This window comes from Thamnophis sirtalis, unplaced genomic scaffold (genome assembly GCF_051295495.1).
Source record: "Thamnophis sirtalis isolate CommonGarterSnake01/CBP01778 unplaced genomic scaffold, rThaSir2_p1.2 scaffold_7, whole genome shotgun sequence".
NCBI classification, from domain to species: Eukaryota; Metazoa; Chordata; class Lepidosauria; order Squamata; family Natricidae; genus Thamnophis; species Thamnophis sirtalis.
Window position 1 is genome coordinate 5237645 of NW_028261387.1, and position 576716 is coordinate 5814360.

The following is a 576716-nucleotide window of genomic DNA, read 5'->3' on the forward strand; positions in this document are numbered from 1 at the left end:
GTGCCAGAGGTTGCACACAGCGCCCTCTCTGATGGCATGCGAGCCGTTGCCCCAGTTCAGCTCCGCCGCGCATGCGCCTTCTTCCAGCCAGCTGGTCTTTGGATCTCTGCCATGCTTCCATGTGGGGCATGGTGCATGCCGTGTGTGGGGGACCACACACATATGTGCAGGGGCATGGCATATGGCATGTGCAGTGGGGGCGTGTGCATGTGCAGGGGGCAGGGCACATGCACAGGGGCCACACGCACATACATTGCATTTTGAAGGTTTCGGCGCATGCTGTGGGCACTCAATCCAGAAAAGGTTAGCCATCAGTATTGAAACCTTTAAGAAGTTTTAGGATTTTGTCCTCTGCCATTAACTGAATGCATAATTGAATAAACATCTGCTGGCAAGCAAGCTATACAGTTCAACTGACAACATCAGAGATTTTATTATGAATTCTTCATGACATAAATTTCATTTCTGTACTTTGAGTCCCAAAGAAATTAGATTTCTTCTTCTGGAGCCTAACAAGTCATCTTTTACTTGCAATATTTTAGCCTAACCTTCCTTTTCCTAAATAGCAAAGACATGTTTTTATAACAATGATGTATTGGTGAAAAAGTCTTCTTAGCTGTCCAGGTAGTATTTCTTTCTTCAGACCAAAATAAACAAAACAGGGTTTGTTTCATTAAGAGGAGTTTTTCATCGCAACTTGGAAATGATACTCATGGATTTGAGCCATGGTGGCGCGGTGGTTAGAATGCAGTACTGCAGGCTACTTATGCTGAGTGCTGCCAGCAATTCAGTAATTCGATTCTCACCGGCTCAAGGTTGACTCAGCCTTCCATCCTTCTTAGGTCTGTAAAATGAAGACCCATATTTGGGCAATATGTTGACTCCGTAAACTGCTTAGAGTGAGTTGTAAAGCACTGCGAAGTGGTATATAAATCTAAGTGCTATTGTCATTGCTATTTCAAAACAAGCCAATTGTCTTCAATTCACTGTTCTAAAATCATCCCAAAAGACTTCCAAGGTCCCTTCCAAGTCTATTATTCTGTTATTATAATTAATTGAAGATACCCAAGTAAACAGAACTGTAGTTTTTCTTGTGGCCTAAACAATTACCCAAGTCACTATAATGTTCTAAATGTGGACTTTTCCCCAACATATATCGTCACTTATAAAGCCCTTCATGGTATTGGACCTGGGTACTTGAGAGACCGCCTGCTGCCAATTACCTCCAATAGACCGATTAGATCCCACAGATTAGGCCTCCTCCGAATTCCATCCGCCGGCCAATGCCAACTGGCGACTACCCGGAGGAGAGCCTTCTCTGTGGCTGCTCCGACCCTCTGGAACGAGCTCCCCGTGGAGATTCGAACCCTCACCACCCTCCAGGCCTTCTGCAAAGCCCTTAAAACCTGGCTGTTCCAACAGGCCTGGGGCTAAAGAGCTGTTGCCCCCGTCTCGAATGGTGTGACTGTTGTGTGTTTTTAAATTATGTATTGTTATGTTTCGTCTTTTTATTTCCTGTCTGTACCCCCCTTCCCTGATTTGATTTGTTAGCTGCCCTGAGTCCCCTTCGGGGAAAAGGGCGGCATATAAATGAAATAAAATAAAATCAATATTTAATATACACAGATCTTTATGGTGGAATTGTCTGCACACATATGTCCTGCTACTGTATATTCATACACAATCATACAAGTTCAACATTATCTTCAGATTAGAGAGCCTAGATTTTCCCGGCACATTAATATAATAATAAACTTATTATAACTCTTCATTAGGAGAAAGAGAATAATCACTCCTTGTCTTTTTTCAGATGTAGACAAGAGGAAGAGTGATTGCTCCCAGATTCCTTTAGCACTCAGAAAAACTAGGAAATAAAACCGGGTTTAAAAAACAGGACAAGCTGGTTTACCAAGTCCAGTTGGAGCATGGAGAAGATTGGGGCACTCTGCAACCTGGATGTACCAATTAACCTAGAATACTGTTTAGGAAAATAATAAGAAATGAAGTCAAATGCATCAAATTTCCATTTCCATTTCCATTTATTGAATTTATAGGCCGCCCAATCCCGGAGGACTCCGGGCACATGCACAGGGACCACACACACACACACATTGCATTTTGGAGGTTTCGGCGCATGCTGTGGGCACTCAATCCAGAAAAGGTTAGCCATCAGTATTGAAACCTTTAAGAAGTTTTAGGATTTTGTCCTCTGCCATTAACTGAATGCATAATTGAATAAACGTTTGCTGGCAAGCAAGCTATACAGTTCAACTGACAACATCAGAGATTTTATTATGTATTATTATGTAGAGGAAGAGTGATTGCTCCCAGATTCCTTTAGCACTCAGAAAAACTAGGAAATAAAACCGGGTTTAAAAAACAGGACAAGCTGGTTTACCAAGTCCAGTTGGAGCATGGAGAAGATTGGGGCACTCTGCAACCTGGATGTACCAATTAACCTAGAATACTGTTTAGGAAAATAATAAGAAATGAAGTCAAATGCATCAAATTTCCATTTCCATTTCCATTTATTGAATTTATAGGCCGCCCAATCCCGGAGGACTCCGGGCAGCTTACAGAAATAAGAAATAGTAAGAAAGGATTAAAACAAATAAGACACAACAAATTAAAAGAAACACAACATGCACCCAGTCTAAGCGGGGCTGGACCTCAATCAAGAGGTCAACAGCCCCAGGCCTGCCGGAAAAGCCAGGTTTTGATAGCTTTACGGAAGGCCATGAGAGTGGGTAGGGTCCGGATCTCTGGGGGTAGCTCATTCCAAAGGGCCGGAGCGGCAACAGAGAAGGCCCTACTCCGAGGCGTCGCCAGCCGACATTGTCTAGCTGATGGCACCTGGAGAAGGCCCATCCTGTGCGATCTTATCGGTCTTAGGGAGGTATGCGGCAGATTGTGACCTTCCATGATCCTGATCATGGATTGTATAATAATATAAAACACTGAGCATTCATGATAACAGATGGGGGGGGGGGATCTCCTTTATAAACTAAAGGAATGAAATTGCATAGCCTTATCAACTATTGTCAAGGCACTAAACAAGGACAGGATTACAATCACAATGTTGCAGTTATCATCGTGACTTTTTGACCCTCATTTTACAGACAACGCTGACTATGAGCATGAACAGAACATGCTCATTTAATGTCTATGGAGATTCTCAGTCATCCAGGTCATAGTTGTGCCAAAGGTGGTTTTTCTTTCAAGTGGGAACTGGACTTCCTTGTTTTTCTTTGAAGTTCTGAGCTGAAGAAGCTTCTTGGATGAGAAGCGAAGCATCTTCAAAGAAAAACAAGAAAGTCCACTTGCCTCTTGAAAAAGCACCTTTGGGACATGCTCATGTAATATATTTTGGGTATTCAGCACACTATGCTAAACTGTCCAGAGTAGCTTTGCAGAGTGAGATTGGCAGCATATAAATTTAATACATACATACACACATGTGTTCTGACCCCCCCTCCTCCATCCAGTAACGAATGCCGAGACAACCTTAACTGCAATTTCACAGCACTTTATTAGCAAGAAACCAAAACCTCGGTGGTTGAAAGCCAAGCATAACAAACAGATAAGAACCTTGGCAGCAACTCAGACTTCGACAGATAACAGCTTCTCCAGCGTTAGAAATGACGTTGAATCCTGCAAAACCAGGCTCCTCCCAGTCTCTCCTTAAATACAATCTTGAGAGGAGCCTAATTACAATCACCTGGGTCCAGTTAATTTTTGTAACTGCGTAGCTGCTCTCTACGTCGATCTACCCGGCGTCCACCACCTCCCTTGACTTCTCCCCACTGCTCCAATGCATGACGTCTGGATCACACTCCCTTGTCTCCTCCCCACTGGCCCAAGGCTCAGGCGCCTCCTGGTGGCCAACCAGCCTCTCTGCGCCCTGCTCAGAGTCGGAACCCTGTCCAGGGTCCTCCACATCTTCCAGAGCCGACTCATAGGGCCCCTCGCTGTCGGAGTCTGGTGGCAGCTCCAACGGCTCCTGCTGGGCCACAACACACATGTATACATACATACATATGTACACATACATACATATATTCAAAATGTTCAATTCATGATGCTGAAAGAAAACTCCTGCACAACAGCAGTTTATGTTCACATTTCTCAAAATGCTCCAAGTGAATACTTATAACTTGAATGTAAAACAAGAGAGAAAATAGCTCAACTACAAAGAAAAATTAGTGCTTAAGTGCTGACATGCACCAGAACATGGAAGAGAGGAAAGAACCATCTCTCTTTATGCCTGACTATGGTAGGCCAACCAGCCTCTCTGCGCCCTGCTCGGAGTCAGAACCCTGTCCAGGGTCCTCCACATCCTCCAGAGCCAATTCATAGGGCCCTTCACTGTCGTAGTCTGGTGGCAGCTCCAATGACTCCTGCTGGGCCACAACACTTCTCTATTAGAAAAATTCTCTTTTGGAGCTGTTTTCAGGGAATATTATATACAGTTTCCCCAGGATGCATTTTTAATGGTAACCCGATTCAGTTTGCAAAACAGAATATAATCAGTATATTACTGCATTCCAATTCATGCAGTAAGATTTCAGAAGGGTGAATTAGATACGTTCCCAAATAGGAAATTGAACAAATCCATCCCTAATCATATCCACTCTCATTTAAGCACTGAATCCATATAAATAATCAGATTTTCAGGTCCACTCTCACTTCTTTTACATTATGGACTTACGATAGATTTTCTTAAAATAAATATTTCAGTGAAACGTATTTCAAACTGATCATGTCTTATGGGGAAGAATATAACGCAGTTGATAAGATCTTTCCAATTGCAAGTAAATGCTTTAATCCATATGTTGGATCAAACTAGATACAGGTATGGTTTTAGGAGCAGGCAGATTGTCTTGTTCAATTTGGGCATAATTTCAGTAAATAAATAATGGGTACTCTCTTACGATCAGGGGTGGGTTCCTGCCAGTTCTAACCTCTTGTATAGAAGAGGTTCCACAAATCTACAGTGCCATTTAGAACCGGTTCCAGCTCCCTCCCCCCGCCCATCTGCACATCATCAAAGAGGAATTCTGGGAGTTGAAGTCCACAAGTCTTAAAGCTGTCAAGTTTGAACACCCTTGGGGTTTTTTTCTAAAGGGTTAGGGGTGCAAGGGTCTTGTAACTTGAAAGCTTTAAAACTTGCACATTTCAATGCCAGAGTTCCTGAGCCAACATGACTGGAGAAGGAATTCTGGGAGTTGAAGTCCACAAGTCTTAAAGCTGTTAAGTTTGAACACCCCTGGAGTTTTTTTCCTCTAAAGGGTTAGAGGTGCAAGGATCCTGTAACTTGACAGCTTTAAGACTTGCGTGCTTCAAATGCCAGTTTCTGAGCCAACATTTTGGTTGCTAAGCAAGAGCGTTGTTAAGTGAGTTTCATCACATTTTACAAGTTGGCCACTCCCACCTGGTCACATGGCCGGCAAGCCACTCCCACAAAACAGACCACACCTACGGAAGATGTTCTAAAAAAATTTGAAACCCACCACTGCTTACGATACCAGGTCGATATATAATGTCATGAGTTTCAGTTTTCTTAAAATATCAGATGATGATTGGATGAAGCCCTTCATCGTGAAGATATTTGCTGGAAAAAAATGATTGTTGATGTTGGCATTCAGATGCGTAGGCATTGCGATAACCATACTTTCACGATTCCACCATGAGTAGAAAAAGAATAACATCAACTGTGTCAGGACAGGAAAATTGCTGATACCCTGACATTGTTACCTCGATCACTCAACACCTCATTGAGTAAATGGGATTGGCACTAAAAAAACACAATTTTATATTTCAGATACTACTTCTGAACTGACTGGTTCCCATACAGTTGAATAGCTGATTTGGAGGGAGGTAGCAATAGCAATTAGATTTATATACCGCTTCATAGGGCTTTCAGCCCTCTCTAAGCGGTTTACAGAGTCAGCATATCGCCCCCAACAATCCGGGTCCTCATTTCATCCACCTCGGAAGGATGGAAGGCTGAGTCAACCTTGAGCCGGTGAGATTAGAACCGCTGAACTGCAGATAACAGTCAGCTGAAGTGGCCTGCAGTACTGCACCCTAACCACTGCGCCACCTCGGCTCTTCTCTGTAAGGACCACAGCATGAAGGAAAGGGTTAAGCCTATTTCTATCCCCCATAGTTTTCAAATGGATGTTGAGTTTTCAGGCAGCTTTTTCAATTTTTAATGCTTTTTGTTTGGTTTGTGCTGGTTTATTGAACTTTTGTCTCTGGCAGCACTCAGTACATGCTCTTCTGTCTTATAGATATTGATGTTGGTAAAGATGCCAAGACTGAAGACTCTATATTATTTTGAGATGGCCTATGACTTCTGTTGAGTTTTTTGGTTTTTTTTTAAGTTTTTGCAAACTCAGTTCTGGGTTTATATGATTGTTTCTTTTATTCTGCTCTAGCTTCTCAGTAGAACCAGAAATTCCATATTTCTCTGGAAGCCACTTAGTTCATCTAACTTTCACACACGTGCTTCACACCAGAGAGACACGGGGTATATTTGTCCAGAAATCCACAAAAAATTTTGAAACCAACTCTCAGATTGTTTAAGGGACTTGAAAGCCCGATGGTTAATACTGCGGATTAAGTTTTGTAAAATAATATCAAGTAAACTAGGGCTAAATAGTAAGCTTTAGAGAAAATAGACTTCTGCATAGTCAAAATTATGTATAAACAGCAGAACATCGCCCACAAACTAGCACTCTCATGCTTAGGAAAAAAAAGGTCCTTATCTGTCCATTCTACTTGACTTACAAAGAATTGTATTATATTAGCCTCTGCATCTACCTAACCTGCTTAAAAACATTATTGATTCAAAGCAATCAATGGCTAAAGAGAATTGCATTAGCTAATGGCTCCATTGGCCATCTCAAAAGCCCTATTGGCTAGTGACTAACATCGAGTTCTACTAGCATTAGAAGAAAAATTCAGGTCCAGCTCCAAGCTGAGAGAAAGGTGCTGAAAATAAAATGAAGGCTGATTGAAAAGAAGGATTCTGTTTATTGATGAGCAAAACACACACACACACACACACACAGTATGCAGTTCTGGGACAGCTGACAAAATGGAATTGATAGTAGGGGTGGGGTTTTATACCTTTTTGATTTCTATGGGGTCATGTAGCGATCATGGCTGGCTTTATAGGCAAGAGGGGAAATGCAAATCCTAGGTGCTTGTTTGAGCTAATCTTGTCTTCCCTAATTGATTATCTGGAGTTTCTGTCTGACCCAGTCTTTCTGAGTAGATGATCAAATCTCCATTTCTAAAAGCTGGCCTCCTCAGTTTCTGCTTGGGGCAGGGAGACTGTGCTGGTTTCTGCCTCTCTTTTTTTCCAATTTCTCCTTTAGGGGAAATATTCTATCCTGCCTTTTTAATATTCCCCAAAATATTTCATTCTCTGGGAGGGTGGGTGTTTGCTGCCTTTCTACACTAACCTATGAGTGAAATGCCTACTCCAAATCCCAACAGCTGGAGATAAACATGATGAGGCATTAACAAAGGGGTAAAGGCTGGAGGCAGGTACTCATGAAAGTAAAACTCTCATAGCCTCAAATCACTTACCCATCAACTGAATCCATCTGTGCTCATGTCGAAGATCTTCCTGTTTTGCTCTAATCCAATGTGATGAGCTATGCTGTGATATAAACAGCCCGGATTGACTCTGTCATCTCATTTGCCAGAGTGAAAAAAATCTGTCCTTCCTGAACTGATCTTGAAAGTTCTATCTCTGAATATTATTAAAAATATTCCTGTGTCATTCCTACTTAACCTGACTCTCACTGTACTGATATTTGCAAAGAAAAGCTGTGGGATTTGTGGAAAAGGCTCCCCTAGATTAATTATATCTCCTGCCTGGCAAGAAGAGGGATAATGTTATCTCATGAAAATGCAAATCCCCTGATCTATATCTGCTTTGGGGCGGGTGGATGTTTACATGGGGTCTCTCATCCAGTCAGGCAGCATACAAGTTTAATACATTATTGCTTATTGCCAAAACAACCCCCCACCACACTAATTTTCAGTGTAATCCTAGTCGTGTACTAATAATATTGAGTAAAACATTGAATGTGTGACCCTCACTGGTGCTTAAACAGAGGCCCCAGCTGCCTTTAAAGGCAGCTCTCAAGCCAAAGGTGTCCAGTGGGCAAGAACTTGAGTTGGCACCACTTGTTTTGCCCATGTAATACTTCGGGAACTGCTTAGGTTACCAGATGGCATCTGGGTGCAGTTTTAAGATTCTAGTTGTCACCTTTAAAGTCCTACGTTACTTAGAAACTGGATGGCTGTAAGGTTCCATACTGGTATTTTCCTGTCCAATAAGTTCAGGAAGAAAAGAGTGAAGGTCCTTGGTCCCCCAGAGCTGCCAGAAGACTCGGACAGTGAGGAGGTTGGGGAGAACTGAGTGTGCATGAGTAATGTCAACTTGGCCACACCCACTCAGTCACATGCCCCCCACCTAGCCACACCCACCAAACCGGTAGTAATTTTTTTTGAAACCCACGCCTGATGTGAATGCTAGGAATTCACATTAGCCAAATAAAAAGGGTTTGTTTTTTTTCAGGACAAGGAGTCTTTTCATGATTTGGTGAAGCCTAGGTCAGAACACCTGGTGGGATTTGAACTGCCAAATTACAGGCAGCCGCGAGTCAGCAGAAGAAGCCTGCAGTACTGCACTCTAACCACTGCGCCGCCAAGGCTCCTGATAGGAAGCATTGCCAGCAAGGATTCTGTGACCATTGTCCTTTTGAAGCAACATTTCCCCAGAGACCAAATTGGCATCAATCCTGTTTGAGATATCTGCGAGACTGCCTCCTGCCGCACACCTCCCAACGGCCGATAAGAACTCACAGACTGGGCCTTCTCCGGGTGCCGTCGACCAGACAATGCCAGCTGGCGCCTCCTCGGAGGAGGGCCTTCTCTGTAGCTGCTCCGACCCTGTGGAACGACCTACCCGTAGAGATCCGGACCCTCCCCAGTCTCTCGGCCTTCCGAAAAGCCACTAAAACTTGGCTATTCCGGCAGGCCTGGGGCTGTTGACTTCAGGAATGAGGTCCAGACCCACCCAGATTGAGTGCATGGTGTCTTGTTTTAAAATTCTTTCTTTTTAAATTGTTTTTTATTTTTAACCCTTTATATTAACTTTATCTGTAAGCCGTCCGGAGTCCTAAGGGATTGGGTGGCATATAAATCTATCAAAAGTTAAAGTTAAAGAAGCCATTGAGATCTGAACATTCTCAGGGATTTGGGGAGGCTAACCAGAGGCCTGGATCCTTTCTGCAGTGAAATTGTTGCTGGTTGTAAATTTTGTGCTTCTGATGCTATTAGATATTCTGCTTTATTTCTTATGCTTTATATGTTTTCCTTTTAATCTCATTACTGTATGAGACTTGTAAGCCCTCAAAGCTGTGTGGAATAGGAGCAGCATTTAAACTCTGGGAAGCAAATAAATAAATACATAAATAAGTAAATCAATAAGGGACAACATTTTGAGCAAGCCTTTTAAACAGAAGTAGCTTTTGCAGTCCAGTCTTCACCTTCTCCATTTTTAACAGCCGTGGAAACTCCGTGATCTGTAGTACTTTCACAATTCTCTGATAAATTGTTGAGGATAAGAAAGCAATTTCAGCTCACAGATCCAACAGGAATGTGAAGTGATTTTTAGCATATATTGCAATCAGGAATAGACTTGCCAATTCTGTACTCATCAGATATTTTTAGGTTTCTGTCTTCGGGCTTATTCTGTTTTCCAAAAGCAACATTTCAAACAAGACACATGGAATGAAAATATTATGTGCTTCACATTGTAGAGGCCTTTGAACTATGGTGCTGGAGAAGACTTATGTGAGTCCCTTGGACTGCAAGCCGATCAAACCGGTCAGTCCTAGGGGAGATCAGCTCTTTAGAAGGCCAGATCCTGAAGATGAAACTCAAGTACTTTGGCCACCTAATCAGAAGGAAGGACTCCCTGGAGAAGAGCCTAATGCTGGGAAAGATTGAGGGCAAAAGAAGAAGGGGACGACAGAGAATGAGGTGGCTGGATGGAGTCACTGAAGCAGTAGGTGTGAGCTTAAATGGACTCCACAGGATGGTAGAGGATAGGAAGGCCTGGAGGAACATTGTCCATAGGGTCGCAATGAGTCAGACGCGACTTTGCAATTAACAACGTCTAGGCTACCTTTAAGGACTGACTAGAGTATATTTCCATCAAGTTGGAATATGTGATCCAAACTTGGCTCAGTGTGCCACTATGTTACTGAACAATAAAGGGCCCAACATGAACACTTGGCATTGTGCCCATCAAACTGTGGATGTTCTCTTTCAAATTAATAATAGTGTGAATAAATAAGCGTGATTTTGAACTACAAAACCAGCTCATGAAAAGATATGGTAGCTAAGATTCTTGCTTTGTATAGGGTTGAGGTTTGATTTTAGTCATATGTATGGTACAATACAACCCCACTATAGAATATCAATAGCAGTTAGACTTATATACCGCTTCATAGGGCTTTCAGCCCTCTCTAAGCGGTTTACAGAGTCAGCATATCGCCCCCAACAACAGTCTGGGTCCTCATTTCAGCCACCTCGGAAGGATGGAAGGCTGAGTCAACCCTGAGCCGGTGAGATTTGAACAGCCGAACTGCAGAACTGCAGTCAGCTGAAGTAGCCTGCAGTGCTGCATTTAACCACTGCGCCACTACTGCCTAGTTTATAGCTTTAGCCCTGTAAGCAAATAAAAAAAGTCTTTTGGGAGGATTATTTTTTTTTCAACTGATTTCTTTTATTTTTGGTATCAATGAACTATGCTTCCATGAAACTATTCTTCTATTGATTTTAAGGATATGCATGCTTGTGCATTTAAGTAACATTATATTGGCTCAGGTTTTCAGAGTACGGTGGAAGCCTTGATGAATTCCAAGCAAGGATAGTGATGCATTTTCAGCAATTTCCTATGATATTTGGCATTGGGAGTGAGATATGACCCTAATCAATATTTTTAATTAAAGATTGTCACACTCCATTGATGTGCTTGTTTGTGAGAAGGGTTAAGTCTCTGAGCTGTGCTTTGTTACCATTTCAACAAGAGATGGCTTTATCTATATCTATGTCTATGTCTATGTCTATGTCTACGTCTACGTCTACGTCTACGTCTACGTCTACGTCTACATCTACATCTATATCTATATCTATATCATCTATATCTATCTATCTATATCTATCTATCTATCTATCTCTTTCTATCTCTCTCTCTCTCTCTCTATCTATCTATCTATCTATCTCTATCTATCTATCTATCTCTATCTATCTATCTATCTCTATCTATCTATCTATCTATCTATCTATCTATCTATCTATCTATCTATCTATCTATCTATCTCTATCTATCTATCTCTATCTATCTCTATCTATCTATCTCTATCTATCTATCTATCTATCTCTATCTATCTATCTATCTCTCTCTATCTATCTATCTCTATCTATCTATCTCTATCTATCTATCTCTATCTATCCATCTCTCTCTCTCTCTCTATCTATTTATATATCTATCTATCTCTATCTATCTATCTATCTCTATATCTATCTATCTATCTATCTATCTATCTATCTATCTCCTATCTATCTATCTATCTATCTATCTATCTATCTATCTATCTATCTCCTATCTATCTATCTATCTATCTATCTATCTATCTATCTATCTATCTACATTTTAGCCAATCTTGTTGGTATCACACATACTTCTTGATTTCCCCATTCCAACAGCATTCAATTTGTCAAACACACCCAACTCTCACATCCATACAACAAATGGACAGAAGCACCCTATTATATGCAATAATGTTTCGCTTTCTTTATCTATTTACCCTTTTTGTCATTTGTCTGTAACTTGTGAAGCAGTGATGGGATACGACCGACACACCCCGGTATGGGCGTACCAGTGCCTGTTGGAAGCACCAGGTAGCATTCTGGTATGGTGCTCCAGAGGGCCCGCCGGCCCTCCTATCCTCCTTACCAGTATTTGAGCTGATTGGGACTTCTGCGCATGCGCATGGAGCATATGATGCCTTTGCAACAATCCGCCAAGCAGCTGGACCGTTGCAGGTGGTAAATACGCATGCACGCATGGATGTGGTAGACGCCCGGCCCCGTTGAACTGTACCAGTTGCAATGGGATCCAGAACCCACTGTTGTGAAGAATCGTTTCATTTCTTCTATCAAGCATAGCTAAATTGGCCTCTGATGTATTCATTTTCAAATCCATGCTGTTCATTGCATCATACAATCAGCGTAACATTTGCTGCTGATCACTCAAGGCTCAGCCAATCATACAGCATCATCTCTATGCAAAAGTACATTTAGATTCCTATTCGTAACTGACATAAATATCACATCAGGACCTTCTCTTTATCCGTAAATACATTAAACAATCAAGAGGACATTATGCTTCTTTGTCTTCCTCCTTGCTCCGTGTTGAACCATTTACTAAGCACTTCATTTGTTCCCACTCCTGTTTTATTCCATCACATACGGTACCATCCTTATTGCATTCAGCAGCTTTCAGTTCCATATTCACGCAAACATTCCATAAATCAAAGCTGTTCACCCTATCATAGTTTCTGTAAATCAACAAGTGTGCAATAATTTTTCTCACATTCATCTTTTCCTCAATGACCCACTGAAGAGCAAAAATCTGGTTTGATCACTCTCACCCAGTATAAATCTTTCTTTATGGAAGACAGAAAAAAAAGCTGTATAATATCATTTTCCTGGAAACATTCCAGGAAATGAGAAACTGAGGGACCCTATGTAAAACAGAAAATCATCAGTTCATAATATCCACTTGAAGAACTCCGGTATTTTATGATGGATCTAAATGATGGTCCTAAATGTTGAACCAGATGTTTATTGTGCCCATTCTTCAGGGAGCTATAGGTAGTATTGCCCATGATATGATGTGTTTTAGTTAATTTATGTTTTATTGTTAATATTTAACAAAGATGTTTGTTCAGTGAGTGGTCATATAATAAAAACCAATAAACACAAATAGTAAATAAATATTTCAGCTCACCATTCCTGTTTTTCATAGATGCACACACAAACAAATACACTTTCCTCCCTTCGCAACAATTAAAAAATGCAAATTCACCACAATTAGAAAACAATTTCATGGAAAGTATGATGCGAAGAATTATAGAACGAACCAGGAAAACTATCCTGGGAACTAAGACAAAGCACTATACCTTCAAACCCATTAATCATTCAGTATTATGTGGACATGTTTTGGCAATTGAGTTATAAGTTGGGAGGGGTTTTTTTTGTTCACGTTGGATTATTTTTACATTTTTACTGATGTACACCAGAGGTGGGTTTCTGCAGGTTTGGCCCAGATCACCAGAAAAAAAAATAACAACCCTCCTCTGATGCATACCTCCCAGATTTATGAGGTTAGTGTTATATATGCAAATGTTAGAGGAGTGTTGAGTATGCAAATAACTGGGGGGAAGGAGTGTTATATATGCAAATGTTCCCTGTTACCAGCTCTCTGATTGGCTGGTCATTTGACAGTTGCTTTGGGCTCGAGTATAAATACCCTGACAGTTGCAGGGACGTTTTGAATCGCTTGTCATCTCGCAATAAACATCTTACTCTCTGATTCCATGGCTCCTGCTTCCCAAGGCCACCGGCCTGCCCAGGAACTTCCACGCTGACGCCTCCAGGGCCAGCTTACACAACCAAAACGCCAGCCCTGCTCGCAGCAAACCCCCCCCCCCACCGCAGAAACCGCAATTTCAAGTTATCAACAGGCTTGGACTTCTTTGAGTTTCCCTCCATGTACGCTCTCCAGCCTCCTTGACCGGAAAAATCTTCCCTAAGGTCTTGCCAAGCATGCGCAGAGGATGAATATGCAAATAACTGGGGGGGGAAGGAGTGAATTGTAAATGTGAACATGGACAACAACAACAAAAAAATGCAAATAAATAACACACAAAGCAAATAACAGTTAGTGTCCTTCTAAATGTGTTGGTAGATGGATGGATGGATGGATGGATGGATGGATGGATGGATGGATGGATGGATGGATGGATGGATAGATAGATAGATAGATAGATAGATAGATAGATAGATAGATAGATAGATAGATAGATAGATAGATACAGAGAGAGACAGAGAGATGGACAGACAGATGATGATAGGTAGGTAGGTAGGTAGGTAGGTAGGTAGGTAGGTAGGTAGGTAGGTAGGTAGAGAGAGAGAGAGAGAGAGAGAGAGATAGGCAGGCAGGCAGGCAGGCAGATAGGCAGATGATAGGTAGGTAGGTAGGAAGGTAGGTAGGTAGGTAGGTAGGTAGGTAGAGAGAGAGAGAGAGAGAGATAGGCAGGCAGGCAGGCAGGCAGATAGGCAGATAGGCAGATGATAGAGTGATACAATACAATACAATAGCAGAGTTGGAAGGGACCTTGGAGGTCTTCTAGTCCAACCCCCTGCCTAGGCAGGAAACCCTATATGGTTTCAGACAAATGGCTATCCAACATCTTCTTAAAGACTTCCAGTGTTGGGGCATTCACAACTTCTGGAGGGAAGCTGTTTCACTGATTAATTGTTCTTCTCTCCTTGATTAGCTTCTACCCATTGCTTCTTGTTCTACCCTCAGGTGCCTTGGAGAATAGGTTGACTCCCTCTTCTTTGTGGCAACCCCTGAGATATTGGAACACTGCTATCATGTCTCCCTTAGTCCTTCTTTTCATTAAACTAGATATACCCAGTTCCTGCAACCGTTCTTCATATGTTTTAGTCTCCAGTCCCCTAATCATCTTTGTTGCTCTTCTTTGCACTCTTTTTAGAATCTCCACATCTTTTCTACATCGTGGTGACCAAAACTGAATGCCGTATTCCAAGTGTGGCCTTACCAAGGCCTTATAAAGTGGTATTAACACTTCACATGATCTTGATTCTATCCTTCTGTTTATGTAGCCTAGAACTGTGTTGGCTTTTTTGGCAGCTGCTGCACACAGCTGGCTCATATTTAAATGGTTGTCCACTAGGACTCCAAGATCCTTCTCACAGTTACTACTATTGAGCAAGGTACCACTTATACTGTACCTGTGCATTGCATTTTTCTTGCCTAAACTTTCAGTGTTGGATGGATGGATGGATGGATGGTTGGATGGATGGATAGATAGATAAAAGAGAGAGAGAGAGAGAGAGAGAGAGAGAAGGAGAGAGAGAAGTAGAGACAAAGACAAAGATATATTCCCTCCTCCATAACATTATTGATGTTATACCATAGAGCAAACTATTAACAATTGGACTGTGTAACATTTTGATTTTAAAGTATGAAAAGTGCTTAGCATACAAGGGCATGTATATAGCATCTGCCAGCAACTTTAAGCAATCTCAATCCCAAGAAAATATATCAACAAGCTGCTACATGTGCATCCACCCTTATCTCCAAAGTATTTTGTTCTCTTTGAATCCAAATCATTGCACAGCTCTGCTTTATAATGTTGATTTAAAATTCCCCCCAAATCTGGACTATCTAGAAATGGGCAAAGCAATTTTGGATAGAAAAAATGGCATGTAGAATAACAGAGTTGGAAGGGACCTTGGAGGTCTTCTAGTCCAACCCCCAGCCTAGGCAGGAAACTCTACATCACTTCAGACAAATGGTTATCCAACATCTTAAAAACTTCCAGTGTTGGAGCATTCACAACTTCTGGAAGCAAGTCATTCCACTGATGTGTAGTAATCTCTAATGAAGCCAGCAAACAACAATAGTGGTTGGTTAATGTGGGTGGAAAAATAAACAATCTTGGAATAAATCCTATCAATTTCTATGGTCCATTTACAGCTTGGCTATTTCTCTCGTTTTAATGAGAATTTGGTATTTCAAATGTCAAATGCTCATAATCAACCATTCTAAGGATGCACTTGAGTTTCTATCCTTCTCAAGTATTGCTATCTAATTTTCAGAAAAACATGAAAGTAAAGTTAAGGTTCATTAGAACCGGTTTGTCAAATCTATCAAACTGGATAGAAGAGGTTCCACCAGTGGACCCGGAAAGCAGGCCACACCTACAGAAGAGGCTCCAAATTCTTTTGAAACCCACCACTGGTCCTTGGATATGATTATTCTACACTATCATGCTCATATTTATAAAACTCAGTGCCTCTGTGAAAGGTAAGGATGACTACTGCGTTTGTGGTGCAATCAGAACATTGCGTGTGTTGAAGTTGTTTTAACGCAAACCAAAGATGCCTTGTAAAAAACAAGTTGACATCCTATTCTTATGCATGCCAGTGCTGTGTGTGAGGTAATTTAAGGTGGTTCTGACAAGTGTCGCCGGCATTTTAATATCTGGTCACATGGGCAGCAAGCCACTCCCATCCGGTCACATGGGTGGCAAGCCACTCCCACAAAGGAGGCCACACCCACAGAGTAGGTTCGAACAATTTTTGAAACCCACCACTGATCTGGCCTCTCCTGAACAAACACAATCTGGATCTAAGATGTGAGGGCAATTATACATCGGCTTCTCCTATGCTTTTTTTTTTTTTTTTTGGCAATTTGCTTCAATGTGACATTGTCGATCATTTCCAGGAGCTTAATATATGCAAAGGAAATACATAAATTACAGAAAGTCATTTACATATGTAAAATAGTCTGACCTACAATATGGTGACCTGTACAGTTAATTATAAGGCAAAGTTCTCACTTTTATTACAAGTACTCTGAAAGGTTCCTTCGACATAGTAATAAATGGCATTTAAAACAAAGATTCCTAAGGTCACTGTCAGCTTAACAGAGAATTCAATTAAACTGACTTGGCAGATCTCTGAGTAGCCACGAAAGGTAACCCCAATGGTAATTAGAAGAGTTCAGAATTATTGAGGCGCCTTTATTGATCTCCCATTTTGTGGAGGCTCAGCAAACCTTTGGAACAAATAATCACTGTGACTGTCTTAATAAATACGTGGTTAGAATGCTTTGTGTGGTTTGGTCTCTCCGCAACATCTCTTAGATCTGAAGATTACATCTGTAATAAGGCGTAGAGGAAGAAAAAAAACATACTTTGCCAATCATGAGCTTTTGCAATAGGAAAACAAGTTTTTACTGGCTTAACTTTCACAGGCGAGAATTCACATGTATTTGTATGGTAAATTAACCGAAGTATCAGTTCAGCTCTCCAATTGCTAAGAATGGAATGGAAATAGAATTCTTCATTGGCCAAGTGTTGGACACAAGGAACTTGTCTCTGATACATAAGCTCTCAGTGAACTACACATAAGCAACAAATGGTAACTCATGATCATAATCATAAAATACAATCATCATAAATCATAAAGTACAACACTCAGTGATAGTCATAAATAAGCAATCAACATAAATCATAATAGGTTACTATATAAAAGCAATCAACATAAATCATAATATACAAATAACAGAATTATAGTCATAAGAAACCAAGGAAGTAAGTAATAGGAAAGATGAGAATAGTTGGTACAACCCTACTAAGTGATATAACATCCCTGGGCATAAGACAGTGTTGTGGGAATTAATTGTTTAACAGAGTGATGGCATTGGGGAAAAATTGACCTTGTGTCTAGTTGTTTCAGAGTGCAATGCCCTATAATGTCATCTTGAGGGAAGAAGTTGAAACAGTTTATATCCAGGATGCAAGGGTCTGTAGATATTTTCACACCCTCTTTCTGGTTTGTATGATTGCTTACAGGAACTCAATAGAAGACAGGCAAACATAGGAATTTGTTTGTTGGATATAACTGCCAAAAAATAATTTCAAGTTACTTCAGTTTTGTACGTGATGTTCAGTGGTGGGATTCAGCCAGTTCGCACCTATTCGGGAGAACCTGTTCTTAACTTTCTAAGAGGTTCAGAGAACCGGTTGTTGGAAGAAATCTTCTTTTGGCTTTTTTCCGCTTTACAGGGCTAATCCTGTAAGGAAGGCAGGAAGGAAACATTCTGGAGTTGCTTCTAGCTTAATCTTTATTGCCCTGCTTACAGAAACTGCCTCTCCGGTTAACCCTCATTACATTGTAACAGCTAAGGCGAAGCGCCCATCGACCTGAGTAATGTTGAGTTGGCCACGTCCACTCGGTCATATGACCACTAAGCCCCGCCTACCCACCTGGTCATTAGGACAGAGAACCGGTTGTTAAATTATTTGAATCCCACCACTGATGATGTTATATCCATAAGTTGCACGCTTAATTTCTTCAGTACCTGAACTCAGGTTCAGACTGCTGTCTTGAAATCCCCCCATTTCCAACAATGGAGTCCCCAACCCACCAGCCATCTAAAGTACCATCTAAATAAGTGTTTTTCAAACATGGTAACTTTAAGATGTGTGTATGTCAACTCCCAGAATTCCCCAGTGAGCCTGCCAGAAGTTGAAGTCCACATATCTTCAAAGTTGTCAAGTGTGAAGAACACTGAATCTAATTTTTTTCCAACCTATTTTCTATTCTAAGAGCCAAGGTGGCGCAGTGGTTAAATGCAGCACTGCAGGCTACTGCTAGATCAGCAGTTCAGCGGTTCAAATCTCACCGGCTCAGGGTTGACTCAGCCTTCCATCCTTCCGAGGTGGGTAAAATGAGGACCCAGATTGTTGGGGGCAATATGCTGACTCTCTGTAAACCGCTTAGAGAGGGCTGAAAGCCCTATGAAGCGGTATATAAGTCTACTGCTATTGCTATTGCTATTCCATCAGCTTTGGTCTCAGTTCAATGAGTATTACTGATATCTGTTTCCCAAATAACTTCAATGATACATATTGACATATTTGAGGAATTCCTGCAAGGTTATACAGAAAATTTAAAAAGCGCTTGAGATTTTGGTAAAGAGAGCAATAGCAATAGCAATAGCAGTTAGATTTATATACCGCTTCATAGGGCTTTCAGCCCTCTCTAAGCGGTTTACAGAGTCAGCAGAGGGTGAAGAACCAAACTATCCAAAATTATATTGCCTTGCTTTGCCATAATAAAAAGGGGAAACAATTACAATTGACATTGAAATGCAGATTTGGGGTTGGCATGTAATATCCTTTAACCTTTAATCACTTTCTCTTGGAATAAGGAAGATTTCCAGTTTGTTTTCTTATAAAATTGATGTTTGCCAAAAAAGGAAGGAAAGAACCCAGTACTAAAAATTGCCTCAAATAGATAGATTTATGTCTAAAATGGCATTTCTGTGTTGTTACTGTCATTAATTCCAAAACAATATTCCATCTCTTTAAATCTCTTGTCCATTTTATCTTCTTGAGCACATTCCAGGTTTAGAAGGAAGAGCTACCCCTAGACAGATGAAAAGCAGAAATAGTTACAAGAATTCTCTCTGAAAAATTATTGTTTTTCAGCTAGAAAAAAGCTCCCTGTGGGGGAAAAAAGAGAGACTCTTCCTATGGAACTTCATATCACATCTATTTATAGGGGTGTGATAGGGCAATCTCTGCCTGCCACTCACCAAGCTTGTTGGCGTCTCCCACAAAAGTATATATCCTAAGCACATAATCTAGCACTTTTATGGAAGGGAGAATTGAGGGATATTAACTAGAGAGAGTTAAGAACAAACAGTGGCGGAGAACTGATGGTTAGCCAAATGTTGCTGTTTGTCATAATGGTGAGTTTGAGGTGATTGGAGAAAAAAAGAAGAACAGGAGAGAAAAAGCAAAAAAAAGCCAAATAGATACTAATATAATTTTAATGTGATCTACAATCAGAGCATTGTTCAAGGTATAAGGAAATAGTTTGGTTCTATGAATCACTCTAAAGCTGCATGTTTCCAAGAAGCCTGATTCTAATATTCAATATTTAAGGAAAAGTGGAGGAAATTTTTAGATGTCAAGCTACTAAAATTTAATATCCCTCAAGATGTTTCCTGCTAAATTTGCCATGACAAAGTAACAGAATAAAATAATTACTATACTACTGCTTCACTTAGGACAATAAGGGAATAATCTTCCTCCATGCATATTATCTCCTTCCCTAAAACTTTGTGCCTCTTTGGAGACTATAATATATAGTATAATAATAATAATATAGTATAATAATAACAACAACAACAACAACAACAACACTATTAATTGAAGTAAAGAACAAAAAACTACTGAAATCCCAACAGACGAAACAAGAATACAGAAATGATGTGATAAAATCAAGAATGGAGAGTTGGCAGAACAAAGCACTGCATGGCCAATTTCTGGAAAAAATAAAAGATAAAGTGGACAGTGAACAAACTTGGTTATGGTTAACAACAGGTACATTAAAGAAAGAAACAGAGTCACTAATCCTGGCTGCGCAAGAACAAGCTATCCGCACAAATGCCATTAAGGCCAAAATCGAAAAATCCTCTGATGATGCCAAATGCAGACTTTGCAAAGAAGCTGATGAAACTGTTGATCACATACTCAGCTGCTGTAAAAAAATCGTGCAGACTGATTATAAATTGCGGCACAATTCAGTAGCACAAATGATCCATTGGAATTTGTGCAAAAATTATAATATTAAAACAGCAACAAACTGGTGGGAACATCAGACTGAAAAAGTCACCGAAAATCAGATGGTCAAGATCTTGTGGGATTTCCGTATACAAACGGGCAAAATACTGGCGCATAATACACCAGACATCACACTGGTTGAGAAAAATAAGGTCACAATCATAGACATCGCAATACCAGGTGATAGCAGGGTCACCGAGAAGGAACATGAAAAAATTGCAAAATACCAGGACTTAAAAATTGAAATTCAACGACTATGGCACAAACCAGCAGTGGTAATTCCAGTGGTAATTGGCACACTGGGTGCTATTCCAAAAGCACTGGAATTACATTTGAAACAGTTAAAAATTGACAAAATCACCATCAGTCAAATGTAAAAAGCCGCACTGCTTGGATCCGCAAGCATATTACGGAAATATGTTATGATGTCCTAGGCCCCTGGGTGGGGCCCGACTAGTAACCAATGCCAAATCCGGCGAAACAACTGGCCACTCTGATACAATTGTATAATAATAATACAAATGGATCATCATTTGGAGCGCAACACGCCAGATATCACGATTGTAGAGGGCCGAAGTGTACAGTTTATTGATATCACTGTTCCTGGAGATGCCAGAGTTGAAGAAAAAGAACTAAAAAAAATAATGAAATATCGCGACCTGGTCATTGAAACTACATGGCTATGGATGAAGCATGTAACAGTGATACCCATTGTCATCGGGGCACTTGGCACCATGTCCACGAATTTTACAAGATACATCAACAAATTGCAGCTTCCTACAATAACACCAGCAGAACTGCAAAAAACTGCGCTAGTCGGAACATCTTATATTTTAAGAAGGAACTTGGTTGATTCCTAGGATGCTGGCAGCAAACCGTATCAACCATTAGCACCAGTCAATGGTATTTGTAATGCACTTTTGAATGTTCACTTGGCTGAGTTTCATGTTTAATGAATAAAGTATATAAATAATAACAATAATAATAATATAAGAAGGAACTTGGTTGATACCTAGGATGCTGGTAGCAAATCGTATTAACCATGAGCACCAGTCAATAGTATTTGTAATGCACTTTTGAATGTTCAATTGGCTGAGTTTCATACTTAATGAATAAAGTATAACAATAACAATAACAGTAGCAGTAGCAGTAGTAGTAGCAATAGTAGTAGTAGTAGCAGTAATTGTAGTAGTAGTAAAATATATAAGAGCCACTAACTCCAAAAGTCTCTGGGTGGCTTACAACATCACAAACACAGCACAGGAAAATAAATGTCAGATTCTCTCGCCAAAAACCCCACATAACAACAACAAAAAACGGCAGAAGCTTCATAACCACACTAACCCCAGGCATAGGAACATTTTGCTGAATTTCCTGAATCAGATCTGAAGTTAAGTATTTTAAAGCTTAAAGAGAAAGATCCCTTTTTATTCGTATCCTAAAAAGAGAGTCTTTTCAGGAATAAGGTTACCCCATTAAAACAGTGTATTAATTCTGTGAGCAAGGTCCTGGATGTTATTCGTATAGGGCTGGTGCTATGAATTTGAAGGAATGTGTGTATACTTATTTGCTTAATATGCTTGTTTATACCAATGTTTTTTTTTATTTGTGAATATTTGCATGAGGCCTACATTGGCTGATGCTATTTTAACGTCCGAATAGGAATGCATAGACCTTTTTGAAATGGCCACTGTCAAATCTGGAAAGCGCTGAAACATACGATATAAAAACAAAACAAAATTCAATAGCAGTAAGAAAGACATTTGAAGAATGGCATAAAATATCAATAACGTGTGGTGCAGTACAGTATTAATCATATTTCATAGACTTCGTGTTTCTCAACCAGCTCATGAATAAGAAAAAAAAAAACTTACCAATTTCAAAACGTTTCCTCTCCAATCCAGGGAAAAATATTTCTCTAGGTGATATGAATGGATGGATGAGAAAATGCAGAAAAAGTGATCGAGTGGTTTTAAGAGGAAGGAAAACAAGGAAGTTGTATGAGCACCTGCTTAGAAAAGATCTCTTCCCTTTTTTCTGTGTGTTTTAAGTAGAAATCTCTTCATACATGCACATGACAAAGGAATCCATTGAAAACTAAAGCATGACTAATTTGATAGCTTATGAAAAAAGACTAAAAGATGCAGCATAAAAGAAGTAAAGCAAGTGGGATAATTAATCAATTGGATATTTAGTGAAAGATTCAACAATGAGTGGGAAGTAACAGATGGGTGATGTTCCCTTGATTGTTTAACATATTTATAGATACATATAAGAGAGATGCTTGGGATGACATTTGTTGTTTAGGGACAAGAATGATGGGCACTTTTGGTTCAGATGATGCCCTATTGTTGGCCGAGAACCTCAATTATTTGCAACAAATGTTAAATTATAGGATGCAACAAGGAATAGGGATCTGAAAACGAATGTGTCAGGCATAAAGGTAGTTACGTTTGACAGGGAAGGTGGAATGAATGATAGAAAATTATACATGTGCAGCCAAAAAAAATAATAATCAAAACTAGAGCAAGCACATGATTTTTTGTGCTGCAGTAGAATGTTTACTAAAGGGGAAACGGAGCAATTTTAAAGATGTCCAAATGCCAGCGTAAAATGAGAAATGTTAATATTATTAATTTTAATTACACTTGCTTTAAATTTAATTATATCTCGTTTCATTGTTGTCCTGGCTCCCATCTTACCTTTTGGCCTGGCGTGTCACAGATTCCTTTCCCCTGACAAAAGTTCTACCCTTCTGTTTTCCAAGCAAGCTTCAATGGGACCGATATGAAGTCATGAAATATTATGTGGGTAATTAGCTATGATTGTTCGGCATCTAGAGTCACTTGTCTGACATGGGCAGCTGTACAAATTGAATAAATGATTCTATCCCTGCCTTTTGAAAAGCAGGGCTGCTCACCACAATGATTAGAAACAAGATACAGGGGGTTGGGGGAGAATAGGAACAGGGAGAAAATAACTGGGGATATTGAGAAAAATACAATTTGGACAAAAATGATTTTAAAAAAATATTGCTCATTTTTCCAACAGTTTCACTCCCAACACTTGAGAATGCATTATGTTTTTTTTTATATATATATATAAATTTTTATTTCTCATATATACATTCACAGTTATACGATCTCATAACTGTTATTAATAATATGTGTTTGTAACAATTTTTCTCCCCTGCAATTGACAATATAATTGAAATTGCTTTCTTACCATCCCATAGACCCATCTTATTTTACAACAATCCTACTTCTTCTTCCTTCCTTCCCTCCTTCCCTCCCTCCTTCCTTCTCTCCTTCCCTCCTTCCTTCCCTCCTTTCTTCTCTCCTTCTCTCCTTCCTTCCCTCCTTCCTTCCCTCCCTCCTTCCCCCTTCCCTCCCTCCATTCTTCTCTCCTTCTCTCCTTCCCTCCTTCCTTCCCTCCTTTCTTCTCTCCTTCTCTCCTTCCTTCCCTCCTTCCTTCCCTCCATCCTTCCCCCTTCCCTCCCTCCATTCTTCTCTCCTTCCCTCCTTCCTTCCCTCCTTTCTTCTCTCCTTCTCTCCTTCCTTCCCTCCTTCCTTCCCTCCTTTCTTCTCTCCTTCTCTCCTTCCTTCCCTCCTTCCTTCCCTCCCTCCTTCCCTCCCTCCATTCTTCTCTCCTTCTCTCCTTCCCTCCTTCCTTCCCTCCGAGAATGCATTATGAGTTTACGTCGACACATGGGAAATTATTCACACCATATGCAGAGTGCCTTTACTCAGTTTGAAAAGGACAATCTCCTTTTGAATTGAGCTCCAGTATTTTAATTTCATGGACACATCCTGGTAATTTTTTAGGCAACAGTGCAAACTGATTTTCTACTGCTTTTCTCCAGGGTGCTGTTTTGACTTCCTTCAGCTATCCTGCAGCTTGGGGGATTTGGGATGGTGACTCATCCGAGGCCTGACCTTGTTCAGCTTTATGAAATTTGGCTAGGTAATGTCAACCAAGCTGGGCTGACCTGATTTAATCACACCCCAAAAGTAAAAAATGACTAAATGGTAGTGGCAATTTATCATCAGAAGTTATATTGCTTAAAATGTATTGTCTGTCCTTGCCCACAGTCAAACCATTTCCACATATCAGTTTCTTATGCAGGCTTACCTGATTCATTAATTGATATGTAACAAGGCACACACCATTGTCAGAAATGTGCAAACAACTTGAGCAATTTATAATTCTATGAGTAACAGCAGAGCACTGGGATGAGGGCTCAGAGAAAGTAAATAATGAAACAAGTGTTAGGCTGTTTGATGTAGGCTCTGTCCAGTGGTGGGTTTCAAAAATTGTTCAAACCTACTCTGTGGGTGTGGCCTCCTTTGTGGGAGTGGCTTGCCACCCATGTGACCGGATGGGAGTGGCTTGCCGCCCATGTGACCGGATATGAAGATGCCGACGACACTTGTCAGAACCACCTTAAATTACCTCACACACAGCACTGGCATGCATAAGAATATGATGTCAACTTGTTTTTTAAAAGGCATCTTTGATTTGCGTTAAAACAACTTCAACACACGCAATGTTCTGATTGCACCACAAACGCAGTAGTCATCCTTACCTTTCACAGAGGCCCTGAGTTTTATAAATAGGAGCATGATAGTGTAGAATAATCATATCCAAGGACCAGTGGTGGGTTTCAAAAATTTTTGGAACCTCTTCTGTAGGTGTCGCCTGCTTTCTGGGTCCACTGGTGGAACCTCTTCTAACCGGTTCGGTAGATTTGACGAACCGGTTCTACCGAATAGGTGCGAACTGGTAGGAATCCACCTCTGGCTCTGTCACTTTTGTACCTATGTTGGAATTTAGGTTGCAATGATATGATGTTTATTTCATTTTTTAATGAATATCAGTAGCACTTAGACTTATATATGCTGCTCCATAGTGCTTTACAGCATTCTCTGAATGATGAACACATTAGATTTTGTAGACTTCGCTGAATATTAGTCATTCCAAAATGTGGATACGACGTGGAGAAAAATGTAGCTTAGCTATTATGAAGCCATTCATTCATTTTAATTTTTTCCATGGCTATAATTGATGACAATTTCTAGTGCCTTTCACAAACTTTTCATTATGGTTTGCCCTAGAATTGTTCCATGTAAGGTGAGAAACATTTCGTTCTTTCTTTCTTTCTTTCTTTCTTTCTTTCTTTCTTTCTTTCTTTCTTTCTTTCTTTCCTTCCTTCCTTCCTTCCTTCCTCCCTTCCTCCCTTCCTCCCTTCCTCCCTTCCTCCCTCCATCCCTTCTCTTTGGATTCCACTCTACATTCTGAAAGCATTCTTACTCTATTCACAGTGGTGTTTTCTCCTAAATCCCGAAGCTTCCTTCTTCAAATATTTTTTTTTGCACTTAAGTAGTTGTTGACAACTTTGATTACATGAAATAATTAATTTCTTTCTATTTTGATTCATTGCCCAGGCCACCAATTTGATTCAGGATATTAGATTTAAACTTCTTTGACTTATTTTTCCCTCTGAAATGATTTCTTCCCTTTTTCCTAGCCATGCTTTAATGTTGCTAAACTACTCGTCCTTCTGGGAATCAACATTCTGCTTCAGGATGAGAAACCTGCATTAATCAATTATTCCTACAGGGCCATAGACTCTATAATTTTCCTGCACTGAATGAACTGTAAATGATTGTCAGCAATCTGTTCTTTCTGAAAATGATTACCCAAGGAAGGAATAATACTCCCTAGGAAAGATGCAGGGTTGGATCGCTTAAGGATCTGGAACATGCACTCATCAATATGTAGTGCTGCACTTATAATCACACAGCAGAAACCAAAACAGACAACACACCCCACCAAAAGATGGAAATGTGCACTTGACAAGCCATTCAGACAGGGAAACTGAGGTGAAAATAAATGCTCTGAGATAGGTAAATGCCAACTGTTGTGGCCCAGAAGGAGCCGTTGGAGCTGCCACCAGACTCCGACAGCGAGGGGCCCTATGAGTCAACTCTGGAGGATGTGGAGGACCCTGGACAGGGTTCCGACTCTGAGCAGGGCGCAGAGAGGCTGGTTGGCCCCCAGGAGGCACCTGAGCCTTGGACCAGTGGGGAGGAGACAAGGGAGTGTGATCCGGACGTCATGCATTGGAGCAGTGGGGAGGAGACAAGGGAGTTGGTCCTAGATGCCCGGCAACGGAGGGCTAATAGGCGTAAAGAAGAGTTACGCAGCTACAGGAGATAATTGAACTCAGCTGGTGGTAATTAGGCTCCTCTCAAGACTATAAAAGGAACGACTTTCCACACGCTCGTTGCAGGAGTCAACATATTTACTAGAGATGGAAAAGCTATCATGGCTCTCTTGGCAGACTGGATTGCTGCCAAGGTTAGTCTGTGCTGGATTGCTGCCAAGGTCTAGTCTCTGTGTTAATAAATTTTTCAAGTATCTTTGTCTCGACGTGTTTTGGTGTAGGAAGAGGGGGGGGGGTCAGAACAGAAAAGCATTTTGTATATATTATAAATTATAAATAGCAATAGCAGTTAGACTTATATACCTCTTCATAGGGCGTTCAGCCCTCTCTAAGCGGTTTACAGAGTCAGCATATTGCCCCCACAGTCTGGGTCCTCATTTTACCCACCTCGGAAGGATGGAAGGCTGAGTCAACCTTGAGCCGGTGAGATTTGAACAGTCGAACTGCAGAACTGCAGTCAGCTGAAGTAGCCTGCAGTGCTGCATTTAACCACTGCGCCACCTCGGCTCAAATATATAATTTAGTTCTCTGAGAGCCTTGGTAGCTTAACCAACTTGCGCTAATTATCACATTTGCATTAAGAGGAGAAGATGAAGCCATGAAATGTTGAGACATGGCATATTTTATAGAATCTTAAACAGAAATACTTCACAGAATAACAGAGTTGGAAGGGACCTTGGAGGTCTTTTAGGCCAACCTTTGATCATGCAAGAAGTCCTATACCACTTCAAATTGTTATCTAGTCTCTTCTTTAAAATCTGACATGAAATATTGTCCATTCAGTTAAAGGATTTTCTTCTTCTTTCCTTACAGATTATGGCCTATTTATTAATTCAACATACGAATACAGTTTTAGGTTATTTCACACAAGTGACTATATCTAGCAATGTAGCTCTTTTAAGAATAACTGGATTTATTTCTTGGCCTTTTCACTATGATCAAGTGTGGTTTAACAAGAGCTGGTTTCACTTATTATTTAACGTATGTCATTTTCTTTGATTTTTGCTTACAGCCATTTGTTAAATATGATTCATGGCTAAGTGTGTTTTATGAGCGTAATCAATTGTCGCTTATTCAGTACACCTATACAAACTTTGGTTTAATAAAGAGGCAACTTTTTCTAAACAGAGGACTGCACTTGGCTTTTAAGCCACATTAGCAATAGCAATAGCAATAGCAATAGCAGTTAGACTTATATACCGCTTCATAGGGCTTTCAGCCCTCTCTAAGCGGTTTTACAGAGTCAGCATATCGCCCCCAACAACAATCCGGGTCCTCATTTTACCCACCTCGGAAGGATGGAAGGCTGAGTCAACCCTGAGCCGGTGAGATTTGAACAGCCGAACTGCAGAACTGCAGTCAGCTGAAATAGCCTGCAGTGCTGCATTTAACTACTGCGCCACCTCGGCTGCGCCACTCTCGGCACATTAAAACAAGTAGTATGATATGCCAGGATAAAAACTAAATATGATTGAATTTGATTGAATTTTAAATTGATATAATTAACACAGTTCTAAAAAAAAAATCTTATAAGGGCACTTTGCATTCTTGTGAATGTTTTGGCAGGAAAAGTGTAATGAAAAAAAAAATCATAGGTAGATTGCAGGAATCCAAATCCATTTGTTAATGTTGCATTCACCTTTTCTTAGTTCCTGGAACATAGCTGTAATATTTTATACATTGTCTGTAAGGATTCTATCAACAGATTCCTTGTTGTTAGTTATTTTATTTTTTTCAAGCTAGTATTAAATTGTTTACTAATTCCCAGAAATTTCTTTTTACTGGATGTATTACACATTTGTTTTCCACAGCTTTGATCAGTCTTGACTTCTGGAAATTCCATGGGCAAATCTCTGCAGTTTTTAAAGCTGTATTTTAGAAGTGGTTTGCCTGCTTCCTAGAGCTCAGACGGAATGACTGGTCCAAGGTTATTACCCAACTCACTTCAGGCCTAAGACAGTTCTAGATCTCATAAGATGCCTTAATCATTACACCAAAGTGGCTTGTTTTCTTTTCATTTCAAATTTCATTTCAAAATTAAAACTGATTCGTTTTAAAATTAACATGTCCATGTTCAGCTACTAGCACTTGTCCTTTAATGTGGGGCTTATGTTATTTTACGAATACCACCTACTCAGTGGTGGGTTTCAAAAATTGTTCGAACCTACTCTGTGGGTGTGGCCACCTTTGTGGGAGTGGCTTGCCGCCCATGTGACCGGATGGGAGTGGCTTGCCGCCCATGTGACCGGATATGAAGATGCCGATGACACTTGTCAGAACCACCTTAAATTACCTCACACACACCACTGACATGCATAAGAATAGGATGTCAACTTGTTTTTTAAAAGGCATCTTTGGTTTGCGTTAAAACAACTTCAACACACGCAATGTTCTGATTGCACCACAAACGCAGTAGTCATCCTTACCTTTCACAGAGGCACGGAGTTTTATAAATATGAGCATGATAGTGTAGAATAATCATATCCAAGGACCAGTGGTGGGTTTCAAAATTTTTTGGAACCTCTTCTGTAGGTGTGGCCTGCTTTCCGGGTCCACTGGTGGAACCTCTTCTAACCGGTTCGGTAGATTTGACAAACCGATTCTACCGAATAGGTGCGAACTGGTAGGAACCCACATCTGCACCTACTTAATGTAGAAAGTTGAAAGTAACATACCTTGCAAGAGATAATGAGGATTTCCTGAGGCAACAATCAGTTTGATAATGATATAGGCTACCTAAGAAATAGATGGATTCTCCTTATTGGAGATTTTTCAGGTTGAAACTGGATAACAACCAATCAGGGGTGCTGTAGCATTCGATTTCTGTGTCAGAAGACTTGATTTAGAGGACCTTAGAAGGCCCTTCAGCCTTATGGCTTTTTTTCCCCCTCCCAGATATGTTAAGCTCCACAGGCTATTTTCAAGCTTACCCTTTTAAGAAATAAATAAATAAAAGAGGGGGCACAAAGATGACATGAGTTACAAGACAATTCCAGCCTTTTCCAAAGTAGATTAGAGCTGGAAACATCACAGGGCCGAGGCTGTCAGTTTTCAGAATAGATTGTGTCTTTCAAAATCACCTCTGAATCACTGAGTGGATTATCGTGAACAAAAGCCACTGCAGAGCCAGACTATCTATTTTCAAAAACGAGAATATTTTTGTGGAGTAATGGCTATTGGGAGAATAGAGGTCAAGAAACCTTCAGCTCAATATATGAATTATCACTTTCCGGAAATATTTATTGAAATGACATGTTATATTATGCTGTTTCTCAGAGAAATAGTTGGATGTTTTGCTCAAATGGATGCACCCTTTTTTCCCTGGTCAAGTAAAGATGAAATAAATAGCTGGGTATCTGATCTTGTAGGGAAAACTGATAACTTCACAATATAATAACTTTAAAACGTAAGGTTGTGAATGGTTAGGACAGTGGTTCCCAAACTTGGCAACTTTAAGACTTGTGGACTTCAACTCCCAGAATTCTCTGGCTGGAGAATTCTGGGAGTTGAAGTCCACAAGTCTTAAAAGTTGCCAAGTTTGGGAACCACTGGCTTAGGAGATGAGAGGTAAAAGACATGCTATCCTCTGCAAAGAACTGCAGGAATGAATTAGAAATATTGTTCTTAATTACCACAAGCCAATGGGGATTCTCAGCTAGTAGTAAGTTAGTTTATTTCGCTTATATATTTAGTTAACATGCTCTCTTTCAGTTAGTTAATTTAAAAAGTCAGTCCCGATGCTAAAAAATGAAAGATAATCTATTAAAAGCCAAAAAGCTACAAAAAAGTGAAAACAAGGTGTCAAGAGCCAAGGTGGTACAGTGGTTAAATGCAGCACTGCAGGTTACTTCAGCTGACTGCAGTTCTGCAGTTTGGCTGTTCAAATCTCACCGGCTCAGGGTTGACTCAGCCTTCCATCCTTCCGAGGTGGGTAAAATGAGAACCCGGATTGTTGTTGGGGGCAATATGCTGACTCTGTAAACCGCTTAGAGAGGTTTATAAAGCGGTATATAAGTCTAAAAAAAGGGGGGGGAAAGAACAAAAAGAATTCACAAATCAGCAAACTTTTTCTTAGGATTTTATGACTGTAAAGTCATAGACCAGAGACCGGAACAAATAAAAACACTCAATAAATATACAATTTAAAATTCTAGAATAAAATAATAAATAAGATATAAAATCTATGATAAAATCCAGTCTGTCAATTATATAATAGCAATATAGCAATAGCAGTAGACTTATATACCGCTTCATAGGCCTTCCAGGCCTCTCTAAGCGGTTTACAGAGAGTCAGCATATTGCCCCCAACAATCTGGGTCCTCATTTTACCCACCTCGGAAGGATGGAAGGCTGAGTCAACCCTGAGCCGGTGAGATTTGAACCGCTGACCTGCTGATCTAGCAGTAGCCTGCAGTGCTGCATTTTAACCACTGCGCCACCTTGGCTCTATATGGTCTAACGATACAAAAATCACAATCCATAAACTGTGTAGCCCACAGTCAGTGTATTACTAAAAGAGAAAGGAATAAGTCATGCAAAGAGTTTGCCACATTTGTTGTATAAAATAGCTATGGTGGCTTTCGTGTTTCCAATGACTCCTCAGTGTTACTACACAGAATCTAGCCACCTGCACTGCAATTTTGGACTATTCATCCTTAAGCAGCCACTGGAATCAGCAAATTAATATTGTGATGCCATCTGTTCTATTGCAGTCATACTGTTTCTTTCATAACTTCTTTCGATCCGGTTATCTAAACATTAACCTGACGTTTAAAATCAGATTCCATTGAGCCATGACGGTGCAATGGTTCGAATGCAGTATTGCAGGCTAATTCTGCTGGCTGCCAGAAGTTCAATTCTCACTGGCTCAAGGTTGACTCAGCCTTCCATCCTTCTGAGGTCAGTACAATGAGGACCCAGATGGTTGGGAGCAATATGCTAACTCTGTAAACCATTTAGAGAGGGCTGTAAAGCACCGTGAAGCGGTATAGAAGACTATTATGGGGGGAAAAAATATGGTTTTGTGCTTAATCTGCTAACCACTGTTTATCACTACTAAGCACTAAGTATCAAGCATAAAGGTAGCAGAACTGCACAGCTTACATAATTTGGTCTGTATACATGAGTGAGTAAAACAACACTCCTTGAAAAATGTTCCTAGGGTATTCTTGAAAAGGCAATACTGCTGGAATCATCGGTGAAGCGGTGTACATGCATGCCCATATCCAGACATCCAAGGACACCCTTGAAGCAAACGTTGCCTTTTAAAGCTTGCAGTTGATTTAATGCTTCTTGGAGAGGTGCTGTGTTCATGCTAATACACTTTATGAAACATGATGATCACACCCTTGATCCGAATTTATAATAGAATAGACAAGAAGACAACACAGTTAATCAACCTCAAGGGTTGTAATACAAGAAGTGACCTTTTCTAAGACTAGTAAATTGGTATTTTGTACATGGTCAACTTAATTGGTCCATTACCTCCAAACCACCTCTTTTTTCCCCCTATCACTTAGAAGTAACTAAATAAAGTGGCTGGCACTTCTACCAAGACATATCCAGAAGACCTACTAGGAAGAGAATATACACATAAGTAAGTGACTGAAGACAAATACTTTCTCTACCTAAAACAGAAATCCACAGGAGATAATTGTTTAAATTTCTATGTAAAACACATATGGTGTTCTACTTTTAAGTTAAGAGCCGAGGTGGCACAGTGGTTAAATGCAGCACTGCAGGCTACTTCAGCTGACTGCAGTTCAGCAGTTCGGCTGTTCAAATCTCACCGGCTCAAGGTTGACTCAGCCTTCCATCCTTCAGAGGTGGGTAAAATGAGGACCTGGATTGTTGTTGGGGGCAATATGCTTACTCTGTAAACCGCTTAGAGAGGGCTGAAAGCCCTATGAAGCGGTATATAAGTCTAACTATTGCTATTGCTAAGTTAACTTGCCAGAAGTGAACTTACTATATGCTTTTTTGGGGGGGGTGTCTTTGAGTCTCCTGGAGGAAAGAAATAAAAACAAGATGTGCTATACTTTATATAAAGTGAGCATTTTCCAAAATTTGAAAAAGAAGCAATTACATGGTGACTTCAAAATATAATCATGAGACATTCATGTTCAAACAACAGGGATGTTCCCAAGTTTGGGACATGGGAAGGAAGGAAGGAAGGAAGGAAGGAAGGAAGGAAGGAAGGAAGGAAGGAAGGAAGGAAGGAAGGGGTGTATCTTGCATCAAATTAGCTTCTCTTAAACTGCTTATAAAACACTAATAGGCTATATGTTCCTTCAATGCCGCATCTTCCAGAGCTGTATTGAACTAATATTTTCAGCTTAACCATTATAAATTTATCTCTCACCATTGCAATTTTACTCTCTCTTTTTTTTCCTTGAAAACCTCCCTTCTTAGATCTCCATCAGATTCAGGGCAGAACTTTGCAAAGAAGGTTCGTGTCCTCCAGGAACTTGTTTGTTCCTTCTTTGAAAAGCAATGAAAAGGCGTCAAAAAAGAAAGCAAGAAAATTTACAGAACTCTGGAACTGTCACAGTGGTTTGTAACTGGCACGCAGAGGTGGGTTCCTACCTATTCAGTAGAACCGGTTCGTCAAATCTACCGAACCGGTTAGAAGAGGTTCCACCAGTGGACCCGGAAAGCAGGCCACACCTACAGAAGAGGTTCCAAAATGTTTTTGAAACCCACCACTGGTCCTTGGATATGATTATTCTACACTATCATGCTCCTATTTATAAAACTCAGTGCCTCTGTGAAAGGTAAGGATGACCACTGCGTTTGTGGTGCAATCAGAACATTGTGTGTGTAGAAGTTGTTTTAACGCAAACCAAAGATGCCTTTTAAAAAACAAGTTTACATCATATTCTTATGCATGCCAGTGCTGTGTGTGAGGTAATTTAAGGTGGTTCTGACAAGTGTCGTCGGCATCTTCATATCCGGTCACATGGGTGGCAAGCCACTCCCATCCGGTCACATGGGTGGCAAGCCACTCCCACAAAGGAGGCCACACCCACAGAGTAGGTTCAAACAATTTTTGAAACCCACCACTACTGGCACGTAATACTTTTGCAAGACACTGGTAAGCTTGCTTGGAATGATAATCTCCGGGGATTCAGAGAGCACCCTTTGAGTAATGCTAGAGTAGTGAAAAGCACAGAAAAGACAAGCATCTTCTTAAAAAGTTTAATAATATGTCAAAGGCAACGGCAGCCTGTTTTGTGTAGTGGTGAAGATGCTGGCTTAGAAATTTCCAGCATCTGGGAATTCTAAACCTCCCTTAAGCATGAAAGCTGGCTGGATGGCTTTGGACCAGTTATTCTCTTTTTTAGCCCAACACCTGATAAGATTGTTGTTTTTATTCAAAGAAAATAAGAGGCAGGCGTATTAAATATGAAGACTTGGAAATAGAAGTTAGAATGACTGTGGCAAGTACCAATAGTAATAGGCACCTTGGGTGCAATTGCAAAACATCTGGAGTACCACTTGGAACACCATCGGAATTGACAAATTCAACAGTCTATTGCAAAAAGCAACTTTACTTGGAATGGGCTTACATCCTGCAACAATATATCTGATATTATTAAACAACACCATCTGCTTATCCCAGGTCCTTGGGAAGGAATCAATAGGTGGATAATAATGCTAGATCCAATCTAAACTCTTGGCTGGTTGTGGGGCCATCCACAACAATTTATTAATGCATTTTCTTTCCATCCACTTGAGAAATAAACATGTTTGCATGTGAAAAAAGTACTAATGATGATGATAATGGAAAAAAAGAGAGGAGGAGGAGGAGGATAGGAGGAGGAGCATACAGTATAACTTCACAATTTTGGGATTGTGTAATACTTTAAGTGGTTTTGTCCCAGTTGTTCTAAATTGGATCTGATAGCAATAGCAGTTAGCAATAGCAGTTAGACTTATATACCGCTTCATAGGGCTTTCAGCCCTCTCTAAGCGGTTTACAGAGTCAGCATATCGCCCCCCACAGTCTGGGTCCTCATTTCACCCACCTCGGAAGGATGGAAGGCTGAGTCAACCTTGAGCCGGTGAGATTTGAACCACTGAACTGCAGATAACAGTCAGCTGAAATGGCCTGCAGTACTGCACCCTAACCACTGCGCCACCTCGGAAGGAAAGTTAAAAGAAGGAAAGTTAAAAGAAGCATTTGTCGTCTTGGTATATATATATATGATTGGAGACTATTGACTTTCTGGTCTTCACTTATGAAACATTAGTAGTGAATTCACTAAGGACAAATTCACAGAGCATCTTATTGAACACACACACAAAAAAAATAGTTTTCCATAGCTTTTGCACAATTGCTTCTACTCTCAAAAACAGTAATAAGGAACACTGGAGTTAGAGAAGGGCTCAATTTGAAGCTTACCACAAAGAATATCCTGTAGCTATGGAGAAGTGTATTCTGTTGCTTCGTTTTTAAGTGGCTTCATTGCTAGAAGAAGGCAGTGGCCAATCATTTCTGTACTGTTGCCAAGAGAACAACATGGATTTTTCCATGAAGTCAATAGTCAAGCTCAGTTTGAGGGAAGATCTACTCCTTTTTTTAAAAAAAGAAACCTTTTATTTTTCTTTGAAGCATGAAAAATTATGTCTGGGCCTTAAAAATGATGGCTAGTCCTCTACAAGACAAAAAATAAGTGGTCCTTCATCTATAAAAGTAAGATGTCACGGTGTTTACAGCTGAATGAGAAAATGATTTTGCATTGTGTGATCTGCGGATGGAGGTTCTGCAATATAAACCCAAATATTGTAAATTATCTTGTGAGCACCATGGCTAAAGAGATATTGAACTGCCATTGTTCACTGACTCTTTTGCCCTTGTATGCTTATGTCTCTTAAACTATTATATAATGTCATCACTGGGTATATTGTTCTTTCTGCATGGTGATGGTTTTCAAAGAAGGAAGGAAAGAAGGAAGGTAGGAAGGAAGGAAGGAGGGAGGGAGGGAGGGAGGGAGGGAGGGAAGGAGGGAGGGAGGGAAGGAAGGAGGGAGGGAGGGAAGGAAGGAAAGAAGGAAGGTAGGAAGGAAGGAGGGAGGGAGGGAAGGAGGGAAGGAAGGAAGGTAGGAAGGAGGGAGGGAGGGAATGAAGAAAGGAAGGAAGGAAGGAAGGAAGGAAGGAAGGAAGGAAGGAAGGAAGGAAGGAAGGAAGGAAGGGTCAATCTTTTCAGTTAGATGCACTGCTTCTACTTGTGTCAGACCCAAGGAACAAAAAAAAACCACATGAAGAGTTATTTCAGAGTCGTTTCTTTATTGCTGTTCACATATAGACAGAAATCCTGACAGACTAAAGCACTTCATATGCATAACCATTAAATATACCCTGTGAATTGCTGAGCGGGATCCACCATCGCCCTCTTCCTGAATACCAAAGATTCTAAGCCAAGTTGTCTCTTTGTTCACTGTTATAGAGTCCTTGCCTCTTGCAATTTTGGACTACCCCCCGCCCCCAACTTTATTGTAAGGCTACATCAGTGGTGGGTTTCAAATAATTTAACAACCGGTTCTCTGCCCTAATGACCAGCAGGGTAGGTGGGGCTTGGTGGTCATGTTACTGGGTGAGCATGGCCAACTCAACATCACTCACATTGATGGGCGCTTCACCTTAGCTGTTACAATGTAATAAGGGTTAACCGGAGAAGCAGTTTCTGTAAGCAGGGCAATGAAGATTAGGCTGGAAACAACACTAGAATGTTTCCTTCCTGCCTTCCTTACAGGATTAGCCCTGTAAAGTGGAAAAAAAAACAAAAGGAGATTTCTTCCAACCGTCGGTTCTCTGAACTGCTTAGAAAGTTACCAACCGGTTTCTCCTGAATAGATGCGAACTGGCTGAATCCCACCACTGAAGCAGGGTAATAAAGATCAGGCTAGAAACAACACCAGAATGTTTCCTTCCTGCCTTCCTTATAGGATTAGCCCTGTAGAGTGGAAAAAAACAAACAAACAAAAAACAAAATGTGTGTGTGTGTGTATATGTGTGTGTGTGTGTGTGTGTGTGTCAGTCAGTGGTGGGTTTCAAAAAAATGTTGGAACCTCTTCTGTAGGTGTGGCCTGCTTTCCGGGTCCACTGGTGGAACCTCTTCTAACCGGTTCGGTAGATTTGACGAACCGGTTCCACCGAATAGGTGCGAACTGGTAGGAACCCAGCTCTGCTTAGTGAAGTCCACATGCAGGGGGGAGGTTGCCTGTTGCTTTGCTCCAAAAAAATGGTGACTGTCTGGTCTGCATTGGCAAGAGGGTAATCTGGAAGTTTCAGAAACACTTTTGACTGTTTGGCTTGTGTATTTCTTTGCTCCAAACCTTTTCCTTTTTAACAAGGCATGCTGAAAATGTAAACCTCACCCACTCAGCTGCTGATGCTGACACTTATACCCTTCTGGTGGCCTCCAGCTGAGAAAATTGCCCACCAGTGTTTAAAGTCTGGTTTGTTTTTGCTTTGTAATAAATGCTCATGTCATTTACAATAAACATTAATGTCTTGTGTCTGATTAGATCATGGCTGTTTGCTATATATCACCGCTACTTTCTTTGCAAAGCATTTCTCTCCCACACACACCCCTTTGGTATTAGCCTGCTCTCCTTTGTGTTTATAAGAAAACATGTAAACAAACTTATTTAAGCTTCAAAGCCATTGAGGTAATTTATTTTGACTACTGAGTCCTAAGCTCTTGCATGCTCTTCCCACTTCTGCTGTTTAACTCTAACTAAAGCTGACAGAAAAAAGAGGTGGAATATAGAAGCGGAGGAAACTGAAACATCACCACCCATCTTATGTAGCACAGCGTTGAGCAGCTCACAGAAAGTGACAATAAAGTCAGCATCAAAAACTCACAATGCCCCCAAAACAAAACTCTTCTCTCTATAGCAACATTTCGATTGACTGGGCTCCAGCCTCAATCTAGCCCAAAGGCTTGTGAGAAGACTCTTCCAGGCCTTCTAGAAGACTAGGAGTGTGAGAACTTGCCCAATTTCATGTGGTGGGGGAGGCCGCGAATAGTAGGGGCTAGCAGTTGTGGGCTTCAAAAAAATTTGGAACCTACTCTGTGGGTGTGGCCTCCTTTGTGGGAGTGGCTTTCTGGCCATGTGAATGGGTGGGAGTGACTTGTCGGCCATGTGACTGAGTGGGGGTGGCTTGCCAGCCATGTGACTGGGTGGGAGTGGCTTGGGGCCATGTGACCGAGTGGGGGTGGCTTGCCATCCATGTGATTGGGTGGGAATGGCTTGGCAGTCATGTGACCGGATGGGAGTGGCCAAGACATATTTAATTTTACACATGTTAAGAATTCTGTTGGAAATGTGTTTGCACAACAGTGGAAAAAACAGAGATATGAAAATGAATAAATATTAGAATGTGCAGGAATGAATAAATTGACAATTAAAATCAAGAAGGCTTTGAATACTTTTTCACATGGGATTTGTTTTATCAATTGCTAACTAACAGAAGCAGCAATTAGAAATCTAAAAGTATGGAAAGGTGCACTTGATGGGTCCCACTAGATAGATAGATAGATAGATAGATAGATAGATAGATAGATAGATAGATAGATAGATAGATAGATGATAGATAGATGATAGATAGATAGATAGATAGATAGATAGATAGATAGATAGATAGATAGATAGATAGTGTTTTGTGAGTTCTGAATTGCTGAGACAAAGCATGACTTTGAAGATAACTGATTATTTCTGCTTCCAATATGGCTTTTTGTTAATCCCGTGCCACAAAAGGCTGACACTTCAAACTGAAATAATTGGAGAAAGCATATAGTCAATTTAAGGCCTGGTTCTTTTTCAGTATATCACTTGGAAATGGAGTTCTATATCCATTTTACAACAATATTGTTTTTATCCCAGCTTTCTTCCAAACAGCTTCAGATAGTTCTGCCTCATTGTTCTGCAATTTCATTTTATATCCTCACCGCATCCTTTTGGGATAAATAGGGCAGAGGGAGTGATTGGCCCCAATCTCCCCAGGAGTTCATAGGTGGATGAAGATGGAGTATTTGCTTCAAGAGTGGCATATGAAATGCAACCAAGTTGTGGGTGGAGGAGAGGCTATAATTATCTTGCTAATCATTTACATGACCTTTTTGATCTCTGTGGTACCATTTCTTCTTCAGTTCCTTTGCCTCCTAAGGTACTGTAGCCCTCTCTAATCCAGACAGTCATTGTGGGATAAAGCAAGTATTGTTATGGTGTTAGGCAAAACAGGATGTCATCCAGGGACGTGCAGTCAGGGGAGGCAAGGGAGGCAGGGCCTCACCACTGTCATCATGAAAAGAAAAAAAAATTAAAAGGAAAAAGGCTGAGGTAGTTGCTGCCAGAGTCACAGTGGATGACTCTGCTTAGTGCTTAACTGCAGGAGGAGGCGAGAGAACCACGTGCCTCCTTTACTCTATCTTGATGATCATTTGAGCAGAGTTAAGCAAGGGTTAAAAGGCGAAAAATTCCTTATGCAAAGGAGGCACGTGGTTCTCTCACCTCCTCCTGCAGAGGGCGCTTTTTAGAGGCTTTTTAAAAGCCTTTGTTAAGAAAAGTCATCCATTGGAGGCTCTGCCAGCAGCAGGTCTTGCCTTTTTATTTTTACATTCTTTACATTTTCATCATGGCGGACAAGAGGAGAGTTGAAATCCTCTGTGACACAGCTGGAAAAAGGTATGCGGGTCCTGGGTCGGAGGGAGGAATTCAAAATTATTGTAATTTGTAAGTAATTGTAATTTCTAATTTGTATTATTATAAGTAATTTGTGTATGTGTGTGTGTGTGTGTGTGTGTGTGTGTGTGTGTGTGTTTGTTTGTTTGTTTGTTTTACCCGCCTTGCCATAGAGCGGGCATGCCAGCTTCTGGCCATACAGCGGATCCCGCTGTATGGCCAGGGCGGTGGCATGCACTTTAAAGTGCCGGCGCACCTTACAGCCATAAAGCGGGACATGTTGGGGCTTCGGGGGCGGCTGGTGCTGGCAGGCATAGGGCGGCTTTTGCCCGCTTGCCTCACCGACTGTGAACCTCACCGCACATCACTGAATTGTCATCATACTCAATCTCAAAGGATTGAACAACACTGTGGACAATGGAGATAAAGAAGGAAGATTTAAACCAAAGAGCACTAGATATTGTTCCTCAAGATTCTCTGAAAATCATCTAAAGAAAACAGAAGTACTGTATGCAATCTCTTTTGCACCAACTCTAAAAGGTGATAGGCAGGGTGATTGCGAATTTGGGGAGATGATGTCCATCTGGAGGGAACATGATTGAAAACACTCAGTTGACAAAGATTAAAGAAGAGACATCGAGATATAAAATCTCAAGGGGTTCGGTTTTACTCCAAAATACATGGGGTAAACCTTTTTAATAAACTGTTTTGCCTGTTGCTTCCTGAATACATATATTGGAAGGCAGCTTGGCTTGAATAGTTAGAGGAAATCTCCAGATATGGAAGGACTTCATAAAAATCTTCATGATAGGGATGTTAGAAACTTCTTGTACGAAGGCTTTCATAACCTTAGTCCTGAAATAGTTGCTATAAAAGCATTGCATACAAAAATGAATATAATTCTTCAAAAATGTATCAATTTTGGAAAAAGCTGTGTGCACAAATTCACTTATTAGATAAAGTGGTAGCCCAAAACACCTGTTTTAGGGCATACTACATTTTGTATATTAGGAAGAAGTTTTGATTTGAATATTTGATTTATGGGATTTGACTGACATCACACCCTCAATCAGGTCTTGAAACATGAATAGAATTGGGCATTAAACTGAACTATAAATTCAAGTCAGCTCAACTCTTTGAATCCAATTGTACATTCAGATTGGATCTTGGCTAATTTGTGCATCCCTGATGGGTGATTTGTATTTAGCATGAGCGGGACAAAGTCGCTGGTGAAGTGTGGAAGATTTTGTTATTTTAAAAGTGCAGGCTTTCATATTATGCTGCTTTCTCCTTTATGCCTGCCTTTAAGGCTTTCTGCTTTCAAATTGCATTCAAGAAGTAGTCAAGAAAAGCTCTGTTTTGCATATACAAGAGGCATAACCCCATTAGGCTCTCTCTCTGGTAATTCACATTAAAAGTGCATACAAATTCACCGCATTGCTTTGAACTTTGAAAATACCTAGAGTATGTGTTGTCAGCAGAGCAGCTGAAATAATAATAAGTATGGATTTTCCTCTCTGAACAATGAAGTCGGTAAAGCACTCATAAACTCCTGAATATAAATTACCACTGTCTAAGGCTTCAAGGATCTAATCTCTTTTCAATAAAACAGATCTTTTGTATAGGGTTGTGTGTGTTTAATTTTGGTGTTATTGTCTGGATGCTTTACACACCAACATTTGAATATGATGTCCCATACAATCTTTTCATGCATTACATGTTAATAAAGACAAAGAATAGCCATATCATTCTTCTGCACCTATGTGGGTGCAGTGGGTTTCAAAAAAATTTGGAACCTCTTCTGTAGGTGTGGCCTTCTTTCCGGGTCCACTGGTGGAACCTCTTCTAACCGGTTCGGTAGATTTGACGAACTGGTTCTACCGAACTGGTGCGAACCGGTAGGAACCCACCTCTGGTGTGAGTTCAGCCACTTCAAAATGCTCAAAAAAGTAAGATGCTTTGTAATATCTTCCCCTCCCCACAAGAATCCATACTGTGTCCTATATCCTATAGTCTTGCCATGTGATCAAAGAACATTAAGAGCCGAGGTGGCGCAGTGGTTAGGGTGCAGTACTGCAGGCCACTTCAGCTGACTGTTATCTGCAGTTCAGCGGTTCTAATCTCACCGGCTCAAGGTTGACTCGGCCTTCCATCCTTCCGAGGTAGGTGAAATGAGGACCCAGACTGTGGGGGCGATATGCTGACTCTGTAAACCGCTTAGAGGGGGCTGAAAGCCCTATGAAGCGGTATATAAGTCTAACTGCTATTACATAAAATATGTTCCAAAAAAGGCAATATAGTTATGGCATTCAATTGTGATAGGCTGGTTTAGGATTAAATTTGGTTATTTGAATAAGTTTGGATGAAGTAAGAATGAGATAAGCATAAGTCTGGCCATTATGGATATCAGTCATTGTCACCAAGCTTCACATTTCCAGCATGGATGGCTTTCTTCAAATGGGCTACCTTCAAAAATAACTGAGACTGATTTATGTAAGTCTTTGGGCACAACATAATTGAATTTGGCCAAACTGTACCACTCTCTTTTCTCCCTGTAGTTATGACACTGAACAATTCCTAAGTGTTTGCAATAAAACAACCAACCTCTGAATGCAAGTAAGCTGGAAATTGGATTATGGAACCCTGAATATATGTAGAAGAACAGCTAGAGCTTAGGGCAGAGTCAAGAGAGGAATTGGCCTGGAATCATTACATTCCCACAAATGGTTAAATGCCAATCTCTGTTGAATGCCATTAAATCTTATTTAGCACCAGTTCAATCAGTTGACTAGATTCTTGTGAAGAGCCAAGATAAATTAGCTTAACTGGAATTTCACACGATGTCCTGATTCTTCACTCCTGAGATTATAATAGGATTCTCAGTATTTCCTTCAGGCAACAGACATTAGCAATAGTAATAACACCTAGACTTGTGAACCACTTCATAGTGCTTTACATCTTTTTTTTTTAGCAATAGCAGTAGACTTATATACCGCTTCATAGGCCTTTCAGGCCTCTCTAAGCGGTTTACAGAGAGTCAGCATATTGCCCCCAACAATCTGGGTCCTCATTTTACCCACCTCGGAAGGATGGAAGGCTGAGTCAACCCTGAGCCGGTGAGATTTGAACCGCTGAACTGCTGATCTAGCAGTAGCCTGCAGTGCTGCATTTAACCACTGCGCCACATCACTCTCTAAGTGGTTTACAGAGCCAGCATGTTGCCCCCCCAACAATCTGGGATCTTCATTTTGCCAGCCTTGGAAGGGTGGAAGGCTAAATCAACTTTGAGCTGGTCAGGATCGAACTGCTGGCAGAGGGCAGAGTTAGCCTACAATACTGTACTGCATTCTAACCACTGTGCCACCATGGCATTAGTTAGCAGCAATAAAAATGAAGAAAATTCCCTAGTTCAGTTTTGTTTTGTTTTTCTTTTGTGTATATATTACAGAGGACTTCTCTCTGTGCGTCTACCTTTCTGTCTCTCCGCACACTGTCTCACACACAAAAACCTTCTTAATTATAGACTTACACAATATCCTTTGCTTGATTAGTAATCTAACAAAGGGGTGGAGAAGTGTCTGCAGTACATTGAATCCTGATATTTCATTCAAGTCATGCAGTGGTGGGTTTCAAAATTTTCAGAACCTCTTCTGTGGGTGTGGCCTGCTTTGTGGGTGTGGCTTGCCAGCCATGTGACTGGGTGGGCATGGCCATCTTGTAAAATGTGGTGAAACTCACTTAACAATGCTCTTGCTTAGAAACTAAAATGTTGGCTCAGAAACTCTGGCATTGAAGTGTGCAAGTCTTAAAGCTGTCAAGTTACAAGACACATGCAAACCTAACCCTTTAGGGTTAGGAGTGTTCAAACTTAACAGCTTTAAGACTTGTGGACTTCAACTCCCACAATTCTTCCTCCAGTCATGTTGGCTCAGAAACTCTGGAATTTGAAGCATGCAAGTCTTAAAGCTGTCAAGTTACAAGACCCTTGCACCCCTAACCCTTTAGAAAAAAACCCCAGGGGTGTTCAAACTTGACATCTTTAAGACTTGTGGACTTCAACTCCCAGAATTCCTCCTCTCGCTCTTCATCTTGATGATGTGCGGACGGGCGGGGGGAGGGAGCTGGAACCGGTTCTAAATGGCACTGTAGATTTGTGGAACCTCTTCTATAGAAGAGGTTAGAACTGGCAGGAACCCACCCCTGAACTCATGGATATACTGTTGATCTGAGGATCTTCCCTTTCTGTTACCTATCTGGGCCTTAGGATTCCTTGGCTGACTAGGAGACAAAACATTCATTTGCATCAGTATTATGTTACAGAATGATTGCACACTCTCAGGAGTTACATTTGAACTCCATTTTTCTTTTGGCGTTGAGAACATCTTCAAACATACATCTCTTGGGCGAGGCTGAATTATTGACTATTTAAATCTTGAGTCAAGGTTCAGAATTGTTTGAATCGCAAAACACATACATATACACACACGCGCACACACACAAATAAGTTGGTTCATACAACATGCCAAGCCTTAAATAAATTAAGCAAAAACCTGCCATGCTTAGAGATAAACACCTTTGCAGTGTGACTGTGTGGTTTGAACCCAGCTAATGAATCAATCCAGCTTTAAAAGATTAGATCTTTTTAGAATTTAAAACTCCTACGTGGAGTTTAAATCAAGTGAATTTTGAAAATGTTGAGAAATCTTCCTCTTTTTTTTAAAAAAAGAGTCTTTAAAAATTCACAAATTATAAAACTTCATAATTAATTCACATGCTGAATTCTCCCTGAACACAAAACAATTAACCAAAGATTTGCAGAGAACTAGTATGAGAAAAGCAGCAGCTTTGATACACAGTAAATCTCCAAATATTAAACTCCCCCCCCCCAACCTTTATGCTTTGAACTACAAAATAAAGTCACATATTATATAGCAATAGCAGTTAGACTTACATACCGCTTCATAGGGCTTTCAGCCCTCTCTAAGCAGTTTACAGAGTCAGCATATTGCCCCCAACAATCCGGGTCCTCATTTTATCCACCTCAGAAGGATGATAGGCTGAGTCAACCCTGAGCCGGTGAGATTTGAACAGCCGAACTGCAGAACTGCAGTCAGCTGAAGTAGCCTGCAGTGCTGCATTTAACCACTGCGCCACCTGACAATAGAGGTACCCATATTCCAGGGTCTGCCCGTGCTTGGGACAAATTGCAAAGACACCAGCTGTCAAGTTATACTGTACTGGCGCAATCTGTTAATGTGGGTTATATTATCTTTCAAACAGTCCTGGGAGATTTGAATTTTCTACAAAGATTAATTCCACATTCACTTCACTGAACATTAATATATAAGGCATATTACTTTGAGCTCCAGGAATCCCTAGCGGAAAAGGGTTTTAAATCAAAACATCCACATGGAGACTTCATAACTTTCCTAACTTGTTAACCTTTGTGGTGCTGTAAATTCACCATTGACATCACATTCGATTTCTACTGTTAGCTGTTAGAATTATTATTTTTTTGTTTAATTGGGGTATTATTATTTTTTTTGCAAAGTTTTCTTAGAAATAAGTCACACATATAGGCTATGTCAAAAGTGGATTGGCTATTTTTCATTTCTTTATAGCGTTCCTATGGAAACCCCTGAGAAATGCTTCTCTGGAAATGGCATTCAAGAGGAAAGTATTAAAGTCACATTAGCTTCTTATTTTGGAAGGAAGTTAATATTTTTTTGTTATTGCACATCCGACAGATCAAAAAAACATTAATTCATTCTGAGATTTCCCTCATCCCAAAATTAGCTTATCAAGTAAGTACTGCATGACACTCCTGGCTCAAATCTATGATTGAATGTCCCTAAAACGCATCAGAAAACAGGGCGATCTGGGGAGAACCATTATTTAAACTGGCTTTAAAATTGAAAACAGTACTATCTAGAGCAGTGGTAGGCAACCTATTCCATACCGCCCACTAGTGGGCGTTCCAGCTTTCATGGTGGGCGGTAGGGGTTTGCTGTAACTCTGCTTTATAAATTTTATAAAGTAAAGTTACTACTTAAAGCACCCAGCCCCGTTTTAATTGTGACTGTTGTGGGTTTTTAAATTGTTTGTATTGCCTTATTTATTCCCTCCCCTGTTTATTGTGAGCTGCCCGGAGTCCTTCGGGAGTGGGCGGCATACAAAATCAATAAACCTAAACCGAACCTAAACCCTACTTTATAAATCACCCTTACTGTGGAACCGGTGGGCGGTTAGAAAATTTCACTACTAACCGAGATACAAAAGTGGGCGGTAGGTATAAAAAGGTTGACTACCCCTGGTTTAGTCAATCTTTGGAGAAGATAAGGCAATATCCTTCAGAGGTCCTACATCTAACACCTTTGGCTAATAGCAAAAGATCATGGCATCTATAGTCCCAAACATCTACTGTTTAGAACGGGGGTCACCAATCTTTCGGACCTCGGGGACCATTAAATTCATAATTTTAAATTCTACAGACCACTAATATGATCTGTCTAATGCAGTGGTCCCTACCGCCTACTAGTGGGCGTTCCAGCTTTCATGGTGGGCGGTAGGGGGTTTGCTGTAACTCTGCTTTGTAAATTTTATAAAGTAAAGTTACTTCCCTACTTTATAAATCACCATTACTGTGAAACCGGTGGGCGGTTAGAAAATTTCACTACTAACAGAGATACAAAAGTGGGCGGTAGGTATAAAAAGGTTGACTACCCCTGGTTTAGTCAATCTTTGGAGAAGATAAGGCAATATCCTTCAGAGGTCCTACATCTAACACCTTTGGCTAATAGCAAAAGATCATGGCATCTATAGTCCCAAACATCTACTGTTTAGAACGGGGGTCACCAATCTTTCGGACCTCGGGGACCATTAAATTCATAATTTTAAATTCTACAGACCACTAATATGATCTGTCTAATGCAGTGGTCCCTACCGCCTACTAGTGGGCGTCCAAGCTTTCATGGTGGCCGGAGTGGGTTTTGCTGTAACTCTGCTTTATAAATTTTATAAAGTAAAGTTACTTCCCTACTTTATAAATCACCATTTACTGTGAAACCGGTGGGCGGTTAGAAAATTTCAGTACTAACAGAGATACAAAAGTGGGCGGTAGGTATAAAAGGGTTGACTACCCCTGATCTAGAGCATAGATTTTCAAACTACGGCCTTCAGGCTGGATATGGCCCACCAATGCCAAGTATCTGGCCCGTGGAATGGTGGGATTCACCCTGCCCCTCAACCCACCCCTCACTGTTGGCCTTATCTTCCAGCTAGCATCCACTTCAGCTCCACATCTGGTTGGTTATTTCACTGGTTTTGCTGTACTTCTGATCACACCGCTGCTTCCGAAGGTAAGGCTGAATGATGCATGGGAGGGTCAGGTGACGGATGGGTGATCTCACCAGTGTAGCCACATGATCTAGGGCCAATGGGTGAGTAGGACTGCTAAATTGGCCATGTCCACCCAGTCATCTGACCACCTATCCACGCACACCCAGCCGGTCTGCCACCCACCCACCCAACAGTCTGGGGGACCATGAATCGGCCCCCTGTTTAAAAAGTTTGAGGACTCCTGATCTTTTTTTTTTTAATTTTTTTAACATCCCATAGATCCATCTTATCTTACAACGGTCCTACTTCTTCTTCCCTCCCTCCCTCTTTCCTTCCCTCATTTCTTCTCTCCTACTCCCCTTCCTTCCCTCCTTCCTTCCCTCCCTCCTTCCCCTTCCCTCCTTCTCTCCTTCCCTCCTTCCTTCCTTCCCCCCTTCCTTCCTTCCCTCCTTTCTTTTCTCCTTCTCTCCTTCCTTTCCCCCTTCCTTTCCTCCTTCCTTCCCCCCTTCCTTCTCTCCTACATTCCCTCCTTCCTTCCCTCCTTTCTTCTCTCCTTCTCTCCTTCCTTCCCTCCTTTCTTCTCTCCTTCTCTCCTTCCTTCCCTCCTTCCTTCCCTCCTTGCTTCCCTCCCTCCTTCCCTCCCTCCTTCCTACCCCCTTTCTTCTCTTTCTTCTCTCCTTCCTTCCTTCCTCCTCTCCTTTCCCTTCTCTCCTTCCCCTTCCTCCCCTTTACCCTTCCCCTCTTCTTCCCATTCCTCCCCTCTTTCCTACTCTTACATTCCGAGGACTCCTGATCTAGAGGTATGCATGATGAATCGAAAGTTATGAATGTTTGAAGAACTAAAAGTTATTCCACCATAACTGCCTATTTCAACCCAGTCTCTTTTTCCAGAATTCTAGGCAGACTTAAAATTAAAGCACTGGAACAAACACTCAAAGCTTTTAGCTCAGATTTCGAAACCATTTCCAAAGGTGAACAAAGGCAAATTGTGACAATTGTCTACATTATCATAAAGTAGATTTACAGGTTCATAAAGACAGGCCAAATTCTGAACAAAAAGAAATAAGACTATTAGTCAGTAACCTCACTGAGACCACAATATTACTAGCCACATTAGAATATCTTTGGGTGACCTTGTAGCGGTTTCCAATAATAATGGTAAAAATTGTTGCATTAAGTGTATACATTTTCCTAGATGTTTTCTTAATGTATTTATCTCTGCATGGTTCCTTTTCCATATATCTGCATTTGATAAGCATTTCCCCCCCTGAAATTCAGGATGTTTTCTCTTATTGTAAATGTTGTTATTTATTTTTTTCCAAATACAATGCAAATAAATTCTCAGGATCCCCAAAAACTTTGGCTGCATGCCCCAAACTTCATCCAAATTGTAACTTGAATGAGAGAGAAGAATTTTTTTTAAAACACAGAGGGTAATCATATTAATAGCTGGTTTAATTTAACATAATTGAAAATCATCAAAAAGGTATTGCTGATTCTATCAGTTTTTTTAAAAAAAAATGGTCCTTGGTTTCTGTTGTCTGACATACCATTCAAAACCCATGTGGCATTCTGCCAGGAAAAAGATAATGTGCCAATCTAAGTATTTTTGTAGGGTTCTTTTTTTATTACTTCTGAACTATTTTGCAAAATATGGATATTTTCAAGAAGTTGGAAAGTCATCTTTTAAGTATGCCCTTCTGTAGATTTCTGACACCAGCCCACTAGATTAAGTATATTATAAGCCCCCTCCAACTTTTGATGTTATGATATTTATTTTAGGAATATCTGGAAAGTAAATGGGGCAGCCTTTGAAGAGTATTCGGAGACTTCAACTCGTCCAGAATGCAGCCGCGCGAGCGATTGTGGGTTCACCTCGGTACACCCACGTTACACCTATCCTCCGCGAGCTGCACTGGCTACCGATTGGTCTCCGGATATGCTTCAAAGTGCTAGTCGTAACTTATAAAGCCCTTCATGGTATTGGACCTGGGTACTTGAGAGACCGCCTGCTGCCAATTACCTCCCAAAGACCCGTTAGATCACACAGATTAGGCCTCCTCTGGGTTCCGTCCACCAGCCAATGCCACCTGGCTACTACCCGGGGGAGGGCCTTCTCTGTGGCAGCTCCAGCCCTTTGGAATGAACTCCCCGCGGAGATTCGGACCCTCACCTCTCTCCAGGCCTTCCGAAAAGCCGTTAAAACCTGGCTGTGCCGGCAGGCCTGGGGTTGATGAGTTCCCCTCCCCTCTCAACTTGTATGCCTGTGTGATTCTTGTGTATTTTAATTACGTGTATTGTGTCTTATGTCCCCTTTCCCCCTTTTGAGTTGTTCGCCACCCTGAGTCCCTCCCGGAGAAGGGCGGCATACAAATAAACTAAATCAAATCAAATGTATCAAGAAATTGGCAGCACAATGGTTGACAGAATCAGAGCACTAGTTCTAGCTTCAGAAAGTAATGCTTTCTGATACACAGACACCTGTGTGTATCTGTATCTCTGTGTGTATGTCTGGGTGAAGTTATATAACAGAATAACAGAATTGGAAGGGGTCTTGGAGGTCTTCTAGTCCAGCCCCCCCCTGCTCAGGCAAGAAACCACATATCACTTCAGTCAAATGGTTGTCCAATGCCTTCTTAAAAGGGTCCTTCCATTGTTGGAGGATCCACAACTTCTGGAGGCAAGTGTTCCACTGATTAATTGTGCTGTTGGGAAATTTCTTCTTTGTTCTAGGTTGATTCTCTCCTTGATTAGTTTCCATCCATTCCTTTTTGTCCTGCTTCATGTGCTTTGGAGAGTAGGCTGACCTTCTCTGTGGCAACCCTTCAGATATTAGAACATTGCTGTGGTGTCACCTCCAGTCCTTCTCTTCATTAAAGTTGACACATCAAATTCTTGCAACCACTTTCTGTATGTTTTAATTTCCAATCTCCTAATCATCTTTGTAGGGAGGTGGTGGCTCAGTGTTGCGCTTGTTGATCAGAAAGGTTGGCAATTCGGTGGTTCGAATCCCTAGCGCTGAATAACGAAGTGAGCTCCCGTTACTTGTCCCAGTTTCTGCCAACCTGGCAGTTCAAAAGCATGTAGAAAATGCAAGCAGAAAAATAGGAACCGCCTTTGGTGGGAAGGTAACAGCGTTCCGTGCGCCTTCGGTGTTTGGTCATGTTGGCCACATGACCACGGAGATGTTGTCAAACAGCACTGGCTCTTTGGCTTTGAAACAGAGATGAGCACCACCCCCTAGAGTCGGGAACGACTAGCACATATGTGCGAGGGGAATGTTTATCTTTAATTATCTTTGTTGCTCTTCTCTGCACTCTTTTTAGAATCTCAACACCCTTTTTACATACTATTATCTTCCAAGATCAACAACATTATACCAAATACAGTCTACTCTAAGCCAAATAAATTAAGAGGGGAAAAAAAAGGAAAACAAAGGAGCTAAATGTAGTTCCTTCCAACATAATTCTCTATCCTTGAAGATAAAACTTTTCGACAGGGATTTCTCTAGTATAGGGGTCGGCAACCTTAAACACTCAAAGAGCCATTTGGACCCATTTCCCACAGAAAAGAAAACACTGGGAGCCACAAAACCCTTCCTGTGCCTGACTATTTCCTGAGCGGCCACAAAACTAGTATATGTGTTCTGACCCCCTCCTCCATCCAGTAATGAAAGCCGAGACACACTTAATAAGAATGTCCTTTAATAGCTAGTCCAGACTCTCGGTGACTGTCACAGCTTACGACCAAAATTGTGGGCTCGATTACTAACATAATTGAGGACTATCCGTATATGTTTTAATTATTTCATTTTAAAACCTAACTGTGGATGTTTTAATGCTTTATTAATTTGAGTCCTTTTACCGTGGATATTAATATTTTTGCTGAAAACGGCTCTAAGTGTTTGTCAAATCCAACAGCGCATTAACCAGCTAAATAAATGTGTACACTTCCTAAAGTGTGTGTGTGGGGGGGGGTGATTTTAAGCTAAGTAAATAAATGAGTAAATAAGTAAATAAAAGCAATTTTCAATTCTTTGCAATAATATTAAACTTAACAGGTTTCCTCCAGGGTTAATATAATAAGAGAGACAGGTCAGAAATGAAAGAATGACAGGACTTGGGTGCTCAATGGGTAACTGTAGAGAGTAGCGAACATGGCCTTGATGGGGAAATGTGTGTTACCAAAGCAACCAGCAGCAGGATAGCATAGCCTTTGTAAATGGGTTGGACAATCACCAGCATAAGTCACCGAAGTATAAGAAGTAATACTGTACAATCAGACTGTTATATTCACTATGGAAAAAGCAGGTTTACCCTTTCTGTGGAACTCTTGGTCCAATCTACTAGTTCATTTGACAGTAACTGAAAGGACATCCCTATGACAGGGACTCCAAGACATCCCTATGACAGGGACTCCAAGCTTGAAGTAACAATCTAATGTCCTGATGCCTCATTCAGATGGGTTTGCTTCCTATTAACATTGCCAGAATCAAGAGTTTGTTCCGTGTTTGTCTGTCTGTCTGTCTGTCTGTCTGTCTGTCTGTCTCTCTCTCTCTCTCTCTCTCTCTCTCTTCTACTCAGTGGTGGGTTTCAGACGGTTCGCACCTATTCGGGAGAACCAGTTGGGAACTTTCTAAGTCGTTCAGAGAACCGGTTGTTGGAAGAAATCTCCTTTTGTGTTTTTCCACTTTACAGGGCTAATCCTGTAAGGAAGGCAGGAAGGAAACATTCTGGTGTTGTTTCTAGCCTAATCTTTGTTGCCCTGCTTACAGAAACTGCCTCTCCGGTTAACCCTTGTTACATTGTAACGGCTAAGACGAAGCGCCCATCGACCTGAGTGACGTTGAGTTGGCCACGCCCACCCAGTCACATGACTACTGATCCCCGCCTACCCAGCTGGTTATCAGGGCAGATAACCGGTTGTTAAATTATTTGAATCCAACCACTGCTTCTACTCATCATTTATATAATTTGCAACTCTCTCCTTTGACAGTTTCCTTGAGATCAAAAGGTGAAGTGGAAAACTAATAATCGCAAAAAATAAATAAATGCTAATACTCCAGATAGCAAGTGGAATTTGTCATTTTTTCACATGCAGACTGTTTCTTGAATAGAAAGCTAGATGTTAGGAAGAAGAATTACAGCTCAGTCTTCTTGATTTATTCTTTTCAATCCCCTTCTCCTCTTTCCTTTAATTGTAAAGCGAAAGAAATGAATGGGAAAGGAATGGCATTTTTGTGTTTTTGTAAAAAAAGAAAATTAAAAAAATACATTGATATATTTGATGTTAGCAAGCACTGCAGATTTTAAGATCAGAATTCAGTACTTCTATCCAGAATTAGTTATATACAAACTAATTTGTAGGTTGATTAATTTGTATTTAGTCACTATTTGGCTGTTTTTGAAGATTTGATTTCTTTCTGAAAGTAAATCTCCCAGAACAAGAACTATGTCCTGGTATTTAAGATGCAGTGTGGTTCTGAAATTGTATTTAACTATCAAATGAACTATTTTAGCTTCTAGTAGATTCACTTCCAGAATGAGACGATCCTGGAATGCTGAGAACTACTTGTAGATGATAATAAGCATAAGATTTTTTTTTAAATTGCAATCTTGCCAGTCAGGAGGCATTTTTGCTGCAATTACTGAAATCAACAATGGCTGTTAGTGAAAACACTTTGCAATCTTACAATGATTTTGTTAACAATGCAATATTGTGGTTCGTAAAACATGTACATGTCAGTTATTCTTTTACTTGCACACCAAATATTTACAAATATAGCTGATATTTTTTCTTCTAAAGTCCATTATATGCTGGCTGAGAATGCAGGGAAGTGTGTGATTTAAAATTTAGAAAGCACATGTTTTTTTGACAACATTAGCATTCAAAAAAAAGGGGGGGGGAGAGAAAAAGGGAAAAGTTAGTAAGTAAATTATTAATTACTATACTCATTTGTTAATCTGACGTAAAGCAACATAGTAATTATTAAGATTCTGTAGGCGTTTCTTCCTTAGATCCCATAATTACGATTGCTCTTGAAGTAATCTGGTTTGGAGGAACATGAAATGCATTCGATTTTTCTGGGAGGAAAAATGTCCGTTTCCCTTGATGTCTTCAAAACAACTTTTAGAAACTGTTTTGAAACAAAGAATACTAAAATTTAAACTCAATTTGGAGATTCTGACACCATGGAATCTCAGAGGAAGGCGGAAGCTTTGTTTAGTTGCAGAAAATAAGTAGCTAGGTGTATGAATATACCATATTTTTGGAGTATAAGATGCTCTGAAGTATAAGATGCACCTAGCTTTTGGGGAGGAAAAAAAATTCTGCCTCTTCCTCCCAGCAATTTGTCTCCTTGCATCAAACAGTAAACCGCCCGTTTCAGTTTCAGCACAGCCTGATTAGCACAAGCAACGAATTGTCAGTTGGATTGGCCTCCTGATGATCAGCTGTTTCAAGCTGCAGATATTGCCAAAGTCTATTGCCACCTCTGCATGCCCCATTTTTAGCCTCCGCATCCTGTTTTCAGGCTCTGCACACCCCGTTTTCGGCCTCCACATGTCCCATTTTCTGCCCATTCCAATCCTCACCGCCTGAAACAGGCAGAAAATGGGGCGTGGAAGCTGAAAATGGGGCACATGGAGACTGTGATAGGCTATAGCAATCCCTGCATCCTAAAACAGCTGATCATCAGGAGGCCGATCCAACTGACAATCAGCTGATTGTGCTAATCAGGCTGTGCTGAAGCTGAAACTGAAACGGGTGTTGGCTGTTTGCTACAAGGAGGCAAATTCCTGGGAGACAGAGGCCAAAGGGTGGGCATAGGCAGGTGGGCAAGGCTACATTTGGTGTATAAGATGCACCCAAATTTTCACCCTCTTTTAGGAGGGAAAAGTGTGTCTTATACGGTATGTTTAAGGTGACAAAAAAAAAACCCAACTTTATTTCTTGAGAAGTTCTATTTTCCCCAACAAATCTGATCGGCAATTAAGAACAGAATGTGTTCTGTCGCTGTGGTTGTGCAATGAAGGGTGTGAAACATATAGAGGCTATATAGATCTATTTTAAACCTTCAAGTACAGGGCCTCCTATCAACAGCTGTGACTAACAGAGATGTTATGCTTATTAACTGTACCAGACACAGAAGCTCACACTACTGAGGTCATTAGAAACACAGACAGAGCCAGGCAAATATCATCCCACTGTCAGGGAAACAAATTACTGGGAGATTGGGCAAAGTCATCCATCTGCAAATTTAAGGAGCAAAATAGCCCAGAGCCACGGAGTAATCATTTCCAGCCAAAGAGAAAGAAGAAGAAAGCAAGGAGGAGTGAAGCTCAGTGCAAGGCTTTGGAGAAAGCCATGTAGTTCTCAGAAGGACCCAAGTGGAATGCTAGCTTTGCTTCTTGACAAATTGAAGCCAAAAATAACCATTAATGAGAAGCTTACTGGGATGGGCGAGCAGGAGGGGAAACTTGAGTTAGGTACATGTGTGACAGAAATGCAAACTGTGGCAAATCCTCCTGCAATTGCAAAGCACAGTTGCATAAGTCCCAGTGTCCTGTCACTCAAAGTCTCTCTAGCCTGAAGTGTATCTTCTACCTTCTTCATCAAAGCTATAATTATGCCGTCCTGAAGGTTCAGACAGCAGTCTCCTTGTATCTGATCATGCTCAGACTTTCTCTTCCTGGAAGGGGAAAAAAGGATGAGCTCTCTGCCCCCAGAACCCAGAATAACAAGAGAGGGGAGTCAAAATAGTGTCTTTGATTCAAGTTGGCATTCCTTGGATTGATCCGGATCAGACCTCCCACTTCTTTCTTTAGAACTTATTCAGTATAAATTTAAAATAATGAGTCAGGTTTTGAGAGCTCAGAATTAAAGACCCATCAAAGTACAAAGTATTAATTGAATCTTAGGGTAGTTCTATTCATAGAAGTAATACCTTATCTCTGACTCTCCAATTGTATCAAGCACAGAAAGGATCTGACTTGTTCATTCCAGAAATTCATTCTGTCTTATTTATTTTCTAGAGTTTAGGATGATGAAGTAAATATAGATACATCATTGCTTTCTAACAGCAATTCTGGATGCTGTCTAATATTTCTGATTACCAGGGTAGGGGTGGAATATCCTGTATTATCTGAATTGTATCTTTAGCAGAGTTCATGCCTGCTCTTTGTTTATATTTTAATCAAATGATGAATTCAGTGGTAAAGAGTTCATTTCCTCTCTGAATTCTCTCTAGAGCTGGCTAATCTTTCTAGAATAAGTTTCATAAATCCAGCAACAAATCTCAACCAGTTTTCATTAGCATAACAATTCATGCCTCATTCTTAAAAATGCAGTGTATTATTTCTGCAAAGCGGATTCAAAAAAATCCACTTAAGGGAAGCTAGGGGAAATTCCTTAATCACATGCTCCAAACTCCAAATACTTGCAGTCTGAAACTTGACAACACGATAACAAATACAGGAGCACCATGGCTCCATGAAAATCCATGGACTTTGCATACTTCAAACCTTTGTGAGCAGATCTGGCTGCGTTATTAGAGTTCAGAGTTAATAAAAGTGTTATAAATTTTGGATTATATTATGATGACCAAGAAGCAGGAGGGGCCATAATGAAACATCTTGTACTGAATACAAGATAACTTGATCGGGGTTTGGATGGTAGGTCTTCAATCTGGCAACAAAATGACTTCTGCCAATTCTGGTTCTAGAGAACCTGCTAAAATTGCTTTTAAGAGCCAAGGTGGCGCAGTGGTTAAATGCAGCACTGCAGGCTGACTGCTAGATCAGCAGTTCAGCGGTTCAAATCTCACCGGCTCAGGGTTGACTCAGCCTTCCATCCTTCCGAGGTGGGTAAAATGAGGACCCAGATTGTTGTTGGGGGCAATATGCTGACTCTGTAAACCGCTTAGAGAGGCCTGAAAGGCCTATGAAGCGGTATATAAGTCTACTGTTATTATTTATTGGAATAAATTGGACCAGACTTTGCAGCAACACAAAACACCTGATGTTTGAAGTGGGTATACAATTTATCTTGCTCCAGTCCTGTAGATTGAGTTGAATGAAGGGACAGTATTGGAAACTGGATACAAACAGATGTTACATTTCTTTTAAAAAAGGGGGAAAAAGCTTATGCTCAGGAAGCTGCATTTTAAAAATCCAAATCAGAATAATTTATGTTTCAAAACAAAAGCAGGATTCAAGATATTTAAAACAAACGGTCTGGGATAATTTATGTTAGCCATTATATATCCCAAAGGAAGATGCATACAAAGACTCTATATGTTACACACATACACAATTTGAATGTATTCTGTTGATTTATTTTAACAAACAAAAATGACCATCTGACAAAAATTTTCAAAATGGCAATAAACCACACTGCCAAGTTTTTGAGACTTATGGTTAAAGTGGACTCTGGGGCTGCCCAAGAGCAGCTGCCCACACCACGTTAGGAGGGTTTTTTGCTTCAGGTGCCAAAATAATTTGCCATTGCCTGAGTATCTTACAATTTGACCAGGGGATGTCATTTGCTGCTTTGCTTAAGGCAATAAAATGTGTCAACAGCAGTCATTGATTGCTAGCAGTCATAACTCGGTAAGCAAAATATGGAAACATTTTGGGCAAGGTAGAGTTATCTTTCATATACTGCTACTTCGGTTCAAGAGTGCTCCTCATATGGAGTCCTGGCACAAGATTTGGTGAGTCAGCCCTGGGTATTTGCTAGTTACCACTTTTCTGAATAATAATAATAATAATAATAATAATAATAATAATAATAATAATAATAATAATAATAATAATAATATGGTCAAGATCTTGTGGGATTTCCGTATACAAACTGACAAAATACTGGCGCATAATACACCAGACATCACACTGGTTGAGAAAAATAAGGTCACAATCATAGACATCGCAATACCAGGTGATAGCAGGGTCGCCGAGAAGGAACATGAAAAAATCGCAAGATACCAGGACTTAAAAATCGAAATTCAACGACTATGGCACAAACCAGCAGTGATAATTCCAGTGGTAATTGGCACACTGGGTGCTATTCCAAAAGCACTGGAATTACATTTAAAACAGTTAAAAATTGACAAAACCACCATCAGTCAAATGCAAAAAGCCGCACTGCTTGGATCTGCACGCATATTACGAAAATACGTTACGACGTCCTAGGCCCCTGGGTGGGGCCCGACTAGTAACCAATGCCAAATCCGGTGAAACAACTGGCCGCTGTGATACAATTGCATAATAATAATAATAATAATAATAATAATAATAATAATAATAATAATAATAATAATAATAATAATAATAATAAGAAGAAGAAGAAGAAGAAGAAGAAGAAGAAGAAGAAGAAGAAGAAGAAGAAGAGGGAGAGGAGGGAGAGGAGGAAAAGGAGGAGGAGGAAAAAGAAAGGATGAAGAGTAAGAAGAAGAGGAAGAGAAAAGGAGGAGAAGGAAGAAGAGGAGGAGGAGGAGGAAAAGGAGGAGGAGGAAGAAGAAAAGGATGAAGAAGAAGAAGAAGAAGAAGAAGAAGAAGAAGAAGAAGAAGAAGAAGAAGAAGAAGAGGGAGAGGAGGGAGAGGAGGAAAAGGAGGAGGAGGAGGAAAAAGAAAGGATGAAGAGGAAGAAGAAGAGGAAGAGAAAGAGGAGGAGAAGGAAGAAGAAGAAGAAGAGGAGGAGGAGGAGGAGGAAAAGGAGGAGGAGGAAGAAGAAAGGGATGAAGAGGAAGAAGAAGAGGAAAAGAAAAAGGAGGAGAAGGAAGAAGAGGAGGAGGAGGAAAAGGAGGAGGAAGAAGAAAAGGATGAAGAGGAATAAGAAGAGGAAGAGAAAGAGGAGAAGGAAGAAGAGGAGGAAGAAGAAAAGGATAAAGAAGAAGAAGAAGAAGAAGAAGAAGAAGAAGAAGAAGAAGAAGAAGAAGAAGAAGAAGAAGAAGAAGAAGAAAAGATATGTGTCTTTAGTAGTCTTTATTGTCATTGTACAAAATAAATACAACAAAATTGTAGGCATCTTTATCTAAAGAAAGGTATTTGCCTTGTTGGGATCTGAACGGAAGAGATGATACCTAACCAAACTTCAGCATAATTTTCTAAGAGGTCCAGTGCCATCATGAAACATAGGAACCACTTATCCACCTATCCATCTCGATCTAAAATGACTGGGCATTCCAACATGATGCCATACTCATAGCATATATGGAAATGACCAGCGGTGGGCTTCAAAAATTTCAGCAATGGGTTCTCTGCCCGGTTGCTGGGTGGGGGTGGCCATAGTGGGTATGGCCCAGTCGGCATCCTGCACCATGGTGGGGGAGGGGGCATTTTTGCCTTCCCCAGGCTTCAAAACTGCCTCCCCTGAGCCTGGAGGCCCTCCGGAGGCCATAAACAGGCCCATTTCTGGAACTTCCATTAGGCCCATTTATCCCTCTTCCACAGCCTCCACACAGGACCTGCATTTGTATCCAAAATAGGCCACATGGAGACTCCTGGGAGGGGCAGGGTGGGAGGGGCCAGCCAGGAGTTGGATTTGAAGGTTCTCCAAACTGGCCATAATGTTAGCTATGTGTTCTCCCGAACCCAGGCAAACCCGTAGCAGCCTATCCCTGGAAGTGACATTGTGTATCTTTTCAAACCTTCATGCAAATAACATGAATGATGTCATCTGCACCTGTCATACCATGCAGATGTCACAAACTGCATAATCGATATGATGATGTGCATGATGTTGTCATGGCTTCGACGGAATGCCTAGGGCCATGCCATGATTCAGTTATGAACAGATGCTTGTTGTTGATCCAACATAAGCTGGACGAAGACTTCCTTTGTAGGACAGCTAAAAAATGCTAGTTTTATTGTTAAAGGGAAGTCAAATATATTCATTATCTTGAGTGCTAAGTCCTCGACTTGCGACCGTTCCTAAAGTCCTCGACTTATGACCAGCCGCAACTCCTCGACTTATGATTGGCAGCCGGCAACAGCCTAGCCACACCTGATTGGCTAAGAGGCGGCTGGGTGAGCGCGGGCTGCCAGAGGCACTCCTATTGGTCGCCCTGCTTGACAGCTTCCATATAAATAGCTGTCAAACAGGGCGGGGTGCTGAATTCTCTCTGTATATAGTTACCTGTTGCTGTTACACAATAAATAGCTGCTCGCTTACCTTAACCGCCTCATGTCTGATCTGTTCCTTCAAACTTCAACATTCTTTTATTTTTCTCCTTTCAATTCTCAATATAGTGGCAAACAGATTAAGAGAGCTTTTTTGGCTTTATTATTGTTCAGTAAGGTGATCAATGTAGTTTTGTAAAAAAATGTAATTTTGAAAAGAGCCCGAAACAAAACATTCAAAAGAGAGAGAGAGAGAGAGTCCCTTCTATCAACTTTCAATGGCTTTTCTCCTGATTGCTTCAGAGAACAGTAAATGTTTTATGTAAGTGGGCCACAAAAGAGACTTTCACAATCATATCTAGGGTGTAAATTGCTAATATGCTATAGTGCCATGGGATGACATAAAGGATGATCTCAACGTCAGAATCCTGCTTGAAAAATCTCTTGGAAAACCATGTTGGCAACAGAGATCTAGAGACCAACTCATGAATGCATCAGAATCCTATCTTGATGGTGACACTATCTCCAGAATGGAAGGTTTTAGGTGTCTCTCTCATTCAGCAGATCTGCAAAAATCAATTACTTCCACATCATGTGAAAACTCACCTTTTTCTTCTCCCATTTGTCAAGTATCTGCTGCCAATTACCTCCACCAGACTGATTAGATCCCACAGACTAGGCCTCCTCCGAATTCCATCCGCCGCCCAGTGTCGACTGGCGACTACCCGGAGGAGGGCCTTCTCTGTGGCTGCTCCGACCCTCTGGAACGAACTCCCCGTGGAGATTCGCACCCTCACCACCCTCCAGGCCTTCCGCAAAGCCCTTAAAACCTGGCTGTTCCGACAGGCCTGGGGCTAAAGAACCGTTGCCCCTATCTCGAATGGTATGATTGTTGTGCTTTTTAAATTATGTATTGTTTTGTGTTGTTGTCAAACTGTCTGTATCCCCTTTCCCTTGTTCGAGTTGTGAGCCGCCCTGAGTCCCCCTTCGGGGGAAAAGGGCGGCATACAAATGAAATAAATGAAATAAATGAAATAAATGAAATAAATGAAATGAAATCTAGCATTCAGAAATAAACTTCATCAGGGCATGGCGATTCAAAGCCTTGTTAATATTATTTATTATAATTTTTAACTTCCTCTTCCTCTTCTATGAACAATGAACAATCTCTGCGTGGAAGGTTTTATTTAGACAAAACTTCAACCTCTAGAAATAATTCACTTTAAGGTGAATTACCTATATGTAGATAGACATCCATCCATCCATCCATCCTTCCATCCAGACCAGAGGTGGGTTCCTACCAGTTCGCACCTATTCGGTAGAACCGGTTCATCAAATCTACCGAACCGGTTAGAAGAGGTTCCACCAGTGGACCCGGAAAGCAGGCCACACCTACAGAAGAGGTTCCAAAATTTTATGAAACCCACCACTGGTCCTTGGATATGATTATTCTACACTATCATGCTCATATTTATAAAACTCAGTGCCTCTGTGAAAGGTAAGGATGACTACTGCGTTTGTGGTACAATCAGAACATTGCGTGTGTTGACGTTGTTTTAACGTAAACCAAAGATGCCTTTTAAAAAACAAGTTTACATCATATTCTTATGCATGCCAGTGCTGTGTGTGAGGGAATTTAAGGTGGTTCTGACAAGTGTCGTCGGCATCTTCATATCCGGTCACATGGGCGGCAAGCCACTCCCATCCGGTCACATGGGCAGCAAGCAACTCCCACAAAGGAGGCCACACCCACAGAGTAGGTTCAAACAATTTTTGAAACCTACCACTGATCCAGACACACAGACATAATGGATGGATGAATGGATAGATTCCTGCAGGATGTTAAAATAAACGCAACAGTCAGGAGAGAAAACATTGTAAAATTATAGCAAAATGATTGTGTTTCAGAAAGCTTAATACAAACATTTGAGATTAAGTATTTTCCTAAATTACCTTCGTGCCACACAGGAATAAATAATTATATTTTTGCTCTTGTTGCTCAATGGTCTTCTGGCATTTCTTGTATCATTATAAGAATGAGACATATAATTTAAAAGCAAAAGTTATGAACAATGATATTTTATCATTAATAACCATTTAAAATGTGACAAGCTGTAATCGTTTTTGACCTTCTTTCTGCTTGCTTGCCCTGTAATAGTTGTGGAATTATTAGGGATTGACAGCTCTAAATAAAATTAAAATAATGGGATTTGGCAACTCAGAAGTCCTTATTCTTTTTTTCATCAATGTTGCTGGAAAAATTGGTAATGTCAAGCCAAAATAATTGCAAGCTTCAAAGTCTGTCAGTTATATATATAGATAGATAGATAGATAGATAGATAGATAGATAGATAGATAGATAGATATAGATATAGATATAGATATAGATATAGATATAGATATAGATATAGATATAGATATAGATATAGATATAGATATAGATATAGATATAGATATAGATATAGATATAGATATAGATATAGATATAGATATAGATATAGATATAGATATAGATAGATAGATGATAGATAGATAGATAGAGAGAGATAGAGATAGAGATAGAGATAGAGATAGAGATAGAGATAGAGATAGAGATAGAGATAGAGATAGAGATAGATAGATAGATAGATAGATAGATAGATAGATAGAGATAGAGATAGAGATAGAGATAGAGATAGAGATAGAGATAGAGATAGATAGATAGATAGATAGATAGATAGATAGATAGATAGATAGATAGATAGATAGATAGATAGATATAGATATATATAGATATATAGATATATAGATATATAGATATATAGATATATAGATATATAGATATATAGATATATAGATATATAGATATATAGATATAAAGGAAAGTCTGAAGTGAAGTTAGATTCCAACTAAAATACAACTTATATTCAGAAATGTTTGTTTATATTGTCCCATCATTTCAACCATTTAAAGCATATAATGTCCTCATTTGCTTTAATTTATACATATTCTTGCCACAAAAAAAATTGGGCTTATTTGGTATACCATAGTCATTTCTTAACTTTAATCCCATAATGTAGCAAAGACAGATTACATAGCACAATCACAACATATTTTTTTAAAAAATAAACTGCTATTGTTCTTAGGTCAAAGTATAAAGGCTCATGTAGCAAAAGAATAAGGAAACATTTAGAAGAAAATGGCAGCCAGTTCAAACATTTAGTAATATTTATACAGTACATTGTCTAAAGTGCACCATGTTTTGCTGGCAGGGGCACTCAGGGTCGGTCCTTTGCTATTCCCAGGGCAATCCTGCGGGCCAGATCTAAGCACCCCGTGGGCTGGATGTAGTCCCCCAGGCCTCGAGTTTGAAATCTCTGGTGTAGGGAGTCTGGAAGAAATGAAGATGTTGGACATTGTGGTAGATTTGATCTGCCATGCATCCAAGCCCTCTTAAAAAGAAAGTGAGTTCTGCCAATCCATGTCATTGTGGGAAGAGGGGAAGATGAAGAAGAGGGAAAACCTGCAGGAGAGTGGAATTGAGGGGAGAGGAAACTGGGCAGCTCAGCACTCAAGATTATGGATAGGGTTCCCGGAAGGAAATCCTTTGGCTAAGTGTCTGTCTCATTCATCCAGATCAAAGGTGGTGATGGTGGGGGCTCATGAGCCGAGGTAGCGCAGTGGTTAAATGCAACACTGCAGGCTACTTCAGCTGACTGCAGTGCTGCAGTTCGGCTGTTCAAATCTCACCGGCTCAGGGTTGACTCAGCCTTCCATCCTTCCGAGGTGGGTAAAATGAGGACCCGGATTGTTGTTGGGGGCAATATGCTGACTCTGTAAAACCACTTAGAGAGGGCTGAAAGCCCTATGAAGTGGTATATAAGTCTAACTGCTATTGTTATTGCTATTGCTATTCAGAGGTGGGTTCCTACCAGTTCGCACCTATTCGATAGAACCGGTTCGTCAAATCTACCGAACCGGTTAGAAGAGGTTCCACCAGGGGACCCGGAAAGCAGGCCACACCTACAGAAGAGGTTCCAAAAATTTTTGAAACCCACCACTGGTCCTTGGATATGATTATTCTACACTCTCATGCTCATATTTATAAAACTCAGTGCCTCTGTGAAAGGGAAGGATGACTACTGCGTTTGTGGTGCAATCAGAACATTGCGTGTGTTGAAGTTGTGTTAACGCAAACCAAAGATGCCTTTTAAAAAACAAGTTTACATCCTATTCTTATGCATGCCAGTGCTGTGTGGGAGGTAATTTAAGGTGGTTCTGACAAGTGTCGTCAGCATCTTCATATCCGGTCACATGGGCGGCAAGCCACTCCCATCCGGTCACATGGGCGGCAAGCCACTCCCACAAAGGAGGCCACACCCACAGAGTAGGTTCGAACAATTTTTGAAACCCACCACTGGATATATATGATATCCCATCAATTCAAGAGTATATGGCAAATGCATCATCAGAGGAATAGAGATTTAATGAGCTATGTTATAATACTTCACCAAAATATCGCTGATGGCATTCTGCTGTTGCATTGCACTCAAGTTGCGCCAGGCAATTGTCCTTTGAGGGTGATGTGGAGGTCAGGCAGATGACTGTGCTCCAATAGCAAAGAAAAGACAAGGAGACCTGAAGGCTGATTTTTTTTTTTAATGAACATCCTTATCTAGAATTATGACCCATTTAATTCAAGGATCTATTTTTCATAGAACATATGTAGAGGACTATCGGTTAATTTTATGAAGGTTTCATAGGCAGCTAGAGAAACCTCTTTATACCTCCTTCTCAGCCTGCTCTAGAATTTTTCTAAACTATGCCTGGAGTTTTTGGAGCTTAGCTTATTTTGTGAGATAGGAATGACGGTGATTTCTGTCTTATGGGAATATTTATCAGTCTACAGCCTTCCCAGCTGCTCTGCTTCCTGATCAGAAAAGAGTCTCATGGGATGAATAATTCCATTATTACTCCTTGCTATGTTAAAATTTACACAGGAAGAATTATATCCAGAATAATCTTTGTCATAGTGCTGTTACGGTTTTATTTTGGACGTTGCGATTGCCACAGCGTGGAAAAGTGTTCAATCAATCAATCCATCCAATCTTAACCTTGTAGGCAAAGCTCTGCTTTGGAAATCATGAGCAATGCTTTCAGTCAGTTTATTGCTTATCAAATGTTTAAGCCTATGGAGTTATTGCAAAATAATTTGGATTGTCCAGCACTTCAAAATGGCAGGATATTCAGTGAAACATGTTGCTACTTGATTTCACAGTTTGGCTCCCATTGTGTTTAAAGCCTCTAGTAATTCCAAATCAATAGCGGCATAAGTTGGTTTTTTTTTAAAAAAAATAAACAAATATTGTTAAGGTAGATATTCGTTATTTGCAAGAGAAGAAAATTTAATTATCCCACACTAACAAATCACTGGTTAGGCGTTAAAAAAGAATACCAAGTACCTTTCACGTGAATTTAAGATCAGACCAATTCAACAGCTAACCCTATCTCCTAGTGTTGTTTTAAGCCTAAAGCAAAGAGAAAATCTTTTGTAAGCTGCCTTGAGCTTCTGGAGAAAAAAACTCAGTATAAATCTAGTCAACAAGAGAAACTGTGACGTAAGATATGGGACTTGTTTTGGGGGGAAAAACTTGGAAATGAAAAATGTTTTACCATGTTTTAACTGAAGGAGTTAAATGATAATACAATCATACAGTGAAATAGATTAACAACGATACAATGAAAAACTGATACATCTATGAATTTAATACTTTAGAATTTTTTCCTTTAAAAAGGATAAGGATAACTACGATTTTATGTATACCGTATATACTCAAGTATAAGCCGAGTTTTTCAGCCCACTTTTTGGGCTGAAAAAAGCCGCCTCGGCTTATACTCGAGTCAGTGAAAAATTTGCCCGAAATGGAGGAGAAAAAGGGGCGGGGCCATGCCGCTGGGTGACGCTCGTGAATGGCCCGGCGCCCCTGTGAGTTTCCCCTCCCTCTGTGTCAGTTTGCCGCGCAGCGCGCACCGCACCATCCCCCCTCCTCATGTTCTAATGTAATGCAGGGCTGTCTTACGATTCCCCTTCCTCCCCCTCCTGCCGCTCTGCAACGATGTCCCACCTCCTCCTTGTTATGGCAAGCAGCCACATAGCGATGTCCCACCTCCTCTGGTACAGTGATCCAATGATAGGAACCACTGTGCCGTGTGTCATAGGAGGCGGGACATCGCTCCCGCGGCTGCACGGGACATCATTACCGGTAGCTGCTGCATTTCCCACCCTAGGCTTATACTCGAGTCAATAACTTTTCCAGTTTTTTTGTGGTAAAATTAGGTGCCTCGGCTTATATTCGGGTCGGCCTATTCTCGAGTATATACGGTACTTGATAGAGGATTGGTGATATAATGTATAACCTTAAGAACATATTACAATGATACCTTGTTGATAAATAATTTTAATAAGGGAATAATTAAAAATTGGTATATTTAGACTATTTAGAATATTTTGTTGAAAAATGAAGGAATAAGATTTCTGTTTGAAGGTATGAGGTACAAGGATAACAATGAACATAAGCATACTTGATAGTTGATTGCTGGAATTATGTATAATGGAAAATAGTGATATATAAATATAAATGGTTGGTAAAAAAATCTTTTCTTTCACATCGGGATTATATAAAGGTATACTGTTATCAAATAGATAATTAAGAATGTAAGGGAACTATGATTTATTGGGGAAAAAACAATACTAATCGCAATTGAACGTATACTGTGCAATGAAAGTGAGGTATTTAGTTATACCAGATGAAAAATCTGTGATGGTAAATGTTATTCGACAATATGGAGGTTAAAACACCTGTAACCAAACGACATGCTCTATGTGATGATGCTTTTTTTTTGTCTTTTTTTTATTGTTGTATGTATGTGTTGTCTGTGCAATAAAAATAAAAAAATATTTTTTAAAAAAGAAACCGTGACATCTTGAAATGATTTGAATATGTGGGAAGGGCAAAATAAATGTCCTTCTTCATAAATGTCTAAATGGAGGCTAAGATCCAGCAAGATGCAGTTTGGTAGAGTGGTTAAAGGCAGCAGGACATAAAGCAGGAGACCAAGAGCCGAGGTGGCGCAGTGGTTAAATGCAGCACTGCAGGCTACTTCAGCTGACTGTTATCTGCAGTTCGGCTGTTCAAATCTCACCGGCTCAGGGTTGACTCAGCCTTCCATCCTTCCGAGGTGGGTAAAATGAGGACCCGGATTGTTGTTGGGGGCAATATGCTGACTCTGTAAACCGCTTAGAGAGGGCTGAAAGCCCTATGAAGCAGTATATAAGTCTAACTGCTATTTCTATTGCTATGTCCTCCTTTAGGCACAAAGCCAGGTGTGAGCTTGAGCTAGTGACTTACTCTCAGCCTTAGGAAGGAGGCATGGGCAATCCATTCTCAACAAAAATGCAATGATTTGTCCAGACAGTTGGGATAAGGAGAGGAAGAGGAAGAGGGAGAGAAGATACAGTAACTTGCCAATAGGATGTACCACTATGTTTTGATCGTTTCATATTAAACCATCTCAAAAATCATGCAAACATTTTCTGGGGCTTAACCAGTGGTGGGTTTCAAAAATTGTTCGAACCTACTCTGTGGGTGTGGTCTCCTTTGTGGGAGTGGCTTGCCACCCATGTGACCGGATGGGAGTGGCTTGCCGCCCATGTGACCGGATATGAAGATGCCGACGACACTTGTCAGAACCACCTTAAATTCCCTCACACACAGCACTGGCATGCATAAGAATATGATGTAAACTTGTTTTTTAAAAGGCATCTTTGGTTTGCGTTAAAACAACGTCAACACACGCAATGTTCTGACTGCACCACAAACGCAGTAGTCATCCTTACCTTCCACTGAGGCACTGAGTTTTATAAATATGAGCATGATATTGTAGAATAATCATATCCAAGGACCAGTGGTGGGTTTCAAAATTTTTTGGAACCTCTTCTGTAGGTGTGGCCTGCTTTCCGGGTCCACTGGTGGGACCTCTTCTAACTGGTTCAGTAGATTTGACGAACCGGTTCTACCGAATAGTTGCGAACTGGTATTGTTGGGCTTAACAGCACAACAACTTTAAAAAGACAATAAGATTAGAAAGTATTGTCCACTAAATAAAATCGAAGTGCGGTAAGTGGAGGTGTTGTTTCTTACGCACACACACACACACACACACACACACACACACACACAACTGTTGCTGTTAGTGAATAATTAAAGTTAGACATCATTAAGGTTGTAACCTCCATTAAGAAACTATTGTATTTGGAAGGAAACCCTGCCACTAATTGCTTCGCCAGCCATTCTTTCCGTGTTGTTGATATGACGGCCCAAAAATCTGGCACTAATCCAGAGTTTGGGATGGGCAATTTCCTCTAAGTAATAAGGCAGACCTATTTTTACCCACTTTCCCTTTTGCAGAGCATTCCTCTTTTCGTGGTGGTAGCAAGGAGTCATTTATTCCGTTTAGCAAAGCTCTTGTCAGCTCCACGCAATAAATAACTGTGTGTTCAGTCATTAAAATAGCCCAGGAAAGCAGAAAGGGCCAGTGGGACTGAATATTTTAAGCTAAGGAATTCTAAAGGTACCTGTTAAATGATAGCCTGTGCAAGCACTTATCACAGAGGTGTGTTTTTTTTTCAAAAAAATAATAATTCCATTCTTAATTAAATTAGAAATGGAACGATTGTTTTTTTTAATTTATACACTGTTCATAATCCACCACATTAGCCAACGTTGTGTAGAGCTTTCCCTGTTTCAAATTGAAAATGGGCTTGCAGCATTAAGACCATCCTTTTCCTCGTTTTTATTAAGAGTCATGCCAAGTGCTTCTCACTTCTTTTTTTTTCCTTTTTAGTAATTGTCCTTCAATTTGATGGAAAATAAATTGCTATGGAAATGTTTTTTTTCAAAGAAGAAAGCTTCAGTGAAACTCTCTTTGTGGGGAGGGAGGGAGCTGCTGGCTTCCAAAACAGAGGTCCTAGAAAACGTAGAAAGGATGTACTCAGGATTTGGGAGATAGCATTCAAGTTGACTCAATGTGAAATATCCAGCCCCACGGTAAATGTGAATGTTGCGTATTTTAAAGTGTTGTTTTGTTTATTTATCCCCTTCCCTTCTTTATTGTAAGCCGCCCGGAGTCCTTCGGGAGTGGGCGGCATACAAGACCAATAAACTCAAACTCAACTCAACTCAATGTTTGTTTTTTTGTTTGTTTGTTTGAGGCTAAGATCCAGCAAGATCCAGTTTTGGAGCCGAGGTGGCACAGTGGTTAAATGCAGCACTGCAGGCTACTTCAGCTGACTGTTATCTGCAGTTCGGCTGTTCAAATCTCACCAGCTCAGGGTTGACTCAGCCTTCCATCCTTCCGAGGTGGTAAAATGAGGACCCGGATTGTGGTTGGGGGGCGATATGCTGACTCTGTAAACCGCTTAGAGAGGGCTGAAAGCCCTATGAAGCAGTATATAAGTCTAACTGCTATTGCTAGTTTGTGTGAGGGAAAGAAGGTGAAGATTTAATAGATTTAATTAAAAAAACACAATTGAAAGGGATCTTGAAGGTCTTCTATTCCGGCCCCCTGCCTAGGCAGGAAACCCTACACCATTTCAGACAAATGGCTATCCAACATCTTCTTAAAGACTTCCAGTGTTGGGGCATTCACAACTTCTGGAGGGAACTTCTGTTCCACTGATTAATTGTTCTAACTGTCATGAAATTTCTCCTCAGTTCAAAGTTGCTTCTCTCCTTGATTAGTTTCCACCCATTGCTCCTCCCTAATAGCTCCCAGAGTATATGCCTTATGGGAGTGACAGCATGCCACTCCCATAAAGTTTGGCACAATTTTGTCTATAGATGAGGATCAATTTAAAAAAAAAATCTGTTTGGAAGAATCACAATGCATCTTTCTTGGGTTTTGGAGCCTGACAGAGGTAATTTGATATGTCACCGAATGGTAGTAAACACACTACTGCTGTGTGAAAATTTATTTTGTTTCTTATTTCTTTTTAACCATTCTCCATCAATTTGATGGAAGAGAAACTGATCTTGAAATACTTTCCCAAAGAGACAAAAATAAATGGTATGGTTCCCAGAGCAGGAAGGAGGTTGTGCAGGATTGTTGCATGAAAGTTATCTCTAAGATGGCCAAAGAGTATGTGACCCCCTCCTCCGTCCAGTAATGAATGCCGAGACAAGCTTAACTGGAATGTCCTTTAATAACAAGACACCAAAACCTCGGTGGCTGAAAGCCAAGCAAAACAAACAGATAAGGACCTTGGCAGCAACTCAGACAAACTCAGGCAGCAATAAACAGATAAGGCTTGGCAGCAATCCAGCCTGCCAAGCTCCCAGTACTGTCCTCCGACATTCAATCCTGCGTTGACTTCTACAAAGAGGGCCATGTGCACAAGTAGCTTTTTATAGTCTGGAAAGGAGCCTAATGACCACCAGCTGAGTACAATCACCTCCTGTAATTGCGTAATTGTTCCTGACGCCAAGTAGCTCTTCGATGGCGTGCATCCAGGAACAACTCCTTTGGCTTCTCCCCACTGCTGACATCCAGATCACACTCCCTTGTCTCCTCCCCACTGGTCCAAGGCTCAGGTGCCTCCTGGTGGCCAACCAGCCTCTCTGCACCCTTCTCCGAGTCGGAACCCTGTCCAGGGTCCTCCACATCCTCCAGAGCTGACTCATAGGGCCCCTCGCTGCTGGAGTCCGGTGGCAGCTCCAACGGCACCTGCTGGACCACAACACAGTTCTATCTTCAGCACCCCACAGATATCTTGACTTTTGAGAGTTCAGGTAAAGCCCAAGGAAAGTCAACTTTATTCCAAGGTGCTTATTACAGAAGAGGAAGCTAAGTAACTTTAATAAGCTATTGGGTAAGAGTGGTAGGACTTGGGGTAACCCTTTCTCACTATATAGCATTCTCTTGCATTGAATAGTGTTTTGATTTTGATATTTCATAAACCCTTTCAAAAGGCATTCTACGGAAATCCTAAAGCAACTTGAGAATGAAGAACAGCAGTAGCCTTTTTTTTTCCAAAGGAAAAAGAGCCAGTTGTTTCACTGGAAGATGACTTGTTGAAAGTGAACTAATACACCTTTACGAATCACCCTTTCTAGAGTGTCTTGCCCCAAGAGTCAGAATTTGTCTCTTGTTCCATTCTATGATTTTTCTCCAAAACCTAGAATCTAATAAAATATTGCTCTCCAAAGCTGTACTTTCCTGCTTTCAGACACTGCTTGTAAGTGCTGCTCCAAGGATCTTAAGGCATTCAGTTGCATTTTACAGAGTCCAATCAATTCAGATAGTTGGAAGAGAGTGGGGGGGACTGTGGGGGGAGGAGGAGGAGGAGGAGAAATTGATGCTCTGTGACAAAGAAGCATTTCCAAGAGGCTTTGCCTCAACTGACTCATTGTTGAGTTGAGTTTGAGTTTTATTTCATTTGCATGCCGCCCTTTTCCCTAAGGGGACTCAGGGCGGCTCACAACTCAAGGGAAGGGGGGGATACAGACAGTTTAAAAACAACACGAACAATACATGGTTAAAAAACACAACAATCATTCCATTAGAGATAGGGGCAGCGAGTCTTTAGCCCCAGGCCTGTCGGAACAGCCAGGTCTTAAGGGCTATGCGGAAGGCCTGGAGGGTGGTGAGGACACGAATCTCCACGGTGAGTTCGTTCCAGAGGGTCGGAGCAGCCACAGAGAAGGATCTCCTCCAGGTAGTCGCCAGTCGACACTGGGCGGCAGATGGAATTCGGAGGAGGCCTAATCTGTGGGATCTAATCGGTCTAGTGGAGGTAATTGGCAGTAGGCGGTCTCTCAAGTACGTAAGTCTGTCTGGGAACTTTATCTCAAAGTTTTGAATATCAAGACCCCCAGAGTAGCATTAAAGAAGCCTTCCTGAAGTCTGTGTGGTTTGCCAATTCACTGGGGCCTGATAGTTACTCATTCTGGCTTCTTGTTGGAAACCACATCTACATTTTATACAACACATGTACAAAAGAGGAGGTTGAGACCGCATCTCAAGGAGGCAATACTGCTTTTGTCAATTTGCCTCTCTTTGTGGACAGTGCGAGAACTGATCACAGCAATTGCATTGCTTATTTCCCAAGAAATACCAACCTCTCTAACTGCAAGAAGAAAAGAAGCCTTTTCTTCTCTCTTAAATGCCCGTTATAATGTAGTAACCATTGATGCGCAATCAGGGAAGGCAGGGCCTCACCACTGTCATCATGAAAAGAAAAGGAAATTAAAAGGAAAAAGGCTGAGCTAGTTGCTGCCAGAGTCACAGTGGATGACTCTGCTTAGTGCTTAACTGCTTAAAAAAGCCTCTTAAAACGTGCCCTCTACAGGAGGAGGCGGGAGAACCACGTGCCTCATTTAGTCTGACTTTATGATCACTCGAGCAGAGTTAAGCAAGGGTTAAAAGGTGAAAAATTCCTTATGTAGATGAGGCACGTGGTTCTCTTGCCTCCTCCTGTAGAGGACGTTTTTTTTAGAGACTTTTTTTAAAACAGTTAAGCAGTCATCCATTGGAGGCTCTGGCAGCAGCTAATCCAGCCTGACCTCAGCTGCTCTTGCATTTTTCTTTTTACATTTTTTTATATTTTCATCATGGCAGACAGGACGAGAGTTGAAACCCTCTGTGAAACAGCTGGAAAAGGTATGTGGGTCGGAGGGAGGGGGGAGGAATTCAAAATTATTGTAATGTGTAAGTAATTGTAATTTGTATTATTGTAAGTAATTTGTGTGTGTGTGTGTGTGTGTGTGTGTGTGTGTGTGTGTGTGTGTGTGTTTTACCCACCTCTGCTGGCGCGCGGACTGGCACTTTATTTTTTATTTATTTATTTATTTTTTAAAGCCCTGCCGCCGCGTCTGCCATAAAGCGGGATGTGTCGGGGCTCACAGTGTAATAGAACACGTGAATTATCTTCCACTTCTCCTTTACCACATATACAAACCCGTTCTGCTGTAGGTGTTCTCTTATAGCTGCCCTGGAGGAGTGCGGAAGGAAGAAGGTTAAATCCGGCTCTGAAGAAAGCTATTCTTTCTTTTGGGGAGATCAGGTCATTTAGATATCTTGCCGATTCCCACACACCCTGTTTGAGTCTGTCCCTACTGTGGAGAGGCAACCTATTTAGTTCTTCTTGGAACTCCATGTCCCTCATTCTATTAATTACTACTTGCTTGGCTTGCTCAAAGCCTAGGGACATTAAGAATAATGGTGAGAGCCCATAAGAGCCCAGCTTGTGATCAATTGCCTGTTTCCAGGGGGAGGGGAAATTGTCAGTCAACACGAGTGGGGACAGTCCCTCTGGAAAGAAATGCATTTTAAGCCAATACATGATCATCATCTTCCAGGCTCTTACCTGGATTTGAGGCATGCCTGTCTCAATTCTTAACTGGGCATTTGGAGTTCCATTGGGTGCGGCTAAGATGGCTCGCAGGAATTTAGTTTGTATAAATGTAAATAAGAGATCTTATAGCATTTATGGTGGACATGGGATACAGCAACAAAATATTGGAATAGGATTCATATTCTAATAGAGAAAATTCTTAAAGTGAATATAAAGATAAAACCAGAAACTTTTCTTTTGAATTTAATGGGAAAAGTGAAAACCGAGGGACATGGTGGCTCAGTGGCTAAGACACTGAGTTTGTTGATTAGAAAGGTTGGCAGTTCGAATCCCTAGTGCCGCGTAACAGAGTGAGCTCCCGTGACTTGTCCCAGCTTCTGCCAACCTAGCAGTTCGAAAGTTCGTAAAAATGCAAGTAGAAAAATAGGAGCCCCCTTTGGTGAGAAGGTAACAGCGTTTCGTGCATCTTAAGCATTTAGTCATGCTGGCCATATGACCACAGAGACATCTTCGGACAGTGCTGGCTCTTTGACTTTGAAACAGAGATGAGCACCTCCTCCTAGAGTCAGGAACAACTAGCACAAGGGGAACCAACCAACTAACCAATAGGAAAAAATTTGGAAAGCCAATGAATCCCTCTTAATGGAGAAAACAAATTGTGATTGCTTATCTTATCATTCCTTTGTTATCATAAAGTGTAAAGCTCATTTACAAACCCAGAATGTAATGGGGCTTTCTAAATAATCCGGAAGAGAGAAATACGTTGCAGATGATGACAAAAACAGCCTCAGCAGCAACAATCTTATTTTTGATAAAGTAGCCTTAGGAAATTTCCATATATTGTACATCGGGTGATACATCCAATTAGCCTTGCTTGCTGACAAAACAATTTCTGTCAGAGAGACAGGGAGGGGGGAGATTTCTGCTGTCCTCTACATGGCCGATGTGTCCTTAGAATAGGTATCAAGAGTTGGTGAACTCTCCACAATGGATCAGGGTGGGTGAAGACTTCAGAAGGCAGAAGAAGAGACGCCTCATTGCAACAGCAGATACCAATTTTCCTCCCTTCTTCAATCAAATACTTTTCTTTTAACCTTTTAGTCACGTCTGAATCTTGATAACATTATAGGCAAGTGCTCTAAAACCAAATATACCTTATAAGAATACCCATTCTGGTCCAAGTTGCTAGAATCAGGGCTATATGATCACTGGTTTTAGTATTGACATTTTATTATTATTATTTGATACATTAATCTTTTGAGAAATCACATTTTGCATAAACATTTCTTACTAAACAAACTGTGTTTAGGTAGATTAAAATCTCTACATTTTCTGTATTTTTTATCTTATCTACTAAATGAAATCTGGTACAAGCATGAATTCCATTTTATAAGATACAAAAATATGCTAGAATAATCAAGTTATTATAGCAACTTTACCATCCAGGCACAGCTACCTTTTTAAAAAGGCATATCCTGCTGAGTGTTAAAAATGTGAATATTAAAGAACATTTGCCCATGTCCATGTTTATTCAGAAAAGTTTTAATTCCCATTTGCAGAATATCTATAAAATCCGAATAAATACCAAGTGAATGAATGCAATCAACTGAGTTTGAATAGATCTGCAAAGCTCGTCCACAGTATTTTAAAGTACTTGACACTGCCAAGCAAATACTGTATGTACTCGATAAGAATTTTTTGAGGAAGTTGGGAGGATTATCCTAGTTTTTTTATCCCTTTCTCTACTATCTCCATTACTTTTCATGATACATACAGTAGCTCTTTGAGCCTGGACATTTATGCTTCAAATAGAAACTCTGGGTTGATTTATTCTACGATCCATTTTCCCCAGCCAATTTAAAAAAGTGAAGAGAAATGGGTGGGTGGGTGAATGGATGGATGGATGGATGGATGGATAGATAGATAGATAGATAGATAGATAGATAGATAGATAGATAGATAGATAGATAGATAGATAGATAGATAGATAGATAGATAGATAGAGATAATAGATAGATAGATAGATAGATAGATAGATAGATAGATAGATAGATAGATAGATAGATAGATAGATAGATAGATAGATAGAAGATAGATAGATAGAAAGAAAATAGAAAGATAGATAGATAGATAGATAGATAGATAGATAGATAGATAGATAGATAGATAGAAGATACATAGATAGATAGATAGATAGATAGATAGATAGATAGATAGATAGATAATAGATAGATAGAAGATAGATAGAAGATAGATAGAGATAGATAGATAGATAGATAGATAGATAGATAGATAGATAGAAAATAGATAGATAGATAGATAGAAAGAAAGAAGATAGATAGATAGATAGATAGATAGAAGATAGATAGATAGATAGATAGATAGAAAATAGATAGATAGATAGATAGAAAGAAAGAAGATAGATAGATAGATAGATAGATAGATAGAAAGAAAGAAGATAGATAGATAGATAGATAGATAGATAGATAGATAGATAGATAGATAGATAGATAGATAGATAGAAGATAGATAGATAGATAGATAGAGATAGATAGATAGATAGATAGATAGATAGATAGATAGATAGATAGAGATAGAGATAGAGATAGATAGATAGATAGATAGATAGATAGATAGATAGATAGATAGATAGATAGATAGATAGATAGATAATTAGAAGATTATTGTGGTGAACCATTTCCACATTGTTGCCAAGAAAATTACAGAGATGTTTCCTCAGATAATTCAACTCAAGGATAGTAACTTGTCAGTCTACATGGCTAACCACAAATATTATGACCTCTATAGCCTACTAAGGAAATTTGGCTATTCTGTCAATGAACTTTATCAGCATCATCTGGGAATGTTTTGTGATTTAAGACATGCTCCCTATAATAGTACATCAGTGCTGGTAACCATGATAGCCTGATACTCTATGTATTGGTTCAGTCCTCTTTTAAAACTCTCCAGATGGCTACAATGATTAGAACTGCTGGTAGTGAACTGTACAATTTAACTATATGCTGTATGAAAAGATACTTCCTTCTGAAGTTCCTAAATCTTCCTGCATTGAGTTTCAATGATAACCTCAATTTCTAGCGCACTGAAAAAGGAGTCACACTTCTTTCCTTCCTTGTTATCGATGCCATGCATGGTTTTACCCAGTTTAACCTCCTTCATCCCAAATTAACAGCTCAAATTGCTGTCGTTCATTCCAGCTCCTTGATTATAATTAGCGTTCTCCTTTTGCGCACATTTTCTTCCTCTATAATATAGAGATAGCACTTAGACTTATATATCCCTTCACAGGGCTTACAGCCCTCTCTAAGCAGTTTACAGAGTCAGCATATTGCCCCCAACAATTTGGGTCCTCATTTTACCCACCTCGGAAGAATGGAAGGCTGAGTCAACCTTGAGCCTGGGGAGAACTGAACTGCCAAATTGCAGGCAGCCGGCAGTCAGCAGAAGTAGCCTGCAGTACTGCACTCTAACCACTGCGCCACTGTGGCTCATACAGATACAGCAACTAGAATGGTGCATTATATTTCAGGTATAGACATATTAGTTGTGCATACAGACATTATTATATCAACAGTTTGCTTTCAATTCTTATCATAATGATTCCAAGCATGGATTTACTTTTTTTAAAAAAGCAGGTGTATGGTGGACTGTCTACTATCACTCCAAAAGCTTTCTTGTAATCAGTCCATGACTGTTCACAGATCCTCTTAATGTGTAAATGCAAGTGTGGGGAGAGAGGGGGGGGAGAGAGGGAGAGAGAGACTCATGGAGCATCACAGGTGTTGGAGACTTCATAACCTTCATAGCCGCCCTGAGTCTTCCGAGAGTGGGCGGCATACAAGTTAATTAAATAAATAAATATTTAATTAAATAAAATAACTTGCTGTGAGGGAGCGGCCTGCTGGGACTCCTAATAAAGGAAATGTTTCATTAACTACAAAGAGCTTGTGTTTGCGGGCCAGGTCAGAACATTACTATTGTTCCCATATTGACTAAGATTTAAAGAATATAGGAAGAATGAAATAATGATATGAGGCCTCAGACTGAGACTCAGGCTCAAGCATGAATATGCTTCCCCCCCTCCTAAATTTTCCCTCTATATAGTTAGAATCTACTCTCTCTGAATCTTTACTGAAGGGTCTGCGGTTCCACCACAAAACAGCAGTAGACAAAAGCGCGCTCGACGAAAGCGCGTATGTGACGTCATCACAGCGCGACGAAAACATCGTGCTGTGAGCAGTAAATTTAAAATTAAAGCGAAAACCTTACCCTAACCCCCCCAAACCTAACCCTAAACCTAACCCTAAACCTAACCCTTAACCTAACCCTAACCCTAACCCTAACCCTAAACCTAACCCTTAACCTAACGCTAAACCTAACGCTAACCCTTAACCTAACGCTAACCCTAACCCTAACGCTTAACGTAACCCTAAATCTAACCCTAACCTTTAACCTAACCCTAACCCTAACCCTTACCTTTATGTGAATCGGCTTGCTTTAATTTTATTTTAATTTCAATTTAATTTATTTTTAATTTTTTTCGTCGCGCTGCTGATGACGTCAGGTACGCGCTTTCATCGAGCGCACTTTTGTCAACCGCGGTTTTGACGGGTCACGAGGTCTGCAGCCTGATAGAAAAATTCATTCCTGTCCTAACGACACTATTCCATAAGTAATATCTGACTAAACTCTTCCAAGATACTTATAGGATAACAAGAGGCAAGACTTTAATCCTAGGCATCGTTAGGCTGCGCCAATCCAAAATGCTTAAATGAGTTTATAGCAGCTTCCTTTTCTAAATATTCCTGTCCGAGCAAATGCAGGTGAATAGGACTCATTCACTTGCCTTAGTACTAGAAATCATTCAAACCAAGGCACTTGACATTTAAGCTTCCAGTTGCTCAGTGAAGGGCATGAGAAAAACACTCCATGTAGAATCTATTCCTGTAAAATAAAAAAAATGGTGGGCACAACAGATGAGATTTAAGTCCCAGAATTGTCTGAGTAAAAGGTGAATAGATTTGTGTTGGGTTCAAGACATGGATGCCAACATTATAAAGCCACCAGCTATCACAGTGCTTCCCAAACTGTTTCCTTCATTACTCAAAACCACTTACCAGAACGTCTTATTGAGAGCCGAGGTGGCGCAGTGGTTAAATGCAGCACTGCAGGCTACTTCAGCTGACTGCAGTTCTGCAGTTTGGCTGTTCAAATCTCACCAGCTCAGGGTTGACTCAGCCTTCCATCCTTCCGAGGTGGGTAAAATGAGGACCCGGATTGTTGTTGGGGGCAATATGCTGACTCTGTAAACCGCTTAGAGAGGGCTGAAAGCCCTATGAAGCAGTATATAAGTCTAATTGCTATTATCAAACTTCAAAGAACAGTTGTAAGTCCCTTCCTTCAGCACCTTTGAATGGCCACTGAATGAATACTTTTTAACCCAAGGCCTAACCTGTATTATAAAAATGATATCATCAAATTATCTGTAGGTCATTTCAACAAATTACCAATGGTAATTTCATTGATTTTCATCTTAATAAAAAATACTTTGGGAATTTTCAAATGCATATTTAGTATATGTGGCAATCTTTAAGTCAATCGAAATGTCTCTATTGTGATGAATATTGGGTTCTTATGATGTTAACCAAAAAAACCCACCAACATATACCCAATTTTGAGTAATTTATGCAGATTTGGGAAACAGTGAGTTATAGAATTACACTGCTGTAACTGATTTTATAAGTCACACTTCTCGGAGCACAGAAAGAGTCACTGGTTTGAGATGGGTAGCCATATAAATTGATTGGATGGATGGATGGATGGATGGATGGATGGATGGATAAGAGGACGGATGTACTGTGCCTCCTTTCATTCTGAAAACAATCGTTTTTCACATTTTCAAACAGAGCGTCTAGAAATGGGAGTCCTGCTACAAGGAAAAGATGAGCAACATCTGATTCAAGTTTGTTTCTATAGAAGGCTTTTTCATCAAATTGTTTTTTTAAAAAATGTTACTTTCCAGAAGTCTTTCTATGTAAATTAAAGGCATTGTCTGAACACTGTCAAGTGTACTTTTAGTTTAATAACAGGGTGTCACAAGAAGAATGTGTAATGCTCAAGAGGAATAATGAGAGGAACATAATTATCTCAGGCATATATATATAACAAGGCAACATAAAAAAATGACTTTCTGCCTGGATGGCTCCCAGAGTGAGTCGATAGACAGAAAAGGGAAGCAGTATGCTCCCTCCCATACTTGGGCATACCAGGGGTTGTGACACAATGCATCCATGCATGCATGTACACACACACACACACACACACACACACACACACATATACATATACATATACATATACATATACATATACATATACATATACATATACATATACATACATGTATATATACATGTATGTATACATACATACATACATACATACATACATACATACATACATACATACATACATACATACATATATATATATATATATATATATATATATATATATATATATATAGTGTCACAACCCCTGGTAAGCCCCAATTATGAGAGGAAGCTAACTGCTTCCATCATCTGTCAATCAGCTCGTCACAAGAGTCCATCACGACAGAAACCCAATATTTTTACTGTTGCCTTCGTTATATTTGTGTTTTATTTGTGCTGATAAATAAATAAAGGGAGACTAGTATAGATCTATTTCAAGCTATTTAGCTCTCATCAGCTAGCCATACCCTTACTGGGATTCGAACCTGGGCTGTATTGCATCTTAGGCAAACGTCTTAGCCATTATGCCACAGGTCTCCTCCTTATCAGCTGAAGCCAGGGAAGAAGGTATATATTTAGTGTCACCACCCCTGGTAAGCCCCAATTATGGGAGGAAGCTAACTGCTTCCATCATCTGTCAATCGGCTCGTCACAAGAGTCCATCATGACAGAAACCCAATATTTTTACTGTTGCCTTTGTTATATTTGTGTTTTATTTGTGCTGATAAATTATATATATATAATTTTCACACATATATATGTGTGTGTGTGTGTGTGTGTGTGTGTGTTATATTTATGCTGATAAATAAATAAAGGGAGACTTGGGCATATTTGGGCATACCAGGGGTTGTGACTTTAAATACAAGGTGAGAATTTCTATTGGGTATCAAAGCCAAGACCTTATAACTCAATATTTGTCATAGGTTTGGGGGTGGGGGTGGGGCGCAGTAAAATAGGAGATGGCAAACCTGGATCAGAAAGACTGTTTTGTAAACTTACCATAGGTCAGATCCCCATAAGCTGTTGGATGATAATCGGGGGCGGGGGGGAGAAGCAATCTATTACAATTAAAGGGCAGGAAAAATGGTTAGTCTTGGGAGACCTATACAAAGTTAGATCACCAGCTAATAGCAAAGCAACATTGTTATGTGGTTACAGATAGTCCTTGGTTAACAACAGTAGGTGTGATTGGAATCACTAAGCAATGGGATCATAAAATGCAACACCATGTGACCGCATCCCTTTGCAACACCACTCCCAGCAGTTCCCATTGCTGTTATTAAGCAGGGTTTGCGATCGTTAAGCGAGTACTTCCTTGCAAACTTCCTGCCAACATTGTGCGAGCAAAGTCAATGGGGAATCTGGCAGGAAATTGCAGATCAGTAGTAATTGCAAGGGAGGGGAGCTTGCACGGATGGCTGGTATAGCACGAACACAGCAGGGCTAGTGTTGAGTGCCTCTGGGGGAGGGGGACTTGCCAGACTGATTTGTGATGTTCCCTGGAAGCTTCCCCATTGACTTTGCTTCTGGAAATCTGGCAAGAAGATAAGATAAGTGGTAATCATGTAATTATGGGATGCTGCAGCTGTCATCAGTGCAAGCGCCTAAATCGTGATCATGTGACTGTGAAGCAGTGGTGGGTTTCAAAAAAATTTCGAACCTACTCTGTGGGTGTGGCCTCATTTGTGGGAGTGGCTTGCTGGCCATCTGACCTGGTGGGAGTGGCTTGCCAGCCATGTGTTCTCCCTCTCTCTCTCTCTCTCTCTCTCTCTCTCTCTCTCTCTCTCTCTCTCTCTCTCTCCTTCCTTTTGTCTTTCTGTCCCTTTTTCCTTTTTTTCTTTCATCTCTCTCTCACTTTTTCTTCCTTTTTTCTTTCTTTCTTTCTCTTTCTCTCTCTCTCTCTCTCTCTGTGTGTGTGTGAGAGTGAGTGGTGGCTTTCAAAATTTTTTGGAACCTCTTCTGTAGGTGTGGCCTGCTTTCCGGGTCCACTGGTGGAACCTCTTCTAACCGGTTCGGTAGATTTGATGAACCGGTTCTACTGAACTGGTGCGAACTGGTAGGAACCCACCTCTGCTGTGAAGATACTGGGACAATCAGAAAATCAAGAACCAGGCATAAATACTATTTGTTCAGCACCATTGTAACTTTGGAAGCCATTGAACAACAGGTTGTTAACCAAGGATTATCTGAAAATGGTAACACAAGATGGTAATACCAAAAAAAAATACCTGAACTTCTGTAAGTCTTTAGTCAGACAGTGTAAGCATATCCTTCCTTCCTTCTTCCTTCCCTCCCTCCCTCCCTCCCTCTCTTCCTCCCTCCCTCCCATGTTATGTCATTCTAGCCAATGTATCTGTGAGAAGAGCCTGTTTTGTATTTAATTTACATAAGTATTTCAGGAGGCGACTATACGACAGCACTTAATAATCTTCATTGATCTTGAAGAGCTAAGAAGCATCAAACTTGGTTAATTGGGAAGTAAAATGAAACTAATCCTGGGAAAAGACAATGATAAATTCCATCAAGTCAACAGGAATCAAAATTGAATCCAAAGATACCGTTCTAAGCAATCTTTCTAGGCTATGCATAGAGAACACATTTAATATTTATTGATGATGGTATCTTAGCATATAGGAGCTGTGGTGGCACATTGATTAGAATGCAGTATTGCAGGCTAATTCAGGAGTTTGATCCTCACTCACTCAAGCCTTCTATCCTTCTGAGGTTGGGCAAATGAGAATCCAGATTGTTGGGGGCAATATGCTGACTCTGAAAATCACTTACAGAGGGCATATAATCCTAAATACCATTGCTATTGGGGGGAATGGGGTGTTAAATTAGGCAAGGTGATATTGCATGTAGAAAGGGTTGGCTTTAATCCCACTGCCATGACTATCATCTTAATTTTTAACCCCCTCCCTCCTTTAATTAAAACATTAGCAATTTCTCTGGTAACTTTCTTTGTCTTCCTAAACTTCATGGTGCAATCTTGCTCAATTGCCCAGCTTCTCCCAAGATTTCAGTAATTGCAACTAAAACTCCAAAATTTTCATCATTCTCAAGTCAGAACCTCCAAATTTCATGAAATTTTAAATTAATTGTGTTTCGAGCGTAATCTCTAGCAGGAATCCAGTGGGCGCTGTGATAATTATGGGTTTTATATTGTTATTGTTGTTTCTGGTTTAGTGCATTAAATATTTTGCAGTCTTTGAAGGAGAAATAGAAACCTAGGCTTCAGCTATTTCTCACAGGATTCTGATCAAGGTAAATCCAGTGGTGGGATCCTACCAGTCTAACAACCGGTTCGGTGATCACGTGCTCTGCGTGCCTGCACAGTTTTAACGAAAGTTACTTTCCACGTTACTTCTGGGGAGTAACACAGCTGAGGCATGGCACTCCACTCTGCTACGTAAATCAGCTGAGAGGATCTAGGTAAGGAAAGCAGAGAGGTGGGCGGGCTCACCTGATCATTGGGGCAAAATGGTTCGCTCCCCAGTTGATTGTCAAAGCTATCGGTTCACTCAAACCGGTCTGAACTGGCTGAATCCCACCGTTGGTTAATTCAGGGGGGAAAAAATAGACCCAAGATAGGCCAGTTTATATTCTTCAAATATCTTAATGTTGTTGTTCAACATCCATCAGGTATTGGCTGGAAATTACAAAGGAGTAATTTAAAAGGTGTAAGACTAGTTGCAGAACATCTGAAGAACTGCATTATCTGCTACACACACACACACACACACACACACACACACACACTTCGCAATTTCGCAATTTCATGAGTTTATATGCCGCCCAATCCCGAAGGACTCCGGGCGGCTTACAAATACGAAATGAAATAAAATAACACATAGGGGGAAGAACAAAAACAGTTTAAAAAACACAACATACATTTGGCTTATCTGGGGGCTTGGTCCTGATTTAAAAAATCAGCACACACACACAGTTATTTTTACTCCACTGGTATCATGGGAAGAAGCTCACATATAGGCTAAAACCCAAACTCATTATTTAGTGGCCTAGATTGCAAATAATAGGATAGCCTTGATTCCTAGTAATCATTCCTAGCCATCATTGATTGAGGAATGATTGAAAAAAATAAGGATTTACAACGAGGTGCAGCAGACATGTTATGATAAAACCCTTTTCAATGTCCTATTGGAAATTGAAAATCAATTTTGTATTGATTGCCGATTACGTTTAGCTAGACTTCCTGATTCCATTTCCAGTAATTTGAAAGCAATATTTTACAACCTCTGTTTGCATAGTATAACCTTTGATATATCTCTCATATTATCTAGACTCCCAGAGAGGTCAATGAGTATTTCCATTGACTTCATAGCTTAGACTAATTTCTAAATGAACAGTGTGTATAATTCATGTTGAGCATCTCACAGTGTATTTACATCTTCTCTTGTCACATTAGCATAATAGATCATACCTTATTAATCCTGCCTAAATTATATTTGATGGCCCCCTAATGGAGAAAAGTCTATATTATGTTGTCAATTCTACCTTTTTCCATTGGGCCATGGTTCAGAATTACCCAGGCAGCTGAAGAGCTATGAGTATTTAAGTCTCTAGAAAGAAATTTCAGACCAGAGCATGGATTTGGCCAACTACTATATTTCAGTCTTTCCAAAACTGGAGAGTTATTGTGATAATAAAATGGAGGTGAAATAACCACATGTCATCGTGAATCCATCAGAGTGGAATTCCATTTTTTTAAAAAAAAATCATCAACAACGCAAGAGGCAGCTGCTAGTAATATGGAAGCTTCTCACATAACTGGAATAATCTATAGCTCTCTTTTCAGGACAGGAATAAATCTTATATGCTTTATATACAATGATCATGAAAGGAATAACACGAGGTACACTGAGAATATTAGAGATACCCATAGAGCATTCTCTATTTTATACTTTAAAAGGGTATTTTTATATTTGTAGGCAAAGTGTATGCATGTTGTGTGATTGTGCGTGCTTGTGTTTGTATGTGTGTATGTAGGGTTTCAAGAATTTGAGGCCACAAATCAATGGGTCGACTTTTATATTAATTGCAAAATGGATGGAGAATGTGTGAAAATCCAGATGGTGGATATAGGTTTATTTGTCTTATATTTAGAAATGTGTGAATCGGTGTAAATTAGATTCCCTTCTTCCAATTGAACTGGCAGATTTCCATCCCTTCACATCCATGTATTTTTACTGAAATATTTAAGCACTGTATATACTATATTTAGGGGTAGGAGTGGGGTTTTATGAAAATATATGAAGTGCTCTTTTCTTTTTCTTTTCTTTTTTTGCATAGCAATGTTAGCAGTATCTCCTGAAATAAACATATAATTACTCAATATTGTATGATTCCCAAGAAGAGCTGGAATGACAGCTGTGAGCATGCCTGGCACAATTTTTATAAAAAAAGGAATAAAAATCTTACATGTCTAGTAATTGTGTATACTGTCCCAAGTAACTTTAAAAAAGAAACTTTAAAAAAACTTTTAAAAAGTTGATGTTTGTTTTTTTTTAACCAGGAAAATGAGATAATTGTTTTCTGGATAAGAATGGGAAAATCCTAAAACTGCTTCAATCAAGGTATGTGATGAAATTCTTTTATATCCCATCTATTTATTTATTCACCTATTACATTTATGTAGCTGCCCATCTCACAGATTGTAACTCTGGTTGGTGCACAATAAAAAATATATCATAAAAAGCTCACAATGAAAAAGCATTCTGTTGTGGCCCAGCAGGAGCTGTTGGAGCTGCCACCAGACTCCGACAGCGAGAGGCCCTATGAGTTGGCTCTGGAGGATGTGGAGGACCCTGGACAGGGTTCCGATTCCGAGCAGGGCACAGAGAGGCTGGTTGGCCACCAGGAGGCACCTGAGCCTTGGACCAGTGGGGAGGAGACAAGGGAGAGTGATCCGGACACCAGCAGTGAGTTGTTCCTGGATGCCCGGCACCGAAGAGCTAATAGGCGTCAGGAACAGTTGCGCAATTACAGGAGGTAATTGCAGTCAGCTGGTGGTCATTAGGCTCCTCTCCAGACAAAGGAGGCCACACCCACAGAGTAGGTTCAAAAATTTTTTGAAACCCACCACTGACCTATAGCATACCTCTTCTCGCAGACTTAATGGGATGGATAGATGTAAGTGGCTGGAGGCAATCCCTCTGTCAGCTTCACTCCATCACATAATTAGGAAAGAAAGACTAAGAGACTCCATGGTTTGGAAATCCAAAGTACTTTTACTAATTATAAATGGTAAGCAAGCAGTTGCGAAGCAAAGTCTACTTAATTAGGCGCGAAAGCAATTGATATATAGAATAGCCCATTCCCCACCCCTTAGGATCATAGCTCCAGGCCAATCATAAGTCCTTCAAGTGTCAGGTGTGAGATAACTTCAAAAGGCATCACGAAGATGGAATGTGGGGCCGTTATTCTACGCGGGAAGGTCTCACGTATGCGCCATCCGAGCATCTCGAACATCCTAGAAGACTCCTCCAGCACATTAATTAACCCCTCCCAAATACCAGCCCTCGCTCCCCGTTTCATGGCAGCTGAAGCAACAGCAAAGCAGAAGCTGACATCCTCACTGTTAGACTGGATGCAAAGTCTGTTACTGCATTTATGGTAACACTCTTAGTTCATCCTGAATTTTCCCCTGTCTGATAGGCATTTCCCAAGGCTTCATGGCCGAAGACAAATTTGCTTATTCTGCCCATTCTCTTTCAGAATTTTATATCAAAAAAACACTGGCTAATTTGTGCAAGCCTCTGCGCTGTCAACTCTTTGGCCTAGATAAAAAATATAGATACAGCAATTATTTGCTTTGTGATAAATAATTTATTTTGTGAGGCCACTTTGCTCCTCCATTTATCCCAGTAATTTTTTTCCCTTTTTTTTTCTTTCTTTCTTATGCTGTATCTTATTCTGCCATTCCGTTATAAGTCAGGAAAAACCAAAAACAAATCACTATAAATAGTGATAGCCTATATGTTCCTTAATTAAACCTAGCTATCACCAAGATATTCCTGCCAGTTCTATTATCATAATGTCCACCTGTTAATTGCTTGAAAGTAACTCTACCATTGTCTAAATCAGTGTTTCTCAACCTTGGCCACTTGAAGATGTCCGGACTTCAACTCCCAGAATTCCCCAGCCAGCGAATGCTGGCTGGGGAATTCTGGGAGTGGAAGTCCGGACATCTTCAAGTGGCCAAGGTCGAGAAACACTGGTCTAAATCACCCTTTTTTCTGTGATCTTTCAATTTACTCAAGCTGAGATGCACAGTGTGTTTTTCTTTTGTTTTACCACTATTAATCCCTTCCAGAATATTGCCAAAGGCTAATCATGTTAGGACATCAACATCACTGGCTATGGTGTTCCAGGCTCAAGGAACAGAGGAGAAGACTGCTCCTTTCCTTTCTGTTTCATTCATTAGCCATACCTAATTAGTCTTATCTTATTAGTCATAGCTGGAAAACAATGCCAGTGCAATAAGACTCTTCTTGCGTAAACTGCATGAACAGGCATTTCCTTGAAGTGTCTCCCTGCATTCAAAGGAAGCCTCTTAAAGACAAATTTATAGCAATAGCAGTTAGCAATAGCAGTTAGACTTATATACCGCTTCATAGGGCTTTCAGCCCTCTCTAAGCGGTTTACAGAGTCAGCATATCGCCCTCAACAACAATCCGGGTCCTCATTTTACCCACCTCGGAAGGATGGAAGGCTGAGTCAACCCTGAGGCGGTGAGATTTGAACAGCCAAACTGCAGAACTGCAGTCAGCTGAAGTAGCCTGCAGTGCTGCATGTAACTACTGTGCCACCTCATAGAGTTCAAATTACTCCATCCTATATGGATAACCTCTGCATCCCTCGAGGAGTTATAATCTTTGTGTTGTCAGCAGCAACAAGGGCTCATTTTAGAGAAATGTGTCCATATATGAAGGTTGCTTTTAATTCTGTTTACTTTTGACTGAGCATTTCTGCATTTATAAGGCAGTAAAAAAATGTTCCAATTTGACCTCATGATAGTTTTGTGTTGTACCCCAGCAGGAGCCATTGGAGCTGCCACCAGACTCCGACAGTGAGGGGCCCTATGAGTCGGCTTTGGAGGATGTGGAGGACCCTGGACAGGGTTCCAACTCCGAGCAGGGCGCAGAGAGGCTGGTTGGCCACAAGGAGGTGCCTGAGCCTTGGAGCAATGGGGAAGAGACAAGGGAGAGTGATACTGACATCATGCATTGGAGCAGTGGGGAGGAGACAAGGGAGTGTGATCTGGACATCAGCAGTGGGGAGGAGCCAAGGGAGTTGTTCCTAGATGCCCGGCACCGGAGAGCTAATAGGCATAAAGAATAGTTATGCAGTTACAGGAGGTAATTGCACTCAGCTGGTGGTAATTAGGCTCCTCTCCAGACTATAAAAGGACTGCTTGTGCACATGCCTCTTTTGCAGAAGTCAACGCATTAACTGATGTGGTGTTAGCTTGGCAGGCTGGATTGCTGCCAAGGCTTGTCTGTGCTGGTTTGCTGCCAAGGACCTGTCTGTCTGTGAATAAATTCCGTAAAGTATCTTTGGCTCGGAGTGCTTTGGTGTGAGCCGAGGCGGGGTCAGAACAGTTTTGCATCTTGCAGTTATACTGAGGACAACTGCTGCCTATCCCTCTAAGATAACTAAGGAATCATAATTAAGTAGAGCCACCCACATCACTGGAGGACTGGGACTGCAATCAGCCCATAAGAGCTGGTGCACATTATCCAGGTGTCCAAACAGAAATGTCGCTCAACCCTAAAATTATACCAACAAAAATGATAACAGTTTATTGATTGTGTTCGGTTATCACGTTTATTTGGGTCATTGTGAACATTTGTGATGAACAAGAAGCTGATGATGTTGCCGTAATATATTTTATCATCTGTCATATTAATATTGTTGCCATTAGTAGTGAGAAAACAGAATGAACAAGGAACTATTTCAGTCTTTGAGCTACTAATAAAAGGTGAAGTTAATGGGAAACATCTGCTATCCGCCCTTACAATTCAATTAGGACCTCTGAAATAGTGCAAGAGAGTTTAATTCCACTTATTCTAGATTATTTCTTCACTCATAAGTCAGTAAAATGTATTCCAAATTACTCCTAAATCAAACACATGATAGTTTTGCACCTTTCTGTTCTGTTGAGGACAACTGTTGCATATTTCTCTAAGAAACAACTGTAAAAAAATCCATTTTATTTAATACAAGTTTTCTCAACCTAAACTGTGAAGAAAATGTGACAATGTATTATTTTTTTTAAAAAGAAAAGCATCTCTCTCTCTTTCTCTTTCTCTCTTTCTCTCTTTCTCTCTTTCTCTCTTTCTCTCTTTCTCTCTTTCTCTCTTTCTCTCTTTCTCTCTTTCTCTTTCTCTCTCTCTCCCTCTCTCTCTCTCTCTCTCTCACACACACACACACACCCCACCATCATATCATCAAATGTCATTGAATTACAATGCTTCAGTTATATTTTGAAGTGAGTTCTTGATCTGAAATGTAAACTAGAATTAGAAATAGTTTGAGCTGCCTTGTCTCCTGCAACTCAAATAATTAGCAATAGCAATAGCAGTTAGACTTATATACTGCTTCATAGGGCTTTCAGCCCTCTCTAAGCGGTTTACAGAGTCAGCATATCACACACACCCCCCCAGTCTGGGTCCTCATTTCACCCACCTCGGAAGGATGGAAGGCTGAGTCAACCCTGAGCCGGTGAGATTAGAACCGCTGAACTGCAGCTAACAGTCAGCTGAAGTGGCCTGCAGTACTGCATTTAACCACTGCGCCACCTCGGCTCTTGTGGCAGAAATTGCAGCGAGATCTCTCCAAGGCTTTGTCTAGGATCCATACATGACCCTCTTGGACTGTGGTATAAACATGATAAAATACATCCAATTTACAGAAAATAAAATATTAAAGCATCAGCAAACATTAAGGAAACCAGAGGGGTGTGGTTTAATGCATGGATGTGCATGCGTGTTTAATAAGCCTGTGCACAATGAAATGTGAATAAACTAAAACAGAATGTGCCTGCAAGATCTGAGTAAGAAACAGATTACACTTTTAAGTAGCTCAGAGATGAGCTATTCATTGACCTGGGACAATTCTCTGGGATGCCCTGCAGTGGCGCAGCGAACATGGTTATATATATATATTCTTTAGTTTTGCTGGCTGACCATGATAATTATCTGGAAGCAACTTCCCATTAATATCTAATATAATCATTATGTCTGAAGCATTAAGTGAAAAAAGAAGCCCTTCACATCCTAATAATTATATTAGATGTTCACAAATTATTTAAAGTAAGTAGTACTAACATTTAGACATTTAAAATATATCTTAAATGGACTGGAGATCAATAGATAATTGCTGGCCTCAAATATTCTGGGCTCTAATCTGCCTATCAGTCATGCCCTTTGTTCTGAGAGATTATTGCCTTTAAAGTAAGGGATGTCTTCCTCACGATGAGGTTGGCTCCCAGGGGTTTCATGGACACAGCTCTATAGTGCCCTCTTGGCACTAACACAGAAGTGAGTAATAACTGCTTTATTCTATGATTTTTTTTCAACTTCTTATCAGTGGTGGGATTCCAAAATTTTTGCTACCAGTTCTTTGGGCATGGCTTGGTGGGTGTGGCAATAGCAATATAGCAGTAGACTTATATACCGCTTCATAGGGCTTTCAGCCCTCTCTAAGCGGTTTACAGAGTCAGCATATTGCCCCCAACAACAATCTGGGTCCTCATTTTACCCACCTCGGAAGGATGGAAGGCTGAGTCAACCCTGAGCCGGTGAGATTTGAACCGCTGAACTGCTGATGAGAGTGACAGGGGAAGGATACTGTAAAATCTCTATTCCCTCCCAGTTTCTGGCATGCCGTGGCCCAGTGCTGGTCCACAGACTGGGGGCTTGGCGTTCCCTGCTATAGAAGACGCACTGGCCATCTGCCATGGCACCCTTGTTCTATATGCTTACATTTTCTTTACCGTATTGAAATCAGAGGGGATGGCAGCAGGGATGGGTTCCTGCCAGTTCTAAGCTCTTCTATAGAAGAGGTTCCACAAATCTACCATGCCATTTAGAACCGGTTCCAGCTCCCTCCCCCCGCCCGTCCGCACATCATCAAGATGAAGAGCGAGAGAAGGAATTCTGGGAGTCGAAGTCCACAAGTCTTAAAGCTGTCAAGTTTGAACACCCCTGGGGTTTTTTTTTCTAAAGGGTTAGGGGTGCGAGGGTCTTCGAACTTGACAGCTTTAAGACTTGCGTGCTTCAAATGCCAGAGTTTCTGAGCCAACATTTTGGTTGTTAAGCAAGAGCGTTGTTAAGTGAGTTTCAGCACATTTTACATGTTGGACGTGCCCACCCACTCACATGGCCAGGAAGCCACTCCCACCCGGTCACATGGCAAGCAAATTACTTCCACAAAGCAGGCCAGACCTACAGAAGAGGTTCTAAAAAATTTTGAAACCCACCACTGGATGGCAGGCATGAAATTTTCTACCGCTACAAAGTTGGAAGTCACCAAGAGTTAACAATCTAGTTAGAACCACCAATTATGGCTTTTAAGAAGCTTCATACCCTTTCTCAAAAACCTGAAATGTTTCTAAGGCTGGACTTGGATGCCAATTTCTCCAGCAGTTAAGTCCTATCAGTATTCATGAGCTTCCAAAACCACTTTCTCAAAGGCATGCTCCTATCTTTGCTAAATAAATTACCTTACCTTGGCATCAAAATAAGTAAAGGGAAACTCCTTCACAGTTTAGTTACGGGCAACATCCCCATTAATAGCTTTGCCTCAGATAAATAGATATAAAGTAAGCTTCTGAAATTTCAAAATGTTGGCTAACACGCGTGGTTTTTACGTGGACCAGACTGAGAGGTAAAATGGAAGAAATCATTGTTAGCCTGCTGTTGTGAGACAAGAGGTCATCTGTTTGAATACTATTTTATTTGCAGGTTTACTGATATAAAACACAGGTGAAAAACTGATGGGTTTAAAAAAAGATCTGCTTTGTAAATTAAAATTCTATTTGCAGGGATTTTAAAAGAGCCAAGGTGGCGCAGTGTTTAAATGCAGCACTGCAGGCTACTGCTAGATCAGCAGTTCAGCGGTTCAAATCTCACCGGCTCAGGGTTGACTCAGCCTTCCATCCTTCCGAGGTGGGTAAAATGAGGACCCAGATTGTTGGGGGCAATATGCTGACTCTCTGTAAACCGCTTAGAGAGGGCTGAAAGCCCTATGAAGCGGTATATAAGTCTACTGCTATTGCTATTGTTGTTGTTTTAAATGAATGTATGTTTGAATGTTTGAATGTTTATTTTATTTATATGCCGCCCTTTCCCCCCGAAGGGGACTCAGGGTGGCTCACAACTCAACCAGGGAAGGGGGATATAAACAAAAAATTAAACGACACAAAACCATACATAATTTAAAACACACGACAGTCATACCATTCGAGACGGGGGCAACAATTCTTTAGCCCCAGGCCTGTCAGAACAGCCAGGTTTTAAGGGCTTTGTGGAAGGCCTGGAGGGTGGTGAGGGTTTGAATCTCCACGGGGAGTTCGTTCCAGAGGGTCGGAGCAGCCACAGAGAAGGCTCTCCTCCGGGTAGTTGCCAGTCGACACTGGCATGAGGGGGAATTCAAAATTACTGTATATCCTGCCCCATAGGCTGAAATATTGCAGTCCATCTAGGGCTCCATAGCAATTCAGATTAAAAACAAACAAACATGCACAGAGGGAGACTCTAGAATTCTCTCATAATTGTATCAGTTTATAGAGTACTGATAAGGAGAACTTTAACCATTAGAAACAAATAAACAAATCAACAAAACACTACAAGTTTTCTTAAGAAATGATGGGTTTCTTTCCTGGGCATGTCAGATCATTCATCTTCTCCTACATTTTTGAGTTTTTTTAAAGTCTCAGTTGAAACAGAAAACCTACTTAAATTAAAAACACAACAGGAACTTCTTAAAAAAAAACAAAGACAGTAAACAGATTGTTTGCCAGATCCATACACCATGGCTTTATTTGTTTTTCAATCGTATTTTGCTTACTCGGGACTTGCAGTCAAGTGTAACTTACTTATTTCCAACATAGTAACCAGACACCAGAAAGTGGTGTAGCACAATTTTAATTCAGGATCTAAATCTGTATTCCATTTCAAAAAGAAACCATGCTTAAAATCAGTAGTGGGCAGTTATGGTCTCTCTCAGATTACGGTATTGGAATACAGCTCCAGTTATCAGTGACTATTGCCACCGTAGCAGGAACCATGAAGTACAACAATGTATTCTCCAGATGTATGTTACAAATGTTGTCATTTGAAATAAACAACCTGCACCCATTTGTGCCAGCAATCATACATGGGAGATTTTCAGCACAAATGAAAAGATGTGTATAGATAGAGGACAGAAAATAGATTTTTAAAGGATTCTGCCTACAAGAAACAAAATAATAACTTCTTGTGGCCCAGCAGGAGCCGTTGGAGCTGCCACCAGACTCCAACAGCGAGGGGCCCTATGAGTCGGCTCTGGAGGATGTGGAGGACCCTGGACAGGGTTCCGACTCCGAGCAGGGTGCAGAGAGGCTGGTTGGCCACCAGGAGGTGCCTGAGCCTTGGACCAGTGGGGAGGAGACAAGGGAGTGTGATCCATACGCCAGCAGTGAGTTGTTCTTGGATGCCTGGCACCGAAGAGCTAATAGGCGTCAGGAACAGTTGCGCAAGTACAGGAGGTAATTGCACTCAGCTGGTGGTCATTAGGCTCCTCTCCAGACTATAAAAAGACTGCTTGTGCACACGCCCCTCTTGCAGAAGTCAACACAGGAACTAATGTTGGAGAAGGGAATTGTGAGCTTGACAGGCCGGATGGCTGCCAAGCCTTATCTGTGCTGTATTGCTGCCCAAGCTTGTCTGTACCGGTTTGCTGCCAAGGACCTGTCTGTCTGTTAATAAATTCCGTAAAGTATCTTTGACTTGGAGTGTGTTGATGTGGGAAGAGTGGGGTCAGAACAGTAACCCTACTATTTTATCCTACTATGATCTCTAGGTCAGGTTACCCTTTAATTTTCATTCTGCCTCGCTTGATTAGGTGTTCCAGAAATCTACTGGAAAAGCGACTTACTGTTTTGTGAATTGAATTAGGATGGCTTTCCTGAACTTGATGCTCAAATCCATATTAATTGGAAATTTAAGGGAGGAATCAACACCACCACCACCCCAATCCAATGCATCATGCAGAGAAGTAGATTCTACCAAAAATTGAACTACTCCTGGCAGATAACTGATGGCTGACAACTAAAGTCAATAACATTAAGTGATTACCTAATAAGTCTGTGTGTAGGTACCTGAAGAATTTTAATGCATAGTTTAACATGCTTTTTAAATAACTCTATTTCAGAGTTGGGAACCCAGGAATGATTGGGCAAATAGGAGCTTTCTTACTTTCTAACTTGTCTTTTAAGAATTCTAAATATCTGGGCTGCATACAACAGAGCTAGTCTCTTTTTAAAAAAAGTTTCTCTCCTAGTGCTTTTGCCATAAATCATAAACAAATGCAAATAGGTATGAAATGAAGCATACCTATTCTGTTCAGCCTTCCTAAATGATATGTGTATGTTTTCATATAGTCCCATACAGCATCTGTATCTGAAAAGTACTCTTAGCTGCACCAGATCTAAAAAAAGGCCCTATTGTAAGAGTTGTAGCTTTGATATCTTTCTAAATAAATCCATAATTCATTCATTAAGTGAGATGGTTCCACCACAAAACCGCGGTAGACGAAAGCGCGCTCGACGAAAGCGCGTACGTGACGTCATCACAGCACGATGAAAACATCGCGCTGTGATCGATAAATGTAAAATTAACCCTAACCCTAACCCTAACCCTAACCCTAACCTTACCCTAACCCCCCCAAACCTAACCCTAACCCTAAACCTAACCCTAAACCTAACCCTAAACCTAACCCTAAACCTAACCCTTAACCTAACGCTAAACCTAATGCTAACCCTTAACCTAACGCTAAACGTAACCCTAACGCTCTAAACCTAACCCTAACCCTTAACCTAACCCTAAATCTAACCCTAACCCTAAACCTAACCCTTACGTTTATGTGAATCGGCTTGCTTTAATTTTAATTTTATTTCAATTTTTAATTTTTTTCGTCGCGCTGTGATGACGTCACATACTTTTGTGGACCGCGGTTTTGACGGGTCACGAAGTGAGATACTAAGGGTTTTCTCTGCTTCCTATTAAGAAGCGATGGCAACTCCTTTAAGATGACTTGAGCTGTTGGTTTTAGTATGAAGCACAATCAAGACTTACAATTTGTTTGGGTAAGAAATTAAATAACCATATAAGACATGTATGTACCGTATCTTAAACTGCTCTTATCTTATGCTCATCTTGGTTTGACGCTAAGCCATCTTAGAGATCTGTCTCCATGTAGTACTGGGACACTTTATAGCACCTGGCAAGGTATTCAGTATGAACAGAAGGTACTGTGTCCTTCCAAATTTCTTTTTGCAGAAAGTAATTGCCAATCACTTTTCTTTGTGCGGGTGGGTAACATTATTATTATTACACAAATACAAAAAATCAAATTAAATGCCCTTTATATGTGCGAAGATAAAGCATCAATCATTTTACAGGCATAACAACCAGCTTTAAACTAAAAAATGCATTTCTTCCTTGCTTTTCCTGATTAAATTCTGCTGCCGATTCTGCTACAGCAGCCTTTTATTTTTTATTAGCATAATGGTTATAACATTTGCCTTACATGAAGAACGTCCCAATTTGAAATTCATTTGAAACTCCCTCCCCCCGCCCCCAAATTACTATTTTCTTTCTCTGTGCTACTTACTTTGTTGACTTGTTTTTTCTAAAATAATAATAATAATAATAAGTCCTTCAATGCATGATGATGAAATGGAATACCAGTGAACATTTTTTTTAAAAAGAGAGGAAAGTACAGTAGCATCTTCAGAGGAAGAAAAATAGCAAATTGAAAGAAAAAGATTCTGCTTGGTCTCAAAGCAGAGAAGTCATGGATATGAGAAGGGAAGGTTAGAAATATTTTTGGACTATATATAAAGATTATTAATAACAATAATAATTATAATAAAAAACAAAACTATATACAGTTAAGTTTTAACTAATAGGGGGAAAATGCTATGATATAGGATATAGTTAAATAAAGAAAGGATAATGATAATAAATTATATACATGGAGGATTAGAAAACTTTGGTATTAAATATTATGGATGTTCAGCTAAAACAGGATATGAGGACTTAATGTTAATGGAGGATTTTATAAATAAGTAAATGAAATGCCAGCATGTGGTTATGGATTGAATCTTGGTATACTTAAGGATGGAGGATGTTTAAATAACTAGTCAAAAAGAAATGGAGGTATGATGATGTTAATATAGTAAATATTTGAGTTAAGATATTTGAATTAATATGAATTATATTTGAGGACGGTGGAAGAGATGCACAAAAGCTTTTTGTAACCAGCTGATATACTTTTTACAATATATGTTTGTTTTGAAAATAAATAAATAAATAAATAAATAAATAAATAATTTAAAATAATAATAATAATAAGTCCCCCATTGCATGATGATGAAATGGAATACCAGTGAACATTTTTTTTTAAAGGGAGGAAAGTACAGTAGCATCTTCAGAGGAAGAAAAATAGCAAATTGAAAGAAAAAGATTCTGCTTGGTCTCAAAGCAGAGAAGTACAGCACATCGAGCAAATGTTCCTATCCTTTTATTAGACAGGAAAACCTGCATCAGTTGATTTTCAGGAAAAGCAGGGAATATACTTTTTGCCCTTTGGAAAATTACTCTGAATAAATGTGGAGCAGGGGTGGGTTTCTCGCCCCGTTCCAACCGGTTTGGTTGGAACGGGGCCGGCGGCGTCCTTGTGCACGCGCGCGGTGCACGCATGCGTACTAGCGTCTGCGCGACGCTACAGCTGCTCCTGGAGGATCGCGCAGGCGCTGTATGCGTCCTGCGCATGCGTGGAAGCACAGAACTCGTCAAAACCGGGTAAGGACCGCGGGCGGGCGGGCGCGCCCTTTGCTGTTCCCGGAAGTTACTTACTTCCAGGTTCGCCGACCAACCGGTTCGCAGGGACCACCGCGAACCGGTTGAAACCCACCCCTAATGTGGAGGCACTCTGTGCCCAGCCTCTGAAACAAGAGTTCTTAACAATGTGGCCTACTACAAGGGTTCTTAACAATTTTGTAACTTTCAGACTTTTACAGGGGGCCTTCTTAGAAAAATCATCAAAATAAACAAAATACATTTATAGAGTAATTGAATAGTTTACTTTGTATTGGAAATCTGCCTTAAAATCTATTTTCCTCTTCTACTTTAAAGTAGTATATATGCCTGCCTCTGTGGCAGTGGTGGGTTTCAAAAATTGTTCGAACCTACTCTGTGGGTGTGGCCTCCTTTGTGGGAGTGGCTTGCTGCCCATGTGACTGGATGGGAGTGGCTTGCCGCCCATGTGATCGGATATGAAGATGCCGACGACACTTGTCAGAAGTGTATAAGTTTATGATGTAAACTTGTTTTTTAAAAGGCATTTTTGGTTTGCGTTAAAACAACTTCAACACACGCAATGTTCTGATTGCACCACAAACGCAGTAGTCATCCTTACCTTTCACAGAGGCACGGAGTTTTATAAATGTGAGCATGATAGTGTAGAATAATCATATCCAAGGACCAGTGGTGGGTTTCAAAAAAGTTTGGAACCTCTTCTGTAGGTGTGGCCTGCTTTCCGGGTCCACTGGTGGAACCTCTTCTAACCGGTTCGGTAGATTTGACAAACCGGTTCTACCGAATAGGTGCGAACTGGTAGGAACCCACCTCTGCTCTGTGGCCAGTCTGGTTACCCTGCAAAATTTTACTTTTTTTCTAGACTGGGGATTCTTAATAATGAATAGATTTATGAAAGTCCATCGACTTAAGCTATTACATACATCCTAAAAAGCAAAACCAGAATGACTGATTTTTAGCTATTTTGGTTATTATGAATTTGGGTATCATGACTTTTTCATGGTATTTTGGTGAAAAATTCAAGGGTCAGCTTATTCATGAGTATTGTCAGGTTTAAAAAGAATTATTGTATATACTCACAGGATGATCAGGAAACTACTCAAATATAGTCATTAAATAAATAAAAATGAAAAAATGTGATATGTGGTATACGTTAACAAATGAGCTAAGAATTTAAGTGTCAAAATAAAACCCACAAAATACACTTCCAAATCCCCAAGCAATTCAGCTTATCCATGGATTACATACAGCTCATCCTGTGAGTATATACAATAATGCTTTTTAAACTACCTGTAGATCCCGACAATTTTCCACTTATCCTGACAAGCCCTGATTTGACCTGCGGGCAGAAATGTCATGGAATTACAAGATACCAATAGCAATAGCAGTTAGCAATAGCAGTTAGACTTATATACCGCTTCATAGGGCTTTCAGCCCTCTCTAAGCGGTTTACAGAGTCCGCATATCGCCCCCACAGTCTGGGTCCTCATTTCACCCACCTCGGAAGGATGGAAGGCTGAGTCAACCCTGAGCCGGTGAGATTTGAACCGCTGAACTGCAGATAACAGTCAGCTGAAGTGGCCTGCAGTACTACACCCTAACCACTGTGCCATCTTGGCGTGGCAGAACCAATGGGCAGCCTTCTTCTTCATAACAGGCTGCAGCTGGCCAGAGCTTTTCCTATTAGTTCCTTGACCCTGGTTTAGTTGTGACCAGGATGAATATTTTGCAGAGGAACAATTCTTTCAATGACAAAAAAAAACAACAACATGAAAAATGGCAAAGTTGTCTTCATTGCCTCCATGGCTTTTGTCCAGAGGAGTTCAATTGTACAGCTGGCTGAAAACAACTTCTGAATCCAAGTCCTCATTCAATTTCCCAAACATGCCTTGTTTTATTAGCTCTTCACAGAAGGAACTGCAGACACGAAGCGGTGCCAAATTCTTCAGACAAACCCGGTCCGCACAGATTGTATTGTCTGTTGCTCCTTTAATATAAAGAGAAGTAAGTAAATCAGCTCACTTTTCTTAGGCTTGAAAAGCTTCAGCAGACAGTGAAAGAATGCATCCAGCAGAGCACCTCTGGGTAAGACAGGAGCCGCTGAGAAGGCTATTGCCAACAGACAGCAAGCTTTCTCTACTAAATACCAGGAACCTTTGCTTAACACCAGCTTGCTCACCACTGGCTAAAAGAATTGCTTAAATCATTAGAAATGCTAAGAAAATATTTCTCTCTCTATAAAAATGGCTGTGTGTATGTGTGCGTGTGTTCCAGTATAACTCTGAAATGCCTTGAGCAATTTCAGCCAAACTTGGTATACAGATGACTTACTCTCTGGAGAAAAATACTACGGGGGTAAGACACCCCTAAAACCCCCTCAGGGTGTCTGTTCTGTTAAGATGCAGCCTGTTTTGCCTTAAAATGGCTTCTACTGTACTGCCGTTAAATGGATTCTACTGTACAGTGCAGTGGAGTTGCCATAGTAATGGCTTCACAATACTCCACAAGGGGGCTCCCTCTGATAAGGGTGAAAATCCAATATTAGAAATTACGTTTGCTCCGGATATTTTCCCCTTATAAATAAATACCCGGACAATGCTGGGTTATCAGCTAGTCTTGTGTTCTGACACCCTCCTCCGTCCACTAACGAATGCCGAGACAAGCTTAACTGGAATGTCACAGCACTTTATTAGCAAGAAACCAAAACCTTGGTGGCTGAAAGCCAAGCATAACAAACAGATAAGAATCTTGGCAGCAACTCAGACTTCGACAGATAACAGCTTCTCCAGCGTTAGGAATGACATTGAATCCTGCAAAACCAGGCTCCTCCCAGTCTCTCTTTAAATACTATCTTGAGAGGAGCCTAATTACAATCACCTGGGTCCAATTATATTTGGTAACTGAGTAGCTGCTCTCTATGTTGATCTGCCCGGCGTTGTCGGGCATTCAGGAACAACTCTCTTGGCTCCTCCCCACTGCTGACATCTGGATCACACTCCCTTGTCTCCTCCCCACTGGTCCAAGGCTCAGGCGCCTCCTGGTGGCCAACCAGCCTCTCTGTGCCCTGCTCGGAGTCTGATCCCTGTCCAGGGTCCTCCACATCCTCCAAAACCGACTCATAGGGCCTCTCGCTGTCGGAGTCTGGTGGCAGCTCCAACAGCTCCTGCTGGGCCCCAACAGAATGCTTTTTCATTGTGAGCTTTTTATGATATATTTTTATTGTGCACCAACCAGAGTTGCAATCTGTGAGATGGGCAGCTCCATAAATGTAATAAGTAAATAAATAAATAGATGGGGTATAAAAGAGGTTCATCACATACCTTTTAAAAAAAGTTTTTATTTCTCTGAAGTGTCATTCCCAATGTGGCCTTTAGAGGGCAGTGGTTTCCCTCCTTCGTTCGGCTCGCTCAAAGCGCCCGATGAGGGGCGAGGCTCCCTCCCCTCCTGCGTGTGTGTGCGCCGACGTGCAATGTTTTTGTGACAGCTGTCCGGTGGCTGCCAGCGGCGGGGGGTCCTTTCCGGCGGTGAACAGCGTGGCAAGGAGAAGGCTTGGTCGTCGGAAGCTCCTCAAAAGCATGGTGGAGGAGGAGGCGGCGGTGGCGGCAGGGGTAACACTTCATGGTTTTACAGCCCTCTTTTTTTTTTACAGCTCAGGTGCTCCGAGCCCTTCCCCCTTTCAATGGTGTCCCGCTTTACCCATCTTAAAATCTGGTCACTTTAAAGTTGCAGTATATAAAGCTTGGAGGCCCTTTGATAAAACATTACACTAAAGGATTCTAAAAGGTACATAGCAAAACAGGAGCTTAAGTCACAACAACGAAAACCCTGAAAATATATAAAGCCATTTTAAAACTAATGTAAAAACTTGCTACATAAGATTTTAAAAACTATAGTATTGAATTGAATTGAATTGAATTTTATTATTTGTATGCCGCCCTTCTCCGGGAAGGACTCAGGGCAGCGAACAATTCAAAAAGGGAAAAGTGGGAACATAAAACAGAATACAGATAATTAAAATAAGCAAGAATCACGCAACCACACAAGTCGAGAGGGGAGGGAACTCATCAACCCCAGGCCTGCTGGCAAAGCCAGGTTTTGACGGCTTTTCGGAAGGCCTGGAGAGAGGTGAGGGTCCGAATCCCTGCGGGGAGTTCGTTCCAAAGGGCCGGAGCTGCCACAGAGAAGGCCCTCCCCCGGGTAGTAGCCAGGTGGCATTGGCTAGTAGACGGAATCCGGAGGAGGCCAGCCCTGTGTGATCTAATGGGTCTTTGGGAGGTAATTGGCAGCAGGCGGTCTCTCTCTCAAAAAAAAGCTACATAAAATTCTAAAAGACCCCCCCCCTTTCACCAAAAACCTGAAATTTTGTTATGCAGATTGCAAAGCTTAGCCCCAAATCCAGCACTCATTACCTGCATGTGTTTATCAAAAGACACAGGAATTTCCAGGCCCACTGAAAACAATCTTATAGCTACTGGTAAGAAGCATGACCGCCCCAAAAGGGGAGCCTTTAATAATTCCAATCATAACCCCTTTAGGTATACATAATAGCGTTAGAACCAAGATGGAAATAGGACATTAAGTGATCCTTCCTTTGTTCCATCTTAAGAATGGAATCATTTGCTAGATGGGGATGATGTATTCCTCAGAAAATGGAAGAAGCTCGGTCAGAACCTTTTTTTTTTCTGAAATTGATTTAAAAAAAGAAGAATCCTCCTTTTATCTGGAAAAGAACAGGCTCGTTTACCAATGTATTATGATAAGACATAAAGTTATTGGCTCCTAACAAAAGGATTTGGGGGGAGGAGGAGGGAGGAGGGCAGCTGAGCAGGAAATTTGACTCATCACATTTTGCTTAATGCTACTTGATTAAGTATCATTTCAAACCACTACCGTTGCAACTCTACCCTTAGGTGCATTGAAATTCAATTTTTCTATAGAATAACCATTTTTGTAAGAAGTATTCTCAAAAATGGATTTTTTTGTAAAAAAAAAAAATCGTGTTGAGAGCTACTGTGCAGCTGTCTTTTATTCTTTTGGTCATTGTCTTCTTCAATTGTTACTTTAGTTGTTATTGATCTTTATTGTGATTTTCTTCCAGCTCTAAGTAAGCCTCGGTGAATTCTCTTATCTTGTTTCTCATGAATAGCCAGCAACAGTTTAGAATCCAAATGGTTTTAAACAATCCTGCACAGATATTTTACCAAATAGAAGCATCTAGAAGCGGTCCCTTGACTTAAGACCATAATGGAACCTGCCAGAGGTGGTATACAGCAGGTTCTGACAGTTCTGGAGAACCGGTAGCGGAAATTTTGAGTAGTTCGGAGAACCAGTAAAAACCACCTCTGACTGGCCCCAACCCCATTTATTCTCTGCCTCCCGAGTCCCAGCTGATAGGGAGGGAATGGAGATTTTACAGTATCCTTCCCCTTCCATACCCACCAAGCCACAGAACCAGTAGTAAAAATATTAGAATAACACCACTGGAACCTGCCCATTATGGTTGTAAGTTATGATGCTCATAAAGTAGTTCATCCATGTAGCTGACCCAATTTAATAAACTTTTTTTTTTTTTTAGGCAATTGTTTTCGAAAACAAGTATTTTATTTCCATTTCATTCCATACAATCACATGTATACTGTGCATAACTGGGGCATATAACATTGAATAATAAACACAGCCCTCGCTTTTATAAACAATACCCCCCACAATACAAACCCAATATACCACCTTGACCCACCATACACCCTCTTTCACCCCCCCTCCAACTTTCATTCTTCCTTCCTACATACCCCTCTACTTCCTACTTCCCCTCCACCTCTATCACTCCTCTCTCTTAATACATTCCCTCCCTTCCTTTTCCTCCTGCCTCCAATCCTCTCTCCCACCCTCTCCACCCCTCCTTCTTCTTTCACTCTACTCCTCCCTTCGGTGTACCTCTATTGTCTGCCACTATGTTCAGCTTGTCCTATTTTTACACTAACATTGAAAAGCCACAGTATACAAGTGCAATCATGTGCTTTAAGATTTTTAGGCAATTGTTAAGTAAACCAATTGTTCATTACGGGCTGGTGTTTTCCCAAAACCAAAATTAAATTTCAGTCATTCCAAAAAGGTTTCACACCCATTTGAACTATTCAGGTGACCCTGAGGGCGCAGAAAAACCTCCAAGTGGCCTCAACGACTCTCAGAAAGAGTGATAATGATCAGATGTCTTCAAGGAATACAAATCCCCTCCACCATTCAGTCAGAACTGAAGAAGCTTCTTGGATGAGAAGTGAGAGGTCTTCAAGGAAAGTCCAGTTACCGCTTAAAAAAGTCATCTTTGGGACGTGGCAATAGGACATGTAAAGTATGGCATAAATTGCAAGTATCCTTCAGGATTTACCCACATTTACCCCATTATGGTAAATGAACCAGTTGACAGAAATTCAGATTTAATCACCTTGTGGCTCGATATATTTTATTTTTTACATTTTTTTAAAAAGCACCCAGTTTCTGAAGCTCTCTGGGCTGTTTACAGCACAACGTTTAAAAATACAATCTGAATAAAAACATACGCAGTAAAATGCAAAATAAAAGCACCATATAAACTAGGCAATTGCAAGGCAGGCCGACAAAAACTAAAACGATATGTATTAAAATTCAATTAAAATAATATATGCCAACTAAACCTTAGGATGGCATCGCAAAGCTCTCAATAGAACAAGCTCCTGGCATCCTTTGAAAGGTTAGCCCTGATTTTGAACTAGTTTATCTTCCTACTAAAGTAGAAAATAGTCCTTAGGACCTCGGCTCTTAATATTTAGGTAACTAACAAATTCTCCACCTCTTTTTTTTTTTTCCTTTCCAAGGAAAAGGAAAGTTGAACGAAAGTTGAAAAGAAAAGTACATTGGCCAGGTGACTATTTCCAATGCTTCAGTGCTACCTTAATGTGGGAAATTTTCAACCCTGGAGTGAAGCATATGTGGGGGAAAAAGTGCAGTAAGATTTAATGAAGTTATAACACCTTGGCATCTTTCTTGGACATGAAAAGCAAAGAGCCAATTCGGCAGCTTAGTCAGCAAGAGAAACAGACAGAAAAGAAAAACCAATAACACCCTCAGCTAGATAGAAAGAATTATGCTGATACAGTCTATATACCTGACTTACCCTATACAAGACAACTTCTGTTGGTTCACTGTAATTAATGAATTAGATAACACAACACAATTCTAAACCAAGAATCATACCACCTTGCAGATCGAAAGATTTTGGGAAGGTGATATGCTAACAAGCTGAAGATGTTTTAATTAGAAGAAGAAGTTATAATGAAAAAACCAAGTTCGTAAGCCTTTAAGAGCCGAGGTGGCGCAGTGGTTAGGGTGCAGTACTGCAGGCCACTTCAGCTGACTGTTATCTGCAGTTCAGCGGTTCAAATCTCACCGGCTCAGGGTTGACTCCGCCTTCCATCCTTCCGAGGTGGGTAAAATGAGGACCCGGATTGTTGGGGGCGATATGCTGACTCTGTAAACCGCTTAGAGAGGGCTGAAAGCCCTATGAAGCGGTATATAAGTCTAACTGCTATTGCTATTGCTATTAATAGGCTGGGGGAAAAAGAAATCAGAGTTAAATACGGCTTCCTTCAGTTCCATACATGAAGATATAATTACAGCAATTCTATCTTTCCCATAAATCAAAGCCTTGGTTTTGAGTTGTAACTGGAAAATTCAGACTGTATGAAACCTCTTAGGGAATGACTTAATTCACACCTCATGGATGAATGTATATATTAGAACTTAATTGATTTGTGAGCTGATCCAACAGATTTGCTCTTCTCTGAATATTACAGAATGGTTTGTCATATATTAAAGTCATACATTTTGGTATGAATTTTAAGCTTCAAATGGGGGATACAATATTTTCCTAAGAAATGAAATAACTATATATTCCAAATGGAATGCAATTTTAGATTCTGATGAAATACAACTGTAGATTTTAAAAACGTGTGGAAACGACATAGTTAGAAACAGGCTAAAACTATCTTTCCTGTTCTTAATTTCATCTGCAATATCTAGGCTGAAAACATCCAGATAACCTGTAGATGGCAGCAAAGATAGAGTAGTTCAATCTTCTGAGGCTTGTAATATTTACCCCTTTCTACTGAGGCTTTCATTTGGTCCAAATGAAAAGGAATTAAGCAGTGTTTGGGACTCTGGGAACACATCAAACCATTTGCTGCAGTTTTCCCGTTATAAAATGCATTTCAGCAACAAAGAAAAACAAGAGAATTGTTCCCCAGTCAACTTTATGAGCAATCTTCACCTAACAACCACAGTGATTATGATGATATTCCATGTTGTTTATCCAGGATAGATATGAAAAAGTCATGCAGGCTCTAGCAATGGCCAAGCACAGGTGAAACTTGAAAAATTAGCATATCGTGCAAAAGTTCATTTATTTCGGTAATGCAACCTAAAAGGTGAAACTAATATATGAGATACTGTAAGACTCATTACGTACAAAGTTCAAGCCGTGATATTCTAATTTTTTGAGTTTCACCTGTAGCTTCCAAGTTTAATACAATTATTAATTCATACTTGACCCACTTTTAATAAAAATACATATATCTGACAACCAGTGATCAGCTTTGGTCATCATTTCAGAGATCATTTCTTTATCTAAACAGAGAAAGAAAAATTAACAGGGCTGGGCAAAAAAAAATGAGAAAGGAAGCAACTTCTGTTAGAAATCTTCCTTCGGAAGATTTCTTCGGACAACGCTGGTTCTTTGGCTTTGAAACAGAGGGGAGTATTGTCAATGTTTTAACAGCAGCTAGAATTGAATTTGCAAAAAATTGGAAAAATACCAACACAGGAGGAAATTATTCAAAAAATTATGGAATGTGCGGAAATGAGTAAATTGACATTTGAAATTAGAGAACGAGAAGATGAACAATTTTACAAGGTTTGGGATCTGTTTTATCAATGGTCAGGTAAAAAATCATGGTAATGAAAAAATGGGATAACTTTTTATATTTTAAGAATAATAGAATGATATATGCAATACTATAAGAGTTTAGCACTGTTAAACAGATTAGAACAATGTAATGGAATGATGTCGTATGTATGATTTCAATATTTTGTGTAAAATGTAGGAATAATTGGAGCAAAATGATGTATGTATGGATTCAATATTTAGAATATCTTGTTTAAAATTAAGGAATAACAATTACAGTTGAAAAATTAACATATAACAATAATGTACTTATGTTTATCTAATGAACAATTTGTGATTCGATATACAATTGTAAGTGGTGACCATGGAAAGGATGCACAAAATCTTGTAACCAAACAACACGCTATGTGTTTTATCTTTTTGTTTGTTTAAAAAAACATTTTTTTAAAAAAAGAAATGGAGATGAGCACTGCCCCCTAGAGCCAGGGAGGACTAGCACATACAGTATGTATAAGGGGAACTTTTGCCTTTAATAATAAAAAAGGAAGAACTTTGTTGAAAGCTGTTTTCAATCAGCTATGTTTTTCCAAACTATTAAAAGGATTTTGATTTTGGAAAACATGGGACCTTTCTTGCTTGTTCTCCATTCTTTGCCTTCATTCGTTCTTCACACTAATCCATGGCCATGGTGTATTTAACCATGGTTTACTGAATGAGCCAGAACTTTCTAAGCCAAATGCTGTGATTTGCAAAGTTATATTTGTGAATGAGGTACAACAAAGCCAAAGCTCAGATCATAAGGTTCAGGGCAATGAATGAACCTATTCTTTCTGCACCATTTTAACAGCTGGGTTGGGGCAAACTAAATGAATATGACACAGTTAAACAAAATTTAGAATGTAAATGAAGGTAACCTTCTGATAAATTGCACATTTGTATTCAAAGGTTCGGTAACAAGCTTGCAAGTGAGGAGAGGTGGTGATACTGCTTATCTTCCACTTCATATCCTGAAACAGCAATGGCATGTGTAAGCATATTAAAGTCATCATAAACCCAATCTGCATTGTGATAAGCTTTCTCTTATATGTACCTTCAAGTTCAAAATCAGAAACAGTGGGGCTGGAGTACTAAAAATATATTATAATTTGGGAATGAACTCTCGTGATCTCACTGAGATTTACTTTTGCATCAACATGTTGAGGAACAAAGTAAAGAAATAAATACAGGAAAGAAAATGATAGAGGGCAACATCTATAGCAAGAAAGCCAGGATTTTGTCCTTTAAAGAGAAGAACAACAAAAAATAAAACAACTGCCTTATTCAGCATCCCTGTGAAAATAAGAAATCCTAACCTGTTGGATCCATCCAGTATTTCCCTACATATAAGAGAACAATAGGAATAGCACTAGCAGTTAGACTTATATACCGCTTCATAGGGCTTTCAGCCCCCTCTAAGCAGTTTACAGAGTCAGCATATCGCCCCCACAGTCTGGCTCCTCATTTCACCCACCTCGGAAGGATGGAAGGCTGAGTCAACCTTGAGCCGGTGAGATTAGAACCGCTGAAGTGCAGATAACAGTCAGCTGAAGTGGCCTGCAGTACTGCACCCTAACCACTGCGCCACCTCGATAACAAATTATCGATTCCTGCAAATTGCTGATTAAACAGCATTAGGACTCCAGGTGAGGAAAAATGGTGAACTAGATATCCTTGAAAGGGAAGAATTGATGCGGTGCTGAGAACTTATAGATTGGTGGTAAGCTCGGTCCAGTGGAACCTCTCCAGAAAAGAAGAGGACGGGAGATTGCCCATTTGCGCTCCAGATGATTGTTCCTTGTAAAGAGATTGCAGTACAGTGTTCACCCAATGAGCCTGAGCATCAGGAGTCAAGCGAATCTATTAAGCTCTCAACTGTAGCAGAGCCTTTAAGGATCCCGGATTCAACCATCTCGTTTTCTAATCACTTTCAATTTACATTTTTTTCTTACAGTTAAAAGAATCAGTTTGATCTAGTGGTTAAGATACCTAGGCTAGAAATCGGGAGACTATGAGTTTTAGTTCCATGCCACAAAAGCCTTGGGGCATGTCACTCTCTCAGCTCAAGTCATCTCACAGCAGTGGTGGGATTCAAATAATTTAACAACCGGTTCTCTGCCCTAATGATTTCTTCCAACAACCAGTTCACCAAACTGCTCAGAAAGTTACCAAACCGGTTCTCCCGGAGTGGTGCAAAGTGGCTGAATCCCACCACTGTCTCACAGGGTTGTTGTTGTGTGGAAAATAGGAGGAAGAAGGTATGTTGGATATTTAGTATTTAATATTTATTTGTCTTGTATGCCGCCCACTCCCGAAGGACTCCGGGCGGCAAACAATAGACAAGGGAAGGGGGAAAAACTAGGTTCCACCACAAAACCGCGGTAGACTAAAGCGCGTGTGACTAAAGTGCGGTGACAAAACCGCACCGTCAAAACCGCGCGACAACAGCGCGCCGACAACAGCGCGCTGACAGAAGCGCGCTGTAACATAACCCTAAAAATAACCCTAAACCTAACGCTAAACCTAATGCTAAACCTAACGCTAAACCTACCCTAAACCTACCCTAAACCTAACCCTAAACCTAACCCAAAACCTTACCTTAAGTTAAATCGCGCTTCTGTCGGCGCGCTGTTGTGGGCGCGCTGTTGTGGGCGCGCTTTTGACATCGCGGTTTTAGCGCCGCGGTGTTGTCGGCGCGCTTTAGTCTACCGTGGTTATGTCATGCCACGGAAAAACTAGACAAAGACAACACTTTAAAACAAAACCGCAACATGTTGACTACCTGGAGTTATTTATAAAAATAAAAATGGCAGGATATTAATAAATGCATTCATAGAAGGAGGTCTTCCAAATAACAAAGATGAAAAAGGAGAGTAAAACTACATCCCAAAATAGAAGATAAGAGTTTCAACTAGTTTTCAACTAGCAATTGAAGGAAAGAATGTAAAACAAGTGGCCAAAAGCTGAATAAATTATAAAGTTGTAAACCGATTGAGGGACTAGACAAATTTGGAATAGACTTAGAATAATTTTATTGTCACTTTGAATGTACACTAATCGGCATATATTAAAATTTCATTGCATACAGCTCTCAAAGGGTAACCACCTCCAGTATATACTACATAAACATGGCAAAGGTAGAATGAGCTTATATGGCAATCAGTGTGGTGGGTTTCAAAAATTGTTGGAACCTACTCTGTGGGTGTGGCCTCCTTTGTGTAAGTGGCTTGCCACCCATGTGACCGGATGGGAGTGGCTTGCCTCCCATGTGACCGGATATGAAATTATGAATTAGTACTTAGGTCGGTCCAAGTAGCTATTCAGAAACTCTGGCATTGAAGCATGCAAGTCAGTGGTGGGTTTCAAAAAAATTTTTGGAACCTCTTCTGTAGGTGTGGCCTGCTTTCCGGGTCCACTGGTGGAACCTCTTCTAACCGGTTCGGTAGATTTGATGAACCGGTTCTACCGAATAGGTGCGAACTGGTAGGAACCCACCTCTGATGGCCATGTTTTGTGTCTAACACGTGGAAATATTGTTTTGTTTAATCAATTTTTCAAAGATCTTAGCAAAAGTCTTAATAGTGGCGCAGTGGTTAAATGCAGCACTGCAGGCTACTGCTAGATCAGCAGTTCAGCGGTTCAAATCTCACCGGCTCAGGGTTGACTCAGCCTTCCATCCTTCCGAGGTGGGTAAAATGAGGACCCAGATTGTTGGGGGCAATATGCTGACTCTCTGTAAACCGCTTAGAGAGGGCTGAAAGCCCTATGAAGCGGTATATAAGTCTACTGCTATTGCTATTGCTATTGTTAATATAATATGTAGATATAATATGTGTGGGTATATGCATAATTTTGTATGTATGTATGTATGTATGTATGTATGTATGTATGTATGTAAACACGAAACATGGCCATATAATCTCATTCTACTTTATTCTGCTTCATTGAAAGCTACATGAACAAAATCTTGAAAGTCTGAAAGTACAATTCTTCTGCTATCACCTTTATAGTCTGATAACTTGGGGAAAGTACCTTCTGAGCTTCTTGCACAGATAGGCTATGCTCTATCTTCACTGCTTGTTCTTAGGCAGCGTTTGCCGTTTCTCAAGGTCATTCCTACATACCATTATACTGTGAAACATAAATTGTTTAGTCTATCAGGAGTAATATCATTGGCTAAGAACTGAAAGCAAAGCTGAGTTGCTAAAGGAGGCTACAGTTCCAGGCAAAGAAAAGTGAAATTTACAAAATGGCAAATAAAGGCATGAAACGTAAAAAAAATAATAATCCGAAAAGATTTCAAAACGACACCATCCTCCAGAAATGAACAGAAAGCTTTCTTCTTTCTGTTACAGATTGGAACAGATTCTCCTTTATTAGTTATAGATTAGAGAAATCCACCTTTGATTGTGTTTCCCTTCTCCAAACATTTTTTTTAAAGTTCAACGTTGCTTTCTCTGCCATTCTCTGCCATACACCTGCCTGCTTCTTTTTCACATTATTTTCTTTCTTTCCTGCTTCGTTGATCCAAATTGGTTAGCAGTTAGCAATAGCAGTTAGACTTATATACCGCTTCATAGGGCTTTCAGCCCTCTCTAAGCCAATTTACAGAGTCAGCATATTGCCCCCAACAACAATCCGGGTCCTCATTTTACCCACCTCGGAAGGATGGAAGGCTGAGTCAACCTTGAGCCGGTGAGATTTGAACCACCAAATTGCAGAACTGCAGTCAGCTGAAGTATCCTGCAGTGCTGCACTCTAACCACTGTGCCACCTTGGCTCTAGTTGCTGTGGCTATGTCATTTGCATCTCCCCCATCCTGCCCACCATTAACGTCGGTACATTTTCCCCTGATGTATCACACTGCACAAACTTGCCATTTTGAAATATTCTCTCTCCATCTGACATTCTGTTTTTTTTTTAATACTAATATTTCTGAAAGGTCACCACTCTAGGATGACTCTAGGAAAATTTAGTGCAACAGCAAAAGGCATTTTTTGGAGTTTAGTTTAAAGAATCAAATCAAGATTCTGGCTTGCCTCTCTTCCCTAGAGAAACCAGTTTCAGCAAGGAAATGGGAATCCATACTGCAGCTTCACGGGGAGCAGATCAAACAGAGAGGATGTAGCTGCTAGTGGCTGATTGGAGAAACTGAGATTTATTTTTACAAATTGCTTGAAGACATGGCCAAGTCAGAGCATTCATCTAGTCTGCCTTTTTCAATTGTTGACTTTTTAGAAGTGTGTGACTTCAGCTGCCATAATTCTCAGGGCTGGCTAGGAATAGTGGGAAATGTGTCCCTTATATATGCAACACATTCGAGTGGAGAAGATGGCATTACAGCAGGATTATCTGCACTGCTTGAAGCTTTTTAGGGTTTCAAATGCATACTTATCTGGGGATGCAGGAGCTCCTATAAGCAGAACTTCGCTTTATCACTGGCCTTCCTACTTACTCTCCTTTAATCAAAAAAATTCAAGCATCTCCTGATCATCTCAGCTGGCTCTGAGGATAACCATTACAATGATTTAAAACTAAGGAAAACAGAATGTATACCTTTGTGTGTGTATCTGACTCTGGACATAGCAACATAGATACCTATTCTGACCCCCTCCTCCATCCAGTAACGAATGCTGAGACAAGCTTAACTGGAATGTACTTTAATAGCAAGAAACCATAACCTTGGTGGCTGAAAGCCAAGCAAAACAAACAGATAAGGACCTTGGCAGCAACTCAGACAAACTCGGGCAGCAATAAACACAGATAAGGCTTGGCAGCAATCCAACCTGCCAAGCTCACAGTAATGTCCTCCGACATTCAATCCTGCGTTGACTTCTACAAAGAGGGTCGTGTGCATAAATAGCTTTTATAGTCTGGAGAGGAGCCTAATGACCACCAGCTGAGTACAATCACCTCCTGTAATTGTGTAATTGTTCCTGACGCCTAGTAGCTCTTCGATGGCATGCATCCAGGAACAACTCACTCCTGGCTTCCGGCTTACTCTCCCTTGTCTCCTCCCCACTGGTCCAAGGCTCAGGTGCCTCCTGCACCCTGCTTGGAGTCGGAACCCTGTCCAGAGTCCTCCACATCCTCCAGAGCCGACTCAGAGGGCTCCTTGCTGTCGGAGTCTGGTGGCAGCTCCAATGGCACCTGCTGGGCCACAACAGATACCTATTTCTGTTCATATTGCCATCGTTTCTTTATTATTAAATTACTCTTTCTTCCAATGAACTCAAGACAACAAATGTTTCACAACAAGCTTTCAAAGCATGCCAGGTTAGAAAAGGGATACCTAGTAACAAGATATCATTCAATGAGTTTCATGTCTGAGAAAACTATATGCTCATAATCAATTCCTTACTATTGCATTGTATTGTATTGTATTGCATTGCATTGCATTGCATTGCATTGCATTGCATTGCATTGCATTGCATTGCATTGCATTGCATTGCATTGCATTGTATTATAATTATTATAGTATATTTCAATGGAATCTCTTTCAGGCTATTCTCGGTATTGCACTTGGCTTTAAAATCATGTAAAGGCTCATTTTATTATCACTTAGAGCATGGGTGAGAAATGTGAGAAATGTTACTGATCTGTAGTCCCCAGAAGCTCCAGTCAACATGGGCAATGAGAGATTCTGGAAGAGTGTAGGGCTACCATATCTAACCTGCATAAATAGGAGGACCACCAAAACTAAAATGTTCTGTATTTTGGTGGTAGTAACTGAGGGTTGTCCACATTTATACCGGTCAAATTTCCTAGCCTTCAGAGTTGTCATTCAGAAAAATCTACAGGTTATCCAGTAGAGAAGATTCTTTGAGAGGTTGGTAGGGGTGTGTGTGTGTGTGTGTGTGTGTGTGTGAGAGAGAGAGAGAGAGAGAGAGAGAAAGAGAGAGAGGGAGGGAGAGAGAGAGAGAGAGAGAGAGGGAGGGAGGGAGGGAGAGAGAGAGAGAGAGAGAGAGAGAGAGAGAGAGAGAGAGAGAGAGAGAGAGGCAGGGGAGAACAATAAGCAGGTATCTCTGAAATGGTGATGAGAGAAGATACAGTAGAGTGCCTTCCAGATATTGTGAAAGAAGGGAAGATATGTTGCCTGGGAAACAATCAGCTACGAGAGCAAATAGTTGCTTAATGGTCAGAGAAAGAAACTTAAAAAGGACCCTCTGAAGAATCAAACCATTGAAAGTGATGATAGGCAGTTTGTGCCTTCAGTTTTGTCAGAACGTGTTAATGTAGCCTTACGGCACACTAGAATTAGTTCATCTACTCATGTTTACTGGCTGGTCTATCTGTGAGGGCTGGCAAGTAGTGATACATTAGTAGTGCTGATCCTCACTCTCTTGCTCATGACCAGGTTACATAGTTGGCCTCTTTGAATTTGAAGGTGGGGGGTGGAGGGTCCCATGTTGCTGTTCCTCAGGAAGACTTCTGAGTCTGATCCCGAATTCTATTTGAACTGTTTCATGCACTGGATTGCTTTTTGCCTGATTCTGAGTGCAGAATGTCCCATACTAGCGTCCTGTGATGAAAGAACTTTTCTTATTCTGCTGGAAATGAATACAAAAGGAATGAGTGATGAGAGGCCCTTGTGAGCACAAAATGCTCACCCACTAAGGAAGCTGCATGCCACAGCACTGCATAAATTACTGCTGTTCTCCATTCGCTGGAAGGAGGAACTGCTTCTGCTTCGTCTCAGATTATTCGGATGTGGCTGAACGATGGAATCATTCCTGGTGCATAGGCAGTACCCATCGTCCACCTCAGATACTGCTCCTTTTGCTACCCTATGAATCATGGCTCAAAAAAGGGTTTCCTTTCAAATCAAGCAATTATTTTACGAAACAATTAAATCAAATTAAACACGGTTGGGAAAGCTTTTGGAGAAGGGTTGCTGGAAGTCTTCCCAACATCTTTAAAAGAAGCAGCCGTAGGAAGCATCTGCATTTTTTCCCCCTGGTGTAATGAATTTGTGAAGAATGTTGTATCTTGCCATGATGTATACATGTGCACGTGTGTGCTTTCTCATCATACTGTCTGTTTGCATGTGTTCATTTGAAACTGCATATACTCTGCTCTGGGCTACATGACCGGAAGGGAGGCCAAAAGTGTGTTTGTGTGGAAGAATCAAAAGCATACCAAACTGTTGCCCAACTATCTTTCTCACAGTTTCAGCCCTAAATAAACTAGCAATAGCAGTTAGACTTATATACCGCTTCGTAGGGCTTTCAGCCCTCTCTAAGCGGTTTACAGAGCCAGCATATCTCCCCCACAGTCTGGGTCCTCATTTCACCCACCTCGGAAGGATGGAAGGCTGAGTCAACCTCGAGCCGGTGAGATTAGAACCGCCGAACTGCAGATAGCAGTCAGCTGAAGTGGCCTGCAGTACTGCACTCTAACCACAGCACCACCTGGGCTCAATACAATTGTCAAGCAGTGCTGAGGTTCAACAGAAAAATCCAGTGGTGATTAGATTGAATCTCCCCATTAAAAGCAGGTCTATAAAATGTCACTTTCTCTCCCTGCTTCTAAATCCAAAGCAAAGAAGATTCTCAGTGCTTCCATCAGAACCAGATATAGAAGACTTTTCCAACTATTTGAAGTGTCTTGTTATCTACACCACTTCCTCAACAAGAATATCCTTCCTTCTACCAACCACCAGGTTCCATATCAAAGCATACACAGGCATGCTTGCATTGACTTAATGTCTGCAGTCATTTCCATGAAGAAATAATTCTCACTACTAATGTAGGCCTGTTTAATGTTACTCCAGAACCAGGAAAGTGAGGAGTATCTTCTTCTCCTTTTGGAGAAAGAACTTGTAATGTCCCAGAGGATAGATTCCCTCTGCCATCATAGAGAGAAATCTTTTTCATTGTCCCAGCATTGACAGGCAAATATCTGAAATAAGTGCACACATTAATGGGTTTGTACTAAGTTGAGTTTTGAACACTAGTAGTTGTCAAGCCTGCAGTTATATCTCTTATAGGATCTTTGGCTTGCCACACTCTCTCTTATTTCATTATGCTGTTTCATTAGTGTAGTAGTTGGGAGGGGAGAATAGAAAGGAGTAGAATTGTGGAATGTGTTGTTGTCATTCTTTTCTAGAAGCCCAAGGTCATCTTTTGTCTCCGCACCTCTGCACCTGACCGGAACCAGCTGGGTGGAGATGCCATTGTGGCCGAAGAAGATTGGACCATGTGATGGATTTGTGGGTGTGGGGACAAGATCATAAACTTTCAACTGGGTGGCAATCCGATGTAACTTCCAGAATTGGGATTTCACAGGTGTGCTAAGATGTCTGACTTATTAAATTGGAACTTTAAGGATCATTTTGCCTTGGACTCTGATTTAATTCTGCATGATACTTGGAATGCTGACAGTAATATTGTTACACCAAGAGCCATGGCGGCACAGTGTTTAGAATGCAGTACTGCAGCCTGCTTCTGCCGATTGCCTGTTGCCAACAGTTTGACAGTTCAAATCTTACCTGCTCAAGTGACTTAACTTTCCATCCTTCCGAGATCGATAAAATGAGGACCCAGATTGTTGGGGGCAATGTGCTGACTCTGTAAACCACTTAGATAGGGCTGTAAAAGCACTATGCAGCAGTATATAAGTCTAACTGCTATTGCTATTGCTATTAGTGTTCAAAACTCAGCTTAGAGAGAGCTGCAAAGCAGTGTGAAGCGATATGTAAGTCTAAGTCCTATTGCTATTAAATATCTAATGATGCAGTTAAAGAAATCTCCTCAGAGTTATCTGGTTCTACCAACCTATTGAATTGAGTGAGACTTTACCTCACTCAATTCAAGAGCCAAGGTGGCGCAGTGGTTAAATGCAGCACTGCAGGCTACTGCTAGATCAGCAGTTCAGCGGTTCAAATCTCACCGGCTCAGGGTTGACTCAGCCTTCCATCCTTCCGAGGTGGGTAAAATGAGGACCCAGATTGTTGGGGGCAATATGCTGACTCTCTGTAAACCGCTTAGAGAGGGCTGAAAGCCCTATGAAGCGGTATATAAGTCTACTGCTATTACCTGGTTACAACTAATTTGAGTTTTTCCATTTATTCCTGTGGTCAACAGATGGTTGCGATTAGAACGCAGGAACAAGGTTAAAAATTTCATGCAAATCGGTTGGCGTTTGCTAGGAGGCTGTGGTAGACTAAAATATAGTTGGAAAGAATCTAGGTAGTAATAAATTAGAAGGCTGGTGTTGCTAAAGGAGGCCGCAGAAATAAGATCCTCAGAGAAACAGAGCTTTAAAAAAGTAGGTAGAGATCAGAGAGAGAGATGAGGTGCTGGTGTTAAACGAAACTGAGGAAATTTCCTCACTGAGGAAATTAAAGATAAGAAAATTGAGAAAGGCTGTTTTTCCCAGCAGATATTGACACCTATATCCTAGGACCTAAGAAGGGATAAAAAGAGCTGTGGGCATGCAAGGGAAATGTGTGAGGGGAGAAGAAGAAGTTCAAGGGATCTATGAAACAGAAAACAGCTGTCTTGGGAAAGATAACCTAAAAAGAAAGGAAGATAAGGAGCAGAGCTAAGGAGTCTTTTTTTGTTTCAAAAAACGGGAAAGGAAAATGATTTCTAAGGAAGAAAATGCCTGCATGAGAGGGGTTGCCTGTCTTTAGAAAACTAGAAGGTCAAAAACGAGAAGCTCGGAGCAATAGAAGTTTGGGTTGGCTTGAACAACCCAATGAAGGAATTAGAAGTCATAAGCTGTGTCCATCATGGGGGAGCCTTGCTGATTGCAAAAGAAAGAGGGAGCAACTGGAAGAATTGCCAGCCATGAAAATGCCCAGTTGATCGGGTGAGGGGAGCAGCAACAGGAGTGGAGGATAGAGAAGAACGTTGTCATGCCCCCCGTCGGAGTCTGAATCTTTGTTGGAAGATGAGCTGGCACAAAAACTGACAGTGAGTGTGACCAGTGGTGGGATTCAGCCGGTTCGCACCTATTCAGGAGAACCAGTTGGTAACTTTCTAAGAAGTTCGGAGAACCGGTTGTTGGAAGAAATCTCATTTTGTTTTTTCCCCACTTTACAGGGCTAATCGTGTAAGGAAGGCAGGAAGGAAACATTCTGGTGTTGTTTCTAGCCTAACCTTTATTGACCTCCTTACAGAAACTGCCTCTCTGGTTAACCCTTATTACCATTTCAGCAACTAAGGCAAAGTGCCCATCGACCTGAGTGACATTGAGTGGCGTAGTCGACTGAGTGGCGACTACGCGGAGGAGAGCCTTCTCAGTAGCAGCTCCGACCCTTTGGAACGATCTCCCCATAGAGATTCGCACCCTCCACAGTCCAGAGCTTCCGCACAGCCCTTAAGATCTGGCTATCCCGTCAGGCCTGGGGATAAGACCTTCATACACCCCACCCGAATGTTGAATGATATTGAATATTCATAAGGTCCATGCAAATGGCCCTCGTTGGTTAACGTTACTTCAGCACCCTTTTGACGGTCAGCAACAGCCTCCTCCGTCCTGATTGGTTAGGACGCGAGGGAGGCTGTTGCCGGCTGAGCGTGAGTTCTAATTGGACTCGGGAGCTTGACAGCTGTTGCTGTCCAAGTCCCGAGCTCCTATTGGCTGAAGCCTTAGTATATATAGTTTGGCGCGCTCTGGGTTGCCTTGAATCACTGTCATACTTACTTAGTTAATAAAGACTGTTTCGTTCACCCTGTGGTCGCGTCCCTCCTTACAGTCCTCAAAAAATGAATGTTGTGTTTTATTGCTATTTTTATTTGTACCCACATATTATTTTACGTTCTGTCTTGCACTCCCTTCCCATGAGTTGTAAGCCGCCCTGAGTCCCCTCAGGGAAAAGGGCGGCCTATAAGTGACAATAAAATACAAATACAAAATACAAATACATTGACTTGGCCATGCCCACATGATCACATGACCACCGAGCCCCGCCTACCCAGCTGGTCATTAGGGCAGAGAACTGGTTGGTAAATTATTTGAATCCCACCACTGGTTTGGGGAGATTTGGAGCAATAAAGGGGTGATTTGAACTCCCTGTCAGGGTGAAAATCAGCCCTCTGTTTAATAGAGGATGAACCGTGGCTTTACCTTGAAGTATACTTGATAATTAAGAAAAATAAATCCAAGACATAGCCTAAGAAACACATTTTATTGTAAAGAGAATAAAAAAGCTAAACTTAATAGCTAATGATTACATTTTGGCAGAGTTCCTCGTCTACCCGAACAAAAATGAATGCAACAATGAATAAAAAACCAGACATGCGGTAGTGAGTTTTACAGATAAGAGTCAGTCTACCGTATGTCTCAGAGTTTAAGCACAGCTGGCAAAGCAAAAAAACGCAGTGACACTGCCAACTGTTTGTGTTATCTCTGTGCCACGCCCTGGGTCATCACAAACTTGGAGCAAATGGGCCCAGATGGAAGAAATTGGACAAGGAGGGGAAGGAGCAGGGAAGAGCTGCGGCAAGAAATTTTACACACCCGGCCTTTTATTTGGGGGGGGGCTCCTGCAGAGGAGGAGAGCAAAACCTTGTTCTTCAGCCCCGTTCCCTTAAAATATATGCACCTTTGAGACTGAGTAAGAAATGAAAGGACTGTTTCTCCAGTGACTCACTATAGGACAAAATATTTGTCCCACTGAACTCTGTGGGTTAAAAAATTATACCTTTGTTTTAACCATTTGCATATTTGCATAGATGTTGTTTCTCGTTGCTGGTAGTAAACCTGATAACGGTTTGCCACTTCTTTTTACTGAATTCATAATAATGCAAAACGTCCAGCATATTGATTTTTTTTTTTAATTATTTGATGAGTTTTAGAGATTGACCAACTTCAGAATGACTCTGGGAGGCCGAGGTGGCGCAGTGGTTAAATGCAGCACTGCAGGCTACCTCAGCTGACTGCAGTTCTGCAGTTCGGCTGTTCAAATCTCACCGGCTCAGGGTTGACTCAGCCTTTCATCCTTCCGAGGTGGGTAAAATGAGGACCCGGATTGTTGATGGGGGCAATATGCTGACTCTGTAAACCGCTTAGAGAGGGCTGAAAGCCCTATGAAGCGGTATCTAAGTCTAACTGCTATTGCTATTATTTAGCATATGGCACATCATATATGGACTAGTATTATATATTAACATTATGTGCAATTGAGCAACAGTGCATCGTAGAATTCTGATTGTGTATTTCAGTTCTTTGTTCTTATGAGCTGTGCCCATCTGACGAGGCTATTAATGAAACAAAGATGATGGTGTCACATTACTGAAGCCATTATATACAATTTGGGATTTTTGACAAGATTAAATATTTTCAAGAAAATCAAAGGAATCCACTTAGTGTTAGGACTTACTCTTCTCCATGACCCGGTACAATTTATCTCTCAACACTTAGCTGCCTGAGTGCTCAGGCGAAAATGGTACAGAAGTGGCTGATAAGCTAATTTTGCAAAGATGAAGTTCTTCTATAAAGTAGATAGACAAGTGTATTGGCTTTTTGTGAAACAATCTCTCTTCACTTTAATAAGAATTCAATTCTCACTTCCTCTTCTGAAAAGCAGTCCTAAGGCCAGAGGTATTCCTTAGCTATTGCTCTAGTTCCTTAAGCCTCCTTAAAAACCAGAAGGGGTGCAGATATTTCATAATATCTTATTACTGATAAGCTAGAGGGACTATTGGGATATGTACCGTGTTTCCCCAAAAATACGAGAGGGTCTTATTTTCTTTTTACCTACAAAATATGGCTTGGGCTTTATTATGGGGGGAAGGTTTATTGTTTTGGGGTTGGAGTGGGTTCCCAAAGAGCCGGGCACAGCCTCATGGGCGAATGGTTGTGTTGTGCTGTCAAAGACAAAGGCACCATATTTATGGCACTTCATAGAAATGGCTAGTGTTGCAAGAGCCGTTGGAGCTGCCACCAGACTTCGACAGTGAGGGGCCCTATGAGTCAGCTCTGGAGGATGTGGAGGACTCTAGACAGGGTTCCAACTCCTAGCTGGGCGCAGAGAGGCAGGTTGGCCACCAGGAGGCACCTGAGCCTTGGACCAGTGGGGAGGAGACAAGGGAGAGTGATCCAGACGCCAGCAGTGAGTTGTTCCTGGATGCCCGGCACCGAAGAGCTAATAGGCGTCAGGAACAGTTGTGCAAGTACAGGAGGTAATTGCACTCAGCTGGTGGTCATTAGGCCCCTCTCCAGACTATAATAAGGACTGCTTGTGCACACACCGCTTTTGCAGAAGTCAACGCAGGAACTAATGTCGGAGAACATTATTGTGAGCTTGGCAGGCTGGATTGCTGCCAAGCCTTATCTGTGTTTATTGCTGCCAGAGCTTGTCTGTGCTGGGTTGCTGCCAAGGACCTGTTTGTCTGTTAATTAAATGCCGTAATTTATCTCTGGCTCGGAGTGTGCTTGTGTGTGGAACGAGGGGGGTCAGAACACACACATATATAAACACACTTTCTAAGTATGTTGTCTACTCCAGCTATTATGCCTATGACCCACAGAAACTCAGGAAATTTCTAAAAGAAATCCTTTACAAAAGATCTAACATCTTCCATGTCCATTGAAATATTTATATGCTGCCTTAAGAGGTGAAACAAAGCTCCATAGCATCTAACAAAACATTGGGTTTCAATGCATAGCAACACAATGCATAAACAACTGAAGGACCAATAAACCTGAACAATTCAACCATCAGAAAAAAGAGAAACATTCAAAGCTTCCCTAATTCAGTCTGAATCAATAGCTTTACCCAACATGTTACTGGATTTGTCAGAAAAGAAAATAAGTCTCTAGGAGGAAGTATTATGACACATGAAGAATTTCAAACAGTTGGAAACAGGTTGTCATCTAAGGCTCCAGCAGCAGAAATGAGTGATTCCCATTCAGTTATGCAGTTTCATTTCTTAGGATATTATGTACCTATCTTTTTAAAGCAAATAATAAAAGCTAGGACCCAGATAGGAGCTTTGAAATATCAGGTCTCACATGATAGGCTGGATATTAGCATGCTGAGCCTTCTATTCTGAAGTTGCATGAACTAAAATAAGCCTTTTGATAACAGTTTATATTCATATGTGAGATATTATATTCTATTACCTACAAATTGCTAAATTGTCTTTGCTTACACTCCTGGGTTTGACCTGTGAGCAATCTATTATTCATACTGACACAATGATAGACTTAATTAAATAAACAAACAACAAGCTACTTTAAAACCTTCCATTATATTCAATGGTTATTGAGGATAGTTAATAGCGTAGTTAACAGATAATTAATAGATCAGTGTAAATTCATGATGAAAAGAAGGAAACAGGATTGAACCATTACTTATATGTAGCAATAGCAATAGCAGTTAGACTTATATACCGCTTCATAGGGCTTTCAGCCCTCTCTAAGCGGTTTACAGAGTCAGCATATCGCCCCCACAGTCTGGGTCCTCATTTCACCCACCTCGGAAGGATGGAAGGCTGAGTAAACCTTGAGCCGATGAGATTAGAACCGCTGAACTGCAGATAGCAGTCAGCTGAAGTGGCCTGCAGTACTGCACCCTAACCACTGTGCCACCTCGGCTCTTCTATCTGCAAATAATAAAGTAAGCCTGAAATTCCTATTTTTTTATTTTGTCAAAGAATAACTGTATTTCATCTATGTCCCAGCTGGGATATAGGGAACAATTCACTGGCTTACAAAGCAGTTTCTAAATTAGAAACCCTGGCTTGTATAAAGTAGCATAAGCATATGTGGGATATGATCAAATCTTAGTTGTACTTATACTACTTGTATATGTGGCATATTAGCTTGCATGTATGGTACACCAGCTTCTACTTATGATAAACTATCCAAACTGACAGGTGTGGTGATTATTGTTAGCAGGAAATGTTGCATGTATCATAGGTATATTTAGGGATGCTATCATGATCTTTTCTGTCTAATAAAAAGCATATTGTGAAAGATGTGATTGGCCAAATAAGCATTATAAATATGCTTATTTATAATGCATATTAAGTATTATAAATCATATAATCATATAAATAAGCATTATAAATCATTATCTAAAAAGCCCATCTGGTCATATCCATGGCATATGTAAAATTATGACTTGGGATGTCAATGATAGCCAGCACTTTGAGGTAGACCAGGGAAACAGATGGCATTGAAAATATTAAATCTCTATTGAATTGAGAGTTTATTAAGGTTTCTCTTTCCCTCCTTCTTATACCAAAGAAAATCAAGGCAGGGCAATCTTAAAAAGGTTTTTTCTGGGTAAATTTATGTTTTCTAATGGATGCTGCATATTTTCTTCAAAGCATACTCCTCTTCTGTGCTAAAGAACATGAATGGGTGGAAGGAAGGAAGGAAGGAAGGAAGGAAGGAAGGAAAGAAAGAAAGAAAGAAAGAAAGAAAGAAAGAAAGAAAGAAAGAAAGAAAGAAAGAAAGAAAGAAAGAAAGAAGAAGGAAGGAGCAAACAGATGTAAATGGCATAAGGTTAGAATATGGTTCCACCACAATGAGCTGAGGTGGCGCAGTGGTTAGGGTGCAGTACTGCAGGCCACTTTAGCTGACTGTGATCTGCAGCTCAGCGGTTCAAATCTCACCAGGCTCAAGGTCGACTCAGCCTTCCATCCTTCCGAGGTGGGTGAAATGAGGACCCAGACTGTGGGGGCAAGTTGCTGATTGCAATTTGCTTAAAAAATTTGTAAACCGCTTAAAGAGGCCTGAAAGCCCTATGAAGCGGTATATAAGTCTAATAAATAAATAAATAAATGCATGGTGTAATCTCATCTAGTTTACATAGGAATTTATGTGCAGAATTTAGATCCCAAGTAAGTAAGAGATACTTCAGGTCTCACGTGCACACGCATTTTTTAATTGTCCAGTTGCTGCTTAAAGAAATCATATCCTTTCCTAGACAGGTATAGTAAGTGCTGAGGTGCAAGAAAATAGGTTTTTGAGTCTTTCAGGTTTTTCAGGGATGGTATTGGAACAAATCAAGAGACAATTATTTTACTTAAGAAGTTTACTACAGAAGGTTTTCCAAATATATATATATTTAAAAAACTGGATCGATATTCTATCCTGGTTTGTTAATTTATTCTTATAACTTAGCTTACTTCCTATAACTCAGTTTCATTTTTATCTGAAACCGGTATGAATATGCTTAACTTTTTATTTTTTCAACATGCTTTTTTGTATTGTCTATATTTTGTCTTTATAACTTGCATCTTAGATAGCTTTTCTTTAGTCTGACAATTCCATATCCCTATTTTTTTTTTGTATTCCTTCTACCTCTTTAACTCAACGGGACGCACAAAAAGTCATTCGACTTCCATAGATTTTGTGCACGGAGTTGCGAGCCATCTTCCTCTGATTCCTTTGGCAGGCTAGATTGGTCTTCAGCCAGATAGTTCTGGTGGTTGGCAGATGTCACAATTCCCAGCTTGTCTGCTGCAGTAGCAACGCAGAAGGAGTATTGGCTGTGCACCAAGAGCATTATAATGCCCATGTCAAAGTCCTTTCATCTCTGTTTTCATCCTGGGCTGTAGAATAGAATAACGTGTCCAAATAACAGCATCTCATCTCTCTTGACTTTGTCAGTGAGAGTACAGAGAACTGGGCTTGAAGTTTCTATCTGGCTGACCTCCATAGAGATTCTATGTCATATTGTACTGTCTGGCTTCTGATATCACATCTCATCAGGCTTCCTCCACCATCTCCTGTTCAGACTTCTAAGTCCATTCTCCTGCCTTTCTAGCTTGCCACTGCTGTCAATAACCTGTCTGTGCGCTGCCAGTCGTGCAATTTATTCCCCTTCATTCTTTCAGCTCCTTCTATTTTCTTTTGTCTTCATTTTAACTCTTTTTTCCTCTACTCATGGCCTTCGGAAAAGCCGTTAAAAGCCTGGCTATTCCGGCAGGCCTGGGGCTGTTGACCTCATTGCTGAGGTCCAGCCCCGATCAGATTGGGTGCATGGTGATGTTTTAAATTGTTTTCTTTTATTTTTTTTTACTAATTACTTTCTTTTGTTTTGTAAGCCGCCCGGAGTCCTCCGGGATTGGGCGGCCTATAAATCCGGTTCCACCACAAAACCGCGTCCGACTAAACCGCGCTCGACGAAACCGCGTAGCTGACATCATCAACAGGACAACAACAGCGCGGAGACAGAAGCACACTGTAAACGCTAAACCTAAAATTAACACCTAAACCTAAACCTAACCCCCCTAAACCTAACCCTAAACCTAACCCTAAACCTAACCCTAAACCTAACCCTTAACCTAACCCTAAACCTAACCCTAACCCATAACCTAACCCTAACCCTTAACCTAGCCCTAAACCTAACCCTAACCCTTAACCTAACCCTAAAGCTAACCCTAAAGCTAACCCTAAAGCTAACCCTTACCTTAAGTTGAATCGGCTTGCTTTCAAAGCGCTATTTAAAGCGCCCTTCTTTCTCCGCGCTGGCTGTTGTCGCCCTGTTGATGACGTCAGTGATGCGCTTTAATCGGGTGCGGCTTAGTTGAGCGTGGTTTTGACGGGTCACGATAAATCCATTAAATTATTATTATTATTATTAATAATAATAATAATAATAATAATAATACTCTGTCCGTTTCCTTTTCCCCTTTCCTTTCCTTTCCCTTTCTTTTCTTTTCTCTTTCCCTTTCTCTTTCCTTCCATGTCACCAAACACATTGGATATGCAAAGCATCTTTTTTTAAAGTGCCAGCTTAACTAGTTCACTCAAAGTTGGGCCAGGGGCAGGGCTCACTTTAAGCTAAGGCCAAGTAGGAAGGTGTCCAGGCTTAGGGATTGTCAACACCACTCTTTCAAAATAATCTTTCAAAATAATTCTAAAAATGTAAATCTTTGCCCTCGTGGGCAGTCGGGCCATCAATCAATGTGGCCTGAATCGCCATATATCCTTCAGCGGACACTAGGCAGAAGTATGGAGACAAAGCAGTATGAGCATTTCTGGCCCTATAATATAGAAAATATATCAATAGCAATAGCACTTAGATCAGTGGTGGGTTTCAAAAATCGTTCGAACCTACTCTGTGGGTGTGGCCTCCTTTGTGGGAGTGGCTTGCCACCCATGTGACCGGATGGGAGTGGCTTGCCGCCCATGTGACCGGATATGAAGATGCCAACGACACTTGTCAGAACCACCTTAAATTACCTCACACACAGCACTGGCATGCATAAGAATAGGATGTAAACTTGTTTTTTAAAAGTAATCTTCGGTTTGCGTTAAAACAACTTCAACACACGGAATGTTCTGATTGCACCACAAACGCAGTAGTCGTCCTTACCTTTCACAGAGGCACTGAGTTTTACAAATATGAGCATGATAGTGTAAAATAATCATATCCAAGGACCAGTGGTGGGTTTCAAAAAAATTTGGAACCTCTTCTGTAGGTGTGGCCTGCTTTCCGGGTCCACTGGTGGAACCTCTTCTAACCGGTTCGGTAGATTTGATGAACCGGTTCTACCGAATAGGTGCGAACTGGTAGGAACCCACCTCTGACTTAGATTAAATACTGTTTCACCGTGCTTTTACAGCCCTCCCTAAGCAGTTTACAGAATCAGCATATTGCCCTTGGTCCTCATTTTACCCACTTCGGAAGGATGGAGAACTGAGTCAACCTTGAACCAGGTGAGATTCAATCTGCCAAATTGCAGCCGGCCAGCATGGCTCAATCCTCTATCTTTTCTTCTATAGGATCATATTGAGAACTTATAGATTCAAACCCATATTTTTCTAAACCAGGATGCCTACCTTGCAAACCGAGGAAAAGGCTTTAAAAGCATCCAACATATAAAGAAATGTTTGCATATTGCACGCTACTAACGAGAACATCAGATCTGCACATGGGATCTGCATCTTGCATGCTTCTAATGAGAGCTAATGTAATTTTCTGTAAGACGCACTTTCCCTTCCAAAACTGGGTGGAAATATCTATGAGTCTTATACAGCAAATATTGCCGAAGCCCCATGAATCGGCACTGGAGGATGTGGAGGACCCTGGACAGGGTTCCAACTTTGAGAAGGGTGCAGAGAGGCTGGTTGGCCACCAGGAGGCACCTGAGCCTTGGACCAATGGGGAGGAGACAAGGGAGAGTGAGCCGGATGCCAGCAGTGAGTTGTTCCTGGATGCCGAGCACCGAAGAGCTAATAGGCGTCAGGAACAGTTGTGCAGTTACAGGTAATTGCACTCAGCTGGTGGTCATTAGGCTCCTCTCCAGACTATAAAAGGACTGCTTGTGCACATGCCCCTCTTTGCAGAAGTCAACACAGGAACGAATGTCGGAGAACATTACTGTGTGTTTTGCAGGCTGAATTGCTGCCACAGCTTATCTGAGCTGGATTCCTGCCCAAGCTTGTCTGTGCCGGTTTGCTGCCAAGGACCTGTCTGTCTGTTAATTAAATGCCGTAATTTATCTTTGGCTCGGAGTGTGTGTTGGTGTGGGACGAGGGGGGTCAGAACACCAAAGATACTTGCCATTACACACAATCAGACAAACCTTTCCAGACAGTGCTTCTTAATCATAGTGTTTATTGTGTGATTCGAAACTAACAATGCAATGCAAACTGAACAAGCCCCTCAATTGTCAGGAATGAAACATAGAAAAGGAGAAGCCAAGGCATTTATATAGGTCACAGTGCCAAATGTTCAGATTAAGACATACATCATGCGCAGCGAACGAGAGCTCGCAGAATATTAGAAGCATTCATGAAAAGCATTGACCTTCTAAATAAGCTCCTTCTTTCCTAATAAGTAATGAAATGTACGCACTTTTCTATCTCACAGATCGTTTTAAAGGCTAGTAATGTTTTTCCCCTGCCTGTAACCAAGGGAAATTGTATAAAAATTCATTATTAGCATAGCAAGTATGTATTTAAAACAATCAGAGGTAGATTATCTATTCATGCAAGATTCGAAGTCTGGATGCTTTTAGCAAGCCACTACAAAGTCCAGGCCCATCTAGACATTCTTCTGATGAAACTCTGAACAACTGCAGAACAGAAAATTAACCTTTTAGGATTCAATTAGCATTTGAATCCAGTAAAGAAGATTTTTATTTGCTCCTGGTTAGTCCAGAAATATTCTCTGTGTCTGCTTCTGAGCAAGCCAATATTCCCAAGAGAACTGGGCTTTCTGGCTTGCTGAAGCAATGCAAGTGGAGAACCTTTCTTCTAATAAGGGCCACTTTTCTCCCAGAGTAGTCTACCACAGCTGAAACAAGGGGTGAGTAGGAAGCAGAGGTGGGTTCCTACCAGTTTGCACCAGTTCGGTAGAACCGGTTCGTCAAATCTACCGAACCGGTTAGAAGAGGTTCCACCAGAAAGCAGGCCACACCTACAGAAGAGGTTCCAAAAAATCTTGAAACCCTCCACTGACACGTACACACACACAGAGAGAGAGAGAAAGAGGAAGAGAAAGAAAGGAAGAAAGAAATAAAGAAAAAAAGAAAAAAGAAAGAAAAAGTGAGAGAGAGATGAAAGAAAAAAGGAAAAAGGGACAGAGAGACAAAGGGAAGGAAAGAGAGAGAGAGAGAGAGAGAGAGAGAGAGAGAGAGAGAAGAGAGAGAGAGAGAGAGAGAGAGAAAACACATGGCCGGCAAGCCACTCCCTACAGCTGTAGCTGTATCTCAGAAAATGTGGACAGACATTCTGAATAGGTTGTTTTCTACACTGGTTTCGGCCATCCTAATTCGAATGGTGACTTGGGTGTATGGCTCAAGTGATAGGGACTGTCACAACCCTCTCTCAGTAAACAGAAACAGCTCAGATAGGAGAGTTGATCTATGGCATTCTCACAGCCAGTTCTCTAAAAGACATTAGATATCTTCTCTTTGATTTTAAACAAATGCCAGAGATTACAGTTTTGAGAATTATCATACTATGTCCAATAGGGACGCGGTGGCCCAGTGGCTAAGACGCTGAGCTTGTTGATCAGAAAGGTCAGCAGTTCAGCAGTTCAAATCCCTAGTGCTGCGTAACAGAGTGAGCTCCCATTACCTGCTTCAGCTTCTGTCATTAATCCTTTAATCCCATTAAGCCCAAGGATAAAAACTACTTTTAAACCTATTTGTTCGGCTGGCTATACTTCGATGTTTTCTGCCCAGGGTGTGAATCATCTCTGAGTATCTTCCTTACTCTGCTAAAGCAGTGAGACCAGGTGATGGTGTGGGAGGGCAACCAATGGCTTCTTTTGCCTCATTGATCACTCTCTGGAGTGCCTTCCCGCCCACAGAAGTTAAGCCAGCGTACCATACTGTAATGCAGTATGTGAGGACACTTTCTAACATGGACTGATAGAAAGAGGTCAACAGCCATTGTTCCATCTGATTTTTTTTTGCAGAACTCTGACCTATGATAGGGATATCATTGCCTTGATAGTCTCTCAGGGTCAATCCGCCGTTCTGTAATCGGCGTTTTGACATGGATGGCATTATCCTTTTAATTGTACTCCAAGACACTATATAGGTGGCTGATCCATTACGCAGTCCACCCCTTCTAAGTTTACCTTCAATTGTATTTTCTCTTAAGCCCAGCAATAGTTTGGCCAATGCTCAGCTGTAGTAGCCTGGAAAATAGCATGACAGTCCTTTTCTAGCCGAGGTTTTTCCAATGGGGGCCACTGGTTAGCCTGAAACTTTGCGGGATGGACTATGGTAGGCTGTGATGCCCTATATACTCTAGCGAGGTGACCCTTATGGCAGTGGTCTCCAACCTTGGCAACTTTAAGATCTGGGGACTTCAACTCCCAGAACTCTGGGAGTTGAAGTCCACAAGTCTTAAAGTTGCCAAGGTTGGAGACCACTGCATTATGGTTACAAAGCTGAGAGACTGCTGCCCTAAAATGACAATCTCCCCTGGCATGAGTCCCTCCACAATAAAGGACTCGGGGTATATGTTCTGCCCAGGGGTGGGTTTCTCGCCCCGTTCCAACCGGTTCGGTTGGAATGAGGCCGGCGGCGTCCTCACGCACGCGTGCGGTGTCCTCGCGCACGCATGGGTACTAGTGTCTGTGCGATGCTCCAGCCGCTCCTGGAGGATCGCGCAGGCACTGTATGCGTCCTGCGCATGCGTGGAAGCACAGAATTCGTCAAAACCGGGTAAGGAGCGGGCACGCGCGGGCGCAGGGGGGCCCCTTCGCCGTTCCCGGAAGTTACTTACTTCCGCGTTCGGCGACCAACCGGTTCGCAGGGACCACCGCGAACCGGTTGAAACCCACCCCTGGTTCTGCCCCGCATTCCAACATTTCTTTTTCTCATCCTCCACACGGTTCACCTCTTCCATTTCATCATTCTCTGACACACTAGCTGCCACACTTTGGTGAATTTCTGTAGTTGGGGCTGCAAGTGTCTCTACACTCTAGGGATTGGCTACTTTGAACGAGTGCCAATTGAAATGTTAATTTAGGCTTGGATAACAATCTTTGTCATAGTCTCAGATCTCTAACCCCACAGACTAAATGATCTACTAGGGCATCGTCCAAATCTTTAAATTCACAATGCAGGGCAGAGCCTCGTGATACAGCCACGTCGTGATTGATTGAGTCTCCTTCAGCCTGATTTATTCGATTGAAAATCATGACAGCGAGCAATTTTAGAAGGAGTTGGAGGTATTGTGACTTTTTAACTTTGCCATGAGAGTGTCCCAAGTTACAGAATGAATAGAATCTGGTGCTGTAAGGGCTCAAGCCGTCTCAAACATCTCAGTTTCACACACCGTTAAGAAATACGCACATTGGGGGAAGGTTGGGGGGGTTGGGGTGGGAGGGTGGGAGGGAGTGGAGTTTATTAAGTTGGAGGAGGGATGTTGGATGATTGTAAATGTATACTGCTATTTTTTTCTTTTTTATGTATATTGAAATGGAATTATAAATACCATCAACACAAAAGGGAGTTTGCTCAGAAGCTGAAATACACCAAGTGAATTAGAGGAAGAGTGGGAAGCAGAGGAGAGAAGAAAGATAGGAAGAGAGGGACAGGAGAGAGGGTGAAGGGGGAAGATGAGATGTATAAGGAGGAGTGGTAAGGGGAGAGAGGAGAAGGAGAAAGGAAGGGGAGGTAGAGTAGAAAATGATGGAGGGAAGACAGGATGTAGAAGAGTTGGAAGTAGAGGAGAGAAGAAGATAGGAAGAGAGGGATAGGAGAGAGAGTGAAGGGGGAAGATGAGCTGTATAAGGAGGAGTGGTAAAGGGGAGAGAGGAGAAGGAGAAAGGAAGGGGAAGTAGAGTAGAAAATGATGGAGGGAAGACAGGATGTAGAAGAGTCGGAAGTAGAGGAGAGAAGAAAGATAGGAAGAGAGGGATAGGAGAGAGGGTGAAGGGGGAAGATGAGCTGTATAAGGAGGAGTGGTAAGGGGAGAGAGGAGAAGGAGAAAGGAAGGGGAAGTAGAGTAGTAATTGATGGAGGGAAGACAGGATGTAGAAAGGGGGAGGAGAGAGGGGGAATAAAGTGTCGTATAAGGTATAAATATGGTGTATGGAGAGCAGAAGAGCCAATAACTGGGTTTTTCTTTTTTTTTTTCCCTTTGGTAGTTGATGGTAAGATGAATTGATGTAATTACTTAATAATACAACATGATATTGACTATGTAATAGTATACATGTGATTATATGTTATGAAAATGGAAAATAAAAACTTTCTATGGAAAAAAAAAAGAAATACGCACATTTTCTTTCTGCAGAAACGTCTGAAAACCTGTGGGCTCAGAGAAAACATTCAAATCTTGCAATACAGGACTCCCACGGTTCCGAATCAGGATTGAAAGAGGCGAATGCCATAAGAGCTGTCATTTTGATCACCCAAGTCACGCTGAGGTAACTCCGTTAATTACCTCAGCCCGTCTGGAGAACAGCAATCCACAAATATGTTTCCTAGATAATTAACCAGCCGCTCAAATTTTGCGATCCCACCTTCATCGCCACTTTGTTATGTTTTAATATACTGTCATGAGATCGATTGAGGCGAGGCATGGTTAACTATTAATTCTTTATTGAACAAAATCAACTCCAACTGGCAACTAACTCAATAACAAGCACAAGTAGAATGCCGGCTCCTGTTTGACGGCACCTTTAAATAGCGGCTGTCAAACACAACCGGCCAATCAGCGGCAGGCATTACTCTTGCCTATTCTCCAGCCAATCCTGCTTGTGATACTCAACAGGGTCCATAACTTATGTTCCCTTAATGATGTAAGATGGTTCCTTGCATAATCTGGTTCCAAATCACTGTAGGAGTTTAAAGGTAATAACCAACATCTTGGACTCTGAAACAAAGCAGTACACAATGCAACTCATGCTGCAAAAATGTTACATGTGTCATCCTTGAGGCACCCAAAATTGCTAGTGTGATATAATTATGTACCAGCTGTAGCTTCTGCATCAGGGGTGGGTTCCTGCCAGTTCTAACCTCTTCTATAGAGGTTCCACAAATCTACAGTGCCGTTTAGAACTGGTTCCAGCTCCCTCCCCCCGCCCGTCCGCACATCATCAAGATGAAGAGCGACAGGAGGAATTCTGGGAGTTGAAGTCCAAAAGTCTTAAAGCTGTCAAGTTTGAACACCCCTGGGGGTTTTTTCCTAAAGGGTTAGGGGTGCAAGGGTCTTGTAACTGGACAGCTTTAAGACTTGCGTGCTTCAAATGCCAGAGTTCCTGAGCCAACATTTTGGTTGCTAAGCAAGAGCATTGTTAAGCGAGTTTCACCACATTTTACAAGTTGGCCATGCCCACCCAGTCAGATGGCTGGGAAGCCACTCCCACTCGGTCACATGGCCACAATCCACTCTCACCCAGTCACATGACCAGCAAGACACTCCCACAAAGCGGGCCACACCTACAGAAAAGATTCTAAAAAAATTTGAAACCCACCACTGAATTGAGAAGACAGAAACTTGAAAATGTGTGAACTCATGATCTGTGTCATGAATTCACTAGGAAGTTCTGTTTCCATTTTACAGTAATGTCGATACAGATCCATCTTAAAGTATTACCTAAATAGTTTAAGAGTGTAATTTGGAGATAACCCTCACAATTCGCATAGCATCACTTACTTCACCCAGGGTAGATATGTATAGCTGGATATCAGCATACTGATAATAGCAATAGGAATTAGACTTACATATTGCTTCACAGTGCTTTACAGCCTTCTCTATGCAGTTTACAGAGTCAGCATATTGCCCCCAACAATCTGGGTCTTCATTTTACCGACCTCGAAGTATAGAAGGCTGAGTCAATCAGTGGGGGGATTCAAAACTCTTTACTATTGGTTCTGTGGGCATGGCTCAGTGGGCATGGTGTGGCTTGGTGGGTGTGGCTTTGTAGGTGTGGCAGGGGAAGGATATTGTAAAATCTTCATTTCCACCCCACTCCAGAGGAAGGATACTGTAAAATCTTCATTTCCACCCCACTCCAGAGGAAGGATACTGTAAAATCTCCATTCCCTCCCTATCAGCTGGGACTCGGAAGGCAGAGAATAGATGGGGGTGGGGCCAGTCAGAGGTGGCTCTTACCGGTTCACCGAGCTACTCAAAATTTCCGCTACTGGTTCTCCAAAACTGGTCAGAACCTGTTCTGGAGTCAACCTTGAGCTGGTGAGCATCAAACTGCCGAACTGCTGGAAGCCAGCAGTCAACAAAAATAGCCTGCAGTACTGCATTCTAACCACTGCGTCAACTATGGATCTACCTCGTCATGTGGACAGATAATCTCAACCAGCAGTTTTTTCTAGGCCAGATGTTTTGTGGTCCAATTGCCATCCACTTGTTATTCAGCTCCTCATCAGCTGCCCTGGCCATTTGCCTACCATGCATTCACCCAGTGGTGAAATGCAATTTTTTACTACTGGTTCTGTGGGCATGGCTTGGTGGCCATGGCAAGGGAAGGATACTGCAAAATCCCCATTCCCTTCCCACTCCTGGGGAAGGATATCGCAAATCTCCATTCCCACCCCACTCTGGGGCCAGCCAGAAGTGATATTTTCCAGTTCTCTGAACAACTCAAAATTTCTGCTACCGGTTCTCCAGAACCTGTCAGAACTTGCTGAACTTCACCCCTGCATTCACTACTTGCTCAGAGCCAAACTCATCCTCTGTTCTTCAGTCCCTCAAGAAGGCCAGGTAATGCCTTCAGGTGCTCAGCTGACTGTTAATCCTCTGCCAAGATGGCTCCACTGCTCACTCCACCCTCAGCTGACGTGTGTCTCCTCAACCATTTGACAATTTCATGATTCATTTAAGAGTTGAAATGATTTGCTTAACAACCATGGCAAAAGTCATAAAATCAAGCATGACTCACTTAGCAATTGCCTTGCCTAGCAAAGGAAATTCTGGTCCAATTGCGGTTGTAGGTTAAAGACTATCTATATTTCTAAACACCAAATAGCAATGTGGAACGAGCAATCTGGAACAAGAACAAGAAGACTACCATCTTACTCCAGATTGTGTTTTTCTGCTTTTAACAATGGAGAAATACTATCCCTTGCTATTCATCTAAAGGTAACATACTGTCAGACTTCAACAGATGAGTGTGACCCATAAGTGTGACCAAAGGCCATTATACAGATAATAGGCTTTCTATGTATGTCATATACCCAGAGGTCTCCATTCCACCTTTCTGACACAATATCACTTGGCTTTTTACATAATCCTTTTTAAAACTAAATAGTTACAAAGTGACATGTTATTAAAAGACACCCTAATAAGTTTAAATTATGACTGAAGCTTTCATATAATGGTTTGATTACCTAACAGTAAAAAGGGGAAGTTAATAAATACTATTCATGAATCCTATATATACAGTATCTTAATTTGAATAATTAACATTCCCCCCCATTCCCTGCTACAGTTCCATAACATGATTTTTATAATTGTGGTGCAGAAACATAAAAAACAGACATAGCATTAAAAAAATACTTCTTTTCAAAACAAAAAAACACTACTCTACCCATCCTCACCCCTGGATCTTTATATTGTTGTACATTTTCCAGGATTTTATTTCTTAGCCACATAAGTAAGAAGGAAGAGGAAAGACAGAAGAGGAAATTGGCATTGCAGATTCAGATAAAATTAAGACCGCATGTAGGGAATAATTAGAGAAAGACACCAACCACACTCAATTTTACAAAAGGCTTTTCTGTATTGGAAATAACTTTTCCGAAGCTCCATTTCTTCCAGCTGTCAAAGTAATGGTATACTCTAATTATACCAGTGGGGAAAAATACCTTATTGTTATTTATGGTGGAACAGTGTCTATATTCTTGTCATGGTCAATTCGGGAAAGGAAGAGCGAAAACACAACAAATCTCACATAGAACTGACACACGAATGAAGGAAGCCAATTAGTGCCCAAAGTCAGTGGCAAAGTTTTGGAGTAGGAAATAAGAGATATGAGTTTGAACCCCATCAGAGGATTAGAAAGAAAATGACATTTTTGCCTGAGGTAAAAAGAAAAACAACAATCCTATATTGCATTTCCCCCACTTTAATTATTTAATTTTAATAATGTTTTTCTTTTGACCCACAAGAACAAATCCGATAGAGTGGAAGCTTCATAACAGTTAGTGTAGAACAATGTTTCTTATGTGCGGTCCTAGGATCCCTGGGGGGGCTTCCAAGACCTTCTCTGGGGGAGGAGGGGAGGTATTTAAAATTAACTATTTGTCAGATATCGAACATATTTATTAAAATTTTAAAGAATGACCCATTTTTTTAAAAAAAAATGTTTAAAACATAGGGTTTTTCTGCTTTTAAAGTTATTTAATTTATGTTAACGTTTAATGGGTTTAATACTGTTCTTTTTACATGATTCAATAAATGAATATTCTATTAATGCATCAATTTTAATTTTTAATATGTGAAATAGCGAGGAATATAAACCATAAAAACAAAAATTCTCCATATTTTTTTTTAAAAAAATGGGAATGGGTTCTAAGAGCAAAAGGGTTTGAAAATAGTGTTGTAGAAAATGATATGGTATGAATGTTCTTCTTCCTTGCACTGGCCCAAGCCATTCGCACTTCTGTTATTTTTCCAACAATTCATCTGTCATGTCAAAACATGAAATTCTATTTTTTTTAAAGATTTTTATTAACAAACATGTAAAATACGCACACACAAAAGTTAGATGTACACCACATTTACACAATACAATACGAACAGGATCTTCCTGTTCTTTATAATAGCAATCATCAATCAATACCGCTCACCTTATATTATTTCCCCTTCTATTGTATTTCATTTGGATTTCACCATTCTTAACCCTCTTATTTTACTCATATCTATTGTTTTTTGAGTTTTATTATATTCCTTCATTGATTTTTGTTTCTTTCCTCCATCCACCTATGCCATTTATCCCATATCTGGTAGAATTCTGATTCTTCTTCTCCCTGGATTTCTTTAGTTAGTTTGTCCATTTCGGCACAGTCCATAACCTTTCTTATTATTTCATCTTCGCTTGGGATTAATTTAAAACATGAAATTCTTGATATGAATTGCATTCCATAAACATCTCAAGGGACTTTGATTCATATTTTGAAGACACCCAGCTGGTAAAACTTAGCATAGGGGTCTTCTGTTTCTGACAATTATTGTCTTGATATGCAACAGAACCAGAGGTGGCATTCAGCCAATTCTCTCACATTCATTTGGGCGAACAAACCAGGAGAGGCAGCTGTGGGAGGCTCTGCCCACCCGCCCTGTCGTTATGTGTGAGAGCTGAGCATGCATAGAAGGCGGTGCACATGGACAGACAGGGCGCAGGCAAACGAAGCGAGCATGCAGGTGAGTGATCTCACATTTACAAACTGGTAGGGAAGGGAAGGGAATCCCACCTCTGAACAGAACTGTAAACTTGTTAAGCCAGACTGATTGGTTCACCGACAAAAGGGCGCCCGACAAAAGCGCGCCCGACTAAACTGCGGTGACAAAAACGCGAGTTCTAAACCCCACTGACAAATGAGCGCTGAAGTGCACCGACAACAGCGCGCCAACAGAAGTGCACTGTAAACCTAACCCTAAACCTAACCCTAACCCTAAACCTAACCTAAACCTAAACCTAACCTTAACCTTAACCCTAACCCTAACCCTAACCCTAACCCTAACCCTAACCCTAACCCTAACCGTAACCGTAAACCTAACCCTAACCCTAACCCTAACCCTAACCCTAACCCTAAACCTAACCCTAAAATTAACCCTGAACCTAACCCTTACCTTAACTTAAATCGTGCTTCTGTCGGCGCGCTGTTGTCGGCGCGCTGTTGTCGGTGCGTTGATGACGCCGTGTCACCGCGGTTTTGTCACCGCGCTTTAGTTGAACGCACATTTGTCGGGTCACGAGACTTCTTGACTCTCCCAATAAAGAGAGGAATTGATTCAGTAAGTCAACAACCTTGAAATATGTATACTGTAACTCGTTTTCTATTTATAACATCTTCAGCAGAGGGACATGGATAAACCAGGGATGATCAAACTGCTTGTAAGCCAAAAATAAAAACCAACCCTCCAATGTGTATTTAAAATGAAAACCAGTCATCCCAACTCAGGAGACCCATCCCCACCAGTTTTCTCAATTTAATCCAGATGCCTTCTTATGCTTAGAAATACCTCTGATGTCACTAAGAACAAGCAAGGAAGAAGGAGCAATTAAAAAAAGACAGGAGACAAGTTTAGTATCAGCCATATTGCTCTCTGGGCCTACTTTGGTTCCCAGGTAGTTTGCATCTCATTGCTCTCAAATATTTTTGATTTGAATACCATAATTAAGCCTCTGAGGTCTGCTTCCAGAAGTTGTGAATTAAGGGATACGCACATATATTTTTAAAGACAAATTTTTTCACTGTTTATGCAAGTTGAAACATGTCTGGAACACCTAATGCTGTGGACACTTAAAGATCAAATCTGGCAAAGGCTGCTGGATGAGGGAAATCAAATATATTCTACTGCCTTGCATTTGGTTTGAAAGAACTTTTCTTGAGAGACCGCCTCCTGCCGATTACCTCCCACAGACCCATCCGATCCTACAGATTAGGCCTCCTCTGTATTCCATCTGCCGGCCAATGTCGGCTGGCGACTACTCGGAGGAGGGCCTTCTCTGTGGCTGCTCCGGCCCTTTGGAATGAGTTCCCCATGGAGATTCAGACCCTCTCCACCCTTCAGGCCTTCCGGACGGCCGTGAAGACCTGGCTGTCCCAGCAAGCCTGTGGTTGAGTTCCCACCTACTCGAATTTGCTGTGTCTGTTGTGCTTTTAAATTGTTCGTATTGTCTGATTGTTTTTGTCTTACTTTTTGTAATTTCCCCTCCCTTGGCTTTTGTTCAGCCGCCCTGAGTCCCTTCGGGGAATAGGGCGGCCTACAAATTGAATAAACTCCAAACTTGGTTGGCCGTTGTGATAAGCAATAAATGCACCTCCTCAATCCATTTCTTTTTTGCAATTATTATTTTTTTTCTGTTGGATATCAATATGTGATTATTGTCTCAGTCATCTGTGGCTTTATGTACGAGAAATCAAATTAATGCTGAAAGGCGGAATACCCTGAGCCCAGTGTTGCTCAGGTTTACAAAGAGACGAGGTGGCGCAGTGGTTAGGGTGCAGTACTGCAGGCCACTTCAGCTGACTGTTATCTGCAGTTCAGCGGTTCTAATCTCACCGGCTCAAGGTTGACTCAGCCTTCCATCCTTCCGAGGTGGGTGAAATGAGGACCCAGACTGTGGGGACGATATGCTGACTCTGTAAACCGCTTAGAGAGGGCTGAAAGCCCTATGAAGCGGTATATAAGTCTAACTGCTATTGCTATTGCTACAATGAGTTGAACTTAATTGGCCATCTATTCAGACCCACTCATGTATATGAGTGTCAGAACCTCTCCATTAGATAATTAGGAAAGAAGACCACGAGACTCCATGGGTAGAAATCAAGTGTACTTTTACTAATTATAAACGATTAAAGGCATAGCGAAGCGAAGACTGATTATTTAGGCGCGAAAGCGATTGATATATAGAATAACCCATTCCCCACCCCTTGGCATCACAGTTACAGTCCAATCATAATTCTCCCAAGTGTCAGGTGTGAGATAACTTCAAAAGGCATCACGAAGATGGAATGTCGGTGCCGTTAGTCCTGGTGGGAATCTCCTACGCATGCGTAGTCCGACAGGCAGCTGAGCTCCAGAACCTTCCTCCAGCACAATGAGTAACCTCTCCCAAATACCATGCCCTCCCTCCCCGTTTCATGGCAGCCGAAGCAACAGCAAAGCAGAGGCTGACAATGAGTATGTGATTTGGTTTGTTGCCTGAATGAGGAAGTAGTAGCTAAAAATTAATTGTTTGTGATCCACTTCAAATTAAAAAATGCAAGATTCAAAGATGCCATGCATGGTTTGGTTGGAATGTGAGGTTCCAGACTTAAATGCAACAACATTCTGTTTGAATTGACTGACGATTTAATGCATGATTCAACTCTAGATAATAGTGAAAGGCATCAAACACACACCGCTTTGTTTTTTAATGCACAGTGAATCAATATCCCAGAGAAAGCAGACAGTTCAGAGGACATCAGTCCTGCAAAGGTTCTTGGATAGCTTCAAGCATTTACTGTTACATATATTTTTCAAATGTTCCCTCTGCAGCTTTTTTGAGCTAGTAAGGATGAGAAAAGGACAGCATAGCAGCCAACAGTAAACCCTTTTGCTGAATCAGTACAGAAAGTGTTCTATTCCAACATAAAAATAAAATTAAAAAAATGCTGAAGATCAAGAGGTTTACATTTTCCAACGATTTGCTTTCATAGGCTGGCAGGATTATCATCACTTATTGGCAAGTCTAACATCCTCTGGAAATTACATGTTGTGTTACTTGTGCACTTTGTTAGTTAACATTTGAAATGCGTGCATAACAAACTACAATATAAAGAAACAGTCTGTATTATAAACAGTTATCAAGTAATTAGCACACTATCGCATGTAATAAAGAAGATTAATTCACTCTGTACAAAAGAAGTCAGAAACAGACAAATAGCAGAAATGTATTTGTTTTCTTAATTTTTTTATGAAGGTGTTGTGAATGAAAAGAGAATGAAATGGGTGATAGTCCTCCGAAGAGCTACTGAAAGGCTGGATATATAGAATGACCCAGACTATCTTACATGTGAAAGAGATATATTGAAAGTTATGGAAGAATAAGAATAAAGGAGCCTGGATTTGGGAAAAGCAGAGGACCAGTAAGAATAAGAAACCACATAAAGAGTAACATAATAAATTATATGACTCATAGGGTCATATAATAAAAACATAATAAATTATATGACTCATAGGGTCATCTCATAAAAGTGATTAGGTTGTCATATAAGAATTAGAACACATACACAACTGTTCTGACCCCCTCCTCCGTCCAGTAACAAATGATGAGACAAGCTTAACTGGAATGTACTTTAATAGCAAGGCACCAAAACCTCGGTGGCTGAAAGCCACGCATAACAAACAGATGAGGACCTTACCTCTTCTAACCGGTTCGGTAGATTTGACGAACCGGTTCTACCGAATAGGTGCGAACTGGTAGGAACCCACCACTGGTGCATCCGTTCTAATAATTACATATATTACAATTTCAATCGTGATTTTCTGCTTGTGGCTTGTGTTTTGGATCTAGGCTTCATCTAATGGGATCTTTCTGGCTTGCCTCTAAAACACTAGTGATGGCTTCCAGGTCGACTCTGTTTTTCAGATTAACTATGGGTTACTAAAGTTCTCCAACTCCCATCTTCTTCCCACCCATTGACCTCTATGTATTCCATTCCCATTCCTCATTGGAACTGTGCAGGAGAGCTAAGATCATGGCTTTTGACATTTTTATGGAGGAATCTTTTGTTTATTCTCCTGTTTTATCACAAACATCCAGCTATTTCACTATCCCCTTCTCTCTGAGATTGCTCTGGGTCATTTTCCTTAAGAGATTTTTCTTCTTGAGTCTTTAGGGTTTTTTTTCTCTTTGTTGTTTATACCTACTCCTCATTTGCAAACCAAGAAACTCCCCAGCGTGATTCTTGACAGTCAAATAATCTTCTGTTACTTTGACTTCCCTCTTTTCTCATTTTGGGATGTTGCACTTGAGCCCAGAACTCGAGTGGACTGTGTAGCAGTGGTGGGTTTAAAATTTTTTTGAACCTACTCTGTGGGTGTGGCCTCCTTTGTGGGAGTGGCTTGCCAGCCATGTGATCTGGTGGGAGTGGCTTGTTGGCCATGTGCTCTCTCTCTCTCTCTCTCTCTCTTTCCTTCCTTTTGTCTCTCTGTCCCTTTTTTCTTTTTTTCTTTCACTTCTCTCTTTTTCTTTCTTTTTTCTTTCTTTCTCTTTCTCTTTCTCTCTCTGTGTGACTCTGTCTATCTGTCTGTCTCTCTCTCTCTATGTGTGTGTGTGTGGCTCTTTGTCTCTCCCTCCCTCCTTCCCTCTGTGTCTCTCTATGTGATTCTCTCTCTGTGTCTGTCTGTCTGTCTGTCTCTGTATCTCTCTCCTCCAGTGGTGGGTTTCAAAAAATTTTGGAACCTCTTCTGTAGGTGTGGCCTGCTTTCCAGGTCCACTGGTGGAACCTCTTCTAACCGGTTCGGGAGATTTGACGAACCGGTTCTATCGAATAGGTGCGAACTGACTACCTGTATGTATTATATTATTAATGTTGCATGGATTTTTAAAAAGTATTGCTTATTTTTTGTACGTTGCCCAGAGTCACATTGTGAGTTAGATGTCCCCATAAATCCAATAAATAAAGAAATGCATAAACAGTAATGTAGAATTTGTTTTTCATCTGCTTGATGTTACTTTCATTCATGATCTCCTTTGATCAGCTTCCAATACTTTCAGTTCATGGCCTGCATTCAAATAGTACACACACATTCCAGAAGTACAGTGCTATTTTAAGACTATCAGAGGCTTATTTTTCATCAGGTCTTCCCCTATATAATTAGGGCAGCCTTGAGTGATGCAACAATTCTTGCCTGCAACAAAAAATTATTACAGCATCAAATACTATAAATACTACAGGTAATCCTCGACTTACAACAGTGACCATTCGACGTTACAAGATCACTGAAAAAAGTGACATGGCTGTTTTTCACGCATCCTTATCGTCACGTGATTTACATTCAGATGCTTGACAACTGGCTCGCATTTACGACAATTGCATTGTCCCAGAGTCAAGGGATCACCTTTTGAGACCTTCTGACAAGCAAGGTTAATGGGAAAGCCAGATTCACTTAACAATCATGTTACTCATTTAAAAGCTGCAGTGATTCGCTTAACAAGTGTGGCAAGAAAAGTGATTCGCTTAACAAATGTGGCAAAATAAGTCATAAAATGGGGCAAAACTCACTTAACAAATTTCTCACTTAACAACATACATTTTGGGCTCAATTCTTTTTTTTATTATTGAAGAGTTTTAATAAATTTTACAAATATTTCCCCTTCCTCTTCCCTCCCTCCCCCCCAACCCTCCCCCCCAACCCTCCCTCCCCCCAACTTCCCAGAGCAAAATACAGTGTATAAACATTTAACAATCATACACTAACATAAGCTAACTAACTGTAACATCTTACCTCCCTCTTGTACTTATCTCCCCTTTTGTTAAACTAAATTTAGATAAATTATAACATTCCTTGTTCATTCATAAGCTAATTGAAATTTCTTAGTTCGATATTTATTTTGAATGTAGTCAATCCATCTCCTCCATTCCAGCTTGTATTTCTCATTTGAATAGTCCTTCAAATATGCTGAGATTTTGGCCATCTCTGCTAAATTTATTACTTTTAACGTCCATTCCTGAATAGTGGGCAATTCCTCCTTCTTCCAGTCCTGAGCCACCAACAGTCTTGCTGCCGCTATTAAGTTCAGTATCAAATTCGTCTCTATAACTGTACAGATCGTATGTGGAGAACTTCCTGAATTTGCTGCCTCTACTTTTTTCCTTCCCACGATCAGGATTATAGAAACAATTCTGAATACAGAAAAATGCCTTTGTGCAGTCTGGGGCACTTTGCATAGCAATAGCAGTTAGACTTATATACCGCTTCATAGGGCTTTCATCCCTCTCTAAGTGGTTTACAGAGTCAGCATATCGCCCCCACAGTCTGGGTCCTCATTTCACCCACCTCGGAAGGATGGAAGGCTGAATCAACCTTGAGCCGGTGAGATTTGAACCGCCGAACTGCAGATAGCAGTCAGCTGAAGTGGCCTGCAGTACTGCACTCTACCCACTGCGCCACCTGCATAGTCTATCTGGTTGTCAGTCTGAGAAGTTGGACTTCTGAGGCATGAATCTGCTGAATTATAATCCTTGAACAGAAGTTGGCATCAAAAAATATCTCTTTAGTATAGTCTTTAGCGTTTATCAAGGAACGTTAATAGCAAAGAAAAAACACAGATCAGTGTTAGGCTTAAAGAAAAGGATTAAGTTTCTGCAAAAGAAGGTTTGAACAAAGGAACAGTGAGTAGGCTCATAAAAGGTAGCAATTAGGTGTCAAAGAAAGATGAGGTTTTGGAGGGAATTAGCTGATTGCCTCCGCATGCACAAAATAAACCCAAATCGAGTACCACTCTTTCTGATCACTCACTGCAACTAGAAATTTGGGTATCTCCTGCATTCTAAAGGCCTTCGTCAACAACTGGAGGCCGGCATGCGGCTTAGATTCCCTTATAATTTTCTCGATGCCAGCTACTCCTGCAGAGGTTACTTTAAAAAGAACAAAACCAAAACCTTGAACATCCAGAAAATTCCTCCTTCATTACAGTATTTATTATCAAGGAGGAAAAGAGCTATTTGGGCTCAAGGGTTCAGCCACGTATCCCTGAAAAAGTGGCTTTATACCAAAGGTGAAATGGATTAATCTATGGGTCATTTGTGACTGTGCTCTGACCTAATGTGGATCTTTAAAAGTTTGTGTTGCCAAAGGATCTCATTATAGGGATCAAGGACCACAGAAAGTACAGCAATGGCATCTCACAGCCACAATGTCAAAGACCTTCCTCGGAAAACATTAAAATACTGAAAAAGCAAAAGAGAAAACTCTGGAAAACTTGGACTCTGATTTAATTCTACATGATACTTGGAACGCTGACAATGACCTTTTTTTAAAAAGTACATTGTCCAAAATAATGAAAAGACTTAAAGACCTATGAATCAGTTCCTATAGTGCCAGTAATAACAGGTGCACTATTTTTACTTGCAGTGATGTCACTGTTTGACTAATTGTATCATTGTATTGATTTAAATTTGTTTTCCTCATACAATTGGAAAGAGTAAAATAAACAGCTTAGAAAAACCTGGGAAAGGGAAGAGATGCATTAAGCAAAATCACCGGCAGCTGACTAAAGTGCACGGATGCAAATTATCTCACTGAGATGAAAAAAGGGTGATCATCATTAAGATAACATAAATACAAATAACAAAATGAGATTGAAGAAGCACAGAGGTATGGTTTCATATTCCATTAGAAATACGAACTAATATAAGAAACCCACGAAGACAATTTTGTCATTCATCTATATTCACAAAAGCTGAAATTATACAAATGGGGTTCTTTGTATGAAACACACTGAATGCATTTGAAAGCTTTTGCACCATTGGGAATTTATACAGCTACCGTTAGGAATATTTGGTCAAATTCACTTGAGAAATCATCTACAGACCCATCGGCGGGATGAGAAATTGAAGAAGGAATCTGTCAAAGGAGATGGCAGGGAATAAAATGCTGCTCCCCATTTCAATTCACACGCATTCAGGAAAATTCCTAATCGAGGCAATAGTTAAAATACACATCTAGCAATGAGTTTACAACCTGGGACTCAGAGAGACGGCATGTATATTTTCATTCCATGTGTAGTTTTTGCATATCCTTGTGCCCTTCTCAAGTGTACTTCATAATAGGTATATAAATTAGATATATAAAGTGGAAGAGAGTGGAATTGTGACAGGGGTGGGTTCCTGCCACCTGCCAGTTCTAATCTACAGTGCCGTTTAGAACCGGTTCCAGCTCCCTCCTCCTGCCTGTTCGCACATCATCAAGATGAAGAGCGAGAGGAGGAATTCTGGGAGTTGAAGTCTGCAAGTCTTAAAGCTGTCAAGTTTGAACACCCCTGGGGGTTTTTTTGTAAAGGGTTAGGGCTGCAAGGGTCTTGTAACTTGACAGCTTTAAGACTTGCATGCTTCAAATGCCAGAGTTCCTGAGCCAACATGACTGGAGGAGGAATTCTGGGAGTTGAAGTCCACAAGTCTTAAAGCTGTCAAGTTTGAACACCCTGGGATTTTTTTTCTAAAGGGTTAGGGGTGCAAGGGTCTTGTAACTTGACAGCTTTAAGATTTGCATGCTTCAAACGCCAGAGTTTCTGAGCCAACTTTTTGGTTGCTAAGCAAGAGCGTTGTTAAGTGAATTTCACCACATTTTACAAGTTGGCCATGCCCACCCAGTCAGATGGCTGGGAAGCCACTCCCACTCAGTCACATGGCCACAATCCACTCTCACCCAGTCACATGACCAGCAAGCCACTCCTACAAAGCAGGCCACACCTACAGAAAAGGTTCTAAAAAAATTTGAAACCCACTACTGAATTGAGAAATCAGGAACTTGAAAATGTGTGAACTCATGATGTATGTCATGAATTCACTAGGAAGTTCTGTTTCCATTTTACAGTAATGTCGATACAGATCCATCTTAAAGTATTACCAAAATAGCTTAAGGGTGTATAAGGAATATAAGGGACTTATATTCACAGTGACTGAATTTTTAAAATCTATTTCAACTGAATTCGCACAAGGATGGGGTTTTTTCCCCCTAGATTGGAAAGATGATTTGACTAAGCCTAAGAATAACTGAGATGTTGTACATAAAAACTTCAAATAAAAGCTGAGTTCATACAATATGAAAAGCGAAAATGGGTGTGCCGCTTTGTAGCTTAATTTGATGCGTAAACATAGTCAATGTTTTTGTAATCCGGGGTCAGTGGTGGGTTTCAAAAATGATTCGAACCTACTCTGTGGGTGTGGCCTCCTTTGTGGGAGTGGCTTGTTGCCCATGTGATTGGATGGGAGTGGCTTGCCGCCCATGTGACTGGATATGAAGATGCCGACGACACTTGTCAGAACCACCTTAAATTACCTCACACACAACACTGGCATGCATAAGAATATGATGTAAACTTGTTTTTTAAAAGGCATCTTTGGTTTGCGTTAAAACAACTTCAACACACGCAATGTTCTGATTGCACCACAAACACAGTCATCCTTACCTTTCACAGAGGCACTGAGTTTTATAAATATGAGCATGATAGTGTAGAATAATCATATCCAAGGACCAGTGGTGGGTTTCAAAAAATGTTGGAACCTCTTCTGTAGGTGTGGCCTGCTTTCCGGGTCCACTGGTGGAACCTCTTCTAACTGGTTCGGTAGATTTGACGAACCGGTTCTACTGAATAGGTGCGAACTGGTAGGAACCCACCTCTGTCTGTGGTGTATTTTTCAGAGCACCATCTGAACTCAGAGGCATGTTTAGGAAGTAAAGTATGACTTTGGTAATGCACAAACATGGCCTTAAAGTCCAGTATAAATAGAAGCTGACTTATGCTGCTTCAGACCATTTATCTGTCTAATTTGGTATTGACCAGTGGCTATTCAGGTCCTCCACCAGGGTGCCATTTCTTTTACTTGCTAAATGGAAAATACTATAAATCCTTAACATTTTTTGGTCAAAAAAGAGAGCCTCCTTCAGTGCTGACAAAGTGCGCAATTCTGGGAAATAAGCTGCACATCAAAGTTTTATGATTTTGAAACATAACATGAGCTAACATTATATTTGCAGACGATAATTGTAAATGTAAAGGTTCCCCTTGCACATATATGCCAGTCGTTCCTGACTCTAGGGGGCAGTGCTCATCTCTGTTTCAAAGCCGAAGAGCCAGCGCTGTCGGAAGACGTCTCCGTGGTCATGTGGCCGGCATGACTAAATGTCGAAGGTGCACAGAACACTGTTACCTTCCCACCAAAGGTGGCCCCTATTTTTCTACTTACATTTTTACATACTTTCGAACAGCTAAGTTGGCAGAAGCTGAGACAAGTAATGGGAGCTCACTCCGTTGGTGCTAGGGATTCGAACCACCGAACTGCCAACCTTTCTGAATGACAAGTTCAGCGTCTTAGCCACAGAGCAAGGTGTGGCTAAATATTAATTGATTTTTCCCCCCTATGGTGCTATAGAGCCGAGGTGGTGCAGTGGTTAGGATGCAGTACTGCAGCCACTTCAGCTGACTGCTAGTTCTGCAGCTCGGCGGTTCAAATCTCACCGGCTCAGGGTTGACTCAGCCTTCCATCCTTCTGAGGTGGGTAAAATGAGGACCCGGATTGTTGGGGGCAATATGCTGACTCTGTAAACCGCTTAGAGAGGGCTGAAAGCCCTATGAAGCGGTATATGTCTAACTGCTATTGCTATTGCTATGAAGATAGGAAGGCTGCACATTTTCCAAGTTCTGGATGCAGACAGTATCATTGGTTTACCGTATTTTAATACTTTTGGTTCTTTTTCTTTCATACTTGCATACTAACTCTGTATTAATAAGGAAAAAGATGGCCACAGAACCTTTGTATCACTATAATGGTCACCACTATCTGTATTCTCTCTCTACACTGGGCAGTCGTTTGCATTCCGTACATTATTCAGAACTTGCTGAAGTCATTCAACAAGGTCACTATATCCATATCCCTAACAGATGCTAAAGGACAAGGGAGAATGAGACATAGGGTGAAACATTACAGAACCCATGAATTTCTTATTTGGCTAACCCTCTAAAAACATGTCTTTCAGGTGGCGCAATACTGGAAGAAGGAAGATTTGCCTACTATTCAAGAATGGACATTAAAAGTAACACACCTAGCAGAGATGGCTAAAATATCAGCATATCTCAAGGACCATTGAAATGAGAGATATAAACTGGAGTGGAGAAGATGGATTGACTATACTCAAAATAAATACGGGACTAAGAAATTCCAGATAGTTTATGACTGAAGAAACAAGGAATGATATCATCTGTTTAGAGTTAGCCTAGCAAAGAGGAGTTAAAGCTCAAATGAAAGATGAAACTAACTTTTTTTTAAAGTTTATCTTATAATATCTTTGTTAAAGATTTATACCCTGTATTGGTTCTGGGAAGTCGGGGGGGGGGGAGGTTGGGGGGGGTTGGGTGGGGAGGGAAGGGGGAGGGAGGTAAATATTTGTAAAAGGTTTTTTTTCAAAATTTTCAATAAAAACATGTCTTTCCATAGCCCATCTTCAGATGTTCCATGGATGACATGTCTATAAAATTATGATTTGCATGTCTTCTAAGAACCAGAAGGTTTACTGTCAAAAATGTTCGTGGCTGAAACCACGATCCAGCTTTAAAGTCATTGTTATTGTTCAAAGCAATAAAATCTGGGAACATGTTGGGTTACTTAAAGGCACAATTTGTTTGCAATGATTTCTGTGAACTTTTTTTTCTGTCTCTCTCTCTCCTTTGTTCAGCACAATGTTATAAAAGCTTATGACTTTATAATTTATCAAAAATGTATAATAGTTATATAATCGTTGCTATTGTTCTGTTATTAAAGAGAGGTGGATTGAATGTTTCTACATTGTTTTAACGTAAATTAAATTACATTTTAGGATACAGCTCTCACCCTCCCCCACAAAAAAACCCCAAGCAAAATATCAAATCAATCAGTCACACTAGCAAACTAAATTCCAGCAAACAATGATTAAGCAATTGATATGTGAACATCTCAGAAGGTTTGTACTGATTACTAAGATAAGTGCAGTATTTTTTTTAGGAATAAATTATTAGAAAGCAAACTTATAATGCAATAGCAATAGCAGTTAGACTTATATACCGCTTCATAGGGCTTTCAGCCCTCTCTAAGCGGTTTACAGAGTCAGCATATCGCCCCCAACAATCCGGGTCCTCATTTTACCCACCTAGGAAGGATGGAAGGCTGAGTCAACCCTGAGCCGGTGAGATTTGAACAGCCGAACTGCAGAACTGCAGTCAGCTGAAGTAGCCTGCAGTGCTGCTCTCTAACCACTGCCCCACCTCGGCTCAATGCCCACATTGATCAACACAGGGGCTGACAGATAGTGCTGTCATGATCATTCAGCTAGTTAATCAACTATGCTCAGCAGGTGGTCATTAAGGGCTCGGTATCAACCTACAGGAAAATCCTGAGCAACATGCAGAGATGCTGTTTATTTAACTCTCCCAGTGATACAAGCTAAAAATGGAAGCCAGTTCAATAGATGGCACAATGAAAGATTGGACTTGGCCCAACGAGCGAAGATAAATGTAATAAAGTACAACATACTGCAAACACAAGTGGAACATTTAAGAAATTTTGACTTGGGGACTTTCCCTCGACAGAGATGTTAATGCATACTAAAAAATAAGCCAACAATATGATACCCTGCTAAAAGAACTAATGCAGTTTCAGTGTATAGGTCAAGATGTTCCTCTTTTTTTGCTTTTTCCAAAGCTTGTATTTGGATAAGTTCAGATCTGGGCACTTTTTTTTAGGAAAACAAAAACTAAAAACAATTCTGGATTGGTGAAGAACTATAAAACTCCAGCTTGTCCAGAACGCAGCCGCGCGAGCGATTGTGGGTGCACCTCGGTACACCCACATTACACCTATTCTCCGCGAGCTGCACTGGCTGCCTATTGGTCTCCGGATACACTTCAAGGTGCTAGTCGTCACTTATAAAGCCCTTCATGGTATTGGACCTGGGTACTTGAGAGACCGCCTGCTGCCAATTACCTCCCAAAGACCTGTCAGATCCCACAGACTAGGCCTCCTCCAAATTCCATCCGCCGGCCAATGCCGATTGTCGACCACCTGGAGGAGGGCCTTCTCTGTGGCTGCTCCGGCCTTCTGGAATGATCTCCCCGTGGAGATCCGGACCCTCACCACCCTTCAGGCTTTCCGCAAAGCCGTCAAAACCTGGCTGTTCCAACAGGCCTGGGGCTGATGAGTTCCCATCCCTACTCGAATTGTGTAGCTGTTGACTGCTTTTAAATTGTTTACGTATTTGGTTTGCTTGTTTTTTTGCTTTTTTGTCTGTATTATTCCCTTCCCCTTCGGTTTGTTAGCCGCCCTGAGTCCCTCCAGGAATAGGGCGGCATACAAGTGTAATAAACCTTGAAACCTTGAAAATGAATCCATGGGGAAATGGATGAAAGAGGCTAATATGTTTTGATAGAGGAGGAAAAAATTAAGGGAAGATCCAATAATGATTTTCCCATATTTGAAAAATTATTATGATTCTACAACAAAAAAAGGAACATTAAACTGATCAATGCCTCTGAAATATATTGAGTTTAGAGGCTAGCTAGCTAATTCAGTGAGTTTCTCTGTCCTAAGGGTATGAAGGGACCACTGATTATCTAACCAATCCATAAACACAATATTTTGAGGGCAAGTTCTTTCATAGTCAAGCACTGAAATGTGTTTTTAAATAAAAATATGCTGGCAGCCATCAGGACTTCATTTAATATTTTTTTAAAATATATATTAGGTAACTCTTTTGTTACATTCTCAATGAATTTTATTTCATCTCCCACACATGGAACCTTAGAAATTACTCTCTATAAGAGAGGATTTACCTAGCAAGATACACTTTATAATGGATTTCAATTCATCTAATTTATAATTCTGATCTAACATACAAGGATTTTCCATAGATATGGAGCAGAGGTGGGTTCCTACCAGTCCGCACCTATTCGGTAGAACCGGTTCGTCAAATCTACCGAACCGGTTAGAAGAGGTTCCACCAGTGGACCCGGAAAGCAGGCCACACCTACAGAAGAGGTTCCAAACTTTTTTGAAACCCACCACTGGTCCTTGGATATGATTATTCTACACTATCATGCTCATATTTATAAAACTCAGTGCCTCTGTGAAAGGTAAGGATGACTACTGCGTTTGTGGTGCAATCAGAACATTGCGTGTGTTGAAGTTGTGTTAATGCAAACCAAAGATGCCTTTTAAAAAACAAGTTGACATCATATTCTTATGCATGCCTGTGTGTGAGGTAATTTAAGGTGGTTCTGACAAGTGTCGACGGCATCTTCATATCCGGTCACATGGGCAGCAAGCCACTCCCATCCGGTCACATGGGCGGCAAGTCACTCCCACAAAGGAGGCCACACCCACAGAGTAGGTTCGAACAATTTTTGAAACCCACCACTGGTTCTTGGCATAACCCATACCCCTAATGAACTATTTACAATGGCCACCTCCAACTCACCATCTCTTCCCTGGCTTATATAAAACAAGCCAGGTCGTAGAGGTCATCTTGTCAAGGACACTTTCATTTTCCCAGAAGTAACAAACTCAAATTTTTCCCAGATTCATCCAGTTGCGATAAGCTTCTGGGCTAATAGGTCACGGCCTAATTATCTGATATCCTGATGTTTTGCCAGCCTTTGAGCAACTGGAATATGTGCACTGCTGTGCTACAGACCAAATCACTTGAAGATGCCAGCCAGGGTTGCTAGTGAAACATTAGGATACCAGATAATTAGGACTCAGCCTATTAACCTAGAAGCTGATCGTTACTGGATTGTCACTGGCAAATAAATCCTGTATCAATATATTCTTTCCAGGTTTCATCAAAACTGATGTAAAAAATAAAATTTAAAAAAATCAGAAAGAAACTGATATTTTTCCAGACTTTGTCCAGTCTTTGAGAGACTGTAAGAGATTTTTTATCTTTAAAATGCTTTGTTAACATGTCACAGTAGACCACTAATATATTTTCTGGCCCATCTTGCCCTAATAGGTCTGAGTTGTTGGGATAATTCTGTGGATGTAATAGTGGGGAATAATTTCACTTTACCACGCTAATTGCCAAACTTGGCGTCTATTTGCATTCAGTTGAATTTACTTCCTCTACCAGTATCAATCTTGGCATCTTTTCTGAGTCTTCATCTCCCAAGGTTCTTCAGATTCTTCCTAACCGAGATGCTCCCCAGGATTGGTGCACTGGGAACAGCCATTAGAGGCAATCTTGGATTGGATTGGATTGGATTTATTCGACTTGTATGCCACCCTATTCCCGAAGGGACTCAGGGCGGCTGAACAAAAGCCAACGGGAGGGGAACAAATACAAAAAAGACAAAAAACAAGACAACAATAAAACAATTTAAAATCACAACAAGCACAACCAATTCAAGTAGGGGTGGAACTATCTTGCCCCCCCCCCCCACATCACATTCCAGATATGAATGAGTTCCTCAACATACTGTAACTGTCTTACAAGTTGACTACAGTGGTGGGATTCAAATTATTTTACTACCGGTTCTGTGGGCATGGCTTGGTGGGTGTGGCATGACTTGGTGGGCATGGCAGGGGAAGGATACTGTAAAATCTCCATTCCCTCCCCACTCCAGGGGAAGCAAAATCCCCATTTCCTCCCAATCAGCTGGGACTTGGGAGGCAGAGAATAGATGGGGGCGGGGCCAGTCACAGGTGGTATTTACCGGTTCTCTGAACTACTCAAAATTTCTTACACCAGTTCTCCAGAACTGGTCAGAACCTGCTGAATACCACCTATGGTTGACTAGAAATTGCTCAACTGGCCTCTGAAATCCAAGATACTTAAGGTAGACCCTTTGAATAGCTCTAACTTCCGTGAAGGGTTTTATAGCACCGTTAACCATGGAGACACCAGAAAATGAGCTGGGAATTGGGTATATCTAGTTTAATGAAAAGAAGGACTGCCACAAAGAAGAGGGAGTCAAGTTATTCTCCAAAGCAAATGAAGGCAGGAGAAGATGCAATGGATGGAAACAAATCAAGGAGATAACCTAGAACTAGGTAGAAAATTCCTGACAGTTAAAACAATTAATCAGTGGAACAACTTGCCTCCAGAAGTTGTGAATGCCCCAACGTTGAAAAATTCTAAGAAGAGACTGGACATCAATTTGTATAAAATGGTAGGTTTCCTGTCTGTGCAGGGGGTTGGGCTAGAAGACCTCTAGCTCTTCTAGGTCCCTTCCAACTCTGTTATTCCATTCTAGCTGTGACAAAAATGTTCAGCCCAGTATTTTGTTTTTTACCAAAACCATGTTTATGAATATTTTTCCTTACCATGGGCATTTCATGTATACTTTTAAATTGTAGGCCATAAAATTCAATTAATGTGGAGACCATTGTATAATCTCCCCGTGGAGATTCGGACCCTCACCACCCTTCAGGCTTTCCGCAAAGCCCTTAAAACCTGGCTGTTCCGACAGGCCTGGGGCTGATGAGTTCCCGTCCCCGCTCGAATTGTGTGGCTGTTGATTGTTTTTAAATTGTTGTTGTTGTTTGTCCGTTGTCTTTCTTCCTGTTTGTATCCCCGCACCTTACTTGGTTTGTGAGCCGCCCTGAGTCCCTCTGGGAATAGGGCAGCATAGAAATATAATAAAATCAAAATCAAAATCAAATAATACCATTTTAATTCTTATATATTGGTTTGATAATATATATTCCCCATCAAACTGAAAACGAAACACATTTCTTTCCCTCTTATATATTTATATCTAAGTACAACTAGTCTATAAATCACTAACTAAATCTACAATCTAATCCACTCACCTTGGAAAAGGGTAAAATTAATCCAATGGGGACCTAAATTTATATTAATATAGCTAAAATTGTATGGTCAGATTTTTCCTGGAAATACCAGTTCTGCAGTGTGCTTTTTTTTATATTAAACTAAAGTATTTTACCTTATGCATTAAGCAAAAATAAAGAAAGAGAGAAACTAGAAACCTCCAAGACTAACTTGCAAAAGTCAGTAAGAAATTCTTTGTCCTTAGGCCTACAATTAAAACTTTTCTCCCACACAAATATACATCACTTTCAGATTTTCTGAATCTTTGCACATCTTTGCCAATGACTATTATTAGAGTTTCGCGCAGGTTTCAGCCGATATGGAAACTGAGTCTTGAGTGAAAAAGGATCAACTGATTGTGCTGCTTATTTAATTTATTTCATAACAGCAAGCTGTTTTGCATAACAACTCTTAGTCCTTCCCAGATTTCAATTCCTTCCATCCTTTCAACTCCTTCCTCCAATTTGACTAGAACAGGGGCCAGCAACCTGCAGCTCTGGAGCCGCATGTGGCTCTTTCATCTCTCTGCTGTGGCTCCCTGTTGCCAATCGGTGCCAAAATTTTGAGAGGAGCTTCCGGTTGGGAGGGCGGAGCACAGGGGGAGACTTAGGTTTTCTGGTCAGCTCCACAATCGCTAGGGCTTTCAGTTAGGACAGGTAAAGGAAAAGGATGCCGTGCTAGGAGGAGACTCTATGGTGGGGAAACTGGACTTCTGGTTGGCTCCAGAATTGACCGGGGGCCTTCCGGTTAGGACCTTTGTGGCTCTGCGTGTTTAAGGTTGCCAATCCCTGGACTAGAATGATAGCCAAGTGTTCTATTCAGACAATAGTTACTAGGGCCACAAATTGAGGGATTCTACTTCTTAATCTCTCCCTACCCTTGCCCAGTAGTGTGATTCAAATAATTGTCTTAATGACCAGCTGGGTAGGCATGGCCAACTCAACATCACTTGCATTGATTGGCGCTTCGCTTTAGCTGTTACAATGTACTAAGGGCTAACCAAAGAGGCAGTTTTTGTAAACAAGGCAATAAAGATTAGGCTAGAAACAACACCAGAATGTTTCCTTCCTGCCTTCCTTACAGGATTAGCCCTGTAAAGTGGGGAAAAAAATATGAGATTTTTTTTTCAACAACCAGTTCTCTGAACTGCTTAGAAAGTTAACAACCAGTTCTTTTGAATAAGAGCAAACTGGCTGAATTCCCTCTGCTGCCCTTGCCAGTGAAGCAAGCATTAATTGTTTTCCTTTCCTTTGGTAGGTCTCCTGAGAGGGAAAGAAGCAGTTTTCTCCTTTATTTCAGCTACAAGGGAAAAGTGGTGGAATTGTCATACATGAAACAAAGGCAACAAACGTGATTCATCTTTCTATCTGAAAAGGTTCAAGATGAAATGCTGTGCAAGGGTTAGGGCAGTGGTAGTCAACCTGGTCCCTACCGCCCACTAGTGGGCGTTCCAGTTTCCATGGTGGGCGGTAGGGGTTTGCTGTAGCTCTGCTTTATAAACTTTATAATGATGCAGCACGGGGTACACAAGTGAACCCCCCAATACTTAATCAGGCTAAATATTCTAATTCTAATGCTTAAAATGTCAGAAAGAAATCATAAGTACTCTTTGCATACCCTTTGCCTTACAAAAGATAGTTCCTTATTTTCCTGCATCTCTCAAAAATAAGGGGAACTTAGAATGTACGCTTCGGGCAAACAGGAAATCTGGGTGGGCAGTAAACCACAAACATTAATCATAGACGCACGTGACATAGTGACAGTTTAAATGTCAGCTTAGGACAACAAGAGTTTAACTTGTAATCAGCGATATTTTAGCAATAGTAACCCAATATGCTAGCAATACTTTAGCAATCTTCCTGTCAGCTTCATGAGTAACCAAGATTCACTTCCCTATTACATTCACTTCCCTATTATGTTTTGGGAATCTTGTGAGAATCATGTATTTATAACTTTCCCAGAATATTTGTAACTTTCCCGAAATGTCCTTTACTGACCTAAGTAAGAAGTTTATGACCTTAAAATGTATACGCCTGTGTGACGTCTTTCTGATTTGTAATAATCAATTGGAAAGTATAAAAACTCTGCCAAGGGATACCTAAGGCAGTTCAGTTTGATGCAAATCAGACTGGGCTCTTGAACGCGTTCAAATAAAACCTGTCTTCTCTTGGAAACACGTGGTGTTGGCTCCTATTTTGACGTAAGTAAAAGGCAGATTTTAATTTTGCTGCAACAATAAAGTAAAGTTACTTCCCTACTTTATAAATCACCATTACTGTGGAACCGGTGGGCGGTTAGAAAATTCTACTACTAACAGAGATACAAAAGTGGGCGGTAGGTATAAAAAGGTTGACTACCCCTGGGTTAGGGCAATCCCAGCACAACATATAACCAACCAATTGGATGGAGACATTGCTTACAATTGATTGAGGTGCCGCAGATGGACAGCACAGTATGGCTTGTGCCAGAAGAGATTTAAAAAATACCAATATGTTGACTGTGGTTTTGGGGTCTGGGTGATTAAGATTTGAACTTTGAATGGATGGCATTACTGTAGCATCCAGGCCACTGCCATGAACAGATTACTCTCTTGTTCCCATTTGACTCACTGGCATCATCATTCTCTGCAGGGAGATAAGCCTGTTTGAACAGCCTCAGGCAACTGATGTATGTGATAAAAAGGATCTGCTGGGTAGTTTGGCTGAGGCTCTAGTCACTGTCTACAATGGGTGAGTAGCTGGGGTTTTGGATCACATTGCTTTTAGGTAAACTCTCTGTGTTCCAACGATGGGATGCACCTTGGTTTACTAAGAAGCTCCTGGAGATAAAGCAGCAGAAGAAATGTCAATTCAGCCACTTGTTCAGTAGAAAAAGCAGGTGATTTATATAAATCCCTCAACATGTCAACCTTGGATCCAAGTTATCAAATCTTCCCTTTTGGAGAAGATCAGTCTGTAGCAGAGGTGGGTTCCTACCAGTTCGCACCTATTCAGTAGAACCGGTTCGTCAAATCTACCGAACCGGTTAGAAGAGGTTCCACTAGTGGACCCGGAAAGCAGGCCACACCTACAGAAGAGGTTCCAAATTTTTTTGAAACCCACCACTGGTGGGTGTGTAATGCCCCAAAGTTATCTATGCATTAATAGTGATCTAGTAATATTTCCTTATACATTTTAGGGACCTTTCCTTACCTAATTGGTGTTTTCTTTCATACTTTTGGATTTCTAATTTTTGTTTCCATTATTTGGCAATTGCTAAAACCAATCCTATGTGAAAAAGTATTCAAAGCCTTCTTGATTTTAATTGTCAATTTATTTATTCCTGCACATTGTAATATTTATTCATTTACATATCTCTGTTTTTCCACTGTTGTGCAAACACAATTCCAGCAGCTGCTAACATGTGTAAAATTAAATATATATTATACTCCCTTTCAAATAGCCAACAAAATATTTCTGGTTTTAATTCCATATCTTGCTTTACGATTGCTTCTAACCACTAACTTCTGAATAGCTACCTGGACCGACCTAAGTACTAATTCATAATATCATATCTGGTCACATGGGTGGCAAGCCACTCCCATCCGGTCACATGGGCGGCAAGCCACTCCCTTCCGGTCACATGGGCAGCAAGCCACTCCCATCCATCACACAGGTGGCAAGCCACTCCCACAAAGGAGGCCACACCCACAAGTAGGTTCCAACAATTTTTGAAACCCACCACTGGTCTGTAGTGATGAGAAGCTTAGAGGAAACCGTGGTTTGGTTCTCCAAACAAATAAACAAGAAACAATTGTTCTAGCTCCCCTCAATAAAAACCCCATCTAACTGCCATTTTCCCAATAATTAATATGCATTGGTTGTAGAATAATAAAGGAGGATAACCAATAAAGAGGAAAAAATAATTATATCATAGTAGTTTTCCTAAAAGATAGATGTCATGGTTTAGAACAGTGGTCCCCAATCTTTGTGGCTTGGCAGCCCAGCCAGTTAGGACAGAAAGGAAACAGACTGTATGTGACTTGCTGATCTGGAGATAATAGTGGAAGGCCTTAGTTTGTCAAAATTTATTTCCATATATTGGTAAAGTAATTGAGCATCAAATCTGTGTGTTATTTGTTCACTCAGACTCCTTTTACAGATCAATAGGACTCGTATGAAACTAATTATATCCACAGGCGAGGCATGGAAAACTTCATAAAATTGAAAAAGGGATAAGTATTTTTTTCACAAACTGTAAATGTTGAATAGAATCCCCTTTGTTAGATAAGCTCCCCATTGGAAGAGCGAGTGCATTCAGAGAAGCATTGTGAGAGTTGTGTTGGAGAACACACAAACCAGCATACAGAGACACTGCAGTTTAAATAGGCTTTTACTTTCGTGGAAATAGAGGTATCAGAGTCCATCAAACAGTCCAAGTCAGACACGGATAAGACAGTCAGTCATCAATGTCTTTCAGTTAAGGGATAATCCAAATAACATAGTCCATAATCATACAAACAGTCCGGTACTCAAAGTTTGCTAGCAGTTGCAAAACTTACAATAGCTCACGGCACTTTCTAACAGCCAGCTTCCAAAAAACACTCAGATCAGATCAGATCAGCCCAGCATCTAACAAACAGAGAGCTTACAGTCATTCTGGCTCCCTCTTATGGCCGATTGAGGAAATAGCAACCAATCACATTTTACAGTATGATTTAAAGAAACAGGTATAGCATTGTTACATGATTTATATATTGCCAACCCAACCGTTAGAATTATATTCCTCACACCCTTTATCCTAAATGTTTTTCCCCTTCCACTCAATTGTATCTGATTCTCAGAGGCTGCCTGGACAAGACCTTGCAATTTTCGTTGGCAAGGTTTTTCAGAAGTGGTTAACCATTGCCTCTTTCATAACATTGAGAGGAAATAACTGACTCAACGTTACCACACTGGATTGGTGCTGAAGGCGGGACTGGAACTCTTGGTCTCCCGGTTTATGGCCTCATGCCTTCACCACTAGATTTCACAGTGGTAGTGGATCTGGGTACTTGAGAGACCGCCTTCTGCCGATCACCTCCCTCCGACCGATTAGATCGCACAGACTGGGCCTCCTCCGAATCCCATCTGCCAGTCAATGCCGACTAGCGACTACATGGAGGAGAGCCTTTTCTGTTGCAGCTCCGACCCTGTGGAACGACCTCCCCGTCGAGATTCGCACCCTCACCACCGTCCAGACCTTCCGCATAGCCCTTAAGACCTGGCTATCCCATCAGGCCTGGGGATAGGTTCCCAATTTACCCGCCCGAGTGTTGACTGTTGAATGCAAGTTGTGTCTTATCATTTTATTTTGTTCACATATTGTTTGTTTTTGTATTGCACCCCCTTCCCTACGATTGTAAGCCGCCCTGAGTCCCCTCAGGGAAAAGGGCGGCCTATAAATCCCAATAAAATGTCTAAATGTCTAAATGTCTACCTATGTACATAAAAACAACATTTTCCTTCTGTAGCTATGTGGAGGTTTTCCTGCATAAAGAATATAGAATTCAGGTTTAATTATACTTCTGAGCAATGATTAATGAAGCTTTTATTACTTAATTCTGTTGCATATTTACTAAGTGATAGCAATTTGGAACGGTTCGGTATATAAAATTGCTATTAATGCATATATATATATATATAAAATTGCTATTAATGCATATATATATATATATATATATATATATATATATATATATATATATATATATATATATATATATATATATATATATATATATATATATATATATATATATATATATATATATATATATATATATATATATATATATATATATTCTCCCTCCAGAGAGGAATACAGCTATTTTCTAGGCATTGGCTCAGGACCTATGTTTCTCAGCTGTATAAAGGATCATCCACTGCTCTCCAGTATTAAACTATATGTATCCCCGGATGTAATAGGACACTTGGTATCCAGAGATATATATATAAAACGTAACATTTCACAGCAGCAGATGCCCCTATATACAACTGAAAAAACATAGATCCTAAACAAAAAATATTTAATTGGTAGATCCAAATTAGTAATTGTAATTTAGTAATTTAATAGATTTGTATGCCGCCCAATCCCATAGGACTCTGGGCGGCTTACAGAACAAGATTTTAAAAAATTAAAAGTTAAAAATAGAAAGATACAATTAAAAATACAATTTTAAAACCACATACCATACAATCCGTCCAGTTGGGGCTGGACCTTGTTCAACAGCCCCAGGCCTGCCGGAACAGCCAGGTTTTGGTGGCTTTTCGGAAGGCCGAGAGAGTGGAAAGGGTCCGGATCTCTACGGGTAGATCATTCCAGAGGGCTGGAGCAGCTACAGAGAAGGCCCTCCCCCGAGGGGTCGCTAGCCGGCATTTTCTGGCCGCCGGCACCCGGAGGAGGCCCAACCTGTGAATAAGAGTGTTTCCTGCATCCACTTTCCTCCACCTACCTCCTTCCAAACTAAATTTCCCAACTTGGCTCTGTCCCAGTTAAAATCAGATATAGGGTAGATAGTTTCTCCCTTAGCTTGGAGCACCATGTGTCATTCACTATAGTTTCCCATTTTCTCATGGTCAACTCAAGCCAGTTGAGTTGGTCAAATTATCCTCTTTGGTCATGAATGGGGACCCACTGTCCCATATCAACCTGATGCATAATCTGGGAGTTCTCCCAGATTTGCGACTCCTGCTTGAGGAGCTAGTGTCAGTCACAACCAGGAGGGCCCTTCGCACAAGTTGTGCACCAATTCAGCCCATTCAGGACTAACTTGCCCTTCTCACCTCTCATCTGGAGTAAGGTAATGAGCTCTACAGAGGGCTGCCCTTGAGGAGTATCCAGAAGCTTTGATTAGTTCAGAATGCAGCAGCCCAAACAATTTTGCACAAGCCTAGACTTGTGCATGTCACCTCCTTTGTGGGAGCTGCACTGGTTGACCAATCGGCTCCCAGGTAAAATTTAAGGTGCTGGCTTTAAAATCCTGTATGGTTTGTGGTGAGGCTATTTGAAGAACTGCCTCTCATCTGTTACATCCACATCCAACTCCAGGGTATGTTACGGATCCCATTGATTAGGGATATACATTTATAGGACTGCGGAAAGGGGCCTCTCTATGGAACAGCATTCCTCCTAAGGTATGGTTGGCCTCCATCCTGTTGCTTTTTCAAAAGGCCCTAAAAATATGGTTTTGTCAGCGGACCTGGGGACCCAAATGGAGATGGAGCAGATAAAGTGGTTAATTTGATTGTACTGCCAAGGGAGGGAGGATATTGTTGGCTTTGTACACGATTTTATGTTGTGATTTTTAATGACCACAGAGAAGTCTTCAGCTTTGAAACAGAGATGAACATTGCCTCCTGGAGTCGGGAATGACTAGTACATATGTGCGAGGGGAACCTTTATCTGTACCTTACAGGAGGGATATAAAAAAATAAAATCAATTATTGCATGTAAAGTCACGATAATAGGGTCCACTTCTCAACCAGCTAAAAAAGCAGAACCGGCCTATTAATATAAGTACAGACACAACCATATTGCCAGCAGTACATATAATTACAGTTTATGTATAGTCCTTGATAATGTTGAAAGCAATTCCAGGCAATATATGGACAAAAGCTTTCAGTTTATACAGAAGTGCAAAACAAGACCTTTAAGATTTGTTTTCAAAGTCAAGGTCATTGATTCTGTGATAACGTTCTGTTCTAATTATTTGATTCCTGCGAGACGAGGTAAGGAAAACAATCTTACTACTATTTTATCTAGTTCTTATTAAAGGCGAAAAGGGACAGTTGTTTCCCAGTTCATTCTATGCTTTTGAGCGCAGTCCTATGATGTGATTAAAACTTTGAAGCTATCTATTCAAAACTGGATTCCAGAAGTCAATTGTGTGTTCTCTGAATATGTTTTTCTTCTTGTCTTTCTGCCTCTATATACTATTTAAATGATCTTTCAACAGCCATGGTAATGAATTACTTTCATTAGGCCTGACCATGTGCCAAAAAAACAAAAACAAAAAACAAGCATGTTTGTGGTCTCTGCTGACATTTTGTGGTTCCACCACAAAACCGCGGTCGACTAAAGCGCGGTCGACGAAACCGCGTACCTGACGTCATCACAGCATGACGAAAAAAGCACTCTGTGAGAGGTAAAGCTAAAATTAACGCGTAAACCTAAACCTAACCCCCCCAAACCTAACTCTAATCCTAACCCTAAACCTAACCCTTAACCTAACCCTAAACCTAACCCTTAACCTAACCCTTAACCTAACCCTAAACCTAATCCTAACGCTTAACGTAACCCTTAACCTAACCCTTAACCTAACCCTTAACCTAACCCTTAACCTAACCCTAAACCTAACCCTAAACCTAACCCTTAACCTAACGCTAAACCTAACGCTAACCCTTAACCTAACCCTAAACCTAACCCTAACGCTTAACGTAACCCTAAACCTAACCCTTAACCTAACCCTAAACCTAACCCTTACCTTTACGTGAATCAGCTTGCTTTAAAAAATGCTTTTTAAAGCGCCCTTTTTTCTCCACGGTTGTTGTCGCACTGCTGATGACGTCAGCGACGCGCTTTAATCGGGCGCGCTTTAGTGGACCGCGGTTTTGTCGTGCCATGCATTTTGTTAAGTCAACCTTGAGCTTGTTTGGAGGTTCTAGTAGGGGAGCACAGCTATCGTATATCCTTGACCGAAGATCGGTACACTCCTTCTATCTGGGATGGTCGTCCTCTTCCACCGAGCGCGCAGCTTCGGGAGGGACGCACATGGAGCGGTGAGGGAGGAAGGGGACACCCGCCTAGCCAGCCAGATCAGCCGAATCAACCCTGGCGATCAATGGGGTGACAGATGTCTCAGCCAGATCGCCCTCATATCCATTTTGAACTTTTGTTAAGTCAACCAGAGGATGTGAGGGCGATCTGGCTGCGACATCTGTCACCCCATTGATTATTGATGTCGCAGCAGTGGGGAGGAGCAAACTCCCTTTGCTCCTCCCCACTGCTGATGTCCGGATCACACTCCCTTGTCTCCTCCGCACTGGTCCAAGGCTCAGGCGCCTCCTGGTGGCCAACCAGCCTCTCTGCGCCCTGCTCGGAGTCGGAACCCTGTCCAGGGTCCTCCACATCCTCCAGAGCCGACTCATAGGGCCCCTCGCTGTCAGAGTCTGGTGGCAGCTCCAACGGCTCCTGCTGGGCCACAACAGTAGGGTGGGGAGGGAATGGGGATTTTACAATATCCTTCCCCTGGAGTGGGGTGGAAATGTAGATTTTATGGTTTCCTTGCCCTGGAATGGAGTGGAAATGGGATTTTGCAGTATCCTTCCCCTGTCACGCCCACAAAGCCATGCCCGCAAAGCCACGCCCACAAAGGCATGCCACGCCCACATAACCAGTATTAAAAAAAATTGAATCTCACCACTGCCCTATACCATTCTTTGTGTACTTGATACTATAAAAATAAAAGTTCTTAGCACAAACTTTCTAGTCAAGAATATTCTGCCACAGACAATCGTGATTACTAAGAAGCCAGATGCATATGAATCTCCTGCCCAGAAAAATCTTATTTTTAGGTATAAATTGTACACTATCTGGTTTTTTTCCCAAACCCTCTGCAGGAAACATGTAGAGAAGTGGAACTAGGATAATAAGTCAGCTGTGATTGTATTGAGGCCAGAGGACCTGAAGCGGTGAGTGACCTTTGGCCAGTGAAAGTGGTGTGGCTATGAATACCATTTTTTAAGAAAACACTAATTTTAAGAAACACTAATCTAGAGTCATAAAATCAGAATGGAAGGGTATGATTTTTAAATTTTTTTTATTTTAAACACATAAACACATCAACAAAAACAAACACACAACTTAAAACAACATAGGGACAAGAAGTTCCACCATATATCATACAGCAGTTCCGTATCAGTTTCTTTACAGTTAGTGTTTTCCCTTCTATACATTTCTATCTTGCATTCATGATCCCCTTAATCATTAAGAGCCAAGGTGGCGCAGTGGTTAAATGCAGCACTGCAGGCTACTGCTAGATCAGCAGTTCAGCGGTTCAAATCTCACCGGCTCAGGGTTGACTCAGCCTTCCATCCTTCCGAGGTGGGTAAAATGAGGACCCAGATTGTTGGGGGCAATATGCTGACTCTCTGTAAACCGCTTAGAGAGGCCTGAAAGGCCTATGAAGCGGTATATAAGTCTACTGCTATTGCTATTGCTATTATCCATTTTTATGTACAATTTTATATTTATTTATACTTAGCTATTTATAACACAATATTGTTTACCTATATTGTGCTTTATATTCTTACTATCATTTATTCTCTTACATACAATGATAGGTATATATTCAGTTATTCTTTTTCTTTGCCATTCTTATACTTTTGTTATTCCATTTAAAAGATTATAATATACAGTTTGGGTTGCTTTGTTTACCATCCCTAGCGCCTGTTGTAACACCACCTTATTTTCCCTTTTTTTTCTCCCTCCCTTCCTTCTCTACTTCCTTCCTTCCTCCTCTCCTTCCCCTTCCTTCTTCCCTTACCTCTCCCCTACTCCTACCCTCTCTCTTCCCCTTCCTGCCCTCTCTCCTTCTCTTTCTCTCCCTTCCACCCACCTCTCCTTTCCTCTTTCTTCTTCCCTTGCCTCTCCTCCACTCTTCCTCCTCCCCTCCTACTATCTCTCCTTCTCTTTCTCTCCCTTCCACCCTCCTCTCCTTTCCCTTTCTTCTTCCTTCAGGGTATGATTTTTATTTTATTTATTCAATTTATTTGCCACCCCTCTCACATTGAAATGAAGTTTACAATTTTAGTAAAAAAAAAATTAAAAAAATAGAGTCGCTTGTATGAAACCATGTAGGATAATGGAAAAGAAATACAAGAAATGAGATTTGAGCCCTTCTTTTTAGACACGGCCTCAAGATGATGATTGGCAACCAACCTGAAATTCTAGCCACAAACAAAAACTGCCTCGTCATTGCCTCGGTGAAATGAAATGAAAAATATTCAAGGTTTAACTGATTAATCTACTGATTAAATAAAACAGATGTTTATTTATTATTTATTATTTATTAATAGGATTTATATGCCGCCCAATCCCGAAGGACTCTGGGTGGCTTACAAAAAGAGGAAGAAAGAAATCATTTAAATAAAAGACAGATTTAAAAGCACAACACATGCATTCGTTCTGATCAGGGCTGGACCTCAACAGTGAGGTCAAAAGCCCCAGGCCTGCCAGAATAGCCATGTTTTTACAGCTTTCCTGAAGGCCATGAGAGTGGGTAAGGTCCGGATCTCTGGGGGTAGCTCATTCCAAAGGGTCGGAGCAGCCACAGAGAAGGCTCTCCTCCGGGGAGCCGCCAGCCGACATTGTCTGGCTGACGGCATCTGAAGGAGGCCCAATCTGTGGGATCTCACCGGCCTCTGGGAGGTATGTGGCAGTAGGCGGTCTCGCAGGTACGCTGGCCCTAAGCCATGTAGGGTTTTAAAGGTAATAACCAACACCTTGAATTGCATCCGGAGACCAATTGGTAGCCATATTCTTGTTAGGCAATTCCAATATATTCATGTCTTAAAACCGTGTCAAATAGCAGAAAACACATGAAAATTTGTATGTAGGTACATTAGAGGGAGATATAGGCTCAAATCTGGCAAGTATTTATATTTGACTATATTTCCAATACACTACAATAGTGCCCATTAATTAAGTTTTATCCCTATGATCATCTGAATTATATCCCCTACAGTTCTGGTTTATTTCAATTCTATGAAAACTGCCCTTTGGTTCATCTGTGCTTCAGATTGATCTGCCAATTTAGATTTCTCCCCTAAATGAAGCAGTCACTGTAATATGCACACATTTCATTGGAATTAACACTAGGTTTTGGTCAATTAAGCAGTGAAAACTGCATTCCATATAATGAATGTATGACTTTTCACCCGAATGTGTATCCATAAATGGTAATATAGTTCTATATCAAATCAAATATCTTGTGACAGAAATCAATAAAGGGATAGTATTCTCTGAATAAGAAAAGACTTCAGTTTTGCAACCTTGACGTCTGGAAGGTGGGGAACCCCTTTTTTTTGGGACAATGTACGAAGTGGTAGCATACTGGCATATTTTTTGCTGAATCAATAAAATTATTTATTTATTTCTCAAGCTGATACGTTGCCATAATCAGAAAACGACTCCCAGCATTTACAAAGGGGGGAAAAAAGAAAACTATTAAACAATCATAAAATTTTGAAATACACAACACTGTCAGTAATAAATTACAGAAGCATAAAAACGAACGATGTCAAAAGAAAGCATAAAATAAAAAAAATAACATTAGGCAGCATCCCTATCAATCAGGGTTTTGCTATGGTCCTTTAAGATCTCAAGAAAAAGGTTCATTTTAAGGGTCTCCTGAAATGATGCCAGAGAGGATGATAAACAAACATGGGGGGAGGGGAGGGCTGTTCCCCTCATGTATATTGAGGACACAAAAATCCTGCAGTTCGGATAAGAACAGAAAACAAGCCAGAAAGAATACTGGTCTTGCACATTAGCACTGAAATATACAGAAATATGAAACGTCCATCTCTTATCGTTTGAGGAATGAAATAGGTCAAGAGATTTTTGGGTGGCATGAGGGAGGATAAATAGGATTGCATTTCATATCTAGATCAAGTCTGAGTTGGTTTGGAGCAATTCTGATCAGATTGCCATATACTCAAGACCGAATAGACCAGTGGTGGGATTCAGCCGGTTCGCACCTATTCGGGAGAACCAGTTGGTAACTTTCTAAGTAGTTCAGAGAACCGGTTGTTGGAAGAAATCTCCTTTTGTTTTTTTTTTCCACTTTACAGGGCTAATCCTGTAAGGAAGGCAGGAAGGAAACATTCTGGTGTTGCTTCTAGCCTAATCTTTATGGCCCTGCTTACAGAAACTGCCTCTCCGGTTAACCCTTGTTACATTGTAACAGTGAAGGCCAAGCGCCCATCAACCTGAGTGATGTTGAGTTGGCCATGCCCACCCAGTAACATGACCACCAAGCCCCACCTACCATGCTGGTCATTAGGGCAGAGAACCAGTTGTTAAATTATTTGAATCCCACCACCCTGCCACAACCATCAAGCCATACTCACCAAGCCATGCCACGCCTACCAAACCATGCCACACCCACAGAACTGGTAGTAAAAAAAACTTCAATCCCACCACTGGGGCATACCATTCCCTAAAGCTTGTGTCACTGTCTTAGATCATACCGTTCATTCCTAACAATGGTGGGATTCAGCCGGTTCGCACCTATTCGGGAGAACCGGTTGGTAACTTTCTAAGCAGTTTGGAGAACCGGTTGTTGGAAGAAATCTCCTTTTGTTTTTTTCCCACTTTACAGGGCTAATCCTGTAAGGAAGGCAGGAAGGAAACATTCTGGTGTTGTTTCTAGCCTAATCTTTATTGCTCTGCATACAGAAATTGCCTCTCCGGTTAACCCTTATTACATTGTAACAGCTAAGGTGAAGCGCCCATCGACCTGAGTGACCTTGAGTTGGCCACGCCCACCCAGTCACATGACCAGCGAGCCCCACCTACCCAGATGGTCATTAGGGCAGAGAACCGGTTGTTAAATTATTTGAATCCCACCACTGGAATAGACAATTGTAAGCTACTGTAGGATCAATAATAATTCTCTGTGATGCTCCATTTCAGATCTGTTGCTCTACAGCTCTAATTCATTGCAAATAATGGCACCATAAATACCAGGCCAAGAGCTAAACAAAGAAACAAACAAACAAACAAACCGAAATCCAACAATCAAGCCCTTCAGCATTTCCATATAACACCCGTGAAATGAAAAAGAAGCAGAAAGATTAGATTCAGTGAATACCTAGAAATCAAACCATTGCTAGCAAGCCCCATATTGTGGAACAAATTTGCTTTTGGAACTGAAATAAGCCTCCATGTTGCTATAGTTTAAGAGGGCCCTAAAGACATACGTAGGTCTTTTAATTCTTTGGAACCGTAATATTAAGGATATGTTATTTTATTACTCACGGTTTCATGTTTCTAACTTTAATAATTGCATTATTGGCTTCTAAAGAAAAAGGGAGAAGAAGACTCCAGTTAAATTGCAAACGAAGAAACTATTGGAAATTTGTTACATACTGCAGGAATACCTGAACAAGTGGTTACTGAGATTTGAAGACTAAATAAAATATACACATAAGATACTTATGCTTAATGGTTCTAAATTCAGTTTGGGTGCATCTTAGAAGATGCCAGATGACTAACATCAAAATAACAATAGAAAGTTGAGAGGGTGATTTGAGCAAGATTCATCTTATTTTCTGTCAAGACCTTTCTCTTCTTCTTTAGAATATCAGGGTTGAGCAACCTGTATGGTTCTGTGGAGTAGGATAAGTGCATAATTATGATTATTCATCATTCTGTTGTCAGAAGTATTTACTAGCTCCAAGGTCTTCCCATTAAGGATGGACATCTATCTTGAACAGTGATGGCGAACCTTTTAAGCACCGAGTGCCCAAAGTGTGTGTACGCCCCCAAACTGCAAGGCATGGGCACATGTGCGCACCCCATGCATACACCTACTCCAGAGGTGGGTTTCAAAATTTTTTAGAACCTCTTCTGTAGGTGTGGCCTTCTTTGTGGGAGGGGCTTGCCAGCCATGTGACTGGGTGGGAGTGGCTTGTCAGCCATGCAATTGGGTGGGCATGGCCAACTTGTAAAAGGTGGTGAAACTCACTTAACAGCGCTCTTGCTTAGCAACCAAAATGTTGACTCAGAAACTCTGGCATTTGAAGCACGCAAGTCTTAAAGCTGTCAAGTTACAAGACCCTTGCACCCCTAACCCTTTAGAAAAAAAAACTCCAGGGGTGTTCAAACTTGACAGCTTTAAGACTTGTGGACTTGAACTCCCAGAATTCCTCCTCTCGCTCTTCATCTTGATGATGTGCGAATGGGCGGGGGGAGGGAGCTGGAACCGGTTCTAAACGGTACTGTAAATTTGTGGAACCTCTTCTATAGAAGAGGTTAGAACTGGCAGGAAACCACCCCTGACCTATGGCCAAACTGCAAGATGTGGGCACATGCGTGACTCTGCTCTGTCCCTGTGTGCGGTCCCAGCACATATGCATGGCAGAGACCCAAAGATCAGCTGGGCGGTGGGAGGTGCGTGTGCATAGACGGCAGAGACCCGAAACAGAGCTGGGGAGACGGTGCACATGCCCACAGAGAGGGCTCTCCATGCCACCTCTGGCAAGTGTGCCATATGTTCACCACCACTGATCTAGAATATATAAATATATATTCTAGATTGAATATATATTTCAATCTGCTGCTATATAATATACTTCAAATTTTTGCTGAAAATGTGAACAACGTGAAGGGACATTTTATCCTAAAAAGCCAAAAACATTTTGGACACAAATAAATACATTAACTCAGAAGTTTTTTAAAGTCAGCCAATGGAAACCAGAAACTTTTGTGATTAATGGACGGGCAACTAAAAAAACAATCCATAGAGCTTTATTTTTACATACAATAATTGCAGCAGGATTATTATATGCTCAAAAGTAAAGTTTAATGCTACCCACAATAAAGTAATGATTGGTAAAATGGTGGAATTTGCAGAGATTGCTAAATGAACTTCTTTGATTAGAGAAAACGCAATAACTACATTTATAGAGGCTTGGAGATCTCTTATAGGCTTTTTTTCATGAAACAAAAAAGCACATATGACTTGTGGTTCTGATGATGAGGGAAATAATTAGATAATAGCAGAAACTGAGGGATTTTTTGTAATCATAGAGTAAGGCATAACTTTTTAATTATATTTACTGCAAAGAAAATCAGAAGCTTCTTTCTGTGTCTATTTTCTTTCTCTTTCTCTCCCTTTTTTCTTTGTTTCCTTTATTCTATATTAGTTTGTGTTAATTTTCATGTTCTCTTTAAAAATTTTAATAAAATGTATATGAAAAGATATGGATATCTATAAACCACACCCAAGAGGAATAAGTCAATATTTAATTTTAATGAATACTGGATAAATTAATATTGGAATATTTCTGGATTATTTCAAAGGAAACTCTTTATTAAGAAACCGTGCATAAGAAATCAATCTAATAAAATTATTCAGCTAAGCTACATATTACCTTTTAATTATTTCTGATTACAGAATGCCGGATTTCTTTTTCTCATAAAATTGTTTCCGTGAAATAAACTCTTTTACTGCAAACTTTAAAATATCGCAATGCACAGAAGCGGCATGATTAGCTACGCCAGTGGTGGGCTTCAAAAATTGTTCGAACCTACTCTGTGGGTGTGGCCTCCTTTGTGGGAGTGGCTTGCTGCCCATGTGACCGGATATGAAGATGCCGATGACACTTGTCAGAACCACCTTAAATTACCTCACACACAGCACTGGCATGCATAAGAATAGGATGTAAACTTGTTTTTTTAAAAGGCATCTTTGGTTTGCGTTAAAACAACTTCAACACATGCAATGTTCTGATTGCACCACAAACGCAGTAGTCATCCTTACCTTTCACAGAGGCACTGAGTTTTATAAATAGGAGCATGATAGTGTAGAATAATCATATCCAAGGACCAGTGGTGGGTTTCAAACAATTTTGGAACCTCTTCTGTAGGTGTGGTCTGCTTTCCGGGTCCACTGGTGGAACCTCTTCTAACCGGTTCGGTAGATTTGACGAACCGGTTCTACCGAATAGGTGCAAACTGGTAGGAACCCACCTCTGAGCTACGCTGAATTGTGCTATAGTGTATCATTTCTTCTAAATAAAGTTCTTCTATAAGCATCTGTATAGCATTCAGGACAACAAAAACTAGTGAAAGACTCAAAGGCAGAAGTGCATTGCTGGTAAATGAGGCACTAATAATAAAGCTGCTCATTCGTAGAGTTTCTATTAATGCAGGATATTTTCACGGAGATGGCAAACACTTGGGCTGAAGTTGAAAGGCGACATTACATATTACATTATCTTCGTCTTCCAAAACCCTTTCACTCCCTATGAACTATTCAAAACGATGAGTGCCATCTAAACATCAAGCAGAATTGGCTGCAGCTCTCTACTCAGTTTAAACTTGATGATCAATTCTTCCTTGGTTTGGTTTGGTTTATTGGATTTATATGCCGCCTTCTCCCAAGGACTCAGGGCGGCGTACAACATTAAAAAAACACATATTACAAAAGTTTAAAAAAAAATTAAATAGAATATCCAAAAAACAAACCCAATTAAGATTAACAATAACATTTTTTAAAAATTCGATTAAAATTAACAATGATCAATAATTTATTTTGTTTTGTTCAGGCCAGGCTGGCTTGCTGGAAAAGCCAACTTTTTAGGGCGCGTCGGAAGGACCGGAGTTCGGGGATTATACGAAGCTCTGGGGGCAGCTCATTCCAGAGGGAAGGCGCTCCCACAGAGAAGGCTCTCCCCCTGGGGGTCACTAGCCGACACTGTCTGGCCGACGGCACCGTGAGGAGGCTGACTCTGTGGGATCACGGTGGGAGGCTACCAGTGGCAGTAGGTGGTCTCGCAGGTACCCTGGGCCTAAGCCATGGAGCGCTTTAAAGGTCATAATTAGTACCTTGAATCGCACCCGGAAGACAACCGGCAACCAGTGCAGGCCGCCTAAAAGGGGCGCAACATGGGAGCACCTAGGTGCCCCCATGATAACCCACGCAGCCGCATTCTGGACCAGTTGAAGCCTTCCTTGCTACCCCCTCCTATGTTGAATTGCCTAGAATTGAGAGTATTAGATTTTAGTGGCATAGGCACAATATGGAAAGCTGCTATATTGCACACATAGACACACAAAGCACATTAAGTTCTTGACTGCTCTCCTATCTGGGCAGGATAACACACTCTTTGTCATAATGAAATTCCATGCTAATCTTGGCTTCGTTTGGAGAACTTCCTACTGTTCTGGAAGAGGCTCAGTTGAAACCCAGGGCTGGTGTTGGCTGCTTCTGAGCCAGAATGAATAGATCTAGGCTCCAGAAGAAACCACTTAGATGCAAGATTGGTTTGATGCTGTTCGTGAACCATGAGTCGGCCAACTCTGTTTTGGGAACAGGTGGCAAAGCTGTTATTCATCTATTGTCAAAGTCTAAATGCTCTCTCTGGCCTATTCTGACAGATGGTCAGGGCCAGGATGTAATCCAACTAACAGCAAACCACATGTTTAGTGGACTGCTTCATTCCAAACTCTGTTTTTCCAGTCTGAAATATACTGTAGAGCTTCATCTCCAGCATTTCTGTTTTCTTTTTAAGGGGAAAGACGCTGATGGCAGGTGGAATTAAATGCATGTACTGTCCTTAACCAAATATGTGCCCATATTTATAATCCTGTACTAAGCACAGAGTAGTTACTAAAAGAAATAGCCACAAAGGGGAAAGAAGCTGCCCTCCTAGCCTCTCTGGGAATGATGGATGTTTTTCTGAGTACCGTAATTATCCTAACTTTCATCCAATGGAAATTAAATTCATCAGAGAACAAGACCTTTAAATAAATGGGAAAAATATAGCAAGTTGTTGTGGCCTGGCGGGAGCCGTTGGAGCTGCCGCCAGACTCTGACAGCGAGGGGTCTTATGAGTCGGCCCTGGAGGAGGTGGAGGACTCTGGACAGGGTGCCGACTTCGAGCAGGGCGAGGAGAGACTGGTTGGCCACCAGGTGGCGCCGGAGCCTTGGATCAGAGGGTGTGATCCGGAAAACACTTGTGAGTTGTTTCGGGATGCACGCCGTCGAAGGGCTACTCGGCAGCAAGAACAACTGCGTAATTATAGGAGATGATTACACTCAGCTGATGCTTATTAAGATCCTCTCCTGATTATAAAAGAGACTGCTTGTGCCACGCCCTTTTGCAGAAGTCAACATTCACAATTAAGAGAAACCAACTTAGAGAATTGGATTGCTGTGAGAGCTAGTTTGCATTGCTGCCTACGTTTGTAGGACTTGCTGCCAGAGTGTTTATCTCTTTGTTTATTTTGGACTTGCAGCCAACGAGAGTCTGGACTGATTAAAATTATTCTTCTTTACGTTTGTTTTTGGCTTTTGTTCCTGGACGGAGAAGGGGGGGGGGTCAGAACAATAAGTATATAGTAGCTTATACAGTATAAACACCAATAGTCTAGTAAGAAATTTGGGAGTTCTCCAAGATGATTCAGAAATGACAATAAACCTAGAAGAGATAAAAACAAAGGGATCTCTTAATTTTTTAATAGTTCCCCAAACATTTATCCTAAGCCTTGATGAACCTGTTTGTCCATTTTACATGGAATGCAATAGCTCTTAGCCTTATATACCACTTCACAGTGCTTTACATCCTTTTCTAAGCAATTTACAGAGTCAGTATATTGCCCCAACAATCTGGGTCTTTACTGATCCCAGAAGGATGGAAGTTTGAATCACTCTTGATCTGGTGAGAATCGAACTCTCCAACTGCTGATAGTTGGCAGTCATCAGAATGAGCTTATAACACTACATTATAACCACTGTGCCACTGCATTTTTACTTACACTTTTTTCCATTTCTAACTAGACAACCATGTCTCATGCATCATCCTTTTATAGATATTTTCCCCCCTAAACACAGAAACAGAATGGACAGTGGCAGATTGCTATTGTTTTGGTTTTGAAATTAAAGAAGAAAACATCATTTTATTAAAGAAGAAAGATGCCTAGCAAGGCAAATACAGATGCCTTTTGATGACAACATTTGTGATTGTTCTGCTGTTCTTTTAAGAATATTCTAACATTTTCCACTTCTTTTCCCTGGGATTAAAGTGACACACAGCTTCCCATGCTGGAATACTGGTTTCTCCAGATAAATAGGCACATTCTGTATGGTTTATCTTTGCAGCTGATGTATAATGAGAGCAAAGCATGACACTATCACCAACTGTGTCTGCTGAAGAGAGACATCTTCACCTTCTGATAAATTGAGCGTTATATTATTATGGAATGCAGCAATGTTTATCTTGGCTACACTGAGACGCTTGTGGAGTTCTTCCATGATCATTTGCATTCCACTGCTTTGAAAGATCCATGTTCCTTATTAAAAGGACGTGAGATCCTATCTTCAATTCCAATGTATGTGGTGACAATCCAGAAAATTCATCTGAATCAAGGAATTTGTTGGAAAACAAGTAGCATTGGCTCCTTCATTGACATCAGTGATGGAGCCATATCACTGATGTCAATCAATAGTTGTAAGGTGAGGATTACCTGTATTTCAGAGGTGGGTTCCTACCAGTTCGCACCTATTCGGTAGAACCGGTTCGTCAAATCTACCGAACCGGTTAGAAGAGATTCCACCAAGGTTAGTCTGTGCTGGATTGCTGCCAACATCTTGTCTGTGCTGGATTGCTGCCAACGTCTTGTCTGTGCTGGATTGCTGCCAAGGTCCTGTCTGTCTGTTAATAAATCCTTGCAGTATGTTTGTCTCGGCGTGCTTTGGTGTAGGATGAGGTGGGTCAGAACAGATACATATGAATGGGTGGGATCCTACCAGTTTAACAACTGGCTCGATAACATGCTTGACATGCATTGCCCGCGTCTGTGCAGTTTGCAGGAAATTCTCATAAAACATTAATTCTTGGGAATATGAATTTATGTAGAGTTTTCCAAATCCCAGTCCTTCCTTTGGTAAAGGCAAATACCGTAAATACAGTATGCGAAGGATTTAATCTGCGTTCATGGAGATTCAGCACCAAAATCCAGTCAATCAGGCCCAATGTTACTAATGAAATAACTAAATCTAATATAATGCTGCAGAATTGGAAATCATATCTCACTTAAGGTTTAATAGCTTTTAAAAAAAGAAAATGAAGAACAGCAATAGTAGTAACAGTAGCCATCACTTGGAACTCCATCACCTTCCATTCACATCACTATAAATCCAGGCTATAGCTGTGACCAGGGCACCATAAAGTTATGACCAAAGGAGATCCTTCAAGATCTGCAGATGCACTTTCTCTCCTTGGGGGAAGACATTCATAGCTAGATAGCAACATTATGGGGGTGAAACGTTCACATCAAGGAACGTGGCTTCCATTAGATGTGACTCTTGCACTGCCCCATGTTCTAGAATATTTCTTCTTAAAGGCACAAGTACTAGCTATTTCTCTATTATCAAACAACTAAAAAGAAACAACACCAAGCTAGGAAAGTAGCTGAGGTAGCAATTCCAGGTGGAATTATGATAGCAAAGGCCATAGCATTTGCAGAAATGGTCATGAGGACTATCTTGTCAATGCTAGATTTACTGGCATTTTGGTGCTTAGCCCCCAACCTATCTGAGACAACTGCCACCTTTTCTTTCATGCCTCCAGGGTAGCCTGGAAAGAATTTGTAAGCTCTTCCCCTGCCCATCTCTGCTATCATATACACCAGTGGTGGGTTTCAAAAATTGTTCGAACCTACTCTGTGGGTGTGGCTTCCTTTATGGGAGTGGCTTGCCGCCCATGTGACCGGATGGGAGTGGCTTGCCGCCCATGTGACCGGATATGAAGATGCCGACGACACTTGTCAGAACCACCTTAAATTACCCCACACACAGCACTGGCATGCATAAGAATAGGATGCAAACTTGTTTTTTAAAAGGCATCTTTGGTTTGCGTTAAAACAACTTCAACACACGCAATGCTCTGATTGCACCACAAACGCAGTAGTCATCCTTGCCTTTCACAGAGGCACTGAGTTTTATAAATATGAGCATGATAATGTAGAATAATCATATCCAAAGACCAGTGGTGGGTTTCAAAACTTTTTGGAACCTCTTCTGTAGGTGTGGCCTGCTTTCCGGGTCCACTGGTGGAACCTCTTCTAACCGGTTCGGTAGATTTGACGAACCGGTTCTACTGAATAAGTGCAAACTGGTAGGAACCCACCTCTGATATACACATTGTTGAATCATAAGTAAAAAACACACCAGAAGTCTATTCAATTCTTTGTCTGTGTGCTTCAAATGAATGATTATTTGGCTTGCCTGAGCAAGATTGTGCTGGCCTGTTGTATCTGATTGAAAACATAGAGACCTGTCCTGTATGACAGCAGCCACTTGATTTGAAAATAAGACTCCCAAAAGATAAAGAGAAAAACAACGCCTGTTAGCCTGATCTACATGGCAGGTGGCATGAAAAGCACCAGTTCTCATGAAATTCCATTTCCGGCCAAGATTATATTGAAGGTAAGAAGGTTTCCGCACTTTATGGTACCTAATCACTGAAGTAGCCTGTCTAGTTTTAGAGTGCATCCTTTTTAGAGGCTACCATTTCAGCTGGAACCTTCTACCAAGTAATTAATTCCCGATTAAGAAAAATGCTACTTAACCTTAAGAAAGATGACTGTCAAGAGAAGCCTGGGCTTAAGTACACCGGGCTAATGTGGAATTGTCAGTTTCCACACCTCAGCTACGCTGTTCTCCCTCACACTAAGGAAGATGGGTGCAAGTAGGCCTCTGTTCCTCAGAGCTGAACTGTGCAAATCTCATTGTTTATGGACCTCTCTTCTCAGGAACCTATTTAAACGGAGCATCAGTAATGAAGAATGAAAGATTTATATTAAATCAGGCAGGCAGGTCCATGAAATGGAAGAAGACGGAAGGGGGTTATTGCCTAGATAATAGTATGTTAATTAATTGTAAAAGGTTAAGCCTGTAGGGTAATCTTAGTTCCCCTACAAGAATTTGCTTTGCAATGGCCTTGCTAATAAACGTCTTATGTCTTTTTAAAAAAAAAAGTGAGAGGGGATCAAAACTGAGAACAATCTGTGGTTAAATGCAGCACTGCAGGCTACTTCAGCTGACTGCTAGTTCTGCAGTTCGGCTGTTCAAATCTCACCGGCTCAGGGTTGACTCAGCCTTCCATCCTTCCGAGGTGGGTGAAATGAGGACCCGGATTGTTGTTGGGGGCAATATGCTGACTCTGTAAACCGCTTAGAGAGGGCTGAAAGCCCTATGAAGCGGTATATAAGTCTAACTGCTATTGCTATTGCTATTTATACTTTCTATGGCATAGGCTTAAATGCAGTCTGCAGTGAAACAGTTTTATATAAAAGGCTTAATAAAGAAAGCTCAAAAGGGGAAATGAATGCATTGCCAGTTCAAGGGAAGGGCTGGAATGGATACAATCCAATGCAAATAGACAAAGCTCTCTTCTGTTTTTAATGTTACATTTCCAGGGGTGGGATTCTACCAGTTTGAACTGGTTCGGGCGAACCTGTAGCTCCGACAATCAGCTGGGAGCAAACCGGTTTGCTCCGATGATGAAGTGGGCCCACCTGCCCACCCCTGCACTTAACTCACCTATATCTTCTCAGCTGAGTCGCGCACTAGAGTGGATTGCCGCACCTCAGCTGTTTTCCTCCGCCCCAGCAGTAATGCAGAAGGTATTTTTTCTCAAAACTGTGCGCACACACGAAGCGGGCATTAAGCACGTGCACAAGTGATCACCGAATTGGTTGTTAAACTGGTAGGATCCCACCACTGTACATTTTCTATTTTGGGCTGTAAGTATGTGTTGTGGCCCAGCAGGAGCCGTTGGAGCTGCCACCAGACACTGACAGCGAGGGGCTCTATGAGTCAGCTCTGGAGGATGTGGAGGACCCTGGATAGGATTCCAACTCTGAGCAGGGCGCAGAGAGGCTGCTTGGCCACCAGGAGGTGCCTAAGCCTTGGACCAGTGGGGAGGAGACAAGGGAGAGTGATCCGGGCGCCAGCAGTGAGTTGTTCCTGGATGCCCAGCACCGAAGAGCTAATAGGCATCAGGAACAGTTGCGCAAATACAGGAGGTAATTGCACTCAGCTGGTGGTCATTAGGCTCCTCTCCAGACTATAAAAAGGACTGCTTGTGCACATGCCCCTTTTGCAGAAGTCAACGCAGGAACTAATGTCGAAGAACATGATTGTGAGCTTGGCAGGCTGGATTGCTGCCACGGCTTATCTGTGCTGGATTGCTGCCCAAGCTTGTCTGTGCCGGTTTGCTGCCAAGGACCTGTCTGTCTGTTAGTTAAATACTGTAACTTATCTTTGGCTCGGAGTGTGCTTTGGTGTGGGACGAGGGGGGTCAGAACACGAATGTATTACCATATGTATTCAGTGAAGGGGTAGGTCCAGATGAAGGGGACTCAGACTAGTTTCCCCCTCCCCAACAGTGGGCTGGTCTACCTTCCTGTTTGTTTGTTTTTAACCTTTGGGTCCATTGATATCCTTGTCCTGAAGTTCAGGGCAGCACAGGCTGTTTATTTACTCGAAGAGCAGGGAAACACAGGCTGAGCAGCTTCAGAGGTCAGAATCCCAATTTGGGACCTAGTAAGTAAACAGTGATATTTATGAAATGACCTTGGGGCTGTCATTCCACTTATTGACTGGTTATTTGCTAGCAGTTTCTAAAAGGGAGTGTTCATATATCCAAAATAAGGAACCTTCTTGTCTGCTTGATGATTCCATTCATTCTCTCCTCTGTTGCTTTCATTATAAGCACTGTAGGCTGAAAATCTTCGTTAAAGGTCTGCAGGGCACGATCACAACATATGCAAGTGTAAAAATAATTGCCCTGTTCACACTACAGCAAGCCAGTATTGCTGTTTTGTGTATTTCTTTTATGAATTCTCTTCCAAATGATCTGGAGATAGCTCTTTCACACTGCAACAACCAGCGGCAATTGAAGTGATACGTCCACCTCAATTCCTAGTTTTACACTTAAATGTTAAATCTGTTGCATCTAAAAATATTACGTTTGGACTAGAAGGACTAAAATGGTTTGAAATGAAGCCTTAGGAACAACTTTGCAACAATTATTCTATTTGTTTATTTTTATTTTTAACAGCTTTATTTTATCACTCAATTCCATACATCAGGAACATTTAAACCAAAGTGTATTCAGAAATCTCATCACACAATATACACAGGTCAAAAAAAATCTGTATCATGCAGTAGCATAGGGAAATGTTGGAAACAGATTATCACAGGCAATAGCAAAGGCATTATATGACTACTGCAATGTGCTCTACATGGGGCAGCCCTTGAAGAGCATTCGGAGACTTCAGCTCGTCCAGAATGCAGCCGTGCGAGCGATTGTGGGTGCACCTCAGTTCACCCATGTTACACCTATCCTCCGCGAGCTGCACTGGCTACCTATTGGTCTTCGGATACGCTTCAAGGCACTAGTCGTCACTTATAAAGCCCTTCATGGTATTGGACCTGGGTACTTGAGAGACCGCCTGCTGCCAATTACCTCCACAAGACCGATTAGATCCCACAGATTAGGCCTCCTCCGAATTCCATCCACTGGCCAATGCCGACTGGCAACCACCCAGAGGAGAGCCTTCTCTGTGGCTGCCCCGGCCCATTGGAACGAACTCCCCATGGAGATTTGAACCCTCACCACCCTCCAGGCCTTCCGCAAAGCCCTTAAAACCTGGCTGTTCCGACAGGCCTGGGGCTAATGAGCTTTTGTCCCCCCTCGAATGGTATGGTTGTTGTGTGTTTTTAAATTGTGGGATTGTTTTGTTCGTCTTTTTTATTCCTTATTTGTATTAGGTTTTCTTGCCTAAGTGCAAAACATAACTTTTTTCAACGCTGAATTGCAATTTGTTGGATGCTTTCCAATGTTCAAGTCTGTGAAGATTCTCTCCTTGAGCTTAACTTCTAAATCATTAGCTATTCTCCAAAGCTTGATGTCATCTGCAAAGTTGATAAGTTCCCCTTCTATTCCCTCATCTAAATCCCTCATCTAAATGAAGATGTTGAAGAATGCTGCATCTAAGGCAGAAGCTTGGGATATCACATAGCATACTTTCCTCCATGTAAATAGAGTTCCATTAAGAACTACATGCTGAGAGCAGTCAGCCAGTTACAAATCCATCTGGTGATGCTCTCTATCCTACATGTTTCTTTCTTACCAAGAAGTAGGTTGTGATCTACTTTGTCAAATGCTTTACTGAAATCCAAGTATATAATGTTCATAGCATTATATTGGTCCACTATTTTAGTCACTTTATTGAAGAATGCAGTAGGGTTTGTCTGACATGATCTGTTCTTGACAAACCCATGTTGGCTTCTAGTAATAGTTTTGCTTGTTTCTAGGTGTGTGCAGATCCATTGCTTTATTATCTTTTCCAGTTTCCTGATTCCATTTTTTTCCCTTTTTTGGTAGCACATCAGTGCTCCAGGATCTTTCAAAGATATGGTTGAATGGTTCTGAGTTCACATCTGCCACTCCTTCAGAACCATGGGATATAATCAGTGATGGGTTTCAAATTTTTTTAGAACCTATTCTGTAGGTGTGGTCCGTTTTGTGGGAGTGGCTTGGCAGTCATGTGACTGGGTGGAGTGGCTTGGCAGTCATATGACTGGGTGGGAGTGGCTTGGAAGTCATGTGAACAGGTGGGTGTGGCCAAGTTGTAAAATAAGGTGAAACTCACTTAGCAACGCTCTTGCTTAGCAACCAACATTTTGGGCTCAATTGTGATCATAAGTTCTCCTCCACTCTCTCTCTCCCTCTCTTTTCTTTCTTTCCCTTCCTTCCATCTTCCTTCCTTCCTTCCTCCCTCCCTCCCTCCCTTCCTTCTTGTCTCTTTTTCTCTCTAACTTTCTTTCTTTCTCTTCCTCATTCTTTCTTTCTTTCTCATTCACACACACACCATTTCTCTCATGTCTGCCACTGACAGCTCTCAAAGAGAAGGAAGGACTCTTGCCTCCCGGAAGGCTTCTGCTGGCGGGCGAGCAGGGAGGAGGGGCAGGCCAGGGGGAGGGACTGTTCTGGCTCCGGGCCCCCAGAAGCCCCGGTACAGGAAGTCACGCTAAATTCTTTCAACCGGTACGCATGTACCGGACATAACCAGCTGAAACCCACCTCTAAATATCATTCATCTGGTCCTGGTGATGTGAACTGGCCTAGATTGGATAGGTGTTGTCTTAGCATTTTCTTGGCTATTTTGACTTGTATGCTTCATCTATCATTTATGATACTGCTTTAGAAAGAAAATACTGACATTCTGTACAATAGGGGTCTCAGCATCCAAACTACCCTACAAGAGACTCCCTATTTAGAAGAATCACTAGTACTAGAAGATGAAATTATATGAGCATTTGGTCATTTACCAAGTTGACAGATGACAGGAATTAATATTTACAGAAATCATAGAACAAATCAATCCAGAGTTCTCACTTGAGGCATAAATGACCAAAATCAAATTGTCACATTGTAATATTATATAAAGACGCAACACATTTCTCCCTTGACAAATTGAAATTGCTCGGAAAGATGGAAAGAAAGATAATATGACAAGCAATAGTAATGTGAGTGAAGTTGATTACAGCGGTGATGGGTACATTGTAGGAAGGCTTGGAGAGCCAGACTGGGTGCAGATCTTCCTGGAGAATGTCCTGTGATGTGATTAGTAAGAATTGACATTAACCTAATGGTACATAATCAATCAATAAAATAATTTTATAGATCTACATTGCATTTCAACAAGTAAACGATGCCAAAAACAATTTTGATACCTCCCAAAAAAGACATGCATGCATTTGGATTTTTTAAATGCTCTAAACCAGGGGCCCTCAAATTATGGCCCGGGGGCCAGGTACGGCCCACCAAAGCCATTAATCCAGCCTGAAAGGAACAACAAGGCTGCCCACCCACATCACCCCAGGCAAACACACCCCAAGGCAGCCACATCCTTTCACTAACCTGCTTTCCATTTCCAGGAACATAAGAAATTAAATTTTCATTTATGTGTATTGTTTAATGGACTACTAAATTGGCCAAGATCACCTGGTCACATGCCCCCCCTAGCCACACCCACCCAGTCACATGACCACCTAGCCACACCCAGCCAGCCAGTCCAGGTCCCCAACAGTCTGAGGGACTGTGAATTGACCCCCTCCCATAGACCGATTCGATCACACAGGTTAGGTCTCCTCCGGATTCCATCTGCCAGCCAATGTCGGCTGGCGACTCCCCGGGGGAGAGCCTTCTCTGTTGCAGCTCCAGCCCTCTGGAACGATCTCCCCGTGGAGATCCGGACCCTTACTACCCTCCCGGCCTTCCGCAAAGCTGTTAAGTCCTGGCTGCTCCAGCAGGCCGGGGGGCTCTCGATATTTCCAGCCCCCCGGAGATTGTGATTGTTGTATATTTTAATGTTGTTTGTGTATTATTCCCCCTCCCTTCCGGAGTCCTTCGGGAGTGGGCGGCATACAAATCAATAAAACTATAAACTATAAACAACTATAAACTCTTTAAAAAGTTTGAGGACCCTGCTCTAAGTATTCTTCTGGCAACATATTATTCTTCTGTTTACAATGGATAAAACTAAAGCCATGTTAACCAATAATAGTATTTCTATTCCATCATTCCTTGTCCGAAGCCACCATTATTTACAATACATCTCCCACAAATCAAAAGCTGAAAATCCTTACTGAAAAAAATATGAAGCAGTTCACTGATATATAATGTCTATTACAGGGGCTGAAGAAAATAAATTGAACCCAAATGATCACATATTAGATCAAAACATAGCAAAAGATAAAGAAGTCCTCAAGTTGAGCTTCACTTCGATCACCTCAAGGAAACCTCCATATAGTTTCTTAGCAGTACTACAGAAGTGATTTTCCGTTGTTTCCTTCGGGGATCGCTTGTAACTTCTGCATCTGTGGGGTTTCCTGGTGCCCCTTATCAAATTACTAGCATCCCTTATCCAATTACTAGCTTGGCTGAACCTGCTTAGCTCAGAAAAGGTTGACCTGCAACTCCTACCCGATAATATTATAAGGAAAATAACAGTAACCATGCAATCCCATGTGTGTTCATTGAAAGGTCCCACTTATCTCCCTGCTGCCTAAATTCATTGCGGTGTTATTAAAGAGGAAAGTGACTGATAGAACAGCGGAATAGATAAATCAGTTAACAGAATAAGTAACGTTGGAACTAGGCTACCATATCCAGGCTGCAAAATTCCAGATTGGCCATTTAAAAATGGAAGTAAACAAGTAGCAATAGCAATAGCAGTTAGACTTATATACTGCTTCCTAGGGCTTTCAGCCCTCTCTAAGCGGTTTACAGAGTCAGCATATTGCCCCCAACAACAATCCGGGTTCTCATTTCACCCACCTTGGAAGGATGGAAGGCGGAGTCAACCTTGAGCCGGTGAGATTAGAACCGCTGAACTGCAGATAACAGTCAGCTGAAGTGGCCTGCAGTACTGCACCCTAAACACTGCGCCACCTTGGCTCTTAGTAAGTAAGTTCCATCTTTTTTCCTCTAATCTACCCGTAGCAGTTTCCAAAATGTGGTCTGAAGACCCTTGGCGGGGAAGAATCCATGAAGTCATACATTCATAAATAAACAATTTAACATTTCTCAGTTTTAATTTCTAACGCAGTGCCTATTAATAAATATTGTCCACATAAACCAAAAATTGAGCACATTTATACTGCCTCATGCACAAAATTGCTGTCTTGATGCATGCTGGGTAGAACTGATGAATAGCCTTGCCGGTGTCCTAATAGGCTTATAGTGATAAAATGAATAAAATTGGGCTAATCATTTACAACTGCTTAATAAGTGAAGCTCCTATAATGTATAACTACAGCCTAGTTCCTGCCAAGGAGAGGAAAAAGAGGAAAATATGTTCACTTTGAGAGGATCATAATGTTTAAAAAAGTTTGCCATGTATAAGGTGACCAGATTTTCAGATTGGTAAAGAGGGACACCTTTGACCAGGGCAGGGCAGAGGGTGGGGGGGCTTGATTAAAAATTTTATACGGAGCAACAAAAATTTTCATATAACGCAAAAATAGTATCGTAACTTTTTTTAATTTCAACATAACTACAATTTACAAATGTAAATTGTAACTCTTGCCAAACATCAACATTTTGATCACGTGACCATGAGGGTTCCACCACAAAACCGCGGTAGACTAAAGCGCGCTTGACGAAAGCGCGTACATGACGTCATCACAGCGCGACGAAAACAGCACACTATGAGCGGTAAACTTAAAATTAACGCGTAAATCTAAACCTAACACCCCCAAACCTAACCCTAAACCTAACCCTAAGCCTAACCCTTAACCTAACCCTAACCCTAAACCTAACCCTTAACCTAACCCTAAACCTAACGCTAACCCTTAACCTAACCCTAAACCTAACCCTAACGCTTAACGTAACCCTAAACCTAACCCTAACCCTAACCCTAACCCTAACCCTAACCCTAACCCTAACCCTAACCCTAACCCTAACCCTTACCTTTATGTGAATCGGCTTGCTTTAAAAGCGCTTTTTAAAGCACCCCTTTTTCTCCACAGTCGTATTTGTCGCGCTGCTGATGACGTCACGTACGCGCTTTAATCGGGCGCGCTTTAGTGGACCGCGGTTTTGACGTGCCACGGACCATGAGGATGCTGCAATGGTTGCTAAGTGTGAAAATGGTCGCTAAGTGTGAAAAATGATCATCAGTCACTTTTTTCAATGCCATTGTAACTTTGGTCACTATACCACCTTTCCTGCCACAGTTCTTAAGTGAATAACTGCAGTTGGTATTTTGTATTTTGGATAGAATCTGTTTTTAAATAGTCTAAGACAACTTTAAAAAAAAGAATCCACACAGAATAAATTGAAGTAAAACATTTCAAAGTATTGTGTGTAGAATTTTTAAAAATGGTTTCACTTCAATTTATTTTGGATAGAATCTTTTTTTTAAATAGTCTAAGACAATTTAAAAAAAGAATCCACACAGAATAAAACTTTTAAAAAATCCTATGCACAATAAATAAAATATTATTTTAAAATACATTAAAAAATAAAAGAAAAAAAACCAGTTCACTTACCAGCAGGCACAAGTGAGCACTCCAAGTCAATCCAGAATGATATAGATGTTAATACAAAGAACTGAGCAAATTAAAATGGTCAGGAAATATTTTCCAAAGAAACTTTGCCACCATTTTTTTCCACACGAGCAGACCTCCAACCTCCATGCCCCTCCCCTCTGGAAAATCCAGGAAGTAACACTCATGGCATTTCCTGGAGCTCTATGGTAGTTGGTCATTTTTTCTTATAAAATGAGGTAAAAGGGGTGCGGGGGGGGGGTTCCGTTTTGTTGCTTTAACGTTTTAATATCTTCAATGAAAGTACTGAGACAGAGAGAGAGGTTAGACAGGGTGTCTTTTGTCTTGCCCCGGTTAGGATTTTTTCAGCAAATCCACTGGGCTTTCAACATGAAGCCAGAAAATCGGGACTTTTTAAAATGCCCCGGGACACAGGACAAATTGTTAGAAATCGTGACTGTCCCGCTGAAATCAGGACGTCTGATCACCTTAGCCATGTAGGACATGCTAATTCGGGCATGGCTTGGACCCCCTGGATAATTTAAATTGTGTTTAGCATCTGCTGGTGGGGAACCGGGGGCAAAAGTATAAACTTGGGCACAATGAATATGTGCGTATATTTTTATATTTATTTATTTAGAAATATATAAAGGCAAGTACACACCCAGGTCGGCCCACCCACATGCACAATGCTCCTTGAAAATGAAAAATGCAACTTTTTTACAGTAAAAGGACATACAAGATAGCTTATTCGATTTCATGGTTCATCTATTTAAAAATGATGTTTATTCATTACAGTGACAGGTACTTCATTAACATTTTTAATGATCTGATAAAATACTGTCCATTATTTTCAGAGACTTTATGTCACTTTTCTAAAGGTCATAAGAGCGGGCGGGGAGGATGACCATTAAAGAGCCGAGGTGGCGCAGTGGTTAGGGTGCAGTACTGCAGGCCACTTCAGCTGACTGCTAACTGCAGTTCGGCTGTTCAAATCTCACCGGCTCAGGGTTGACTCAGCCTTCCATCCTTCCGAGGTGGGTAAAATGAGGACCCAGATTGTTGTTGGGGGCAATATGCTGACTCTGTAAACCGCTTAGAGAGGGCTGAAAGCCCTATGAAGCGGTATATAAGTCTAACTGCCATTGCTATTGCTATTCTTCCATTGAGCCCTCAACTAATTCCAGGTGTATTTCAAATCTGGAAACATAGGGGCATATGATAAGCTTAAAGTCAGTAAGAGACAGTAACAGCAGGCTGACCTAATTGAGATTTAGGGTTGGGCTGGATGGAATTCTTCTAGGGAACCTCAGGTCTTCAGTTCAGCAGATAAATAAAACAAAACAACACAAAACCACACTATTCTTCCAAAAAAACAAAAAAAACCAAAACCTCCACTTAGATACTATGGTTGCCAAGGAAACTACCTGGAGGAGTCCATAAAGTCACCAGAGGTAGAGAAATTGATTTTATTTTTCATTCACAATGATGATTCAAAATCATCTTTACAATGTTAATGTTACCTGTTGCTGTTATTATTACTATTATCTTGCAGTTCTTTGCATTTTAAGAATCTGCAGTCATTGATCTGCAACATAGATCTCAGATCCATGCTTTCATGCACATTCTTATGTGAAACATATACACAAACTGTCTGTTTGTCTGCCTGTCTCAGTCTGTCTGTCTCTGTCCTTCTATCTTTCTATTTGTCTATCTAGCCATCCATCCATCTATAGAAAATATCCATATTTTCTAGTTTGATGTTCACCCCACAAGAAATGGCAGACATGGGAAACTGGAATAGTGCAAGAAATTCAGTCAAAAAAACTAAGTACACGGTTCCTAGTTTTTAGAGCTCAAATATGAACAGCATCTTCTGTGACATCCAGTGGTGAAAGTCTATTTAGAAGGCGATTCCACCGAGTTCGGTGTGTTTAAATCAAAGGTAAATGTGTTGCATTGCATCCTAAATGTGTTATGTGGGAAATTAACCCTCTGCTAGTCATTAATTACCAACCATTAAACTCCCTTTTTAAAACCCATTGTAATCGCTTAATTTGGAGTAGAATCAGGGCGACTGGATGGAACTGAGCATTTACTGGCTGGATGCCCTTCTGATGCCATACGGAGTTCACAGCAGACATTTTTTCTTTGTGCCTTAGGAGAGAAACATCTGCCACTATCTAGGATTGAACTCTCAACCTTCCAAGTGGGAGGCAAGCATCTTCACTACTAGGCCAACACACTGCTTATTAATTATCAACCATTCTCCTCTTTTAAAACATGTATTCATTTATCCCTTCATGCACTCACTCCATTCATTTGATTTATATTTTGTCTTTATTTACAGAAGAACAAGGCAAAATGCCTTAGCTATAATCTCTAAGACTAATTTGCAAAAGCAGATTTGGGTTCAAACATGATACAGATCTGTTCTGACCCCCCTTCCTCGCTCATTCACAGACGACAGTCAGACAGACTTAAAAGGAAATAACTTTATCAGTCCTGGCTCACGCTGGCTGCGAGCCCAAAAATAAACATAAATAAAGTCTCTGGCAAAAAGGTTACGCAGCAGAATGCAAAGACAAAGCACTATTACAGCAACACCAGGTTTACAGAAAGAAAGCAAATCACTTATCCAAGTGCCTCTCACAAACAAACCACGACCGATGAACGATGAATGACGAACCACGAACGAATGAATGAACGTTGACTTCTGTAACCAGGGCGTGGCACCATCAGTCCTTTTATCTCCAAAAGACGACACTAACGAGCCCCAGCTACTTTGTTAGTCCTGCATCCCGGCTCAACTCACAGCAAACTTCTGCTGAGTTACAACACAGATCTATAACTATTATTGATATTTTGTACTTCAAACTAACATTACCTGTGTTGGCACTTTTCGTTAGGATGAATTAAAAACAGCCTGAAAGGGTCTATGCAACTAATTAAAAAGTGAAATTTAAGCTTGTACTTTTGTGAAAAGTAATTCGCAAAATACCGGTTGACAACAGGATAACTATGAATCCTTAATGGTATTTTCCACATAATGTAGATAGCATTTTAAGCTCATGATTATGATAAAATGGATGTTTAAATACACTAAGCACTTGGATTTTTCAATTAATTGTTAATTCAGTAAAGCTGATTTATAAATATATTTTTGTCATTCTTGTGTTATCATTCATGGGTATTAAATTACATTTATGGAAAGTCATTTTCATTTTTAGAATGCCACCTCGTTTTTTTTAAATTAGCTGATTATTTTAATTATAGATTAAATAATGATTTCATTCAATATCATTTTAATATTCTGTTATGTTATTTTCATATTTTAAATTTTTCTTTTTAATAATATTTTAAATATTTTTTTGGATTTCTTAGAGTGGTCTTTTTGTATGTATTTTAATCTATTATTTTTATTTGAATGAATAAATAAATAGGAACTTGGCAAAGCAAAACAAGATAAAGACTATAGCATCCTTTTTTATTTCCAAGAAAATCATAGCAGACCTACAAACATTCCCAGAAGAGAAAAAGGAATGGAACAGATACAGTAAGTGGAAGCTGAATCCTATAACTTTGCTTGCAAATGTTAAATAGCACTCTATCGGTAAACAATGAAGGAAAATGAGTTAGGTCATAGGCATGTGCAGGAGGATGGCAAAAGATGTATGGGAATGTCATAATGCAAAGTGTATCCCAAGTTGTTGAATGTAATGTCATGGTGCGTAGAAAGTATGGTAGATGACCTTGAAGGACATAGGCAGAAACTGTTGCCTAAGCAATGCATTTCTAAACCACTTTAGAAACATTTCTAAAATCCACAATGAGATTGGGAAGCAATTCAGGCAGATACCTCCCTCATTCACTAGAATATCAGGAGGAGGGGGAGGAGGAGGAGGAGGAGGAGGAACTGCATAATTATAAGATTCTGTTATTATAGTAAATCTCAGTAAGAATAATTTTAACCTTCCTGTAGATCTGATTTCCTGATTTTTGTCCACGTAATGGAATTCACATGATGCAGCCTGTATTGTGATTACATGTTTTATAATTTTGTCATCATTGTACTTAGGAGTCCGTGGTGGGATTCAAATAATTTAATAACCGGTCCTCTGCCCTAATGACCAGCTGGGTAGGCGTGGCTTGGTGGTCTTGTGACTGGGTGGGTGTGGCCAACTCATTGTCACTCATGTCGATGGGTGTTTCGCCTTAGCTGTTACAATGGAATAAGAGTGAACCGGAGAGGCAATTTCTGTAAGCAGGACAGTAAAGATTAGGCTAGAAGCAACACCAGAATGTTTCCTTCCTGCCTTCCTTACAGGATTATAGCAATAGCAATAGCAATAGCAGTTAGACTTATATACCGCTTCATAGGGCTTTCAGCCCTCTCTAAGTGGTTTACAGAGTCAGCATATTGCCCCCACAATCTGGGTCCTCATTTTACCCACCTCGGAAGGATGGAAGGCTGAGTTAACCCTGAGCCGGTGAGATTTGAACCGCTGAACTGCAGATAGCAGTCAGCTGAAGTGGCCTGCAGTACTGCACCCTAACCACTGCGCCACCTCGGCTCTAGCCCTGTGAAGTGGAAAAAAAACAAAATGCGATTTCTTCCAACAACCGGTTCTCCGAACTGCTTACAAAGTTACCAACTGGTTCTCCTGAATAGGTGCGAACTGGCTGAATCCCACCAATGTTAGGAATGAACGGTATGATCTAAGACAGTGACACAAACTTTAGGGAATGGTGTTTCCCCAGTGATGGGATTGATTTTTTTTTTACTACCAGTTCTGTGGGTGTGGCATGGTTTGGTAGGCGTGGCATGGCTTGGTGAATATGGCTTGATGGGTGTGGCAGAGGAAGGATATCGTAAAATCTCATTTTCCCTCCCCACTCCAGGAAAAGGTTACTGCAAAATCCCCATTTCCTCCTGATCAGCTGGGACTCAGGAGGCAGAGAATAGATGGGGGCAGGGCCAGTCAGAGGTGGTATTTACCAGTTCTCCAAACTATTCAACATTTCCACTACTGGTTCTCCAGAACTGGTCAGAACCTGCTGAATACCACCATTGGTTTGCCCTCACGGTCCAATGCTCCCCAAGATTTTCCACACATCATTTACCTTCAGGTGGTGTTCTCCTTCTGTTGACAAGTCCCTGGGGTCTACTTGAGGCTCATTGAGGTCACCCAAGCCCTCAGTTCTTGAAGAAGCTTTGGAGAATGCTCTTCTGCAGCCTCTGAAAAACACATGAAAACATAACGTGTTCTCACACAATTTTCATAGGCTCTGGAAGCTGCACAAGAGAATGACCCTTTTACATGAATTCCAGAGGGTCCAGAGATAATGTGAGAGGATATCCCATCCCTCACATGGCTTCTGCAGCCTCCAAAAATCACACAAGAACAAGGCATGCTTTCAAGAATAATTGTTGGGTGTAAGTAAATATTGGTGTCACCCAAAACTTTGTGGCATGTCACTTTTGACATGTGTCACAGGTCCATCACTGAACTACAGCTGCCAGAGTAGATTGTACAGACCCCCAGACATGTATGTATGTATGTATGTATGTATGTATGTATGTATGTATGTATGTATTCTTACCAATAAATCCCATGCAATAGTCATGGCTCATAAAATGCTTTCGCCATAATTATTGCAGGATCAAAATGGCAAGAAGATTTGCTTCAAAAAATGTCTGAATGCAACTTGAAATTTAAATACCCACCTACCGCATTTGTTCAGTTTCACTTAGTGACATCGCCACTAACTGTGGTCCAAAATTGAATTTAGACTGGGACAGATACAGAATGAAAAAGCAACGATGAATTGCTGTTTTGCTACAGCCACAGTGTCAAAAGATATTAAGTGAGGGTGAGTTGTTCCAAGCAAGATTTTATGTTTAATCATCTTGTTTAAAAACATGTAGAACAATAACGCGTTCCTGAATCAATGAGCTTTCTGGTCTGTAGAACACAAAATCCAAGAACTGCTTTAAATGTAGAGTCTGCAGGGGACCCAGGCTCAAGCTAACTAGCTGAGGGAGGGGAGGGGGAGAGGGGAGAGAATAGGAAAAAGAGGTGCTCCCTTGTTACACCCCTTTTAGGCAGCCTGCACTGGTTGCCAGTTGTCTTCCGGGTGCGATTCAAGGTACTAATTATGACCTTTAAAGCGCTCCATGGCTTAGGCCCAGGGTACCTGCGAGACCACCTACTGCCACTGGTAGCCTCCCACTGTCCAGCGCGATCCCACAGAGTTGGCCTCCTCAGGGTGCCGTCGGCCAGACAGTATCAGCTAGCGACCCCCAGAGGGAGAGCCTTCTCTGTGGGAGCGCCTTCCCTCTGGAATGAGCTGCCCCCGGAGCTTCGCATAATCGCCGACCTCCGGTCCTTCCGACGCGCCCTAAAAAGTTGCCTTTTCCAGCAAGCCGGCCTGGCCTGAACAAAACAAACTAAATTATTGATCGTTGTTAATTTTAATTGATTTTTTTTTTAAAAAAATGTCATTGTCAATTTTAATTGGGTTTGGGATATTCTATTTAATTTTTTAAAAACTTTTGTATTATGGGTTACTTTTAATGAGTCCTTGGGAGAAGGGCGGCATATAAATCTAATAAACCTAAACTAAACCTTCACCTAAGTCGGCTCCTATGAAACAGAGACACATGCTTAATCTCCTCCTCCTCCTCTTCCTCCTCCTTTTTCTCCTCCTCCTCCTCCTCCTCCTTCTCTTTCTCCTCCTCCTCTTCCTCCCCCTTTTTCTCCTCCTCCTCCTCCTTCTCCTCCTCCTCCTCCTTTTTCTCCTCCTCCTCCCCCTCTTCCTCCTCCTTTTTCTCCTCCTCCTCCTCCTCTTCCTTCTCCTTTTTCTCCTCCTCCTCCTCCTCCTTTTTCTCCTCCTCCTCCTCCTCTTCCTCCTCCTTTTTCTCCTCCTCCTCCTCCTTCTCCTCCTTTTTCTCCTCCTCCTTCTCCTCCTCCTCCTTTTTCTCCTCCTCCTCCTTCTCCTCCTTCTTCTCTTTCTCCTCCTTCTTCTCTTTCTCTTCCTCCTCCTCCTTTCCCATGCCCCTTTTTTTCAAAATGAGCCCACTCCTATGTTAATATTATTATTATTCCATATAGAACCCAACAACACACATACACGGCTTGATACATTGCCTCATAAGTATAACAAGGTTGTTTGGAGAGTTTCTCCTTTTTATGAGCAAATACCTGATTTAGAAAGCAGGCGCCGTGCTCACGTAAACGACTTTAATTCAGCTGACCTTTCCAAAGCAGCGCATAAAAGGTAAATTTCCGCCACCTCTACACTCACCTAATTAGCCCAGAGGTAGGTTTTGGATGATTAAACAACTCTAATAAAACAGTCTGATCTATTACCAAATTAAGCACTCTTTCTTCCAAACAGACTCTTTCTGACCTTGTTGGCGTTAGGTCTTTTCCTTGTTTAAATTCCTGTTCTTACAAATGGCAGTTTTGCTTTCATTTGTAAATCAAAGGGAAAGAAATCAAAATTAAGGGGGTGGGGGGAAGGAATGAGGCAGTTTATTGCACTTTCTATGTAATATGACTTTTTTGACTAGATGGAGAATAACTCTTCTATATTAGCAATGTGTGAATTAGGAGCAGTGGTGGGTTTCAAAAATTGTTCCAACCTACTCTGTGGGTGTGGCCCCCTTTGTGGGAGTGGCTTGCCGCCCATGTGACCGGATGGGAGTGGCTTGCCGCCCATGTGACCAGATATGAAGATGCCGACGACACTTGTCAGAACCACCTTAAATTACCTCACCCACAGCACTGGCATGCATAAGAATAGGATGTAAACTTGTTTTTTAAAAGGCATCTTTGGTTTGCGTTAAAACAACTTCAACACACGCAATGTTCTGATTGCACCACAAACGCAGTAGTCATCCTTACCTTTCACAGGGGCCCTGAGTTTTATAAATAGGAGCATGATAGTGTAGAATAATCATATCCAAGGACCAGTGGTGGGTTTCAAAGAATTTTGGAACCTCTTCTGTAGGTGTGGCCTGCTTTCCGGGTCCACTGGTGGAACCTCTTCTAACCGGTTTGGGAGATTTGATGAACCGGTTCTACCGAATAGGTGCGAACTGGTAGGAACCCACCTCTGATTAGGAGCTATTACTTACTGTTTATATGTTCTTGTTCTGTGGATTATTGAAAGGCGGTGGCTGTTGGTGCAAGAGCCGAGGTGGCGCAGTGGTTAGGGTGCAGTACTGCAGGCCACTTCGGCTGACTGTTATCTGCAGTTCAGCGGTTCTAATCCCACCAGGCTCAAGGTTGACTCAGCCTTCCATCCTTCCGAGGTGGGTAAAATCAGGACCCGGATTGTTGGGGGCGATATGCTGACTCTGTAAACCGCTTAGAGAGGGATGAAAGCCCTATGAAGCGGTATATAAGTCTAACTGCTATTGCTATTGCTATTGCTATTCATTATCATCAGGAAAATAACTGATTGGTCTATTTTATTTGGTCAATCTAAAACTAACATCGAAAGAAAACTAGATGTGCTGTTATTAATAAATAGCTGCTCTGAGTGGTTAAAACCAATCTGAGATGACATAGATGGAAGTGAAACTTTTTTCTCCAAAGCTAGCAATCTCCTTCTGAAGAAGATAACAGCTGGTTCTAGAAAGGATATTTTCATTGATATCAATGGTGGCTTATCTATTTTCGAGATGGGACAATTTAATCCATAAGGAAGGGAAGTTTTATCTCTGCTTCCTGCCACTGGTATCCTAAAGCTGCTCTCACCCCATATTTCCTCAAATTAATTACCCCTCACTTTTGCAACACCTAGTCCATTCTGATCCCCTCATTTCCGTCAGACAAGGATGTCCTCCCTGAATCACTAATTGCAGAGTGGACTCCAAAACTTGAATCCTTGGGATGGCTGCCCACTGACCAAATACAGCCAATGGAAAGTGGTGAGTGCAGTTTCTAAAACACAATTTTTCCTGGATGACACCAAACCACTGAGAATCACTGACTCATCTCACCAAGTTTTATCAAGTTAAATCCTCAGCTCGCATTATCAGAAAAGTGCACGTTATAAAATGCAGTCTGGCACTTTTATGCATCTGTCCCTATGCAGCCTAAGGGAGCTCATTAAATGCCTTGTGTGATATGTTGTTGCCGGGATGGAAGGCTATTATATTATTTTATTAATTTATGACTTGATTATTTTCTTTTATCACAACCCCTGGTATGCCCAATGGGTATTGTATGTGACACAATACATACCTATTTCCCTGGCTCAGCTGATAAAGGAGGAGAACCTGTGGCTTAGTGGCTAACACAACTGCCTAATATGTAATACAGCACAGGTTCAAATCCCAGTAAGGGTATGGCTAGCTGATGAGAGCTAAATAGCTTGAAATAGATCTATACTAGTCTCCCTTTATTTATTTATCAGCACAAATATAACATACATATATATTTTATATTCCTGTTAGCCTTGAGTTGTGATGTGTGAATAGATGGCAATTTAAATTTTCTAAATAATAATAATGCTCACACTCTATTTAGAGTTAGTCCTTGAACAACCTTAGTTGCAGGATATCTCCCATAATTCCTGATAATCCTTCAATCTTGATCCCAAGGCCCATTCACTTTCACACACAACTAATGACGCCTGCAATCTGGGTCGATCACGGGACCAGAGGTTTTGTCTTCCAACCTTGTGGGACTTTGCTGGAGCCCATCTTCAGGGAACTTCGCTCTAGCTAGAGAAAAGTTTCCTAAAAATGGGCTCCAGCATAAGTCGGAAAGTTTGGAAGCCAAAACCTCTGGTCCCAATGACCGACCCAGATTGGATGTTGCAACATTATCTTGGGACACATATATTCACCTTCATTCGTGATAACTAATGATGATGTTACTGGGTCCTAGCCTTTGACTATACTGAACAATGCTGACTGAAGTGAGATGCATATGTGTTGTGGCCCAGCAGGAGCCGTTGGAGCTGCCACCAGACTCCGACAGCGAGGGGCCTTATGAGTCGGCTCTGGAGGATGTAGAGGACCCTGGGGGTTCTGACTCTGAGCAGGGCACAGAGAGCCTGGTTGGCCACCAGGAGGTGCCTGAGCCTTGGACCAGTAGGGAGGAGACAAGGGAGTGTGATCCTGACATCATGCATTGGAGCAGTGGGGAGGAGACAAGGGAGTTGGTCCTGGATGCCCGGCAATGGAGAGCTAATAGGCGTAAGGAACAATTACACAGTTACAGGAGATAATTGCACTCAGCTGGTGGTAATTAGGCTCCTCTCAAGACTATAAAAGGAATGATTGTCCACATGCTCGTTGCAGGAGTCAACGTATTTACTAGAGCTGGAGAACTCTCGTGGCTAGCTTGGCAGGCTGGATTGCTGCCAACGTTAGTCTGTGCTGGATTGCTGCCAATGTCTAGTCTGTGCAGGATTGCTGCCAAGGTCTTGACTGTGCTGGATTGCTGCCAACGTCTAGTCTGTGCTGGATTGCTGCCAAGGTCTGGTCTGTGCTGGATTGCTGCCAAGGGCTAATATGTATGTTAATAAATCCTTGAAGTATCTTTGTCTCGGCGTGATTTGGTGTGTGAAGAGGGGGGTGGGTCAGAACACATATGCATCATATACCAAACATACAGCATGGAGTTGATGCTCTAGTCAGCAAGATAGAAAATTATGTCTCTGCAGACAACACCATTGTGCCACTGAGTGCCTTAGGGCGAATGCTAAATTGTAAAAGACATTCTGCTACGGGGAAAATATTTTCTAGACTATAAAAAGGAACAGGCAATTAAAGGTGGGATGCTGCAAAGGTAATATTCAAGGTGTGTGACTCAGCTCATAGGCAAGTCTTGGTCACGGTATGATGTTGAATACAAATGCAAAGAGTTAAGATTTGGATTTGGATTTTATTCAATTTGTAGGCCGCCCTATTCCCCGAAGGGACTCGGGGCGGCTGAACAAAAGCCAAGGGAGGGGAAATTACAAAAAGTGAGACAAAGACAAACAAACAATACAAACAGTTTAAAAGCACAACAGACACAGCAAATTCGAGTAGGGGGGGGACTCAACCCCAGGCTTGCTGGGACAGCCAGGTCTTCACGGCCATCCGGAAGGCCCGAAGGGTGGAGAGGGTCCGAATCTCCACGCAGAGCTCGTTCCAAAGGGCCGGGGCAGCCACAGAGAAGGCCCTCCTCCGAGTAGTCGCTAGCCGACATTGGCCGGCAGATGGAATACGGAGGAGGCCTAATCTATGGGATCAAATGGGTCTGTGGGAGGTAATCGTCAGAAGGCGGTCTCTCAAGAACAATGCAGTTGTTTTCTTGAGCTCATATTTATGTGTACAGAACCTATTCTTAGGTCATTGTATGTTAAGATTCCAGCATGCTTTTAAAAATTCAGTAACTTTATAAAATGCTCTAAAAGGTCAAAACATAATTCATGAAAGCTCAACAAGCCAACAATGTAGGGTCTCTTTTTTCTGTTTTTGTTGGGGGGCGGAAGTTCTCGGTGCCAGTTTAATCTTTTTGGCTGATTGGGCACTGGTTATTTTACAGCTTTGGGTTTTGAGTACACTTTAAAAAGCAAAGCGTAATTCTTATAGGTTGTGCTTGCTGACATTTTGGTTTATGGTACTCTGTGTACACTTTCAGGCCAGAGTTCATATAAAAATATAATTTTATACCGTAGATCTGATAAGCTTTGAGGGATGTTTATCCCCATGAACTCTGTTACTGCTCTTGTCCGTTTCTGATGTTATCTATTTTGCTGGAAAAGAAGGGTGCTTATTTACTGGGCAACAAAGAAGGGAACAATTGCAGACAGTTTTCATAAATGTTTTTAAAGTGATCCATTTGGCCAACCCTTTTGCAATTTCGTAGCAAGCAGAATGAACAGCCATTTATTGTTATGGCCCTTCAGTGAAAGGCAAGAAGCAAACAGATTCTTATGGCTGAATTATTTGAAGGGTTTTTAACTTTTATTCCACTGAAACACAACAAACTAAGAACATTATGATGGAACAGTTCAGCTTGGATGTTTATTTACAAGCTTTAAACATGTTGTGTGTGTGTGTGTGTGTGTTGTATTTGTGATGATAAATAAATAAAGGGAGACTAGTATAGATCTATTTCAAGCTATTTAGCTCTCATCAGCTAGCCATACCCTTACTGGGATTCGAACCTGGGCTGTATTACATATTAGGCAGATGTGTTAACCACTAAGCCACAAGGTTCCCCTCCTTTATTACAATGCTAAATATCTGTTAGATATAGGCCACTTGGAGATTTATCTGTGTCCTCAGGACAACTGAATAGTGGAAATGGGTGTGGAGCAGGGGTGGGTTCCTGCCAGTTCTAACCTCTTCTACAGAAGAGGTTCCACAAATCTACAGTGCCGTTTAGAAACGGTTCCAGCTCCCTCCCCCCCGCCCATCCACACATCATCAAGATGAAGAGCGAGAGGAGGAATTCTGGGAGTTGAAGTCCACAAGTCTTAAAGCTGTCAAGTTTGAACACCCCTGGTTTTTTTTTCTAAAGGGTTAGGGGCACAAGGGTCTTGTAACTTGACAGCTTTAAGACTTGCGTGCTTCAAATGCCAGAGTTTCTGAGACAACATTTTGGTTGCTAAGCAAGAGCATTGTTAAGTGAGTTTCACCACATTTTACAAGTTGGTCACGCCCACCCAGTCACATGGCCAGCAAGCCACTGCCATAAAGCAGGCCACACCTACAGAAGAGGTTCTAAAAAATTTGAAACCCACCACTGGTGTGGAGCCTTCTTGGAAGAAGGCATCACACCCATTTGTATTACTCAGGTGACTCTGAGGCCTCAATGATTTGCTAAAAGAATGCAAATGACCAGCTGTCTGCAGAGGAGGATAAATTCTTCCATTCCCTACTATCCAGTCAGAGCTGAAAAGCTTCTTGGATGAGAAGTGAAACTTCTTCCAAGAAAGTCCAGTTGCCTCTTTAAAAAGCACCTTCGGGACAACCATGACGTGGATTACTGAGAATCCCCATAGATACTTGATCTATGATGGACTATTCATGTTGTCACATAACTCCTTGTGTAGGTGTGGCAGTCACCCATGGCCCAGTGCATATCAGGGCATGCGCAGCCACGCTGAACCACACAGAAAAAAACAAACTACATAACATCCTGATGGTGCATAACATAACATCCTGATAGTTCACTCTAGATGTGCCTTACCCAACGACGCCCAAGATTTGACCATATATAGACAGAACTTCCCTGAGTAGTAGATTAGCAATTGTAGTTTGATAGGCTGTCTTAAATCACATGCTGATTGCTCCTCCTGCCTTTGTCCTATCTCAATAAAAGGGGCTCCCAGACCCCCAATCTGGGTTGTCCCATCCTGAGAAAGCTCGTGTCCGTGTCTTTTCTCAACATTGGCCTCATGGGCGAACCACGGGTACTTCACATATTCATGCATGCATAACTGGATCGAACTAAATCCTAATGTTGGCTGATATTTTATCATGTTATTTAACTGGCTTCTGAAAATTGGTTGGCTGTAAACAATCCAATTAATCTAATAAATTCAAGGGACTTTTTTGTTTTATATCAGCCACGCCTTCTCCTACTGCCAAGGCCACCACTACTTTATATGAATTGTTAGTATATCTGCTCAGAATGACAATATGGCTACAGATAAAAGAATGCACCAAGCAACTTATTCCAGAAGTCTGATTCCTATCCAAGAATACCAACAAGCATCACTACGGAATCTAAAACTGAGGCACAGGCTTTGGCAAGCAGTAACCTGAAAAACCTTTGTACATCACCACACAAAAGGGAAACTCACTAGTTTTGTTGTTATTGTGATAGTTGCCACCAGACTGAAATGCTGGAGAGAGCAGGGAAACATCTGTACCTAACAGCATCAGGAGTAGTGGATTCAAATAATTTAACAACCGGTTCTCTGTCCTAATGACCAGGTGGGTAGGTGGGGCTTAGTGGACATGTGACCGTGTGGGCATGGCCAATTCAACATCACTCAGGTCGATGGGCGCTTCGCCTTAGCTGTTACAATGTCATAAGGGTTAACCAGAGAGGCGGTTTCTGTAAGCAGGGCAATAAAGATTAAGCTGGAAACAACACCAGAATGTTTCCTTCCTGCCTTCCTTACAGGATTAGCCCTGTAAAGCGGAAAAACACCAAAAAGAAGATTTCTTCCAACAACCGGTTCTCTGAACCTCTTAGAAAGTTAAGAACCGGTTCTCCCGAATAGGTGCGGACTGGCTGAATCCCACCACTGAGCATCAGTGTTCCCATTCTGAGCAAAGATTCCAGCCGGCTGTCCAGATTGCTGTAACCAGCTAATTTGTATGCTATGGATAAGATATAAAAGGAGAATACTTAGCATCTCAACCTTATATGGTTAATTACCTTTGACACTGCAGTAAAAGCAAAATATAATTTTGAAACTAGAAGTAAACAAACCTTATTTTTTATCCCCCCCCCCTTTGGAAAGAGAATACAATGACTTCCTCCATCTGATCCAAAATGGCTTTCAATCAGAAGAGCTTATGGGCGAACAGTAGGAAGCTGAAAATTAAAATTACGCTGCCTTAGTCATTCCAAAATTGCACTGAAATTGCTCAGCCACCTGTTGTGACTCAGCAGAAGTTTGCTGTGAGTTGAGTCGGGATGCAGGATTAACAATGCAGCTGGGGCTCGTTAGTGTCGTCTTCTGGAGATAAAAGGACGGATGGTGCCACGCCTTGGTTGCAGAAGTCAACGTTCGTCGTTCGTTTATGGAGAATTCCGTTCCGATCCTGTTTGAGTTTGTGAGACACCTGGAGAAGTGATTTTGCTTCTTGAAAACCTGGTCTGGCCGTAAGAGACCTTTGTTTTTGCATTCTGTTATCTTCTTGCCAGAGACTTTATTTATGTTTATTTTGGGCTCGCAGCCAGCGTGAGCCGAGGCTGATAAAGTTCTTTCCTTTTAAGTCTGTCTGCCTGTCATCTTTGAACGAGCGAAGGAGGGTGGACAGAACAGCCACCCATGGGGGAAGTCCAAAGGAAAACTTTGGCTATCAAAGTCTTGGGGTGGGGTGGGGTGGGGTGGGGTGTAGAAGTAAAGCTAAATAGACAAACTGCCTTACAACAGAGAGTTGTTGTTTAGTTCCCTTGCTCAGCTTTCTCCAGTATGATGTGTTACACATACACACCATCTGTAAAAAGGATATCTGGCAGGGATGTTATTCCCTACCAGTTTGCAAATGTGAGCACGCACACAGCCTTCCACGCATGTGCTTTTGGCAAAAAAAAGGTCCTTCATGGGATGCCGTAGAGTCGGGGCAAGTGGGCAGGGCCACCTGTGATTTCCGCTACTGGTTCGGGCCAACCAGTCTGAACCGGTAGAATACCACCTCTGATGTCTGGGTATGATGAGACAGATAGTCTAACACATCTGGAGACTTTAGCTGTGGGCACTGATATTGACTGATGGATTAAATGCCATCAAATTGATGTTAACTTTTAACAATTACATGGATAGGTTTTCTTTCTTCACTTTGGCCTTTTAGCTTTCTCTCTCTCCTTTGACTGGCAATGAGTCTCCAGCAATTCTTCACGCAAGCCACTTCCTGATCCTCTTTTCAGCAACCAGGTCTTAACCACGATCAGCTACCAAGAGGGGCTCTTATCAAAAATCAGAATCTGAACACTTGCAGTCTACCGAAACTTCCATTATGTGACATTATCATATTATGAAATTCTCCTGCTCCATTATGCTTGCCGTCAAAGGTAAACAAATTCGCACCATTATGAAACGGGCCTCCCTGCATTTTTTCTTTTTTTTTAATTGATTTTTTTTAAAAAAAAGGCTTTTACAGATATTTACCACCCCTCCCCCACCCTCTCCACCTGCTCCCAACCCCCCAAATCCCCCCCCCCCCGGCTTCCCAGAACAAATACAGGGTATAAATCTTTTAAAAAGATGTTCCAAAATAAACTTAAAGTTAGTATCATCTTTCATTTGAGCTTTAACTCCTCTTTTGTTAGGCTAGCTCTAAACAGATTATATCATTCCTCGCTTTTTCAATCAAAAACTATCTGGAGTTTCTTAGTCCCGTATTTATTTTGAATATAGTCAATCCATCTTTTCCACTCCAGTTTATATTTTTCATTTGAGTGGCCCTTAAGATATGCTGATATTTTAGCCATCTCTCCTAAGTTTGTTACTTTTATTGTCCATTCTTGAATAGTAGGCAAGTCTTCCTTCTTCCAGTATTGCACCACCAACAGTCTTGCTGCCATTATTAAGTACAAAATCAAGTTAGTCTCTATAACAGTACAATCAGTAGTTATACCTAACAAAAATAACTGAGGGGTAAACTTTATCCTTTTTTAAAGCACATTTTGCATAATCCACCATATTTTTATCCAAAATGCTTTAACCTTTTTACAAGTCCACCATATGTGATAATATGTAGCATCTGCATTTTTTTTCAATGCTTATAAATATGTTTCTTTGACCATACCAAAGAAGAATGGCTTATTCCCATCATATTTAATTTATAGTATTTCTGTGTAATTTAATTACAATTTCAGTGATCTGGTTCACTTTGAAGTGAAAACCCACTTCTTGTCTTGCTCCCTAAAGATACATGTCTGAGGCTGTTAGAGAAGGCTTCAATTATTCTCAGTGAGAGCAGATTACAAATGTCTTTAATCAAATGGAAGAATGACTTAGTCTTTCTAAATGACAATTTTTATAGCATATGGAGATTACTCTCCATTTTCTAGTTTTCATTTGAGCATAGCGGAACTTATAATGATGTCTCATGAAATCCTATTTTTGAAATTAAAATCAGTGATAAACCTATCTCAGTTTTTTATTCCGGGTTTCCAAAATGTACAGAGCGTGTTCCTTGATGAATAACGGAATGAAGCCCTCTTAAAACTAATATCTTCCAGATGTGTTGCATAACGTTCTCTAATTCTTCGTTATTAAGCATTAAAAGCACAACCCTCTATCCTAGGCTTCTTTGTGACATTTAACTCTCTATTTTACTTTCACAAAAATCTTTTCGTGTAGATCAGGCTGGGAGTTATTGGCTGGCTCAAGATCCTTCATTAGATAACTGGTGACAGTGGGATTCCAACTCTTTGATTTGACTCTATAACCATCATTCTATACAAGCAATAGAATGCCACATCTTGTTTCAGATATTAGCAATAGCAATAGCAGTTAGATTTATATACCGCTTCATAGGGCTTTCAGCCCTCTCTAAGCGGTTTACAGAGTCAGCATATTGCCCCCAGAGTCTGGGTCCTCATTTTACCCACCTCGGAAGGATGGAAGGCTGAGTCAACCTTGAGCCGGTGAGATTTGAACTGCAACTAGCAGTCAGCTGAAGTGGCCTGCAGTACTGCACCCTAACCACTGCGCCACCTCGGCTCTTAATAAACCACTATCAACCAAATTCTCTATAAATTTTCCCTTGAAGAATTACCACTGGATTTATTTCCAACATAGTATGTTTATACAGAAGTGTAAACAAAATTGGATTTCAAAAGAGTAACCAATTAAAATAACTGCATATGAAGAGAAAATCCATCATCTGCCTGCATATTTCATCAGTCAAGAATGCACAGTAGTTACTCCCGCATACTAAATTATGGGAGGAGTATTATCATTCCGCACTCTTCACACTATTTGAGTGGGAAAAATAAAGGATTGATTCAAGGTTCACTTTTGATTTATTCATCCACATTTCAAACTGACATGGAATCACCTTTAAGAAAATGGTTCCTACAATAGCAAGCATACATGTGTGAAGGGACCCATCATTAACACTAAAATCAATGTGATGATAGACATGGGATTATGATATGGGTGTACTGATATGTTTATGTGGCAAAAAGCATATACTCCAAAGACACCATTAACAGCCAAAGAAAAATGCAATAAAAACACTTTTAAAAAAAAACATTGCCCTGATTCTAAACACAATCAATCTTTTTTTTTAGTAATCATTGATTTCCCGATATTGTCAATCTCACATTTTTCATCCATTTTCATATTGTATTAATATGAGTTTAACAAGCAAAAATTCGGCAAATATGCATTTCATTAATTTTTCTCAAAATATATGTTTTACTGATATGTTTAAATTCTTTTGTATCATCCAGGTGCATGCAAAATTGAGAAGTGAATGAAATGCCAAGAAGTGTACAAAACAGGTCATTTTGCATACAAACTTGGAGATATTGGATTATTTAGATATCTCTGTTGGAAGCCTGCCAAGGAATTCATCAACACTAAGCATAGCCATTGGGCATTGGTACTGGGTTTACTTATCTAAAGCTTGCATAGATCTGTGTTGTGGCCCAGCAGAAGCCGTTGGAGCTGACACCAGACTCTGGCAGTGAGGGGCCCTATGAGTCGGCTTTGGAGGATGTGGAGGACCCTGGACAGGGTTCTGACTCCAAGCAGGGCACAGAGAGGCTGGTTGGCCCACAGGAGGCGCCTGAGCCTTGGACCAGTGGGGAGGAGACAAGGAAGTGTGATCCAGACATCAGCAGTGGGGAGGAGACAAGGGAGTTGTTCCTAGAATGCCCGGCACCGGAGAGCTAATAGGCGTAAGGAACAATTACGCAGTTACAGGAGATAATTGCACTCAGCTGGTGGTCATTAGGCTCCTCTCCAGACTATAAAAGGACGGCTTGTGCACATGCCCCTTTTGCAGAAGTCAATGCATTAACTAATGTTGGAGAACAGTATTGTGAGCTTGGCAGGTTGGATTGCTGCCAAGCCTTATCTGTGCCGGTTTGCTGCCAAGGACCTGTCTGTCTATTAATAAATTCCGTAAAGTATCTTTGGCTTGGAGTGCTTTGGTGTGGAACGAGGGGGGGGGGGATCAGAACAGATCTGCATGATGAAGCTACTCCTTGAAATCATTAATTACAGACATGGAGCATACCATGGCATCTGCCAGAACAGCAAACTTGCAATGCAATTTAAAAACAGTCAGTGTGAAAGCTTATATTCAAAGAGACGTGTTCATAAAGCTTAAACAAATATCATATGGTTTGATGCCTGATATTTATTTATTTTACTTTTTACCTGTCCCAAAGACTTGGAAGCCAGATATAGTATGATGAAATTGTAAAAAAAAAATGTTGGTCCCAAGCCCAGATAAATGGGGATGGTGAGGGAAAACAATGGTGAACTACTCTGTAAAAAAAATCTCACCAGAACACTTTATGGCAATAAGGCAGCATGCAAGATAGCATGGAGAGCACTTGCCTATAAAGTTGTCACAAGTCGGACACAACTAAATGGTTAAAGCAGTATTTATACATATAAAGCTGTTCTGACCCCCTCCTCCGTCCAGTAACGAAAGCCGAGACAAGCTTAACTAGAATGTCCTTTAATAGCAAGTCCAAAATCTCGGTGGCTGAAAGCCAAGCAAACAAACAGATAAGGACCTTGGCATCAACTCAGACAAACCTTGGCAGCAACTCAGACAAACCTTGGCAGCAATCCAGCCTGCCAAGTTACTTACAACAGTTCTCTTTAGTCAATGCATTGACTTCTGCAAGAGGGCCGTGTGCATAAGCAGTCTTTTTTATAGTCTGGAGAGGAGCCTAATGACCACCAGCTGAGCGCAATTACCTCCTGTACTTGCGTAATTATTCCTGACACCTAGTAGCTCTTCGATGGCGTGCATCCAGGAACAACTCACTGCTGGCTTCTGGATCACTCTCCCTTGTCTCCTCCTCACTGGTCCAACGCTCAGGCACCACCTGGTGGCCAACCAGTCTCTCTGCGCTCTGCTCGGAGTCGGAACCCTGTCCAGGGTCCTCCACATCCTCCAGAACCGACTCAGAGGGCCCCTCGCTGTCGGAGTCTGGTGGCAGCTCCAACGGCTCCTGCTGGGCCACAACATAAAGCCTTCCTGTGTAGCCCACCACTGATATTGCTGTCAGTCTTCCGAATTCTCCTCTGCACGTTGTTGCTTTTATTTAAAGAATAATGTATTCAGTGATGCCTCTGCTTTTCATGTATATGGTTAAAACTATGAGAATCTAGTATGGTAGATTCCTAGATCCTTACTGGCAAGAAAAATATCCCGCTGAATGTTTCCCAAAATATTCCATGTTCGGAATGGTAATTTAGAATAATCGCTGCTTGAAATACTCTTGTTTGCATCCATGAGTTTTGTTCTGAGCTCAGGACAAAAAAAGAAAGAAAAAGAACGAAAGCTTCTTTCCATGTTACTTAAAATGTTCTGATGTCCCTAGTCTGTTTTGAAAACAAAACAAAATCCTCCAGTCAGCCATGAAGATTTGGAGAGTGCATATCTAATTAAGGCAGCACAGAGAGATTGTATCCCTACGGCCACCACAGCTAGCTAAAGAATTGTTGGGTCAAGGGGGAGTGAGTGCAATGCATGTTCAGAATTGTTTTTTTTTTTAAACCCACTAATTTCAATGTAAGAATAAAATTGCTGTTAGCCTGATGGGTAACTTGATAAAATTTGTATACGGTGGAATTATTTCTCCCTTTTCTTTCTGTATACTTGAATATTCATGGACCATTGGCTACAAGTATATGTCTCTGTGTGTGTGTGCGTGTGTGTGTGTGTGTGTTTGTGTGTATACACTGTATGTATGTGTGTTCAAATCCCAATAAGGGTATGGCTAGCTGATGAGAGCTAAATAGTTTGAAATAGATCTATACTAGTCTCCCTTTATTTATTTATCAGCACAAATGCAACATACATACATACATACATACATACATGTATGTATGTATGTATGTACGTACATATGTCTCTCTCTCTATGTGTGTATACATACATACATACATACATAAATACATACATACATACATACATACATACATACATACATACATACATTTATTTAGTGTCACAACCCCTGGTATGCCAAAATATAGGAGGAAGCAGACTGCTTCCTTTCTCTGTCTATCGGCTCGTCACAAGAGACCATCACGACAGAAAGCCATTATTTTTACTGTTGCCTTTGTTACATTTGTGTTGCATTTGTGCTGATAAATAAATAAATAAAGGGAGACTAGTATAGATCTATTTCAAGCTATTTAGCTCTCATCAGCTAGCCATATTCGATTCCCAGTAAGGGTATGGCTAGCTGATGAGAGCTAAATAGCTTGAAATAGATCTATACTAGTCTCCCTTTATTTATTTATTTATCAGCACAAATGCAACGTGTGTGTGTGTGTGTGTGTACAAAATTATGTATGCTGTATACTGTGTGTGCAGTACATACATATATACATTCTATCTACACACACACACGTGTGTGTGTGTGAGTGTGAATGTCAATGAGAATTTTACTTGCATAACACAAAATGACAAATATGTAAAAGAAGAAAGAAAGAGAAAAGAGAATAAGAAGTGCAGGAAACAACACACTTAAAAGAAAAGAAAGAAAAAAGAATTTAAAAGGCGACTTCTGATCTTCATTACAGCAGTTATAATCACAATTATTATCCCTCTAAAGCATAACAATAATCGCTTCGTCCTCTTCTTCAATACTTTTTCAATCATTCAGTCTAAAAGTAATCATTTCAGGTCTTCCCATTTTCAGCCAAAAATCCATGAAAGGTTCAATATTTTGATAAAGCATTTGTTATTTTATCTTCCATTGTGGGTACTTCAAGGTACTCCATTTCATACACCATAAGAATTTTGCTGGCTGACAAAATAATATCCTTTTCTGTGAATTTATCGATCTTAAATAAATATATTTTTTTCTGGAATGACCCAACAGTTCTCTCCTCCTTTCTATAACTTTTAGTAATAGCTATTTTTCTTCATTTGTGATTTGTAACAGATAGTCCTTGACTTACAATCACAATTGGGGCTTGGAATTCCCATCATAAATCATTGCAGTTGAAGCACCACATGACCAGATTAAGCTTTTTAGACCATTTTTTTTTACAACAGTTGTTAAGCAAATCTAGCAAATCTGAATCCACTCTCCCAAATGGGCAATTTTTGCCATTAAACAACAGCCATAAGTTAAACGCTACCTGTCCCATATGTAAAACTGTGGTAAAAAATAGAGAAACATTTATCCCCATCTCTATCCCATTTTCAGCACACAGTACTTATATAACTACAAAACCAAAAAAACAGAGTTGGAAAAACCTTGGAGGTCTTCTAGTCCAACCCCCTACTCAAGTAAGAGACCCCATGACATTCTAGACAAATGGCTTTCCAATCTCCTCTTTAAAACCTCCAGAGATGGACCACTCACAGTTTCTGGAGGCAAGCCGTTCCACTAATTAATTGCTCTCATTGTTAGGAAAGTTCTCCTTAGTTTTAAGTTGGTTCCCTCCTGGTTAAGTTTCCATCTGTTCTTGTTCTGCCTTCAGATGCTTCTTGTTCTTCTCAGAACATTATGCTTCCTGTTCCGACCCCCTCCTCCATCCAGTAACGAAAGCCGAGACAAGCTTAAATGGAATGTCCTTTAATAACAAGACCAGAATCCCGGTGGCTGAAAGCCAAACAAACAAACAGATAAGGACCTTGGCAGCAAGTCTGACAAACCTTGGCAGCAACTCAGACAAACCTTGGCAGCAATCCAGCCTGCCAAGTTAGTTTCTCTTTAGTCAATGTGTTGACTTCTGCAAGAAGGGCGTGGCACAAGCAGTCTTTTTTATAGTCTGGAGAGGAGCCTAATGACCATCAGCTGAGCGCAATTACCTCCTGTAATTGCGTAATTGCTCCTGACACCGAGTAGCTCTTTGATGGCGTGCATCCAGGAACAACTCACTGCTGGTTTCTGGATCACTCTCCCTTGTCTCCTCCTCACTGGTCCAAGGCTCAGGCGCCACCTGGTGGCCAACCAGTCTCTCTGCGCCCTGTCGGAGTCAGAACCCTGTCCAGTGTCCTCCACATCCTCCAGGGCCGACTCGTAGTGCCCCTCGCTGTTGGAGTCTGGTGGCAACTCCAACGGCTCCTACTGGGCCACAACAGCTTCCCTTCACGGGTGAAATTCAGCAGGTTCTGAAATTTTGAGTAGTTTGGAGAATCATCAAATACCACCTCTGGCTGGCCCCAGAATGGGGTGGGAATGGGGATTTTGCAATATCCTTTCCTCAGGAGTGGGGTGGGAATGGGGATTTTGCAGTATCCTTCCCCAGGAGTGGGGTGGGAATGTAGATTTTGCACTGTCCTTCTCCTGCCATGCCCATCAAGCCATGCTCACAGAACCAGTAGTAAAAAAAAATGAATTTTGCTCCTTCTTCCCTTCTTTTTTATTCATCTCTTTCATTAACACAGCCAATTTGCTTCCTTAACAGATTTGAACAGTATTCTTTCTCATAATGTTATACATTACCTGTATTTAATTTTTTTTAAAAAAAACTTTTTAAAAAAAGAAATTCCAAATTGTTTTTTTTTTCCTAATTTTCCCCCCTGTCCCTTTAATTCATTTTTTTTTTTAACTTTTAACTCCAAAATACAAGCTTTCTGCGTGTAATTCTTTTAAACTTTGCAGCTGGTTCCTTCCTTTCTGGTTTAATTTTTTTTTCCAGATTGAAAGTACACTCACCAGGTGGCATTAAGTACTCTGGTGCTCGCAAGGTTTATTTACACTTTTAAGTTTGCTCCATTTAAACATACTTTAGAAAGTCGGTCAAATAGACCCAGTGTCCTTTAAGAACTTGTGGGAGGCTATGAACATAATGTGTTCTCCCGTGGTTCCTAGTGCATTACTTGCTATAACTCTCCAGGACTTGCAACTTCCTTACAGGGAACTCCCCAACCCATCCTTCACCCCATCTCCTAAGCTCGGGGGGGGGGGGGGGGAATCATGGCTTTTCCTTGTCCAAAGAAATTTGGTTAGCTTGGCTGGCTGTCAGTCTTTCTTTCAGCATAGTCTCCAGTTTTATGGAGATGTGTTATTGTGGTATATTCCCACCCAGATGTTCACCACAATTAAGAACTGGAGGCTGTATGTGCTTCCTCTATGGTGATTCCCCATTCCTCCTTTTTTTTTGGAGTCTGTCCTTGCAAAATCCTTTTAGTGAGGAGAGAAGAAAGAGAAGAAAGTGGGATAGGAAGGAGAGAGGGAAGACGGCAGGGAAGCAAGGAGGGAATGAGGGAGGGAAGGAAGGAGAGAAGGAGAGTAGATAGGAAGAAGGAGGGAAGAAAAGGAGGGAACTCAAGAGAAGAGAAGGGAAGGAGGGAAGGAGGAAAGGAGGGAGGGAAGATATGAGAGAAGGAGGGGGGGAAGAAGAGAGGAAAGGGAAGAGGAAGGAAAGGAGGAAGGGAAAAGAAAGGAGGGAAGGAAGGAGGGAAGGAGAGAAGGAGGGAGGGAAGGAAGGGGAGTGGAAAAGAAGAAACAAGGTAAGGAAAGAGGGAGGGGGGGATACCCAACCTTTGATGCCTATAAGGATTTTGATATTATGGGAATGTCTTGAAACACAGTCAAATGTAAAGTGAAACAGTGGATGTTGTATTGTCTTTTACCAGTTATTGGTTGTTGCATTTTTCTTTTACTAATAAAAATACTTTAATAAAAAAAATAAAAAATCCTTTTAGTGTATAATTTATTTATTTGTTTGTTTGATTGATTGATTTTTTTTACCCCACTTTCATTACTTTGTTAAGCAACTGAAGGCAGCACACATGCCAAATGTTCTGACCGAGGCTTCCCAAGAACATGAAGCAAACTCTTTGTCCCGACAAAAAACCCCTTTTATTAATTGACTGTGAATTCTGCTCATTCACATCCAGCAAAGTCTTTCAAAGGAGGATTTACAGTCACAGACCTCATCTGGCTTGGAGAGCTGACAGGCCCATATCTGCAGAACTTGGAGTCTCGGAGAGTCACAAATGAATTAAGTGAAGTAATTGTCTCCTGCAAACTCCACTCCCCTTTCGCTCCTCTTTTATTTCCTCTGGGAGGGGCCATTCATTGTCCACCTGTGGCACTAACTCCCAAGTCAACCGATGTTCTTTAGCTGTTCCCTTCGTCTGGCAGCTCTGCGCATGCGCACACTGGGAACAGGCTCCAGCTGTTTTTCTGCCTCACTGATGTCTGACTCTGAAGGCAGCTGATAACTGGCATACGGCTCTGTCCCCCTCTCTGCCTCCAACACAGAGCCCTCATCAGAGCCTTCTCCAGACTCCAGGACTGGCCCATGTTCCTCCCCAACCTCCACACTGTCCGAATCTGCTGCTGGATGTGCTGGCTGCTGGTGAGCCACAATACCTAAGGCTCCTTCCTTCTCCTATTTTCCCCACAGCCTATGAGGTGGGTTGAGCTGAGAGAGAGAGAGATGGTTTTCATGTCTATAAATCAGTCTCAATGCGTTGATAATTTAGAGCCACTGCCAGTGCAATGGTCAGATAAGCTGGGCTTAAGCCCGGGCCCAAAAATAACTTAAACAAATGTGTCACACAAGCTCTTTCCTGGTTTCATACTGATGAAAGAAATGTCCTTCTGGGTTCGGCTCCAAGTGGGGAAAAAGATACTGGAGACATGGAGGCTGCTTGGAAAGATGGTTTAATGGTGGACAGGACCAGATGGCTTGAGCCCTGAACAGAAAAGGTGATCACATGCTTCAGTGTTGGTGGAGAAGAAGAGAAGGAAGGACTGAGATGCCGAGTCCCTGGTTTTATGCCCTCTCTGGCTTTTGATCTTGAGCTTGTATTCTGATTGGTTGTCAGACTCCCATGGATTGGTTGTCAGACTCCCATTGTCAGATGCCATGTGGTGAGTTGGGTAAAGTGCCAATATTATCATGCCTTAATCCCATCCCCCTGGAACTGAAGTGGAGAAGCCTTTATTATGTAAAGTGGACTAGCTTGGCCTTCTTAATGGCCCATTGACAAAGTGGGGTTGGGCAGGAAGCTACAGGCAGCTATTCTGTCTTTTAAAACATGTTTCTTTTCTTTTCACATCCAGAGGAATATTCTGCCTTTTCAATATTTCCTAGGATATTTCATTTTTTCTGGGAGAGGGCTGGGTGATAACTTCCTACAATACGACAACGGAGAGGAGAAACACATTTAGATTTGCAAGATTTTGTTACAATAAATGTAAGCCTGATCTATATGGCACTAGTTTCTTAATCTAATTGACCTTGAAGCGCTGATGTCAACCTTGCAAATCTCATATTCTCTTTCTAGAAAGGAAAAAGGGCTCTGATCCCCGAGAGACACACTATTATCTGCCAAGCACCTCAAGGCTATATTGTTGCAACATCAGCAGAAAGTGGATGTACAGATAGCTTGTCTACAAGGTATGATGATGCTGTTGAGACAAAATTTACTTCAACCTTACCTTAATTTACTTTGCTTATCTGACCAGTGCCTTGGTTGTGATCTTTCCTCATATCTGTCAAGGTCATTCCCGTTTTCCTCCAGAGGTATAATGTACTATGGAGCAGTGACGTGCGGTGAGTTTTATGGCCGGTGAGGCAGCTTTTTAGACTTGTGGACTTCAACTCCCAGAATTCCACAGCCAGGCATGCTCAGTTCCGATTTAAAGCGACAGCATTTCCCCCCCCTTGCAAAATAAGTTTTCCCTTTTTTTTCTTCTCCCTACCCCTCCTTCCTCCCTCTCTCCATCCCTCCCCCCTCTCTCAAACAGACACACGCACACAGAGAACTTGGATCCCTCTCTCACTCACTCACTCACTCTCAAACAAACACAAACACAGAAGTTGGATTGGATATATTTTCCAAAGGCTTGAAAACAGCTCCTCTGCCATACCCCCCCCTTCCCCTGCTGCCTTCCGATCGGAGCCTTTGATTGCAGGTGGAGCCACGTTGCCTTTTCAGTGAAGCTGGGTTTATATACTTTTATCCAGCTGTGTGTGTGAGAGTGTGTGTGTGTGAGTGTGTGTGTGTATGTTTGAAAAGGCAACATGGGTTCTGCATGCAATCAAACCTTTTTGAATTCCAGGCTGGCCAGGCTGGCTTGCTGGAAAAGCCAACATTTTAGGGCTTGATTTACACTCCTGAAATAACATTGTTTTCTTTATTTGTATCTCACCTTTATTATTCTTTCAAATAACTCAAGGCAGAAAATAGCAATAGCAATAGCAACAGCATTTAGACTTATATACCACCCCATAGCACTTTTCAACACTCTCTGGGCAGTTTACAGCATCAGCATATTGTATGTTGATTTTTGTATGTTGATTTTATTTATATGCCGCCCTTTTCCCCCGAAGGGGACTTAGGGCGGCTCACAACTCAAAACCAGGCAAGGTGGGATACAGACAAAATTAAAAAGAACAGAAAACAATACATGGTTTAAAACACACAGCAGTCATACCATTCGAGACGGGGGCAACGGTTCTTTAGCCCCAGGCCTGTCGGAACAGCCAGGTTTTAAGGGCTTTGCGGAAGGCCTGGAGGGTGGTGAGGGTTCGAATCTCCACGGGGAGTTCGTTCCAGAGGGTCGGAGCAGCCACAGAGAAGGCTCTCCTCCGGGTAGTCGCCAGTCGACACTGGCCGGCGGATGGAATTCGGAGGAGGCCTAATATTGCCCCCAACAATGTGGGCCCTCATTTTACCAACCTCAGAAGTCTCTGCATTGAGTAAAAATAAAAACAAAGGATGTGTAGTAGCATGATTTACTTTGGAGATGGAATCTAAGTGATATAATTCAAGCGGTTACCACCCCTGATAATATTTTATTAATACCTTAACAGATCGCATAATTTTACTTTCCCAATTGCATTCTGGTTCTTACAATACCGGGATCTTGGGAGCCACAAAATTAAAACCACAAAGCTATTCTCTTTTTTTCTGGTTCTCTTTCGAACCCACATATAGACAAACATAAATATTCTCCTCAAAGTTAAATCAGATTCTATTCTCAGTGCATCTGATGTATTACCTAAATTTGTGGTTTGACACATCAAATCCATCCTATGTTCTCCTTTACAGCTATCTAATGCATATAAATAACATTTCTTGGGAAGGCCCTCTTGTGTAGCAGTAAGGAATATACCTGTGTTTTGCTCTCTACCTTTTTTTTAAAAAAAAAAATACATGTTACAAATTATATCCATAACACAGACTAATCTAATCAACCAGGAACAACGGAACTTATTATAAAGTAAACTAGTGAGTGTCAGAGTCTGAATTTCGCACTCTGTGCATTCTTCCAATAAATGTGCTGTTCGTAGCATTGATTTCTACGCAAGAAATATCAAGAAAGCACTTGCTGCTGTGATTAATAATGGTATCTTGCAATTTGTCGGATTATTCATTTATTCACATAGAATAAACAATAAAAAAATACAATGGTCTGACCTTGCTAACATGCCACGATATATCATAACCCTATGCAATAACTGTATTAGAGGACTTCCAATTAATACAAGGGGACTAAAAATCAAAAGAGCCGAGGTGGTGCAGTGGTTAGGGGTGCAGTACTGCAGGCCACTTCAGCTGACTGTGATCTGCAGTTCAGCGGTTCAAATCTCAAGGTTGACTCAGCCTTCCATTCTTTCCGAGGTGGGTGAAATGAGGACCCCAGACTGTGGGGGCAATTTGCTGACTCAATTTGCTAAAAATCTGTAAACCGCTTAGAGAGGGCTGAAATCCCGGTATATAAGTCTAATTAATAAATAATAAATAAATAAATAAATAAAAAAATAAAAAAATAAAAAAATAAAAAAATAAAAATCTACTAAGCATTGCTTCCCAAAACACAGATATGAACCAATCACGAGCAATTTCATAAAGCATCAAAAATTAAACCAAGCTAATGGATTCTATAGACCAGTGTTTCTCAACCTTGGCAACTTGAAGATGTCCGGACTTCAACTTCCAGAATTCCCCAGCCAGCAAATGCTGGCTGGGGAATTCTGGGAGTTGAAGTCCGGACATCTTCAAGTTGCTAAGGTTGAGAAACACTGCTATAGACCATAGGCTGATAAAAATAACGGCTATCCCGACGTTGTTCAACTGCTACTCTATGATTACACACCCTGTCTGAGGTTGCTGTGAGTTGTAGGTCAACTCACCTCTAAAATTCACCATTCCCTCTGTTTTACACCACAAGAAAACCAACGTAGATTGATGTCGGTCATGTACAAATGAAGATAGATCTTCTAGTGAAGGTGGCCTCTATGAAGCTTTTCTTAAAAAAATAAAATAAAATATATTCTTCACTTATTTTTTACCAGGAATGAAACATGAAACTGAAGATGTTCCAAATTGTAAATGCAGTGGCAGACTTCAATCAATCTTCACTCCTCCCTCCCCTTTTTTTTTGCAATCTTCAAAATCTTAATCTGTGGCTGGTTAAGGGTTTATTTTGATGATTACCTTTCACCCTAATCTTTCCATTATTCATAAAGGATAGTAATATAGACATTTAATTTCCCTCCACTAATGAGATGTTTACAAGTACCTCTTTGGCAATAAAATCAATGTATTTTTCAAACCCCTGCTCCCCGGGATCAAAACTCATTCCTCCAGACTTTTCAAAAGATAGAAACTATTATTATGCACCCTCCATTAATGTGTATGCATGCTCTTTTTTCAATAAAAACCGCCTGCTGCCAATCACCTCCAATAGACCGATTAGATCCCACAGATTAGGCCTCCTCCGAATTCCATCCGCCGGCCAGTGTCGACTGGCGACTACCCAGAGGAGAGCCTTCTCTGTGGCTGCTCCGACCCTCTGGAACGAGCTCCCCGTGGAGATTCGAACCCTCACCACCCTCCAGGCCTTCCGCAAAGCCCTTAAAACCTGGCTGTTCCGACAGGCCTGGGGCTAAAGAGCTGTTGCCCCCCCCCCTCGAATGGTATGGTTGTTGTGTGCTTTTAAATTGTGTATTGTTCTGTTCATCTTTTTTATTCCTTACCTGTACCCTCTTCCCTTGACTTGGATTGTGAGCCGCCCTGAGTCCCCTTCAGGGAAAAGGGTGGCATATAAATGCAATAAATTCAATTCAATTCAATTCAATCAATAATCTAAAAGTCAGAATTGTTAAAAGTCAAATGGCATGCAAATTGGATAAATAAATACTGTAAAGTTATCAATACAGGAACTTTGGTCTATATACCGAATAAATGACGCATTGGGATCCCCATATCAAAATAACTTAACTTATGTGCGGCCAGAACTGGAAAATAACATTTAACACAGCACAGGACTTAAACAAAATGTGTCAGCCTCTGCTTTGCTGCTAATTCGGCTGCCATTGAAACGGGGAGGGGGGGCATGGTATTTGGGGGGGGGACTACTAATTGTGCTGGAGGAAGATTCTGGAGTTTCTGCTGCCTGTCTTACTGTGCATGCGGAGGAGGTTTCCCGCCAAGGCCAATGGCACCGACATTCCATCTGGGTGATGCCTTTCGAAGTTATCTCACACCTGACACTTGGGAGAATTATGATTGGACTGTGACTGGGATGCCAAGGGGTGGGGAATGGGTTATTCTATATATCATTTGCTTTCGCGCCTAAATAATCAGTCTTCGCTTTGCTACACTTCTGTTCATTTATAATTAGTAAAAGTACACTTGATTTCTATCAATGGAGTCTTGTGGTTTTCTTTCCTGATTATCCAATGAAGGGGTGCTGACAAATGGTTCAGTTGAGATCTGCATATGTGGGACTGAGGTAGATTGAAGAGGTGATGCTGAAATATAATTTTATCATATTTTATCTATATCTTAAATTATTGTATTCTATTCCAAGCTCATTTTAGACTGTATTTTATTCCAATTCCATTTTAAATCGTATTTTATTCCAATTCCATTTTAAATTGTATTTTATTCCAATTCCATTTTATATTGCTTTTATCAAATTTTAATAATAATTTGTTTCTGGAACTTTGCACTTTGATAAGGCCCAAGGGCTAATCAATAAAGACTCAATGTCAATGTCAATATATTTTGAACAGATAAAATGTAATCAATTCAAATGCTATCAAATCAATGTGTTATTTAGTACTGGGTGAAAGTGTCACAGTACAATTCTAGATAAATCTAATTAACATTATTCGGTCATTAAGTGCATTGTACCCAAGTATTGAATTTATTAAATATTTCGTGACTATGAAAGCAAGGCCATATGTGTGTGTGTGAATATATTACAAAGATATCTTGTTGTTGATAAATAATTTTAATGAGGAAGTAATCAAAAATTGGTATATATGTGAAGTGACTATTTAGAATACCTTGTTGAAAAATGAAGGAATAACCTCTTTGTTTGAAGGTATGATGTACAAGGACAATAATGAACATAAGAATACTCGATAGTTGATTGGTGGGATTATACATAATTGAAAACAGTGATATACAAATATAAGTGGTTGGTAAATTTCTTTCATATTGGGATCTGTGGTTATATAAAGGTATACTGTTATTAAATAGACAATCAAGAATGTAAGAAAACTAGATTTATTGGAAAATAATAATAATATTAATTGTAATTGAATATACATTGTACAATGAAAGTGAGGTATTTAGTTATACCAGATGAAAAATCTGTGATTGCAAATGTATTTGAGAATATGGATGCAAAAACACTTGTAACCAAACGACATGCTGTATGTAATGGATGAGAATTTTTTTTTTAACATTGTTTTTTTAATTATTATTTTTATGTTTAAAAATAAATAGAAATATCAGTTAGACTTATATACCACTTCGTAGGGCTTTCAGCCCTCTCTAAGCGATTTACAGAGTCAGCATATTGCCCCCAACAATCCGGGTCCTCATTTTACCCACCTCGGAAGGATGGAAGGCTGAGTAAACCCTGAGCCGGTGAGATTTGAACCGCTGAACTGCTGAACTAGCAGTCAGCTGAAGTGGCCTGCAGTACTGCACTCTACCCAGTGGGCCACCTCGGCTCTATAGATTAAAATAGATTTTTTTAAAAATCCACTACCAGTTCTCCAGAACCTGTCAGAACCTCCTGAATATCACCCCTGCTTGGCAGACAGTCTATTTTTTTGTCTCTTTTATTCTCCTCCAAGCTTGTACGTCTGAAAAGTGGAGGGGAGGGAGGAAAACAAAGATTTTGTTCCTAGAGAAGCCTTAATCATTTTGGCACGATTGTTTGGCTCGGGAACTCTGAGAGTTGAAGTTCACACCTCTTAGAGTTGCCAAAGCTGAGGAACACTGTTCTATGGCATTGTGCCCGATTAAAAGAGCAAATCCTAAATGCAGCTAGATCTTCTGAGAAAATTTGGGGGCAGTTATTTGCTATAGTGGGGAAAAAATGGAAAGGAATATACCGCATGTCCACCCATTTCTTTCTGCCTGTATTTTAGCAATAGCAATAGCAATAGCAGTTAGACTTATATACTGCTTCATAGGGCTTTCAGCCCTCTCTAAGCGGTTTACAGAGTCAGCATATTGCCCCCAACAATCCGGGTCCTCATTTCACCCACCTCGGAAGGATGGAAGGCTGAGTCAACCTTGAGCCGGTGAGATTTGAACCGCTGAACTGCAGATAACAGTCAGCTGAAATGGCCTGCAGTACTGCACCCTAACCACTGTGCCACCTCGGCTCTATTTATAAGCTATTTGGCTTAAAACCAGAGGTGGTATTCTGCCAGTTCGGCCAAACCGGTAGTGGAAATCATGGGTGGGCAGGCCTCCGCTCCCCTCCCAGGTTCTATGATCTCCCATTTAGGCATATTTTCAAGCCGAAGCACATGCACAGAAGGCTGAGGGCATGTGTGGCCGGTGCGTGTGTGACCAAATTTGTGCAACTCGCATTTGTGAACTGGTAGGGAAGGGAAGTGAATACCACCCCTGCTTAAAACAACAATGCTGTCAAACCCAAGCTGAAGGGTGAAATCCAAGAGTCCAATCTTTTATTTGCATATTCTACATCTAATGGACAACATCTTATCAAACTAAAACTGTAACTATCCTAACAAGATACAGTGTTTCCTGAGAAATTCTAGGGTGTGGTTCAGTGGTGGGATTCAAATAATTTAACAACCGGTTCTCTGCCCTAGTGACCAGCTGAGTAGGCGTGGCCTGGTAGTCATGTGACCATGTGGGCGTAGCCAACTCAAAGTCACTCACGTTGATGGGTGCTTCGTCTTAGCTGTTACAATATAATAAGGGTTAACCGGAGAGGCAGTTTCTGTAAGCAGGGCAGTAAAGATGAGGCTAGAAACAACACCAGAATGTTTCCTTCCTGCCTTCCTTACAGGATTAGCCCTGTAAAGTGGAAAAAGCAAGAGATTTCTTCCAACAACCGGTTCTCTAAACTGCTTAGAAAATTAACAACCGGTTCTCCCGAATAAGTGCGAACCGGCTGAATCCCACCACTGGTGTGGTTACCCTGAACCTCTTCCCTCCTCCCCTATCCAGATCACGACTGCACAGTCTCTTAATTTGGGCTCTGTGCTGCCAAGACTCCCCCGCACTGCTTCTCCAGGTGCACATTCCATCCACACATGCCTTCTGGGAATTCTGTTAGATATAATTCCGAATAACTACAGTCATTTTCAAGAAATGAGCGATACAAGTGGGCCGTAGCCATCCACTTATTATTATAAGGGTCTACATTCTAAAAGTGAGCAGCTGATTACATTCTCAGCTCCAGAAGTAAGTCTTCAGTCTTTTAAATTGGCATTCAAGCAGTATTTATTCCTTTCATGTATATAAATACTACTCAAGAAGCCCACTGAGAAATAAAGGCAAGCCTATCTATTCATTCGTTCATTCATTCATTCATTTCCTAGTGTGCCCACCACATGTTCCAATTCTGTGCATGTGAAATAATTGTGATTACATATGTCACTATCCATTTAAGAACTTCTGTGTTTAGTTTAAGTTGATTCAAATTGCATTATACATGTCAGTGCCAGACTTCTGAATCTAAATATTTCCATTTGGAAGGGAGTTATCACTGTACAATAGCTTCCATTTTGCCACCGTGTTTCCCCAAAAATAAGACAGGGTCTTACTTTCTCCCCTCCAAAAAATAAGCGCTTGGCCTTATTTTCGAGGTGGTCTTATTATTTTTGAGGTGCAGGAAATGGTGAGCATGGTCACCTTATGTCTGCTGATGTCTTGCAATATTTTCTGGGAGGGCTTATTTTTGGGGAAGGGCTTATTTGAGCACATACGCACAAAAGCCCGATTGGGGCTTATTATCTGGGGAGATCTTATTTTCAGGGAAACAGGGTAGCTTATGTAGTTTGATTATTCTTGCCTCCAACTTTTTGCCCATTCAGTATTCTTGGTCATCAGATATTTATTTTGCTCATTACCATGCCATGGGATGTTTCATACCAACAGGACATATAAATAATATCGGATTATTTAATGACTGGTTCTAGTGTTGCAGAGTAACTGTCCAATTGTTGGAAAGTTACTATCATTCATTCATTAACAAAAAAAACAACATTTTAGACAGAGCCACAATCTACCTAAATATAGAACTGTGTCATATAATTCATTGGCATATTCCAGCCAAATGGATCTGAAGAGTACAGAATTATCAACACTCAGATAAAACCTCCTACTATTTATATGAGTGTCTAAATCAAATTCAATTAGTGAAAAACCCAAATAAGAATGAAATCCACATTGCACAGTCAATTTTATATTTTTATGATGGTGTAATAGAAGGCTGCATTTAATGCCCAATAAAAAGTCATTGATCAATTCCACTTAACAATGTATTGGAAATTCAAGCAAGATGTGTTGTCGAACATGACAACTATGCCATTTATTATGTCTGTGTTTTCATGTGGCTTTAGAAAAGCATTGTGAAACATTTTTTTGTTTTATTTTGCTGATACGCTTCTACAAAAATGGCGTAAAACTGGAAAATGTGCAGAAAATAGCAATAGCAATAGCAGTTAGACTTTACAGAGTCAGCATATTGCCCCCAACAATCCGGGTCCTCATTTTACCCACCTCGGAAGGATGGAAGGCTGAGTCAACCCTGAGCCGGTGAGATTTGAACCGCCAAACTGCAGATAGCAGTCAGCTGAAGTGGTTGCAGTACTGCACTCTAACCACTGCGCCACCTTGGCTTGGCAAACCAAAGTTTGTTTTGATTTGTTTTTTCATCACGGCCAACTGATAGAATAGCCAAAAACCGTTTTCAAAAGTTTACCCCTCCATTATGCAAGTAGTTGAAATTACAGATTTAGAAAATGCCGTGATTATGAAATCATGAATCACCATTAGCATAGTAAAAATCGCACCCAGAGGCAGAGAGCTTAGATAATGAAATGCATCTCCCATAAACATACTTCAAATCTGTCTAGTGATATTTGAAATGCTTACCTCCAAAGCAAAGTTACAATTGGGCCTCACAAGACCTCGAGAAACCAGATCTCTATGAACTGATCCAACACCCTCTTAAAGCTATCCAAGTTAGTGACCATGATCACGTCTTGTCTCAATGAATTCTATGAAGTGCTTACTTTAGCCAATGAAATCTCTTTTGAATCTGCTTGATGGAATGTGTTTGAACCTCCAATTCAATCTTTTGCACTTTTTATCGCTTTGTGGTACCCCTTTCCAAATGTGATGACTAGAACTATTCCCAGTATTACCAGCATGGATGAACCATATTTTTTATCAAAGTATTACAATGTTGACCGCTATAATTCCTGCTTCATTCCTGATGATTCCTAATAGAATTTGTCTTTTTCACAGCTGCTACTTAATGAGCAGACATTTTTATTGATCTATTCTCTATGACCCCAGTTTATTTTTTCTGAATATTTATAAACAACTAAGACCAGAGGTATATGTGAAATTAGTTTTTACTACAATGTACACCTCTCTGTACTTGCATTAAACTGCATGTCATTTATCAAGTTGACTGTCCTGAGTCTTCTCAACCTCTCTTCACAATCATGTTCATCACCTTGAATGTTTTGGTATCAACTGTTATTTCCCCAACTCATTATTTATTTTTTGATCAAGAGTATTTAACTACAAATTAAAAAGCATTAATCCTATCCTTTAGAAATTCCTTACTACTTTCCAATGAACAAACTGCCCTTTTGTTTCAATCCCTTTGCTTTCTATTTTTTAACCACTTAGATTAAATTCATTGAGCAGGGCTACCTCCCAAAAGATTTTGAAAATCTAAATATTCTAGATCAATAGAATTACTTCCATGCATAGATCTTCTGACAATCTCAAACACTTATCTTTGTGGAATCCATCCATGTCCATCTTTGTTCAGCAAGATTTTTTCCCTCCATGTTTATCTTATTATTGCTATTATTATTATTTTAAAAATTATTTGGAACAGACCATCTTATAATATGTCGTATCTCTTTTGATTTTTGTTTAGTATAAGATGAGCAGAGAGATACTTGGACACTCAAGACTGAAGATTCTATTACTCTATTTCATTATTAAAAAAATTATTAAAAGTACTGGTTTACCTCTTTCTTGCCCTGGTCTGTTTTAAAGGACTGACATCAATGCAATTTTTTTGGGGGGTAGGCTTAGAGTTTTGAATGGTTTGAGAATCTTATTCTCACCCCAAAGATTAATTCAGAGGCTTATGTGGGCATCCCAAGATATCCTAACCCCAGTTTTAGTTTCTCCTTCAAAGGCCTGCCAAACATTCTTCATTTGTGAAAATATTAAAGGCCTAAATGGGTGTTTGCACTGCATAATAAACATATCTGTTTATGGGCTTATTTATTTATTTATTTATACAGTTTATAACCTAGCATCTCAAATGTAAATTGCAAACATCCAGCAATAGGATTTGTTCTGCTCCGGGCAATGAGGTTCTGCTCGGGCAGCCAGTTAACTCCACGTTTAGGAATCTCTTTCAAACCATGTTTATTATCAGGCAACTTTAATAACAAAACTTACAGTTCAGTGTTAAGATTCTTCTGACTTTCCATGATCTGTCCCACCATGTAGTGTAAAATGATGATGATTTTATCCCCATGCTGAGTGGAGATGTAGAATGCTACTATTCCAGTTCACAAAAGCAATTGAACTGCCCTGCTATAAACTTTGCATGTGGGTAAGATGCCCCGGTGGCCAATCATAAACATAGATGCGATCACATGTCATGGAACTACATTTCCCATAATGCCTACATTTCCCATGAGGTATTTTCTTAAAGTAGACAGTTCTTAATTCCCACACTAGCTATATACTGCTGGGCAGCACAGGGTTCACTTTTGTGTAGTCATGTGTTGAAAGATTGCATTGTTAAAAGCCAATCATAATCAGTAAAAGAGTAATAGTATCATTAAAACATCAGTTTCATCAATAAGGAAAGCAAGAGGTTAGGCATCAGAGGAGAGATCTCACTTCAGGTCATATAGGATTAGGCTCAGTGGTGGGTTCCTGCCAGTTCTAACCTCTTCTATAGAAGAGGTTCCACAAATCTACCGTGCCATTTAGAACCGGTTCCAGCTCCCTTCCCCTGCCCGTCCGCACCATGCTTGCCCCGCCTGCCACTCACTGATTGGCTGGCTCACCAATCGCCCCGCCCGCCTCTAAGAGTCCCATCTAAACCTTAAAGTCTTAAAGCTGTCAAGTTTGAACATCCCTGGGGATTTTTTTTTCTAAAGGGTTAGGGGTGCGAGGGTCTTGTAACTTGACAGCTTTAAGACTTGCGTGCTTCAAATGCCAGAGTTTCTGAGCCAATATTTTGATTGCTAAGCAAGAGCGTTGTCAAGTGAGTTTCACCACATTTTACAAATTGGCCACTCCATCAATGAAGTTAATGGAGGGGTGATAGACTTGGGTCTCTTATGGCTACACAATGACTCTAAACTGACGACGTGCTTAACTCTTCTCCTACATTTGCTCAGTTTGAATCAAGAGAGGCATTCTGAAAATTTGTCGGAGTTAGGAGTTCGTCTATTCCTCACATGGGAGATAGCTTTCTGCTGTAGGCCCTGAAATGATAGAATGAACGCACCAAAGATGTTTGCCTATTTCCCACTCTCTGGTATTTAGGAAAATGGTGGAAACCATTTTTTTTTAATCAAGCTTTTAATTGTTAGGTTTAACTGATGTTGACGTTAATTGTCCTGATTTTAATTTGGCTTTGATTTTAATTGCATTGTTCTTATTTTGTTTTCCTATTTTTAAAATGCTATGAGCCACATTAGTTTTGTATATCAATGTTGGCAGTGCTGTTTTTCTCCTCGGTGGCTCTTTGATTAGGCTGTTGTTTACTGTTTGATTGTTTGCTTGAGTTGGTAGTTCCTTGATTAGGTTACTGTTTCTTGCTTAATTCTGTGTCTGGTGTTAATCCCAGTGTTAATCCCTACTAAATGCACTTCAGTAAAAATCAGGATTATAAATTTGGAAATAATAAACCAAATAAAATACTGCAGCATAATTCACATTTGCTTATTCCCCTTTAGGAGACTTCTGGTCCTTTTGATTTCTTTTATATTTCTTTTCTCTTTTTTTTAAAAACTCTGTAGCCTCAGTTTCTGCTTTGGTAGTGCAAAGTGTTGGAAGCTGCGAATTTGATAAAATTTACGACACCAGAAGCAAGGCAGTGGTAGATCCTATAGAGCAAACAGGTTTTCTTAATGCCATGTAACTCTCAGCAGAACTAGAATAGCTCTATTGCATTTTAGATCCATTCTCTCAATGCAAGCTGCCTTGCTTAAATTGATTTAAAGATATTTGCACGCAAAAGTTGTTGGCCGTAATCTTATATCACCATGCAAAGGGACATAGGAATAAACTGCTACCAAGCTGGTTCCCTACTCCCACTCCATCCTCCAATTAGCTATTTACTAACCCTGAAACTTGTATAAAAACTCAAATACATATACATAATTAACATAATTTGATTTATGTGTGTGAGTATATACTCTGGCAATAAAATGTAAACATTATGATTTGAAGGGCATGTTTTATGCAATGTTGACAAATCTGAAAATTGAACACGTTAAATAAGTGTATGTGTTACTTCAGTGCAATGCTTTCCCCATTTACTAGGGTTGCCAGCTCATGTTTTGTAGAAAAACATATTTGTTTGTTTGTTTCTTTGTTTGTTTTAAGCAGCTGAGAAGCGTACAGATACTTTTAAATTAATTTTTCCCTGATATAGTTCTTCATTAAATTGTGTGTGTGTGTGTGTGTGTGTGTGTGTGTGTGTGTGTGCGAACATACATATATACATATATGTTGTGGCCCAGCAGGAGCCGTTGGAGCTGCCACCAGACTCCAACAGCGAGGGGCCCTATGAGTCGGGTCTGGAGGATGTGGAGGACCCTGGACAGGATTCCAACTCCGAGCAGGGTGCAGAGAGGCTGGTGGGCCACCAGGAGGCGCCTGAGCCTTGGACCAGTGAGGAGGAGACAAGAGAGTGTGATCCGGATGTCAGCAGTGGGGAGGAGCCAAGGTAGTTGTTCCTAGATGCCCGGCACTGGAGAACTAATAGGCGTAAGGAACAATTACGCAGTTACAGGAGGTAATTGCACTCAGCTGGTGGTCATTAGGCTCCTCTCCAGACTATAAAAGGACTGCTTGTTCACACGCCCCTTTTGCAGAAGTCAACGCAGGAACTAATGTCGGAGAACATTATTGTGAGCTTGGCAGGCTGGATTGCTGCCAAGCCTTATCTGTGCTGGATTGCTGCCCAAGCTTGTTTGTGCCGGTTTGCTGCCAAGGACCTGTCTGTCTGTTAATTAAATACCGTATATATATAGTTATTTATTTATCAGCACAAATACACACACACACACACACACACACACACACACACACACACACACACACACACACACACACACACACACACACACACACACACACATATATATATATATATATATATATATATATATATATATATATATATATATGCGACCCAGATCTAAATGCCACTACCGGTTCGGCTGAACCGGTGCAGCCCCCTTCTGGTATATATGTTTTAAGAGATGCAGTGACTCAGTGGCTAATACGCTGAGTTTGTCAATCAGAAAGGTTAGCAGTTCGGCGGTTCAAATCCCTAGAGCCACGTAACAGAGTGAGCTCCCGTTACTTGTCCAAGCTTCTGCCAACCTAGCAGTTCAAAAGCATGTAAAATGCAAGTAGAAAAATAGGGACCACCTTGGTGGGAAGATAATGCACCTTTGGTGTTTAGTTATGCCGGCCACATGACCATAGAGATATCTTCGGATAGCGCTGGCTCTTCAGCTTTGAAATGGAGATGAACACTGCCCCTAGAGTCGGGAACGACTAGCACATATGTGCGAGGGGAACCTTTACATATACATGAATGAATGAATGAATGAATGAATACTTAAATTCTGAGTCAGATCAAGGACCATTATTTCAATTTTTTGCTTCCAATCCTATTTCGTGGTCAGCCTTCACCAATCTGGTGACTTCCTGGTGGCTGGGGGATTATGGGAGTTTAAAATGCAACATTTATGAAGGGCAATTAATTGGGGAAGATGATTCTCATGTTTATGAGGTATAAAAGTGATTACATTTCAAATATGCTTGTTATCATTATTATCTTTATATTTTGCTTTTTCTCTGGGAGTTCAAGATTGTTTATGAAAGGGTTTCTGCTCATTTTGTCTTAATACTACTCCTGTAAAATAGGTTGAGCTCAAAAAAGCAAACAGCCAAGTTACCCAAAGAGTTTCATAATAAATACAGACTTGAACTTTGACCTTGTTGGTCCAGCTTTCTGGTTTAGTGGGGTACTTCAGAATCTAATCTGACTAACAGCTTCTAAGAGAAACATTCATATTTTTAAAACATCTCTTTCTAAAATTATCCGGCCTTCTAGAACTCTTATAAAAATGATTTCCAGGGATTAATGAGAAAGAAGCATTGTAAAAATTAGTTTTTGATAATTCTACCGAGTTTTTCTGCATGTCCTAAGCAGACATTTGGAAACATACATATTCTGCAGGAATATCCTTCAAAAACTGGAATTAGCAGAAACTTCCAAGTGACTACCTTTGTAGCAAATTAACGTTATTATTGGATAGTTGGCGAACTCAGCCATGAACAAATCTAGGTGGTCAGATAGACTTTACTGTGGATGTGTAACAGTGGTGGGTTTCAATTTTTTTTGAACCTACTCTGTGGGTGTGGCCTCCTTTGTGGGAGTGGCTTGCCGGCCATGTGACCTGGTGGGAGTGGCTTGCCGGCCATGTGTTCTCTCTCTCTCTCTCTCTCTCTCTCTCTCTCTCTCTCTCTCTCTCTCTCTCTCTCTCTTTCTTTCTTTCTTTCTCTCTCTCTCCTTCCTTTTGTCTCTCTGTCCCTTTTTCCTTTTCTTCTTTCATCCCTCTCACTTTTTCTTTCTTTTTTCTTTTTTATTTCTTTCTTTCTTCCTCTCTTTCTCTCTCTCTCTCTCTCTCTCTCTCCGTGTGTGTGTGTGTGTGTCAGTGGTGGGTTTCAAAATTATTTGGAACCTCTTCTGTAGGTGTGGCCTGTTTTCCGGGTCCACTGGTGGAACCTCTTCGGTAGATTTGATGAACTGGTTCTACCGAACTGGTGCGAACTGGTAGGAACCCACCTCTGATGTGTAAGCTTTGTGACAAATGTCTGTTATTTTTCTGATTCAGCAATTGTGTTGCACACTAGAGGACATTTGTGCTTGTTAAACAATATACTGGGGTAGAGTTGACACGGTTTCAGAAATATTGAGGCATGTTTATCCCATGTTCGAATTTATTCTTTAAATGGAGTCTTTAGTTACATAAAGAAAATCCAATAAAAATACAAGCATTTATACCTGCAGACAAGTCTGATAATTATTCACTGTAGGTTTTGATTTCCATCAGTAAGCGCTAGTGAGACAAGTGTTTTCCAACTACACCACATGAAAAGATAATATACTAGAAGAGAATGCAGAAATCTTTATTTTTTCTTGTTGTAGCTTTTACGGTTCTTTTCTTTTGTTTTCTGAAAAACTGTGCCTTTGGTCACTGTATCTCTTTGATATTTTAATTCTTCATGAGGAAATACACAAGTTCTCATCCCTCTCCCATTTTATATTTAACACGATAGTATTTTAATTTCTATTACTATGGTTAATATGAGTTAAAATATTAATTTATTTTACACTGTAAAATGTTGCATTATAGTATTTTAAACTGGATTATTCAGATTTCAAAATCTGGTCATTTCGGTCCTTTTTCACCCATCATATCTAGATCTGATTTCATCAATTTTTTTACCTAAAAACCTTCTCATGTATATTAAGGTGTTTTTTTTACAGTGATTTGACAAAATCTATCAATGCATATTTTATTATGCTTTGGGGGTGGGGGGGAAGAGAATCTAAGTATTATTTAAATAACTTTCCAAATTAATATAGTCTCGAATCCCTTAAAAACAAGGGGTAAACATTGAAAAACAATTGTTGTTATATGTTTTCAGGTTTAAACTCTAACTTAAACCTTTTTGTCTTGATCAGTGGTGAGTTTTTAAAAAATTGGTTACAGTTCTCCAGTCCTGTGAATTACTAGGCATTCTTCTATGAGAGTCAATTAATAGGAGCACTTAAACCAGTGGTGGGTTTCAAAAATTGTTCGAACCTACTCTGTGGGTGTGGCCTCCTTTGTGGGAGTGGCTTGCCACCCCATGTGACCGGATGGGAGTGGCTTGCCACCCATGTGACCGGATATGAAAATGCCGACGACACTTGTCAGAACCACCTTAAATTACCTCCCACACAGCACTGGCATGCATAAGAATAGGATGTAAACTTGTTTTTTAAAAGGCATCTTTGGTTTGCGTTAAAACAACTTCAACACACGCAATGTTCTGATTGCACCACAAACGCAGTAGTCATCCTTACCTTTCACAGAGGCACTGAGTTTTATAAATAGGAGCATAATAGTGTAGAATAATCATATCCAAGGACCAGTGGTGGGTTTCAAAAATTGTTCGAACCTACTCTGTGGCTGTGGGTGAACCTCTGTGGGTAGGTTCGAACCTACTCTGTCCTTTGTGGGAGTGGCTTGCTTCCCCATGTGACTGGATGGGAGTGGCTTGCTGCCCATGTGACTGGATGGGAGTGGCTTGCCGCCCATGTGACCGGATATGAAGATGCCGACGACACTTGTCAGAACCACCTTAAATTACTTCCCACACAGCACTGGCATGCATAAGAATATGATGTAAACTTGTTTTTTATGACAGGCTTTAGACTTCTCAGGATACAGGAAAAGTTTATTTGGCAGCCAGGTTCAGAAAGCTAGTAAAATGGCTAGCATTGCAAGTTTTGAACCACCTTTATTATCGAAGCCCGCGTTCTTATACATTCTCAAAGGCAGCGTCACACGGAAACACTTAACTCATTTCTCAGTGGTTGCCTTGAGGAGAAAGCCTTATAAGGAGATGGGGGTCTTATTTCTCCCTTTTGTTATAGGTATGGATTACGTGTCATTAACGAACTTTAATTGAACCTTGTGGTTTGGACTTTTGACATAGGTTTTGACCTAGGGATGTTGGCTAGAACATCCTGTGGTTAGGAACTTGCTTCCTGTTTTTTTGCAAGCTGCAACTCTGCCTATGTGGCTTTTTCATATAGAAGCAAAGGGGCCCAAGAGAGGCTGTCCAGCCTGACCCAGTAGGTTTCACACTTCATGTCCAAATCTCACTTTACGTCCTACTTTAGTGGCACCTTCCCTGAGTTAGATTCCCATTAGTTAGCTGGCTTTCCCCGCCACGCCCCCTTCCCAATGGCCTTTTGAATAGCTCCCGCTTTCCAGCGCAGTGATTTTTTTTTTGTAAAAAATAAATAAATTGTGAACTGCGTGCGATCCAAAGAGGTGGTAGGGAGGCCAATCTTTCCCTGTCTAGTTTCCCGTCTTTCAACGCCACGACCCCCTAACGTCGGGCTGCTCGGGGTCCCGAGAAAAGACGGGCAAGTCAAGAGCGCGGGGAAATCCCTCGGCTGCGCGGTTCTCCCCCACCTCCCACTCCCCCAAGCCCCGCTCCCGTCTCGCTTTGGACGGGGTCTCTGGCGACTTATGGACCTTCCCCGGAGAGCCATCCGTCTACCCCGACTCCATCCCTCCCCTCCTTTTCAGCCCCCTCCCTCCCCAGGGTGGCGGTGATGTCACATCCGCGCTTGGCCAAAGCGCAGGCTGGTCTTGCGCTTCTCTTGGGGTCGGACGCGCAAACTTTTTTCTTCGGGGCGGGCTGGCTGCTGACGGAGAGAGGGAGCCGGAGGACTGGAGGCACCTGCGGGGCGTGCGCCGACGGCCAGCCCACCCCCCCACCTACCCACCCATCCTCCATCCCTCCATCCCTCCCTCCTTCTTTCCTTCTCTCCCGCCTGCATCTCTCTCCCTCCCCGCGGCTTCTTTGGACTGGGTGCTCACCCACCCACCCACCCAACCCCCGCCCGCCCCTTCGCCTAAAGAAGGATGCCTGCGGAATGAATGAGCGCCCCTCGAGCTGCCTCCGCCGCCGCCGCTCCCAGCATTCTGGCTGTGGCAGGCTGGCAGGCAGGCGGGCAGGCAGGCGGGCAAGGCAAGAAGGCAAGGCGTGCAGAAAGTGTAACTGACTACAGGGGTCCCTGCAGTGACTGAATGAAGGAGAGTCCAAAGGAGGAGGAGGAGGAGAAGAAGAAGGAGGAGGAGAGGAGCGGTCGCCGAGCATCCCCGGGAGCAGCAGCGGCACCATGCAGCCTTCCGCCCGGATTCTGAACCTCTTGCTCCTGGCTCTTTTGGCTGGGCTGGATCCTTCCAAGGTAGGGAGACTCCAGCTTCTTTCCACTCCCGACCAACAACGGTCCTCTTGCTCTTTCTCCTAACCGAGGTGCCGGGCTACCCTGAGCACTACTCCTCCTCCTCCTACTACTCCTACTACTTTGAAATAGGGGCTCCTTTGCAAGTTGTTGTTTTCAGTCTGGCTTCCCTTCCCTCGCCACCCCCCCCACTGTTGGTTTGGATGAAAGGAGCAATGCGGATCTCTTGGTGTCTCGGATGTGCGCTTTGGACGTGGGGTAGTTTTTTCCCCCAGAAAAGGAATGGGACGCGGCGGCCGAAGGGGGGGTGGGTGGGATTTTTTTCCCGTTGCATTTGATATATTTGAGTGCCATCCAGGATCGGCTAAGATCTTGTAGTTTTTGGGCAGAAATGTGCTCAAACGCTTCTCAAAACCAACGTGCCTCGAACCCACCTGCTGTACTGTCTTTTCAGCACTACGTACTTAGCCTCTGTGTGTGTCTGTGTGTTTGTGTGTTTGTGTTTGTGTTTGTGTTTGTGTTTGTGTGTGTGTGTGTGTGTGTGTGTGTGTGTGTGTGTGTGTGTTCGCGCAAATGTTGGAAAGTGACCAGGGAGGTTAGCAACACTAGGATGCTGGGCTTATCTTCTGAAACAGCTGGAACTACTGTGGCACTCACTTATTCCCTCCCCCCCTCCTTTCCCCCCCCTCCGTAAAAGAAATTGCAACAAAACCGAACTAATCAGTCCCCCCTCTCCTCCCCCCCCACACACTTAAGGATGGACTTTTCCATAATGTATTAATACAAGTTTGTTTGGTGAGGTGGCAGGTTTATTGAGAAATTAAACCAAGGAAGGTTGGATATGAGCAATAGGATGCAATGGGTTCCCCCCCTTTGTGAAAAAAAAATTGCCCCCACCGCTGTTAAGACTCTGGAAGTTGTCCCTGGTGCTAAACTAGAATGGACACTACGATAGCCAAGGGACTGATGAGGTCTGGGTTATTTATAGCCATCAGAGAATGCATCAAATACTCCGATATTAGGAGCAGATGATGAAATTAAAAAAAAACCAAAACATGTGCCTTTTTATTACAGAAAAAAAGGGGGATTCCTCCAGGTTGCAGAAGAGTTGGGGTTTTTTTGTTTTTATTTTAGATGAATTTATACATTTCAAAAATTATTTGCTCTGCCTGGGATGATGTTCCCTTTTAGAAACCAATAAGAATGGTTTTTTGCACAATGTCATTGGACTATCTGACAATCATTCATTCAACTTCTGGAAAAAAAAAAAGGTCCCATCCAAATGTATTGGGAAGAGATTACTGAACCGTAGTAGGCCTAGCATTATTCCTGAACCATGTCGTGTTTGGCGTAAACCTCAAAGTTTTAGTGAACAATTTGCATATTAGATATATACATGGGGTGATAGACTTGGGGGGGAAAAAATAACAGGTCTTCAGCATTGTGTGTGTGTGTGTTCTTCACAGGCTGGTTGCCAACATGTATTTTAAAGGTATTTGACATGCAAAGCAGAGCGTGCTTCGTATCTCGAGAGATGTCGGAATTGTTCAGACTGAAAACATAGACTTCGAGCTGGCAGTTCAGCTCCAAGTTGAAAGCAGATTTTCTGAAAATCATGGTTGTAGCAAGGAGGGAGCAAATGGGGAAATCACACATTATAAACAGAGTACAGGCCATTATTTAGAAAATGTGTACCTGCAGCACTGCTGATTTCATGTTCGGATAGAGTTATTGTTCGGCTGCAATTTGTCAGGACGAATTTCACAAAAGGCAGGCAATGCCTTCTGCTCGGATTGAAAAGGAAAAGAAGCTTAAAATAATGTTGTCTGGGTTTTTGGGACTTCTCCACTTAAAGCAAAGCTGGGCACTGATTAAAAATAAAGAAATGAGGTAGAAGATGGCTTAAGCTCTGCTGAACATCTGAGAGATAATCTGAGCCACTGTGTGGACAAGAGTTGTATATGCATCGCGCAGTTGCTTGCGCTGCGATTGTGAGGATCTAAGGATCTTTTTATCTACAACAGGGGATTCTCTTGTCCTCCCAATCAAGTAGCTTAGAGGCAGAAGGGAGACAAGGTGAGTTTCTATCCCAGCTCCCTTAATGCATTGATCCTTAGGCTACAGACATATTGGTCTTTGATGCATTTTATAGCAAGGTGCCACAATACTTCAAAGAATGCCAGTTTAGAAAGTCCCTTTAAAAAAACAGTGCCATGTTGGACCCGTAGCCTCAATGATATCACCGGTAAAGGGTTGTTATTAACATTTTTTTTCTGACTCACAACGTTTTTTGAAAAGATATCTCAATTGTTTTTAAAAGTTGCTTTCATAAATAGTAAATAATGAAATAAAAGTAGGATTACAGTACAAGCAGTCCTTGATTTACGAACAGTTCATTTAGTGGCTGTTCAAAGTTACAGCAGCACTGAAAAAAGTGACTTAAGACAATTTTTCACAGCTACACCTTCATGGCCATGTGATCAAAATTCAGATGCTTGGCAACTGACTCATATTTATGACAGTTGCAATGTCCCGGGTTCATATGGCCACCTTTTAGGGCTTTCTGGCAAGCAAAGTCAATGGGGAAACTAGATTCATTTAACAACCGGGTTAGTAATTTAACAACTGCAGTGATTCGCTTAACAGCTGTGGCAAGAAATGTCATAAATGGGTCAAAACTCACTTAGCAAATGTCTCACTTAACAAGTTTGGGCTCAATTGTGATCATAAGTCAAGGACTTCCTATAGTTCATATGGAATTGTAAAGTTAAGTTGTTATTAATTTACTCAAGATCAGCACAGTTCCCTTGAGATTGAAAGCTTTGTAAAGCATATTGAAGAGCACATGTGCAGAGATGGACAAATTAACACTGAAATTAAAAGATAAAGAAGAGTCGGAATATTATGAAATTTGGAACAATTGGTACAAATGGCTGCAAAACAAGAATATAATTAATGAAGCCAAAAAACTATATGTAAATATATATAGAACTGTGTATAAAGGTGTGTAAATATAGAAGCGAAATATTATATACAGGTACAGGTATGATGACGTAACAATGTTGATGTAATGACTGTAAGGTGTTGTAGAAGGGAAAAAATAATAAAAATAAAATCTGATATAAAAAAAAATAAGTGGGTCTGTAACCCCATTGTTTTAAGTTTCTTTAGCTTTAAATTCTGCAAGATTTAAGCTCTCCTTAACGTTTTCCAAATTTCCAGAAACGAAAATAAAATCAACCCTATAGCTTCAGGCTACGTCTAGCCCAGAGGCCATACACTTGGCATTCACAATCTATTATAACAATATAAAAAGGCCCAGCGAAGTCTCATAAAACTTTGAAATCATTACAGTTCTTCTTTTTTTTTGAGATGTTTTTTTTATTTTCCATTTTTTTCATTTTCATACACTCGCATATATACTGTGCATAGCCAACGCCATACAACATTGAACAATAATCGCAGCAATTCCTCTTGTCAACAATACCCTCCCAAAATAGAAACCCAATATACCTCTTCCACTCTCCGTACACCTCTTTCTTCTGCCCCCCTCCAACTTTCCTTTCTTCCCTCCATCATCCCCCTCTAGCCTACTTCCCCTCCCCCTCTACCACTCCTCTCTCCCGATCCACTCCCTCCCTTCCTTCTCACCTTCCCTCCCTTCCTTCTCACCTTCCCTCCCTTCCTTCTCACCTTCCCTCCCACCCTCTCTCCCATCCCTCTCTACCCATCTTTCTTCTATCCCACTCTTCCTCCCCTTGGTGTATTTCCACTATATGTCAATGTACTCAACTTATCCTATTTTTACAGAGAAGAAATCATTACAGTTCTTAGGGCAAAAAAATTCATGTGGTTTTTTTCACTTTCTTTGTCAGACAAATGAAATGATCTGGACATTTCCTAGACGTAAATATTTTCACACATTTATGTAAAAACGGTGAGGAAGAAAGGAAGCATGGAAGCCATCATGGGAAGGGCAGCATACAAGGCGCAATCAGTTTTGAAGAGAAATGAATTTGAGTTTGAAGCCAAATAGAATTTTCCCTCAGCCAAACCCTAAATCTAGGCTAGACCAGGCTTCTCCTGTCGAAATGTGCCATCCTTCCTGACTTGGAAACAATGTGATTTACAATCTGCCATTTCTAGACAGCAAAAGATTGGACAAGGCAGGGAAAAAAAATGCCAGGTGACTTGACAATCTTCTAATGAAAATTATCCATATGAACCAGTGGTGGGTTTCAAAAATTGTTCGAACCTACTCTGTGGGTGTGGCCTCCTTTGTGGGAGTGGCTTGCCAGCCATGTGACCGGATGGGAGTGGCTTGCCGCCCATGTGACCGGATGTGAAGATGCCGACGACACTTGTCAGAACCACCTTAAATTACCTCACACACAGCACCGGCATGCATAAGAATATGATGTAAACTTCTTTTTTAAAAGGCATCTTTGGTTTGCGTTCAAACAACTTCAACACACGCAATGTTCTGATTGCACCACAAACGCAGTAGTCATCCTTACCTTTCACAGAGGCACTGAGTTTTATAAATAGGAGCATGATAGTGTAGAATAATCATATCCAAGGACCAGTGGTGGGTTTCAAAAAATTTTGGAACCTCTTCTGTAGGTGTGGCCTGCTTTCCGAGTCCACTGGTGGAACCTCTTCTAACCGGTTCGGTAGATTTGACGAACCGGTTCTACCGAATAGGTGCGAACTGGTAGGAACCCACCTCTGATATGAACATAGAATACTATCTTGGAGTAATGCAGAACATTGGATAACCTAGCACCTATTAATAGTTCTTACTGGCAGAGGCTCTCCAAGAATCTTAAGCAGACACTGAACATTATAGGCCTATTCGGAAATTCCCAAAACTAATCCTTCCTGGTGTGCCCTATATGCCAAATGTCATATGCTACCAAGATATGGGGCCTTCCCCTATTGGGAGCTGTGAGTTTCGGTAGAGGGAAGAGAAGGGCCATTCTTTTCTGCTCAGAATGACCTAATTCCCATACACTTCTATGCATATATAAAATAGATTTACATTCCTATTTTGGTTCCACAGGTAGTAAAAATAGAAGTGAATAGTTTGGGGGATGAAAAATAGCAAGCCAGTGTCAAGAGGCAGAAGTTTGACAAAAAAAAAAAAAAAACCTGCTTTCCAACCTCCATTGGTACATTATACTTTGGTTACTTAGTTTAGCCCTGAAATATGTAAGTTCATAATGACGGGGAGGAATTCACCGTGACCCATCAAAAGCGTGAACGTCATAAGCGCGCCGACAACACCGCGGTGCTAAAACCGCGATGTCAAAAGCACGCCGACAACAGTGCGCCGACAACAGTGCGCCGACAGAAGCGCGATTTAATTTAAGGTAAGATTTACAGTTAGGGTTAGGTTTAGGGTTAGGTTTAGGTTTAGGGTTAGGGTTAGGGTTAGGGTTAGGGTTAGGGTTAGGTTTAGGTTTAGGTTTAGGGTTAGGTTTAGGGTTAGGTTTAGGGTTAGGTTTAGGGTTAGGTTTAGGGTTAGGTTTAGGGTTAGGTTTAGGGTTAGGTTTAGGGTTAGGTTCAGGGTTAGGTTTAGGGTTAGGTTTAGGGTTAGGTTTAGGGTTAGGTTCAGGGTTAGGTTCAGGGTTAGGTTTAGGGTTAGGTTTAGGGTTAGGTTTAGGGTTAGGTTTAGGGTTAGGTTTAGGGTTAGGTTCAGGGTTAGGTTTAGGGTTAGGTTTAGGGTTAGGTTCAGGGTTAGGTTCAGGGTTAGGTTTAGGGTTAGGTTTAGGGTTAGGTTTAGGGTTAGGTTTAGGGTTAGGGTTAGGTTTAGGGTTAGGTTTAGGGTTAGGTTTAGGGTTAGGTTTAGGGTTAGGTTTAGGGTTAGGTTCAGGGTTAGGTTTAGGGTTAGGTTTAGGGTTAGGTTTAGGGTTAGGTTCAGGGTTAGGTTCAGGGTTAGGTTTAGGGTTAGGTTTAGGGTTAGGTTTAGGGTTAGGTTCAGGGTTAGGTTTAGGGTTAGGTTCAGGGTTAGGTTTAGGGTTAGGTTTAGGGTTAGGTTTAGGGTTAGGGTTAGGGTTAGGGTTAGGGTTAGGTTTAGGGTTAGGTTTAGGGTTAGGTTTAGGGTTAGGTTTAGGGTTAGGTTCAGGGTTAGGTTTAGGGTTAGGTTTAGGGTTAGGTTTAGGGTTAGGTTCAGGGTTAGGTTCAGGGTTAGGTTTAGGGTTAGGTTTAGGGTTAGGTTTAGGGTTAGGTTTAGGGTTAGGTTTAGGGTTAGGTTTAGGGTTAGGTTTAGGGTTAGGTTCAGGGTTAGGTTTAGGGTTAGGTTTAGGGTTAGGTTTAGGGTTAGGTTCAGGGTTAGGTTCAGGGTTAGGTTTAGGGTTAGGTTTAGGGTTAGGTTTAGGGTTAGGTTTAGGGTTAGGTTTAGGGTTAGGTTTAGGGTTAGGTTTAGGTTTAGGGTTAGGGTTAGGGTTAGGGTTAGGTTTAGGGTTAGGTTTAGGGTTAGGTTTAGGGTTAGGTTTAGGGTTAGGTTTAGGGTTAGGTTCAGGGTTAGGTTTAGGGTTAGGTTTAGGGTTAGGGTTAGGGTTAGGTTTAGGGTTAGGTTTAGGGTTAGGTTTAGGGTTACTTTACAGCGCGCTTCTGTCGGCGCGCTTTTGTTGGCGCGCTTTAGGGCTAATTATTCGTTCATTCATCGCGCGGTTTTGTCACCGCGCTTTAGACCCCGCGGTTTAGTCAGGCGCGCTTTTGTTGTGCGCGCATTTGTGGTGGAACCGGAATTGACATATGTTATGCAGGTAAATGAGCAGGGATGAGAAATAGGGGTACCAGTAAGTGCTATTTTTTTTCTCTCTGCTACAGGCATTTGAGATTGTGGGTTTTTTTTAATTAAGTGGAGAGATTATATATGGCAGCAGTGACCTTTCATTCGGTACATGGCACATTAGAGAATATTGTGGCACATCAGAGAGTATTGGAACACTATTTTAACATTACAAAAGGGGTTAAAAGCAATCTCAATGTTACCATAGAGAGCTGTGTTATGTAAGCCACCTTAGAGCCGAGGTGGCTCAGTGGTTAGGGTGCAGTACTGCAGGCCACTTCAGCTGACTGTTATCTGCAGTTCAGCGGTTCTAATCTCACCGGCTCAAGGTTGACTCAGCCTTCCATCCTTCCGAGGTGGGTGAAATGAGGACCCAGACTGTGGGGGCGATATGCTGACTCTGTAAACCGCTTAGAGAGGGCTGAAAGCCCTATGAAGCGGTATATAAGTCTAACTGCTATTGCTATTGCTATTAGAGATCTTCCTGAATAGAAAGGTGGAAGAAGCATCACTTCATCCAGCGATTTCAACATTAACTAAAGCCTTCTGGTATTTTCTAAACCCAGGCAGAGAACCTCTACTGCAAAATTAGAAACAGCCTCAAGCAAAATTCTTTTAATTTCTCAGAAGTACTGAATTTCATTCATTTCCCAAATTGCATAGTTTTGGTTTAATTATTATTATTGTACAATTGTATCACAGCGGCCAGTTGTTTCGCCAGATTTGGCATTGGTTACTAGTCGGGCCCCACCCAGGGGCCTAGGACGTCGTAACGTATTTCCGTAATATGCGTGCGGATCCAAGCAGTGTGGCTTTTTGCATTTGACTGATGGTGGTTTTGTCAATTTTTAACTGTTTTAAATGTAATTCCAGTGCTTTTGGAATAGCACCCAGTGTGCCAATTACCACAGGAATTACCACTGCTGGTTTGTGCCATAGTCGTTGAATTTCGATTTTTAAGTCCTGGTATCTTGCGATTTTTTCATGTTCCTTCTCGGCGACCCTGCTATCACCTGGTATTGCGATGTCTATGATTGTGACCTTATTTTTCTCAACCAGTGTGATGTCTGGTGTATTATGCGCCAGTATTTTGTCTGTTTGTATACGGAAATCCCACAAGATCTTGACCATCTGATTTTCGGTGACTTTTTCAGGCGGATATTCCCACCAGTTTGTTGCTGTTTTAATATTATAATTTTTGCACAAATTCCAATGGATCATTTGTGCTACTGAATTGTGCCTCAATTTATAATCAATCTGTGCGATTTTTTTTACAGCAGCTGAGTATGTGATCAACAGTTTCATCAACTTCTTTGCAAAGTCTGCATTTGGCATCATCAGAAGATTTTTCGATTTTGGCCTTAATGGCATTTGTGCGGATAGCTTGTTCTTGCGCAGCCAGGATTAGTGACTCTGTTTCTTTCTTTAATGTACCTGTTTTTAACCATAACCAAGTTTGTTCACTGTCCACTTTATCTTTTATTTTTTCCAGAAATTGGCCATGCAGTGCTTTGTTCTGCCAACTCTCCATTCTTGATTTTATCACATCTTTTCTGTATTCTTGCTTCGTCTGTTGGGCCTTCAGTAGATTTTTGTTCTTTACTTCGATTAATAGATGTTCTTGACTTTCTTTTAAATAATCAGCCAGTGCATGTTTTTCTTCTTCAACTGTTTGCTTCACTTGTAATAATCCTCTGCCACCTGATTTTCGGGGCAGATACAGTCTATCAGTATCACCACATGGATGTAAACTGTAGTGCATTGTCATTAGTTTCCTGGTTTTTCGGTCCAAAATGTCCAAATCAGCTTGTGTCCAGTTAACTATACCAGCTGTGTATCTTATAACTGGTATTGCCCAGGTATTTATGGCCTTGATTGTATTTCCACCATTCAATTTAGATTTCAAAATTTTCCTAACTCTGTTGGTGTACTCTCGCCTGACAATAGTTTTTACTTCTCCATGCTTGATGTTATCCAACTGCAGAATGCCTAAGTATTTGTAGGCTTCATTTTCTTTGCATTTAATTAATTGGCCATTGGGCATTTCAATTCCCTCACATGCAGTGATTTTGCCCCTTTTTATGGATACAGTGGCACATTTTTCCATGCCAAACTGCATTGAAATATCGGTGCTGAATACTCGGACTGTGTTTGTCAATGTTTGGATTTCTATTTCTGACTTTCCATAGAGTTTCAAATCATCCATATATAGTAAATTATTATTATTATTATTATTATTATTATTATTATTATTATTATTATTATTATACAATTGTATCACAGCGGCCAGTTGTTTCGCTGGATTTGGCATTGGTTACTAGTCGGGCCCCACCCAGGGGCCTAGGACGTCGTAACGTATTTTCGTAATATACGTGCAGATCCAAGCAGTGCAGCTTTTTGCATTTGACTGATGGTGATTTTGTCAATTTTTAACTGTTTTAAATGTAATTCCAGTGCTTTTGGAATAGCACCCAGTGTGCCAATTACCACTGGAATTACCACTGCTGGTTTGTGCCATAGTCGTTGAATTTCGATTTTTAAGTCCTGGTATCTTGCGATTTTTTCATGTTCCTTCTCGGCGACCCTGCTATCACCTGGTATTGCGATGTCTATGATTGTGACCTTATTTTTCTCAACCAGTGTGATGTCTGGTGTATTATGCGCCAGTATTTTGTCCGTTTGTATACGGAAATCCCACAAGATCTTGACCATCTGATTTTCTGTGACTTTTTCAGGCTGATGTTCCCACCAGTTTGTTGCTGTTTTAATATTATAATTTTTGCACAAATTCCAATGGATCATTTGTGCTACTGAATTGTGCCGCAATTTATAATCAGTCTGCGCGATTTTTTTACAGCAGCTGAGTATGTGATCAACAGTTTCGTCTGCTTCTTTGCAAAGTCTGCATTTGGCATCATCAGAGGATTTTTCGATTTTGGCCTTAATGGCATTTGTGCGGATAGCTTGTTCTTGCGCAGCCAGGATATTATTATTATTATTATTATTATTATTATTATTATTATTATTATTATTATTAATATTAATATTATTATTATTGCCTTTGAGTGAGTTCTGAGCCCTAGGAGGCTACACAGAGAAATCCAGGCGGTTTTCTTAGCAATGCTTTTCAGAAATAGTTTTGCCCTTGCCTTTTTTCGTAGGGTTGAGAGTGAGTAGCCCAAAGTCATTCAGCTGGCTTTGAACTTAAAATAGGACTAGAACTCACAGCCACCCAATTTCTTTAGCATTTAACCAGTACATTAAACTGCTCCTTACCTGCATGTGTAAAAAATAGAAATAGCTCTCTAACTTATATACCCCTTCAGAGTGCTTTACAGCCCTCTCTAAGTAGTTTATAGAGTCAGCACATTAGGAACTTCTGACAGTAACATGGAAAATAAATTGTCAGACTCATGCTATCTGATCAACCTCTGCTTACCTCCAGTGAATATGACTTGCTTCAAGTTTTATGCAGCTTAGCTACAGAACAGTACTCTTTAAGATGTATCACACAACTCATTTTTTTAAACAAATCAAGAAATCTCACATGGATTCTTGAAACGTTTAGACATGTTCTAGAAATTCAGGAAGTGCAGGCATAGAAGTACTTAAGTGCATGTAGATGCACCAGGGTTAACCCTGTCACGATATTTGTATATTGCCATGATTAAGATCCATTAACACAGAATTCAGTTTTTGCTCTCTTTTTTTTTAACAGGATTTCACTTCAAGATTGGATTAAATTTTCCCTGTTAGGTTAGGTTTAGGGTTAGGGTTAGGTTAAGGGTTAGGGTTAGGTTTAGGGTTAGGTTAAGGGTTAGGGTTAGGGTTAGGTTTAGCGTTAGGTTAAGGGTTAGGGTTAGGGTTAGGTTTAGGGTTAGGTTAAGGGTTAGGTTTAGGGTTAGGTTTAGGATTAGGTTTAGGGGGGTTAGGTTTAGGTTTAGGGGTTAATTTTAGCTTTAGCGTTCACAGCGTGCTTTTTTCGTCGCGCTGTGATGACGTCAGCTATGCGGTTTCGTCGAGCGCGCTTTAGTCGAACACGGTTTTGTGGTGGAACCGTTTTCTGCAGAGCATTGCATGAGTTGCACTTAGTTAGCTATTAATGAAGAAGTGCCTCCATATTTTTTTTTAACAAGTCTTAAATGTGGCAAATGCATTGAAGACTTATTTCAGTATTTTGGCTAAAGTATTAACTCTGAGAGGAATTTCTGTTAACTACCATGAAAAGATCCTTTTCCACTCTAAGGATACAGATCAGAGACCTTATCTAGTTCTCTGGGTATTGCTGAGATCTTAGAGAAAACTGCAAACTGGAACCAAAAGGTTACAATGAGAAACATAACATTATGTACTGAATATTATCGAGTGATATTTCCAGTAGAAGAAGTGTTAAAACCAAGTATGATTGCTAGATGGCATTTCTGTTCTATTTTCTGGAAAGTATAGAGGTGCCTCCGTTGACTTGGTGCTCTGAGTTCAAAGCAGGGGTGGGTTTCAACTGGTTCGCGGTGGTCCCTGCGAACCGGTTGGTCGGCGAACCCGGAAGTAACTAACTTCCGGGAACGGCAACTGGCCCACCCGCCCGCCTGCGCCCCTTACCCGGTTTTGACGAGTTTCCACGCATGCGCAGGACGCATACAGCGCCTGCACGATCCTTCAGGAGCAGCTGGAGCATCGCACAGACGCTAGTATGCATGCGTGCGCCACACGCGTGCACGAGGACACTGCCGGCCTCATTCCAACCGAACTGGTTGGAACGGGGCGAGAAACCCACCCCTGGTTCAAAGGTTGGCTATGCTGCCTACAAAGAACTCTCCAAGTAAGTCATTGCTCAATCCCAAGCAGAGCATCAATCCAGCAGAGCAGAAGGAGTTGACATTAGCTTGAACCTAAAGATTTAGAAAGTATCTGGGTCAGGCTTGGTCCTTGCTGGATAGGCTAGGAAGATTCCTCTCTGCATCCTTAAATGTCACTAGTATTATTAGTCTAAATGGACCACTGGTCTGATTCAATATAAGGCTATTTTCTATGTTCCAGGCACGACCTGGATAAAGATTCCATTCAGATGTAAGGCCTCACTGCACAATCAGAAGCTTGCAAGAGTTTTCCCAAATTACTTCATTGGAGGCTAATTCCATGAGTCTGCAAGGAACTTGCTTCCTTTTTTCCAGGGAGTTTATTTAATCTTGCAGAAAGCACTGAAACATAGAGCAGATTAGATACTAGCCTGTTGTGACTGGAATTTTGGAATTTCTCCCACGTTGCAGGATTCTATATTGTAGTCATCTTTTTTTAGGAATTGGACCGCTTGTAACTTGATTACCAACTTCGATTTCATGAATTTAAGTTTGAGTTCAGATTAAATCATATCAAATTTAGGGTTTTTTTCCCCATCTAACCCATGGTTATTTTGGGACCTGGGGACTTTTCAAAATACGACCCCTGAGTTTCCTAGGTTAAAGCCAGGTGTGGCAGTTTGTCCCAAGAATGCTGGACAATCCTGATGTTTGTGGTGTGCAATCAAAATGAGCAGCCGAGACTGAAATAGCACTCCTGAAAATGTTCCATCCTAAGAAGAAGTCAATTTTGACTTGCATTTTACAGTTGGAGTGCCTATTTTTAAAGCTTGGAATACATCCCATAAATTCAGAATAGAATGTTGGAATGATTTCAGTGAGGTCAGAACTGGATGGAATGCTTCCACATTTTTCACACCTTGTAATTGGGATGGAAGTTCACTGAATTTAAAGCACATTCCTAAGATTAAAACTTCTTTTTTTTTGTCCCAAGACCATCCCAATTATGGGCATTGTGTAAGTAGTGTTTCAAAAATAGAATGTGTTGCAGAACTGAAAGAGATTTATAGTATTACATAGACCGCCCCTGAAATTTTCAGTTTACGACAAACCATTTTGTTTCTAAAGATGTACTTTTGGAAAATTAACAGACCACCATCTTGACAAGTGCATTTTCCATTATTTTAAAAGAAAAAGAAATGTTCTGCTACTACACAAATATTCCCTGAATATTAGGTTTTACGCACAGCGAAATGCAATCAAGTATGTTTCCGTGAAACTCCTCAATCAGGCCTATTTAGACTTTAACAGGTCTCATTAACTAAGCTGATTTGCTTAACTATTTTGAGGTAGATGTAGTAGCTTTGAGTTAAACCTAATTCACCCTACGAAATTTGTGACAGAACGTGAAATAGTTGACTTACAACTATGCTTTCCCCCACCTTCCAAATAGACCCTTATTTCCACAGCAATAGCGCAAAGTTCCAGCTTTTAGATGCAATTAGCATTTTCTACTGGTTTTTAGTTTGAAATTATTGAGACCAGATTATTGTACAATGTTCTTGCACAGGTATAGTGGTGCCATTGCAGATTTCAGGATAGGAAAATGGCCTGAGATATGTGAGTCCTTCCGTGGGAAGCCCATCTAATAATGTTGAATTCATGTTTATTCTAGGGAAGTATTTTTTGTTTGCTGGATTCACACCCTGCTTTGTATTCAGGAAGCTTGAATTCATATTAAACCATAGCCTTAATTCAAAATCCAGGACTGGTCCATGCAAAATCTCAGCCTTGTGTGAGAACCCCCTATTCTGCCATCTTTCTATGTGATTGGAAAAAAAATATGTACCATTTAATTTTGTCTTTCACTGAATGGTTATACAAAAGACCATACTTTAGAACTAGGATATGTTAAGTATATTGTTATGAAAGTATAAATACCATCAACATAGATTGGAGTTTGCTCAGAAGCAGAAATACACCAAGGAGAGGAAGAGTGGGAAACAGAAGGGAGAAGAAAGATGGGAAGAGAGGGATAGGAGAGAGGGTAAGGGGGGGAAGATGAGGAGGATAAGGAGGTGTGGAATGTAGAGAGAGGAGAAGGAGAAAGGAAGGGGAGGTAGAGTAGAAAAGGATGCTGGAGGGAAGAAAGGAGGTAGGAGAGAGGTAGAAGAAAGAGGTGTATGGAGAGCAGAAGAGCTAATAATGGGTTTTTATCCTTTTGGGTGTTGATGACAAGAGGAATTGATGTAATTGCCACTTAATACAATAGGATACTGGCTATGTAATAGTATACATGTGATTGTATGTTATGAAAATGGAAAATTAAAAAAGTATATTCTTTAAAAAAAAAGAAAAAAAAATAGACCATACTTTAAAACACATTCTTGATTCTTTTATAAAGGCAGTGAAAGAAATCAATATCTTGATTTGAGATTGACTTGGATTGGATTGGATTTATCGGATTTATATGCCGCCCTTCTCCCAAGGACTCAGGGCGGCGTACAATATTTAAAAAAAAACCACACAATACAAAAGTTTTTAAAAAATTAAATAGAATATCCCAAACAAACCCAATTAGAATTGACAATAACATTTTTTTTTAAAAAAATTCGAATTAAAATTAACAATGATCAATAATTTGTTTTGTTTTGTTCAGGCCAGGCTGGCTTGCTGGAAAAGCCAACTTTTTAGGGCGCGTCGGAAGGACCGGAGGTCGGGGATTATACGAAGCTCCGGGGACTTAACCAGAGTTTGATTGAAGGATTTATTACTTAATTTGACTCACAGACTTCTAGGATTGGGTGTTGGAGAAGCCAGGGCCCCAATGGTATTCAACGTTTTGTGTGTCATTCTGGGATTGAGTGTAGAGAGGCATGAGGCAATATGTAACTTCTAGATAAAATAAGCTTCATTTTGTTTTAGGCAGTTTTTCAAAAATTACTTCCCTTCTCTTGTAAGAAAATTACATTCACATCAGCTATTGAATTATTTAAATAGGACAACATAAATGATAGAGGGAGTATCTTCTGTTAATACAAAAGGGTGAGGACATGTCCTTCTCACTTTGAACATGTTAAAAATGCTTTAGTCTTGTTGTTGTGTGACTTTCTAGCAAATACTGATTTGAGAAGCCACCATCAGACATTAGCTAATTCAGTGGAGATATTTCTCTTCTAATAACCTGGGTGGGCCAACAGGTGTGTAATCTGCTCCATTTCATGTCTCCATTCTTTGATTATGCTACAGATGCACTCATAAATTCAGGAATGAAAGGAAGTGTGGTTTTCCTACCACTTTATTTGGTAAGCATTATAAAGCTCATTTAAAGCAAAACTATAAGAGGAATATCTATAATCATGTTGGTACCCAATTGATCAGCCGTTGTTGATAATACATTTTAAAAACTAAATGTAAAATAGCAATAGCAGTTAGACTTATATACCGCTTCATAGGACTTTCAGCCCTCTCTAAGCGGTTTACAGAGTCAGCATATCGCCCCCAACAACAATCCGGGTCCTCATTTTACCCACCTCGGAAGGATGGAAGGCTGAGTCAACCCTGAGCCAGTGAGATTTGAACAGCCGAACTGTAGAACTGCAGTCAGCTGAAGTAGCCTGCAGTGCTGCATTTAACCACTGCGCCACCTCAGCTCTAAAAGTGTTTGCTGGGAGCAAAGTCAGCCACTGTGTGCCTTGGTCCTTCCATGTGACTCTTCAAGGAAGTTGTTCACCATCATGTATAAAAAGGTAAGGAATGTATTGCAATTTAGGGAAAGTCTATTCCTAAATCTCCAGATTAGGCTAGGAATCACCCATGTCTAAAATCCCAGAGATCCACTGTTTATTTGTGTAGATCAGTCTTCTCTAAATTGGTGCTTTATAGATTATGCTTGCTGTAAATTCTGCTGGTTGACTCAATGTATCTCAATATATAATACTAAGCTGTTCTGACCCCCCCCCCCTCTCTGTTCAGGAACGAAAGCCAAAACAGACGTACAAAAGAATGTTTTAATCAGTCCAGGCTCTTGTTGGCTGCAAGCCCAAATAAACAAAGATAATAGCTCTGGCAGAAAGTCCTAAAACACTCACACAGCACTGGCTTCTTTCATCAAGCCACTTATCCAAGTTGGTTTCTCTTCATTGGTGAACGAGAACGTTGACTCCTGCCACCAGGGCGTGGCACAAACAGTTCCCTTTATACTCAGGAGAGGATCCCAATGAGCAACAGCTGCTCGCAATCATCTCCTGTAAGTACTCAGTTGTTCCTTCCGTTGAGTAACCCTTCGACGGGGTGCATCCTGCAACAACTCATGAGTGTTTCCCTGAGCATTCCCTCTGATCCAAGGCTCCGCCGCCACCTGGTGGCCAACCAGTCTCTTCTCGCCCTGCTCGGAGTCGACACCCTGTCCAGAGTCCTCCACCTCCTCCAAGGCCGACTTATATGCCCCTTCGCTGTCGGAGTCTGGCGACAGCTCTAACAGCTCCTGCCGGGCCACAACACTAAGCTAACTGGGCCAATAAACACATAAAATATAAGGCAATTTTCTGTATTATTAATATGGATTAAGTAGCCATCAAACCATGTGTCATATATAGAGAGGATCTTTTCATTTGAACATTGCTAAAAAAGGTTGGGATAGAAACTATTAAGAATGAACCCTATGCCTCTGTGCCAATGAATTTAATCCACTCATATAGCTTAGAATTTTGTGCTTATTCATTGCACTTTAAGCTAGTATCAAAAATTGTATTTTAAACTTCTGCCCCATAGTCCTGGAGGGTCACTGGAAGCAGTGTGAATATAATTCAGCCTTTGTGCTTATTTTGTCTCTCCCGAGACAGCCAAACAAGATGTCAGAAAAGGTTATCAATGTTGTGATAGAGATATATGTCTGGAGAGAAAAGAGTGCTTTGTTCCTGAAAGATATTTGGATGGCCACTGTCACTTTCAGACATTAGGAGAACAAGATTAAACCTGAAATATTCCTTTTCGATATGTTTCAGGCAGTTTTCGGAGTAATTGTTGCTTTGAATTGTTTTATTAAGGAGGAAAACAAGTGCAGAATGTATTGCATTTGATTTAAGGCTAGAACTAGTATATTCAGTTTTGAAATGGAAATCTAATGTGTGTATGCCTGTTCTTTCTCCTTCTCTCCCTCTTTTTCCTGCTAATTTGTCTCTACTTTTCTGTCTTTAGAGGTAACACCAAGCTGGTATAAAGTGGGATTTTTCTCCGTAGGTCCCACAGATGGACCACTAAGATGTTCTGAATCCTTGAATGGGTTTCATGGCACTGGAGTGGGGGAGTTTCCTTAAAGAATGAAGTAAAAAAAAGAAATTTCCTGTAATGGATTAAAGGAAAAAATAAATATTTTATTCCTTAGTCCCTAAACCTAAACTAAAAGGGAGAAGGCTTGTCATTTGGCATCAGAAACTCCCCTCCTTCAGGACTTCTCCGGATTTGTTTTCAACAACAGGTTCCTGGAAAAAAAAACCTTGTTCTAAACATTTATCTTTCATTAATTGTGGTGATCTTGCACCCCAAGATCAGGGCAGGGCTTCATTTGATAAGCCGGTCAAAATGGATTTGGTTTGTTAACTATATTTCTATATTTCCTTGTTGAGGTTTAACACCCGTACGAGAGGCTTCCTGTGTAGCTACTTGGAAGCTACATTGAATCTTGCAGTGGTTATGAATGAGATCTCAGAAATTACATTAATTCTGCGTGGCACGGCAAAACCGCGGTCCACTAAAGCGCACCCGATTAAAGCGCATCGCTGACGTCATCAGCAGCGCGACAACAGCGACCGCGGAGAAAAAAGGGCGCTTTAAAAAGCGCTTTGAAAGCAAGCCGATTCAAGTTAAGGTAAGGGTTAGGGTTAGGGTTAGGGTTAGGGTTAGGTTAAGGTTTAGGGTTAGGTTTAGGGTTAGGTTAAGGGTTAGGGTTAGGGTTAGGGTTAGGGTTAGGGTTAGGGTTAGGGTTAGGGTTAGGGTTAGGGTTAGGGTTAGGGTTAGGGTTAGGTTAAGGGTTAGTGTTAGGGTTAGGTTAAGGGTTAGGGTTACGTTTAGTGTTAGGTTAAGTGTTAGGTTTAGGGTTAGGTTTAGGGTTAGGTTTAGGGTTAGGTTTAGGGTTAGGTTTCGGGGGTTAGGTTTAGGTTTAGGGGTTAATTTCAGCTTTAGCGCTCACAGCGTGCTTTTTTCGTCGCACTGTGATGACGTCAGGTACGCGGTTTCGTCGAGTGCGCTTTAGTTGAGCGCGGTTTTGTGGTGGAACCTAATTCTGAGCTACACTGGTGACCAATTTTATTTCCACCTAATCACTAGTAAATATCCTGGATCCTAAATATCGGACTTCACCTTTTTTTATAACATCATCACAGTCTTAAAAATAGACTTTTTAGTTGTTATTTGCTTTAATTGACGCTTACTATTTGCACAATTTCTATAACATGGGAAACTGACTTACAGCAACTCAGGCTGTCAATAATCGTGGTAATAATAATTATGTTTATAAACCCCACCATTAAAATGCAGTTAAAAACGCATAAAGCAATAACATTGGAATTGATATGGGGGTAATGTATCTCCAAAGCTGCACGGATTCAGGGAGGTAAGCTTAACATCTGGGGCAAAGGACAGATCTCTGCAACAACGGCTGAGCAGAGGTGAACAATCTGTAGCTCTAAAGCGATATACAGCCCTTGATAAACTCTTTTTGATTCCTTGGCACCTTCTGTAATCAAGATAGCATTTTACCAATTCTCCTCTAGATTTCAGGTTAGAAATAAGCCAAAACCTTAATTGCAGGATCCAATCTGGGTTGGTCACTGGGACCAGTAGTTTCATCTTCCAAGTTTTCACACTTGTATTGGAACCTGTTCTGACCCCTCCTTGTCCTACACCAAAGCACGCCAAGGATTTATTAACATACAGACTAGCCCTTGGCAGCAATCCAGCATAGACCAGACCTTGGCAGCAATCCAGCACAGACTAGACATTGGCAGCAATCCAGCACAGACTAACCTTGGCAGCAATCCAGCCTGCCAAGCTAGCCACGAGAGTTCTCCAGCTCTAGTAAGTACGTTGACTCCTGCAACGAGCGTGTGAACAATCATTCCTTTTATAGTCTGGAGAGGAGCCTAATTACCACCAGCTGAGTGCAATTATCTCCTGTCACTGCGTAACTGTTCTTTATGCCTATTAGCTCTCCGTTGCTGGGCATCCAGAACCAACTCCCTTGTCTCCTCCCCACTGCTCCAATGCATGACATCAGGATCACACTCCCTTGTCTCCTCCCCACTGGTCCAAGGCTCAAGCGCCTCCTGGTGGCCAACCAGCCTCTCTGCGCCCTGATCGGAAACAGAACCCTGTCCAGGGTCCTCCACATCCTCCAGAGCCGACTCATAGGGCCCCTCGCTGTCGGAGTCTGGTGGCAGCTCCAATGGCTCCTGCTGGGCCACAACAGGAACCCATCTTCAAGGAACTTCTCTCTAGCAGAATGTATAATTTGGAAGACAAAACTGTTGGTCATGGTGACTGACCCAGATTGGATCCTGCAACATTATCCTGGGACCCATATATTCACCTTCAAAGCTTTAGTATACTGTATTCAGTTTTAAAATGGAAACCTAGTCTGTGTTGCTGTTCTTTCTACTTGTCCCTCTTCTTCTCACCTTCTTTGTCCTCAGAAGAAAGCCTAAAATTCTATAAACTGGGATTTTCCAAACAGGGTCTGACAGAATCCCTAAGGTTTTTTGAAGTCTTGAAGAATAGGTTGTTCTAGAGCAGGGGTCTCCAACCTTGGCTACTTTAAGACTTATGTACTTCAACTCCCAGAATTCATCAGCCAGTGAACTGGCTAAGGAATTCTGGGAGTTGAAGTCCACAAGTCTTAAAGTTGCCCAAGGTTGAAGACCCCTGCTCTAGAAAAAATCTGCTAGAGGGGATTTTGATAACTTAGGAAGTGATTTCCAACCTTGCCCTCCAAATATTTTTGGATGTCAATTCCTTAGGGGTTTCTGCTGGCATGAAGATACTTTTGGTGCATTCAGTGGTGCTTCTTGATAGAGTTACCAATAGCAATAGCAGTTAGACTTATATACCGCTTCATAGGGCTTTCAGCCCTCTCTAAGCGGTTTACAGAGTCAGCATATTGCCCCCACAGTCTGGGTCCTCATTTCACCCACCTCGGAAGGATGGAAGGCTGAGTCAACCTTGAGCCGGTGAGATTAGAACTGCTGAAGTGCAGATAACAGTCAGCTGAAGTGGCCTGCAGTACTGCACCCTAACCACTGCGCCACCTCGGCTCTTGGTCTAAGACATTGGTCTTAGACTGTTTGTGGGAACGGAAGAGTACTAGACTGATGACTCATTTAACTCTGACTCCCAGTTTTGCCTGTTCTTCTCCTACAGAAAGAAAGTCATTATTTATATAGTGTATATCAAAAATCTCAGCGGTGAAGTAAAATCAAATGTGGAAGCTCCAATGCAGTAGCTTATTATTGCAGGAGTAACAGATCCCTTTTATGTTATCTTGCTTAAACAGACAGGCCAAATTGTTCAGACGGCCACTGTTTTCAATTCCCTGCCTCAATAGTTGGGCAAGGGTCAAATACAGATAATCCTTGACTTTGAGTTTAGGAAGAGATTTGCTTTCAAACCCAAGATTGCAAATTTCGGCTAAAATGAAAATGTTCCGTTTCGGATCCACGGTAATAAAAATGATGAATGTGTTTCCTTGATATTTTTCTTTTTACTTTTTTTAAGATCATAAAGTACATTTGGGTGTGCTTCAGAAAGATGCTTAAAAGGAAGGTCTCTCTGACAACCATTCAAATATATACTTGCTCTTGGCTTGCCTTCAAGCCCTGTCTTTGGTAATGACTTTTCTTTGAATCATGGCTGTCTAGTCTCATTTGGGGCATTTAGCATCATTATTTTACAACTGATGTATTAATTTCAAAAGATGTGTGGGGATTTGTTTCTAAAAATCAGTTCCCCTCCCCTTGGCATAAATAATAAAAAAAGGCCTTAATAGCAAACAATTATTTAATATTGCATCAATAGCTATAGGGCATTTGTATTAGTTTTGAACAATTCTCTGGAAACAGATCTTTTATCATTTACTTATAGTTACTTCCACTAAAGGATGTTGGTGCATGCAGTATAATGTGCTGTTCTGGAACATTCCTTCATTATGTTCAAATTGCCACATGGAGTTTCTCTATAGGATTCATTTAGTCATGAAGGGCCATGACTGAGATGGCTATCTTGTTCAATAATAATCAGTTTATTTTTTCTAATTATTCAGGAGGTTTTTTTTCCATCTGTAATTTTATAAAAAGGCCTTGTTGGCTATCAGATGATGGACTCTGCATGAAACGCGCTCTACATGGGGCTGCCCCTGAAGAGTGTTCGAAGACTGCAGTTGGTCCAGAATGCAGCCGCGCGAGCGATATTGGGTGTACCTAGATACACCCATGTCACACCCATCCTCCGCGAGCTGCACTGGCTCACCATTGGTCTCCGGACGCGCTTCAAGATGCTAGTCGTTACTTTTAAAGCCCTACATGGTTTAGGACCTGGCTACCAGAGAGACCGTCTCCTGCCATTTACCTCCCAGAGACCAATAAGATCTCACAGATTAGGCCTCCTCCGGGTGCCGTCGACTGGACAATGCTGGCTGGCGGTCCCTCGGGGGGCACATGGCTTGAGCCCTGAACAGAAAAGGTGATCACATGCTTCAATGTTGGTGGAGAAGAAGAGAAGGGCTGGGGGAGGGGCTTTTTAGGGTTTTTATACCCTGTTTAGTCCCACCTCTCTGTTTCCTGTTCCTGTGTAAGAAATGTATTCTGATTGGTTGTCAGACTCCCATGGGGCCATGCAGGAGCTACTCTCTAGGCTGTGATGAGTTCTCAGATGCCTTGTGGTCAGTTGAGTAAAGTTCCAACATTATCATCCCTTTATTCCCATCCCCCATGGGGCTGCAGTGGAGAAGTCTTTATTATGTAAAGTGGGCTAGCCTGGCCCATTAACAGTGGGGATGGGCAGGAAGCTACGGGCAACTATTCTGTCTTTTAAAACATGTTTCTTTCTCCTCACATCCAGAGAAATATTCTGCCTTTTCAATATTTCCTAGGATATTTCATTTTTCTGGGAGAGGGCTGGATGATAACTTCCCACAGTATGGTACCTCCAGAGGTCCGTGTACTTGGGAATATTTTCTCAGTGACTGCATCCCCTTCTCCTCGCTCTTTTCTTATTTCTAAATTCTTTAAAAGAAATCATGGCATGCTAGCATCCTGTAAAACAAAGCATCGACCGAAACATACAATTTTTATGTATAGGATGCATGGCATTGAAATGATAGCAGATGCCATTTAATACCTAGTTTATCCATTGGTTTCCCAAATTACAGATGCAAGCTGGGTCAGTAAATGGAGATATCCTGGGAGACTTGAGGGAATACTCACCAGTTTGCATTCTGGTAAATGGGAACTTGATAACCGATGCCCACCATGGCAACCAATTTGGCTCTTAAATTTCTAAATGTGCCCACTAGTTCCCATCTAGCTGTATTATCATCAAACATGTTTTCTTCCAGTCAGAAAGCATTCCAGTAAATCAAAACCATTGCGCCTATCAATAGATCTAATTTCCTAATTGTAGCTAAATCTTGTCGCCTTGCAGGGAGATGGGCAGCAAACAAATGGAATAAATAAAATAAACAAACATGGTCCTTTAAATCCTCTGGAACAGGGGTGTCAAACTGACATATTGCAAAATCCCCCCCCCCGCCCTTCGCTAAACCAGGGGTAGGCTGGTGTGTGATCCATCCGGCCCCCGGGCTGTGAGTTTGACACCACTGCTCTAGAAGAAAGGGGGGGGGGAAGCTTTCACATATTTTTTTTAACCAAGCTCACATTTTATCCTAGGCTGCATCATAAAGTGATGGAATAGAGCCTTCTAATAGTGTATCAAGTAATCACTGTGTATATATTTGAAATGTGTGTAATGCTGAGATTTTCCACTTTGGAGACTGATTTTTATTAATATTGATCTGTGTATTTATCCTTGTTGGGAGTAATTCAATATTGCACGAGTTGCTTAGGATATAATACAATTGATTTTATTTTTTCCATCCTGCCCAAAGCCCTAGATTTGGCACTTAAGGACACTTCAATCATCTGGGTGAGACTTTCAGGGAGTCTGTGGGTGGGGGAGCAAGAAAAGGGACTCGCCCCTTTCTCCAAATAAACTAATAGAAGCCAAGAGGGGTTGTTTGAAAACAACTGAAAGAGATCTTTCATAGCAATAGATATGTGTTCTGCCCCCTCCTCCATCCAGTAACGAAAGCCGAGACAAGCTTAAATGGAATGTCCTTTAATAACAAGACCAGAATCTCGGTGGCTGAAAGCCAAGTAAACAAACAGATAAGGACCTTGGCAGCAAGTCCGACAAACCTTGGCAGCAATTAAGAAGAGCCGAGGTGGTGCAGTGGTTAGAGTGCAGCACTGCAGGCCACTTCAGCTGACTGCAGTTCTGCAGTTCGGCTGTTCAAATCTCACCGGCTCAAGGTTGACTCAGCCTTCCATCCCTCCGAGGTGGGTAAAATGAGGACCCGGATTGTTGTTGGGGGCAATATGCTGACTCTGTAAACCGCTTAGAGAGGGCTGAAAGCCCTATGAAGCGGTATATAAGTCTAACTGCTATTGCTATTGCTAATTGAGACAAACCTTGGCAGCAATCCAGCCTGCCAAGTTAGTTTCTCTTTAGTCAAAGCGTTGACTTCTGCAAGAAGGGCGTGTCACAAGCAGTCTTTTTTATAGTCTGGAGAGGAGCCTAATGATCACCAGCTGAGCGTAATTATCTCCTGTATTTGCGTAATTGCTCCTGACACCGAGTAGCTCTTCGATGGCATGCATCCAGGAATAACTCACTGCTGGCTTCTGGATCACTCTCCCTTGTCTCCTCCCCACTGGTCCAAGGCCAACTAGGACCCTGGTGGCCAACCAGTCTCTCTGTGCCCTGCTCGGTGTTGGAACCCTGTCCAGGGTCCTCCACCTCCTCCAGAGCCGACTCAGAGAGCCCCTCGCTGTCGGAGTCTGGTGGCAGCTCCAACGGCTCCTGCTGGACCACAACAGATATGCTAGGAGTATTTACTAAGCTTGGTGTATATTTAGCGATGAATTGTTTGTGCTATTCAGTTCAGGTTAATTATTTGCCTTGTTGTGTATTTACTTAAGTAATTTAACATAAATTATTTATGTGTGTTCTGAATAAACATTTTGAATGTTGAAAAGGAAGTCATGAAAAGTTTAAAATTTTCGCTAGGCAAAAAGGTTCAGCGTAGAACCTACAGTTGTCTGAAAATGACATAATTGACTTGAATAAATCTCAAAGGGGGATGATTTGAGCTAAGGCCAACTGGAAAGATTCTTCCTTATCCTCCCTGCCTAACAATGTTCTTGGGAGGGGAAATACAGGCAGTGCGAAGGTTCCAGAGTTGACAGGGAGCCATTTGTTTAATGGCTGTTCAAAATTCTGACAGTGCTGGGGAAAAAAAAATTACTTTCAGCCGGTGCTCACACTTATGACCATCACGGCATTCCCATGGCCACCTGATTAAAATTCAGGCACTTGCCAAACCTGAGCATATTTATGATCCTTGCAATGTCAAGGAATCATGTATTTCTCAGGAAGCTTTTGACAAGCAAAGTCAAGCTGAATTTACTTAATGATTACAGCAAAAAAAAAAAAGGTAATAAAATTGACTGTTCCTCACTCAATGACACCATCACTTAGCAGCAGAAAGTGTGGTCACAATTGTGGTCTTAAGTCAAGGACTACTTCTACATCACTTGGAAAATGGTTGTTGTTTCAGCTTTACTCTTGCCAAAGCAAGACTAGCAAAGGGTCAGTTTTGTGTGACTTGCTGTTAGTTTGTAATGGAACTGAGGAGCAGAAAAAAAAGGAAAGGGAGATTCTTTTTTCTGCTGCTTTCCTCCTTCCTCCCACCAACCACCTTCCCTGTTTTTATTCCTGTTAAGTACCATTGGAAGCAGTGGTGGGTTTCAAAAATTGTTCGAACCTACTCTGTGGGTGTGGCCTCCTTTGTGGGAGTGGCTTGCTGCCCATGTGACCGGATGGGAGTGGCTTGCCGCCCATGTGTCCGGATATGAAGATGCCGACGACACTTGTCAGAACCACCTTAAATTACCCCACACACAGCACTGGCATGCATAAGAATAGGATGTAAACTTGTTTTTTTTAAAGGCATCTTTGGTTTGCGTTAAAACAACTTCAACACACGCAATGTTCTGATTGCACCACAAACGCAGTAGTCATCCTTACCTTTCACAGAGGCCCTGAGTTTTATAAATATGAGCATGATAGTGTAGAATAATCATATCCAAGGACCAGTGGTGGGTTTCAAAAAACTTTGGAACCTCTTCTGCAGGTGTGGCCTGCTTTCCGGGTCCACTGGTGGAACCTCTTCTAACCGGTTCGGTAGATTTGACGAACCGGTTCTACCGAATAGGTGCGAACTGGTAGGAACCCACCTCTGATTGGAAGTAAACATATGGCATCACCATTCTTATATTTAAATAATTGTATACAATGTACAGGTCATGCTTTGAAAAAGACGAAATCTGTCAACAGTAAGAGTAATAGGTAAAAGTCTTTGATTTTAGCTTTGATTTTCTTTTTAAAAAGAAAAGTGCCTAGCATTTTCTTTGTTTGAGTCGCAGCTAGCTAAAAATCTGATGTTCTGGTAGGTACCTACCAGAAGAGCCAAGGTGGCGCAGTGGTTAAATGCAGCACTGCAGGCTACTGCTAGATCAGCAGTTCAGCGGTTCAAATCCCACCGGCTCAGGGTTGACTCAGCCTTCCATCCTTCCGAAGTGGGTAAAATGAGGACCCAGATTGTTGGGGGCAATATGCTGACTCTCTGTAAACCGCTTAGAGAGGGCTGAAAGCCCTATGAAGCGGTATATAAGTCTACTGCTAAGTCTAAGTCTACCTCTGAGGATACTATTCGGATTGATAACTACTAGGGCTTCTGGCAAGCAAAATCTTTGCCAATTGGGACTAGATAGGAGAAATGGTTTTGCTAATTTCTCTATTGTTTGGTGAGCGATTGTTATGAATTCAGCAGATATGATACAGTTTGGCAGTACGGGCCTCAAAAATGATTTAGAGGGAATGCTTCAGATATTCTTGCATGAATATTGTATGTCTGCAATTCATTAAAACAGCCCAGCCCTTTTTAAGACTCACAAAGGAGGTTAAAAAAGGGGGAGCTGCTTTAACAAATACCAGAGAGATATTGTGTGTTCGTACAAGAAGAACTTTTTCGAAATCATTTTTGAAACATGCACTGTCCAGCTATGGATCAGTAGCTTGTCATAAACCTTGCCAATTATGACAAGATACGTTCAGTCGTGTTTTTTGCCAGGTACAAAAAAATTGATTTTTGTAGTGGGGAAAGAATTGTAAAATACCTACCGTGCACACATATACACAACTTTTGTGATTATTTGGGTAAGGAACCTTTATATATTGCAGATGTTCGAAACAATTAGAGAATCTTGACTCATAGGTAGGAACAGGCAGGGTTGTACATTAATGTATTGAAACAGAAGGATGTAGGCAAAAGATTGTGAAATAGAAATAAGAATTTATCAGGCAAATTGATTAATTGATTGATTGAGAGTTTATTTATATGCCGCCCTTTTCCCTGGGGGGACTCAGGGCGGCTTACAACTCGAAGGGGGGGGGGAAACAAACATTTAACACGTAAAACAGTACATAATTAAAAGCACAACATTCATACCATTCGGGTGGGTTACAGTCTTTAGCCCCAGGCCTGACGGGATAGCCAGTTTTTAAGGGCTGTGCGGAAAGTCTGGAGGGTGGTGAGGGTACGAATCTCCACGGGGAGATCGTTCCATAGGGTCGGAGCTGCCACCGAGAAGGCTCTCCTCCACGTAGTTGCCAGTCAGCATTGACCGGCAGATGGAACTCGGAGGAGGCCTAATCTATGGGATCTAATTGGTCGCGTGGAGGTGGTTGGCAGTAGGCGGTCTCTCAAGTGAGGATTAGGGGGAAGAATCAAGAAAGGGCTAAATCTATAAAACATATCTACTTCACCAAAGCTCTTCACGATATTTTGATAAAATAAAGATAACAAAGAGCTGAGAATCAAAGCAAATTTCAAGTAGCCCTTGACTTGTGAGTGTAATTGGGCCAGAATTATGATTATATATGATGCTAGTTGTTAAGCAGATCATCGTAGGATGCACCCAATTTTGTACTCTTTTTTTGCAGTGGTTAAGGGAATGCCACGACTGTAAAGTAATCACTGCACTTGTTAAGTGAACTCATTGTTTAGGATGGTTTGTTTCTTGCTGGAAACCAAAAGTAAATTTTGTTCCCAGTCCACCCCTCCCCCAAATAACTTGCTCATGTGACTACAGGGTGTTGCAGATGGCTGTAAATATGACCCCATTGCCGACACCCAAAATGTGATCATGTGATCATGGGGGAATGCCTGGCTGTTGAAACTTCAAATCTGGGTGCTAAACACCTTTTGAGGGAGATCTGTCATAATTTCAAATAGTTGCTAAGTGACCGGTCGTAAGCTGAGGACTACCTGTAGCATTATAAAGGATCCAGCTTTTCTCCCTGGAAAGACAGTGTTTGAAACCCCCTGCTAAAATGCATTATTTAGAAGGGAAGCCTCTCAGTCTCTTTCCTCCCCTTCTTCCTTCTTTAAGGTAAAGGTTCCCCTCGAACATATGTGCTTGTTTAAAGCGCCCCTCTTGCAGAAGTCAACGCAGGAATGAATGTCGGAGAACATTTCCTCCCTTCCTCCCTCCCAGCCACTTCTGAACATACATAAATGTTGTGGCCCAGCAGGAGCCGTTGGAGCTGCCACCAGACTCCGACAGCGAGGGGCCCGATGAGTCGGCTCTGGAGGATGTGGAGGACCCCGGACAGGGTTCCGACTCTGAGCAGAGTGCAGAGAGGCTGGTTAGTCACCAGGAGGCGCCTGAGCCTTGGACCAGTGGGGAGGAGACAAGGGAGAGTGAGCCGGATGCCAGTAGTGAGTTGTTCCTGGATGCCCGGCACTGAAGAGTTAATAGGCGTCAGGAATTTCCGCTACCAGTTATCCAGAACCTGTCAGAACCTGCTGAATTTCACTCCTGCCTCAATGCACATGCATAGGCCATATACAGTTTCATTTTGCAATTCTGTCAGGGTGCTTGAACCTCGAAATAGTGACTAGCCCAAAGATATCAATTGGTGTTTGTGTGTGTCTGATGACTTGAATCTTCTTTATTGACGTCTAACATCTTATTTGCAAGACACATCTCTCTGTTTCCCAGAAGAACCTTCACCCACTGACATTTAACCATAATGCATAATTAGCACATGCTAAAGCCAAGCAAAAGCTAGCCCTGATTAATGTACCTTGGCCCATGGAATTTGGAGTACCCAATGGCTTAATTCTGCCACCTGCTTTGCACTAGATTAAATGAATGAGATGAATTGAGATAGTAAGTTGTGAATGCCCCAGCACTGGAAGTCTTTAAGAAGATGTTGGATAGCCATTTGTCTGAAACGGTATAGAGTTTCCTGCCTAGGCAGGGGGTTGGACTAGAAGACCTCCAAGATCCCTTCCAACTCCGCTAAAAAGATATATATTCCTTATTCCTGATAATGCAGACAGATGGTTACCATCTATACTGTAAAGGAAATATTTTTTAAAAAAATATTAAATGCTGTTCCTATTATGATAAAGCTTTTGAAAACTCAAAACACACATAAACAAATGCTAGGAGAAAGTGGTGCAATTATTGTTAATTAGTAATCAAGTATACCAAAGAAGATGAGCAACATTTTCTCCAATTCATAAAAAGAAGACAATGAGCAACTAAATTTGCTTATATTTCCTTAAAAACATATTGTTGGATTTGAGACTGTAATGCGTACTCCATCTTTTCTTCATATGAAATAAATTTAGCATGATTTCTAATTGCTTGGTCCTAAGTGAGCATTAACACAATGCACTACCCAGTTACAAAGGGAGTACTTTGATTTATGGTTATTTAGCTCAAGGATCTTCATCTTAAATCAGCCTCAACCAAAGCACTTCATTTAACTGTGTTATTTACTAAGCTGAATGTTTCTGTCATCAAACATTCTAATCAGCCAGCTATTCAGTCAGATTTCAAAGACAGATGCATCTCTGTCTTCGGAAAGTTGTACAGTTGTTTCGGATTCTTACTTAACTTTGTGAGATCAAGGAAATTGTGCATTTGCAGACACAGAGCCTGCATTATAAGCATGAAGCTTCTAATGCTTCTGTCCATGGTGCTGAATAGGTATTGTGGGGGTTCATTCTCGACTGAAATTCTGTTTCAGTTCTGTTCAAATCCTGGTGGTTTCATAGGCATGCCCATTTCATATATTTTTTCTGGAACACTAAGGAAATTATTTGTTATTGACGCATTCTAGAACCATGATGGTGAACTGTTCTGACCCCCTCCTTCATCCAGTAACGAATGCCGAGACAAGCTTAACTGAAATGTCACAGCACTTTATTAGCAAGAAACCAAAACCTCGGTGGCTGAAAGCCAAGCATAACAAACAGATAAGAACCTTGGCAGCAACTCAGACTTCGACAGATAACAGCTTCTCCAGCGTTAGGAATGACGTTGAATCCTGCAAAACCAGGCTCCTCCCAGTTTCTCTTTAAATACTATCTTGAGGGGAGCCTAATTACAATCACCTGGGTCCAATTATCTTTGGTAACTGCGTAGCTGCTCCCTACGTCAATCTGCCCAGCGTTGCCGGGCATCCAGGAACAACTCCCTTGTCTCCTCCCCACTGCTCCAATGCATGACGTCAGGATCACACTCCCTTGTCTCCTCCCCACTGGTACAAGCCTCAGGCGCCTCCTGGTGGCCAACCAGCCTCTCTGCGCTCTGCTCGGAGTCGGAACCCTGTCCAGGGTCCTCCACATCCTCCAGAGCCGACTCATAGGGCCCCTCGCTGTTGGAGTCTGGTGGCAGCTCCAACAGCTCCTGCTGGGCCACAACACTGAACCTATGTCACGCAGGCCAGAAGTGGCACGCTGAGCTATCTATCTGGGCATGGGGCCATCGTCCATTGCTCTTCTGGGTTCCATCAGCCAGCTGGGTTTCACATGTGTGGGAGTGCTGTAAAATGGAAAAGAAGTCACCTGGTACGCATACGTACCCCGGGAAGATTCTCTTCCAGCTTCCGGAGCATGTATGTACACTGGCCACCTGGTCTTTGTACACATATGTGCGCCAGAAACTGGAAGGCCAGGTGGCATGCACATGCTGGAAACTGAAAGAGCAGCTGCCTGGTTAGCACATTTTCACCATGCAGATGCTCTTCCAGTTTCCACACACACACACACTGTTTTGACACTTAGAGCTGGAAAGGTTTGCCAACACGGTTCTAGAATCTTTTTTCTTTAATACCAGTCTAGCTACAAGCATTCAATTTTTATGGTGGACACACATTCAAGTATTAAGCAGATCTGACCCATAATGGCAATCTTCAGGATTGTATATGTGCAGAATGGCTGTCCTGAAGAGTGTAGATAGTTATTACAAAATAACTATCTAGTTTCCAAGGTTATTTGATGTGGTTGCTCTGAACATCCTCTCTAGCTCTCCTGAACACTGAAGTATCTTTATCCCTTTTGTAAGCCTACTTCCTGGGTCTGTGAGGGGCCTGGAAGTATTCTTAAAAAGAAAGATGGTGTTAAGAGTTACCTTACCTTGCTAATTTGTCTATTTTTTAAAAGTTTCCTTATTATGAATCTTTTTTAAAAGATGAGGCACAGCGCCTTGATTTCTGCGCCAAGATTGCATTTCTATTCTTTTTTTCATATTTTCTCAATTAAAAAAAGCTAATTAAGTGGGAACTACGCAGAAAGATGAAATAATTTAGGATGTGCTCAGAATGGACAGGTCATGCAATATAGCCTCATTCACATTCAAATTTAACGTCACCCATGAATTTGACAGTAGATTCACTGAAAATGGATAGCAAATTATATGAATTAGCAGTGGGCATGAGCTTCAGGGACTTTAAAAGCGGGCTATAAAAGAAGAACATGGAGCTATTTCACTTAGACCACTGGCTATTGGCTTGCCGGAATTTCAAGCAGAATATGTCCTGACCTCTCTGCAGATATTGGAAACTGAACCTGGGATCTGTTGTATGCAGAATAATAGAATATAGAATAACAGAGTTGGAAGGGACCTTGGAGGTCTTCTAGTCCCTTCCCCCTTGCTTTGGCTGGAAGCCCTACACCACTTCAGACAAATGGTTATAGCAATAGCAATAGCAGTTAGACTTATATACCGCTTCATAGGGCTTTCAGCCCTCTCTAAGCGGTTTACAGAGTCAGCATATTGCCCCCAACAACAATCCGGGTCCTCATTTTACCCATCTCGGAAGGATGGAAGGCTGAGTCAACCCTGAGCCGGTGAGATTTGAACAGCCGAACTGCCGAACTAGCAGTCAGCTGAAGTAGCCTGCAGTACAGCACTCTAACCACTGCGCCACCTCGGCTCCCTAATCATCTTTAAAACTTCCAGTGTCGGAGCATTCAAAACTTCTGGAGGCAAGTTGTTCCACCGATTAATTGTTCTAACTTGTCAGGAAATTTCTCCTTAGTTCTAAATTGCTTCTCTCCTTGATTTATTTCCACCCATTGCTTCTTATCCTACCCTCAGGTTCCTTCCGAACCTTGGTCTGTAATCCGGTACTGGTGATTTGAACTGGTCTAGGGTAGACAGGTGTTCATTTACCATTTTCTTCCCTATTTTAACTTGTGCTCCCAATCTGTTTTTTTTTAATGGTGCTGTTTTTGATAGGTTGGACTGTTTTCCCCTTTGTATAAAGACTCTATCACTGAGGCACTAATTGGAATTGTTTAGTTGTATTTGTATTTGTATTTGGTTTATTTGTATGCCGCCCTTCTCCAGGAGGGACTCAGGGCGGCGAACAACTCAGAGGGGAAAGGGAACATAAACAACAGTACACATAATTAAAATACACGAAAATCACACAGCCATACCAGTCGAGAGGGGAGGGGAACTCATCAACCCCAGGCCTGCCGGCACAGCCAGGTTTTGACGGCTTTCCGGAAGGCCTGGAGAGAGGTGAGGGTCCGGATCTCCGCGGGGAGTTCATTCCAGAGGGCCGGAGCTGCCACAGAGAAGGCCCTCCCCCGGGTGATAGCCAGGTGGCATTGGCTGGTGGATGGAACCCGGAAGAGGCCGACCCTGTGTGATCTAACGGGTCTTTGGGAGGTAATTGGCAGCAGGCGGTCTCTCAAGTACCCAGGTCCAATACCATGAAGGGCTTTATAAGTTACGACTATCACTTTGAAGCGTATCCGGAGACCGATCGGTAGCCAGTGCAGCTCGCAGAGGATAGGTGTAACGTGGGTGTACTGAGGTGCACCCACAATCGCTCGCGCGGCTGCATTCTGGACGAGTTGAAGTCTCTGAATACTCTTCAAAGGCTGCCCCATGTAGAGCGCATTGCAGTAGTGTTGCTCCAAAAGTTGCCTTTTGGAACAGATCAATAGCTCTTCTACCACTCTTAAATATTTAAGGTTCACAAATTCTCAAACCTGTTCTGCCCCCCCCCCCTCCATCCAGGAACGAAAGCCGAAACCAACGTAAATGAGAATGTTTCTTTTAATCAGTCCAGACTCTTGTTGGCTGCAAGCCCAAAATAAACAAAGAGATAAGCTCTCTGGCAGCAATTATTACAAGCCTAGGCAATGCAAACAAGCTTTGCACAGCAAGCCACTTATCCAAGTTGGTTTCTCTGAATCATGAACGTGAACGAGAACGTTGACTCCTGCAACCAGGATGTAGCACAAACAGTCTCTTTTATAATCAGGAGAGGATCTTAATCAGCATCAGCTAAGCACAATCATCTCCTACAATTAGGCCGTTGTTCTTTACGTCGAGTAGCCCTTCGCCTGTGCGCATCCTGAAACAACTCCCAAATGTTTTCCTGAACATTCCCTTTGATCCAGTGCTCTGCCACCACCTGGTGGCCAACCAGTCTCTCCCCGCCCTGCTCGGAGTCGACACCCTGTCCAGGGTCCTCCACCTCCTCCAAGGCTGACTCATAAGACCCCTGGCTGTCGAAGTCTGGCAGCAGCTCCAACGGCTCAAGCCGGGCCACAACACAAACCATTGTTACAAGCTGAACATGGTTGTACATTCTAGCTTTTTTTTTTCAAAATTCAATTCAATATGATTACATCATTGGTAGAGGAGGATGTTTTGTCTCTTTTTCCTATTATTCTTATAAGATGTCCATGCGAATGATATTTCATAATTTGTATATAAAGACTTAACATTAACTGGTATATTAATACAAATTAGATTTTTTTTCATTAAGTGGGTAATCATTTGTAAATGCACTATATTAGAGTCTTGATTAAAGAGATGTAAAAGCAAATAAATTAGAATTTATTGGCTGGAACGCAACACAAAAATGATGCTGTTTTCTTACTGTAGTTTAAATGTACCGTCAGATATTTTACGAAAAAGAGAACATGGAGTTAAATTGAAATCTGTGAGAAATACAATGGTTTGAGGATATAAAGCTGACCCAAGAATACCCAATATAAAGAATTCCCTTTGAACCAAATGGCATTTCTTAATAAAGTAAGAAGATAAGAAAATGTATCTCAATTCTTTATTCAGCCAACTAAAGACATAAGGCGAGATTTATATTTATTTAACTATGATAGTTCAGACATATGTCCACGCAACTTAAGCATCCGACAAGGGGCTCACAACTTGCAGATATACAGAAAGCAGGATCCTTTAACAGTTTTGCATCCAAATTCTAACACTTATAGCAATAGCAATAGCAGTTAGACTTATATACCGCTTCATAGGGCTTTCAGCCCTCTCTAAGCGGTTTACAGAGTCATCATATGGCCCCAACAGTCTGGGTCCTCATTTCACCCACCTCGGAAGGATGGAAGGCTGAGTCAACCTTGAGCTGGTGAGATTAGAAGCGCTGAACTGCAGATAACAGTCAGCTGAAGTGGCCTGCAGTACTGCACCCTAACCACTGCGCCACCTCGGCTCTTACATAGTGCCTTCTCCTTCTTAGCCACTGTTTGTTTATTAATATTTGATATACATTGGATTAAAGAAAGAGGGACAATAATAGTTTTGCTTGACTGGATCATGATAGATTTCAGACAGATTTCTTCAAGATGAAGCAAAATTTCACCACAACGAACCAACCAACAAATCCGAATCCTTCCGTAACTTTTAAACAGGCATTTGTGCCAGTGAGGTATGCAAAAAGCAATATTGCGCCACCACTGCGCCACCTCGGCTCTTCTAACATCTGAGAGAAAAAGTAGGTTTTCACAGCCTTCCAAAAGAGTCAAAGCCATCTGGATCAAAGAAGGGAGGTTATGGCACCTTGCAAATGCCACGATATACGAGATCCATCTCCTACTTCCCACAAGATGGCATTGTTTCATAAAAGAGACTCAGAGCCTAGCAAGGACCGGGGTATAGCTTACCACTTGAATATAGATGGTGTCTTGTTCTTATTTAACTCCCCTCCCTTTTTTAATGTTGTTAATATCTAACAAGTTGGATAATTAAATACCTTCCTAGTCAGAAGGCATCTGCTGCAATCCTAAACTCACTCTTCATTTTGGAGCGGGTTGATATAATACAATTTTGTGCCCAGTCTTGCAGAACTAACGATGCACACGTACATATACAAATTTGGGGTAAAGTTTCATCCATAAATCACAATTATACATTACGAGTTATCTTAAAAAGGAGTCATTACCAATTAAATTATTCATTCAGTGCTTGGATTCTCAGGGTAATTGTAATAAAAAATATACGCTCACATTTTCCCCTGGACAAGCTAGATGTCCCTCAAGCCTGAATCACCATTCTGTTGGGGGTCTGGTCCCCCCCCACCATGCATGTAAAATCTGATATGGTGTCTTCTACCCTACCAGATTTCCCAAGCAGAATAGAAAAATGCAATTTTGGGGGGCTTAGCTGCAATGTGTATGACAATTCAGCTACCAAGTCTCATAGAGCCGAGGTGGCGCAGTGGTTAGAGTGCAGTACTGCAGGCTACTTCAGCTGACTGCTAGTTCGGCAGTTTGGCTGTTCAAATCTCACCGGCTCAAGGTTGACTCAGCCTTCCATCCTTCCGAGGTGGGTAAAATGAGGACCCGGATTGTTGTTGGGGGCGATATGCTGACTGTGTAAACCGCTTAGAGAGGGCTGAAAGCCCTACGAAGCGGTATATAAGTCTAACTGCTATTGCTATAATCTGGGCCAAACCAGCCAAATAATTCCTGTGTTTATGAGACAGTCTATTGTTGTACAAGTTTCTGTCATTTCAGTCCATTACATAATATAAACTGGGACAGACTTAGTGACCTAGTAAACATGATTTCTTTTTTTAAAAAAAACATTATAACACAGGATATGTCAATCTTAGACATTCATAGAGGCTCTGGCTGGATTTTCGAAAGGCTACCTTTGTCCTTCAAATATATGGAGATCCTTGTTAAGCATTCCGAAACAATAGGAGTTGATTTTCGTATAAGGAAATATTGTGAAGTGTTCAATATGGAAACGTTTGCGCTTAAAACATTTTCTAAATTTTTTTCGCATGCCTGCACAGAGCCATGCTGCTGTGAATAATAGTAGACATTTGAGACTTGGAAACATAATCATATTATTTGTTTTATTATCAGAAGCTTGAAGTGCTGATATTGATATTTTTCTACTTCAGAAACTCATACTGTAGCTATTAGAAAATTAATTTGTAATCCCTAATTTGCTCTGTGCTGCTGAGATGCTAATCATGCAGTATAATATCAAAGAAGCTGAAGCATAAAAAAATAAAAATAATAATTTGTTGGGTGATCCCAACTCTTAGACTGCAGTTCTTTAAAAAAAGCACTTTTTTTTCCTTTGGATGCAATAGAAACCAATTATTTTAGCATTTAGGGGGGAAAGGGGTGCGGGCAACACTGGCCCCCATTTGAAATGCACCTTTGCTCAGTGATTTGAAAAATTACCTAATTCAGCTTGCATTACCTTGCCAAATGCTTAATTCATTGTAATATTGATCAAGTCTTTGGTTTGGAAATCCAAAGCTTCATGCCATCCAATTGATTATCCTTGAAAATCAAACAGTAATAGCTTGTTCGCTGTGACAACTTGATTGAATTCAGAGGCACAGTTGTCTCATCTATAATTATGAAATCTGCATTCAGAACAAATGGGGCATAAGCCAAAGTATTAATTATAATATTATTTTGGGTAGATTGTATAGGATAGATGAGCAATATTTCTAATAAGGAATTTTCCTGTCCCCATTTTTGGGAGGACATGGGTGGGAAGATACCAATGCCACCAATTCAGAAACAGTTTATGTTACAGAAATAAAGACTAAGCCTGCTAAATTAAATGGAATATATCTAATCTTTTTAGCTCTACCAAATACATTTCTGACTGACAAACTAGCGAGAATGACAAAACTACACATTTTTCTTCCCTTCCCACCATAACATTTTTATTTATATTCAGATTTGTGTCAAGGTGCTCATGTGGGAATATATTTTCTGTATCTCCCCATCAGCCTCCAAATCTCCTTCAAATGTTTGTGAACTGTTAGATTTATTTCAAAGTAGGATCTTCATATCGGATAGATCTATCCCAGTTCAAGTTGGACTCATAAATTTATCTGAATGCTTCTTTCTATTAATGGTTTTTTACCTTTTGGAGTTCCTTGTTTGGTCTTTCGCTATAAACTAATAAGAAATATGAAGGTGCTAAATTATGGAAAAGTGGTATTTAAAGTAAGTCTGACTTTCCTGTTAGTATCAGTCATATTTCATGAATAATTCATACAAAGTCAACTCTCATTTTTTTTTGTATTAATGTATATCATCGGTTTATCTAAACAAGTTACCTGATAAATCTGGATTTTTAAGGGGGTGGAATAGGAACCATACCTGGGTTCATTGGGAGATATAGGAGAAGAAATGCGGGGTATAAATGTTAGCAGTAGCAATAGCAATAGCAATAGCAGTTAGACTTATATACCACTTTCATCCCTCTCTAAGCGGTTAAGAGACTGCATATTGCCCCCACAATCTGGGTCCTCATTTTACCCACCTCGGAAGGATGGAAGGATGAGCTGGTGAGATTTGAACCGCCGAACTGCAACTAGCAGTCAGCTGAAGTAGCCTGCAGTACTGCACTCTAACCACTGCGCTACCTCGGCTCCCGGCTACCGTTATTATGGTATATAAATTGTGTAGGGAAGGGAGTGTCTTTTTCAATGTTAAGATTATCGATCACTTTATCTGTTATTGCAGGCCTTAAAGAAATAGCTGATAGTTTGCATTTCAATGATTAAACAATTTTGAAAAGAAATAAATAGCATTTTTTGATTAGGTGGCTACTGAAGATCCTTTTCCAGTGCCTCCTTTTGCAATTATGTGGGTCCTCAGTGTGAGTTCTGAACTTAAGCCTTATCACCAGATTTATTTTCTTAATGGGCTGTGTATGTATCCTATTCCATATACAGATTGTGCAGTTGAAGATGCTCTGTTTTTTGTTTTGCAAAAATGTAACTAGAGACATTCCAATTTATGCAACTTATTTCCACAATGGTACCCAGGTGGCTTCTCAACCATTCCTTGTCTGCTGTTCCTTCAAAGGATTACAGTGCAGATAGTACTATAATTTTAGAATTCTCTTTAGAGATTGTTCTGCAGATTTTAAATGGCCTTTCAAGATTCATGAGCCAAACTAATGTTCAACCGAAGATATTTGTGTGTGCATGTTTTCTGTTTGGTACAAACTGTAACTGCTGCTGTATATAAATAAGTACATCCATATATCAGATCATCATAAACCCAATCTCGCTTGCGCTGATCTTACACAGGTAATTCTTGACTTATAACAATAGCAATAGCAGTTAGACTTATATACCGCTTCATAGGGCTTTCAGCCCTCTCTAAGCGGTTTACAGAGTCAGCATATTGCCCCCAACAATCCGGGTCCTCATTTTACCCACCTCGGAAGGATGGAAGGCTGAGTCAACCTTGAACCGGTGAGATTTGAACCACCGAACTGCAGAACTGCAGTCAGCTGAAGTAGCCTGCATTGCTGCACTCTAACCACTGCCCCACCTCGGCCCTTTATGACCACAATTTCTCTTGTTAAGTAAGACATTTGTTAAGTGAGTTTTACCCCATTTTTGACCTTTCTTGCCACAGTTGTTAAGTGAATCACTGCAGTTGTTTGGTTAGTAACATGGTTGTTAACTGAATCTCTCTTTCCCCCTTGATTTTGCTTGGCAGAAGGTCACAAAAGGTGACACAACAGTGGTTATAAGTAGGAACCAATTGCCAAGTATCTGAAGTTTAATCACATGACCAGGGGGTTGCAGCAAAGGTCGTAACTGTGAAAAATGGTTACAAGTCACTTTTCAGTAACATTGTAACTTGGAACAGTCACTAAATAAACTGTTGTAAGTCAAGGATTACCTGTATTTGACTCTTGCCCAACTATTGAGGCAGGGAATTGAAAACAGTGGCCGTCTGAACAATTTGGCCTGTCTGTTTAAGCAAGATAACGTAAAACGGATCTGTTACTCCTGCAATAATAAGCTACTGTATTGGAGCTTCCACATTTGATTTTACTTCACCGCTGAGATTTTTGATATACACTATATAAATAATGACTTTCTTTCTGTAGGAGAAAAAGAGGCAAAACTGGGAGTCAGAGTTAAATGAGTCATCAGTCTAGTACTCTTACGTTCCCACAAACAGTCTAAGACCAATGTCTTAGACCATGAGCCGAGGTGGCGCAGTGGTTAGGGTGCAGTACTGCAGGCCACTTCAGCTGACTGTTATCTGCAGTTCAGCGGTTCTAATCTCACCGGCTCAAGGTTGACTCAGCCTTCCATCCTTCTGAGGTGGGTGAAATGAGGACCCAGACTGTGGGGGGCGATATGCTGACATTTATTAAAAATGTATTTTTAAATAGGGTACTACCTTTATCCCCATAATTTGCAATAAATAGGGTTCGATAACGTGATATTTTTGCTATCTGCAAATTATTTTTTTTCAAAACCTTGGCAAGTATCGATTAGGGATTAAAAAGTAACCCACTACAGAAATCAGATTATTATTTTTTTTCACCAAGAAGTACCTTGATTGGGATTCAAGTGGTCACATTGATAACTTTCTAGATGTAACTGTTCTTAAACAGCTTCTAAAGACTATTAAGAGTCCAATATATTTTAGTTCATGTAAACATTTTACTGTGTTCTCTTCTTAATTCTTTTCTTTTACTTCTTTCTTGCAGTGAAGAATAGGCAGTCAGGATCCTATCAGTAAATCCTTCTACTTTGCTCTCTCTTTGCTTTGATGTGCCTACCATTAGGGCCTTGAGATTTGTCAGCATTAAGGGTCTTTAGCATCTTAAGAATCAAACAAAATGATCCATTCAGTTCCTAATGATAGAGCTACTATCTTTTGAGATTGAAGCTTTGTCAAATGCCACCCTTTTCATTTTTAAAGGAGGATATCAGTAATACAATCTCTACAATTTAAACTGTATAAATATTTCACAGTGTTCATTTAAGATACACATGTGTTCTGACCCGCTCCTCCTCCGTCCAGTAACGAATGCCGAGACAAGCTTAACTGGAATGTCACAGCACTTTATTAGCAAGAAACCAAAACCTCGGTGGCTGAAAGCCAAGCATAACAAACAGATAAGAACCTTGGCAGCAACTCAGACTTCGACAGATAACAGCTTCTCCAGCGTTAGGAATGATGTTGAATCCTGCAAAACCAGGCTCCTCCCAGTTTCTCTTTAAATACTATCTTGAGAGGAGCCTAATTACAATCATCTGGGTCCAATTATCTTTGGTAACTGCGTAGCTGCTCCCTACGTCGATCTGCCTGGTGTTGGTGGGCATCCAGGAACAATTCCCTTGGCTCCTCCCCACTGCTCCAATGCATGACATCCGGATCACACTCCCTTGTCTCCTCCCCACTGGTCCAAGGCTCAGGTGCCTCCTGATGGCTAACCAGCTTCTCTGCAGCCTGCTCAGAGTCGGAACCCTGTCCAGGGTCCTCCACATCCTCCAGAGCCGACTCAGAGGGCCCCTTGCTGTTGGAGTCTGGTGGCAGTTCCAACGGCTCCTGCTGGGCCACAACACACATGCATTCATGTAATCCTAACTATTTTAGATTTTTCTCCTTAACAGCCATCCTAATAAAATCAACTGGTTTTGAAAACATTTTCTTTCTTTATTCAAACCCCTTTCCCTCATAGAATAAAAGGAAAATTGAAAAAAAAAAGTGCAAGAAATGAGAAAAACATTTTGATTTATGGTTTGGATGATTAGGGGAAAAACTGCATAATAGAAAGGAGTGAACTTCTGTTATCATAAAGAGAAAATGTTGTAATTGTACTTATAATTGCAGCAAAGGAAATTGGAAACTTCTCTCTATTTCTTCTGCTTCTACTTCACTTTTGTCTTTCTTTTTTTTTCCTTTTTCGCTTTTCTGTTGTTTTATTCGTTTGTTAGTTTTTATGCTTTTTGTAAATCGTTTGGAATTTGTTGAGTCCCCTCCTCACAGATTTCCTGTGGCCTAAAATGAAAATTCTAGAACTCTATATGAGATCACATGAAATTTTAATAATGGTGAACTGATTGTGATTAAACAAAATTTTATGGTTCCTAATAGAAATATGTGTAACTTCAGAAAAGCCAGAGGTGGGTTCCTACCAGTTCGCACCTATTCTGTAGAACCGGTTCGTCAAATCTACCGAACCGGTTAAAAGAGGTTCCACCAGTGGACCCGGAAAGCAGGCCACACCTACAGAAGAGGTTCCAACATTTTTTGAAACCCACCACTGGTCCTTGGATATGATTATTCTACACTATCATGCTCCTATTTATAAAACTCAGTGCCTCTGTGAAAGGTAAGGATGACTACTGCGTTTGTGGTGCAATCAGAACATTGCGTGTGTTGAAGTTGTTTTAACGCAAACCAAAGATGCCTTTTAAAAAACAAGTTTACATCCTATTCTTATGCATGCCAGTGCTGTGTGTGAGGTTATTTAAGGTGGTTCTGACAAGTGTCGTCGGCATCTTCATTTCCGGTCACATGGGCGGCAAGCCACTCCCATCCAGTCACATGGGTGGCAAGCCACTCCCACAAAGGAGGCCACACCCACAGAGTAGGTTCGAACAATTTTTGAACCCCACCACTGAGTAAAGCCTAACAAGTATTCATATTTCTGAGGTAAACAGGCTCAGTTTTGTCAAGTCTGAGTTTCATTTACTTAATAAATGTGAATAGAAATATTTTCTATCTTTGTTCCCTGTTTTGTTTTTTTAATGAAGTTGTGCATTTACACAATTTTGGGCTCTTTGAAGAGAAGAGACCATTTCCCCAGCTCTTTTGGAATTGGTCTTGGTGACTATAAAATAGTATGTTGACCTTGTGATTAAAATGAACTCTCAGAAAGTTCTCAGTTAACCCTGGATCATTTATATCATAATTGCAATTTTTATCTGTCTCCAGGCCTGTTTAAGCAAATTTCTTGATGCATTTTCAATTAAAAATACAAATGTATTGCCAGGTGAAAAATCTTTACCTAGCATGAATATTCAAACCTGAGGAAATGCAGAGAATGCAGAATGATACCAAGGCTCTGGAACCTATAACTTACTTAGAACTTGCAGCCTGAGGGACAATGACAAAGTGAAATACAGGTAGTTCTCGATCTTTGACCACAATGGAGCACAAAATTTATGTTGCTAAGTGAGGCAGTTGTTAAGTGAGTTTTACCCCATTTTACAACCTTTTTCCCACAGTTGTTAAGTGAATCACTGCAGTTGCTCGGTTAGTATCAGTGTTAGCAATAGCAATAGCAGTTAGACTTATATACCGCTTCATAGGGCTTTCAGCCCTCTCTAAGCGGTTTACAGAGTTGGCATATCGCCCCCACAGTCTGGGTCCTCATTTCACCCACCTCGGAAGGATGGAAGGCTGAGTCAACCTTGAGCCGGTGAGATTAGAACCGCTGAACTGCAGATAACAGTCAGATGAAGTGGCCTGCAGTACTGCACCCTAACCACTGCGCCACCTCGGCTCTTAAGTGAATTAGCAATGTGTTGTTAAGTGAATCTGGCTTCCCCCTTGACTTTGCTTGGCAGAAAGCCACAAAAAATTCACACGACCATGGAACACATCAATGGTCATAAGTATGAACCAGTTGCCGAGCACCTGAATTTTAATCATGTGATCATGGGGATGCTTCAAAGGACGTAACTGTGAAAAACGGTTAGAAGTCACTTTTTCAATGACGTTGTAACTTTGAACTGTTTAGGATTACCTAAACCTGTCTTTGAACAATTCTTAGTCCAATTCTTGAAACAGGGAATTGAAAACATTGTTAAGTGAATTTTGCCCCATTTTACAGCCTTTCTTCCCACAGTTATAAAGTGAATTACTGCAGTTCTTCAGTTAGTATCAGAGTTGGCTTCCCCATTGACTTTGCTTGTCAGAAAGTCGTAAAAAAAAGGATCAAGGACCCCCGAACTTTGCAGACTTCATAAATATGAGCCAGTTACCAAGTTTTCTGAATTTTGATCATGTATCCATGGGGATGCAGCAACAATTGTAAGTGTGAAAAGTGGTCAAAAGCCACTTTTTTCATTGCCGTTGTAACTTCAAACGTTCACTAAACAAAGTGTTGCGAGTCAAGGACTACCTGTATAAGTTAGCCCCGTGATGGCGAACCACAAGTGGCACATGGCACCCTCTCTGTGGGCACGCAAGCCGTCCAGCTCCTCCACACAAGGACACTTGCCTCCTGCCGGCCAGCTAATCGTTGTGTCTCTGCCGTGTATGTGGGGAGTGCGCATGCGGGGGCCTCTGAATGCATGCACGGGAGACATGGGGGTCTGTGGAGGGCGCATGTGTGGGAAGGGCACATGTGTGGAGGGCGCATGTGCGGGGAGTACTTGTGCTTTGGGCACTATCCAGAAAAGGTTAGCTCTCACTGTGTTAGCCTTTCATGGTAACCCAGACACAAAGCTGTTGTGGCCCAGCAGGAGCTGTTGGAGCTGCCACCAGACTCCGACAGCGAGGGGCCTTATGAGTCGGCTCTGGAGGATGTGGAGGACCCTGGACAGGGTTCCGACTTCAAGCAGGGCGCAGAGAGGCTGGTTGGCTACCAGGAGGCGCCTGAGCCTTGGACCAGTGGGGAGGAGACAAGGGAGTGTGATCCGGACGTCAGCAGTGGGGAGGAGCCAAGGGAGTTGTTCCTAGATGCCCGGCACCGGAGAGCTAATAGGTGAAAGGAACAATTACGCAATTACAGGAGATAATTGCACTCAGTTGGTGGTCATTAGGCTCCTCTCCAGACTATAAAAAAGACTGCTGGTGCACACGCCCCTCTTGCAGAAGTCAACCCATTGACTAAAGAGAACTGTTGTAACTAAATTGTCAGGCTGGATTGCTGCCAAGGTTTGTCTGAGTTGCTGCCAAGGTTTCTCTGAGTTGCTGCCAAGGTCCTTATCTGTTTGTTTGCTTGGCTTTCAGCCACCGAGATTTTGGTCTTGCTATTAAAGGACATTCTAGTTAAGCTTGTCTCGGCTTTCGTTACTGGACGGAAGAGGGGGTCAGAACACAAAGCTTTACCCTGAGTTCTGACTCTACCTTTATTGTAAGGTGCTAATCAATCCGTCAAATCTTTTCCTGGTCACAGATCAACACACTCCTGCAAATCTTCCCCTCAATTCCAAAGTGTCGTCGGTCGAATGGGTGGGAAATGATGTTGCCTTAATGCACTTTTTTTTTTGGTTTTTCTGATCATTTTAGCCTACCTGTGAAGCATGTAAAATTAGACTGGGAAAGAATGAACGGTTTTAAGCACAGTTAGGGAACAGCAAATGAAAGAAGCTAATCATCCAAAGAGCTTTTGCCAACAATCTTCACAGTAGATGCAGTGACAAAGAGGTGGGGGGAGAAGAGACTCTAAGTCTGATTTTCTTTCGCAGGTTGTAGATGGGAAGAATGCTGATAGGCAAAATAAGTTCTAGACTACTTTGTTTAATTTAAGTCGGTGCCCATTTGAAAACCATCCCTTCCTCCTGCAACCCTAAATTAACCAAATCGGCTCTTTCTGCTACTAATATTGCAAGATTTGTATAATGGTAAGAATATATTACCACTTCCCCCACATTTATTTTTCATTTTTTTAAAAAGGTATTGGTTCATTCATTTGAGCGACTTCTTTTAGGAGGTGAATGACCATAACTCTCTAATGTAGGGGTGTGAAACTCAAGGCCTGCGGGCGAGATCCAGCCCTTGGGGTGGTTAGATCTGACCTACAGGGCCAGAAACAGCAAAGGACTGGCCTGTGGTGCCTCTGCCATTATGTGAACTCACTTCTGTGATATACTGTACAAACTACAGAATGACATGGCATCATGTTTGATATTAAACCTGATATCAAAAAAAACTAAGCAGGTTCTGATTTGGTGAATGCTTAGATGGGAGACTTACGGATATGTCTGTAAGCTGCCTAGCGTTGCCTTCGGCAAGGTGGATGACATACAAGTTAGATACTGTATATACTCGAGTATAAGCCTAGTTTTTCAGCCCACTTTTTGGGCTGAAAAAAGCCGCCTCGGCTTATACTCGAGTCAGTGAAAAATTTGCCCGAAATGGAGGAGAAAAAGGGGCGGGGCCATGCCGCTGGGTGACACTCGTGAATGGCCCAGTGCCCCTGTGAGTTTCCCCTCCCTCTGTGTCAGTTTGCCACGCAGCGCGCACCGCACCATCCCCCCTCCTCACGTTCTAATGTAATGCAGGGCTGTCTTACGATTCCCCTTCCTCCCCCTCCTGCCGCTCTGCAACGATGTCCCACCTCCTCCTTGTTATGGCAAGCAGCCACATAGCGATGTCCCACCTCCTCTGGTACAGTGATCCAATGATAGGAATCACTGTGCCGTGTGTCATAGGAGGCGGGACATCGCTCCCGCGGCTGCACGGGACATCATCATCACAGCGGGACATCAGCATCATGAGGTGAGTGAAGTATTTCATTGAATACACCGCTAGTTTACTGTTTTTCTTTGAAATAAATATTCAAAAACATTATTGGTATCTATTTTTATTTTTGAAATTTACCGGTAGCTGCTGCATTTCCCACCCTAGGCTTATACTCGAGTCAATAACTTTTCCAGTTTTTTGTGGTAAAATTAGGTGCCTCGGCTTATATTCGGGTCGGCCTATACTCGAGTATATACGGTAATTTAAGTCGGTGCCCATTTGAAAACCATCCCTTCCTCCTGCAACCCTAAATTAACCAAATCGGCTCTTTCTGCTACTAATATTGCAAGATTTGTATAATGGTAAGAATATATTGCCACTTCCCTCACATTTATTTTTCATTTTTTTAAAAAGGTATTGGTTCATTCATTTGAGCGACTTCTTTCAGGAGGTGGATGACCATAACTCTCTACTGTCAAACCAGGGGTGGGTTTCAACCGGTTCGCGGTGGTCCCTGCGAACCGGTTGGTCGGCGAACCCGGAAGTAAGTAACTTCCGGGAACGGCGATTGGCCCACCCGCACGTCCGCGCTCCTTACCCGGTTTTGACGAGTTCTGCGCTTCCACGCATGCGCAGGACGCATACAGCGCCTGCGCAATCCTCCAGGAGCAGCTGGAGCATCGCACAGACACTAGTACACATGCGTGCGCCGCGTGTGTGCACGAGGACGCCGCCGGCCCCGTTCCAACTGAACCGGTTGGAACGGGGCGAGAAACCCACCCCTGTGTCAAACTCAAGGCCTGCGGGCGAGATCCAGCCCTCGGGATGGTTAGATCTGACCCACAGGGCCAGAAACAGCAAAGGACTGGCCCGTGGTGCCTCTGCCAGCAAAAATTGAGCTTGGGAGGACCGCAAGCAACTGTCCCGGGCTCCGTTTTTGGCCACGATGGTCTCTTGCAGCCTTCTGCCAGCGAAGGGCTTCATTTTCTCTGGCAGAGGGCTAGCAAAATAAACTCAAATCAAAACAAAAGGAAAAAAATGTTTCCCCTTTTGCATTTGAGCATGCAAGCAGGGAAAGGGAAGGAGAAAGAGGAAAAGAAAAGAAGGAAAGAGAGCAAAGAAGGAAAAATCAGGAAAGAGGGGAAGGAAAAAGAAAGGAGAATGAAGAGGGAAAGAAAAAGAGGACAGAAGGAAGGAAGGAAGGAAGGAAGGAGGGAGGGAGGGAAGGAAGAAAGGAAGGAAGGAAAGAAGGGAGGGAGGGAGGGAGGGAGGAAGGAAGGAAGGAAGGAAGGAAGGAAGGAAGGAAGGAAGGAAGGAAGGAAGGAAGGAAGGAAGGAGATTATAATGAGAGTGCACCGGTGCCCCTGACACAACTGATGTTGAGCTGGCCACGCTATCCCAACCATGCCTCCCTGGCCACACCTACCACAGCCACACCTACCCTGCCCCCTTGAGGTCAAACACAACACTGAAGTGGCCCTCAATGAAATGAGTTTGACACCCCTGCTCTGCTGCATTTGCTTTGACTCCCTTGACTGATTATGGGATTAAAAGATGTGGTGAGATTATGCCTTTAGGAGTGTTTTCTCAGCCCCAGGGCCAAAGAGCACTCCGGAGACACATTCATACCATTCAACACACATTTTTGCTTCTTCTGCCAGACTATCTCATGGCCTTCACAGAGGTCTGTGTGAAACAGAACTACTAGGGAAGGTCCCAAGGGAGCATGGATACGATTTGTCCCTACCCTTCAAGGAAGGGTCTCTCTACTTTTTGGGGGGAATCTGAAAGCACATGAAATTTAGTAGCTGTTTCTTGAAACCAGTCGTGAAGGATTTTAACCCCCTCCCCCTTTTAAGATTATCCAAATCTCTCTTAATTGTGTGTAGGAAGGTTTCTTCTTATAGAGCAGAGGTGGGTTCCTACCAGTTCGCACCTATTCGGTAGAACCGGTTCGTCAAATCTATCGAACCGGTTAAGAAGAGGTTCCACCAGTGGACCCGGAAAGTAGGCCACACCTACAGAAGAGGTTCCAAACTTTTTTGAAACCCACCACTGTTACAGAGTGTTATTAAGGACATTTGGTGATCATTGGTGACATTTTTGCCTGTTAATGTTTCAGGCAAGGGGTCCAGTCTTACAAATATTAGTGTGTGCTGAGCTGGTTTGCACCATGACCCGTCAAAACCGCGGTCCACTAAAGCGCGCCCGATTGAAGTGCGTACCTGACGTCATCAGCAGCGCGACAAATACGACCGCGGAGAAAAAAGGCCGCTTTAAAAAGCGCTTTTAAAGCAAGCCGATTCACATAAAGGTAAGGGTTAGGGTTAGGGTTAGGGTTAGGGTTAGGGTTAGGGTTAGGGTTAGGGTTAGGGTTAGGGTTAGGGTTAGGGTTAGGGTTAGGGTTACGTTAAGCATTAGGGTTAGGTTTAGGGTTAGGTTAAGGGTTAGCGTTAGGTTTAGCGTTAGGTTAAGGGTTAGGTTTAGGGTTAGGTTAAGGGTTAGGCTTAGGGTTAGGTTTAGGGTTAGGTTTGGGGGGTTAGGTTTAGATTTACGCGTTAATTTTAAGTTTACCACTCACAGCGTGCTGTTTTCATCGCGCTGTGATGACGTCATGTACGCGCTTTCGTCGAGCGCGCTTTAGTCTACCGCGGTTTTGTGGTGGGACCGGTTTGCACAATGTTCCCATTCTTCTCAATAATTTTGGGAAGGACTATAGGGCTCATTACTGAAGACTGTGGTAAACTCTGATGTTAGAGGGCCGGCTCCTGGGAAGATATGGTGCATTTGGACATTATCACTTAGGGGTGTACTCACTTTCGTTGCCAGCAGTTTAGACATTAATGGCTGTGTGTTTTGTTGTTTTGAGGGGACAGCACATTTACACTGTTACACAAGCTGTATACTCACTACTTTACATTGTAGTGAAGTGTCCTTTCTTCAGTGTTGTCACATGAAAAGACATACTTAAATATTTGCATAATGTGAGGGGTGAACTCACTTCTGTGATATACTGTACAAACTACAGAATGACATGACATGAATTGAATTGAATTTATTTCATTTATATGCCGCCCTTTTCCCTGAAGGGGACTCAGGGCGGCTCACAATCCAAGTCAACGGAAGAGGGTACAGGTAAGGAATAAAAAGACGAACAAAACAATACACAATTTAAAAAGCACACAACAACCATACCATTCGAGGGAGGGGGCAAAGGCTCTTTAGCCCCAGGCCTGTAGGAATAGCCAGGTTTTAAGGGCTTTGTGGAAGGTCTGGAGGGTGGTGAGGGTTCGAATTTCCATGGGGAGCTCATTCCAGAGGGTCGGAGCAGCCACAGAGAAGGCTCTCCTCCAGGTGGTCGCCAGTCAGCATTGGCCGGCGGATGGAATTCGGAGGAGGCCTAATCTGTGGGATCTAATCGGTCTAGAGGAGGTAATTGGCAGCAGGCGGTCTCTCAAGTACCCAGGTCCAATACCATGAAGGGCTTTATAAGTGACGACTAGCGCCTTGAAGCATATCCGAAGACCGATAGGCAGCCAGTGCAGCTCGCGGAGGATAGGTGTTACGTGGGTGAACCGAGGTGCACCCACGATCGCTCGCGCGGCTGCATTCTGGACAAGCTGGAGTCTCCGAATGCTCTTCAAGGGCTGCCCCATGTAGAGCACGTTGCAGTAGGCATCTTGTTTGATATAAAACCTGATATCAAAAGAAACTAAGCAGGTTCTGATTTGGTGAATGCTTAGATGGGAGACTTACGGATATGTCTGTAAGCTGCCTAGCGTTGCCTTCGGCAAGATGGATGACATACAAGTTAGATAAATCAATCAATCAGTCAATCGATCAATCTAAGATGTAGACTGGCTAGATTGGGATGTTAAATAAACATTATGAAGAAGGGAATAACAAACCCTTTCCCATGAAACATTCCCATGAAAACTGTATGACGATATCCACAAAGTTGCAAACAATTTCAGCTCAACGTGAAGAATTCATGTTAAAACAGCCCTTTTCAACTTGCTGCCTTCCAGCTGCCTGTAATAGCTAGAATTCTGGAATTCACTCAATTATCCATCTTTACTTTTTATTATTCGTTGGTGGCATGGAATTAGTGCCTTTTATTTTGGAAAGTACAGTCCTCCCCCATTGATTCATTTTTTTTCATCACTTCAGTCATTAAAGAAAACCCTTTATGATCTAAAACCTGTTTCATGTATGTTTCTTGATGACCTTATGAGAGAGGCAGTCGATCAATTATGCTCCTGCTTTGAAATTTCCATCGCTTAACCACAGAAAGGAAAAGTACGTTTGAAATGAACATAGTGAATACATTATCACATTAGTCTCGGTGCACATCATTAAAAAAATGATAAGACTTCTTCTCCATCTGGTTTTACTATTTGTATGCTTGAAAAGTGTATAAATCATGCACTTTTGGGGTGATATCTATTTATTTCCTTGCATGGAAGATTTCTACAATCTTAAATTTAAATAGCGTCTTATTCTGTCATTAGAAGAAATAATAAGATCCTACATAACCGCCAGAGCTTGGTGAATATAGGTGTCAAGTCTGCAATTATATTCCTTTTAGAATTTTGGCCTGCCACACTTTCGCTTATTTCATTATGCTGTTTCTTTAGCATAGTTGATGGGAAGGGGGAATAGAAGGAGTAGGATCGTGGAATGTATTGTTGTCATTCTTTATTAGAAGCCAAGACCATACTTTGTCTCTGCACTTTTACACCTGACCGGAAGCAGCTGGGTGTGAACGCCAGCGTGGAAGAAGAAGATTGGACCATGTGATGGATTGTGGGTGTGGGGACCAGATCATGAACTTTTAACTGGGTGGGAGTCTGATGTCATTTCCAGAATTGGGATTAACACAGATGTGCTAAAATGTCTGCTTTATTAAATTGGAACTTTAAGGATCATTTTGCCTTGGACTCTGATTTAATTCTACAAGATACTTGGAATGCTGACAATAGGGCTGGTTCACATTCCCCCTTTAGTCTCATCGAATAACAGTTTCAAAAAAGTTTTTAAAAGCAATTAACTGCAGTATTGCAATTAAGATACAGCCTACATAGGAACAAAAATATTCTTAAGGGTCAGCTAAAATACTGAGCTACAAACCACAAATGTTCTCATTGAGGCCCCAATTCCTCCCCCTCCCTCAAAGAATGCAAGGGGAGGGGTAGATACATGACTTGAGGTTTCAAAATAATTTGCCCAAGTTCTCTTTCACTTCTTAGAAAATGACCAAATTGGTACTGAATTCATCCATTACTTTCTTCTCTCTCCTAGAATTGTTTGTGAAATTCCTGGATCTTGCTTTGCTTCTAAAGCCACCATCACTTCCTAACCCATGAATTACCAGCAGGGCAGAGTTCATGAAAATGGTCCCCACTCAGGTTTTGCTATTCTTCGTATTTTCTTCATTCTTCATACATTCTTTTGTTAACCCTTTCCAACCTTCCCTTGTATAAAGCACAAAGCAAGAGTTTTCGGTTCAAAACCAAAACAGGGAGGGCAGAGTTATGAAGTTTCATTAGCTGTTGCTGCTGCCTTTGTCCGTTTCTTTCCTGGGTCCATAAAACTAAGAAATATCCAAAAAAAATGCCAGAAAGAAGAAGTCAGCACAAGTAATTGAATATGACTTTAGAGAAGAAGTCAGCACAAGTAATTGAATATGACTTTAAATAAATTAAGCCAGATCTGTTTGTTCTGTTTTTGTTCTATATTTCTTCCACCCTAATCTAGAAATAACACTGGCCTTCCAGAATACCTTTTGTGAGATTGTTGAGTTCAGTCATCTTTGGACAGATCAATATTAACATGCTTTTCACCATTACTATCCATCTTTCTAAATGTGCCCTGAGATCTTCATGCATTATTCACATTACTGTTTAGCCCTCTGCAAAACCTCAGCAATTACGCTGTCATTGTAATTACAGTGCAGTAATTACCTTGCATTGTCAATCCTGTATTGTAAAGAAGACCCCCAATTTGATCAGAAACCCTCATGCCTTTAACCAGCCAGAGAAAGTTTCCCTTCTCAGGTTCCAGGACTATTAGGGTTATGCCTTCTTAACAGGGTGGGTATTGGAGAGATGAGGTTACTATAGGGCAGTGCTTATGGACAATCCTTCTTTACTCCCCTTCCTGTCTCCCATAGGCACAGATACACAAACACAACGCATTTTCCAAAATGTTTGAAAGCCGGTATTGCTTATAGGAATGATATCCCCCATGGTGGAGAAGAAAACAAACACAAGCACATAAAGATGTTGCGGAAATCTGGTTACATTACCTGTTTCATTGCTGATCCCCTTAAATGCAAAAAAGGAAGATAATACGTTTAACACAATCATTTGGGTTATAATGTAATATCATAACATAACATAACATAACATAACATACATAATAATATAATTGTCAGGCCTGCAATTATATTCCTTTTAGAATTTTGGCCTGCCACACTTTCTCTTATTTCACTATGCTGTTTCAATAGTATAGTTGATGGGAGGGGGGAATAGACAGGAGTAGGATTGTGTAATGTATTGTTGTCATTCTTTTCTAGAAGACAAAGGTCATCTTTTGTGTCCGCACTTTTACACCTGACCGGAAGCAGCTGGGTGGAGATGCCAGCATGGAAGAAGAAGATTGGACCATGTGGTGGATTGTGGGTGTGGGGACCAGATCATGAACTTTTAACTGGGGGGGGGGGATTCTGATGTAATTTCCAGAGTTGGGATAATGTCAGCGTTCCAAGTATCATGTAGAATTAAATCAGAGTCCAAGGCAAAACGATCCTTAAAGTTCCAATTTAATAAAGCAGACATCTTAGCACATAGCTGTGGAATCCCAATTCTGGAAATTACATCAGAACACACCCCCCCCCAGTTAAAACTTACTTTGTGACTGGGACAGTTCAGCAAGCCCCTTGGCTTCCTGAAGCCACGATCCTCTTGGAGATGGGGACAAAAGGTAGACATTGTTAGACCAACCTTTTTCCTTATCTAGTCCCAGCTGACTATATGATGCCAACAGTCTCTTCCACTTCAGAAAGAGCTGATCCTCATACCTTGAAATGTTCTGCTTCATAGGACAAAGGAGGTCCTATCGTTTGATTGTTGTGAACTGCCTGTTGTGTCCTGCCGATGTCCAGCAGATCTGGCAGTAGAGTCAGAGAGTGAGGAGGTTGGGGAGGAACATGGGCCAGTCCTGGGGGTTGAGGAAAGCTCGGATGAGGACTCTGCATCGGAGGCAGAGAGGGAGTTAGATAGCAGTGAGGCAGAAACAGCTTCTTTCTCATCCTTCTATGACATTCTAGCTGTGCTGTCTATAAATGGTCCTTCAAAACTAGGACCATGTGATAGAAAAGTTTACCTGTTCTCCTTTCTCTTCCCCTCCACTGTCCTCTATAACATATGCGCTGAATCTTCAGTCCTCCTAGTGTTTTTCCCTCCTCCTCTACCGAACTCCTGACATCAAAGGTAACCACCTCCAAGGCAAAGGAACCTTGCACAGAGCCTATATATATATATATATATATATATATATATATATATATATATATATATATATATATATATATATATATATATATATATATATATATATATATATATATATATATATATATATATATATATATATATATATATATATATATATATATATATATATATATATATATATATATGTTGATTTTTATTGGTCTTGTTTGCAGCCCACTCCCGAAGGACTCCGGGCGGCTTACAATAAACAAGGGAAGGGGATAAATACACAAAACAACACTTTAAAATACACAACAGTCACAGTTTCCGTGGGGTTGGATATTTTCAGAGCCCCCCGGCCTGCTGGAGCAGCCAGGACTTAACGGCTTTGCAGAAGGCCGGGAGGGTAGTAAGGGTCTGGATCTCCATGGGGAGGTCGTTCCAAAGGGCTGGAGCTGCGACAGAGAAGGCTCTCCCCTGGGGAGTCGCCAGCCGACATTGGCTGGCAGATGGAATCCGGAGAAGACCTAACCTGTGAGATCTAATCGGTCTATGGGAGGTGATCGGCAGGAGGCGGTCTCTCAGATACCCAGGTCCGATGCCATGTAGGGCTTTATAGGTAACGACCAGCACCTTGAAGCGGGTCCGGAGACTAATGGGTAGCCAGTGCAGCTCGCGGAGGATAGGTGTGACGTGGGTGTACCTGGGTGCACCCACAATTGCTCGCGCGGCTGCGTTCTGGACCAGCTGAAGTCTTCGAACACTCTTCAAGGGCAGCCCCATGTAGAGCGATTTTCATGGCTGAAAATCTTTCCTAAAAGCATACTATGCCACCTCTTATTATGACGATGCTTTCACCAGCTGGTGCCCAAAGAATGCTGCTTTTCTGCGATTGCTATTTTCTCCTTCATGGCTTTTTCCTCTTGCCATTCTTTCATTGTTTTGTTCCTTTGGAAAAGGCCATTTTTTTCCTCCAAGATATACTGTGCAGGTGGTTATCATTTTTTAAATCTCTATCCTGGGGTGATAAATTTTTAAATATTCTTTGGTGGAAAGTTCTTGCTTGCCAACTGGTCATTGTTGGGAATTGGTCCCTTTGTAAAAAGAGGTTGTAATTATGTGGTATAACAGCGTGGTTTGCAAATCCCTCAAAATGTTTGGAACCAAGGAGGAAAGTTGAAAGAAACGTCAGCTTTTCTAAACGTCTCCGATTATTCCAGGAGAATAATACTTATTTAAGAATCGCTTTCTTTTAAGATTCTGAATACTATGGAATAAGTGCAACAGATATGCCAGTTTAGTTGGCCTGCTGGGAGATATGAGCCTCGCAATCAGTTGCCTGACATTATAACACGCAGGATCAAGCTGCTAGATGGATGACATTAAAGAGAGCCAAGACGGTATAAAAAGAGTAAGAGGAGCCGTAAATGTTCTGAATTGGAAAGTGGGCATTTGGAAACTGAAGGGAAGCAAAAGTTCATGGACATGTTCCCATGAATGCTAAATACGGTCTGAGTAAATTGAGCTATTGCCTACTGAAAAGGACACCTCGGATAGTCTGCTTGTGCCGTAGCAGGCTTTGTTAAAGTTGCCTTGTCTTTTGTTCAGAAGCTAAAGTAAATAAAGGCAAAATGGGGAAAATGTTATGATATATGATACAACTACAAAGAAGGGAGAATGATAATAAATTATATTGCATGGAGGATGGAATTCTTGGTATTAAATATTATGGATATTCAGTTAAAATAGGATATGAGGATTTGATGTCAATAGAGGATTTTACAAACAAGTAAATGAAATGTCAGCATGTAGTTATGAATTAACTTTTTGGCATAGTTAAGGTTGAAAGACGTTTAAATAATTGTAGTTAACTAGAAGTGGAGGTATAATGATGTCAATATGGTAAACATTTGAGTTAAGATATTTGAATTAATATGAACTAATGGAAGAGATGCACCAAAACGTATTGTAACCAGCTGATATACTTTTATCTATCTATCTATCTATCTATCTATCTATCTATCTATCTATCTATCTATCTATCTATCTATCTATATATATATATATATATATATATATATATATACATATAGAGATATAGATATAGATATAGATATAGATATAGATATAGATATAGATATAGATATAGATATAGATATAGATATAGATATAGATATAGATATAGATATAGATATAGATATAGATATAGATATAGATATAGATATAGATATAGATATAGATTAGATTAGATAGATATAGATATAGATATAGATATAGATATAGATATAGATATAGATATAGATATAGATAGATATAGATATAGATATAGATATAGATATAGATATAGATATAGATATAGATATAGATATAGATATAGATATAGATATAGATATAGATATAGATATAGATATAGATAGATATAGATATAGATATAGATATAGATATAGATATAGATATAGATATAGATATAGATATAGATATAGATATAGATATAGATATAGATATAGATATAGATATAGATATAGATATAGATATAGATATAGATATAGATATAGATATAGATATAGATATATATATATATATATATATATATATATATATATATATATATATATATATATATATATATATATACATACATACATACATACATACATACACACACCTGTGTTTTTTTTTCTTTTGTTTTCTTTTGTTTTTTTTCCTCCCTGCCTTGTCTTTTGTTCTTTTTGTCTCCTTTGTTTTTGTCTCCTTTGTTTTTGTTTTTGTTTTTTGTTTTGATTTTTTCTTTACCCACTGGTGTGGGCATGTATTGTTTAAGATTTTTATTATTATCAATATTTTCAAATAATAATTACAGTCAAATGAAAATGGATATATGACAATGGTGATATGTATGAATATCTGAGTTAAAATACTTGAGTTAATATGAGTTATGTTTGTTGACTGTGGAGGAGATGTACCAAAGTTTATTTGTGACTGACTGATACATTTTCTATAACATGTAAAGAAAGATATTGTACTTGTTTTAAATTGAAATAATAAAAAAGGCAAAATTCACAAAAGGAATACTTTTATTAAGCTGGCTGAAATTTTTATAATAAGTGCAGCCTTTCTGAGAACACTTCATTAAGGAAGATGGTTAAAGCCCCCCAAAGACTGAACAAGAGCTTTTAAGGACAAAAAGCTTGCAGCTATTCCAAAATTTCAACTGACCAAAATAATTGCTTTGGGATTTTGATTTTTTGTTTTCCTTTTTGTTTTCCTGCATGGTCAACATCTTTGCTTTTTTTTTTAATGTGTAGATAGTTTTATTTTCATTTTCGTACAGTCACACATATACTGTACAGAACCGGGGCCATATAACATTAAACAATAAACACAGCCATTCCTCTTGTCAATAATACCCCCCAAAATAGAAACCCAATGTACCTCTTCGATCCTCCATACACCCTTTCTTTCGCCCCCCTCCAACTTTCCATCTTCCCACCAATACTGCAACGTGTTCTACATGGGGCTGCCCTTGAAGAGCATCAGGCGACTTCAGCTAGTCCAGAATGCGGCCGCGCGAGCGATTGTGGGTACACCTCGGTTCACCCACATAACACCTATCCTCCGCGAGCTGCGCTGGCTACCTGTTGATCTCCGGGTGCGCTTCAAGGTGCTACTTGCCACCCATAAAGCCCTTCATGGTAGTGGATCTGGATACTTGAGAGACCGCCTCCTGCCAATTACCTCCTCGCGACCAATTAGATCACATAGATTAGGCCTCCTCCGGATTCCATCTGCCTGTCAGTGTCGACTGGCGACCACGCGGAGGAGAGCCTTCTCAGTAGTAGCTCCGACCCTTTGGAACGATCTCCCTGTGGAGATTCGTACCCTCACCACCCTCCAGACCTTCCGTGCAGCCCTTAAAATCTGGCTATCCCGTCAGGCCTGGGGCTAAGATTGTAATCTATCCCCACCCGAATGGTATGAATGTTGTGTTCTTTTTAATTATGTATTGTGCTTATGGGTCATTGTTTGTATCCCCTTCCCTATAAGTTGTAAGCCGCCCTGAGTCCCCCCAGGGAAAAGGGCGGCCTATAAATAAACTTTTCCAATTCCAATTTTCCAATCATTCCCCTCTACCCTACTTCCCCTCCCCCTCTGCCACACCTAACATCTTTGCTTTTTACTGTTACTTTCTATAGGAAATTTTTAAAAAAAATCATAATCTCTGTGAAAATGATTCCCAACATTGTCCTCAACAGCATGGAAACTTCCTCTTCCCCTCCGGGTTCTTTCCAAATAAATATATTGAGATTACAATTCCGATAATTCCCAGGCAACGCCAACTATCAATGATGGGAGTTGTAATTTCGGTACATCTGGAGGGAAACAGTTCGAAGAAGATGATCATAAATGACAAGGAAGAGCCACATATTTCATGCAAGACTTTCTTGGGTGAAAGTGTTAGAAAGAGTATGGACGGAGACTTTTTGGTACAGATGATGTGTGTGTGTGTGTTAGGTTGCAGGTGGTACGCCCCGGTATGGGCGTACCGGAGCCTGCCTGGAGCACCGGGTACCGTTCAAGTACAGTGCTCCAGAGGGTCCACCCCCCCCCTGAGCTCTTACCTGTCCTTTAAGCCTTTGGCGCTTCTGTGCAAGAGCATGGCGCATACAGCACCTGCACGATGCTCCGCTGAGTAGCTGGAGAGTCACGGAGGCTTGTGGAGGTGTCACAGGCAGGTATGACGCATGTGTGCACCGTGTCCATGTGGGCGACGTCGGGCCCGTTCCAACCGTACCGGGCCTGTTCCAACTGTACCATAGCCCCAAACCCAGCCTGAAGATGGCAAGTGAGACCTCGCTGAAACATTGCCAAGACAATCTCAATCTTACATGGGAAAAGACCCGAATACAACAATGTTGTCATATAACTCCTTATGTAGGTGTGGCGGTCACCCATGGCCCAGTGCATAACAGGGCATGCGCAGCCACGGTGAACCACACAGGAAAAAACAAACTCCTAAAAGAACATCCTGACAGTTCACTCTAGATGTGCCTTACCCAATGACCCCCAGGATTTGACCATATATAGACAGAACTTCCCTGAGCAGTAGATTAGCAATTGTAGTTTGACAGGCTGTCTTAAATCACATGCTGATTGCTCCTCCTGCCTTTGTCCTATCTCAATAAAAGGGGCTCCGAGACCCCAATCTGGGTCGCCTCATCCCGAGAAAGCTCGTGTCTGTGTCTTTTCTCACCATTGGCCTCATGGCGAACCACGGGTACTTCACACAACAAGACCAGCATATACATATTGTCAGCCTCTGTTTTGCTGCTTGCTTTCGGCTGCCATTGAAATGGGGAAGGGGGGGCATGGTATTTGGGTGGGGAAGTATTCAGTGCAGGAGTAACTGTTAAAAGGGAGTTTTGTTCTCACCATCTACTGCGCGTGCTGCAGATAGAGGATTTGCCGCCATGGCCAACTGTCCGGCATACCAACCTGATGATGCTTTTTGAAGATGTCTCCCACATGACACCTGTGGGGTGTTTGGATTGGACTATGGGATGGGGTTACCAAGGGGTGGGGGCTGGGTCACATATTGATATCTATGATTACACACACTTTTGCCTTAGATTTTGCTTTGCTTAGCTGCCATCTACTCATAACCAGTAAAAGTACTCTCAATTCTGCAAAATGGAGTTGAGTGGTTTCTTTCTTGGTTACTGAGGGAGGCCGCCTTGACACATATACACATACATATACCAGAGGTGGGTTTCAAAAAAATTGGGAACCTACTCTGTGGGTGTGGCCTCATTTGTGAGAGTGGCCTGCCGATCATGTGACCTGGTGGGAGTGGCTTGCTGGCCATGTGTTTTCTCTCTCTCTCTCTCTCTCTCTCTCACCTTCCTTTTGTCTCTCTGTCCCTTTTTTCTTTTTTCTTTCATCTCTCTCTCACTCTTTTTCTTTCTTTTTTCTTTCTTTCTTTCTTTCTTTCTTTCTTTCTTCTTTTCTTTCTCTTTCTCTCTCTCTCTGTGTCAGTCTGTCTGTCTCTCTCTCTGTGTGTGTGTGTGGCAGTGGTGGATTTCAAAATTTTTTGGAACCTCTTCTGTAGGTGCGGCCTGCTTTCCGGGTCCACTGGTGGGACCTCTTCTAACCGGTTCGGTAGATTTGACGAACCGGTTCTACCAAATAGGTGTGAACTGGTAGGAACCCACCTCTGACATATATACATACATACATACATACATGCATGCATGCATGCGTACATACATACATACATACACACACACACACACACACACACACACACACACACACATTATCTTTAGCAGGAAAGAAATCCTGTGTTCTAAGTATTCTCCTTCACTGTTCTTTCAAAAACTGTATCCCATTGATGATTACGGAAAGATATTTCTTCCTCAAATATAGTATAGATCCCCAGCGAAAGAAATACCTTTCTGCAGTCATCAGTTGCAGTCATCTTTGATACATGGTAAATGGGCCATTTTCATCAGCCAATTTGCATGGTGAAGACAGATCAAATGAGTGTTGTTCGACAGGTGAAAATGCCCAGTTTTTTTCCTGGTTTGGTCCCCTCACTCAGCTTCACTGCTACTATATACTGTCAGAATAAAGCAGCTGTCAAGTAAGTGGGATGTTTCATAAACGAAAAGTGTCCTTAAAAGAATAGTTCCGCCTGAGGGGAACAAGAGCCTGAGCTATTTTACTGTTTTTATTTATTCATGGTGCAGATTTATAAGGCCACATTTATTTTTTGTTCTGGAAAAATATCATCGTTGAACTTCCCGCAGAGAATACAACAATTCATTTTGAATACATACATTCAAGCGTTGGCATAAATTTGAAAGCAAAGAAGGCTCCTAGGCCCTCTTCACAGTAATGTTGAAGAATGGAGGCCCATAAAGTCCAACTCTGTGGGAGTGCTGGCATTCTCCCATTTCTGCCTATCTATTTTTTCTGTTGGCATGGAAGAAAAAGGCCTTGACTATCTCAGGCTCTTGATCGTTTGCATGTTCACTTGTATAGCTCCATTCAGTCAGTAATACTTCAAAATAAGTAAAAGAAAAATAAAGTTGGAGTTGGAGTTTATTCAATTTGTAGGCCGCCCTATTCCCCGAAGGGACTCAGGGTGGCTGAACAAAGCCAAGGGAGGGGAAATTACAAAAAGTAAGACAGAAACAATCAGACAATACGAACAACTTAAAAGCACAACAGACACAGCAAATTCGAGTAGGGGGGGACTCAACCCCAGGCTTTCTGGGACAGCCAGGTCTTCATGGCCGTCTGGAAGGCCTGAAGGGTGCAGAGGGTCCGAATCTCCACGGGGAGCTCATTCCAAAGGGCTGGGGCAGCCACAGAGAAGGTCCTCCTCCGACATTGGCTGGCAGATGGAATACGGAGGAGGCCTAATCTGTGGGATCGAATGGGTCTGTGGGAGGTAATCGGCAGAAGGCGGTCTCTCAAGTACCCAGTTCCAATACCATGTAGGGCTTTATAAGTAATAACTAGCACCCTGAAGCGTATCCGGAGACCAATAGGTAGCCAGTGCAGCTCGCGGAGGATAGGTGTAACGTGGGTGAACCGAGGTGCACCCACGATCGCTCGCGCGGCTGCATTCTGGACAAGCTGGAGTCTCCGAATGCTCTTCAAGGGCTGCCCCATGTAGAGCACGTTGCAGTAGGCATCTTGTTTGATATAAAACCTGATATCAAAAGAAACTAAGCAGGTTCTGATTTGGTGAATGCTTAGATGGGAGACTTACGGATATGCCTGTAAGCTGCCTAGAGTTGCCTTCGGCAAGATGGATGACATACAAGTTAGGGCTGCTCCATGTAGAGCGCATTGCAGTAGTAAAGTCTGTCTTGAGTCAGCTTAACACCTGGTGACTCCAGAAATGGTCATGTAGATTTCTTGGCAACAAAACAGAAGTAGTTTGCCATCACCTCAGAATTAAAGCTTTAAAATTTCCAACCAGGAGTAAGGAAGCACTAGATCAGAGCCACATAGCTCAGATGAATGAATCTGTGTTCCATTCCTAGCAATCATTTGCTTTTCTTTTCCTTTCCAGAATTTATAGGATAGAAATACATAAAATCATTATGAAACTAATGCAAGCTAATCCCCCAAGTATTTGTTCGAAGCAAGTCCCATTGAATCAATTGGAGGTATTGTATGAGTGGAGGTGGAGGAGGTGTTGAGGAGCCTTGAATAAGAAAAGTATCTTAAGATATTGTGTTGCAAATGTTGTCCTGTCCTTTCCACTAGTCAGGGTGTGAAGTACTTAGTGTAGCCCTGATTTATAGTATAAAGTAGCTCAGGAACTTAGAGGTAGTAAGGTCCTCGCTTAATAAGCAGATGCTTAGTGACCCTTCAACATTACAGCAGACCAGTGGTGGGTTTCAAAAATTGTTCGAGCCTATTCTGTGGGTGTGGCCTCCTTTGTGGGAGTGGCTTGCCACCCCATGTGACTGGATGGGAGTGGCTTGCCGCCCATGTGACTGGATATGAAGATGCTGACGACACTTGTCAGAACCACCTTAAATTACCTGACACACAGCACTGGCATGCATAAGAATAGGATGTCAACTTGTTTTTTTAAAGGCATCTTTGGTTTGCGTTAAAACAACTTCAACACTCGCAATGTTCTGATTGCGCCACAAACGCAGGAGTCATCCTTACCTTTCACAGAGGCCCTGAGTTTTATAAATAGGAGCATGAGAGTGTAGAATAATCATATCCAAGGACCAACGGTGGGTTTCAAAAAATTTTGGAACCTCTTCTGTAGGTGTGGCCTGCTTTCCGGGTCCACTGGTGGAACCTCTTCTAACCGGCTAGCTGATGAGAGCTAAATAGCTTGAAATAGATCTATACTAGTGTCCCTTTATTTATTTATCAGCACAAATACAACACACACACACACACACACACACACACACACACACATGGTTTGTTATTATTTTTCTCTTCTATTATGATAACGCTACATAATGAAATCGCTAAAATATTTTGAAGCCATTGTTGAGAAATCATTGGTATTTGTTTTCAAGTTTCTAGCCAGAAGAGCAAGGAAGAGCTTCGTTTTCCATCAGCACAAGCGGAAAAGCAAGGTCAAAACTATTTTTTACTTTTTTTAAAGAAGAAGAGGAAGAAAGATATATACTTCAGTAGAAACTACGCTTCTGCTCTGCCTCTCAGAGAGCTCTCGTTCAAATAATAGTTTTTGTTGGAAAAAAAATTCAATATTTTTTTTTCTTGCCTAAGATATTCCTTTAAATATATCCCTGTTGCTGTTTATGACCTATTCATCACTGGTAAAATAAAAGTGCCACATAAAATATATTTCATCACTGCAAGCCCTTCACGCTGGAATAAAATTAACATTCTCTGACAAGCTCTTGTCCGTTATTATGGTCTGCTCTCAGCTGTCCAAGCTTGTAAGTGTTTTTCTTTCCCTAAACAATAAGCATAGCTGTTACACTTCAGCAAGGATAAATTGTTCCATAACATTATATATTATCCTGGTGACCCACTGAACAAGCAGGAGATTTCAAACTATCATCCTGCCTTCCCGGGCATATTAATAGGATGAGGTGTCTGGATAATAGCCGATTACCTCACCGATGTTATTAAATCATTATTAGAGCTGTGCTTGCTTCAGAAGTGATTTGGAAGAAGTGTTTTGGACCTCCTGTGAGTGTGAGCACATAGTTCTCTACTAATCAGTTACAGCAACCATGCCTTTGGCGGGAGAAGGTTGGGTATGAGCCTGTAAAAAGTTGAGGCTGCTTTAATGAGCCATTTGCTTAAAGAATTGATTTCTCATACCCAACCTTGCTGTGCACCTACACAAGTAAGGAATGCTGGGCAATTCAAAACAGACATCTCAGAACATTTAGGGTGAATATTATATTTCCATCCTGAATACATGCCTCTTGTATTATCTTATTATTATATCTTCATATACTATTATACATACATACTATGTATGTGTATATGTATATGTGTGTGTGTATGTATGTATGTCTGTATGTGTTACCTTCCTCCCATAATTGGGGCATACCAGGGGTTGTGACACTAAATATATACCTTCTTCCCTGGCTTCAGCTGATAAGGAGGAGGACCTGTGGCTTAATGGCTAAGACATCTGCCTAAGATGTAATTCAGCCCAGGTTCGAATCCCAGTAAGGGTATGGTTAGCTGATGAGAACTAAATAGCTTGAAATAGATCTATACTAGTCTCCCTTTATTTATTTATCAGCACAAATACAATACAACACACACACACACACACACACACACACACACACATTTATTTATTTATTTATTTATTTATTTAGTTAGTTAGTTAGTTAGTTAGTTAGTTAGTGTCACAACCCCTGGTATGCCTAAATATGGGAGGAAGTCTACTGCTTCCATTCTCTGTTTATTCCTCCCATATTTGGCCATACCAGGGGTTGCGACACTAAATACATACCTATTTGCCTGGCTCAGCTGATAAGGAGGAGAACCTTGTGGCTTAGTGGTTAACAAATCTGCCTAAAATGTAATATAGCACAGGTTCTAATCCCAGTAAGGGTATAGCTAGCTGATGAGAGCTAAATAGTTTGAAATAGATCTATACTAGTCTCCCTTTATTTATCAGCACAAATATATATATTTTCTATATAAAATTCTGTTGTTTACGCTCAAATTCTTTGCTTGATAGCAGATTCTCTCTCTCTCTCTCTCTCTCTCTCTCTCTCTCTCTCTCTCTCTCTCTCTCTCTTCTCTTCTCTTCTCTTCTCTTCTCTTCTCTTCTCTTCTTTTCTCCTTTCCTATGCTCTGCTCTACTCGTCTGATCTTGTCTTAAAGCCTCTTCTGGAACATATTAATATTAATATGTTTTGAAGCTCAGTTTTTCATTTTCATATTTAATTTCTTCCATGGTGCTACATAGTTATTTGTAAAGGTTTTATTAATATTTCTGGTAACGTTACTAGTAACTAGTAATATTTTAAAGATTTGTATCCTATTGGAATCTCTAAAACTATGGAGATTTCCTGTTGAGTTTTCAGGAGGGTGTGAAAAAACATCAGATGTGATTTATGAAAATTAACTCAAAGACCTGACACCTCTGCAAATCCCTCAAACTCTTACTGTAGCTGGCTGAATAAAGAAGTATTTGCGAGAGTCAAATTCATATAATCTACAAATGGATTTAAAATATTCACCTTAGCTCCCAATTTCATTCCACAAATCTGATTATTGGATCTAAATGCTGTTGCCAATGCTTCTATGACTAGGTTGAATAATAAAGGTGATTAAGGCCAACCTGCTTGGTACTGCTTCTAATGGAACCTGAGCAGTGGTGGGTTTCAAAAATTGTTCGAACCTACTCTGTGGGTGTGGCCTCCTTTGTGGGAGTGGCTTGCCACCCATGTGACCGGATGGGACTGGCTTGCCACCCATGTGACCGGATATGAAGATGCCGACGACACTTATCAGAACCACTCAGCATTGGCATGCATAAGAATATGATGTAAACTTGTTTTTTAAAAGGCATCTTTGGTTTGCATTAAAACAACTTCAACACACGCAATGTTCTGATTGCACCACAAACGCAGTAGTCATCCTTACCTTTCACAGAGGCACTGAGTTTTATAAATAGGAGCATGATAGTGTAGAATAATCACATCCAAGGACCAGTGGTGGGTTTCAAACAAGTTTGGAACCTCTTCTGTAGGTGTGGCCTGCTTTCTGGGTCCTCTGGTGGGACCTCTTCTAACCGGTTCGGTAGATTTGACGAACCGGTTCTACCGAATAGGTGCGAACTGATAGGAACCCACCTCTGAACATGAGTCATAATTGTTAGGTCTTTTCTGAGCTTTAGTTGGTCCATAAATATTTTCAAAGAAAACCAAATTTGCAAATTTGAATTTCATTAGCATAGTTGTTGTTTTTTTAATTTGTATTTCCACAAAATCCAAAGCTTTAAATGTTTCAATTGGTTAGGGAAGACTTATTAATTTTACTATTTTTATAGTATTTAATAATTTCCTGAGAGGGATAGATCCATTTTGGTTTGGAATAAAGCCAATTGGTCCATATTTCAGATATCCCAATGGTGTATTTATTATCTACCATTTTGGATGATTCTAAGGTTCATCCACTTCGTTGCAATCCATTCTTTTCTCTTTCTATCCATCCATCTTTCCTAGCATTAGAGCCTTCTCCGAAAGTTCAGTCATTGTACTATATATCTGAAATAGGATAATATGAGCCTGTTTATTATTATAACTTCTATCAATCAAGTACATTTCTACTATTCCTTGTAGTGTTTGTTTCCTAATCTAGCACACCTTAAAAGATTGATACTCATTTAGCCATATATTCAATGGTGTGAAGAGACAAGAAAGATATGCCTTAAAATACTGCAATTTATTGGACAGGCAGTTTGAGGCAAAAAAAAAAAAATCCTTTTACAAGGCTATCACATTTTTTAAAGTAACAACCATTTGCCTTAAAACCGCTGTAAAGATCCACATAAAATATTTTTCATATATGTCAGCTTTCAAAAAAATGGCGGACTGATGAATCACTTTTCCAAAAAGTCTTTTTTTTATTTCTTGGCACTGAAATGTAATGTATTTTGTTCCGACATGTCGGGAGATTCTCCTAACATCTTTTAAAAGTTTGATTAGAATGCTCTGAACTGTAGATCCGAGGAGGGGGAGAGAGAGGAAAAAGAAAGAGAGAGACAGAGGGGGGAAGAGAGAGGGAGCGTGAAGGGAGGTAGTGGGGAGAGAGAGAGAGAAATGCAGCATGCTAATGTGTTATTACTAATTCAGGGCAATTACATCAATCTTAAGAGTTCTATTATCTTCCACTTTTACATTCACTCCATGGCAGAATGCCAGTTTTCAAATTGTGAGGTGGGGGGGAGGAGAAAAGGAGCAGATGGAGAAGGAGGCAGATGCAGATGATTATATATACCAGGAATGAAATTCATTACAGCCCTGTTTCAGTTGTTACATGCCACAAGAGGGAATATAGGTAGAGGAGGGGAGAGGAAGGTGTGGGGTTAAGTCCGCCCATCCAAAGTGTCCTTGTTCAGGGAGCTATATGATTCCTGAGGCCGTGTTAAAGAGCAGTTTGCTATGAAGATGTCTTTTGCATTTGTAAAGAGCCAGGGTGGCGCAGTGGTTAAATGCAGCACTGCAGGCCACTTCAGCTGACTGCAGTTCTGCAGTTTGGCTGTTCAAATCTCACCGGCTCAGGGTTGACTCAGCCTTCCATCCTTCCGAGGTGGGTAAAATGAGGACCCGGATTGTTGTTGGGGGCAATATGCTGACTCTGTAAACCGCTTAGAGAGGGCTGAAAGCACTATGAAGCGGTATATAAGTCTAACTGCTATTGCTATTGCTATCATTTTCTGACCTGGGATCTCCCCATGGTGCTCCAAGTGCTAACGGGTCCTCCCTTCGAGCCTCTGAGAGAGATGTCACTCCACTACCTGTCCTTTAAGGTGGCTTTCCTGATAGCCATCACTATCGGGTGTCGGAGTTGGTGGCCTTGTCCATCCGACAGGACTTTTGTATTTTTCACATGGATAGGGTCATCCTGAAGCTCAACCTGTCATTCATTCCAAAGGTGAACTTCATCTTTCATCGTTCTCAAGAACTAGTGCTGCCCAATTTCTGCCCAGATCCTTCTCACCACAGAGAACGCAAGTGACACACTCCTGATGTACGTAGGGCACTACGTATCTACATTCGCAGAATCTCACCTTTTTGGCTCACGGAGGTATTGTTTACCACATTTCACCCAGAGTCGTAAGGAAGCAAGGCATTGTCATCACTTCTGGGGTGCTGGATCCAGGCGTGTATTGCGAAAGCAATCTCCCTCCGGCCCAGATCACTGCCCACTCTACTCGAAGTGCAGCGACTTCGCCAGCCTGGGCCACCCAGGGCCCCTCTGGAGCAGGTGTGTAGGGCTGCCATATGGACTTCAGCATCTCCCTTTATTCGTCATTATAAGATTGACCAGTATGCATTGACTGAGGTGACTTTTGGCAGGCGGGTGTTACAGCAGATTGCGGAGAGTTGGATTCATCCAGCCCGGGCATCAACTCTCCCGTAATGGAGGGACAGCTTTGGTATATTCCATGCATGGATGCTGTCTCCACCAACCTTGGAGATTGGGTGTTGGCTTACCTGAGACGCCCTTTCTCTGGACAGGTGGAGACAGCATCCAGCCCCGCCCTGATTTTTTTTGTCCGGTCCAGTGTCAGTGGGAGAGATTGTCTCATGCGTTTTTATGTGTCACGCATCTGCTATTGCCTTCGTCTTCGTCAAAAATCTGGTGGAGCTACAGGAGGAGGTGTGTCTTAAAGATGGCAGACTCCGTCCTATTGGTTAGTGTACGAGTATAACCCAAGCCTGCATGGATGCTGTTTCCACCCATCCAGATAAAGGATATCTCAGGTAAGCCAACGCCCATTTTTATGAAGAAGATTAAAATCTGCACACATTAGTCTTTTAACACAGTCAGTTAAATGAAAGCCACTGATTATGTATAGAAATCCACAAGAGATATTTTACAGAGCATTTTTAAAAATTATTTATATTTATATGGCCACCCACACAATACACTGGGCTGTTAACAATCAGATAAAACAAAATTGGCACAATATGTTTTTGCTTATTGTTCTGACCCCCCCCCTCGTCCCACACCAACACACACTCTGAGCCAAAGATACTTTATGCAGTTTATTAACAGACAGACAGGTCCTTGGCAGCAAACTGGCACAGACAAGCTGGACAGCAATCCAGCACAGATAAGGCTTGGCAGCAATCCAGCCTGCCAGGCTCACAATAATGTTCTCCGACATTAGTTCCTGTGTTGACTTCTGCAAGAGAGGCGTGTGCATAAGCAGTCTTTTTATAGTCTGGAGAGGAGCCTAATGACTACCAGCTGAGTGCAATTACCTCCTGTAACTGCGCAACTGTTCCTGACGCCTGTTAGCTCTTCGGTGCCGGGCATCCAGGAACAACTCACTGCTGGCGTCCGGCTCGCTCTTCCTTGTCTCTTCCCCATTGGTCCAAGGCTCAGATGCCTCCTGGTGGCCAACCAGCATCTCTGAGCCCTGCTCGGAGTCGGAACCCTGTCCAGGGTCCTCCACATCCTCCAGAGCTGACTCATAGGGCCTCTCGCTGTTGGAGTCTGGTGGCAGCTCCAATGGCTCCTGCTGGGCCACAACAGCTTATTATTCTTCCATAGCTTTTGCCATCTTTGGACATCTTCTGTTCTTTATTTTATCAATGTTTTATCATATTGTTGTTTTTATCAACTTTCTAGAGTCGCTGGGAGTTGGGAAGTGTAAAAGAGTCAATACATGAATAAATATATAGAAAACAATGGGCAAAGATAATTTTTAAAAAGCACATTGGACCCAGTGAGGCTGAAAAAAACATTGAATCATAGCTTAAGAGATTATCTATGAGCCCTTAAAGAGAAACCAGATTTGTAAATCAATATCATGTAGGCTATTGTAAGTAATTATTGTAAAACTATAGCAACAAAGTATGCTATTTACTCAATACAATACTTTTACTTTACTACTTTATTCAGAGTATAGTAATCTTACTAATCTGAATGTTCTTCCCCTTCCCTACCTTTATCTTTTTCTGCAACACTTAGTCACATTACTTTCTTGACCTGGGCTTAGATTCCTTTTATTTGAGTGAGTCTTCCACTTGGCCTGCAAGGCCATTTCCTCTGCTCTTTATAGGGTGAACCAACAATACAGTCCAAAGCTTCAGAGATAGAACCATGTCTTCAGCACCTTATGAAAGCCTGGAAGGTTGGGACTATCCAAGTCTCTTCAATAGGGGGTATCTGGAACATTATTCTAAGTTGAACATAAAACAAACAGGTTTTAGATGGGCAGTTCTGCCTATGTAGCCTCATTCAGTAGACCAATACACCGAATCCTCCAGAGATAAGATTATCGGTGATTTGAAGCCAATATCTGCTCTTGTTTGGTCTTTCATTGTCCCTTAGGAGTTACCAGGACTAAGTCCCCCCACTTCAGCTTTTTTCCACTACTTGAACATTAAAGCTTCTGCATCAGAGGTGGGTTTCAAAAAATGTTGGAATCTCTTCTGTAGGTGTGGCCTGCTTTCTGGGTCCACTGGTGGAACCTCTTCTAACCAGTTCGGTAGATTTGACGAACCGGTTCTACCGAATAGGTACGAACTGGTAGGAACCCACCTACCTAGAGCCGAGGTAGCGCGGTGGTTAAATGCAGCACTGCAGGCTACTTCAGCTGACTGCAGTTCTGCAGTTCGGCTGTTCAAATCTCACCGGCTCAGGGTTGACTCAGCCTTCCATCCTTCCGAGGTGGGTAAAATGAGGACCCAGATTGTTGTTGGGGGCAATATGCTGACTCTGTAAAACCGCTTAGAGAGGGCTGAAAGCCCTATGAAGCGGTATATAAGTCTAACTGCTATTGCTATTGCTATTACCTCTGTTCTCCATACATCAGTTTTCTTATTTATGAATTTATACCCCATCATTTATGAATCTGAGAAGATGTTCGCTCATAGTAGTATTCTTCTGCCAGGTGGCCAATTTGGCATTGGTCACGTGAAGGTAGTCAACAGTTGAGATTCCCTCATATAATACTTGGCTAGCCTTTATGCTTTTTCTCTTGTTTACAACTCTGGACCTGAGCCTGCATAAATGCTATGAAAACTCAGCATCATAATGAAACATGAAGTAATTAATTCAGATGTCCATCCAAATACATTTCATTTTTTTCAACATGGTTATCATGAAGACACAGCAGTTGGCAATGTTTATAGCAATTCCTAGGTGTTTTTAGCAGTGACCTGCAACACACTCTATTCCAAGCAAGCTGTAGGGGAGCATAAAAACTAGGGCCAATTATTAATAAGATATAGTACGGTTAATGTGCAATAAGATTTTATGCTTGTTTTATAATATTTCTCTAATACAATTTGGGAATTATCTATTATACAATTCATGTCTTTTAAAACACGGAAAAACATCCCCAGGGGCATAATAAATTGAAAGTGTGCCTATTTGTAATGTTCCCAAAGATAATATTTTAGTCATAAAAATAATATATTTTGTATTATCAAGGACAAGCTGTAAATTGGGACAGATCATTATGGATGCAACCTTTATTGTGCAGTGAAGGTTTTGATTCAGTAAGATAAAAGTCTTGTTTAATGAACCAAAAAAAGGAGCTAATACAGACGAACAACAGGCTTTCTGACATCTGAAGGCTATGAATGCTTTTTTCTTCTTCGGGAGGAGTCCGTGGCATTAGAAAACGGCTTCTTATATATGATCCGAGAGTCTACATTCTTTAATGTACCATGTATGAGGTCTATTGTTGCGTGTCGTTTTAATTTTTGTCTGCATCCCCCTCCCTTGGTTGAGTTGTGAGCCGCCCTGAGTCCCCTTCGGGGGGAAAGGGCGACATATAAATAAAATAAACATTCAACATTCAACATTCATACTTAATTGTGGTTTATACAGTTTGTCAACATGAAGGATTTGTGGAGAAGTGGTGATATCTGTGTGAGAAAAAATATCCCAGATATAATTTCTTCGCACCAAAAAATGGTCAAGGAGGCTATGGTTAACAGACAGCAGCTATTTTACTACATCTGCGCAGGTGGATTCCCAAGCAAATGAGAATCCCTACAAGGTGTAGAGGTGCACCTTAAATACACAAAATGATGTATCATATGCGTCATAACATGGATATAAAAAAATACAATTGTGTGCACAAAATACAAGTGCAAAGTAATTCCCCAACGGTTCCGAAAACATACGTGTTCAGAATTCCCAAAGGACCTCGCTTTCCCAGAACTAAACAATAAGATCATTACCGGCTTCCTGCAAAATATGTCCTGTTACTCCCTGTGACAAAGGGAGGGATCAGGCTATTTTTTGATCAGGTCACTATAACTTTCTGATTATGCTCCAATCTGTGATTTTCCAGAAAAGCTTACTTGCTGGTCAGATATTCAAGATGGAGTCTATCAGGTTCCTCAAATAACCTCATCTAATTTACCCAAATAATTCAGGGCCCTAGCCTTATTCTCTCAATTCACTGTCTCTCCAACAAGGACAGTTATTTGGGTAACTTCAGGTGAATTAATTCTCAATCTCTTGCATCATAATTCTCTCCCCCACTTCTGCTTAATTCCTTCTTCTGTGAGCACTTAGATCCTCTGAAGCAAATCAAGCAGCACTGGCTACATTTGATACACTTTAAGCATAAAGGAACATAACTTATGCAGACACAAGTAACTAAGCATAACACAATGATTACTATGATTCCCACAAATGCTTCCTTCAGCCAAGAGGAGTCTGGCAACCAGGAAGTCAAATGATTCCAAACGCTTTGAGAAATTTTCTGTCCGTTGGAACACAGTGATATTGGAATCAGGGCCAATATTAGGAAAACTGATTTTTTTCAGGGGGACATGATATCATTTCCCCTCATCATATTCACTGACCACTAGAAAGCATATATAAAAGGGTTTTAATGCAAGTAGTCTTCAACTTATGACTGGTCACTTAGTGACCATTGGAAGATACAACAGACCAATATTTGGGCTAGTTATGACCTGAACTCTGAAGTTCTGATGTTCGGGCTCCCTCTGTCATCCTGTGACTGAAATTCAGGTTCTCAGCAACACGGCTACACTTAGCATTGATTCATGTAACAACTGTATTGTTCACCTAACGATCGTGTTTTTTGTTTAATGACCAGCTCAAAAATTGTAAAATCAAATTAGCCATGTGACTGACTCTCTCTAAATGTTGCATTACAGTCATATATCAAGAGCGACCTATATGTGTTTCTGTGTGTATTTGTGTCTTTCTGTATATGTGTGTGCGTGTACACACACACACACACACACACACACATGCCTAGGCTGCATAATGGAAACATATTCCCTTACTCTACAGACCAATAAGGACTCAATTTATTCATGTTCAATGGCTTCTTCAGGTACAAAAGCCAGCCCAGATTTTGGTTAAATGATAACCCTAATTTTATTGCAATCAGTTTTATAAAAAACATGATTTGGTATTCTTTGAGTATTAAATTCCCAAATAGTAAACTGCATCTATTTGCCCAACTTGTTACTCTCCCCTTTGTTTTTATTATTGGGTAGATGTAATTGTAAGACAGTGGTGGGTTTCAAAAATTTTTCGAACCTACTCTGTGGGTGTGGCCTCCTTTGTGGGAGTGGCTTGCCGGCCCTGTGACCTGGTGGGAGTGGCTTGCCGGCCATGTGTTTTCTTTCTTTCTTTCTTTGTCTCTCTCTCTCTCTTTCCTTCCTTTTGTTTCTCTGTCCCTTTTTTCTTTTTTTCTTTCATCTCTCTCTCACTCTTTTTCTTTCTTTTTTCTTTCTTATTTGTTTATTTTCTTTCTCTTTCTCCCTCTCTCTGTGTCAGTTTGTCTGTCTGTCTGTCTGTCTGTGTCAGCGGTGGGTTTCAAAAAAATTTGGAACCTCTTCTGTAGGTGTGGCCTGCTTTCCGGGTCCACTGGTGGAACCTCTTCTAACCGGTTCGGTAGATTTGATGAACCGGTTCTACCGAATAGGTGCGAACTGGTAAGAACCCACCTCTGATGTAATTGTAAGAACAATCTAACAGAAACAAATGGATTGAATCTATAAACTGGGCCAATAGACACAACAAGGAGATAAAATAAGTGTGCGGGGGGGGGGAGGTATCTCCAGGTATGTAGCTGTGATGGAGTTTAATGGAAGTCAATAAAAAGTCACCATATTTTTGTTTATTGTTAACATAATATTGGATCCTTCACAAAAATGCCTTGTTAATCCAGTTGTGTGTTTCTGATTCCCTCAGCTTTCATTTTTCTTGTAATTTAATATTGCAAGCCTCTTATCATTTATGTGCATCCGGATAATACTTCTGTGCGTGTATCCTTTGCTGATTCCAGTCTAGTTGGTAGGGGAACACTTCTGCAAGTTTACATTTTATTGAACAACAGTACCATGGAAGCTTGGCAGAGATTAAATGATAAAACTATGCATTACTTTCTTTTTATGGAGGCACTTGTAGCTAAATTTTACAACAAAGTGAGTTCAAGGGGGGAAAAAGGCAATACTCTTGTGGCTTTTCATTCTGTACTTTTCATTTTTACGCAGTTTTGAAAAGAAAGAGGTGTTAATGGATTAAATAAAGACCCCACAATTGAATGAATAAAATGGATATCACAAAAAGAAAGTGTTTTGAAGAAAAAGAAAGATGTGAAAGGAAAATAGATCTTTAGAAAAGAACAACTTGGGTGTGAAATTGGAGAACCAGTGAGATGGATGAATTAAACTCTCAGACGTCCCTTGATAATAAACCTAGTTAAAGCTTACCATTAATAATTTTACTAATATAGCTCCTACTACTATTATTATATCCTCTTTTAGTGCCTAGGAAGATCATAAGATAAAACTTCTATTAATACTAGAGGAATAATCATTTCTATGTTTTAGAGGCAGCCATAATAATTTTCTGTGTTATAAAGTGCCATCAACTTGAACAATTATTTGTTCTTCGGAATGATTTTGCTACACATTATATTTGGAAGGGAGTTCAGAAGCTTTCTTCACCTTGAAACCTATGGTAGCATTAGACAAATCTTTTAAGTTTAATTTACTCTCCAGGATATTTTTAGGGATAAAGTAGAATAACTCATTATTATTATTTTCCTGGCTTTTGAAAATAATACAAGATAATAAACATGACTGGCATTCTAATAAATGTATGGATTATTTTCATGTTTTCCGTGATAGACATGATGCTGCTTATGTCCTGTCTTGCAATAAAATCTGTCCTTACAGGTAGTCCTCACAAAGTGACTGGAGTTACAACTGACCCCCTTCAAAAGCTACTTATGACCTGGTTCTATGGCTACATATATCCCTACAGTCACATGACTTTACAGCTGATTGCAGCATTCCACAATCACGTGACTGCAATTTATCAGTTTTTTTTTTTTTGCTGGTTTCCAGCCTTTTCAGCCGATTTCTGGCAAAATCTACCCATGGGTATTACGTTGATTTGCTGAATGGCCATGGCGTTCACTCAACGACAACTCTGTTTGCTTAATGACGGCCACAAAAAAAGTTGTAAAATGGGATCGCTGGGTGCCTCACCCTTTGATGGAAATTCTGGGCTCCATTATAAAGTTGAGGATTAGGTAGGTAAAGGTTCCGCTCGGACATATGTGCTAGTTGTTCCCAATCCTAGGGGATGGTGCTCATCTTCGTTTCAAAGCCGAAGAGCCAGCACTGTCCAAAGACATCTCAAGTGGTCTTGAGATGAGACTCAAGTGGTCAAGTAACTGGCATGACTCAACGCCAAAGGTGTCTGGAACGCTGTTATCTTCCCACCAAAGGCGGTTCCTATTTTTCTACTTGCATTTTCACATGCTTTTGAACTGCTAGGTTGGCAGAAGCTGGGACAAGTGACGGGAGCTCACTCCGTTACATGGCACTAGGAATCGAACTACCAAACTGCCAACCTTTCTCATCGACAAGCTCAGCATCTTAGCCACTGAGCCACCACAAAAAGGCATTTTAAAAAAGAGCAAGGAGAGAAACCTTGAGATCATTCCTTATTGAAGTTTACATACTCTCCTCTCCCCCTCCCCTCCATAGTAAAATTAACCTGCTCTGGTTTAAGAGCCAAGGTGGCTCAGTGGTTAAATGCAGCACTGCAGGCTACTGCTAGATCAGCAGGTCAGCGGTTCAAATCTCACCGGCTCAGGGTTGACTCAGCCTTCCATCCTTCCGAGGTGGGTAAAATGAGGACCCAGATTGTTGGGGGCAATATGCTGACTCTCTGTAAACCGCTTAGAGAGGCCTGAAAGGCCTATGAAGCGGTATATAAGTCTACTGCTATTGCTATTGCTATTGCTATTTATGCCGGTTCCACCACAAAACCGCGTTCGACTAAAGCGTGCTCGAAGAAACCGCGTAGCTGACGCAATCAACAGGGCGACAACAGCGCGGAGACAGAAGCACGCTGTAAACGCTAAACCTAAAATTAACCCCTAAACCTAAACCTAACCCCCCTAAACCTAATGCTAAATCTAACCCTAAACCTAACCCTTAACCTAACCCTAAACCTAACCCTAAACCTAATCCTAATCCTAACCCTTAACCTAACCCTAACCCTAACCCTTAACCTAACCCTAAACCTAAACCTAACCCTTAACCTAACCCTTAACCTAACTCTAAACCTAACCCTAAACCTAACCCTTAACCTAACCCTAAACCTAACCCTTAACCTAACCCTAAACCTAATCCTAACCCTTAACCTAACCCTAACCCTAACCCTAACCCTAACCCTTAACCTAACTCTAACGCTAACCCTAAACCTAACCCTTACCTTAAGTTGAATCGGCTTGCTTTCAAAGCGCTATTTAAAGCGCCCTTCTTTCTCCGCGCTGGCTGTTGTCGCCCTGTTGATGACGTCAGCGACGCGGTTTAATCGGGCGCGGCTTAGTCGAGCGCGGTTTTGTCGTGCCACGGTTTATGCCATTCCATTCTGGGGAATGCAATGGAGTTGAACACGTCTCCCTGGGAACTCCAGAGGCTCTAATAATGGGATTGAAAAGGCTGTACAGGAGCCCCCTCAAAACTAGCAGAGGAAGTTGGAAAAAAAAAACATATCTATAAATCTAGTCGTAGTACTTGAAAGAGTAGCTGCTGAAGAGGAACGCATTTTTCTTTTTTATCTATCCCTGTCAAAATATTGAGCACATCACAGCGCATAAACTTAAAGGTGTCCCAAGTGTATAGAAACATGACAGTTTAAAACAGGACTGGGGGATGCCAGGAATGATTTCTTGCTGCTAAGTTTTAGTATGATTTAGAGGTCAGTTTTAAAAAAGCTATTGCTCATATGTTCATATATATCATTCTGGCTGTAACTTGAAATTTAGCCTATGCCACTGGTAGATTTTTCTAGATAACGTGAAACATGGCTTAATTAATAGCACATTTAAGCCTTCTGCATTAATCTCCTATTTTTGTTTCTCAGCGTAAGTGGAATTACACCAGTGGTGGGTTTCAAAAATTGTTCGAACCTACTCTGTGGGTGTGGCCTCCTTTGTGGGAGTGGCTTGCTGCCCATGTGACCAGATGGGAGTGGCTTGCAGCCCATGTGACCGGATATGAAGATGCCGACGACACATGTCGGAACCACCTTAAATTACCTCACACACAGCACTGGCATGCATAAGAATAGGATGCAAACTTGTTTTTTAAAAGGCATCTTTGGTTTGCGTTAAAACAACTTCAACACACGCAATGTTCTGATTGCCCCACAAACACAGTAGTCATCCTTACCTTTCACAGAGGCACTGAGTTTTATAAATATGAGCATGATAGTGTAGAATAATCACATCCAAGGACCAGTGGTGGGTTTCAAAAAGGTTTGGAACCTCTTCTGTAGGTGTGGCCTGCTTTCCGGGTCCACTGGTGGAACCTCTTCTAACCGGTTTGGTAGATTTGACGAACCGGTTCTACCGAATAGGTGCAAAATGGTAGGAACCCACCTCTGAATTACACCCCTTATGAACTGGGTTTATAGATCGGTGTGATTTGTCTAAGGTGAAGCAGACTGTTGGGGTTGTACTTTGAATACCCAGGAAGAGGCATTTTGAATATCAGTGAGAACTCAAGCAGGAAAATAGAAACTGTCAGCTCAGATTACTTCCCATAAGAATAGCATATATTTTTTTTAAAAAAAATTCTTCAGTATCTGCCCCTGGAACATAAGCGGCCAATCTGGAGTTTTTACTAGATATCTTAGATGATAATTTCACAATCCTCATTCAACAGAGCGGTGACTAGGAATTATGAAAGTTATGGTTCTTAGATGGGACAATGTTTGGGGATTTATGGGACGTGTGGTCCTAAATATCTAGAAGTTTCTAGTCAGCTTACTCTGTTCTTTGATACAACAAATGTGTGAGCTACAATTATTAGGCCTATCATAACCAGGCAGCAAACATGTATAGTCAACTATTAGAAGGCAGCAGTAGATACAGAAAATTCAATGTGTTTGACCTTTTTAGGGTCTATGATCTGGAGGCATATATCTGGTGAAATGATGGGTTTCAAAAAATTTTAGAACCTCTTCCGTAGGTGTGGCCTGCTTTGTGGGAATGGCTTGCCAGCCATGTGACCGGGTGGGTGTGGCCAACTTGTAAAATGTGGTGAAACTCACTTAACAACGCTCTTGCTTAGCAACCAAAATGTTGGCTCAGAAACTCTGATGTTTGAAGCACTCACGTCTTAAAAGCTGTCAAGTTACAAGACCCTTGCACCCGTAACCCTTTAGGAAAAAAACTCCAGGGGTGTTCAAACTTGACAGCTTTAAGACTTGTGGACTTCAACTCCCAGAATTCCTCCTCCAGTCATGTTGGCTCAGGAACTCTGGCATTGAAGTGTACAAGTTTTAAGACTGTCATGTTACAAGACCCTTGCACCCCTAAACCTTTAGAAAACCTCCCCGGGGGGTGTTCAAACTTGACAGCTTTAAGACTTGTGGACTTCAACTCCCAGAATTCCTCCTCTCGCTCTTCATCTTGATGATGGGCGGACGGGCGGGGGGAGGGAGCTGGAACCGGTTCTAAACCTCACTGTAGATTTGTGGAACCTCTTCTATAGAAGAGGTTAGAACTGGCAGGAACCCACCCCTGATCTGGTGTTTATATAGTTGGATTCAGCCCAGATTCTAGCCAGTCTTGGATACAAAGCAGCTTTCCCTTAACAGCAGATGACCAATAGCTCTCAGGAGTCAAATGCTTTTTTAATGCAGTGTGATGGGAAAAATGAAACTTACAGTACTTACTGATTTTAAGAGGCGTATAGCAATATGATGGTGTATTGATAGCGACCTTCTCTTTGAACTCTTCCTTACTGTCATATTTTTTTCTAATTGAAAAACTGACTCCTGCATTGCTTCGCCCAACAATGCTAGGGTCTATCAATAGATTTCTAATATTACCTCCAAGACTGTTTAGACCCTATCAGCAATGCTTAGAAAATAAAAAAATGTTGAAGAATGTATTTCATTTCATTCATTTCATTTATTGGATTTCTATGCCGCCCAATCCAGGAGGACTCCGGGCGGCTTACAGAAATGAAAACAAAATAAAATTAAAAGGCATTATTAAAAACAATGGGACACAACAAAGCTAAAAAGGAACACAACAGACACCCAATCAGGAGGGGGCTGGACCTCAATCAAGGGGTCAACAGCCCCAAGCCTGCCGGAAAAACCAGGTTTTAATGGCTTTGCGAAAGGCCGTGAGAGTGGGGAGGGCCCGGATCTCTGGGGGCAGCTCATTCCATAGGGCCGGAGCGGCAACAGAGAAGGCCCTACTCCTAGGCGCCGCCAGCCGGCATTGTCCCGCTGAAGGCACCCAGGGAGCATATGTATGAAAGTGTGTCCACATTCCTTGTAGAATTGGTGGCCTTGGAGCTAAGAGGAAGCGTACTAGACAAGGAGCATGCTCTTATTTGGCTTACAAGCACATTGGTGGCTGGTTTTTTTTCCCAATGGATAATCTATCCAAATACAAGCAGTTTGTCAATGGGCAATCCATTATGTAAAAGACATTTCATGCAGGTGCATATAACATGCCCTTCAAAATACCATTTGTGATGAAATGCCCAAAGTGTGAGTGATCGTTCTAGTAAAGGATCACGAATGGCTGATTAACGCCCTATGTGATGAATTCTCTCTTCTCAGTAAGGACCTTTTTGCTAGATGAAAGACTTTGATACAGTAGGGCTTTCAACAATTTGTGGCAAGAAGAAAAATGTAGAAGCGAAATACTCTCCCATAGGAACCTTGGCTCTAGAACCACAATTGCTTGAAGTCCAACATTGTTTTGCTGTTTGATCATGGCTCCCATTTCACTTCAGACTGTTGCTATGGCCCGATGCAAATCCCCCTCATAGTTCTGAATTCTTGAATTGTTTCTTTTTCTGCTGAATTCGGTAGGTCTACATCAGTGGTGGGATTCAGCCAGCCTGCACCCATTCGGGAGAACCGGTTGTTAACTTTCTAAGAAGTTGGAAGAACCGGTTGTTGGAAGAAATCTCATTTTGTTTTTTTCCCAACTTTACAGAGCTAATCCTGTAAGGAAGGCAGGAAGGAAACATTCTGGTGGTGTTTCTAGCCTAATCTTTATTGCCCTGCTTACAGAAACTGCCTCTCTTATTACATTGTAACAGCTAAGGCGAAGCGCCCATTGACGTGAGTGATGTTGAGTTAGCCACACCCACATGGTCACATGACCACCAAGCCACGCCTACCCAGCTGGTCATTAGGGCAGAGAATCGGTTGTTAAATTATTTGAATCTCACCACTGGTCTACATACTAAGAGTTTTACTAAGCATACTGTAGCAGTGGAATCAACAATTTCCCTACAGTTTTAAGCAGAGGTGGGTTTCGCATAATTTTACCACAGGTTCGCCGCACACTGAAATGGAGCATACGTGTACCTTGCAGGCATGCACTTTGCTCTCGCACATGGCTTGTATGAATGTGCATGGCTTAGAAAGCGTGGCTGGCATAGAGCTGGGGCAGGTCGCCACTACCGGTTCGCCTGAACCAGTCCGAACCAGCTGAATACCACCACTGGTTTTAGGAGAATGCTAGTTTGAATGGAGATGGGATCATTTTGACCAAGGATATTTTTTTTAATTAAGAATATTCCTCCTAAAGTTCAATTACTTTCTAAGGGAAAAAAACATGCAAACATGTTCTGATCCACCTCGTCCCTCACCAACACACTCTGAGTCAAAGATACTTTACAGAATTTATTAACAGGCAGACAGGTCCTTGACAGCAATCCAACACAGATAAGCCCTGGCAGCAATCCAGTCTGCTAGGCTCACAATTCTGTTCTCCAACAATGCGTTGACTTCTGCAAAAGGGGCGTGTGCACAATCATTCCTTTTATAGTCTGGAGAGGAGTCTAATTACCAACAGCTGAGTGCAATTACCTCCTGTAACTGCACAACTGTTTCTTACGCCTATTAGCTCTTCGTTGCTGGGCATCCAGGAACATCTCCCTTGTCTCCTCCCCACTGCTCCAATGCATGACGTCCGGATCACACTCTCTTGTCTCTTCCCCACTGGTCCAAGGCTCAGGCACCTCCTGATGGCCAACCAACCTCTCTGCACCCTGCTCGGAACCCTGTCCAGGGTTCTCCACATCCTCCAGAGCCGACTCATAGGACCCCTCGCTGTCGGAGTCTGTTGGCAGCTCCAACGGCTCCTGCTGGGCCACAACACAAACATAAATATGTAATGAGGTATCTCCCCCCCCCCCTTGGAGAGGAAAAACAACTGAGGAATGTGTAAGTAGTAGAAATGTAAATTGTGGAAAACAATCTCTTGCTTGCACTTTATGATCACATTTTTTTTTTCAGTTTAGAATTTTTGATCATGACAATTGTTTAGAAATGGAATGCCTATAGATCCTTTCAGTGTTTTTTGTCAAACTGGGTAACTTTAAGACATTTGGGTCAGTGGTGAAATTCAATTTTTTTACTATCGGTTCTGTGGGCATGGCTTGGTGGGCACGACAGGGGAAGGATACTGTAAAATCTCTATTCTCACCCCACTCTGGGGCCAGCCACAGGTGGTATTTGCTGGTTCTCCGAACTACTCAAAATTTTGCTACTGGTTCTCCAGAACCTGTCAGAACCTGCTGAATTTAACCCTTGTTCTGAGTGTGCTGGTTGGGTAACTGCTGGCTAGGGAATTCTGGGAGTCGAAGTCTACACATCTTAAACTTGCCAAGTTTCAAAAATACTGCTTCACGTTGGGAGAAAGAGGGGTGACTGATTTATTGAGTAAGGAAGTACATGACTCATCATAGATGCATTCAAAATACTTTAAAAAATCTGCATGTAGTTGTGTGTAATTTGTTGAACCTTTCCAGTGAAGAATCTCAAATCTAGTCTTGCCAATGTGAAATAGAATATTTCACCAGTGGGAAGCAGAATATCTAATAACTATTCAATTATGCCTCTCTGTACTGCCTCTCTGAAATTATAGAATTATTGCCATGGATTTTTCAAAGGGAAACATTGTTCTATTCGTATGATTAATTTTTCTAGTTCTGTTAAAAAGAACAAAAATGGCTCCCTGGCAATTTATCCCACGGTGCTGTCTGTCCTGTTATTCCAATAGTACCAATGGAGAAGAATATTTTTAGCTCAGGGTTGAACGGTAGGATCCTTGGTGCTCTCTGAACTTGGTTGTGTTCTTGCATTCCAATAATAGATCTAACCCTTGCAATCAAGATTTTTAGGACTTAAGATACAAGAATAGGACCAACATACACAATACAAATAATCATTCTGATTCAAAACTCAATAAGAACAGAATGTGTCAAATATATGATTTAACATGCTTGATATGTCTATCAACGTAACTCTTTTATGTTTACATTGAAGAAAATTCTAATAAGCAATAGTAAGCAATAGTTAGACTTATATACCGCTTCACAGGGCTTTCAGCCCTCTCTAAGCAGTTTACAGAGTCAGCATATTGCCCCCAACAACAATCTGGGTCCTCATTTTATCCACCTCGGAAGGATGGAAGGCTGAGTCAACCTTGAGCCTGGTGGGATTTGAACAGCCGAACTGCTGAATTGCAATCAGCTGAAGTAGCCTGCAGTGCTGCATTTAACCACTGCACCACCTCGGCTCCTAATAAATCGATGCTGTCTTACAAATAAACAGGCTTGAAACCATGTGTTCCTAATACATTATCCAGGATCTGCAGTGTTTCACCATGGATATTATAGTTTTAGATATGTGACTCAAGGAGGCTTTCTTATCTCCCCCCCCCCCCCCATTTTTTGATGGAAATTGAAATCTATGAAAACAAATCAGGTATTTGAACCTTGTGTGTTAGGTTCAGGGGTGGGTTCCAGCAGGCACTAATGCTGGTTTGCTTCTGCCTATGCGCAGAAGCAAAAAAACCAAGATGGAGGCTGGTTCAGGGGTGTGGCAGGCCTGGGTCACTGCTGGTTCCAGTGACCCAGGCCACCAAACCACTACCGGTTCAGCCGAACCGTGTCGAACCAGTAAGAACCTACCACTGGTTATAAAGCAGGACATAAAGTGAGATTTGGACATTAAGTGTGAAACCTACCGGGTCAGGCTGGACAGCCTCTCAGGGCCCCTTTACTTCTATATTCTAGAGCCGAGGTGGTGCAGTGGTTAAATGCAGCACTGCAGGCTACTTCAGCTGACTGCAGTTCTGCAGTTCGGCTGTTCAAATCTCACCGGCTCAGGGTTGACTCAGCCTTCCATCCTTCCGAGGTGGGTAAAATGAGGACCCGGATTGTTGTTGGGGGCAATATGCTGACTCTGTAAACCGCTTAGAGAGGGCTGAAAGCCCTATGAAGCGGTATATAAGTCTAACTGCTATTGCTATTGCTATTGCTATATTAAAAAGCCACATTGACAGAGTTGGAGCTTGCAAAAGAAGCAGGAAGCCAGTGCCTAACCACAAGATGTCCCTATGTCAAAACCCGTGTCAAAAGTCCAAGGTTCAATTAAAGTTCGTTAATGACACGTACTCCCATAACAAAAGGAGAAGTAAGACCCCCCATCTCCTTATAAGGCTTTCTCCTCAAGGTAACCACTAAGAAATGAGTTAAGTGTTTCCGTGTTACGCTGCCTTTGAGAATGTATAAGAACGCTTGCTTCGATAATGAAGATTGTTCAGAACTTGCAATGCTAAGCCATGGGCTCGCTTTCTGAATCTGGCTGCCAAATAAATTTTTCCTGTATCTTGAGAAGTCTGAAGCCTGTCATTTTCTGCATAAGTTAGGTCGTTCACATCCCTGTGTTGTTATAATGTAACTGTTTAATTAAGAGACATACAGATCTGGTATTACCGGTATGTCAAACAGTAAAAATAAAACAGGATAAGAGTATTATTAGTTTCCACCTCTTCCTGCACTACGGTTTTACTAACTAATAATGATGCTGTTTCATTCATAGGCATTGCCTTTTGAAGTCAGGTTCAAGGAGGAAAAACACATCTCTCCTAGGTGTAAAGCCACACCACCTTTTTTTCTATTTACGCCTCGTTTCTACAACAGACAATAGTGTGTTTTCATCCATCTCCTTTTTCCCTAAGTTGTTACATTGGAATCAGCAAGACAGAATATATTTTTTTTCCTGTACAAAACAACAAAGGAAACGTTCTGTTAATGAGACAAGATTGGAAGAAACATTTCCCAGCCCAAACAAATAGAAATAGCAAAGCTTTGTCTACCTGAGATTTGGCAAATTTCCATTCAGCTCAATCTCTCTCTCTTCTTCCATTAAAAAAAAAAATGAAACGTTTGTTTCTTATGTTTATTGAATCTCAAAAAAAAAAAAAAATTGCAGATTCTGTGCTTGTGATCCATCCTCAGGGAAACATGGATTTTTAAAGAAACAAATGAATAATAAAAGGACCCAATTCATTACTCTAAATAAATTGCATCGATCAAGGGGACAGACCTCCTCTCTCTGCCAATGTGTGACTCCTACAGTAAATATATAAGAAATGTGTTCCGGAATCAGTCCAAACAATTCTATTTTTTCCCCCAACAACGGTCAGCCAAATTTTTCTATGCTATCCATTACCTTCCTCTTCCGAGCCAAGTTTTTTTTAATCAGTCCCTGGTCAGACTGACCTGAAACATTTGGCAGCTTCAGATGAAAGAGAAGAAAGTTACCCAAGAAATAATTATTTAACTCTACATTCTTTTTTTTCCCCGAGTAAAATGTGTTTTTATTTTCCATTTTTCATTTTCATACAGTCACATATATACTGTGCATAACCGGGGCCATACAACCTTAAACAATAATCACAGTCATTCCTCTTGTCAACAATACCTCCAAAAATAGAAACCCAATATACCTCTTCGACCCTCCATACACCTCTTTCTTCCGCCCCCCTCCAACTTTCTATCTTCCCTCCATCATTCCCCTCTACCCTACTTCCCCTCCCCCTCTACCACTCCTCTCTCCCGGTCCACTCCCTCCCTTCCTTCTCACCCTCCCTCCCATCCTCTCTCCCGCCCTCTCTCCCCATCTTTCTTCTATCCCTCTACTCCTCCCCTTGGTGTATTTCTACTATATGTCAATATATTCAGCTTGTCCTATTTTTACAGAGAAATTAAAGAGAAACAGTATACATGTGAAGTCGCATCACATTGAAATCTAACACATAGTATATATCCCCCCTCCCCCCACCCTCCCCCCAAAAAACCCACCTCCCTCCCCCCCCTCCGACTTCCCATAGTTTGGACTTTTTAATTTTAATTTGGGTTTGAAATTTACCAGGTCCAAAAATAAGTTAATAACAATTAAAATACTTTAAAAATCAATAAATATATGAATATAGTAGTACGGCTCTCTCACCTTCTAAGGAAATGTTGGAAGACAGAACCAACTGCCTAAAAATGAATTCTGTCAAAAGACAGACCAAATGAGAATGAAAATAGATGAGAAGATCATTTTAATTGGCGTCAGTGCTGAAAGGTGGAAGAAAAAACAGAAATAACTCTTAACTGATTGTCAATGCCCCATTGGGAGAAAGAATCAAATTACTTTAATACTTAAAGACAGCTTTTGAAAGAATCAGATTTTCAACACGACATTTTTTTAATCTAAATGGAATTGGACATTCTCTTGGACAGTTCGTCCTTAATGGGATTGGACATTTATTTCTGCTACTCTGCTTGGAGTAAATGTCTTTGACATTCAATATCTCTAAGTTACAAACACTGGATGAGTTTAAGGGTATCATGGATTTTCAGGCTTTTAGCTTTTAGTAAGTGATGCACAATTTTCCAGAGCAAAAGAAGTAACAATAAACCGGCCAACTTTAGAATGATACCACAATCAAAAATTAATGGTGAACGAAATGATAATGGATACTTTGGCACATTTTATCTATTACTAGATCAAGGAGCCGAAAGTTCAAACATGTTCTAGAATATGATGTAGAACAGTGTCTTCCAATGGTTTATTTAAGATCTCTCTTTAAGCAGCACGTTGCCATATGACACTAAATAGTGCCAAAAATATTTTTTAGAGCTTGATGGGGAATGAAGTTTCTGTGTGGGGATACTTTGAAACCTGAATTTCATTAGCATTAATAGACTAATGGCTACCACAACCTTGAATAAATTAATTCACCATAGATCTTGGCCACTGTACATGTAGAGCAACATATCAATAACTTATCTCTTAGGTGCCCACATGTAGCACGCAAAAATTCAAGATCGCCTGTATTTCAAGCAAACAATGTGGCTAAATTCAAAGAGGCCAAATTAAATATAATATAGGAGATTTGTAACCAAATGTGGTTGAGCTACAATTTCCATACCCTTCAACAACATCTGGAGAAGCATAAGTTTTTAATTGCTGCTAATTTTGCTCTGTCCTACCTGATCCCCCCCCATGCAAAAATTGGAACATATTTTCCTATGTGTGTAGTTTCTTGTACCATTCAGTCAGTGGTGGGATTCAGCCAGTTCGTACCTATTCAGGAGAACCAGTTGGTAACTTTCTAAGTAGTTCAGAGAACCGGTTGTTGGAAGAAATCTCCTTTTGTTTTTTCCCACTTTAGAGGGCTAATCCCGTAAGGAAGGCAGAAAGGAAAAATTCTGGTGTTGTTTCTAGCCTAATCTTTATTGCCCTGCTTACAGAAACTGCCTCTCCGGTTAACCCTTATTACATTGTAACCACTAAGGCGAAGCACCCATCAACCTGAGTGACCTTGAGTTGGCCACGCCCACACGGTCACATGACCACTGAGCCCCATCTACCCAGATGGTCATTAGGGCAGAGAACCGGTTGTTAAATTATTTGAATCCCACCACTGCATTCAGTAGATTCTATTTTGAAAAGGTCAAAATAGCGCTCCCGGGGCCCAGGGCGGCCAATGGCAGGCAGGGGCAGGGACCAGCGGCGCAGCCTCCCGGCCCAGCCCGACGAACCCAGGCGAGGCGCGGCGGGGCGGCTTCTCGGACCGACCAGTGGCTCCCGTAAGTAGGCGGGGAGTGGTGAGTGAGCCTCTGAGCCAGTGCAGAGGGGGCGGGTGGGGGGGAGGAGGATCGGGGTCCTTTCTCGACCGGAAACCCCCCCGGCACTCTTGTCCTGGGGGAGCCCCGCAGGTAGGCTGCACCTGCTACTGGAGGCTCCCTCCGTCCTGCCCCGGGGTGGGGGGGTGGTGGTGGTTGGGGAGGCTTGGCGGGCAGGGGGTGGTCTGGCCTTGCAGTCGCGGCTCCGGGAGGGTCCCAGTTTTGCCCCTCCCATGCCCTGGCCGGGGGGGGCACTACTAGATGTCAAGGGCATGCAGGAGCATAACCAATGCATATGTCTACAACACTCTAAAGCATGTGTTCCTATGAAAGAAATCAAAAAATGGAAAGTCGTTGTAGTTACTACAATGATGTAGGTAAGCTTTCCATGATGAAGGGTGTTCATCCTTGTTAAAGCTGCTATTAGCCATAGGAGAAAATGGCTCACTAACTATTCTGGGTCTAATTACGGATCTCACCACCTAGGTTCAGCCCTTTTCAAGTTGTAGTCTAGCGATCAATATTTTTTTTTTTTACCTTCTTGAATCATCTTCCTATGGCACAACATTCTGAAAAGTTACTCTATTGCAAACTGGAAGGCAAAATGCCAAGTAGACGTCTATGTAAATTAAGTCAATGTGGCACATTCTGTAGCAGCGGGAAGTACTGTTGATTAATATGCAGGTATTTTGTTGAAAAACATTTCTACAATCCAGGTGGCTTTTAAGCATGTTATATATGAGGGATGTTTTCAGCTTTACTGTCACAGAGCAGCTAAGAGACTTAAGGGTATTTTGCAACTGTAAACAGAAGGAGGACTTTATATACTCCAGTGCATTGTATTAAATCTAATGTATTCCAAAATTATAAAAACAATGTGTAGGTGGGAGAATGCCTTATTATGAGACAGTGGCAGAACAAAAGATGACTGCATATGGTGAGAGAAATGTTTCTCTTCCCTTATTTGATTATTAGACACCACTGAATTTCTTGAAAGTTGTTGATTGCAAAGAAAACAATTTTCACTGTCATTCACATTTAAATTCTTTTTCTGTCTGGGTGTTACTAACCCTTTATCAAACCCTCTATAGGATACTTCATCTAATTCACACTTCAAACTAATCAAATGTATCTGCAGATACAAATATTTCTTTGGCAATCCAGGTGTCATGACGAAACTAATATTTCAATTAACAGGCAAGAAACTAATAAGAGGAATTCCATTTCCGAGAAAAATACTTGCATCTTACTCTGTGCATAACAAGATTCGGTTTCAGGGCCCGATTGAAGGATAGAAAAATAATTGCAATAAGACAAACGCAAAGAGGGGTAAAACAACAAGTCAATTTCAAGGTAGAGTCCTGGGTGCTCTCTGTTGGTCAACTATCAATATTCACACTTACACACCATTCAAAAGATACAACAAAAAGGCTAAGAAGGAAACAAAAAGACTAAAACAGGGGTGTCGAACTCACATTGTTACGTCGTCGTCACATGACGTATAGGGACTTTTTCTCCCTTTGTTAAACCAGGGTTGGGGGTGGCCAGCCTGTGGTCTGGGAGTTTGACAGCCCTGCATTAGAACATATCCTTCCCAGGTGCCAACACTCAGATAAACAGGGATTAACATCAGATAACGTAGCAAAAAACCAATTCCCTAATCAAGAAACTATCAAGGAAAATAAATACCAACAACAATTGCAGGGCAAGCTACTATATATAAACAGAGAGGAAGCCCCACACTCACTGATGATGTTACCTAGTGAGGTAATGAAACATTTGCAAGCAAACCACAAGCTCAGGGAGCATCAAGGATTTGCACACACGTGAAATTAGATTGTGCGTACAAAACTATCCCCTCCCCCTTACAGCTTGCGCCGCTGCCAGTCTGCTGTCGTATTGAATCCAATGAGGTCTAAAATGAAGAATTGTGAAGCAGTATACAATACAATGGAACAGGAGATGATAGAATAAATAATAGAAATAGAAATTTTGGTGCATTTACAGGCCCAGGCTCAGAATGAGCCAAGGTGGCGCAGTGGTTAGGGTACAGTACTGCAGGCCACTTCAGCTGACTGTTTTCTGCAGTTCAGCAGTTCAAATCTCACCGGAAATGAGGACCCAGACTGTGGGGGCAATTTGCTGACTCAATTTGCTAAAAATCAGTAAACCGCTTAGAGAGGGCTGAAAGCCCTATGAAGCGGTATATAAGTCTACTAAATAGATAGATAGATAGATAGATAGATAGATAGATAGATAGATAGATAGATAGATAGATAGATAGATAGATAGATAGATGATAGAGAGAGATAGAGAGATAGAGAGATAGAGAGATAGAGATAGAGATAGAGATAGAGATAGAGATAGATAGATAGATTGATTTAGATATAGATATAGATATAGATATAGAAATTCTAGGCTGATTCCTCTTTTAACTCCACCCCCACGTTTGCCATTCTTTCTCTTTCAATAGCATAGCAAAATCTGTCTTCCTGCGGACTAAACCCAAGAAGGCTTCATATATATAGTTTAGTCCGCAGGAAGACAGATTTTGCTATGCTATTGAAAGAGAAAGAATGGCAAACGTGGGGGTGGAGTTAAAAGAGGAATCAGCCTAGAATTCCTACATAGCCACAAATGAAGTCCAATCAGTGGTCAAATCTAATTCCCCCTCAACCAGTTCTGTGGGCATGGCTTGGTGGGAGAGGTCATGTGACTGGGAGGGCGTGGGCAATTTTTTCCCCACTTTCAGCTACTTTTTTATTTTTAGCTTTTTAAAGCATTTTTCCCTGCCGGTTCACAGCTGAGCCACCCAATCCTCGGAAGCTTCCTTTTTTTTTACTACCAGTTCGCAGAACCAAGGACAATCGTCCCTACCGGTTTGGCTGAACTAGACCGAACCAGGAGGATTTCACCCCCGAGTCCAATGCCCTCAAGGGCTGTTGACCTTTAACTAACTCTAACTAGGTTCTGACCCTTAAGATCCCTGTGCATAGGCTTTTATCAATAAATCAGCTTATAGCAATAGCAGTAGCAGTTAGACTTATATACCACTTCATAGGGCTTTCAGCCCTCTTTAAGTGGTTTACAGAGTCAGCATATCGCCCCCACAGTCTGGGTCCTCATTTCACCCACCTCAGAAGGATGGAAGGCTGAGTCAACCTTGAGAAGAAACGGGTGGATCCTTCTGCGTTCCCGGAAGTTACTTACTTCCGGGTTCGCCGACCAACCGGTTCGCGGGGACCGCCGCGAACCGCCTGAAACCCACCCCTGATTTCCACCTTACCCAAAACCAGAAGAGCAGAAACTTGTATCGCTTAACATAAGGTAAAGAATTTCTAAGCTGAAGTATATTTAGTTGTTCTGCTTTTGTTGTTATTCTCTTCAGTGGAGAAAGAGGCTCAGGTACAAGATAATTTAGCTGGTATTTTACTGCCTTTTGTAATAAATAAAAAGATCTGTAAACCTACTATGAATTGCAGTAACCTGGACCGCTAGATTACCTTTGGCCTTCCTAATACCTAAAGTAAATTGACTTAGCGCATTAGAGTAGTGGCATGCATTTCATTTTGGAAGCCGTCTGTTACACTTCTTGACACTATTCATGACTCTGTTCCTATTTGCACTATTGGGGGTATTTGTGCGTATCCATGCAGTTTTTCTCATTAAATAACACTTTGGACTGAAGTAATCTAGAATTTGCCACCTGCTCATCAACCTTTCCTGTTTTCCAGAGGGATATTTATTATTTCCTGAGGCGGTAGCATTTTTCTCATTCACTGTGAGAGGGCAGTCTCTTCCTACTTAATTTCCGGGCCGTTTGTAATGCTTTAGTAAATAAATGTCAAGCTTGGCCAGTGAATAAACACGAAGCTTCTTTTTATTCCACAAAGAAAAAGCAAGACATTCCTTGAAATCAATTCATGCCCATGACATAATTCTCACATCATGGGCAGCAGGGATCTGACATGGATTCGTTTTGATTCCCCGAGATGAGAGATCACTTTTACATTACTGTAGGCACCCATAGGATCAGTCTACCACTAGAAGTCAGATTACAGGAGATGGATGGATGCGTGAAGGGATATATGTACTCATTGTCTCCACTGACAGATTTGTATTCCAGTTTTATTTCATCTAAACCAACAATAAAATATCCCACAGTATCAACAACCTTAAGCAAACAGAAAATCCCCACAAAAAAAGGATAAAATCACCATCGGTATATTTACCAGTTTGAAGGGCCATATCTCTGCCTGATGATTAAATGAGATTAAAGGCTGATTCAAATATTTTATAAAGAAGGTGCTATAAGGGGGAAAATTCAGCACAAAACAGCCCATTTTTTGCTGAACGCCTCCTACAAACTATGCACGGCCAAGGTGGTGCAGTGGTTAGAGTGCAGTACTGCAGCCACTTCAGCTGACTGTTAGCTGCAGTTCAGCGGTTCTAATCTCACCGGCTCAAGGTTGACTCAGCCTTCCATCCTTCCGAGGTGGGTGAAATGAGGACCCAGACTGTGGGGGCGATATGCTGACTCTGTAAACCGCTTAGAGAGGGCTGAAAGCCCTATGAAGTGGTATATAAGTCTAACTGCTGTTGCTATTGCTATTTTGGTGAAGGGGCGGGGTTTCAGGAGGCAAAGAAATGCTGTATTCAGTGTATAAGACGCACCCAGATTTTCAGCCACTTTTTTGAGGGAAAAAGGTGCATCTTATACTCTGAAAAATACGATAGTTGAGCAGTTAAAAGAGGGAAAGGTTCATATTGCAAACTACACGGTAACCCTGAAGCTCAGACTCCCATCTACTGATTCTTGATGAGGGAGATTTACCGTAAAAAAGCTGAAATAGGCATTTTCACATTCTCAATCTTTTAAAACATCTGCGATGCTGTCATTAAAAGAAGAGAAGGGAAAAGGAAGGGATCTTATTTTCACCTCAGGCTGTGTTGCAAAAATCTTCTCTGCCAGGGCGCTATCAAATAATCCAGTCATTCCAGTGACAAAATCTGAAAAAAAGTTGACTTCTTCCATGACTCTTTTCAGTTTAGTCCAATTGTATTAGCCATTCATTTAAGCTCACCCCCTCTGGCAGAATTTAGAAGTCATTCTGTCAACAGATATTAAGAAAACGTTCACGTTTCCTTATTTTTCATTTTGGTGCATGCTTCACACTTCTACGTGATTCCTATTACTACATTTCTCTGTAAAACATATTTTAGGCATAGTGGATTGCTGTTGGGAATGGCTTTCCAGTTACCCCACAATGAAATGTAACTTCATTTAAAGGTTTGGGCATTTTTTTTTAAATTTTATCAATTTCATATATACATTCACAATTATATGATCTCATAATTGTTATTAATAATATGTATTTGTAACAATTTTTCCCTACTGTTGACAATATACTTGAAGATTGCTTTCTTAACATCCCATAGATCCATCTTATCTTACAACGGTCCTACTTCTTCCCTCCCTCCCTCTTTCCTTCCCTCGTTTCTTCTCTCCTACTCCCCTTCCTTCCCTCCCTCCTTCCCCTTCCCTCCTTCTCTCCTTCCCTCCCTCCTTCCTCCCTTCCTTCCCTCCTTCCTTCCTTCCCTCCTTTCTTTTCTCCTTCTCTCCTTCCTTTCCCCCTTCCTTTCCTCCTTCCTTCCCCCCTTCCTTCTCTCCTACATTCCCTCCTTCCTTCCCTCCTTTCTTCTCTCCTTCTCTCCTTCCTTCCCTCCTTTCTTCTCTCCTTCCTTCCCTCCTTCCTTCCCTCCTTGCTTCCCTCCCTCCTTCCTACCCCCTTTCTTTTCTTTCTTCTCTCCTTCCTTCCTTCCTCCTCTCCTTTCCCTTCTCTCCTTCCCCTTCCTCCCCTTTACCCTTCCCCTCTTCTTCCCATTCCTCCCCTCTTTCCTACTCTTACATTCCCTCCCATTCTTCCTCTGGGTTTGGGCATTTTATAGTGCATTTCTTTTTTTTTATTTTTAGCAGATTTTTTAAATTATACCTGTACATGTATATAATATATATATATATATATATATATATATATATATATATATATATATATATATATATATATATATATATATATATATATATATATATATATATATATATATATATATATATATATATATATATATATATATATATATATATATATATATATATATAATATAGTTTTTTGGCTTAATTAATTTTGTTCTTGTTTTGCAGCCATTTGTACCAATTGTTCCAAATTTCATAATATTCCGACTCTTCTTTATCTTTTAACTTCAGTGTTAATTTGTCCATCTCTGCACAATCTAAAGTTTTTTTAATCACTAATTCGTCCGAGGGGGTATTATTTTGTTTCTAGCATTGGGCAAATGCTATTCTAGCTGTAGTTAGCAGATGTGTTAATATGCACTTAATTTTCTTTGTATATTTCCCTTTGATTATTCCCAGTAGAAAGATTTCGGGTTTGTGTTTTATCTGTTCTCCTGTAATTTCTTGCATTATGGTGCATTTCTGTGTTCAAACCAAAACTGCTGGAATAAATTAAGTGGTGGAAATGAATATGATGATTTCACAGGAAATCCCGGAAAATTGGAGAACTGAACTTAAGGACCTTTTAAATACACTGTAGACATTGGCATTTGTTTTACTCTAATATTACTTATTCACTCTCAGCGTTAAAGGAGAATTGGACAATTTAAGAATTGTAAAAAGGACTTGGGCATAAATCACCATTAAACCATGAAGCTTAGTGAGTGGTGATATTACTTTGCTTCAGTGGTGGGATTCAAATAATTTAACAACAGGTCCTCTGCCCTAATGACCATCTGGATAGGTGGGGCTTGGTGGTCTTGTGACTGGGTGGGTGTGGCCAACTCAATGTCACTCAGGTCAATGGGAGCTTCGCTTTAGCTGTTACAATGTCATAAGGGTTAACCGGAGAGGCAGTTTCTGTAAGCAGGGCAATAAAGATTAAGCTGGAAACAACACCAGAATGTTTCCTTCCTGCCTTCCTTACAGGATTAGCCCTGGAAAGTGGGAAAAAACAAAAGGAGATTTCTTCCAACAACTGGTTCTCCGAACTGCTTAGAAAGTTACCAACCGATTCTCCCGAATAGGTGCGAACCGGCTGAATCCCACCACTACTTTGTTTTTTTACCTAATCAGGGGTGTCAAACTGGCAGCCCGCGGGCCAGATGCTAATGTGCAGGCCACGCCCACTCCAGTTCCGCGAAGGGGGGGAAATGTCACAATGTGTCACGGGATGGCAACGTGACACTGTGAGTTTGACACCAGTGATCTAACCCATTTTGCTGTGATCATAAAATGTGTGTGGGTCTGGGTGAATGGGAGATAGTGGAAGGGGGTAGAGAACTTGTACAGAGCTCTGGGCAACATGGGAGAAAGATCAAGATCAAAACAAGACACAAAACTGATTTTCATATTCTTGTTTGGCCAGGTCATTTATAGCCTGAACGCTGGGATCCTAAATCAGTTTGGTATTGATTCCTGTCTTATTTTAAAGCCTAAAAACATCCAAGACTCAGCACATTCATAAGCAATTCACTAAGGTGGTTCCAAGTCATTACAAAATATCCATGAACAATTAAGATGTCAGAAAAACCAGGTATTTGCCCTAAAATCTGTGAGTAGTGAATCAGTCCTTGAGCCCAAAAGATCTATTCTGACTGCTGACATGCTCTGGTTCCTATTTTTTTTAAAAAAGATGAAAAGATTGTTTTGAAATTTAGGATTTCCCTTCTGGGAACATGTATTTATTAATGATGAAAAAAAATATCTTATGGAAAATGCCCTCTGGTGCATGGAATGAATGGATTAATTAATGTAATTTATCCTTGCCTCTGTCTTTTCTAGCCAAATATTTAGTGATAAGTTTCAGTTAGAATAAACCCATACTTATTTTGTATAATGAAAATTCACTTTCATTGTCACAAACCATAAGCTATTTCACATTGGTGAGGGGTTAGTTATAATCTTAGCTCAGCTTTCTCCAAGCTGGCAGCTTTTAAATAAATTGGGAATTCTGGGAATTGTATTCTCAACACATCTGGAAAGCACTAGAAAGCAATCATGGCTTTTATTTGTTTTCTCACTCTTGGTTAATTGAGCTATCATGTCTAATACTAAGCCCAGTTCATAAGGGATATATACAATCTGAAGAGAATCAACGTATGGGCCTACATCGATATTTTTTGATATTCTGTAAGATATCTGTGCATAATATACTAACAATAGCAATAGCAATAGCAGTTAGACTTATATACCGCTTCATAGGGCTTTCAGCCCTCTCTAAGCGGTTTACAGAGTCAGCATATTGCCCCTAACAACAATCCGGGTCCTCATTTTACCCACCTTGAAAGGATGGAAGGCTGAGTCAACCCTGAGCCGGTGAGATTTGAACTGCTGAACTGCAGATACCCTAACCACTGCGCCACCTCGGCTCATTCTGAGCCTGTGCCTGTAAAAGCACAGATTTAGAGATTTGAACAGCCGAACTGCAGAACTGCAGTCAGCTGAAGTAGCCTGCAGTGCTGCATTTAACCATTGCTCCACCTCGGCTACTATTCACCAGTTTTCCAGGTATATGAGAACTTAAGTGTCTTGGTAGCTAAGTAAAAGTTAAGTAAGTCCTGTCATTGTATAATAAGATTCTCAGTCATCTAGATCATAGTGGTATCAAAAGTGATTTTTATTTTTGGAAAGGCAACTGGACTGATTCTTTTGAGGAAGAAGAAGAAGAAAAAGAAGTTTTGCTTTCTATCCTGGAAGCTTCATCGGTTCTATTCTAAAACACCAAAATCCAATGCAACCGATGAAGTTCCAGGATAAGAAGCGAAACCTCTTTTTATTCTTCCTTCTCAAAAAAAAAAAAAAAAATCAGTCCAGTTACCATTTTATAAATAAAAAGCACTTTTGATATATTATGTCATTGTAGATTTTTTTTATCATCCACATATCTTTATTTCATTGCCTATTGTAGTGAACTTAGTCTCCCACATAGACAATGCTGTTGTGCTCAGCATCATTGCTAAATGGTCTCATGCACTCAGGGAATAATATACCCATATTTTTTGGAGTATAAGATGCACCAGAGTATAAGACGCAGCAAGGTTTTGAAGAGGAAAATTTTTTTAAAAAGTTTTTGCACTCTGCAAACCTCCCCAAAAGGTCCATTTTTCATAAAACGGGGCCCATTTTTTTCAAAAAAAAGGGCATGAATAGCCCTTAGAAGGTTTGTAGAGTGCTCCTGGGGGACGCCCCCCCCACCCAAATGAGCAAAAAATGGCCTGGTTTTTGCCAAAAAGGGGCATCAATAGCCTTTAAGAAGCTTATAGAGTGCTGCTGGGGCAAAAAATGGGCTGTTTTTCGCTCATTTCTGCCTTCCCCAGGAGCTCTCTGAAATCCTTCTAAAAGCTATGCATGGCCATTTTGGTGAAGGGAGTGGAGTTTCAAGAGGCAAAAAAAATGCTGTATTCAGTGTATAAGATGCACCCAGATTTTCACCCTCTTTTTTTGAGGGAAAAAGGTGTGTCTTATATTCTGAAAAATACGGTGATTCTGTCCTCCTGGCATATAAGGTTATCAAATAATCACTTGCTATTCAATAGTTAGAACCAATTTGAGCCAAGTGAGCCATTTGAACAAAAATTACTCCGAAAAAAATAGGAAAACAGCTGAGCAGAGGCAATTCAATTTGCCATCCTGGTTCAGCTGTGCTTCAGAAGCAGAAATAAAGGTAAGTATAACCTAGGGCAGTGTTTCTCAACCTTGGCAACTTGAAGACGTCTGGACTTCAACTCCCAGAATTCCCCAGCCAGCTCTTCTTCTGGAGAAGATTAGCCTTCTTCATTATCTAACTCATTGAGGCTAGACAATTACCTCCTGAAGAACCTGGATGTCCTATGCTGAGTTGGGGAGAAGGGAGGGACAGTTCATTAGATGACAGGATGCCCACAGCTTCCTTTTGCTTTTTCTGATTTGGTACCTCTACCCCGTAGATCAAAAATAATGGTCAATCAATTAATTAACGGGGGCAATTAATTTTCCCAAGGTTATACATACAAAACTGGGTGTCAGCATAATGCCAAGATGTCTGATTTATTAAATTGGAACTTTAAGGATCGTTTTGCCTTGGACTCTAATTTAATTCTACGTGATACTTGGAACGCTGACATTATCCCACTTCTGGAAATTACATCAGAATCCCACCCAGTTAAAAGTTCATGATCTTGTCCCCACACTCACAATCCACCACATGGTCCAATCTTCTTCTTCCACGCTGGCACCCACACCCAGCTGCTTCCGGTCAGGTGCAAAGGTGCGGAGACAAAAGATGAGCTTCTAGAAACGAATTTTTTATTTTGAAAGCAACACTTTCTACCCCTTGCTAAATCCCCCTTCTTAATGAGAGTATGGCAGGCCAAAGATTCTTAAAGGAACCACTGCAGGCCTGACACTGGGATTGTTGTGTAGGGCGGAACCAATGTATCCTGGTTTGATGTCCTCAAGTTCCATCACCTCAGCTCCTCACGCTGCTCCAGTTGACGTTTGAGTGCTCACTGACCTCTCGTGGTCCAGTTAGGGTCAGCCAAAGAGCCAGATGTGGCCTGTGATCTGTAGAATAACCAGATCCGGTCTAGACAGAAAGAGTAAAGATTTATTATCACAGCAATGTATAGACAGAAAGACCAAACAATGGATATATCTGAGAAGGCATCTCTGAGAGGGACACTCCTAATAAGAAATAGAGAGGGCACAGCATGATCACACTTGCATGATTTTCTTTCTTAATCTTAATAAAATAATTTTAGTGTAAACATAGAGTTGATTTCTTGGTCTGATATACATTTTGAGGCTGCCACTATCTGTAAAAGAAAAACTGCAAATATGATTGATAGAAAATGACAGAGTGGAATTCAGAGTGGAATTAGACGCAGTTGGGAAAATCAGAAGATCAGTGAGATTTCCTGGACGGCCTTAATTGCTTAGAAGATACGGAGAAGAACAGGCGTGATCACAGAAGGGTAGATGATGCTAATGTTTTGCACTGGATATTATAAATCTATATTTATTTAATGTTTAAGCTTTTGTGCCTAGATGAATTCTAAAGTTGGAACATCTAGGCCCTTATGCTGATTTTGGAGTATATGAGTGTCACATACTCTATAAAAGGAAACATTTCATTCTCTATAAATCAGTTGAAGTTGGCAACATATTATTTTGGAGAATATTAGGGAAGTTAAATGCAGTGAAGTAACTGAATTAATTAGTACACTCTAAAAGAACCAGGGTCTTAGAGGACATTCCTTGAAATAGGAAGTAAGGATATTTTAATGCCTGCTTTTTAAACCTAATTATGTTTTCTGGCTATGGATCTTTATTTCACAACCGGTATTTCTTTCTGATGAGCCATCTTTATGACACAATAGAAAGAGATGAAATAAACTGACTAAATAAAACATAACACTTTTCAAGCAAAATTAGCATCCAGTGAAGCAGACGAGGTAGGTAAATATAGACCATATATGGGAAACTACAACAAATATTTATATAAAACATTAACATTAACAAATGCATTAACAAGTGAGCATGCCAATCTCCAATCATTAGAAGCTCCACAGCAAAATCTCTTACCATTCCCATCCTGATGTTTTATTTCTCTGTGTCTCTCTGTGTATCAATCTATAGAGGGAAATTTTTTATCTCGCATCAGGGGTGTCGAACTCACGACGGCGTCATGAAACGTATCGGGACTTTTTTCCCCCTTCACTAAACCGGGTGTGGGCGTAGTCAGCATGTGATGCATCCAGCCTATGGTGGGTTTCAAAAATTGTTCGAACCTACTCTTTGGATGTGGCCTCCTTTGTGGGAGTGGCTTGCCGCCCATGTGACCGGATGGGAGTGGCTTGCCGCCCATGTGACCGGATATGAAGATGCCGACGACACTTGTCAGAACTACCTTAAATTACCTCACACACACAGCACTGGCATGCATAAGAATAGGATGTAAACTTGTTTTTTAAAAGGCATCTTTGGTTTGCGTTAAAACAACTTCAACACACGCAACGTTCTGATTGCACCACAAATGCAGTAGTCATCCTTACCTTTCACAGAGGCCCTGAGTTTTATAAATATGAGCATGGTAGTGTAGAATAATCCTATCCAAGGACCAGTGGTGGGTTTTAAAAAATTTTGGAAGCTCTTCTGTAGGTGTGGCCTGCTTTCCGGGTCCACTGGTAGAACCTCTTCTAACCGGTTCGGTAGATTTGACGAACCAGTTCTACCGAATAGGTGCGAACTGGTAGGAACCCACCTCTGCATCCAGCCCACGGGCTGGGCATTTTACAGCCCTGCTCTACAGTATATTGACAAGATTTAGCTGTGGCTAGTTCAGAGGTGGGTTCCTACCAGTTTGCACCTATTCGGTAGAACTGGCTCGTCAAATCTACCGAACCGGTTAGAAGAGGTTCCATCAGTGGACCCGGAAAGCAGGCCACACCTACAGAAGAGGATCCAAATTTTTTTGAAACCCACCCCTGGGCTAGTTCCAGAGTAACCTTGCCTGGGATTAGTACTTGGATGTGAGATCATGGGGGAAACTGATGGTCTCCAGACTGGCCCATTATCCTGTTCCCCCTCAGGAGAGCAAGGGCAAATTAATTTTATCCCCCCCAAAAGCTGAATGGGTGTTTTCACGAAGCTTTTGAGGTTTTTGCCAGAAGCCAACCTCAACCTGAAAGAGACTTTCATGCTTTATTTGAAAGGGTTCCCTTTTCAGATCCAAGTGAAAAGTGAAGAGCCGTAAGAAAAGACAGCAGTGGCTTGAAGTTAGTCACCACATAAGCTGCCCCTGAACAGCATGTGGATCTGGCATGTGGGTCAGCTAGCCTCAGGCTGCCCCGTTACAATGAGATGCTCATATGTAAATGATATATAATTATAGCCCTCCATGCAAATTGTATGCAAATGCGTTTCCTTTTATTCTTTTCGGATGGGTGCTGTGAGTCAGGGATCACCTTGCAAGAGACTGACATTGAAATCTTAAGGTAGGGATTTTGATAGGTAGGAGATTCCATTTATTCTACTTTGGCACATCAACTGTTTATTTGACCTCATTTAAAATGATCGAAATTCATTTCCAATCTCCAGGATTGTCTGGGCTACAAATTTAACTAAATGACAATGCCTTCTGCGCATGAATACCAATTAGATACGAATTAAGGTCTCAGCTGAAGGCTTTCTCTCTCTCTCTCTCTTTTTTTTCCATCTCTCTCTCTCTCTTTTTTTTCCATCTTGGGCACACATGTGTGCAGAGTGAAAAGGGATAGACACAATAGACTATCCGCTAATTTCTCCTTAGGTTCAAGCCACCCTTTGCATATAAATAGGATCTGATTATTTAAATAGAAAATAATATTTCCCATGCCTCAATTCCCACTGAAGTTAATGGCTGCTCTGAAGGATTTGCATCAGGGATGAATGTGGTCCATTAACTTAAAATTCTGTGAATGTCTTTTGGAGAAAAAAAAAAGGGGGAGGGGGGAAGTGGTGCAATGGTGTCTCGGCCCAATTTTTGCCAAAGCTTTCTGTAGCAAGAGATGTTCCATCTGTAAGCAAGAAGAAAAAAAATAGGCTTCTGTTGATATGGGAGCAATGAGGTCTCCCAGCGGGAACATTTGAGAACAGTGCAATCAACACTCCGGCTTGGGGAGAGGGTGGGGGGGAGAAATGGCTTGGATTAAAGCCTGCTTGTTGTAACTTGGTTGTTCAGCTGTTCGTCTGCCAGTTTCCCATTAGTTTCCCACTTGTCAGATTTAAACATCTTCAAAGCTTATGAAAAATCCATGAGCACAAAAAAGAACCAGTAATGCATGCGATCTAATTCAACACTTTTTTTTCCTTCCGTGCAGTGCTGAGGGACAGACTGCAGCATTTTATAATATTTTGAAAGCTCGGGGCATTTCTTTTGTTAAAGAAATGTTTTATGGTCCTTCTATCATACTATAAGCTAGACATTTCTGTAAATGATGCCAAGGCAAAGTAAAAGGATTTAAAAGAAAAAATCAAATGCCAACTTGGAAGGCAATACAGTTAGTCCTCAGCTTAGGACCACAATTGAACGCAACATTTATGTCGTTTCGTCAGTTTTTGTCCCTTTTCACGACTTTCCTTTCCCACAGTTGTTAAGTGAATCACTGCAGTTGTTAGTAACATGGTTGTTAAGTGGCTTCCCCATTGCCTTTGCTTGGTGGAAGGTTGCAAAGGGGATCACATGACTCCAGGACACTGCAACCGTCATAATTATGAACCAATTGCCAAGCATCTGAATTTTGATTGCATGATCATAGCAATAGCAATAGCAGTTAGACTTATATACCGCTTCATAGGGCTTTCAGCCCTCTCTAAGCGGTTTACAGTGTCAGCATATTGCCCCCACAGTCTAGGTCCTCATTTCACCCACCTCGGAAGGATGGAAGGCTGAGTCAACCTTGAGCCGGTGAGATTTGAACCGCTGAGCTGCAGATAACAGTCAGCTGAAGTGGCCTCTGGACCCTAACCACTGCGCCACCTCGGCTCTTGGCGATGCTGGATGTGAAAAACGGTCATAAGATACTTTTTCAGTGCTGTTGTAACTTTGAAAAGTCACAAACTGTTGTAAGTCAAGGATTACCTGTAATTATCCTACAGGTAGTCCTTGAATTCGGACTGTATATACGGTAATGGACCGTATTCCATTACGGTCATAACTCCTGATAGTTGTAAAAGTTTTATGACCTTTATCACAGCAGTCATTAAACTGTGATTCTTAACTATTCGCTATTTGCCAAAAAACCAGAAGCAAATGCTGGTTTGGGGCAAAACCCTTGTAAAATGGCAAACATATGAATGCAAACCACTTGAGCCGAGGTGGCGCAGTGGTTAGGGTGCAGTACTGCAGGCCACTTCAGCTGACTGTTATCTGCAGTTCAGCGGTTCTAATCTCACCGGCTCAAGGTTGACTCAGCACTTCCATCCTTCCGAGGTGGGTAAAATGAGGACCTGGATTGTTGTTGGGGGCGATATGCTGACTCTGTAAACCGCTTAGAGAGGGCTGAAAGCCCTATGAAGCGGTATATAAGTCTAACTGCTATTGCTATTGCTATTGACTGCAGGATACAGCAAACAACTATAAATACGGAGCCCTTGAAGGGCAGTTAGTGACTGCAGAGCGGGACTGAACTGTCAGAATTTCATCACCCTCACCATCATTTAACACTTCAGGATCTTCCTTGGCCACGGTTTCATTTGGATTCATATGTCATGCCTCTGAATTGTCTGCATTAAGCTGCTTCTTGACGGTTGTAAAAAGAAACCATCTGAGCTCAAGGAACATCCAGGAAGCTGACAGCTTGTCTTGACCAGTACTTCGAAAGCAGACTCCGGTGGTGTGAGGAAGGCGCCAGAAGAGATCTGATGAAAATAAAAGCTGCAGCTCAAAAATTAGATGCCGAGAAGAAAAACCGCCTCTCTCCAAAAGCCAACGACTCCAAGGGTTTTTTTTTTAGGATGTGTGATTTTATGCCCCCCCCACATGCTCACACACAGAGACATACACTTAATTATAGCCTTATTTAAATCCACAGGAAGGGCGAGTGTCATTTGCACAGACTGTCAGCGTTCCAAGTATCGTGTAGAATTAAATCAGAGTCCAAAGCAAAACGATTCTTAAAGTTCCAATTGAATAGTTCAGACATCTTGGCATTATGCTATGAAATCCCAATCCTGGAAATGACATCAGAATCCCACCCAGTTAAAAGTTCATGATCTTGTCCCCACACCAGGGGTGGGTTTCAAAATTTTTAGAACCTATTCTGTAGGTGTGGCCTGTTTTGTGGAAGTGGCTCGGTGGTCATGTGACTGGGTGGGTGTGGCTTGGTGGACGTATGACCAGGTGGGCGTGGGCAACTTGGAAAATGTGTTAAAACTCACTTAACAATGCTCTTGCTTAGCAACCAAAATTTTGGGTTCAATTGTGGTCATAAGTTCTCTTTCTTTTTGTTTCTCTCTCTCTCTCTCTCTCTCTCTCTCTCTCTCTCTCTCTCTCTCTCTCTCTCTCTCTCTCTCTCTCTCTCTCTCTCTCTCACACACACACACACACACACACACACACACACACACACACACTTTCTTTCTTTCCTTCCTCCCTTTTGTCTCTCTCCACCTCTTTCTTTCTTCCCTCTCTCCCACTTCCTTGTTCTTTCTTTTTTCTTTCTCTTTCTATCTTTCTCTCTCTCTCTTTTCTCTCACTCTCCCTCCATTCCTTCCTTCCTTCTTTCCTTTCTTGTGTGTATATCTCTTCTTTTCCTGTGGGTATCTCTCCTCCTTCCTTCCTTCCTTCCTTCCTTCCTTCCTTCCTTTTGGAACAGGTTCCAAAAGGTACACTCAATTTCACGAACCGGTTCTGGCGTACTGGTGCAAACCTGGAGAAACCCATCCCTGCCCCACACCCATAATCAATCACATGGTCCAATCTTCTTCTTCCACGCTGGCACCCACACCCAGCTGTTTCCGGTCAGGTGCAAAGGTGCAGAGACAAAAGATGACCTTGAGCTTCTAGGAAGGAATTTTTTACTTTGAAAACAACACATTTTACCCTTTGCTATTCCCCATTCCCTTAATGAGAGTGTGGCAGGCCAAAGATTCTTAAAGGAACCACTGCAGGCCTGACACAGACATTTACATACTATGTACCTAAGTCCAACAGAATTGTGGGTCAAAAAGTGTATATGGATACATGGCATTGTTAACTGGAAGTGGGTCCTGAGGGGGGAATGAGTGATATTTATCTATGGTCAGAGTAAGTTTATTAGTTTATCAGATTTCTTTATTACTATTTGTTACTTTTATTACTATTTATAAACTTAGGGCAGCAAACACATAGGTTACTTCGGTTCTGACTAGGCTTCCCGAGAGCATGAAGCAAATTCCTGGTGCCGACAAAAAAAACCCTTTTATTAATGTACTGTGAATTCTGCTCATTCACATACAATGAAGTCTTTCAAAGGAGGATTTACAGTCACAGACCTTATCTGGCATGGAGAGCTGCCAGGCCGATGCCTGCAAAACCTGTCAAGGAGTCTCGGAGAGTCATGAACCAATTAAGCGAACTAATTGTCTCCTGCAAACTTTCACTCCCCTTTTGCTCCTCTTTTATTTCCTCTGGGAGGGGCCATTCATTGGCCTTACTCCCAAGTCGACCCCTGTTCTTTAGCTATTCCCTTCATCTGGCAACTCTGCGCATGTGCACACTGGGAACAGGCTCCAGCTGTTCGTCTGCCTCACTGATGTCTGACTCTGAAGGCAGATGATAACTGGTATACGGCTCTGGCTCCCTCTCTGCCTCCGACACAGAGCCCTCATCAGAGCCTTCCACAGCCTCCAGGACTGGCTCATGTTCCTCCCCAACCTCCTCACTGTCCGAATCTTTGCTGGCCACTGCCAGGCCACAACAATTTCCTCCTCTTCCTATTTTCCCCACAACAACAATCCTGTCAGGTGACTTGGGCTGAGAGAGAGTGACTTATCCAAAGTCACCCAGCTGGATTTCATGAGACTAAAACTCATGGTTCCCTGGTTTTTATGCCAGCACCTTAACCACTATGACAAATTGACTCTAAGAGCTACTTTGCTGTAGTGCAGCAATGGGAGAAATCAAAGACAATTGTTACAATAGTTATACTATGATCCTCATTAGGGATTTATCTTGTGACATACTATAGATTTACAAGGACTTTACTATAGATTTACTATAGAATTTACTCTAGATTTACTATAGAATTTACTCTAGATTTACTATAGAATTTACTCTAGATTTACTATAGAATTTACTCTAGATTTACTATAGAATTTACTCTAGATTTACTATAGAATTTACTCTAGATTTACTATAGAATTTACTATAGATTTACTATAGAATTTACTATAGATTTACTATAGATTTACTATAGAATTTACTATAGATTTACAAGGAATTGTCAAAAATGTAGAAGCAGCTTTAAAGAATAATAACGTCAGTATATTAAATCAAGACAAATTAACTACTTCTTGATTTAAGAGTTAAATCAGATGGTAAGTTCACCATTATGTGTGCTATAACATAGAACATTTCACCTTAGTTTTATATCTGCTTCTAAGACATCCTTAACTCATATTTGTATGTTAAATGGAATCTGTCTACAAAGCTTTTCTTTGGTTTACCCCACCTGAACTGAATCAATTGAAATTGTAAAATAAGTACTTTTGGGATTTACAGAATTTTAGAGATTTTTCAGATCCCTTTTATAGTAATGTCATGGTAAAAAAAACGTTATTGTAAAACTTGAACTCACGTTAGGAAGTTCAATAAAAAGAGCCATTCCTTTAGTCCTTCTCATACAATACTAAGGGCTTTAAGTTAAGTTTAAAAGCCCTTGTTACAAATTGGTTATAGTAGGCTGTGAATGCCATTATTTTCAGTCGAACAAGGTTACAATCCATTTAAATCCCAACTGCTTTTTTTTTTTTTACAGCGAAGGGTTAGGAAATAAAAGTTGCCTGCAGGAATCAGAATAAGCTTGTCAGGGGTCCTGTCTTTCTTTGTAGCACACGATCCTGCCCAATTAGATATAAGTAACTTAAATATTCAGCTTGCTCTTATGCTCTGATTGCTCTTTATTATATAAAAAGCTGATTTGTAAGCTAAGAATTGGACAGCCAATGAGCAATTATAGTAATAGCAATAGCAGTTAGACTTATATACCGCTTCATAGGGCTTTCAGCCCTCTCTAAGCGGTTTACAGAGTCAGCATATTGCCCCCAACAACAATCCGGGTCCTCATTTCACCCACCTCGGAAGGATGGGAGGCTGAGTCAACCTTGAGCCGGTGAGATTTGAACAGCCGAACTGCAGAACTGCAGTCAGCTGAAGTAGCCTGCAGTGCTGCATTTAACCACTGCGCCACCTCGGCTCTATGAATTATGAAAGGAGATTTACTCTTCTACCTAATCTATGACTTCTAAATTATTCTTGTTGGCTTTTCTTTCTGTGACGTTCCATATGTATCAGCTTCCTGTAATGCAAGTTTGGAGCAATTTTTTTGTTAATGAAAATTTTGAAAAAAAAAAGTTTTACAAATATTTACTTCCCTCCCCCCATCCTCCCCCCCCCCAAGCCTCTCCCCAACCTTCCCCCCCCCCCCCCGACTTCCCAGAACCAATACAGGTTATAAATCTTTAACAAAAACATTGTAAAATAAAGTTAAAAAAAGTTAATATCATCTTTCATTTGAGCTTTATCTCCTCCTTGCTAGGCTTGCTCTAAACAACTTATATCATTCCTTGTTTCTTCAGTCATAAGCTATCTGAAATTTCTTAGTCCCATATTTATTTTGAGTATAGTCAATCTATCTTCTCCACTCCGGTTTATATCTCTTGTTTGAGTGGTCCTTGAGATATGCTGATATTTTAGCCATCTCTGCTAGGTTTGTGACTTTTAATGTCCATTCTTGAATAGTAGGTAAATCTTCCTTCTTCCAGTATTGCGCCACCAACAGTCTAACTGCGGTTATTAAATGCAAAATCAGGTTAATCTCTACAACTGTACAATCAGTAATTATACCTAACAAAAATAACTGAGGGGTAAACCTTATCCTTTTTTTAAGAACATTTTGCATAATCCACCATATTTTTATCCAAAATGCTTTAACTTTTTTACAAGTCCAAAAAATATGGAACGCTTCACGAATTTGCTTGTCATCCTTGCTCACGGGCCATGCTAATCTTCTCTTTATCGTTCCAATTTTAGTATATGTGCTGCCGAAGCGAGCACAAGTTTGGAATAATTTTGAGGTGGGGGAAAGCCACTTTAGAAGCATTTTGGTACATAAAGGGTGGCACATATTGAATGTGGGTGTTTCCATTTATTTGATCAATCAAATAAATCAATATACCAATAAACATTTAAAAATACTTTTTTAAGCTGCTCTGATTGCAATCACAATGGATTGATTGGAATCTAATGTCCATGTCAATGAGCAAGAAGTTTTTACAGCTCTGGATATCTGTAAAGAAGTTTTAACTTACAGAATAATAGAGCAATGTCTATATATTGTTCTCTTTAAATACAGACAAATTAAGCAATATATTGCTTATTATTTTACCCTTTGTGCTTCTGAATCCACCATGGGGTATCAGTATGGCTTCTACTAGATGTCAAAATCTGTTTGCTCCTTTTAGTAAATACAGCTAAAAATGCATTGCAGAGATCAAAACGAAATAAAAAAGCAAGGTGTTTCAGAAAACAATACATATTTTTTTCTTGTAAAAAATAAATGCTCCCTTCTTAAAATATTGGTTATGTTTACATATCTCTCTAGGTGCATATCAATTATATTTAATGTTCTTCTTTCAAAGGCTGATGAATAAGGGCTCCAGGATCACTCTTCCACCTCGAAGAAACTTAATAGTGTTTTTACAAGCTCCTCCAATTTTTCTCAGATACCCAGCCTTTCAGTAAAAGGAAAGTAACTTATTTCCTTGGATTATAAGGTGTTACTTTGGACAAAGGCTCCTAACATGATATAATAGGCACTGAGATTTCCAGACCAATTTGCATTTGAAAGCCTCTGAGCCCTTTTGTGCGGAGCAGGAAAATGATCCATCAGCTTGATGTCAAAATTGTTTAGTCGGATAGGAAAGCATTGCTCTTCTCAAGAGTACCACCTCCAGGCTTTATGAAGCCACCCAAAACCTAATGAGATCATTTCCAGGTGCCCAGGTACCACTTCCACAGTTGTCTGTATTTAGTCATCATTGAAGATTCCAAGGGATTATTATTTCTCTGAAAGCCAAGAACCTAAACTTATCATCCTTGATAATACACTAAGTGATGGAGGAACTGCTGTCATTGAGCTGATTAACATCTATAGAGGTTGTTATGTGTAATCAAGACCTGTTTCAGTAGCAACTCTGTTTACCTTTGGGTAGCCACCATTTCTAAAATTTAGGCATGGAAATTTATTTATTATTTATTAATTAGACTTATATACCGCTTCATAGGGCTTTCAGCCCCCTCTAAGCGGTTTACAGATTTTTAGCAAATTGGGTCAGCAAATTGCCCCCACAGTCCGGGTCCTCATTTCACCCACCTCGGAAGGATGGAAGGCTGAGTCGGTGAGATTTGAACTGCTGAACTGCAGATAACAGTCAGCTGAAGTGGCCTGCAGTACTGCACCCTAACCACTGCGCCACCTCGGCTCCATAATCATTGATGAATTTCACCTTGAATTCAAAAGAAGATTATCTTGCTAAGAATATTACAGATGTCAACACCGATGGTTTGGAACTTTGGATTTAAACATGGAACCTTGGATTAAAAATGAAGTAGGGGCACAATATTTAACTGATAATTCCGGTGAGGTAATATTTATTAGAACCCCTAAAAAAAAGAAAGATTTCCTTCAGTTAATTCCTGTTCAAAGGATATCTTTCAGTCATATCCAGATTGCTGTTTCCCATCCATTCTTCCATTCACGTTTTATTTTATTTATTACTGTATTAAATTTATTTGCTGCCCAATTCAGTCCCCCCACCCCATCTCCTGAGGGGCTACTCTGGATAGCTTTCAACAATAGAACATAACCTTATATTTAAACAATGTAAGTATAACAATAGTAAAATGATGAAGCAATAAAAATAATGAAATGATGAAAGTACATGATTGAAGAGAGGTAAAAAGAAAGTTAAAGATATTTCGCCTGCCAGCGGTATCACCGATCAGCATTTTCTCACAGGCCACCAGTATCACCAATATTGCCACACTGTTAGTGATGCTGGTTTTCACAGAAAGTTTAGGGTTAATATCTAGTTGTCATCATCAAGCAAAGGTATTGCGGGGGATACTTTTACAGCAAGTTGCACATATTCCATTGAAATGTGCTTCATTCTGGGAAAAGGTGTTTCTTTAGAACTGTTGGCTGTAGGACTTGGTCAAGTGGCAACCCCAAGGACACCAAGATTGTAGGCTAGATTGAGACATCTAAGAACATTCCAGAGGACAATGGCAAATCACTTTTGTATCACTGCAAAGAAGACCATGTCGGTGAGGGCACAGAAATCAAGCCAGACTTGAAGGAAATTTTAAGGAAATTATGTGGAGCAGCATATTTGGGAACATTTATATCAACTGAATCAGAGGTGGGTTCCTACCAGTTCGCACCTATTTGGTAGAACCGGTTCGTCAAATCTACCGAACCGGTTAGAAGAGGTTCCACCAGTGGACCCGGAAAGCAGGCCACACCTACAGAAGAGATTCCAAAAATTTTTGAAACCCACCCCTGGTCCTTGGATATGATTATTCTACACTATCATGCTCATATTTATAAAACGCAGTGCCTCTGTGAAAGGTAAGGATGACTACTGCGTTTGTGGTGCAATCAGAACATTGTGTGTGTTGAGGTTGTTTTAACTCAAACCAAAGATGCCTTTTAAAAAACAAGTTTACATCATATTCTTATGCATGCCACTGCTGTGTGTGAGGTAATTTAAAGTGGTTCTGACAAGTGTCGTCGGCATCTTCCTATCCGGTCACATGGGCAGCAAGCCATTCCCATCCGGTCACATGGGCAGCAAGCCACTCCCACAAAGGAGGCCACACCCACAGAGTAGGTTTGAACAATTTTTGAAACCCACCACTGAACTGAATCAACCAAACACTCAAATAAATGTGCAGGTTGATTAAATATTTCTTCAAAAGGGTGACAGTTTATCAAAATTATTATATGGTGAATGCTTCTCACATCTCCTAATTCTGGAGATATGTTAATTTGCCCTTGATGAACACCACGAAAAATGTTTCACGGTATTTATAACAGAACATTAAAAACAAATCTGCTGGCTCAGACTAAATATCCATCTAGTTCAGCATTCTGTATCTAATTTTAAGCCACTCATGGAGCTATTAATGGTGTCATGAGGCAAGGGTTTTTGGAGCAGAAATCCAGAATCCCCTCTGAAGAATAATTTGGGAGAATCCCAAAGCTTTACTGACCACATTGTGAATTAAATGAGGAGCATTGTTATTTTGAATTCTTCCTGGAATAAATCCAGAATCTAAATAAGAATAGAAATGGAGATGGACCAGTGATTAAGTCACCAGGCTAGAAAGCAGGAGACCATTAATTCAAGTCCTGCCTTTGCTATGAAAGCCAGTCAATTTCTCTCTGCCCAACCCATTTTACAGTGGTGGCATTGTGGGAAAACAGGAGGAGGAGGAAGATGTGTTAGATATGTTCACTGTTTTGAGTTACAGTAGAACCTCAGCCATCTTCAGGCTGGGTTTTGGGCTTAAAGTGTGATCGGAGCTGCTGTCTTTCTATAAATCTTGGTGGGGTGTGTGTGTGTGGAGTGCTGGCTTTGTTTAAGTAAGTGGAATGATTGGTTGTATGGTTGTATCATGATTGGTAGATTGGTGCTGATTGGTTCTGGCTGTGTGTCTATTGTTGTTTCGTGTTGTAACGGCCTGGGTGGTGGGTTGGGCTCGGTAGGCGGGAGGTATCGTCACATTTATTCATGTTGTGGGGGTGTTTCTTTATTTCGATAGCTTCCATAATTATTATCTTGTTGAAGTGTTCAGTTTTTGAGAGTAATTTGGTTCCTTCAAAATTAATTTCATGTCTTATAGCTTTAAGGTGCTGGAAAAGGGAGGAGGTTTTTTTCTTTTTTTCTTACTGCGTTCTTGTGTTCTGCGATGCGTGCATTTAATCTCCTGTTCGTTTGTCCTATGTATGTTGCAGGGCAGATTTTGCATGGTATTTTGTAGACTCCTTGGTTTTCTAGCTGGAAATACATACACACACACATATATACATACATACATATACATACATACATATGTATATGTGTGTGTGTGTGTGTGTGTGTGTGTGTGTGTGTGGATAGATAGATAGATAGATAGATAGATAGATAGATAGATAGATAGATAGATAGATAGATATAGATTTATATACATAGACACACACACACACACACACACACACAATATGTATTTTGTGTCACAACCCTTGGTATGCCCAAATATAGGAGGAAGCCTACTGCTTCCTTTCTCTGTCTATCAGCTCATCACAAGAGACCATCCAGACAGAAAGCCATTATTTTTACTGTTCCCTTTGTTACATTTGTGTTGCATATGAGCCAAGGTGGCGCAGTGGTTAAATGCAGCACTGCAGGCTACTGCTAGATCAGCAGTTCAGCGGTTCAAATCTCACCGGCTCAGGGTTGACTCAGCCTTCCATCCTTCCGAGGTGGGTAAAATGAGGACCCAGATTGTTGGGGGCAATATGCTGACTCTCTGTAAACCGCTTAGAGAGGCCTGAAAGCCCTATGAAGCGGTATATAAGTCTACTGCTATTTGTGCTGATAAATTATTTATTTATTTATTTATTTTATTTATCAGCACAAATGCAACATACTATATATATATACACACACACACACACACACACACATATACACATATACATACACACACACACATACATACATACATACATACATACATGCACAGTGGTTAAATGCAGCACTGCAGGCTACTTCAGCTGACTGCAGTTCTGCAGTTCAGCTGTTCAAATCTCACCGGCTCAGGGTTGACTCAGCCTTCCATCCTTCCGAGGTGGGTGAAATGAGGACCCAGACTGTGGGGGCGATATGCTGACTCTGTAAACCGCTTAGAGAGGGCTGAAAGCCCTATGAAGCGGTATATAAGTCTAACAGCTATTGCTATTGCTATATTCTAATGGTAAGAGCAATTTATTAATGGAACCAATTGATAAAGTAATGATCTTCAGATTACTGGATAGCCATCTGTCATTTATATTTCTGCACTGAGCAGAAGATTGGACTTAATCTTCAAAATGGCTCCTTCCAACCTCTGCAATTCTTTCCTTCAGGCAGAGCTGTTAAAAGGGAGATTTGTTTTTCAACAGTCTTTCAAGTTTCAAGTCCTTAGTAAAGTAGGGCATCAGCACTTCATATTCCTGTTTCCCATAGAATGGGATGAGAATTGTAGAATGAACTATTAGAGATCCAAGGCTCATAAAATATATTCAATTTCTTCTGAGATCAGAGAGGGGGTCCAATTTGAGGAGGAGAAATGTTACATAATCCCCCCTTTGTTCTCTGTTGGCATCTGAGACCGAGAAGATTCTGATGAAAGCATAATGAGTGTTATACATGGAACATTTCAGGAATCATAACACTTACAATAGTCCAATTATCTTCTTGCCTAATGCACTTTCCTCAAATTGGCCCATGAATTTAGTTCAGCTTTGGCTAAACAGCTTTACTTGCTTCTCTCTGGACCCAGTTAAATGCAACTTTACATTGGCATCTTAAAAGGGAAACCAATTTTAAAGTAGTGAAACCACGTGCCATGTATTAATTGAGTTTATCATAAATTTGTCAAGAAATAAAAGATTCTTGATGGTTGAAAGGAGAAGTCCCTTGAATGAATGGTAGAGGAATAATGTAACATTTTATGTACTGATTACCACCTATTCTGGTACAGGACATAAACTGGGGAACTCACCAAGATGCTGATGTAACATGTATTAAGAGAAGGAACTGCAGGCCCAGCTGAAAACATTTAAGTTATTGTTTGAGTTCCTGCTTGAATAATGCTTCCATTAGTGCCCTTAGCTCCTCTCTATAATATATGCCATTATCTGTATTCAGAGGTCCACTGCAAACAGATATTGAGGGAAACTTTCTATTTCATACTTAAGGATCTGGGTTTTCTTTTGCATTGGGATTTGGATTTTTTAAAAAAAGATTTGAAATCTGATTTAGAATAAATAAATATTGGCCACTTTTGATATTGTAATTCAGCTTAGAAACTCAAAAGCCTTCACCTAACCTAATAAAGATAAAAATGTAATAATAATAATGATCACAAACTCAGCTGCTTTAAAAAAATTGCGCAGACTGATTATAAATTGCAGCACAATTCAGTAGCACAAATGATCCATTGGAATTTGTGCAAAAATTATAATATTAAAACAGCAACAAACTGGTGGGAACATCAGCCTGAAAAAGTCACCGAAAATCAGATGGCCAAGATCTTGTGGGATTTTCGCATACAAACGAACAAAATACTGGCACATAATACACCAGACATCACACTGGTTGAGAAAAATAAGTTACAATCATAGACATCGCAATACCAGGTGATAGCAGGGTCGCTGAGAAGGAACGTGAAAAAAATCACGAATTACCAGGACTTAAAAATTGAAATTCAACTATTATGGCACAAACCAGCAGTGGTAATTCCAGTGGTAATCGGCACACTGGGTGCTATTCCAAAAGCACTGGAATTACATTTAAAACAGTTAAAAATTGACAAAATCACCATCAGTCAAATGCAAAAAGCCGCACTGCTTGGAACTGCACGCATATTACGAAAATACTTTACAACGTCCTAGGCCCCTGGGTGGAGCCCGACTAGTAATCAATGCCAAATCTGGCAAAACAACTGGCCGCTGTGATACAATTCTGTTGTTGCGATAATAATAATTTCTTCTGCTCCATCTTTGTGCTAACCACCCTAGGTCAACCCAGCTGTGTTGACTTTCTAGAATTCCAGAATCCCATCCTATATTTACTTCACTCTTTAAAGCTATTATAATTGTTCATTTTTGATTGTCCCAGAACTAGAGTCCTTTCTCTACCTTCCATTTGTGTACAGGGAGTCCTCATTTTATTGATCACAATTGGGACAATTAGTGACACAGTCATAAACTAAAACATCACATTACCATGACCTCCGTTCCAGATGTGGTTAAGCGAATGACTGTGGTTTCTGAAGTGTGATGTCACATGACTATGACTTCACAACTTCTTTCCAGCTTCCCTAGTCTTCCTTTATTTATTTATCAGCACAAATAAAAAAAATAAATATATATATATATATATATATATATGTATATACTTAAGGATATGGCTAGCTGATGAGAGCTAAATAGCTTGAAATAGATCTATACTAGTCTTCCTTTATTTATTTATCAGCACAAATAAAAACACATATATATATAGCCGATTGACAGATGTTGGAAGCAGTTAGCTTCCTCCCATAATTGGGGCTTACCAGGGGTTGTGACACTAATATATATATATATATATATATATATATGTGTGTGTGTGTGTGTGTGTGTGTGTGTGTGTGTGTGTGTGTGTGTGTGTGTCACAACCCCTGGTAAGCCCCAATTATGGGAGGAAGCTAACTGCTTCCAACATCTGTCAATCGGCTCGTCACAAGAGTCCATCACGACAGAAACCCAATATTTTTACTGTTGCCTTTTGTTATATTTGTGTTTTTTATTTGTGCTGATAAATAAATAAAGGGAGACTAGTATAGATCTATTTCAAGCTATTTAGCTCTCATCAGCTAGCCACACCCTTACTGGGATTCGAACCTGTGCTGTATGTATGTATGTATGTATGTATGTATGTATGTATGTATGTATGTATGTATATGTATATGTATATGTATATGTATATGTATATGTATATGTATATGTATATGTATATGTGTGTGTATATATATATATATATATATATATATATATATATATATATATATATATATATATATATATATATATATATATATATATAAAAGTAATGCTGTGATGCCTACAATCAGAAGAAAATGTTATAAAACTAGAGCATCCGAGGAAAAAGGGATTCATGCAAATCTATTCACATAATTTGAGATTCAGTCTCTGTTTGCATTTTATTTCTGGTGACATCTATAATGGAATGCATAGATGACTTTGAAGAAAGAGGGGAAGAAATACTGCCAAAGGAACCATCAGACTGGAGAGGCGGAAGTGCTCAGTGGCTTAACAGTCCAAAACAGAAACTTGGGAAGGACCTATCCTAATGGAACAAGCAGTTAAAAATGGAAGGAAATAGTTTGTACCTTCAGACTTGCAAATTTGTGTTAATGTAGCCTTACACTTAAAGTAGAATTACTTCCTCTAATCCTGTTTCCTATCTGGTTTACCTGGGAGGTTGATAATATCTTAACAGGTTTAAGGAAAGCAATTTGCTATTTTGCCTCAGTAAGATAGTACTCTATGCAGATAATAATGAAAAATGGACTTGGTTATTTTAGCAGATAGCACAAGATTTTGTTATAAAGTGTGTTCATTTCTATTCATGCTTGTGCACAAATTGAACACACAAACGCTGTATTCTGCAACATTGAACTATGGGCATTTAAATAAAATTTGGCACACAGGTTTATACACAAAGACCATAAATAAAGTGTCACCCTCCGCTTGCTGCTGCTTCGCCTGCCATTGAAACGGGAGGGGGGGGCATGGTATTTGGGAGGGGAATCATGCTGTGCTGGAGGAAGATTCTAGATGCTGTTTGACCATCTTAGTGCGCATGTGGAAGAAGGGAATTTTCCGCCAAGGTTAACTGTCCATCATTCCATCCTGTTGATGCCTTTTGAAGTTATCTCCCACCTGACAGTTGGGTGCATTATAATTGGACTATGGACTGGGGTGCCAAGGGGAGGGGATTGAGTTATACATGATATTCTTCACTTTCGCGCCTAATTAACCAGATTCAGCTTAGCTTTGCTACTATTCATTTATAATTAGTAAAAGTATACTTGATTTCAATTCAAATGGAGTTGAGTGGTTTCTTTCCTGATTACTAAATGAAGTGGACGCTGACATAAAGGCTCTAAAAAGTAGTGGCTTGCTGAACTAAACCAAGTTCAAAGCATATATCAGGGGAATTAGAATCACATGTTAAACTGAGGATGTTAAATCGATTGGGGGGGGGATTGGAATTATACATAAAATAAATAAACATGAAGATAGTAATGCAGCAAGATCCAGAGAAAATAATGTTTGTCCTTGAGCAAGCTGTGGATTAGAAAGCGTTCTGATGCAGCATTTCTAGTGAAAATAATAGATCTGACCTCTTTTGCAAAGAAAAAAAAATTAATAGAAAAGAGGAGAGTAAAGGATTGCTCAGCTCTTAGAAAGAAAACAGGAAAACTTGGAGTGCCCTAAAAGCAGATTGGGAAGAACCTTAAATGAGGAAGGAATTGAAGAAATGTGTGTTGACTACAAATGAAAGGAAAGGTTTTTTTTTGTGGTGAAATTAATGCAGGGAAAAAAAGATCAAATTGGCTTATGGACCAATGAGAAAAACAAGAGTTAATTCATAACTATTAAATTCTTGCTTTATAGCTTGAATAGATTAGAAACTGGATTAGCTTCTTCTGAAGAAAGGGAGGAAGGGAGGGGGAGAGAGAGAGACGAGAGGAGAAAAAGAAAGAAAAGAAGAGAGAGAAAGGAAAGAAAGAGAAAGAAAGAAAGAAAGAAAGAAAGAAAGAAAGAAAGAAAGAAAGAAAGAAAGAAAGAAAGAAAAAGACTATTTCTGGATGATAGGACTCATTGTTCTCTTTCACATCCAGAAGCTAGCAAATGCCTTTCATTTTTCCTTGGATTTTAAAAGAAAATAAAACTAAGGTATCAATTGTAAAGAAAGAAAGCAGAAAACTCGCTTTTTCTCCTTCCTTGACTCAAGGATGAGAATTTGCTTAACATAAGCATGCGATACAATTTATTCCATTTCAGCCAATGAGACACACAATCTTTTGAGTATAGGTAGTTCTTGATTTACAGCTACCTTTGGGACCAAAATTTCCGTTGCTAAGCAAGGCAATTAAATGTGTTGCACTCTAGGTTACAACCCGTTTTGCCATGGCTGTTAAGTAAATCATGCAGTCATTAAATGAATCCAGCTTCTCCCATGGACTGTTGAAAGCCATCAAGGAAAGTCACAAATGACTTTTGCTGTGATCATTGGCAATCTGTAAATAGTCTCTGAATTTTGATCATGTGGTCATGGGGTTCCTCCAATGGTTGTAAGTGTGAGGACCAGTTGTAAGTTACTTGCAATGTCATTGTAATTTTGAACAGTCACTAAATGAATAGTTATAGGTCATACTTATTTTAAACACCAGAAAGCTGTGCTAAGGTGACCAAGTTGGGTGATATATTAAAATTGATTTTTTTGCCATGACAAATGTTTAAAATAACCCAGCATTTAGTTTTTAATTAAAATCAGTGAAATAAAGAAATCCGTATATCTGCATATAAGATATGAAAACCACATCACAGGGAACTCAGTGAGGTGTGCATGCTTATATTTTTTTAAAAATTGAACTTACAACTTAACTGCTGTACAACTTAATTTTAGCATAATTAAAATCAGTATAAGGTATTACATGAGCCAAGGTGGCGCAGTGGTTAAATGCAGCACTGCAGGCTACTGCTAGATCAGCAGGTCAGCGGTTCAAATCTCACCGGCTCAGGGTTGACTCAGCCTTCCATCCTTCCGAGGTGGGTAAAATGAGGACCCAGATTGTTGGGGGCAATATGCTGACTCTCTGTAAACCGCTTAGAGAGGCCTGAAAGGCCTATGAAGCGGTATATAAGTCTACTGCTATTGCTATTGCTATTGCTATTACGTGAAGAATATTTCTATAACCCTTGCCCTTAAGCAAGGATTAATTGTTAACAGGGAAAAGTAAAAAGCGTTAGAAGAAGACAACATTGGTCTCAAGAGGTGTTTTGAGAAGTTCTTTAATCCCTTCTCTTTGGGACATATCTTGCCTAAGTTTCAGTAAAGGATAGCGTTTTGCTGTCTTTCCCAAACTGGAATGAATCATCTCTGTTTAATTGCAGACTGTCTTTATAGCAAAAGCATGTGGGCCTTTCTATTAATATTAATATAAACACATATTAAGTGTTCTGACCCCACTCGTCCCACACCAAAACACTCCAAGCCAAAGATACTTTACAGAATTTATTCACAGACAGACAGGTCCTTGGCAGCAATCCAGCACAGATAAGCCCTGGCAGCCTGGCAAGCTCACAATAATGTTCATCAAACATTAGTCAATGCATTGACTTCTGCAAGAGGGGCGTGTGCACAAGCAGTCCTTATTATAGTCTGGAGAGGAGCCTAATGACCACCAGCTGAGTGCAATTACCTCCTGTACTTGCGCAACTGTTCCTGACGCCTATTAGCTCTTCGGTGCCGGGCATCCAGGAATAACTCACTGCTGGCATCCAGATCACTCTCCCTTGTCTCCTCCCCACTGGTCCAAGGCTCAGGCGCCTCCTGGTGGCCAACCAGCCTCTCTGCACCCTGCTCAGAGTCGGAACCCGGTCCAGGGTCCTCCACATCCTCCAGAGCCAACTCATAGGGCCCTTCGCTGTCGGAGTCTGGTGGCAGCTCCAACGGCTCCTGCTGGGCCACCACATTAAGTGTTAGGCACAAGTGTTGATGTAAGAAACATCTTAGTATTGTGGGACTTGAAACAGCAGGGCCTTCCACCAGACAGCCTGCCATGCCATCTTCCAGGATACAGCATTGCAGTTTCTACTCCCTTCCATTGTGCATTTATTTGCACCAAAACAGTTACCATTCCATTGCCACTGAGCATACTCAATCTCCACAGGGCTGTTTTTAGGGTTCCCTTGAAGAGGTTCATAAGATTCTGTCTGCGCATCTCAAAGCCATGGGCTTCCATTACATCTGCTATAACTCCCCCATGTCAACTTTTTTTGGCCACAGAACCCTTGGCTCTTTTCTTCATTTCTCTTTTCTTTGACATTGAACTTAGTTAATGTTTTACATCCTGAGTTTTATGCTCTTTTATCTTTTAAAACATGACTTGTGCCAACATCTTTCAGGTATGACTTTGATGCTCAGTTTTTGTGATGTTTTACTGCGTGCATATTCAAACTTGCCGAAGTCCTTAATGACACCATGACTTCCTATCCATTTTGATATGTAATGAAGGGTGGTGGAGAAGCGAAGGATTCAAATAAGATGTGAGAAAGAACCAGCCATGTCTTGCCAGTACTGACTGATTCTGGCTTAAATTATTTGTTGAGGACTTTTACATCAAGAATTTAAAAAGTTGCATTGCTTCCATTTAAAACTTTCACCAACTTACACCTGACTTGCTTTCAGATACTTGAAGAAGAAAAATTTATGGCTGGGTTAAACTGAATAGTCTCTTCCCCCACATAGTACAAAGATAGAAAATACGGACAGTGTGACCCAGTGGTGGGATTCAATTTTTTTTACTGACGGTTCGGTATGCATGGCTTGGTAAGTAAAATCTTTATTACGGTCAAAGACCAGCAATACACATCAGTTTTTACACTATATTAAAAAAATACTAACATTAAAATATAATTTAAAAAGTATTGACATTAAAAGTGGATAATAACATAATGGTCCGAAGATTGTTAGAGGTATGTCCAGATAATTGGTACAAGATGGTACTATACTTCTGAAGCCATTTTTTTTCTTATGGACATTGCAGCAGCACAGAACTTTGCCACTGCATACGTGGTAACCGGGTTAGTGTCCTGGAGGAGAAAGCCTAGATAAAAATGGTCTGCCCTCCCTGGCAATCTCTCTAATAAGGGGAGAATATGTGCAGACCTACAAGCTCTGTATAGCTCGCAGTGTAATGGAACATGTGAATTATCTTCCACTTCTCCTTCACCACATATACAAACCCGTTCTGCTATAGGTGTTCTCTTATACCTGCCCTGGAGGAGTGCTGAAGGGAGGAGGTTAAATCTGGCTCTGAAGAAAGCTATTCTTTGTTTTGGGGAGATCAGGTCATTTAGATATCTTGCCGATTCCCACACACCCTGTTTGATTCTGTCCCTACTGTGGAGAGGCAACCTATTTAGTTCTTCTTGGAACTCCGTGTCCCTCATTCTATTAATTACTACTTGCTTTGCTTGCTCAAAGCCTAGGGACATTGAGAATAATGGTGAGAGCCCATAAGAGCCCAGCTTGTGATCAATTGCTTGTTTCCAGGGGCTTGGTGGGCGTGGCATGCATGGCTTGGTGGGCGTGGCTTGTGGGTGTGACAGAGGAAGAATGTTGTAAAATCTCCATTCCCTCCCCTCTCCATGGGAAGGTTACTGCAAAATCCCCATTTCCTCCTAATCAGCTGGGACCCGGGAGGCAGAGAATGGATGGGGGCGGGGCCTGTCAGAGGTGGTATTTACAGTTTCTCGGAACTACTCAAAATTTCCTCTACCGGTTCCCCAGAATACCACCTCTGGTGTGACCATAGAACTCAATGCTTAGATTGACATGTGATTGGAATCCCTGTTTTTCTCTTCCCCTTTCATTTTTTGTGACGAGATAAACATAAAAATGAGAAGGGGAAGGAGAGAAATGAATGTTTTAATAATAACTTAAGCCTATCCATTGGAACTGGGGCTGCTTCTCCTAATTATCAAAATCTCACGAACTGAGATTTCAGCCATAATTTTATTTCATTTTAACTTGGTACCCAGTGCCTGAAGATGGTTTTGCGCGCTTGTGCACAAACAACATTGTGTTTAGCTGATTTATTGAAGTTTGAAGTTTGAAGTTTTATTTTATTTATATGCCGCCCTATTCCCTAAAGGGACTCAGGGCGGCGAACAACTCAAACGGGAAGGGGCACATACAAATACAAGACAGACATTTAAAATGACCAACAACCACACCTGTCGAGCGGGGAAGGGAGCTCATCAACCCCAGGCCTGCCGACACAGCCAGGTTTTAACGGCTTTTCGGAAGGCCAGGAGAGAGGTGAGGGTCCGAATCTCTGCGGGGAGTTCGTTCCAAAGGGCCGGAGCTGCAACAGAGAAGGCCCTCCCTCGGGTCGTAGCCAGATGGCATTGGCTGGTGGATGGAACCCGGAGGAGGCCGACCCTGTGCGATCTAATGGGTCTTTGGGAGGTAATTGGCAGCAGGCAGTCTCTCAAGTACCCAGGTCCAATACCATGAAGGGCTTTATAAGTAATAATTAATAACTATTCCATTTTGCTGGCCCAGAGTAGTCAGCCTTAAGAGTAGAAGAATATTAAAGGATATTGAACAGCAGAAGCATGAAACCAACATCTAAGCCTCATACAATTCAACCATATTAAAGCTATTTAGAATGTATTACTCATAAGCAGCAGAATCTTTCCCTGTGGCATTAGTGAATTTCTTCAGAGGTTTGCATGCTAAAGAAGCCTTCCACCATGATTGAACAAATCACTCAGTGCTACAGAAAGTGAAAAGGATAATGGACTATCTACAGTCAGCCCAGCAGCTGGCTGATCCACAATCACCACCTCATTTTTTCCAATCTAAATTTAGAAAATACCCAAAGATGAAAAATGGTCCATTTTGAGCAACTGACATTCTTTGTTCGAAGTCTTTGATCTGCCGCTTCAACCCCATAAACAGCTGTAAATAATTGACCCAATATTTTAAAATAGTTGGGAGAGATGGATGGGGATTGTGAAAGAGATAAATGGGGTATGGCTGAACATTCATTTTTTATAAAACTGATATGCCAGCACACTGAAAGATTTATCCAGCACTAGGATGATTTGAAGCAAGATATCATTGATTACTTTTAGCTGCTGAGTTAGACTGCAATTCTACAAACACTCTTACTCATGATAAACTGCCATTGAACCGAATAAGACTTCGCTTAAATTAAATCTTCAAGCATGGGGCTATTTCCTGAAAGAATCTGCTTGCCAAGATATTTAATTCAGAGGACAATCAACTGAATAAATAAGTTTTGAGTTTATTAATCATTTGTTTTGTCAATAATTGACTGCATTTGAATAAATGCAGGTAACATCAAAAGTTATATAAAAAAAAGAATCTCCTTGAGAGAGTGAAGAAAGTAACACTAACTATGCATCGCTGAAAGGAAAGCCCATCTGATATAATTTTAATGTGTTTTGTGCACATATTTTTTAAAAAGCGCAAAGATTTTACCGCAGCTTCTTCAGTTAAAACTGATGCATTTGTGATTTAAAGTAGTTGAAAGTTTAGGGAGACATTACACTGAGAATATTAAAATATACGCTTCTTGGCTCTTATACAGTATAAGGACAGTGGCCATTGTGCTGTGGTGCCAAATACGTTGAATAGAAATTTAGGGTTTGTTTATGGGCAAAAATTCAGGGTTTTGGTCACACAGAGCGTAACCTAACCATACAACATTTAACAGATAATCACTTTTTAGCTACGTAACACTGACATCAAGACAAAACAACTGAGCGAGCACACAAATCAGTAATAATATGACAAAATGAAAATATAGCAGATAAATAAAGCCCGCTCAAAATGGGATGAATGTTTGATCACATCCAAAATGCCTGCAAAAATCTATTGGCAATTTGTAATATATATTTTTAAGGGGTGGGGGGACAGTGGTTCAAAAATTGTTCGAACCTACTCTGTGGGTGTGGCCTCCTTTGTGGGAGTGGCTTGCCACTCATGTGACCGGATGGGAATGGCTTGCCACCCATATGACCGGATATGAAGATGCTGACGATACTTGTCAGAACCACCTTAAATTACGTCACACAGCACTGGCATGCATAAGAATAGGATGTAAACTTGTTTTTAAAAAGGCATCTTTGGTTTGCGTTAAAGCAACTTCAATACACGCAATGTTCTAATTGCATCACAAACGCAGTGGTCATCCTTACCTTTCACAGAGGCACTGAGTTTTATAAATAGGAGCATGATAGTGTAGAATAATCATATCCAAGGACCAGTGGTGGGTTTCAAAGAATTTTGGAACCTCTTCTGTAGATGTGGCCTGCTTTCCGGGTCCACTGGTGGAACCTCTTCTAACCGGTTCGGTAGATTTGATGAACCGGTTCTACCGAATAGGTGCGAACTGGTAGGAACCCACCTCGGGGGGGGGGGGAGAGGTGGAGACACTCTGAGCTTAAGCTCAGTGAAGAATCTCCATGCATAATGCTTCTATTTAGGCCTTTCTTTAAAAAAAAGCAGCAAAAAAAAAGCAGCAAAATTCTTCTCCCTATGTAGGGTTTCTGATTGATTTGGCTCTTGCCTGCATGAACTGTAATCATTTATGCAAATATCTTCTGGAATGGCTGAGAAATTAAGCTTCAGACCAAGTGAAATCATTCCGGCTGTGCAAACAAAATAAATTTTGTATCACTTACCCTGTTATGGCAATGCATCTTGAACTCCCTGGAGTAATCCGAAAACCTTGTCTCCTCCCCACTGGTCCAAGGCTCAGGCGCTTCCTGGTGGCCAACCAGCCCCTCTGCGCCCTGCTCGGGGTCGGAACCCTGTCCAGGGTCCTCCACATCCGACTCATAGGGCCCCTCGCTGTCGGAGTCTGGTGGCAGCTCCAACGGCTCCTGCTGGGCCACAACAGATCCCAGCCCTATCATTATTCAACAGTTCACAAGGAGGATAAGATAAAGTCTCATAAAAGGTGTTATGGACATGACCTCAAAAGTTTGTTTTTTTTAAAAAATAGTTTGGTGTAAGATGTAGAGAAGAAGAAAAATGACCTTGACAGATATATATATATATATATATAAGATCCATTCCCAGGGTGAATGCGGTAAAACATATTTGAAGTCCACAACAGACAGATAATATTTGGAAGTCCCCAAAGGTGTTTTTTCAAGAGGCAACTGGACTCTAAGAGCCGAGGTGGCACAGTGGTTAGGGTGCAGTACTGCAGGCCACTTTAGCTGACTGTTATCTGCAGTTCAGCGGTTCTAATCTCACCGGCTCAAGGTTGACTCAGCCTTCCATCCTTCCGAGGTGGGTGAAATGAGGACCCAGACTGTGGGGGCAATATGCTGACTCTGTAAACCGCTTAGAGAGGGCTGAAAGCCCTATGAAGCGGTATATAAGTCTAACTGCTACTTTTTGTTTTTTCTTTGAAGACATTTCGCTTCTCATCCAAGAAGCTTCTTCAGCTCGGTCTGGATGGTGAGGAATGGAAGGATTTATAGTCCTTGCAGACAGCTGGTATAAATCCTTCCATTCCTCACCATCCAGACAGAGCTGAAGAAGCTTCTTGGATGAGAAGTGAAATGTCTTGAAAGAAAAAACAAAAAGTCCAGTTGCCTCTTGAAAAAGCACCTTTGGGACAACCATGACCTGGATTACAGAGAATCTCCACACCAGGGGTGGGTTCCTGCCAGTCCTAACCTCTTCTATAGAAGAGGTTCCACAAATCTACCGCGCCGTTTAGAACCGGTTCCAGCTCCCTCCCCCCACTGGTCTGCACATCATCAAGATGAAGAGCGAGAGGATGAATTCTGGGAGTTGAAGTCCACAAGTCTTAAAGCTGTCAAGTTTAAACACCCCTGGGGGTTGTTTTCCTAAAGGGTTAGGGGTGCAAGGGTCTTGTAACTTGACAGCTTTAAGACTTGCGTGCTTCAAATGCCAGAGTTCCTGAGCCAACATTTTGGTTGCTAAGCAAGAGTGTTGTTAAGTGAGTTTCACCACATTTTACAAGTTGGCCACGCCCACCCAGTCACATGACTGGCAAGCCATTCCCACCATCACATGGCTGGCAAGCCACTCCCACCAAGCAGACCACACCCACAGAAAAGGTTCTAAAAGAATTTGAAACCCACCACTACTCCACACACATGTAACATTTGAAAGTGAGTCAGAGAAGAAATCCCTAATTCGCTGAACTATAAAATAGGAGAGATACTGCATAGATTTGAAAGATTCTGTTATTACAGTTAATCTGAATTAAAAGCTGAAGTTTTAGCTTTTTCTTAGAGCTAATTTCTTGATTTAATCTATCTACTGGAAGTGACATTAGTTTCTTTTGGGTGTTAAAAAAAAACCCTGCCTCATCGGAATATCTTGACAGTCTCCCATGTAAAAGCAAGTCTGACCTGTTTTTGAAGTCAAGGCAATGTCAGTTGCAGTGGTGGAATTCAGACAGTTTGCACCAAACCGGTTGGTAACTTTCTAAGTAGTTCAGAGAACCGATTGTTGGAAGAAATCTCCTTTTGTTTTTTTCCACTTTGCAGGGCTAATCCTGTAAGGAAGGCAGGGAGGAAACATTCTGGTGTTGTTTCTAGCCTCATCTTTATTGCCCTGCTTACAGAAACTGCCTCTCTGGTTAACCCTTAGTACATTGTAACAGCTAAGGCGAAGCGTCCATCGACCTGAGTGACCTTGAGTTGGCCACGCCCACCCAGTCACATGACCACCGAGCCCCACCTACCCAGATGGTCATTAGGGCAAAGAACCGGTTGTTAAATTATTTGAATCCCACCACTGGTCAGTTGGGTGTCGTCATGTGTTGGGGCAGGTATCTGGAAGATTGGGAATTCAGGTTTGGGCTTTTTATTTTCGTTTGGTTTGGTTTTTGATTCACAGAAGTATAGGGACTCAGGGTTGGAGCCTTTCATCGAAATATAAAAGGTGCATTATGTCACTGCAATGCAAGTTCCATCCCTTGTGTATGTGTAGCAATACACACCTTAGGGAAGCTTCCCTGAAGTGTATTCTAAGTACTACATACATCAGTGGTGGGTTTCAACAATTTTTGGAACCACTTCTGTAGGTGTGGCCTGCTTTCCGGGTCCACCGGTGGAACCTCTTCTAACTGGTTCGGTAGATTTGACAAACGGGTTCTACCGAACTGGTGCAAACCAGTAGGAACCCACCTCTGACGCACACGCTCACTAATATAAATGAGGCACCATGCAGCTGTGATAGGAGCAAGGAACGATAACTTTTGTCACCAGCTTCGCACACAACATAAAGAATCAGAGCAAACTTAATGGAGGCCAAGATAGTGAGTGAAACTCTCTTGATGGCTATGCAGCTCCTTCATTGCGCAATCAGCTGTTTTGTAAGCAGATGAGCAGATCTGACATGTTATCCCCATTTCCCATGAGTTCTGACTTGAATGCTCTTTTCGGTTGGCTTAAATATTTAAGCATACATTTGGGAGTGAAAAATTTCTCAATTGGGGATTGACCTTTCTTGCTTCTTGCTGCCAAATTAAATAGCAATTGTACACAATCACCTTTAAAGCCCTACATGGCTTAGGGCCAGGGTACCTTCGAGACCGCCTACTGCCACATACCTCCCAGAGGCCAGTAAGATCCCACAGATTGGGCCTCCTTCAGATGCCGTCAGCCAAACAGTGTCGGCTGGCGGGCCCTCGGAGGAGAGCCTTCTCTGTGGCTGCTCCGACTCTTTGGAACCAGCTACCCCAGGAGATCTGGACCATACCCACTCTCATGGCCTTCAGGAAAGCTGTAAAAACTTGGCTGTTCTGGCAGGCCTTGCGCTGTTGACCTCACTGTTGAGGTCCAGCCCCGATTAGCATGAATGTACGAGGTGTTGCTGTTTTTAAACTGTTTTCTTTCATCGTTATGTGTTTTTTTTTCTTATATTTTTTGTAAGCCGCCCGGAGTCCTTCAGGATTGGGCGGCATATAAATATATGGGGATAATCTTATTTCGCCCCTCCCGAATGCTGAGTGAATGTTGAGTTTTATTGTCTAATTTACTTTGTGCACATTTCTTTTTTTGTATTGTCCTACACTCCCCTTCCTTTTTTTGATTGTAAGCCGCCCTGAGTCCCCTCAGGGAAAAGGGCGGCCTATAAATAAACTACAAACTAAACTAAACTAAACTATTTAATAAAATAAATAAATAAAATAAATAAATACACATTTCAGATCAGAGCCAAGGTGGCGCAGTGGTTAAATGCAGCACTGCAGGCTACTGCTAGATCAGCAGGTCAGCGGTTCAAATCTCACCGGCTCAGGGTTGACTCAGCCTTCCATCCTTCCGAGGTGGGTAAAATGAGGACCCAGATTGTTGGGGGCAATATGCTGACTCTCTGTAAACCGCTTAGAGAGGCCTGAAAGGCCTATGAAGCGGTATATAAGTCTACTGCTATTGCTATTGCTATCTAAAACCTCACCTTCTTTTTATGGTTTGTGGTGAGGACCAGAGAGTTCATTAATTTTATTATTAATAATTTTCTATCCTGACTGGTGCTTATTTAATCGGTGTGGATCAGATAAAATTAAAACTGAATTTCCTTTAGGAGAAATGTATGAAATCATCAGTTAGAACACTTAGTCAATATTATTAGCTGGGAGTAAAATCTTGAAAAGCAGACGTGCTTTTTCCATTTTCCTCACGAAAAAATGATAAATTCAGAATTGAATCAAGAGGGACCCCTACCTGTTCACAGAATCAAAGATCACTTGAGAAAAGAATTTGAAGCCCTCCCTTATAATAGATCAATGAAGGAAAACTGGATTTTTAAAAACTTTCTCATTGAAAAAAATCAATTTATTTGAAATTATATTTATTGTAGAAGACACATGCAGCACAATGACATTTTCATCCTTCTGAAAATCTGAAAAGCATCTGGTAACCGCAAGCAAGGTTTATTACATGTGTATTCCAGGAGAGGATAAGAAGAGAAAGAGAAAATATAATTTTACTGTCTTGTGAGACTTGTCCTATTGCTTTCTGCTTGTTGCTCTGAATTATAAACATCATTTCTCTGAGGTGCAATAAAATAATTTTAAAGAGTGTAAAACAGCCACTTCCTTACTTATTTCACACAAGCTTCTTCCAAAGTGTTACGTCTTTATTTTTGCCCAGAAAAATAATAGGGTTTTTTCCCTCAACTTCTCAAAGGTTGCCTTGTCATTTCAAAAGTTGGTGTGAAGAAATCTTACATTTTGTTACGATGCTTTACAGTTCTTTCTTCTACATGCTGTGTGCACGCTAATAGCAATAGCAGTTAGACTTATATACCGCTTCATAAGGCTTTCAGCCCTCTCTAAGCGGTTTACAGAGTCGGCATATTGCCCCCACAATCCGGGTCCTCATTTTACCCACCTCAGAAGGATGGAAGGCTGAGTCAAGCCTGAGCCGGTGAGATTTGAACCGCCGAACTGCAGATAGCAGTCAGCTGAAGTGGCCTGCAGTACTGCACCCTAACCACTGCGCCACCTCGGCTCTTTGGGATGCAGTGTTTGTCCTGTAGCAATAGCAGTAGACTTATTTTCTGTAGCAGAAAAAAATATTCTTTGACTTCAAATTTGCTACTATGAACTACTAGAATATACATTATTTCTACTGTATTATTCTTCTCAAGGAATTCTACACTTGGAGTCATTTCTAGTGAGGAATGGTGAATTGACATTCCATGAACCTCAGGAGACATTACTGTCAAAAAGACAGCTTGATACTGGATACTGGATACTGGATACAGACTCTGGAAATTCTTTCTGGATTAAAGAGAGATTTTGAGATTAACCATATGTACTCCAACCAAGTGGTGTTTTTGTGAGTAGACAGCAGAAATTGACAGTTTTACAGTCTTTTTCTGGGAGTTTCAGGATTCCACTGCACTCTGAGCTGTTAATGTAGCCTTTTATTAACTCAATATTTGAGTAAACCTCAGCTTTTTAATCACTTTGGAATTCATTGTTTGCCAAAAATTGAAGAACCTTCAGAACCGCAAGTTTGGTATGTGCTGGCTAAGTGGCTCTTCAATCTATTTAGAAAGAAAGTTATGTGTTTAAAGAACATCATTTTCTTTTTCACAATATATAGCAAAAGGGTGATTACAGCATTAATTTCAGGGGGAAGAAATTAAATGGATTAAGAGTTCAAAGGAATTTTGAATTAAAGAAAGACTGTGAAGTTAATTATGGAGATATAAATATTGAAGTTGCTATTTAACTCTGTCTAGACTTTGGCTGATTAATAAGGGGATGTGACGATTTAGAGACAAGTTTAGAGAAAATGGGTTGGGATATGGGGTGAAAATGGGTTGGGATATGGGATTAAAAATGCAAATAGTTGCATTTTAAGGTCCAGTGATAATGTTGATTATACTTGCTGAGAATGAAGGGGGAAGTTTCTTCTAATTTTTTCCTTCCTTTTTCTTCCTCTTCCTCTTCTTCTTTTTTTTTTTTTTTTTTGAGTTTTTCTGAACTTTTTCATATATACAGTATATAAATGTATTTTTATATTAGGTGGTTGTATTAGTTTTATTTGTTTAATATAATCCTCAATAAAATTATTCAGGGAAGAAAAGGAATTCTCCACAAGTTTAAATACAGCAAAAAAATCAACATTCTATAGGAGATTTATTTATTATTTATTTATTAAACACATTTATATGCCGCCCAATCCCGAAGGACTCCGGGCGGCTTACAAAAATAAAGAGGGAAAAAAACACGTAACGAGAAAAGAAACAGTTTAAAAACAGCAACACCCTCATACATTCATTCTAATCAGGGCTGGACCTCAACAGTGAGGTCAACAGCCCCAGTCCTGCCGGAACAGCCAGGTTTTTACAGCTTTCCTGAAGGCCATGAGAGTGGGTATGGTCCGGATCTCCAGGGGTAGCTGGTTCCAGAGAGTCGGAGCAGCCACAGAGAAGGCTCTCCTCCGAGGGCCCGCCGGTCGACACTGTCTGGCTGATGGCATCTGAAGGAGGGCCAATCTGTGGGATCTTACTGGCCGCTGGGAGGTATGTGGCAGCAGGCGGTCTCGAAGGTACTCTGGCCCTAAGTCATGTAGGGCTTTAAAGGTGATAACCAACACCTTGAATTGTGTCTAGAGACCAATTGGTAGCCAGTGCAGCTCACGGAGGACAGGTATAACATGGGTGTACCTCGGTACACCCAATATCACTCGTGCGGCCGCATTCTGAACTAACTGCAGTCTCCGAACACTTTTCAAGGGTAGCCCCATGTAGAGCGCGTTGCAATAATCCAGCGTCGAGGTGACAAGGGCGTGAGTTACCATTTGAAGTGCCTCCCGATCCAAATAGGGCCGCAATTGGTGCACCAGACAAACTTGGGCAAAGGGCCCCCTGGTCACAGCCGATAGATGATGTTCCAATTTCAGCTGCGAATCCAGAAGGACTCCCAAATTGCGAGCCCTCTCTGAGGGGCGTAAATTTTCACCCCCCAGGGTTAAGGATGGACTGTCCAAGTAGTCCTTCGGGGGCAGCATCCAAAGCCACTCAGGTCTTATCGGGATTGAGCACAAGTTTGTTCACCCCCATCCAGTTCCTAACAGCCTCCAGGCATCGGCACATCACATCTACCGCTACACTGAGCTGGCACGGGGCAGAAAGATACAATTGAGTATCGTCCGCATATTGGAGATAAGATTATGTTGCATTTTTTTTTCAGAAATAGAGTTATGGAGCACTGAATGTCAGAAGAAAAAGATTTTTCTATCCACTATTGAACTTTAATCCAAGATAGACAACTTGGTTCCATATTATAGAATGACTCAATCATTAAAATTGATGTTTTGTACATTTATTTTGAAAGGAGGCTATAAATACATGGAAATGCAACTAGCTGAAATAGTCCATCAATTTTTTTTGAGCCAAATCTTCAGGGCAACATTAAATTCTGGGGAAACTAAAGAAATGGAGAAGTCAGATGCCACAGATGACTTAGCCCGAAATCCCTGAATTACAGATCAAGAAATTACATACTTTTCCACAAACATGTATAATTCATAGCAGAAGATTTACAACTGTAATTGAGCCTGGAATTACAGTATTAAATCATTGCAGTCATAAGTCAAGGCATTCAGGTGACCAGAAGTCAATTTCCAGCTTTTTACATGGCAATTATGAAGTGAATACTGTAGTCATTAAATAATGCCATGGTCATTAAGAGAACAGCAGGCAGTGGTGGGATTCAAATAATTTAACAACCGGTCCTCTGCCCTAATGAATGGCTGGGTGGGTGTGGCTCAGTGGTCATGTGACTGGGTGGCCATGGCCAACTCAATGTCACTCACGTCAATGGCCGCTTCGCTTTAGCTGTTACAATGTAATAAGGGTTACCGGAGGGGCAGTTTCTGGAAGCAGGGCAATAAAGATGAGGCTAGAAACAACACCAGAATGTTTCCTTCCTGCCTTCCTTACAGGATTAGCCCTGTAAAGAGGGGAAAAAACAAAAGGAGATTTCTTCCAACAACCGGTTCTCTGAACCTCTTAGAAAGTTACCAACCGGTTCTCCCAAATAGGTGCGAACTGGCTGAATCCCACCACTGATGGCAGGGCTGCTAAGTGAACACCACAGTTAAGTAAAGACACTGCAGTTGTTAAGCGAATGTCATGATTGGTAAGTAAATCCATTAATTTGAATGGCCATTTTATTTCTGGAAACTGACCCCTAAAAATCATGAATTGAGGTCACGTGACTGTGAAACACCACAAGTCATAATGTTGATCCACCCAACGTGTTCATTGACAGGTAGATGGGTGAATGTAACCATTTATGATGGCCAAGGCGGTTTTATGGGTCATAAAGCTCCCCTTTTGTAGCTTCAAACAGCGGTAAAATGATTGATCATTAAACACGGACTACCTGCATGTAGAAATCTGGGGTTACTTATTTATTTAAAAGTCTATCCTCTTTTTGATAATGCAGATCTAAGAGCACACAAGTGTATTATCAAATGCAGAGCACAGCACAATCCTTTAGAATCTAGTTTTTCATTTTCAGCTTAGGATAACGCTGCATGTTACTCTCAGGCAACAGAGACCACAAATGATGGTAATTTCTCCCGGATGCCTTAGATCAATGCTGCATCGGAGATACTGGGAAGAGGATGAATTCCAGGTAGCAGCAGGATCTTCCTCATTATTAAAAGGAGAGAAAGAGGGCAGAGAAAGAAAAACTAAGACTACATCACCCCCAAGTAAACCTTACCATTCCAAATAAACAAACATGCACATACCCCCCAACTGTTTAAAACTGTCACGAAGCGAGGAATATGGAGCGTAGAATTCTGCTTTACCAGTAAGTTATTTGCATGAATGAACAGAAGGAGAGATGGATGGTGTCAGCCCTGCCTAGTACACCTGAAAGGAAATTAATTCTGCTTTATTGTAAGGCTAATTAACAGAGTCTTGCACGTCTCAAAGTAAAAACTTTTCTGCGTTTTAGCTGCTTGATTTGATTTGATTTGATCCATTATGGCAGATGCTACCTAAATTTCTGTGTCTGATTTATGAGCCACTCGGTTCCACCACAAAACCGCGGTAGACTAAAGCGCGTGTGACTAAAGCGCGGTGACAAAACCGCACCGTCAAAACCGTGCGACAACAGCGCGCCGACAACAGCGCGCCGACAGAAGCGCGCTGTAACATAACCCTAAAAATAACCCTAAACCTAACCCTAAACCTAACGCTAAACCTACCCTAAACCTACCCTAAACCTAAACCTAAACCTAAACCTAACCCTAACCCTAACCCTAACCCTAACCCTAACGCTAAACCTAACCCTAAACCTAACCCTAAACCTTACCTTAAGTTAAATCGCGCTTCTGTTGGCATGCTGTTGTCGGCGCGCTGTTGTCGGCGCGCTTTTGACATCGCGGTTTTAGCGCCGCGGTGTTGTCGGCACGCTTTTGACATTCGCGGTTATGTCGTGCCACGGAGCCACTCAGGGTTTCTACCATTTTTCTCTGATTCCTAAGCAGCATCTCTTCCCCCAAGGTCATTCACACATTCCATTCAGTGGTGGGTTCTTACCGGTTTGGACCAGTTTGGCCAAGTAGGTAGTAACCTGGCTGGCCATGCCCCTGAACCAGTTCTATTGGCGCCAAAGGCACCATTATCTTGCTGATTGCTTCTGCGCATGCTCAGAAGCAATTTTTGACTACTGCACATGTACGCATAATTCACATTAAGCGTGCACGCCCAAAACACATCCCTGAGCGAACCCACCCATTATTCCATCACAGATGGAGAAATAAGACGTAACTACGGACTTCCTAATTCTTGTCATAGGCCAATGTACATGGAGAGGAAAAACAGGGCCGTGATTAAGTTCAGTGGCCTCCAGTCTATGTCTGAACCTTAAAGATATTTCACAATAGACTGTCCTCAAGTAAGGCTTGATTTCATTTTGATATCAAGGAGCCATGGTGGTGTAGTGGTTGGAATGCAGTATTGCAATTACAGCCTAACTCTGCTCGCTGCCATGAGTTCAGTCCTCACAGGTTGATGGTTGACTTGGCCTTCCATCTTTCCAAAGTCAGTAAAATGAGGAGCCAGATTGTTGGGACCAATAGGCTGACTCTGTCTTACAGAAGGTTTACAACCCTTAGAGAGGGGGGTAAACAGTGGTGGGTTTCAAAAATTGTTCGAACCTACTCTGTGGGTGTGGCCTCCTTTGTGGGAGTGGCTTGCCGCCCATGTGACTGGATGGGAGTCGCTTGCCGCCCATGGGACCGGATATAAAGATGCCAACGACACTTGTCAGAACCACCTTAAATTACCTCACACAGCACTGGCATGCATAAGAATAGGATGTAAACTTGTTTTTTAAAAGGCATCTTTGGTTTGCGTTAAAACAACTTCAACACACGCAATGTTCTGATTGCACCACAAACGCAGTAGTCATCCTTACCTTTCACAGAGGCACTGAGTTTTATAAATAGGAGCATGATAGTGTAGAATAATCATATCCAAGGACCAATGGTGGGTTTCAAAAAATGTTTGGAACCTCTTCTGTAGGTGTGGCCTGCTTTCCGGGTCCACTGGTGGAACCTCTTCTAACCGGTTCGGTAGATTTGACGAACCGGTTCTACCGAATAGGTGCGAACTGGTAGGAACCCACCTCTGGGGGTAAAGCACTGTGAAGTGTATGTAAGTCTATGAAGTATGAAGTGCTATTGCTATTGCTATCATTTTAATTATACTTTACTTAAGGGTTTGGAAAATGGGGTTTAATGCTGAGACCTATTTGATAACAATCCCTAGTACTGTTCCCCTAAATGACATTTTACCCCAAATTCTTACCAGGAGTATCTGACTCATTTCTTAAATCTTAACTAACTCAGCTGAGCCTCTGCATTCTTGCATTTTCCCTGGATCGATCAAGGGGAATTCACTACCCAATTTTCACTAGTCTAACACAGACTCAAAAGAAGCACAAATGCAGCCAGCAAGAGTATTTTGTGTGCATTCATTCCATACAGGGGTAGAAACCACTCATGCCAGTGATTCAGTGATTTTATTTTTCTTTATATTGATCTAGCATAGCAAAATGCTTTCTAAATAATCTTTAACAAAAATGTTTGGGAGTTGTATGTTCAATTTTGTAAAATACATATGGGAAACTTTTCTTATTATTTTGTTATTATTTCAAGGATTGAAGCTACATATTTCTATGCATAATATTTCTGCTCCAGTGCTCTATCTCATGGTGGGCTGTTAAAGAGTTAGTAAGTGAATGTGCTAAATAAAGTGTATTATGTAACAGTAACACAGTCCATTCAGAAGGATTTTTCCCCCTTTTGCTGTGGATGTTCCACTGAATTATTCAAATGTTAACATACTTATGAAATTTACATAACCCAAATAAGAACCTAACATAATTACAATGGGGAGCAATTATTTTTTTTTAATTTGCACAATGGATTATGCGTTTTACTGAAATAGTTCAAATAAAAATTTCTTTCACTGACATGTTGTACTCCCAAAATCTGAAACAGTCTGCTTACTCACCATTTCTCTCTCTCCCAAAGAGCCATGAATCCAGCAATTCAGTGTTCATAATTTTTATTGGAAGTTCTGCATTGCACAACAAACAAAAATTAAAAATGGTTAATTGAAAAAAATTTCTGCTGAGGTTTCAAGCAGTGATGTGCAAAACCAAAAACTGCATTGCTGTAAATCTTTTCCTGCTGTAATGCAACCTGCAACTGAGGAGAAATTTCAGTTAGACAGTTAGAACAATTAATCAGTGGAACGACTTCAGAAATTGTGGATTCTCCATCACTGGAAGATTTTAAGAAGAGATTGGGCAACCATTTGTTTGAAATGGTATTGGGCAGAGGTGTCAAACTTGATTTCATTGAGGGCTGCATCAGAGTTGGGTTTGACCTCGGGGGGTTGAGGTGGGTGTGGCCTGGGTAGGTGTGGCCAGCTCAACATCACTTGTGTCAGGGGCGCCTGTGGTGGTCCAAGCACTCTGCCAGGGAAAACAGGCTCCTGAGCTCCGTTTTTGGCTTCGATGGCCTCCTGCAACCCTCTGCCAGTGAAAACGGAGCTCGGGAGGGCCTCATGTGGCACCACAGGCCAGTCCTTTGCTGTTTCTAGGTTGGCCCTGTGGGCCAGATCTAAGCACCCTGTGGGCCAGATCTGGCTCCTGGGCCTTGAACAGGGGGTTGGACTGAAGACTTCCAGCCCTGTTATTCTGAAACTTCTTAAAAGAAGCTTACTTGAGATTGATGAAATACAGTGGTAGGTAGGGTCACTGTTCTGACCCCCCTTCTTCACACACCAAAGCACGCCGAGACAAAGATACTTCAAGGATTTATTAACACACAGACTAGCCCTTGGCAGCAATCCAGCACAGACCAGAACTTGGCAGCAATCCAGCACAGACTAACCTTGGCAGCAATCCAACCTGCCAAGCTAGCCACAAGAGTTCTCCAGCTCTAGTAAATATGTTTACTCCTGCGACGAGCATGTGGAAAGTTATTCCTTTTATAGTCTGGAGAGGAGCCTAATTACCACCAGCTGAGTTCAATTATCTCCTGTAACTGTGCAAATGTTCTTCACGCCTATTAGCCCTCTGTTGCTGGGCATCCAGGACCAACTCCCTTGGCTCCTCCCCACTGCTCCAATGCATGATATTAGGATCACACTCTCTTGTCTCCTCTCCACTGCTCCAAGGCTCAGGCGCCTCCTGGTGGCCAACCAGCCTCTCTGAGCCCTGCTCGGAGTCGGAACCCTGTCCAGGGTCCTCCACATCCTCCAGAGCCGACTCATAGAGGCCCTCACTGTCGGAGTCTGGTGGCAGCTCCAGCGGCTCCTGCTGGGCCACAACAGGTCACTAGATTGCAGACTGAAATTAGGATTTACTTCCCCAAAGTATTTGAAAGTTATTTCTGAATGCAGCTGGTTAATGTTCTACTAGAATTATCTTTCCCACACCTGCTGTTCTCCAAAAGTATAGTGTTTGAGAACTCTGGGAGTTCTCAAAATCCCAACATATTTGGAAATCAGGATTAGAAGCGGTTATACTTACTAGTCAGTAAATATAAAACCAAAGCTTTTCCTTTATATTTACTCAGCCATTTCTAAGGACATACTTACCTATTCGCATACTGTGCTTGCATTCTGCATACTATTTCTATGGATGATGTACAGGCAATAACACTTTATAAAAACAGTATAAAACCACAAAAATACCAAAAAGCATTTACCTTTTTCCTATTGTGATGAGGGTGTGTGTGTGTTCTTTCATAGTTAATTTTTTATAAAGCTCTAAAACAAAATGATTACTACTGATAATCTTGCAGTAATGTTTACAATATTCTAGAGCAGTGGTTCTCTTATCCTGTCGTCCATGGATCCCTGGGGTGGGGGGAGCACAATGTCATCCCAGAGATGTGGAGCAATATTATAATTTACTGTAAAGATTGAATCAAGTCTTGTTAGTATATGGCCGCAAAAGTTATTTAAAGGGGGGTACGTGGTGAAGAACAGGTTGAGATCAGGGGTAAGTAACTTCTGGGAACGCCGAAAGATCCACCTGCCCGCCCGCGTTTCTTACCCAGTTTTGACGAATTCTGTGCTTCCACGCATGCGCAGAACACATACAGCGCCTGCGCGATCCTCCAGAACACATACAGCGCCTGTGCGCATGCACGAGGACAGCGCCGGCCCCGTTCCAACCGGTTCGGTTGGAACGGGGCGAGAAACCCACCGCTGGTTGAGATCCACTGTTCTAGAGTGAAGAGTAGAATTCTTGGCTCTCAAAGTCTTGTAGGACTCCATTTCCTCTGAATTCTAGCTATGCCAGCTAGAATTAACATGATAATTCAACAATTGGAAGACCAAAGGTATCTTCTGATTTTTGTCCCATGCTGAAAATGGCTGGGGAGAAATACTTGCCTAAGGGGGGAAACTAGACATGATGGTCATCAAAGGGAACAGATCCATATTTCTGGACATGACACTTATGAGAAGTGACATTTCAGTCACACTGCACATTTTTTCAGACTGCAGGGCATAAAAGTGCTGGAAGAATTCCTCTTGCTAACATTATGCCCACCAGCTGCAGACATCCTGGGTATCAATTACGGAGCATTAATGAGAAAAGATCTTTTCTCATTAGAAAAAAAAAATCTCTGAAATCTTTTCTGCTCACAGCCTTGCTTGGAATGATGGGCTTAAAAGAAAGATCATTCAAATATTTCTAATGACATTTTGCCTTTGCAAATTATTTCCCCCAAAATACGTCCTGTCCAGGATTCTCAACCAGCACAGTCAATGGCCAGTACATGTTTTGTTTTGATTAAATTTACATAGATTTGTTATGTATACTGCCCTGTAACCAGTTCCCAATTTTGCGAAACCTGAACTACGCACTTCACAGCCTATCTTATATTTTGTGATGCATTATACTTCCAAGGAACAGCATAAACAATGATTTCTATTATTTTATTGCTTTAATAACATTTTTAATGCCTTTACTTATTTTTGTACGTTTTAATTTATTTTGGGTGCGCCACTGCGAGGTGGCGCAGTGGTTAGAGTGCAGTACTGGAGGCTACTTCAGCTGACTGCAGTTCTGCAGTTTGGCGGTTCAAATCTCACCGGCTCAGGGTTGACTCAGCCTTCCATCCTTCTGAGGTGGGTAAAATGAGAACCCGGATTGTTTTGGGGGGCAATATGCTGACTCTGTAAACCGCTTAGAGAGGGCTGAAAACATATAGCCTGGACTGTGGTATGAGTATAAAATATCTGTGCACAAGATGTTTCGAATTCAAAATGGTTTGAGTTTGAAATGCCCTATTTCCATTTTGAAACCATTGGTCCAACAGTGTAAAAGTGTTCCACCGCTGTTTGATCCATCCTGTTCATTTTAGAAATGTTTCAAAGCTTGCAACAGGCCCCATTTCCTAAATTCAAATGGAAAACAACTCAAAAGCAATTCAAAATCGAAACGTTTTTACTCGTTGCTGTTGTGAGAAAAGCCCACTTTGATTTCAGCGGTTAGGGAAGAAGACACAACCTTTTGCATCGGACAAGTCGCAAATCTTCCCAAACTGAGTAATCCAATCCTTGAAGAATAGCTCTGAGGAAAAAGTCTTTGCTTTACATACACAATTGCCAGAAATTCTAGTTAAAAAGATCGAGCAGCAAGGACCAGTTATGGATCAATGGTCCCATTTCCTAAAAGTCATATGTTCCTTCAAAATAAAGTAGAAGAAGGTGGAGAAAGGGCCGTTCTATTAGCTATGCTAAAAGGCCAGCTTCAAGGAGTTCTCCTCCCCCAGGACATTATTATTCACTTTTATTCACTTGTCGGAATTGATGACTTAAATTTCTTGCCTTTCTCCTCCTCCTCCTCTCCCTCCCCTTTCCCTTGACTTTGAGTGTCATCTTTTTAGCTTATAAGCATCCATCTGTTAATTATATATAAGATACCCTGGTGGGCTTTTCCAACTGAAGAACAGGATAAAAAAAAGTTTTTTTCTGCAAACATATTTGCATCAACATTTCTCAATCGGTGGCCTATCCATCTGAAGTGGAACTTCCAAGTGGCTTCCAGAAAGAAGTAATATAAAGTTTAATTACATTTTTAAAGCTTGCTGTAAAATATAAGAGAAGGAATACATCAATGCTAAAAGGGAATGAGACTGAGTTTCTGTCACTCTTATCTCAACTCTATAAGAGCCGAGGTGGCGCAGTGGTTAGGGTGCAGTACTGCAGGCCACTTCAGCTGACTGTTATCTGCAGTTCAGCGGTTCAAATCTCACCGGCTCAAGGTTGACTCAGCCTTCCATCCTTCCGAGTGTGGGGGCAATTTGCTGACTCAATTTGCTAAAAATCTTTAAACCGCTTAGAGAGGGCTGAAAGCCCTATCAAGCGGTATATAAGTCTAATAAATAAATAAATAAATAAACTCTCCTCGCAGGGTTGTTGGTGTGGGGAAAATATGAGGGAAGTGTATTAGGAATGTTTGCTGCCTTGAGTTATTTATAAAACTAATCAAAGTGGAAAACAGATAGAGAGATGGGATGTTTTACCTTTACTATAATTAGATACGTTTTTTGCTAGAATGATTGGTGGGACTTAAAGAGCCAAGGTGGCGCAGTGGTTAAAATGCAGCACTGCAGGCTACTGCTAGATCAGCAGGTCAGCGGTTCAAATCTCACCGGCTCAGGGTTGACTCAGCCTTCCATCCTTCCGAGGTGGGTAAAATGAGGACCCAGATTGTTGGGGGCAATATGCTGACTCTCTGTAAACCGCTTAGAGAGGCCTGAAAGGCCTATGAAGCGGTATATAAGTCTACTGCTATTGCTATTAATTGCAAAAAAAATAAATAATAATTGGCCATCAGATGGCAGAGTTAGATTATTCTCTGTTCCCTTGCTGCCATCTAGCAGTCATCCATACTTGTCTTTAATCGTTCTCATTTCCAAATCTGGAATTCTTACCACTGGTTTACCATTTTTATCTACCAGTTACACCAGTGGTGGGTTTCAATTTTTTTTAGAATTCGGTTAGACTCAACCTTCGCTGGATTGTTCTTACTTGTTGTTCCTTAATAAAGAACTGTTGTTGCCTTTAGCCTTGTGTGCCTTTCCATTACCCGATCTAACACTGTTCACACAACAATGTCTTTGTAGGAAAGAAAAACACTTAAAAAAAAGGGAACCAGGAAAAAAAAAAGTTGAGGCAGTGATTCCTTCCAGAGGGAAATGCCTTATCCCCAAACACCACAGAGCTCCAGCATTTTCAGTTGCAAACTGGCTTGTGAACAATTTTTTCTTGCCTTGCAGCCAGTGGCGGATTAAGGCTCATTGGTGGCTTAAGCACTGACAAATCTTGGTGCCCCCCAGAGGGGGGTTCCTACCAGTTCACACCTATTTGGTAGAACTGGTTCGGAAAGCAGGCCACACCTACAGAAGAGGTTCCAAAATTTTTGGAAACCCACCATTGACACACACACACACACACACACACAGACACACACACACAGAGACACACACACACACACACACATGGACAGACAGACAGACAGACTGACTGACTCACACAGAGAGAGAAAAAGAAAGAAAGAAAGGTATGCATTAGGCTAGACAAGAATTTGGTGGTAAACTAGAATTATTTTGACATACAAAAAATTGTACTTCGATGTCTTATTGATTGAGGAATGATGAAATGTTTGTTTTAAAAGAAATAAAACTTTTGAACACAAAAAAAAGAAAGAGAAAGAAAGGAAGGAAGAAATAAAGAAAAAAAGAAAAAAGAAAGAAAAAGTGAGAGAGAGATGAAAGAAAAAAAGGAAAAAGGGACAGAGAGACAAAAGGAAGGAAAGAGAGAGAGAGAGAGAGAGAAAACACATGGCCGGCAAGCCACTCCCACCAGGTCACATGGCCAGCAAGCCACTCCCACAAAGGAGGCCACACCCACAGAGTAGGTTCGAAATTTTTTTGAAACCCACCACTGAGCCAGTCATACGCCCTCAGCCCTAGGAAGCAGCAAAAGGCATGCCATTTCCAAGGAAATTTGCCAAGAAACCTACAGTGGGGTTATTTCTGATTAGTTGTTTTATTGTTGTTCACCCACAGACAGAATCTTGCCAGACTAAAGCAATTCTCTGCATAATAATAATTATACTGTATGGATTGCTAGGAAAGTTCTGTCCTTGCCCTCTTCCTCTCCTCCAGGCATTTCAAACTCCATTGTCTCTTTGCCATCTGGGAAAGTGACCCTCCCTCCTGCGTCTCTATACTACGTTCTACCACATCAGAACTGCGCCAGTTTAGGCTCGATGTCTTTATTTTCAGCTTGAGAGTGTTCTGCTCCTTGACACAATGACATTTTTGTCCATGGACGGATGCATGGACAACTATTAGCAGATTTGTGAAAGCAACTTGCATCCCACCGAGTTGGAATGACCTCCTGCTGGCTACTGATTGAACTTGTTATGCCAAGTTATATATTTGGATAGGTGTGTTGTGCGCATATGTGTAGAAAGAGAGAGAGAATTTGCTGTTACTAATTTTTCAACTTTTCCTCAGAGTGGCTCAGATTTATCACAAATGCCTTGCCAGGGTGAGGATCCAGAGAAGCTGGCCTTCTATTTCAGATGAATTATGGCAACTTTTCAAAATTCCCCAATTCAAACTAACGCTCAGCCTAGATTCTAATTTGGCTATACTACTCATAGCCCCAGGTTACTCCAGATATATGACTCTTTCCATCTTTAATAGTCTTTACCAAAATTGATTAATTAATTCCCCTCGGCATTCTGACTGGGTTGGATGAGAAAGGTTTCAATCACATTTTATGAGGTTAGCTCTCTTCCGTAGATATTATACCTATAGAGTAGTTTGATGTCAGAGTAGGATTTAGATCACTCCTGTTCCCAATGATGTGAAAAGAGACTAGCAGAATATACCCTTAGGTGAGGTATTCTGAGATCACTAATCCCATTAGCTCTTCCAGGTCATTCATACTGCAGTTAAAATATACCTCCTTCTCCAGACACCTATGTTTTCTTAGATTTGAAATTAACTCCTCCTCCTTCCATCCCAGAAAAAAAAATCTGCTTCTTTCTTGAGCAGTTTTAATAAGTGCCCTTGTCACCAGAGATAGGTGAATGTTGTGGCCCAGCAGGAGCCGTTGGAGCTGCCACCAGACTCCGACAGCGAGAGGCTCTATGAGTCGGCTCTGGAGGATGTGGAGGACCCTGGACAGGGTTCCGACTCCGAGCAGGGCGCAGAGAGGCTGGTTGGCCACCAGGAGGCGCCTGAGCCTTGGACCAGTGGGGAGGAGACACGGGAGTGTGATCCGGACGTCAGCAGTGGGGAGGAGCCAAGGGAGTTGTTCCTAGATGCCCGGCACCGGAGAGCTAATAGGCGTAAGGAACAATTACGCAATTACAGGAGGTAATTTTTAATAATAAATAAATAATAAATAATTGCACTCAGCTGGTGGTCATTAGGCTCTTCTCCAGACTATAAAAGGACTGCTTGTGCACACGCCCCTTTTGCAGAAGTTAATTCAGGAACTAATGTTGGAGAACATTATAGTGAGCTTGGCAGGCTGGATTGCTGCCATGGCTTATCTGTGCTGGATTGCTGCCCAAGCTTGTCTGTGCCGGTTTGCTGCCAAGGACCTGTCTGCCTGTTAATTAAATGTCGCAACTTATCTTTGGCTCGGAGTGTGTGCTGGTGTGGGACGAGGGGGGTCAGAACAGTGAATAATAACAAAGGTTTCAATGACAGTGTCCTCCTTGAATATATCTTCTTCCAAATCATTGGTATTATCTTTCCAGCAGCAAGTGAAAATGATTGTTATTTAGTGACTTACAGGTACTTTCAGAACAGAAAGAATCCACCCAATTTGGAAAAGAATCGCAATTCTATTTTCATTCCCAGGCCACCACTCCTCAAATCTCTGCCACCAATAATCCAGAGCTCCCTTCTCTATCTCCTTCCTCATAGCCTGACCTAGGCTTCACCAAATCAGGAAAGAGACTCCTTGTCCTGGAAAAAAAAACCCCTTTTTATTTGGCTAATGTGAATTCCTGGCGTTCACATCCAGCAAAGTCCCGGCAAACAGTCTTTCAAGGGTGAATTGCAACAACAGACTTTATCAGTCATTGGATAGTTGCCAGGCCAGGTGCAACACTGGACAATGGAATACTTGGCAAGCAGTCTCTTTGTGGCATGGACTCAGATAAGTCAGATAAACAAATCTTCACACTAAGAAACAAACGAATTGTCTCCTGAAAACACCCCGCCCCTTTTGCTCCTATTTATTTCCTATGGAAGTGGCCATTCAGCATTCACTTATGCCTTTACTCCTGAGTCAACCTCTGTTCCTTAATTGTTCCTTTCTCCTGACAGCTCTGCACATGCGCACATTGAGAACAGGCTCCAGCTGTTCTTCTGCCCCACTAATATCTGACTCCGAAGGTAGCTGATAACTGTCAGGCGGCCCTGGCCCCATCTCTGCCTCCAACACAGAGCCCTCATCAGAGCCTTCCCCAGACTCCAGGACTGGCCCAGGTTCCTCCCCAACCTCCTCACTGTCTGAGTCTGGCGGGCCACAACAATAAGGAATTGATGTGATAGAAACAAGTTGCTGGAGAAAGGAGTAAAATGAGCCAAACTAAAGAAGTTGCTAGGAAATTGAGATTATGCTGCTAATTCTGTTATGCCTTCTGGAATGGCGAGATGCTCCCTTACCAGAGGTGGATTCCTACCAGTTCGCACCTATTCGGTAGAAGCGGTTCATCAAATCTACCGAACTGGTTAGAAGAGGTTCCACCAGTGGACCTGGAAAGCAGGTCACACCTACAGAAGAGGTTCCAAAAAGTTTTGAAATCCATCACTGGTCCTTGGATATGATTATTCTACACTATCATGCTCCTATTTATAAAACCCAGTGCCTCTGTGGAAGGTAAGGATGACTACTGCGTTTGTGGTGCAATCAGAACATTGCGTGTGTTGAAGTTGTTTTAACGCAAACCAAAGATGACTTTTAAAAAACAAGTTTACTTCATATTCTTATGCATGCCAGTGCTGTGTGTGAGGTAATTTAAGGTGGTTCTGACAAGTGTCATCGGCATCTTCATATCCAGTCACATGGGTGGCAAGCCACTCCCATCTGGTCACATGGGCAGCAAGCCACTCCCACAAAGGAGGCCACACCCACAGAGTAGGTTCGAACAATTTTTGAAACCCACCACTGTCCCTTACCCAGAGTCTGAAAAGACAAAATAATAAATCCCCCAGTCCCAGGAATTTGCTTTTACAGAATGGGGTCCTATGCTGAAATAAGAAAGAAAACAACTTTATTTTAATAAAGTCAACGATAACAAGGACAAGGAAAGGATTTTCAAGAACCTCTTTAGCAACCACTTCATGATCCTGTAATCTACATGCTCAAGCTATAATCATTGATCTGTAAACCGTCAGAGCAAATGGAGAAATTCAGGACTCTAGTTAGAAAAGGGGAAAAGATATACAAATAGGAACTTGCAATAAAACTTGCAAAACTGAACAAGCAGCATTTAAGAGAAACAAAGGATGCTTCATGCAATTAACTGCCCAAGTGCCATGGCCAGCCAGACATGTAATCCAGGGGTGGGATTCAAAATATTCTACTACTGGTTCTGTGGGCGTGGCTTGGTGGGCGTGGCATAGCTTGGTGGACATGGCAGGGGAAGTTTACTGCAAAATCCCCATTTCCTCACAATCAGCTGGGACTCAGGAGGCAGAGAATAGATGACAGTGGGGCCATTCACAGGTGGTATTTATTGGTTCTCCGAACTACTCAAAATTTCAGCTACCGATTCTCCAGAACTGGTCAGAACCTGCAGAATACCACCTCTGATGCAATCTTCTTCATGGGGTGAGGAATTTGGTCTTACTACTAGATTTGAATGCCAGATCCCACTAATGCCAATCTCTCAGGTTTTGGATCTAGAATGAGAGGCAAGGTGTTGTAGGTCCAAAAAATATATTATATAATAGAGACTCAAAGGCCATGGTACCAAAAGACTAACCACCAATTAATGTCAACTACAATGGAAATTAAACTTTAAAAGGCAAGAGTTTGGAGAAATCAAGGCTTCATAAAGCTGCGGCTACATCTGGATAGGGAATGTGAGGTCCGGTTTATTTAAGTCTGCTCGGAAAATCGATGCTTTGCTGAAATAACTTTTAGTGACTATTTCTGGTATTGAGAATATCCTTGCCCATTTTTGTGATACGTTGCCTTTTGAAACCTGCTGGATCTCAGCCTGTTTCTCATTCCCTGAACCCTGAATTGACTAACTAGTGGGATTTTAATAACTGATTTCACCTTATCTTTATAGTGTTGGTGAAGAACTGTGGACTGCTTTCAGGATGATTTTAGGAAGGAAATTAATTCATGGTAGTTCTATTTAACTTCCTGCAGTGTCCTCCTAGAAACTCCCACTTAACCTTGAGTTGGTTTCTTGCAGTGGTATTACACTGGCTTTTCTTTTAGTGTTATTCTTTCAATCCTTGTTATAAGTATATTGAAATCCATTTTTTTAAAAAAAAACAAAATGTGTTTGATTACTCAGCTTGAGTTTCCCTTAAAATGTAAAATTCCAGTTTTACCTCTATGTTCCTGCTACTTCCACTTCAGTGGTGGGTTTCAAAAAAAATTGGAACCTACTCTGTGGGTGTGGCCTCCTTTGTGGAGTGGCTTGCCGGCCATGTGACCTGGTGGGAGTGGCTTGCTGGCCATGTGTTCTCTCTCTCTCTCTCTCTCTCTATCTCTATCTATCTATCTATCTATCTATCTATCTATCTATCTATCTATCTATCTATCTATCTCCCCCCTTCCTTTTGTCTCTCTGTCCCTTTTTTCTTTTTTTCTTTCATCTCTCACTCTTTTTCTTTCTTTTTTCTTTGTTTTATTTATTTATTTATTTCTTCCTTTCTTTCTCTCTCTCTCTGTCTGTCTGTCTGTCTGTCTGTCTGTCTGTGTCATGGGTGGGTTTCAAAAAATTTGGAACCTCTTCTGTAGGTGTAGACTGCTTTCCGGGTCCACTGGTGGAACCTCTTCTAACTAGTTTGGTAGATTTGACGAACCGGTTCTTCCGAATAGGTGCGAACTGGTAGGAACCCACCTCTGTTCCACTTCCTCAGTTAATTGCATAACAACACGACAGGGATACGTCGTGTCTTTTTACCTTCCTCCACCTTCCAGAAGAAAATGTTGTTCAGCAAAAGAAGTCCGAATTTCCTAGAAGGACCATAATTGGCACAGCAAGCTAACCCACAAATATTGGGATAACTGAAGTCCCCATCGATGCTGCTTTATTATTTTTTTTTGAAAAGGTCTGAAGTTGGAAAACATTATCCACATCTTCTGGATGATGCTGGGACACTAACAATAACACTGCTTTTATTTCTTCCACCACTTTGTTAGTTGAAGCTAAGGGCTCGCTACTGCACTTCAAAAGCAATTCAGAAAAGGGGCTCAAGTCTAGAATATACAGAAGGATGAACACAGCATACGGTTCCCGTGTTATCCCAAGAAAAAAATATGGTATTTTTAAACAGTTGCAGGTCAGTGCTTACATTTGCCTTTCTGTATAATTCAATCCAAAGCACTGTGCAAACTCTCTGCTGTTTATCAGCCTTGTCAGGTTCATCCCCTGGATTTCTGAGCAGATGTGGAAACTTGTAATGCACATTACCATAGCTCATTATCTTTGGTAAAGTCCCAAACTAATTAGGTTTGTTAAAGTTCCTGCATTATGGAACCCCAAAACAATCGACCTCAAACGAAATGAGCTATCAGATCTTTCAAGAGCATTCTTTTGGCATTCTACTACTGCAATGCGCTCTACCTGGGGCAGCCTTTGAAGAGTATTCGGAGACTTCAACTCATCCAGAATGCAGCCGCGTGAGCGATTGTGGGTGCACCTTGGTACACCCACGTTACACCTATCCTCCGCAAGTTGCACTGGCTACCGATCGGTCTCCGGATATGCTTCAAAGTGCTAGTCGTATCTTATAAAGCCCTTCATGGTATTGGACCTGGGTACTTGAGAGACCGCCTGCTGCCAATTACCTCCCAAAGACCCGTCAGATCACACAGGGTCGGCCTCCTCCGGGTTCCGTCCACCAGCCAATGCCATCTGGCTACTACCCGGGGGAGGGCCTTCTCTGTAGCAGCTCCAGCTCTTTGGAATGAACTCCCCGCGGAGATTCGAACCCTCACCTCTCTCCAGGCCTGCCGGAAAGCCGTCAAAACCTGGCTGTGCCGGCAGGCCTGGGGTTGATGAGTTCCCCTCCCCTCTCGACTTGTGTGGCTGTGTGATTTTCGTGTATTTTAATTATGTGTACTGTTGTTTATGTTCCCTTTCCCCTTTGAGTTGTTCGCCGCCCTGAGTCCCTCCTGGAGAAGGGCGGCATACAAATAAACCAAAACTAAACTAATTCTGAAGAATGATTTTTTTTGTTGTTGTTGTTCGTGGATCATCAAAAATATATCAAGAGTTGATGGTGCAACAAGTATAAAGAGAAGGGAGCAATTATTCTGTTAACTAAAGTTCCTAGTAAGCCATATCAAAAGGCCTAACCTGGCACAGGTTCTTTAGGGAGGGTGAGGGAGACAAATGACAAGGTATGTTATGATTCAAATAGCACGAATTTCTTGTGTCAGGTGCCATGATATCACTGCTTACTTGTGCAATTTGCAAAATAATACCATGACAGACACATCACCTGGCATTTTGTGGCTTGCAGCAAATACCTATGCCTAGAAGTTAATTGATTTTTCCAACTTTCAGTTAAGAAAGAGAGCAAGTCCATCCCCTGCAGAAATAGAAATACAAGACATGGGATTCAAACACTATTCCACTTACTTCTTTAATGAGAAATGAGCTTGCTGTTACTGGTACTTTTCAATATATTCAGCCAACGAGTGAAATTACACTTACAGTATGACTGATGTTTCAAAAATAGCAGTAAATATATGAGTACTGTATAGCATGGGTATTAAACTCACAGCATCATGTTGTTGTCACGTGACGTATCACAATGTTTTCCCCTTCACGGAGTTGGGGTGGGTGTGGCCTGCACATGGCACATCTGGCCCACGGGCTGCCAGTTTGACATCCCTGCTGTATAGCATTCTTTTGCCAGTAGAACAGTCATTCTGGTCCATTTGGACCCTGTTTCTTACTCTACTAGCATGGAGCAGTGTTGTGCCTCAGCAGGAGCCGTTGGAGCTGCCACCAGACTCTGACAGCAAGGGGCCCTATGAGTCGGCTCTGGAGGATGTGGACAGGGTTCTGACTCCGAGCAGGGTGCAGAGAGACTGGTTGGCTACCAGGAGGTGCCTGAGCCTTGGACCAGTGGGGAGGAGACAAGGGAGTGTGATCGTGACGTCATGCATTGGAGCAGTGGGGAGGAGACAAGGGAGTTGTTCCTGGATGCCCGGCAACGGAGAGCTAATAGGCGTAAGGAACAGTTACCCAGTTACAGGAGATAATTGCACTCAGCTGGTGGTAATTAGGCTCCTCTCAAGACTATAAAAGGAATGATTGTGCACACTCTCGTTGCAGGAGTTAACGTATTCACTAAGAGTTGGAGAACTCTCATGGCTAGCTTGGCAGGCTGGATTGCTGCCAAGGTTAGTCTGTGCTGGATTGCTGCCAATGTCTTGTCTGTGCTGGATTGCTGCCAAGGTCCTGTCTGCGTGTTAATAAATCCTTGAAGTATCTTTGTCTCGGCGTGCTTTGGTGTAGGACGAGGGGGGGTCAGAACAGAGCAGTATTTACAGCTCATAGAAAGCAGTGATTAATTAAACTTAAAATGACAATACATTAATATACAGATAGTCCTTGATTTACAAGTTCATTTAGTGACAGCTCAAAGTTACAACAGCACTGAAAAAAGTAACATGATAGTTTTTCACATTTATGACCCTTGGAGCATTCCCTGTGCTCATATGATCAAAATTGGAATGCTTGGCAACCGATTCATATTTATGATGGTTGCAGTGTCTTGGGTCATGGGATCACTTTTTGTCACCTTCCAAAAAAGCAAAGTGAATAAGGAAGCCAGATTCATTTAACAATCCTGTTACTAGCTGCAATGATTCACTTAACAACTGTGGCAAGAAAAGTTTGAAGTTGCAACAGCACTGAAGTTACAACAGCATGGCCTTTTCTCTCTGCACTCTACTCCTTACTCTACTTGATGGTTGGATTTCCACCCACATTGGGTTAAAAATATGATTGTACAGTTTGTAGCACAGTTTTGTTGCAGGATTATAACCTGTATGATGAGTTCATTGTGTCCTTCAAGTCCAGAAATTGAGTTGAATAACATTTGATTCAGTCAAGCAAAGTAAGTAACTTGTGGGAATACAAATTTGTAAGTTTGTGGATCATAGCTGCCTAGTCAGCTGCTGACTTAACCATTTCCCCTTCCTAACAATGAATCAAAGTCCTTAACTTATCTATCCTTTCCCAAAGAGAGAGTTATGCAAATAACAAGCACAGATACAATATGAAATGGTAACAATTACCTTACTCTTTGCTGAATCTCCATTAGATTAATCGTAGGTAATGACAGACATGGCCTACTAATTGAGATCCAGTTTGGTTTTGTGGGTAAGAAGCAGGCTAGAAACTAGAAGACTGGGAGTTCTAGTTCTGCCTTAGGCATGAAAGCCAGTTGGGTAACTTTGGGACGGTCATGCTCTCTCAGCCCATGACATCAGGATTGGGTGAAAAGCCAGTCAATCAATTCCTGTTTCGACCACTGCATCAACACTTGTTTAATCTAGGACAGGGCGGTGGTGGATTGCTGCCAGTTCAGACTGGGTCGGCTGAACCAGTAGTAATGGTGGCGGGACGCCCCCACCCACCTTCCCAGATGCCTCTGCGCATGCGCAGACACATTGCGTACAAGTGCGAGCACGCACAGGTAATAAAAACCAGTAGTAAAAATATTTGCAACCCACCACTGGGGCAGGGATGTCAAACTGGCATCTCACAGGTCAAATGCATCATTAGGCAATATCTTGGTTTACAAATAGATAAAACTAGGGGAGGATACAAAATCTCACAAACTGAAAAGACTAACCAGCTACTCAGGACGTTTAGGATGGAACGGTGTAAACCAGCTAAAACTCCAATGGGTCAAGAATTTAGCCATGATGATGTAAAAAGCCCTGTGTTTGATAAAGGTATTTATCAATCATTAATTGGTAGCTTATCCTATCTGAGTAATTGGTCAAGGCCCGACATAGCATATAGTGTAAATCAATTAGCCAGGTTTAATGCTGAACCTACTGAAAGGCACTGGCAAGCTGCTAAGAGGATATGAAGGTATCTTAAGCAAACAATGCATTATGCATTGTATTTAGAACCTAAAGATGATCTGAGCTTAACCGCTTATGCTGATGCAAGTTTTGCTACAGATGTGTCTACACGGAAATCAACATGAGGGTTTGTTGTATTCCTGGGAAAAGCACTAATTGGATGGCGGTCTATTAGACAAAAACATTTAAGTCTATTGACTATGGAGGCTGAATTCTCATGTTTGTCATTATTATGTACAGATGTAGTTTGTTACAAACAACTCCTACTTGATACGGGGATTGACATATAAGAGCCTATAGTTGTTTATGAAAACAATCAAGCAGCAATTCAGATGGCATCCAATTTTGCTGTAAAAACTAGGTCAAAACACACTGATATAAGATATCTGAATGTAAGGCAGTGTGTGAATAGTAAATTAGTTTCACTGGAGTACTGCATGTCTGAACATAACATTGCAGATCATTTTACTAAGGCCCAAGGTAATATAAAGCATAAACGTTGTTGCGAGGAATACGGATTAAGATTGTAAGATTTATATATTGTCTTACCCAAAGGGGAGAGTGTTAGGAATATAATCTAATGGTTGGATTGGCAATATATAAATCATGTAACAATGCTATACCTGTTTCTTTAAATCATACTGTAAAATGTGATTGGTTGCTGTTTCCTCAATCGGCCATAAGAGGGAGCCAGAATGACTGTTAGCTCTATTTTTGTTAGATACTGGGCTGATCTGATCTGAGTGTTTTGGAACCTGGCTGTTAGAAAGTGCCGTGAGCTATTGTAAGTTTTGCAACTGCTAGCAAACTTTGAGTACCAGACTGTTTGTATGATTATGGACTAGGTTATTTGGATTATCCCTTAACTGAAAGACATTGATGACTAACTGTCTTATCCGTGTATAACTTGGACTGTTTGATGGACTCTGATACCTCTATTTCCACGAAAGTAAAAGCCTATTTAAACTGCAGTGTCTCTGTATGCTGGTTTGTGTGTTCTCCAACACAACTCTCACAACGCTTCTCTGAATGCGCTCGTTCTCCCAACGGGGAGCTTACCTAACACTGTAGTAGATAACTTCCTTGGCAACACTACTGGAGAAGATTTGCTATTGATTTCTTTCAAAGTATTTGTTTTTTGTTTTTTTTCAATAGGCCACAGTCTACAATTCTGGAATCCACTGGTAGTCTCTAAACAAATCCATTCGTGCTTAGCTTCTGAGCAAGGACATTTTGCACACCCAAACTTTAATCTGCCCATAAAATGATTCGGCTACTGTAATATTTTTTCTCTCTGATATGGAGAGGTATGTATTTAGGGATCTCATGCAGCTGTGGCTTTAAATGGTAAAGTGTTCAGTTAGGATTCCTTCCTTCTGCAATCCAAATGGGATTGAGAAAAGTTTTCAATTTCATCTCTTTGCGTGAACTAGTCCAGAGAGATAATTGAAAAAGTGGCTATGTGTAAACTGCAGTAAGCTGCTGTATTTCTAAGCAGTTCGGAGAACCGGTTGTTGGAAGAAATCTTATTTTATTTTTTCCCCACTTTACAGGGCTAATCCTGTAAGGAAGGCAGGAAGGAAACATTCTGGTGTTGTTTCTAGCCTCATCTTTATTGCCCTGCTTACAGAAACTGCCTCTCCGGTTAACCCTTATTATATTGTAACAGCTAAGGTGAAGCGCCCATCGACATAAGTTAGCCATGGCCACATTGTCACATGACCACCGAGTTATGCCTACCCAGCTGGTCATTATGGCAGAGAACCAGTTGTTAAATTATTTGAATCCCACCACTGATTCATTCATTCATCTAGGTATCTGGAAATTGAATAAAACTATTCAATGAACATACAGAAGTCATTATTTTACAAGGAACTCAATCATGAATATGATGCATAATCCCTTCCTCTCTTGCAGATGTCATTCAAATTCTAACAACTTCCTGTCTGCATACACTTTTCCATTTTGTAGATATCATTATAATAACACTGGCTAAAAGTTGTGGGTAGGGTAGGGGGAGAGTTATCTTTCACGGTTGCGATATAAGCGCTGCTGAGGATCAGCGCAAAACTAAGTTTGCAATTTCCCTTTTGAATGCAGTGGGGAAAAAAATGTAAATCTGCAGTCCATGATTAAAATGCAATGTGACTCCTGTTAAGGAAAACCAAGATCAAGGGTTAATTCATTTCATTTTATGATTGTTCACTGCCCAGAGTCAGTGGCTTGCGATGAATAGCTATACAAATTGAATAAATAAATAAATGTCTATGATTAGTAATCTCTTTCCTATGGTGATAATCTTCTGAGATTTTAAAGAGCACAAAGAAGGAAAGGAGTTGAAAAAGGCTTAGACAAGGACTAAATTCACTAAAATCCCTGCTGCAAGACAATTATATACTGAAAAATGAAAAGACTTTGAAATTCCTACAATGGAAATGAAGGTGATAGAACTAGGAGAGATGGCAAAATTAACTTGTTTAACTAGAGAAAGAGCAACAACTACATTTAACAGTGACTGGAAACCCCTTATGGGCTTTTTTCTTTAAAAAAAGGAAAAGAAAAATGAAGTTATGATTTATGTAGATTAGAAAGAGGGCAGCTTATTGAAAGAAGGAAATTATGACGTAACCTTAGGGTAAAATATAAGTGCATTTATAACTGCTATCAAAAAGATTGGAAGCTGCTTCTTTTATAATCTTTTCTCTTTCCTTCTTCTTTTTCTATTTTCTTTCTTATTCACCATTATTTTTTTATTTTCTTTCTGTTTAAATATTTGTGTTGTTTTTAACGCCTTAAAATTTTCTTCAATAAAAATAATATTTTTTAAAAAAAATCCAAACATGGGGTTAAGGAAGAATGATTCCTGCTGTGCTAAACAAGAATTTCTCATAAACAAATCATGATTAAGTATCTCTTCTCTTAAAGGAAAACAAATTGGCCACAAAGATCTACTGGATTAGCAGTAGATCCTCCTAAAATTATAGCTCAATTTACCAGTGACCTGGAAGCTGAGTAGTATTCCTTAAGGTTGTATGGACAACATAAATATCCTCAAAAGCACCTACATGTTCCAACATGCCAGTGTAAACAGAATAGCTAATTGGTTTGTTTATTTGTTTTACAAATTTCTAGGCCACTTAACTCCAGGGTCTCTTGAGTAGCCATTCAAGCATATACATGCAGTAAAAATAAATCAAAATAAAACCTAACAGATTCAGAAGGAACATCAAGTAACTCTTTCCCTTCCCAAAGCCCTAATAAAGAGCCCTACTTAATGCTCTTCTAAACTAAAGGCTGATAAACAGCAGCCATATACAGTATATATCCTGAAGGTATGCTGTTCTGCAGGGTTGGTGCCACAACCGAAACCTGTCCTACTGAGGCTTTGAGGCTACCCCCATATGCAGTGCATTGCAGTAGTATTCCATCTACTGCAAGAGCCGAGGTGGCGCAGTGGTTAAATGCAGCACTGCAGGCTACTTCAGCTGACTGCAGTTCAGCAGTTCGGCTGTTCAAATCCCACCAGGCTCAAGGTTGACTCAGCCTTCCATCCTTCCGAGGTGGGTAAAATGAGGGCCCGGATTGTTGTTGGGGGCAATATGCTGACTCTGTAAACTGCTTAGAGAGGGCTGAAAACCTTATGAAGCGGTATATAAGTCTAACTATTGCTATACAGTGACCAAGTCTTCATGTTAGAGAAGCCTCATAGTCCATATAACTGCTACTGTGACACAAGGCAAGGACTTCTGGCCACAACTGGCAGATGCTGTTCAAACAAGAGAGCTATGAGTCCAAAAACCACCTTCTCAGTTATGAACTAGACCCCAAAGAGGTAACCCTGTTCAGGCCTAGAAATGAAAGACTCCCAGCACCAGAATGGTCAAACAACTATAGATGCTTAATTGCACTCAGCTGGTGGTCATTAGGCTCCTCTCCAGACTATAAAAGGACTGCTTGTGCACACGCCCTTTTGCAGAAGTCAACGCAGGAACTAATGTCGGAGAACATTATTGTGAGCTTGGCAGGCTGGATTGCTGCCATGTCTTATCTTTGTTGGATTGCTGCCAAGGCTTATCTGTGCCGGTTTGCTGCCAAGGACCTGTCTGTCTGTTAATTAAATGTTAGTTAAATTAACTTATCTTTCGCTCGGAGTGTGTGTTGGTGTGGGACGAGGGGGGTCAGAACAACTATCCATGCTGACATACCCTGTTTCCCCGAAAATAAGACCTCCCTGGATAATAAGCCCAATTGGGCTTTTGAGTGCATGTGCTAAAATAAGCCCTCTCCCAAAAATAAGCCCTCCCCAAAAATATTGCAACACAGCAGCATCCATGAGGTGACAACATTCGCCACCGCCTCCACTGCAAAAATAATAAGACCTCCCTGAAAATAAGGCCAAGTGTTTATTTCGGGAGTCGAAAGAAAATAAGACCCTGTCTTATTTTCGGGAAAATACGGTAGAAGCAAATCCCATGAAATCCAGCAGGGCTTATTCTCACCCAGGCAACGCATTGCATTTTTCATTCACACGGAGCTTTGTGATACTTGTTGACAATGGCAACAATATCAAGATGTTCACGGTCTACTTAAAAATGCCCACAGATGTTTGTTTGTTTGTTTGTTTGTTTTATTGAGCTTATATGCCGCCCACTCCCGAAGGACTCCGGGCGGCTTACAATAAAACAAGGGAGGGGGATAATACACAAGACAACATATTAAAATATACAACAGTCACAATTTCCGAGGGGCTGGATATTTCGAAAGCCCTCCGGCCTACTGGAGCAGCCAGGACTTAACGGCTTTGCAGAAGGCTGGGAGGGTAGTGAGGGTCCGGATCTCCACGGGGAGATCGTTCCAGAGGGCTGGAGCTGCAACAGAGAAGGCTCTCTCCCGGGGAGTCAATGTCCCGGGGACATTGGCTGGCAGATGGGATCTGTGTGATCTAATTGGTCTATGGGAGGTAATCGGCAGGAGGCGGTCTCTCAGGTACCCAGGTCCGATGCCATGAAGGGCTTTATAGGTAACGACCAGCGCCTTGAAGCGGATCCGGAGACTAATGGGTAACCAGTGCAGCTCGCGGAGGATAGGTGTGACGTGGGTGTACCTGGGTGCACCCACGATCGCTCGCGCAGCTGCGTTCTGGACCAGCTGGAGTCTTCGAACACTCTTCAAGGGCAGCCCCATGTAGAGCGTGTTACAATAATCCAGTCTTGAGGTCACGTTCATGTTCCATATGAAGTCTGAAAGATTCTGTTCTTTAGCCACCCGCTAAATGTATTACAGGTTGACATTGTTACCTCTGGCCCTGGACCACTGCCTCCATTAACCAGCAAGCTGCCCGCTCCTGGTGAAGTGACCATCTGTTCTCCTCCACGTCTTCTTTTCTTCCTGCCCAGGCAAAAACTATTAATATGAGCATTAAAAGGCTTTTGTTCCTGTGACCAACCTGCCTTGCTATGTGGTGCAAAGAGAAGAGGCTTCAATCCCAGTGCTTGGAGGAGGGGTGGGGGAAGCAGCTTGGATGTGCGTTTTGGAGGATGATTCAATCTACGGAGGCTGAACCCTTTTCATGCCATGGATGTTGTGAGTTGCAGGCCCGCCTCTTTCCCTGCCAGTCTGCTCTAGGATGATAATCACTCACTATGAAAACTCATTAGCTTCCACAGCAATGAGTCCTTCACTGCTCAAGCTTGGTGCTGTCCTTAGTACCATGGCTATGATTTCTAACTGGATGTCCCAAACGCTCCCGTCACTGGTAGGACTGAATACCACCAGGCTGTCCACTTTTAACAAGCTAGTAAGTAACTTCATTCTCTGGAGAGCTTTTTGTGGGCTTGAGAGGGAAGGGATGGGAAGAGACAATCTGCTAGGGCGTTTTTCTTCTCAAGTGACCCAGAGATTGCAATTTTAATTTTGCATGCTTCTAGTAAGAACCTTCCTTTCTTTCAAGTTGTTAATGCATGTTGCAACCTATAGATTCACATGCTGGAAAGAACCTTTACCAACTGGAAACTGGAAACGGAATGGTTTTCTTTTTTTTTAAAAAAAAGAAGAGCTTTATAAAATATTTGTCTAAGGCACGGGTATTTGTACAAGTCTCAAAGCACCGAAGGCTTTCTTGTTTGTTCGCTTTCCACTTTCTGCATTGTGACTTCCGAAAAGCCTTGCTGTGATTATACAAAAATAAGCATGATTAAACTCGAGCTGTTCTGCTTCCTTTTCTTGCAAAGCCATTGCACCTTAGCAGGATGACCGCCTTTTTCCTGCTTTGTTTTCAATGTCGTATTTAGGATGTCCCGGAACAAAAAGCGAGACTTTTTGAGTTTTCCAGAGAGGAGGAGGGAGAGAAAGAGAGAGAGAAAGGAAGGAAGGAAAGAAGGAAGGGAGGGAGAGAGAGAGAGAGAGAGAGAAAGAAAGAAAGAAAGAAAGAAAGAAAGAAAGAAAGAAAGAAAGAAAGAAAAACTTTAAGACAAAAAGAAAGCACACTTTCAAATCATTTGATTAGGGCACCATGCCAAATTATAGATTGCTATTGGCTAAAGATGTCCACTGACTTTTCAGGATGGATTCCATTATGTGTACTACTGTTGCTGAAATGTAGTGCGATGCCTGCCAAAACGTCTTGTTCGGTACTAAAGAAGGAAGCCTCTCTGTCTGTGGTCTTAATAGCTTGATGAAACGGGTGAATTCTGCATCCTTTGCCATGCCATTTGCTGAAACGGAGCTAATGAAAGTTTGACGAGGAGGCACTTAACTGAATTTCCCTGCTCCAAAAGTTCCTCCTTACCTGTGCTCTGTTCATTGTGATTGCAATCAAATATCAGATTAAGAGCAGCTCAGGGCTAAATGCCACTTGGAAACTAAACACGTGGTCTCATTTACTAATCAATGTGGAATGTGTTCATTGCCTGCGGGCAGGAAATGAGAATGGAATCATGATACTTTTTAGTGTTCTTCGGTTGAACCGTTCATTTTGCTCTATTGTGAAATCTTTCCGTGCAGACGATTAAGGCTGATATTTCAGAGTATTTATCATGTTGAAAGAAATGTCCTTCTGGGTTCAGCTCCAAGTGGGGAAAAAGACACTGGAGACATAGAGGCTGCTTGGAAAGATGGTTTATTGGTGGACAGGACCACATGGCTTGAGCCCTGAACAGAAAAGGTGATCACATGCTTCAATGTTGGTGGAGAAGAAGAGAAGGGCTGAGGGAGGGACTTGCTAGGCTTTTTATAACCTGTTCAGTCCCACCTCTCTGTTTCCTGTTCCTGTGTAAGAAATGTATTCTGATTGGTTGTCAGACTCCCATGGTGCCATGCAGGGGGCTACTCCCTAGGCTGTTTTGAATCCATAGATGAGTTCTCAGATGCCATGTGGAGAGTTGAGTAATATCCCTTCCCCCTACAGCTGCAGTGGGGAAGTCTTTATTATGTAAAGTGGGCTAGCCTGGCCTTCTTAATGGGCCTATTGACAAAGTGGGGGTGGGCAAGAAGCTACAGGCAACTATTCTGTCTTTTAAAGCATGTTTCTTTCTTTTCACATCCAGAGAAATATTCTGCCTTTTCAATATTTCCTAGGGTATTTCATTTTTCTGGGAGAGGGCTGGATGATAACTTCCCACAATCAGAAATGCCGTTGTTTCTGTATATTTATCAGAAAGGAAGTTCACATCAGCCAACTTTTGTAACCTCTGTGGCTCTCTCTGGAAAGTTTAGAGTTCACTGAATGTCCAAAGGACCTCAAAGGGTTCTTAGTTCTCATAGAGTGAGCTAATGCAACAGTGTAGATCAGAGTGGAGTCATATCTGATAGGGACAATTCAGCCGTGACCCGTCAAAAGTGCAGAGGACAAAATCGTGCTCGCCGAAAGTGCGCATGTGACGTCATCACAGCGCGACGAAAAAAATTAAAAATTGAAATAATATTAAAATTAAAGCAAGCCGATTCACATAAAGGTAAGGGTTAGGTTTAGGGTTAGGGTTAGGGTTAGGTTAAGGGTTAGGGTCAGGTTTAGAGTGTTAGCGTTAGGTTTAACGTTAGGTTAAGGGTTAGCGTTAGGTTTAGCGTTACGTTAACGGTTAGGTTTAAGGTTAGATTTAGGGTTAGGTTAAGGGTTAGGTTTAGGGTTAGGTTTAGGGTTAGGTTTAGGGTTAGGTTTGGGGGGGTTAGGGTAAGGTTTTAGCTTTATTTTTACATTTTTCGATCACAGCGCGATGTTTTTGTCGCGCTGTGATGACGTCAAATGCACGCTTTCGTCGAGCGCGATTTTGTCCTCCGCGATTTTGTGGTGGAACCCAATTCAGCATTATAAGCTTCTTCTTTTTCCCATAGAATTATTGGTAAAAGCTACACGTTGACCCCAAAACTTGCATTTGTATTCTGTATAATTCCAGAAACTTGTGTGATTTTTATAGTACCTGGGGAAATCTGCACTCTGGTGTTTGATTGGCCATAAATCTCATCAGCTCCCTTTGGACTCATCTTACATCATAAGAGTAGAATATTTATTAGCCTTTAGAATATTTATTAATCAGGTAGGTTAGATCAGGAAACAATTCTACAGAAGTTGGCCATTATTCAGAGTGGCTATAATAACAGAATCTTGCAGGTCTTATTCTATTGTATATCCCCCTCCTAAAGCTAAAGGTTCCCCTCGCAGGTATGTGCTAGTCGTTCCCGACTCTAGAGGGCTCATCTCTGTTTCAAAGCCCAAGAGCCAGCGATGTCCCAAGACATCTCCATGTCATGTGGCCGGCATGACTAAATGCTGAAGGCGCACGGAACGCTGTTACCTTCCCACCAAAGGTGGTTCCTCTTTTTCTACTTGCATTTTTATGTCCTTTCGAACTGCTAGGTTGGTAGAAGCTGGGACAAGTAACGGGAGCTCACTCCGTTATGCAGCGCTAGGGATTCTGAACTGCCGACCTTTCTGATCCCCCTCCTATACCTTTATAAATTGAGGAGTTGATTGAGCATACTTTGTTTTGGACATGTTTTCCCCTTGTTGTTTTGGTAACAGATCTTGCTTATCTCTGTCAAAGTTACCTTTCTTACTCTCTATATCACGTTTCCCTAACTCAATAAAGGAAAAGTAGAATAGAAAGTATGACATAAACCAAGTCCATCTGATGTTAGTGTTCCAAATACCATGTAAAATTAAATCAGAGTCGAAGCCAAAACTATGCTTAAAGTTCCAATTTAATAAAGCAGGCATGTTGGCATAGTGCTATGGGATTCCGACTCTGGAAGTTACATCAGAATACCACCCAGTTAAAAGTTCATGATCTTGCCCCCACACCCATAATCCATCAGTCCCATCTTCTTCTTCCACGCTGGCATCTACGCCAGCGGTGGGTTTCAAAAATCTTCGAACCTACTCTGTGGGTGTGGCCTCCTTTGTGGGAGTTTCTTGCCGGCCATGTGTTTTCTTTCTTTCTTTCTTTCTTTCTTTCTTTCTTTCTTTCTTTCTTTCTTTCTTTCTTTCTTTCTCTCTCTCTCTCTCTCTCTCTCTCTCCCTTCCTTTTGTCTCTCTGTCCCTTTTTCCTTTTTTTCTTTCATCTCTCTCACTTTTTCTTTCTTTTTTTCTTTCTTTCTTTATTTATTTCTTCCTTTCTTTCTCTTTCTCTCTCTGTGTGAGTCTGTCTGTCTCTCTCTGTATGTGTGTGTGTGTGTGTGTGTGTCAGTGGTGGGTTTCAAAAAAATTGGGAACCTCTTCTGTAGGTGTGGCCTGCTTTCTGGTGGAACCTCTTCTAACCGGTTCGGTAGATTTGACGAACCGGTTCTACCGAACTGGTGCGAACTGGTAGGAACCCACCTCTGGTCTACACCTAACTGCTTCCGGTCAGGTGTAAAGGTTTGGGAGACAAAAGATGACCTTGAGCTTTTAGGAAGGAATTTTTTATTTTGAAAACAACATATTCTACCCTTTGCTAACCCCCCCCCCCACCTTAATAAGAGTGTGGCAGGCCAAAGATTCTTAAAGGAACGGCTGCAGGCCTGGCATCTGAATTTCTCAAAAATATGTTGCTAGCCTTATTGCGAAATGCCAGAAACAAGAGAGAAATGCTAAACATATAGAGAGAAAATGCATACCAATATATTTTGACGGATTGATAGGTAGATAAAGCAAGCATAGAATAACCTTTTGAGAATGGCAGTTGTGGGGAATGTTTGTGCTTCCCATATGTTAGGAAAAAAATTAGATAGAGAGATACAGGCAGAGCATCCCAGAAGTAATAAATCAGTCATCAAAATAAATGTCAGTCACCACAATATTATTATTTATCTCCTGCTCATGCATAGTTATTAATTTTTTTAAAAAAAAAATCTGATTTACTACCAAATGTTGACTATCCTATTGCTTGTTTGAGAGAGAAAGAGAAGGAGAGCTGCATATGGTTGCTACTGAATCCTAATTTCAGAACAGGCCCCCAAGTCTAGTAGAGAGCTTACTTTCTCCTACCTTCTCCAAATACTATAGAACTCTTTGATAGTGTTATGGCCCAGCAGGAGCCGTTGGAGCTGCCACCAGACTCCGACAGCGAGGACCCCTATGAGTCGGCTCTGGAGGATGTGGAGGACCCTGGACAGGGTTCCGACTCCGAGCAGGGTGCAGAGAGGCTGGTTGGCCACCAGGAGGCACCTGAGCCTTGGACCAGTGGGGAGGAGACAAGGGAGAGTGAGCCGGAGGCCAGCAGTGAGTTGTTCCTGGATGCACACCATCGAAGAGCTACTAGGCATCAGGAACAATTTATGCAATTACAGGAGGTAATTGCGCTCAGCTGGTGGTCATTAGGCTCCTCTCCAGACTATAAAAAAGACTGCTTGTGCACACGGCCCACTTGCAGAAGTCAACACATTGACTAAAGAGAACTGTTGTAACTAACTTGGCAGGTTGGATTGCTGCCAAGGTTTGTCTGAGTTGCTGCCAAGGTCCTTATCTGTTTGTTTGCTTGGCTTTCAGCCATCGAGACTTTGGTCTTGCTATTAAAGTACATTCTAGTTAAGCTCGTCTCGGCTTTCGTTACTGGACAGAGGAGGGTGTCAGAACAGATAGATATCATAACCCCCACCCCCATACCTATGTAAATAGAGGGAGAATGTGATTGGGCCATTTTTGCATATTTTCTGCTTGTTATAGAGAATATGGAAGTCAGGGTAAGTTGATGTACACTCCTTTCTGTGGGAAGAAATATCCATCTGGTTCAGTTCCAAGTGGGGAGAAAGGGACTGGAGACAAAATGGATGCTGGAGGATGATTGGAAAGATGGTTTAATGATGAAGTAGAACCACATGGGTGGTTCTGGCAGTTGACTACATGGGGGTGGCGGGGGGTTATACCAATAAGATCACATAGATTAGGCCTCCTCCGTATTCCATCGGCCAGCCAATGCCGGCTGTCAACTACAAGGAGGAGGGCCTTCTCAGTAGTAGCCCCGACCCTTTGGAACGAGCTCCCCGTGGAGATTTGTACCCTCTCCACCGTCCAGGCCTTCCGCACAGCCCTTAAGAACTGGCTAGCCCGTCAGGCCTGGGGACAAGGATAGCCGCCCCTCCCGAATGGGGTGATGTAATGAAGGGGCTTATGTTCTTAAAGGGTGTTGGGTAATTCCTATTGTGGCTTAATGCCTTTTTCCTGTGTTGGATCTTGGGTGAGAGTATTTGCTTATGAATAGAGCTATATATCTCTTTATGTCTTAAGTGCTGACATCTGCTTTGGGCTATTAAGAAAAGGTGGGGGCTGCTTTCTCCCTCTAAGAAACTGTTTCTCCATTCCTCATCCAGGGAAATATAATATTCTGCCTTTTTAATATTTCTTAAAATATTTCATTCTTCCAGAAGAGCGGTGGGTGCTCACTTTCTACACTTCCTTTTCTACTTGCCTTGCAGCATCAACCCAGCAGATCTGATGAAATGTTGGCTTGCTGAAGTCACCCTTGCATCCCAGTCAAACTAAAAAGCAAATGATGGAGAAACGTTTGCATTCTCTCAGTGTAAATCTTCATAAAAATATTAACCTCATTGCATCACGTCATAAAAGCAGGGACCTAACGCCTACCTGTCTTGCTTTTTCCCAGATAAGCTGTGCGAATTTATCTCCTTCCTTTTCTCCAACTTGGTTTATACCAAACTTGAAAAGTGCTACCGTAGCTAACAAGCAGAACAACTTTGACTAGTTGAACTTTAGTCGACAAATATGGAATTCCGTGCCCTTGCTTGGCTCCCTTTGAGCTCTCCGGACAAGAAACAGCTTCTATTCTTCCATTCTCTTTGTTGCCTTCCCCATTCAATATCTCTTTATCTCCTCTAGGGATGTACCCTCAAAGCCAAAGGGGCAGTCCTGAAGTTCCTCAAAATCTTCCATCAAATTATAATGTGCAACGCAACAGGACGAAATTGTTCAATGCATTTATTTATTTGTATCCTGCCTTTATTATTTTACAAATTATTCAACGCGGGAAACATTTTCAACATATGGATATTCCTCCTCCTGTTTCTCCCACAAAAACAATTCCGTGAGATGAGTTGGGCTGAGAGAGTGAGATTAACCCAGATGGCTTTCACGGCGGGACCAGAACTCATGATCTCCCGCTTTCCAATCTGGTGCCTTAACCACTAGACCAAACTGGCTGTCGTTATGTGGCCCACAAACTTTATAAAATAAAATGGAAATTAAATAAAGCCTAGTTTATTTTTTTTAGTTTATACTCCACCCATTTTTTTAGAATGCAGCCCTCTAACCTACTATTCACAAGCATTATAAAAGCAGTTGTGAGTTAAATGTTGTAGTTTGCCAACCAGAGGTGGGTTCCTACCAGTTCGCACCTATTCGGTAGAACCGGTTCATCAAATCTACCGAACCGGTTAGAGGAGGTTCCACCAGTGGACCCGGAAAGCAGGCCACACCTACAGAAGAGGTTCCAAAATTTTTTGAAACCCACCACTGGTCCTTGGATATGATTATTCTACACTATCATGCTCATATTTATAAAACTCAGTGCCTCTGTGAAAGGTGAGGATGACTACAGCGTTTGTGGTGCGATCAGAACATTGCGTGTATTGAAGTTGTTTTAACACAAACCAAAGATGCCTTTTAAAAAACAAGTTGACATCCTATTCTTATGCATGCCAGTGCTGTGTGTGGGGTAATTTAAGGTGGTTCTGACAAGTGTCGTCGGCATCTTCATATCCGGTCACATGGGCGGCAAGCCACTCCCATCCGGTCACATGGGTGGCAAGCCACTCCCACAAAGGAGGCCACACCCACAGAGTAGGTTCGAACAATTTTTGAAACCCACCACTGTTGCCAACTTATATTCTTGGAACACAGGGTCTCTTTTTGAAAATTCTAAAGTAAACTTCAAAGATAACTTGATATCGTTCAAATATTTTACAATTAAGCCTTTCATTCTTACCTGACCTGGTCAATAGCAAAGAACTGTGGGAGATATAATACAAAAGAATTGAGTTTGCAGTTACTACTACTCTAAGGACAGTAGTGGAGAAGAGGAAGAGGAGGAGGGGGGAGGAGGAGGAGGAGGAGGAGGAGGAGAAGAAGAAGAAGAAGAAGAAGAAGAAGAAGAAGAAGAAGAAGAAGAAGAAGAAGAAGAAGAAGAAGAAGAAGAAATAATATATTTTTCTCTCCCTCTCTATTTTCGCAACCCTTTTAAGAGGGATCCAAAAGAAAACCAATTCTTTAAGTCCCCCTCCTCTAATTCTTTTCCTCAGCTCAAGATGAAGTTACTGCTATAATTTACTCTGAATCTAGGCAAGAGCTTTGAAAAAGAAAAAGGCAACTTGGATCAAAATCAGAGTCCAAGAATCCCTAACACCATCCTTCCTTCCAAATCTAAATTCCCATCAAATATTCCCCTAGACTCCTTTTCCTGTTCATTGGCTTGCTTATTTTGGCTTCTAACATCTGATGCATCAAAAGGGAAGTTTCCCCTCAGTTTCATGTAGGGTAAAATTCTGCATTTTACTGAGATGAGCCAGGAAATCTTTTAACTTTGCAGAAAGGGTGGGTTTTTAAAAAATCTTCCTTGATATTTCCCCCCTCTTATTCAAATCTGCCAGCAGTAGAAACGACAGTGGGAGATATTGTTACAGCCCAAGTGCTTGTTCGGAACCAATTTTCCTAGGAAGAGAAGCCCATCTAAAAAATCACAGAGCTGTGGGAAACAATGTCAAAGCAGGCTCTGAAGCACTGGAACTTAAATGTAGCCTGATGCTTTCAATCAGCTAAAACCTGGGCACCCAATCCCGAAACGCTTCTCCTTGGAAATTCTTCATTCTAAATACGCACCAGATGTATGGAAAAGCTATTTGAAAAGATCTTGTGGCGATTACTTTTTAAAAAATAGAACAAATTTGGTATGCAAACACCTGAGGACTCTCCTAGCATGGCATAATTCCTGAATGGTTTGGGTTTTGTTAAAGTTTGAAAAGAGTCCCATATAACTCTCCTCTTTCCTTTCTTCTCCTTTCTTGGCTCCCTTATTAAACCAATTTAGATTATAAAGTCTCACTTCTCTCAGTTTGCATATGCTAACTCAGAAGAAACATACCTTTCTAGGTGGGACCCTGTACTTCTCTTGAGGTTTTAAGACTCTAGCTCGTATTACCTCTAACCATTGGCTATGCTGATAGGCTTGTGTTCTGACCTCCCTCGTCCCACACCAACACACACTCCAAGCCAAAGATATGTTAATTTAACTAACATTTAATTAACAGACAGACAGGTCCTTGGCAACAAACCGGCATAGACAAGCTTGGGCAGCAATCCAGCACAGATAAGCCGTGGCAGCAATCCAGCCTACCAAGCTCACAATACTGTTCTCCGACAGTTCCTGCGTTGACTTCTGCAAAAGGGGCGTGTGCACAAGCAGTCCTTTTATAGTCTGGAGAGGAGCCTAATGACCACCAGCTGAGTGCAATTACCTCCTGTAACTGTGTAACTGTTCCTTACGCCTATTAGCTCTCCGGTGCCGGGCATCTAGGAACAACTCCCTTGGCTCCTCCCCACTGCTGACATCCGGATCACACTCCCTTGTCTCCTCCCCACTGGTCCAAGGCTCAGGCGCCTCCTGGTGGCCAACCAGCCTCTCTGCGCCCTGTTCGGTGTCGGAACCTTGTCCAGGGTCCTCCACATCCTCCAGAGCCGACTCATAGGGCCCCTCGCTGTCAGAGTCTGGTGGCAGCTCCAACGGCTCCTGCTGGGCCACAACAGGCCTGGTAGGAGACAGAGCCCAACAATATCTGAAAAGCTAGAATTTCTCCATCCTGAATCTTTGTAGAAGACCCTCTAGAACGATAACATGTTCTTTCAGATCTGTTACCATGGTCTGTATTTAAAACCTACAAGGGATAGGATCAAGCCCTGATTTGACCCCCCCCCCCTTATGATAACTGAGATCACAACTCTATCTAGTTTTCAAATGGGGCCTCTATTCTACCTTGACGTAAACTTGAGTAGGATTTCATATCCATGTACTCCAGGCCGAAGACAAATCTACATTTGCTTTTACTGTTAATTTACTTGTAATGTTTGATCATTTCCTATTGAAGTAACTATTAGGGCGATTACTGTTTAGTAGGACTGTGCAGCAATCCAGATTTTACAAGTTGGCCATGCCCATCTAGTCACATGGCTGGCAAGCCGCTCCCACCTGGTAACATAGTCAGCAAGCCACTCCCACCCAGTCACATGGCTGGCAAGCCACTCCCACAAAGCAGGCCACACCTACAGAAGAGTTTCTAAAACATTTTGAAACCCACCACTGGGAAACCCTGTGCCATTTCAAATGGTTGTCCAATCTCTTCTTAAAAACTTCCAGTGTTGGAGCATTCACAACTTCTGGAGGAAAGTCAATCAAATGATTAATTGTTTTAACTGTCAGGAAATTTCTCTTTAGTTCTAGGTTGTTTAGATTATTTCCCATCCGTTGCTTGTTGTCCTACACTCAGGTGCTTTGGAGAATAGGTTGACCCTCTATTCCTTGTGGAAGCACCTTAGATATTGGAACACTGCTATCATGTCGGCCCTAGTCCTTCTTTTCATGTATCATGTTACAAAGATATCCATTACAATTTGTGGGGTACATTTGCCTTTTTATAGATTGAAATGTATATGTTTTTTTAAAACACATACTGTATGTCTTAAACATTTAGACCAAGGGGGTAAAACTCGTGGCATCACATTGTTGTCACGTGACATAGCCCAACTTTTTTCCCCTTCACTAAACTAGGGGGGGGGGGTTGGCCTGCATGTGATGCATTGGGGCCACAGGCCATGAGTTAGACATGTGAAGATATTCATGTCTTTTCTATTTGTTACTCCTTACAGAAGTTGGGACATTTTTTCAGAGGTTTTGGGGGCTGTCCTGGACTGCTCTGAAATCAGTTCAGGAAAAAATGCATTTGGCTCAAGGAATTATTGACAAGGTGACATATTTATGTGTGCTCCATATCACCTTTCCCCTTTTGAATCTGGATCGTTTCATATGATCCATTAAACATTTTTAGTAACACTTTATAATCCTCTTTTGTAGACTGCCCATTTCTGTGAGATGAGTAACTAGAGATAGATACAGTGGTGGGATTCAGCCATTTCGCACCTATTCGGGAGAACTGGTTCTTAACTTTCTAAGAGGGTCAGAGAACCGGTTGTTGGAAGAAATCTTCTTTTGGTTTTTTTCCGCTTTACAGGGCTAATGCTATAAGGAAGGCAGGAAGGAAACATTCTGGTGTTGTTTCTAGCTTAATCTTTATTGCCCTGCTTACAGAAACTGACTCTCCAGTTAACCCTTATTACATTGTAACAGCTAAGGCGAAGCAACCATCGACCTGAGTAATGTTGAGTTGGCCATGCCCACACGGTCACATGACTACTAAGCCCCGCCTACCCATCTGGTCATTAGGACAGAGAACCGATTGTTAAATTACTTGATTCCCACCACTGGATAGATAGATGGATAGATGGATGGATGGATGGATGGATGGATGGATGGATGGATATGAAATGATAGATGGATGGATGGATGGATGGATGGATGGATGGATGGATGGATGGATGGAGGGAGGGAGGGAGGGAGGGAGGGAGGGATGGATGATAGGTAGGTAGGTAGGTAGGCAGGCAGGCAGGCAGGCAGGCAGGCAGGCAGGCAGGCAGGCAGGCAGAGAGAGTTCTGAGAAAATGTTTTTTTTCACCCATCCATCTTTTGGCAATGTGATTTCATTACATCTGCAGCAGGAACACCTTTCATTGTTCAAATAGCTGCTTCTTCTGTTTTCCCTAAATAGCAGCCATCACCAGTATCTTATTCTGTGGGCTTTTCAATTCCACCAAAAGCTTCTGATGTATTATTAAGCCGTTATTAGTAATGCTTGGCAAAAAGGTGGCAGGAAGTGTCATCAATAAATAAGCAGCCCAGCTTTTCCAAGCTGGTTAGACCTTATTGTGGAAACCATATAATTGTGAACGAGGACACGATGGGAATCTATCTAGGATGAAGGCTGCACATTCGTCCCATTACCTGATTACTGAACAGTTGAACTGCAGAGTAAATTCCACATAAACATTGCACTTATGCAGAAAGCCCTGTCCTTTCCAGTGAAAAAAGATCAGAGAAAGCAGAATTGAGGAATAATCTTTTTTTTCCCCCTCATTCCCACTCAGGAGTGAAACAACTCCCTTGTATTTGGAGATAAATAGCATAGCAACTTTCCTACCATACGTACTCAACAGGGAATTTCAGATGCAGCCATACATTTTGCTTTATACTTTAGATGGCTGTGATACATTATGCATGAGTCAGTTTTTAAAATGGTTTGGGAACTTTGAGGTTCCTACCCAGGACTCAATAATTTCAACAGCACACACCATTAATTTTTTATTTGAGCCACTTCACATTCCATTTCAGGCCCAATGTTAAAACCTGGATTTAGCCGTTATACTCCTAAATGCCCTGAGATCTGGCTATTTAAAGGGAGTGCCATCTAGAGTGCCTCTAGATAGTCCCATTTTAGATCATCTGTTTTGATAGCGGCATGAAATAAGGAGGATCCTTTTCAGTGGTGGGTTTCAAACATTTTTGGAACCTCTTCTGTAGGTGTGGCCTGCTTTCTGGGTCCACTGGTGGAACCTCTTCTAACCGGTTCAGTAGATTTGACGAACCAGTTCTACCGAACCGGTACGAACTGGTAGGAACCCACTTCTGACCCTTTTTATTATCTGGTTCTTATAAAACCGTGGCACGACAAAACCGCGCTGGTCAAAATCGCGGTGATAAAATCGCGGTGCTAAAGCCGCAACGTCATTGCCGCGCGTCATCACCGCCACGACAACAGTGCGGCAACAGAAGGGCACTTTAAAACGGCGCCGCGGCAGAAAGCCGACTTCATTTAAGGTAAGCATTAGGATTAGGTTTAGGGGTTTGTTTTAGGGTTAGGTTTAGGGTTAGGTTTAGGGTTAGGTTTAGGGTTAGGTTTAGGGTTAGGTTTAGGGTTAGGTTTAGGGTTAGGGTTAGGGTTAGGGTTAGGTTTAGGGTTAGGTTTAGCGTTAGGTTTAGCGTTAGGTTTAGCGTTAGGTTTAGCGTTAGGGTTAGGGTTAGGTTTAGGGTACTAAGTGCTTGGGAATGCACGATTTTGCCCTCCACGATTATGTCATCGCGGTAGGGTCGCATTTTTCCTTAGCGCTTAGAACGGTGTGAATTAGTCTTCGCGCTTATGTCTCCGCGCAGAAGGGCTTCGCAGATTTGTGGTGGAACCTTATAAAACAACAGGCTTGCCTGATGGTACTAACCTTGGTGTCTTGCCTATTTGGGGACGGTTTTTGTTTATTTGGACATTGTTGTTTTATTTACTTGTTTATTTCTGCTGGCTTTTGATTTTATGGCCTGTTTTAACTTTATTTCGCTTGGTTTAATTATGAGCTTTCAGGGGAAGCCAGGTGATGTGATGTTCTGGCTTGCATTGTAAATAAGACATGTACCTCTTGAAAATGGAATGTGCAAAAGTGCATCCCAAAGGAATATTTTGATGTTCTTACAAGCAGCTCAGATAGAGCCTTCTCAGAATTTCATTCTTTTTGAGGGATTTTGCTTTTTGATGTGATCGCTTCTCAGACTCCACTTCTTTGAGTGACAAAGAATTAAATAGGCAGGGTTTTTTTGTAAAAATTTCTTTCCAGATTTACAATAAATGATAGAATTAATAATAATGCAATCAGATGTTTGGGTGACTTAGCTAAGATATCACTAGCTTCCGTGTATCTTTGTATCACTGTGACTTCCTAAATTTTCACAGGCTTACAGAATTAGGACAGCCATCAAACTATAGATAAATCTCAATTTTATTCAAATTAGTGCACAACAGAATAATCCGGAGTTCCTCCAAGTCTGTGGCTGCCTCCTATTAGACAAAGCTTATGTTGGGCTATCAACATAAGCTTTTATACAAGATCAGGAGCCCTTGCTCACAATCATTCATGGTTGGACTGCTGCAATGTGCTTAACATGGAGCTGTCCTTGAAGAATATCCAGAAATTACAACGTTTCCAAAATACAGTGGCATGCAGTGCTGAGGGGTTCTAGATTTCTCCATGATATACCTCTGTATGTGAACTGCGTTGGTTCAATTGTCTGCATTGTCTTTTGCAGACAATTCAAAGTGCTGGTTACTACCTTTAAAACCTTACATTGGCAGCTTACTTGTGAGATTGCCCCTCCCTGTAGGTTTTCTGCCCATCAGATAGAATAGGTGTTCTTCAATTAGCAATAGCAATAGCAGTTAGACCTATATACCGCTTCATAGGGCTTTCAGCCCTCTCTAAGCAGTTTACAGAGTCAGCATATTGCCCCCACAGTCTGGGTCCTCATTTCACTCACCTCGGAAGGATGGAAGGCTGAGTCAACCTTGAGCCGGTGAGATTTGAACCGCTGAACTGCAGATAACAGTCAGCTGAAGTGGCCTGCAGTGCTGCACCCTAACCACTGCGCCACCTACTTGATCTTCCACCTTTTCCACAATTGTACAGTTGTGGCCTACAGCACATGAATGTTCAAATGTTTACTTCCCTTTCAACACTGCATTAAAATGTGGTGCTCGTGTTCTAAATATACTATTGAATGCAGCTATGCTGCATTCAATAGTATATGTTTTCAAACATTTGATGTGGGGGGAAAAATACCTACTGGTGCCATGGTACTTTAGAAATGAAAAGAGCTCTCCTATAGATCCGCCCTTGGTCAACTACAGATGGTTCTGTCTTTTATTAAACAAATTAACCCGGGATCAAACACTCATATTTGAAAAAGAACTTCAGCATAACTTAAAAGGTCACATCTATTCAAGTGTGCCTGATCTGTTTGAAGATTGAATGAAATATATTACGGAGCCATTGTGGGTTGATTTGGATGCATTGACATGTTTGATTTGGTAGGTACATTGTTGTGCTGCAATGTTTTTGAATGGAATATTGGAAAAAAATCTATTGAAAACTTTTCTAGGGCAGGAGTTTTCTGGAAAATATTTCTGCAATATTTTCAAAAGCTTCTAAATCACAAATCTAAATTCATGTCCTGCAATTACTGTGCCACTTACCAAGAAGGAGTGATAAACGGTTAACCAGTAGTCCACATGGGTTTAAAATATCCCCCCACATCAGTGGTGGGTTTCAAATTTTTTTAGAACCTCTTCTGTAGGTGTGGCCTGCTTTGTGGGAGTGGCTTGCCAACCATGTGATGCTGGGATTGGCTTGCCAGCCATGTGACTGGGTGGCCAACTTGTAAAATGTGGTGAAACTTACTTAACAACGTTCTTGCTTAGCAACCAAAATGTTGGCTCAGAAACTCTGGCATTTGAAGCACGCAAGTCTTAAAGCTGTCAAGTTACAAGACCCTTGCACCCCTAAACCTTTAGAAAAAAAACCAGAGGTGTTCAAACTTGATAGCTTTAAGACTTGTGGACTTCAACTCCCAGAATTCCTCCCCTCGCTCTTCATCTTGATGATGTGCAGATGGGAGGGGGGGGAGCTGGAACCAGTTCTAAATGGCATGGTAGATTTGTGGAACCTCTTCTATAGAAGAGGTTAGAACTGGCAGGAACCCACCCCTGCCTCACATCCTGGGATACTTTGCTGAGTACTAGTTGATCTCAAATGCCTTCTACCCAAGCACTCTGGGAAGAGCTCAGATGAGTAATTGCTGAGTTAATTAAAAATATGTGGCCTGTCCATCAAATCAAACAGTACCAGAGAAATTTGAAAGTAGCCGATGAAGCCAATTTTTAAAGAAAAAGATAATAAGAGAATCAGAAAATTATAGACTCGTCAGCTTACCAATATGTTCTGGAGAAATTAACAGAAAACATTTAGAGAACAAATAACTAAGCACATAAAGAAATAACCCATGGTGGAAAAAAAATTGAATTTATCCATAAAATAAATCCTTCCCTAATATCTGTTTAAATTGGGTTTCTTTTTTAAAGAATATCAATATTAACACGAGTTCAGGTGACCCTGCCATTGTTACATCCTAGAAATTCAGCTTTCTTACGACAGTATCTTGCATAAATTCCTTTATGATCTACAAACTTAGCCGAGATGGCTAAAATGTCGGCATATCTTAAAGATCACTCAAATGAGAGATATAAACGAGACTGGAAAAAATGGATTGACTATATACAAAATAAATACGGGACCAAGAAATTCCAGTTAGCCTATGCTTAAGATCAGAAATGATTTAAATTGTTTAAAGTTAGTTCAGCAAGAAGAAGCTAAGGTCAATGTAGAATGTCATTAATTTCTTTATTTCTTTTTTCTCAATAGATTTTAGACTGTGTTTGTTAAAAATCCATACCGTGTACGGGTTCTGGGAAGTCGGGGGGGGGAGGAGGAGGGGGGTTGGGGGGAGGGGGGAGGGGGGAGGGAGGTAGGGGTATACACTAGGCTAGACAAGAATTTGGTGGTAAACTAGAACTATTTTGACACACAAAAAATTGTACTTCAATGTCTTACTGATCGAGGAATGATGAAATGTTTGTTTTAAAAGAAATAAAACTTTTGAACTAAAAAAAAAATTTCCTTTATGTTGGCATAAGAGGTTCTGCTGTTTTATGGGTTACTAACTAGTTAAACACAGAAAGTAAGGGGAACAAATAAATAAGTAGTTCCCAAAGGAGAAAAGTAGGAAGTGGGATCACTCAAGAATCCACGTTAGAGCCAAGGCTTTTAACAAGTTCATAAGTTATCTTGACTTAAACTATTTATTGAACTGGCTACATCAATGATGAGATTCAAAAAAAATTATCACTGGTTCTCTAGGCGTGGCTTTGTGGGCATGGCAGGGGAAGGATACTGCAAAATCCCCATTCCCTCCCCACTCTCAAATTTTCCTCTACCAGTTCTCCAGAACCTGTCAGAACTGGCTGAATGCCACCTCTGATTTGCATGTGCCAAAATGTCCATAAGGATTCTCAGGGATCCAGGTCATGGTTATCCCGAAGGTGCTTTTTCAAGAGGCAACTGAACTTTCTGAATGGTTTAGATGAGGGAATAAATGGGGAACTCATCAAATTTGCAGATGACACCAAGCTGGCAGGAATAGGCAACACTCCAGAAGACAGGCTTAAAATACAGAAGGATCTTGACAAACTTGAACATTGGGAACTATCTAATAAAATGAAATTACAACCAGTACTCACGTTAACATCTGTCACAGCATTCCTACAATCATGTGATCAAAATTTTGGTGCTTGTCAACTCACATGTATTTATGATGCCGAGGTGGCGCAGTGGTTAAATGCAGCACTGCAGCAGTGGTGGGTTTCAGAAATTGTTCGAACCTACTCTGTGAGTGTGGCCTCCTTTGTGGGAATGGCTTGCCGCCCATGTGACCGGATGGGAGTGGCTTGCCGCCCATGTGACTGGATATGAAGATGCCGACGACACTTGTCAGAACCACCTTAAATTACCTCGCACACCGCACTGGCATGCATAAGAATATGATGCAAACTTGTTTTTTTAAAGGCATCTTTGGTTTGCATTAAAACAACTTCAACACAGCCAATGTTCTGATTGCACCACAAACGCAGTAGCCATCCTTACCTTCCACAGAGGCACTGAGTTTTATAAATATGAGCATGATAGTGTAGAATAATCCTATCCAAGGACCAGTGGTGGGTTTCAAAAATTTTTGGAAGCTCTTCTGTAGGTGGGGCCTGCTTTCTGGGTCCACTGTTGGAACCTCTTCTAACCGGTTCGGTAGATTTGACGAACCGGTTCTACCGAATAGGTGCGAACTGGTAGGAACCCACCTCTGCACTGCAGGCTGCTTCAGCTAGCTGCAGTTCTACAGTTCGGCTGTTCAAATCTCACCGGCTCAGGGTTGACTCAGCCTTCCATCCTTCCGAGGGGGGTAAAATGAGGACTCGGATTGTTGTTGGGGGCAATATGTTGACTCTGTAAACCGCTTAGAGAGGGCTGAAAGCCCTATGAAGCAGTATATAAGTCTAACTGCTATTGCTAACTGCTATTGCTATGATGATTGCAGCATCACAGATCATGTGGTCGCTGTTTGCGACTTTTCCAACTGGCTTCCAATAAGAAGTCAAAGGGGGAATCTGGATTTGCTTAATGACTGCATTATTTACAGTCCTTAACAACTGCAGCTGAAAACCATGGCAAAAACAGTCATAAAATCAAGCACGACTCACTTAACAACTGCCTTGCTTAAGAATGGAAATTTGAATCCCAATTCTGGTCATAAGTCAAAGGCTACCTGCATTGTGTCGATTGCGTTACAACAAGATGTGATCAATAGTCATCAGTATGTATGGCATTAAAAGACAATTGAATAAAGTCATGGATAATAAAGTAATGAGTGATTAGATTTGAGATTCAGTGTACCTCTGAGTTGGTCAAGGATGCTTTCAAATGCCAGTTGCAAGAGAGGAGAAGAGTAGGGGAGATTATGTCTTTTATAATATTGTTATGTCAATTAGTGATTAGGTGCATCAGTATAAATCTGACCCTTATTAAAGTTTGGGAGAGGGAAAAAGTGGCATTTCTAGAAGAGCTGAACATTAGGTAATATTCGTTATGTCAGGCCTGCAATTATATTCCTTTTAGAATTTTGGCCTGCCACACTTTCTCTTATTTCATTATGCTGTTTCTTTAGTATAGTCGATGGGAGGGGGGAATAGACAGGAGTAGGATTGTGGAATGTATTGTTTTCATTCTTTACTAGAAGCCAAGGTCATCCTTTGTCTCCACACCAGTACACCTGACCGGAAGCAGCTGGGTGTGGATGCCAGTGTAGAAGAAGAAGATTGGACCATGTGATGGATTGTGGGTGTGGGGACAAGATCAGGAACTTTTAACTGGGTGGAATTCTGATGTCATTTCCAGTATTGGGATTCCATAGCACAATGCCAACATGTCTGTCTTATTAAATAGGAACTTTAAGGATAGCTCTGCCTTAGACTCTGATTTAATTCTGCATGATATTTGAAACGCTGACACGTTACCAACATTGTGAAGAACCACCACAAAATTAGGCAAATCTAGACTAGAAGAAAGAGAATATGGCTAACCTAAAGTAATAGCAAGGATTTTATGTAAGAAAAATGTGTCCTATAACACTTTTAGGGAAGCTTCCGTCCTCTTTCACAGATCAGTGAGTAGTTTCTAGGTCTCTTGAGAGCCAGCCAGCTAGACTGTATTCTCCTGAAAGAAACGGCAGGCGTTTTTGCCTTTGCTTTCCTGTTTAAGTAAATGTCAGCTAGATGGAGAGAGCTGCCTACATTCCTTGCTCGCAAGGAAGCAAAAGTCATGTCTGTGCAGGGTGAAAATCAAATTGATTCACTGCTCTGAATTCCACGTTGGAGTCGCTGCCTCCACTTGGCCCATGGGGAGGAGGCTTCCAATTAAAACAGACATGTTGTTTATTGGTCTGCCTTTTATCAGCGATTTCAAGGTGGTTTACAAAAGTCAAAACAGGTAAAACAGCAATAAATACAAACAACGAGGAAGAAACAGCACAGTTACAAGATAAAAGGGCAACGGTTGCCCATTAATTTGTCAGAAAAGAAGACAGAACAGAAGCAAAGAGTTTAGCGAGGATAATGTTTGGAACCAGAAAAAAGGAAGGGAGTCACATGAAGGAAGAAAATGAAAGGGATGAGCAAAGAAATATGTAATAGCAATAGCAATAGCAGTTAGACTTATATACCGCTTCATAGGGCTTTCAGCCCTCTCTAAGCGGTTTACATAGCATATTGCCCCCAACAACAATCCGGGTCCTCATTTTACCCACCTCGGAAGGATGGAAGGCTGAGTCAACCCTGAGCCGGTGAGATTTGAACAGCCAAACTGCAGAACTGCAGTCAGCTCAAGTAGCCTGCAGTGCTGCATTTAACCACTGCGCCACCTCGGCTCTATAGTTATGTAGTTATTTAAACTTTACTCTACTTGAGAATAAAGATGAAGAGTTTGGCCAGAGTGGCCATGAACCCAGTCCTCCCTGTGCCCCCTAACTTATTCTTTTGTGGTGTGTGGAATCCTTCACAATCCCCCTCCCCAGGATTGTCAAGATTTGGCAGCTGAACAGCATTTTTAATTCTGCTGTTGTTGCTGTTAACTTCTAGTATTGCAGCCACCACTACTGCAGCTGCTGAATCTATTACTGCTGCAGTAATTTATGAAATATGAGTATTAATCCTCCAGCAGGCCTAAAATATTTCTTTAAAAAAAAAAAAAAAATTGGGCAGGGTGTAAGAAATTTCACCTCATTTCCTCTAGAAATATGGCAAGATGGGTGGCTGTTGTGGCCCAGCAGGATCTGTTGGAGCTGCCACCAGACTCCGACAGCGAGGGGCCCTATGAGTCAGCTCTGGAGGATGTGGAGAACCCTGGACAGGGTTCCGACTCCGAGCCGGGTGCAGAGAGGCTGGTTGGCCACCAGAAGGTGCCTGAGCCTTGGACCAGTGGGGAGGAGACAAGGGACATTGATCCGGATGCCAGTAGTGAGTTGTTCCTGGATGCCCGGTATCGAAGAGCTAATAGGCGTCAGGAACAGTTGCGCAAGCACAGGAGGTAATTGCACTCAGCTGGTGGTCATTAGGCTCCTCTCCAGACTATAAAAAGAATGCTTGTGCACACGCCCCTCTTGCAGAAGTCAACACAAGACCTAATGTGAGCTTGGAATTGTGAGCTTGGCAGGCTGGATTAATGCCATGACTTATCTATGTTGGATTGCTGCCACGGCTTATCTGTGCCGGCTTGCTGCCAAGGACCTCTCTGTCTGTTAATAAATTCCGGAAAGTATCTTTGACTTGGAGTGTGTTGGTGTGGGAAGGGGGGCGGTCAGAACAGGTGGCCAATAAATGTTATAAATAAATAAGTATCACAGTCACATGTATCCTGCGGTAGCCATTTTAAAACAGTTAAGAAAGTAGAGCTACCCTCCATTTCCATTGCCACCTCTCGATTAAAGAGGGTATATTTTGCTACTGTTATTCAAGTGATCCAGATATTCTTCCCCACAAATCCAGTATAGACTGGCTAATAAGAATTTCGGAGGTTACAGGTATTTGGTGGACCAGATGTTAGGCTACAACTGTACAAATAACCCAAATGATAGAAAGCAAGATACATTGGTTTTCCCCTTTTTTTGCCCAATAACTTTGTCTAATAGGATAAGTTAAACTGTAAGTACAACAAACAACTCTGATTTTTTTTTCAGCAGGGATTGCAATAGCACTTAGATATATATGCACCCCTTCATAGTGCTTTACAGCACTCTCTAAGCAGTTTACAGAATCACCGTGTTGCCCCCAACACTCTGGGTCCTAATTTTACAGACCTCAGAAGGATGGAAAGCTAACGGGAAATAGGAAGTGTTCCTTTTTTCATGGCAGTCCCTGCCTTACGGAATATCTTGTGCTCTGAAGTTCAGCCATGTTGTTAAGTAAATCATGCAACTCATTAAGCAAGTCCAATTCCACCCTTTTAGTCTTCTGTAAAGCCTTAAAGAATCAGCTCCCCACCACCACCAACACCAAGCATGACGATGGTACATTAGCATGGTTTGGCATTAGATTTTTGTTGTTTTGAATGTTTCATGCTTTAATCGTTTTATAGTTTTAAAATGATTTTGGTTGGATTTTAAAAAAAAACACCTTTGATTGGGAGCCGCCCAGAGTTGGCTGGAAGATAGGCAGATATATCAATATTTAAAATAAATAAATAAGATGTTATTGATACCATATGCATCTTTTCTAAAGCAATTACGCATTCTTAAGCATCTTTATTTTCTAAGACGGTGATTGATTTTTGGGGGGTGTGGACAAGTCATTTGCAAAGACCACGCCAATGTTCAATTTTCATCAGTACTGGCTCATCACTTAGTACACCTTGTTTTTTTCTTTTCAGACTCAAATCAGTCCCAAGGAAGGGTGGCAGGTTTATAGTTCCGCGCAAGACCCCGATGGACGATGCATTTGTACCGTGGTCGCCCCAGAACAAAACTTATGCTCCAGGGATGCTAAAAGCAAGCAGTTAAGGCAACTGCTTGAGAAGGTGAGCATACTCATTGTGTTCCTTTGATTGATCTGTTCAGCAATGCAGAGGAAAGACCAGTGACGTGCGGTCAGCTTTAGGCCTGGTGAGGCAGCTTTTTAGACTTGTGGACTTCAACTCCCAGAATTCCAGAGCCAGGCATGCTCAGTTCCGATTTAAAGCGACAGCATATTTCCCCCCTTGCAAAATAAGTTTTCCCATTCTTTTTCTTCTCCCTCCCCCTCCTTCCTCCCTCTCTCCCTCCCTCCCCCCTCTCTCAAACAGACACACGCACACAGAGAACTTGGATCCCTCTCTCATTCACTCACTCTCAAACACAAACACAGAAGTTGGATTGGATATATTTTCCAAAGGCTTGAAAGGAGCTCCTCTGCTTACCCCCCACTTCCCCTGCTGTCTTCCGATCAAACTTTTTGAATTCCTCCCCCCTCCCCACACAGGGACCTTTTCCAGATGTTTCAGAGACGATTTCAACTCTGCTTCTCCCTGCCCTGCCCTCCCCTCATGAAAGGCCAGAGCTCTGAGTCAGACTGAGCTAGTTGCTCCCAGAGAACTCTAAAAAGCCTCTAAAAATGCCCTCTACAGGAGGCGAGAGAATAAGTGCCTCACTTGCATAAGGAATTTTTTTGCTTGCTTAACTCTTAAAAGGTGAAAAATTCCTTATGCAAAAGAGGCCCCTAGTTCTCTGGCTTCCTCCTATGGTTAACACAAAGCACTGTTCCAAGTCACTGTGAATCTGGCAGCAACTACCTTTTGCTTTAATTATTTGAAAAAAATATCTTTAAAATCCTTTCCTTTTCCTCATGACTGGTGAGGCCCCGCCTCTCTTGCCTCTAGTGACTGCACGTCCCTGGAAAAGACAATATTTAAAGCAGGGTTTCCCAACCATGGCAACTTTAAGACATGAGGACTTCAATTCCCAGAATTCCCCGGCTAGCTGCTGGTTGGGAAACCTTGGTTTAAAGAGAACCCAGATTAAGATGCAAGCAACTGGGTGCAAAATAGTTTCCTCCTCTTTTTGAGAAGTCAACTTTCCCTTGCTTCCTAAACTGCAGCAATACTATTCGTTGCCGTTTCAGTGTATTTTCCATCTCAAAGTATCGGGATATTGGATTTAAAAATGTCACCCCGGGCTCATTTGCAGGCCTGAAGCTGCAGTCAGTCCGTTCTCAAATTAAGGTATTTATGGAGATTTGTTTCCCCCACTAACACTGTCTTTCCATTACACAAATAATGTATTTTCAATTTTTTAAAAAAGTTTCCCCTTAACCACTTTCTCCATGTAATAATCAACCGCGCCACAATAAGCACTTTCTAGAATATATAAGATAATAAGTCAAAAAATGATTATGCACCAAGCTTGCCATTAATTTCTGGGAAGTGAGAATTCATGCTTGCAGTGCGTTCGGTCTCCCTAATAAGTATTTATAAGAAAATATTTCTGTAAGCAGCAAAAAAGCAGTTACAAAGAAAAGCCAAGAAACAAAACATTCTGGTTCATTGATGTAATTTATTTTGTTATGTTGTCCTGAAAACAGAAATTGCTGGGAATGGGACAATAAAGACTCTAATGATGATTAGGCAAGTTTAATTTTAGTAATCTAAAATAAAATGATAATGTTCAAAGCAGTATAGTTGCAGTAAATTCCATGAGATAAATCTTCGCACGCAGTAAGAAATTAATTCATTAAATCCTTATGGGCTCATTCAGGGTCCAATTACTCACCTGTTTTTCAGAATTATAACTTGTACCATATCAGAAGTTCCCTGAAATATCCAGAACGTAATGGACATTAAGAGTCCATAAATCTAAATTATAACTTCCAGGATCTAAAATCCTAGGCTAATAAGGAAGTCTACAGTTGAGCTGTTCAATTAATGATGTGAAAACCAGACACACGGTGTTAACTGAGAGCATTGCTGCACTGTATAGAGATTCCTTCAATTTGAGAAAGCCTAATTTTAATTGGCAAGGGCATCCTGAAACTAGTCCCTAAAATTGCCAAAGAATCCCGACAGTGGTCGGATTCGCTTACCTTCGCTACTGGTTCGCAAATGTAAGCGTGCTCACACATGCGCTCGGTACACTCGCATGAGCCACCATCCTTGTGCACCGCCTTCTGCGCATGCACACGGTTCACCGACAAAAGGGCAAACGACAAAACCGCGCCCGACAAAACCGCGGTGACAAAACCGTGTGTTCTAAAGCGCTCCGACGAATGAGCGCTGAATCGTGGCGACAACAGCGTGGCGAAAGAAGCGCGCTGTAAAACTAAACCTAACGCTAAACCTAACCCTAAACGCTAACCCTAAACCTAACCCTAAACCTAACCCTAAACCTAACCCTAACCCTAACCCTAAACCTAACCCTAAACCTATCCCTAAACGTAACGCTAAACCTATCCCTAAACGTAACGCTAAACCTAACCCTAAACATAACGCTAAACCTAACCCTAAACCTAACCCTAAACCTAACCCTAAATCTAACCCTAAACCTAACCCTTACCTTAAGTTAAATCAGCTTTCTGCCGACACGCTGTTGTAAAGCGCCCTTCTGTCTCCACGCTGTTGTCTCCACACTGTTGTCTCCGTGCTGATGACGTCATGGTTTTGTCGGGCGCGGTTTTGTCGTTCGCCCTTTTGTCGGGTCACGCATGCACACCACCTTCTGCACATGTGCAGAAGGTTGCATATTACATCATGGCGGGTGGGCAGAGCCTCCAGAAGCCGCTGCAATAGGTTCGCCTGAACCGGTAAGGAGTGGCAGAATACCACTGCTGAATCCCACCAGAACTTTTGGGGAAATAATTTCAGTTAGATATACAGTAGCTGTGGCTATGCTATAGTACTCTACTTGTTGCACCTCTGGATGATTCATTGGCCTAGCCTTGCTGAATTCCAATCACCCGTTCACTGCCTTTGGTGTGTTTTGTCATTAATCATTCCTGACACAGATAGTACCGTATTACATTCTCATCTCTGGCTGCATTGCTCTGATTCCATCTTACCAATGAATCCAGCAAGACGTTAAACCAAGCATTGGAGTGATCCAGCAAAGCAATTGTTGAGCAATATGAACTGGTTGTAATGCCTGATTATAAAAGCAAAGATGAGTCAGACCCTATTAGTGGGGGGTTTGTAACAGTGGTGGGATTCAGCCAGTTCGCACCTATTCGGGAGAACCGGTTGGTAACTTTCTAAGTAGTTCAGAGAACCGAGCCAAGGTGGCGCAGTGGTTAAATGCAGCACTGCAGGCTACTGCTAGATCAGCAGGTCAGCGGTTCAAATCTCACCGGCTCAGGGTTGACTCAGCCTTCCATCCTTCCGAGGTGGGTAAAATGAGGACCCAGATTGTTGGGGGCAATATGCTGACTCTCTGTAAACCGCTTAGAGAGGCCTGAAAGGCCTATGAAGCGGTATATAAGTCTACTGCTATTGCTATTGCTATTGCTATTATTGTTGGAAGAAATCTCCTTTTGTTTTTCCCGCTTTGCAGGGCTAATCCTGTAAGGAAGGCAGGAAGGAAACATTCTGGTGTTGTTTCTAGCCTAATCTTTATTGCCCTGCTTACAGAAACTGCCTCTCTGGTTAACCCTTATTACATTGTCACAGCTAAGGCGAAGCGTCCATTGACCTGAGTGACGTTGAGTTGGCCATGTCCACCCAGTCACATGACCACCGAGCCCCACCTACCCAGATGGTCATTAGGGCAGAGAACCGGTTGTTAAATTATTTGAATCTCACCACTGGTTTGTAAGGAAATACCCAGGACTGGGACTTAAATCAATATTTTTTTAAAAAAAAAACAATATCCCAAACCAGTGTCATACTTTGAAAATGGAAAGATATGGTCAAGAAGTCACCAGCTTGACTCAGATGTTACCTTTATGACACAAGGATTGGAGACCAAGTTAATCTTTCTGCTGCGTTGTTCATCCTGTATTACAATCTTAGTTCTGACTGATGATTCAATAACATGACTTTTTTCCACCCAAACCATTTTGAGAAAAAGTTGTTAGCTTATCCTCACCATCCTGCTCATAGAGGTGATTTTTGTACAGTCAGAAGCTTCAGGGAGGAATAAGCCAGTGGTGGGATTCAGCCGGTCCGCACCTATTCAGGAGAACCGGTTGGTAACTTTCTAAGCAGTTCAGAGAACCGATTGTTGGAAGAAATCTCCTTTTGTTTTTTCCCACTTTACAGGGCTAATCCTGTAAGGAAGGCAGGAAGGAAACATTCTGGTGTTGTTTCTAGCCTAATATTTATTGCCCTGCTTACAGAAACTGCCTCTCTGGTTAACCCTTATTACATTGTCACAGCTAAGGTGAAGCGCCCATTGACGTGAGTGATGTTGAGTTGGCCATGCCCACATGATCACATGACCACTGAGCCCCACCTACCCAGATGGTCATTAGGGCAGAGAACCGGTTGTTAAATTATTTGAATCCCACCACCGGAATAAGCGTGTTCCATCAGGTCCTCTGAATCATCCTCTTCTCTTTGATTAGTAGCCTCAGAAGGAGATGTTAATGGCTTCAGGCTGAAAGAAGAACATTCTTATCAATTTCAGCCAACTCATTGGAGAGTTGGTGTCCCATGGTAGAACAGAAAACTCACTTTATGCACTTATGCCTCTGTATAGTCAGTATGTATTCAGTCATACTTTGATGCAAATAGTCACTGTGTGGATATTTGTGCAACAGAAGCTGATAGAAGACGCCTGTCACTCCGTGATTTTCATACTTTCCCTTCAGATTTGCACCGGACCTGCATTCTGTCCACTTTCGGGGAGAGCAGTTAAACATGTTTCTTCAGCTAGGATTTTAGTGGTTAAATTGTTTTAGCATTACTCCTTTTTAATATTTTGCTTTAACCTCCGTGCGTGTCTTTTCAAATTCCATTAGCTACTTCAGCTTGAACCAATGCATAAGGTCTGCATTGAATAATTCATTGAAAAGAAATAAATAATTGTGCTTACTCATAAATGCTAAACTCCTTGAGTTCTCCTTGTTATTCCAATCGAGCTGGGCTTCCAGTGATTTCATGGACACATCCATGCAGTTTTCTTCACCAGTGTATGTAAGTGGTTTACCTTTAACCATCTTCCCAAAAGTCCTTCAGCATCCCAGTCCTGTTATTTCAAGGTAGTCTCCCTTTGAGTACTAAGGAGACCCTACCAATCAGAGGTGGGTTCCTACCAGTTCGCACCTATTCGGTAGAACCGGTTCATCCAATCTACCAAACCAGTTAGAAGAGGTTCCACCAGTGGACTCGGAAAGCAGGCCACACCTACAGAAGAGGTTCCAAAAAATTTTGAAACCCACCACTGGTGGGTGTGTAATGTCCCGCAGTTATCTACGCATTAATAATGATCTAGTAATATTTCCTTATACATTTTAGGGACCTTTCCTTACATAATTGGTGTTTTCTTTCATACTTTTGGATTTCTAATTTCTGTTTCCGTTAGTTGCCAATTGCTAAAACCAATCCCACGTGAGAAAGTATTCAAAGCCTTCTTGATTTTAATTGTCAATTTATTTATTCCTGCACATTGTAATATTTATTCATTTACATATCTCTGTTTTTCCACTGTTGTGCAAACACAATTCCAGCAGCTGCTAACATGTGTAAAATTAAATATATATTATACTCCCTTTCAAACAGCCAACAAAATATTTCTGGTTTTAATTCCATATCTTGCTTTACGATTGCTTCTAACCACTAACTTCTGAATAGCTACTTGGACCGACCTAAGTACTAATTCATAATTTCATATCCGGTCACATGGGCGGCAAGCCACTCCCATCTGGTCACATGGGCAGCAAGCCACTCCCATCCGGTCACATGCGTGGCAAGCCACTCCCACAAAGGAGGCCACACCCACAGAGTAGGTTCCAACAATTTTTGAAACCCACCACTGCTACCAATGTAGTTACTGAGACCAGACAAGCTCAGCCAGATTTGCAACCTCTTGTCATCATCATCTTTTGTTTCTACAACAAGGTTAGGCAACTTAATTTTTTGTAAGATTCTTGTAATTAAAAATAAGAAATGGGAAACTGGTCAGTCTTTAGAATGTTTATTTACAGTAATGCTTTTGGGTCTTGCCCAGGGCAACAGGCATTGTTAAATGCTGCTATGCAGTGCCTATTTGGTAATGTGTTCCTCCAATTTTTTTTTAAAAAAGTGTCATCTCTGTTTATAATATTATTTCAAAGGTCATCGTCTCATTGACCCATGCCTGCAGAAAATCCAAAGGTCCAATTCTCTACTCAGCTCAACCGTTAGCTGGAATAGAATCCAAATCACCCTTTTATTTCAATCTGCCGAATAGACTTAAGCTATTAAACTCCATCACTTGTTTTCAGGAATGATTATGCCATACATACCAAGCTTGCATTTGCTGCATATAAATTTGTCGTGCCCCCCCCCCCCCCATTTCTCAATAACTCTCTAAATTGTATGACTTCGGCTGCAGAAACCAAATGTTTCTCGGGGAGTAAAGATGGTAAGAGAGCAATTGTTTGTTTTATCACGAAAAGCATCAACAATCAAGCTATGTTTGCTATAAAATAGTCACTGCTTCCTCCCTGAAATAACACCTCGGCACGTTAAAGGCGGTTGTGATTTTTCCTCAAAGCTTTTAGTGTTTGTTTGTTTAGTTTGTCAAAAATGTGCGAGATAACAGGTATAAGTATAAACATGGACATGAACACAGGAAATGGATACGAATAAATGGGGACAGTAGGGACGGGCGGTAGGCACGCTAGTGTGCTTACGCACGCCCCCTACAGACCTCTTAGGAAAGGGGTGAGGTCCACACTAGACAGTTTAAGGTTGAAGCTGTGGGGGTTAGAGGATGTAACAACAGAGTCAGGTAGTACATTCCAGGGGTTCGCCGAAAAATGCGTGCTTGACAAAAGCGCGCCAACAAAATCGCGGGGAGAAAAGCATGAGTTTGAAATCGCGCCGATGAATGAGCACAGAAGCGCACCGACAACAGCGTGCCGACAGAAGCGCGCTCTAAACCTAACCCTAAAGGTAACCCTAAACCTAACCCTAAACCTAAACCTAAACCTAAACCTAACCCTAACCCTAACCCTAACCCTAAACCTAAACCTAACCCTAACCCTAAACCTAACCCTGAACCTAACCCTAACCCTAACCCTAAACCTAAACCTAAACCTAACCCTGAACCTAACCCTAAACCTAACCCTAAACCTAACCCTAAACCTAACCCTAAACCTAAACCTAACCCTAAACCTAACCCTAACCCTAACCCTAAACCTAACCCTAAACCTAACCCTGAACCTAACCCTGAACCTAACCTTGAACCTAACCCTAACCCTAAACCTAAACCTAAACCTAAATCTAAACCTAACCTTAACCCTAACCCTTACCCTAACCCTTACCTTAACCGTAATGGCACTTCTGTCAGCGCTCTTTTGTCGGCGACCTTTGTGGGCGCGCTGTCGACATCGCGGTTTTATCGCCGCGATTTTGTCTGCACGCTGTTGTCGGCCGCGCATTTGTCGGGTCACACATTCCAGGCATTGGCCACTCTGTTACTGAAGTTGTGTTTTCTGCAGTCGAATTTGTAGCAGTTTATTTGCGTTTGTATCTATTGCATCTATGTAGAAGGAGAAATAGAAATGCAAAGATAACGATGAATCCTTAAGAGAAGCCAAGTAAATGATCTGCCCAACAATCAAAGCCTCCTCTAATTTTAGCCTTCCTATAATGTTGGTTTTTAAAATGTTCCAGCCCCCTTGGTCTGGGCAACAGATCAAGCAAATCTCCATCCTCTTTCCTCTTTCTTACTCTCCATACCTTTTGTTCCAAGTAAAGGCCCCTTCAACTCCTGAAGAAATCCTTGAATGTTGTTTTCTTGGCAAGAGTATAGAAATAGTTTGCCATCGCTGCCTTCTGAGATTTTCTTGAGAGAAATGAGATGTCCATTATGTTCTTCCATCCAAGTGCTAATGAGATTGAGCTTTCCAAGATCAATCAGAATTAGCTAGATGCTGCCACTTGCCTGGACAGATGATCTACCGGAGGGCATTCTGTTGTCACAAGCGACAAGCTGAATCTGACAGCCCCGAATAGGCAATCCAATATCGCTCCCTTTCCATTGCGTGGCCTCCTGCCAGGTTCTACTGCCAAAGACACTTGTCATTTCTTACGTGGTGAAGATGAACAGTCATGCTACAATCCCAGAATACCGTAATTGGTCTTATAGGCACCCCTTAGCATTTGCTCAGGTAAAGGTGCATTAATTAGTAACTCTCAGTGGTGCTTCTTCAATGTCACCTTGTCCAAATTTGTTCACAACGTGCTTTAATACACCTGTTGCACTTAACGATGGAGATAATCCACATCTTATAAGATAAGTAGATAGTTAACCCATTCCTCTGTGATAAAAGATGATTTCAACATCAAGCACAGACTTTGTTTTGATTCCCTTTTATTAGAGCGCAGAACCTCCGAATTAGGCTGGGGTATCTTAAGATCAGGGCGGGGTTCCTACGGGTTTGGACTGGTTCGGCCGAACCGATAGTAACTTGGTGGTTTGGGTCGCTGGAACTAGCAATAGCAATGGCAGTTAGACTTATATACCGCTTCATAGGGCTTTCAGCCCTCTCTAAGCGGTTTACAGAGTCAGCATATCGCCCCCACAGTCTGGGTCCTCATTTCACCCACCTCGGAAGGATGGAAGGCTGAGTCAACCCTGAGCCGGTGAGATTTGAACCGCTGAACTGCAGATAGCAGTCAGCTGAAGTGGCCTGCAGTACTGCACCCTAACCACTGCGCCACCTCGGCTCTAACAGCGACCCAGACCTGCCATGGCCCAGTTCTCCTCCGGAGAACACCATCTTGTTTTCGGTTCTGCAGATGCGCAGAACAATTTTCAGTGCAAAAAAAATTGTTTTTCATTTTTTAAGGTTTTGTTGTGCGCCTACCTTTTTCTTTGCAAATGCTCACATGCGCAGAGCAGAACCGACAGTAATGCCAGCAGCAAACCTACCCCTGCTTAAATTCCAGGGGTCTCCTTCCTCCCTCTTTCCAACCCTCCCCCCCCCCCAATGCTGTAGAGAAGACGTGACAGAGAATCTATTGTCCCGTCAGGGACAACGGAAAACAAGAGAAAGCAAAGTTGTGGCTAGAATATGACTGACCTCAAGCGAAGAAATTACAATAAGAGAGATCTCCAGGATAATTTCAGCTCTCAAACTGACAGAACATTCTCTCAGTAGGTTGCATAATGAGCACACGTAGCTGCAAACATTCTCTGAACAGTTGCCTTGTGGCATCACTGTTCCTAGACGTTTCCCCTCTTATACTGGCTATTGGATGCAAAAATACAAAATAAAATAAAAACAGTCTTCCTTTCAGAATCAGCAAACTTCTGAACGGGGAAGGGAGGTATCTTTCCAAGGTGAAAGGGATCCTTCATGCTGAGACTGTACTGTATTTCTGGATCCATTTTTGTTAACACACAACAGGCCTAAAATGTTCAGGAAGTTTAGGGATGAGTTTGGGTCTGTAACTGATTTGAGAGCCAAGGTGGCGCAGTGGTTAAATGCAGCACTGCAGGCTACTGCTAGATCAGCAGGTCAGCGGTTCAAATCTCACCGGCTCAGGGTTGACTCAGCCTTCCATCCTTCCGAGGTGGGTAAAATGAGGACCCAGATTGTTGGGGGCAATATGCTGACTCTCTGTAAACCGCTTAGAGAGGCCTGAAAGGCCTATGAAGCGGTATATAAGTCCACTGCTATATATATTGCTATTGAGAGAAGCCCTTTTGAAAGAAGTAGTCATTTCATTTCATTTCATTTATTATATTTATATGCCGCCCTTTTCCCCCGAAGGGGACTCAGGGCGGCTAACAAATCAAATCAGGGAAGGGGGGGGTACAGACAAAAAATAAAAAATAAACGATACATAACAATACATAATTTAAAAACACACAACAGTCATACCATTCAAGACGGGGGCAACAGCTCTTTAGCCCCAGGCCTGTCGGAACAGCCAGGTTTTAAGGGCTTTGTGGAAGGCCTGGAGGGTGGTGAGGGTTCGAATCTCCACGGGGAGCTCGTTCCAAAGGGTCGGAGCAGCCACAGAGAAGGCTCTCCTCCGGGTAGTCGCCAGTCAACACTGGCCGGCGGATGGAATTCGGAGGAGGCCCAATCTGTGGAATCTAATCGGTCTAGCGGAGGTGATTGGCAGCAGGCGGTCTCTCAAGTAGTCCCTCCCAAAGTATTAAAAGCATAAAGTCCTCCTGAATGTATCTCCTTCAGTACCTTCTCAATGTTTCCGGGGATGAGTGATCATTGCACTAGAGCAGGGATGTCAAACTGGCTGGATGCATGACGCACAGGCCACACCCACTCCAGCTCCATGAAGGGGGAAGATGTCACAATATGTCACGTGACGGCAATGTGATGCCATGAGTTCGACACCCATACACTAGAGGACAGGGAAAACTACCAGATGTTGACATCCACTTTCCATTAGCCCCAGCTTTCTTGCCCATGGTAGAGAGAATGAGAATTGTAAATCTGACCATATCACAAGGGTTACAGTTCCTCATTACCTAAAAACAACATTTTCAAAAACTGGCCTTCAGTACAGATAGTCTTCAAGTTACAATAGTGACCGTTTGAAGTTACAACGCCACTGGAAAAAAGTGACTGTTTTTCACGCTTACAACCGCTGAAGCATCTCCATGGTCACGTGATCAAAATTCAGATGCTTGCCAACTGACTCACATTTATGACAATTGCAGTGTCCCGGTGTCATGTAATCCCTTTTTGTGACCTTCTGACAAAGTAAGTCAATGGGGAAGCCAGATTCACTTAACAACTGTTAGTAATTTAACAACTGCAGTGATGAGCCGAGGTGGCACAGTGGTTAAATGCAGCACTGAAGGCTACTTCAGCTGACTGCAGTTCTGCAGTTCGGCTGTTCAAATCTCACCGGCTCAGGGTTGACTCAGCCTTCCATCCTTCCGAGGTGGGTAAAATGAGGACCCAGATTGTTGTTGGAGGCAATATGCTGACTCTGTAAACCGCTTAGAGAGGGCTGAAAGCCCTATGAAGTGGTATATAAGTCTAACTGGTATTAGTATTCACTTAACAACTGTCCAAGAACCACGGGTTCTGAGAAAAAGAGGGACTGGGCCATTCTATTAATTCAGATGTTAACTTATTTTGGTTTTTTTGCACACGGGTGAATCATTTTGAGAGGCAAATATCACCTTTTTGTAATATTGTTTTGTACTCCCCTAGAAAGCCTTGAGCCTACCATCTTGTGTTCTCATTCTTTTTTTTTAATATATTTTTTTATTCTTTTTAAACAAAACAACACATACAAAACAAAGCAAGAGAAGAACAAAAAACAACTTTCCTCCATTTCATCAAGCATGACGTTTGGTTACAAGTTTTTGTGCGTCAATTCTTAAATTTAGGATTATTAATATCACTGGTGAATCATGTGATTCTTAAGCACATCTGGCTTCCCCCAATGACTTTGTTTGTTAAAAGTCAGATGGGAAGGTTACAAAGGGGGAATCACATGTCCCCACGTAATGCAACTGTGGTAAATACATGCCAGTTGCCAAGCACCCAAATTTTAGTCATGTGACCATGGAGATCAGGGGTGGGTTTCTCGCCCCGTTCCAACCGATTTGGTTGGAACGAGGCCGGCGGCATCCTCGCGCACGCACGCGGCGTCCTCGCGCATGCACGCGGCGCGCACGTGCGTACTAGCGTCTGCGCGATGCTCCAGCTGCTCCTGGAGGATCGCGCAGGCGCTGTATGCATTTTGCGCATGCGTAGAAGCACAGAATTCGTAAAAACCGGGTAAGGAGCAGGTGCGGGTTTGCGGGCATGCGCGGGCGCGGGGGGGGGGGCTTCGCCATTCCCGGAAGTTACTTACTTCCGGGTTCGGCGACCAACCGGATCGCAGGGACTGGTGCGAACCGGTCGAAACCCACCCCTGATGGAGATGCTGCAACGGTCGAAAAACGGTCATCAATTACTTTTTTCAGTGCCAGTATAAATGAATGGTTGTAAATCAAGGAGTATCTGTAATCACCTGATTACCTGAGGCATTATTTCCACCCTGCGTATTTTTATTATACATAAACTGTATGCTGTTTTAGAATTTTTACCCCAATGACCAAATCTGTCATAAATTCACCTCAGCCCGAGTGAAATAATTTTAAGCTAATTACATTTGTGCGCGTAAGAACTCCATATTGCAGATTCCGCCCTGCGGTGGCATAGCAAATAGTTGTAGCTGTGTTCGCCGTGCGGGGGAGGATGTTGTATTTGCGTGACTTCCATTTCGACAAGAATAATTGGAAAAAAATGTGGCTTTTCTGTTTCTACAAGCTACAAAAAGAAGCAGATAAATAGCAAATCTGCATTTGGATTAAATGTCAACTTTAGTGTTTCATTTGGTTTTCAACCAGGGATGGGGTGATGCAAGATTAACCTAACACAAATCTACCGCCTGGTCTCTGCGCATTCTTTGACCTTCCCTCCCTGTCATCTCTTGGTTCTGAATTAGAGGCCATGAAAAAAAAAGTTGAAAATATGTTTTGGATGGCTTAGGCCAGAGGTTCTGTCTTGTCCTGAATTAATTTCATGTCCCATAGCAAGTCAACAGCAGCTGGCGTTATGACCTCCGCTCCCCCAGGAGAATGGTTACATCCCTCAGGAGGCAGGGAAATTTATTGCTATTTCCTTATTAATATTCAAAAGCACTATCTCTCCTTGCGGAAAAAAAAATTACCCTAAAAAAATGTAAATGGATGGAATTAACGATCCGTTCGATATACACCTGAGAATTGGTACCCCTCCACTTTCACCCCCAAAGAATCCCCGTTAGCCTTGAAATAAGTTGAAACAGAGCTAAGCAAATGGAAACCAACATTCTTTAGTCAGTAGAGCAGTGTTTCTCAACCTTGGCAACTTGAAGATGTACGGACTTCAACTCCCAGAATTCCCCAGCCAGCGAATGCTGGCTGGGGAATTCTGGGAGTTGAAGTCCGTACATCTTCAAGTTGCCAAGGTTGAGAAACACTGCAGTAGAGCATAGAGCTGACACCTTGCTTTTGATGTATAGCTAAACACAGAGGTCCCCAACCCCTGATCTGTGGACCAGGACCGGACTGTGGCATGCAAGAAACCGGGCCACACAAACAAGCGAAGCCCCATTTGTGGGGCGCAAGAAACCACGCCCTCCCTTCCAAGCCATGGAAATACTGTTCTGATTGAGACTTCCCAAGACTTCCCAACTCCTTGTCCCGACAAAAAACCCTTTTATTAATTTACTGTGAATTCTGCTCATTCACAGCCAGCAAAGTCTTTCAAGGGAGGATTTACAGTCACAGACCTTATCTGGCTTGGAGAGCTGCCAAGATGATATCTGCAGAACTTGGCAAGGAGCCTCGGAGAGTCACGAATCAATTAGCGAACTAATTGTCTCCTGCAAACTCCACTCCCCTTTTGCTCCTCTTTTATTATTTCCTCTGGGAGGGGCCATTCATCATCTGGCCTTATTCCCAAATCGACCCCTGTTCTTTAGTTGTTTCCAGTGGTGGGATTCAGACGGTTCGCACCTATTCGGGAGAACCGGTTGGTAACTTTCTAAGCAGTTTGGAGAACTGGTTGTTGGAAGAAATCTCCTTTTGTTTTTTCTCACTTTACAGGGCTAATCCTGTAAGGAAGGCAGGAAGGAAACATTCTGGTGGTGTTTCTAGCCTAATCTTTATTGACCTGATTACAGAAACTGACTCTCCGGTTAACCCTTATTACCATTGTAACAACTAAGGCGAAGCATCCATCAACCGAGCCCCACCTACCCAGATAGTTATTAGGGCAGAGAACCGGTTGTTAAATTATTTGAATCCCACCACTGGTTGTTTCCTTTGTCTGGCAACTCTGTGCCTGCGCACACTGGGAACAGGCTCCAGCTGTTTGTCTGCCTCACTGATGTCTGACACTGAAGGCAGCTGATAACTGGAATACGGCCCTGGCCCCATCTCTGCCTCTGACACAGAGCCTCATCAGAGCCTTCCCCAGACTCCAGGCCTGGCCCATGTTCCTCCCCAGCCTCCTCAATATCCGAAACTGCTGCCAGCTCCACTGGCGGGCCACAATGCTGACTTCTCTCCACAGAACTAGTCCCTGGTGTCCAAAAGATTTGGGGCCACTGGCTTAACATGCAGATAGCCCTCAATTTAGAACAGTTTGTTCAGTGACCATGCAAAGTCATAACAGCGCTGAAAAAAGTTACTTAGGATCAGTTTTCATACGACCGTTGCAGCATCCCCATGGTCTTGTGATCAAAATTCAGATGCTTGGCAACTGACTCACATTTATGACGATTGCAGCCTCCCAGGATCAGGTGATTCCCTTTTGTGACCTTCTGACCAGCCAAGTCAAGCCAGACTAGAGCCAGACTAGAGCCAAGGTGGCGCAGTGGTTAAAAGCAGCACTGCAGGCTACTGCTAGATCAGCAGGTCAGCGGTTCAAATCTCACCGGCTCAGGGTTGACTCAGCCTTCCATCCTTCCGAGGTGGGTAAAATGAGGACCCAGATTGTTGGGGGCAATATGCTGACCCTCTGTAAACCGCTTAGAGAGGCCTGAAAGGCCTATGAAGCGGTATATAAGTCTACTGCTATTGCTATTGCTATTACTCACTTAATTTGACTAATTTGCTTGTCTCATTTAACAACTGCAGTGATTCACTTAATAACTTGGGCAAGAAAAGCCGTAAATTGGGGTGAACTCACTTAAGAGGTGTTTCACAGAAATGTTGGGCTTGATTGTGGCCATACGTCAAGGACTACCTGTATTAATGTATATAATAATTCTTTGGGGAGAAATGGGTGAGAAAACCCAGAGAAGGCATGGCTACATATATTTCCTGTTTACTGCCCATCTCAACCTTACTTCACTTTCATGTCTAGCAAATAACCAATGGGATTAAAGAGGTTGATGTGGCGACCACCCTTCCCCACCCTCACCCCGCAATCCAGCAAGTGGAACATCCCGTTTCTCCCTTAAAAGTGGTCTCTTCCTACCAGTGGTGGGTTTCAAAATATTTTAGAACCTCTTCTATAGGTGTGGCCTGGTTTGTGGGAGTGGCTTGCCAGCCATGTGACTGGGTGGGAGTGGCTTATCAGCCGTGTGACTGGGTGGGCGTGGCCAACTTGTGAAATGTGGTGAAACTCACTTAACAACGCTCTTGCTTAGCAACCAAATTGTTGGCTCAGAAACTCTGGCATTTGAAGCACGCAAGTCTTAAAGCTGTCAAGTTACAAGACCCTTGCACCCCTAACCCTTTAGGAAAAAAATCCCAGGGGTGTTCAAACTTGACAGCTTTAAAACTTGTGGGCTTCAACACCCAGAATTCTTCCTCCAGTCATATTGGCTCAGGAACTCTGGCATTGAAGTGTGCAAGTCTTAAAGCTGTCAAGTTACAAGACCCTCGCACCCCTAACCCTTCAGAAAAAAAAACCCCAGGGATGTTCAAACTTGACAGCTTTAAGACTTGTGGACTTCAACTCCCACAATTCTTCCTCCAGTCATGTTGGCTCAGAAACTCTGGAATTTGAAGCACACAAGTCTTAAAGCTGTCAAGTTACAAGACCCTTGCACCCCTAACCCTTTAGGAAAAAAACCTCAGGGGTGTTCAAACTTGACAGTTTTAAGACTTGTGGACTTCAACTCCCAGAATTCCTCCTCTCACTCTTCATCTTGATGATGTGCGGATGGGCAGGGGGAGGGAGCTGGAACTGGTTCTGTAGAAGAGGTTAGAACTGGCAGGAACCCACCCCTGCTTCCTACTGTGTAAACATTGCAGCAAATTGATCAGGGCAAAGAGAACAAAGGAAGTAGAAATTTAGAAAGTTCTGGAAACCATACCTGGACTACTTGCAGACGCTGGCATGGTGTCAGCTCCTCTCCATTAATTAACTAGGAAAGAAAGACCACCGGACTCCATGTGTGGAAAATCAAGTGTACTTTTACTAATTAAGAATGGTTAAAAGGCAAAGCGTAGCGAAGTCTGATTAATTAGGCGCGAAAGCAATTGATATATAGAATAGCCCATTCCCCACCCCTTGGCATCATAGTCCCAGACCAATCATAAGTCTTCCAAGTGTCAGGTGTGAGATAACTTCAAAAGGCATCACGAAGATGGAATGCCATTAGTGCCATTAGTCCTGGCGGGAAACACCCACGCATGCGTAGTCTGATCAGCCGGTGAACTCCAGAACATTCCTCCAGCACAATGAGTAACCCCTCCCAAATACCATGCCCTCCCTCCCCGTTTCATGGCAGCTGAAGCGAGAGCAAAGCAGAGGCTGACACATGGTTTTTGGATGTTTCTGCTTTTATTTTAATAAGGAGACCAAACCTAATACATTATATGTTAATAACTCACCAATAACTTGACAAAGAAGGTTTGTGGGTTTTTTTCTTATTTGAACAAATAGCTTTGTTCAAATCTTTCATTCTCTAAAGAACTGACATTTCAGTGAGTGCGTCAGCCAAATGTAAAGACACCTTTCATTTTGAAAAAAAAACACAAATCTTATTACAACCTTTAAACTGAGAACATACATATAAAATATTATATGCATGAAAATAAGTATATACATGTGAGTAAAAATAACATTTATTTATTTTATTTTAATTGGATTTATATGCCGCCCTTCTCCCAAAGGACTCAGGGTGGCGTACAACAACAACAAAAAAACACATATCACAAAAGTTAAAAAGGAAATTAAATAAAGTATCCAAAAACAAACCCAATTAATATTAACAATAAAAAATTTAAAATTAGTTTAAAATTAGCAATTAAATTAATCATTTATTTTATTCTGTTCAGGCCAGGCCAGCTTGCTGGAAAAGCCAACTTTTTAGGGTGCATCGGAAGGACCGGAGGTCGGGGATTATGCGAAGCTCCGGGGGCAGCTCATTCCAGAGGGATGAAGAGAATTCATAACCTTATGGTTTCTAGCTTGCTGCCTTAACCACTAGATCAAATTGATGAGTACTAGGGCAGGGATGGCAAACTTTTTTGGCCTCAGGTGCCAAAAGAACATGTGTGCATGCTACCACACGTGCTTGCATGCCCACCCCCTTAATTTAATGCCCCCCATGGTGTGCCCCCTGCACATGCACGCATAACCACCCTCCCCACTTCCCCACGCATGTGCGCACAGCTTTCTGCCGTAATGATCATCTGGGTAGGTGGGGCTCAGTGGTCATGTGACTGGGTGGGCGTGGCCAACTCAAGGCCACTCAGGTCGATGGGCGCTTCGCCTTAGCTGTTACAATATAATAAGGGTTAACCGGAGAGGCAGTTTCTGTAAGCAGGTCAATAAAGATTAGGCTAGAAACAACTCCAGAATGTTTCCTTCCTGCCTTCCTTACAGGATTAGCCCTGTAAAGTGGGAAAAAACAAAAAGAGATTTCTTCCAACAATCGGTTCTCTGAACTACTTAGAAAGTTACCCACCGGTTCTCCCGAATAGTTGCGAACTGGCTGAATCCCACCACTTCTCCAGAAGCAAAAGCTGGGGATGCAAAAGCTGAATAAAAGAAACTTGCACTTAGTAACATCTTTAGACTGGTAAAGCAGCCTAAAATTGGCAGAAGAAGGGAGTGATTTTGAGGTGGAATGATTTTTGAAGCCCAGAAGCTATTTTGCCTTTTGGACTAACTTTCTTTGTAGTGGTTTTATAGTCATGAAGTTGTTCTGCCATGATGTTGGCAGAAACGCTTGAAGTCAATGATGGTTTAAAAAAAATATTTCAGAACTGTGCCATCAGAGAGATGGTGCACCTCTGAGAAGCTACACTCACACGTGAAACATCACCGAGAACTGCCTATTGTCTGAATAACAGCAAGATTTTTTGTTCGCCCACTGTTTCAAGTCTTTCGCAAGCGTCAATAAATTCCAGGTCAGCGTCCTTGCTTCATTTTCTTCTCTTTCCTATTAAAAATACCGTTTAATGTTCATTAGTGCAGAACTGGGGGGTTTTGAGTGGGCAAAAAAATAGAAATTAAATTGGGTAGAGTAGATTTTCTTGCACTTGAATACTTGGCATGACCCAATATTGCATTACTATATTTGCTGTTTAAAAATAGCAGCAATCAAGTGAAGTTGCCAGTGGAATCCTGCCTTTTGTCATTATTCTGCAAATGAAAACTCAAGCAAGCAAAGGACACAGCCAGACTATAGATTGAAATTGAAATACTTTCCCATTATTAAGGTTGTCCTCCATGTGTGTTCAGAATACAGGCAATATAATAGGTGGGGCCGAGCCTCATACACACTGCCTGCATATTTTATTTATTTATTTGTTTGTTTGTTAAATTTCTAGGCCGCCCAATCCCGGAGGACTCCAGGCGGCTTACAAAGAAAGAAAAAAAGAATAAAAGCAAAATAAAAGAATAATTTAAAAATTCCCAACACTCATACATTTCTAATCGGGGCTGGACCTTAACGATAAGGTCAACAGCCCCAGGCCTGCCGGAACAGCCAGGTTTTAACAGCTTTTCTGAAGTCCATCAGAGTGGGGAAGGTCCGGACCTCTGGGGGTAGCTGGTTCCACAGGGTCGGAGCAGCCACAGAGAAGGCTCTCCTCCAGGAGCCCACCAGCCAACATTGTCCGGCTGACAGTATCCAAAGGAGGCCCACCCTGTGGGATCTTACCGGCCATTGGGAGGTGTGTGGCAGTAGGCGGTCTCGCAGATACACTGGTCCTGAGCCATGTAGGGCTTTAAAGGTGATAACCAACACCTTGAATTGCATCCGGAGATCAATTGGCAACCAGTGCAGCTCGCGGAGGACAGGTATAATATGGGTGTATCTCGGTATTTAGGTATTTGGTATTTAGGTATTTATTAATGCTTATAGGCCGCCCTTTTCCCTGAGGGGACTCAGGGCGGCTTACATACATTACATTTTGGGCGTACACCCAAAATCGCTTGCGCGGCTGCATTCTGGACTAGCTGTAGTCTCCGAACGCTTTTCAAGGGTAGCCCCATGTAGAGCGCATTGCAATCATCCCGCCTGGAGGTGACAAGGGCACTTGTCACCTCAAGGCTATTGAAGTGTGGGCTTGCAATTTAACAATAGCAATAGCGCTTAGACTTATATACCGCTTCACAGTGCTTTACAGCCCTTTCTAAGTGATTTACAGAGTCAGCATATTACCAACCTCAGAAGGATGAAAGGCTGAATCAACCTTGAGAATCGAACTGCTGGCAGCCAGCAATCAGCAGAAGTAGCCTGCAATACTGCATTATAACCACTGAGCCGCCATGTACCCACAATATGTCCCTTCCCATCATATATTTCAACACGAATAGCTATAGCAATAGCAGTTAGACTTATATACCGCTTCATAGGGTTTTTAGCCCTCTCTAAGCGGTTTACAGAGTCAGCATATTGCCCCCAACAACAATCCGGATCCTCATTTTACCCACCTCGGAAGGATGGAAGGCTGAGTCAACCCTGAGCCGGTGAGATTTGAACCGCCGAACTGCAGATAACAGTCAGCTGAAGTGGCCTGCAGTACAGCACTCTAACCACTGCGCCACCTCGGCTCTCTAAGACGGCTGTGGGGAGAGCTTGCTGCCATCCATTGTTCATGCTTTCCTGAAATGGAGAAGAAAAAGCAAAAGAATAGGGTTGAGTGTGATTTCCTTCTTTCCTTTGATTCTCGAGAACTCTACGGATTTTTCAAGCAAGGAATCCTCAGCCCTTTTTCCAGATTATAATTGCCATCAAAGCTCTCCAATGCTTAATTTTGTCTTCCCATTCTCATTGCAACTCAAAGGTCTTCCAAGTCTTGTTGAAGCACAGCTCCCATCTTTCTTCACTATTGAAGAAGCAACATTGACATTGCTGGAGCCACAGCTCTGGCTGCATTGAGAGGCTCGCCTTTCCCCACTTCTCCTTAACAATACAGAGAAGAGGGCACACTGACCTTCCGTGCCTCTTATTAAATAGCTCTTAACGATATAAAAAGTAAATGCTACTTTCCATGCTAATGCAAGCAATGCAAAAACTTTACAATTTATTAATAAGTTTCTTGAGAGCTCTAAATTTGTCCATTGGCATCCAAGCACACCCATTCAAATTCAAAAGCACTAAATCATTCTCCTTCTCTTTGGCTTCATCGGAGAATCAGTTTTCCATACAAATGCATTGGGTTTTCGTTTCGTTTCGTTTTTTCTAAATTGATCCCAGACCTTGACGTCTTCAGTAATCTTTGCTATTCGTAACCTGCAATTTTCTGTTAGCGATTCCGTTAGGCAAAGCAATCTTTCTCCCCCCCAAAAATTTTTTTTGTCTAACTTCCATTAGATTTTTTTTTCTGATATTTTGCCAAATTCTAGAGAGTCTTCAAGAAGACACATCATGCTGTCTACCTGCTCCGCAATGCCCAGGTTTCAGTGCCCATGCGACCTCAACTTTTGGTTCTACTTGATATTGTAAGTTTATTTGTCTTGCTGCTGATGTATCTTTTGCACATTCCATTTTCAAGATGTACATGTCTTATTTACAATGCAAGCCAGAACATCACATCACCTGGCTTTCCCTGAAAGCTCATAATTAAACCAAGCGAAATAAAGTAAAACAGGCCATAAAATCAAAAGCCAGCAGGAATAAACAAGTAAATAAAACAACAATGTCCAAATAAACAAAAACCGTCCCAAATAGACAAGACACCAAGGTTAGTACCATCAGGCAAGCCTGCTGTTTTATAAGAACCAGATAATGAAAAGGGTCAGAGGTGGGTTTCTACCGGTTCGCACCGGTTCGGTAGGACCGGTTCGTCAAATCTACCAAACCGGTTAGAAGAGGTTCCACCAGTGGACCCAGAAATCAGGCCACACTTAGAGAAGAGGTTCCAAAAATTTTTGAAACCCACCACTGGAATACATATCTCAGTTTTCTTCTTCTTTTTCTTTTTTTCTCTCATCCTTATCCACTTAAGCATTTCCTGTTTTTCTCTCCCCCAGATCTGAATCTGATTTTGGCTGGCTGTTACTTGATATCTCTCTCCCTTTCCCACTCGCTCTGGGACAGGTTTTCCTCATTTTTGCTTTCCCTTGGTCCCTTATCTTTTCAGCTTTAGCAAGAATTACTCCATTTTCTGGAAAAACTCAGGCTTTATTTCAGCTACGTTTTAGGCTGCTTGGACTTATTATATGACATTACCCGTGTGATACTTCTGTTTTTCAGTGGAAACATTCCAATTTGGAATCACCTAATGGACAGATAGCAAGAGATTGCCATAGGAGAGAAGACAGCATTGGAGAAGGCGGTAGCTAAGGGGAAAAATACATTTTTAAAAGATCAAGGGTCAATCTCAATGTGACCCGACAAATGCGCGCCCGACAACAGCACGCCGACAAAACCGCGGTGATAAAACCGCAATGTTGACAGCGTGCCCACAAAGGCTCGCCGACAAAAGAGCACCGACAGAAGTGAGATTACGGTTAAGGTAAGGGTAAGGGTAAGGGTAAGGGTTAGGGTTAGGTTCAGGGTTAGGTTCAGGATTAGGTTTAGGGTTAAGTTTAGGGTTAGGTTTAAAGCGCACTTCTGTCGGCGCGCTGTTGTCGGCGCGCTTCTGCATTCATTCGTCGGCACAATTTCAAACTCGCGGTTTTCTCCCAGCAGTTTTGTCGGCGTGCTTTTGTCGAGCGCGCATTTGTCGGTGAACCCAATCTCAGTAGGGCTAGTATTCATTATTATTCTTCCATATATTTACTTTTTGATAGACAGTTCAAATATTATTTAATGTTTTAAATCTGTTTGAAGCTTCATTTGTTGAAATGACCATAAACAGCATGGAATCCATAACATAGGATTCGCCATCGGATTATACCAGTACAGCCTGAGTGGCTCATAGGAAGGTTCAGAGGACTTCTGTGATGTGGTGAAACACATTGGTCACTCTCTTTATGGGATGAAATCATTCTCATCTTTTCCATTAATCACATCCTCTTTTCTGAGAGCCTGAATGCCTATAAAACCTCACTATTGACCCAAGACATAGCCGTCCAAAAATCACGCACCCACCTATTCATTGCTTCCCCATCGTTCTCCCACCCTGCGGCTTTGATTTTTGATGTTTTGAAGCAAAAATCTTCGACCACAAACATGAAAAAGTACGTTTCAAGGGTAGAAAGATATCTGCCCCAGGCAAGCATGTTAACGGTATCCGGCTTCCTTTTGATATATGAAGTTCGTATTCTACGTTTGTCTTTAAAGGGTGTGTGGCTCAGACGGAAAATGTGGCAGGCAATTCACTTCCAATTTGTAAATGATGCCTGTGGATTTGGAAGCAAAATGAAAGGGAGAAACTGCCAGCCACAATGGCTGCCATGCCATAGGCTCCGCAGGCAGCAGAGTGTGCAGAGGAAGGGTCCAGCCACACATCTGGAAAGTAGCTCTTTCTGTTTCATAAGAAGCTGCATGCTACTGAAGCTCAGAAAGAACCTTGGCTGTGATATGGGACATTTTCACATATATATTTTTATTAAAAGTTTTACAAAGAGCATAAAAACTAACACAAAACTAATGAAGAGTAAAAGCTGGAAAGAAAGAAAGAAAAGGAAGGAAGGAAGGAAGGAAGGAAGGAAGGAAGGAAGGAAGGAGAAAGGAGAGGATGGGGGAAGCAAAAGTGCAGAAAGAAAAAAGAAAAGGCAAGAGAAAAAAGAGGTTCCACCACAAAACCGCGGTAGAATAAAGCGCGCTCAACGAAAGCTCGTACGTGACGTCATCACAGCACGACGAAAACAGCACGCTGTGAGCGGTAAACTTAAAATTAACACGTAAATCTAAACCTAACCCCCCCAAACCTACCCCTAAACCTAACCCTTAACCTAACCCTTAACCTAACCCTAAACCTAACACTTAACCTAACGCTAAACCTAACGCTAACCCTTAACCTAACCCTAAACCTAACCCTAACGCTTAACGTAACCCTAAACCTAACCCTAACCCTATACCTACACCTAACCCTTACCTTTATGTGAATCAGCTTGCTTTAATTTAATTTTAATTTTAATTTAATTTATTTTTAATTTTATTTGTCGCGCTGCTGATGACGTCAGGTACGCGCTTTAATCGGGTGCGCTTTAGTGGACCGCGGTTTTGACGGGTCACGAAAAAGGAAGCTTCTGATTTTCCTTTGCAGCAAATATAAGTATGGTGACAAAGTTACCCCTTACCATGATTACAAAATGGCATGGTGTTGCAATGGTATGTGGGAATGTCCTTGGGAGACAAGCGGAAGAGCCACAGATTAGGCAAGGGTCAAACAAGTGTCAACTCAGCTCACAGGTGGAATGTGGGTGGCAAATATCTCAGAAGGGACCCTGCCAAATTTCCTGAACTGCGGAGGTAAGGAGAGGAAGATGTATCTCAGACCTGCAAGATTCTGTGAACGTAACTTTACAATAAATTTGGAACTAGCATTTCTGGGTGTGTTCCTTGTCTGGATAAAAACTAACCAAGGAGATAAGCAACCTAAAACAAAGGAGACATTTCCTGAGAGTTAGAACAATTAATCAGTGGAACAGCTTGCCTCCAGAAGTTGTGGGTGCCCCAATACTTTTTCAAAAGAGATTGGACAATCGTTTGTCTGAAATGTTGTCGAGTTTCCTGTTTGAGCACGGGGTTGGACTAGAAGACCTCCAAGGTGCCTTCAAATTCTGTTATTCTGTATTCTGCAAAGCATGAGGAGCAAGTCAGAAATTACCCCCCCCCTTGGTTTAAAAAAATGACACTCATCTGTACGTTATATGAGAACAAACCAGATTTGCCAGATGTTTGTTGTCACTAGGGCTCATATATAAAATCACAAATCTGTTGTAATTGCACTTCTCATTTCCTTTCTCAGGGGTATAACTTGAGGTCCCAAAATGAAGCATCCTTAAAAACATCTTATTTTAATAACAGGCTGTCTCTGATGTGGATCTGTGTTCCTGTCTGAATCAACTCCGAAACAAAGAAATGACCACGCAGGAGTATCACTGGGGGAGGGTGTGTGTGTGGAGGGGCTGAGCAAGTGAGATTTTGAGTGCCATAACATGGGCAAATGATGGGAATGACGTAAATTGCTTCACTTGCCTCCTTGAAATGATGCAGCACTGCAGGCTACTTCAGCTGACTGCAGTTCTGCAGTTCGGCTGTTCAAATCTCACCGGCTCAGGGTTGACTCAGCCTTCCATCCTTCCGAGGTGGGTAAAATGAGGGCCCGGATTGTTGTTGGGGGCGATATGCTGTCTCTGTAAACCGCTTAGAGAGGGTTGAAAGCCCTATGAAGCAGTATATAAGTCTAACTGCTATTGCTATTGCTATCACAACCCCTCACGGATGCCTGTGCCCTCTTGAATCAGACTTCCTGGGAGACTTTCTCCCTGACAAGGGGAATTGGAAGAGATAAACAAACACACAAGAATAGAAAGAACTTGTGGCTTTACTGTGGAGAATCTAAAAAGCTATTATGGAGGGAATTCTGCTGAGTGGTGTGTCTTGAGATGCGAATTCTGTTCATGCCATTGTTTAAATTCCTTCGTCTCTTTCAACCACCAGTTCTATGTCGACAGCTCGAAGTTCCTCTTTGTGGATGGTGTGGAGAAAATTTCTAAATGTTCCTTGTTTGCACTTCAGACAGTCACTCACGCCCTCGTCATCTCAAGATTATATTACTACTCTACTTGGGGCTGCCCCTGAAAAGTGTTCGAAGACTACAATTAGTCCAGAATGCAGTCGCGTGAACAATATTGGGTGTACCAAGGTACACCCATACTACACCTATCCTCCGCGAGCTGCACTGGCTTCCCATTGGTCTCTGAGCATGATTCAAGGTGCTGGTTATCACCTTTAAAGCCCTACATGGCCTAGGACCTGGATACCTGCGAGACCGTCTTCTGCCACATACCTCCCTTAGACCAATAAGATCGCACAGGATGGGCCTTCTCCGGGTGCCTTCAGCGGGACAATGCTGGCTGGCGACAATGCCGGCTGGAGTAGGGCCTTCTCTGTTGCCACTCCGGCCCTATGGAATGAGCTGCCCCCAGAGATCCGGGCCCTACCTACTCTCATGGCCTTCCGCAAAGCTATTAAAACCTGGCTTTTCCGGCAGGCCTGGGGGCCGTTGACCTCTTGATTGAGGTCCGGCCCCTCTCTGATTGGGTGTATGTTGTGCTTTTTCTTAACTTTGTTGTGTCTCATTGTTTTAATTCTTTTTTTAATAATTTTTCATTTCTGTAAGCCGCCCGGAGTCCTTCGGGATTGGGCGGCCTAGAAATTCAATAAATGAAATGAAATTTAGCTATGCCTGTGAAGCAATGCTTGCATTGTAGCATTCTCCTGATTTGCATCGTGAGATTATATAAGCAGGGTAATGCTTATTAGATAAAGGCACAGATCCAAATTCAGTACTGTCGCCATCTCATGAATGAAGAAAAGCTGTATTTGTTCAAGAACGAGAGTGGCATCTAATCTTCCCTCCAGACGCTCGATTCGTGTGCATTGAGAAATGCACAGTGTTTTGGTGAGGTCTTTAAAATTGGGTAACAATCCAAGAACTGACACATGCCAAACTACCACTCTGCGTTTGATTTAAGTGCCTTGGGGAAGAAGAAAGATGGGAGCACTTTTAGAAATGAGGTTACAAGCAGTGTTCTTCTTTCACAGGTTCAGAATATGTCTCAGTCCATTGAAGTTTTAAATCTACGGACTCAGAGGGATTTCCAGTATGTTTTGAGAATGGAAACACAAATGAAAGGACTGAAGGCTAAGTTCCGACAAATTGAAGATGACCGGAAGACCTTAATGACCAAGCATTTTCAAGTAAGCATTCCCATCTTTTTAATTTTCTGTAACAATTGTTTTGACTGACTGACACAGAAGCACTATTGGAAAAGGACGCATGAGGTGGGTTAGGTATCAAACAATGGGTGGGTTCCTGCCAGTTCTAACCTCTTCTATAGAAGAGGTTCCACAAATCTACTGTGCTGTTTAGAACCAGTTCCAGCTCCCTCCCCCTGCCCATCCGCACCATGCTTGCCCCACCCACCGCTCACTGATTGGCTGGCTTACAAATTGCCCCGCCCGCCTCTAAGAGTCCTATCTAAACCTTAAACTCTTAAAGCTGTCAAGATTGAATACCCCTGCAGGCTTTTTTCTAAAGGGTTAGGGGTGCAAGGGTCTTGTAACTTGACAGCTTTAAGACTTGCGTGCTTCAAATGCCAGAGTTCCTGAGCCAACATTTTGGTTGCTAAGCAAGAGCGTTGTTAAGTGAGTTTCACCACGTTTTACAAGTTGGCCACGCCCACCTAGTCACATGACTACCAAGCCACTCCCACTCAGTCACATAGCCAGCAAGCCACTCCCACCTGGTCACATGGCCAGCAAGCCACTTCCACAAAGCAGGCCACACCTACAGAAGAGGTTCTAAAAAAAAATTGAAACCCACCACTGTATCAACCTAAAATACTTGTTAGTAAATTCATGAACACTTGTTTTGAAAAGGATTGTCCTTGCTCTATGCCCGTGATGGCAAACCTATGGCACGCAGAGCCCTCTCTGTGAGCACCTGCACCACCACCCCACCTCAGCCAGCTGGTCATCGGGCTTCCGAAGCCTTCCGATTTGGGTACTCTGTGCCATCACTGCTCTATGCTGTTTGATGCTGATGGGTAGTTGTCATTAATTACTGCAGCAAAAATGTGAAGGAATTCTATGCCACTTCCTTCCTAGGCTTTGAGCAAGCAAAGCAAGTAGTAATCAATAGAATGAGGGACATGGAGTTCCAAGAAGAACTAAATAGGTTGCCTCTCCACAGTAGGGACAGAATCAAACAGGGTGGGTGGGAATCGGCAAGATATCTAAATGACCTGATCTCCCCAAAACAAAGAGCCGGGTTTAACATTCTTCCTTCAGCACTCCTCCAGGGCAGGTATAAGAGAACACCTATAGCAGAACGGGTTGTATATGTGGTAAAGGAGAAGTGGAGGATAATTCACCTGTTCTATTACACTGCGAGCTATACAGAGCTTGTAGGTCTGCACATATTCTCCCCTTATTAGAGAGATTGCCAGGGAGGGCAGACCATTTTTATCTAGGCTTCCTCCTCCAGGACACTAACCCGGTTACCACGTATGCAGTGGCAAAGTTCTGTGCTGCTGCAATGTCCATAAGAAAAAAAATTGGCTACAGAAGTATAGTTATCATCTTGTACCAATTATCTGGACATACCTCTTAACAATCTCTGGACCATTATGTTATTATCCACTTTTAATGTCAATACTTTTTAAATTATATCTTAATGTTAGTATTTTTTTTAATATAGTGTAAAAACTAATGTGTATTGCTGGTCTTTGACCGTAATAAAAATTTTACTTACCTACTTACTTACTTACTTACTTACTTACTTACTTACTTACTTACTTACTTACACTTCCTTCATGATGGGATTCCCACCAGGAGAGAAGAGGGAGGGAGGACATATATATGTATGGCCAGATTCCACTGATGCTAACTGAATCATTCAGGAGATTAAATAACAGAATTATATTGGAATGATATTCATGTAAATTCTAATATATATCCAAGATGGCCCATTATGGTTCCTCCCTTTTATTAGTAGGTTTATTTGACTTAATATTTTTAATTTGGCATCTAGACGTTCAGGCTAGATCAGTGTTTCTCAACCTTGGTCACTTGAAGATGTCCGGACTTCAACTCCCAGAATTCCCCAGCCTTGGTCACTTGAAGATGTCCGGACTTCAACTCCCAGAATTCCCCAGCCAGCATGGCTGGCTGGGGAATTCTGGGAGTTGAAGTCCGGACATCTTCAAGTTGCCAAGGTTGAGAAACACTGGTCTAGATCTTTAGTTAATTGAAGATGATATCCACATGGGGAACAAAGGAGAGTAAATTGATTGAGATACATAAATGCTGACCAATTACAGGGAAAAAGATGCAACTCTTTTTTTATTGAAAATTTTGAAAAAAAAAACTTTTACAAATATTTACCACCCTCCCCCTACCCTCCCCACCAAAACCCCACCCCCCCAACCTTCCTCCCCCCCCCTCGGCTTCCCAGAACCAATACAGGATATAAATCTTTAACAAAGATATTCTAAGATAAACTTTAAAAAAAGTTAGTATCATCTTTCATTTGAGCTTTAACTCCTCTTTGCTAGGCTAGCTCTAAACAGATTATATCATTCCTTGTTTCTTTAGTCATAAACTATCTGGAATTTCTTAGTCCCATATTTATTTTGAGTATAGTCAATCCATCTTCTCCACTCCAGTTTACATCTCTCATCTCTCGTCTGAGTGATCCTTGAGATATGCTGATATTTTAGCCATCTCTGCTAGGTTTGTGACTTTTAATGTCCATTCTTGAATAGTAGGCAAATCTTCCTTCTTCCAGTATTGCGCCAAGATGCAACTCTTCAGGGGGATAAGCAATGTGGGCAAGTTTTTCTGAAATCTAATTTAGAAGAGAGAGGAAAAATAAATATTCCGGATAATAAAGAACAGAAACAATGTATTCTTGACCCAGGGAACTCAATGAACTTCATTGCAATTTCTCATAAAGGAAGAGCTTCAGTCTATTGATTCCTCTCTGCAGTTGTGGCCTCAGTTCCATAAAAGATGAGCAGAGAATGATGCTGCCTCTCTGCCACTTTCTGCGTCTTTGACCAAATGCGCAGAGCCAGACCTCGCTTTAGGCAAAGGATTGTGGCTGCCTCGGGCACCAAACAAGAGGAGGAGCGAGCAGTTGTGCTGGAGGAGAAAAACCTGCCTGGCCAACCAAATTGGTCAGTGTTTCTTTGGCTCTCCTGAAGCCGTCAAATGTAGGGAGAATGCTCCCTTCTTCCTAGGCTTGAAAGAAGTCTCCAATCACTAGATCTGAGCATAGAAAGGACCAGGGCCGGATTTAGATGAAAAGAGGCCCTAGGCTATTCCACTTATGACACCCTTTCATCTCCCATTTTTAAGTTTGTAAATTACATGAGAGACAATAAAATACATCATTACTGTGATATATATCAATATATCAATATCAATATCTCTATCTCTATCTCTATCTCTATCTCTATCTCTATCTCTATCTATCGCTAGCTCTATCTCTATCTCTATCTCTATCTCTATCTCTATCTCTATCTCTATCTCTATCTCTATCTCTATCTCTATCTCTATCTATCTATCTATCTATCTATCTATCTCTATCTCTATCTCTATCTCTATCTCTATATATCTATATCTATATCTATATCTATATCTATATCTATATCTATATCTATCTATCTATCTATCTATCTATCTATCTATCTATCTATCTATCTATCTATCTATCTATCTCTATATCCATATCCATATCTATATCTATATCTATATCTATATCTATATCTATATCTATATCTATATCCATCTCCATCTCCATCTCCATCTCCATCTCCATCTCCATCTCCATATCTATATATCTATATATCTATATATCTATATATCTATATATCTATATATCTATATCTATATCTATATCTATATCTATATCTATATCTATATCTATATCTATATCTATATCTATATCTATATCTATATCTATATCTATATCTATATCTATATCTATATCTATCTATCTATCTATCTCTATCTCTATCTCTATCTCTATCTCTATCTCTATCTCTATCTCTATCTCTATCTATCTATCTATCTATCTATCTATCTCTATCTCTATCTCTATCTCTATCTCTATCTCTATCTCTATCTCTATCTCTATCTCTATCTCTCTCTATCTATCTATCTATCTATCTATCTATCTATCTATATATATATAATATAATATAATATAGCTGGCCTCCCGACGGAGGGCGGCTCTGCTCTGCGGCAAAGGCAGCGAGGCCAGCCGCCTCCCCTGATGCGCTCAGCTGCCCGGCTCGGCCCCCTCGCCCTCACCTGCCTGGCCGCTGGTGGGCTCCGCGTCGACGGGGCAGCTACTGGGAGCGGCCGCGCCTCTCGCCTGTCCGCCGGTGCCAGGAACATGGGCGGGCTCCCCAACTGCCGCGGCGCTGGAACGATCTTAACCAATACATTTTTATGTTTGTTTATTAGTCATATGCGTAGAATTTCTCCTTATTTTCGGTTCAGTGTTTTAGTGTTCACTGTTTTTAGAATAGTGTAATTTTAATTTTGCTAACAATTTGAATGTAGGCCCCTCTTGATCTTGAGGCCCTAGGCTGAAGCCTAGTTAGCCTATAGGAAAATCCGGCTCTGGATATGACCTCTACCCCCCAAAAGGAAATATCATTGCCCTGGGCCTGAAGATCATCTGGCAGTTTTATTATGCCTCCTCTTTTCCTTCAGCCAGAGCAGGTATTAGTAGAAAGCCTTCTCTGAGGTCACCACCAGGTTAATTCACGCAGGAAGGGAAGCTAACCAGAAACTCTCCCTTTGAGCTCTTCAAGAAAGGTTCAGAATGGGTGTCAATGCACAATATCTCCACATAGGTAATAGGGTCACTCCTGGCTCTGTGTGGTTGTTATCATCATTGGTCTTAATAACAAACTTGTCCCGGGTTGCTCACATATTTTCATTGACCGCACATAATGTCAGTAAGCAGCTGCTCAGTCCTAGCTGTCTGTCAAGGCAACTGCCTGTTTGAACACAGTAACCTTTTTAGAGACCTGATATTTGGATTGGCCGGGGCTAACCGATTTGATATGATACTTCAAGTGGCATTTTGAAAGGGATTGCAAGGCGGTAAGGCTATTGAGTAATTTAAAAGGTCAGCATAATGGACCGTCTGCTTCTCTTCAGAGCATCAATTTGCAAGAATTCAGGCCGTGTATTTCACGCATTGAGACAAAGGAACAGAGGGAAAACAGGCATTGCATGCCTAAGTGCCCCCTTCCATCCCGTAACAGCTCCATATTTACTGATGCCGTTAAAATGCAGTGAATTCATTCATTCCTATCACTTTCTCTGGTTCAGCTCTCATTGACCTTTTATAAACAAGTGTAGATGAAGCCACCAGTCACAGGACTGGCAATGTGAATATTACACAGCGGAGGCATAGTCCAGCAATTGAAGCATGCGGACTGACTCCACAAAATTTTCAATGAGAGGTGGTGTTATTTCTCCAGATTCTGTAAAGTGAAATAAGATGTTTTCCTTGTTTTTTCATACCCCAAAAAGTTTTCCTTCTCTGTGCACATTCTGAAATGGCAAAGGACCTGGATAATTTGCCTTTTGGATTAGGCATGTGTTACAGGAAGCCTGCTTTCAGGTGGATAACTGTTCTGACCCCCTCCTCCATCCAGTAATGAAAGCCGAGACACGCTTAATGAGAATGTCCTTTAATAACAAGACCAGACTCTCGGTGGCTGAAAGCCAAGTAAACAAACAGATAAGGACCTTGGCAGCAAGTCCGAGAAACCTTGGCAGTGGTGGGATTCAAATAATTTAACAACCGGTTCTCTGCCCTAATGGCCATCTGGGTCGGAGTACTCAGTGGTCACGTGACTGGGCGGGTGTGGACAACTCAACATCACTCCCATCGATGGGTGCTTCGCCTTAGCTCTTACAATGTAATCAGGATTAACCGGAGAGGCAGTTTCTGTAAGCAGGTCAACAAAGATTAGGCTAGAAACAACACCAGAGTGTTTCCTTCCTGCCTTCCTTACAGGATTAGCCCTAATTGACTATATCTGTATCATAACATTTTCCCCCTAATAATCAAAACTTTAACTGTATCTAAGTTGGTTTCCTTTTTTTATTAACCTTTATGTATAATCCAAAGAGATTTCTAATCTTCCTTACATGGGTATCATTCAATATTCATATCCAATTATACTCATCATACATTGTATACATTAGTAACATTATCAATTATTTATTTAAACTATGTCTATTGTCAATAAATTTCACTAAGTTTAACTAGTTTTAAATTATATTCTCCCATCTATCAACCTGTATCTTTCCAATAGCAAAACAGTCTCATATCTTCTGCCATTTGTGGTGCCAGTCCTCTAATCATCTCCTTGATCAACTTTGTATGGACTCCTCTTAGCAACTCCTTGCTTATAAGATCTCTCATGTAATCTTGATGCCCTTCTTCTGTTTCCTTAATCAACTTATCTTTGATTGTCAGTAGTGTTAGGCATGCTGTTGCTAATAAAATTTCTCTCTTTAAATCCATAGATTCTTTGGTTTTTTCTTCTTCTGTATCTTGCCCTCTTGGGTAAATTTCCCCTCCCTTTAATTCCTCTTTCAGTATTCCACTCTTCCTATTTTCGGAGACCAGCCAATCACCATAAATATCAGCAAATTTAATCTCTTTATATTCATTTTCCACTTCGATTTTTTGAGTTTTAACCACCATATTTTGCATTTGATAAACATCTTCAACTTCTTCATCATATTTTGCTGTTGTATGCTCTAAGTCTTCCAGCTTCTTCTCTATCCTCTCATATATATTTGATAATTTCTGTATTTCTGAAAATATCTTTTGCAAGTTCAAGATTTCTGTTTGCTTTTGAAATTGTGCCATTCTCTCCAGTTAACAAACACAGCTACTCTAGCTTGGAAGGTTAAAAAAATTAAACATAGATTCACAAAAACGTTTGTTTTCACTTTTCTCTGGTTAGAGATATACTTCAAAGGGACATCTGTATGCTTCCCTTCTTATCATTCTCTATAACCAAGCAATAGGACCTTGCAGTGCCAAGCCAAAACAACCAGTGTTCCATTTCCAATACACAAACTCCAATACACAAACCCTCCAGCCTCCAAGCAGCAGTGTTACCATTGCAAATTTCCTTATTTCTTTTGTATCTTTTTTGTATTTCAAATTAGAAAAAACAGTCCAATCTTTTAATGGGTTATAAAAAAAACCACAGCAATGAAAGAGGAAAACTTTAATCCATAGATTACAGAGAACCATAAAAGAAAAAATAGAAGAAGGAAACTTCATCCATCCATTTCATAAGGCTTGCATAAATTCCATCCATGAAGATAGCATTTAAAAAGTAAGATAACCACTGTCCAAAACCATTCCAAATTTAATTTAATTCCACTGCTTGATTCTTCTTTTCTCCAATTTAAATTAATTTTAAGTTTTTTATAGGCAGTCTCTTTTTAAAACAGTAAAAGTTCCTCACCAACTGGAAAAACTTTCTCTTTCTGTATCCTTCCGTTTTGGAGCTGCCCCGACTTCGTCAGCCTTGGCTGGATTTTTTGTCGCTGTCTTGAAGAACTTCTCTTGCATCGATCAGGGACTTTGCGATGTCCCTGAGATCAGCAAGACGTATTCTTCCTGTTCACTGTCTCTTCAGCATGGTTTAGGTCCGATTGGACCACCCAGTGGCAAAAGTATCAGCTGCAGTCTCGGAGCATCGAGACTGCACATCCGTGTCATTGCGACATTGGCTCCTCCTCAAGAAAAGGATATTCTTGTACCATCTTGTCTAGGAATTCATAAATAAGAGCATAAATATGACCGTATTGCATTGGACTCTTGGCCTATCTAGTCCAGCAGTCTTTTCTTGAAATGGTCAAACAGCTGGACAGAGAAACCAACCAGTCTCTCATCAAATGGCCTTCAAGTGGGAGTCACGTTGCCATCAAGGCTAATAGCCATTGATCCCGATGACTTCCATGAGTTGATCCAACTCTTTTTTTGAAACCAGCCAAGTTTAGCCAACATTGCATCCAGTGGTGAGTTCCTACCGGTTCAGCCAAACTGGTAGTAGCTTGGCAGCCTAGGTTGCTGGAACCGGCAGTAAGCTAGGCCTGCCATGCACCCGAACTGGTTCTTCCGGCAGCGCTGTAGGCAGCACCATCTTGTTTTTGGCTTACTAAGGAGGCCAGTTCAGCAGCAAATCAGCCGCAGTTCTTTTTAGCAGGGTTAGAAGACTGGAACTGCAGTCCCTCTACTGCAGGGGTGGGTTTGTCGCCCCGTTCCAACCGGTTCAGTTGGAACGAGGCCGTCGGCGTCCTCGCGCACGTGTGCGGCGCGCGTGTGCACGTGCGCAGCGCACGCATGCGTACTAGTGTCTGTGCGATGCTCCAACTGCTCCTGGAGGATTGCGCAGGCGCTGTATGCGTCCTGCGCATGCGTGGAAGCGCAGAATTCATCAAAACCGGGTAAGGAGTGGGCGCGGGCGCGTGGGCACGCGTGGGCGCGGGGGGGGGCTTCGCCATTCCCGGAAGTTACTTACTTCCGGGTTCGGCGACCAACCAGTTCGCAGGGACCACCGCGAACCGGTTGAAACCCAGCCCTGCTCTACTGGCAACAGGAGGCAAACATTGGTCAGCACTGATCTGAACCTTGTAAATAAAATCATAACATTACCAGCCTGTGCTGCTTGTTTGTTTCCAACCAGATACAAGAGCCTTCACTTCTCCTCCAGGAGCTCATAAAATTGCGGGCTTCATATGGAGGGAAAAGCAGTCAGTTTGGTTTCTATACAAAATAATAAGGAAGAATAAAACACCCCAGTCCTATATCTATTTACTCACTTAAGTATATACCTCGTTTCCCAGAAAATAGGACCCAGTCTTATTTTCTTTTGGGTCCCAAAATAAGCACCAGGTCTTATTTTGGGGGGATGTCTAACCCGCTAACCTTAGGACCACTGCTGCCAGTTCTCCCACGCACCAACATCTGTCGTGCCGCTGTCTGAATTCTGCAGCTGGTCACAGCCAGATGCCACATGGGGCATCAATCTGGGGCCACCACTCAAAGCAGGATGTTGCATGGCTCATTATGCTGGTGCCACCGCTCATGGCAGAAGTTCGCTTGGTGTGTTGTGCTGTTGTGAGCAGTGGCACTGGTGCAATGCATCACATGGCGTCCTGCCACAAGCAGTGGCACCGACACGATGCCCCATGTAGCATCTGGTTGTGAGCAGCCACAGATGTCATGCAGCAGCGCAACAGATGTTGGGCCATGTGATTTGAAATTATGGTCCCAATTGCCAGTATAACCCGAGGATAATATCTATAGGAATAGATCCGTATCTTTCATGTTCAGTTTTTTTTTAAGATATAAGATTAAACACATTATTGTATGGAGATACCCTAATTTATTCCAGAAAGAACAGCCTGAGAATTAGATAAAAATCTATAAATCTTGCCTTTTATCTGTACAAAAATCCTGAAAACATATTGAAGCCAACACTGGGGGAAAAAACCATTGACTTATGTAGCGGTGGTACTGCATTCATAAATTAAGTTCTATGGAACAGAAAGAGAATTTAATGTCCATTTGCAAAGGTCTGAGTTTATGATACTCTCTCTAATAAAACATTCTCCCAATTCATCCTTTCAAAACCATTCTTGCTCAAAATTTCTGGGCAGCTAAAGTAAATGGTGTTTTTTTTCCCCCTCATGAGTATAAAATTGGAAGTTGCAAAGGGAACGCAGTTTCCTCTAATGCATTCATTATAATAACATTTCTGCTTGTAATTTAGCACTGCAATTTCAGTCTTTCTAAATTAGGTGCGTGAAATACATCCACTTCAGCTTTACCTATGGACTCCCCACTGATGCTAATGTTTCCCAAATGAATTTTAGAAAATAGATTTTATTAAGGTAAAGAGGTAAATACAATTAATTTAAATGTACTTTTAATACAGTCACCGCTATCAGTATACGATATGATGCAGCAGTACTAACAACCCTCACAAGGTAAATCTCTTCAGGGAATACAATATGCATTTGAAGCTAACTGCTTCCATCATCTGTCAATCGGCTCGTCACAAAAGTCCATCACGACAGAAACCCAATATGGCTAGCTGATGAGAGCTAAATAGCTTGAAATAGATCTATACTAGTCTCCCTTTATTTATTTATCAGCACAAATAAAAAAACATGTATGTATGTATGTATGTATGTATGTATGTATGTATGTATGTATGTATGCATGTTATATTTGTGCTGATAAATAAATAAAGGGAGACTAGTATAGATCTATTTCAAGCTATTTAGCTCTCATCAGCTAGCCATACCCTTACTGGGATTTGAACCTGTGCTATATTACATCTTAGGCAGTAAGGGTATGGCTAGCTGATGAGAGCTAAATAGCTTAAAATAGATCTATACTAGTCTCCCTTTATTTATTTATCAGCACAAATTAAAAAAACACAAATATAACAAAGGCAACAGTAAAAATATTGGGTTTCTGTCGTGACGGACTCTTGTGACGAGCCGATTGACAGATAATGGAAGCAGTTAGCTTCCTCCCATAATTGGGGCATACCAGGGGTTGTGTGTGTGTGTGTGTATATATATATATATATATATATATATATATATATATATATATATATATATATATATATATATATATATATATTCCATTTTCATAACATACAATTACATGTATACTATACATAGCCAGTATCCTATTGTATTAAGTAGTAATTACATCAGTTCCTCTTGTTATCAACGCCCAGAAAGATTAAAACCCATTATTAGCTCTTCTGCTCTCCATACACCTCTTTCTTCTACCTCTCTCCTACCTCCTTTCTTCCCTCCATCATCCTTTCCTACTCTACTTTCCCTTCCTTTCTCCTTCTCCTCTCTCTACCTTCCACTCCTCCTTATCCTCCTCATCTTCCCCCCTTACCCTCTCTCCTATCCCTCTCTTCCCATCTTTCTTCTCCCTTCTGTGGCAATATCTACTTATTTTAAAAGTGGGCAAAAGCCATTTAAGTAATTTAAGGGCCTTGGAAAGAGATCTATACAATATGCCCAATTCTGAAGTTAATCTGATTTAACTTTCTCCTTAAAAATAGGACAGAATTTGGAAAAAAATGGAACTCCTGACCCTGGATGGAATATACATTATTTGGCAAGAGGCAGTGATGAAATTTGCAGTGAAAGAAACTTCTAGGGCTGTCAGGAGCAGTTCCTTGAAGATGGAAAGGAGAAGGAGCTTTGTAAGGAATACTGATGCCTTTCCCCACATCACTGCAGCTGTTTACTGAATCTGAGCTGAAAGTGATTGTCATTTTTTTCTCTCTCATAAAGCTTTCTATTATCCTTATTGGACAGGAGGCCATGAAAATAATGGTGCCTCCAGAGTTTTTTGAATTAGGCTAGTGCCAGCAGGTTGCAATCCAGTTTATGTATGTGCTCACATGACATTATACAGCTACAGACTGGAAAAATGAGACTGAACCACATAGAAATAAGGGCAAAACAAGAGAACTCAAAATCCGCCAAGGTGCTGTATGATTTGATGACAAGGATGTCTCTGATATAGAAGCAGAAAGTCAATAACTGAACACCTCCCTCCTTCCCCTCCTTCCTTTCTCTACCATGACAGTTTCTGTACAATACCATAGCTTCTTTCATAAAAGTCACCTTTCGTTAGGTGAAAGTATGTGCAGGCAAGAGATGAAGTCAATCTGTAATACAAAGTGGTACCCAACATCACATATATCCTGTAGCCAATCCTTGGGTGCTTATTCCTGCAGAAAACGGAAGATCAGCTCACCAAATTAACTGTTTTAATAACTGGTTTTTGGCTGTGTTTCTTTTGGGGGGGGCAATAACCAGCATTTTGCTGGAGAGGCAAAATACAAGCTGCCTTTTGAGTTATAAACCAAAGCTCATTGGATTGATAATAACAACTTAAATGGCTGTGGTGGACTAACAGAGACATAATGATAGAATAATTTAGAGTGTTCTCATGGTGGACAGCCACATCTACCCTACAGAGCCGAGGTGGCGCAGTGGTTAGGGTGCGGTACTGCAGGCCACTTCAGCTGACTGTTATCTGCAGTTCGGCGGTTCTAATCTCACCGGCTCAAGGTTGACTCAGCCTTCCATCCTTCCGAGGTGGGTAAAATAAGGACCCGGATTGTTGGGGGCAATATGCTGACTCTGTAAACTGCTTAGAGAGGGCTGAAAGCCCTATGAAGCGGTATATAAATCTAACTGCTATTGCTAAAACTCTTGTTCGCCCGTACCGAAACCCTTCTAAATATTCTCATTGAGCGATAACTTATAGCACGATCAAATTCTTAAATACATATGGAGTACCATCGTGTTTCCCCAAAAATAAGACAGGGTCTTATTTTCTTTTGACCCCCGAAATAAGTGCTTGGTCTTATTTTCAGGGAGGTCTTATTATGTTTGAGGTGCAGGTCACCTCATGGCTGCTATTGTGTTGCAATATTTTGGTGGGAGGGCTTATTTTAGCGCATGTGCTCAAAGGCCCGATTGGGCTTATTATCCAGGGAGGTCTTATTTTGGGGGGAAATAGGGTATCAACTGGATTTAGTTAATGGCATTTAAAAGTGAATTCAATCATATCTAACTTGGGGGGGGCGATTTCCCCCTGATTTTGCCCACATCTTTATCTCAATCTTGTTTGTTGTAGAGATTCAGGTTTGCTACTGAACGTTAAGCCCAGTTTCGACCTCAACACCAAAAAAGTTGTGCATTCTGACTGAAAGAATTGTAAGAGAGGTCACATTAGACAGAATTCAGGTCTCACTGTGTCTGGTAGCTGCCTCATCATGCCAAGTGATGGGGCCAAAAATGAATCTTGTCTGGTGGGTTTTGATCTTTGTATCCCATATTCTTTTCTGTTTCAGGGGAAACCACAAGGGAGGCAAAAATAAGTAAAAATGGCAGGCATATGAAAAAAAGGGGTGGGCCTTCCATCACAAAGTCACAACCTCTGTCTGCTCGAGCCATCCCATTTCTCTCTAAATATTTGGATGCCAAAGGAGGAATTTGTTTCTTCATCTCCCCATCCTCCCCCCAAAAAACATGACTTCTGTGTTTTATTTGAACACACGTGTTGAAAATGGTATACTCTTTTTCCTCAACAGACACTTTACATGAAATAAGGGCAAAATTGAACATAATAAATGAGTGTGTGTGCGTTTTGCTAGTTTTACCTAATTTCGTATTATTGTTTTGCTCTTTCAGATGTATCTCAGAGATCTCAGCACCTATCCTAAACAAAGATGTTCAAGTGCTCCTCAAATCATTAGCACTAAATCATTCAAAATGTTTAGCTATTTTCCAGTGGTGGGTTTCAAAATTTTTTCGAACCCACTCTGTGGGTGTGGCCTCCTTTGTGGGAGTGGCTTGCCAGCCATGTGACCTGGTGGGAGTGGCTTGCCGGCCATGTGTTTGTTTGTTTGTTTGTTTGTTTGTTTGTTTCTTTCTTTCTTTCTTTCTTTCTTTCTTTCTTTCTTTCTTTCTCACTCTCTCTCTCTCTCTCCTTCCTTTTGTCTCTCTGTCCCTTTTTCCTTTTTTTCTTTCATCTCTCTCACTTTTTCTTTTTTCTTTCTTTCTTTCTTCCTTTCTTTCTCTTTCTCTCTCTGTGTGAGCCTCTGTGTGTGTGTGTGTGTGTGTGTGTGTGTGTGTGTGTGTGTGTGTCTCAGTGGTGGGTTTCAAAAAAATTTGGAACCTCTTCTGTAGGTGTGGCCTGCTTTCCGGGTCCACTGGTGGAACCTCTTCTAACTGGTTCGGTAGATTTGACGAACCGGTTCTACCGAATAGGTGCGAACTGGTAGGAACACACCTCTGCTACTTTCCGTGCTTCTGACATACCCTGTTGTGGAAATCCCATCCAATTCCCACTCTCTTAAATTGTAACTATAACAACAGCACAGAGATGCTGCTTTAATTATAAATGCTATTCATAAAATCCTCCATAGATATTAACAGTGATAAAGGGATTTCATTCAGTAATCCCAAGGCAGTCTTTCTAATCAATGCTAATTTTGCACCCATAAAAATGTGTACTGCAAGCAGTGTCATTGACAGATCTAAAAGCACCGGGACTCAGGTTCATAACACACTCATTCTCTAGCAACTCAATTCCAAATAGGATTTCAAAAAGCACAACAGCAGCTGAAGCTGACAAGAATTAGTTACACCGAGCCAAAACAGAACAGTGTGAATATTCGTGAAGCACTTCTCAAAAACAGTTTCAAAATGATTGATGGAACTCATTAAGTGCAGGTTTATAATGCCACCACACACAAACACACCCCAAATTATAAAGCACCAGCAAAATAGCTATGGGATACTTTGAAGACTACTTTTAATGGCAGTTGAGAAGTAGGAATTAATCCGGAAAATTGAAAAATCGAAATACTTTATTAGTAAACCAAGCTGCATGCTTGACTGCAAAGCTTTTTCTCATTGGAATAGTCTTGTGAGCTGTTTAAAAGATGCAGTTCTTCTGTCTTTTGTCTTACTTCGGTAGAATGGCAATTGCGATCTAGTTCAAGAATAAATGCTGGCATAAGGAATCCGTCATGTGAGGAAAATCATAGTAATATAACACAAATATATGGATCAGGGCCAATTATTAAGCAGGCAAAATGGTCTACTTCTGATCAGGCAAGTTGTCCTTAAAATGCTTTGGATTTTATAGGAGTGGGAAAGGCTTGATTTAAAACAAAAGTGATTTATTTTAAGTAAGATAAAAATTGAGTACTTCATACGTTCTACTACTCCAAGCTTGAAGCCATTTATTCTTAGCTCCCTAACTGTCCTCACAGGACAGTAATCATCGTTTTCATACCAAGATCAATAAAAACCACAAGAGTAGATGTGAAGATAAGCCTAACAGGGTCTCATTAAGGAATTTAAAAGACAGGGCACTTTTTAGAGTTCCTGAATGCCCACTCGACTGTTTTTTCACAGGAATTGAAGGAAAAGATGGATGATCTTCTACCACTGATACCAGTTCTGGAGCAGTACAAAACGGATGCCAAGTTAATCACCCAGTTCAAAGAGGAGATTAGAAACCTGTCTTCGGTACTTACTGGAATCCAAGAGGAAATTGGCGCTTACGATTATGAGGAGCTACATCAGCGAGTCCTCAGCTTGGAAACCAGGCTTCGGGATTGCATGAAAAAACTGAGTAAGTTCACACTTTCATTCCTCGCTGCTTCGTTCGTACCTGCTTTGCCTGGGACTCTTCCATGCCCCCTTGTCCTCTGAATTTATAGTTTATGTTATTCATTTGATTTGTATGGCCACCTGTTCTGACCCCTCCTCTATCCAATAATGAAAGCCAAGACAAGCTTAATGAGAATGTCCTTTAATAGCAAGTCCAGACTCTCGGTGGCTGAAAGCCAAGTAAACAAACAGATAAGGACCTTGGCAGCAAGTCCGACAAACCTTGGCAGCAATGCAAACAAACTCTGGCAGCAATCCAGCCTGCCAAGTTCGTTTCTCTTTAGTCCAAGCGTTGACTTCTGCAAGAAGGGCATGGCACAAGCAGTCTCTTTTATAGTCTGGAGAGGAGCTTAATGACCATCAGCTGAGCGTAATTATCTTCTGTAATTATGTAGTTGTTCTTGACACCGAGTAGTCCTTCGACGGCATGCATCCCGGAACAACTCACTGTTGGTTTCTGGATCACTCTCCCTTGTCTCCTCCCCACTGATCCAAGGCTCAGGCACCACCTGGTGGCCAACCAGTTTCTCTGCGCCCTGCTCGGAGTCGGAACCCTGTACAGGGTCCTCCACATCCTCCAGAGCCGACTCAGAGGGCCCCTCACTGTCGGAGTCTGGTGGCAGCTCCAATGGCTCCTGCTGAGCCACAACAGCCACCCATCTTATCTTTTGGGGCAGATCATGGCAATTTAAAAACAACATTGAAAACAAGCTAAATTGATCTACAAAACTGTCAATAAAAACCAGATTTAAAAAAAAATCAGCGGCCAAATAAGTCACTACATCAAAATCAGTATATAACTTCTAAAGAAGATCTCTGACCTCCAAGCACGATGCCAAAGCCATATCTTGAGGACTTCCCTAAAGGCCAGTTGGGTTGAGGCCAACCGTAAGCTCCGGGGGGGGGGGATAATGTTCTGAAGAGTGGGTGCCACAGCAGAAAAGTCTTCTTTCTGGGTCACATCAGATGACACTCCTTCATAGACGGGACTTATAACATTGATATTCCTTCTTTCCTTTAACTTTATTCTGAAGCCTCTATCCTCTAGCAACTATGAGATTGAATCAAATTGGCAGTCAGTGGTCCATCTCACTAATCTGAGTTACATTCCATTTGGCCTCTATAAACATATGTCAAATTACGTTGGCTTTCCCCAAATCATAGTTGCAATTAGTGACTATGTGAGGAGCTATATCTAACGCTGGATCTAGTAAAACGAATTAGAGCTACCTCTTGTGACCCATATCAGTTAAGCAGTAGATCTGCAGGGGTAATTTTGGAAACCGTAGACTATTGCAGTTCACTGCAGCCTTAGACAGCGTTGCTTCATAATGCATTAGCTGGACCAGGCATGTACAATCATTTCTGAACAGAGCTACCCTTGGTGTTTGAATGACATGCTACAGACAGGGCTGAGCCAAAAAAAAAAAAAACTTAATTGGAATGTAATTAGATTTTAATTACCTCACTACAGTTAATGTGATTGCTTATCATGCATTTAAATTTTTCTTTTTACAATCAGGATACAGTATCCCCAGCAACTTTGGAAGAATCTTGAAACTCTCCCAAAGTTGCTGGCCATGGCCACTGAGGATTACTACATTATTTATACATTGTTCTTTGTCTGATTTTGTTTTATATGTTCAAAGATACCAAAAGCTACAGATAGCTACATCTAAATGACCTTGGGGGTGGGGGTGGGGAGATTAAACAAGAGCAGATCTGGTTAATTTTATTAGGGAAATCCCAGGCTTTAAACTAGACTGGTTTTTTTTTTTAAAAAAAAAAAAAAGCTTTGCCTTTAGGGAAGATTATTTTGCATTGTGGCCCAGCAGGAGCTGCCACCAGACTCTGACAGCGAGGGGCCCGATGAATCGGCTCTGGAGGATGTGGAGTACCCTGGACAGGGTTTGCGACTCTGAGCAGGGCGCAGAGAGGCTGGTTGGCCACCAGGAGGCACCTGAGCCTTGGACCAGTGGGGAGGAGACAAAGGAGAGTGAGCCAGAGGCCAGTAGTGAGTTGTTCCTGGATGCATGCCATCGAAGAGCTACTAGGCGTCAGGACCAATTACGCAATTACAGGAGTTGATTGTACTCAGCTGGCGGTCATTAGGCTCCTCTCCAGACTAAAAAGCTACTGGTGCACATGCCCCTCTTTGCAGAAGTCAATGCAGGATTGAATGTCGGAGGACATTACTGTGAGCTTGGCAGGCTGGATTGCTGCCAAGCCTTATCTGTGTTTATTGCTGCCTGAGTTTGTCTGAATTGCTGCCAAAATCCTTATCTGTTTGTTCTGCTTGGCTTTCAGCCACTGAGGTTTTGGTGTCTTGCTATTAAAGTACATTCCAGTTAAGCTTGTCTCGGCATTCGTTACTGGACGGAGGAGGGAGTCAGAACAATTTTGGATTGGGTGAGAGGGAATGATAAGGTAGTATGGGTATGGAAGAAATTAAACAAAGGGTCAGTGAATGTATGACTTCCTATAGGAAGTGGTTAAACAAGCGAACTATAAATATTTTTAAAAAATGACTGAAATGCTGGAGGCGCTTTGAACTTGATCAATTTTGACAGAGATGAATGTCTGCCAGTCGGGTGGCATTCATGCTCTAGCAGATCTTCAGGATACTAGTGGATCATTCCATGAGTTCAGGTAGCTAGACAATGTTGGTTGGCGGTGCCTCGGAGGAGGGCCTTCTCTGTTGCCGCTCCGGCCCTATGGAATGAACTAGGCCCAGAGATCCGGACCCTCCCCACCCTCATGGCCTTCCGAAAAGCTATCAAAACCTGGCTATTCCGGCAGGCCTGGGGCTGTTGACCTCTTGGCCGAGGTCCAGCCCCGCTTAGACTGGGTGCATAATGTGTTTTTTAATCTGCTTTCTTTTATCTGTTTTTTAACCTTTTTCTTAAAATTTTATTTCTGTAAGCCGCTCGGAGTCCTTCGGGATTGGGCGGCCTATAAATTTAATAAATAGAAATAGTCCACTGACAATGAAGGAGAAACATCTGTCTTTGATGCAAAAGTCTATGCAACACATCCTTAGCTTTGTTCCATGCACACATACATGGGATAAGAAGGACATGTGCAACAGCCAGACTTGACTTGGTTAACACCATTCTAGTATATCCCTAAACAAATAGATTGCACTTGGCATAATGAAACAGCTGGATGATAAATTCAGTGGTGCTTTGCCAGCAGTTCTTTCTTTTCCCCACTCCAAAGGTAATTCCAGGCCAAATTGCCCTTCTGAGAAAACACAAATTAGTTGTTTTGTTAATGTATAAGCACACAAAATAAATTTAAATCAGTCTACAGTACCAGGGACCAGAAAAAATCCGGTTGAAATGCACACAGTATTTCACTGAATTTATGAATGTTTACATTCATTAGGCAAGTAATGGATCATTTTTTTAATGCCAGACATCTTAACTATAAGCAAGTCTCCCTGAACTATTTCCAAATAAGTATGTGCATTAAGGACATCCCCCCTAAACCATCTTCATTCTCATTTGTCTGACATTAGCTTCGAAAGAGTGGCTTTTGTTTATTTCCACAGAGTGCTCAGAATACATCCGGTACACTAGAGAATGTAGTTAATTTCCACGAATTGTGTTAAATAAGGAGTGAAAACATTAATGGGGGAAAATATTACTTAAATTATATTTATCTATAAAGGCAAAATGCAAATAATCTAAAGTAACTGGATAGAAAACAGTTGTACGAAGGGGTACTCAAAAACCAAAATCCTTCAGTTCTGTCAACAAAATCATAAGCAATACCTTGTATCAGTAAGGGAAACTAGCAGCGTTAGCTATACCAATCCTTTACAGACTTCTGAATGTTAAACTGAACCGTAAACTCTGGATACCAGTACAGAAATGTTACCTTGTAATATTTTCCCCTTCATTTATGCAAGATTTTTCCCAAAGACAAGGTAGTAAATTGGAAATTATCGAGTAGGACCTTTAGATCCAGTTATCTTTTCAATAATACATCCTTGACATGTCTTTGAAACCAGAAAAATAATCTATGCACGTGGTATTTCCTTTTGAGAGTCTCCAGTTATCACTGGAAACACTTCATCACTTTCCATTTCATTGATGAAAAATATGCCAAAGAGACTGGGGGAATAAGAGGAAACGTTCATGGCATTCTATTGGGAATAATGAAACTTCCCCTGAAGGAATTTATAGGGTATGAATTATGCAGTATTTATTTATTTATTTATTTATTTATTTATTTATTTATTTATTGTTTATTTATTTATTTATTTGACGTATATACCGCTTCATAGGGCTTTAAGCCCTCTCTAAGCGGTTTACAAATTTTTTAGCAAATTGAGTCAGCTACTTGCCCCCACAGTCCGGGTCCTCATTTCACCCACCTCGGAAGGATGGAAGGCTGAGTTGACCTTGAGCCGGTGAGATTTGAACCGCTGAATTGCAAATCACAGTCAGCTAAAGTGGCCTGCAGTACTGCACCCTAACCACTGCGCCACCTTGGCTCCTTTATGATGATTGATGGAATAAAATGTAGGTGGTCTAAGGCATGTCAACATATTTTAAAAATGCAATCAGGATTTGTATCTGGGAGTGTAATGGCCAGCAGGTGCCAGCTAGTTATTCAAGGTGAAAATATTGCACCCAGAAACTGAAACCTGACAATAGCAATAGCAATAGCAATAGCAGTTAGACTTATATACCGCTTCATAGGGCTTTCAGCCCTCTCTAAGAGGTTTAAAGCATATTGCCCCCCACAATCCGGGTCCTCATTTTACCCACCTTGGAAGGATGGAAGGCTGAGTAAACCTTGAGCCGGTGAGATTTGAACAGTCGAACTGCAGAACTGCAGTCAGCTGAAGTAGCCTGCAGTGCTGCATTTAACCACTGCGCCACCTTGGCTCTATACACTGTATGAGCCTTGAAAAATTAAGTATCAAATTTATTTCTTCTCACGCTCCTCCTTGTGACAGTCAGATAGCCACTCCTATCTAGGTAGACGGGAACGAGAGGTGGGATCAGTTGTATTCTCACACTGTCTGGGGGGAAATGCGTGCAGGCCTTTTCCTTCTTTAGCTGGATAATAAAACACGGATCTGCTGTGTGCTTTGAGACTAAGTTGGCACTTAAATTGATCCCAAAGCTCAGACACAGCCCCTGTGAATGCCTGCCAACCATCTCCACTGCTGCAGGAAATGGATTTGGCAATCAGGTCACTTCACATCCCAAATTATATCCTTAATGGACAGAGGCAGTGGAGACATCTGTCTTGCTGACAATCCTTGACTATGAAAATAGTGGCGAGAGGGCGCTTATTAGAAACTGCAAAGGTGCATTATCAGTAAATGCCAGAACACATTCATAGTTTCTAACGTTTGCGGTTCATCTCAGAAGGTGATGGTTTTGTTGTACATTACTTCTGGAAACACTAGAGACACCCGTTTAGCAGTCCTTTGGAAGAACTGAGACATCCTTAATGCGACTAGATCTCTCTTCAGTGGCATTTCCTCAATACATTCACAGTCATTCAAAAAGACAGGCTATTTCAGATAAAGGCACATTTATTTTATTTGCTTATAATTTATGTATTATTCATTCATTCATTATTTAAAAATTACAAAGCTGCCCAACTCACTCCCAGGTGACTTACAGAAATAAAACCACAACACGAAAGATCAGAAATCCCCATTATAGCAATAGCAATAGCAGTTAGACTTATATACCGCTTCATAGGGCTTTCAGCCCTCTTTAAGCGGTTTACAGAGTCAGCATATTGCCCCCAACAACAATCCGGGTCCTCATTTTACCCACCTCGGAAGGATGGAAGGCTGAGTCAACCTTGAGCCGGTGAGATTTGAACCGCCGAACTGCAGAACTGCAGTCAGCTGAAGTAGCCTGCAGTGCTGCATTTAACCACTGCGCCACCTCGGCTCTTATCCCCGGCGACAACAGTAAAACCAATCATTTGATGGGTTCCATGTCATCCTGGGGCAATGGCGAAATTCATTTTTTGCTACCGGTTCTGTGGGCATGGCTTGGTGGGTCATGGTGTGGTTTGGTGGGCAGGGGAAGAATACTGCAAAATCTCCATTCCCACCCCACTCTGGGGCCAGCCAGAGGTGGCATTTGCTGGTTCTCTGAACTACTCAAAATTTCCACTACCGGTTCTCTGAACTACTCAAAAATTCTGCTACCGGTTCTCCAGAACCTGTCAGAACCTACTGGATTTCAACCCTGCCCAGGGATCTCCAGGCCCATTGGAAAAACCATCCCTTCAGGGCTTTTTGAAAGTGTGTCAAAGTACAGTCAATCTTATTTTTGCCGGGATGACGTTCCACAGGCAGGGAGACTTGAAAAGTCATCGCCATCCTAAGCATACTCATACGCTGTGACTCCATTGGAGAGCTGAGGTGGCGCAGTGGTTAAATGCAGCACTACAGGCTACTTCAGTTCTGCAGTTCAGCTGTTCAAATCTCACCAGCTCAGGGTTGACTCAGCCTTCCATCCTTCCGAGGTGGGTAAAATGAGGACCCGGATTGTTGTTGGGGGCGATATGCTGACTCTGTAAACCGCTTAGAGAGGGCTGAAAGCCCTATGAAGCGGTATATAAGTCTAACTGCTATTGCTATTGCTATCTCCATTTTGCTCTCTGAATTCATGGAGACCTAACCCTAACCCTAAATACATCTGCCCCCCCAATGGGATTTTCCCATGTATTTTACTACAAAACGTAGATAAGGCAGGCTCGAAAAGTCACTGCACTCCTAAGCATACCAATGTACTCCGAATCCATTGGCAATGTCCATTTTGCTCCGAATTCATTGAGAATTCATTTAACCCTAAATGGATTTTCCATTTAACCCCAATGGGATTTTCCAAGGTATTTTCATTAAACTTCAGACTCTTATTTTCTAACCCACCACAAATTGTTTTGAATTTTATTTCTTCATTTTAGACAATTTTGTTTCTTTGTTTTTAAACACTTAATCCCATATTTATGACTTTATAGGCAAATTCTTTCCACGCTACCCTGTCAAGCACAACTTCTTTTAATTGCTTTATTTTAGGCAATAAGCTATTGCCTATTTACGTCATCTCAGATCTACTCAGCATTCCTTTCAGCTTTTCATCCAAGTTGTTGTAAAAATATTGAAGGCTATAGGAGTAAAGATTGGATCTTGTGATGCCTCACTAATTCTTACCTGCAGTTTATTGATCAGAGTTACCCTGTGGTAAGATGGCGGCCGATAAATTACAATTTGTCTAGTCTGGTTTTTAAGCTGGCTATCTAATCAGTTTAATGCCACCCCATCCAGCCCATATTTTAATTAATAGCAGTTAGACTTATATACCGCTTCATAGCGGTTTACAGAGTCAGCATATTGCCCCCAACAAGAATCCGGGTCCTCATTTTACCCACCTCGGAAGGATGGAAGGCTGAGTCAACCTTGAGCCGGTGAGATTTGAACAGCCGAACTGCAGAACTGCCGTCAGCTGAAGTTGCCTGCAGTGCTGCATTTAACCACTGTGCCACCTCGGCTCTGATTAACAGTAATCAGACTCTAATGACATATCTTGTCAACTTCTTGCTGAAGTCAAGATTTATTGATGGAGCTGTTCTGGAGATTGAGAGACTGTTTCTTCTGTGAGACCATGAAAAAGAATGTCTTGTGTGTCTCTAGTTTTTCATTATTATTGTCTTCCACTGGGTTTGTTCCTCTGGGTCTTTTCCTTGTGGTGAGATACTTCTTCTGTCAGACTCTGTTGACTCCTTTGTTGGTTTAATGAAGCTTATTCCTCCCTTATGTGCTGAACTGTGACCGCTACAGCCTCTTTCTTTTTCAGCCAAGCATCAGTACAAACTCAGAAAGATGTATCAGATGGATATAAGACAGGGCCCCAAACACACCATAATCAAAACAAGCTTGTCCGCATCCATTCGTCAGGTTCGCAGGTTAGCTAAGCACATACTGTCAACTTAGGCACTAGGCCAAACATGATTGTCTTATGAGCTGGCTCCATGAAAACTGATTCTCTCATAAGACCTTTTTTAAAGGATTTTCTTTTAGATTTGTTGTATGGATTTTTGCAGCCGGCTTTCTAATGTGATGCTAACTATCATAATTTTTCATAGACACGGGCGCATTGTCCTGCTCCCTTTTGAAATATGCAACATTATTCGGAATGCGGAAGAAGATTTTGCAAAAAATACTAAACCAAAGAGAATAAAAGTCTGAGATAAGAAACAGAGAATAACAATAGGTCGAACTAGTTTAAATTGACATTCTTAACTTATTCACTTTTTCCATTCATGTAGTTGATTTTCATTTTCATTCATTTTTTAAAAAAAAGTTTTTGTTGTTTTTATTAAAGGAAAACACTCAAAAACATCATCTTTCATTACATCTTGTAGAAAGTGTAACCATTGGTTACAGGTATATTCCGTGTGTATCTTCCACATATATTGTGGAATCCACATATATCACATATATTTCATTCAGTTTAAATTGTACATTTTAGAATTTATTTATTTTACTATCACTGTACCACCATTTTCATTTAATAGAGTTTAAGGACACAGCCACCTACTGACTTTGTTAAAAAGATATCTAACATTCCCTCTCCTTTCCCACCCCTCAAACTCACAAATTAACGCTTCTGTCCATTTTACTTTTACTAGTGGATTACATCTGCTTGTATCAAGCATTATATAATTATATAAAGCTGAGGTGGCGCAGTGGTTAATGCAGCACTGCAGGCTACTTCAGCTGACTGCAGTTCAGCAGTTCGGCTGTTCAAATCTCACTGGCTCAGGGTTGACTCAGCTTTCCATCCTTCCGAGGTGGGTAAAATGAGGACCCGGATTGTTGTTGGGGGCAATATGCTGACTCTGTAAACGCTTAGAGAGGGCTGAAAGCCCTATGAAGCGGTATATAAGTCTAACTATTGCTATTGCTATATTCTATTATAATATATTATAATATAATGTAATATAATGTAATGTAATGTAATGTAATATAATATAATATAATATAATATAATATAATATAATATAATATAATATAATATATTAATTTATATTATATTATATTATATTATATTATATTATATTATATTATATTATATTATATTATTAATTTATTGTATTGTATTGTATTGTATTGTATTGTATTGTATTGTATTGTATTGTATTGTATTGTATTGTATTGTATTGTATTGTATTGTATTGTAGTATAGTATAGTATAGTATAGTATAGTATAGTATAGTATACTATACTATACTATACTATACTATACTATACTATATTATATTATATTATATTATATTATATTATATTATATTATATTATATTATATTATATTAATTATTATATTATATTATATTAATATATTACTAAACAGAACCTTATTCATGAAACCAGAATTATTGGATTTCAAGCAAAGCTGAAAAACTGAACCAGGAGCCATAGTGGATTTTACTCTGTGGTCATCCCAGTCGCTGCCATAGCTTCACGTAAACCTTACACGTTATCCAATTAGTTCACTGAACTCCTCAGAATCTGTTGCTGAAACTACACCCTCTGGGAGTGGAGTTAATGGCAAAGTGAATAGCTTACTCTGGTCTCTTCCTATTTCTATTCTAGTCTATTTCTATTTATTAAATTTATAGGCCGCCCAATCCCGAAGGACTCCGGGCGGCTTACAGAAATAAAATTTAAGAAAGAGGTAAAAAGACAAACATAAGAAAACAGATTAAAAGAAACACACCATACACCCAGTCTAAGCGGGGCTGGACCTCAGACAAGAGGTCAACAGCCCCAGGCCTGCCAGAATAGCCAGGTTTTAATAGCTTTACGGAAGGCCATGAGAGTGGGTAGGGTCTGGATCTCTGGGGGTAGCTCATTCCATAGGGCCAGAGCGGCAACAGAGAAGGCCCTCCTCCAAGGCGCCGCCAGCCGACATTGTCTAGCTGATGGGACCTGGAGAAGGCCCACCCTGTGCGATCTTATCGGTCTTAGGGAGGTGTGCGGCAGAAGACAGTCTCGTAGATATCCGGGTCATGAGCCATGTAGGGCTTTAAAGGTAATAACCAGCACTTTGAATTGTGCTCGGAGACCGATAGGGAGCCAATGCAGCTCGCGGAGGAATAGGTGTAGTGTGGGTGTACCTTGGTACACCCAATATCGCTCGCGCAGCTGCATTCTGGACCAATTGTAGTCTCTGAACACTTTTCCTCGATCTATTCTATCTCTTTTGGGACTCAAAGGGCCAGCATGCTGGAAATTTGTCTGTTTCTGCGTTGCTTCTCTGAATGCCGTTTGAAGGGATACTTTTAGAGCAAACACCTCCCTTTTGCAGTGCTACACATTTCTGGAAAGATGACATACACAATTCCATGACATTTGCTTCCTGCCTGCCTCATTTTTAATCTCCAAGGTCTATTTAGTTCCAACTTATTTCCTACCTGTTTTGTCTGGCAACGAATGGGATGTCTTAAGGCAAATTGTTAAAGCATTTCTCTCATTGTAAGTAAAGGAAAATGGCTGATTGAGAGAGTCTGTTCCATTTGGTTTAGTGGTTAAGGTGTCATCCTGAAAACCAGGGGACTGTGAGTTCTAGTCCTGCCTTAGGCATGGGAACCTAAAAATAATGAGGTACAATAAGCAAATGAAAAAATAATCACAACCTGTACTGCACCTTGCTTAAAAAAATATATGCAGCAAATATCCAAGAACGCATATTTTAATGTTTCAGGATTAACATTTTTAGAGTTCATTCTCTTAGGTTTTCACTTTCATCTGCAATATAAAAGCAAGACCTCTGTATTTATGTCAAGATATTCATTTGAAAACTAGTTTAATGCATTTTAAACATGCCTTTTAAACAATAATTACACACACACACAACACACACACAACACACACACACAGTACATGCAGGAGATTTAAAAAGTAATTGGTAATAAATTACAATTGGCACATTAGCCCTATTTTTGTTCAATCTGTATGGAAATTCTTAAAAATCCAATTTGAATGTAGTGAGAAATGCTGTCATAAATGAATCCTGGACCTGAATCTAATTGTATATATTTCTCACTGCTAAATAAATCCAATTAAGCCGGATATTTTATTCCCTTTGAATAGAATTTGTCAAATGTGTGGAGTAAATAAGAGAAAAGCAATAATGTAAAGCAGAATGGGGAAATATTTGTTTAATTATTGCATTCGGTTTCTATAACCATCCAGCTCAATCCAATTGATTCTGGGCAGCAAACAATATCACACAATAATTTAAATTAAAATAGAAAAATGGGAGAATATTGCCTTATTTAATGCCCAAAGCAGACAACCTCATGCCAATCCATTGCTAGCCAAGGCCTTTTCACATTTCACTAGTCACACATTCTTAAGATTAACAAGAAGCATAGCATTCACTTAAAAGAAGATTCAAAAATCCACATCTGTGGAGTATAGTTAATTTGAGAGATGTCAGATGAAGGTAGAAATCAATTCAATTTTTAATGCTGCATTCTGTTCTTATGCTTCTACAACTGAAAAGCTTGTGTTATATTTTCATTTACATTGAATAGGTTGGCTGTGTTTCTGATAGGGATAACTCTTGCCTAGAGTTCATCTCGCTATAGCTGTAGATCTCTTATAAGTGACAGACTATAAGTATCAAACAATGAATGCAGAACTGGAACAGAGTAATAGATACGCAACAGTGGGAAAGTCAGTTGAAGAAGGTTTAGTTTAGTTAGTTTAGTTTATTGGTCTTGCCGAGACGGTAGTAAGGGTCCGGATCTCCACAGGGAGATCATTCCAGAGGGCTGGAGCTGCGACAGAGAAGGCTCTCCCCCGGGGAGTCGCCAGCCGACATTGGCTGGCAGATGGAATCCGGAGGAGACCTAACCTGTGAGATCTAATCGGTCTATGGGAGGTAATCAGCAGGAGGCGGTCTCTCAGGTACCCAGGTCCGATGCCAAGTAGGGCTTTATAGGTAACGACCAGCACCTTGAAGCAGGTCCAGAGACTAATGGATAACCAGTGCAGCTCGCGGAGGATAGGTGTGATGTGGGTGTACCTGGGTGCACCCACAATCGCTCGCGCGGCTGCCTCACTTAACAACTGCCTCACTTAGCAACAGAAATTTGAGGCTCAATTGTAACCTTAAATCAAGGACTACATTTAAATAATTATTTCTTTCCTTAGAGAAGCTGAACAAGGTGTTGCTTTGCATGGGACAAAAATGTGAGTGGAAAGTCCCTTAAAGAAAAAAAAAACTGATTTCTTAATCCATCCCCACTTCCACCTGGAAGATGGAAGCAGTCAGCAATTGTCATGATTTCTTTTTGTATATATATATTTTTCAGCCTGCGGCAAATTGATGAAAATCACTGGTCCTATTACAGTCAAGACATCTGGAACCCGATTTGGAGCTTGGATGACAGATCCATTAGCATCCGAGAAAAACAACAGAGTAGGTGGCTTCTATTCTCTCCTGCTGGGAGCCGTGAAGGGATTCTTCTGGCTGATTTATTATCCCTGAAATTCTAAATAGAATGAATGGCAGTGTGAAAGTGTTTTAAATAAACAGGCAAATAAGCTTGTCTTAAACTTTAATGCCTGCTATACTTAAAGTTTATTCTGACTAGCGATGGTTCCCCAAAGGCTGGGGTGAACCCTGGTTACAGAGATCCATTTGACTGGAGATGAACTAGGGCTATCTGCATGCAAAGCATGCTTTCTACATCTAATCTCGTTTTTCCTTCCCGGTGCAGCTTGATTGCCAGAGAGAAATAAATCTTTTTCGGTATCTGTAAGCCTAGCAAACGGGGTGCAGTTTTCACATCCATAATCATCATGCCAAATGGAAATGGAAATCTTGATTGAGGGGGACAGATGAGAGGGGCTTCTTATTTCAACTTTGGAATGCTAAAGTGGGATCTGCAGGAAAACATTGCAATATATTCTCACCTACTCATTGGAGTGGACTTGTTTAGTAGAAGAGCCAGTCGTGGCCTCCTCTATAATACATAATGAATTCAATCAGTCCACCTCTCCTTCTGTCTCATCATTTTTCTGTTCCAGTTGACATTTATGGACATCCTGTGATGTTCAGTTCTTACTACCTCATTTTCAGCAAGGAGAATTTACATTAGCATTGTGTGTGTGTGTGTGTGTGTGTGTGTGTGTGTGTGTGTGTGTAGTTTTGAGGATGGATGGATGGATGGATGGTTTGTTTGTTTGTTTGTTTGCGTGTTTATAGTTTACATTTCTGAACCACTCATCACCCTCAAAGAGAGCCACTGGATAGTATATACAGTGCAGCCTAAAAATAAAAAAAACAGCATCAAAAAATTAAAATGTTACGGTTAAAGTTAAACTTTTAGAATTAAAATTTAAAAAAGTATAAAATTACATGTGTGTAATGGAAATGAGAATATATATATATTCTCTATATTTATTTATTAGCACAAATGCCCCCCTCTATGTGTGTGTGTGTGTGTGTGTGTGTGTGTGTGTGTGTGTGTGTGTGTGTGTATGTATATGTATATGTATATATAAAATAAAGGGAGACTAGTATAGATCTATTTCAAGCTATTTAGCTCTCATCAGCTAGCCTTACTGGGATTTGAACCTGGGCTCTTTTTACATGTTAGGCAGTTGTATTAGCCACTAAGCCACAAGCTCTCCTCCCTTATCAGCTGAGCCCAGGAAATAAGTAAGTGTTATGTCAAAGCACCTGGTATGCTCAAATATGGGAGGGAGCATACTGCTTCCCTTTTGCCTTTCAGCTCCATCCTAGGAGCCTTCCTTCCAGGCAGGAAACCATTTTTGTGTTGCATTTGTGCTGATAAATAAATAAAGGTTTCCTGCCTGGAAGGCTCCTAGCGTGGAGCTGAAAGGCAAAAGGGAAGCAGTATGCTCCCTCCCATATTTGAGCATACCAGGTGCTTTGATATAACAGATAGATGGATGGATGGATGGATGGATGGATGGATGGATGGATGGATGGATAGATGGATGATGGATGGATGATGATAGATAGATAGATAGATAGATAGATAGATAGATAGATAGATAGATAGATAGATAGATAGATAGATAGATAGATAGATAGATGATAGATAGATAGATAGATGATAGATAGATAGATAGATAGATAGATAGATAGATAGATAGATAGATAGATAGATAGATGATAGATAGATAGATAGATGATAGATAGATAGATAGATAGATAGATAGATAGATAGATAGATAATGGATGGATGGATGGATGGATGGATAGATAGATAGATAGATAGATAGATAGATAGATAGATAGATAGATAGATAGAGGATAGATAGATAGATAGAGGATAGATAGATAGATAGATAGATAGATAGATGCTAGATAGATAGATTAGATAGAAGATAGATAGATAGATAGATAGATAGATAGATAGATAGATAGATAGATGATAGATAGATGATAGATAGATAGATAGATAGATAGATAGATAGATAGATAGATAGATAGATAATAGATAGATGGATGGATGGATGGATGGATGGATGGATGGAGGGAGGGAGGGAGGGAGGGAAAGAGGGAGGGAGAGAATGGAAATGGATTGATCACATAGCACAAAGGACTGATGGCAGGTGGACCAAGGCAATCATAGAATGGATCCCACTTGATAAAAATGTTGCAGCATTAAAATCCTGAATGTTAACCCGTTGTTTTCTTATTTAAGGAAGGGCAAACCTCCTCTTTTTTTGCAACCCTTCTTGAACAACGTTTAGTAACGTTTTGCATCCATTCTTGAACATTTGGCTTTCTTTTGCTACTGGAAATAAGTCAAAATATGGGTGGCAGGGAGATGGGTAATATATGTATTTAAAAATAGTGTATTGATTTGATTTTTCCAAAGCCCGTGTTCTCTTCTCACTTTCAGGTCTGGTATATGGACAGTTACACCAACAACAAAATTGTCCGCGAATACAAATCCATAGCAGATTTTGTCAGCGGCGCCGAGTCCAGGACATACAATCTCCCTTTCAAATGGGCAGGAACCAATCATGTTGTCTACAACGGGTCTCTCTATTTCAACAAGTATCAGAGCAACATCATCATCAAGTATAGCTTTGATACGGGGCAGGTCCTTGCTCAGCGCAGCCTGGAGTACGCTGGCTTTCACAACGTCTACCCTTACACCTGGGGCGGCTTCTCGGATATCGACCTGATGGCCGACGAGATCGGTCTGTGGGCTGTCTACGCAACCAATCAGAACGCCGGCAACATTGTCATCAGTCAGCTGAACCAGGATACCTTGGAAGTGATGAAAACCTGGAGCACCGGGTACCCCAAGCGAAGCGCCGGGGAGTCCTTCATGATCTGTGGCACCTTGTACGTCACCAATTCCCACTTAACCGGAGCCAAGGTCTACTATTCGTACTCGACCAAAACCTCCACGTACGAATATACAGACATACCTTTTCACAATCAGTATTTCCATATATCAATGCTTGACTACAATTCCAGAGATAGAGCTCTCTATGCCTGGAATAACGGGCACCAAGTCCTATTCAACGTCACTCTTTTCCACATTATTAAAACAGAAGATGACACATAGGTGTCACCACGACCACCAAGGAAGAGTGTCATGGTGCCGAACTCAAAAGCATCCTGCCGAGTTTCTTTTCAATTCTTTTTTCTTTCTTTCTTTCTTTCTTTCTTTCTTTCTTTCTTTCTTTCTTTCTTTCTCAGTAAAAATGAATGGAGGAGGATTTTTCTACAATGTAATGTATTCCGAATATGGCAAAGTCTTTCTTTTAAAAAAATGACCTAGTTCATCCTACACAGGGGTGGGTTTCTCGCCCCGTTCCAACCGGTTCGGTTGGAACGAGGCCGGCGGCGTCCTCGCACATGCACGCGGCGTCCTCGCGCACGCACGCGGCGTCCTCGCGCACGCATGCGGCGTCCTCGCGCACGCACGCGGCGTCCTCGCGCACGCACGCGGCATCCTTGCGCACGCGCACGCCGCGCGCATACATACTAGCATCTGCGCAATGCTCCAGCTGCTCCTGGAGGATCGCGCAGGCGCTGTATGCGTTCTGCGCATGCGTAGAAGCGCAGAATTTGTAAAAACCGGGCAAGGAGCGGGCGCGGGTGTGCGGGCGCGCGCGGGCGCGGGGGGGAGGGGCTTCGCCGTTCCGGGAAGTTACTTACTTCCGGGTTCGGCGACCAACCGGATCGCAGGGACCGGTGCGAACCGGTCGAAACCCACCCCTGATCCTACAGGTATCTTTCTATATACAAAGCCTGCTGTGACTTTGTCATGGGACGTATTAAATGCTTATTTCAGTGGGAAAGACATTGTTTTAAGAAAAAACGAACAAAAATTAATGATCTGCCTTATATTAGAATCAGAGACTTAACGGTGGTGTAAAACTGCATGAATGTTTTTTTCTACCATCATCATTTTTTAAAAAAATAAATAAATAAATTGCTCAACGTTGAAGTATATTTGGGCAATCATCTAAGGGGAAAATTGAGAAGAATTCTTTGGGGCAAGGGTGTGCATTTTTAAAAGCAGTGTTCCAAAATTAACCTGTTATGGATTGGGTTACTTTAAAGGTAGAAAGAGCAAGAATCCCATTGGCTATTACACAATTTCAGATGCGGTGCTGTACAGTCTGTTTTTAATCTCTTGCAAGCAGTTTCTCAACGATCTGTATTTATACCATTGTGTCTGCCACTGTGTACCTGTATCTCTTCACTTCTGTGAAAGTTAATTATTTTTTATAAAATACAATTGAAATTTAATCATAAAACCTGATTATGGCCCGTTCTTTTAATCATGTAAATTAGAGAATTCAGTCTTCACTTTCAGAATCAAAAACTGGGATTGTGCCCTGTGCCAAGTGTGGTCCTAGCATTTCCCAAAGCTAACTTGAGTCTGAGAACTGATTATCAGGATGTCTTGCCTGGTATGTCAATGATATTTGTGCCCAATATTTCTGGAAGGGAAACTGGCCAACCCCCAGCCATGAGAAAAGTGATATGTCTGGCTCCAATTTTACATCTTGCCGCATAGGACGAATGTTAGACTACATTCATATGGAAAACCCAAGAGTTACGGCCTAACAAAAGCAGACTTTTGCTAGGTACAAAGCAGATTCAGTAGTGTTATCGCCCAGCAGGAGCCGTTGGAGCTGCCACCAGACTCCAACAGCGAGGGGCCCTATGAGTCGGCTCTGGAGGATGTGGAGGATCCTGGACAGGGTTCCGACTCCGAGCAGGGCACAGAGAGACTGGTTGGCCACCAAGAGGCACCTGAGCCTTGGACCAGTGGGGAGGAGACAAGGGAGAGTGAGCCGGACACTAGTAGTGAGTTGTTCCTGGATGCCCGTCACCGAAGAGCTAATAGGCATCAGGAACAGTTGCGCAGTTACAGGAGGTAATTGCACTCAGCTGGTGGTCATTAGGCTCCTCTCCAGACTATAAAAAGGACTGCTTGTGCACACGCCCCTCTTGCAGAAGTCAACGCAGGATTAAATGTCGGAGGACATTACTGTGAGCTTGGCAGGCTGGATTGCTGCCAAGCCTTATCTGTGCTGGATTGCTGCCCAAGCTTGTTTGTGCCGGTTTGCTGCCAAGGACCTGTCTGTCTGTTAATTAAATGTCGTAACATATCTTTGGCTCGGAGTGTGTTGGTGTGGGATGAGGGGGGTCAGAGCAAGTAGCTATTCATCTTCTTGATCTGCCTGAGTAAAAAGCTCAGAAACAAAACTTTCTGATATTGATATTAGTTATATTCTGTCATTTTAACATAGATCCAGATTGGGTTAGTCTAGGAAAATGGTAAATGGGTTTGACTTACTCTTGTTCCATGGTGCTGGAGCAATATAAAAACTAGGAGCACAAAAGATACTTCTCATGCCATCTTCCAAGCTTCTTGCTCCATATTATTTATTTTGGGGTGGGAATGGGTACTTTTTTGTGTTTTAATTTAAACATGCATTAAGTGGGAATCTGCACAGCATTACTCTAAGAATAGCCCTGAGCCTGTTTTAAATTCCAAAGACATTCTGAGTAAATTTCCCCTTGCATCTCCAGAAAATATAATCAACATTAAGAACTTACCACTTAAAATAAAGTAAAATATCTCTTCATTTCGTTTCTTACCACAGTTTTTATAAATCCATCTCTAAAACTTTCTCACTCCCTATTAAACAGCAAAAGTCCAGAAAGGGTTATCAGAAATGACTACAAATATTACAAATTACATTTATTATACCCAATCTCAAGCCCCCTTTTCTTAAAAAAAAAATCCCTCTGCCCAGTTCCTCTTTTGAAATAATCAAAATCCAGTCCCACCCAGCCCCCACCCCCCTAACAAAAAAAAGAGAAACATTACCTGAAATAAAACCATTTTCATCCGGTCCTAATCAAGAAGCTATCCAAGATTCCTCTAAATAACAGTCCAATATTTTAACATTGGCCAAATAGATTAAGTTTGTATTCTTTCTTATTTCTGCCGATGGTCTTTTAAATCCTCAAGGAAAGTTCTAGCATTTGCATTCTTAATAATGTTTTGAGTTCAGATTGGGTTTTACGCAGTGGTGAGATTCAGTCAGTTCGCACCACTTCGGGAGAATTGGCTGTTAATTTTCTGAACAGTTTGGTGAACCAGTTGTTTGGAAGAAATCATTAGGGCAGAGAACCGGTTGTTAAATTATTTGAATCCCATCACTGGGTTTAGGTCTCTAAAGCCAAGTATTTTGAAAATAAACTATAATAGAGTTTGGATTCTGTGTATAGAACACAGAACACAGAATACTGTGTATGACCTGGCTACCTGAGAGACCGCCTCCTGCCATTTACCTCCCAAAGACCAATAAGATCGCACAGATTATAGCAATAGCAATAGCAGTTAGACTTATATACCGCTTCATAGGACTTTCAGCCCTCTCTAAGCGGTTTACAGAGTCAGCATATTGCCCCCAACAACAATCCGGGTCCTCATTTTACCCACCTCGGAAGGATGGAAGGCTGAGTCAACCCTGAGCCGGTGAGATTTGAACAGCCGAACTGCAGAATTGCAGTCAGCTGAAGTAGCCTGCAGTGCTGCATTTAACCACTGCGCCACCTCGGCTCTATATTGGGCCTCCTCCGGGTGCCATCGGCTGGTCAATGTTGGTTGGCGACTCCCCGGGGGAGGGCCTTCTCTGTTGCTGCCCCGGCCCTGTGGAACGATCTCCCCGTAAAGATCCGGACCCTCACTACTCTCCCGGCCTTCCGCAAAGCTGCCAAGACCTGGCTGTTCCGGCAGGCCTGGGGCTGTTGATGAGTATCCAGCCCCACGCTAAGCGTATGCATGCTGTGAATTTTTTTAATTAACTGTATTCTTATTTTTAATTTTTATATGTCTCCTATTTTGTCTGTAAGCCGCCCAGAGTCCCTAGGGAGTGGGCGGCACACAAACGTCATAAATAAAAATAAATCAATAAAAATAAAATAAATATAGTACTAATGGCTCCATAATTTACTTTACCTTATTCCATTTACAAAACAATTGCAATGGCCAATGAGGCTACATAGATCAGCACTCAACCCAATATGATAGCTAAACTGGTGCTAGGAAGCAGATCTCAATTTCAATTTAATGGATTTGTATGCCGCCCAATCCCGGAGGACTCCGGGCGGCTTACATAAAAACAGTTTAAAAGAGAAGATATTAAAAATTTAAAATATAAGACAGAACGAATTAAAAAAGGACACAACATGCACTCGATCTTAGTGGGGCTGAAGGTCAATCAAGATCAGCAGCCCCAGGCCTGCTGGAACAGCCAGGTCTTAACAGACTTTCGGAAGGCCGAGAGAGTGGAGAGAGTCCAGATCTCAGGGGGTAGATCGTTCCAGAGGGACGGGGCAGCTACAGAGAAGGCTCTCCTCCGAGGAGCCGCCAGACGACATTGTGCAGTCGATGGCACCCAGAGAAAGCACCCGGAGAAGATCTCTCTTTGGGATCTCCATTTTGATATCTGCTCTCCCTGAATTCCAGAGGCTTTGTTTATGGTCAGTTCCCCAGATAAAAGAGTTTTGCCCAGCTAAGAAGTGTGACGGCCACCACTTGTTCTTAAACAAGGAGCAGCCCTCTTACTCACCTGGATTCTTGGTGAGACAAAGCAGAAAATTAGAAAATTAGTTTTTAAAATCACAACTCCCACATTTTGCTTTTAATCACGGTTTCCAAGTAACTTGAAGTAATTTAGGAGTGCACGGTGTGCTAAATTACAAAAGAGAGACTGGAGTAATCAAGAGAAAAGGCTATATATTTTCATAAAAGCACACACAACACACAAAAAACAAAACAACTGTGTAACTGCCACCAGTTAATGAGGTGGGATCAGCACTCCAAATCTAACACTCCATCTGCCAAATAAGCTGAGGAAACAGAGAGACAGAATTTGTACTGGAGCGATATAAAATCACCCAGATTTGAGGATGCAGCCCCAAACAATTAAAAAATAAAAATTCTAACCATTCCATGCCAACTTTCCTGGACTGATTCCAGCTCTCCTTGGCTTCAGGTCTCCATTGCATGAAATCTCTTTAGTTCAGATGCTATTTCCCAGGCAAAACTCTGCAAGCAGAAGAATGTTTGACCTTATTTGAGACTTTTCTACCAGCTGACTAACAAGTCATTCAGGTACAGGTGATAGCAATAGCAATAGCAATAGCAATAGCAGTTAGACTTATATACTGCTTCATAGGGCTTTCAGCCCTCTCTAAGCGGTTTACAGAGTCAGCATATCGCTCCCAACAACAATCCGGGTCCTCATTTTACCCACCTCGGAAGGATGGAAGGCTGAGTCAACCTTGAGCCGGTGAGATTTGAACAGCCGAACTGCAGAACTGCAGTCAGCTGAAGTAGCCTGCAGTGCTGCATTTAACCACTGTGCCAGTGGTGGGATTCAAATAATTTAACAACCGGTTCTCTTCCCTAATGACAAGCTGGGTAGGAGGGGCTCGGTGGTCATGTGACTGGGTGGGCGTGGCCAACTCAAGGTCACGCAGGTCGATGGGCGCTTCGTCTTAGCTGTTACAATGTAGTAAGGGTTAACCAGAGAGGCAGTTTCTGTAAGCAGGTTAATAAAGATGAGGCTAGAAACAACACCAGAATGTTTCCTTCCTGTCTTCCTTACAGGATTATCCCTTGTAAAGTGGGAAAAACCAAAATAAGATTTCCTCCAACAACCGGTTCTCTGAACTACTTAGAAAGTTACCAACCAGTTCTCCCGAATAGGTGCGAACTAGCTGAATCCCACCACTGAGGTAATCCCTGAATTGCAACCATAATTGAGACCGGAATTACAGTCATGATTCATGCCAGTCATTAAGCAAGTCACCATGTGATGGGCCGATTTTAGAGCACTTTTTGTGGCCCTTAAAGCATATGCAGCAGTTATAAGGTGAAGACTTATCATTAAGTCATTATTAAGTTATGATTAAGCCATAATCATTAAGCAAACCTATTGTCCACAATTGACATTTATTTTACTGGAAATTGGAAGTAAATACTTATTTCTGGCAATAAAAAAACTGCCGTAAGTCACAGTCATGAGGCTCTGGGATGTTGCAAACGCCCTAAATATGGATGGTTGCGTCCAAAATGTGATCACATGACCAGCTGTCGGGGGACAGTGACAGACATCAGAACTTTGATTCCTGGGTCGTAAATACCTTTATTTTGGAGTCCATAGTAACTTCAAACAGTCATTAAGCAAGTAGTCACAAGCCGAGGACTATCTGTATGGGAAAATCCTGTCCTGTTAATCTACGACAAGGCCTGTCACAGTTTTCCACTGAGAAACACACATCTCCTTGCAATCCTTCCTTTTGAATTTTGGAAGTCAGTAATTTGTATTCATAGGAAGGAGTTTTAACTCGTGGCACGACAAAACCACACTCGACTAAAGCGCGCCCGATTAAACCGTGTCGCTGATGTCATCAACAGGGCGACAACAGCGAGCGCGGAGAAAGAAGGGCGCTTTAAATAGCGCTTTGAAAGCAAGCCGATTCAAGTTAAGGTAAGGGTTAGGTTTAGGGTTAGGTTTAGGGTTAGCTTTAGGGTTAGGTTAAGGGTTAGGGTTACGTTTAGGGTTACGTTAAGGGTTAGGGTTAGGATTAGGTTTAGGCTTAGGTTAAGGGTTAGGATTCGGTTTAGGGTTAGGTTAAGTGTTAGGGTTAGGGTTAGGGTTAGGTTAAGGGTTAGGTTTAGGGAGGTTAGGTTTAGGTTTAGGGGTTAATTTTAGGTTTAGCGTTTACAGCGTGCTTCTGTCTCCCCGCTGTTGTCACCCTGTGATGACGTCAGCTACACGATTTTGTCGAGCACGCTTTAGTCGAACGCGGTTTTGTGGTGGAACCGTTTGAACTATCACTGAGAATTCCAAGTCAGATCTCTCTAAAAGGAACATGTACATCTACAAATTCTGCTAGTAAATTGGAAATGCTTTTCCCCCCGCTGTTCTGGCTCTCTCCGCGTAAGTCTCTTGGCAGTTCTTTCTGGAGTTGCTCAAGATGATGATTGCTGCTCCACAGATGGCATCTGTCACAACACACCAAGCCAACCATGGAAAGATCTGCTTCCGTTGAGTCTTCTTGGCAGTCATGTTGTCCCAAGACAAACACAATAATCAAGTCCCCGAAGAGCTGTTTGCACAGTAGGATAAAACACTTCAATCCTTGATTGCTTCTCTCAGGGAATATTCTTAGACTAGTCTTGTGATGCTAAATGCCATCTGCCTCAGTGGGCCAGATCCAGAAGTATAATCATGTTTGCACCACCATCACAAAACTAGAGAATTAAATTGGGATGGCTTCAGAAAGGGAAGATACAAACAAGCAGCCAATAAATATTTCATTGGAGAATCCTTATTCAGAGGATGGTGGTGTTTTAGTAATCAATAGCAATAGCAGTTAGACTTATATACCACTTCATGGGGCTTTCAGCCCTCTCTAAGCGGTTTACGGAGTCAGCATATCACCCCCACAGTCTGGGTCCTCATTTTATCCACCTCGGAAGGATGGAAGGCTGAGTCAACCTTGAGCCGGTGAGATTAGAACCGCTGAACTGCAGATAACAGTCAGCTGAAGTGGCCTGCAGTACTGCACCCTAACCACTGCGCCACCTCAGCTCATCAAACAGCTTTAAACACATTCTACCCAGCAGTGGAGAACTGTGGATGGAAACACACCTATAAACGGGTGGCATCCTACCAGTTGAACAACCGGTTCGCTTCATGTGCACTTTGCATGCACGCATGTGCAGTTGACGGGAAAACAGCTGAGGTGCAGCAATCCACTCTGCCGCGCTGATCAGCTCAAAAGCAAGGAAATAAAGGTAAGTGTCACCTGGGGGGTCGGGTGTGCCCACCTGAAGGACAGAGAGAACCGGTTCACTCTCAGCAGATCTTCGGAGCTAAGGGTACACCCGAAACGGGATGAACTGGTATCACCCCTGCCTATAAAGACATCTCTTTTCTCTCCTTTAAAATATTGATGTGTCACAGTGTGATTGGGTTCCTTCAGAACAGAGGTATTTGGATATTTTAGCAATAGCAATAGCAGTTAGACTTATATACCGCTTAATAGGGCTTTCAGCCCTCTCTAAGCGGTTTACAGAGTCAGCATATCGCCCCCAACAACAATCCGGGTCCTCATTTTACCCACCTCGGAAGGATGGAAGGCTGAGTCAATCTTGAGCTGGTGAGATTAGAACCACTGAATTGCAGATAACAGTCAGCTGAAGTGGCCTGCAGTACTGCACCCTAACCACTGCGCCACCTCGGCTCTTTTTGTCAAGTACGACAGATAGAAACCAAGACAGGGGAAGCTTTTCCATTGGCAAAATAAGGATGCTATTAATCTAGATAGATAGATAGATAGATAGATAGATAGATAGATAGATAGATAGATAGATAGATAGATAGATAGATAGATAGATGATAGATAGATAGATAGATAGATAGATAGATAGATAGATAGATAGATAGATAGATAGATAGATAGATAGATATAGGTATATAGGGAGATGGAGATGGAGAGAGAGAGAGATGATAGATAGATAGATAGATAGATAGATAGATAGATAGATAGATAGATAGATAGATAGATGATAGATAGATGATAGATAGATAGATAGATAGATAGATAGATAGATAGATAGATAGATAGATAGATAGATAGATAGATGATGGATGGATAGATAGGGATATAGGGATATAGGGATATAGGGATATAGGGAAATAGGGAAATAGGGAGATGGAGATGGAGAGGGGGGGAAATAGGGAGATGGAGATGGACAGAGAGAGATGATAGATAGATAGATAGATAGATAGAGAGAGAGAGAGAGAGAGAGAGAGAGAGAGAGAGAGAGAGAGAGAGATAGGTATATAGGGAGATGGAGATGGAGAGAGAGAGAGATGATAGATAGATAGATAGATAGATAGATAGATAGATAGATAGATAGATAGATAGATAGATAGATAGATAGATAGATGATAGATGATAGATGGATGGATGGATGGATAGATAGATAGATAGATAGATAGATAGATGATAGATAGATAGATAGATAGATAGATAGATAGATAGATAGATAGATAGATAGATAGATAGATAGATGAATTGCAAGGAGACCAGAGAACATACAAAGAATTTGGGGAGGAGGTTGACATCTAAATCCATGTTCAGTCCTTCAAAATAATCTATTTCAAATTAAAAGTCTCTCTTGCTATAGAAGAAGTTCTGATCTCTCTCAGCTCTCAAACTCCAAGTCTCACAGCTGCCAATCTTTTTTTTTTAAACTATTCTCAGCTCTTTAGAGTAGAAATACTCATTTTGTCCCCTGTGAATACAGGGAGAGCTCCCTATGGTGCCATCCAATTGTGAAAACAGTGTTTGAGCTTCATGCATCACATTTGGTTCCGCCCAAGGGCCCCACACATGTTCCTTGTTTTTAATGAGACTATTCCAATTAAGACTCATTCTGGAATCTTCAAGCTGGACTAAATGCATATTTTCCTGCGAATATATTTTGTATGTTGATCCATAATTATTAATCATTAAATCCCTTCACGAGGAGCACAGTTATTGTAGTTTCCAGAGAAATAGGCATACCTTGCTTGAACAGTGATCGTTCTCCAATGAATAGCTTTAATTTAATTAAATGATTTATTAGCAACTTGAATTAATGAATTGAATTGCTTTCAATTGAATTAAACTGTTTAGAGTCATTGAAGAGCATGGCTTCATAATAAACAGTTCCAATTAATGTCTGATCAGGTGTTCCTCCACAGCAATTGTAACTTTCTTAATGAGTATGATAGAATCATTCATTAACTTCAGCTATTCAATTAATTTATAATATCACTTGGATTTTTCATCAACTAATTATGCCATCATATATATAGAATAATTCCTTTTGGGAGTTGAATTGTTCCTAAAGGGAGGGGAAATTGCAAGCTTATCTGGGGAAATAGGACAATTGGTGATGATTTATTGTAAGTGTGTGTGTGTATAAAATCTTTGTTTGTGTGTGTGTGTGTTTGTGTGTGTGTGTGGATAGATAGATAGATAGATAGATAGATAGAGATAGATAGATAGATAGATAGATATAGACAGATAGACAGATAGAGATAGATAGATAGATAGATAGATAGATAGATAGATAGATAGATAGATAGATAGATATAGATATTTATCTCTCTATATATCTATCTATATCTATCTATCTGTGTGTGTGTGTGTGTGTGTATGTATGTGTATGTATATATATATAAGTCTGTGTGTGTGTGTGTGTGTGTGTGTGTGTGTGTTTTTATTTGTGCTGATAAATAAATAAAGGGAGACTAGTATAGATCTATTTCAAGCTATTTAGCTCTCATCAGCTAGCCATACCCTTACTGGGATTTGAACCTGGGCTATATTACATACTAGGCAGATATCTTAGCCATTAGGCCACAGGCTCTTATCTGTTATCAGTGAAGCCAGGGTGAAAGGTATCTATTAGATTTTTACAACCCCTGGTAAGCCCCAATTATGGGAGGAAGCTAACTGCTTCCATCATCTGTCCTTCGGCTCGTCACAAGAGTCCATCACGACAGAAACCCATACATATAGATTTTTACAACCCCCGGTATGCCCAAATATGGGAGGAAGATCACTACCCACCTCTGGTATGTATGTATGTATGTAAGCTTATCTGGGGAAATAGGACAATTGGTGGTGATTTATTGTTGCTTTATATATATAAAGAATTCAGAGGTAAATTCTTCTAAATCTCTGCTTTACGCAAGGATCATTCCCAGGGGGTAAGTAGGAATGGAAAACAGTGGTTCTCTAGATGTTTCTGAATTGAAATTTCCACCAACCCTCACCACTGACCATATTGGGTGGTAACTATATTTTGGTTAACCTCCAAGGGGCCACAGCTACTTTAGGGAATGAGGAAAATCATTTTCCCATTTTACTGAAGAAATTTACTACTAAGTGTCCTGAAATCCAAATGACCTTACCATATAATCAGTGTTTTGGTCATTCTTTCCAGTTTACTTAACACTTGAAATAAACTATGGAACCACTTTCTCCTACATGGTGTCTTCTGCAAACAGGCATCCAGATTTCCTTCTGGATTTTCCTCCAGGTTTTTTTTCCTCCTTTTTTCTTTTTTCTTTTGCTATTAATTTTCCTGATCCGCTCGTGCCCAACCTATCTTGCCCAGTGAATTTTAATGCGGGACTTTCTCAGGATAAAATTAAAAACCACAATGGAGATTTATAGCAAAGGGGAATCTCTCTTGGAGAAGGGCTTAATTTATTTCCCCAGTTATGTAAAATTTAGCTCTAGTAGTGTGCTTGTAAAACTGCCTGGAAGCAACAATGGATGTTTTTTACTACTTGGTCTGCAGGAATGATTTAAGTTGGATTTGGGAGGTCTCTTTCCCACGACTCTTTCATTTAAATTTTTTTTAAAGGAAAAATTTTTGTTCCGCTGGCAACATGAAACCAGAATTAGCATCATCTTTCACTTAAACTGCTTCACTCAATTTCTTCTAAAATCCTTCATCCTTCGCAGCAGCAACAAGGGGAAGATTTGTGTATCTTCTTCCCCATGAACTTCAACAAGAAATAGCAATTTCTGTGCAGCAAAGGTTGGTGGTACAGTTGCTTGGACTTAACGTTCGCTGAATTCCGTCAGCTTGCATCTTAGAGAAAAGGGATAGCAGGGTTTTTTCCCAGCTGAGGAACTAGGGTTCCCCCTGCAACTGGGTTTCAGTCACTAGAATTCCCAGCAATAGTCATGTCAGATTATGATTTCTGAAACATGGAATCCACATGAAACAGACCAGACCAAGATAAGCTGTTGGACAATGTAAGATCTATGTCCCACTGACATCTGTTGTTGTTAGTTGTGATGTTTTATGTTTTATGTTTATGTTGATTTTATTTATATGCTGCCCTTTTCCCCCGAAGGGGACTAAGGGCGGCTCACAACTCAAACCAGGAAAGCGGGGATACAGACAAAATTAAAAACGACACAAAACAATGCATGGTTTAAAACACACAGCAGTCATACCATTCGAGACGGGGGCAACGGTTCTTTAGCCCCAGGCCTGTCGGAACAGCCAGGTTTTAAGGGCTTTGCGGAAGGCCTGGAGGGTGGTGAGGGTTCGAATCTCCACGGGGAGTTCGTTCCAGAAGGTCGGAGCAGCCACAGAGAAGGCTCTCCTCCGGGTAGTCGCCAGTCGACACTGGCCGGTGAATGGAATTCGGAGGAGGCCTAATCTGTGGGATCTAATCGGTCTAGTGGAGGTAATTGGCAGCAGGCGGTCTCTCAAGTACCCAGGTCCAATACCATGAAGATGTTGTGTCCAACCCATCACGACCCCATGGACAATGTTCCTCCAGGCCTTCCTGTCCTCTGCCATTCTTTGGAGTCCATTTAAGCTCACACCTACTGCTTCAGTGACTCCATCCAGCCACCTCATTCTCTGTCGTCCCCTTCTTCTTTTGCCCTCAATCTTTCCCAGAATTAGGCTCTTCAATGAATCCTTCATTCTTATTGTTGTTGTTAGTTGCGAAGTCATGTCTGACCCATCGCGACCCTATGGACAACATTCCTCCAGGCCTTCCTACCCGCCCGAGTGTTTGATTGCTGAACGAAAGTTGTGTTTTTACTATTTTTTCTTTGTTCACATTCTGTGTTGTTTTGACACTGCACCCCCCTCCCTTGTGGTTGTAAGCCGCCCTGAGTCCCCTCAGGGAAAAGGGCGGCCTATAAATCCCAATAAACTCTAAACTCTAAACTCTTCCTGTTCTCTACCATCCTCTGAAGTCCATTTAAGCTCACACCGACTGTTTCAGTGACTCCGTCCAGCCACCTCATTCTCTGTCATGTCCTTCTTCTTTTGCCCTCAATCTTTCCCAGCATTAGGCTCTTCTCCACTGAGTCCTTCCTTCTCATTAGGTGGCCAAAGAATTTGAGTTTCATCTTCAGAATCCGGCCTTCTAAAGAACAACCAGGGTTGATCTCCACCGGACTGACCGGTTTGATCACCTTGCAGTCCAAGGGACTCACAGGAAGTCTTCTCCAGCACCATAGTTCAAAGGCCTCAATTCTTTGGCGCTCAGCCTTTCTTATGGTCCAGCCTTCACAGCCATACATTGCAACTGGGAAAACCATACGAAATGAAATCTGTATATCAGTTCAACTGCAGCAGCATCAAGCCTCCTGCACAGATGCACATTTTTCAATTATATAATTGATCAAAAAGCACATTTTCCCACAAAAGCAAGCCAGTTTGCCTAAATAAATGTTATGCAAACGGAATCGAATTCAGGAAGCTGGCATGCGGCAAACCACCAACCTCACGTATCATCTGTATTTCTAAACGTTTTATGACAGCCCAGAAACTTTCTTCTTCTTCTTTTAAAACCAATCAATACTAGGGCTGTAGCCAGCTCTACAGAAGTGAGTCCAGAAAAAAAACATAAAAACAAGAGAAAAGCACTTGAAGGCATCCTTGTGAAGGGCAGAACTCATGGCAGAAACCATTCTGTGAAATGGGTATTTTGGAACCGCATGTGTCCTCAGGGCAGCTGCGGTAGAATGAGAATTTCTCCCCCATTTTGAGGGCCAATAGCATCTTCTGAATATAACAGAGGTGGGTTCCTACCAATTCGCACCTATTTGGTAGAACCGGTTCGTCAAATCCACCGAACCCATTAGAAGAGGTTCCACCAGTGGACCCCGAAAGCAGGCCACACCTACAGAAGAGGTTCCAAAAATTCTTTGAAACCCACCCCTGGTCCTTGGATGTGATTATTCTACACTATCATGCTCATATTTATAAAACTCAGTGCCTCTGTGAAAGGTAAGGATGACTAGTGCATTTGTGGTGCAATCAGAACATTCCGTGTGTTGAAGTTGTTTTGTCACTGCACTGCCTGGTCCACTCACCTTCAACTCCTATGTGGCTTCCTCTGGCACCCATGATCCATGGAAAGCTTTCTCTGACTTACATCAATGTTCTGACCCCCCTCCTCCGTCCAGGAACGAAAGCCGAAACCAACGTAAATGAGAAGGTTTCTTTTAATCAGTCAAGACTTTCGTTGACTGCAAGCCACATAAACAAAGAGATAAGCACTCTGGCAGCAAGTCCTACAAAACTTGGCAGCAATGCAAACAAACTCTGGCAGCAATCCAGCCTGCCAAGTTTGTTTCTTGTTAGTCCTTAACATTGACTTCTGCAGAAAGGCGTGGCACAAGCAGTCTCTTTTATAATCAGGAGAGGATCTTAATGAGCATCAGCTGAGCATAATCACCTCTTGTAATTACGCCATTGTTCTTGATGCCGAGTAGCCATTCGATGGCGTGCATCCCGGAACAACTCACAGGTGTTTTCTGGATCACTCACTCTTGTCTCCTCCCCACTGATCCAAGGCTTAGATACCACCTGGTGGCCAACCAGTCTCTCCTCGCCCTGCTCGGAGTCAGCACCCTGTCCAGGGTACTCCACCTCCTCCAGGGCCGACTCATAAGACCCCTCACTGTCGGAGTCTGGCGGCAGCTCCAATGGCTCCTGCCAGCAACACATCAATATCCAAAGAATTTCCAGACTGGCCATTTTAAACAAACATCATCCTGCAGTTTGAGCTGAAGGCAGCTACCTCAAGGTTTTCTTGCAATACGCAGTCCCAAAATCACCCAGCGAGTCCAGGGTGGATATGCTGAGAGGAACTTTTTTCAAGCAGCGGGTTGGAAAGGCTTAAGGCCACCCAAATCACTTGACTGAGTCAAATCAAGTGGCTCCCCCACTTCAACATAGCAAAGCAGGTCATCTCTAACAGCTCTAAGCACTTCCTTGAAGTGAAGCTGAGTCATTCCACATAGTGACTACACTGTAAAAGGCAGAGCTGGATTTAATATATCATCTTCCTCCGCAGCTCCAATAAAATAAATAAACCGCCAGTTACAAAGAGGCAACATTCTTTATTGCTTGCATTCAGAACCAAGAGCCATACAGATAGACGCCCACACAGAATTAGATATATACAAGAATAAATAGTAGCAACTGTTGAACTCGGTGGAAATATCAATAGAGATAACTCCTTCTCTTCCACCCAAGAGCTGGAAAATATCTTTAAAGGAGCATGAAAACACAGTGTGTATTTCAACAAGTCAACTCTTTGACCTCCCCTTGGGAGCCCAGCTGGCTTCCAAAAATCTCACGCAGCAGTTTGTCGCATGTCGTTTATTTATTTAACAAATTTATATGGTTGCTTGATCCTTCTTCGACCTCCTCCTTGTTTGTCTAGGCAAATCTTTTCTGATTCTCTTCTTCTTCCTCAACTTCATCAGCCACGATCTTCTCCCAAGCAATCAGTGATGGAATTCAAATAATTTAACAACCGGTTCTCTGCCCTAATGACCAGCTGGGTAGGTGGGGCTTGGTGGTCATGTGACTGGGTGGGCGTGGCCAACCCAAGGTCACTCAGGTCAATGGGCGCTTCGCCTTAGCTGTTCCAATGTAATAAGGGTTAACCGGAGAGGTAGTTTCTGTAAGCAGGGCAATAAAGATGAGGCTAGAAACAACACTAGAATGTGTCCTTCCTGCCTTCCTTACAGGATTAGCCCTGCAAAGTGGGGAAAAAACAAAAAGAGATTCCTCCAACAACCGGTTCTCTGAACTGCTTAGAAAGTTACCAACTATTTGTCTATTTTATCCCCTTCCCCCGTTTATTGTAAGCCGCCCAAAGTCCTTTAGGAGTGGGCGGCATACAAGACCAATCAATCAATCAATCAATCAATCAATCAGTTATACAAATAGCCACCTGCCTTCTGAAATTAAAACAGAAATTCTTCATTAAAAACAGGATTTAAACATGGCAATAACCTTCACTTTTCAGAGGATTTTACTATGTCTGGTGTGTGTGTTACATTTTCAGTAAGATTACTTTTGGAGTAAATGATTTCCAAGTTCGCCTGACGCGCACAGTTAATCATCATGTGGGGGCGATATGCTGACTCTGTAAACTGCTTAGAGAGGGCTGAAAGCCCTATGAAGCGGTATATAAGTCTAACTGCTATTGCTATTGCTACCCACATGAATGTGCATGGCATGCACATGGTGCTTGCACATGCATCCTACCAGTCAGTAAGGCTTCCGCAAGCCTCTGCAATGCTCCAGCTGCTCAGCGGAGCGTCGTGCAGGCGCTATATGCATCATGCGCGTGCACGGAAGCGTGGAAGCCTTAAAAGACAGGTAAGGAGCTCGGGTGGGTGGGTGGTCCCTCCGGAGCACTGTACCGGAATGGTATCCTGTGCTCCGGGCTGGCTCCGGTATGCCCGTACCAGGACGTACCGCCTGTAACCCACCACTGAGTCACAAGCATTATCAAACTCCATGTTATGAAGCAAGAAATAAAAACTGTTACCTTAAAGATCAATCCATATGTAGAGAAAGCTTATTTCAGCATGAGCAATTCATTTTACAGTCAACAACACTTCAGCTGCATTCTGAAGGAAGATTTTGCAAAAAAAATCAATGATTTAACACCTGCCGTTTCAGCATTGTCAATGTTGAACTGAGAAAATCTATATCTCAGACAGTTTGGAAGAGGGAAGACAAAAAACACATGAGGATCAATAACGGGATTATTGATAGCTTCCAGGGGCTTGAGGTAATCCTTATATTCTAAGAAAACTATTCATGCAAGTTGCGATACTGAATCTATTATCAACATTTTAAACTCATACTATTCAATTGAAGTCAGAACTTTCCTTTGTAAGGTTGATGGATAAACAATTAGAAAAAGAATCATGGATCATTTCAATATATGATTACTGATCAATTCAATATATGATTACTGCAGCAAGATTATTATATGCACAAAGATGGAAAGGTTTAGTATTATCCACCATAAAGTAAGGGTTGGTGAACTGGTGGGGGAAAAAATAGATTTCACCACTGTCAAGACTGGTCTAGAATGGAAAGATGAACACCACAATTTTGAGTTAACCCTCAGGGAAGGATCAAAAGGAAGTCCAACAATGTTAGTCCAATATAGCAACTTACATTAGGCAATGAAATAAAAGAAAGAACTTATTTCTCATTTTCTTCCCAATTAAACCTTATCAGTAAGAACTAAATATTTATGCCTGGTTTTTTTATCTGTCTTCCTCCCAATTCTTTTTTCCTTTAATATCATGTCTTTAAAATTACAATATTATCTTTGTATCTCTGTCTCTAATATTATTAGTTATTTTTATTAACTTATCTTGAAGCCTTTCCCCTACAGAATAAAGGGTTTTTAAATACTTATGCTGATCTGCGTAAAGAATAAGGAATGTGTAAACACATCTTAGGGAAGAACCCTGACACAAGGGAAATAATGAAGAAATGGCAAATACATCAGATACACACAACCATTAGAATTCATCCCATCCGAACTTCTATACAAATGTACAAGGGAACCCAAAACAAACAGACATAGATTGCATATGTAACATTATAGCCTATCTAACAACAATACAGAAAATGTATACCTTTAGAGAAACACAAAAATATAACCTACAAGCAAGAATATTCCAAAAGGTGATATGGACTGTATAACTTGGAAGGAAATTCACAAGGCCTTTCGCAGACAGAAGATTATTTTCCTCATCTTTAATAATAATTTTATTAAAATTATAGTTGTAACAATAAAAACAAACGCAAACTAAAAGGAAAGGAATAAAAAGAAAAATAGTGCAGAGAAGAAAAATGTACTAAACAAATGAAAAATAATATAGTTAGAAGAAAAATAAATATACAAGGTAATGACTTTTTTCTTCACCACAATAAATATAAATAATTTTAGTAACCTATCACCTTTTGTTAAAATAAAACAAGTGATCTATGCTTCCTATATCCCATTTCTTATCTATAAACAAACCATAAACCCCCATCATTCAGTCCTGGTCAGCAAAGGTCCATTAAGGGTTACCAGAGATAACAACAGATCTCTTTTAGCCTTGATCAAATAAATCAACTTTATATTCCTTCCCATTCCTTTTGAAAATCTTGATCTTTGATCCATTCAAATTATGTCCTAAAATTTAATTTCTTTTCATGTTTTCTTTGTCCCTTCTCACAAAATTCTTCAAAGGTTTAACAAGGCTGTTTTTAAAATCCAATTTAGGAAAATTACCCAGGTAACTCTTCTGGCTTGCTATTTGTATATTCATTCTAATAATTAATCTAATTATTAATCAACTAAGCTGGTTTCTTTTGTATGTTCACTGTAACATCTTTTTCTGTGTCATTTTTGAATGACTTCTGCTATCATTTTTAAATTCATTTTCAGATCACTCTCAATCTTGTCAAGAAAAGCTTGTTCTTTTTCCATATAGACTTTTAAACACAATTTAAAGGGGCAGAGTCTTAAAATTAATTTCTGAGTCCAGTATTCAAAAATCTTCTTTAATATGTGTAATGTTAAAATACTTTCCTTCATTCTCTATTTTTAAATTGACTTTAAGGGTTCTTTTTTTTTAATTCCTTCTAGTAATCTCTATTCTTTCTAGTTCCCTCTGGTGTCCAACCGTCAAATCCCTGTTCTATCAAAACAAAAGCATTTTCCCATGGGAAGGATTCTTACAAGCAATTCCAAAATCATATTTCAAATTCATCTGAATGTTTATTAATTTGTAACATTCTAAAACCAAAGTTTTAATTACCCTTTTGCAGTTTATTCCCCTACTCCAATTAAGTCCTTAATCTAATATTTAAAGTTTTACCACTAAGGGTTGAAGGAAACTCACATGCAATTTCAGAAGTGTCAGTCAAAAGGTTCCTAATAGCTAAGAAACAGTTAGCAAGCATTTTCTGAAATTAATTAAAAAAGGAAGTATGCAAACCCAGTGTTCTTTTAAAGGCACCAAACATGGTTTGAGCAAGCTAGCCATTTCCTCATTTTCCAGAGCTCTAATCCTGCCACAGACCTCAAAGAACTATTGTATGGAGTACTTGTGAACAATCTCAAGTCTCCTCCATGTCCAGAGAGAAATTACAAAGAACTAGTCTACTCATTGGCTCTTCATTCAGCCATAGTTGTCAACTCTACTCTTAGTAGAGTTGCGCTCTACATGGGGCTGCCCTTGAAGAGTGTTCGAAGACTTCAGTTAGTCCAGAACGCAGCCGCGCGAGCGATTGTGGGTGCACCCAGGTACACCCACGTCACACCTATCCTCCGTGAACTGCACTGGCTACCCATTAGTCTCCGAATCCGCTTCAAGGTGCTGGTCGCTGCCTATAAAGCCCTACATGGCATCGGACCTGGGTACCTGAGAGACCGCCTCCTGCCGATTACCTCCCAGAGACCGATCAGATCTCACAGGTTAGGTCTCCTCCAGATTCCATCCACCAGCCAATGTCGGCTGGCAATCCCCCGGGGGAGAGCCTTCTCTGTTGCAGCTCCAGCCCTCTGGAATGATCTCCCTGTCGAGATCCGGACCCTTACGGCCCTCCCGGCTTTCCGCAAAGCCACCAAGTCCTGGCTGCTCCAGCAGGCCGGGGGGGGGGGGGGCTGTGAAACATCCAGCCCTGCGGAAATTGTGAATGTTGCGGTTTTGTTTTTAAAGTGTTGTCTTTGTCTAGTCTTCCCCCTTCCCTTGTCTATTGTGAGCCGCCCGGAGTCCTTCGGGAGTGGGCGGCATACAAGACAAATAAATACAAATACAAATACAATTAGTGCAGCCATCATCATTTTGTCACTTCTTCCCCAGAAGTCCCTAGATTAGTTAACATTTTATGTATTCAATTTACATCTCACTTTTCTACTCCCACTTTTCTACTCTGCTGCAAGGGCAGTTAAATGAAGCAACTGATGCAGAAATGGGTTGAACATGATTTACACTCCATAAAATGAGAAAACCAATGAAAACCAACTGAACAGGACATTCCTACTCATCTCAGCATCCCAAAGACCAGGATTCTAAAAGGATTCTTCAAGGGTCAAAGTATACAGACCGAAGTATAAATCCAAAATGCATATGCTCTCTCCAGCTGACTTTAATGTAGTTAAATGTCTCCAGCAAATGACCTTAGATTTTGGAGTTTCATCTTCAGTCATTTCCCCTTGCTAAAAAATAACGCTAAATATTATGACAGGTTGAAGAGTGCTACAGATATTATACTATGAACTTCTGCAGTTCTAGATTTATAGCTGAAGTGACTGAAATGTTTCCCTCCATACACATCCTCCCTGCTTCCTCTTTCAATAATTACGATAGCTCATTTATTTATCAAAAACATTTTACCCCCACGGTAATGCTAAAGGATACCCGGTGATTCAGAAAGCATAAAAATAAACATAAAACATAAACATAAAAATATATTCAGAAACATCCACAATCAAAATAAGGGGAAAAAACCCGGAATATAAAAGCGTATAAACAGAAAAGAGCCATGTGTATATATATCTAGCGGTGAGTCAAAGCCCAGCTCTTTCTGGAAAGCTCCGTTTTGAATAGTTGCCAGTCAAAATAGAAGTGAACCTGTCATCTTTTGGGAGGCTGTTTTGTACGGTCCTACACAGTGGTGGGTTTCAAAAATTGTTCGAACCTACTCTGTGGGTGTGGCCTCCTTTGTGGGAGTGGCTTGCCGCCCATGTGACTGGATGGGAGTGGCTTGCCACCCATGTGACCGGATATGAAGATGCTGACGACACTTGTCAGAACCACCTTAAATTACCTCCCACACAGCACTGGCATGCATAAGAATAGGATGTAAACTTGTTTTTTAAAAGGCATCTTTGGTTTGCGTTAAAACAACTTCAACACACGCAATGTTCTGATTGCACCACAAACGCAGTAGTCATCCTTACCTTTCACAGAGGCACTGAGTTTTATAAATAGGAGCATGATAGTGTAGAATAATCATATCCAAGGACCAGTGGTGGGTTTCAAAAATTTTTGGAGCCTCTTCTGTAGGTGTGGCGTGCTTTCCGGGTCCACTGGTGGAACCTCTTCTAACCGGTTCGGTAGATTTGACGAACCGGTTCTACCGAATAGGTGCGAACTGGTAGGAACCCACCTCTGGTCCTACAGAAAATGTGGCACTAAGCCATGGGAGGTCAGTGCCACTACTTTAAATTGCATCCAGAAGCATAATGGCAACCAGTGCAGGCTGCATAACACTTCCAAGTGGTGTTTAAAACCAGTAGAATAAATCACAGCTGTCAAAAACAGTGGGTGATGAGTACTTGAATTACTGCAGTGTGGTCTCCACCCTGCCGAAAGGGTTACAACTGATGGATCAATCAAAATTAGACAAAGCCTCCCCAACAGCAATCTTTAGCTGCTGTTCAAGTAGGAGCCCATCAAGACTCAAGCAAATTTGGGCGGTGCTAATGGCAAATTCCAATTCATGGTATTGGACCTGGGTACTTGAGAGACCACCTGCTGCCAATTACCTCCAATAGACCGATCAGATCCCACAGATTAGGCCTCTTCCGAATTCCATCTGCCAGCCAGTGTCGACTGGCAACTACTCGGAGGAGAGCCTTCTCTGTGGCTGCTCCGACCCTCTGGAACGAGCTCCCCGTGGAGATTCGAACCCTCACCACCCTCCAGGCCTTCTGCAAGGCCCTTAAAACCTGGCTGTTCCGACAGGCCTGGGGCTAAAGAGCTGTTGCCCCCGTCTCGAATGGTATGACTGTTGTATGTTTTTAAATTATGCATTGTGATGCTTTGTTTTTTAAATTTCTTTTTGTCTGTATTCCCCTTCACTGGTTGAGTTGTGAGCCACCCTGAGTCCCCTTCGGGGGGAAAGGGCGGCATATAAATGTAATAAACTGAACTGAACTGAACTGAAAATGTTGCACTCACAATCACAGCAACCATGTGAAAGCTCTTGATTACTCTTCCCCAAAAACAGAGTTTGCAACCCAAAACACAAATGCCTAATAACAACCCATCTAACGAACAAGAAAGGAAAAGTAAAAAGCTTCACCTCCCTCTTACAACCCCAGAGTAGGCCTAAAAGGTCTCATAGTCATTTGTTTTTTGTCTTTCTCCACCTCGCTTCTCATGCTTCATCTGCCAGAGGTCTTGAGTAAAACAGGGAGTCATCCAGGATCAGTGGATAGAAAGGCTGTTGAAGACCAATGTTGTCAAGAGGTCAACTCATACTTCAATACTATTTTTAAATTCCCAATTAGCAAATATTCCCCACCCTTCTTCATGCAAGCTCTAAGAAAATAGATCATCTTCTGATAAAAATCTAACCCAACCAACCACTCTATCATTATAGCAATAGCAATAGCAGTTAGACTTATATACCACTTCATAGGGCTTTCAGCCCTCTCTAAGCGGTTTACAGAGTCAGCATTATTGCCCCCAACAACAATCCGGGTCCTCATTTTACCCACCTCGGAAGGATGGAAGGCTGAGTCAACCCTGAGCCGGTGAGATTTGAACAGCCGAACTGCAGAACTGCAGTCAGCTGAAGAAGCCTGCAGTGCTGCATTTAACCACTGCGCCACCTTGGCTCTTAAAGGCAAATAATCATTCTGTCAGGAATAGATATTTTAGCAAAATGAACCACAAGGAGAAAACGTTCAGAAATAAGTCTCAGTTCTCAGCCATAACCCAGGTTAATAATAATAACCCTCTAGTGTGGAACTTTTAACAAAAAAAAAGAGTTTGATCCTAACACTGCTGCAAGCTTCAATTAAATAAATTACTTTTCTCAATTTGGAGTTCAACTTTCTCCCCATTATTTGGGAAGCTATACTATAGATGTTGTCAGTGTTTCAATACAGCAATCTTATGTTGGTTATTTTGTATCTTGGAGCGAAGGGAAGGACGCGACAAGAGGTAAAAGGAAAGTGACTTTATTCAGCTCATAGTAAACTGCGATTCAACGTGGCGTGTTTCGCGCCCTACATTTATACCCCCGGGTTTGAACGAGGAGCCAATGGGGCGTCGAGTAGCTCGACCAATCAGGGCGAGGATTGAACCGGCTCCGCCCGGGAACCAATCAGGAAGGAGTCCTTTGTTCGCGCGCTTGTATTTCCCGCGCTAGTATTCAACACCCCTCCCCCCCCAGTCAAAGAGTTCCTTTGGGAAGGGCAAACATAGTCTTGTAGGTAGGCGGGGCGGTGGCGTTCTCGCCCTGATCTTCGTGGCTCCCCGGCGGTTGTTGACGGGGGGGGAGCCGCTGGCGGAGGCGTGTCCGTGGTGGGGCGGTGAACCTGCGGTGCGGCCCCGCGGGAGAGAGCTGGCCCCGGGTCCCCTGCCCAATGTCCAACTGTCCGGGGTGGCGTTTCCGTGGCAACCGGAGTGTCCGATTGCGGTCCCGTGCAGTCTGGTTGGGGTGTAGGTTCAGAGTCTCGATAAGGGCTTCGAGGAAGGGAGTAGCCGGTTGAGGCGCGCCTGTCCGGAAAGTTCGCATCGGCTTGCCTCCCGTTCCCCGGGTGGAAACGGTCCGATGGGGAAAAAGTCAACGATGTTGGCTCCTGGTGTGAGCGGGTGTCCGCGGGGCTCGGGCCGTCTGTTTCCGCGGGAAGGCGACGCCTTAACTGGTCCACGTGGCGCCTCCATTGTGTTCCGTCGGCCAGGCCGACCCTGAAGGAACAGGGGCCGGTCAGAGCTGTGATGGTTGCGGGAACCCACCGTGGATCCCCAGAAAAGGAGCGGGCCCATACCGGATCCCCTAACTTAAACGCGTGGGAAGGGAGGGCCCCCAGGTTGCTCGGCAGATCCCCTGCGTAAAGTGGATGGAGCCTGTCTAGGGGGGTTCGCAATCTCCTACCCATCAAGAGCTCTGCGGGACTTTTATTAGTCGTTGGGCAGGGTATGGAGTGCTGGCTCAAAAGGTAAGCCGCCACTCTTTCTTGCCAGTCGCCCTGGCCCATGCGGCCCAAGGCTTCTTTCGCTGAGCGAACTGCGCGCTCCGCCCGGCCATTACTAGCTGGGTGATAGGGGGCTGTGGCCGCGTGTCTGATCCCTTGCTCGGCCAGGAATTCTTGGAACGTGGTGGAGGTAAACTGGGGCCCATTATCGGAAACTATTACATCCGGTAACCCATGGGTAGCGAACATCTTACGGAGGGCCCTCACTGTACTCTCCGCTGTGGTGGCGGTCATGATCACCAGCTCCACCCACTTAGAGTAAGCATCTACCACTATCATAAAGTTTCGGCCGTGAAAGGGACCGGCGAAATCAATATGTAAACGGGACCATGGGCCTCTAGGGATTTCCCACTCGCGAGGAGCGGCTGTGGGGGGATTCGGCCTAGAATTTTGGCATATTCTACATCGGCCTACATAATCTGCGATTTCGGAATCTAGCAAGGGCCACCACACATAGCTACGGGCTAACGCTTTCATTCGCGCTATGCCTGGGTGGTTTTTATGGAGTGCAGGCAGGATTCGTGCCCGCAGGGCTGTGGGGATCACTACCCTATCCCCCCAGACAAGACACCCCCCGTGAAGGGCGAGTTCGGCTTGTCGCGCTTTAAATGGACGGAATTCTTCCGCTACCTTTTCCGTGGGCCACCCCCTCAAAACCCATGAAGCAACCTGAGATAGGACGGGGTCAGCCTTTGTGCAGGCTGCAACGTCCGCGGCCGAGATGGGGAGGTCGGATTCGGCGATGGACAGAACAGAGAGCGCGGGCACGTGGGCTGTGTCCGTCTCTGGCAGAGGGCAACGGCTTAGAGCGTCTGCGTGTCCTAGCTGTTTGCCCGGACGGTATAACAGCGTATACGAATACGCTGTTAGGAACTCCGTCCACCGAGTCATGCGGGGGGACAAAATGGGGGGAGTTGGCTTGTCGCCCGCCAGTAGCCCCAGGAGGGGCTTGTGATCCGTGACCAGGGTGAAATTCCTACCGTAGAGGTAGTCATGGAACCGCTTAATGCCGGAGACTGCAGCCAGGGCCTCTTTATCGATTTGGCTGTAGTTCCGCTCCGTGGAGGAGAGTGTCCGGGAATAGAAGGCTATGGGGGCTTCTGAGCCGTTCGGAAGGACGTGGCTCAGGACCGCCCCTACGCCATAGGGGGAGGCGTCGCAAGTCAGAACTAGAGGCATCCTATCGCTGTACTGGATTAGGACTGCCGATGAAGTTAAAATATCCTTTATAGCCGCGAACGCGTGTGCTTCACGGCTGCCCCATTTCCAGGCCGCTGACCGGTCAAGTAGTCGGTGTAGCGGCTCAGCTAGTGACGCCTTGTGGGGGATAAAAGGGGCGTAGAAGTTTAAGAGCCCCAGGAATGCCTGTAATTCCGCCCTAGAGGTGGGTGCGGGCGCGTTTTTGATGGCGGCAACTTTGGAAGGAGTGGGGTGGATGCCTTGGGCATCAATGAGGAACCCCAAGAATTCAACTCTGGGAACAGCAATTTCGCATTTGCTGCGCTTTAATTTCAGTCCTGCCTCCCTGAAGCGTGTGAGGACCTCCCGCAGTGTTTTCAGGAGTTCCGAGTGACTGGGGGCTGCGACCAGGACGTCGTCGAAGTAGGGAACGACGCCTGGGAGCCCGTGGAGCAACCGCTCCATGAGGCTCTGGAAAATCCCAGGGGCAACCGAAACGCCGAATTGGAGACGGCGGCAACGGAAAGCCCCGCGGTGGGTGACGATGGTCTGGGCTGTAGCCGCATCGTCATCTACGGGAAGCTGCTGGTAGGCCTGTGCCATGTCTAGCTTAGCGAAAATGCGGCCCTGTCCTAAGGAGTGGAGTAGGTGCTGCACTACGGGAACCGGATACGGGTTTGCCTGCAGGGCCAAATTGATGGTCGACTTGTAGTCGGCACATATTCTCACCGATCCGTCGGGTTTGACCGGGAGGACTATGGGGGTTTCCCAACGGGCGTGATCTACGGGCTCGAGTACCCCTTGCTCAATAAGCTTATCCAGTTCTGCGTCTACTTTTGCTCTCAATGCGAAAGGAACCCTGCGTGCCTTTAGTCTAACGGGAGCGACCTGGGGATCGAGGCAGAGGGAAATGGGGGTACCCTTGTAACAACCCAATTTCCCATCGAACACGTCTGAGAACTCGTCTAGGACGCTATCTACGGAGAGGGGAACTACCCTGTGTACCCCTTCTATGGTGAGGCCCAAGGCGGAGAACCATTCCAACCCCAGGAGAGCGGGCAGGTTGTTCCTAACGACTAAAACTGGGAGTTTCCCTTTAAAATTCCCGTATTCCACCCGGATGTGGTATATCCCAGCTGTGGGAATCCCATTCCCCTGGTAGTCTAGGAGGGAGACCCCGGCGGGGCGCAGCTTTCTCTGGGGAACCCCGGGGCAAAGGCGGGAGAACAAAGCCCAAGATAGGAGAGAACGGGATGAACCGGAGTCCACCTCCATTTGGCAAAGCTGACCTTCGAGCCGGACGGCGGTGCTTATTTTCCGGTGGCCAGCGGGAACGTGGGATGCCTGGTAGACCACGCAGTCAGCGCTGGAGGGCTGGTAGGTTGAGTAGCAGTCCTCAGTGCGCCTCGCGGGACGCGGTTGCTGGCGGCGTTGCGGCGCCGGGCGCTGGTTGCTGGGCTGCATGAACGACGGGGCTGGCAGGGGAGCCCGGCATACTCTGGCGAGGTGCCCTTCTCCTCGGCAGCGGCGGCAAACGGCAGAGCGGTACGGGCAGGCTGCGCGGCTGTGGCGGCCGCCACATCCGCGGCAAGGTGCGTTTGAGGCTGGCTGAACGGGCGCCGGCGGTTGCTGGGGTGGCCTCTGCTTCGGCTGCATCCTCATCTGGCCGACGATTTCCTCCTCCTCCTCCTCGTCTTCGGCAGGGGAGAGATCGTCGACGAGGTTCGTCTGGGTGGACGGCCCCGCGGTGGTTTGTGCGGGGGGTTTAGCTGGAGGCGTTCCATGTCGGCCGTGGATTGTTCGGAGAGTTCGGCTGCTCGCGCTATCTCCACGGCTTGCATCAGGGTAATCTTGTGATTCCGGAGTAATCGGCCGCGTAAATGTGCGTCGCGGACCCCGCACACAAACTGTTCCGCAAGATTCTCCTCCAGGTCTGCGAAATCACACTGGGCGGCCACGGTGCGCAAAGCCTCCAGGAAATGGCTAATGGATTCGTTGGCCCTTTGCACTCGGCGGCGGAAAGCGAAACGGCGTGCAAACAGAGAGGGTGAGGGAGCGTAGTGGTTCCTCAGCCTGGACATCAGCTCGGCCCACCCAAGTTTGTAGGCTGGCCTCGGGGCGGCCAGGGCTCTCGCAGAGGCGAACATGGACGGCTCACAGCAGGACAGGAAGAAACTGCATTTCTCCTCGTCGGTCTGAGCCTGGTTTTTCGAGGCGATCAGGTAGCACTCGAATCGCTCCATGAACCCGTCCCATGATTCTCCGGTGGCTCCGCCGAATGGCGCGAAAGGAGGAAGCGATGACGCCATCGTGGTGTGGAGCCGGAGAAAGAGAGAGAAGGACGGAGAAAAATTTCGCGTTCGCTGCCGGCGTTCTCAGTCTGAAGATAGCGTGCTAGCTGGTTCAGACGCGGTGGCAGCTGGCTGTTCTTCTCCGTGGTCGCGGGAATCGGGATCCCATCCTCGTCGCCAGTTTTGTATCTTGGAGCGAAGGGAAGGACGCGACAAGAGGTAAAAGGAAAGTGACTTTATTCAGCTCATAGTAAACTGCGATTCAACGTGGCGTGTTTCGCGCCCTACATTTATACCCCCGGGTTTGAACGAGGAGCCAATGGGGCGTCGAGTAGCTCGACCAATCAGGGCGAGGATTGAACCGGCTCCGCCCGGGAACCAATCAGGAAGGAGTCCTTTGTTCGCGCGCTTGTATTTCCCGCGCTAGTATTCAACAGGTTATATTAAAGCAATTTGGTGTAGCAGTTAAAGATACCTGGCCAGAAACTATGAACCAGTGAGTTCTAGTTCCACCTTAGATGAAAAGCCACCTGTGCGGTGAGGGGCAAATAGCATGGGTTTGGTTATTTGTTAACCAATATAGTTACTTCGTATTTTAATCTGATTTACATTCTTTCTTTTAAAGTGATATTCAAGATTTATTAGCTTTTAACATTCCTAAACTGGAGACTAGTTCCTGATAAGAAAAGTTTGTTAGTACAAATTGGGGTCTGGCTTATCTCTTGTGAACCCTAAACAATCTTTTTACTTAGAATTTATTCCCCTTCAGACCTCATTTTAATAAACATGTATGCTATTATCCTGTCTAATCAACTTTCCTCTTTCAAATTTCTTTGTTATGTTAACAATAAATAGGCATGCAAGCTAAAGATTGGGGATCTCTCTTTGAATGAGGAATCCCTTTTGTCTCAATATTCTGATAAGTTGTAATAAAAAGAGCCAAGGTGGCGTAGTGGTTAGGGTGCAGTACTGCAGGCCACTTCAGCTGACTGTGATCTGCAGTTCAGCGGTTCTAATCTCACCGACTCAAGGTTGACTCAGCCTTCCATCCTTCTGAGGTGGGTGAAATGAGGACCCAGACTGTGAGGGCAATATGTTGACTCTGTAAACCACTTAGAGAGGGCTGAAAGCCCTATGAAGCGGTATATAAGTCTAACTGCTATTGCTATTGCTATTGCTAAAATGATCTTCCTGTCTCGGTTTGTCTCTTTGGAAAATATGCACACCAAGACATGAGCCTGAAAAGGCCATGTTTGGCCATCAGCGGTCAGGAGCCAGTCACTCTTTCTGAGCTCTAGGAAGTAAGCAATGGCAAACCACTTCTGAAATCTTGCCAAGAAAACTGCAGCGACTTGTCCAGGCAATTCCCAGGGGTTAAGAATGAATGAAAGCATGTGCCCACCTGTTGTGGCCCAGCAGGAGCCTTTGGAGCTGCCACCAGACCCCGACAGTGAGGGGCCCTATGAGTCAGCTCTAGAGGATGTGGAGGACCCTGGACAGGGTTCCGACTCAGAGCAGTGCGCAGAGAGGCTGGTTGGCCACCAGGAAGCACCTGAGCCTTGGACCAGTGGGGAGGAGACAAGGGAGTGTGATCCGGACGCCAGCAGTGAGTTGTTCCTGGATGCATGGCACCAAAGAGCTAATAGGCGTCAGGAACAGTTGCGCAGTTACAGGAGGTAATTGCACTCAGCTGGTGGTCATTAGGCTCCTCTCCAGACTATAAAAAGACTGCTTGTGCACACGCCCCTCTTGCAGAAGTCAATGCAGGAACTAATGTCGGAGAACATGATTGTGAGCTTGGCAGGCTGGATTGCTGCCAAGCCTTATCTGTGCTGGATTGCTGCCCAAGCTTGTCTGTGCCAGTTTGCTGCCAAGGACCTGTCTGCCTGTTAATTAAATGCCGTAACTTATCTTTGGCTTGGAGTGTGTTGGTGTGGGACGAGGGGGGGTCAGAACACCCACCCGCCCCAAAAACTCCTCTTATATGCGATGAAGTAATATATAGTCATGTAGTTACTCCCTGCTTGAGAGGATAATTGTGTGCAATGAACACAATTTTTCTCCATCCCTAATGCAGGAAGGGCTGTTTCATCGTGACGGAGACTGAAGTGCCTTGCCGTCTTGACATGCCAGTAGATTATGAGGTTGAGAAACAAGGTCATGAATCACAGTCGCAATCCTGATAAATGAGCAAGTGGCCACATCAAGCTGACAACAAATAAATAAATAAAAGGAGGCCGTTGCGTAGTTTTATCCTAGTTGGTATTCTCCGAGGACTCCTCGCTCATTTGCCGCTAAACCGTCATTCCCGCGGCCTGCCAAATAACTCATTTCAATTAGCATACATTTGCATACATTCGGAGAAATTGGAGAGACTGGTTTGCCTGCTTAGGATTGTTGCCAGCAGAGAGAGACTCCTTTTCGGTTTCCTGGCTGGTGATGGGATCAAGGGCTTTATTCAATAGTAAATGAAGGTGTTTTATTTCCAAGCAAAACAACTAGTGGATTCTAATGAGTTGGTCATGAATGAAGGAAGTCAAGAGGTGCCGGTTTGCACAAAAATCTGCAGCAAGTTATGCCTATGAACAAAATGACTGTTATCACCAAAGACCAAGAGAAAAGGCAATCTGCAGTAAAAAGCTAAATGAAACCAAAGATTATAGGTTCCATTCCCATAGAAGCCGAAAGAAGCTTTCCGGCATTGTTCATTGTTTTTTTTTAAAAAAAACCCTCTCCACACAAATTTCACAAAAAGTAGAACGATAAGGTTCAGCGAAGAGGAGGAAAAAAAAAAAACTCCATCCAGAAATGAAGTAGGAAGCCAAAATGGATTCTAGGAACTTAAATGCCAAATCACATGGTTGAGCCTGCGAATTGCAAAGGAAAATACTCATTTAGCAGGAAACAAAAGCAGTGATCTTCAGAGAATAAAGCAGAGGACCAAAACTACTTCTCTTACTTCAAAAGAAAAAAGAAGAAGGAGCAAAAAAAATGCAGTTTTATAAACATACCGACACACAAACAAACACTGTATAAAAGATACTCCTGCATTGTAAGTGTTATACTTTAAACATCACTTTTTAAAAATCTTATTTTACAGGATTAATTTCCCGAATAAAATAGAAAAGAAAAGAAAAGAAAAGAAAAGAAAAGAAAAATTCTTTATTGGCCAAGTATGATTGGCCACACAAGGAATTTGTCTCCAGTGCATAAGCTCTCAGTGTACATACAAGCAAGTGATAATAGAATAGAATAGAATAGAATAGAATAGAATAGAATAGAATAGAATAGAATAGAATGGAATGGAATGGAATGGAATGGAATGGAATGGAATGGAATGGAATGGAATAGAATAGAATAGAATAGAATAGAATAGAATAGAATAGAATAGAATAGAATAGAATAGAATAGAATAGAATAGAATAGAATAGAATAGAATAGAATAACAGAGTTGGAAAATAGCAATAGCAATAGCAGTTAGACTTATATACCGCTTCATAGGGCTTTCAGCCCTCTCTAAGCGGTTTACAGAGTCAGCATATCGCCCCCAACAATCCGGGTCCTCATTTCACCCACCTCGGAAGGATGGAAGGCTGAGTCAACCCTGAGCCGGTGAGATTAGAACCACTGAACTGCAGATAACAGTCAGCTGAAGTGGCCTGCAGTACTGTACCCTAACCACTGCACCACTTTGGCTCACCTAGAAACTCTACTGTTACTACTGTGTTGTCTAATATTATAAGAGGTGGTAGAATAAAAGGGCTTCTCTTAAAATCTACTATCATCTTGTTCTGACCCCCCTCGTCCCACACCAACACACTCCGAGCCAAACATAAGTTAGGGCATTTAATTAACAGACAGACAGGTCCTTGGCAGCAAACCGGCACAGACAAGCTTGGGCAGCAATCCAGCACAGATAAGGCTTGGCAGCAATCCAGCCTGCCAAGCTCACAGTAATGTTCTTCAACATTCGTTCCTGCATTGACTTCTGCAAGAGGGGCGTGTGCACAAGCAGTCCTTTGTATAGTCTGGAGAGGAGCCTAATGACCACCAGCTGAGTGCAATTACCTCCTGTAAGTGCGTAATTATTCCTTACGCCTATTAGCTCTCCGGTGCCGGGCATCTAGGAAAAACTCCTTGGCTCCTCCCCACTGCTGACGTCCGGATCACACTCTCTTGTCTCCTCCCCACTGGTCCAAGGCTCAGGCACCTCCTGGTAGCCAACCAGCCTCTCTGCACCCTGCTCGGAGTCGGAACCCTGTCCAGGGACCTCCACATCCTCCAAAGCTGACTTATAGGGCCCCTCGCTGTTGGAGTCTGGTGGCAGCTCCAACGGCTCCTGCTGGGCCACAACACATCTCTACAGTTTTGAGTGTGTTCAGTTCAAGATTGTTCTGGCCTCACCACAGGGTGCGGCCAGAACATTAAAACTTCAAAAGGAATGGAAAGAGGGAAATTTGTAAATTGCATGTTCTCACTTGTGTTTTATTTAGTGTGGAACTCAGAATATCATATGCATTTGGTTTGAGACTTCCTAACAGATCGTCATTCCTTATACATTGTCCCTTTCCTATGGAAGAACAACTTTTTTATTATTCATTTTTATATAAAATGCAGTTCGTTTACAGCTCAGTCTTTGGGGCTTCAAAACCAGCTTTTAAAGATCTGATTTGTGTAGGTGCTTCATGGCATGAAGCGCTGGGCAACTTTTTAAACACTTCTACTCCTTTAATCAAAAGATTGATTTTTTTCCCCATTGAATTGCTTTCAAAAGTCTCCCCAGCTGTTTGTTTCCCAACATTTTTGGTTTGAAAGAATAAAAGAAGAGATGGGGAGGGGGGAACCCACTTGAAATTTCTACTGATATTAATACCATTTTTTGTCATTTTCTTTCAGAAAAAACATAAAGGAATAGGGGGAGCAGGAACCTTTCTGAAATCACCTTGAGTGGTGATCCCAAATCAGATTATAGCCCAATTCGCTTACTTTAGTGTAAAATCAATAGAGAGCTAATAGGGTTGTAGGTATATCAAAGCAGAGAGATATTAAGATTCTTGTTTCTTTAGGCCAAATGATAACCGTCCTTATAGATTTAACATGCTGCCAAGTTTTAAAGATATTAGACAAAGCATTTTGAGAGAATGAGTAAAGCAGAGTTCTAGATTTCATCCCAAAAAAGACCGTATCCCAAATAACAGAATTATGGCAAGCCACGGATTCTCGTGCAGTTGTTGTAAACCAATCATTCAATCATTTTTCCTATTTCCATCATCCTTCCTGCCAGTCTTAAAAACAGATCTGGGCGTTTAAGGGTCTTCAATCTACATCCAGACCTTTGACTATCCCTATCCAGCCCACATGAGATCAAACAGAAATGAGAAATCAAATGTAATTAAGTGTGCATCATACGATTGCAATACAATCGTTGCATTTATTTTTGAGGTGACTGCTTTCCCCCCCCCCCCAATTTACATATGCCTACTGGGGACGCGGTGGCTCAGTGGCTAAAATGCTGAGCTTGTCATTCAGGAAGGTTGACAGTTCGGCGGTTCGAATCCCTAGCGGCGCGTAACGGAGTGAGCTCCCATTACTTGTCCCAGCTTCTGCCAACCTAGCAGTTCGAAAGCATGTAAAAAAATGCAAGTAGAAAAATAGGAACCACCTTTGGTGGGAAGGTAACTGCCTTCCGTGCGCCTTCGGCATTTAATCATGCTGGCTACATGATCACGGAGACATCTTTGGACAGCGCTGGCTCTTCAGCTTTGAAACTGAGATGAGCACCACCCCCTAGAGTTGGGAACGAGTCGCACATATGTGTCAGGGGAATTTTTACCTTTATTCAGTAAATGCCTACACCCCTTCACAGTCCTGTTGGTCTGGGCCTCCACAATAGTCCAAATTTCTCATGTGGCCAGTTAGGAAAATTAATTGCCTGCCCCTGCTTTAAAAGAACAAAGACGAAGCAGAGTTCAGAGAACAAAATAAAATCCATATGATCTCTTCTCTGATTATTGGATAGAGAGAGAAAGACAGCGTCTTATCATGGATGATGTTATGTTTAAGGGACTTTCCCCAAAGAACCATTTATTGCTTCATTCACACACACACACACACACACACACACACACACACACACACACACACACCAGGCAATCCAATTCAAGGCACATGCTTATTTTATGCTCTGTCATTTTGATTATGAGGATGAGATTTCAATAGTTAATCACTTTCTCTCCATTTGGCCTTGCCACATAAGTTATTTGTGATTAAGCTTTTGAAATTCTCAGCCAAATAACCTACTTGGGATAATTAAAGGCTGACTTCCCTCCTGTCGCTAACTCTCTTATTTACAGGCATGGTGTGTATCATGATTGCAAACATTTAGTGCGGCAAACAAGCCATTTGTCTTTTAAACAGGAAGTTACATTATATTCTGGTTAGTAACTAGACAGGCAAAAGCTTTCAGTAGCTGCAATGGGTTTGTGGGGAAGAATTGGCTGTGACTTTATTCACAATTCCAAAAATCCATTTTTTTAAAAATATGAAAGTAGGAGTGCCAGATGTGTTATTGGTCCTGCTCCCATGTCTTTATTTACTATCTGATGGGCAGGTATTCAACAAGAGACTCTCCTCCAGCCATGTACATAAAGAGCTCCAGAAAAAAAATTAAGGAAAAAAATAATTAGCAGACAAATGTATGACAATTACGATCTTTTAATGTGTTGGTTAAAGCTGAATTATGTAGGAGTTGAACAACTTCCAAGGAGTAAAATGAGCTATGTTTAGGTCAGAGGTGGGTTCCTACCAGTTTGCACCAGTTTGGTAGAGCCGGTTCGTCAAATCTACTGAACCAATTAGAAGAGGTTCCACCGGAAAGCAGGCCACACCTACTGAAGAGGTTCCAAAAAATTTTGAAACCCACCACTGACGCACACACACACACACACACACAGACTCACACAGAGAAAGAGAAAGAAAGGAAGAAAGGAAGAAAGAAAGAAAGAAAAAAAGAAAAAAAGAAAGAAAAAGTGTGAGAGAGATGCAAGAAAAAAAGGAAAAAGGGACAGAGAGACAAAAGGAAGGAGAGAGAGAGAGAGAGAAAGAGAGAGAGAGAGAACATATGGCTGGCAAGTCACTCCCACCAGGTCACATGGCCGGCAAGCCACTCCCACAAAGGAGGATGGGAGTGGCTTGCTGCCCATGTGACCAGATGGGAGTGGCTTGCCGCCCATGTGACCGGATATGAAATTATGAATTAGTACTTAGGTTGGTCCAAGTAGCTATTCAGAAGTTATTGGTTAGACGCAATCGTAAAGCAAGATATGGAATTAAAACCAGAAATATTTTGTTGGATATTTGAAAGGGAGTATAATATATATTTAATTTTACACATGTTAGCAGCTGCTGGAATTGTGTTTGCAGAACAGTGGAAAAACAGAGATATGTAAATGAATAAATATTACAATGTGCAGGAATAAATAAATTGACAATTAAAATCAAGAAGGCTTTGAATACTTTTTCACGTGGGATTGGTTTTAGCAATTGCCAACTAACGGAAACAGAAATTAGAAATCCCAAAGTATGAAAGAAAACACCAATTATGTAAGGAAAGGTCCCTAAAATGTATAAGGAAATATAACTAGATCATTATTAATGCGTAGATAACTGTGGGACATTACACACCCACCAGTGGTGGGTTTCAAAAAATTTTGGAACCTCTTCTGTAGGTGTGGCCTGCTTTCTGGGTCCACTGGTGGAACCTCTTCTAACTGGTTCAGTAGATTTGGCAAACCGGTTCTACCGAATAGGTGCGAACTGGTAGGAACCCACCTCTGGATCTGTTGCTAGATGGGTAGAGTGCTAATCCTATCATGTCCTGAGGGCCATGCCCTGGAGCTGAAGTTGGGGGAAGGGATCTGCAGGAAGCTGCTTTTGCCTTTAAAACATGTGTCTCCTTTTCTCATCCAGAGAAATGTAATATTCTGCCTTTTAATATTTCCTAGGATATTTCATTTTTCTAGTAGAGGGGTGAGTGCTAACTCCCTTCATAATAATGGAGCCATCTTGCAAGTTCACTCCTCTCCTGGAATCCCCAGGCCTGCTGACATGACCAGGTATGAAGGGACCTCCGAAAATTTAGGAGTGATGAGGCCAATTTGTGCAGCAATCATTCTCGTGCATGTCTTGTTTCACCATCCATGGTCTTTTTCACTTCATTCGCTTTTTCATTTAGTTTTTGCATTTCATTTCACTTCAGTTTTTCACCATGTATCTATTTTTTTTTAACCTTCTCTTATCATAACTCACACATTCTTTATATTCTATTCCACATCTTTTTTAGATCCATTTTCATTCATTCTCTTGGGAGATTAATCTAACACTATTTCATCATAGGGCTTTTTGCCTCCTCTCTTTCTAAAGTCATTCTCCTTTCACTTTTTCCTTTCTATTCCATGACAGTTCTTTTTTTTTCCATAGATGCACTTCTGACATGTTAATCGATGCTCTTCATCATTTCTTGTTCTTACATTTCAAGTTTAATCTCCCATGGATCATCAGACAAGCCCATAAATATTTATGTCTACTCCTACTGTGGTTTTGGCCAACCACAGGAGGCTTTGTAGTAAGATAAAGAAGGAATAGACTAAGTTACCACTATTATTCATACCTGTGCCACATACAACATTCTTTGCAAATAGTAAGGACTATCCCATTCAGTTTTAGCACGCTTTGACTACAAGCCTCCAAGCAGATGGAGGTTGATTCTATTAGATTTTTATAGAATATTTCCCCAATAGAATAGAATATCTCCCAAAGGCTGTTCTTCCAAAGAAAAGAAAAAGAAAATCCCCATAAGAATTAAACAGGAAGCCGTTCCCGTCTTTTCTCCGCTAAAACAGTCGCTGGTGTAGCCTAGGGAAACTATGTTTCATTCATAAGATATAATGTTGCCCATTCATAAAACCAGACTCCATCTCAGAAAATACTAAGTAGCAAAGCGATCTTCGAACAACCAAGCGGACCACACAGATGACTGAAGCTGATCACTAGGTCTAAATCAGGGGTGGGTTTCTCGCCCCGTTCCAACCGGTTCGGTTGGAACGGGTCCGGCGGCGTCCTTGTGCACGTGTGCGGTGCACGCATGCGTACTAGCACCTACGCGATGCTCCAGCTGCTCCTGGACGATCGCGCAGGCGCTGTATGCATCCTGTGCATGCGTGGAAGCGCAGAACTCGTCAAAACCGGGTAAGGACCATGGGCGGGCGAACGCGCCCTTCGCCGTTCCTGGAAGTTACTTACTTCCAGGTTCGGCGACCAACCGGTTCGCAGGGACTGCCGCGAACTGGTTGAAACCCACCCCTGGTCTAAATTGAGAAAACAAAAGGTGCATATTACACTTCTCTTTGCCCTCAAGAACCAGCCACTACAGTCAGGGGTGGGCTTCAAAAAATTCAGCAACAGGTTCTCTGCCTGGTTTCTGGGTGGGCATGGCACCTGTTGGGCGTGGCCTAGTCGACCTCCTGCACCATGGTGGTGGTAGGCATTTTCCCCTTCCCCAGGCTCCAGAGCAGTGGTGGGATTCAGCTAGTTCGCACCACTTCGGGAGAACCGGTTGGTAACTTTCTAAGCAGTTTGGTGAACTGGTTGTTGGAAGCAATCATTAGGGTTCTTAAATTATTTGAATCCCACCACTGCTCCAAAGGCTTTCTTCAAGCCTCTGTGAGGGGGAAAACTGCCTCCCCTGGATTCTGTAGGTCCACCATGGACTAATTTCTGGCCTTCCAGAACTTCCAGGAGGCCTGTTTTTCCCCCTCCTCATGCCTCCGTGCAGGCCCTGCACATACTTTGCATTCAAAATGGGCCATGTGGAGACTCCTGGAAGGGAAGGGGTGGGAAGGGAGGGGTAGGGTGGGAAGGGTCAGCCAGGGGTGGAATTCGGAGGTTCTCCAAACCAGCCATAATGTTAAGTGTTGTGGCCCAGCAGGAGCCGTTGGAGCTGCCACCAGACTCCAACAGCGAGGGGCCCTATGAGTCGGCTCTGGAGGATGTGGAGGACCTTGGACAGGGTTCCGAATCCAAGCAGGGCGCAGAGAGGCTGGTTGGCCACCAGGAGGCACCTGAGCCTTGGACCAGTGGGAAGGAGACAAGGGAGTGTTATCCGAACGTCATGCATTGGAGCAGTGGGGAGGAGCCAAGGGAGTTGTTCCTGGATGCCCGGCACCGAAGAGCTAATAGGCGTAAGGAACAGTTGCGCAGTTACAGGAGATAATTGCACTCAGCTGGTGGTAATTAGGCTCCTCTCAAGACTATAAAAGGAATGATTGTGCACACGCCCTTTTGCAGGAGTCAATGTATTTACTAAAAGTTGGATAACTTTTGTGGCTAGCTTGGCAGGCTGGATTGCTGCCAAGGTTAGTCTGTGCTGGATTGCTGCCAAGGCCTGGTCTGTGCTGGATTGCTGCCAAGGTCCTGTCTGTGTGTCAATAAATCCTTGCAGTATCTTTGTCTCGGCATGCTTTAGTGTAGGACGAGGGGGGTCAGAACAGTTAACTATGGCTTCTCCCAAACCTGAGCAAACCAATAGCAGCCCATCCCTGACTACATTAGACACAACACAAGGAAAACTTACAACAATTAAACGATTGCCTCCAGTCCAGAAAATGTGGAAGGAACTGATTCTTTTACTAATACCAACACATTGAAACAATGGGCCCAGAAATAAATAGAAACCTGCTAGATAGCCATCACATTGTGCCATCACATTGTGCCAGGTGCCCCTTGGAAAACACATCCAGTCTCCGGATACGCTTCAAAGTGCTAGTCGTAACTTATAAAGCCCTTCATGGTATTGGACCTGGGTACTTGAGAGACTGCCTGCTGCCAATTACCTCCCAAAGACCCATTAGATCACACAGGGTCGGCCTCCTCCGGGTTCCATCCACCAGCCAATGCCACCTGGCTACTACCCGGGGGAGGGCCTTCTCTGTGGCAGCTCCGGCCCTTTGGAATGAACTCCCCGCGGAGATCCGGACCCTCACCTCTCTCCAGGCCTTCCGGAAAGCCGTCAAAACCTGGCTGTGCCGGCAGGCCTGGGGTTGATGAGTTCCCCTCCCCTCTCGACTGGTATGGCTGTGTGATTTTTGTGTATTTCAATTATGTGTGCTGTGTTTATGTTCCCTTTCCCCCCTGAGTTGTTCGCCGCCCTGAGTCCCTCCTGGAGAAGGGCGGCATACAAATAAACCAAATACAAATACAAATACAAATTGTTGATGTTGTTGTTGTTGGGAAAAACTTCTTTTCGAAAGCAGCCTCACCTCATGTCTTGTTTCACCCACATTCTCCTGGCTTGGAAGAAAACGGACCCGAACAGATTTTTTTTAGTCACCCTCTTGTCAACCAATTTATGATTATAGACCAAGTTCCCAGCACCTGATGATACATGCAGTTGAATGATACACTCAGAATCTCTCAATTTTCAAATTCTGTTTACATTGGAAGAGGCAAAACTTTGGGAAGAAAAATCAGCCTCCAAAGTTTTCTTCTTCTATGAATGGGAACAACAACAGAGCCCAACCCTGGATGTCATATTAGCCTTTTGTCTGCTGGGAAAATGCGTGGCACGACAAAACCGCGCTCGACTAAAGCGCGCCCGATTAAACCGTGTCGCTGACGTCATCAACAGGGCGACAACAGCCAGCGCGGAGAAAGAAGGGCGCTTTAAATAGCGCTTTGAAAGCAAGCCGATTCAAGTTAAGGTAAGGGTTAGCTTTAGGGTTAGGTTAAGGGTTAGGGTTAGGGTTAGGTTTAGGATTAGGTTTAGGGGGGTTAGGTTTAGGTTTAGGGGTTAATTTTAGGTTTAGCGTTTACAGCGTGCTTCTGTCTCCGCTCTGTTGTCGCCCTGTTGATGACGTCAGCTACGCGGTTTCGTCGAGCGCGGTTTAGTCGGACGCAGTTTTGTGGTGGAACCGGGAAAATGGCTCCTCTAAAAAAGCGCCCTCTATGGGAGGAGGCAAGAGAACGGCGTGCCTCATCTAGTCTGACTTTAGGTGTTTTATGATCACTCGAGCACAGTTAAGCAAGGGTTAAAAGCCTAAAAATTCCTACAAGCTTTTCAAAATTACAGGAAGATCGAAAAGAAATAATTTTAAAAGCTTGCCTGGGGTGGCTAGAAAATGAGATCTTTACAGTGAGTGAATGGGCTGGACCCAAACATCTATTGCTGCTGTTCCCCCCCAAAAGGAAGCAAGTCGAGAATGGCTCCTTAATTGCCAATTATCAGCTTTCTTTTAAATAGGGATGGGGCAACCTTCTTATCTCCCCAGTTGTGCTAAATCTAGGGGATCGTGTATTTTATGAGGGGCTGTTGCTGTTAAGAAGGCAAAAGTTCCTGCTTCCAGAACAAAGGCCAGGCCCAAATCTAGTCCTTTCATAATCATTCTTTGGAACTTTGGAACTTCGGACTTCTAATAAATCAATGCATGAGTTAACCTCATGCTCTTTTGATCTCAACCTGCCTCCCTGTACCCTGGCACAGCCTCTCAGCTCCAAATACAGTCATTTTTTTCTCCCTCTGCCACTGCCAGTTTGATGTCTACAGAGATTCTCAGTTGTTCAGATCATGGTTGTCCCATAGTTGTCGGCATATGCAACAAACGAAACTCCTGGGACATTGTTTTACCAAGAGTTAACTCTACTGATACATCCATGCAGGCACAGAAGAAGTGAAGCTAGCACTGTGATTTTTTTGCGAAAAGCAGCATAGTTAATTTCCTCTTTTCCCTGTAGGAAAAAGCAAACTCTCGTTTGTGTTGATAGCAATAGCAGTTAGATACCGATATACCGCTTCATAGGGCTTTCAGCCCTTTCTAAGTGGTTTACAGAGTCAGCATATTGCCCCCAACAACAATCCGGGTCCTCATTTTACCCACCTCGGAAGGATGGAAGGCTGAGTCAACCCTGAGCCGGTGAGATTTGAACAGCCGAACTGCAGAACTGCAGTCCGCTGAAGTAGCCCGCAGTGCTGCATTTAACCACTGCGCCACCTCGGCTCTAAATTATTTGATGGTATTTATAATTCCATTTCAATGGAACTACCCAGCTGGTCATTATGGCAGAGAACGGGTTGTTAAATTATTTGAATCCCACCACTGACACATGTGCACGAGTGCGCACAGCTGCTCCAGTTTCGGCACTTAGTGCTGAAAAGGTTAACCATCACTGGCCTAGGTCAAAGAAAGCATACTTATCTGGTAAATAAAAAAAGGCAGAGAGCGGGCTCTATTATCTTCACAGTCTTGGTTTTGAAAGCCATGCGAAGTGGCCCATCTTCCCTGATCTCAGGGCAACAACCTGGACTACTCCCATTAACCTGGAACTATTGTAACTCTCAAATTAGTGTCAGCCTAATGCAAGTCTAACAGTAGTGATGCAGGAGGGGGTGCACAGGTAAACCCACCAGTGGCTGGCCAGGTTAGGTGGTCTTAATAGAATGGACCTTATAAATTCATATTAGCTTGGCTTTTCATTCTAGTGCCCTGGAGTTCCAAAGTTGACTTTTAGCTGGAGTGAACTTTCTCTCCAACTTCCTCATAAGTATTAAAAATGGGGCTGAACAGTGTGGCAAGACCCTGTAAAGGAGGGGCACAGGAAGCCAGGCGTGGGTGAGAGATAGAACAGAGGTAAAAACTGCTGACAGCTTAAGACATTATAGGAACTTCTCTTTTTTGTATTTTTCCTATGTACTTCGCTGTAACATTCCAAATGAACTTCTCTTTTTCGAAATGTCATGCTTGTCTCGTGTATGGAAACGCCTTGAGAATGCACAGTGTGGAACACGGCATAAAAATAGCAACCTGGGCAGAGCCCAGGCAGTTCAGATTTTGGTCTGTGAACACGCTGAACTCGATGCATCCAATAAACCTGTTTCTCTCACCTTCGTGGTCTCAAGTCCTGGTCTTTCGTAAGTAGATTACAAACCTCAATCTGCTGCAACAGTAGAGCTTTACCCATATAGAGATTAAAGTTGGGGACTGACCCTGAACATTAGCAGTTCTCTCCAAATGAGAGATGCTTATCGCTAATGCTCTTTGCAAATTGTTTTATTGATTACCAGGCGGGCCTTATCTCTTTGAAGGCATGGCTGGAAATGAGTCAATAGCAGGGGCTAATCTAGCTTTAGGCTTCATGTCCCGGCTTAGCTCTTGTCTTCTTTATTGTGGCTAGTAAAAGCTTCCGCTTGGTTGTTTCCTTTATTATGCAATGAAACATTTCTCTGGTCCTCCTGTGGAGAGAACTGGGGTTCAGTTTCTCCAAAAGTGCTTTTTCAAGAGGAAACTGGACTTTTCAAAATAAATATGGGTCTAGGAAATTTCAGATAGCTTATGATTAAGATCAGAAATGATACAAATTGTTTATAGTTAGCCTAGCAAGGAGGAGCTAAGCTCAATTCAAAGACGTTATTAATTTTCTACTTTCTCTTTAAGTATATTTTAAACTGTATTTGTTAAAGATTTATACCTTGTATTGGTTCTGGGAAGTCAGAGTGGGGGAAGGTTGGGGGGGTTGGGGGGAGGGAGTGGAGTTTACTAAGTTGGAGGAGAGGTGTTGGACTTTAAGGTATTATGATTGTACATGTATACTGCTATTTTTTCTTTTTTATGTATATTGAAATGGAATTATAAATACCATCAACACAAAAGGGAGTTTGCTCAGAAGCTGAAATACACCAAGTGAATTAGAGGAAGACTGGGAAGCAGAGGAGAGAAGAAAGATAGGAAGAGAGGGACAGGAGAGAGGGTGAGGGGGGAAGATGAGGTTTATAAGGAGGAGTGGTAAGGGGAGAGAGGAGAAGGAGAAAGGAAGGGGAAGTAGAGTAGAAAATGATGGAGGGAAGAAAGGATGTAGAAGAGTCGGAAGTAGAGAAGAAAGATAGGAAGAGAGGGATAGGAGAGAGGGTGAGGGTGGAAGATGAGGTGTATAAAGAGGAGTGGTAGGGGGAGAGAGGAGAAGGAGAAAGGAAGGGGAAGTAGAGTAGAAAATGATGGAGGGAAGAAAGGAGGTAGAAAGGGGGAGGAGAGAGGGGGAAGAAAGTGTCATATAAGGTATAAATATGGTGTATGGAGAGCAGAAGAGCCAATAACTGTTTTTTTTTTCTTTCTTTGGTACTTGATGGTAAGATGAATTGATGTAATTACTTAATAATACAACATGATATTGACTATGTAATAGTATACAGGTGATTATATGCTATGAAAATGGAAAAAAAAAAATTCTATCGGGGGAAAAAAAGAGGAAACTGGACTTTCGTGTTTTTGAGTCTAACTGCTATTGCTATTAAAACTTTTTCCTGGTCAACAGGATATTGACAAATCTGCCTTCCATGAACGTTCACCTTCGTGCTTTAATAGATGAACTTCAGCAAAATTAAAATACATCAGAAATATGTCAGAGGGATAAATACTAAAAGGCCATCGGGAAGCTCAACATGGCTTGGAAATAGGGTTTCTTTCTTCTAAATGGTTGAAGTTTGCTGATTTATCAGCATATTCCTTGATTTTTCTTCAATTTTACAGGATCTGCTTTGGAATGATATCATCATAGCAATAGCAGTTAGACTTATATACCGCTTCATAGGGCTTTCAGCCCTCTCTAAGCGGTTTACAGAGTCAGCATATTGCCCCCAACAACAATCCGGGTCCTCATTTTACCCACCTCGGAAGGATGGAAGGCTGAGTCAACCCTGAGCCGGTGAGATTTGAACCGCCAAACTGCAGAACTGCAGTCAGCTGAAGTAGCCTGCAGTGCTGCATTTAACCACTGCGCCACCTCGGCTCCATATCATGTCATATCCTCATATCCAGCTCAGAGTAAAACCATACCTTTTAGCCTCTCTTTGAATGGATATCAACCAGCCAATTCTGAGTAATTGCAGGATTTAGTGATCTTGTTCAGGTATACAGATAGTCCATTTTTTCATTGCATTTGCAGAAACATTGACAGCGGATTATTTCTTTTCACAATCTTTAATGCATCTGATAAACATTAAAATTTGGCAACCTCTGTGACGGTAGGGAAACTTGGTAGCATTTTAACCAAATAACATGTCACACAATCAATTGAATAAATGTTAAAGTTACTGATTCTACATCTCAGGAAGAGTTTTAGTCAAAGTCAAACAATCAACTTTAATTTCCCATTCTCTCTATTTCTCTCTATGTTGTATTGTATTTACATCGTGAAATGGCTTTGTGAGGCATCTGCTATCATATCACATTATCATTTTATCTACCACATAAGAATAGACTACAAAATTCAGTATGAACTTGGGGGGAAAAAATCATTTACAATTAAATTAAGTATATAATGATGTTACAGCTATATTGCAGTTGATCTGCTTCTTCCAAAGCCTAATCTCTTTGCAGAGAAGCTTAGAAGAATATATGAATGTGCAAAGACTTGCCCACTTCAAAGATTGGACTGCTGTGCCAGAAATAGCATATCTCAACCAAAGTTGGTCCAGGGAGGATTTTTCTCAAATCATTCTGGATTCTGGTGCATAATTTGGGAAAGGGAGTCAATTGTTGTCAGAAGTGTGTGTATGTTTGTGTGTAGCAATTTAGTAATTGTCAGCACCTCTTCATTGAGTAATTAGGAAAGAAGACCACGAGACTCCATTGATAGAAATCAAGTGTACTTTTACTAATTATTAATGATTAGAAGCGTAGCAAAGCGAAGACTGATTATTTAGGCGCGAAAGCGATTGATATATAAAATAACCCATTCCCCACCCCTTGGCATCCCAGTCACAGTCCAATCATAATTCTCCCAAGTGTCAGGTGTGAGATAACTTCGAAAAGCATCACCGAGATGGAATGACGGTGCCGTTGGCCTTGGCGGGAAACCTCCTCCGCATGCGCAGTAAGACAGGCAGCAGAACTCCAGAATCTTCCTCCAGCACAATTAGTAAACCCCTCCCAAATACCATGCCCCCCCCTCCCCGTTTCAATGGCAGCCGAAGCAGCAGCAAAGCAGAGGCTGACAGTCATGAATTTCTATTCTTTCAACACTTCCACATGGCATTTCAGAATGATAAAGCATTCCAATCAAATGACACGCTAAAATGGTTTATGAATGCAATCCTTTATCATGTTTTCCATCTCTACAAACTTTGCATCAGGAGATTCAAGCTGTACTTTCACTGAAGGAGAATCCCACTTTGATCAAATTCAGCCTCTTCTTTCCTAACAGAACAGCATGCTGGTTTGATTGGGCAAATAAGCACAACGGACGGAAATCATAGATTGGAACTAGCAATAGCACTTAGACTTATATACCGCTTCACAGTGCTTTACAATCCTCTCTAAGTGGTTTTAGAGTCAGCATATTGTCCCCAACAGTCTGGGTCTTCCTTTTACTGATCTCAGAAGGGTAGAAGACTGAATCAACCTTGAGCTAATGAGGATTGAACTCCTGGCAGTCAGCAGAATTAGCCTGCAATGCTGCATTCTAAGCCCTGCACCACTACAGCTCATAGTAACACTATTTATGATGTCTTCTAGGTATTCTTTATTTTATTTTGAGTCTCACATCAGGAGATAGGATGGTGATGAAGAAGGAGAAGGAGAAGGAGAAGGAGAAGGAGAAGGAGAAGAAGAAGAAGAAGAAGAAGAAGAAGAAGAAGAAGAAGAAGAAAAAAAGAAGAAGAAGAAGAAGAAGAAAGAGAGAGAGAGAGAGAGAGAGAGAGAGATATCTCCTTTTGAACATATATCATAGTACAGTGTTTTTCAACCACTGTGCCGCGGCACACTAGTGTGCCGTGACATAGTATAAGGTGTGCCGTGGGAAAAACACCTTATATATAGTCAATATAGGGACAGAGTTAAAAAATTTTAAGATTTTCTAATGGTGGTGTGCCTCGTGATTTTTTTCATGAAAAAAGTGTGCCTTTGCACAAAAAAGGTTTAAAAACACTGTCATAGTAACCTGTTCTGACCCCCACCTTGTTCGTTCAGAAATGACAGCCACACACAGCTTGCAAAGGAATGTCTTTATCAGTCCCGGCTCCAGCTGGCTGAGAGCCCAAAATAAACACAGATAAAAGGCTCTGACAAAAGTAAACTACTGCAAAACAAGATTATATAAATCAAATCACTTATCCAAGTGCTTCTTCTCGATGATTGCAAACAAACAGAGACTTGACTAGGACAGGAATGGAACGGAATGGAACGAACGAATGAACGTTGACTTCTGCAACTAGGGCGTGGCACCATCAGTCTTTTATCCGCAGGAGGAGAAATCCTAACGAGCCACAGCTGCTCGTTAACACCTCCTGTGAGCATCCCGAAACAACTCACAGGAGGTTTCTGCTGAGTCACAACAGTAACCACACGGATAGACTACTCACACTACATTTTTAAAGCTTAAATATCCCTTTTTGAATGCAATTTAATTAAAACTCATCTTTATTCTCCCTGGCTGACCTCATGTGTTGTCTAAATAGCACCCAATCAAACCTGCCTCCAAAAGCTGTTATTGGGATGACCATAGACCATAGTCTGATTGGAAGTTGAGGAAGAATCCAACACTTCTCCATCTCCAACACAAGTGCCATTGTTGGAAGAGAACCAACAATTCTCAAGCTAGAGAGAACTTTTGTGTAAGCCTACCTCAATTGCCTCTAAAGGTCACCAGGAGGCTGGCCAAGTATTTATTAATTCAGAAGAGCAAAAGAAAAGGAGCCTAGAGATTAAACTCTGGGACACTGAGGCTCCTACTACTTTGCATTTCAAAGGACAATTAAGTGTTGTGCTTAAGGCTGCCTTCTTATATTGAGTAGAGATGCTAAGCCAGCTAACACATGCCTGAGAGCCTTCTGCCAGGACAAGCCAATGTGATGAAAAAGGATTTAAGTATCCAGAGAGCTATAAAAGCTCTGGTATGAGGCCCAATAATGTCAGAGTGCCAGAACGAAGACTGGGCTGAAATTTAAGAGAGTTTTGGAATTAAAACACGACAAATTAGAGGCATCTGCCTCATCTCAAATGAGTAAAAATCTCTTCCAAATCCCCTTAATTAACTTCAAATTTAGACACTGCAAATATCTATTTTTTTTCCCCCCTGACACACTATACACAGACAGGCATACAGTAGATACAAGGCATCTCATTTAAATTTTGCATTGCTGTAAAATATTTATGGGTAAAATGCAGACAGATTTTGCTCAAGGTGAATTATAAGACAAGAAAGAATGTATTAAGAATGTGAGGAAAGAATACAGTTTGGCCCGGTTCCAAAGCCAAAACAATATTTCACCTTACTAGAAATGTTTCTCGATTTCAAAGTTTTTACAGAAAGCGATTGATGATTGGTGGGAAGGGAAAGTCAGAGGAGCAGAATAACAGAGTTGGAAGGGACCTTGGAGATCTTCTAGTCCAACCCCCTGCTCAAGCAGGAAACCCTATACCATTTCCGATGAATGGTGGTCCAATCTCTTCTTAACAACCTCCAGTGTTGGAACAACCACAACTGTCAGGAAATTTCTCCTTAGTTCTAGGTTGCTTCTCTCCTTCATTAGTCTCCATCCATTGCTTCTTGTCCTGCATTCAGGTGTTTTGGTTGATCCCCTCTTCACTGTGGCAGCACCTAATTGGAACACTGCTATTATGTCACCCCTTGACTTTCTTTTCATTAAACTGGACCTGTTTTTCATTTGTTTTAGTCTCCAGTCCTCTAATCATCTTTGTTGCTCTCCTCTTCCTAGAGTTTCAACATCTTTTTTTATATCATGGCAACCATAAGTGGATGCAATATTCTAAGTGTGGTCTTACCAAGGCATTATAAACTGGTATTAACCCTTTATTCTTAAGTGTCATGTTCTATCAATAAAATAAAATACGTATTCAAACTCTGAGTGTAAAAGAAAAATGAAACTATTTTCCACTTTCCAAATCAAACACTTAAGCAATAAAGTAGAATATTTATTTTATAACAATTGGAGTGAGTGTATCATGTGTTGAGAAGTGGACAGGCTCAACATTATCCACAACAAAGGAATGGTTGGTGAAGACCATTTTTGGGGGAATTTGCAGAGAAGGCTAAATTGGTATCTCGATTAAAGAAAAAACATCGACATTTATGGACAACAGGAAATCACTTATAGATTTTTTGCATGAAAAAATATATATAATGCACTAATGACTTCTGATTTTGATGACTAGAAAAAAAAGAAAATAGAAAGAAAGTGAACGTTTTTTAATAACCTAAAGTGAGACATAATTATATAATCATACTTGTATTTGCTGCAAAGGAAACTGGAAGCTTTTTTTTTCTATTTCCTTTAATCTTTTCTTTCTGCATTTTTGTCTTTTTTTTTCCTGTCTTAGTTTTTGTAAAGTTTTAACCTTTGAAATTTTTTAGCAGATTTTTTTATTGTTTTTTCCCTTCTACAACACCTTACAGTCATTACATCAACATTATTATATCATCATACCTTTACATGTATATAATATTTCACTTCTATATTTACACATCTTTATACACAGTTCTCTATATATTTATATATATTGTTTTTTGGCTTAATTAATTTTGTTCCTGTTTTGCAGCCATTTGTACCAATTGTTCCAAATTTCATAATATTCCGATTCTTATTTATCTTTTAATTTCAGTGTTAATTTGTCCATCTCTGCACAATCCAAAGTTTTTTTTATCACTAATTCATCCGAGGGGGTATTATTTTGTTTCCACTATTGGGCAAATGCTATTCTAGCTGTAGTTAGCAGATGTGTTAATATGTACTTGATTTTCTTTGTATATTTCCCTTTGATTATTCCCAGTAGAAAGATTTCGGGTTTGTATTTTATCTGTTCTCCTGTAATTTCTTGCACCCATTTCCAAATTTTTGTCCAATATATTTGTGTTTCCGGGCAGGTCCACCATATGTGATAATAAATCCCTTGTACTTTTTTACACTTCCAACAGGAACCTTTGAAACTTTTACACACACACAAACACACTTATTTTAAAATAATGTTGTTCTGTGGCTTGTGTGAACAAACTTAGAACTTTACTTTATCAGTGGAAATACATATATTTTTACTTGAATAACTAGAATAGGATAGAATTCTTTATTGGCCAAGTGATTGGACACACAAGAAATTTTTCTTGTGTAGAAGTGAGGGAAATAGTTGTTTAGCAGAGTGATGACATTCGGGATAAACTGTCCTTGTGACTAGCTGTTCTGGTGTGCAGTGCTCTATAGCGTCGTTTTGAGGGTAGGAGTTGAAACAATTTATCTCCAGGATGCGAGGAATCTGTAAATATTTTCACAGTCCTCTTTTTGACTCATGCAGTATACAGGTCTTCAATGGAAGGCAGGTTGATAGTAATTGTGGTTTTTTTCCTGCAGTTCTAACTATCCTCTGAACTAAGCTTCAATTATAGCGGTCCGTGTCTCAGAAAAATCTGGATTCAGTCACTATTTTTTTTTTTAAAAAAAAAGGAAATCCATTTGTAATTGTGGATTTTCTTGAAAAATCTGACCTGTTATTGTATATGGTATTTGTTTTTTTCCCCTCAAAGTAAAGATGTTGTACAAGAATCCTTGTGTGAATCCATCAACGTTTGGACTTTGGGGTTTGGAGTGGGATAAAGTCACCTCTGTCTTTCTCCTGTGGTGGAAGATTAAAGGATATAACTTGGGCTCTGCCGATGCTATTGTTTGATGAAACAGAGAGATCAAAGCAGAAAATGTGGTTTAATGTAGAAGGTCAACAAAGTAGGCCTTTCAGGTTTTTATTTTTCTACTTTCTTTTTTCTAAAGAAAAAAAAATGTAATTATCATGCCCCTGGTACCATGCTGTAAAGTTTTGATAGCAGAAGAAATGTTAAGTAAGCTTTCCTAGAACAAGAAGTAACATATCTTCCATGCCTTACTTAGCATTTAAATTTCCTTGAATTTAGCACAAGCCAATTAAATTTTGTAGAAGGAGAGATATACAAGATTGCTGATACCAACCTTCCCCCCAAAACCTTGGCATTTTGTACTAATTTTTTAGAGTAGAACTTTTTTGATAGTTGCACATGTGTCTCCCCTTTGGCAGTAACTTCAAACTTCAAACTGCTTTTCTTCATCCTAAAACTCTACTGAATGGTTTACAGGACAGCTCTCCATCACACACAATCAGCTTGGAAGTTGTGTTCGAGCGATCTAGAAAATACATTAAGGAAAGCTTCTGTGAGATACTTTTGAGATTCCTTGTGCTTTCTGCAAAGAAAAAAAAATTCCAAATGTTATACTGGAAGAACAGCTGGATTACTGTCTATTTGCAGCCTGCAGTGAGCTTTTTGGAATAAAAGTGGGGGACATTTATTTCACTGTTCTTTCCAGTGAGCCTGCTTAAAATTACTGATTTCTGTTGATGTTTATTGTTTGGGGATGGGGTGTTGTTTGTTTTGAATCCTTGTTAACCACCCAAAATCACTTGTACGAAATAGGCAGCTGTATAAATCATGTAAAATACATGAAAGAATTTTCTGCCTTGGGAAAACCTTACACCCTGTAAGTAGGATTATGGAGAAGAATGGGGAAATCTCATAAGCTTCTTCTCTCTACGAACAATCTTGCTCAAGGTTGCTGTGAGCAAATAGCTTTATATCGTGTATGGCTGTGGATTCGATATGCGCGTCAGGTTGCACTAATCAGGGAGCCCTACAGAATACATAAAGCCATTCCTTCTTTCTGTGTAAAGAACATTTGCTGATAGGTGAGAGATAGTATCAGCATACACAGACAGTATGTTTTGAAGTCAGTGGAGGGATTCAAATTTTTTTACTACCAGTTCTGTGGACGTGGTTTGGTGGGCGTGCTGTTGCTTGGTGGGCATGGCAGGGAAGGATACTATAAAATCTCCATTCCTACCCCACTCCAGGGGAAGGTTACTGCAAAATCCCCATTTCCTCCCGATCAGCTGGGACTTGGGAGGTAGAGAATAGATGGGGCGGGGCCAGCCAGAGGTGGTATTTACCGGTTCTCTGAACTATTCAAAATTTCCGCTACTGATTCTCCAGAACTGGTCAGAACCTGCTGAATACCACCTCTGGTGTAAGTATGTCTGTGTGTTTCGTGTGTGTGTGTGTGTGTGTGTGTGTGTGTGTGTGTGTGTGTGTGTGTGTGTGTCAGAGGTGGGTTCCTAACAGTTTGCACCAGTTCGGAAGAATCGGTTCATCAAATCTACCGAACCGGTTAGAAGAGTTTCCACCAGTGGACCCGGAAAGCAGGCCACACCTACAGAAGAGGTTCCAAAAAATTTTGAAACCCATCACTCACACACACACACACACACACACACAGACTCACACAGAGAGAGAAAGAGAAAGAAAGGAAGAAATAAATAAATAAATAAATAAAAAAGAAAGAAAAAGTGAGAGATGAAAGAAAAAAAGGAAAAAGGGACAGAGACAAAAGGAGAGAGAGAGAGAAAAAAAAACACATGGCCGACAAACCACTCCCACCAGGTCACACGGCCGGCAAGCCACTCCCACAAAGGAGGCCACACCCACAACCTACAGAGTAGGTTCGAAAAAATTTTGAAACCCACCACTGGTGTGTGTTTATTGTGTGTGAGAGAGACAGGGGGGAGAGGAGAGAGAGGTGAGGGAGAGACAGAGAAAAGAGTGAGGGAGTGAGGGAGAGGGAGAGAGAGAGAGAATATATGAGAATGACTATAGATTCAGAGATAAACTTGGGAATGCATCAGCCTTGGAAGCCTGAAGTCCAGTTATCCCAGGAGTGTCAGATCGTTGTGGTGTTTGCCACAGTACAGTAATTTTCTTTTTCTCCCTTTTTATTATGTCGGTGTCTCAGAGAATGAGTAAGCTACCGCAGAAGCTACCTTCACAGAAAAAGATGGCTCCCTTGAGCAGGTGCATTCATAATGTATCCAAAAGGAGACTGTTTTTCAAGCTGACGGGAGTTATTATGTGAACCCTACAATTAATGTTTAGATTGCAGTAGCTAAGGAAGCAATGGATGCCGTGTGTTACACCACTCGGATGCAATTTTATCCCTGTATAAGGACAGAGATGATTTTAGAGAGACCCCCCCCCCCCAAAAAAAAGATTTGCACAACATGCTGTCTGTAGGCAATCATGAATCTTGAGTTCTTGTTTTTGCTGCTCCGCAGACATTCAGCAGCTAGCTGACAACTTACAGCTGCATAATTCCCCATCAATCTTTGGCAGAAAAACAAGGAAATTAGATGCATAAGGATTCTGACACTCTTAACATATCCAGTTTTTTTTATTATTATTAAAAACAGAGCTCTTCAACATCCCTGCAGCTCCTGCTCACCAAAATACTGACAAAATTCTTGGTCAGTATTTACAATATGTTATAATTTCAAACAAAATGTTATAATTTCTCTTTTATATTTTTGCTGCTTTTATTGTTGTTGTAGTTATATGATCTTTAGAATCTTCTGCTTGTGCTGTAAGAAATCCTGAAACTATTAAAGGCATTGCAATCTTATTCATGTGCACCATTGCTACCAACCAGTGGTGGGATTCAGCCAGTTCGCACCTATTCGGGAGAACCGGTTGGTAACTTTCTACGCAGTTCGGAGAACCGGTAGTTGGAAGAAATCTTATTTTGGTTTTTCCCACTTTACAAGGGCTAATCCTGTAAGGAAGGCAGGAAGGAAACATTCTGGTGTTGTTTCTAGCCTCATCTTTATTGCCCTGCTTACAGAAACTGCCTCTCCGGTTAACCCTTATTACATTGTAACAGCTAAAGCGAAGCTCCCATTGACCTGAGTAACATTGAGTTGGCCATGCCCACATGATCACATGACCACCAAGCCCCGCCTACCCAGCTGGTCATTAGGGCAGAGATTAGCTCTGTAAAGTGGGAAAAAACGAAAGGAGATTTCTTCCAACAACCGGTTCTCCGAACTGCTTAGAAAGTTACCAACCGGTTCTCTCGAATAGGTGCGAACTGGCTGAATCCCACCACTACATCCATCCCATCTGCTGTCCATTCTGTCTTTGTGCTGATAAATAAATAAAGGGAGATTAGTATAGATCTATTTCAAGCTATTTAGCTCTCATCAGCTAGCCATACCCTTACTGGGATTTGAACCTGGGCTATATTACACACAAGGCAGACATCTTAGCCATTAGGCCACAGGCTAATCAGCACAAATAAAAAAAACCACAAATATAACAAAGGCAACAGTAAAAATATTGGGTTTCTGTCGTGATGGACTCTTGTGATGAGCTGATTGACAGATGATGGAAGCAGTTAGCTTCCTCCCATAATTGGGGCTTACCAGGGGTTGTAAAAATCTAATAGATAGATAGATAGATAGATAGATAGATAGATAGATAGATAGATAGATAGATAGATAGATAGATAGATAGATAGATAGACAGACAGACAGACAGACAGACAGACAGACAGACAGACAGACATAGACATAGACATAGACATAGACATAGACATAGACATAGACATAGACATAGACATAGACATAGATATAGATATAGATATAGATATACACACACACAATTATTATCATTGTTAAACATTTATTTGACTATAACTATTATTACTTCATTTTATGTGAGATATTCTAAATTTTGAATAAATTTATATTATGGCATTTCATTACATCATCCTAAATCCATCCAGTAGTAGTACATCTTTATATTATATTCTGTATCATTCCAATATCCTCGTATTGTAAAAATCTCTAGCATATTTCACTTCCATATTTTTTTGTCTAACCATTGACAAGATAAGTTCCATGTTTTATAAAATTGTTTATCTTTGGTTACAAAACTTTTGTGCATAGTCCTCACTTACAAATTATATAAAATCTCATATTATCAATCTAGTATATATGTATACATTATTATCATTGTTAATCATTTATTTGACTATATCTATTATTACTTCATTTTATGCAAAATATTCTAAATTTAAATAAATTAATTTTTATTATAGCATTTCATTACATCATCCTATATCCATCCAATAGTAATACAATCTTTTATCTCTTGCCATTTGTATTATTTGTGTTCTAATTGGTAGATCTTATATGGACTTCTCTTGGCAACTTGTTTTTCATTGCATATCTTGTAAAGACTCAAAAACCCTCATCTGTTCCTTCCATCATCTTCCCTTTGGTTATCACCAATGCTTCTGCCAGAATTTCTATCATTATTTCTGCCAAATTTTCTCCCTTTTCTTCTTCTATATTCTGGACTCTGAGGTAAAATTCTGGTCTGACAATCTCCCATTCCAATATTCCACTCTTGTCTTTTTCAACCACGCTCAATCTGCTGTCAATATCTCCAATTTTCTTATCTCCTTGTTCATCTTTTTCTTCAATTTTTTTAAATCTGTCCTCATATTTCATCATCGTTTGGTGGATATTCTCAATTTTTTCATCTGTTTTTTCTGTTCTTTGTTCAATATTCTCTGTTCTCTTTTTAATGTTCTCTGTTCTTACTTGTATTTTTTTTGAATTTCTTTGAATCATCTGCAATGCCACTTCTTTTCTTTTTCCTGCTGCAACATCATCTGTATTGATATTTTCTTCCAGATAGTAAACACTGCCACTATATAGAATCCAAGACTCTTTTATTAAGTTCCAAATAAAGTTAACAGTTCTCTTTCCAAGTTCATTGCAATCTTCTTTCTTTTAACTCCAAGCTTTCTTTTCACTCCAGTCCAACAACTAATAGTATCCCAGAAGAGCACCTGTATAAACAATCCATGCTCATCCCATTATCATTTTCAATAAACAAGCTCAGAGTCCTTGAAATGTAACACCAGTTCTTACTTTGCAAAAGATTATCAAATACTCAAACAAAGAAATGAAAAACAATGTTTCCAAGCCTCTAAGTGGCATTTTCTTTTTTTTTAAAGAAAATACAGTAGGGCGTTGAAAAAGAAAAAAAGAAAGTCTTAAACAATAAGTATTAAAAAAGAAAAAATAATAATAAGAAAAAAAACAGTCCAGTTAAAAAAATAAGAAGCGTTTGTAAAAATTCCAGTGATAAAAGGATTAAAAAAAATAACACACTAAGTTTGACTCTGGCTTAATCTCGCCGCTTGACCTCTTCTGTCTTCAATTTTAACTTTACTTTTAATCTTTTAGGGTGTTCTCTCATCTAATAATAAAAATTATCTCACCAATTCGACACCCTTTCTCTCCAACTTTCTTTCCATTCTGGAGCTGTCCCAACTTTCAGCAGCTTTAATGGCTGTTTCTCTGTTGCCAGAAAAAAGGGCTTCTTCTGGATCTACCAGGGACTTTGTGATGTCCCTGGGATCAGCAGGATGTGCCCTTCTCTATCACCATCTCTACGGGACGGTTTGTGTCCAAAAGGACCTCCAGCGGCAGAGATATCGAGGGCAATCTTGGAGATTCAAGAGCATGTCGTACCATCGCGACATCAGCCACGCCTTCCCTGAAGACTGAGTCAACCTTGAGCAGGTCAGAATTGAACTGCTGGCAGTTTGCAAGATTAACCTGCAATACTGCATTCCAACCACTGCGCCACCATAGCTCTTAAGCTTAATAAACTGTATTGCAGAGACCTCAGGGAACCATTCTGGGGAATTCTGCAGAGGTAATTCAACAAATAACCGATAAATTGACCTGGAAGAGCTACCTATCTAAGCAGCAGGTTGAAGAAAGATTGGGGGTGTGATCTCACAACTCAAGCTGGTGAAGATACCTGTGCAACTAGGTGTCCTGCCATATTTGCTTTTGATTGTAATACTTATTGATTTGATGGATTGGGAAAAATCTCTCCACCTTTTTATGCTTGTATAATTTCTCTACTGGATCAAAATCAGATTGCCTCCAATCCCAGGAGGTATAAATCATGATCCAGATCAGTAATTTCATATGATGCATTACGGTATTAAAACACTTATTTTGGGGAAAAAATCTTCATTATTCAGATACATCAATTGCAATTTCATGGGATCTCATTAAAATCTGCTAGTTTATTATTATTATTATAATTGTGCTAATTCTTTTTAAATTGCGCTAGATCTAGCTGCTTTTGGGAGTCAAGATGACTAAGGGACATCAAAACAAAACCACAAATGTGTACTCCATTCTCAGTGCCAATAAGAAAAATACATGTTTCTCCAAGGTCAATAGAATTCTGGTTGATAAATCTATTTCTGTGATTAATTAAAAATTGCAGCTCTAAATGAATGATGAGTTGTGTGTATTGGTCCAAAGCTTTTCATAACCAGAATGTTTAGTCAGACAGATTAAACAAACATGTAAGTACAAGAAAATCTTCCAGAGTCAATTTTCAATTTTTTCTTCGTCATCACATCGCTGAATTAATTTCTTTTTTCCTCTCCATTTGCAAAGGGAAAAGCAATCCTCCCCTCAAACTCACGAAGAAAAAAAACATTTCTGGACCTCTTTATCTAAAAACATCCAATTAATTCAATTGTCCTTTAGAGTACTTTGTAAATAAAAGTTCAGCATTCTGAATTAATCTTTTTTTTCCCAAAAGGGAACTTGGCCCAACCAAGATTTTTCTTTTCTAAGATCGATATAGAAATCCCAAACTTTCAAACCTGACACCTTTATGAATGTAAACTCAATGTATGCCATGGGTGAGGGAGAGCCATAGGAATATATTTTTTTCCTCCCTTTTCTTTAAGAATCAGAAGCTTTCATTGGGTTTGTCAAAAAAAAATATCCAACAACTTCTATATCCAATCCTTCCACATTTCCTTCCATTTGTATCTTTCTTATAAATTCACGGATGCCAACAGTAATTATAGGAAAGGTTTATGCTTCCTCCATTCCTAATATGATAATGCAAAATATCTGTTGCATTTGAAGGCAGTGTTTATCCATCCTTTCTTAATTTGCATAACCAAATGAAATGTTAGCTGCTTATATAATGAGAAAAGCTGCAAACCTCAGGATAAATGTCTTCCCTTAAGGAAAAGCAAGAGAAAGGGGGTAGAATCTTTAACAACCTATTACAGCAATTCTCCTAAGTCTTACATGTGCAACTGGTAAATCGCCTGTAAACTTACTTGTAAAACCTGATTATGTTCATCATGCAGACATTGGGTAGAAAGCTGCATCGTTTCTTAATCATTTGCCACATTTGTCTGTAAGAAATATGACTTGGAAAGTACGTTACTGTTGGTGGCGCAATACTGGAAGAAGGAAGACTTGCCTACAATCCAAGAATGGACATTGAAAGTCACAAACTTAGCCGAGATGGCTAAAATATCGGCATATCTTAAAGATCACTCAATTGAGAGATATAAACGAGACTGGAAAAAATGGATTTGGACTATATACAAAATAAATACGGGACCAAGAAATTCCAGTTAGCCTATGCTTAAGATCAGAAATGATTTAAACTGTTAAAAGTTAGTTCAGTAAGAAGAAGCTAAGGTCAATATAGAATGTCATTAATTTCTTTATTTCTTTTTTCTCAATAGATTTTAGACTGTGTTAGTTAAAAATCCATACTGTGTACGGGTTCTGGGAAGTCGGGGGGGGGAAAGGAGGAGGGGGTTTGGGGGGTGGAGGGAGGGAGGGGCATACAAAAAAATTGTACTTCAATGTTTTAATGATTGACGAATGATGAAATATTTGTGCTTTTTAAAAGAAATAAAACCTTATCTAAACTGAAAGTACGTTGATTTTTTTCCCTACCTGTTCGGAAAGGAAGGATACACAGGAAAAGAGTTATACACAAATAAAAATTTTATTAGGAACTTGAAATCAATGCAGAAGAATTTTTTATATGCTTTGTTATCAGATGTTTTTTTCCTTGCTGAAATCTACATCATTTCCAACTTTTAAAATAAGTCCATCTACGGAATTGAAAAGGGTGTTTTTTTTTTTTTAAAGAATTCTTTAATTAAAGTTCTGGGTCTTATTTATCTGTTTGATTGGATTTAGAAGTTGCCCAAATCCCAATGACTTTCAGCAGGGTACATTTCAAAAATCCAAAGACATGAATTTCTGCAACTTAACAATCCAGCACAGCAATGGAAATATGACAGTCAGACAGGCCAAGCCAAGCTTTCAAAGACCCCAGAATAGCAACAAGGTAGAAACAATTCAGGTGGGATTTGATCCAATGCTCTTTTACAATGCAATGCAATACAATACAATACAATACAATACAATACAATACAATACAATACAATACAATACAATACAATACAATACAATACAATACAATACAATACAATACAATACAATACAATACAATACAATACAAACCAGAGTTGGAAGGGACCTTGGAGGTCTTCTAGTCCAACCCACTGCCTAGGCAGGAAACCCTACACCATTTCAGACAAACGGCTTTCCAACATCTTCTTAAAGACTTTCAATGTTGGGGCATTCACAACTTCTGGAGGCAAGCTGATTAATTATTCTAAATGTCAGGAAATTTCTCCTCAGTTCTAAGTTGCTTCTCTCCTTGATCAGTTTCCACTGGATGGATGATAGATGATAGATGATGATAGATGATAGATGATAGATGATAGATGATAGATGATAGATGATAGATGATAGATGATAGATGATAGATGATAGATGATAGATGATAGATGATAGATGATAGATGATAGATGATAGATGATAGATGATAGATGATAGATGATAGATGATAGATGATAGATGATAGATGATAGATGATAGATGATAGATGATAGATGATAGATGATAGATGATAGATGATAGATGATAGATGATAGATGATAGATGATAGATGATAGATGATAGATGATAGATAGATAGATAGATAGATAGATAGATGATAGATAGATAGATAGATAGATAGATAGATAGATAGATAGATAGATAGATAGATAGATAGATAGATAGATAGATAGATAGAACATTCTGTAGATGATAGACAGAGATGAGATGATAGGTGGGTAGGTAGGAATATAGATGATGGACAGAGAGAGAGAGAGAGAGAGAGAGAGAGAGAGAGAGAGAGAGAGAGAGATGTGGAAGTGAAAGGGAGATAAGTAGAGGTAGAAAGCAAATATTATGTTAATTCCTACAAAACATTTCAGTGCTGCAAAGCCATAGCAATGATGTCAGCAAGTTAACTTTTCCTAATCAATCCATGGCATAATTATATAATTGGCTAACATCAGTTAAGCCAACTTGCTAATACTGAGCAGGAAAGCATCCCAATAATTATTGCATATTACTTCCAAGGCCTCATTTTAGAAATTTAACTAGCTCCTGATAAATTTGAAATATGATTCTGGCTGTGTCATAACTAATAGCATGCTCTCATCGACTCCAGTAGCATCTTAGATCTGCAGACTGCTGAAACCATAACATTAAACACTTAGCTTTAAGAAACTGGCCATAACAATATATCCTGCTGATTTTTTATAGCCGGACATTGGAGTTTTTTAATATATGATTAACCATAATAGTCTCATCAGCGATATACAAGCTTTTCAGGAAAGTCTTTATACACTATCAGCATGAAATGCTGATAAAATCTCATTTGCAACGCTCATCTAGGAAGGAAATGTTGTTTTCTTAACAGTAAAATGCCAATCTGGATAATCTCTACAGTAGAAATTAATGTAGATCGTAGCAGGTTTGTTTGTTGTTACCCAAAGGTTTTATGAAGTGCTTAAGAACAAATGGGATTAATCTGTTCTTAATCTAGAAACCACATCTGTGTTCCGATATACATAAGAAGCCATTTCGGTGGGGTTTAACGAGCTTAACGATATACAAATGGCTCTGAGCGTTGTTTTCCAAGGCAGCCTATAACTTCTGCAAATAGCTATTTGATGTAAAGGCAAATACAAATATAGGCTAAAGTGACACCACGCAGATTAAGTCTTGAGGTTGGACTATTTTAAGGGCTGCAAGAGCCCCATTCCATTTTAGAAAGTATCTTCATTAGGAAAAATTCTCTGCAAATCTCTTTTTTACATCATCCTAATCAGGGTTATACCCAAGATTGTTTTCTTATTTGTGCTGCTCTTCCGTTTGCAGGGATATTTATTTATTTGCCATCTCTGCTGCAGGGTAAAGTTTTAATGCACTCCGCCTTCTATTTTTCTTTCTCATTTTGCCACTTTTGTACATAACTCAAAATCGGACACTTCAAAAGCCAGATTCCCTAACTCATTTTTTTTTTTAAATTTACCTCTCCTCCCTGACCCGAACCCACCCGAACCCACCTCCCTCCCCTCAACCTCCCAGAGCAAATACAAGGTATAAATCTTTAACAATCATATTCTAAAGTAAACTAACAGACTTTAGCATCATCCTTCATTTGTACTTTAACTCCCTTTTTGTTGAGCTAACTCTCAACAAATTATATCATTCCCTGCTTCTTCAATCATAAGCTATCTGGAGTGTCTTAGTCCCATATTTATTTTGAATATAATCAATCCATCTTAGCAATAGCAATAGCAATAGCAATAGCAATAGCAATAGCAATAGCAATAGCAATAGCAATAGTAATAGCAGTTAGACTTATATACCGCTTCATAGGGCTTTCAGCCCTCTCTAAGCGGTTTACAGAGTCAGCATATCGCCCCCAACAATCTGGGGCCTCATTTTACCCACCTCGGAAGGATGGAAGGCTGAGTCAACCCTGAGCCAGTGAGATTTGAACAGCTGAACTGCCAAACTAGCAGTCAGCTGAAGTAGCCTGCAGTACAGCACTCTAACCACTGCGCCACCTCGCCTCATCTTCTCCACTCCAGCTTATATTTCTCGTCTGAGTGATCCTTGAGATATGCTGATACTTTAGCCATCTCTGCTAAGTTTACTACTTTTAATGTCCATTCTTGAATAGTAGGCAAATCTTCCTTCTTCCAGTATTGCGCCATCAACAGTCTTACTGCCGTTATTAAATACAAAATCAAATTAGTCTCTATAACTGTACAATCAGTAATTATACCTAACGAGAATAACTGAGGGGTAAACTTTATCCTCTTTTTAAAGATGCTTTGCATAATCCACCCTGTTTTTATCCAAAATGCTTTGACCTTTTTGCAAGTCCACCATATATGATAACACGTAGCATCAGCACAATCACATCTCCAGCATTTAGGTTGTAGGTTTGTGTTGTATATTGTGTGTGTGAGGGAACGAAGCAGGAGCCATGGAATCAGAGAGTAAGATGTTTATTAGTAGGTAACAAGCGATTCAGAATGTGTTACAACTGTCACAGTATTTATACTCTCAAGAACCAACTGTCATTTAACTGTCATTACAACCACCAATCACAGGCTGTGCTTCGCCCGACCAATTAGAACGCAGCACAGGCTGTTGCTGGGCTATAACAGTTTGGATACATAGAAAGCCAATTTTGGGGGATCTAAATGCCATCTATAAAACACCGTGCCTAATTCAAAATGTTACAGACTCTTTTAGAGTGCACACACCCCTTTTGCAGAAGTCAACGCAGGAACTAATGTCAGAGAATATTATTGTGAGCTTGGCAGGCTGGATTGCTGCCAAGCCTTATCTGTGCTGGATTGCTGCCAAGGACCTCTCTGTCTGTTAATTAAATGCCGTAACTTATCTTTGGCTCGGAGTGTGTTGGTGTGGGACGAGGGGGAGTCAGAACAGGTTCACCATGATGGATTTATTCTTTCTTCTGCTACTTCAGAAGATTCTTTTTCTCTGTCCCAAGAGTGAAGCCTCAAGGGCTCTAGACTTTTGTCACTTTGTGGTGACAAAGATGTTCTGAAACATTTAACGGGCTACAGCGTAACTCTGGCAAGTTGTGGGGATGAGCTGGACCCAAAAACAGCATCACAGAAGATCATCAGCTGCCACCTTACCTAAAGGACAGGTAGATACCCCAAAGCCAATGCATAGGATTAAGGAGCTAGTCAATAAAAACCCAAGTTCTCCAGTTTAACTGGTTTGTGAAGCAGACCTTCAGACAGAAAGTATTATATAGTCAGTTTATAAAAAAAAGAAAAATAAAAGAAAGAAGGAAGAAAAGCTAATAACCATTATTTTCCTCCTTTACCATCCACCTTGCAAATAATCCAATCTTATTTCAGTTTGCTTTAGTGGCAGTAAAGCAATATCTTGGTAAGAATATTGCTAGAAGCAGTAATTGAGTGAAATAGGCTATGAATCGTATTCCTGTCCCGGTCTAGCAAATACATGGCATTAAAGAATAATTGTCTTCAGTCTCCAGCAACATCAACGGGAGGGCTTCTCCTGTTAGAAGCAAAAATATAAGATAAGCAAAATCCCTACACTTTTCATCACCGCTGGCTTGTTCTATGCAGCTTCGTTCGTCCATCAACTTTTAACTGGTTTGATTTCAATTCTCTTGGGTTACTGGGTGTTGGGGGGGAATGGCATTTCATATCACAGCAGATAAAGACTTTAATCTTTTGGATGAAGGGAGTTGCCATATGAACAAGCTGAATTAGGTTGTTGCTAAGACAGAGGTGTTATATGTGTTTGCGTGTCTTTTGCTATTTGCAAATTTAGAAAACCTGTCTTCCTCCCTCCCTCCTTTCCATCCTTCCCCTCTCCCTCCCTTCTTTCTTTCCTTTCTTCCTTATTTTCTCCCTCCTTCATTATTTCCTGCCCCCTTTCCTTCTTCCTTCCTTCCCTTGCTTCTTTTCTCCCTCCCTCCCTTTCTCCCTCCCTCCCTTTCTCCCTCCCTCCCTTTCTCCCTCCCTCCTTTCCATCCTTCCCCTCTCCCTCCCTTCTTTCTTTCCTTCCTTCCTTATTTTCTCCCTCCTTCATTATTTCCTCCCCTTTCCTTCTTCCTTCCTTCCCTTGCTTCTTTTCTCCCTCCCTCCCTTTCTCCCTCCCTCCCTTTCTCCCTCCCTCCTTTCTATCCTTCCCCTCTTCCTCCCTTCTTTCTTTCCTTCCTTCCTTATTTTCTCCCTCCTTCATTATTTCCTCCCCTCTTTCCTTCTTCCTTCCTTCCCTTGCTTCTTTTCTCCCTCCCTCCCTTTCTCCCTCCCTCCTTTCCATCCTTCCCCTCTTCCTTCTTTCTTTCCTCCCTTTCCTTCCTTCCTTATTTCCTCACTTCCTTCCTTCTACCTTCCTTCTTCCTTCTGTCCTTCCCCTCTCCATCCCTTCTTTCTTTCCTTTCCTTCCTTCCTTATTTTCTCCCTCCTTCATTATTTCCTCCTCCCTTTCCTTCTTCCTTCCTTCCCTTGCTTCTTTTCTCCCTTTCTCCCTCCCTCCCTTTCTCCCTCCCTCCTTTCCATCCTTCCCCTCTCCATCCCTTCTTTCCTTCCTCCCTTTCCTTCCTTCCTTCCTTCCTTCCTTCCTTCCTTCCTTCCTTCCTTCCTTATTTCCTCACTTCCTTCCTTCTACCTTCCTTCATTCTTCCTCCAGTCCTTCCTCCCTCCCTCCTTCCTTATTTCCTCCTCCCTTTCCTTCTTCCTTCCTTCCTTCCATTCTTCCTTCAGTCCTCCCTCCCTCCCTCCCTTCCTTATTTCCTCCTTCATTATTTCCTCCTCCCTTTCCTTCTTCCTTCCTTACCTTGCTTCTTTTCTCCCTCCCTCCCTTCCTCCCTCTCCTTATCCCTTCCTCCCTTTCTCCCTCCCTCCTTCCTTCTTTCCTCCCTCCCTCCTTCCCTTCTTTCCTGTTATCCTAAGTAGACTCTGAAGAAAAATGAAAAAGCACCATAGATATTGAAGTGTAATAAATCTACCCGAAATGAATTAATGCTGCTGTTTATACAAAGAGAAATAAGATGGACCTCCTTTCTCTCTCTCTTAGAGAAGCTTTAAAATAACATCCTCTCAGGCTGAATTCTTGAACTACAGGTAGTCCTTGATTTACAACAATGACCATTCGAAGTTTCTATGGCCCTGAAAGCAGTGACTCATGGCAATTTTTTCACACTTATGACCATTGCAGCATCCTCATAATCATGTGATTTACATTGAGATGCTTGACAACTGACTCGCCTTTATGACGACTGCAGGGTCCCAGAGTCACGTGATCCCCTTACTGGCCTTCTGACAAGCAAAGGTAATGGGGAAAACAGATTCACTTAGCAACCATGTTACTAAGTGAAGAACTGCAGTAAGAGCCAAGGTGGCGCAGTGGTTAAATGCAGCACTGCAGGCTACTGCTAGATCAGCAGGTCAGCGGTTCAAATCTCACCGGCTCAGGGTTGACTCAGCCTTCCATCCTTCCGAGGTGGGTAAAATGAGGACCCAGATTGTTGGGGGCAATATGCTGACTCTGTAAAACCGCTTAGAGAGGCCTGAAAGGCCTATGAAGCGGTATATAAGTCTAACTGCTATTGCTATTGCTATTACTTAGCAAATGTGGTGAGAAAAGTTGTAACTTGACAGATTTCTCACTTAGCAACATAAATTTTGGGCTCACTTGTGGTCATAAATTGAGGACCCTCTGCAGCCTACTAGCCACTGAACCACAGAGCAACCAAATTTTATGGCAAGACTACATGTTTATCTCCACAATGACCTAAAACTTTCTAAACCCTGCAGATAGACCAGTGGTTAGCTGAGGAGTATGGAACTGCGACTACAATACACCTTGAAAGTTGCAGATTTAGGGAAAGTATTATGGTTTCCCAAATTTCTGCCTGAAATTTAGGCATATTAATTTCGGCTACTCTCTCTTCTCCTGTTTGTCTCCATTAGCGTTTCCTGTATTCCTTCAGGTTTCTCCCAGACCTGAATTCATTAAGAATTGAACTTAATTTCAGATAAACAAATGAATAATTTATACAGCACAGAGACGGCTGGTTACAGTTTTTAATGGTATGCATATTCATACGTAGTGTATGTTTTAATATGAAAATAATGTCTCTTTCAAGTAAGGTACTGTCTTCATGAACACGTCCCTCCTATAAACAGTGTGTGTGTGCGTGCGTGCGGTTCCACCACAAAATCGCGGAGGACAAAATTGCACTCGACGAAAGCGCGCATTTGACGTCATCACAGCGCGACAAAAACATCGCGCTGTGATCGAAAAATGTAAAAATAAAGCTAAAACCTTACCCTAACCCCCCCAAACCTAACCCTAAACCTAACCCTAAACCTAACCCTTAACCTAACCCTAAATCTAACCCTAAACCTAACCGTTAACGTAACGCTAAACCTAACGCTAACCCTTAACCTAACGCTAAACGTAACCCTAACGCTCTAAACCTAACCCTAACCCTTAACCTAACCCTAACCCTAACCCTAAACCTAACCCTCGCGCTGTGATGACGTCACATGCGCGCTTTCGTCGAGTGCGATTTTGTCCTCCGCGGTTTTGACGGGTCACGCGTGCGTGCACGCACACACACATACACACTGACAATAAATATGAATAATATTTTATCTTGTATCTAAAACCTCCATGTATCTATACATTAATATTTTTAATTGTTATTAGAAGAAGAATGGAATAGAATTCTTTATTAGCCAAGTGTGATTGGACACACAAGGAATTTTTTCTTTGCTGCAGATGCTCTCAAGGTACATAAAAGACAAGATACATTCGTCAAGAATCATAAGGTACAACACTTAATGATAATCATAGGATGCAAATTAGCAATCAGGAAACAATCAATATCAATATAAATCATAAGGATACAAGCAACAAAGTTATATTCACACAATCATAAGTGGGAGGAGATGGGTGATAGGAACAATGAGAAACTAATAGTAATAGCAATGCAGCCTTAGTGAATAGTTTGGAAGCGGTGAGGGAATTATTTGTTTAGCAGAGTGATGGCATTCGGGAAAAAACTGTTCTTGTGTCTAGTTGTGTTGGTGTGCAGTGCCCTATAGCATCGTTTTGAGGGTAAGAGTTGAAACAATTTATGCCCAGGAAGCGAAGGATCAGGGATAAGGAATCAACATTTAAAACAATGCTGGAATTGAAAATGGAAACAAGGATGAACAAGTGAAAGATTGTATGTTAAGATGGGCAATAATATCCCATTGGACTAGTGGGAGAATAAGCAGGGGAAAGAGTTGAAATTCATGTTGAATTATAATTAAGAGAATTTGTATAAGGTGGATATGTCGCTGGTATTTGATGCTGGATAAATTGTCAAAAATGTATCAAGGAATTTAAATATTTGTTGGAAATGTAATCAGAGGGAACATTTTTTTCATCTCTGGTGGACATGCAACAAAGCTAGAAAATAATGGGACTAAATACGTATTTCGATTCAGAAGATTTTAAAAGTAAATGTAAAAGTAAATTTAATGGACAAGCAAATCGAAAGATCTCGTGGAACTTTGTTTCCATATATGATAACAGTGGGGAGACTTCTATGTGTAGAAAACTGGGAGGACTTACAAAAACCTACCATATATTGGAAGAATGGAGCGGCAGAGATGGTGAAACTGACAGCTTTGATTGAAGAAAAACTTTGACCAATCTTATTTCTACTTGGAAGCTACTTTTGGACTTTTTTCCAAGAAACTGAAATAAAAATAATAATTTGGGAAATTTGATTATTAGAATTATGTGGGATTATACAAGTAATGTAGACTATTGTTAATTTTGGAGTACGAGTTGTGTTGTGGCCCAGCAAGAGCCACTGGAGCTGCCACCAGACTCCGACAGTGAAGGGCCCTATGAGTTGGCTCTGGAGGATGTGGAGGACCCTGGACAGGGTTCCGACTCCGAGCAGGGCGCAGAGAGGCTGGTTGGCCACCAGGAGGCGCCTGAGCCTTGGACCAATGAGGAGGAGACAAGGGAGTGTGATCCTGAAGTCCTGCATTGGAGCAGTGGGGAGGAGCCAAGGGAGTTGTTCCTGGATGCCAGGCACCAAAGAGCTAATTGGCGTAAGGAACAGATACGCAGTTACAGGAGATAATTGCACTCAGCTGGTGGTAATTAGGTTTCTCTCAAGACTATAAAAGGAATAATTGTTGCAGGAGTCAACGTACTTACTAGAGCTGGAGAACTCTTGTGGCTAGTTTGGCAGGCTGGATTGCTGCCAAGGTTAGTCTGTGCTGGATTGCTGCCAAGGCCTGGACTGTGCTGGATTGCTGCCAAGGTCCTGTCTCTGTGTTAATAAATTCTTGCAGTATCTTTGTCTCGGCATGCTTTGGTGTAGAACAAGGGGGGTCAGGTTAATAAATTCTTGCAGTATCTTTGTCTCGGCATGCTTTGGTGTAGAACAAGGGGGGTCAGAACAGAGTTGGATGTATTTTTAATGTACAACTGCAGCAAAGAATGTCAGAAGCCATTCTTTTTCTTCCTTTTTTCTTCTTCTTTTGTTCATTTTTATCTTCCTTTTTTTCTGCTTCTTCCTTTCTTCTTTATTTTTTCTAGCTTGTTTACTTTTTTATTCACATTTTTGAAATTTAATAAAATCGCTTTTTTAAAAAAACTGGATACCCTCGACCTACGACCACAACTGAGCCCAAAATTTCTGTTGTTAAATGAGACATTTGTTAATTGAGTTTTGCCCTCTTTTACGACCTTTCTTGCCACAGTTGTTAAGTGAATCACTGCAGTTGATAAGAGAGTAACACGGTTGTTAAGTGAATCTGGCTCCCCCATTGGCTTGGCTTGTCAGAAGGTTACAAAACGGGACCACACAACCTTGAGACACAGCAATCGTTGTAAGTATGAACCAGTTGCCAAGAATCTGAATTTTGATCACATCATCATGGAGCTGCTATAAAGATTTTAAGTGTGCAAAATGGTCATAATTCACTCTTTTTCAGTGGCATTCTAACTTTGAACCATCACTAGACGAACTATTGTAAGTCAGAAAACATCAACTTGTTCTGATCTAGCCTTCCCCAAATAAGCACGAAACAGATTCCTGCTCCCGACAAAACCCCTTTTATTAAACGAATGTGAATTCCTCTCATTCACATTCAGCAAAGGCCTGGTAAACAGTCTTTCAAAGGTGAAGTTATGACCACAGACCTTATCTAGCTTGGAAAGCTGCCATGCAGTGCATATTTTCCAAATGCAGTGCTGTGCAGGGAAAGACTTGGCACAGAGTCTCCGAGATTCACGGACAGATCTTCACACTCCTGAAATGAATGAATGAACAAATGAATTGTTTCCTGCAAAAGCCCACTCCCCTTTTGCTCCTCTTTTATTTCCTGTGGGAGGGGCCATTCACCATCCACCTGTGGCTTTACTCCCAAGTTGACCCTGTTCTTTTCTTCTGGCAGCTCTGTGCATGCGCACACTGGGAACAGGCTCCAGCTGTTCTTCTGCCTCATTGCTGAGAACTGCCAGACGGCCTTGGCCCCATCTCTGCCTCTGGCGCAGACCCCTCGTCCGAGCCTTCCCCAGCTTCCAGGACTGGCCCATGCTGCTCCCCAACCTCCTCACTGTCTGACTCTGCTTCCAGCTCTGCTGGCTGCTGGCGGACCACAACACAACTAAACAAGAAAATAAAAAAAGAAAGGCCCTCTTTTTTTTACTAAGAGGAAAACCAGCAAATCATTTTTACTGCAAGGAGTAGAAAGCAGTGAGTAACCTTTCTAGTTTGCATGATGTCCCCAGACCGCATTTTGCAGCCTCAGGAGAACTTCCAGATCATAGCAAGAATCCTTAATGTTTGGTGGCTCAACCTTTCGGCTGAAAACATTGGACCTCTCCACTCTGGTGACATGTTATTAGCCCTTGTAGCTCTGAAGGCAAACATTGACACAAAACTGTGGCCTCCAGCTGCACAACAGCTGCCCACCCCTGATTAGAGATTTAGAGACAGAAGCCAAAATCATATCTTGTGCATATTATAAATTTGAAAGGCTGAAAGCGTTTTAGGAAACGTTCTCTCACCAAAAGCTGTTCGGTGTAGCATTATAAAATAGATTATAAGGCAGCTAAGGCCTTATCAGATCAAAATAGTTCCTGAAGTTCACAACTTATGGGGCCTAGAAGATTTTTTTTAAACCCCACCCTCCTGAAAATCTGCCACAGATACAGTGGAAATATATGCCACAAATACTTTGCGACAAATACATGAGGAGTGCTGCCATAAACCATTAAATCAATGTCATCCTAGTTAGGAGCAAGATTTTTTATGATCCACAGATTAATGGACAGATTATTTGCAGATTCCTTTGTCCCAAAATGGTGGGCAGTTTGTAGCAATTCAGTCTACCCTGTAAACTCAATTCAAGTACGCTAATAAATATATGTAGAAAACAATGTAAGACAGCCCAACACTACTTCATTCTCAAACACTAAGTAGTGTAAGATAATGTTAACTATCTTCCTACAACTAAATATGATGAGGAACAACAAGGTCCTGATCCCATCACCTATCAAGGGGGAAGGACCTGAAGCATACTCTCCCAAGAGCACAAGGCTGAGCAGATTTTGTCTGGAGGTGAAAGTGTAGAGAGAACAATAGGGAAGAGGAGAGGAGGGGAGGATAGTAAAGTGTTGTGGCCCAGCAGGAGCCGTTGTAACTGCCACCAGACTCCGACAGCGAGGGGCCCTATGAGTCAGTTCTGGAGGATGTGGAGGATCCTGGACAGGTTTCCGACTCCGAGCAGGGCGCAGAGAGGCTGGTTAGTCACCAGGAGGCGCCTGAGCCTTGGACCAGTGGGGAGGAGACAAGGGAGTGTGATCCTGATGTCATGCATTGGAGCAGTGGGGAGGAGCCAAGGGAGTTCTTCCTGGATGCCCGGCAATGCCGGGCAGATCGACGTAGAGAGCAGCTACGCAGTTACCAAAGATAATTGGACCCAGGTGATTGTAATTAGGCTCCTCTCAAGATAGTATTTAAAGAGAGACTGGGAGGAGCCTGGTTTTGCAGGATTCAACGTCATTCCTAACATTGGAGAAGCTGTTATCTGTCGAAGTCTGAGTTGCTGCCAAGGTTCTTATCTGTTTGTTATGCTTGGCTTTCAGCCACCGAGGTTTTGGTTTCTTGCTAATAAAGTGCTGTGAAATTCCAGTTAAGCTTGTCTCGACATTCGTTACTGGACGGAGGAGGGGGTCAGAACAGTAAAATAACTTTATTGGCCAAATGTGATTAGATACACATAAGCGCATAAGCTCTCAGTTTACATACAAATAATGAAGTACTATAATCATAAGATACCAACAGAAGAAGTAGTAGAAAAAATAAGAAGGATAACAAATCAGCTTTCATTTGGTGGCAAGGTTGTAAAACCCAACCATTTTGGAAAAACAATTTCTTTCCACCAGAATCTTCTTCCCTCTTTATTCATGGAAAAAAAACTAGACTAGACTAGAACAGAACAGAAGAGAATAGAAAAATAGAGTTAGAAGGTAACTTGGAGGTCTTCTAGTCCAACCCTCTGCTCAAGCAGGAAACCCTGCACCATTTCAGACAAATGGTTGTCCAGTCTCAGGAAACAGCCTTGAGGAACAGAAGGAAGAACCTCTATAAGCCAATTGGATGACCTGGGGCTTGAGCTTGGGCCAAGAAACTAATTTGAGCAGATGTCCGTCTAGTTCACAAAAATAAAAGGTGGGCAGGAGGAAAACACATCGAGACTTGCAGGATCCTTTATATACAATAAAAGTCCTGACTGTACAGCATGATTTCTTAGTTCAGTCTACCTTGGAAACAATTACCCCCCCCCCCAAAGATATTGGGCAGAAGCTAAAGATAAAGATTTCACCTGTCCAGTCGTGTCTGACTCTAGAAGGTGGTGCTCATCTCCATTTCACAGCCGAGGGAGCCAGCGTTGTCCAGAGATGCTTCCACGGTCATGTAGGCACCCAGAACACTGTTTCATTGCCACCAAAGTGGTACCTGTTCTGACCCCCCTCGTCCCACACCAACACACACTCTGAGCCAAAGATAAGTTATGGCATTTAATTAACAGACAGATAGGTCCTTGGCAGCAAACTGGCACATATAAGCTTGGGCAGCAATCCAGCACAGATAAGCCGTGGCAGCAATCCAGCCTGCCAAGCTCACAATAATGTTCTCCAACATTAATTCCTGCATTGACTTCTGCAAAAGGGGCGTGTGCACAAGCAGTCCTTTTATAGTCTGGAGAGGAGCCTAATGACCACCAGCTGAGTGCAATTACCTCCTGTAATTGCGTAATTGTTCCTTACGCCTATTAGCTCTCCGGTTCCGGGCATCTAAGAACAACTCCCTAGGCTCCTCCCCACTGCTGACTCCCGGATCATACTCCCTTGTCTCCTCCCCACTGGTCCAAGGCTCAGGAGCCTTCTGGTGGCCAACCAGCCTCTCTGCGCCCTGCTCAGAGTCGAAACCCTGTCCAGGGTCCTCCACATCCTCCAGAGCCGACTCATAGGGCCCCTCGCTGTCGGAGTCTGGTGGCAGCTCCAATGGCTCCTGCTGGGCCACAACACGTACCTATTTACTATCTATTCACATTTGCACACTTTTCAAACTGTTAGGAGCTGGAGCAAGTAACGGGAGCTCACCCCATCACGTGGTGCTTGGGTCTCGAACCCAGGCTGTCAACTTTCTAGCTAACAAGGTCAACACCTTTAACTGCTTAGCTAGGGTTTTTATAAACTAATCCAGCACTTTGAATTGAATAATTGCTGTTCTTTCAACAGCAAAAGAGGCGTTGCTTTGTAACAACAGAAAAAGCATTTTCCACCCCACTTCTCAGAGATCTATTAGACTCGGGCAATTGCTACAAATGGAAAGCCCACTGAGGCAAAATTTAAACTAAACTATGGATTTCATCAAAGCCAAGGGACTCAGTCCACTGACTCAAAAAACAAATGTTAACACTTGGATAAATAAAAATTAAACTGAGGAATAACCTTTGATTGTCTCTGTGTTTGGTTAATGCAGTGCTTTCTGATGTGGGGAAATTACATCTTTCTTGGCACATACATTTTTTTTTAAAAAAAAAAACTCCTTTTGAGTTTTGATTGTCCCTCACCCATGAATAACATAGTCATGCCTTAATCTGCTCACTACATGACTTTTGAAGCATTTACAAGATAGGTTTATAAATAATTTGAACTACTCACTTTATAAACCACAAGTATTTCACCTGAAAATCTTAGCCTATGTAAGGCCGTGATGGCGAACTGTTCTGACCCCCCTTGTCCCACACCAACACACACTCCGAGCCAAAGATAAGTTATGGCATTTAATTAATAGGCAGACAGGTCCTTGGCAGCAAACCGGCACCGACAAGCCTGGGCAGCAATCCAGCACAGATAAGCCGTGGCAGCAATCCAGCCTGCCAAGCTCACAATAATGTTCTCCAACATTCGTTCCTGTGTTGACATCTGCAAAAGGGGTATGTACACAAGCAGTCCTTTTATAGTCTGGAGAGGAGCCTAATTACCACCAGCTGGGTGCAATTACCTCCTGTAATTGCGTAATTGTTCCTTATGCCTATTAGCTCTCCGGTGCCGGGCATCTAGGAACAACTCCCTTGTCTCGTCCCCACTGCTGACCTCTGGATCACACTCCCTTGTCTCCTCCCCACTGGTCCAAGGCTCAGGCGCCTCCTGGTGGCCAACCAGCCTCTCTGTGCCCTGCTCAGAGTCGGAACCCTCTCCAGGGTCCTCCACATCCTCCAAAGCTGACTCATAGGGCCCCTCACTGTCGGAGTGGGCCACAACGGCGAACCTATGGCTCATGTGCCAGAGGTGGCACACAGAGCCCTCTCTGTGGGCATGCATGCCGTCGCCAGCTGCTCTTCTGGGTTCTGTTGTGTGCATGAACACCGGACAGCTGGTCTGTCGTGCACGCGGGTGGCGGGCAGCTGCTTGAACCGGAACCCAGAAGAGGAGCTGCCCACTATGCGCATGAACACAGGCCACCTGCTCTCTTCTGGGTTCCAGCACTCCAGCATGCGTGCATGCACTCTGGCGTGTGCACGCCCATTGCGCCTGCAGGCTCACGCTCCAGTTTCAACATTCGATGCCGAAAAGGGTTAGCCATCTCCGATGTAAAGGAGCTAATGGATGTAAAACCAACCCTGACAGCAAGAAGATATTATGAGAGCCTTTGACTTGGTCATGCTCAGCTTGATCTTGTCCAGAGATACCCACACCTGTTGTGACCCAGCGTTGAGGTGCATCTTTGATTTTACAAAATCACTATACATTGAAAGAGTACTAAAAGAGAAGCTGCGAAGTCAGGATGTCATTGTTAACAAAATTCTTTGGGATTGAATAAGGATTACTTGGTGTGCTGTCAGACTGATATGGTTATAGCTTTCCCCAGCTCATAACGTATTCCCTGGGGTTGCTGATCTTGTCATTTCTGTTTTTGAAAGGAGAAGTGCCAGGAACCAAACTCCTCTGAAATTTGAGTCTGCTTGTCACCATTTGTTTCCTTGTTTACCGAGTGACATATTCTTAGGATGGAACTCTGCCTGAATTTAAACTTCAAGTTCAATGATTCTGAGGAAGAAAACCCTTCAACTTTTCATTGGTTGTTTTTCTGGAATACTCAGCACAAGGGAGGGATTTGGATTTGGATTTTAACTTTATTTATATGCCGCCCTTTTCCCTGAGGGGACTCAGGGCGGCTCACAATCCAGGGGGAGGGAAAAACAAAACAAGATACACACATAAAGACAATACATCATTAAAAAGCGCAACAGTCATACTATTCGGGTGGGGTTGAAGTCTTTAGCCCCAGGCCTGTCGGGACAGCCAGGTTTTAAGGGTTTTGCGGAAGGTCTGGAGGGTGGTGAGGGTACGAATCTCCACGGGGAGTTCGTTCCATAGGGTCGGAGCAGCCACCGAGAAGGCTCTCCTCCGGGTAGTTGCCAGTCGACATTGACCGGCTGATGGAATTCGGAGGAGGCCTAATCTATGGGATCTTATTGGCCTAGTGGAGGTAATTGGGATGGCCTTTTTACACGTTGATGGCAATATTCAGAGAGTAAAAAATGGAAGTGACATAGGCAAGAGAATAAATCAATTCTCCCCTATGTGTTTTCCAGAGGTGGGTTCCTACCAGTTCGCACCTACTCGGTAGAACCAGTTCATCAAACCTACCGAATCGGTTAGAAGAAAACTTACCAACCGGTTCTCCCGAATAGGTGCGAACCGGCTGAATCCCACCACTGAAGTAGACCTATGGCTTTTTCCAAAAGACTGAAGCTTGCTCCTACTCATGTGCTCAGGTCATTAAGAATGGGATAAACTCCATAAGGTCATGATTTAGCCATGGTCCTTCAATAAAGAGCCAGAGAATGGACCAGCTTTTTATAAGTCTTCTCTGGATGAGGAGAGGACTTGAGACCACACAAGGACTCCAAAGAGTTACTTCTCATGAGCGGACCACAAGACAGGACTCGGACATTAAGAGAGTTAACTCCACTAAGAGTGGAACCAATCTTCAGTTGGCTTTTTTCTTTTCCCTGAAAGCCCACAATGGCAACAGTTTGTAAGGTTTCAATGTTTTTTTCCTCTCTTCCAGCCGAGAACTTTTAGAAAAGAGGAGGGAGAAAAAATTAGAAACAGTCCAAATTGTTGCCATTCTGATATGGTTTTTTTTCTAACCACCTTTGGGAACTGCCTAGCTGTTTAATATTCAGCAGGTGTTGCATTCCCTGTTGGAAATCTTCAGGGACTCAAGGCCTTTTATAACAGAAGATGTTAGTTTCGAAAAAGACAATGTCTTTCATTTTCTCAGTTCTGACCTTTTATGCCCATCAGCATCACAAAAAGACTTAGGGAGATTGGAATGTAAATCTGGCCATTTGTACAGAAAGTCCAGGCAGATGCCATATGAGATGCGAATCCTATTCAGGATTATCCATTGCTGACATGGTAATACAAGGTAGGAAAAGCAGGCATTGGCAAAACTTTTTTTTCTGGAGTTATTTACAGTATATGTCTTCCTATATCTGGGTGTTCAGCAAGGTTCCACCACAAAACCGCGAAGCCCTTATCCGCGCCGACATAAGTGCGGAGGGCAAATCCGCGCCGTCCGAAGCGCTAAGGAAAAACGCGACCCTACCGCGATGACATAACCGCGGAGGGCAAATCCGCGCGTTCCGAAGCACTCAGCACCCTAAACCTAACCCTAACCCTAAACCTAACCCTAAACCTAACCCTAAACCTAACCCTAAACCTAACCCTAAACCTAACCCTAAACCTAACCCTAAACCTAACCCTAAACCTAAAACTAAGCCTAACCCTAACCCTAACCCTAACCCTAACCCTAAACCTAAACCTAACCCTAAACCTAACCCTAAACCTAACCCTAAACCTAACCCTAAACCTAACCCTAAACCTAACCCTAAACCTAACCCTAAACCTAACCCTAAACCTAACCCTAAACCTAACCCTAAACCTAACTCTAAACCTAACCCTAAACCTAAACCTAAACCTAAACCTAAACCTAACCCTAACCCTAACCCTAACCCTAACCTAACCCTAAACCTAAACCTAACCCTAAAGCAAACCCCTAAACCTAATCCTAACCCTTACCTTAATTTAAATCGGCTTTCTGCCGCCGTGCTGTTTTAAAGCGCCCTCCTGCCGCCGCGCTGTTGTCGCGGCTGTGATGACGTCGCGGCGATGACGTCGCGGCTTTAGCGACGCGGTTTTATCACCGCTATTTTGACGAGCGCGGTTTTGTCATGCCACGGTTCAGCAACCCATTTGGATTTCCATTGGGAATCGATGTTGATTTTCTTGGGCAGATGTTGTGCAAGTGCCAGTAGAGGCTTCCTGGATTTGAGTCTTCCTGCTGGTGAATGAAGAAAGTCCGGCATTCACCGGTAGAAGTGAGCTGGTCATAATCTGCAACTCTTTGCTAGGATAACACAAAATCAGTTTTAGTTTTAGACTTCAGCTACGATGCCTGGCATTTTATTGAAAGCTATGGTGTATGTTTTGGCTGTTTGATCTTCAAAGATCACAATTTTTATATAACCTTTATTCAGCACGACTACTTCACCCACTTCATCTGGCCTTTGCCTCTCTCCCTGACCCCCCCAAATTAAATACATCCCATGGGCAAGAAAAGACTGACTTTTCCTCTCAAAAGAATAAAGTTTCATTCAGAGTGCTGAGGAATTTTTAACCCCCAAAGCTGAATTCTTACTGTTAACTCTACCAACAACAATCTCACAGATCAATGTCACTTGTCGACGCTCTGTTTTCTGCTGCGATGGCCTCCTGCAGTCAGCAAAAATGGTGCTCCCTGAAGCTCAGTTTTCACTGGCAGAGGCTGGTCCTTCATTGTTTCCAGGGTTGCCCCATGGCCAGATCTAAGCATCCAGTGGGCCAGATTCAGCCCACGGGCCTTGAGTTGTTCTAGAGTATTTGGGTAGTCCTCCAACAAAGCCTTGCTATTGTAAAGTTTAAATTACCGTATTTTTCATAGTATAAAACGCACCTGTGTATAAGACGTACCAAGGTTTTAAAGAAGCAATTTTTGGGGGAAAGGTTTTGCACTCGGCATATGCATTCCCCCAAACAGTCCATTTTTCACAAAAACGGGCCTGTTTTTTCCCCCAAAAAGGCATGAATAGCCTTTAGGGGGTTTGCAGAGTTCTCCTGGGGGGGGTGCTCCCCCAAAACGAGCAAAATATGGCCCAGTTTTTTCAAAAATGGGCCCATTTTTGTCAAAACAATTGCATGCATAGCCTATAGGAGGCTTATAGAATGCTCCTGGGGACTGGGGGGGCAAAATTGAGCAAAAATGACCTGTTTTTTGCTCATTTCTATAGCAATAGCAATAGCAATTAGACATATACTGCTTCATAGGGCTTTCAGCCCTCTCTAAGCAGTTTACAGAGTCAGCATATCGGCCCCCAACAACAATCTGGGTCCTCATTTTACCCACCTCGGAAGGATGGAAGGCTGAGTCAACCCTGAGCCGGTGAGATTTGAACAGCCGAACTGCTGAACTGCAGTCAGCTGAAGTAGCCTGCAGTGCTGCATTTAACCACTGCGCCACCTCTGCCCCTGCCAGCCCCCAGGAGCACTCTGAAAGCCTCATAAACGCTCTGCACGGCCATTTTGGTGAAGGAGGCAGGGTTTCAGGAGGAAAAAATGCTGTATTCAGTGTATAAGATGCACCCAGATTTTCAGCCTCTTTTTTGAGGGAAAAAGGTGCATCTTATACTCCAAAAATACGGTATCTCACAATGTTAATGTAGCATGTTTGTAAGGATAAAATTGAAAGTGGCATGCGGCATGTCACAGCTACATTATAACCTTGAATCTGGAAAATGTAAATCACCTTTAACTGACAACTGAAGCTTCCTGAGTAAAGAATGAAAGGCAGGATTTCCCCAGGTAAAGTAGTGAAACATTTTATTTCAGGAGCTCTGTTTTAGTATAAATCGCCTGTACAAATGCTATACATTCATTAATCTTACTACAAATGCTCTGTTTAAGTTTCACCTATCCCTTTGTGTTCCTATTTCTGATACCAGTAGTGATTGGTCACTGAGTAGAAGGCAGTTGTAGTAACGATGACATATGTAAATTCAGTTTAATCATTCAAGATGGATTGATGGGAATTCTCAAACCAAGGTAAGTTGTTGCTTCTGGACAGCATCAAAACCATTTGGAAAGAATGACTGGTTAATAATCAGTTCAGACTTAAGTCTTTGAATATTACACCAAAAAAACTCTCCAACGTGTTCTATTAATGCTATTGATTTTGGTATTGAAAATTCAGCTTTAGGTTTAGGTTTAGGTTTAATTTTATTTGTATGCCGCCCTTTTCCCTGAAAGGGACTCAGGGCGGCTCACAACTCAAAAAGGGGAAATACAAACAGAATAACAAAAACATAAAAACCATACATAGTTAAAAGCACAACAATCATACCATTCGAAGTGGGGGAGCGAGTCTTTAGCCCCAGGCCTGCTGACACAGCCAGGTTTTAAGGGCTTTGCGGAAGGCCTGGAGGGTGGTGAGGGTTCGAATCCCCACGGGGAGTTCGTTCCAGAGGGTCGGAGCAGCCACAGAGAAGGCCCTCCTCCGGGTAGTCGCCAGTCGGCACTGGCCGGCGGATGGAATTTGGAGGAGGCCTAATCTGTGGGATCTAATTGGTCTAGTGGAGGTAATTGGCAGCAGGCGGTCTCTCAAGTACCCAGGTCCAATACCATGAAGCTTTATCAATAAATAGCAACAAATCATCTTTAAGCAGAACACCTTTAAACACTTACCTTACATATATCAAATCATAAATCTTTGCAAAAGATCCCAAACATACTTCTTAAAGTAAAGAAGAGAGAAGGGAGTCATATAAAATGTTATTAGCCCTCACTTGAATTTTTGGAATGCTTTCTAATCCTTTAAAAAAAATCCTTACAAAAGCATCAAATAAAAAGTAGGCATTGCCAAGACAATTTGTCCAAAGCTTTCTCTGTGTCCAGTTAAAAAATTAGAGCCTAATCAACATTAAAGAATTATTTTAAAATAAGGTAAAGGTAAAGGTTCCCCTCGCACATATGTGCTAGTCGTTCCCGACACTAAGGAGCAGTGCTCATCTCCGTTTCAAAACCAAAGAGCCAGTGTTGTCCAAAGACATCTCTGTGGTCATGTGGCCACCATGACTAAATGCCAAAGGTGCAAGGAATTCTGTTACCTTTCCACCAAAGGTGGTTCCTATTTTTCTACTTGCATTTTTGAAGAGCCGAGGTGGCGCAGTGGTTAAATGCAGCACTGCAGGCTACTTCAGCTGACTGCAGTTCTGCAGTTTGGCTGTTCAAATCTCACCGGCTCAGGGTTGACTCAGCCTTCCATCCTTCCGAGGTGGGTAAAATGAGGACCCGGATTGTTGGGAGCAATATGCTGACTCTGTAAACCGCTTAGAGAGGGCTGAAAGCCCTATGAAGCGGTATAGAAGTCTAACTGCTATTGCTATTTTTACATGCTTTTGAACTCTAGGTTGGCAGAAGCTGGGACAATGAACAGGAGCTCACTCTGTTCCGTGGCACTAGGGATTCGAACCACCGAATTGCCAACCTTTCTGATTGACAAGCTCAGCGTCTTAGCCACTGAGCCACCGCATCCCTTTTTCAGCCTGTTAACTATGATAAATAATTACTGACTGATCATGGTGGAACTTGCTAGTAGGTGTTGCAGTTTCTTAGCAAGAATCCTAGGCAATATTTTAATATCTGCCTTTATTAAAATTAATACAATTAAGGTGCATATGATCTTTATTCAATTTAGGAATTAGAGTACAGTAATGAGAAACTCAGAGGCTAGTAGAATACCAGATTCAAACAAGATAAAAGATGCAAAGTTTAAGAATCAAAATATCTCTATATTGTATCTTTACACCATTCCATTAGAAAGCCATCTGATCCAGGTGGCGTTTTTACATTCCTTATACTACCAATAATATGTTTAATTTATTTTGCCTGGAGAGATTCAGAGAGTAGTTCATTTTGCTGGCTATGTAAACATGTAAGATGCAGGTGAAAGTGGGAAAATAATTCATTTTCCATTAAGCTAGTAAAGCTTTGAGTTAAATTCTTGATGTCTTAAATCTATGTCTTCGGGCATTATATCTACGTGGTGAGTGTCCCGAATCATTGAAGTGATTCTCTGAGGTTGTTGCTTTAATCAATATGACAAAAGTTTAATTAGTCATTCTCCAGATTCCCCAAGTTCTTGTTACAGACATTTAAATGCAAAATTCGCCTAGGCAAAAAATGTTTGGTTCAGTTCATACTTAACACTTTGCAGTTTCTTGTCAAGAGCAGGAAGGAGATAACTAGAAAGATGACAGGCCATCTTTATATTCTCTTCCTGTATGGCAAGCTATGGTCCTTTTATTATTTGTGAACTTCAACGCCCAGAAATCCTGAGCTAGCCAGCTCCCCATCTCTGCTGTATGGCCATCATATGATTGGCTCAGTGGTGGGATTCAAATAATTTAACAACCAGTTCTCTGCCCTAATGACCAGCTGGGTAGGCGTGGCTCGGTCATGTGACTGTGTGGGCATGGCCAACTCAATGTCACTCAGGTCAATGGGCGCTTCGCCTTAGTTGTTACAATGTAATAAGGGTTAACCGGAGAGGCCGTTTCTGTAAGCTGGGCAATAAAGATTAGGCTAGAAACAACACCAGAATGTTTCCTTCCTGCCTTCCTTACAGGATTAGCCCTGTAAAGTGGGGGGAAAAAATGAGATTTCTTCCAACAACCAGTTCTCCAAACTGCTTATAGAAAGTTAACAGCCGGTTCTCCCAGATAGGTGCGAACTGGCTGAATCCCACCACTGGATTGGCTTCTCGTAGACTTTTTTTTCACACTTGCTGCTTAGTTCTAGAATAATGTATCTCATTCATATTAAAAAAAAAATTTTTTAGAATTATTGCCATTTAGCCAGGAAGCGTTCAAACCAGAGGTGGGTTCCTTCCAGTTCGCACCTATTTGGTAGAACCGGTTTGTCAAATCTACCGAACCGGTTAGAAGGGGTTCCACCAGTGGACCCGGAAAGCAGGCCACACCTATAGAAGAGGTTCCAAAATTTTTTGAAACCCACCACTGGTCCTTGGATATGATTATTCTACACTATCATGCTCATATTTACAAAACTCAGTGCCTCTGTGAAAGGCAAGGATGACTACTGCGTTTGTGGTGCAATCAGAACATTGCGTGTGTTGAAGTTGTTTTAACGCAAACCAAAGATGCCTTTTAAAAAACAAGTTTACATCATATTCTTATGCATGCCAATGCTGTGTGTGAGGTAATTTAAGGTGGTTCTGACAAGTGTCGTCAGCATCTTCATATCCGGTCACATGGGTGGCAAGCCACTCCCATCCGGTCACATGGGCGGCAAGCCACTCCCACAAAGAAGGCCACACCCACAGAGTAGGTTCGAACAATTTTTGAAACCCACCACTGGTTCAAACACAAAAAATTATTCACGGAAACTCAAGTGGGACACGATCAATCATTGCTACCATATGTTACACTCCAAAACAAGCCAAATGAAAAACTTAGAAGGGCAAAGTTAATGTCCTTCTAAGAAAGACAAATATAACCTCTTGTTTAATATAGTAGATATTAAACTAACTAAACCAATCTTACACATAAAACATTCCATACTAATAGAAGTGATGATTATGCCTCACAATCCTTAGATTAGAAAAACTGAAATCTAAAATTGGATCAAGACATTCATTAAAATGCCTGTCCCCCCCCCAAAAAAAAAATCATCGGTAATGAGAGCAAAGTGGCTGAAATAATCTTTATTAAGTATACACCAGAAGTATATAAACATTGACCATCACATTAAGTCCAATAATTGCTTCTTTTTCAAAGTATTTAATCATAGCCTTCTGTTTGCCATCTTTTGCAATATAAAAAGCAAAGGACATTTATGTATTAATATGTCCACTTCCATCTTTTTTCTAAACCCAATGATGTAAACCGCTTGTAATTAATATTCAAGCATTATCTCTACCCTCAGCGAATAGATATGCTGTAAAAAATTTAAAAAATCACATTGAAATTTAATTTAAACTCATTTGAAGGTTAACAAAAAATATTTTCCTTCATTAAATCCATTTCACAATAAATTCTAAAAGCTTCCAAGTTATGTACCCAAATGATTCAAAACATAATGTCTAAACACAGCTCTGGAAAAATATATTGATTGCACAAATAACGAATTTAAAAACAACACTCACATTTTAAGTGTCATTTAAGCATTCTAAAAATTGCCATTGACTGACCTAATTTGTATTCATCCTATCCAATTCACAAAAAAGGAGAGAGAGAGAGAAATATAGATAGATAGATAGATGATAGATAGATAGATAGATAGATAGATAGATAGATAGATAGATAGATAGATAGATAGATAGATAGATGATAGATAGATGATAGATAGATAGATAGATAGATGATAGATAGATAGATATAGATTAGATATAGAGATAGAGATAGAGATAGAGATAGAGATAGAGATAGACATAAAGATAGAGATAGAGATAGAGATAGAGATAGAGATAGAGAGAGAGAGAGAGAGAGAGAGAGAGAGAGAGATAGAGATAGAGATAGAGATAGAGATAGAGATAGAGATAGAGATAGAGATAGAGATGATATAGATATAGATATAGATATAGATATAGATATAGATATAGATATAGATATAGATATAGATATAGATATAGATATAGATATAGATATAGATATAGATATAGATATAGATATAGATTAGATAGATAGAGATAGAGATAGAGAGAGAGAGAGAGAGAGAGAGAGAGAGAGAGAGAGAGAGAGAGAGAGAGAGAGAGAGAGAGAGAGAGAGAGAGAGAGAGAGAGAGAGAGAGCACAACTAAACCCAGTAACACAAAATCAAGTCAAACACAAAAATGTAATACCTCTTTTTCAGACTAAGTAGAAAAGCAGAAACTTCAGAAAGAGCTGTATCTGGGCTAAATAGAAATTGCCATAAGTTTTGAAATCTTTGGGAGGAATTCTGTTAAGGCATCAAAATATAACTGGATATCTTGTGTAGTACTAAATATTTTCCGAGCCATCTTTTCACTGGGAAAAAGATATGTTTGCCCTCTGTAACATCTTTTGAATTGTCTGGAGAAAACTTTTATCTAAATCATATCTGACCACCCCCACCCCCACCCCCCCAAGCAGGCTCTCCTTAATCATAAGATGGAGGTATGTCTTATTTAGCTGTAACTCACAAACAAAAATGACAATAAATGGCTTGGTTCGTAACATTTCATTCCCTCTTGGTAAAGTTGTTAACACCAGGTTTAGAAGCTGCTTGTCCATGGCTAAACTGAGAAATAGTGGCTTTTTAGTAGATCAGTTCTGACTGTAAACATATAGAGTGTTATTTGAAGTGCATTTATCAATTCTTTCACTCCTTCAAACTCACAAGCCATGCTCTTATTCATTTGTTTTAAGCCAAGAGTTAAAACTTTTATCTTCTTTCTCGGTGAATGGAGTAGGCGAAACAGATACAGTTAGTTGCTGGTGTACCTTAGATTCTTTTCAATTATGCCTTGTCCTGCTCTTGAAGGCATCGAGACAGTCTATAAACTATTTCACAGTAAGATTAACTGATGTCTTTTTATCACAGCTCTCTACATTAAACAAGATAAATTAAACCAGACATTGTTGTTTCAAGGGGAAGGAAGGAACGAAGGAACGAAGGAATGAAGGAACAAAGGAACGAAGGAACGAAGGAACGAAGGAACGAAGGAACGAAGGAACGAAGGAACGAAGGAACGAAGGAACGAAGGAACGAAGGAACGAAGGAATGAAGGAAACAATCACTTTAGAAAAGACTCTTTATGCTAGATTGGTAATAAATAAATGACCTTTTTCCTATTCATAAAAGAAGCAGGTGGCAATGAAAGAAAATGGGAAATTAGGTTGAGAAAGGATCAATAGTTTTGCAGAAATACCTCTTCTGAGGGGAGATTTGGAACCATGAAGATGAACCATGCCACCAGATGTAAAAGCTATACAGAATTGCCCACAATGAACGCATAACTCTACTTTCAAAGGCAACTTCCTTCAACACTGGTATCCTTCAACTAGTAGACATCAACTCCTAAAATTCCCAAGGCAACATTTCCATTGTTGATCGTTCAGCCAAAACGGGGAAGGGTTCCTCTGAAATAACATTTCCACCCTCCTTTGCAACCCACGTGATCAACCATTCTGTGGAAAGAAGATCAATTCACGCCTCTTAACCTCTTGAATACCCTGAAAATCATTTGTTTGCTTCACTCTTTACCTAAATGCTCTGCCAGCTGAAATTTCTCCTGCGCTTATAGGCTTTGGTAAATACCAATAGCAATAGCAGTTAGACTTATATACCGCTTCATAGGAACAACTGTTAGGAACAACTGAAAATCTGCTATCAATCACTGGTAGTCAAGGTGCATTTCCTGCATTGGATCAGGAGAGCACAGCTTTCTCCTTCAGTCCTGACCACTTTTTACAGAGGCACGATTTTAGAGTCTTTTAACAAACTGCATCACTGTCTGGTTTGGTAGCAGCAGTGTCTCAGATAGAAAGTCCATTCAGAGAGTGGTAAGGACAGCCGAAAAGATTATAGGAAGCTCGCTTCCTACTAGTCAGGATACTGGTTATAAGCACTATGTGCTTAGAGCTCAAAGCATTGTTAGAGACCCCCACACACCCACTTCACAATCTATTTCTGTTGTTCTCCTCTGGGAGGAGGTTTCAAAGTATTTCTAGCAGGATTTCCAGATTCTGTAACAGCTTTGCTCCCTGTGCCATCCATCTAGTAAACTTGCAAGATTCATTTCTCTCACCACATACATGTATACATCCGAACTAGACTGTGTTGTTTCTCTGTGTCATATAATGTGGGTATATGCATAGTTATATGTGTATATATGTATGTATATACGTTTATGTATGTATGTATGTATTTATTTATTTTTTATTTTGTCATTTTTATGTTGTGTATGAGGTGGAGATCCTCTGAGAGCTGTAGGCAATGAAATTTCATTTTAATGTATGCTGATTAGTATACATTCAAAGTGACAATAAAATTATTCTAAGTCCAAGTCTAAGGTGGGTTCACATCAGTGGTGGGATTCAGCCGGTTCGCACCTATTCGGGAGAACCGGTTGTTAACTTTCTAAGCAATTCGGAGAACCAGTTGTTGGAAGAAATCTCTTTTTGTTTCTTTCCACTTTACAGCGCTAATCTTGTAAGGAAGGCAGGAAGGAAACATTCTAGTGTTTTTCTATTCTAACCTTTATTGCTCTGCTTACAGAAACTGCCTCTCCGGTTAACCCTTATGACATTATAACAGCTACGGCGAAGCACCCATCGACTTGAGTGACCTTGAGTTGGCCACGCCCACCCAGTCACATGACCACTGAGCCCCGCCTACCCAGCTGGTGCATTAGGGCAGAGAACCGGTTGTTAAATTATTCGAATCCCACCACTGGTTCACATTAAACTTCGCATCTTGTGCATTAAGTAGCAGCACCGCTGTTGAGTTAGGCTAGACTCACGACTTACACTTGTGCCATTTGAGAGAATTAAGAGAATTTCTCCATATCAATACTTTCTATGCAGTTCACTTTTTTCAGGATATTTCTTTTAAAAAATAATAATAATAATAAAGATTATGAATTTAAATGACTTTAGTTTGTGGAAAGGGATGGGTGACATTTGGTATATATGCATATTCTACAGTCTTTGCCTCACCCCTTCTCTGTCTTCCTGTGCAAAGCAGGCAGGCACCAGCATGATCACTGTATCAAACTAATTTGCATTTTCATGAGATTTCAATCTCTGTCAAGGCTTAAGGAGGCCTGTAGCAGAGGGCATTATCACAATCTAAGATTTGAATTGCAAATATGTTCCTGTTGTCTTCCTTGTTTTCCTTTGCTTCTACCTCATCCATTTCTGGGCCAGCAAGTCCCACTGAGACCTGGACATATATGTTCCCTGAAGTCATGCTTTTAAGAGTTTCTATGCCAAGGTTTCATCTTGCAGGATGAAGAAATTGAGAACTAGCAACATGCCCCATGCAGGGGGGGGGGGGTTCTTGCAAAACCTTTTGTTTCTTCTTTTGGGGGAAAAAAAACACCTCCACTTATAATAGAACCATCTGTTCTCTTTTCTATTTTATGCAAAGATCAGACAGGAAAGCTCACACCAAGACCCAGGGAGGGTAGCACTTAATAATTCATACGCTCCACGTAAATTAAAATGTTGCTTGAAGCTTCTAGAAAAATTGAAGTGCAGTTTCGAGAGGGGATTACATCATGGTGTAGGAAGTTATCACCCAGCCCTCTCCCAGAAAAATGAAATAGCCTAGGAAATATTGAAAAGGCAGAATATATTTCTGGATGTGAAAAGAAAGAAACGTGTTTTAAAAGACAAAATATCTGCCTGTAGCTTCCTGCCCATCCCCACTTTGTCAAAGGGCCATTAAGAAGGCCAAGCTAGTCCACTTTACATAATAAAGACTTCTCCACTTCAGCTGCAGGGGGATGGGATTAAAGTATGATAATATTGGCCCCAACTGACCACATGGCATCTGAGAACTCAACCAAACCTGGATTCAAAACACAGCCTAGAGAGTTGCCCCTGCATGGCCCCATGGGAGACTGACAACCAATCAGAATACATTTCTTACACAGGAACAGGAAACAGAGAGGTGGGACTGAACAGGTTATAAAAAGCCTAGCAAGCCCCTCCCTCAGCCCTTCTCTTCTTCTCCACCAACATTGAAGCCTGTGATGACCTTTTCTGTTCAGGGCTCAAGCCATGTGGTCCTGTCCACCAATAAAACCATCTTTCCAAGCAGCCTCCATGTCTCCAGTATCCTTTTCCCCCACTTGGAGCTGAACCCAGAAGGACATTTCTTTCATCAATGGAAAGAAGGGTGAGAGAGGGATTCTTTCAAACAAGATCCTGGGAGGGCAGCAGTTCTATTTCTGAGATAAGAAATATGAGGAAACAGAGAACAATTTAGAGAATGTTTATATGTGCAGAAGTGCTCCCAAGTTGGAAAAAAATTTCCTGATCTCGATGGGAGAGAATATTTGCAGCTCAGGACTGAACTGGAAGGTCCTTGGTGCTCTATCAAGTTGGTTGTTTTCCTGGAGATGTTTCATTCTCAAACTAGATGGCATCATCATGGACTGATGATATCACCTTGTTTTATCATGAAACATCTGCAAAAAAACAAGCACGCTCAGAGAGCATAAGGATTCCACAGTTTTCCTGATCTCTCAGATCACCGTAATATAGAAACATCTCTTTATAGGGAATTATAAAGGCTTTTCCCACGAATGAGCATAGCTCATTTTTGATCACACATTTATGCGATTCCTGGAAATGTGTAGAATAGAATAGAATAGAATAGAATAGAATAGAATAGAATAGAATAGAATAGAATAGAATAGAATAGAATAGAATAGAATAGAATAGAATAGAATAGAATAGAATAGAATAGAATAGAATAGAATAGAATAGAATAGAATAGAATTTTATTATTTGTATGCCGCCCTTCTCCGGGAGGACTCAGGGCGGCGAACAATTCAAGGGGGGAAAAAGGGGAACATAAAAAACGAAATACAAATAATAAAAGTAAGCAACAGTCGCACAACCATACAAGTCGAGAGGGGAGGGAACTCATCACTCCCAGGCCTGCCGGCACAGCCAGGTTTTGACGGCTTTTCGGAAGGCCTGGAGAGAGGTGAGGGTCCGAATCCCTGCGGGGAGTTCATTCCAGAGAGCCGGAGCTGCCACAGAGAAGGCCCTCCCCCGGGTAATAGCCAGGTGGCATTGGCTGGTAGATGGCACCCGGAGGAGGCCAACCCTGTGAGATCTAATGGGTCTGTGGGAGGTAATTGGCAGCAGGCGGTCTCTCAAGTATATATGTCTACAGCTCAGAGCACCAGTTTAGGGGAGTTCATTCCAGTATCTTTATTGTCTAGCCTTGGCTGGGAATTGAAACTATCCAAAGATGGGTTGACTTTGCCACACCTCCTGAGTAGCCATGCTGCTCTTTTAACAGATTAACAGATTAACATAGTAGAAAGGGACTAATCCAGAGGTGGGTTCCTACCAGTTCGCACCAGTTCGGTAGAACCGGTTCATCCAATCTACCGAACAGGTTAGAAGAGGTTCCACCAGTAGACCCGGAAAGCAGGCCACACCTACAGAAGAGGTTCCAAAAATTTTTGAAACCCACCACTGGACTAATCCAACCCCTCCCCCTGCTCAAACAGTAGACCCTACACCTTTTCTGACAAATGGCAGTCTTCTTGTAAGTCTCAAGTGATGAAGCCCCCACAACCTCCAAAGACAAGCTGTTCCATTGGCTGATTGTTTTCACTGTGGGAAATTTCCTCCTTATTTCTAGGTTGGATCTCTCCTTGATCTGTTTTCATCCATTATTCCTTGTGTGGCCTTCAGGAAAATAGCTTTACTCTCTCCTCTCTATAGCAGCCTCTCAAATATTGGAAGACTGCTATCATGTCTCCCCTGGTCCTTCTCTTCTCTAGGCTAGCCACGGCTAGTTCCTGTAACCATTCATTGTATGTTTTAGTCTCCACTAAAGACCAGTGGATGATTAACAACACAATCATCCTGGTTGCTCTTCTCTGCACTCTTCATCTTTGTCATTCAAAAGGAATTCACAAGGCACAACTGAAGCAGAAGTGTATCTTCTGATACACTTGGAAACACAATTCACACAATTCACTGATTGTGAGAGCCGAGGTGGCGCAGTGGTTAGGGTGCAGTACTGCAGGCCACTTCAGCTGACTGTTATCTGCAGTTCAGCGGTTCTAATCTCACCGGCTCAAGGTTGATTCAGCCTTTCATCCTTCCGAGGTGGGTGAAATGAGGACCCAGACTGTGTGGGCGATATGCTGACTCTGTAAACCGCTTAGAGAGGGCTGTAAAAGCACTATGAAGCGGTATATAAGTCTAACTGCTATTGCTATTTGCCCCATTTCTTGATATATATTTTTCTGCTGAAAAAGGGAAACGCTAGGGACATCAAGTCCTATACTAAAGAAAAGGATTAATGATCCACCTTGGCAGGAAAGATTTATGGCCTATAGGACAGAGGTTGCTCCTACTTCATTTATTCAGCAAAGATGTCAAATATTTTTTTATTATTATTTTTAATCTGTTTTACCTATCTTAAACTTTTATTGAGCCTTTAAACCAGATATTTTGCACAATAATCTTATTTATAACAATTGCCATTTAACAGCCGATTCCCCATATCAGATAAACAGGGTGGATATGTTTCAGCCTTACACCTGCCTTCTCTATGCAATTCCATCAGGTTCTTGTAGCATCTCTGGCCCCATGAATTGCTAATATAGAAAGGCTACCTTCCAATTACCCAAAAATAGTTTCCCCGTTCTTTTTTTTTTTGCATTTATAAATGATTATTCAATGAAGCTGTGTCTGAGCACCATGGAGGATCTTGTCAAGCTCCGTAGCTACAGAGACCTACCAAGGAAACAAGATTCACGAGGACTTTCTATAGGTTTTCATGCCAAGAATAAGGGGGTTGGAGGACAGATCTTTGAAAACTAAGATAGGCAGATAACAGTCAGCTTGATTTGATTTGATTTGATTATATTTATATGCCGCCCTTTCCCCCCGAAGGGGACTCAGGGCGGCTCACAATTCAAATCAGGGAAGGGGGGGTACAGACAAAAAATAAAAGACGAAACATAACCATACATAATTTAAAAACACACAACAGTCATACCATTCGAGACGGGGGCAACAGCTCTTTAGCCCCAGGCCTGTCGGAACAGCCAGGTTTTAACGGCTTTGCGGAAGGCCTGGAGGGTGGTGAGGGTTCGAATCTCCACGGGGAGTTCGTTCCAGAGGGTCGGAGCAGCCACAGAGAAAGGCTCTCCTCCGGGTAGTCGCCAGTCGGCACTGGCCGGCGGATGGAATTCGGAGGAGGCCTAATCTGTGGGATCTAATCGGTCTAGTGGAGGTGATTGGCACGCTGAAGTGGCCTGCAGTACTGCACCCTAACCACTGCGCCACCTCGGCTCTTGATACCATGCAGAATTCTCCCCAAGAACAATGACTTCTCCCCAAGAGAAGTCATTGTTCTAACATAGTTAACAACTTTTTCTTTTTTTTTAACGGAAGCCTGGCCTGTATAATATCAGCAAAGGATCTCTCTGCCTTTAGAAACGTCCTGCTGTGATCATCATAGGAAAAAAAACCGTCAGTATTGTTTCAACGGGTTTTCTTGGCTGATCTAGCTCAAACACAGAAATACCCCCACCCACCCACCCACCCACCCCTTGGTTCCTTTGTTTGTTAGTTCCTTATTGTTCCTATGCCAAAAGCTGGCACGTGGGCCACTCTTGGGGAATAGTTTTTCCAGCTCCGGAAAATTGTTAACATACGGCTGAGCGTGTTCCACGGCCTTGTAATGACAGCTTGTTCGAAAATGGAAAAGACAGGGTAGCACTGGAAAAGAAAGCTTAATGAGTTTGCCTGGGTTATATATGCTTAGCCCTGAACAGTCAGCTAACTTGAACGTAAGGTGTTCACAGGCTTATAACAAAGCACTTCGGGCTTCCTTTCTGCCTGCATTTTTCCAAAGACATTTATTTTAAGACTTAGGCCATGACCCCCAGTTCTACATAACCAAGGCACTGCATTTTTATTCCTGACATATCCCCATTATATTGCCTTCATCTCATCCTCAGTTTATGCACCAGGCATCCTTACCTGTAGTATTTTCTGCTATTCTGACGTTAGCCATAGGCAGCTCAGTCTTTTTTTGTCTGTGTGTGTGTAAAAATTTTAATTTTGGGACAGACAAAAACAAACAGAACATAGAACATAAAACCTTCTTCAATTACATACATGTGGTTACAAGGCCTTTGTGCATCCTTTCCATAAGCCCCACTTTCAATTATATATGAAACCACAGATTTATTTATTTATTATTTATTTATTTATTTATTTATTAGACTTATATACCGCTTCATAGGGCTTTCAGCCCTCTCTAAGCGGTTTAAAGATTTTTAGCAAATTGCGTCAGCAAATTGCCCCCACAGTCTGGGTCCTCATTTCACCCACCTCGGAAGGATGGAAGGCTGAGTCAACCCTGAGCCGGTGAGATTTGAACAGCCGAACTGCAGATAACAGTCAGCTGAAGTGGCCTGCACTCTAACCACTGCGCCACCTGGGCTCATAACAATAACAATAGCAATAGCAGTTCGACTTATATACCACTTCATAGGGCTTTCAGCCCTCTCTAAGCGGTTTACAGAGTCAGCATATCGCCCCCACAGTCTGGGGTCCTCATTTCACCCACCTCGGAAGGATGGAAGGCTGAGTCAACCTTTGAGCCGGTGAGATTTGAACCGCTGAACTGCAGATAACAGTCAGCTGAAGTGGCCTGCAGTACTGCACCCTAACCACTGTGCCACCTCGGCTCAAGGGCTTATCATTGTACATCATTGGTTTGGCTATAACTATTATTCCTTCGTTTTAAGCAAAGATATCCTGGGTATTGGATTCATTTATATTATAACATTTCATCGCGTCATCCTATATCTATTCAATAATAATGTAACTTTGCATTATTATCTGTATCATTCTATTATTCTTATATTAATAAAAATTCTTCAACGTTTTCCATGTTTTTTTTTTAATCTAACCACTGGTAAAATAAATCCCAAACCTTATAAAATTGTTCATCTTCTTGTTCTCTAATTTCAAATGCCAATTTACCCATTTCAGCACATTCCATTATTTTCTGAATAACTTCCTCCTGCGTTGGTATTTTCTCATTTTTCCAATTTTTTGCAAATACAATTCTAGCTGCCGTTAACACGTTTACGATCAAATATTTCAGATCCCTATTATATATTTCAGGCAGCTCAGAGTCTTACCGCTAATCAGTTTTATTTTTTTATTAGATCACAGAGAGAGAGAGACACACACACTTTGCTTGAATGCTTTGGAGGAGTAAAACAGAGTAAAAGAAAAGACCTTAATTATCTTGAAACTGATCTTAGCTAGAACAACTGCTTTGTTCATTTGGTTGTATGAATAGAGTATTGGTATTGACAACTTGTTTGTCTTCCCTGTTTATCTGACAGTAAAGGTGTAAGCCAATGATGATGAACCTTTTGAGCTCAGTGTATCAAAATTTCAGAAAATGTCTAATTTGATTGTTAGCACCGTCACCACCAACACTGACAAAAGAGAAATAACTATTTACATATTCATTTATTCTTAAAAAAATATATAGTCCAATCATGTTTATTGCTATGTATTATACAAATAGTTGCAAAATAGCAATAGCACTTACATACCGCTTTATAGTGCTTTACAGCCCTCTCTAAGCAGTTTGCAGAGTCAGAATATTTCCCCTACCAATCTGGGTCCTCATTTTACCCACCTCGGAAGGATGGAAGGCTGAGTCAACCTTGAGCCTGGTGGGATTTGAACCGCTGAACTGCAGGCAGCCGATAGTTAGCAGAAGTGACCTGCATAACAGTACTCTAACCACTGCACCATCGAAGCTAAAATGAAATGCAAGTAAAGCAAACTCATTTTCAGTGGGTCTGGAGGCTGCGTGAGAGCACACCCCATTCTCACACAGCTTCTGCAGCCTACAAAATATTCTCTAGAATGGGGTATTCTTTTAAGAATATTTGTTGTCGGCAGTTGGTGAATGCTGGCATGTCACTCAAAACATTGTGACGTATCGCCTAAGTTTGGCTAAGCCAAATAATCTAAGCATTTGTTCTCCTTTTTCTGTATCATCAATCTTTCATGCCCGTGTCACCCCTGTAATGTAGCAATAAATTTTGGAGACGTATTAGTTTAAAGATACTTTTGCTTTTGGTAAAATATGAACCTGTAGGCTGCTGTGAATTATGACTCAGCTTTTTCATTCTTGAAACTTACCAGAAGAGACTTCAAACCATTCAAAGTAGGGCAGGAATTGGCAATGGGCACAGCAAATTTTATATTGATATAGATTTAGGCTGATTCAGGGATGGGTGGGTGTTCTGTCCCCCCTTCCTCGCCATTAACAGATGACAGGCAGACAAACGTAAAAGGGAAGAACTTTATCAGTTCTCAGCTCAGATTGGCTGCGAGCCCAAAAATAAACATAAATCAAGTCTCTGACCAGAAGATAACAGAATACAAAACAAACCTCTTACAAAACAATTCACTTCTCCAAGTGTCTCCTTGAATCAGGGTTATAGAAAGCAAATCACTTCTCCAAGTGTCTCTCACAAACAAATCATGACCGATGAGTGATGAACAAATGAATGAACGTTGACTCCTGCAACCAGGGCGTGGCACCATCCGTCCTTTTATCACCAAAAGACGCCACTAACAAGCCCCAGCTGCATTGTTAATCTTGCATCCCGAAAAGACTCACAGAAGACTTCTGCTGAGTCACAACAGGTGGGTAGCTTAGTACAGGGCGGGGCATAACCTTTTCCTAGGGGGTCACAGCAACACTTGTAATAACAACACAAATAATTCATACACCATTCGAAAGCCCATCAAAAACTGAGTTTATTGACACGATTTAATAGTCAGTATGACCACCATTAGCCCTTCGAACAGCATTCAAACGAGGTGCCTCTCGAAAGGCAATGCATTTTATTCTGTCAATGATCCTTTGTTCTTCCGAATCGAATTTTCCAGCCATTCTTAAAGCAAATTTAACATTTAATAGCTCATTCAATTCAGTTTTTTATGGGCTTTAAAATGAGGTGTCGCGGAAGTTGTAAACTGCTGTCGATCTTGCTGTGACCCCCTAGGAAAAGGTTATGCCCCGCCCTAGAATTGCAAAATAATGACTGTTTGAAGATTTGTTGTGTTCTTATCCACCTCGTTTGAATGCTGTTCGAAGGGCTAATGGTGGTCATACTGACTATTAAATCGTGTCAATAAACTCAGTTTTTGATGGGCTTTCGAATGGTGTATGAATTATTTGTGTTGTTATTACAAGTGTTGCTGTGACCCCCTAGGAAAAGGTTATGCCCCGCCCTGTAGTGTTGAAAAACAGTATCAGGAATTCCTGGATAGGAAAGATAAGAATGGCAGCTATGGAAAAGAATTCACCTACCACAAATGATTATGAAGTGGTGTAGGCAGGGCCGGATTTTCCTATAGGCTAACTAGGCTTCAGCCTAGGGCCTCAAGATCAAGAGGGGCCTACATTCAAATTGTTAGCAAAATTAAAATTACACTATTCTAAAAACAGTGAACACTAAAACACTGAACCGAAAATAAGGAGAAGTTCTACGCATATGACTAATAAACAAACATAAAAATGTATTGGTTAAGATCGTTCCAGCTCCGCGGCAGTTGGGGAGCCCGCCCACGTTCCCGGCACCGGCGGTCGGGCGAGAGGCGCGGCCGCTCCCAGTAGCCACCCCATCGACACGGAGCCCACCAGCGGCCAGGCAGGTGAGGGTGAGGGGGCTGAGCCGGGCAGCTGAGCACAGCAGGGGAGGCGGCTGGCCTTGCTGCCTTTGCCGCAGAGCAGAGCCGCCCTCCGTCGGGAGGCCAGCTATATATATTGATATATATTGATATATATCACAGTAATGATGTATTTTATTGTCTCTCATGCAATTTACAAACTTAAAAATGGGAGGTGAAAGGGCCTCATAAGTGGAATAGCCTAGGCTAGGGCCTCTTTTCATCTAAATCCGGCCCTGGGTGTAGGACAGCATGGATATATTCTAAATACAGATGGGCCAGAGTGATCTTGCAAGGTGTCATGAACACATCTCATCTTTTTCTATAAGAGAAACCTCAACCTCTAATTGTGCTTCCATGCTAGTTGAGAATTTAGGGAGTAGCAATTCCAAACTACCGAAACAGATTTCTTTCTGATCTTTCTAGGTTCTCTTGGACAATATCAGGAAGTTTTTCCTCAACATTAGAAAGCTCCTGTCTTATCTTAATAGTGACGAATATGCCAGACTTTAGAAATATGCCAGACTTTAGAACTTTAGAAAGTTTGATTATATAGTTTCAAAACTCATAGTTTCATCTACTCAAAACAATCACGGCTTTTTCCTATTTCAGAAAATCTACTTATAATGCACAATAAGGAGTATGAACAACAGGGTCTATTTTTTTTTCATGAAAGCCACTTTTGTGCTCAAACACCACTTGATGCTTTCTTTATTTGGAGTGTTTTAATTTCCTGCCATAATCCTATTATTGGATTTTCCTGAACCTGAAATTTGTTTCTTTAGTCTGCTTTGCAAAAGCTCTGGCATACGTTTATGAGTCGGCAACACTTTCTGGCGCAGTGGTTAAATGCAGCACTGCAGGCTACTTCAGCTGACTGCAGTTCTGCAGTTCGGCTGTTCAAATCTCACCGGCTCAGGGTTCTAAGCGGTTTTACTTTCAGATTTGCATGATTCTGTTGATGTAACTTTGTAATAAAGTAGAATTAGTTCAACTGGTAGCTGTTGTGGCCCGCCAATGGCCAGCAGAGCTGGCAGCAGAGTCAGACAGTGAGGAGCATGGGCCAGCCCTAGAGGCTGGGGAAGGCTCGGGCAAAGGCTCTGCATCAGAGGCAGAGATGGGGCCAAGGCTGTCTGGCAGTGATCAGGTGCCTGCGGAGCTAAACAGCAGTGAGGCAGAGGAACAGCTGGAGCCTGTTCCCAGTGTGCGCATGCGCAGAACTGCCAGAAGAAAAGAACAACTCAGAAATCAGGTTAAACTTGGGAGTAAAGTCACAGGTAGAAGGTGATGGGCCCCTCCCACAGGAAATAAAAGAGCAGCGAAAGGGGAGTGGGCTTTTGCAGGAAACAATCTGTTCATTCGGTTGTTAGATTCATTTCAGGAGTGTGAAGATCTGTCCGTGAATCTCAGAGACTCTGTGCCCAGCCTTTCCTTGCACAGCACCTCATTTGGAAAATATTTACATGGCAGCTTTCCAAGATAGATAAGGTCCATAGTCATAAATATTCCTTTGAAAGATGGTTTACGAGGCCGTGTGAATGAGAGGGACCAGGACTCTGCCTGGTGCTTTTTGGGGAACCTTGTAGGTCAGAACAGTAGTGTTTTTTGGACTGGTTTCCTGGTGAGGCTCACAGCTATCATCAAAATATCTGTTAGAAGATAAAGAGTCTCTCAACTCTTGGTGACTGCCTTTCTATGTCCTTGCAAGCTTAGTTGGCATCAACCCAAAAATGAGGTAAGTAAATATTACATGCATCCCCATCCAGATCTGAGCTTCTTAGCTTACTTTTGACATCACTCTGATTTGATTTGATTGTACCGGTTTAAAAATATGTCCGAAGAATAGTACACACATGTGCAACAACCCTCCTCGCTCTTTTAATCGGTTTAGTTCAAATAATTGTTCATTGAAAATTTATTTTATTCTGACTGCAATCATTCCTTGCAGAGCAGCTGTTGGCATGCCGCTCAAAGGTCAAGAGACAAGCCTTAATTCTAACCAAATGTTGCTTAAGATTTAAGATTTAAGATTTAAGATTTAAGATTTAAGATTTAAGATTTAAGATTTAAGATTTAAGATTTAAGATTTAAGATTTAAGATTTAAGATTTAAGATTTAAGATTTAAGATTTAAGATTTAAGATTTAAGATTTAAGATTTAAGATTTAAGATTTAAGATTTAAGATTTAAGATTTAAGATTTAAGATTTAAGATTTAAGATTTAAGATTTAAGATTTAAGATTTAAGATTTAAGATTTAAGATTTAAGATTTAAGATTTAAGATTTAAGATTTAAGATTTAAGATTTAAGATTTAAGATTTAAGATTTAAGATTTAAGATTTAAGATTTAAGATTTAAGATTTAAGATTTAAGATTTAAGATTTAAGATTTAAGATTTAAGATTTAAGATTTAAGATTTAAGATTTAAGATTTAAGATTTAAGATTTAAGATTTAAGATTTAAGATTTAAGATTTAAGATTTAAGATTTAAGATTTAAGATTTAAGATTTAAGATTTAAGATTTAAGATTTAAGATTTAAGATTTAAGATTTAGTTTATTTGTATGCCGCCCTTCTCCGGGAGGGACTCAGGGCGGCGAACAACTCAAAAGGGGAAAAGGGGATACAAACACAATACACGTAATTAAAATACACAAGAGTCATACAGCCATACAAGTCGAGAGGGGAGGGGAACTCATCAACCCCAGGCCTGCCGGCACAGCCAGGTTTTGACGGCTTTCCGGAAGGCCTGGAGAGAGGTTCCACTCATGGAACGGAATTTTGTAGCCAGAGCCCAGCTAGGCTCTTTAAAAGGCCATTGAAGTATCACTCCCGGGTTCCTTTTGGGAATGCAATTTTTAAAAGCATACAAGTATGGACATTTATCACGTGTGTTTTGTTTTTTTCCCCATTCTTCGATATCATTCAAGGCAGACAGCTAACGAAATGTCATTCGTTGCTAGCCGAGATTTGTCTTCCTGTCAAATGGCCAACCTGAAACAATAAAGAAATGTCAACCACAATCCAATCGGGTGGTCTCTTTTGTGTGTGTGTGTGTGTGTGTGTGTGTCTGTCTGTCTGTCTGTCTGTCTGTCTGTCTGTCTGTCTGTCTGTCTGTCTATGATCAAAACAGCATTGTACTATACTCCATGACCAGGGGTGGGTTTCTCGCCCTGTTCCAACCGGTTCGGTTGGAACGGGGCCGGCGGCGTCCTCGTGCACGCGCTCAGTGCACGCATGCGTACTAGCGCCTGTGCGATGCTCCAGCTGCTCCTGGAGGATCGCGCAGGCGCTGTATGCGTCCTGCGCATGCGTGGAAGCGCAGAACTCGTCAAAACCAGGTAAGAAACGCGGGCGGGCGGGTGGACCCTTCGGCGTTCCCGGAAGTTACTTACTTCCGGGTTCGCCGACCAACCGGTTTGCGGGGACCGCCGTGAACCGCCTGAAACCCACCCCTGTCCATGACCTTCCGCTAACCTTACTACAATCTCAGCTTTATAGGAGGCAATTTATTCAACAGCCACATCATCCCGGGGGATTCGTCTGCTATAATGTAAGGACTTCTTACCTTCAGCTTTGCCCCTTCCAGGGGAACAAACATTTTCTGCAAGGGTCTGCTTCCCAGTCATATTTTTTTTAAAAAAAGGGTAATGTAGAAAATGCAAAAATTATGCATGCTTTTGTTTTTTCCCCCACCCCCACCCCCCTGTCCATGGAGATTATGAACACCCCAAGGCAGCTCATTTTTGCAGAGTGTTTGCTGTCAAGAAGCAATGAAGTGCAAATGTAAGCCAATTGAACTTAGCAATTTGTTTATCCCGAGAAGACAACAGCTGGAGAAAAACCAAGCGTTTTAATAATTAGCCAGTCACATAGATAAGGGATATACCAGTATATGATCTTGCATTATAATAAGGCAGCAATTGCCAAGGGGTTAGATAAAGCATTAGAAATCAACCTCCTTCGGGATCAAAAAATGTGTCTGGCTGGATCTGGAGATGTTTGAGGAATTATGCTTAGCTCAAAGGAGCATACTTCATCAGTTTTCTGACCCTTTGGCAGTTTATATTTACAGTTCTCGATTGAATATGCAGGGGGAGGAAAATCTCCAATGGCCCTTATTTTGGTCAAAGTGAAAATAAGCCAACAACAAATATTTTAAGCTCCTGGAATTTACCATATGTATTGGTCTGGCGCTTGATCATGCTTGTTTGTTTTCCATCAGAGGTTAGAGGCGGAGAATCATTCTTCAGCACACTGATGGCGAAGTTCCTACCAGTTCGCACCTATTCGGTAGAACCGGTTCGTCAAATCTACCGAACCGGTTAGAAGAGGTTCCACCAGTGGACCCGGAAAGCAGGCCACACCTACAGAAGAGGTTCCAAACTTTTTTGAAACCCACCACTGGTCCTTGGATATGATTATTCTACACTATCAAGCTCATATTTATAAAACTCAGTGCCTCTGTGAAAGGTAAGGATGACTACTGCGTTTGTGGTGCAACCAGAACATTGCATGTGTTGAAGTTGTTTTAACGCAAACCAAAGATGCCTTTTAAAAAACAAGTTTACATCCTATTCTTATGCATGCCAGTGCTGTGTGTGAGTTAATTTAAGGTGGCTCTGACAAGTGTCGTCGGCATCTTCATATCCGGTCACATGGGCGGCAAGCCACTCCCATCCGGTCACATGGGTGGCAAGCCACTCCCACAAAGGAGGCCACACCCACAGAGTAGGTTCAAACAATTTTTGAAACCCACCACTGCGAAGCTCGATGTTTCAAAAATTTGGAAAATGCCTAACTCTGCTGGTGTCGTCACACCACCCTTCTTTTGAGCAAAAGAGGAACAATCCTCTCTCTCCCCACCATCTAGGCTACTCTGAATAGTGACACTTGACTTCAGCCCTCCAGCACCATTGCTGCCACTCAAAAAGGCCACCTAGCATTGCTCCTGAAGGCATTCAAAGCCTTTTCATGTGACTTCAAGGTGCTGGATCAGAGCACCCCTCATTCTTGCCCAGCATTCAAAGCCTCCAAGGATTGGCACAAGAATGGAGAGCTCTTTTGAAAACAGCTGTTGCCTAGTGTGTTGGCGAATGCTGATGTGTCATGGAAAATATTGTGGCATGTCATCTTTGACACATGTGTCATAGGTTTCCCCAAAGCTGTTGGTTGTGGGGTTTGTTTGTTTGTTTGTTTTGTCCAAAGGCAACTGGACTTTCGTGAAAATACTTCACTTCTCATCCTAGAAGCTTTTTCAGACCCTTTTTTCAAAAAAAATAATCTAGTTGCTTTGTGAGGAAGAAGAAAAAGCACATTTGAGTACACCATAACTTGGATGTCATGTTATAGGTTTGTTGACATTATTTTAGCATGATGTGCAAGGAAAGCTATACTTTATGGGAAGGGCCTTGCTTTTCACAGTGTTGTGGCCCAGCAGGAGCCATTGGAGCTGCCACCAGACTCTGACAGCGAGGGGCTCTTTGAGTCGGCTCTGGAGGATGTGGAGGACCCTGGACAGGGTTCCGACTCCGAGCAGGGCGCAGAGAGGCTGGTTGGCCACCAGGAGGTGTCTGAGCTTTGGAGCAGTGGGGAAGAGAGAAAGGAGTGTGATCCTGATGTCATGCATTGGAGCAGTGGGGAGGAGACAAGGGAGTTGGTCCTGGATGCCCGGCTAATAGGCGTAAAGAACAGTTACGCAGTTACAGGAGATAATTGAACTCAGCTGGTGGCAATTAGGCTCCTCTCAAGACTATAAAAGGAATGACTTTCCACATGCTCGTTGCAGGAGTCAACATATTTACTAGAGCTGGAGAAGCTATTGTGGATAGCTTGGCAGGCTGGATTGCTGCCAAGGGTAGTCTGTGCTGGATTGCTGCCAAGGTCTAGTCTGTGTGTTAATAAATCCTTGAAGTATCTTTGTCTCAGTGTGCTTTGGTGTAGGAAGAGGGGGGGTCAGAACAAAGATGTGTAACAATGAGGGGTAAATTTGAAACCGTGATTCTCAGGGCAGAAGAATCAATTCTGCCAACAACCAACTGGTATCTAGCTTCAATGACATGCACGGCAAAGAATTTGCTGAAATGCATGAAGGCCAGAAGCAGCAGCAATGATGCTATTCAGTTGGTTCAGTCGGTCGAACTGGTAGCGATGGCAGCAGGAGGCTCTGCCCACCCACCCAGATGTCATCCCATCCCATTTTTTTACACTCTGTGCATGCGTGGAAGGTCCTGCACACGTGCGCTCACATTTGTGAACCCATAGTGAAGCTACTGTATATACTCGAGTATAAGCCTAGTTTTTCAGCCCACTTTTTCGGCTGAAAAAAGCCGCCTCGGCTTATACTCGAGTCAGTGAAAAATTTGCCCGAAATGGAGGAGAAAAAGGGGCGGGGCCATGCTGCTGGGTGACACTCGTGAATGGCCCAGTGCCCCTGTGAGTTTCCCCTCCCTCTGTGTCAGTTTGCCGCGCAGCGCGCACCGCACCATCCCCCCTCCTCACGTTCTAATGTAATGCAGGGCTGTCTTACGATTCCCCTTCCTCCCCCTCCTGCCGCTCTGCAACGATGTCCCACCTCCTCCTTGTTATGGCAAGCAGCCACATAGCGATGTCCCACCTCCTCTGGTACAGTGATCCAATGATAGGAATCACTGTGCCGTGTGTCATAGGAGGCGGGACATCGCTCCCGCGGCTGCACGGGACATCATCATCACAGCGGGACATCAGCATCATGAGGTGAGTGAAGTATTTCATTGAATACACCGCTAGTTTACTGTTTTTCTTTGAAATAAATATTCAAAAACATTATTGGTATCTATTTTTATTTTTGAAATTTACCGGTAGCTGCTGCATTTCCCACCCTAGGCTTATACTCGAGTCAATAACTTTTCCAGTTTTTTGTGGTAAAATTAGGTGCCTCGGCTTATATTCGGGTCGGCCTATACTCGAGTATATACGGTAAGTTGATTTCACCCCTGGTTTAAACCATTGTGAGCATAGGTGTGGAAGGGCATCCTTTTGTTGACAGCAATTGTTCCATCTGACTTCATCCTAGTTTGTAATAAACTCTCATTAACTCTGCTGTGTCAACTATCTGAGAGAAATCATCCGAACTCAGCTGAGCAGCCAAGTGAAGATGAGGGAAGTTGGGATATTGTGCCAAAATCTTGCTTGGAGGATAGGAGTGGGGATCTGAAAGCCTGTTATCCCTTCAGTACTCCCACCATGGTGAAATCCACTGCCTGCAGCTCAAGAATGAGCATGATCACTTACAGCCTTCTGACAATTCTACCAGCTATCCATCAAATAGGCAATGCCTTGCGGCAGGAAAGATAAGAGTATGGTCTTTATCAGTACATTGTGCCAAGTGTCTGGAAACTTCAGCAGAGTTCAAGTCTTGAGAACTGAGTTAATTTGTCTAAAGTCAAGAGTCTGCCGAGTCTTGATCTCGGAAACTTGAGAATAATAACCTTACAGATAGGATCTGTGTGGTTTTCCAGACTTAGAATAGACTGTTGAGTTTTTCTTTAAATTCATTTAAAGATAGGTATTTCAAATTGCAATTGGATTGGATTGGATTTATTACATTTATATGCCGCCCTTTTCCCCGAAGGGGACTCAGGGCAGCTCACAATTCAGTCAGGGAAAGGGGTACAGACAGGGAATAAAAGACGAACATAACAATACACAATTTAAAACACACAACAACCATACCATTCGAGGGGGGGGGGGCAAAAGCTCTTTAGCCCCAGGCCTGTCGGAATAGCCAGGTTTTAAGGGCTTTGTGGAAGGCCTGGAGGGTGGTGAGGGTTCGAATCTCCATGGGGAGCTCGTTCCAGAGGGTCGGAGCAGCCACAGAGAAGGCTCTCCTCCGAGTAGTCGCCAGTTGGCATTGGCCGGCGGATGGAATTCGGAGGAGGCCTAATCTGTGGGATCTGATCGGTCTATTGGAGGTAACTGGCAGCAGGCGGTCTCTCAAGTACCCAGGTCCAATACCATGAAGGGCTTTAAAAGTGACGACTAGCGCCTTGAAGCGTATCTGAAGACCAATAGGCAGCCAGTGCAGTTCGCGGAGGATGGATGTTACGTGGGTGAACCGAGGTGCACCCACGATCGCTCGCGCAGCTGCATTCTGGACAAGCTGAAGTCTCTGAATGCTCTTCAAGGGCTGCCCTTGCAATGCAATTAGATCTGCAATCACAACCTCAGAAGATTACTGGGTGGAGGTTGAAATCGAATGGAAGAATGGTGGTTTTGGTTTTATCATTTTAAGGAAAATCGAGCTTCTCGTTCACATTGTTTTAGTCAGCTCAATCTATCACTGGGGTGAATCTCCTGAGAGGGGGCGAATAATAATTTCAGTCATAGACTGAGAACATGACATCAGTCTCTGACTTCAAGAGACAATAAGGTGAAGATGAAGATGCTAACAATGCTAACTCAGCTGGGACAGTCAAACAGATCTAAAAAGCACAATCTATATAGTTTGCGGTACAAACAGTGGTGGGTTTCAAATTTTTTAGAACCTATTCTGTAGGTGTGGCCTGTTTTGTGGGAGTGGCAAATTGAGTCAGCAACTTGTCCCCACAGTCTGGGTCCTCATTTCACCCACCTCGGAAGTATGGAAGGCTGAGTCAACCTTGAGCCGGCGAGATTTGAACCGCTGAACTGCAGATCACAGTCAGCTGAAGTGGCCTGCAGTACTGCACCCTAACCACTGCGCCACCTCGGCTCTTACCAGCTCCACTGAGATAATCCTGCACTGATTGTTAAACATTTTAATTGTTGAGTAGCTAGGTACAGGAAAGATAATTATTTACGTTTTTAATGTAAAGGGAAATATGTTCCCCCCCCCCCCCAGTTCCCAGATAACTACTTCAAAAATGCTCTGATTTAGTTCGTGCGTGGAGATTTTTTTATAAGCCACACAAGTCTGCATTGTAGGTCAACACTGGAGCTATTTTAGTCTTGTAAACCTTTAATCTGGAGATTAAAGTACCTGGATAATTATAATTGAATGGTTTAAGTAGCATTTTGAAACTTGGTGCTGTTCTTGTTGAGCTTCTTTTGAAATGATTTACCCACTGTAAAAAAAACCACCTCTATGTATAGAAAGAAGTCAATTTGTTAATGGATTCCCCATCCAGGTGCTAATTATATTCAGCACATTTCTTACCGAACGCCGTCACTTTAGACTTAGCTCTGTTAATATTCAAGGATTTGGAAGCGCAACACACACCTAATTTTTTCACAGCAATCTTCTCAGGCCAACTGAGAAAATCAAAATCGTGCCACCTGCATATAAAAGGATACTAATGAATTTATTAGAGATAAATAGCGTTTGGACACTTGCAGAATCAAGAAAACCTGTCAAATCATTGATGTTGAGATTGAACTATATCAGAGCCAAGATGCGTTGGTGTCTGACACCTTTATGGGCAGGTATGTCGAGAGTTAAAGGGCTATTAACCAGAGGTGGGTTCCTATCAGTTCGCACCTATTTGGTAGAACCGGTTCGTCAAATCTACCGAACCGGTTAGAAGAGGTTCCACCAGTGGACCCGGAAAGCAGGCCACACCTACAGAAGAGGTTCCAAAAATTTTTGAAACCCACCACTGACACACACACACACACACACACACACACACACACACACACACACACAGAGACTCACACAGAGAAAGAGAAAGAAAGGAAGAAAGGAAGAAATAAAAAAAGAAAAAAAGAAAGAAAAAGTGAGAGAGAGATGAAAGAAAAAAAGGAAAAAGGGACAGAGAGACAAAAGGAAGGAGAGAAAGAGAGAGAGAGAGAGAGAACACATGGCCGGCAAGCCACTCCCACCAGGTCACATGGCCGGCAAGCCACTCCCACAAAGGAGGCCACACCCACAGAGTAGGTTCAAAAAAATTTGAAACCCACCACTGCTATTAACTCAACGCAAACTTTCAAGTAGGCATTTGGATACAGGGACTTAATCAAGTATAGGAATCCAGCTTCCATTTTTAACACCGCTAGCTTCTCCTATAAAGTATCTTTGTTTCCACAGGAGGTGCAACCCCTGGGTAAGCTCACCTTTTATCGAACTATTAAGGATAATAAGATCTAAACTAATCACTGTGAGCCAAACAGAAAGCAGTGACATTATAGCCCTTATCTCTTGAATGCTGGCCCTAGGGAACATTATCTCCTTCATTGGAGGAAGAACCTGATTAAAGTGTGCAAACAGAGAGAGCCATCATTGGCTCGTATTCCCCGGGGTTGCTGATCTTGTCATTTTGCTCTCTAAAATGAGATATGCCAGCAACTAAACTCCATTGAAACTCGAGTCTGCTTGTCAGCATTTGTTTCCTTATTTACCAATTGACATGTTTCCTGGAGTGAACTCTGCCTGGATTTTAAACTTAAAAGTTCGGAGATTCTGAGGAAGAAAATGTCAACACTTTCCACTGGAGAATATTTAGTTATTGACAGGGTGACAGAAGTAGGCTGCTTGGGGATTCACACGGGTTCGGGCGATTCTCTAGTTAGGATTCTGCCGAGTTTGACGATCCCCCAAATGCCACCCTTGGCTGGCCATGCCCGCCCTGCCCTTCTCAGGAATCTCCATGCGGCCCGTTCATCATGCCAGGTAAGCTCAGGGAGAGGGGGACAGGCCTACTAGAGGTTCCAGAAGTCCTGAAATGGGACTGTTTCTGGCCTCTGTGCCGGAGGGCCTCCACAGCCCAGGGGAAGCAGTTTTCGCCCTCCCAGAGGCCTGAAGAAAGCCGCTGGAGGCTGGGGAGGCTGAAAAAAGCCCCTCCTCCACCGTGGTGCAAGAAGCTAACTAGGCCATGCCCACCAAGTAACAGGACAGCGAATCCATTGCAATTTTTGAAGCCCACCTTTGCTTGGTGATACCAATATTCTGATAACAGAGACGAGAAAGGCCTATATATTGTAAGCCAACAAATTAGATTCTCCCACATGTATTTCTCTGTTCAATTGGTTCCAGAACTGAGACTGTGCTTTTTTTAAAAAAAACTTTTTTTAACATATATGAGAACAAATAATCTTTCCTAGGTCTGCAGAAAGCTGAAGCAGAACACTGAAGAATCCTTTATTTTTTTCTCAGGCTTACATAGATATCTGCAAAGGAATAAATAAAATTCAGCCTCCTTTAATAAATAGCAGAGACATTCTGCAGTCACGCGAGGAGCAAAACAGTTTTTCCCAAATTATTTTCGGAACCTGTACAGTGCTAAAACCACTATCAAGAATAGGCCAAATATATATATATATATTGAGACCTAAACTATTAATATCTCATTTGAAGTAGATGAGCAATTCTCAATTAACTTTTTTTCCCTCTTCTTCCTAAATTATATCACGAAAGCTCAGGAATGGGGAAAAAAACATGAATAGATTTCTACATGAAAGATTCATGAGGAAGATACAGTTTGTAGCACTATCTGCTTCATATTGTAGTATGTGAGGGACATAAAAATAAGTTTGTGGTTATTTCAGATGTGAAATGTTGACTGCTCTACATTGCCAAGGTGACGGAAACTAGGGAAAGTGTTATTTTATTTATTAGATTTCTTATCCTACTTTTCCCGCTAAAATACTACTATACTACTCATGTCACCAAAAGTTACAACCATAAACAAAGTTACAACCATAAACAACTGTCTAAAATCTTTATTGATCTCTTTCAAATTTCTCCCTTTTTTAGGTTTGCCGTTTTGTTTATTTATTTATTTTTCCTATGATAATTGCAGCTACAATCATCCTTCTTTACACTGCAAAATTCCTCTGAATACTTAAGTATGGAAAGTGTTTCTTTCCAATACTGTAATACTATCAATTTCTGATACTGGACAAAAGAAATCAAGTGTTTACATCTGAAAAGATTATCACATTTGTTTTTAATAAACCTAAAGATAGATTTCTTCCTAAGAAACTGCTACTACCCTCTTGAAATCTTTTTCTTTATGAAAACCTGGCATGGCAGAAAAACAAGGACGATTCCTGTAATTTAATGAGAATGAAAGCTTATTCTGTTCATGCTGGAATTCCAGAGCATTTTACCATTTACTTTATCAATTTACTCAATGTGTGGAGTCCTAACACCCGCAAAACATATTGCTTTCTTTCTATGAAATATTACACTTGCTCTTTGTCCCAATGAGATCTAATATTTTTTTTTCTCTTTTGCACCACCAAAATTCGCAGGCAATTTTGTTTCATCTGATTTATGGCCGACGCAATCCCTGAAGAATTTCTTGCTTTGGCACCAGTGTCAGGAGCAGAAAACTATATCCTTCTGCTTTTTTTTTGCTATAAATAACATATTAAATCAATACTGGACAAATGCTAATTTGTGGCCCTGATTCAGCATTCTGTTGCAAGGCATAGATTTTAACAGGACTTCATTGACTTCAATGGAATTATTACACCCATATTTTTTTTAAAAAAATAGGTTTGGTGATATTAAAAGTTGGGTCTCTTGTGGCAAGTAAGGAATTTGCCATCCTAGGTACTTTTAACTTTGTTCAATAACTTTTCCCCCTCCCTCCTTTTGGAGTCTTAATGAGTTAGCCAAGCTAATGAAGTGTGACATCCTATTAAGCAAGTTGGCTGACAACAATTAATTCCTGAGCGCACATTCCTCATTGATTGATTATATTTATCATCTTCTTGTAGTCTTAAAAACACTGGCTTCTTAGGGGGAATACCAAATTGTGGATCTTTGTAAACTTTAATTAGAACAAAATTATCAGTAGCCATAGGTTTGCTTAAACAATTAGATCAACTTGCACCGCATCAATGATCAGCAAAATGTGGTGAGTGACCTTATTAAAAACTTAACCACCAGTTATCAGCATCCTATTAATGGGTGCGCATTATCTACCATCGTTTAAAAAAAAATCTGTTTGTCATAAAAATTTGGGATGTTGCGATTGTTACTTGTATACACCAGCCTCTCTGCTGCATAACAATCTTTCTACCTAAGTTGCTTAACTCCATTTTTGAGTTGGCAGAGTTCCCCAGACTTGTATTTTTTGGGGGGGGGGATTTCAATCTTCCTTCTCTGGGAGTGGGGTCTGATTTGGTTTGGGAGTTCATGGCTACCACAAAAACTATGGGCCTATCCAAAGTCATGGCTTGGGAGTGGGATCTGATGTAGTTTGGGAGTTCATGGCAACCATAAAAACTATAGGCCTATCCAAAGTCATGGCTTGGGAGTGGGATCTGGGGTGGCTTGGGAGTTCATGGCTACCACAAAAACCATGGGCCTATCCAAGGTCATGGCTTGGGAGTGGGATCTGGGGTGGCATGGGAGTTCACGGCTACCAGAAAAACCATGGGCCTATCCAAAGTCATGGCTTGGGAGTGCGATCTGGGGTGACTTGGGAGTTCATGGCTACCACAAACACCATGGGCCTATCCAAGGTCATGGCTTGGGAGTGGGATCTGGGGTGGCTTGGGAGTTCAAGGCTACCACAAAAACCATGAGCCAATCCAAGGTCACCTAGAGCCTGACACAGGACAGTACTCACACACCTAATCTTGCTTCCTGTGACTGCAGTGGCAATGTGATCTGGAACTGGGGAAGCTTTCAATGTTCCTTTTCTCGTGGTCAGATTGTGTCCTGATTACCCTACTACCTGTGTTGACGTACACATACCACCCACACCCACAAAAGGGTGATGGCATTTGGAAAGTATTGGAAGGAAAAATCTGGTGCAATCACAGTTAAAGTTACCGGAAAGTGTCCATTGTATGTTCCTCAGAAACAGAAGGAGGCAGATCGGTGAGGTGATCGATATATTTAGCATTCGGAAGGCATGTTGTGGCTGCTTTCACAAAATGGCTATCACGATAGTTTTAGCCAGCCACAAAGAATCAATTTATCAGAAAGCAATTGCTGTGAGACCTATGTGAAGCCCAAGGCACTTTTGAAAGTAAACATGATGCAAGAGACGGATTAAGTTATACCAAAATCTGCCTTACAGTTCCACAAATGTTTCCCTTCCTTAAGAGGCATCTATTCTTTTGCCTGAGTCTCAGAGGCATGAGGAATTATGTTGCGTTCCTCTAGATCAGGGGTGTCAAACTCACATCGTCATGGTGTTGCCATGTGATGAATCGGGACTTTTTCCCCCTTTGCTAAACCAGGCGAGGGTGCGGCCAGCCTGCAGCCTGCGAGTTTGACACCCCTGCTCTATACAATGGTTATAGCAGTTATAGCAATAGCAGTTAGACTTATATACCGCTTCATAGGGCTTTCAGCCCTCTCTAAGCGGTTTACAGAGTCAGCATATCGCCCCCACAGTCTGGGTCCTCATTTCACCCACCTGGGAAGGATGGAAGGCTGAGTCAACCTTGAGCCGGTGAGATTAGAACCGCTGAACTGCAGATAACAGTCAGCTGAAGTGGCCTGCAGTACTGCACCCTAACCACTGCGCCACCTCGGCTCCTAAATCTTAAATAATGTATCTGACACTAGAGTTATAAGTTGATTAAAGAAAATAATCAAGGAGGCCAGAGAAGATGGCTGCGGCCCATAACAACCTTCTTCTCATATATTTTCAGTAGCACCATAATGGCAATACTTACAAAAAAAATGCCTCATTCACACATACACACACAAAACCAAATTACTGAAGGCTTCTATGCCAAAATCCAAATTTCTCTTTCTCTCTCTCTCTCTCTCTCCCTCTTGTAGGAGGGGCAGAGAGCATACTGACCTTACTTATTACCATCTGCTGGTATCATAGTTTTCTTTCCTGGCTTCTGGATTCTCTGGCTACCCAACTTATCAGTCTGAGCAAGGACAGAAATTCCGTCCTGATGCTATTGTATTTGATTAAAGTTTTGAGATGCCAGGAAGCTGCAGTGTGCTGGAGAGATAATTACGCCAGCAAACATAGAACCTTCACACACATCCCTCAGATATCTTGCCACTGAACAAATGCAAGAACACCATTGAGAATTATATGCAAATTGGGGAGGGGGAAGTTGAGAGCAAATTCCCTATCAAATTGAATGATAGCAATAGCAACGGCACTTAGACTTATATACCGCTTCACAGTGCTTTACAGCCCTCTCTAAGTGGTTTACACTCAGAATATTGCCCCCAATAATCTCGGTCCTCGTTTTACCGACCTCAGAAGGATGGAAGGCTGAGTCAACTAACTAACATTTAAAAAATAGTCAGGTGGTTGGTCAGTCTGTCAATCAGTTGATTGATGTTTGGTGGATTGAGTATGTGCCATCAAGCCATTTTCAACTCCTAGTGACCACATAGAAAGATTTTTCTCCATAATGATCTGTTCTGACCACCTCCTCCATCCAGTAATGAATGCTGAGACAAGCTTAACTGGAATGTACTTTAATAGCAAGAAACCAAAACCTCGGTGGCTGAATTCCAAGCATAACAAACAGATAGGGACGGCAGCAGCTCAGACAAACCTTGGCAGCAATCCAGCCTGCCAAGTTAGTTACAAAAGTTTTCCAACTTGCGTTGACTTCTGCAAGAGGGGCGTGTGCACAAGCAGTCTTTTTATAGTCTGGAGAGGAGCCTAATGACCACCAGCTGAGTGCAATTACCTCCTGTACTTGTGCAACTGTTCCTGACGCCTATTAGCTCTTCGATGCGGAGCATCCAGGAACAACTCACTACTGGCTTCCGAATCTCCCTTGTCTCCTCCCCACTGGTCCAAGGCTCAGGCACCTCCTGGTGACCAACCAGCCTCTCTGCACCCTTCTCAGAGTCGGAACCCTGTCCAGGGTCCTCCACATCCTCCAGAGCCGACTCATAGCGCCCCTCCCTGTCAGAGTCTGGTGGCAGCTCCAACGGCTCCTGCTGGCCACAACAATGGTCTATCTCTAACATGTTCTTTAATGTCCTCCAGTGGTGTATTTATCACCACTCTAACTTAAGTCCATCCATGTCACTGTTGGTTCCCCTCTTCTCTTTCTTTTCACCTTTCCCAGCATTAGAGCCTTTCCCAGAGAGCTGGAGGTCTTCATATAATATGTCTGAAATAAGATAATGTGGGCCTAGTAAGAATTTTGTGTTGGTTTGATGACCATTGGTTTGCTTTCGTGAGCAAAAACAATGCAATAGAGTTTTTTTCCCCCATGTGACATCAGGTAAGGAAAAAATCCACAAGAATCCACTAAAGGCAGCATCCCCCATCATTTGGGTGTTCAGAGCCCCAATGTTGCCCACCCCCCATCTTAAGAGACCCTAAGGAATATCCCTCCCATTCTTTTCCCCCTTCCAGGATATATCTCTCCCTGTCAAACATACACAAACACACAATTTTTCTTATTTCCCCAAACTTCAGGTTTATTACATCCTAGCTGACTCATAATTTGCTCATGCTAATTTCAGTAAAGAAAGAGCTCGGATGCCATTTAAAAATCTTTTCTTAAAGGAATAAGAGCAAATGAAACCACACTTCTTATTTGCCTGAATGCCCCCTGAACGTGTTGTATCTTTCAAAGAAGCCAAGCTTCTTCTCATCCAGTGAAATGATGAATTCAAGTATCATCCAGACACATTTATTTAGGATTAAGTCTGGTGGGCTAAATGAGATCCACTTCTATATTGACATGCATTAACTTGTGTTATCATGTTGTGACAAATACCCAGATGCCCCATATACACACACACACAATTGCTAATTTTTCTCTGAGGATAGAGAAGTACCTATTACAGTGGCTGAAGAACTAAAGTAACAGGTGTTTGTCCACCTATAGCCCCTGCATTCAACTCTATAAAGTTGACACACACACACGCTGTGCTCACAAGTACTTTTTGCAATTGGCTCCAAAGCTCTGCACAGCTCTACATCTCACCACAATTTCCATTAACCCTGCAACTTTCAGTACCCATAGCAACAACAACAACACATTCAAGGGGAAATCTGCATTACAAGAAACAAGCGATTTTTCACTGATTTTGTACTGCTGTATCTCCAGTCACCACCTGCATTCAAATAACTGACAATATCACTGTTAGGTGAAGACCACCGCAAGCTGGGGGGGGGGGAAGGGAGATGCAGAGAACTAGAACTGAAATCCAGTCCCTGTTTTGCTTCTTGCCTCCTTTAAATTAATGGATTGGATTGGATTTGGATTTATTACATTTATATGCCGCCCTTTTCCCCGAAGGGGACTCAGGGCGGCTCACAATTCAGTCAGGGGGTACAGACAGGGGGATAAAAGACGAACATAACAATACAAAATTTAAAAACACACAACAACCATACCATTGGAGAAGGGGGGCAAAAGCTCTTTAGCCCCAGGCCAGTCAGAACAGCCAGGTTTTAAGGGCTTTGTGGAAGGCCTGGAGGGTGGTGAGGGTCCGAATCCCCATGGGGAGCTCATTCCAGAGGGTCGGAGCAGCCACAGAGAAGGCTCTCCTCCGGGTAGTCGCCAGTCGGCATTGGCCGGCGGATGGAATTCGGAGGAGGCCTAATCTGTGGGATCTGATCGGTCTATTGGAGGTAATTGGCAGCAGGCGGTCTCTCAAGTACCCAGGTCCAATACCATGAAGGGCTTTATAAGTGACGACTAGCACCTTGAAGCGTATCCGAAGACCAATAGGCAGCCAGTGCAGCTCGCGGAGGATGGGTGTTACGTGGGTGAACCGAGGTGCACCCACGATCGCTTGTGCGGCTGCATTCTGGACAAGCTGAAGTCTCCGAATACTCTTCAAGGGCAGCCCCATGTAGAGCACGTTGCAGTAGTCCAGTGGAGACATTATTAGACTTCTGTCTCATAAATATTACTCTGCATTCGTTAATTAACTGATTGATGGATGTGACATTGCTACAGGGCCTCCAGGACTCAGTCACTTGAGTGTCAATCTCGATCAAGAACTACTATAATCTATTGTTCCCCCTCCCTCCACGAAGAGAACTTTGGTAGCAATTGTGCCCCAACTTGGACTGCTATTCTTTGCCGATGACTAGAGACACTTGATAAAGGACACTCTGATACTTTCTTTTCTCCCGTAAGCTGCATTTTCTGCAGAAGACTTAATAGCAAGAGGAGAGAGCCAGTTCTTTGTTGTTCAATTATCGTGAGAAGGGCCAGGGGTGGGCTTCAAAAATTTTAGCAAGGGGTTCAGTTGCTGGGTGGGCTTGGTCATGGTGGCATAGACAGCCTCCTGCACCATGGCGGGGGGCATGTTTCTGCCCTCCTCAGGCTCTGGAGCTTTCCCTAAAGCCTCTGGGAGGGCAAAAACAGCCTCCCCAAACTCCAGAGGCCCTCTGGAGACCAGAAATGGGTCTTCTCAAACTTCCAGTAGGCCCATTTTTTCGCCGTCCCTGAGTATCCCTGTGCACCCTGCCCTTATTGGCATCCAAAATGGGTCATGTGGGGACTCCTGGGAGGGGCAAGGTGGGCATCCAAAATAGGCCGCGTCGGGACTCCTGGGCAGGGCCAGCCAGGAGTGGGATTTGGGGATTCTCCGAACTGCACAGAATCTTAGCTAGAGCTTCTCCCCAACCCCTGTGAACCCCCAGCAGCCCACCCTGGGAAGGACCCAGAAAAACACCTCTCAGTTTTTAATTGTCATTCATATCATAGGTGAGAATGATACAGTGGCCTAGAGGTGGCGCTGTTGCCTCACAATCAGGAGGCTGTGAGTTTGATCCTAGATAGCGGCAGATATTTCTCTCTCTGGGCACAATGAATATATATCTGCTGCGAACTCTGCATTGGTGACAGGAACAATTCCCTTGGCTCTTCCCCACTGCTCCAATGCATGACGTCTGGATCACACTCCCTTGTCTCCTCCCCACTGGTCTAAGGCTCAGGCGCCTCCTGGTGGCCAACCAGCCTCTCTGTGCCCTGCTCGGAGTCGGAACCCTGTCCAGGGCCCTCCACATCCTCCAGAGCACGACTCATAAGGCCCCTCGCTGTCGGAGTCTGGTGGCAGCTCCAAGGGCTCCTGCTGGGCCACAACACTTAACCATCACAGTGATTCACTTAAAACCTGTGGCAACCATTGTTATAAAATCAGGTCTGATTGTAATGATTTACAATGGGACCAAATTTTGGTTAGGACTCCTTGTTAGTTTAGTCTACTTTTTTCATTGAAGAAAGTGACCATGGAAGACTCACAACTTTTCAGAATAAGGGGAAAAGAAGATACCTTGTCTGGATTTCAAATATTTGATTTTTTTTTACCCCAAAAAGAGAGCATTTTGCTGTTAATAATAATTCCAACTGGAGCATATAAAGAAAATTAAAATACATCATTGGAATCCTTTACTTGGGCAACTAGTACTTGGCCCCAAATTACTTTTTAAAACAATCTGTCTATATTAAAACCGCTACAGAAGCACTTGGTGTGAAATCACATTTTTCTATTTCTGCGTTTAGAGTGAAAGTTGTTTTCATCAACTTTTAACATAGATCAGCCTAGCTGTTCATAGCATACCTCAAATTAGTGCCACCTCTCAAAAACCTAATATGAAATGCTTCTCTGCAGCTTTTCATTCCACGGGGGGGGGGGGGAATTCTTCTTGATCATAGCAGTGTTCATCTTAAGAACTGAAGTCGATTCAAGTTTCCTTTCTTAGAATAATAGCAAAAAGCCATTTGGTTTTATCTCTCTCTATATAAAAGTGAAATACCACTCACGCAGCATCACGAAATCTCTAGAACCGGGAAGCCTACAAATTTGAAATTTGGCATGTATGTTCCTCTTGGCATCTAGGTGCTCACTAAGAAAGGTTTTTTTGAAATGACAATCTGATCATTAGTATTTCTTATATTATTATTATTAACATTCTCTGATGCTAAGGAGTTAGACATTCTACTCCCCCTCCCTATCTGAAAATAATTCTGTTTCAACTGCCACTTGGGCATGGCCAGCAAGTGACTCATTCGGCCTGCATGCTAGGAGTTTAGACATTACCCCTCCACACCTGAAAAACTCTATGATGCTAAGAAGTTAGGCTGAGAGAGAGAAGGGGATAAGATAGGAAAGGCCTCTGTGGGGCAAGCCTGAAGAGAGAAGGGGAGAAGCCGATCATAACAACTCATTAATTTTCAAGCTGTAAGCGTGATTTATCAAGCCCAATCACATAGTTTCGTAGCACTGCACAGATATTCAGTGTGTGTGTGTGTGTGTGTGTGTGTGTGTGTGTGTGTGTTTGAATATATTCAATTCCAAACATATGTTTGGAAGAACCGAGGTGGCGCAGTGGTTAGGGTGCAGTACTGCAGGCCACTTCAGCTGACTGTTATTTGCAGTTCAGCGGTTCTAATCTCACCGGCTCAAGGTTGACTCAGCCTTCCATCCTTCCGAGGTGGGTGAAATGAAGACCCAGACTGTGGGGGCGATATGCTGACTCTGTAAACCGTTTAGAGAGGGCTGAAAGCCCTATAAAGCAGTATATAAGTCTAACTGCTATTGCTATTGCTATTGCTAATTCCACATGCAGATTCACTAGCCAGCTGCACAGATGCTCTTAAGAGCTGCCAGCCAAGCAGAGAGAAAACAGAACCAAAAAGAGATGAGGGTGTAGGAAGAAAAAATCAGGAAAATAACCATCATCGTTCAACTAAGAACTGGACAGAGATAGCACAGCAATAAAATATGGAACAGCAGTGCTGAAATGGATGAACATTGGATCATAGTTTGACATGACAGAGTGGAGAGGGACCTTGGAAGTCTTCTAGCCCAACTCCTTGCTCAAGCAGGAGACCCTACACATTTGCAAAAGCTGGAAACGGATTTTAGGCAACAAAGTAAACCGTAGGGCTGCGCCAAGCAATGTATTTCAGGATGTAGGTCATAGATGAAAAACCTCTTTTTAACTTGTAAAGCAGCCTTGTCATTAACAACTGCTCTATAAACTCTTCCCAGTAGCTAAAGCAAAGGGACCATCTTCCATACAGAAGGAGAACGAGCCGAAGCAGCTTTTGAAGCTGCTGAAGAGCCCGCTTTAATTATTCCAAAAAGAAGTGCTTCAAACGAGGAAGCACCTCTTTCAAAGGCTCCATGTGCAGCCCTTTTAAATAAGAATAATCAATGGAAACCCCATGGGACAGTATTATCTAGAAGGATAGTTAGGTAACTCCTTCCAAGTTATTCAGATTCTGTTAAAGCAGGAACTCGCTTTCCTTTCCCATAAGAAATAGCTTCATCAGCTCCATAGTATGTGCAAGAATGAAATAAAAATGCAGCGTCTTAACCACTGACAAAAGTATTAAAAGGATAATTTTACACTTGGAGTGGCTTTCTCAGCAAGTGGCCAATTTTACTTAGCCATTTTAAGTCTAAAGAAGATCTGTTTTTTAGAACGATTCCTTGAAGATGAAGTCATTTTGGACTTAAGAACAAATTGATGTTAATCTAGTTCAATCTGCTACCAAGATAATCCATTTTATAAACATACTGCAGAGAGATTTAATGCCGGAACCATTACTTACCTCAGTTTAACAGTATATGAAAGGCTCCTTATGAAAATTGAGGAACATCGCAGCAAAATAGGAATTATAGTAACTACTTTCATCTTAAATAGCTTTAACATTTAAGCCTTATTTATGGCACTATGTTACCATGGCAAACTTAACATTAAAAAAAATAAAAGTCTTCCATGGGAAATAAGTTGTAAAAATCAATACATTGGTGAGCAATAAAAATTCCAACTCTGTGAATTTTATTATTCCATTTTCAGCCCATAAGTTTTTTTTTTCTATTCCTATTAATGATATGCGCAACAAAGCAAAAATTCCCGCTTGACTTTTTAACTGATGCCTACCTTACTACATTGTTATACACTTCAGTTGGTTTGATGCGAGAAGGTTGTGAACAATGAGAGTACATATTTGGAATTTGGAAAGCTTCTTAGAAACTCACGTATAATAAGCATTGCTTATAAACAGTCAATGGTCTCATCTGATGCATTTGTCCCTTTCAAACTATTGTATTTCACAATTTGGCCTGTGTTATAAGTAAGGGAATGAGCCCAATTCATTCAGGAGATTGCGGGCTTAATATTTCAAAGTTTCAGAGTTTCCCTTCAAAATCCAACAAATAAAATGAGACAATCCCTTTTCATTATTTCTTACAGTGTCCTTCCCCTGCTATGCTCACCAAGCCACACCCACCAAGTCATGCCCACAGAACCGGTAGTAAAAAAAATTGAATCCCACCACTGGTTCTTTCACTTCAGTTGGTGAGTAGCTGCTGTAGGAAAAGATTGTGTTGCTGTTGTGAAATGGATGCCTGTAGCGAGTACCTGTCAGTGGGATTTAAGCAATGCACTGTGACTGGGGGGAACAGAGCCCCCTTAGATGACATTATCTGCTGAATGTAGGTTAGTGTTTCTCAACCTTGGCGACTTTAAGTCCTGTGGACTTCAACTCCCAGAATCCCCCAGCCAGCTCTGCTGCTCTGCTGGCTGGGGGATTCTGGGAGTTGAAGTCCACAGGACTTAAAGTTGCCAAGGTTGAGAAACACTGATGTAGGTAGTTTATGGTCATGATTTTTTAAATAAATTTTTATTTTTGTTACACAGACAATACATATAGACAACAATAAAAAAAACAGAAAAAAGAACAAAAAGAAAAAAACACACAAAAAAAGCATCATCACATACAGCATGTAATTTGGTTATAGGTGTTTTAACATCCATATTCTCGAATAACATTTACCATCACAGATTTTTCATCTAGTATAACTAAATACCTCATTTTCATTGTACAGTATACGTTCAATTACGAAGTATTATTTTTTTCCCCAACAAATCATAGTTCCCTTACATTCTTGATTATCTATTTGATAACAGTATATACCTTTATATAATCCCCATGTGAAAGAAAAAGATTTTTTTTTTTACCAACCATTTATATTTATATATCACTATTTTCCATTATACATAATTCCACCAATCAACTATCAGGTATGCTTATGTTGAGCCTCATACCTTCAAACGGAAATCTTATTCCTTCATTTTTCAACAAAGTATTCGAAGTGGTCGATATATATATATATATATATATATATATATATATATATATATATATATATATATATATATATATATATATTATATATATATATATATAATATATATATATATATATACACCAATTTTTTAATTGTTCCCTTATTAAAATTATTTATCAACAACAAGATATCATTGTAATATGTTCTTAAGGTTATACATTACATCACCAAACCTCTATCAAGTATACATAAAATCGTTGTTATCCTTATCCTTTTTAAAGCAAAAAGTTCTAAAGTAGGTTGTTTAGGGTAATGATTGTGGGATGTGAGTATTGTGCACCCGAGTAAAAATAAATAAATCTAAATATAGTAAACTAGGAAGATCTGATTCGTGTGATCAAGAATGAAGTGGTGACTTGTAACAGCTTGTGAGTTGAGAATGGTCGTTGAATTGATTAGAAACAATTGTCATATCAGTAAAAGAGAATGTTTATAGCTCAGCCTGGAATGGGGGGGTGGTCCTTGGTGCTTTCTAAGCTGGCTTGTTTTCTTGCAGACTTTTCGTTACCAAACTGATGATGTTACCAAGGTTACCACAGATCACTAAAAAATAAAAGCCAACTACTGTATCAGGCTGGCATTGCACAGCAAGGCATGAATCGCATTATTAATGTAAAGTTTGTGCGAGATGGGCTCCTCACCTGCTGATGGCAGAGATGAAAGCTTCAGTGGTTGGAATTTGCCAGCAATTATCATCATGCTGTGAGAATGAAGGTAAGGAATTTCTCCACAGCATAATGCCAGCCTAGAAAACATGATGCCCTAGAAATGAAGTGTCAATCCATGGAATATCATCACAGAGCTTCACCTACAGAGAAAATAATCCAATATTTGAAGTCAGAGTTGTTGGGCTTACAGATTTTGGGGAATTCAGATGGTGTTATTTACATGGATTTCCTTGAACTTCACGCTGCTGCCGACTCTGACTGCCATAGAGCAACACTCAAAACACTTTGCAACGATGGATAAAACAGAGTTTAACCGCAAGGAAATGTTTCTGCACGTCGAAAATAGCCTTCACACCTCAAAAGTCTCCCAACTGCAGGGGTGAACTGCCACGGGTTTGCCTAGGTTTAGGAGAATCCGTAGCTATGGCCAGTTCGGAGAACCTCTGAATCCCACCCTGGCTGGCCCCACCCACCATGCCACTTGCCACCCTACCACATCCCTCCCAGGAGTCTCTATGCG

The 576716-nt window shown here is 41.6% G+C and overlaps 2 protein-coding genes and 1 non-coding gene across 4 annotated transcripts; 1 reads left to right on the top strand and 2 right to left on the bottom strand.

Moving 5' to 3' along the window:
• Positions 1-226693: 226693 nt before the first annotated feature.
• On the top strand, positions 226694-459667 carry OLFM3 (olfactomedin 3). Of its 2 annotated transcripts, none has more exons than XM_087719222.1 (6): positions 226694-226855; positions 402579-402725; positions 428472-428627; positions 443472-443691; positions 456099-456205; positions 458667-459665. In XM_087719222.1, the coding sequence occupies exons 1-6, from the start codon at positions 226787-226789 to the stop codon at positions 459342-459344; spliced, it is 1377 nt and encodes a 458-aa protein (XP_087575348.1). In that variant the 5' UTR covers positions 226694-226786; the 3' UTR covers positions 459345-459665. The 2 variants fall into 2 exon arrangements, with proteins under 2 accessions (XP_087575348.1, XP_087575347.1); XM_087719221.1 differs by lacking the exon at positions 226694-226855 and adding an exon at positions 380763-380948 and having other exon boundaries at positions 458667-459667.
• Positions 332068-332174, bottom strand: LOC148044517 (U6 spliceosomal RNA). Its single transcript, XR_015697421.1, has one exon. It is a non-coding gene; the product is annotated as a U6 spliceosomal RNA (small nuclear RNA).
• Positions 459668-467640: 7973 nt separating the features above from the next.
• On the bottom strand, positions 467641-469459 carry LOC148044518 (uncharacterized; the record flags this gene model as incomplete). Its single annotated transcript, XM_087720748.1, has 2 exons — positions 467641-468407; positions 469411-469459. Coding segments are annotated over 2 exons (816 nt in total), but the record flags the coding sequence as incomplete, so codon positions are not given.
• Between the last annotated feature and the right edge of the window lie 107257 nt (positions 469460-576716).

Coding starts and splice junctions, on each gene's coding strand:
- OLFM3 (XM_087719221.1), top strand. CDS start 380,778: ATGATAATCACTCACTATGAAAACTCATTAGCTTCCACAGCAATGAGT. Junction 402,726..428,471: donor TAAGGCAACTGCTTGAGAAG/GTGAGCATACTC, acceptor CTTCTTTCACAG/GTTCAGAATATGTCTCAGTC. Junction 456,206..458,666: donor CATCCGAGAAAAACAACAGA/GTAGGTGGCTTC, acceptor TCTCACTTTCAG/GTCTGGTATATGGACAGTTA.